Source organism: Chelonia mydas, chromosome 15 (genome assembly GCF_015237465.2).
Source record: "Chelonia mydas isolate rCheMyd1 chromosome 15, rCheMyd1.pri.v2, whole genome shotgun sequence".
NCBI classification, from domain to species: domain Eukaryota; kingdom Metazoa; phylum Chordata; order Testudines; family Cheloniidae; genus Chelonia; species Chelonia mydas.
In genome coordinates, this window is record NC_057856.1 from 24,981,415 (window position 1) to 25,468,144 (window position 486,730).

The 486,730-nt window shown below is 43.1% G+C and overlaps 12 protein-coding genes and 1 long non-coding RNA gene across 79 annotated transcripts; 7 read left to right on the forward strand and 6 right to left on the reverse strand.

Moving 5' to 3' along the window:
- Nucleotides 1–3,283: 3,283 nt before the first annotated feature.
- On the reverse strand, nt 3,284–7,923 carry SNRNP35 (small nuclear ribonucleoprotein U11/U12 subunit 35). 3 transcript variants are annotated; one of them, XM_007058269.4, is made up of 2 exons: nt 7,794–7,923; nt 3,284–5,489 (listed from the first exon to the last, which is right to left on the reverse strand). In XM_007058269.4, the coding sequence occupies exons 1-2, from the start codon at nt 7,839–7,841 to the stop codon at nt 4,677–4,679; spliced, it is 861 nt and encodes a 286-aa protein (XP_007058331.2). In that variant the 5' UTR covers nt 7,842–7,923; the 3' UTR covers nt 3,284–4,676. The 3 variants fall into 3 exon arrangements, with proteins under 3 accessions (XP_007058331.2, XP_037734753.1, XP_043385114.1); XM_037878825.2 differs by lacking the exon at nt 7,794–7,923 and adding an exon at nt 6,489–6,618; XM_043529179.1 differs by lacking the exon at nt 7,794–7,923 and adding an exon at nt 5,664–6,505.
- A 32-nt stretch (nt 7,924–7,955) lies between these two features.
- RILPL2 (Rab interacting lysosomal protein like 2) lies at nt 7,956–15,675 on the forward strand. Its single transcript, XM_007058270.4, has 4 exons — nt 7,956–8,536; nt 9,628–9,779; nt 13,233–13,343; nt 15,012–15,675. The coding sequence occupies exons 1-4, from the start codon at nt 8,198–8,200 to the stop codon at nt 15,040–15,042; spliced, it is 633 nt and encodes a 210-aa protein (XP_007058332.2). The 5' UTR covers nt 7,956–8,197; the 3' UTR covers nt 15,043–15,675.
- Nucleotides 15,676–19,368: 3,693 nt separating this feature from the next.
- On the reverse strand, nt 19,369–31,297 carry KMT5A (lysine methyltransferase 5A). Of its 7 annotated transcripts, none has more exons than XM_037878659.2 (8): nt 31,059–31,297; nt 30,322–30,419; nt 27,252–27,408; nt 24,908–25,127; nt 24,023–24,110; nt 23,519–23,578; nt 22,343–22,533; nt 19,369–21,117 (listed from the first exon to the last, which is right to left on the reverse strand). In XM_037878659.2, the coding sequence occupies exons 1-8, from the start codon at nt 31,066–31,068 to the stop codon at nt 20,907–20,909; spliced, it is 1,035 nt and encodes a 344-aa protein (XP_037734587.1). In that variant the 5' UTR covers nt 31,069–31,297; the 3' UTR covers nt 19,369–20,906. The 7 variants fall into 7 exon arrangements, with proteins under 7 accessions (XP_037734587.1, XP_037734588.1, XP_037734589.1 ...); XM_037878660.2 differs by having other exon boundaries at nt 31,028–31,284; XM_037878661.2 differs by lacking the exon at nt 23,519–23,578.
- A 4,114-nt stretch (nt 31,298–35,411) lies between these two features.
- Nucleotides 35,412–40,813, reverse strand: LOC114019172. The gene is made up of 2 exons (XR_003564281.3): nt 40,557–40,813; nt 35,412–39,988 (listed from the first exon to the last, which is right to left on the reverse strand). It is a non-coding gene; the product is annotated as an uncharacterized LOC114019172 (long non-coding RNA).
- Nucleotides 40,814–40,859: 46 nt separating this feature from the next.
- On the forward strand, nt 40,860–82,969 carry SBNO1 (strawberry notch homolog 1). Of its 15 annotated transcripts, none has more exons than XM_043529165.1 (33): nt 41,240–41,428; nt 43,094–43,128; nt 51,100–51,233; nt 51,891–51,995; nt 52,934–53,243; nt 55,097–55,197; nt 56,761–56,857; nt 59,229–59,389; nt 59,569–59,702; nt 59,857–59,947; nt 62,432–62,593; nt 63,318–63,453; nt 63,533–63,638; nt 65,043–65,196; nt 66,367–66,549; nt 66,819–66,916; nt 67,078–67,229; nt 67,637–67,834; nt 68,196–68,366; nt 68,478–68,647; nt 70,040–70,171; nt 73,036–73,171; nt 73,932–74,044; nt 74,147–74,218; nt 74,812–74,911; nt 75,682–75,756; nt 76,094–76,240; nt 76,328–76,422; nt 76,658–76,750; nt 77,526–77,663; nt 78,578–78,654; nt 79,560–79,753; nt 81,554–82,969. In XM_043529165.1, the coding sequence occupies exons 3-33, from the start codon at nt 51,102–51,104 to the stop codon at nt 81,694–81,696; spliced, it is 4,176 nt and encodes a 1,391-aa protein (XP_043385100.1). In that variant the 5' UTR covers nt 41,240–41,428; nt 43,094–43,128; nt 51,100–51,101; the 3' UTR covers nt 81,697–82,969. The 15 variants fall into 15 exon arrangements, with proteins under 15 accessions (XP_027676657.1, XP_027676653.1, XP_037734811.1 ...); XM_043529168.1 differs by having other exon boundaries at nt 52,937–53,243; XM_043529169.1 differs by lacking the exon at nt 43,094–43,128 and adding an exon at nt 44,062–44,124 and having other exon boundaries at nt 52,937–53,243.
- Nucleotides 82,970–110,049: 27,080 nt separating this feature from the next.
- Nucleotides 110,050–128,339, forward strand: CDK2AP1 (cyclin dependent kinase 2 associated protein 1). 3 transcript variants are annotated; one of them, XM_037878955.2, is made up of 5 exons: nt 110,211–110,339; nt 121,028–121,110; nt 123,463–123,569; nt 124,591–124,717; nt 127,538–128,339. In XM_037878955.2, exons 3-5 carry the CDS (start codon nt 123,492–123,494, stop codon nt 127,603–127,605), a joined length of 273 nt encoding a protein of 90 aa, XP_037734883.1. In that variant the 5' UTR covers nt 110,211–110,339; nt 121,028–121,110; nt 123,463–123,491; the 3' UTR covers nt 127,606–128,339. The 3 variants fall into 3 exon arrangements, with proteins under 3 accessions (XP_007071681.1, XP_037734883.1, XP_037734884.1); XM_007071619.4 differs by lacking the exon at nt 121,028–121,110 and having other exon boundaries at nt 110,050–110,339; XM_037878956.2 differs by lacking the exons at nt 110,211–110,339; nt 121,028–121,110 and adding an exon at nt 117,725–118,070.
- On the reverse strand, nt 128,037–138,318 carry MTRFR (mitochondrial translation release factor in rescue). Its single transcript, XM_037878961.2, has 3 exons — nt 138,130–138,318; nt 133,428–133,745; nt 128,037–132,174 (listed from the first exon to the last, which is right to left on the reverse strand). The coding sequence occupies exons 1-3, from the start codon at nt 138,223–138,225 to the stop codon at nt 131,962–131,964; spliced, it is 627 nt and encodes a 208-aa protein (XP_037734889.1). The 5' UTR covers nt 138,226–138,318; the 3' UTR covers nt 128,037–131,961.
- A 117-nt stretch (nt 138,319–138,435) lies between these two features.
- Nucleotides 138,436–180,575, forward strand: MPHOSPH9 (M-phase phosphoprotein 9). 4 transcript variants are annotated; one of them, XM_037878957.2, is made up of 24 exons: nt 138,436–138,670; nt 142,278–142,416; nt 145,171–145,324; nt 148,899–148,988; nt 152,419–152,942; nt 154,493–154,619; nt 158,020–158,110; nt 159,211–159,317; nt 160,891–161,013; nt 161,671–162,122; nt 163,319–163,477; nt 163,564–163,651; nt 164,663–164,878; nt 167,563–167,610; nt 168,180–168,244; nt 171,412–171,513; nt 173,151–173,288; nt 174,109–174,284; nt 175,254–175,418; nt 175,770–175,890; nt 176,774–176,877; nt 177,817–178,067; nt 178,695–178,763; nt 179,916–180,575. In XM_037878957.2, exons 2-24 carry the CDS (start codon nt 142,310–142,312, stop codon nt 180,015–180,017), a joined length of 3,579 nt encoding a protein of 1,192 aa, XP_037734885.1. In that variant the 5' UTR covers nt 138,436–138,670; nt 142,278–142,309; the 3' UTR covers nt 180,018–180,575. The 4 variants fall into 4 exon arrangements, with proteins under 4 accessions (XP_037734885.1, XP_037734887.1, XP_037734888.1 ...); XM_037878959.2 differs by lacking the exon at nt 163,319–163,477; XM_037878958.2 differs by lacking the exon at nt 148,899–148,988 and having other exon boundaries at nt 138,515–138,670.
- A 5,593-nt stretch (nt 180,576–186,168) lies between these two features.
- Nucleotides 186,169–400,314, forward strand: PITPNM2 (phosphatidylinositol transfer protein membrane associated 2). Of its 25 annotated transcripts, none has more exons than XM_037878644.2 (28): nt 186,201–186,535; nt 208,543–208,642; nt 222,032–222,132; nt 294,131–294,304; nt 325,520–325,734; nt 326,732–326,853; nt 328,605–328,838; nt 338,722–339,051; nt 344,780–344,875; nt 351,231–351,332; nt 352,468–352,538; nt 354,699–354,943; nt 355,461–355,650; nt 356,615–356,734; nt 357,540–357,751; nt 365,143–365,318; nt 365,776–365,946; nt 367,035–367,184; nt 375,570–375,734; nt 379,811–380,023; nt 382,873–383,021; nt 387,732–387,848; nt 388,997–389,113; nt 389,406–389,554; nt 390,936–391,085; nt 391,192–391,375; nt 394,851–394,979; nt 395,653–400,314. In XM_037878644.2, the coding sequence occupies exons 4-28, from the start codon at nt 294,227–294,229 to the stop codon at nt 395,995–395,997; spliced, it is 4,230 nt and encodes a 1,409-aa protein (XP_037734572.1). In that variant the 5' UTR covers nt 186,201–186,535; nt 208,543–208,642; nt 222,032–222,132; nt 294,131–294,226; the 3' UTR covers nt 395,998–400,314. The 25 variants fall into 25 exon arrangements, with proteins under 25 accessions (XP_037734571.1, XP_043385117.1, XP_037734577.1 ...); XM_043529180.1 differs by lacking the exon at nt 222,032–222,132 and adding an exon at nt 289,397–289,498; XM_037878643.2 differs by lacking the exon at nt 222,032–222,132 and having other exon boundaries at nt 186,169–186,535.
- A 1,362-nt stretch (nt 400,315–401,676) lies between these two features.
- Nucleotides 401,677–412,119, reverse strand: ARL6IP4 (ADP ribosylation factor like GTPase 6 interacting protein 4). 3 transcript variants are annotated; one of them, XM_037878654.2, is made up of 6 exons: nt 411,942–412,119; nt 408,734–408,939; nt 407,787–408,110; nt 405,907–406,024; nt 403,198–403,267; nt 401,677–402,862 (listed from the first exon to the last, which is right to left on the reverse strand). In XM_037878654.2, the coding sequence occupies exons 2-6, from the start codon at nt 408,924–408,926 to the stop codon at nt 402,806–402,808; spliced, it is 762 nt and encodes a 253-aa protein (XP_037734582.1). In that variant the 5' UTR covers nt 408,927–408,939; nt 411,942–412,119; the 3' UTR covers nt 401,677–402,805. The 3 variants fall into 3 exon arrangements, with proteins under 3 accessions (XP_037734582.1, XP_043385138.1, XP_043385139.1); XM_043529203.1 differs by lacking the exon at nt 411,942–412,119 and adding an exon at nt 411,486–411,618; XM_043529204.1 differs by lacking the exon at nt 403,198–403,267.
- On the forward strand, nt 411,795–440,865 carry LOC102930336 (gypsy retrotransposon integrase-like protein 1). Of its 3 annotated transcripts, XM_043529201.1 has the most exons (10): nt 411,820–411,928; nt 413,943–414,086; nt 426,990–427,193; nt 429,572–429,765; nt 434,792–434,903; nt 435,369–435,507; nt 436,317–436,371; nt 437,308–437,565; nt 437,650–437,760; nt 439,546–440,865. In XM_043529201.1, the coding sequence occupies exons 3-10, from the start codon at nt 426,992–426,994 to the stop codon at nt 439,765–439,767; spliced, it is 1,293 nt and encodes a 430-aa protein (XP_043385136.1). In that variant the 5' UTR covers nt 411,820–411,928; nt 413,943–414,086; nt 426,990–426,991; the 3' UTR covers nt 439,768–440,865. The 3 variants fall into 3 exon arrangements, with proteins under 3 accessions (XP_043385135.1, XP_043385136.1, XP_027676578.2); XM_043529200.1 differs by lacking the exon at nt 413,943–414,086 and having other exon boundaries at nt 411,795–411,928; XM_027820777.3 differs by lacking the exons at nt 411,820–411,928; nt 413,943–414,086; nt 426,990–427,193 and adding an exon at nt 428,078–428,394.
- OGFOD2 (2-oxoglutarate and iron dependent oxygenase domain containing 2) lies at nt 414,258–425,944 on the reverse strand. Of its 3 annotated transcripts, none has more exons than XM_037878652.2 (7): nt 425,694–425,944; nt 423,730–423,786; nt 421,934–422,044; nt 420,613–420,712; nt 419,415–419,539; nt 417,448–417,705; nt 414,258–416,497 (listed from the first exon to the last, which is right to left on the reverse strand). In XM_037878652.2, the coding sequence occupies exons 1-7, from the start codon at nt 425,829–425,831 to the stop codon at nt 416,222–416,224; spliced, it is 1,065 nt and encodes a 354-aa protein (XP_037734580.1). In that variant the 5' UTR covers nt 425,832–425,944; the 3' UTR covers nt 414,258–416,221. The 3 variants fall into 3 exon arrangements, with proteins under 3 accessions (XP_037734580.1, XP_043385137.1, XP_037734581.1); XM_043529202.1 differs by having other exon boundaries at nt 425,885–425,917; XM_037878653.2 differs by lacking the exon at nt 425,694–425,944 and adding an exon at nt 424,526–425,618.
- A 1,474-nt stretch (nt 440,866–442,339) lies between the features above and the next one.
- ABCB9 (ATP binding cassette subfamily B member 9) lies at nt 442,340–477,489 on the forward strand. 10 transcript variants are annotated; one of them, XR_006285957.1, is made up of 15 exons: nt 446,851–447,041; nt 447,252–447,410; nt 448,746–449,002; nt 450,872–451,555; nt 451,853–451,967; nt 453,130–453,260; nt 454,516–454,721; nt 457,141–457,338; nt 460,983–461,111; nt 463,355–463,543; nt 467,363–467,536; nt 469,373–469,532; nt 472,394–472,530; nt 474,333–475,029; nt 475,716–475,845. XR_006285957.1 is itself a non-coding variant. In XM_007058277.4 (14 exons), exons 4-14 carry the CDS (start codon nt 450,958–450,960, stop codon nt 476,013–476,015), a joined length of 2,337 nt encoding a protein of 778 aa, XP_007058339.2. In that variant the 5' UTR covers nt 442,390–442,453; nt 447,252–447,410; nt 448,746–449,002; nt 450,872–450,957; the 3' UTR covers nt 476,016–477,489. The 10 variants fall into 10 exon arrangements, 9 of the variants coding, with proteins under 9 accessions (XP_037734719.1, XP_043385141.1, XP_007058339.2 ...); XM_007058277.4 differs by lacking the exons at nt 446,851–447,041; nt 474,333–475,029 and adding an exon at nt 442,390–442,453 and having other exon boundaries at nt 475,716–477,489; XM_037878788.2 differs by lacking the exon at nt 474,333–475,029 and having other exon boundaries at nt 446,862–447,041; nt 475,716–477,489.
- Nucleotides 477,490–486,730: the final 9,241 nt, after the last annotated feature.

A 486,730-nucleotide genomic window follows, 5' to 3' on the forward strand; every position in this document is an offset into this window, starting at 1 on the left:
ATCTGCAAACTTTTCCACCTCACTGATTACCCCCTTTTCCAGGTCATTTATGAATATGATGAAAAGCACTGGTCCCAGTACAGATCCTTGAGGGACCACACTATTTACCTCTCTCCCTTCTGAAAACTGACCATTTATTCCTACCCTTTGTTTCCTATCTTTTAACCTTTTAGTGATCCATGAAAGGACCTTCACTCTTATCCCATGACTGCTTACTTTGCTTAAGACCCTTTGGTGTGGGACCTGGTTGGTCAAAGGCTTTCTGAAAGTCCAAGTACACTATATCAACTAGAGCACCCTGGTACACATGCTTGTAGACCACCTCAAAGAATTCTAATAGACTAGTGAGGCATGATTTCCTTTTACAAAGGCAGCATGGACTCTTCCCCAACATATTGTGTTACCTGTGTGTGGTAATTCTGTTCGTTACTATCGTTTCAGCCAGTGTGCCTAGTACTGAAGTTTGGCTTACTGGCTACAATTTCCAGGATTGTCTCTGGAGCCTTTTTTAAAAATTAGTATCATATTACCTATCTACCAGTCATCTGGCACAAAGGCTGATTTAAGCAATAGGTTACATACCACAGCTAGTAGTTCTGCCATTTCATATCTGAGTTCCTTCAGAACACTTGGGTGATTACCATCTAGTCCTGGCAATTTATTACTGTTTAATTTATCAACTTGTTCCAAAACCTCAACCTCTGACACCTAAATCTGAGATGGTTCCTCAGATTTGTCACCTAAAGATAAGGGCTCAGCTGTGGAATCTTCCTTACATCCTCTGTAAGGAAGACTGATGCACAGAATTCATTTAGCTTCTCCGCAACGGCCTTGTCTTGAGTGCTCCTTTATCACCTCAATCCTACAGTGGCCCCACTGCTTCTTTGGCAGGCTTCCTGCTTCTCATGCTTTCAGCTAACGCCCTCAGATGGAGCAGTCATCTGAAAGGATGTTGCTGGGGGAAGAGCTGCTCTCTTTGAATAGACAGAGAGTTGAATATCTACCATGTAGCTTCTTGACAGATTCAAGTAAATGCTCTTCTTTTAAAAGTCAGGTAAGAGGCACAGCAGTCCTGTATTCACTGTGCAGAATCTTTTGAGGTTTCTTTGCTCCAACAGTAAATCTTAATAATCTAATAAATATTTCTGACGGACTTGCTGTGTGCATGTCTTAGGTTATTGGGTGTTGAAAGACCGTGTGTAAAGTGATCCTGAGTGAGTTGCTGTCTTTTGGCACACAGCTGAGGGGTTTATCTTTTCTTTACACATTCACAAGGCTTGTACTGCTCCTCATGCAAACTAAGTCTCCTTGAACTAAAGTGAGAGGCTGGCAGATCAGTAGAGGGGAAAGCCTGGAGGGGGAAATAGTGCAGGTTTGAAGGGGAAGCTACTGTAGGAGATTTCTATTGTTCCTGCCTCTAAAACAAACTTTCACCACTGAAATAAGGACTTGGAGACAATGGATCAGTTGCTGGACTCCCCTCCCCCTCTCGCCACACACATTCACACACCCCAGCTTCTCACTGTGAAGGAAAATCCTTGGCTGATGCAGGAGCTGCTTAGAAGCTCCCATGTCACTCCTATTCTGGCCCTTGGCTGGTGTCCCTGCACCACCCCAATCCCCAGATGCCAGAGTGGCCCTTGGAGCCCTGGACAGCTGGGCATAAGTTAGGGCCTCTAGGCTGCCCTAATTTACAGTAAGGCAGAGATTCTTAAACTTCATTGCACCATGACCCCCTTCTGACAACAAAAATTACTACATGACTCCCCGCCCCCTCAAGCTTTGGCTTCAGCCTTCGGTGGTGGGGCTCGGGCTTTGGCTTCAGCTTGGGCCTCAGCAAGTCTAACACTGGCCCTGGGGACCCCATTAAAATGGGGTCACGACCCACTTTGGGGTCCCAACTCCCAACCCACAGTTTGAGAACCACTGCACTAGGGACTGAACTAGTCTCAAGATTGAGCAGTAAGCACAGGGAGATCTAGGCCAGAGTGTAAACAATTAGTGACTTTATTCAGAGGCCCTGGCAAGATAACATTTGGAACAGTTCTGGTCAGAATGTTGACGTAGTTGCTGCTACCCAGCTTTCAACAGGGCCTTTCCCTACTAAACACGAATATGCTGAGCTCGCTAGAAGCGAAACTTCACCGGTTCTAGCACAAAACGCCTTTATCTGCCCTACACTTGTAACAGAGGTGGGGGAGTCAGTTACAACTAACAGCCGTAGTGCACACAGCAACCAACCCATCCCCAGAAGCAGACTAAAATCCTGGATGGGTTGGGCTTTACTCTTGTTAGAGGGCCATGGTTCGGTTCCATCTCCATTACAACTTTTAACCATGTTATAGCCAGCTCAGCTGTCGAGGGAGACGGACTGACCCAGAAAAGCATTTTGTTGCTTTGCGAAATAGCTGGGGTGGGCGTAACCTCAGAGTTGTGTTCTCTAGGCAAGAAAGAGCAAGTGAGGTGCAAAAGGAGCAGGAGACAAGGAGGGACAATAACAAAATTACAAACTACATCATTCTTGCACCCACATGGGAGCAGCACCCAACAGCAGCTCTGGAGGTACAAAGGGTAGACAACAGGTTATGTGGCTGTTGCATTACATTGCATAACTGTCCCGCTGACGGGTCCAGGGACATCATTCTCAAAGCTAGAGCAGGAGTTTCAAAACAAAGGGATACACAGATGAAAGTCTGGTCACTTTGCTTTGATTGGGAGCTCTCCATAGACTTTACATTGAGATGTGCCATAGCCACAACAGCTGCTGGAAATTAACCTGAGAAGTCACGTGACCTGCAATCCACCCTCATGTATCTCTATGTCTAGAACATACAAGTTCTGCTAGTTAAAGGGGAGGACTGAATGAAGGAGGGAAGCAGCTCTCCATGAAAAGAAAGATTTCCTAAGGCATGTTTCCCCATTGCACCCAACACCAGTCAAAAACACTATTTCTAAACATCATGTTTATCCCCATCTCTCTCAAGCAGCTGAATCATTTCCTATCTGTTTTAAATTGTGTGAAACATTTGCAAAAGCCGAAGATGATGATTTTATAGATATTTCTTCAATAGGTGACTTCATTAGCATGTCACGTGAGCACATGGCCTATATAGGAAATATTTAGGGACTGGACTCTCTCATATACAAACAAGCCATTCTCTGAATAGCCAAGAAGTCTGGGCACACGTTTCATTTTACATCTCACTGAATTAGGTGGGAATGCAGGCACATCTGTAAGTCTGGTGTTCCTTACAGAATGCTAACAAGTATGGTGTGCTTAAAATTTTTTTAAACATTTCCTTTTTATTTCCACAGGTACACACAACTTTTACATTCCTTTGGGTCTCCCTGCAGCATAGTATAATAGAGAACCCACAGCAAACAGCGATTACTGGTTCCTTAACATTCTTAGAAATGGAACTACATAGAACCCGATACCATCAGATGCAGTAAATGAAATACTCTGTGCTTTCCAATGCTTTTACTTCCCAGATCCTGCTACCCCTCCACCCCGCTCTATAAAACACATTAGTGAGACTTTGCGTAAAGAAAACATCTGAAGAGCAACAAATAAAATAATTGGCTGTCTTAAGATCTGCCTTCTAACATTGACTAAACTTGTTTCTCTCTCTCTCTCTAAGCTGCATTTTCTTGTTTGAACTGCTTTGCTGTAAATAATTGTCCAGGAAGGGTCTTCCAGTTACCTGACTTCTCTGTCTAATCAGTTCATCTTTAGGTTAAAACATGACATTTCAACATTCACAATAAATAGTAATAATTAAAAAAAAACTTTTGCTGTGAATGCCCAGTTCTGGCTCTCCTCTTTTTCCTGTAGGACTCCTGTCAGTCTCTGGAGGGCTGGGACTATGATACCAATGCCAGCTGCAGCTCTCTCAGCTCCAAGCTGAGTGAGTGGGGGAGGGCTACGCTGAATGTAAGGCAGTATAAGGGCCCATCTATAAAGGTAAACTACTGGGTAAGGGAGATCATGTCATAACAGAACTGGGTCTCTGTCCTGTTTATAACCGATGTTGGCCTTGCCTATATAGAATGGTTTGAACCATGTTAAGGAATCCTGCTACAGTCCTGACCTCCAGAAAGAAAGGAGAAAGTCACTGCATGGTTAGAATACATCCACAGGAAGATTTGCTTCCACACAAAGAACATATTACATTTAATAAGGTGGGGGTGGGGAATCAAACCAAAGAAAGAGCAGATACCACATAATACATGAGACAGAGAACAAAAGCTCTGTAAATAAGAGATCCGCAACTCAACACAGGTACAGGTTACTGCAGGAGTCATTGTCCCCTCTTTCTGGCAAAACCACCATAGAAATTACCTAAAGGACAATAAACCAGAGACAATGGGCCAGCTGCTTGGCTGGGGCAGTTCTGCTGAAGACAGTGGCTCTATCCCACTTTATACCAGCTGAGGATCTAGTTCCAGGAAATTAGCAGGGCTCCTTGCAGGCTGGAAGCACACAGCAAAGCCACAGGTTGCGTCCCAATGACCGAATCTGTTCCCGTCGCTTTCTTGGGAGGCGGGCCCAGGCCTCGATTAGAACCTGACCACAGTTCAGGGTTGTTTGAATCAGTAGGTTTTGGAGGGGTCTGGTTGTAAACTTCCCCACAGTTCACAGGTGTTCAGCTTATCTGTAACAAAGACACTTTCTTCTACCGATGTTTGTCATCATCTCTCTGCTTCTTAGGGTCCCTCTCCCTGCTCCGGTCTCTTTCCCTGTCTTTTCTCTCTCTGTCCTTCCTCTCTCTTCCTCTGCTCCTTTCCTCTTTGGAATCCCGCTCTCTCTCCCGGTTGCTTTCACCCCAAGCCCACGATCGCTCCCTTTCCAGCCATCTCTTGTCTCGGTTCCTTTCAAGGTCTCGGTCCCTCGTTCTCCAGTCCCTCGCTCCCTCTCGAGACCAGCTCCTCTCCCTTTTCTCCACAGGCCCCTCTCCATAGAAGTCACTTTTCATAGTTGGCAAATTGATGGGCTTTCGGAAAGGCCTGTCCCGCCCTCCAAACCGCAGCTGCCCGGATTCCTTCTTGCCTCCAAAACCACCTCCAAGTCTCCGAGGGATCCATCCTTTGAGGGTCCTTTCCAGCTCAAAGTCCACAAATATCTCATGCTGGTCAATAACCAGCCTGTTGGCATCTCTATGGGCTTTCAAGAGCGCCCGTTCCTCTTTGTACTCTATAAACGCATAGCCCTTGGAAAAGCCTGTGACCAAGTCTCTAACCAGACGAATCTTCCTAATGTCGCCATACCTGGAAAAGGCTTCCTTCAGCTTCTCCTCTGTGGTTTGTAGATTCAGTCTCGCTACAAATAAAGTGAGGTGGGGATCTCCTGTAACCCCCTTATTGGGTACATACCGTGCCAACATGGCCCTCCAGATGGCACGGTCATGGGGCTCTTCATCTGTGCCATCAATGCTCCCTGCTTTGAGCGGGTCATACTCTTTCGCTATGGGCGCCCACTCGTTCATTTTCTAGAGGGAACACAAACATCAAACACACTAGCAGTGTCACTGCTAACATTCTGTATAAAGGTTCACCACTACAGGTGAATTGGAAGATACAGTTAATGAGGATACTTGGCATTTGCCTATAACACTTTCCATCCCAGGATCTCAAAAGCACTTTACAAACACAAACAAACTTACAACACTCCACCGCAGGTTGATTCCCATGTTACAGACAGAAAAACTTGGATGCAAAGAGGTTTTCAGCTTTTAGCACAGATCTGTCTGCTAGCACGCCTCCTGGACAGGCCGCGAAGGGCACAGAAAACCCTCGACACATCCTGCATCCTTGCTAGCAAACCCCCTTAGACTTCGCAGAAATGACAAAGAATCCCCTTATAAGATTAATTAAAACAAACTCCACTGGAATCCTCTTTTCAGCTAGACTCCCCCAAGCTCCGGCCCCCTGGGGAAGGGGATTTGCTCACTATGGAGGTGGGGAGCATTTGCTTCCTGATGTGGGAGGAAGCGTTGCATTATCTGGATGTATTTTAGGGGAATATCCTGCCTATGGCCTGGTACTGGGTGTTTTTAAGCGTGTGTGGGAAGAGGCCGGATGCCTCCCACAGGCCGCTCGGTGGGGGCCACAGGCCACGTGCTTCTCAGCCCATCTCAGCCCCCAGCCGGGCTTTGCAGCCTTCCCCCCTTGGCCCGCTGCAGCGTGCGCAACCCAGCAACCAGCTCGGCGCCTTCCTAGCTTTGCCCTCGGGGTCTCACGCGCTGCCGAGAACCCGGGGGACGCTCCCCCCCAGGGTCCCCGAAATTAGTCAACACCCCCCTCCCCCCACCTTCAGCACAACGCAGGCCTCGCACATAATCCCCAGCTCTTGGGCGGCTTCCCCGAGCAGCCCACACCCAGCCCCTCTGTCCAGCCGCCCGGGGCGGCCACATACAAATCTACCCGCCCCCCCTTTACTGCAGGCGTCCCTGGTGCAGGGGCCAGGCCCAGTCCCCGGGCCCACTCACCGCCTCTCCCAGGCCGCGGCCCGCTTCTCTCCGCTCCGCCCACCGGCGGCAGCCCGCGGCCCCGGCTTCCCGTCGGCGGGGGCCGCTTCGCGCGCGCGCAAACCCCAGAAGCCTCCGTTTAGCAAAATCCCGCGCAGGGAGGGGCGGGGCGCCGCGCGCAAAGCGCAGCTCCGCGGCCGGGGGCGGGCGTTGTGCGAGGGCAGCGCGTTCCGCGCACGCTCCGCACCCCGGCCGGGCCAAGCCCGCGGAACGCGGCGCTCCAGAAAGGCAGACGCGTTTGCCTTCCTAACCCCCGGCCGCTGGTGGAGGGAAGCGGGCTGCAGATGCATTTTCCTTGCTAAGCTGAGCGGGCTGGCTGCAGACGGGCTCGCCTTGCTGACCCCCTGCTGTGGGGAAGCTGGCTGCAGATGCATATCGCTTCTTGGTTCCTCAGAGCTAAGATCAAGCATAAGTAGTCTCTCTCGGCCTATCAAAGGCTGTGATCAAGTGTCTTGACGTTTCTGGTCTTTTGGCCCTGCAATAAAAACCTTGTCTGTGTCTCCTGGACCATGAAGTACAAACATTATCTTATAAGTTATATCCGTTCTTATCAGTTTAATATCTGACCCCCTGCTGGAGGGGGCTGGCTGCAGATGGGTTTGCCTGGCTGCCCTCCCTGCTGGAGGGGGCTGGCTGCAGATGGGTTTGCCTGGCTGCCCTCCCTGCTGGAGGGGGCTGGCTGCAGATGGGTTTGCCTGGCTGCCCTCCCTGCTGGAGGGGGCTGGCTGCAGATGGGTTTGCCTGGCTGCCCTCCCTGCTGGAGGGGGCTGGCTGCAGATGGGTTTGCCTGGCTGCCCTCCCTGCTGGAGGGGGCTGGCTGCAGATGCACTTGCCTGGCTGCCCTCCCTGCTGGAGGGGGCTGGCTGCAGATGCATTTGCCTGGCTGCCCTCCCCGCTGGAGGGAAGCTGGCTGCAGATGGGTTTGCCGGGGCTTGCGAGCAGCACAGCAAATCCCCGCCTGGCTTAGCTGTGGCACGGCCGGAGCTGGCGCCAAGCTAGGGATCCGGAAAGCGGAATTCACCTTCAAATCCGAATCGAGCTGTATTGACCCGAGAGGGTGCACAACGCAAAGCAGCTAAGCGCTGGGGCTTTTAAATCCCAAGGGCAGCTCTGGCCCCTGCTTTTGGAGGCTGAGCTGAGTATTTGGTTCTGTGACAAGGGGCCCCCGCCACCCTGAAGCACGTGGGTGGGGAACTGGCCCTACCCAGGAGTGTTTCAGATTCCCTCCCCCTCCGGAGGCGTCTCCATGGAAACTGCAAATGTTACCCGGGGGAGGAGCAGCCGCTGCACCCTGGCCAGGGCTTGCTTTGTCATCCTCGTTCTCCCTGCCCATCTCTGTCTCTCTGTCTCCTGGACGCTGCCTGAGAATGGGAGTGGGGCCCCTGCAGCTAGAAGGGAAGCTGTCCCGTCTCACCCGGCCGGCCTCCCTTCCCACATGGCCACACTGTAACCCTGGTAGCCCCACCCCGGCCTCCCAGCCTGGTTATCTGATTGGCCCCCAGGAGCTTCCCCTGGAGGCCGAGGAGAGGACTTGGTCACAAGTTTCACGGAGGAGGAGGGAGGAAGGAAGTTGTTGAGCGTGGTGGCCGAAGCAGGCGGCAACTGCAGCAGCTGGTCTGAAACCAGCCCTCTCCCCCGTGAAGGAGCTGGACTGGCCACTGGGGCTTGCCATGCAGGGTCATGAGCACCCAGAGGAGGGAGAGGAGAAGGAGGAGCCTGGCCCTGACAACGCCTTTGAGAAGAGCCCCTTCCAGCTGACAGCAGAGGATGTCTATGACATTTCCTACGTGGTGGGCAGGGAGATCCTGAAAATAAGCAGCGAGCCCCAGGGGGAGGTGCCCACCAGGGTCGCCCAGTTGCAGTTCAAGATAGTGAGGATTCTGGAAATGCTGGAGGCCTTGGTGAATGAGAGTAACCTGACAGTGGAGGAGCTGAAGATGGAGAGAGACAATCTCAAAAAGGAGGTGGAGGGACTCAGAAAGGAGGGTCCTCCAGGGAATGCAGAACAGGTAGGTATAAGGGTAGGTGCAACCTCAGGAACTGATCTGCTTATTGTGCAACATACAGTTTGGGAAACAATATGGAGGCATGGGGTTTTATTAACAACACTTTACACTAGTGATGTCCGGCGAAGCATCTCCATCCATTTGGCCCACCTTTCACACGTTGACAGAGTTACAGCTCTGTTGAGAAACTGCTGCTGGCAACCTCATGAGCGTAGGCACGGTTTGAGGCGAGCAGAATTCTCAGCGTCAAAAATCCTTGTCTGATGGGAGCCCATTCTAGCACCAAACACTGGAAAACGCATTTGCTCGCATGATTCAAGCCATTGTGTGGACAGGCCCTACTGGAGAAGTTGACTTTTCATCCCTGTTGAAGATCCTGACCCAGCTGTCCGAGCAGAGACTGGCTCTGTACTGTAACATTGTAGGTTGTTGAGCCAATGTCCTGTATGTGCCAGGGCATGGTTTTGGTTGAACAGAGTCAATATGCTGAAAGAGAGAAGTTCAGACATTCAGGCCCTGATTTTCATGTAGTGTAGATGTACAATTGCACATCTGTCTTTTACATACAACTGCTCTCACAAAAGCACCTAATTTGCCATTTGCACACACGTGAAATCCTTGTGTTTGTGCAAATTAAGTGTATCAGAGGAGGAATGACCTTGTGGTTTAGGCACTTGGCTGGGACTCAGGAAAGCTAGGTTTAGTTCTCAGCTCTACTCAAATTATCTCTGTAACCTCAGGCGAGTCCCTTAATCTCTCTGGGCCTCAGTTTCTGTCTGTGACAATGCAGATAATAGCACTTCCTTTGCAAGTTCAGAGGTAAACTCTTTGGGGTGGGGACTGTCTTACTATGTGCATACAGCGCCTTGGACAAGGGGGCCCACAGGCGCTACTGAAATACAAATAATAATTATTTTGCACCTAAATGGTATGAAAAATCAAGATTGTAAAGTCTGTAAAGCATGGAAATTACTATTGTTTGATAAACCTGATTCTTTGTCTAAGGTACAGCCTGACAGCTGCTCAGGGGCTATCTGGGCATGTTGCGTCCTTACAGTTGTTTGGTTTTTAAACTGTTTCCCTTTGTTCTACAGCTGAGCCTTGGACCAGACAAAATGATAATAGATCTCACAGATCCAAATCGTCCACGGTTCACATTGCAGGAGTTGAGAGATGTGCTGCAGGAACGTAACCAGCTGAAAGCACAACTTCTTATTACACAAGAGGAGCTACAGTGCTATAAGAGGTAGATCACTAGGTCATCCAGTCAGCAGAGAGCACCTGTTTATTATGTGGGGATCATGTCAGAGGAGATTATTATTATTATTTGTTTGCTGTAGCACCCACAGTGTGCTAGGCACTGTCCAGATATACAAGACTGTAACTCTTTGGCTCTCTGTGGTTATAGAATGCCTCACAAAATGGGCCTTATTCTTGGTTGGCCCCCTTTGGCACTACCACAATAAATATTATTATTAATAATATTAATAACAAAAGAAAAACAAAAGAAGGGACATCCCTACCCCTAAAAGCTTACGGTGTAAGGATAAACAGACAAGCAGAGAGGGGTCAGGGAGTGGGGTTTCAAAAGGAATTTTCGATATAAATCAACCTTAAAACTGAAGTCCTGCCTGCTCTGTGTGAGTTAAAAACATGTGTAATAGCACACATCAACATCTGCAGGCAGTTACTTCAACTGTGTGTGCAAAGTAGGAATTTGGGCACACAAATCCAGTGTGTAGGTATGCCTGGTTGGCTATGTGTGAGTGCAAGTACCTCATTCGCACATGCAATCATAGTAACTGCACACATGCATTTTTAATGAAAACCAGGCTCTAGGTATCCCATGCCACGTGTCATAAGAGCAGGGAGGTTTCTGTGCTTGCCTTAGTTAAAATTTCCCTTCTCCTGTTGTGCAGACTGATACATGCTAGTTTATTTACCACCCTTCATCTCAGAGATGTGTGCATTTCAGTGATGCTGTATGTATAGCTGTAAAGCACTTTAGCATCCTTCAGGATGAAAATGCATATTTTGTGAGACCCTCCAGCTGAAGACTGAGTAAGGCATATACTACAAAAATCTCACCCAGGGATAAGGATTCAGTTCAGGGCAGGTGACCCAGGTGACTTCCTGGAGTGCCAGGCATGGGGGGCACCGGGCTCGGGGTGCTGTTTTTGTTGTTAGTGACAAAAGGGGACATAGAATGTTTGAAGTAACATGGCTCAGATATTCCATATTTGCTTATATATGGCATGAATAAATACAGATTTACAGATCCTAGCATGCACATTTATTGTCTTATATGACAGGGATAAATCATGTATGCAAATCATGCAAAGTCCTGAAATGGGCTAAAATGCAATAAAAAATAAGATATTCAAAAGTTTAACAAAGGGGGGCCACCGAAGATGCTCCTCGCCTGGGGCACCATTTGGTCTAGGGTGGGTCCTGATTTAGATGACCTGGGTTCTGTTCCTGGCACTGCCACTGATCTATTGTGTGATTCTGGGAAAATCACATCACCTCTTTGGTTCTGTTTTCACCTCCCACCCTTTGTCTGGCTTGACTAATTAAACCATAAGCTGTTTGGGACAGGGACTGACTTTTACTCTCCTTGCAAAGTGCCTGGCACAATGGGGCCCTGATCTCAGTTGAGGTCCCCATGTGATACCATAATACAAATAATAATAAATCCACCCTGAGTACACTTCTATAACAGGCATGCATAATGCAAGCTATAGCTGAGAAGCTAGTTTCAAACCTGCCCACTCAAACAGAAGTTTTGCCAACAATGCAGTTAAGGATCCACTCCCCCAGCTCAGCGGACAGGCTGTACTAAGTTAGCTCAGTCACCCATTAATGGCTCAGTTGGCCCTTGACTCTCCAGTTGCCTAACACAGCTCATTGGAATCCAAGTTACAAATTAACGATGTGAATGTTTAATTCATAAGTGGATCATGAGCTGTGGGGCTCTAATTACCAACTAGTAGTGGATTTCAATCCAAGCAAATCAAAGGAAAAACAATAATTTGATTTACATGATAACCTCCTAACAAGGTGCCCAGGGTGCTGAAAAACTCAATTGACGGCATCAGATATAAAACAAAGTAGTATAAATATGGGACCTTTGAAATAAAAATTGTGTTTTAGAATTTCATGAATATATTTCTATGTATGTGGCTATATAGCATGTGGATAGCACAAAATATCACGTCCTAAATTTAAGATTCACAGAGAATGTTTCAGTGGCTGGATAATGTATTATTAAAGACGTGAGTTTGTCTCAGGTGTTTTTGAAGGAGTATGTCTCAATGCCCACATTGAACAGCACTGCTTATCTGCATATTGTGGGCTTTGATTCCCCTCAGCTCTCAAGATAAGCAGAGTCAGGCTAGGTCAGTGCAGTGGTGATGGCTGTGAAGGTGTAGTGCTAAGCACCCTCTGCCTGGCCATACAAAGCCCTAATACAGGCCAGCAAAGCTTGTAGTCATGGCTTGCACTGGTGAAGCTTAGCCCAGTCCCAAGGAGGGGAAATAGCCTTGGTTCAAATTCTAGCTTTGCCTGTTTATAGTAGGGGTTTGCACTGGTGCAGCTATATCCCCTAAGTCTGTAGCCAGTGGACATTTCCTGTGTAGGGAAGTGGCACAGGGAAAGTGACACTTATTTACCTCACAGAGGTCTTGTGGACCTTCACTGACTCAGGCCAGAATCTGCTGTTACACCTGTGTAAATCTGAGTGACTGTGCTGGAGATACCCTGGATCTGCACCAATGTAACCAAGCTTGGAATTTAGTGCTTTGAGATCTTTGAATGGAAGGTGCTTTACAAATGCAACACAGGATTAAAATCAGTTCTCACTGAGTATTAAATCATTACATAACACTCCATCTGTAGCTATTTAAGCTTCTAACAATTATCAATGGGGTTCTTATAAAAATATTCTAAGCTAAATTAGAGAGACGAGGTGTGTGAGGTAACATCTGTTATTGACCAACTTCTGTTGGTGCAAGAGATAAGTTTTCAAGCCACACTGAGCTCATCTTCAAGGCTGGAAAAGAGCTCCGTCTGGCTCGAAAACTTGTCTCTCTCACCATTAACCCATTAATGGGATAGGGAACCATGATGCAACCAACAGAAGTTGTTCCAATAGAAGATATTACCTCACCCACTTTATCTCTCTAATATCCTGGGACTGACACGGCTATACCTGCACTACATCTAAGCTAAATTACTGTGCACAATTAAAATAAGAGTGATTCACTATTAGCATTAGTCCAGGTTAGCTGTGTCCAGAGAAATTAGAGCTCCTATTCAGGAAACCATTTACACACAACTTGACTTCAGTGGGACTTGTGCACAAGTTAAGAGCTTTCTGAGTCGCTGTCTGCATTAATAGATATCATAGTGGCTGCATTGTGCATGCCCTCGCTTTACAGACCAGCACAGAACAGTTCCTGGTAGCATTTTTTCACAAACTACAACTAGTACAGCATTCCTACCCACAAAGGAAAGGTGCAAAGACACCACACCCAGCAAACGTGACAGTGCTGCAAACGTTAGCAGGTATATGGACATCATCTGCTCAGATGGCACATGCTGCCAGAATGAAGAAAGGGTTCAGTATGCACAATGGGGGTGTGGCGGGGGAGAGGTGTAGCACAGATTTAAAAAAATTCCCATCTCCCTCCTTTGCTAGTGGCATTTCACAGAGGGAGGACCAGGCTGGGCCAATGGAAAAGGAATCCGCTGTCTGCAGACCTTCTGGCTCAAGCAAGTCTAACGAAGAGAAAACAATCATAAAGCGTCTGTAAGTATTGTCACTTCTCTTGAAGCACTTTATAGTGGTGGGCTGACTTGACTGGATACTTGTTCTCCCCTCACAAACGCCCCCCTTCCTCGTTAGAAAAAGTTAGGGCTGTTGCTGGAATCCTGAAGCCGGCAAACCTCCTGAAGCCAACCAGAATTTGGTAGCATCAGGAGTCTACCACCAAGATGCAGCGTGGGCTGGTGAATAGTGACCTGCCTGGGGAGTTCAGCAACGTGGGTTATGTTCCCAGCTCTGCTACTGATGTGCTTTTGGCCCTCGGGTAAATCACTTCACCTTTCTGTGCTTCTACTTCCTTTCCCACCTCTTGTCTCGTTTTCAGTGCAGGAACTGTCTTTTACTGTGTATTTGTACATCACCTAGCACAGTAAGGGATCAAGGGGCTACAGTAAAACCCAGATTCTTACATTGTAGTGTTTCCAGACTACTGAAAGACAATACCTTCCATTGCTAACAAGGACAGTTAACTCTTTTTGTAACATGTATTGCAATGGATATTAGTGACAGGAAGCCTGGAAAGATGACACGAGCATTAGAAATAGTGACAATGATCTTGTAGCTCAACTGCGAATGCTTCTGCTTTGATGTCTGAGGCTGACTGGTTCAAATTGCAGCTGTGCATAGCTCCTCTCTGATAAACTGGTAAAAATAATAGCTGCTTTAGTTAACTTTTATGTGAGTTAATCTCATGACAGGGATAGTCTGAATTAGACCCAGACAGGATGATGCTTTGTGTAACCAATGTTAACTAAAAGGTATCGGGCACAATCTCTAACTAGTAGCAGTGCCTGTGTGAGGAAAGGGTTTCTTAAGAACGGTCCCAGGTCAAATGCTTGAGTACTTCTTGCAAAATTAGAGGGAAATTACCACTTAAATGACATGGCCCAGCTTTCAGTTCTCACTGTTTCATATTCCTAGAGGTACTTACGTTTTAGACCACTTTACAAACTATATCAGTGCAGCACCCCTGAAACACTGCATCAAAATAACAGTAAACTATGGTACCTTTGAGGTGTAGAACTCAAAGTGCTTTATAAAGGTGGGCATCAGAATTTGAGTGAGGGGAAACTGAGGCACAGATGAAGTGACTTGCCTGAGGTCACAGCATGTCAGCAGCAGAGACAGGGAGAGAACCCAGTTCTCCTGCATACCAGCCCCATAATCTATCCACTGGACAGCGCTGCTTGCTTCACATACTAGCACAACAGCAAAGGGAGGAGCGATTTTGCCCCGTGCCTATGAAAAGCACCCTATGAGGCCAGATCATCCTTGCTACACAAACAAGCTTTCAATTAAGGGCTCAGCCCCGGGGACACATAAAATTGCACGGCATTTATTTATTGTCTTGGAGTTAGCCTTCTTGGTCCAAGAATTTCCAGCCTTTCAGAGCTAATCATTAAGCTGTCCTATGCTGTAGAAGGCCATTGCCTCCCCTGTGAGTACACTAAATCTCCACATTGTGTTGTTTACTGACTATCCACCAAGGTTCGTTTGTGATGGGATTCAAGTAGCTGCATGCAGCGGGAGCCTGCTCAAGCCCTGCGCTTATAGCTCCTGAGAGCAGCCCAGTGTGCAAGCAGGACAGGCTCAGCTGGTGGTTGTAGCTTTTCCTTTTTGAAAGACACTTCCCCCCTCCCCTTTTTGCTCCAGGTTCTCTTTTAAATACGGGAAACGAATATGACTGAGAATTTAGCCACTTCTGCTCAGAAAGTTGCAGCATATAAAGCCCTTGAAAAGGAATTAAGAGAAGAAGCATTTGAAGGAAAAGCAGCAGTTTCACTGTAGAGAACAGGCCACATCTCAAGAACAACATGTATTTGTATACTACTTTCAGATTTTGCTTTTTAAAATAACATTTCTTACACTGTTTGTATTAAGGAGTAAGTGTTAATTTCTCCTCTTGTAAAGGATGGCAGATTTCCTCTAGACATATCCAGGTAGATGGAGTGTGGAATAAACCTTTTCTATATAGCTATTTTCAGTCTTTTGAAGAACCATACCAAAATGTAGCCTACAGAAGAAAGAATATTAATTTTTCCACTCACATCTCGCTGTCTGGGCTAGGGGATTTTCAAAGGCTAGAATGATCTTGCTGATATTTTGCTAGAGTTACACTGTCTGCAAAAGTATTCATAAAACTAATTACCAAGACTGCAAAATATGTTTACATTTAAATTCAGTGTGTGTTTTGTTGTCAGTGATCTGACACCAGAAATGTCCATATCTTAAAGCAACCCAGAAGCTGAAGCAAACTGGAAGTTGCCCAGATGGTGGCTGTCTTGTGGTTTGTATTAAATTAGTTTGATGTCCTCTGTTCAGCAGCCTAATGCCTACCACTGAGACTACTATAATTGGGAGTAACTGACACCTTTAGTAGTAGACACACAAGCCAAGCATTGGCTAGACTAGGGGTGGGCAAACTTTTTGGCCTGAGGGCCACCTATGAGTATGGAAACTTGTATGGCGGGCCATGAATGCTCACGAAATTGGGGGTTGGGGGGCAGGAGGGCTCCAGCTGGGGATGCAGGCTCTGGGGTGGGGCTGAGGGGTTGGGGGTTCCAGGCTGGGACTGAGGGGTTTGGAGGGGGATCAGGGCTGGGGAAGGGAGTTGGGGCACAGGAAGGGTTGGGGGGCAGGCTCCAGGCAGTGCTTACCTCAAGCAACTCCCAGAAACAGCAGCATGTCCTCCCTCCGGCTCCTACCCAGAAGTGCGGCCAGGTGGTTCTGCACACTGCCCTGTCTGTAGGCGCCAACCCTGTAACTCCCATTGGCTGTGGTTCCCGACCAGTGGTACTGTGGAGGCAGCACTTGGGGCAGGGGCAGCATGTGGAGCCCCCTGGCTGCCCCTATATGTAGGAGCTGTAGGGGGGACATGCTGCTGCTTCTGGGACCCCTGTGGAGTAGAGCAAGACCCCGACTGCGCTCCACCGCTGGAGCACCAGAGCAGGGCAAGCCCCAGACCCCACTTCCCGGCAGGAGCTCAAGGGCTGAATTAAAATGTCAGGAGGGCCGGATGTGGCCCCCGGGCTGTAGTTTGCCCACCCCTGGGCTCGACCATGGATATAGAACTCTCATGGCTATGGGCGATCCTTCAGGTCAAAAGTAAAGCAAGTTGTAGCAGAGTATTAACACTGTTACTACATGCGTTCATCCTGCTCAGTGGATATATAGGACTTCAGTTAGTAGTGAAACCTTTCAGAGACAAATATATTCTTGAGCTATAGCACATTCTACACTGACTCCTCATAGGTACTGAATGGGAAGGAAAACACTAAAAATTGAGAATTCTAGTTCTGGGAAAATAATCAGAGTAAAAAAGCATACATTAAATGAGCCGCATATACAGAACAGATAAGAGACAGGAATGTTAATTATCTAGCTGCAATCCACTACTAAATGAATTTAGGTCAAACAGATGGAAGGTAGGTGTAGGGGAGATAATTAGTATCTGAGGTTTGTATTAACGTCTACATCTAGAAAGACACGGTTATTTTAACAGCATTAGATACGAGCCCAATTAGACTTGTAAACAGTAGGAAAAATTAAAAGACTCAAGAATATAATCTTATTGCCTTTCAAAAGGGAAGTGAATTCTAAGATCTCCTTTGATTCCCTTTTATATGCTAGCAATAGACAGAATATAGGTCAGTTGATGATACTGCATATCTATACTTAGTAACAAAGCATGCCTGGTAATATGGCTGCTCAGAAGGTAGAAAAACCAGTAGTGTCGTTTTCAAATGTGTTCACGAGCAATGGAATGTTAGTAAAACAATATCAAAGATGCCTAACTTGGAAAGATTTGTCTATATCCATCCATTGCAGAGAACTGGAACACAGGGTTTGCCATCTTCAAAACACTATTACACCCCAACGTTGGGGATGCTTCTTGTATAATCCTCCTGGGTCTGAGGGCTAATTAAACTGAGAGTCATTCCATCAAGTATGAAAGAGTCTATTGGGCCAACATATACAAACAGAATTAGACTATTTTTGGAACACAGCCACCACATCAGCAGTTGGTGCTAACAAAATTAAAGCATAACTCTCCCGCAAAGGTCTGTGTACTCCACCACGCCTTCCTGTTACTGGGAGGGAGCGTTCATGAACATTTCTAATTCAGTACTGAGGCATGCTGCTGTTATGAAAGCAATTTGGGTGAGGGGGTGGGAGGGAGGAGAGGTGGTAAGATCTACTCAGGTTCTGAGTTTCTTATAGGCTAGCACTGTGCAGGAGGGATAGCTATGAGAAAACTGACAGCTCCAGCATTCCTGAGGAAAGTAGTTATCCCCACTGAGTTAAATGAAAGAGGGCAGCCCCTCAGAGAGAGGTCTGGACTACTAAAGATGGACTCCAGACCATCTGAAGTGGATCCTGTAAGGAACAGGGAGACAATGCAGCATTCAGAATAGAGTAAGTGGTTGCAATCAGCCCATGTAAGAAGTAGATGGAGTTCCTCAGTCTATGGACAGTCTCAAAGCCTCGAATAACCTGCATCTGGCGAACTGACCAGTTCACCACCACCACGTCCATCTAGTCCTTACAGTTAAAGGAGCTGATACAAGAATATCTGCCTTGAGCCTGAAACCGCAGCTCAAAGATGTTAGCTCTTCCATTCATTTCAATGGGATGTTGACACCAAAGCCTTGTCATTGCCACTTAAATATTAATATCTTTCACATTGAATTTTAGCAGTAGAATACATCTAGAACATTCCCCCCACCCCACCCCCCATGATCCCAATCCACCTTCCAACCCTTACCAGCTGCCAAATTCCCCAAACATTCCCTTTCCATCAGCCAAGACCTCCAGCATACCATGGCCAATATCTGCAATGCTATTGCATGTCAACACAAGACCATACAATATGGTGATATTTGTGGGGCGTAATGAATGGTGTATATAAATAAGGAATGCTGTACCGTTGTGTTACTTGATTCACTAATTAATGCATTCACTTCCATATGATTACCTGAAGCTGCCATGCTATTGCCACTCTTGCTGCAGAATTCCAGGCCAATTACAAGGTACACGGGACCAGGCTAGGTGTACAATTGAGGTCCATTAGCTTAAACTGCCTACAATTCCCCATTTAAAAACTGGTTCCTAATACAGTATGAGCAGGCTCCACGGCTGGGGGATTGACTGAAAAAGCCAAATCTTTGGCTTTTTTTTAAAAGAAGCGTTCAAGACTAGAGCCAGCCTTTTCAGCTTGTATTTATAAAGTTAGTACATGGGACAGTTTGGCCCCAACCCAAGGAATCCCTGACTCCGTTATGACGCCATTGGAATATCAACATGAGTCGGGGGACAGGGAGTTTGTGGGAGAGTAAGATAGGGATTCTTCTACATGATAACATGCTAAAGCCAAACTGCATGTTGGTATGAGGCGGTATTCTGCTTAGGATATTGGTCTAACTGCTGAAAGGCTGTACAACAGGAGAGCAGAAAACTCCATTCTCGGTGTCCCACTAGCTTTATTGATGTGTTTCAATGCAGCAGCATCCAACTGTCAATTACAAACAAGGCATGAGTATTTTCATATACAAGGCAGGTAGGTATCGTTAGACCTTGTTTTACAAAAAGGGGAAACTGAGGAACAGAGGTGAAGAGTCACTTGCCCAAGATTGCAGTGAGCCAGTGGTAGAGTAAAGCACAGGTTTGGCCCAGTTCCCAAGTCTGTGCTCTAGCCACTAGCTGACGCTGCAGGGGGAGAAGCTCTTTCAGAACACGGGAATCTGCACACATTTTTGGCTTCTCTATTGGGGGAGAGGGGGGAGGAACTCTACTGTGCCGACATCTAATTCAAATCCCCAAAGTAGCTTGCACACAAAATATATAGTTGATGGTGGTTAGCGAGTTATCAAGCTTCAGAGACTGTGGACATACACATATCCTCCCTCCTGAGCTTTCACTGGATAGAGAAGACAACAGGCATCTAAGGGTTAACCATTTTCACAGCTTGCTTAAAAATATCTGAGACAGAGGCAGGCACTACCACAGCCAATTCATTGTTAATAAATATATATTTTTTTATTTTACAGACACATTTTCTTCAAGTTTTTGTTTTTAAAATACATCACTAAACCAGCTCTCTTGCTGCTGAAACACGTAGGTTGGACTGTATTACCCTGGCTATCACACAAGTGAACACGACTGCCTTGGGTGGTATGCGCAGGAGGAGCAGCCTTGAGAACATGGAGGAGCAGAGGACATTAATAAAGCCACAGACCTCTTGCTGACACATTTTCCATCAACAAGCGTGGCTGGTGGCCTAAGGCCATCTTTCAGCTACACACATGCCAAGCATGCCTTGGCAAACATTTCAATTGATAAGAGTTCATATTCACTGTCTGGATCGCCATTGTATAGCCTTCCCATACCATGGATTTGGTTCCCCCAATAACGAGCCTGAACCTGTGATGTACTGAGCATCTTCTGCAAGGTGCTAAGCACCCTCAACTCCCATTGAAGTCAATGGGACCAGACAGTGCATGACAGCTTACAGGATCAGGCCCTAAGGAATCTACTCTCTTCAATGCATATGCATAACTCCAAAAGCAAAACTGAAGATGCACATGAAGACAAGACTCCTAATTTTGGAAACACTCTGATCCACTTCCAGCATTCACAGTAAATAAATAATTGCGTTTCTGATGTGGCCAATTAACATTGGGAGGTAATATATTTGTAGAGAGAGGCCTTTGTTTTGTTTTCTAAAAAGCCATCTAACAAAACTCCCTTAAATCAGCCACTAACTATAAAAAAGGTACCATCTCAAACTTTTTAGAAAACAGAGTAACGCCCAAAAAGCAATTCCTCATTTTGATGACTCGCACGTTTCATCTTCACATTTCTAATAAGCACCAACCCAGTTTATAAAAATCCAGCTCCATTTGGATTGGAGTTATGTCTCTCTGAAGACGACAGCCAGATTGATCATTCAGTCCCATTATTACAGTGTATTTTGGTGCTTTTGTTGCCAACAAGGGGCATTGCGCTGGAAAAACGACTCCTAGCACAGACTAGTTAATGATGCTAGCAATGCTTCATTCATGAAAAGGTCCTTGGTCAGTCAGTACTAGGTTTAAAAAGGCTGACAAGTAGTCGAATCAATGACTTGAGAGTTAGAACATATGACACATCTGTCACCTTCAAGCTAAAGAGTTGATATCTCCCCCTTTAAAACAGGATACGAAATTTCATTGCAAAAGCAGGAGCACAACCCAAGAGATTCAGATTTGATTTCTTCCCTCCCCCCTTATAAAATATGCATAAGTCTTTGACTGCATGCTCAGGAAGCACTGATCAATCTATTTGCAAAAATGTACAAAACTGAACAATAAAAGTTTCAGTAATCTGCGACCATCTGTTCAAGCCTGTCTGGACACCTGTAACAGATATTTAAATACTACAGCGCAAAAGGTGTTTTTTAAACAATTTTAAAACACCAGAAGCAATCCATTAAGATAGCCGTGTTTTTGTAAAAAAAAAAAAAAACCACACCAACTCTCTTCAACAGTGCTCAGTCCGAAGAAGGATGGATTAGTGTTTCAGCCATGGATGAGCTTCAATGGAAGCTTTGCTCCTGTCTCCATAATCATACAATAGTTCTTCACCCACTTTAATGTCTCGCGAGGCTATCAGTATGAGATGAGGTACGCCGTCAACATCATGAAGCTTTGTTTGACAATTGCCACATTTGCTGTGATTAATCAGCCTTCCCAGACGATTAGTCTCTTTTGTAGCATCGACACTGAAAGAACACACACAGATTGTAAGATTTCTGCACAGCACACACAAGTCACGCTTTCACTACTAGAAGAGGTTAAATCTGTACTGAAAATCAAGAGATGAAAGAAATTGTGTGCAGTCAGCACAAGGCTTGAAAACAGACAAAAAAAAATACTAAAGATCCTGATGCCACTACTGCCCTGATAGGCAGAACAAGCTTAACCAAACTGCTCTTGCAAATCTAATTACCACAAGTCAACCCCCCACAGCATACGTTCATCACAACTTTACGTCTTTCAACTCAACCATGGATTTCTTCTAGAACTGACATCTTAGAGTCATTTACTGAGCTTTTTGTGGAGCCCTTTCTTCTCTAGATGTTGCTTCCTCCCCATTAGCAGCCATCAAGCAACCACCCAGAAGGGCCTGCGGTCTTACACGCAGCTTCCTCAGAAGATAAGGTGGAAGGTATGTATTGTGCCAGCCAGGAAAAGGATGCACAGCTACCAATAAAGACCCCTGCTCCTTTAAGACTGGGTATACTTAAGTGTCCAACCCATGCTCAGTCTCCACTGACGGGAATATTCCCAAAGTTGGTCCACACGTTGCTGTGCCACAGCATCTACCTGAAGATGTATAGTGCCTATCACTATAGCATCTCAACTCAGGTGTCACTGGGGCAGCATAGTAGAAGTCAGACCATTACAATCTAGACTTGTCAAACATATTTAATATGTAGGACTGTTACAAGACGACTTAAATTCCAATATTTAATAGATCCTAGTTACTGATTTAATCAGCTGCAGCAATTTTAAGTAAATCATGGTATATTACTACTCTCTTCAATTCTTGACCTGTTTTTACAAGCAAAAATCCAGCCTGGTGAGGAAGGTTAACATATAGAGGTAAATAAAGCTAGTCAGAAAGCCAGATTCTTAGCTCTGCTGCTGGTCTATGAACCTCAAATCCCAGATCTATCCACTAAAACATATGGTCTCTTAATTCCAATTTCACTCATTATAACCAGAAGAGATGATGCCCAGCATGTAGTTTTGAATGTTTAAGCAATAGGAGTGAAAAAATGTATTCAAATAAAAAGCAAATCTCAAGGTAAATCTTGAGCTTGGAACTTTTACACTTTGCAGGAAAACTGAAAGATCTGGCACCTTCAAAGCTTCATCCACTTATTCCATTATTATATTCCTTATATAAAAAAACTTTAAAAAAAAACACAATCAAAAGCTTACCAGTACATTTTGCTTAAATACTGAAAGTAGTACATATAGCAGCCTGTGGATGGATCTTGGGCATACACAGCTTCTCGCTTTTTAGCATCCATGATCTCTATGAGATCCCCATGATATTCTACCACAAATTCTCCTCGACTGAAGTGTTTGGTAGCAATTACCCCTCTCCCTTTACCGTCAATGAAATCAATCTGTCAAGGAGAAAAGGAGCTCAGTTAGCAAAGCTGCAAAATATTTAAACTGTTCCAAGTAAATCTGTTTCCTACCTATTTGGGGGAAAGGGAACCTACAAGGATTTGTCGTTGAGACGTTAGCACCAATATTAGAGTGTGGCACATATGAACAAGTATTTTAGATAGCAAGATATGGCAGCATATTGCACACCTTTAGGGGAGATACATGGGATGAACTTAGGGATGCAGATCACCAGATATTTAGATAGACTATTTCCTAGATAAAAAAAGACCAATGTCAACCGGACAGTAAATGCAGAAAAGTGGGATTAGTCCTCTTTTTATAGCAATTATTTGTTTTCTTTGAGCAGTGGGGGGTGGAGTTAGTCTTTCCATTGCAGACTAGGAGATACCCTCAGTGTCCAATTTGGCTGCAACATAAAATAACAGTTAGAGATGCAGAAAGGCCTATCATGGAAGCTAGTCTAGTCCAGAGCCAATACAGTCTTGTTCCCTACAACATATTATCTAATCCATCACTTCATTGGATCACTATTCCACTGCTTAACATACACAAGGGAAGTTTTTCTGCTACTAGCACAGAAGTTTCCTTATTAATTCAAACACATCACTTTTCGGTATAGCCCTTTCAAATACCCTAAATGATTTCTTCAAACATTAAAGACTGAACAGCTTCAGGAGTTCTGATCAGATAATATGAAGTCTAGAAATTAAGTTTTAGTTTCCCCCACACATACCAGTTTAGCAGGACAAGAAGTACACTCTTACTTCTGAAAGGGAAAAACAGCAACAAGACCCCCAAGCAGTGAGCAGACTTAACTCCAGTAATTGTGATACTAGCTAATAAACTGATAGTGGCTCTCCTATCACCACACTCCCCTTCAATGCCACATGGAAAAGCCTACGTATGCTGTTCAGTGACATAATAAAATTTTACCATACAGATGCAGTGTCATGCTATTTAAGCTGGTGTTGCAGTTACCTTCATTCCTTCTTCTTTCCCACTTTCAATTAATTCATCTATTCTCCTCTTTTCCTCAGTCTGCAAAAAGAAAAACCCATAGTATTGCTACTAGGATTTCTGCAGGGTTTTTTAAGCTAAGTGTTTTAGGAAGGTGTTTATCTGGTAATCTCACTTTTCTAAGCACTCTGTGCTGCTCTATTTAGAGTTCAAGCATGTCAGTTTTGTCAGAAATATTACAACATTGAAAAGAAAATTTCAAATTGCGCTCCAGGAATGTGCAGTTTTTCCTTTATGAGCAGCTGGAAGGCATCATAAAGAAATCCAAATTTAGGTTTTGCTGTTTATGAGGAAGTGTTGTATTAACATAGTTATACTGTGCATTTGTTATTTGCTCTTTACCTAAGATCTATCCTAGATAGTACTTTGGAGATTACAAGTATCTGCATTCATCCTACGAAGTTTTCATTTAACTAGCAGCATGGAAAACTGCCAGGATTCGATGGGTTATACAAAAAGCACTACCTGCAATTCAGTTTTGCTCTTCCGGGAACTTCTTCTAACAGGGTAATAGTCTGTCACTTTTCGATTCTGTGATGTTTTTCCTTGCGCTCTGAGGGATAAGGAAAAGATACATAAATACTTCAGCTTTTCTGGCCTCACTGTCCTAACCCAAAAAGGACAAGAAGCTTTTCCTTCCAAGACAGTGATTTGAGAGATGGCTGGTCAGAACTAAAGATTTTTTTAATCCGCACCCTTCATTCTGATACAACGCTTTGTACACCTCCATGCTTCCCCACCTGGCCTCATTACCAATACTTCAGCTCAAACTCTTGAGATGAGAAAAAAAAAGCAGGTATTTCTTGAAGTGTAGAGAATTAGCTCAAATTACTATTATACAGCACCTGTGTGTGTGTCTCAACCTAAGATGCTCTAGAATTTCCATCATTAAAGCTGCTCCATGGTTGGCTGCAGCAGGAGATGGAAGCATCCATCACACGGTGAAACCTTGGCTTATGCTACTCATGCAAAAGTGAGCTTAGATACCAGCTCAGCCATCAGACCACTAGCTATAAAGGTAATATCCTGGGTCTGGCCAAAGAACTTCTTGTTTTGCCCCCCTCAAAAATGAGGTCTTAACCACTTTTGTTAGTTCCCATTAGTTAAGATTAGTGGAAATGCTCACCAATTTATACACAAGCTAGAAAGCAGTATGTTCAAGAAAAAAATCCTTTGCAAGGCACATATCAGTGCTTACATCACAGTACAGAATTTATATTAAGTTGTTCTTTAGGGTAGGTTTCAGAAGAAAATCCCTAAGCCTCTATAGCAGAAAATATTTCTGGCACATTTGCTTAAAAAAAATTCCAAAATATGGCATATGGCTGCCTTTGCTCCCACGTCACCTACTTTCTCCTTGGTCCAGGTTTTGCTTTTACCACCTTCTTCTGAGCTTGCTTTGCATTTGCTGCATCAGTAGAATCAGAAGGCAGAGGCATGCTTTTCTGTGTTTCTGCAGCTTCTTGTTTTTGATTAGGAAGAGACGCTGAAGAATTACACCCACTTTCTTTATCATTCTGATCTTCTGGTTTTATAGCACCTTCTATTGTATTAACAGTCCTTTTTTTCCCTGTGGATGGAAAATGTAGGACAGACTAACTTAAGGTGTCTTCTAGCTTTCCTTTCTTCTACATCACAAAGCGCCCTAAACTCTTAAAGATTTCTAACCTGTATTTTATCTGTAAAAAAGTTACGGGGAGGGAAGGGGAAACATATTGTATTTCTTCTGTTACACAGCAAAATAAGTAGTCATAAGGACCAAGTTATCTGTTATGCATCATGAGTCTAATTCCTACAGGTTCTAAAGGGTGGAGGAAAGGATCTGAACCCAAGCATTTTGTCTAGTTAAAGATATTAGCCAGACAAAGAATTTCCGAAGTCTCAACATCGCAGACACTACAAAGGGAGTTCTGTAACAACTGCATGATTGTCCAAGCCAGCAAGTTTGCCATATTGAACTCTAAAACTAGCATGACAACTAGATGAATATTCTGCAAGGAAAGAGTGACTACAGGAGTCTGCTGGGGTACTGTAGTTCCATACTTTGTGGCAGCAGCTATTGGTATCAAGAGGCCAATGCCATCAAAAAAAAAACCCACACCACGCAATAGAAACAGAAGAGGAATCAAAATTGCTGTTCCTATTATACACATTGTAACAAATGTACATGCTGCAGCTGGTACAATCAGTAAATGCAGACTCAGAATGTGGGTGGTAGTCTCTAGGATTCCTGGTAGATTCTCAAGGTAAATGGCTCAAAAAACCCAGATACAACATTCTAGACCTTCACCTGGCCTAAACTGACCTCATTATGGCCTAGATTCAGCAAAACATGTGCTTAATTTTAAATTAGTTTTAAGAGCCTTGCTGAATAGGGATGAGATTACTCACATGCTTAAAGTTGAGTACATGCTTCAGTATTTTGCTGAATTGGAGTCTTTATCAGAAACCTCTAGGGGGCCTCAGGCAGTCATCACTTACATCAATGCAAGTCTTTCCTCTGATTTCAATAAAGATTGGAACAGACCCCCCCAGTCACTGTCAAATTGAAATCCGAGTACTCTTACCATCTATCCTCAGTGCCCTCACTTTGGATGGGGGAAGGTTCTTTATTTCTGAAACATTTTCTATTGGCCCATCCAAGCCACTTTTACAAAAGGACACGCTTTTATTTTACTGGCTTTTTCTTTGTTGCTGGGTTTGCAGCTAGGTTGATGTGGCTTAAGGCTGAAGCCATTTTTTTTTTCTGTTTAATGGAAATGTGAACTGTTTTTTTTAAAATGGCACCCAGGTACCACCGCGACTGGTGCTTAAGAAATCCTTGTAATAAACAAGCAGCAGTAAAACTAGTTAGGGTCAGACTAATTCCATGAACACAGGAAGAGGAGATGTTAACTGCATGCAACTCAGTGTCTTGTACATACAAATTTTCAGATAAGATTTGTATCCTGGTTAACTAAGTAAAAATGTTTTTAATAAGAAGTGCTAAAATTGTTGAGAGCTGAAGGTTTAACAGATCAATGACTCTCAAACTATCTATGAAACATTCCCTTTTGGTGTGCAGAGCTACTTCTGTCACAATGAAAAAGCAGCTACCAGTTTTCAAGCACTGGTGGTCGAGCCCAAGAATCAGTTTTCAAAAGATTGTTTCCCCTATCGCACCCGTAGCGATCTATACAGACACTAAACTTAAATACTGGCACCTCTCTTCACACTACATGGCTGCTTCATACCTTTCTTGGCTTGGTGTTTCCTTGGCATTAATTCAACAGTAATTAAATTTGTGGAGAAAACCAACTCTGGGTAATAAACATGGAAAGGAGGACAAGCCAAACTGCAAAGTGACCCACAGAGATTAAATACAAATCGGGGATGCAGGCAATTTAGGGAATATTGAGAATTAACTATTTAAGTCCTACACCAGGAAAAGAAAACAAATAAACCAAGAGACAAAACGAGAGGGAAATTTTAACCAAGCAGCTACATCATTTAATTTAAGTGAAATTGGTAAAGAGATCAGTATTAGCAAGAGAGTTGAAATTCCATATATTCTAACTATTTGCTGGGAAGGCAGGGGGTCTATACAAAAGGGATCTTAAGTTGTACCCAATTTGAAAGGTTGAGGAAAAAGTCACAGGGCCAGACAAGGCATGTTTTCTAACCCATAGGCAAGCTGTTGTAAGGTCAATCTTACCGTCTCCTCTTTTGCATGTTTCATTTAGTGTTTTGCCTTGACATTTCACCTCATGATGCATGACTGAGTTTTCCTCTTGAAGGGGTGGACGAGCCCCAGGAGATTTGTTAGGGCTTAGGTAGGTGTAGATTTTGGACTGCCCAAGAAATACGTTCTCCTAAAACAGAGAGCCAATAAAGCTCATTACATCAAAGAAATCTCAAGTCTCCAGTTGGTATCTGGATCATGCTACATAGGCCAACACCTACATTACTGCAGCATATTTTGCATCTGAATAGCAGAGGATGCATCTATATCCATCTGTGTATAAAACCATCTATGTTCAAAACCATATCTCTCTGGCTGGTAATAGCTTGAACAAAACTTACCATGCAAATTCTCAGCACAGAGACACTTCCTCAAAAACAAATTAAATGCATCAAGTTAGTTGAATTAAGTGTTAGAGTACAGGCCTAAATGCTTTTCTTGAATGTGTACATAGCTTCTAATGACTTAAACACAAGGTGCAATGCTGGTCTCTGAGGGCAGCATTTGGTGCCAATATTTTTTCCATGGATCTACGTATACTTAAGGTGCTCTCTCAAATGCTTCTTATTTTTAATAGAATATTTAATTTTTGATAATTTTTCTCTACAGTACTGCAGACCAGAGACAAGTATATTCCATTATTTAGGGAGCGGATATTCCTCCTGAAATTGCATTAAGAAAAACAAGCAACAAAATTGATCTAAGGCTAGTTTTTTAAAAACTCAGTTTTGGTAATTCTTTGCAGTTTCTCTTCCCACCCCCATTCCAAAAATCAACTCTAGAACACACATCAATACCTACAGTATACAGAGGTACCAATGACATCAGAAAGAACTGTCTAACCAATTTTAAAATTAATCAGCATTGTTTCTGGTGCATTGTATGAACAGGTTAGAAAGCACTCCAGAATCTGCTACTTATGAGGTAGGTACCGAATGATGCTAACTGTACTCTGACAATGTAGAATCTGATGAATGAAGTTGGACTCTGAAGTTTGTTCTCCATGACACACTGCCTCATGTGAAATTACTGTCCCTCAAAGACAGTATCTGCAATATTCAGATTGGGCAGGTATATCGTAGTATGACATAACAGTACCTATCTCAAGGGTTGTGGCTCAGAATCTTAGCTTTTAATTTTAAAGTCTCTGCTTGTTAGGATTATAAAAAAAACAAATCTGAAAAATGTGAGCCAAGCATAACCAATGCAGGGAAGATTTGTCTGGGTCTGGAACAATAGCTCTGAGAGGTGTGAATTTACCCACACATCTCAGGAGGTGTGAACTCAGATGCTGAGTGATGACATTTAAGTGTCATCATTGTTTATATGAGCAATGAAGGGGGGGGGGAAATCACAGATCTGCGCACTCATTTTGGCATCATGAATAGATGGTGTTTGGGAGAGAACATCTATTAAATTTTCCTCCATCTGCTCAATCAAGAACGAGCTCAGGAACACAGCAGAGCCCAGAAGAGCACTTAGCCCCATTAAGGATCTCACAGGCATATTTAGAGTGAGCCAAACTCCAGGAGCCCATGGACATATTTAGAGAACATGCACAATCTACCATGAGTGGTGCCTCATTCCTGTGATGTAAGAGCACAAGAATGGCCATACTGTGTCAGACCAATGGTCTGACTAGCCCAGTATCCTGTCTTCCAACACTGGCCAGTGCCAGATGCTTCAGAGAAAGTGAACAGAACAGGGTTATTTATCGAGTGATTCACCCCCATCATCCAGTCCCAGCCTCTGTACTTGTGTGGGAAGGGCTTATGTTGGGGGCTTAGAAGAGTACAACCACCGTCTCCCAGTTTAACTCCTAGGTGTCTATCTAGTGAATTTGATTGTTCAACCCCATGGTGTTATGATGTGTTGAAGTAATTTAGCCAGAACCAAGATTGCCTTGGGTATATTTCTTACACAAAAAATTGATTTTAAGATGTAACAAATAAAAAATATATATATTTTCACTAAAAAAAGGAACCTTACACTAAAGCATGAAATGTACCACATATTCCAGCATATAGGTGCAAAAGCACTGAAAATTAAAGGGAGCCTATTGTGGAACATAGGTATGTTTTAAGTTTAAAAACTGATAAACTGCTTATTGTTATAACCATAGGGTTCTGTGTCTGAATTAGTCATAATTTGTAATCTTTATCTAATAGCAGAATTGTGTTAGTTCCTGGGCATTTAAAGGCTCACTCAGCTTGTTTAGCTGCATTTATAAGTGAATACACCCCCCCCCCAGAAGTCAACCCCCTTCACAAGTCTATAAATATTTTTCTTCTTTCTGTAGCATTTAGGTCCCAATTTTGTGGGCACTTACGGATTCGCTAACTTCAATGCGACTAATCACATGCTAAAAGTATTTGGAAGACCCGGGCTTTAAGACTGCAAATTCTTCCAGGCAGGGAAGGAGACAGTCATTGTATGTGTTCACACAGCTACCATAAGCCCTTCTGCTGCCACCTGACTCCCACAGACAGACCCTTAGGACCAGCCAAAGCCTCAATGAATGGGGATCAGCTTGCGAGACTGGGGCTCCAGTAAAGCTCTGATCCTGTCTAGGGCTTGCAAGGCTGCTGCAGTAACGTCGTCCTGCCAGCACTTACACGCGTAACTTTACTCACGTGAGCAGACCCATTGACTTCAGCGCGGCGAGTTCCTCCCGGGTGCAAGCAGCGGCGGGGCCAGGCCCGTGGAGCGGCCCCGCGGGACAGCTGCATGGCCACGTCTGCCTGGGCGGAGAGCAGCTCCGGGCGCCCCTTAGCCGGGGCTCGCCGCGCACGGGCCCAGGCTGGCTGCAAGGGGCGGCCCTTTCCCCACACCCCGACTCCTCCTCCCCGCGCTCCTGCAGCCTCGCCCTGCCCTGGGAGGAGCCGGGGCGTTCGCCTTACTCCCCCGTCCGCGCTTCCCCGGGCCCGCTCCAGCCGCCCCTCAGCAGCCCGGGCTCGGGAGTGGCAGGAAATAACCTTTCCGGCCAGGGCCCAGACCCCGGCGCCCCGGTGTGGGGCGGGCGCGGGGCGGGCACGGCGCTTACCCCGTTCATCCTGGGGCGGCCGGGCCCCCTCCTCTCGGTGCTCTCCGGAGCCGTCGCCGCCTCCGCTTTGCCTTCCCGGGGCTTGGACATGGTCTTGCCTAGGGGAGAGCAGGGGGTGGGGGCGTCAGAGCCATGCCCGGAGCCGCTTCAGTCCCCAGCAGCGGCCGGAGCCGCCGCCACCTGCGCCATGTTTCAAGGGCTCGGTGCAGGGACAGGCCGGCCCAGCTCGCACCCCGCACGGGGGAGGAGCGCCGCCGCGCCCCCCCTCCACCCCTGCGCTGCCAAGGACACGCTGCCCCCCAGGGGAGCCCAGAGCAGCAGGAGAGAGGGCAAACCAGCCTGGGCTGAGGGAGCAGGTGTCTGACACACACACCCCGCCCCGCAACACACGCCTCCTAGACCCCACAATATACCCCCAATCTACCCACTCACGCCGCCCTCCGTAAGATATACACCCCTCAATCACCCCGACCGGGACCCAGCCCCCATATAGCCCCATACCACCGCCCCCACGTCACACCTACCCTCTATGTAGCCCCCTCCCCTCAAGAACCCCAGCTCCATTCACACCCACCCAGGCCGCAGCGCCCCTCGCACCCCACGTGCCTCCGCCAACCCACTCACTCCCTGCCCCCTTCTCTCTGCCCCCATAGGCGCCCAGCCACCAGCCCCTACACATGCCCGCTCAGGCCCTTCCATAACTTACCCTCCCCCCCAGCACCTGTCAGGGCGGGTACCTTTAGCCATGGCTCCGAGAGCGGAGCCAAGCCCGGCTCAGAGCTGTCGCAGCAGGAGGCCCCCCCCTCCGAGAACCTTCAGGGTTCTCAGTGTAGCCGAACTGCTCCAAAGAGATACACTGAGCCGCTCTCTGCTGCCTGATTGGCGCTCCCACGTGCCTATCACACCACCCCCGATCTTTGATTGGTGCGCAGGCAAACGTCCCGCCGTCTCCTATTCCATGCGAGCCATCCGAGTCAGCGCGGCTGCCTCCCAGTAAGGGTGTTTAAATGTGCGTCCCCTGGTCGCTGATTGGCCAGTGCGAAGAACAAGGGGCCTGTGATTGGAGGCCAGACCAGAAGTTCTCCCTCCTTTGCTAGGCTGCGCCATGTGGGTGAGAGTTCTGGATCGCTTGACAATAGCCTCACGTACCCCTAGTGTGGGGTTCAAGTTGGTTGTACATACGAGTTCTATAGGGAACAGTGCAGAATACCCTACATACACAAATCTCTCCCCACTTGGCCAAATCTTTGGCTCTATACTATTCCCTTCCCAGCATCTCCCTCCCACCAAGTCTTATCATAGAATATCAGGGTTGGAAGGGACCTCAGGAGGTCATGTAGTCCGACCCGCTGCTCAAAAAGCAGGACCAATCCCCAATTTTTGCCCCAGATCCCTAAATGGCCCCCTTAAGGGTTGGACTCACAACCCTGGATTTAGCAGACCAATGCTCAAACCACTGAGCTATCCCTCCCGCCTCCAACATGCTCAAGAAAAGAAGTAGATCCAACCGGCAATTTTTCCTACTTGAGCTAAATTATATTTGGAGCCCTGCAAAGACAACGCTTACTCCCCTGAGACTGCAAAACTCTTCTGCTGAGCTCTGTGTATCCTGCTAACTAGAGCCAGTCCCAAGAGATTTGGCTATGTGCACATATGCACATCGGGATGGGATTACATGTGAGGGTGTGACATTTAAAAAGTGCCGTGAATTGACAAATATGATGAACACAGACCTTGCACATTTTATTTTAAACAAAGCATTCAGCTCCCAGGAACTGAAAGAGCATGGTTATAGTTTCTGCGTTGTACTTCCCAACACCAGGAAGTACAGAACACAGGCCTGAAGCCCTATCCACTAAACCTGGGGTGGCCAACCTGAGCCTGAGAAGGAGGCAGAATTTACCAATGTACATTGCCAAAGAGCCACAGTAATACGTGGCAGCACCCCATCAGCTCCCCCCACCCTGCTGCCAGCGCCCCCCCTCCCCACACCTCCCAATCAGCTGTTTCGTGGCATGCAGGAGGCTCTGGGGGGAGGGGGAAGGAGTGAGGGCACAGCAGGCTCAAGGGAGGGGGCAGGAAGGGGTGGAGTGGGGGCAGGGCCTGTGGCAGAGCCAGGAGTTGAGCAGTGAGCACCCCCCCAGCACATTGGAAAGTTGGCGCCTGTAGCTCCAGCCCCAGAGTTGGTGCCTGGACAAGGAGCTGCATATTAACTTCTGAAGAGCTGCATGTGGCTTCGGAGCCACAGGTTGGCCACCCCTGCCCTAAACCATATATCATGGTTGCAGGGTTACATTCAGGGCCGGATTCCTAATTTAAAACAAAATGATCACAATTATGGCATTGAGGCTATTAAAGCTATACTAAACTTGCCTTTTAATTAACATAAAGCTGTTCGGTGATTACATTTCAGTCTTAAAAGGTAGAATATAAATATAGTTAATTTAAAATAGCCTACTTCTTACTTTAGAACAGCTGTTATATTAGTTTCTTTCTGGGAGGGAGTTTGGTGCAGGAGGGCATTCTGACCTGGGGCAGGCGGTTGGGGAGTAGGAGGGGGTGTGGGGTCTGAGAGGGAGTTTGGGTGCAGGAGGGGATTCTGACCTGGGGAAGAGGGTTGGGGTTCAGGAGGGGGAGTCAGGTGCAGGCTCCAGCCAGGAGGCGCTTACCACAGGTGGCTCCTGGCTGTCGGCGCAGCAGGGCTCAGGCAGGCTGCCTGCCTGCCATAGCCCCATGCCACTCCTGGAAGTGGCTGACTGCTGGCACGTCTCTGCACGCCCCTGGGGGGAGGGGAACAGCATGTCTCTGTGCACTACAATCGACAGGTTGGTGACCACTGAATTGTATATAATTATAGATTTATTTTTGCAGGGCCCCCCTCAGCCCGAGGCTCTGGGCTGCAGCCCCTAAAGTCCCTGCATTAATCTGGCCCTGGTTACATTGTTGGCAGTCCTAGCAGAGAGGTCAAGATGTGATTGGGCAGTGGAGACTGAACTATCTTCTCCATTTTAGAGGTAGTTCCTCAAAGTCTATCTCTTCACTGACCCAAAATGGTGGGGTTTTACAGCAACCAGCATTATCTAGTTATCTTGTTGTAAAATTCTACTGTGAATGAGGCTGTGTATTTTTTACCCCAAGGTAGCTAAGTAAGGTCAGCCATAGGTAGTGGTAAGGTTTAGTGTTGACCAATGTATCTATTTAAGCATTTATACCAAGTGGATCAGCAGGATATCTGAGCTCTTTACAGATTCTGGGTCTGATTTTGCTATTCAAACTCACACTCTACTTCTGAAATCACTTACCGTGTAAGCTAATATTTCACCACATGAGTAATGGAATCAGCACGGATGCTTTACAACTAAACACAACAATAGCAAATTTCTTTCTCTCTGCTTCTCAGCGGTTATATTTTGTTTCTGTTGCCTTTCTATTATGGAGGAGTGGTAGTAAGACCATAGTTAAGGTTCCATCAAGGGTTTCAGTTTTACAGGGTAATGATTTGTTAATATAGTCTAAATCTTTTGAGAATAAAGCCCAAAATAGAAACATAGTTTTCAAGGTCTAATTTTCTGTGTATATCTTAGACAGAGCTGATTTTTATTTTGCGAAATATTAGTAGTAGGGTTGTGGGTAAGCTAAGTCAGAGAAACTTCAGAATAAACTCGCAATCAGGGCTGATGTGTGTTGGGACAGTGTGTTGGAAGTTTTACTGCTGTTCCCTGCAGTGTATCTGTTCTGTGAATAAAGAACTGCAATTTCCAGAGGTGTTAAACCTGCAGCTGTTACAAGCATAAATTTAACACACACACAGGAAAGATTCTTTAATAATCAATGTTTTAGATGTCAAACCACTAGAGAATGTGTAGAAGATGGGCCACTGGAGGTCCAAATACACACTTTTGACAAAATCAGAAGTTTCAGCACAGATGTGCTGATTTTCAGTAGCAGACAGGAGGCCCTGCTGGTTGCTGTAATAGAAATGGAGTAGAGAAAAAGAATATTATTTTGTCCTAAACCGGAAGCTGAGTAAATTCCCACCACCAAAATATAAGTCTGTCTATAATGGGGTTTTGTATTTTTTTCCCCCTAACATTTCCCACTGTTGCTATTACCAGTTCAATTCCACTGGCTATGATCATGATGATACGACTATTGCAAATAGGGCTCAAAGCACCCAGAGACATTTTAAACACCATGTCCTAGGTCCTGCAATGACCTCTACATGGGTGCAGAGTTCTGCCATGTGGACCTCAGTGAAGCATCAGGCCTATATCATCTACTCTCCGTGCCTCCCATTCTCCCCGGTTTAGGATTGTTTATGGAGGCTCTTCTGGCACAACACTGTATCGCAGATGCAGCGTACGTTGACAGAAAGCATTCTTCTGCCCATGTAGGAACACCACCTCCCTCAGTGATGATGATGACATCAACGGAAGTATTCTTCCATCAACATGGCTGTGTCTACACTGGTGGTTAGGTTGGCATAGCTATGTCACTCAAGGTGTGTGTTTTTTCAAGCTACAACTTTTAAGTGTAGACCAGGGGTGGCCAACCTGTGGCTCCAAAGTTAATATGCAGCTCCTCACCTAGGCACTGATTTCAGGGCTGGAACTATAGATGCTAACTTTCCAATGTTCTGGGGGGTGCTCGCTACTCAACCCCCTGCTCTGCCCCAACTCCACCCCTTCCCAAGAGCCTGCCATGCCCTCGCTCCTCCCCTCTCCCCCCATAGCCTCCTGTGAAACAGCTGATTGCAGTGGGTAGCAGGAGTAGGCACTCATTGGTGGGGGCTGCCGGTAGCTGGGAGGCGCTGGGGACTGGGAAGTGGACGAGAGCTGCTGACGTATTACTGTGGCTCTTTGGCAATGTAAATTGGTAAATTCTGCCTCCTTCTCAGGCTCAGGTTGGCCAACCCTGGTGCAGACCAAGCATCAGCAGAACTGAAAGTGATAAGGTGGTTATAAAACAGAAAAGCAATAGTTATAATAATAATTTATATTGTGATAGGCCCCCCAACCAATGTACTAAGCACTGTCCACACACACAAAGGAAGGAAGTCCTTGCCTTAAGGAGTTACAATTGAAGTAATATTATATTTATCTGATTTTATTAAAACATAGTTCTGACTGCTATGGTAGCAAAGCACACAGAATACAAAAGATATAAATAAACCACCTTCAAATTATGGCTCTCAAACTGCTACTACCTTGGCATTTTAGCTTGTGCACCTGCAGATACTATTTAATATATGTTAGATGCCATAATTAAGGCTGAGATGGCCATTCCTGACACTTGATGTAAATATTGTTTAAATTTTAGCACAGACTTTGTACAAAGCAAAATGATGGAACATCCATGGAAGATGCAACTGACAATGTATGTCATCTCATATGACTTAGAAATAGATTTTATATTGTGCTCATCAGAGAAATATCAAAACCCACATAAAAGTACAGCCTTTTACATAAAACCCTCAAAGGACAACTCTATAGTTAAAACTATTTTAACCTACCCCCCCCCCCATTTTTACTGCACCGTTTCACCCATTTTTTTACCTACATTTAACAAAATCAAAAACCTAATTATAACAAATCAATGGGACAAAGACACAAGAGTAAGTTGAGTGGAGAGAGAACACAGTGCTTTGAAGCACCTCCTGCAGTTCCACTATACTATCTGGGACACAGTTCTGACCTTCAAGTAGAATAGTAAATTATCAGTAGTATTTTACACCCTACAAAATATGTAACAAAAAACGTAATAGAATGTCAGACAGCCAAACGGAGCTGAGGGCATCATACATCAAACATCATAGAGGGCGGATTCTACACATTTGCATGAAAACACTGTAAACCACTTTTTACATTTGTAGGAAGTCCAAAGGCTTGTCTACTTCACGGATTTTTGCACAAATGTTGCAAGCTCTCTTTTTCCACTGGTGCAGTGAATCTATACAAAAGGGTTGCGCTGGTGTAGTACACCAATGCAAAAATCTATAAGGTAGACATTTCATAGGCTGGGACAGTGCCTGAGCCTGACCGCTCTTGATGCTGCTCTCAGTTCTGCTGCTGCTTATACCACGAGATTAACGCCCCCATGCCAAACCTCCAAACAGAAAGTGAAGGTTAGGGTTGGAAAATCACTATCCAACACTCTGATCCATGCAGAGGGGTATCCTTGCGCTCTTTTTTTTGGTTAAAGGTGACCTGCATTGGAAAAAGCAAATTGGGCCTGTGTACTTTGGTGCTTCTTTATGATGTACAGTATAAAGAAGGTCTGAACTTTTTTTTGTTTGTTGGTTGGTTGTTTAATTATAAAAGGGGTTTTTCCTGATAATTTTTTACCATTAGAATTTCAGTTCCTGTTTAGCCTGGCACGCTAGTTAAGCGATGTCATGATAAGAGCCAAGAGAATGAAAGCAATGGAGGAGGAAAGGGATTTTAGTCAGACTTCAAAACTCTTCCTTTTGTTAACAACTATTTAACTGCGATGCCTAATGAACATTTAGGAAAGTGAATGTATTTGTTAAAATTCATCTCCCTTCACCCACTTCCCCTTCAATGAGACCTCCAATAGATTCTCCAGGAAAAACAGGGAAGACAATAGTTCAGATTCCTATGTAAAGAACAAGAAAGAAAAAAAAAGTCTTAAAAATGCAGGCCCTCTTTCTACACTTCAGAGAAACAAAGTTTTACAGATCACCTTTAACTAATCTCTCCCTAAGCTAATTTGAGGTTACTATACCTAAAGTTTGAAGTCGCTTTGGTGATGAGATCAACACATTAGCTTGTCTGTATTTAACTTTTTTCTTGTAAAGTCAAATCTTGGACATTTTAAAAAGTTTTCTGTGAAAATAAAATTTGAATTTGAAATTGTGGATCCACGGGCAGCCACTAGGGGGCAAAAAACAAACTAAGTAACCATCATCTCCAGAACAACAAAGAAAACAGTGTAATCTAAAACAGTCTGCTGCTCTGGACAGTGTAGATACCATTTTTTTGGTATGTTTTATCACCACTATTAAATGACAAAAAACACTGTCTTTTCTCTTAGTTCTCATTAGGGAGCTAGAGATGAAAAGGCTAATATGGGGGTAATTGTATTTCATCATGCATGAGTCTGTAACCCCAAGGAGTCGGTTTGTCTGTTGCAGCCAGTCACCATGATTCAGCGCACTTAGCACACATGGGAGTTGTTCGTTTACTCAGTCTCCATAGACAGCACCATGGTTGTTACTAGTGCCAGCTTCAAAACCCAGTCACCTAAGCATAATCTCTTTTAGTATTTGTAATAGCAGCCACAAAAAAACACTGCAGATGACTATTAAAACATTTTATGTGGGCAAAGTTAAGGCAAAACATTAGATTTGCTTAAAAAGGGAAGAAAGCACTTAGTGTGAAAGTCTTCAGCACAAAATAAGCTTTTAATATAGATTTGTGTTTTAAAGTTCTGATCTTTTAGCAGTGCTGAATTAAAACACATTTTTCCCTTCTAATCAACTCACACATTTGCAACTGATTGTGTTAGTTCTTATTATGTATTCTTTGACTTATCTAGCAGGCATCACATTTATAGATAAGCACTTTTCATAAATTTTACACAAGTATTTCCTTACAAGATGAAGTGTTGACTCAACAATCCATCAGTCTCACCCCTAAAGATAACTCACTCACTTATAAAAGAAAAATGTAGTGATGGAAAAAATAATGCCTGACCAATAAAAGCCTGGCAGTGTGATGTTACATTACGTAGAATGATTTGATATAAGACCATATATTACTAGTTAACATTTTAATTATAATAGCAGGATATGACTAATTACATTTCCTATATTGGGGGACAGGGGTGGGAAATGGTTGACAGCATCCAGGACAGCAGCTGCTGAAAATGAAAAGTGTCAGGCCCAAATCCTTAAAGGTGTTTGGGTGCCTAACTCCCATTGATTTCAATGGGATTTAGGCATTTAAATACCAGTACCCAATGTGGCCCAATTCAGCAAGATACTTAAGCACAGGAGTATCTCAAAGTTAGGTACATGATGAAGGACCCAGTCCTGCCAAGACTTATGCATGTGCTTAATTTTACATACTGCAAGTTCCATTCCAGTCTACTCACAGTGCATAAAGTTAAGCACATGCATTACTCCTTGCAGACTGGCAGGAGCCTATGTATCTTTCTGAATCAGGGCTTGAATACAGGAATTATACAACAGCATTAAAACATTTTATATTTCATGGCAGAAATTTTTACATTTACACAGGTGCACTTAATGTTACATATGCTGCACATAGACTGTGCACAGCTAGTTAAGTATGCTTTTATTCAAAGTGGTTAAGAGGTAATAGTCAGGCATTAGGTAGCTGCATTTTACACATTCCTGTCACCTCTGGCCAGATTTCCTTCCCCCTAAATGTTTGAGGCCTAAGTGATAAGCCTGATCTGCTTTATTTCAAGCATGGTAACTAGATTGATCTAATTTACACCCCACTTATACGCTACAGAGATGCTTTGGCTCTGCAGAATTTAAGAGCTCTGCAGGACCTAAGCATCAGTCTGCAGAGATTCTTAGCTCTGCAGAAATAGAGTGTCAGGCCTGTGGAGCTCTGCTCCTGAGTTCCTGATCTCCAAAGATGCTGAGCATTAGAGATACTTTTATAAAACTCCCTAGGAAAACAAATGCTTGAAACTTTATTAATACACTATTAATATGGCATCTGCCAGGGACAAACATGCAATCTTAATGATATAAACTAATACTCAGTCGTTCATTACCTTATCACATACAATTTTCAACATGCAAAAGTTAAGGTTCCCATAGCAATGTTAACTCAGTCATATTGCACATACATAATATTTTCTGTTCAAATGTGAAGCTTAATAAATTTTATAACAAGCTGCAATACATAACACTAATATATGGATAACTTTAACTATAAAATTAAGTGCTGTTTATGCTGAAAGTTTAAAAGTATGTCTTGTGGTCAGAGTTAAGTTTATTTTTGGAATGGGTACAATGATTTTTTTCACATCAGTAATGTAGCTAATCAAATGTGTGAAATGTAAGATTAATATTTATACAATTTACCCTAACTAGTCATTTTCATCCTTTATATTCTCATTTCTATTGTGTAAAAATGGAATACCTACCTATAATGAAGGAGCGAGCATCACTGAATATTTTTAGTTATTTTATACCAATGCCTATATAAAGATTTTAACAATATATTTTATGGCTCCTCAGTTCACATTAAAGATAAATAACCTGCATCCTTCTTAAATGTTCAAAGTTTAAATTACAATATTTTTGTTTCATAATTTGGATAAACATCATTATTCATTGTAGCAATCTTACCTGTAAGTTAACAAAGCTTTGTGGTGTCTACTTTTTTTTAAATAAAAGGAGCCCTGAAAACTAAAATAAAGATGTCATAAAAAGACATGTCAGCACATAAAGTTTTCAAGCATACTGGGCTCTTTGTAGTTTATGTAGACTATTTTATGCATCAGGCTTGTCGCTGTCTGTAGAGAAAACTTAATGCACCAAGCCTACAGTTTTTATTTTTTTACAGTGCAGGCTCTTAAGGTCCGTGATGGAGTAGCAGAGACGGCTCTCATTGCAGAGCCCTTGAGCTGGGCAGGAGTCCTCCAATTCACGAGAAGACACTTCCTAAGAGAAAAAACAGCAGTGAGAACTGTGCACTTAAGCCAGGAAGTCTGTAGTTCAGGTGATCTCGGTGTTGGGAAGTCGTTCAGTAGGATCTTGTCACAGACCCTACTAGACTGCTGAAAGTTTTATGCCTCTAGAGGTAAAGAGCACCTAACACGACGTGTTATGCATCTAAAGAATACACGAGAGGCCCGGTTTAGTAACCACATAACCAATGGTTCCCCTTAGCCATGGGGTGGGTACCGTAGAGGGGCCTAACTCGCACCGATTTAGTGTTCACTGGACATGCAGGGTGCCAGGCATGTGCCAAGCAGGAGCAGAGGCTGCAAGAATAGCAACTGCCAGGGAGGGGCACGGGAAGGCAGCCGACTGCCCACTGCCCCACGCACCTCTCCCCTCCTCAGTTTAGCAGCACCTGCTATAAGCAGACTAAGCAGCTGGTGAGGGCCCTGAGCAGCTCCACGGGGGAGGGCTATTCGCTATTTGAGTGTGGGTGGGTGGGGGGCAAATATTCCTGTGTAGGGCCCCCAGTGGGCTAGCGCCGCCTCTGCAGCTTAGCATGCTGCACCTGCGGGCCCGCTCAGGGACTGTCACCCCGCCGCAGCTCTGCCAGGCCCGGCCGCAGCAGCACTCAAGGCCACCCAGGCAAGGAACCTGTGAGGCGCACGAGTCCAGGGCGCGGCGGAAGAAGACGCAGCAAGCGGGACAATCCCGCGCCTGCGCTCATCCTCTCTAAGGCCCTCACTGACGCTAAACTTTGCGCACGCGCCTAACCCTACAACCGTGACCTCATCACCATGGCTCTGGTTCAGACCCTTCTCCCATCGTGCCACGCGCAGCAGACGACGGCGCCTCCCGTCTTGCGTACGCACGCACGCACGCCAACGATCGCCAGCGTACGGGATCACGTGACTCCTAGCAGCCGACTTGTCGCTCTCCCCTCCCCCACCCACCGAAAACTGGGCCTGCACTGACATTCTCGTCTACGGCAACTACCATGGGCTAGTCCCGACAGAAGAAGTCGGGCCCCGGGGCGGTCGGGGACCTCCGTCGAGCGGTCCAGGAATTTCTTCCTTCACCCTCAACCCACGGGAGCTAAAGGCACCGCGTCACGTGATGGGAGAGAACGCGGGGAGAAGAAGAGATGGCCACTCCTCTGATGGGAGGGGCAGTGAGAACAAGTCAGGTGGTGCAGAGCGCGCGCCCAGCCGCGACGCGACATACTGGTGTCCCGTGGATGTGGCGCGCGGCGTCCGGCGGGAGGAGGGGCGCCAAGCGGTGAGGTCACGTGTTGCGGCGGCGCCGCCGCCGGCCCTAGGCCCCTCCTCCATGAGAGGGGAGGCAGGGCGGGCAAACATGGCGGCGGTGAGTTAGAAAGCGTCGGACGGCGGGGCTGGCGGCGGATACTTCCAGGAGCGGCCGTGGAGGGATCGAGAGCGAGTGAGTCCTGCCCTGCCTTCTTGCCCGACACCGCGGGGTGGGGGGGCTCCCCCGCCGCCTCAGGCGGTCCCTGCTCGACGGGGCCGCGGCAGTCGCGGGGTTCCCCCCCTCAGCTCCCGGTCTGGGCAGCCACGCACCAAGCGGGGCCAGGCATTGTCCCACGGCCTCCCCCACTCTGGCCCCAGACAGTGCGGGTAGGAGGCCCTTGGCGGGAGCCACGCGGGGTGAGGAGCGGCCGGTGCATGGGCATTGTCTGGAGGTGGGGACTCGGTGGGCAGGGGGATGTCGATCGCCCGTGCAGCCCCTTCCTCTAAGCGTGACCCCCAACCCGAGCAGCCGGCCCCGCAGTGACGGGCTCCCCCAGAGTGTCCCCTTGACGGCAGAGACCCTGCCCCCCCCCATACCCTTCTGAAGTCTTGTTGGGTGGAGGGCGCTAATCGCTCCAGCGTGGCGGGATGGGGGTTGGATAGGCGGTGTGGGGCCGGCTCGCCCTGTTACACCTGCGGGGGTCACTGCCCCAGAAGAGAGCGAACTTTCTTGCCGTTGGCTGGTAGCACGTATCTGTACGGCGAAGTTTCAGCTCCTGGGTTTATTGAAATAGTCTTGTAGGATCCGGTGGATAACGGCAGAGAGAACTTGTGGCCCTTATAACGTGGCGGGGCGAGTCCCCCCTCTTCCCCCCGTTTTCTGGTTGGTTAAGCAAAATCTCCTCATTATCTAATATTTCTAATCATTGTCGTTTGTGTCTACTTAATCGCTTCGTTAATTGTTGCAAATAGAGACTCCCTAGCGATGGGAGAAGACTAGCTGGAAAAGAGGTTTGGCCTTTGGTGCTTCACTGGCTTTAAATATTGTATTTGTAGAAGCTCCTACGATCTCTGTAAACTTAATGCTGCTGTTAAGGGAATTCTTAAGGTGTTGGAGGTCTGAAAACAAAAGTAGTTTATGGGACGCAATTACGCAGCCAATTCTAACCCAACCCGGAAGTTTATGTCCTGAACACGTGTTTGTGGGCAAGGTTAGGAGGCTGAGGGTCGCTGACCCTTTAGTGAGAGGAATCTGTTCGTTAACGTTTGTGTGAATAGCGAGCAAAGTGCTCAGGGGTCCCTGCGATCAACTGGGATCAATGTTGGGATTGAATGCCACAAACAGTAACGATTAACGAATGAGCCTCAAGGTCCGGTTAACTCTGACAGCACACCACAAAGGTTGCTGGGGAGAGTAATCACTTAACAAGGAAATGCTCCTAAACTTTATTGAGAAGAGAGGCCTCGTCTTTTTCAGTCACTATGAATTTTTTTTAAAAAAGATGATATCCCAATCTTTTTATTTGAGGGGGAGGTTATGTTTGTTTAAAAGTTCTCTCTGAAATAGATACATTCTTAGCAGGTCATGTATCCTGTTTAAAGAATGGGCTAATCAGTTGAAGTGTAAAGGGATACAGTTGAAAATTATGTGACAAATTTACAAATCTTATTTATTTTTCACTGTTTTTTTAGGCTACTCATTGCATTTTATGTTGCTTAATAAGTTTCGCTTAGTTTTCATTAACTAATACAGTGGGACAGTATTTAAAGTTTATAGATGTTTAGACTTCAACAATTTTCATTTACTTTTTTTAAAAATGAAACTGTTAAAGTTTCACAACTTTTTTATTACTCCTAGATTTTTGGGGCTTGATCTGCCTGATGGAAATTGATGTATGTATACAATGGTGTATATTGTGTTATGATACAGTATTCGTATTGACAGGTTTCAGAAGTACACTACATGCTTACAAGGGCCATAACTTTACCTGAATCTAAAAATGACACTTCTGAAAAATGAAAATAGGATATATCTCCCCCACCTTCTTCCTTCCCACAATCTATCCCTTGTTGTCTAGAATAAGTTCTTTTCTCATCTGGTGCTAAAATGGTGTGAGAGATTGACATTAACTGTAGGTGCTTGAGGAGGGTTCCAGGAGCAGACAGATAATTGAAAAGAACTGTCTTGCGTAACTCAGTGTATACTAGTACTGTCTTCTGGACTGAAGTAGAGAGAGGTTGGTGACCCCCAATACTTTATTGTAGACACTCTCATTCTCCAGAATCTTACTTTTCAGGGTTTTTTTTTTCTTTTTTTCAAGTATCTAGCTCTTAGGGAATAATTGTTGTTGAGAACTGTGAACTGACTCATTCATTTCAATGGAGGTGCTAACTTAAATTCCCAATTACAATTTAAACATAGTCATGATGATAACTGCATGTAAGGAAAGAAAGGAGAGGGATGAAAATCTGCACAGTCTGAGGCACTAATTTCTTTTTGACTCAACAATTAAATGTTGCTTGGGAGGGGGACACCAATTTTTTCCCCCATCCAGTGACACGTCTGAGCTTCCCCTCCTCCATGGTTGGGGATTGTTTTTTTTTTCTGGAAAGGTGGCTCCTCCCTGTGCTGGAGGCTGTCTGCAGGCTTGAGCAGACATTGCTGTATTAACTAAACTTGGGTTGCTTTCAGGATTTTCTTTGCAGCTATGATGACTAGTAATATATATATTTTTTTAAATTGAAAACTTAAATTCTGATGTCGTTGCACGACACTAAGAGCCAGAGTGCTAGGCATGTACCTATTTTTCCTTTGCCTTATTCCAGACTTGCCTGGGGGTATGTGAACCCATTGCAGAGGAGCCAAGCCTAAGGAATCCATCAGATCTTGTATGGTGATGTTTTGAATATCTGCACAGTCTAATATGTGTGGCATCTCATTTTGGTTTCTGAAGGAGGCAGAGCTTGTGAGACCAGTGCTTTTTCCAGTTTGAGTTCTGTATGTCTTGTCGTCCTAGCAGAATCCTTGCTAATAATCTCAAGTAAATTTTATTGTGATCTTATTTTTTGACAAGGCATTTCAGATCACTTGGGGTAATGTAAGAAATTATCTCAGGACAGATTACTGTGCTGTGTATGGTAGCAATTGGAGGTGGAGAGGGAGAATGTTCATTGTTACAAATAGAGCCTCTCTAGTGATGGGAGAAGACTAGCTGGAAAAGATGTTTGGTCCTTGGTGCTTCACTGGCTTTAAATGTTGTTTTTGTAGGACCTCCTTTCATCTCCGTAAGCTTAATGCTGTTGTTCAGGGAATTCTTAAGGTGTTGGAGGTCTGAAAACAAAAGTAGTTTATGGGACACAATTACGCAGCCAATTCTAACCCAACCCGGAAGTTTATGTCCTGAACACGTGTTTGTGGGCAAGGTTAGGAGGCTGAGGGTCGCTGATCCTTTAGGGAGAGGAACCTGTTCGTTAATGTTTGTGTGAATAGTGAGCAAAGTGCTCAAGGGTCCTTGTGACCAACTGGGATCAGTGTTGGGATTGAATGCCACAAACAGTAACGATTAACGAATGAGCCTCAAGGTCCGGTTAACTCTGACAGCACACCACAAACAAAGGTTGCTAAGGAGAGTAATCACTTAACAAGGAAATGCTCTTAAACTTTGTTGAGAAGAGAGGCAGCACCTTTTTAAGTCACTATGAATTAAAAAAAAAAAAAAGTATAAGATCCCAACCTTTTTAGTTGAGGGGGACGTTACATCTGTTAAAAAGTTCTTTCTGAAATAGATACATTCTTAGAAGGTCATGGATCCTGTTAAAGAATGGGCTAAGCTAGTGGTTTTCAAACTGCGGGTCGTGACCCAGTACTGGGTCGCGGAATGTAAGGCAATGGGTCGCGGCAGCTCTGGTGAGCACCACCGACCAGGCTGTTAAAAGTCCTGTCGGTGGTGCTGCCCGGCTAAGGCAGGCTAGTCCCCACCTGTTCTGACCCCGCGCTGCTAACTGGGAGCTGCCTGAGGTAAGCCTGCACCCCAGTCCCCAGCCCTGAGGCCCCCCCAAACCCAGAGCCCTCTCTTGCACCCTAAACCGCTCATTGCTGGCCCCACCTCAGAGCCAGCACCCCCGCACCCCAATCCTCTGCCCCAACCCTGAGCCCCTCCCACACCCTGAGCTCCTCATCCCCAGCTCTGTTGAGAAGCGGGCATCAACAATTTTCTTCAACTGGGTCGCCAGGAAAAAAAAAGTTTGACAACCACTGTGCTAATCACTTGAAATGTAAAGGGATACAGTTTAAAAGTATCTGACAAGTTTACAAACCTGATTTATCTTTCACTGTTTTATTTAGGAAAAAGAAAAGGAGTACTTGTGGCACCTTAGAGACTAACCAATTTATTTGAGCATAAGCTTTTGTGAGCTACAGCTCACTTCATCGGATGCATACTGTATGCATCCGATGGAGTGAGCTGTAGCTCACGAAAGCTTATGCTCAAATAAATTGGTTAGTCTCTAAGGTGCCACAAGTACTCCTTTTCTTTTTGCGAATACGGACTAACACGGCTGTTATTCTCAAACCTGTTTTATTTAGGCTGCTCGTTGCATTTTTATGTTGTGTATGGTTTATTGCATTTTTTTGCGGTGTATGGTAGCAACTGGAGGTGGAGAGGGAAAATGTTTGCATGGAAGCTACAGCAAGGATTTTAGTGTTAAAGGGTGAGCAAAGGCTGTTAGCACTCTTGACAATAAGATGTGTTACCTTGGGTTTTTAGCATTCCACATGGTGTGAGACATTAGGTTCACAGGGGCTATGCCATAGGCATCAATTCTTTAAATATTAGCCAGTGGCTTGGAGGGTTTGGTGGAAGTTATAGCAGATTGACTGACTGTGGCAATTGCAAACACACAGTTAAATGCAATTTATGAATAGAGAAGTTCTAAAAATGTCATGGTATATTTATTGTTATGTGACCTGTAGGGGGGCTTTTTTTAAAACGGAAAATCTTTCTGGGCTTGAAGTTAGTACCACCCTTCTTTCCTTTTGGGGAAAAAAGTAGGCTGGACATCTGTTTCTGAATATCTTAGATTTATGCTGCTGCTTTTGCACTTTCCACCAGGGCTAAAACAGGGAAGGTGCGAGACAAAGATTGGCAGGTTGGCACGGATACGTGCCGTAATAAAAACGGCATTGAGAATATTGGCAGTTGTGTTTTGTTCTTAAATCAGAAGCTTATTTTTGCGTGATTTGAGAAGAAATGGGTTTATGTAATACATAATGTTAATGAAACCCTCTTTTACCTTGAAAAAATAGCTTTGTAGTGGCATCATACAAAATGTGTTCTGAGCCATTTTTGTAGCATCTTTTTTGTTATGACAGTAACTTGGATTTTTCTTTGTGCTTTCTAGAAAAAGTGAGTTGTACCGTTGCTGTCAAGGCATCTATTAGTTGTATAACAATTTTTTGTTTTGTACTTCAGCTTTTTTTGTGACTCTTCTAACAGGTTGGGTCTTGTTGCTTAGTAGTATTGGGACAGTTTACAGACGACTTTAAAAAAAAATTCAACAATGAGAATTTTAGGGAACAGCTTGTAATATTGTCAACTCTTTTTAAAGCAACTTTTGTGGGGATCTTGGGATACAAGAAATAGAGGCTTTTGATAAAGTAACTTTTGCTTATGCTAACTAAAAAGACTTATACTTTGTAAAAATTATGGAGTTGTATTTTGACTTGATTAGCTTAGTTTTAGGTTTGACTACCTGAATGTAAGAATATAAACAATAAGGTATTAAGATGTAGCTTTTTTTCTGATGTACTTCTGTTGTGTTTTTGGATTCTAAATTAAAGCAAAACTGAGTAGTTGAAACTTATATGTTGGGCTTAGTTATATGGGTTAAGTTTCACAAAACATAAGATTAGCTATTATTTATTGAATGTTTTTAACTTCAGTGACAGTGTCAGGAGTTCAGTATTCCCCTAGTATTTGCAACCAGAACACTATAGCTTTGTTCAGATTATTCAGAAACCAGATTACTGAAACTAACTAGTCCAGAGTCATCCAAATTGAATGCTATGCAAGTAAACTGTTGCAGTTCTTTTACTTAATCTAAATTGTTAGCAATAGATATTTTTAAGGGAATTTAAAAGTGGAGGGACTTATATGAGGGAGAGTGGCAATTGGGATGTCTTCTGGAGATTATTGTGATCATACAGCTGGAGTGCTTAAATTATATAAGGGTGAGTATAAAACTAAACTTGATTATTCTAGGACAGGGGTTCTCAAACTGGGGGTTGCGAGCTGTCAACCTCCACCCCAAACCCCGCTTTGCCTCCGGCATTTATAATGGTGTTAAATGTATAAAAAAGTGCTTTTAATTTATAGGGGGGGTCTCACTCAGAGGCTTGCTATGAGAAAGGGGTCACCTGTAAAAAAGTTTGAGAGCCACTGTTGTAGGAACATATGAATTGCTATACTAGTTCCAACTAGTGGTCATCCTTTGTAGACCCTGCAGTGGGCAGGTATGAGATAACTTGCCCCCACGGAAAGCTTCTTCCTACCCCTTTTAGTTGTTGGCTTATACTCAAGCATGAGTATTTATCTCTTGTTTGTTAATATTTATAACCCAGGATATTCTTAATATATACGCTAAACTTTTAAGTGTCTTGCTTTGAGTTCCACAGACTAATTGTCCATTTTGTAGGAAAGTCTTTTTTCACCCCAGTTTTGAATTTGTCCCATCTCTGTTCTCTAAATCACCTCTTATTCCTATATTATGGGAGAAGATAGATTGAAAACTTCTGTTCACCCCATTCATTGTTTTTGCATACTTTTATAATGCCCCCTCTCACTCAGCTCCACTTTGATAGACAGTCCCAATCTTTTCAGTTGCCTTTCATGAGATTTTCCCTGTGCTTAATCATTCTAGTCACCTGTCTTTAAGCTTACTTTATTTCCACCATCTCCTGATAGAGATGGGGTGACCAAAACTAAACACAGTATTCCAGGTGGGGACATTCTGTTGATTTGTAGAATTCCATTATGATTTCCTCATTTAGTCTCTCCCCATTCACCTTTACACTGTTTGCTCTTTTGGCCACATTGAGCAAAAGTCTTCATTGAGCTAGTAACAGTGATATGCAGGTTTCTTTACTGGGTTCTAAGTAAACTGTCAATTCAGAAAAGTGTGTGCGTACTTCACATTGAAGGGAATAATCTGCATTACTTTGCATATGTCCACATAGAACTACTACTTCCACTATGAAGTTCTTTCTGAAGTTCCTGGAACTTCTCCAGTATTGACTAAACCATGTCTTCTGCAAATTTTGTTGCCTTGCTACTCCCACCCTTTTCCAGTTAATTTATAAATGTACCAATCACTGCCAGTTCCAGTCTGGAACTTTGTGGCATCCCACTGTTAACCTTTTCTCAGGATGAAAATTAATCATTTTTTCCTACTTTGATTTTTGCCTTAATCCAGTTTCTAAACTGACTACTTAGTTTTTTTTTAGTAGCCTCTTTTGGGGGATGGTCAAAGGCCTTATGAAAGTTTAAATTGTCACCTTTTTCTTTTATTTGTTTATTGACTTATTCAGATAATTCTAAAAGACTAGTGAGATGCTTTTTCTTTGAGGAAGCAGCAGTGCAACTAGATCTCCTCATCATGATGTCGTAGGTATCTTATATTTAATTGAACCAAGTACAGAAGTAAGGTCACTCTGAATGCCTTAAAAAAGAAAAAAGTACAATATTTGTTACCCTATAATACTTTGATATAGTATCTGGCTTTAATGGGATTATATGTTTTACTGACAGTTAAATCTGGATGCGTCCTCTTCGATTTGGGGCTCTCTCTGTCCTCACATCTTGGCCGTGTCTAAGTCTTGTCTGTTTTTTCTGCATAACAGCTCTAAGATGCAGCCTTTCTTATTCATCCCTACAATTAAAACTATCAAGTAAGCTCTCAGCTCGCATCTTGATTACTGACTGCAACATCCTTCTTTTTGGCCTTTACAATCCAGCGTCACCCCCTCTTCGAATTCCTCCACTGGCTCCCCTTTCTCTATCCTATCAAACATAAGCTACTTGTATTCACTTCCAAGGCCCGTCAGTCAGTCCCCATCCTACCTATTATCTCATTTGCTGTTGAGCTGTCAGTGCCAGCTTCTGCTTGTCTACTTGTTATATTGTCAAACAAGTACATTCCTGTCTTCCACCATGCTGCCCATTTGCTTGGGAAGTTTTCCCTGTAAAAATCTACAAAGCCATCTCATTATGCAACTCCAAAACCCCCCTAAAGCTCTCCTTTGCCGTGAGGCTACAAAAAAATTAACAGGCTGTTGGTGTGGTGAAATCACGGCCTGTCGTATTGACCAACATTTCCTCATTGTTTCCTTGTGCTCCCCCGTATGTGTCCATCTGTTGTCTCTTGTTTTATACTTAGATTGTAAGGTCCTTGAGGTAAGGGCCATCTTTTTGTTCTGTTTGTACAGCATCTAGCAGTGGGGTCCTTATCCTTGACTAGGGCTCCTAGACACTATGGTAATAGCTACTAACTTCATTCTTAAAATGATTTACTGAACTTACATTATCCGTTTGTTCTAGCATGTTTTTCTTTTGACACCTCAATCTTTGCCAGTACCTCTTGTATTACTAGAAGAGAGCAGGTATCTCCTCAACAATGGGCAGTCTAGAACTAGGGAGCACAAGAATTTTGGATCTTTGAGCTTTGTCTGTTACCTGTTCTGGCAATTGTCAGCAGTGTAGGTGCTGTTAACCAAGTGTTGAACATATCTTAGCTATGAGTGCAGACAAGGATAAACTGCTTAGCATTGTTTTGAAAACTTTGGATAAAACCATGTTTCTGAAACAATGCTGAATGTTTTGTCCTTTTCTATGCTTACAGCTAAACAGAGTTCATCTACACAGAGTGCAGACACCTGTAGTCAACAGTGAGTAAACTCTAGGAATTCAAGCAAGGCTATACAGAAAAGTGAGTAATTGTAATGTTTGAGCAAAAACTGAGTCCCTTTGTGGAATAAAAGGGGATATTTGTATTATGATTTGTAATAACTGGGCTTCCCCTCTCACCCAAAAACATGGAGTATTTGACTTCTTAATTTACTCCAGGACAGTATTAAAACTTAATTTTAACAGCTTGAAAAGCCCATGGCCTACCTTTTGCTCTGAGTGTCCCAATGCTGACTTAATACAGCAGTTGACCATCTATCCTGCTCACTATGCAAAAAATCCTCTTAAATTCATTTATGGTACAAAAACTAAAAGATTATTAGTTTAATATAAAACAAGTATTTCTAGAACTACTTAATTTAACTGACTTTTCCTAAATTCTTGTCTCATTAAGCAGGTACAGAATTGTTATAGGCTAAACAAACCAATTATTTTTAACTACTAGCTAAGTACTTCTCCCTGCTTAGGCAATGTGCTTTAGGGGCTGTTCTTAAAGGGACACAACATAAATGGCACTTCCATCTCACCACTTTTGCCTACTAGTATTACTTGAAACTCCTACAATTACCAAGACAAAGGCTAGAAGAAAGTTTTTTAAACTTTGTTTACTTTATGCATTTGATAGCATCTTGTGAATAGTTAGGTTTTCATTGGATCCCCTGTTTATGTGGAACTTGTACGTAAGTGAGAAATATTTTTTAATTTTGAAAAATTGAGCACAAAACCACAGGCATTGTCAAGAGACTCTGGGCACATTTAGACCCTGAAACTTGTTTTATGAAAGTGACTGACTAATTTGACTGTGCCCTTAGAAATCAGATAAAGAAATATAAAATGCTAAAGGTTTTGCAGAATAAACAATGATTACAATTGTAACTTGTGGTCTTATTTATTTTTGTTTTAGAGATGGTGGAGCCAGGACAAGATCTGTTGCTTGCTGCTTTGAGTGAGAGTGGAATCAGTCCAAATGATCTATTTGATATTGACCCTGCGGACATGGGCCTTGCAACCCCAGCACCAGCGCCAGCTGTTCAGCAGGTTAAAAATGAGAGCTTTTTAAAATTAGCCAATATTGCATAATATAGAATCATAGACTTTTTTTGTTAACGGTTGTGAAAGAATGGAATTGTTGTATGTTTTCATTGCTGTGCTGGGCTTGTGTATGGAAAAAATTGAGATGGTAATCACCTGTCTTAAATATGTATTTTAGAAATCAAAATTATGTACGTTATTGACTGAACTTGTATTAATATGAGTTATATATACTTTCTAGGGCCACAATGTCATGTATCCACACATAGAACTTCCATTGATATATCTTGGGTGGTGTTTTTCTCTCCTTTGAAGCAAGAGAGAGAATTGATTTAATCTCTAGGACAGCTTACACACCGCAAGAATGGAACACATTTTTGGACATAGACCGGAAAACAATAGTCTGTTAACAGAAATGAAATTGCAAAACTCGTTCAGTTTTCGCAGCTGTTAACTGGAAAGGCTTTATGCTTGAATCAATTTTGGGGGCAAAGTCAATGACTTGGTGTGCTACCATCTTGATTTCTAATGAAACCAGGATTATTAACAGGCAAAGTTGGTCATTCGTTTTAAAATGGGGGGGCGGGGATAGTAGTAAAGGTTTTCATTCTTTTTTTCCTACTAAAACTAGTACCTGATCGTGCTTGCTTTCTTTCTCTCTAGTCAGTGCCACTTAGTGCATTAGAACTAGGCTTGGAGACTGAGGCAACAGTTGCTGTTAAACAAGAACCAGAGACTGTATCTACTCCAGCACTATTAAATGTCAGGGTAAGAGCTGACATGTTTAGAGTTTTGTATGTGTAAAATAGTGAAGTGAAAAAGTGAGGAAGGCCTATAAATTGTTGGCTCTTAGCCATCCCTTCAGTATAGTTTGTAATACAGTTAAAAATTCTTTCCCTGCTTTTTCAATAACACTCACTTTTGAAGGGTTGGCGTGATGTGTAAGAGATGCCATGTCTTAGATCAAGCCAGATTTAAAGGGAAAAATTGTTTAAGGAAGAGCCCAGTTTCATTTCTTATTTAGAATAAGGATGCCATTAAACCTGATGCTTTTAGGTACCATATATTATCCTAAATTGGGAGACTGAGAATTCTGGATGTATTATGCGGAATATCAGTTAACATAGAAGTTATGAACAAGATAATCTTTATCTTTCTAAAGATAACATAAAGTAGAAGTAGATCAATATCTTGAGGGTAGGGTTAACAAAGAATCTCCACAGAAAAAGGAGTTCTAAAATAGATATTAGTTTATTTATAAACTAATGGTAAAACCATGTTGTGCAGCGTGTAAGATTTCTTTACAACCCAAGCTTCTCCACACAGCGGATGTACTTTGTGTCTGGATGGTGAAATCCTTTTTTCTTACCTGTTCTTTCCTCTTCTCTTTGGGAAAAAATCCTGTGAATCTGGATCCTCCCATGAAGCAACATTCATGCATTTTGGAAGAAGCTTCTTTCTCAGGCTTCCACATCCTGAGATAAAATGGCATTCTATCATCAGTTGGTTGTGCTATGGAAAGATAATATTGACAGTCCACCAACTTAAGAACAAAAAAACCCCTCACGCTGTTTAAATTGATACCTCCTGTCCTCTATCTGAAAGGCATATAACAGAAGTTTTCCTTTCCGAGTATTGTCACTTTTGAGAATCATCATGATATTTCCAAAACAGGAAAATCTCACATTTTTGTTTTTCTTTTCTAGCAGCCACCATCAACCACAACCTTTGTGCTGAATCAAATAAATCAGCTTCCAACTTTGGGGACTACAATAGTAATGACAAAAACCACACCTGTGACAACTACTAGGCAGACCATCACTGTAGCAAAAATCATTCAAACCAGCACAACTACTCGACCATCGGTTGCAGCACCAGCAGTACGCAATGCCTTGACCACTACACCTTCAAAGGACCAGGTCCAGCTGAAAGATCTACTCAAAAACAATAGTCTTAATGAACTAATGAAATTGAAGCCACCTCCGAACATTGCCCAGCCAGTTGCAACAGCAGCTAGTAAGTGGTTCTTTCCCCTTCATCATGTGCATTTTGTTTCAGAAATGTGATACTGAAATAATCTAATAAAGAGATCTTGGTGGTGATCTTTTTGGCTCTCCGTGGAGTAAGAGAATAGAATACACAGTAACATTAAAATTGAGCCTAGAAAACCTGACATATGTTTGACTCCATACTTTATTTTTGTAATGTTGAGAAGTTGGAAGTGGCACAAAATGACTGAATTTTTAAAAACTCAAGAACCCTTTGATATGTCCTTTTAAGAATTGAGACAAACTGAAGATAAATTTTTAAATAGGAAGCTGGTAAATGACTGACATCAGTAATGTTTTGTATATAGCAATTTGTTAATCTTGTTGAAGTTGCATTATTTGAACCTTACGCCATTGTCTAATCTCGTGTGTGTGTATGCGCGCGCACACGCGCGCCAGGGGAGTACTGTCCTTAAATGATAGTCACAACCCTTTCTCTCTCCTTCCGAAAAAGACTTTTAGAGCAAGCTAGTATTTTTGACTTCTAGCCATGTTTCTCTAAAGCATCCATTGGGGAGGGAATACACAGAAATCTGTGCACTTAAAAAAACAAAAAACAAAACAAAACAAAAAACCCTCTTTTGTGTTGTAATGTTAAAATCTATTGTGGGTGGTGGCTAATCTTTTTATAGACAATTTAGTGCTTCTCCAATACTCCATATTTAGGAGTATTGGAGAAGCACTAAATTGAACGGGCAGTGTGTACAAAGGGCAGGGACTTAATTAACGCGAGCTTATGACCCGCACTTACTGGGAATTCCTCGTTCATGGGGAATAATTGCAATCCCCGATCCCCATCACGAATGGGGTTCAACAGGTTACCCGCACCTGTCGGCGTAGGGTAGACACACGCTGAGCCAGCCAGTGTAGCGCGCGTGCAGCCCCGGACATCTAAGGGCATCACAGAACTAAAATGAACGTATAATTCAGCTGTCCTATGAAAGGGAAGGTTTTTTTTTAAAACAGCCCAGGGTCTACAGAAAGCAGACTCTTTTTTTCTCTTCCCTGATGACATCTTTGCAGAAACGCGTAATAGAACTTGGAAGAATGAAGCTTTACAACAGAGCATTTAAATGCTGTCTTACAAAAAGCTAAAAATTGTATATTATATAGTATTTTTATTTAACTCTTCTTACAAAAGTAACCTCTGCAAGTCTTACATTTAACTTATACTTTTGCTTTCACATACTGGAAGCTTGAAAGATAGCTCCTTCACTAAAACATTCACTGTATCCATCCTTGTATAAATATTTGTCTTAGATCTGTACTGTGACTCTCATCACCATTAAATTCTAAAGGGAGGAAAGTGAACAAATGTCTTGTTGTCCATTTGTAGCATTTAAAACAATTCAGTCCAACATGTTAACTTTCTTGCAGAAATAATTGTAGTGTCTCCAAAGGTGGTAAACACCACCAAACCAGGTAAGATCACTTCTCTCGATAAAACTGGGTTTGTGGTTTCCTATTAAACTGCCTTAGCTCTCACTATTAAATGGCCTATATAGGGATTTGGTGAAGGTGTCTTCTCTTTAAGTTACATTTAATAGACTCACGCATCTCTCTCAGATACGATGGTACTGGTTAAACTAAAGATTTAAGTACATGTGGCTCCCTCAGAAGGAGGCAACAGGACTAATTTCAGGCACATTCAGAGTTCTATAGATAAATATATTTGGCTATTGTTCTTGAGGAAGTCAGTGTACTATCAAAGATTTCAGATCTTCATTTCCAGCTACCTTGACTGTGTGACGTGTAAATCAATACAACAGAGAAAATGTAAGGAAAATTATTAATTTCTGTAAAATGTAATTTTTCTTGTAGCTGATTTAAGCAATGGTGCTGTAAAGAAGGAGGCGTCTACAAAAGAAGTAACAAGAATATGGGTAAATGATGTAAAAATGAGAAGTTATTCACCTACTATGGTGAGTAGTAAGAATGAATGGATATAGTTTCTTAAATGAGTTTTATATATAAATGGTCCCAACTGTCTTTATCTGGTTTCAGCAGTTGCTCCTGGAAGTTTCCTAGGTTTCCATAACCACTTAGCACATCTGATTCTGAAGGAGAATTTTCCCTGGCTGCAGTAGTTGTGGAGTGGTTGGTCCAAGCAGACCATATCTCCAGAGCAGTTTCCATGTGAGCTAGGGTGGGAGTCATATGAAGGTCAGGCATCTTTCACAAGAACCCACGGTGCATGCTGATGGGTAATCCTACCTGACCGAAGCTGATGTGCAGCTCCCTTACTCTGCTTTTGGAAACTTCCTCTGTATAAATTTCCCTTCCATGCAGCCAGATACACTGCTCTCCACAGTTTGGGGCTTTTAATGTTTCTGCAGCAAATTGGACCAGCCTTGGGTTGTATGACCATAAGACTGTTTCTTCTCCCGTTGATATGCTGGGTGTTTAGTGAATAACTAGCACTGATACCATTGAAACATGCGCTTAAATCGTACTTCAATGAGAACTAAATTCAAATGAGTCTAGTGTGTGATCTCCAGTATGGCACCTGGAAGCTGTCTAGATCTTTAATATTAAAAGAGCTATCTGATGCTGAAGGGTTTTGTCTTCAGGGATGGAGGATGTTTCTTTTCTGCTTTTTAAAAAAAAAAAATAAAATACTTCAGGCATCTGTTGTATAGTAGCCTGGGCCGCGGGATGATAATGGGCTATTGTCATCTCTTTGTGAGTAATATCGGGTACCACAGTGGTGGGTGCATTACATATGCATACTGTCCAATACTTCGAAGTCATTTGAATCTTTAACCAATGGAAATCTGCAACAGATTTCACAGAAATATTTACTTGAAGGTCTTTTCCTTTCTAAGTTACTTTACAGGTGTATATGTTGAGATACACTCTCAAATGCACATCTGTGAACCTACATTTAATCCGTGGCACGCTGACTGACTGCAGTAAAATAGAATCGTACTCCTTTTTAGCACCCCTTTATCTAAATATGAGTTATGTCCTCTGTGTGTCCCTGGTTATGTAGACTTATGCCCTGAAGTTTTGAATTCATGGCAAGGCAAACAAATAGCTTCCCATTGGTTCTCATTACATTTGGATAATTGAAGTTCAATTAAAATTTATACCAACTGGTGTATAAAGTCAGCTTTAAAAACTTTATAAAACAGTTGGTCCACTGGCTTAGTTGCAGTGCTCACGCTGCTTTGCAGATTTTAATTTTTTTGGCTCACATTTCCTATGCTAGTATCATTTAACTCACTTTCCAGTGATACTGGCATCCAGTGGAATGCCACTGTCTGTGAAGGGAGTCCCTACAAAAAGAATATGGCTGTTGAAGCCTTCTGGAATCTTGTAATTGATGTTCCTATTGCTCTCTGGTTCAGGTAATGCACTATTATGAAAACACTACTAATGTCAATGTCTGTATTCTAGCTTCCACTCTATGTTCCTGTACACTTCTAGGATGTTGAGCATCAGCAATGTATTATTTGACTAATGCAGATATATTTGTATTGTAGAAAGTGCCAGTAATAAAAGAGGAAGAGGAACCTGAGGAGGAGGATGAAGAAGAAATGGGTCATGCAGAGACATATGCAGAGTATATGCCAATAAAATGTATGACTCTCTGGCTGCATCCAAAAACTGAAGCTTTTTAAATGGTTTAGTGCCCAAATTCCTAACAGAATATGTAGAGAGAGAATAGTAATGCTTTATAATGCATCAAAATCAAATAACTAAAAGGGGACCAGATTTTGCTCTTTGTGGAGAAAATTGCCTTCTCTTGCAACGGTCAACTTTTGAAAGAGGCTAAGATATTTGAACTTGGCCTTGGACAGGTCTGATACTTTTTTGGTTTAACTTTCTGTCAATAGTTCATGAACAATGGTAAGTTTTCACAATAACATAGTTGGTAAGCCAAAACTTTGGTTTGCCCATGGTCTTTAGAATTGTGTCCATCTATGCACATAATTTTAAAATAAACAGTTGTTCCTCACTGCTCAGGACTGAACTGTTGTCTTATTGGCCAAGTACAGCATTTCAGTAACTTGATTACTGAGCAGTCACTATCCTCGATCTAAGCATGGCTGGGGAAGTGTTTACGTGTATGTAATTTAAGTGCATGGTCAAATTTGGCCCTAAATTTTATTTTTTTTAGCAGCTGTTATAGAACCAAAGATTAGTAAAAGTATTTCCACAGTTTTTCTTATTTCAGAAATAAATTGTCTTTAAAACAAATGAACATTACTCTGCAGACGTATACTTAAACTTTGCAGCACTAAGAATATGGAAGTAACTGACTTAATTGATTTGTTTCACTGTCCAATCTGACATGTAAATAGAACATAAATAATGACATTAAATTGCTAAAAATTTAACTTTTAATAGCCCATGGTGTTCCTAACAGGTTTAAAAAAAATTACAGCATGATTTTAAGCAGTGTTTGAATCCCTTGGTTCATACTGTATACGAATATAGATCTGTTGAGGGCAAACCCCCACTAAAATGTTCATACTTTTAAGGGCAAAAGTTACCAATAAGATTGTCTCTGTAGAACTCCAAGATACACAAGCAATAGAATTTCACCACATGTTGTAACTTTAAAACTGATAGTTCTTTTCCATATGCGTCCAAAAAATGTTTTGCTTTCCACTGTCACTTCATCCTGGTTGCCTTTATTTTTCCACAGCAGGATGTGGCACCAATTTCCTCCCCTGGTCTTACCAAAAAAGTAAACCTTATCCTTTTCAGCAGCACTGTAGTAACCCACTGCTCCTAAGACTTCTCCTTTTATTCTTGCTTTCACTGCTGCTTTCAGTTGAAGAGTTCGCTCATTGGAATAAAAAGATTTAAGAGCTACACCCATTATGGTCAGTGTGTTGGAAAGACATATGACACTTTTTCTGAGCAGTTAATGTAAAATTGCACTCCTAAGTGTATTACCTTACTGAAACGTATGTAACAGATTCTGTGGGAACCCAAGGAACGTAAGATTGTAAATCTTTATTCATCTTTTATTACAGCTCAACATGAGTGAAATACAGGAGTTTAGTTTAAGCAATTCAACATGTCACAGAACAGAAACTGGTTTTCAAATGCCCGTAAGCTCCCATATTGATGACATTGCTGTAGTCTCAACTGCTATTTGTAACCAAATGGTACAATACTTTTGAGAACATTAAGTCTATTTAAGTGACCTGCAAAGCTTTTTGGATTTTTTCTAAGAGCCCTCATATGACAGCATGTGTTTAAGTTCTCGTAACATTTTAAAAATTCTTTTTCGATCTTGTATTCCTTGGAGTGTGTGTCTTGGAAGTGCCTTTTCTCTCAGTTCATGTAACTTCATTTTTATGTGGATTAGTGACATCACAAACCCAGTGGAACTGTGTGCTAATCACTGACTAATCTGAGCTGCTCCTAGTCAGACTCTTCTCTTCCCACACTCTGTGCTATAAGATAGTTTGACCACGTACACAATCTAGCAATGTGTAAATAAAGACTCGTTGAGGAAAGCTATTTATATGTTCTTGATATGAAAACGGCAGTGATGTCGTCAGAGAGCAGAGCTTAAGTCCTTCAGGGGACTTTTCTGTGAGGGAAGGCAGAACTCAGAGCCAGTAGTTTTAACTTAAAAGGGAGATTTTGAGAAAGCAGAAGTGGATCTTCATGGACCATGAGTCTTACAAGCTGAAAGTGAACAAACTCAAAAGCTTCGCAGGTCACCTTTAAATTACTTTCATTATATGAAATTGTGGATTAATGCATTCCTTTTTCTTAAAGGGACACCATTTTATATATTAAGAGCAGAAGCTGGATTCAAAAGAGCATAGGAATTTAGAGTTGTCCTGCATTTAACCTTAATTGTGAATCAAAAACACCTAGTCTTGGAAATTGTTATGGGGTTTTATCCACTTCTGAAATAACTAATGTAACGAGTGAAACTGTTCTGAATTATGTTTAGAACTACTGGTTTTTTTCCCCAAACTAGTAAAAATTGGTCTACGTCATCCTGATCCAGTAGTAGAAACAAGTTCGTTATCCAGTGTAACCCCTCCTGAAGTATGGTATCAGACATCAATATCTGAAGAAAGTATTGATAATGGTTGGCTGTCGGCATTGCAACTTGAAGCAATTACTTATGCAGCTCAGGTATGTTGCACTATAGTATTTTTTAAATACTTTATTTTCAGAATAGAAAGGTCCACTGAAGGACTAAATATTGCCTTTCAGGATCAGCTTGTGAAAGGGGGGAGGGGATAGTGTGGACTTGTCTGTTCCTGCCGGAATCTATAAATGATGCACTTTTGAAAACTTGTTTTCTTTCACAGCAACATGAAACATTCCTGCCTAATGGAGACAGAGCTGGATTCTTGATAGGTGATGGTGCTGGTGTAGGAAAAGGAAGGACCATAGCTGGAATAATCTATGAAAATTATCTGTTGGGTAGAAAAAGAGCTGTATGGTAAGTTAACTATTTGTGATGATAAACTTTGTAGTTATTACAGTATTTAAAGTTAGTGTAAGCTTTTTTGGACAAAAGTCTTGGATTGTTGCTCTTTTGGTCTTTTGCTGCAATAATTTTACAGATTATATGCTTTTTTTTGTTTTGTATCCAGGTTTAGTGTGTCAAATGATCTGAAATATGATGCTGAAAGAGACTTGAGGGACATTGGAGCAAAAAATATTTTGGTTCATTCATTAAACAAGGTGTGGAAACTTTTTACTATGTACAATTGAGGCAAACCTTTAGGTACGCTTGTGTGATGACATACATGTTACTGTTTAAAATTAATACCATTCTTAAGTTTTATGTTGAAACAAACAGGATTAATGGTGACCAGATACTCAACACAATTAATATTAACAATAAGGGGAAAGGAATGCAAGCCAAATACCTATCTTTAAAAGGGGGAACAGAGGACCTAGGGAATTATAGACCGGTCAGTCTAACTTAAATATCTGGAAAGATACTGGAACAAATGATTAAACAATCAGTTTGTAAGGACTTGGAGGATAATGTGGTTATAAGAAGTAGCCAGCATGGATTTGTCCAGAACAGATCATGCAAAACCAACCTAATTTCCTTCTTTTTTTTGACAGGTTTACAAGCTTAGTGGATAGGAGGGAAACAATAGAAGTGATATAGCTTGATGTTAGTAAGGTTTTTGACACAGTCATAACATGTCTCTCTCATAAGGAAACTGGGGAAATGTGGTCTAGATAAAATTACTATAAGGTGGGTGCACAACAGATGGAAAGACCGTACTCATAGTAATTGTCAGTGTTTTGCTGTCAAACTGAGAGGATGTATCGAGTGGGGTGTCTCAGATCAGCCTCAGGTCTGGTACTGTAGTACTTTTATTAGTGACTTAGATAATGGAGTAGAGAGTATATGTATATAGTTTGCAGATGACTCCAAACTGGGAGGCGTTACAAGCATTTTGGAGGACGAGATTAGAATTCAAAAGAAGCTTGACAAATTTGAGAATTGGTCTGAATTCAACAAGATTAAAGTCAATAAATATCAGTGCAAAGTACTTCACTTAGGAAGCAAAAATCAAATGCACAACTACAAAATGGGGGAGTCGCTGGCTGTGGTAGAACTGCTGAAAAGGATTTGGGGGTTGAAGTGGATCACAAATTGAATGAATCAGCAATGTGACTTAACGGCAAAAAAGGCTAATATTCTGGGGAGTATTAACAGGAGTGTCGTAAGACACATGAGGTAATTGTCCCACTCTACTTGGCACTGGTGAGGCCACAGCTGGAGAGCAGTGTGCAATGCTGGGTGCCACATTTTAAGGAAGATGTGGACAAGCTGGAGAGAGTCCAGAGGAGAACAACAAAAATGTTTTAGAAAACCTGACCTATAGGAAAGGTTAAAAGAACTGGGCATGTTTTAATCTTGAGAGAAGATGACTGAGGGGGGACTTTGCTAAAAATCTCCAAATATGCTAAGGTCTGTTATAAAGATAGTGAACAATTGTTCACCATGTCCACAGAAGCTAGGATGAGAAGTAATGGGCTTAATCTGCAGCAAGGGAGATTTTGGTTAGATATTAGGAAAACCTTTCTAACTTTCTAAGAGTAGTTAAACTCTGGAATAGGCTTCCAAGAGAGGTTGTGGAATCCTCAACATTGGAGGCTTTTTAAAAACAGGGATGGTCTAGGTTTACTTGGTCCTGCCTCAGCACAGGGGGCTGGAGTTGATGACTTCTTGAGGTCCCTTCCAGCCCTACATTTTTTTTATAATTCCAAGTGACATGTAGATGTTTTTGTTCAGTTAGGCTCTAAACCTGCAAATAATTACCCATATACACCTAACTTCTAGTCAGAAGTTAAGGCCACTATTTATGCTTGAAATCCTTTTAGAGCTGGGCAGGGAATATTGCTTCCATTTTTTTTTTTTTTTTTTGAGTTTGGCATTTTTACTGCTTATTTTTCTTTTTAATGATAAATGGATAGCTAAAGCCGATGCCTTACTATGTAAGAGCTAAATGCTGTTACTGGTCATATTCACTATCTGACTAAAAATGATTTTGCTTCCTCTTTTTAAAGTCTGTCAGACCAATGACTAGGAAACAGATGAGTAAATCATTGCTTTTTAGAATGTTAAGACAATTCACTTAGTAGCCACTGTAAATAAATTTGATCTCTTGGCTAAATGCTGTATTCAACTTTAAAAAAAAAAAAAAAGAAAAGGTCTGAGCACCTGTTGACTCATGATGACACATCTTGGCTTTACACTCAGGGAAACCCCTAAATTGGGGGCCTAAACTGTAAAATCTGAAGCCATGGAAGATTATACCTTCCAGGATGCACTTACGAGAGCACCACCATACTATCCTCTTAACCATGTTCCCAGCTGCAAATTGGGACCTAATCCTATAAATTGAAATCACTGGTGACTTCACTGTTACGTAAGGAATGCCAAATCCGTGCTTCAATCAATGTCACTCTTTAAGCATTCACTAGATGCATCCGATGAAGTGAGCTGTAGCTCACGAAAGCTTATGCTCAAATAAATTGGTTAGTCTCTAAGGTGCCACAAGTACTCCTTTTCTTTTTGTGAATACAGACTAACATGGCTGCTACTCTGAAACTTGAGTTGTGAGGTATCTCTTCTTGACTAAGATGCAGACAGACCAATTTTTGTAACTTACTAAAATGTAACTTTCTCTTTTTTTGCAGTTCAAATATGGAAAAATTTCTTCCAAACATAATGGGAGTGTAAAGAAAGGTGTAATTTTTGCCACATACTCTTCTCTTATTGGTGAAAGTCAATCTGGTGGTAAATACAAAACCAGGTTAAAGCAGCTTCTCCACTGGTGTGGCGATGACTTTGATGGAGTTGTATCCTTTCATTTCTTAGTCTGCAACAGAAATAATTGAACCATAATATAAAACACACATCTTTTGTTGGAAGGCAACCTTGTACATTTTATTTACAGTTATTTTAGGAAGGATGTTTTTCATTAATTTGAAACTATACAATTTGTCAGCCACCACAGACGTTTTCTAAATGCTTTATTCAAAACATATAGCACACTGTACATGTGACCAACTAGCAGCCTGATTCTGGTCCTATGTTGGTGTAAATCGGGGATTGACTTCAATAGTTAATGAAGTTACATTGATGTAGACCAGAATGAGATCAGAATCAAGGCTTTGGTCTTTAAATAGGCAGGTTGAGCCTGGAATATGGTCATCAGAAACCTTACCTCTTGGTTAAATTGTACATAATTTCTTTCCAGTTCTTATGGTTTTTTCCTGTAAAATCTTTGGGGAAAATGCATAGTACTTCAAGAAAATTCATTCAAAAATACATGAAAACATTATACTAAGTGTATATTTGAATCATTTAAAATTGAATGTCTTGACATTGCTTTTAAAAAAAAAAAGTCAAATTGTTTCTGACTGAAGTCTGTGTAGAACATTTACTAATTAAAACTGATAGCTAATGAAAGTATAGAGTTCACTGCAAAAATCAATTAAAAAAAAAAAACCCTCTCCATTCTAAGTGCCCTGTACTATATTGACTGTAGGATGGCATAATTATTCCTTAATTAATGTTCAGATAGTATTTGATGAATGTCACAAAGCTAAGAATCTGTGTCCTGTTGGTTCTTCAAAACCAACAAAGACAGGCTTAGCTGTATTGGAGCTTCAGAATAAACTTCCGAAGGCTAGAGTTGTTTATGCTAGTGCCACAGGTAAGTATTACTTAATACAGATGTTTAGAGAAAACTGACTTTTTATTGGCATTGGTACAGTGTGTGCTATTCCTTTCAGGTGCATCTGAGCCGCGAAATATGGCATACATGAACCGTCTGGGAATATGGGGTGAAGGAACCCCATTTAGGGAATTCAGTGACTTTATTCAGGCTGTTGAAAGAAGGTAATGTAATGCGTTAAAGAATTATAGCAAGAACAGCTATAGCTGTGGCTGCATTATGGTTTCCAATTTTCCATTTCAGCCCTGTTTTCAGTCACTTATAGTTCTCCTGAAATTCTTTCAGGCTTGTTCTGTGTCTAAAAGTGAACCTTTCTTAACTTTTTTAGCAAAAAATGAAGTAAATGGAGCTTGGGTAGGGATATACTTAGTTTAAAAATAAAAGCTAATTAACTTTCTAAAACCTACAATTGAAAAAGGTTGAGGTACAGTGGTTTTAAATTAGAGAAGTGCAATTGGGTGTTGTGGTGAAATGTTATTGATTTAATTGATCCTCATGAAACGTACATAATGCACATACCCAGTACGCTTCATACAGGATAGATTTAGCTACAAAGTAAAAAGTGTAGTGAAGGGGCAAGCTGATTCTGGAGGTCTGGTGCACGGTGTGTAAGGTCAGCAGAAGTCCTGCTTCTCGGGGCTTTCTGGTGGTCCTTAGCCGGTTAATTCCAGATTATGGAATTTATACTGTTCCTCATTTAATGAAAACCAGAATACCTTTTAAAGAAAATGGGCACGTCATTCCCCAGAACTTTCAAATAATAAAAAAAAAATCTGGGAAGTGCCATACAAAACAGTGCAAATGTAACATTCTCTAACCATTTAATTCCCATTCACGTGGTTATAGTATTTGAAAAATACATTTCGTACATTTTTTCTAAATCTTAGATCCTCTTTGTGTATCATCTTGTATTGTGTATAACAGACTGTTCTCTATAGGGACTATACTAGTACAAATATACTATGTATTAAGTATGCAACAAAAGTGAAACTAAATATATATAGGCCTAAATTTTCAGCTAAATTAACTTCATAGTTGACTGCCTTAGCCCCCGCCTGCACCTAAAGCTGTGCTGATGGTTGAAAATAATTTAGAATACCTGGCTGCTTAAGAGCCAAATTTGGCTCTTATGCCAGTATAAATCAGAGTAACTGAATGAACAGAAAATGCACTCATTTAATACACTCTTGAGAAATGTGTATTAAAAAAATCTGTGAGATAACTGTAACTTTGGCATGGAATTAGTGTAAGCATAAAAATGGGGAAAAAATTACAGGATGGCTACCCATGTATGTGTTAGGTCATTCGAAAGGTAGGCTGTGTGAGAATTATCTACACGATCGTGTTACAGGGCATATTCAAAAGAAGGCAGAGTTATGGTTGTGCGTGCAACCTGATCTCTAATATTTTCCGATTTGTGTTTAATTATACAACTCTAATGCTCACGCACATTGGTTGTATGGAATGCATATTCGTTTATTATTTTTCATAGTGTACTTTTTAATATGCCATTTACTTCTAAACCACTTAATACTTTGTATTTTTGTTTTGTTTTTTGTTTTATTCAGAGGTGTGGGTGCCATGGAAATAGTTGCCATGGATATGAAACTGAGAGGAATGTATATAGCAAGACAGTTAAGCTTTTCAGGTGTGACCTTCAAAATTGAAGAAGTTCTGCTTTCACAGAACTACATTAAAATGTATAATAAATCTGTGAAACTGGTAAGAATTTATTCAGTTTTTAAATCTTCATGACGGTTTGAACTGGTAGAAGCTGAGAACTTAATGGGTGGAGATCATTTGCTGTCAGGCTAGGCATAGTGTCCTAATTATACAACATAGGCTGCTGTTATAGGAAAAGAGTTAAATCCATTAGCTTTGCTTTAGTACGAAGGTTCCATTACATATGGCTTTTCTTTGGAGAAGGGAGTTGCTCTTACTCTGGAATAGAAAAGTCTAAAAGAATTTACTTCAGAGACATTTTTAAATGAGTCATTACAAAATCACAACGGGGTTCAAGATTTATATTCCATTACTTATTCCCAGTCTTGTGCATAACAAGTCTGAATGATTTATCACTATAAAATTCAGACTACTTAATCTTCAGAAGGAATTCTCATATAAAATTGTGTAAACTTCTAATGAAAATTTAGTTCAAATGGAGTTGAATTGTAATAAAAATACACAAAATAACTCTTAATTTTAATGAGCCATCTTTACAAACAAGGGAAGTTGCAGTTAGTTTCTATAATTCACTTAACTCTTGGCTATTTTAAAGGTCTTTTCTGGTTACTTGGCTTATATACACTAATACAATTTTTCTACATAGAAAAACAGTAGAAATTAGTACCTTATATTGGATAACTGGATGGAACAAATAGTGTACATAATTGTATGTGTAAAAAACCAAGATCTATGTTGAGATATTGTTGTTTTATTTAAATTTGCAATGAAGGCATGTTTAATGCTTTCTGAGGTCTATCTTCAAGTTTGATTTCTGAAGTACTTATCTTGAGCCAACCTTCTTGGTAAGTTTTCAAAACTTCACAGCATTAATTCTGCTGCACAAAACTATCCTGATGATAACAGCCACTTTTCATAGTTTGTCCCTAGTTTCTGGCAGGCAGGCAGTTATTTATGTTTTGAGAACAAACAGTGTCTCTCTAGCTCACTCACATGAAATATTTTGCTATATACTTATTTGGTGTTGGATCTTCTGTCAGGGGACCATTTGTTGTTGTATACTCTTGTCCACCATTGCTTTTCAATTCTAATAAGTTTGTAAAAGACTGCACATGTTTCTTTCTTTGTCTGTTACCTTCCACTGTCATTAGTTACATATCTGTCTACTTTGCAAGGTGTGATTTGTAAAATTTTTGATTTCTTCTTCAGTGGGTGAATGCCAGAGAGAAATTTCAACAAGCAGCTGATCTTATTGATGCAGAGCAACGCATGAAAAAGTCTATGTGGGGTCAGTTTTGGTCAGCCCACCAGAGATTTTTCAAGTACCTCTGCATAGCATCCAAAGTCAAAAGGGTGGTACAGCTAGCTAGAGAAGAAATCAAGAATGGGAAAGTAAGTTGTTTAAGTCTGGTAGGAGTTCAGAATGTTTTGGAAACCTCTCTAAGTGTAGTACCATCCAAATTACTTGTTCAAATGGCTTTGTTTCTAGTACTAATGTGTTTTGAAGGTGTGTGATGACATGCTTTTCAGCTTTCTGAGGTTCTTCTTGATTGTGCATCCCTGTTTGTCTAACTTACGAGAAGTAAAAATGTTTTTTTTAATCAGAATCTCAGGGCTTTGTGTTAATTGTATTTGTGGTTCCCTCCCTCGCCCCCCCACAGTGTGTTGTTATTGGACTACAGTCTACAGGAGAAGCAAGAACATTAGAAGCCTTAGAGGAGGGTGGTGGAGAATTGAATGACTTTGTTTCCACAGCAAAGTAAGTCTTCCTTTTTTGCTACCGTATCAGTGTGTTTGAGTGAATTTTAGTGCCAAAGAATGGGGAAAAACTGAAGTCACTATATAACCATTTTTTTCCTTAACAGATGAAAATTTGGCAGAGGAACATTCATTCTTAATTTTGTTTTTTCTTAAACACAGAGGAGTATTGCAGTCTCTTATTGAGAAGCACTTCCCAGCTCCTGACAGGAAGAAGCTTTTTAGTTTGCTGGGAATAGATTTGACTGCTCAAAGTAATAACAATTCACCTAGGGACAGTCCTTGCAAGGAGAACAAAATAAAGAAACGGAAAGGTAAAGTGTAAGCTGCTATTTTTATGTATTTGCTATACTATTGAGGTAATGGCAGCACTTAAGAGAATTGCACAGAATAAGATCCTTTGTAGAATAATCTTTTTGTGGGTGGCAAATGGAAACGATTGGGACAGCTAATGGAATCTGGTTATTGGAGGACCAAATCTTGCACCTTCTATCTGTTTGATAGTATAGATATGCAGGAAAGTTGCAACCTTTGTGACTCACCAAAAAACTTAAAGATCGAAAATGTTAAATTCATGTGCTTTCAGTTACGATTCACTGAAAAGCCCCATTTCAGTACTAAGGCTCTGTTTTTTTCCTAGTCACTGCAGAGGTCTGAAAACAGATTGTGAAAAATAGACTACAGATCTCTAAATTAATGTTCTTATTTTGGGGGAAAATAGGTGAGGAAATAACTAGAGAAACCAAGAAAGCTCGTAAAATAAGTGGCCTAGCTGGGAGCAGTTCCGATGAGAGTGAAAGCGACTCTGATGCCTCAGACAATGAAGAAAGTGACAATGAGAGCTCTAAATTTTTGAGTTCTGGAGATGATGATGACTTCAACCCATTCAGAGATGAATCTAGTGAGGACGATGAAGATGGTAAGATAATGTGGATACTCTTCCTTAAGTATTTAGCTGTATTTCTGAATATTACATGTCAAATATAAATTTATTTAACACTTCAGTGTGAGACAAAATAGAGGGCATTTGTTATAAATGTATAATTTGAAGTAGGTCCTGAAATTAAATGGTTCTAAAATTGTCATTTTATGCTTAGTGGTTTACCTATGATAGCTGTACTTGACCATATCTTTTAAAAGCATTTTTTAAACTGCTTTTTTGACCTAGAATTTAACTAACTGGAAGATATGTAGAATTTGTGATTGTCCTTAGGAAAGTTAATTTTTTTGAAAATGGGGAAGTGTCTTGACTAGTTACTTAATATTTTCTTTAACTTCAGACCCCTGGCTAATTAGAAAAGACCATAAGAAAAATAAAGACAAGAAAAAGAAGAAAAGTATAGACCCAGATTCCATTCAGAGTGCCTTATTAGCTTCTGGTCTTGGATCAAAACGACCTAGCAGTTTTTCTTCTGTTGCTGTTACCACTGCTTCTAGTACCAATACATCAGGTATGAATGAGTTTTGGAATTCTTTGGAGTCTCTCTACTTTTTCCCAACAATTGCAAAGCATTTAAAAAAGCGTAATTTCTTAAGGAATTGTTTTTGTCTTTAAATTTCAGCTAACAGTAATACTAACAGCAGCTTTGTAACAAGTCAAGATGCTGTTGAAAGAGCCCAGCAGATGAAAAAAGAATTGCTTGATAAACTGGAAAAACTAGCTGAAGACCTTCCTCCTAATACTTTGGATGAACTTATAGATGAACTAGGTGGTCCTGAGAATGTGGCTGAGGTGGGTCCAGTGTGACTATTGCAAGTGAAGAATTTTTTGTTTCCCTCCATTTCGCTCAATATTTACATGTATTTTAGAAATCTGGTTGTGGTATTACTAGTTTTCAAGATATGTAGTGATGTGAGCTGCATATTAGAGGTTTAAGCTGATAAGTAAGTCCATTAGTCTTGCAGGTCCTTATAACTCCAAATGCTATAGAACGAAATGTAAAGACTGATGAAGAGAAGGGATCTGAATGGATAAGGACTGGGAAAAACTGTCTGATTTGATTTTTCTGTTTTTCTCATTGGGTGAGAAATGCTGGCTTCTGTCTGTCTTTGTACTGTTTCTTAATTTCCTGACTAGTTAGCTAAAGCTGATATACTGTGTCTAGCAATGTATGACTGTGCCATTCTCCTTTTAACTCCAGGTTTCTCTCCCGAAGTCCAGGCAGGGAAGACCCAGAGTGGAGCTGAGGACCAGGGAGGGCATGTGTGTAAAGCTTCACATAAGGGGCAACACTTTTACCCACCAGCACTAAGAACATTTCTCCTGTAGGCTATCTGTCTGTCCAGCAGAAACATTCTTTGTTCCCTTAGTTCAGAAGAGACCCTGTTACTTTCAGTGAACTTCTTTGGCGTTCTAGTTCCTTTCTTTCCCTTCACAGCTTTCCATACTTCCATTTACTAAATACTATGGCTTGTCTACGTGAACGATTAGATCACGGCAAGCTAGTGTGTGAATCTACCTTGCACTACTAGCTAGTCGCAGTCTAGCTGTCCACGGACAACGCACATCAGCAGGGTGTTTTGTTAACATGTTTTGAGCTAGTTCTGTTTCAAAGGGGACTAATCCAGATCAAAGTACTCTGTTAACATGCTTAGTTCTGCCATGAGTGCAATTGGACTGGACTAGATGACCTCTCGAGGTCCCTTCCAGTCTTATGATTCTGGGATCCTATGCGTGAGGAGGGTGCACCCAGTTAGATCATGGCAGGCTATTGCAGGGTAAATTCACACTGCACTTGTTGCTGCTGAATTGGTTTTGTCGGCAAGGTCTTAGACTTATGAGTTCCATGACTTGACTACAGTAACAGTGAAATTCTCTAGCTACTAATGATGCCTTCATTATCAGACAATAAAAAACACTAAGATTGGTGGTCCTCCATCCCTTCCACATAACCTCTGCTTTATTGGATTGCCTTTTTGATTCCCAAGGTTATTCCAAAATAGGAGTATTGTGCGCTGCTCAGTATTGCATCAATCAGGCAGCTTCCGGTATAAAATGTATCTTGGTCTTTGGATACTTGCAATGAATTGTTTGCTGTCTTCTAAGGATAGTGTGTGAATAAATTCACGTTCCATCATTTCAGCACCTCTGCGATAAGGTTAAAAATATTCCTTTGTTTTAAAGATGACAGGCCGCAAAGGGAGAGTTGTAAGCAATGATGATGGCAGTATATCTTATGAGTCAAGGTCTGAACTTGATGTGCCTGTTGAAATTCTAAATATCACAGAAAAGCAGAGATTCATGGATGGAGACAAGGTAAACTACTTCTATGTAACTTCAAGGAATTGTTTTATGTTGGAGAAATTATAGCAGGTCTATCCACAAGCAGTAGGCACTAGACTATTAAAATGTGCAGTTCCAACCACAGTCTTAGCAGCACAGTATAGTAAAAATTAACTGATCTACAAAATCATATACCCATTTTGCTCTTAAAGCTCTGTCAAATACATGACTTTTATGGAATGTCCTGAAGGTCAACAGGCTTTTTCAGCTGGGAAAGGGAATTTAACCATTAGTTTTAATAAGTCCTTTCTATTTAAAAGGAGAGACTCAAATTCAAGTGGACACTTCTAAAAACTCAGTCTTCTGATACAGCACTCATTTAAAGAAAATAAATAAATCCAAGGCTTTTGCTCCCCGGCTGTTTATAAATACCTCATCTGGAATACTAGGCAGTACTTGACACCTCCATTTCAAAAATGATTTTGCAGTGATAGAGGTATATAGGGAAAATTCATGAGTGACTTGTCATGGAAAAACTCACGAAGAAAGGCTAAAAAGATTTTGAAAAAATTGGGAATATATCCCTTAGAAAGGAGACTGATAAGAGACATAATAAAAGTGTAAAATAATGGTATAGAGGAAAGAGAAAGGGCTTCTGTCCTCCTTGTCTCACAATAAAACAACCAGCAGACATTCAATTAAATGTGTCTAATTCAAAACTGATAAGAAAATACTTCTTTACACACTATGTAATTTAGCTGGAATTCATTCCCACAGGATGTTGTTGAAACCAAACACTTAGCAACATTCAAATAGGGATTGGATATTTTTATGGATAACAAGGATATCTAGAATTGTTATAGTATATATAAATACTAAGATATTTTGGAAAGGATATAAAAACAATTATCCTATATCTACCAACAGTGATGTTTCTTGTACCTTCCTCTGAAGTATCTGGTACTGCCCACTGTCAGACTGGGTGGACCACGCATCTGACTCAGTATAGCAATTCCTTTGTTCCATACTTCTTGAAGAGTCTGAGAGCATCACCATGAGGCATGCTTCGGCCTGTCCCTCTTCCCTTTTCTCTCTGTTCACCCATCTGCCTGTTCTGTTGTCAGTTTTTCAGTTTTTCTGGTAGTACTGGTAAAACCCTCTTGTAGAGCCTGTGGAGGCTTGAGTGATATAGCTGACCCTCAGCTAAACAGGGAAACAGCTACAGGACTAGCTGCACCTCTGACCCCTTGCTGAGTTCATTGAGTGCACCCACTCATGTTTCAGGCCTTATGACGTCACCTCTCCTGCGATGGAATCATGCAAGTCTCTGGGTCTTAGACTGGGTTCTGCACTGCAATACACTATGGCTCAACCGTACTTGCTCCAGCAGATCCGGCTGGGTTCATGTACCTGCAGTTCTTGCCTCGGAGAGCTTCTGATCAGTGCATTACAGTGACTCAAAACAAATCAAAGTATTTAACAGTAGGAACAACACAAGAGAAAAGAGGCTTTAAAGCTAAAGTTCCAAATGTCTGTCTGTCTTACCTAAAGGCTTACCAGCTTCCTGGAAGCTTAGGAAGGCCTAGCTTCTTCAGACCCACAGGTTGGTGTCTGTCCTGTCATGAATAGCTGCCAACTACTGTTTCCACTCTAGATTGAGCAACTTTAACTGTTGTTAGGCCTTTTGCAGTGTTGTAGTCGTATTGGTCCCAGGATATGAGAAAGACAAGGTAGTTAAGGCAGTATATTTTATTGGACCAACTTCTGTTGATGGGAATGTACAAGCTTTCAAAGAACACCCCCCAGACCTGAAGTACTCTGTGTAGTTTGTACTTCCATCAACCGACGTAGGTCCAATAAAATATTTTCTTACCTGCCTTGTCTCTCTGATAGACCTTTTGGTTCCCGGCCTTTGCAAAACAAGCTGTTACTTGGCTGGAGCCAAGGAGGTAAGATCTTCCCATTTAATAGCTCAGGCATTGTCTTTTTATTCCCCTCAAAGTGTTTGACTGGAGGTGTCTAATATGGAGCCACTGTCTTGCCTTCCTGCTTGTTTTTCCAACAGCCTGCTGGTAAACTAAATCAATATATTCATACAGTAAATGTTCTAATTAATGGTCTCCTACAATATTCATAAGTTAGAGCTGCTCCATATTGCCTATACCCACAGTCCTGTGAGATGCACACAGACCAACTTGAGAATTCCATGTTGTCCATCTGAAAGTTTTACACTGACGACTGTTAAAAGTAACTCCTCAGACTACAGAGCTTATTTTTTTAGCTTGGTTATCTTATTCTCTCTCTAAATCGCTTGAGTGAGTTGTAACTTAACTTTGCTGTTGCAGTTCTGTTACAAGTTGCATGTAAATATTTAAATCTTTTATCCTATTTTATAAATACTTCAGTATTTTCACCTGAGGATCAAATGCCAAAATGGTTTTATACTTGGCTATCAAGGTACCCTTATCCAGTGCAGCAGCCTTATAATTTATATTGCTCGTGGTCAGCTGCCACCTTGTAGGAAAAGAGCTTTAGTTGCTATAGGAGTCTTTCTCCCTTTCTTTCTTGAGGGGCTGGCCTACATCACAGGAGCCTCTCCTCTGACATGGCAGGACTGGATGCCGATCTCTGCTGTTCTCCAATGGCAAGAGGGAGTTGCTGGGACAGTAAAGTGATAACCCCCTTTCCTCTCTCAAGGGCTCTGTGCCTCTGTAGCATTTGTTTAGCCTAAATGCAAGAAGATTAAAGCTCATCCCCACCCACACCCAAGTACCAAAGCTAGTGGTGTAGCTCCAGTCACATAGCAATTGATAATTCCAAAATCAGCTGTTTTTTCACAAATCTGGAAACTAAGGTTTGGTCTCAAATTCACTGCTAATTTTTCTTCTATGTAAAAGAACATTGCCATCATCTCAGAAGCTGCCAGCTCAGGTATTTCATTACAAGCCGACCGTAGAGCTAAAAATCAGAGGCGGAGAGTGCACATGACTTTGGAGTTACCATGGAGTGCAGATAGAGCAATACAGCAATTTGGTGAGTTAACGGCTGTATTTTAATTCATCAAGTTCAGAAATAATCTACTGCACTAGGCATGTCCATGGTTAGTTTAGGTATACTATGGAGTATTCTGTTCATTAGGTGCTGTGAGTTATGTCTCATTAATTCTGGTGAATAAAAATGGTGGTGTATCCAGAGATTTGTAAATGTTAGAATTAGTTGTTTTGCGTGTTCTGTGCATCTTCATGAAGTAATCAGAAACTTGGAGTGTTGCATTTGGTAATGTTCATCTGCACATAGTTTTACAGTAGAATTTACAGCAGAATCAACAACTTTCTGATTGTTGTCTTGCTAGTGGAGCAGCAGGATTGCTAGGTTTAGTTATATTTAAGCTCCACCCCTCTGCCCATCCCATAGTAAGGCCAACTGTCTGTGCCCCTCAGTAGAAATTTTGCCTGTAGGCTTAGTGTAAAAAGTCTAAGCAAAACTGGTATTATAACTTGTTTCATAGTATGTGCATCCACAAACATTCCCCCTTTGTGCATAGCAGTTTTCTCTTTACAAGATTTATCTACAACTGGTATATAAATAGGATGGGTGTTCTGAATTTTTTTAGTTCCTATCACATTGACTCTTTGCTTAAGAATGTATTAAGTCTGTGTGTGGCAAAAATATCAGTGTCTCCCAATTGCTTGTTTATGATTCTGGAGACTTCTTTCTACTTTCCCATCAAATGTTCTGTGGAGATCCTGGTTGGTTTTTTTAACTCTTTTTTTTTTCACTTTTAAATACACAGGAAGAACTCACAGATCAAACCAAGTTACTGCACCAGAGTATGTGTTCCTAATTTCCGAATTGGCAGGAGAGCAAAGATTTGCATCTATAGTTGCCAAAAGATTAGAGAGCTTGGTAAGACTGTTATGTATAACTCAGTTAAAGCACTGTACATAGTTTATTTTTCAGTACAGAGACCTCTAGTATGTTTTAATTACAAAGGTATTGTCTTGACAGGGAGCTCTCACTCACGGTGACAGAAGAGCAACAGAAACTCGAGACCTTAGCAGGTTCAACTTTGACAACAAGGTGACATCTCCTTCGTTTGTTTTTGTTTTGGTTTGTTTTTTTTTTAAATAAAAACAGATTGCAACAATACTTATACTAGGCAAAATGAAAAGGTGCCTGTGGAGGAATTCCCTCTCATTCTTCCTTTTTGAACTGTTGTATTTTGCTTCTTTCTCTGCCCACTGTTTGGGGAGGGAATGTTGTACTCTGCTTATAAAGTGCCATGTAAAATTACAGGATATATAGATGACTTAATCTACCAGGTAAAGTTCCATGTTTTAACCCTAAGCAGTTGGCTGTCGCTCAACAGATTGATTGAAAGTCCTGAACCTGGAGAAATGACCATGTTAAGGAGAAATTAACAGACTGGGCTATTACCATACAATGCATTTTGTTAAACTGAAAAATTCATTAGCATTTTCCCATTTTCTTCCATGCTCTAATTTAGTTGTTTGTAATTTGGATTGTGAATGGAAAAACTATATTCAGGCAAGGATTAAAAATTAGTTCTTTAACCCATGGTGTATACCAGCATGCATACTAGAATTCTGAGGTTTAACCCCATATGCAAAATTTTTACAGTACTGTAACTTACTTTTTTTTTCTTAACACAGTATGGCAGAAATGCTTTGGAGATAGTTATGAAATCCATTGTGAATTTAGATTCCCCAATGGTGTCCCCACCTGCTGACTATCCTGGAGAATTCTTTAAAGGTAATTGTAATTCACTGTTTTCTAACCCCTAGTTTTTGGTCATCCTTTCTCAAAAACACTTACTTCTATTTTTCTAAATGGTAGTGAGTTAGGTTTAAATGTAAAGAACTATTCTTGATATCAGGTGGCTTAATTCTGTTCATATTACCAGTACAATTCTTCTAATTGTTTAAATTAACTTGTGAATTTTATGTACTAGTTCTTAGCCCAAACGTGAGATCTATTCCCCCATGATAAATACAGCTGAATATAATTCCCATAAAAATGTTTAAGGGAACATATATGGTTGTTATATGCATAGGAAAATTTGGAGTTAAATTCTCTTTAAATTCTGTTTTCCTATGGGTACCAATTTCAGGGAATGCTACAGTCTTGTCTAGTTATGGCTGTTTAACCACAGTACTACCAGCAACTGTTTAAAAACCTTGCCTGGTTGTCACCCTTTTTTTTTTTTTAAGAAGCTTATTTTGCTCTTCTGCTGATCAAAAATGTAGTAATATTGGTATTCCTTCCTACCCATGTTTCGACTCAACCAGAAGCTAAGGCTTTGTATCGTGACTTCCTAGCATATGGATCAGTCACAAATTATATATATGGGGTGTGCAAAGATTTGGAATTGGATTTTTGGGGCAGGAGTGGGGATTATCTGCTGCTCCAGAGGTAACACAAATATTGTTTTCCTAGCTATTTTCGTTTTCTTGGCAATTATATGGTTATTCAGAGGGCAGGACAAAGGTGGCTTCAATCCTTGTAACTTTTTCTTTCCCTAGATGTTCGGCAAGGATTAATAGGTGTGGGCCTAATAAATGTAGAAGACCGATCAGGAATTCTGACTCTTGATAAAGGTATTGTTTTTGGTGTATCTGTCAGTGTTGATAGCTGATGTATAATTTTATTGTCAAATCAGAAATCACTTTTGTGATTATAAAACCACAGACCTGGCAGTGAGATTTGGAGGCAAATGTGGCACCTGAAACTTTTCTCTTATTTATGTCTAGATTTGAAGTTAATCTCTTTAAGAAATGTATGCTTTATTTCAAAAACACATTTTGCTTTGATCTTTTGAAAAGTTTGATTTTAGTTAATTTTTAAAACATTTGAATTCTAGTTTAGGACTTCACTTGTACCAGAATTCTCTCTCCTAAACTGTGCACTTTATACATTATTTGTGATTCTTTTTAGATTACAACAATATAGGAAAATTCCTGAATAGAATTCTGGGTATGGAGGTTCATCAGCAGAATGCTTTATTCCAGTATTTCTCTGATACGTTAAATGCAGTTATACAAAATGCTAAAAAGAATGGAAGATATGACATGGGTATTTTAGGTAAGTAAATCAAATTTCTTAATGTTTTTTCTGCTCCTTAATCTGCTTCTCATACATAAATTGTGTTTGTTCTTGGGTTTCTTTAAGATCTGGGGTCTGGGGATGAGAAGGTCAGAAAGGCAGATACTAAGAAGTTTTTAACTCCAGGATACTCTACCTCTGGACATGTAGAATTATACACAGTAAGTTAATTCCATGTTTCTTCAAACTGCCATAACTTTAGTTGCCCTTGAAAATCCTTCATTTGAAACTTCAGTTCTTAAATTGAGACTTGTAAACCTGTTACTGAAAGAATGAAGTTCCTTGTCATCCTGTAAAGAGCACTGTTAACTGTTTTGACTTAATTGTTTGTATGTAATCTCAGCAGTTGTTCCAAAATGTGGTGTTTAAACATCCTTGTTTTAATGTCTCTTCTAGATCAGTGTAGAAAGAGGAATGTCTTGGGAAGAAGCAACTAAGATTTGGGCTGAGCAAACTGGACCAGATGATGGATTTTATTTATCTTCGCAAGTGAGAATCTGTTAAAATGTGTTGTTTTTTTCCATATTTCTCAGATGCATTTTTTAATAGAACAGAACAGTTTTATGGCTGCGCCAATAAACTCCACTAACTTAATTTCTTTCACATTAAATGTGTAAAGTGAATATATTCAAAACTTTAAAAATTGAATTTATTTTCAATCCAGTACAATCTCTTATTTTTTATTTAGTTTAGCAAAATGCTTTCAAATTTTTATAGATAAGCAAATTCATTTTAAAAATGATTTTGTGGTTTATGTAACTTTGTTTAATCATAAAGCACTGACAAAACACTACTTTTTAAGACATTTAGGACAGGTATCAAATGTAACCATACACTTAGTTTTAAGTGGTATTCATCTTAAAATCTGTGTGCTCATGCTACGTGCAAGGAAAACCGTGTATAATCTCAGACACTAGGGTGTGGATTATGGTAATCATGACACACCTCTTGGAAGCCAGTGCCACTATCTTTCACCTCATGCCAAACTACCATTAAGACATGTCGTTACTGGACCATAATTATAGCACATCCTGTTATGTCATATTGGTTAATTCTGTACTCTTTCTAGTTGTGGACCAATATGTATATAGAAAAAATTGTAATACATGTGGCTAGTTAAAATATACTTGGAGAAATGATTCATTATAATTAGAATCTGGATAGCCATTCAACACATCATCTACTTCTGTCCACATTTATTGTATGCATAATTATTTAGGAAAGACTCTGTCCATGTTTCAACTTATAAAATCATTTTTTTCAGATAAGAAATAATAAGAAAACTGCCATCTTGGTAAAGGAAGTGAATCCCAAAAAGAAGCTTTTCTTAGTATACAGACCTAACACTGGGAAACAACTCAAATTGGAAACGTTTGCAGACCTGAAAAAGAAATATAAGAAGGTAACCTTTTAAATCAGCATTACTTAAAAAGCAGTTTCTTTGTGGTAAAAGACAATGCAGGATTTTTTCAAAACCCATGTCTGTCCATACACAGTGTGGTGGCAAGTTGTAGAAACACTTAACTAATGCTGTTTATGCAGTAAACTTCGTCCAGTACAAGCCTATAGTTATCTTTATCCAAAGAGATCTCTAGGGCTTTGCAAGCCTGCCTAAACAGTGTTTTGTATCTGCAAAAACTTACCAGAATATCAATCGTACCATTAGGACTTTCCATAATCTAGGAGCAGCTTTCCAAACGTCAACTAGGGAGAAGGTTCAGCTGCAGTTAAACTTACAGAAGATGCTTTATCCCAAACATGTTTGAACACTAGGTACAATATACTCTAACCATACATGATTCTGAACTTTCGGCTGTTTCCCTGCTACGGTTTCTAAAATACTGAAATTAATCTTTTCGTTTGTCCCTCAAGATCATATCACAGCAACACAATTGCTTTAGTAGCCAATGTTTTCATAGGCAAGTTGACTGTGAACTGTTAAGAATTTACATGATGCTTGTAAGAATAAGTGAACGAAGAGCACTCAAGTGTGACGATGTCTTTGAGTTTATCGCTTTATAAACGAGGTTCTTGGATCTACAGACATCTCAATCAGTGAGATTCTACTATACCTAAACCTTTATTTACATCCTTAGCAGGATTTCTGCTTGTAGCATGGATTTACCAAAATGCTTACAGAGCAATATAACTTGGATTGTTCATATTGGTACTTAAAAAACCAAACAAAAAACAAAACCAAAGTTGTATCAGTGTTATCTGTTGCCCCATTGCTACAAGCAAAATACTGTGTGCGCTGTTCTGTAGTTTTCAGAGGCCACGTTTATATTTTAATACAACTTTTAAATGGCTTTTCAGGTACCTTCTGAAGATGCTCTACCACATTGGCTAGAGCAGTACAATTCATCGGCAGATACCTGTACCCATGCTTATTGGTTAGTATTTATATGTATATAAACAGGTTTTCTACCAAGGTGTTTGACTAAATCTGTTACTTTATCACTTGGACCAGGAGTCTACAGTTTAATTTATCAACTTTTCATCCACATCTTCATAAAAATTCCAAGAGCCAATATTGGTCACTTCATGTAATTTCTGAAGGAGTCTCAAAGTCAACAGTCCAAGTGGTAATCTGCAACTTCTTACCTTACAAGAGAGAGATGAAAATATGAACTTGTTTTCAGACTTCATTTTTTAGTTCAGAGTGGGCATAATGAAGAACTTTTGTAATAACCCAGAGGGACTAAAAGTATCTCATACTTTGGTAAACATATTGATCTGTTGAGATGTATTGGATATAACTAACTTGAAAAAATGTAAACTCAGTAACTTTAGCTAGATTCAGAGTTTAGATGGTTGAACTAAAGAACATTAGTTTTAATGCTGATTCTCCTAGCAGTATGCTGTTAAACCCTCAACATCATGCCTTGACTTCTCAGTGCTAACCACTGATGAAGAATGTCTATGTATTAATACCCAAACATCTGAATTTGTTTTTAGAGCACTTACCCTCTTGCTGTTTCTAATGGACATTATTGGTCAGAGCCTCAGCTGGTGTAAGTTAGTGTAGCTGTGTTGACTTTAATGCAGCTATGTCAGTTTATGCCTGCTGAGGATCTAGCCCAAGATGTACTAATAGTCTTTCACAACTTTAAAAGCCATTTTGTGGAGTAGCTTTATCCATGTCCCCATCTCACTATCCATCTTGACCATCTTAACTTTCTCCTCCTTTAGTGTTTACTTACACAAGTAAAGATTTTTCATTTAAAAAAAAAGTTCATTTGAATTGTAAAATACCCTCCCTTGTTCTTTAATGTGTTAAACTCTTTTCCTCCTCCAGGAGAGGCAATTGTAAGAAAGCAAGCCTCGGATTAGTTTGTGAAGTGGGCCTCCGCTGTCGAACTTACTTCGTCTTGTGTGGTTCAGTACTAAGTGTCTGGACAAAAGTGGAAGGAGTTCTAGCCTCTGTGAGTGGTACAAATGTGAAAATGCAAATAGTTCGGCTAAGAGCAGAAGATGGACAGAGGATTGTAGGTAAGTAAGTTTGTCCATTATTTTAACTTGTTTCTGCTGGACCACATAGCAGTCAGTTAAACTTGGGGTGTATAGACTGAAGTAATATTCTGAGTTTGTGTAGGAGGTATACACGTACACACAGAGAATAGGCCTTTGTGCCTTACTATAAGTAAATATTTTGACTTCTGTATTATGAGTTGTTTGCATGAGGTTAAGGGGGAGGAACTATTCCAAACCAGCCTTCTGCTGAAAACTTCTGCTGGCTAGAGCTGAAGAGCCCCGAAAAAAAAAAAAAAAAAGGAATGGGGGTGAGTCACTTCAGGCTAAACAGCAGGCTCATTGCTGTAAAAGTAATGCACCCCTACACTACTGGACAAAGTGTTGCACTTTCCCCCTCCTGTTTATCACTTGATACATATTTCCCAACAAAGGCAAGATCCACTTATGCCACAATACACCTGTGGTTCTCTTGGCCACCCAGTAGGGTTAGACTCCATCTTTTCCAGCCAGCTATCTTTAAAACCAGAGCCACTCAACTTTTCAGCCTTGAAGAGGAGTTGCAAACCCTTAATTCAACCATTAAAATACTCACTCCTGCAGTGTTTGTGGGCTGTTGAAGCCATGGCTGAAAAGTATGAGTGGAGTGGCTCAAGAGTGGAGACCATAGGCTTTAGCACAGGGATGGGCAAACTTTTTGGACTGAGGGCCATATCTGGGTGTGGAAATAGTATGGCAGGCCATGAACACTCATGAAATTGGGAGTTGGATCGTGGGAGGAGGTGAGGGCTCCAGCTCGGGGATGCGGGCTCTGGGGTAGGTAGAAATGAGGAGTTCAGGGTGCTGGAAGGGGCTCTGGGCTGAGGCAGGGGGTTGGAGTGCAGGAGGGGGTGAGAGCTCCAGCTGGAGGTGTGGGCTCTGGGGTGGGGCCAGGGATGAGGGATTCAGAGGGCAGGAGGGGGATCAGGGCTGGGGCAGGGGGTTGGTGCGTGTGGCATGGGAGGAGGTGAGGGGTGCAGTCCCCAGGTGGTGCTTACCTCAAGCTGCTCTCAGTAGCAGCAGCATGTCCTCCTCTCTGGCTCCTATGCAGAGGTGCGGTCAGGTGGCTGTGTGTGCTGCCCCATCCGCAGGCACTGCCCCTGCAGCTCCCCTTGGCCGCAGTTCATGGCCAGTGGGAGCTGTGGGCACGGCGCTTGGGACAGGGGCCCCCTGTATGCCCCTACGTGTAGGAGCTGGAGGGGGGACATTCTGCTGCTTCCAGGAGCCGCATGGAGCCATGGCATGCGCGGGGCAAGGCCTGCTCCTCAGTGGGAGCTTCAGGGCCAGATTAAAAGGTCTGATGGGCCAGATGCGGGCCATAGTTTGCCCACCCCTGCCTTACAGCTTAACTCCACTGAGTTTAGTGACATTTAAAAGGGGTGTAAACTGGATTTTTTTCTCTTCATCCCTGAACGTCTGTGGTTTTGTGACCTCTTCTATCCAACCAGGAGAGTGAATAAACAGCCAATTGCTGCCTTGTGCATTTAGTTGAAAATACAGCAAGAGTAGTTGAAGCTATACTTCCCTAAAGACAATTTGCATTTTTTCCTGCTAGTCTGTGACTGAAGGATCAGATGACTTTTGAATGTACTACTTTTAGTTGGGAATAGAACCTGTTGTAGCGCTTGATAAGTTCTTAAAGCCTTGACATTGAAAATTAAATCTTTTTATGCAAAAGCTGCTGCTGACATTTAAGGAACTTGGAACCATTGGCCTAAGTTCTTAAGCATAGAAACATTTTATACATTTTAAGAAGTACAACTGACTTGTTGCTAATTACAGGTTTGCTCATTCCTGCAAATTGTGTATCACCCCTTGTAAACCTCCTGTCAACATCAGACCAGTCTCAACAGCTTGCAGTACAACAGCAGCAGATATGGCAGCAGCATCACCCACAGAGCATCACCAACTTCAACAATGCTTAAGAGGACAGACTACAGGTGTTGACTTTGGTGTTTGAGAAAAGGCTGTAAAAGCATATCACTTGCATAAAAATCAGGGACAGATTCCAAAGAAATATAATTTTTTCAGTTCAGTTGTGTGCTCTCAGAAGTACTTTGGGAATAAAGAGATACATAAAGGATGGTAGAACTGAAAGCCAGCAGTTGCTTATGGTGGTGCATCTGTCTATGCTCTTTGTAGAGCTTCCTGTTTGCTTTTACTTTTGGCCTTTTAAGCCACAAACCACAATTTTTGTTTGAAAATGCTTGAAAATTCCCAAACAGGCTTTATTTTTATCTTGTCATACAGTGCTCAGGGTTTAACGCAGTACATCAATGCCATTGCTGTGGGAGATAACCTCGAATGCATGTATTGAGTATATATAGAAAATATATATTGGGTTTTTTCTCTTCAACTTGTAAGTTTATATAAGCATGAAAACTAGAGATTGCACATCATGCATTCATTCAGGTTCCTTCCCAGTTTCTGTTTGACAGTGCATGTCTTTGGAAACAGGCATGAACAGGATAAACACCCCAGTCAAGAATTCCGAGAGAAACAATCTTAGTTGTACAGCATTGGTTATTGCATTTTTATAGTGTTTATACCCAAGTATTGCATTTTTTCTGGTTCTCTCCTGGAGGTTATATATTTGAGTCTGCAACATGTTTTTTGTGATAAGCATCTTAAATTAAAAAGTTACTTCATTTTAATGTATTAATGGTATTCCTAATGTGTAATGCAAAGATGGCTAAAAGCCTTTCCTTTAAAATTAAAATATTTCCTTAATCCGAGGTGACTATGGAAACTAAGTGCAAATTCACTTCCACCTCTCATACAATCTTATATTTTTTACTTCATTAATGTAATTTAATTTGTCATTTGTAAGATGAAACCTTACTTGAGCTGTAAATTAGACAATGGGGAAACTCTTGAGGGTTCCGCTGTATGTGCTGTTTCTGTTACCCAGTAACTTGAATACTGTTTAATATGTTGTAAGACATTGTAGAGTTTATCTGGAGCTGTTTAAAAGAAATTGTAATGTACAAATGTGAATAGTCACTTATCTATAATATGGGTAAGTTTTGTTTTGCCTATAATAGTAGATGTTTATAAGAAAGTGAAGGACAATGTTTGTCATTTCTTGCTTGCACAGGTTGCACTATTGAAAAATTGAGATTGTATAAACCTGTCCAAAAAACTGCAAGATACCAAAATCTTGTAGATGTCAAATAAAACGTTATTGTACTAACAAAACTGGAGTCTTGTTTAGGCAATCACTGTATTCCAAAAAACTAACAAGTCTAGTTTGGCATTCAACAAGACTTGAATGGTCCAGCCTACTTAAGCTAGTCTTCTGTCTTATGGTCCATATCAGTCTTTAAGTTGAACTAGTCAGTATCTGAGACCAGGGATAAACTCTATACTGAACTTCAGTATATATTTTACAAGTAAAGATTGTGCTGTAAGTACAGTAAAGATAAGGGTAAAGGGTTGATCTGAGGGAGACTTAGTGCTGTGATCCATTGTAGTGCCTGCCTCATTTCCTTAAACACTTACTCAGTGGACCAGATTCTGATGTCTCAGTGATGTAAATCTGGGATAACTATGGAACTGAGATCAGAAATAGATCTAATAACCTTATTTTTAACTCCATTAGGTAAATGATCAGTGTGAAGTCCCGTTATTGCACTAGTATTACACATGCAGCACTAATATAGGAAGAACTCATGAATTTGGGGGAATTGTGTGTGTGCAGGAAGTTCCATGTTTTATTCAGCCCGCAATTGAACAAACTGAAATGCATTTTGAAATAAAGACTTGTAACTACAATTGATGTGTCTGAGGCTAATGCTGGCAGCAGCTATACTGTGAGAAAGTATTTCTAACCCAGGTAATAGTGGGTGCAGTTCCATTTCTAACTGTGTGAAATTGCAAGACAGCATTGACCTGACCTCACCCACCCCCGTACTTTGTTCTAGTGGGGGCAAGGAGTTATTTGACTCCTGCAAGGTCATCAGCAGATGCTGGTGAGCCAGGCAGGCTGGACATTGTGGACCATAAAAGTAGCAGGCGTGGTGTGAGTTGCATGCTCATCGTTGCCTTGTTAGTAGGTGCATTCAACATCTTAATAAAGGTGAAATATACTTCATTTCATTATTCTGTGGAGAGGCAGCTTACTCTCAGCCCTAAAATTGTTGTGTTGAGCAAAACATCTTCAATGTGTTCCTGGGCTGGAAACCTGAATGCTCTGTCTGCAATGCAATTGCAGAGCCTGGTCGAGAAACTTCCCCAAAAATGCAATTTTCCATTTTCCAATTGGTTCTCTTTTGTTTCAGGATAGAAATATTTTTAATGGGTTGAAACAATCAAACCAGTAACTATACACACTTTCCTCTGCCGCAAAGCTATTTCCACCCCCATCGTTTGGTTGCAGATGTACAAGAGCTGTTTCCATACTGCTATATCATTGTTTTTGCGATCCAGATACGTTTCTAGCCTTATGCCAGTGATTTCCTGATGCAGCTTGCTAATGAATCTAGACCCCAGCTCCAGAGGGAGTATCCCAGTAGGCTGTTATAAACTTCTGCTTTAACAAAGGTCTTTTCTTCAATCTCTTGCTCCCTATGTAAACAACTCTGGTAGTCTTGATTTTTATGTGCATGCGCCCTGGGACATCATGGCATGTTTGTCCCCTGGGTAGCCTTAGTGCTATTCACTTTGCATATAAGAAGTATTAACACTTCTTTTTGCAGTGATTAATTTGTATTGTTTTTGCCATTCGATGCTGGAAGTGTTAACTCCGAATGCTAGACGCTCATGGGAGGAGTGGCCTATGAGTGTAGGTATAAGTAGAATGGCTTGGGAAATAGATCAGTCATCAAGACAGGAGGAGGGAAGACCTAATGCAACTGCAAAGGTAGGGTGGCTATCCCCTCACAGCACCTCTAGTAAATTCAGGCGTCAGGCAGTGGAGGGGGCAGTAAGAGACTCAGATCCCATAATGTAAGCTAAAAGGGAGGCAAGACCCTACTTATCACTTGATCCCTATTTTTGTCTCTTATGGATCATTGTTCCACTTAGACAAATAGTAACAAAATACGTGTGTAAAGCTGGATAGAGATGTCATTTATAAGATTAATTGTTCAGTCTAGTTTGTTTCACCCATCATTCCAATAATGCACAGGTCCCAGAGGCATGCTATATAAAATGACTCTGTAGGAGCACGCAATGTAGAAGTGTTTGAACTGCCTTGGCCTGGAGTTAGAGAAGGGATCAGATAGTTTTACATGTCTGAGTCAAAATCCACTGACCTTATTTGCTTATTTCAGTTATGTGTCTACTACTATGCTCAAATACACTACACATACATCTCTAACTCTTGCTGAAACTGTCTTGTCTGGTAAGTCTCTAAACTTTTGCAGTCAGCTTATGATTCTCTAGCACAGGGGTCTCAAAGTCCCGGCCCACGAGCCATCTGCGGCCCCTGAACCTCCCCGCTGCGGCCCACGGAAACTGTTTAAAAATTTTTTCATCCGGCCCTCGTGGCTGCTGGCTGGCTGCAGGAGAAGATGCAGCTATGCTGTTGGCTGGCTGCTGCAGGTACCGCCCCCTGCAGCTCCTATTGGCTAGGGAAGAGGGACAGAGATACCATCACTAGTTGCTGGGCAGAATCAGCTATGGAGGCAGCGTCACTAGTCATTGGGCAGAGTCAGCTGGGGCAGCATGAGGCCAAGGGAGCGAGGGAAAAGGGTGGGACATGGGCTGGGAGGTGGCGTGACTAGTGAGGCTCCAATGACAGCATGAGGGGGCATCCTGCCTCCATCCTCCCACCCCAACCACTGACTCCGTGGCCAATGGGAGCTCCAGGGGACGGCGCCTGCACAGAGGCGATGTGCCTGGTGCCTGCAGATAAGATGAGGTGAAGATAAGAAGAAAGGAGAGTAGTTCTTTCTAGCTGTTGGCACTGCAGGTTGGTGTAATGAAATGGGGCCCTTTATTTACTGTCCCATATAACGTTGGTTGGTTGTGTAGGAGAGGTAAGGTGACTAGATAGCAAGGGTGAGAAATCGGGATGGGAGTAGGGGTAATTGGCACCTATATAAGACAAAGCCCCAAATATCAGGACTGTCCCTATAAAATCAGGAAATCTGGTCACTCTAAGGAGAGGGCCATCTCGGCAGGAGCACCAGGAGGCACTGACCCTGATGGGAGGATAATCCCAGTCACACAGGGAGGGTTTGAACCACCCACTGCCCCATGACTTGAGGGTAGTAGCCATGCGCCTCACCCCCTGCATCTGACCAGTGGACAGACCACGACTGTGCCTCCTCCTCCAGCCGCCCTTGTGCCCAAGGAGGCCGAGGCCCAGCCCAGCAAGGTCCTGCTATCAGCGGAGCATGGAGTGTGGGAAAGTGGACTGAACACACCTCTCTGACACCCACCTTGCTGCACTCCTGGAGGTTCTGCTGCTCAGCCACTGAGGCCAAACATCAACAAACTGACAGAACTGCGGCGTTGCCAGGTGTCTGGCAAACACTAAAAACTCTCTGGCGGGTGAAGAATTGGATAATGTTATATGACAGTTTTATGATTTCTAAGAGATTCAAAATAAAAAATACAATAGAAACGTTTTCTTTTCTGAACACCATCTTCAGTGACATTATTGGCCCGCTGGGAGGATTTGAGGACTGGCCCTGGCCCTGAGGTAAATTGAGTTTGAGACCCCTGCTCTAGCAGCAACATACCCAACTCTACATAAGATGGAGTTGAAGTCCTCCAAAGATGCCAGTTGTTTAGTCAATGTCTTGAACTGTTTTATATAAATGAAGAAAATTCTGCAACCTGTAAACATTTTAGGAAATGAGTTGTTCTGGAATTTTGCTTTTACTATTGGGATAAATCTTGCTTAAATCCCATAGTATGTTATGTACATATATAGATAGAACGTGTATATAGAGATCTTAAAGACAACTGAGTTCATGAATGTAAATATCTCCTGTAAAGCTACTCGAGTGATCTTGTTCTTAGTCTTTTTCCCTTTCAGAGGTCCCAAGAGTTTTATTCCCATTTTCTTTACTTGCGACACACGGCATTTGTGTGTACACTAAAATATATACAAAATGTTCCATAGGTATCTGCATACACTAGATAATTCTATTTCGCAGTCGTGTTTTCACAACTATCAATTGTCTTGTCTTCTATAATTTTTTCAAAGTGTATTATGTATTTTGAATTCCATATTTTTAGTGTGCAATGCATTGTCTTGAAAGAAACGGACTCCTGATGTTGTCCTTTGATTAGTACCACTCGGTTTTTATTGCCTGTATCAGAGGGAAGCAATAGTTTGAATTTTGATTCAGCTTATGCTCATACCTTTTGATATCAGTCTCTTTAGCCTTTTCAGTGCATACTTGATGCTCTAGCATACATTGCTAAGTAAATTCATCTTAGAGTAGGGTGGGAAGAGAATATCTCCAACCAGTGCATTGTGAACTCCTACAAGTGGGACATGATTGCAAGCACAAGATCTACAGCTACAGTTGGTGACCTAAACAACAGCATTGTCCTCAGTCCTAAAGCACAAAGTTATGGTGATCAATACTTACCATGGATCTAGCTCTTCAAAGTGCTCTACAAAGGTGGGTAAGTTGAAGGGAGAAGATGCTGCTGCAATTGTGTCCTCCTAGAGAGGAGCTTAAGCTTTATTTTAATGCATTGATTCATGAAAAGGAAGTGCAGACTGCGAATGAATCAGAAATTAAGTGCCTGCAGAGCAAGTGGCAAATGCAAATGATCCACATTTAAATCTAGGTCAGAACTCATGGGGAAACCATTAAACTTTCGTCACAGGGAGACCACCTGTATACCTGTGGAAGTTACTTAAATTCTGGTGTAATTTTTAAAACCCCATTATTACGGGTGGTGGGGGAAGTTTTGTTTCATAGGTAATTCCAAGGCAGTGTGGGATTGGAAAAGAAATGAATAAAATTAAAGTAATTTTTTTAGTTTGTGCCTTACTCAGCTGTTAAACTAGAGGCCATCCAAACCTAAAGGCACTGCTCCCCATCAGCTCTTATCTTTGAGAAGGATTTATTTAGCACCCTTGTTACTGCACTGTATATTCCACAGACTGGAATATCATCAAAGGAAGAATCTCACTGCACATGAGACAAAATTAATCTCTGTGTTAATTCTATTACTGTTGGAGGCTTCACTAAGAAACTCTGAGCCTTAGGAAATATTTAAACCATTTCTCCAGTGAAGTGCCAGCTACAGTATGAGTCCTCAGAACAACCTCATGCCAGAGACTGAAAAAGCAACTACCCATATGAATGCATCTGGAGGTAAACCAGGTTCATCTCTGGTGCCAAAGAATAGAGTGTAAAAGTAAATCCAGAGTGCAACTGATAGCATAACTTGCTAATTATGAGACCCATTGAAATTGAACAGTACCTGCTTTTCTGTTTTAAAAAAGGAAAGAAATGCCTGAAATGCTCCTGGCTTGCAGCACATGGTTATGACCAGTAGTGACAGATGCTCTTAAAACACACTTTGGTCTTGTAGTAGTATTGTGGTCTTGTGGATTTTTAATGCCAGAGGGTCCATTGTTTTCTAGTTTGACCTGCATAACCCAAAAGTTTAATATTGACTCTGATCTTCAAATCATATGGCAGTCCACAAAATCCCTAAGATAGAGGATGTTTCAGGAGTATAGATAGGTCCTGGGCAAGCCCAAACTGTTACAACCTGTTCAGGAGCTACCATGTCGTCCAGGTCTACTACAGCATCGTTTCATAGTATTCTATAATATACTCTTAAAAATCAGTGGTCATTTTCAAAGAGAAAAAGACCCTTTCCTGGGGTGAAGATAAAAGAGAAATAGTGGTAGCTGCACTTACAGCCAGATTGTCATTCCTGACCAAATCTAGAACCATGGGGTTTTTTTAAGTTTAATTGATATGGGGGTTAAGACTCATTTAAATCCTCATATCAGTTTGCTTTAAATTGTATTTTCTAATAACTAAATCCCCTTCTGATCTGAGGTTCTGAATGTCAAGTTTCAGTTTTAACTTTAAGCAAACTTTAATGGGCTGAGTTACCTGTCTGGGACCAGTCTCTTGCTATATTTGACGTTTGCACTGGAAAGGATAAAGAGTTTTTACTACTAATGTTTTGTTTGTAAAAACAATCTCCACAAACCCAGTTGGAGAAGATAACTCTAATAAAATAGCAAGTTCATGATAGGCCCATCACAGTATTGCTGTATGTAAAGTCATCAGACCCATTAGCAATGTATATAGAATCCCACAAACTACTGCGTTTTATTTTAGGTGAGTGTTCCTCCGATCGAATCCTGTGGATTTTTGCCCTGAAATAACTTTTGCCATATGAATAGCTCTGAGCAAAAGATGTTGCTTGTATAGGTAGAACTTCACTATTGATGTTCTCTCCCTGTACATCTTAACAGTACATGATGGATTCCAAAGACGCTTAAAATGAAAGTGAATTGTATGTTTTTATTTTTATATATATAGCTAACCCTAATTTGGATTTTCTGACTCCATTAAAGACTTCAACTTATGCTGGTACGGTACTGCACTACATCTCCCTGCCTTTCCTGTGTTAGCAATAATACCAAGTATACATAAGCACCAACAGTTTTGAGTCAAGGTGGCAGAAGATTTTGGGGTGTCATGCAGTAAAATTTTAATGGCTGCATGAATTAGCAGGTTTTATACTCAAGTCAAAATGACAAACTGTGGAACGTTATGAATTTTGTAATTTTGTAAAAGTTTTCTTTTTTGTAAAAATTCTTAAATAAATTAAACTGGCTGTTACTCTGATTATTTTTCTTTGCTTATCTACTGTAACATTTAGATACACAACTGTTTCTTCTGAGAGTTACCTTCAAGCCATACTTGCATACACTGAAGATGCTCATTGTTGCCTCACTTCTAGGAACCTTTAGACTCTTAAAGATTATTTTGGTATAGCGCAAAAATATTTCCCTTTCATTTCATTTAGTAAACTAAAATATTTGACACTTTTAGCACCTATTAGAGGCTCCCAAGAATTTAAACAATTATTAAATAAGAATAGGGAGTTACCAGTCCTACTTAAAAATTAGTTGTAGGATTCCTTAACCAAAGTGAAAAAACAGGGCTGGCTGGCCTGTGTAACAGAGCTCAGAAACTTCGCTTTTGCTTCGCTTAACCCAAAGAGTTACCATCGGAGACAGACCACTCTTTTCTCTGTTCCCATGTGGATGAATTGCTTTAAATTTTCTGTCTGATTCTTTTTTCTTTGTTTTACTGTTTCCCCAAAACTGTGCACTCAGATTCTAATGCTTCTGTGGTGCCGGTAATTCTTTGTGACTAATGAAGATGCTCATGTATTAGAGCTGCATTCTTCATTTTTATTGACCTTTTTTTTTCTCTTTTGCCTGGGAGCAGGGGTGGAATTCTGAAAGGAATTGGGGCAGGAGAGAGGATATCAAACTGGCAACTAGCAAACTGAAGTCCTCTACCTGCAGCACCCCTTTGAAATCCAAATGTAGATAATTTTTTTCTTTCTTTGAGACCCTGCTGCAAGTAGACATATGCAGAATTTATTGTGACTCAGCTAAATTTATGATGGGTTCTAGAGGGCATGAAACTGAGAGATGTATGCCCGATCAGGCAGAGTTGCTGTCGTTTCTTTTAAATCATCCACCCTAGAACCGAGAGGGATTTAATTACTCCTAGATTTGATCTTCGCTGCAGTTATTTGGGAGTGAATAAAAATTGCGTGTATGTCTAAATGAGCAATGAAATGACATCTGTTTGAGCCTGCAACAGCAGGTGAATGAGTGCAGGGAAGAGCAGAGGGGAGACCCATACTGACACTTCCTCCAAATTCTGATCCTTCTCCCCTCTCTGCCCAGTTCTTTTGCCAGAGAACCTGATTTTGAGAGGACATGGAGCTGCCTCAGCCCACTAGGTCTCAGGAATAGAAGCTTTAATCCAACAAGCCTAGCTTGCTGCAGGCACAGTGGCTTCCAGCCTGGAACCCTCCCAGAGGCTGAATAGCCAGGTAGGAGACCAAAATTCCATTGAGGGCCGGAGTCTGTTTTCATTGGGTCAAACTCAATGAAATGCAAGAAAACAAAAGGCATAAAGAGGCAGGGAAATGTCTGTGTCAGTGGTAAGAAGAGAGAAGGATGTTAAAAGATGCTAATTTTAACCAGACTTTCTTTAATACCAAGACTACAAGTGGAACCTTCAAATCTTCCATCTCCTCCGAAGACAGGCAACCCAGCTGCACTGGCTAAGAAGGTTATTTTTACCCTGACCTCTTCCTGCAGCTCTGACCACCTCATGCAGCATTTCCCTTAACTGTCTTCACGCAAGCCTGCTGCTCCCTCTTCAAGCGTATTGCCAAGATGCTTATAGGGAACCCCCCCAGCTTTATTTCCCATGGGAGCCTTCCCTTTCTCCTACCAGTGAATGTGTTTGTGACGCCTGAACACCGTTTCCTACTAAAATTGGCCCTGCCCAACATTTCTGCCCAGCTCTACAACCTCCCCTGCGGCTATAAGACCTTGCAAAGAACCTCTGAGCAGCCACCACTAGTTTGCACAAATTCCCCTTCCCTGCTGCATTTAGGGCAGCGTCCCTTATCAAGGACATTGTTCCCTCTTTGAGTTTTACAGTCAATGCACCATTCTAGGCTCTTTGCCAGGATCCCCTGGATTCAGTGTTAATGAGACTCCTGACACTTAGAATGCTGTTCGCTGTTGCCATAGTTGCAGCGGGAAGGGTCAGGAAGATGGCAGACTCCTGCCCTCCTCCATCTCTCCTTGCCTTTCACACAGGTTAAGTGCCTTTAGGACTGCTCTGTCCTTTCCCATCCACAGTGGCCTCTAGGGGCATGTTGATGGGAAAGGACAGTACAGCTATGCAGCTGCAGCAGTGCCGTGGTAGTGTAGATGCTTCCTACTTGGACAGAATGGGTTTTTCCATCAGTGTAGTTAGCTACCCTCTCAGAGAGGTGGATTATGTTGATGGAAGAATCCTTCCTTTCACCTAACTGCATCAATGCTGTGGGTTAGTTTGACCTAACTACGGCACACAGGATGCCATATTTTTCACGGCCCGGAGCAACGTAGCTGGCTCGGTTTAATTCGTAAGTGTAAAGCAGGGCTGGATCCATGCAGTCTGTGGACAGAGCTGGGAACACCATAAGCTGGCTCACGACCCTCAGCCTGTAATATGGCTGCTCTCAGTCTCACAGAGCTGTGTATATTACCCTGGTCACGAGGGAGCTCTGCTAAATTGTGGCTTAGCTGTATGTGGCTGGCTGCAGCCCAGTTTGGGGCAATCGTACACCAGGCCCTTGTGTACCCAGCCAAGAACACAGCAAGCAGACTCGGCACTCAGGAGAAACTTAGATCCTCATCCGCTTCTCATAACTGACTTAAATTTAACGTTCATGCTTCCTCCTTTCATTGGCTAGGAAGGTGTGTACTCCGAGTAACTATTCCATTAACTCCAGCTCGTTCTGAGGGAGGGCTGAGGTAATCTGGCCTGCCCTTTCTGAGAGGCCTTTTGACCATCTACTTTTCTAGATTGCTGGAGGAGAGAAAGGGAAGAATCGGTGGCTGGGGCACTCAGCTACCACTCCAAAGAGCTGGGTCCAACTGCTGTCTTGGCCACAGACTCCCTGCGTGACCTTGGGGGCACGTCTCTGTGCCTCAGCTCACCATGTCTAAAAATGAGGATAATAATACTTCCTGGGTTTGTCTCAGCGCTGGCAGTAGGCATAAGCAGACTAAGCAATTGCTTAGGGCCTGAGCAGCTCAAGGGGTCTCCCCTATTCACTTCTTTTCATAAGAACTTGCCTGTTTTAGTATTTGGGGGAGCCTCCAAAAATATTCCTGCTTAAGGCCCCCAATGGGCTAGCACTGCCACTGGGTTGTCTCATGTATTTCAATAGTAGGAGGAGAACCCTGTGTGTACAGCATCTAGAACCAGGGGCCTCTGAGTCTGGCTGGGGCCTCTAGGTGCTACTGCCATAACAGTCCTAGAGGTCAGATTTGCTGCATTTCTAGAGTGGTGGAGGCTTTTTAGCTCAAGCCCTTGACCACCTCCCCAGAGACATTCAGAGAGCTCCTGGGGCTCCCCTGTTACTCTTTTTCAATTAATAAAGTGAGAGAAAAGGAATCATTAATACTGTGCAGCATTTAAAAGCTATTCAAGCCACGGCAGTGACTCTCCACGGGGAAATTGTCCAGCACTTATTTATTTCAGTGCCCCCAAGAGAACAGGCAGGACCAGCATATCTTGGACTTGAAAGAGCTGGATCAGTATCTCAGCTGCGCTAGGTTTCAGAGAGCGTTCTATGTTCACTCTTTCTAGCTTGGGCAGCCTCCTAGCCATGTGGACTTTCCCAGTGCTGATTTATATATGCAGCTCTCAGTTAACAGGGAACATCTGCTTGGGGGCTTTTGTCTCCAGCCCACTTTGCCTCACCGACACTGAGGGAGCAGGGATGTCAAACTCCTTTGGAGAAAGGGCTGAATTGTGTGTGGAACAGCAGGCGGTGGCCTGGGGTATAAATTCAGGACTATATAAGACATAAAAACGGCCAGACTGGGTCAGACCTAAAGGTCCGTCTAGCCCCGTATCCTGTCTTCTGACAGTGGCCCGTGCCAGGTGCCCCAGAGGGAACAAACAGAACAGGGGATCATCCAGTGATCCATCCCCTGTCGCCCATTCCCAGCTTCCGGCAAACAGAGGCTTGGGACACAATCCCTGCCCATCCTATGCCCCTCACAATGCACAGGGAGTGCCCACAGATGCCAGGAGGTTTGCACAGAGATCAAAAGGAGAGTGCAGCCTATGTATAGTGATTTAAGGTCTGGGTATTATTTTTCAGTACCTCATTATCCCATTCACTGGTCAGTGGGAGAGTCCTGTTCCTGTCCTTCATTTCTCTTTCACCCCATCCTCCTCCTTCTATTTCTCTCTGTCATGTGACCCCCATAAATACATCATGTAGGCCAGGTCTAGTGAGTGGACTGTATGTTTGACACCCCTGCTTTAGAGCAATGGCAGTAGTAGCAGCCTGAGCCAGGAAAGCAGGCATGGAGCTTTGCTTTAGGCTTGCGCCCTGCAATTAACCGTACAATAGATCCTGAAGCAGGACTGGCCGAAAGCAAGCCCCAAAGTCCCTTGTCTCCTACTCAGAACCCACCACTTCCCAGATTGCTGTCTGCAGCAGCTGAAAGGCAGCGCTTCTACCTCCAGGGAGCAGAGGTGGAGTAACACAGGATCTCTGGGATCTTGTACCACAGCCTACAGTCAGTAAGAGACAGAGCAATACACAGTGATACAGACTGACAGCTGAATGGTGCCAGATAGCTACTTGCTGGGTTGGGCTTTCTCATTTGGCAGAAAGATCAAGGACTCAGGAGTGGGCGGAAAACAAGAGTCCACTGCCTGAAGGGCTGGAAGACAGATTCCATCCAGAGAAGCTGAAGGGGTTGGGCTGGGAGGAATGAGAGTTTGTCTAGGATGGGGCCTTAGTCTGGGAAGAAATCTGCCCATGGAAGCAGAGAAACAGAGAGAGATTTTAATCCACCTGTGCAAACGATCGTACCAAAGAAAGAGACCTAGAAACACGGCACTGTCACAGAGGGATTCATCTCACTCACTGCCAGGTAGGGTTCCCAACAGTCCCTTATTACAAGGGACATCCCTTCTTTTCTCATCTCTTTTCAACAAGGTCGGGAATTGCTGAGCGCCGCAAAAAGCAGCACAAAATACCCCCTGGCAAATGAGAGTGCTGCTTATTTTTCTTCAAGTGATTGCTCATGTGTATTCCACAATAGGTGTGCATGCTCGCCACGTGCATCGGTGCTGGACGTTTTTCCCCTAGCTGTACCCATACGGGGGGAGCGCCCCCCGCGATCCCTGAAGTGCCGCCTGCCTGCCGCGGTATAAGGGGAGCTGCGCGCTCCCCCACCCTCAGTTCCTTCTTACTGCCAGTGAAGGTGCGTCAGAACTGCTCTGCTCAAGCTTTGCTGTAGCTTGTCCCCAGAACTGTTCGTTCGTTCAGTGTTAGTACCTGTAGTTAGTTAGCTCTTTAGTTTGTCAGCAAGCCCAGGCTGGGGCATGCCCCGGGCCCCAGGGTTTAAGTTATGCGACTCTTGTAGTGACCCGCATGCAGACTGTTTGTGCTGTTTGGGAGAAACCCTTATCAGCGAAAGGTGCAATTCGTTTAAGCCTTGGACCAAAAGAGAAAGGGACATTAGGCTCCAGGCCATCCTGATGGAGTCGGCGCTGACCCCGACTCCGGCACGCCGCTCTGAACCAGTACCCAGCACCATGGCATTGGTACGCGGTGACCCTCCGGTGCCATCGACCAGTCGGCACCACTCCGCGTTCACGGGGCATGCCAAGAGGGCCAGGAAGGTTCCCTCTTCGCAGCGGCACCGAGGGAAATCTGGGACAGAGGCTAGGCCCATGTCTGGCAGTCCTCGCTCCCCACCAGGCCCCAGGCCTCTGCGTCACGTTGAGTGGAGTTGCCTGGCCCCTTTGGAACAGGCCTCTCTGGATGTCTGGATGCCCTCCACGTCTGAAGCCCTCCAGGCGGCCCAGGATGTTATGTCCATGTCGGTGCCAGGAGCGCCGCCGATGTCGGCCCCACGCTCCAGAGGCAAGTCGCCGCCGGGATCTCCGCAGTTGCCTCTGGCTCGGTCTTGGTCTTGGGAATGTTCCCAACGCCATTCACCGCCCAGCGACCGCTCGGTGCAGAGTCCATGTGGATCGCCCTCAACACCGACCAGACTGTCTGGCCGGGTTCTGTCTGGCCGGGACTCTTGGCACCGCTCGTCCTCAAGGAGCAATTATTGATGGGACCGCAGAAGGCACTGCCAACGGTCCTCGTCTCAGAGGGGGGACCGCGGCCGCTCACAGCATGGTCGTCGGCACGCTGTTCCTGCTCGGACTCCCGCTCCAAGTCTCCGCCAAAACATTGCAGCCCTGGGTGTCAATCACCAGCATCTCGCTGTCATGGGGCCGCCCATCGAGGCTGTGCGTGGAGCAGCTGCTACCGTCGGTATTGGTCCTCCACTTCGAGATCGCGGTCCCATGGCCGATGTCGATCCCGGCACTGCTGCTTCTCCTGGTCCAGAGGCAGCAGCAGATTGTATGCCAGCCCGGCCTCCATTCGTAGCGGTCCTTCGATGGGCCAGGCCAGCCAAGTCGAACAGCTGGCCCTGCCAGTGCTGCAGCCAGGGCTGGCTCTAGGATTTTTGCCACCCCAAGCAAAAAAATTTTTGGCCACCTCCACTTTTTTTTTTGTGGCCCTCAGCCCCCATCTCCGCCCCATCTCCACCCCTTCCCCAAATACCTGGCCCCGCCTCCTCCCCCGGGCGTGCCGCATTTCCCCCCCCATTGCTTCCTGCGGCTCCCCCACCCCCGCAACCCCCCCCACCCTAGCTCACCTCCGTTCCGCCTGCTCCCCTGAACAGGCAAGGGAGAGGCAGCGCGTTCAGGGGAGCAGGCGGAGCGGAGGTGAGCGAGGGTGGGGGGGGAGTGCAGAAAGTAATGGGGGGGGGGTTGAGGAACCGCTCCCTGCCCCAGCTCACTTCCGCTCCACCACCGCCGCCTCCCCCGAGGGCGTCGCCACTCGGCTTCTCCTCCCTCCCTCCCAGGCTTGCCGCACGAAACAGCTGTTTGGCGTGCAGCAAGCCTGGGAGGGAGGGGGGAGAAGTGGAGCAGCAGCGGCGCGCTCGGGGAGCAGGCAGAGGCAGAGCGGAGGTGAGCTGGGGCGGCAGGGGCACATTTCTAGGGGCGGCATGGCCGGCGCCGGAATGATGCCCCTAGAAACGTGCTGCTCCAAGCACCTGCTTCTTTTGCTGGTGCCGAGAGCCGGCCCTGGCTGCAGCAGGTGCAGTGGCACCGAGCGTCGTGGCCGGCCCAGTGGTACCAGTGGGCACTGTGGTCTCTGGCACAGCCCCCGGTGGGGGCTCGCTCGGTGGCCAGAGCTTTGGAAGCACCATCAGCCTCCCTCTCCAGATCCCCAAGGAAGGAGTCGGTAGGACGTGCATCCTCGGCACTGTTCCTGGAGTCCAACCAGGTGGCGGACCCTCCGGTGCCGGCCAATACCCAGAGCACCACACCGGCTTCTTCTCCCCTCCCGGAGGAGGCGATTGCGGCCCTGCTCCCTTCCTCCCCGCAGGACGACTTCAGGGCCCATGAAGAACTCTTAAAGAGGGTGGCAGCAAGCCTCCACCTCCAGCCAGAGGAGATGGAGGAGCCCTCAGACTCCCTGTTTAACGTGCTGTCCTCGTCAGCACCGGGTAGGGTGGCCTTGCCTCTCCATGAAGGGGTGGCTAAAATTTCAAATGCCCTGTGGCAGACACCGGCCTCATTGGCCCCTATCTCTAAGAGGGCAGAACGCAAGTACTTTGTACCCACTAAAGGGCATGAGTACTTGTATACCCACCCAACGTCCAAGTTGGGAAACGGCAGGGTCGACCAGCCCCAACCCCAAGAACAAAGACTCTCGGACACTGGACTCTTTCAGAAGGAAAATTTATTCATGTTAGAGCTTCCAGTTGCAAGTGGCAAATCATCAGGCTCTCCTGGGCCAGTATGAATTCAATCAGTGGGGCTCCCTGCCCAAGTTTGAGGACTCCCTCCAGGAGTGCGATAGAAAGGAGTTCAAGGTGCTAGTGGAGGAGGGGGCAGCGGCTGCTCGGGCGTTCCTGCAGGCAGCCTCGGATGCTGTGGATACAGCTGCACAATCCATGGCCTCCGTGGTGTCGATGAGATGGGCATCATGGCTCCTGCTCTCTGGGCTTTCCAGCGAGGCGCAGTCCTCCACGCAGGATTTCCCGTTTGATGGGAAAGCCCTGTTTGCGGAGGAGACATATACAAGGCTGCACGGCATGAAAGACTCCCACACGACCCTCCAGACTCTGGGCCTATATGTACCGGCTCCAGCAAAATCTAAATTCAAGTCGCACCAGACTGCCCTCCCGAAGTATGAGGCTGCCCACAAGAAACAGTGGGACTATAAGAGACGTCCTCAGAGGCAGTCTCGGCCGGCCCCCCAGCCTGGCTCCTCTAAGGGCAAGCAGGCGGGGAAAAGGCGCTTTTGACGGGCCACTCGGGGGCACCCTGCCAGTCCTCATCAGGGATCCACCCTCAATAAAGCTCCCCTTCTCCAACCCGTTGTATGCTTTCCTCCCAGAATGGTCACAGCTAACCTTGGACCAATGGGTCCTCAACACCATCTCCTGGGGTTAAACCCTCCAGTTTACTTCCTCCCCACCCAAAACCCCCCCAACTCTGTCCCTCTTGGGGGAATCCCTCGCACGAAGCTCTGCTCAAGCAGGAGGTGGGGCAGCTCCTAGGACTAGGAGTGGTAGAGGCAGTGCCCAAGGAGTTCATGGGCAAGGGGTATTACTCCCGATACTTCCTTATCCCGAAGGCCAAAGGGGGGCTCAGACCCATCCTGGACCTGTGAGGTCTGGTGAAACTCAAGTTCCACATGGTTTCCCTGGCCTCCATCATCCCCTCCCTGGAGTCCGGGGACTGGTACACTGCCCTTGATCCATAGGACACATACTTCCACATCCACATATTCGAGGGTCTCAGGTGCTTCCTCCGTTTCATGGTGGGACAGAATCACTAGCAATTCATGGTCCTCCCATTTGGTCTGTCCACTTCCCCCAGGGTGTTTACGAAATGCATGATGGTGGTAGCAGCCTACCTCAGATGGCGGGGGGGGGGTCCAGATATTTCCATATCTGGATGATTGGCTGGTCAAGGGCACCTCCCGGTCACAGGTGAGGGATCACGTGGCGCTCCTACTGTCCACATGCACTGCCTTGGGCCTGTTGGTAAACAGCACCAAATCCATGTTAGTCCCGGTCCAACGCATAGAGTTTATCAGGGCGCTCCTGGACGCAGTGTCGGCCACAGCCTCTCTCCCGCCAGACAGATTCGAGACCCTGAAAGGTCTCATTGACTTGGTTTCAAAGTTCCCGGTGACAACAGCCAGGGTTTGCCTGCAGCTCTTGGGTCACAGGTCAGCGTGCACATACGTGGTCCGTCACACCAGACTCAGGATGAGGCCCCTCCAACTCTGGTTGGCCTCGAAGTTCTCCCAAGCCACGGACAGGATGGACAAGGTTCTCACCGTGCCGGACTCTGTGATCACCTCCCTACGGTGGTGGTCCACCCCAAACAACATGCTCCAAGGGGTTCCATTCAGGGACAGGGCCCCATCGTTGGAGCTTATTCAGCTTATCCAGCTTATTCTTGACTACCTCCTCCACCTGAGAACCCAGGGCCTGGCACCTTCACCAGTCAAGGTGCACCTGGCAGCCATATTGGCCTTCCATCTCCCAGTGCAGGGGCACACGGTATTTTCCCATGCTATGACTGGCCGGTTCCTCAAGGGGTTGGACTGTCTTTCCCCATATTCTAGACCCCCGGTCCTGCAGGGGGACCTGAACCTGGTGTTGGCTTGTCTCACAGGGCCCCCTTTTGAACCAGTGGCCATGTGCTCCTAGTCTCACCTCTCATGGAAGGTGGCCGTCCTGGTTGCAGTCATGTCGGCCAGGTGAGTCTCAGAGCTCAGGGCCCTGACCTCTGAGCCGCCGTACACGGTTTTTCATAAAGATAAGGTCCAGCTCTGCCCACACCCCGCATTCCTCCTGAAGGTGGTCTCCGCTTACCACATGGGTCAGGACATTTTTCTACCGGTCCTCTGCCCCAAGCCCCACATGTCCAACAAGGAGCACCGTCTCCACATGCTCGATGTGCAATGGGCTCTGGCTTTCTACCTCAAGCGGACCAAGCCGTTCAGAAAGTCCTCACAACTGTTCGTTGCCTCGGCCGATCGCACGAGGGGCCAGCCGATTTCCGCTCAGTGGCTTTCCAATGGGATCACTTTGTGCATCCCTTCCTGTTATGAGCTGGCGGGTGTCCCCCCACCGCCCATTGTGAGGGCACACTTGACTAGAGCGCAGGCCTCGTCGGCTGCCTTTGTGGCCCACGTCCCAATTCAGGACATCTGTAGGGGTGCCACATGGTTTTCAGTTCACATGTTCACCTCGCACTATGCGATTGTCTCCCAAACCAGGGATGATGCCGGGTTCGGCAGGGCTGTCCTCCATCCTGGGAACTTGTGAACTCCTACCCACCTCCAACAGATATATCTTGGAATCTCCTATTGTGGAATACACATGAGCAATCACTGGAAGAAGAAAAGACAGTTACCTTTTTCGTAACTGGTGTTCTTCGAGATGTGTTGCTCATGTCAACTCCACATCCCGCCCTCCTTCCCTTCTGTCGGAGTTGTCTGGCAAGAAGGAACGGAGGGTGGGGGTAGTGTGCAGCTCCCCTTGCACTGCACCAGGCAGGCGCCACTCCAGCAATTGCGGGGGCCGCTTCCCCCCGTATGGGTACTGCTGGGGGGGAAACTTCTGGCACTGGTGCACGTGGCGAGCACGCACACCTATTGTGGAATAGACATGAGCAACGCATCAGCAGAGACTCCGCCGATTAGAAGGCATGAGATGCACTGTCGTAGGGATGGGGGTTCCATGACCACCACTCCCAAGAGGAGGAGGCGGGTGGTGGTGGTCGGGGACTCTCTCCTCAGGGGGACTGAGTCATCTATCTGCTGCCCCGACCAGGAAAACCAAGAAGTTTGCTGTTTGCCAGGAGCTAGGATTCACGATGTGACAGAGAGACTGCCGAGGCTCATCAAGCCCTCGGATCGCTACCCCTTCCTGCTTTTCCAAGTCTGCACCAATGATACTGCCAAGAATAACCTTGAGCGGATTACTGCAGACTGTGTGGCTCTGGGAAGAAGGATAAAGGAGTTTGAGGTGCAAGTGGTGTTCTCGTCCATCCTCCCCATGGAAGGCAAAGGCCTGGGTAGAGACCGTCGAATCGTGGAAGTCAACAAATGGCTACGCAGGTGGTGTCGGAGAGAAGGCTTTGGATTCTTTGACCATGGGATGGTGTTCCAAGAAGGAGGAGTGCTAGCAGAGATGGGCTCCACCTAACGAAGAGAGGGAAGAGCATCTTCGCAAGCAGGCTGGCTAACCTAGTGAGGAGGGCTTTAACCTAGGTTCACCGGGGGAAGGAGACCAAAGTCCTGAGGTAAGTGGGGACGTGGGATACTGGGAGGAAGCATGAGCAAGAGAGCGCGAAAGGGGAGGGTTCCTGCCTCATGCTAAGAAAGGAGGACAAACAGCAAGTTATCTCAAGTGCCTATACACTAATGCAAGAAGCCTGGGAAACAAGCAGGGAGAACTGGAAGTCCTGGCACAGTCAAGGAATTATGATGTGATTGGAATAACAGAGACTTGGTGGGATAACTCACATGACTGGAGTACTGTCATGGATGGATATAAACTGTTCAGGAAGGACAGGCAGGGCAGAAAAGGTGGGGGAGTTGCACTGTATGTAAGGGAGCAGTATGACTGCTCAGAGCTCGGGTATGAAGCTGCAGAAAAACCTGAGTGTCTCTGGATTAAGTTTAGAAGCGTGAGCAACAAGGTGATGTTGTGGTGGGAGTCTGCTATAGACCACCGGACCAGGTGGATGAGGCTTTCTTCCGGCAACTAACGGAAGTTACTAGATTGCAGGCCCTGGTTCTTATGGGAGACTTCAATCACCCTATCTGCTGGGAGAGCAATACAGCGGTGCACAGACAATCCAGGAAGTTCTTGGAAAGGGTAGGGGACAATTTCCTGGTGCAAGTGCTGGAGGAACCAACTAGGGGCAGAGCTCTTCTTGACCTGCTGCTCACAAACCAGGAAGAATTAGTAGGGGAAGCAAAAGTGGATGGGAACCTGGGAAGCAGTGACCATGAGATGGTTGAGTTCAGGATCCTGACACAGGGAAGAAAGGAGAGCAGCAGAATATGGACCCTGGACTTCAGAAAAGCAGACTTTGACTCCCTCAGGGAACTGATGGGCAGGATCCCCTGGGAGAATAACAAGAGGGGGAAAGGAGTCCAGGAGAGCTGGCTGTATTTTAAAGAATCCTTATTGAGGTTACAGGGACAAACCATCCCGATGTGTAGAAAGAATAGTAAATATGGCAGGCGACCAGCTTGGCTCAACAGTAAAATCCTTGCTGATCTTAAACACAAAAAAGAAGCTTACAAGAAGTGGAAGATTGGACAAATGACCAGGGAAGAGTATAAAAAAATATTGCTCAGGCATGCAGGAGTGAAATCAGGAAGGCCAAATCACACCTGGAATTGCAGCTAGCAAGAGATGTTAAGAGTAACAAGAAGGGTTTCTTCAGGTACGTTAGCAACAAGAAGAAAGTCAAGGAAAGTGTGGGCCCCTTACTGAATGAGGGAGGCAACCTAGTGACAGAGGATGTGGAAAAAGCTAATGTACTCAATGCTTTTTTTGCCTCTGTCTTCACGAACAAGATCAGCTCCCAGACTGCTGCACTGGGCAGCACAGCATGGGGAGGTGACCAGCCCTCTGTGAAGAAAGAAGTGGTTCGGGACTATTTAGAAAAGCTGGACGAGCACAAGTCCATGGGGCTGGATGCGCTGCATCCGAGAGTGCTAAAGGAGTTGGCGGATGTGATTGCAGAGCCATTGGCCATTATCTTTGAAAACTCATGGTGATCGGGGGAGGTCCCGGACAACTGGAAAAAGGCTAATGTAGTGTCCATCTTTAAAAAAGGGAAGAAGGAGAATCCTGGGAACTACAGGCCAGTCAGCCTCACCTCAGTCCCTGGAAAAATCATAGAGCAGGTCCTCAAGGAATCAATTCTGAAGCACTTAGAGGAGAGGAAAGTGATCAGGAACAGTCAGCATGGATTCACCAAGGGCAAGTCATGCTTGACTAATCTAATTGCCTTCTATGACAAGATAACTGGCTCTGTGGATGAGGGGAAAGCAGTGGACGTGTTGTTCCTTGACTTTAGCAAAGCTTTTGACATGGTCTCCCACAGTATTCTTGCCAGCAAGTTAAAGAAATATGGGCTGGATGAATGGACTATAAGGTGGATAGAAAGCTGGCTAGATTGTCGGGCTCAGCAGGTAGTGCTCAATGGCTCCATGTCTAGCTGGTAGCCGATATCAAGTGGAGTGCTCCAAGGGTCAGTCCTCGGGCTGGTTTTGTTCAATATCTTCATTAATGATCTGGAGGATGGTGTGGATTGCACCCTCAGCACGTTTGCAGATGACACTACACTCAGAGGAGAGGTAGATATGCTGGAGGGTAGGGATAGGATACAGAGGGCCCTAGACAAATTCGAGGCTTGGGCCAAAAGAAATCTGATGAGGTTCAACAAGGAGAAGTGCGGAGTCCTGCACTTAGGACGGAAGAATCCCATGCACCGCTACAGACTAGGGACCGAATGGCTAGGCAACAGTTCTGCAGAAAAGGACCTAGGGGTTAGAGTGGACGAGAAGCTGGATATGAGTCAACAGTGTGCCAGTGTTGCCAAGAAGGCCAATGGCATTTTGGGATGTAGAAGTAGGGGCATTGCCAGCAGATCGAGGGACGTGATCATTCCCCTCTATTCGACATTGGTGAGCCTCATCTGGAGTACTGTGTCCAGTTTTGGGCCCCACACTACAAGAAGGATGTGGAAAAATTGGAAAACATCCAGCGGAGGGCAACAAAAATGATTAGGGCACTGGAACATATGACTTATGAGGAGAGGCTGAGGGAACTGGGATTGTTTAGTCTGCGGAAGAGAAGAGTGAGGGGGGATTTGATAGCTGCTTTCAACTACCTGAAAGGGGGTTCCAAAGAGGATGGATCTAGACTGTTCTCAGTGGTAGCAGATGACAGAACGAGGAGTAATGGTCTCAAGTTGCAGTGGGGGAGGTTTAGGTTGGATATTAGGAAAAACTTTTTCACTAGGAGGGTGGTGAAACACTGGAATGCATTACCTAGGGAGGTGGTGGAATCTCCTTCCTTAGAAGTTTTTAAGGTCAGGCTTGACAAAGCCCTAGCTGGGATGATTTAGTCGGGGATTGGTCCTGCTTTGAGGAGGGGGTTGGACTAGATGACCTCCTGAGGTCCCTTCCAACCCTGATATTCTATGATTCCATGATCTCGAAGAACACCAGTTAGGGAAAAGGTAACTATCTTTTATTAATGATAACACTGGGAACAGGAGTGTGGTGGGGGTGCTAAGAAAACAGTCCCTTATTTTTTAAATACAATGTTGGCAACTCTACTGCCAGGCCAGAACTCCCCAGCACTTCCTTACGGTCCCTGGCATCTGTGCCCCAGCAGTGCTGGTCCCATCCTTTCCCATCACTGTCTTCAGGAGGGGTAGATATAGGCAGATCCCCTGTTGTTACAAAGCAAACCAATCCAAAAGTTCATCCCTGTTCTTGTTTTCTGTTGTATTTTGCGCTGCACATCCAGGGTTTGTCTGCCCTCTATCCTGGAGAGCCGTTAGAGTGATGGCATCACACAGCGCCAGGAGCCTCAGAGCTGAGTGAACAAGAGCGGAAAGGATTCTTAGTCAGGCTCTTTAGCTGGTTTTGTTCACACCTGTCACTTAGATTCCAGGCAAAGAGCTGGGCGGGGTGGGGCAGGGAAGATGTGCTCCGTGTTCAAGATTCTAGACACACAATTGCGTGACTGAGGTTTAAGAAATCTCTCACTTCAGTTCTCTGGTGCTCCAAGGAGACCTCCAGCAAACCAGGGAAGACCAGACTTGATACTCCTAATATTTCCAAGTAGCAGCAGCAAGGCCCCTTTATTCTACCCCCCTCAGGCTTTTGTTACACATTCAGAGAGAGGCTTTTGGACAGTGTTCTATTTTACTGGTCACTTTTATGGCAGAATCCAGGGGACATGGGCCTGATAAACAGAGAGAACCTGGAGTCAGAAATGCAGACAGGGAGGGAGCACCCAACTGTCTGTCTGGCAGGACTGTTCCACTTGGCAGGAAGATGAAGGACTCAGGCATGGGAGAGAAACAAGATTATCCTAGGGCTGGAAGGGAGAGTCAGTCTCCCCAGAGCTAGTGAGGGGATAGGGCTGGGTTGGGAAGAAATCTGTTTTGGGGAAGTTTGGAGAGAGAGGCTGTCTGGGGGATCAGGAGAGAGGGGGATCAGGAGAGAAAGGGTGTCTGGGGAAGCAGGGAATCAGGACTCTTGGACTTCACTCCCCCATCAGCTGCTGCTAGTTTTGTGGCGTAACCGCTCTGTATCTGAATTCACCACTCTGTGAAGTGGGAGTTGTGAGATTTAATGCATTATTGTTTGTAAAAGGCTTTGAGATCTCTGGGTGCTTTATAAAAAGGGCCAAGTGTTGTTATCAGAAGGGTGAATCTACCAGATAGATGTAGAGTATTGAGCAACACCTTACACAACGCAACATCTAAGAAAAGACATTAAGCAAAGATGCTCAGGAAAAAGCCACTAGCCTAATGTCCAGAGAACTTGTAAGAGACAGATTCCCTCATGCATTCTCCTCTGCTTGCAACCCTCTTGTTTCCCACTGCCTAGCTTCTCAAATGGTTCCATTCTGTCTATAACCAGCACAGGCTCTGCAGACTTCTGGTGCTGCACACTTTAAGCAACAAGAAGCATGACAAAGAAACTACATCTAGTACTAAAGACACATGGCGTGGGATTTCAGCAAGGGGAGGGAAATCTTGTTGGATAGGAGCAATAAGTGGTGATGGTAGGAAATGAGAGGTAGCTGTATGTGGAACAGAAGCCTTGTGAGTGTAAGAAAGCTGGGAGGCTTTGGGAAAATGATGTTTGGGGGTGGAATATCAAGGCCCCACACACTGGAGGCACCAGAAAGGGAATACGATGATCTGTCTTCACCAGAGATGCCTTCACCAGTCGCCACCGAAGAGCCATTAGAAATTATCAGGCAAATAATCACCATTTGTGGAAGTTCCTAAATATGTTTTTACCCAGCAGACTTGGAAGCAGTTGTACGTTTGTAAAGATAGACGATAAAAGCTCTGGAGGAGCTGTCATCAACTTGTGGCTCAGTAATTTGTGCTTTGAAAAGTCTCTAAAGACATATTTACATGAGACCTCAAGAAGTCATTTTACCACCTCTCATATACAATTTATATAATTATTATATTGCATATAATTATTTATTTGCATATATTCTATATGATTATTTGATTATAAGTATTTCTAGGTCCTTAAAATCTTGGGGATATTTACAAAAATGATTGAATATAAATTCCTTCCAGAAAAGGGACAAAGCTCTAATTTCTTCCCCTCACTTCCAGCTGGTATGTATGTTTCCCCAGCAGGTAGAGAGTTAATGTTAAAACACACACAACTTAATTAGTTCAAATTAACCAAATTAGTTCAATTGATATTAACACCCACTAGCAGTTTTTTACTCAAATCACAGTGGCAAAGAAATGCCGAGATTTTGATGCTCCACCTTTAATTCCTCTAATTTAATGACAGGTTTCAGAGTAGCAGCCACATTAGTCTGTAGTCGCAAAAAGAAAAGGAGTACTTGTGGCACCTTAGAGACTAACCAATTTATTTGAGCATAAGCTTTCGTGAGCTACAGCTCACTTCATCCAGCTCACGAAAGCTTATGCTCAAATAAATTGGTTAGTCTCTAAGGTGCCACAAGTACTCCTTTTCTAATTTAATGGTTTAACCCAATAGGATAATAAACATGGCTACTTTGCACTCGGCTATTGCTTTCTATTTGTAGCTCTCCAAGTGCTTTATATAGCTAGATCTACATAATTATTATTATTTTACTTTATTTTCAGAGAGGATAGAGAGGTTACTAGTCTCATTTCACAACTGGTGAACATACACAACTCTCACTGAGGTCAGTGGGAACTAAGGATGTTCAGCGCCTGTGAAAATCAGGCCACTTGTGACTTTAGACTGTAGTCCGTCAAAGCAGGGCTGATCTTTTTTCTGTGTTTGTACAGCACCCTGAACAATAAGATACCGAACCCAACTGGGGGCTTTGGGCACTACCATCATATAAATATTTACTGCTGTTTGCTACTGTGACTACAGGTCACACAGGAAGTCCTTGGCAGAGGTGAGACATTAACTCAGGTGTCCTGGCACCTAACCCAATACACAATCTAACAGATCACAGCTAGAAAGGAGTTACCACCTATGGGTGCTGCACCAGACGTGTTTTATGTCAGGTGAACTTTGAATTCCTTTGGTTTGGGTTTTAGTCTTATAACATCATTTAAATGTAGTTTGTGTGTGTTTCTTTCCAAAAGCTAGAGGGATGTAGGACCAGTCCTGCAGTACTTTCTCAGGAGAAACTCAGCAGAAGCTTTGCCTAAAAAGAGCTGGGCCCTTAGTAATGCTGTATATTTCCGTAGGGTGCCCAATGGCCTTGGAGGAAGGGGGTTGAGAAACACTGATAATGGAAATAAAGAAAGTACACAGAAGGAGAAGAACCAGGTGAGGGGTCACACAGCTTATGTCTTTCAGATAGTGCAGTAGTATTTGGAAATGTAACTCGATGTAAGGGGGCCAGAAGCAAGGTGTAGAGAGAGGAGGAGATGATTTAGTGGAGACTAGCCCCACTTATGGCCTTTTCTCCTTTGATTAAAAAAAATTAAGAACATATTCTTATTTTAAGTTACTCCTGCCTTCAGAGTGTGAGTGTTGGGAGAGAACATCAAACTCATGTAACACACTGGTTCTGTAGGACATGTCCCCTTCTAGTGGCTGGCCTACATAGGGATTAAAAGCCCACTACTGCTACCAGTTAACGGTCAGCTCAGGTGATGGAGACGTGATTTTGGTGCAGAAGGTTCCCAGCTTCTATCTCTGCCGGGTGTCCCATGAATAGAGGTTATTGCACCTGAGAGGTGCTGGATGGAGAACAATGGAAGTGATGTCCTCTGTTTGCAGAATGTAGACCCCAGCAACATGACCTGACCCTCACCTGAAGGCAGTATCTCTGAGGGAATTCGGCTCTGGCATCCTTGCTACAATTGCCAACAAGGTAGATTGTTGGGATGGTGTTTTTTTGTTGCAGCCACAAATGATTAAATGGAGACCACTAATTTTACATGGACCACAGACCATTAGACAGATGGGAACAACTTTTGGTCACTTTGTACCCAAGCCAACTTCACTGGGGGCTGCCCAGAGTGAAAAGTCAGAACAAAAGGTAGCCAGTCAAGCCAAGTACAGTTGACATGTATTGCAGGTGCCAAAACTTAAGGGTCTGATTTTCTGTGGTCTTGCACCTTGTGTTGTCATTTACAGCTGAGCCAAGAGAGTTGCAGAGTTGATGTAAAATCCTATCGTTCTGACAGGGTATCAATAGACACCCATTTTGCACGGGTGTCAGTGATGGAGAATCCAGCTCTAAATTCTTGACAGCTTCCTATCAGTGGAGAAAGAATAAAAGGGAGTGCTCAAAAAAGTAGAAGGGTCCCTCTACACCTTGTACTACTGTATTCTAAATATAGATGTTTTCATAGGGTCTTTGCTATTTTGAAGTCATTTATTATAGGAGCATTGTATATTTTTAAGCTGTCAGTGTAAGGAACCAGGTAAACCACCCAGACTCTAATTCTCCAAGGCCCTGCAGTTGTTTACACTAATGCAGAGTGGCTGTAGAATACTACTAACTGGGAAAGGCACCATTCTACACCTACTTCATAGATGTGTAAAGGACTGCAGCAGGGTCAGGGCAATGGAGAATCAGGCCCACAAAGAGCAAGGCCAAGAATTGTGTGTTTCTGCAAAGTTTTACAAGCATTCGAGGGATCATTGCAAACACAATTATTTCCAAATCCTGCAGCAAAGTTTCAGGGACAGTCAGGCATCAATTTGCAAAGTGCTGGATGAGGGGGTTTAGCTGTGTGACTCCTGTTGACTTTGATGAGAATTGCGCAGCCAAGCTTTACGCGCCACTTTGAAAATATGGGGTAAAAAGCATATAATTCTGTGCCTTAGGCTTTCAGGCCCTGTGCTAACAGAGTACAGCACACATCAGTTGTTTAAGCAATAGTCCTCACCACTCTGGGCTCCACTGCCCTAACTTGAGATGCATTTGGAGTTGAAAGTGAAACTTCAGAACATCCAGATCATTTATTTTACAGTAGATCAGGCATCAGCCATGATTATTCCTATTAGACAGTGCCCTTATGTAGTGTTTAGTGGGTAGAACAGGGGAGTGGAGCTCAGAGACTTGAGTTGCAGTTCCTGTTGTGTGACCTTACACAAATCGTTTAACCTCTGTGACTCAGTTTCTCCACCAATAAAATGGAGATCACACCTACCTTCCTTTGTAAAGCACTAATGAAATGGAAGATGATATAGGCCCAATTCTGTGCCATGTAAGTCAAGGGGAGGCTGCCATTAAAAAGGAACGGGATTGGGCCCCATCTGGTTGTAAAATATTAGTAGAAATTATAACAGTGTTACAGCCTTCTCAGAGTGACACTCTTACAATGGAAATGCCATGTAATGTGAAAGTTCCAGCATGGTGCTTAATTACAGTTGCAGAACCCACTAGAAAGGGCAGTCGGCCAGATTCTGATCAATTACACTCAGGTAAATCTGGAATCATTTGAACTGAATATCCCACAGGTTTACTGTGGATAAATCTGAGGATAACTCTGTTGCAATTAAATCGATCCCATCGTCTGAATGAGTTTTGGGGTCACAGATTTGGTGTTTCTAAGACTTTTTAAAAATTTTTAAAATTTAGCATCCTGAATCTGCGTGGAAATTTATTTTTCATGACCACGTCTTTGCAAACAGAAAACCAGTTAATTATTATTATTATCATCTAGTTTTGTCTTTATTAAAACTCTCAGTTGCTGCAGTCTATATTAACCTTCAACCTCTGATCAGACCGAACTGATGGTCAGACAGAAACGGTATTTAGTACATAAAATAACTGAAAAGAACACCTGTTTCACTTTATTAGGAGAATTTGCAAAGAAAATTGAAAAGAATGTTTTCTAACTTATTAGCAGATATTGCCCACCACTCAAATTAATTGGAAAGATTATAATATTAAATTTTTAAAAATACAGATTATTGCCTAATCTCCCGCAAAAACCCATCCCAGCCACCCTAAAACAAATCCAGCTCTTTTTATCCTTTAAAGAATGCCCGTTCAACACTTCCCCACACCCCCAGCTCCCCCCTTTGAACAAGTTACAGGATAAGCTTTCAACCCAAAAGTTCTGCCAAAAGTTTCTGAAGTTAATTTAAAACCCCATGTTATTTAAAACAAAAACAACCCCCAGAGCTCTATTGTTTGCTCTTTAAAAATCAAAATGACCCCCCCTCAAACCCCCAGGAAATAAAAATCTAAAGTGCTCTGGGCGAGGAGGACCGTGGCTGGGAGAGACGTGTGAATGCCTTTTCTCCCCTAAAGTTTTTGGATGCATGTCTCCTAATGATGTATGGATGATATATTGCATTGTGGGTGTCAATATAAGTGACGGCCATATTTGCCGGTGCTGCTACCGCTGTAAACAACCCAAAGTGTCTGGGAGACACAGAGACGCTCCACGGAGTGTCAGGGCATTTTTCTTTCTTGCCTTTGCCATGTCTCTAGGAATGTCGTACAAGCCCAACCTGAACGCCCACCTCCCCGGGACTTCCATCAACCAGGGTAAGTCTCCGACGGCAACTGGAGGGCAAGTTTCCCAGCCCCTTTTCGGAGGCACCAGCAGAGCGCCGCGGTGCAGCGCGGATACCTGGGGAAAGCCCCGGACTGTAGTTTTTGTCCAGTTCTAGACGTAGGGTCAGATTCCCCGGAGCTGATTCATATCCGCCATTATTCCTAATCACCCGCGGCGCGGCGCTGCCCAAGGAGCAAACTTCGGCTCCCCCCCCCCCGACCCCCGCCGCCCCTCCCCGGGCCCCGCGGCGCCCCGCGCCCCGCCTGGCGCCCAGGTGCCGGCCGCCTCCGCGCGGCGCCGCTCGGTCGGTGGCTCTTTGGATCCGGCCGTTCGCTTTCCTCCATGATCGCCTCCCCAGGGCTGCTGATTGATCTGGATCAGGAATATTCTGTGCGCGGCTCAGCCGCGACCGCTGCTGGCGGGACGCTGCAAGTGCCTGGCCGCGCGTGGTGCGGGAGCCCCGCTTCCCCCTGCTCTCCGGGGCTTGGGGGGGGGCTCGCGCCCCGAGTGCCCCCCCCTTTTCTGCAGGGCTGCGCCCCGGAGCCGCTTTGAAACAGCCCCCTCCGCCCCGCCCCGAAACGGCCCCCTCTCCACCAGGGTTTGCCCTCAGGGGAGAGTCACTCAAAGTGCTGGAGTCTGGAGATTAGCCTGGGCTGGATAAGTCTTCCCCTACCAGCGTGAGACCCAGTTAGGAGCTTTGGAGAGCTTAATTTTTGTGAAAGAGGGCCTCCTTTTTATTTCATTTTATTTTTTCTGTCAGTGCTTGTTTTTATTCCCCATCTTTTCCACCACCCCCCTGCAAAGTTACTGGGGTGGAGTGAACTTTTTTATTTTCAAAGGTAGCCGTCATTTAAAAAAAATATATATAAAAAAAATTCTGCGGTGAACTTTGCTGCGTGTATGGGAGTGCGCGTGAAAGAGGGTGCGTGTGTAATTCGGAAAATTTGGAAGAAAGCAGCTGCACTTCACTGTAGGATATTTTCAGGCGATCCCGTATATCTGCACAAGACGGATATTAAAACAAAAAATGGAGAAGTTGTCTGTAACCGTTCTGGTTTTAACAGCTCGCTCACACATATAGTGTCTACAGGTCTGACATCAAAATATCAACAGGAAGAAATGTGACTTAAAAAAAAAAAAGGCAGAGAGAGAAGTTTTGATGTTTTAGAAGGGAATGGAAATATACTTCAGTGGTTTTGCAGCACTGTCTGTCATTCTGTTCCTGGGGTATTGATGAGCTAAAGGGATTAATTACATGTACCCCAAAGAAGCTACAAAGAGCGGCAATTTATAGCAGATCTCATTTTGCTGTAAGGAATTGTCACCAGCTGATAGAGAAGAAATGAACTGCAGCCTTGATCCTGCAAACACCTACACATGAGAATAGCTTGAAGCATGTGAGTAGCTGACTTAAATGGGTACTCAGGTGTGTACAATGAAGCATGTAAGTATTTGCAGGATCATGGCCTGAGATCAGTGTGCTACTTTTTAAAAAAAGCCAGGAAAAAGGCATGTTCTTGACTTCAAGATTCTTGTGACATACTAAAGCAATGTCACCAGAAAGAACCAAGCGATGGAACTGTTCCTTTTTGTGTCTCACTGCAGCCAATGTCTCATTCTCTAAAATACCTCCATAGAAGAGCAGGGACACTGAGCTTTTTGTTTTGATTTTTGGCTTACGTCATGGAGCGAGAGGAAAACACAAGGCTAACTGCACTTCAGATGAAAGCAACGGCTGAGACCATGGCAAACATGTTACTGAGACTATTGGTTTAAGTAACTTGGAAAGTTCTTTCTGTGATTTTTGTCGCTATCATTGTTCTGTCTATATGCCATGATTCAGGCTGTACGTTTCTTTCATTCAGTTTGTCCTCCTTTTTTAATGGCTTTTCAGCAGTCCCCTGTGAGGCTTCAGTGATCCCCGAACTTGTGCTTGTTTGATTCATGTTGTCCTTAACACCCACAGACTCTTTGCAATGAAAAATATTTTAATCAGTATCCAAAATGGACTCTCTCTTTCTCTCCATCTCCTGCCATTATCCCTCATGCACCAGCCCTTCCTCTAGCTAGTGGCGATGCCAGCATGATGGCCTGAGGCCAAGGGACTTAGACAAAGCAGTCCTTGCAGGGGCACACATTGCATTCACAGTGATGTGATTACAAATGGCTTCCCTCCTTGCTGGACCCTAATTCTGAGTTTCAGGAGGTTCCTTCTCTATTGTGTTTAAATTAAATGCCACCAGCTCAGCTAGAAGTGGAAATCCTGGGTTTGCTTCCAAACCTGGGGCTAGAGCATCCCTTTCCTTTGTATCCTGTGAAGGGGCTGAAAGCAGGACATCTGTCCCTTTGGCCTGAGATCAGCTCTGCAGAAGCTGCTCTGCGGGAACTTGGAGTGATTGGGGCTCAGGGCTTTGAGGGGATGCGGCCAGCTGGGGGTACCTATATAATAATGCCGAAGCTCTGTGCTGCAGGGTTTTTGGTGCAAGTGGGACTAGAGGGGCTGTGGTGCCATGTTTCTGAAGTCTGTGTCTTCACTGCACAGTTAACTTGTGTTATCTGCGCTCTGGTTAATTCCTCTCAACTAAGTTTAGCTCAAGTGAGAGTGGCCACTCTACAAAATAGCACGTGAGCTACCTGGGGTGGTTGTATTAGCAGCTGATGAGTTCTGCTAACCTGAGCTGCAGACTATACCACCAGGCAGGCCAGCCAACTCCAGTTAAAAGGTCCACCGCCCTGGGGTTTTTGTGTGTGGATGGGTCTCGAATTAGGGACAATGCTCAGGTTATAAGCCAAGTTTCTTGTGCAGTGAAGGCAAGCCTTGAGAGAGAGGAGAGCGGCCATAGGAGCAGGAAGGGCTGCAAAGGGTTAATGGGAGATCTTGGGATGACTGTGGGGATTCCCTGCAGATCTTGGGATGGCTGTGTAAGGAAAGTCTGTCTACTCCACAGGTAATGTAAACCCCCTCCCCAGCTATATGATCCTGGGGGCACTCCAGGGGCCTGATTCTCCACTGCCTTGCAGCTTTGTCATTTACACTCATTCAAAGAGAGAGTAATTTGCTTCCAAAGCGGAATTTTACACTGGCTCTGAACTTGCTTTGCCCAGACCTGAGTGATGATGCAAAGCTCAGGGCAGTGGGGGTTTAGGCCCCATGTGATTAAACTTGCAGTGTTTTTCCAGGTATCTGTAGTCTTCCCATGGGACTTTCCACTCTGGAGCTTGGGCTCTTGTGGTATAACGTTCAGTGCTGGTCCTGTGTTTATAAACCAGCCTCTCACAGACAAGTTCTTAATCTCAAACACAAAACCTTCTGTTTTTTAAGGTCCTCTTTATTATCTCACTCGCTTTTTTTGTTTTGTTTAGTTTAAACAGGGTTAGAGGTATTATGGCTGTATTTTGTTTGTGCACCAGCATCTTTAATAATTTTACCTGGAATCTGCACAGCTCTGGGAATGGTATTTGCAAGGCGCATACTGTATCCGTCTTTTTTTTTTTTTTTTTGCTCTGAACCCGCAGCAATTGCAGCTTAAACTGCCCCCCTCCCCAACAAAATGCGAAGATCAGAGTGAAGTTTTAAAACTTCCATGTGTAGGATCATGTTCCAGCAGATTATAATGATGTTAAGATAGCAGGCTGCATCCCGGATCCACATTGTTCAACAGCAACCCTTTAAACAGAAAAAATATTGTAACCTAGGACTTCCATAGTTCTCACTGTGCTTGCAGTGTCACCACTCAAAACTTTACAGTGACTGAGATTCTCCTGTTCCAGAAGCACAGGTACCTCCCGCCACTTGAGCCAAAAGAGAATCTCCATTATCTGGTATCAGTATAGTAGGGGTACAACACGACTGAGAGTTCTGATTCCAGCCAGTAGAGGGCAGTGGAACATATGCACCCGCTAGCTACTCTCTTATGTCCAATAATATGTTACATTATTAACATTAAGGTTCTGACTTAGCTCCATGAACAAAGTGCTTCCTTAATGTTCTTTGTGTAATTATATTCAACGTGCTCCTGTTGTCCTTATTCAGGTTTTATGGAGGGGGGAGTCGATTGTGCCACAGGAGTGCAGAAAATGAAGTAATCTGTTAAGATATCAGTTTGTGGAAGCTTTTACATATTAAACTATGCTAGACACAAGGAGTAATTTGTGGGCATTATATTTAACATTCGTTTTCCAGATTTATATATATATATTCCAGATTTATAAATATATATATATTTTTTAAACTCTCTCTTGTCTTGGATTCACTTTTTCAAAGATTCGCAGTGGCATTGTTTTTATGACTGTAATTCAATTTGCTAAAATGTAATACAGCGCTTGCTCACTATTCACTGGAAGTCCAAGTCGTTAAAAATAGTCTGAAAAGAGCTGAGCTAAACATGCTGAGTAGTTTACTTTTTCCAGATGTAACTCACCTGGTCTCTTATCAAGTGAGTGCCTCCCTCCCCCCAATTCTCCCCCCCCCCCCAAATAGAAATAGATAATGGCAGGGGGACACTGACGGGTGTTTTTTTGCTGGTTTGAGCCAAAAGGGGTGTGGAATTACCAAATATGAATTACGTTTTGTCTGTGTATAAATATGAATTACCTTTGTCTGTGTCTAAAATGTTAAAGCTTAAAAGAGGTTCTTTGGCTGTTGCAGAAAAACAACCTGAGCATTTTTTGTTTGTTTTTGTTTTTAAGGAAATGGCCTGATTCTCATTTACCTTCCATTGACACCAAAGCCCCTTTCCAGGCTCTGGCAGTGTAAAAGGGATTTAAAGTGGGTGTAAATACAAAGTAAATAAATAGATATAATGCACGTTGCATTTACACAGCTAGAGCACTGTGAAGGGGACTTTGTAAAGAGGATCAGTCCCAATATTTCCTACTAAAATGGCTTTTTTATTGTTTGTTTGTTTAAATATGCAGTGGGACTGGAGTGTTTAGGGGAATTGGTAATGGGACACAGAGTGTTTCACTGTGAGGTTGGCAGTGCCTGTCCTGCTTTGCCCTGGTGCTGAAATAGGGTCTGCCTGCATAGACACTGATGCCCATGTGGCATCTCCATTTCTGTTATTCTAATCATTTAGGACTGGAAGGGACCTTGAATCAATTTCTAGTCCAACTCCCTACACTGAGGCAGGACCACATAAACCTAGACCATCCCTGACAGGTGTTTGTCCAACCTGTTCTTAGAAACTTCCAATGATGGGGATACCACAACCTCCCTTGGAAGGTATTTCAAAGATTAACTATCTTTATAGTTAGAAAGTTTTTCCTAATAACTAACCTAAATCTCCCTTGATGCAGATTTAGCCCATTACTTCTTGTCCTACCTTCAGTGGACATGGAGAACAATAGATCACCATCCTCTTTTTATACTAGCCCTTAACATATTTGAAGACTATTAGCAGGTCCCCTCTCAGTCTTCTTTTCTGAAGACGAAACATACTTTGCGCTTGTCTTCATTAAATTTAATCTTGTTGATTTCAGACCAATTCTCCAGTTTGTCCAGATGGTTTTGAGTTTTAATCCTCTTTTCCTAAGTGCTCGTAACCCCTCCCAGCCTGGTGTTATTCACACATTTTATAGGCATACTCTCCATTTGATTAGCCAAGTCATTAATGAAAATATTGAATAATGCCAGATCCAGAACTGGACCCTACTAGATACGCCCTCCCAGTTTGACAGTGAACCATTGATGATTGCTAGACCATACTCAGAGTAATCAGTTTTGCACCCACCTTTTAATAATTTTATCTAGACCACATTTCCCTAGTTTGCTTCTGAGAACATTATGTGGGACTGTCCAAAGCCTTACAAAAACCAAGATACATCACATCTACACCTTCCCCCCCCATCCACTAAGCTAGTAACCCTGTCAGAGAAGGAAGTTAGGCTGGTGTGGCGTTATTCATTCTTGACAAATCCGTGTTGGCTGTTACTTATAAACCTATTATCCTCTAGGTGCTTACCATTTGATTGTTTAATAATGTTCCAGTATCTTTCCCGGTATCAAAGTTAGGTTGACTGGTCTGTAATTCCCTGGGTCTCTTGGTTCCCCTTTTTAAAGATAGGTACCATGTTTGCCCTTCTCCACCTGTCCTCCAACAGATTGCAGTGAAATTTTGTATAAATGAAGCCAAAATGTTTTGAGTGCTAAGAATTCATGTTCTTTCCTTCTAAGTTTGAACACTAAAACCACAATTCAGACTGATGCGATTGTAAAATGGCCAGATTCCACAAATTGGGCCCAGCATCCGGGGTGAAATCCTGGCCCCACTGATTTATCTCCTTGTGGGTAGTCACTTCCACCTGTGCCCAGGAGCTGTAGAATTCCACCCAATCAAAAAGGCAGCAGTTTGCCCAGAGTACAAGGCAGTGGAGGAATTTACCCAGTGAGCTTAATTCTGCTGTCACTTAAACCAGGTTTACATGGCTGCGACACCAATAAGTTCAATAGGATTATTTCTTATTTACATTGGTGGGTTTGAGAGTAGAATCAGGCCTATATGTTCATTACACAGTCTTAGTTGGGCATATGTGTTAAACTCACAATTAATCCACTTGTATTCAAAATGCAACTTAAGATGAACTGGCTTTTTCTTAGGGCTGAGAGTTGTGTGGGGGGTTTTGTTTTTAAGAAAAAGCTTTTATTTTCTGCTCTAAGAAATATCAGGTTTTGCCTTTATTTATTTATTGCCAGAGGATTCTATGGATGACTAGACAAGTGTGTGGGGGATTTACATCACAAGAAGATGACTGCTGAGCAATTGAGAGGGGAGCAGGTTTTTATCCAGACTCTTTAAGATGTGTTTTTTAACTCCCCGTTTTTGCTCAAGTGCTTGTCAAACACTTGGGATAAAAGCACTTTGTGAAAAATTCAGACCTCCTGCAGAGGCACTGTGGGATAATTGCATGGATTTTCTCCAGCAAGCACCAAAATATTCACAGATTTTGTACCAGTATAAATACTTTAGTTAAAATAATAAAATCAACCCCCTAACTAAATAGTTATACTTGTCGGACCCCTAGTGTGGACACAATTATACTGGAATAAATTCCTTATATTTGTATAGTTTTTTCCCCTTCCCATACAGGAATAACTATACTGCTAGAAGCATCTGTAACTGTATGCAAGTGGAGGTGGGAACGTGTACCACTTTAACTACATCTGTGTAATTAAAGCAGTACAAATACTTAGTGTAGACAAGGGCGCAGTTAAGCAGCACAGTAGGTTTGGATGCGATAAACATGCCACATGGTTGTGTGGTGACAAAAGCTGCCACCATGTGGCTGTAACTGTCTGTGTGTGTTGTAAGCAGATCAGATGAGAGTGCCTTGACCTGGCTACAGAAACACAGTTTACTTTGCAGGATGCACAGGGTTTTGTGAGCTCTCCAAGCACAACCTGACTTCCCATCCACTTCACTTGCTGGCAACCGCAGTAGATTTAAAAATGCAAATTCTCATCAACCACATAAGTGAAACCAGAGAGATTTGGAGGAGCAGCTCTGCAGGAAGGAAGAGGAGTTAAAGGCAGGGCAGCTGCGTGGAAGGCATATAGCTCCATCCAGCTTCTACTGAAGTCAGTGGAAAGGTTCCTGTTGCCTTCTGTGGGAGCTGGGTTGGGCATATAGGGCTTGATTCCAGGCCTGCTGAAGTCTATGGGACCTTTCCATTTACTTGAATTTTACTGCGTGTTGAATCAGGCTGAGAGAGAGCAGCTGGAGGTAAGTTGGGGGGCTGGAATGGGGAGGATTGGGAGTAAATGTGATAACAGTCGTTCCAAGAGTGCAACTGAATCTTGAGGGGAGGGGATGTTTGAGTCTGAGGAGTGCAACTAGCATCTGTCATTCCTCCAGAGGCTCTGGTGACAGTTGTACTCCAGCATTAGTCTCTATTCTCGGTATTGCTAACTGCCAGCATTCAAAAGTAATGAGTCAGGTCCCAAAATTATGAGATTGTCCCTTAAAATCATGAGATTGAGAAAATATACATTTGGCGTTCTTGTTTGACATGTGGTTTTTGAACCTTTGGGGGCACTCAGATGACTTTTTCAAGCTTTTTTTCCTGCAATCAAAAGAAACTGAAACTTAAAAACATCTCTTTTTAAACTTCTCTAAAAATTGCTAAAAACTTCTCTTTTTAAAAAAATATGCAAGCTGAGATTCTCATATGATCACTTTCCCCCAGCATCTGGAGCATTAAGAAGAACATCAAATAGTGCAAGGCTTGTGATAAATCCGTGAGCGTTGTCAGCACTGTTTACATCTAAAGATAGATAAATCAGCATGCCTATCATCTAGTCCCCCGGGCCCCTGGATAGAACAATACTTGCACCCCTCCTTTATCAATACCAATAGCATGGATTGGCTACCAGCCTAGAGTTAAGCAACATGGGTATCCCAAAATTGCCACCATCAGACCTTACACCCTGCGGTGAAGATCAGCAGCCTTGACCTCAGTTGCATCAACCTGGGGAATGAATTTGAGTTGTCCCTGCCCCTCCTACTCTCCCTTCCACGTCTACTGGGACCTGGAGCAGTATGTTCTCACTGATGTTCAGGTCTAGAGTCTGACTCCAGCTAGCCTCATCCCTGGTGCTGGCAGAGGGAGGAAGCTGCTCAGGTAGCCTGAACAGAAGCCATATAGCGCTCTGCAGATCTCATCAGCACTTTGGATCAGCCCAGGGCGCAGACAGGATGCCCGAGAAATATGACATCTGAATGCCATGATCGATCTTTCACCCTCTTCTATGGAGTACAGTCATTTTGACATCTTGACCTGGTCTCCTATGACTTAGGATGCCATATAGGGCTCGCTGGCCTGGTTTTGCTGCTCATTATAATGACAGGAGCCAGGAAATGTAATTTGAAATCTATTAAATGCTTCAAATGTATTTTGGATTAACTAAGTAAAAACATCTAAGACCCAGGACCCTTCTAGGGGATTAAGGGGAGAGTTGAGAGGGTGAGAAAAGGCCAAGGTCCATTACCCCTCACCAGACATTAATTCTCAGGACATACCTTGCACTCAAGCTCGTTAGGATCACAACCGCGTTTTAAATAAATACGAAAATTTGGTTTTCTTTTTATTCTGTCGAGTCCCACTCCCTCCCCCACTCCCTCGGGGAATGACGGGCAGGCGTCTGACATGGTCGCTTGCAGCACATGAAGAACTGGTATCACAGCCAAGCTAAATCCCTTTCTTTGTTCTCTGTGCCTGCTGCTACTGATAAAGTGGTTGGCGCATGGCATTATGTCTTATTACATTTTTGATGCAGACTGCAAAGAAACAGGTAAACTCACCATGGTTACCACTACTTGTCATTCGGCAGGACATTCTTTACTCTGTAATGGCCTCTAGTGTCTGCATCACAGCTTTGCATATGCTGTGGGTAAAGTAGACAATACAGTGTCCCTGGCTGCTCCAGTGCCAAAATTACATTGATCTGATTATTAATGAGAGGTGATGCACTTGGTGTCACTAAAATCCCAGTGCCAATCCCTTTCCCATAGCTCTCTGACAGGATCAGGTTTTTAGCAATTTCTCCTTATTGGTTGTACACTTTTTCCTTTAATGCTCCTTCAGCCACTGTCAAAATCTGCAGCTACTCTGTACTGCAATGCCATATTGTCAGTGTCCAGATCTGTGAAACTTTCTCATGCAGCACCTTGCTGTGGTGTCACTGCTTTGTCTCAATGCATCAGGCACCTGATGGTTTTTGTTCTTATCTGTACGCTCCTTGTGTTGTAATCTTGACTTCTATCCAGGCTGGGAACCTGACATAGTTCCAATTAACATGGTCTAAGCAGGAGATCAATGAGATGTCTGTTCTGTATTGTTGTTAAAAGCAGCCAGCGGAAACAAATAATGTTAGTTGTTTTCTACTTCTTCTTCTTTCTTTTTTTTTTTACTTCGTAGCCAATAGGAAAGGTGTGTTGGCTAGTTGCTAGGACAGGTGACTGGAGACTGGACTCCTGAATGTCTTGTCCTTGTAAACCAGGGATAGGCAACTTATGGCCCGCAGGCCGAAGGCGGCAGGGGAGCTGATTTTCAGTGTCACTCATGCTACCCCGGTCCTGGCCACCGGTTCGGGGGGGGGGCTCTGCATTTTAATTTAATTTTAAATGAAGCTTCTTAAACATTTTAAAAACCTTATTTACTTTACATACAATAGTTTAGTTATATATTACAGACTTATAGAAAGAGACCTTCTAAAAACGTGAGAATGTATCACTGGCATGCGAAACCTTAAATTAGAATGAATAAATGAAGACTCGGCACACCACTTCTGAAAGGTTGCCGATCCCTGTTGTAAACTGATTGACCCTGTAAATGCCTTTCCGCCCAGGTGGGGGGCTTATTACTGCAAACCGTTCCGCAGACTTCAATTAGACTTTTCAGAATCACTTAGTAGCAAGCATTCACAGGATTGGGCCCAGGCTTTGTGACTGGAGGGAAAGACACTTAACCCACCTATGCCCAGTTTTGTTTTCTGTAAAATGGGCATAACCAAAATCCCCTTCCTTACAGCGTGCTGGGCTAACTAATGGTGGTAAAGCGTTATGAGACCCTTGGAGAAAAGGTGCTACTTCCCACAAAGTAGCATCATGGAGGTCGGTTCGACATCATTCTTATAGATTTTGGAAAGGTCGGGTAAAATGCGGATATAAAAATATTGCAGGTGTAAGTGTGTCCTGAGACGACAACCCACGTTACAGAGTGTAAGAATGGAGAACGTTAAGGTGTACCATCGCTAGGAAAAAGGTATGTTCATACCTCATGTTAGCAACCCTTTCAAGACAAGGCAGTCTGTAATTTTTCAAACAAATTAGCAGATTGAGCTAAAGGTTAAAGGGGAGATGAGTCTTCAGCTCAAGCAACTGACTCATGAAAAAGCTACAGACCGCCTTGTCTTCACTAGGATTTTATCTCGCATTAGCTAACTCAAGTTAAGAACACCCTTTCTTTTTGTAGTGAAGACCAGGCCATCATGGTTCCCTGTGATTGCTACAGAAGCACAATGATACTTTCAAAATGAGGAAGATTAGACTCATGGTTCCATCATGCACTCAATAGCACTTCTTACAGAGTGATCTCTGCTTCCTCTGATGGTGTCCTTGCAAAAATAAATAAGAGTCAGGAGTAGAACACTAAACGGAACAAAATGACTCTCATGTCAAATCCTTTTCATTTGTATTTCACTTAAATTCCAAATAGGGCCACGGACATGGGAAGGGAGTGGGAAAAGCCTTGGAATTTTCAGGGAAGAGGTTTGTAGAGAAGGGAGTTGGTGTGTCTGGGTGGCTGCAGAGAAAGCCTGGACAGAGGGAAGCTACAGTAGGAGCAGGAACATTTGAAGGGGAAGAGGAGAGAAAGAACAGCTAGCCATGATGATATAAATCCCCCTTAGGGATTGCAGAATCTGACCTACTTGGGCAGAACTCCCAATAAGGTTATGAAAACAAGCAGCAGGATTGGGACCCTTATATGCCTTTTTATTTTTCATGGTGCATTTTCCTGAAAAGGATGATAGAAGATGACTGAGGAGGCTGTTTCAGTGGGCAGACGAGATGAGATCAATAGGTGCCATTAGCAGACTCACATGGACAGAGGTTGAGCCCTTAAATCAGCAGTACACAACACTGGATCTGTCTATCATGTGCATTTCCCCCCAAAATTTTGAATTTTAGAAACTGATTAAGGAATCTGTTCAGATTCTCTTCTACCGGGGCAGATCTTTGACTGATAACACTGGCAAACCCATTAAATTAGGTCCTGTAACTCTTTGTTAATTTAAAAAGCCACCTTAACTTATGGAATAATAAAGGACACAAAAGGTTTTGGGTTTATTTGGGGGGAGAGTAGGAGGAATGTTCCTGTGCAGTGTGAGTAACTCACCTTGAACTCCTTCAGGAAAAGATGCAATCGTTCAGAAAGTGCCAAGTATAGCAGCTATCTTTTGAGGAACCTATTATTTTTAAAATAATCAAGATGGAACATTAAGTAGATAATTACTTCTATTACTTTACGATCCATGCAAGATTTATTGACTCTAGAAGTAATATCTGTCAGTATTTACCTAAAGGGACCATAAAGTTTGATAATGACAAAAGTAAATATATGTTCATAATAAGAATGTTCTGTCAGTGCAGTTTAACTTCACACAGAAGTCTGACGATCTTGTGAAATATCAGACTTAATAACAAAAAAAGTGGTGTTATATTAGTGATATCTTTCCTTGGTTTATTTGCATAGCCCAATCCTACTGGTGAAAAATGTTTGACATCACACAAGAGATGAATGTGATGAACAATATTCACTGCTGATGTCACACAATAAATAGTTGTGGGGTTAGCTCAAAATAGCTTTTAGGGTGATTTGCATTGCAAATGTGATGACAATTTGAGTTGTAAAATTATAGCCATATTTACAGTAAGTCTATACAGAACATTTAATTTTATATAGTGTTGCATTTTTAACAGTACAAATGATATAACTAGGCATGGCAGAACTAAATTTTTACTTTTTCAGTGTTTATTTTTGAGCATTTTTTTCTATTAGTGATTTAAATATTCACAGTTGTGCAAAATGATGGGGTGTGGGTCAGACAGTAGATGCTAAGATTCAGAAAATTTAAACTTTATAACCATTAAAACACAAATTGCCAACATCACATGTCAAAATATACCAAGTAAATATCCTTAAATCAAACTCTTAAGTTCTCAAGCAGTGTTTTTCTTACTTTGCCTATCTATAAATTGTGATTATCATCAATGGAAGAATTTTTGTCATGGGTTTGTGTGTGTTTGGTGACATGATCATTTACCGACATTTACCGATTAAAAATCTAATCCTTCCAATGCTAGATATATCTGTAATGTTTTAGCCTGCACTACTTTCACATGTACAGTGTTCCCTATAGGATGATTACTTTAACTGTCTGTACTGTTTTGCAGTGAACAGTGTGACTCTTGAGTTAGTGATCTGGAAAAAAATGTTGACAGGTTACTGTTTGTTTAAAAACAACATCACCTCACTGAATTATGCCCCAATGGGTATTGACTAATTCATCCTTAGATAATAAATCTTGCTTTCCTATTTTTTCTTCCTCAAAAGCTGGAAGTGTTCACTCTCCCTCCACAAGTATGGCAACCTCTGCACAATACAGACAACTTATAAATGATTATGGACCTCCGTCTCTAGGCTATACACAAGGGATGCAGGTAAAATTCCAATTTTTTTTAAAAATTGTATTGGTGATGAGGTTTGAGCGATAGTATGAATCACATGTGGCATGTAGACTGATGTGACCCACCCTTGCTTTGAAATGAAATACAAATGGCAGACAGATTCATCACATGCATCCTGGTTTCATATTAGACTAACTGTAGTGCTCACTGGGGGTTATAGAATCATATGTAAGTCTGGAAGGGACTTCAAGAGGTCGTCTAATCCATCCTCCCATGCTGAGGCAGGGTATTTATTAACTAACCACAAGTCCCTGCCAACCGGTGAACCTTGATGTGAGTTGTGTTTGAAGACAAAGGCACAGGTATAAAATGATCAAAGATTATAATCTGATGGTAAAGGCTGCAACAAACAGGACTCTATTAGTATGACTTTTAAAATACAAAATCATATTTAATATTAAATATATTTCTAACTGTAAATTAAGATTTACACCAGCAAAACAATGTTATAAAATGCATGATCCAAACCTTCCTGTTGGCTGCTACAAGAATCTAACTGGTCAACTTTTGTGGAGTGGCTTCTACCATTTAACAGGGAGAAGGAGGCCTTCTCTTGGCATATGGACAGCTTTCTTCTCTCTCTCTCTTACTGACTCCCCACCTATTTTAACATACTCTGAAAACATGTCTGGTCAGTTTTTGCCTGTACTACTACTTAAAATTAGAACAAATGGAGGGAGAGAGAGATGAACTTGAGCGTTGGGTTAGTTAATGATTTGCAATACTGTTCGGATGAAATGTTAAAAGGTCCCAGCCCTGCAGTCAGATCTGCCCTGATAGATCCTTGCAACTGCATGGTACCTCATCGTATCTGATTGCAGGAGCAGGGGCTAAAGCAGCATCGTGTTTAAAATCCTGTAAAACTATAAACTTGATGCATTTAGTGCAAGTGACCATGATCAACTGGAGCACATTATGAAATAGATTCTTATGATTTCTTTAATCTGCTATTTTTTGCTATGTATAATTCAGATTAATTTCTTTCAAACTGTAGGGTACCAGCAGCAGTCAAGTACCACAAAGCAAATATGCAGAACTTCTAGCTATCATAGAAGAATTAGGAAAAGAAATTAGACCTACATATGCTGGAAGTAAAAGTGCCATGGAGAGGCTAAAACGAGGTAATTTTTTTTATTAGAATGGACAGTTTTTTGGATCCATTATTTCCAAACCGTTTCCCCACATCCCTTACTTCAGAGATGGGGAAACTTACAGCTGGCTTGACTTAGTGTGTTTAGTTACGAGTCGCTGGTTTAACATAGTTTAGCAATAGCCCATTCACTTTCCACGTGACCAACCAATGACTGAATGGATTTCATGTGCACAGAGGGGAGTATAGGTTAGTGTAACTTGCACCTTTTTCCAGCCCCCTCACTGTGTACATAACATCAGTGAAGGCTCCCAAAAGACTTACTTAGAATCGCCTAAACTCTCTTCCATAGACTCCAAACCATGTACCAAAGTATCACTTATACATCACTTTTCCAGCTGGCCCACTTAATCTTAACTGAATGTATCTTTGCTTGAAGAGATTCTGTGCTGTGGTAACTTGCATATTGAGGGGCCTGTAGAGAGGAGTGTAGGGGGGAAAAGCAAACAGGAGGCTAACATTGAACTAGCCAGCATCTTCCTCTGTCACATGTATTTCTACTCCTCCTGGCTCCTCTGTTTGTAAGTTCCACCTGCTTAGACTGCCTCATATGTCAGTAAGCAGATGTAAGTACATCTAAGGGAGCCTGAAGCTACTAGAGTCTAAGGGCCCAGTTCATCCATGGTCCACAGTTCCTTTTGGCCAGCAAAAGAGGGTAGTGAGTCTCCTTTCCTCTCCGTTGGGGAAATCACTGCATGCCCTACAGCTGGTGTAGCCAGCTCCACACCATCCCCTGCAGGAGGCATGTCAAGGACATTCCTGAAGTGCTGCTGGAGTGACCCATAAGGGCCATGGACAGCTCAATGCAAGGTAGTTCCCCAAGCTGCTCTGTCCTGTGCCAGAGGCTAAAATGGTCTCTGGTTAGCCCAGCAGCTGGGTGGTGCAAAAGTGGCATTAAGCCAGCTGTACGTAAGGCCCAACCATTAAGGGGAGAGTAATATATCTACCACAATGTGCAATAAAATGAATAGGAGCTGTTCTTGGAAGGGATGTAATAAAGTCTGCTGATAAGAGTGGTAAAGTGGAATCTGGGCTGACTAAAATCAATGTTGCAGGAGTCTCTTTATTGCACTGGCTGAGTCAGTGTCAAAATAGATCAAGAATGGCTATAGGCCAATGAGAAGGACGTAGAAGAAACTTGGAAAAGTTCAGACTGTCAGCATGAACAATTGCTTGCTGAACAGTTGAGTTGCTAGATTAAAGTTGTGCTTTCCTACATTACAGCATGTATTTATATAGGGATCATGGATATCAGCCAGTTTTTCTGACATCTTCTGACTCAAAAACTTGCCCACTCAATAGTGGAGGAGGTTCCTACGAGGAGGAATTAAGTGTGTGGGTGTGGGGAGCATACAGTAGTATGATGGGGTGGGGCTGGGGGAATCTTGCAGGTGTCCCGCACAGGAGCGGGAAGGTATATGGAGCATTCCTCCTGCAGGAGACTTCTGTCTTTGTGCTCCACCAACTTAAAAGCCACACAGGCTTTTAAATCAATTAACAGTCTGTTTTCTACCTAATTCAGGGTAGCTCTGCTGCATAAACTGGGTACCTTGCCACATAAAGTCTAATGTGCTGCTTTGAGTCTGTATCTGTGCATACCATAGGTACAGGCACCAATTTTCTAGTGTGCATATATATTTAACCCTTTGAAAATCCTTGTATCCCTAACTTTTCTAGTGTAATTATTTAATGAACAGTTATTTCTTTGGGTGCAATCACTGGCTGCTCTGTGACCATGAAGCTTCCGGGCTGGCAGTCCTTCAGAGGCAATGTACTTTGAGTGGGAGGAGGCTAAGCATCTCCTGCTGCTCAACAGCAACTCCTCCACCCAGCTAAGGAGCAATAGTGGTGGGCTCTGAGCAGAAACCAATCTATTCTCTCTTGCCCTGAAACCTTGGTGCCAGAGCGTAGCCCTGTCTGCACGGGGAAAGTCATGCCAAAATCTCCCTTGGACCGAACACAGGCTGCTGTGAACTTCGGTAGCACTCGTCTAGATCTGCCACTAGTGTTTTAAGTATTAAGGCTGGGACTTAAGGTGCTTTTGAAAATTCTAGTTCATGTCAACTAGACCTGAGCAAGGTTACACAACATAGTGCTTAAAATGGTGGACTATCTACGCTGGCACTCTCAATGTTATTAACACGGGTGGAGCTTAGACTTTGACTTTCAAGGCAGGGTGACAGTTATGGCTCTGAGTTGAGAGACACCCTCTCAAAGCGGGTTTCAGAGTAGCAGCCGTGTTAGTCTGTATCCGCAAAAAGAAAAGGAGTGAAGTGAGCTGTAGCTCACGAAAGCTTATGCTCAAATAAATTTGTTAGTCTCTAAGGTGCCACAAGTCCTCCTTTCCTCTCAAAGCAAAAGTTACTCGATGGACAGATCAGGTTTTTTTGATTAAATTATTTTTAGCAAATTTTCAAATTACAATTATGCAAGATCCACTTTTTTTTTTTAAATTAAGATCTGCAGTTTAAAATAGCCTGCGCTGCAAAGTTTAGATCTATCTCTGAATGTGGAACTTAATTTCACAGGTGTTTGATTTCAGGGTTTTGGTTAGGACACATTTTTAACTGAAGTTTAACACAATGGTCCCTTCCGGCGTTCATCTGTGAAAAGATGCCAGTTAGGAGAACCAAACTCACTTGCTTGAACTGCAGGTGGAATGCGGCTGCCACAGTTATGGTACGTTGCAGCACCCTTGCTAGCTAGTTTAGGACAGAAACATTAAACCGCTTTGTTGAATTTCTACTGTCACCTAACCTGATACTTTCAAAAATCTTCCGTTCTTTTACAGGCATCATTCACGCTAGAGGATTAGTTCGGGAATGCTTGGCTGAGACTGAACGGAATGCAAGATCCTAGCCTACTAATTAAGTTACAAGACTTTCCAGCTCTTTATGAAGAAAAATGTAATACTTATTCCTTTTGAAACATGCAGATGAATCTTTTTATTTTGAGCGTTTTACCCTTTTTTTTTGCCCTTATGAAAACGTACAGTTAAGAACGAGAAGATTTTTCAATTTACTGAGGGTTTGCATTTTTTTAGATGTTAAACTCCCCAAATTCTTTCTAAAAGGTTAAGACTAAAACTGCATGCAGAGGAATGCTTTCTCTCCCACAGACTATACTTAAGTTCCTTTCTTATCCAGCCACCGTCTCATTCTTTTTATTTCTTTGACTATATTCACTTAACCCCACATGGTCAATCTTTCAACCTTTGACATAAACTCTAAGGATTTTTTTTTTTTTAAATAACTGCACTGGTAGCATGTTTTACCTAGTAGTTTGCTATACTCACACAGTTTGCCATACAGCATAGACCCTGCTTAGAAATAATCCTTTTTTTTTTTTTTTGCATAAGCATTTGCATGATTGTTAGTGCTTTGGAGTCCATTTAAAGTGCATGAGTTATAAATACAGAAGATAGAGCAACCTAACAAACAATAACAAGGTCCCAGAAAACTAATTTTCACCCTAAGGCTGAAGCTTTCATTGTAAGTTTGCCAAAAAACAAAATTCTGGATAAGTTACTAAAACTGTTATTTGCATCTTTGTATGTATTTATTACTTGATGTAATAAAGCTTATTTTCATTAACCATTTGTATTAAAACTGTATGTACGGTCACTTTAATCAACATTATGTTAAAAGTGCAAAAACTCAGTAGATAGGCCAATGTTTAACCTTCATGCAAGAGCCTCAAGTCCAGGAACAGACTAAAGAACAGGGCTGCAGACTGCTGGAGACGTTCCATCCATAGCACTGGCCTGATGCAGTCAGTCTCTGGAGGAAGCAGGTAAGGCTGCTTGCCGGCTCCATTGCTACTTATAAAAAGCAAAGTGTGGGGTATGTGTAAGAATGAAAGATACCGTAAAGTTCTAGGGATGTGATTTGACACCTTGTAAAAAAACCCATCATCACTCCATTAAGATGGAAGATCACCTCTTCCCTTGTGATTTTAAATCAACATCTTTAATAAAATTGAGCAGATGCTCCCTATTCCCCAGCTTTATTTGAAATTTTAAAAACAGAATAAAGACCCTTTCTGAGGTGAAACTATTCAAGTGTATTGTGATATAGTAAAGACAATGGCATAACACTGGTATTCAGTCGCATCAAAATTCTGCAAGGTAAACTAAGTAAAACTGACTACTGAAACTGGACAATGAAACCCAAAGAAAGGGAGACTTATCAGTGCAAACTATGGATGTTGGAGGATAATACAGTTTTGGGAAAGGGACAATTTGCATAAAAATGGTTCAGATGAGTGAACTCACCGAAGTTCCTTTCAACCTACTGTATCCTCCACATCTTTGTCTGTTAGTTTTCACATCTTTCTTCAATTGACAAAGATGTAATGTCTAAAAACTAAGGCTGTCAAATGATTTAAAAAAAAATCAGTTTTAATTGCACTGTTAAATGATAGAGTATCAATTTAAATTTATTAAAAATATTTTTGGATGTTTTTCTACAATTTCAAATATACTGATTTCATTTACAACACAGAATACAAAGTGTACAGTGTTCACTTTATATTTTTTATTACAAATATTTGCACTGTAAAAAACAATAGTATTTTCAATTTACCTCATACAAGTACTGTAATACAATCTCTATCGTGAAAGTGCAACTTACAAATGTAGATTTTTTTTTTTACATACCTGCACTCAAAAACAAAACTATGTAAAACTTTAGAGCCTACAAGTCCACTCAGTCCTACTTCTTGTTCATCCAATTACTAAGAAAAAGGAGTTTGTTTACATTTGAGAGATAATGCTGCCCGCTTCTTTTCAGAAGGTCACCTGAAAGTGGTAACAGGCGTTCACAAGGCACTGTTGTAGCCAGCGTTGCAAGGTATTTACGTGCCAGATATGCTAAACATTTGTATGCCCCTTTATGCTTTGACCACCATTCCAGAGGACGTGCTTCCATGCTGATGACTGGTTCTGCTCGATAACAATCCAAAGCAGTGCAGACTGACAGACCTTCATTTTCATCATCTGAGTCAGATGGCACCAATAAAAGGTTGATTTTGTTTTTTGGTGGTTCGGGTTCTATAGTTTCTGCATTGGAGTATTGCTCTTTTAAGACTTCTGACAGCATGTTCCAAACCTCTTCCCTCTTGGGTTTTGGAAGGCACTTCAGATTCTTAAACCTAGGATTGAATGCTGTAGCTATCTTTAGAAATCTTATATTGGTACCTTCTTTGCATTTTGTCAAATCTGCAGTGAAAGTGTTCTTAAAATCGAACAACATATGCTGGGTTGTCAGAGACTGCCATAACATGAAATAAATGGCAGAATGCGGGTAAAACCACGGAGCACGAGACATACAATTTCCCCCTAAGGAGTTCAGTCACAACCCTGCAAGGCTCAAGTAGTGTTTCTAGCTTTTGCAGTTTTTCAAAATCACTATCTGGTGGCACTGATAGATTGTGCTTTTGAAGAGCTAATGTGGCTGTGATAGCAGCTTTACTTCTAAGCATGAACCGAACCATACCCAATGTGGAGTTCCATCTGGTTGAAATATCTTGTACAAGAGGTTCTTGTTTCTGTCCATTTGCAGCTTGTTGTATTTCTAGCTCTATACTGTTAGCTGGATTGTGTTTGAAATGGCCCACAAGTTTTCTACATTTTGCCAGCACGTTTTCTAAACCACCATCGAGTGCTACTGTAATGGATCGCTGCAGACTGTGAGTGATGCATGCCATGTGTTCAAAAGGCAAATGACTGGCTGCTGCAATCATACTGTGTGCACTGTCAGTACTAATTGTTGTTACCTTTTCTTGAATATTCCATTCTTTCGCAACATCCAAGAAACACTCTGCATATGTTTCAGCATAATGTCTCTCTTCAATGTGTGTTACCGTTAAAGCAAACGATTGCAGTGTCCATGCAGCATCAATTAGGTGTGCTGTGTCTCCAACACAGCTGTGATTGCTCAAGGACGTCCAGTGATCACCATCCAAAGCAACAGCTAGTGCATTTTTCAGAAGCTCCAACTTTGTAGTCTTCTCATGATATAGGCATCACAAATACTTGGCAATGGTCTCTTGGGAGGGCAAGGATTATGACTAATTAGAAGATGCAATTTGAATAACGTCTCTTAGCCCTCTGTTGTTTACAGTGTTGAGTGGTCTGCACTCGATAGCTATGCACTTTGCAATAGTACTGGTTAAACTGTTGTACATTGATCCATGGGCTTGTAGCAATCCTGAAACTCTGTAAGTGTACTCTGTCGCGGCTGGCAGGATTCATTTGCTGTCAGTGGGTTATCTGTAGCACAAGAACTGGAGGCAAAAGCATGTTTAGCGCGTATGTGGTACTGCAGACTTTAAGTACTTCGATGGTACTGGAATTCAGTCTTGCAGTAGCTACAGATAACTGTCTTTTTATCCAGAGGTTTCTTAAAAATAAACTTCCCATTCAAAAGACCTAAACTTTTGGTGCTTTGCTCCATTAACTTTTTCTGATATTTAATCACTCCAGATCATGAGAATACAGTAGAACTGTGCCAGTGTCCACCAAGTAATGTAGTACAGTAAGTAAGAGGGTCAAAACAAAGCTGTGTGAGTAACTCATTTAAAAAAACGTTAATTGTTTTGTATTAATTGCCTGTATTAACTGCAATTAATTGACAACCCTACTAGAAATGAGTTTTTTTTTTTTTTATAGCTCATCCAATCTGCCTACTGTAAGTTATAAAGGGGGTTCTGATTTAAATGGAAATGTTGCCTGAGTACGGACTATAGGATAAGGCCAACTATGTTTCAGGAGAAGACCTCCTTTATGGCATGAAAGCATTAGAGATTGTGTCTAAATCCTCTCACAGTGAGAGAAGAATATTCTCAGCTGATTGAGTTTTTCCCTCCATTAACAAAAGTGGATACAGTTTTCCTGTAACATCCATTTAATTAAGGTTTTATGGATCTTGTTTTCTTATCACACCTGTCCTAAACTTGGCACAAATGAACTGATGATTATATTGAATCTGAGTGTACCGGGATGTCCACCGTAGATGAAATATATGACTGCTATTAACATTGGGCTAAATACTTTAGCCTTGCACTAATAGCAGGTCAGTAAACTCAACAATTTAATAGTGTTTATTATGAAGTCTTAACAGTATTAAGCCAGAAAACTTCTAACACATGTTTCAAGGGTAGCAACAAACTCTCTCCTCTTTCCCTGACAAACCAAATCGGTATTTTCTCTCACACTTATTTGGCATCTGATTCTTGCATTTCTTTAATATGCCTTTTCTTTTCTAGATTCTCCTTTGCTCTTTTTTTCTTTTCTTGCTTTTTCTTCTCAGCTGCTCTTTTCTCTTTAAAAATGTCACTATTTTCACCTTTGTAAAAGAGGTCAACTTTTTGCTGCAGGATTTCTCTGGCTCTCTGTCGGTTCAGCTCCACTGATCTAGTTTGATGACACTGAAAAAAAAATTGTTATTGTAAATTAATTCTGTTCATTCTACACATACACATTTTTTCCTTTTACTAAACATGTTGTACTACTGTAGAGCCTCATCCTGTAAAATCCTTATTAATATAAATTAATCCTAAAATTTAAATCTGTTTATATGAGTAAGTAGTAGAATACTTGGCTTGTAATTTGATTTTATTTATGTACTAGCTGAAAGGAAAAAAGCAACCCTGATAAGAGATATTTAATTTCAGACTAGTAAGGGAAAGTGCACAAGGAAATAAGAAGCCAAATTTGTGTCATGACAGTTTCTAAAGGAAAAGTGTTCTCTTTATGTGGTAACATTCAAGAAATGATTAGAACAATTGTGAAGTCTATTAATTAAATTAATGGCTCAAAAAAATCCATTTTAAATGAGCTAGCCTCTCCCTTTCTGCTATAGCAGTAAACAGCAAACCATTTTTGGTAGCCATCAGATGACGTGAAGTTAGTGTTTTGAAGTAGCATTTATTGTTTAAGGGTTCTTCTAGTTTTGCCTACTGATTTTTGTCTTAATCCTTTCTCACTGGTAGACCTGAAAATTGCTCCTCCATTCCTTTGAAGTTACTTCTGAATTTAAATTATACAGAGTAAAAGGAAGACATTAAGTTACAGCTAGTGAGCAAAAATTTGTCTCATAAGGATCAATGGGCAGCCCCTAGTTGATAAATTATTCTTACTTATGAGTAATTTGAGGAGCAATAGGTAGGCTCAGTTTGTACCAAGCTTGTTGGATCTGTAGTCTCATCTTGCATTTGTAATAGGGAAGGGAGAGCCAGGAGTTCTGATTTTTAGTTCCCTGCTCTAGGACCCTGGGAAAGTCACTTAAACTCTGTCCCTCCATTTTACCATCTTAAAATGGAGAAATTTCCTTATGGCATAGCATGTTGGAAAGCTTAAAGTTTATAAAGTACTTTGGAGTTCTTTAGATGATAGGAGCTATTGAAGAGGAAAATTTCAGGATCCCTTTAACTGGATGCAAGATTTGAATGCAAATTTGGTGCTGCCTACTTTTCCTATGAATGAAAGGATTGCCTCAAAAAAAAAAATCCTATCATTTAGCTCTTTAAAGTCTAATTATTATACTCCTGGGGGAATTCTGCACCAAAAATTAAAAATTCTGCACACCATATTTTAAAATTCTGCATATTTTATTTGTCAAAATAACACAATATAATCAGGCTGGTTTCAATTATTTAATGGAACCAAATAAATGAATTACCTTGACTACAATCCCAGATGGAATATGCTTCAGGACCACACAGTTGCTTGTCTTATTCGTTGCTTGGCCTCCTGGGCCATCACCTCTTACAAACTGTTCTTCTAAGTCTGTTTCACTTAGTGCAAGAAGATCACAAGAATTCTTCTTTCCTGCAACCGGCAATAAAGGTACAGCCAGTCGGGGGGATAAAAACTTTTGCTGCCTCCAAAGCCATGGCCTCCAAGACAATGTATTTATTTTGGTTAGTAAGATTGAGGAATGAAACAAACTTGAAGCACTCATAAGGAAATGGAAACCAAAATTCCTCTTGACTGGAACCTGAAATAGAAAATACCTTGTTTTAACATGATCTAGTTTAGCCTAATATGACCTAATGTATTTTAAAAGATGTTATAAACTAGCTCTGTAACATTGTTACAGATATGTCAAATTTGGAACACTAAATATTTCAAATGAATGTTATGAAGTTGCAACAAAATAAGTAGCCAAAGTTGTTATTTCGTCTGTAAGGCATCTGTAAAATAGCCACTAAATTAAAACAGACTAAATTTCAAAATCAAGGTGTTAAGTGGCACCTGAAAACACTTATTAACAGAGAGAAGCCTCACACAATAAGTGTCCAAATTTGAGCTTTAGAATGCAATTAGTTCTGGTGAAATAAACTAATTGCTCACATCATTCTTTTAAGTTTACTTTGTCTTGGAAATTTGATATAAACAATGGTTCAAAACAGCATTCAAATAGGGAAGCAGTTTTGGTTTATACACTCGGGGTGAAATCCTGGCCCCAAGAAAGCAACGGTCCGAATATTATCCCATATACCAGAAAAGAAGGGGGTAAAGACCTAATGGAAAGAGAAGGCTATGCACCTGGCTACATAAAAATCTTATTTGGAAGTCCTTACTCAGGCAAAACTCCCACCAAGTCCTGATATCCTTAAGTCCAGATTCATTCTTGCATTAGCTTAATAGTTCCTATAGTTTTGAGACTATTCCTGGTTCCCATTCTAATTTTTAAAATAAATGGAAGTAACATGTTTTTACTTGCTGGTACTTCATGCTGCACTGACTTTACTGAATTTATCAGTATACCAGCTTGATCAACTTGATTTCAAATTAAGAATCTTTTGTGCTCTGCTGTTTGCCATAAGTTGCTCCTGTCATCAAACCTTTGTGATTTCATTCATGATTTTTGTGCCCACTCCTCCGGTTCTATTTTTCCCTTCATAACTGTTTGTTTCCACATCAGAATGGACACTGACAGTTTAAGATAGCAGGTGAAAGAGCAAATGGGCTATGAAGACAGAATGCTTGACCCCTAGAGGTGATCCCTCCTAGTCAGGGTTTTTGATCCTTATAGGCCTGAAAGTGCAGGGAAGCTTGCACTGCAACCACCTATTCTGTGGTTACACCAATGACTCCAGATTTCTAGTCCTATCAAACAGCACTGTTCCTTGGGCTCTAAGTTAAGATAATAAATGTCTTTGTTTTGCTTTAACTATTTACTTATTTGGCTCAAAAGAATGACTACTTGACTATGCGAACTGTATGTCCTGAATGCAGTTGATGAAAAATGTTAACATTCAACTAGCAATAAATCTACACTGGTACAAGAAAGGGGGAAAAACGGAAATAGTTTTGAGTAGTTTTAATGAGCAAGTAAAACTGGCCACTTGGTGGCACTAAAAACTAAAAGATGGGAATGCAGTGTTTTATTGCAGAAACCATAAAGCAACACTTAATTCTTCAAAGCATAGCAGCAATGAGTTATGGTAACTATTTTCCCCTTCCTCCAACTCAGTTACTATTGTCAGTAACTGGTTGCTTAGATAACCTTAGTTGAAACAAAGGATAACTGTCTGAGCTACTCATCACACATGAATAGAGAAGATTTGGGGAGTGCTTAATGCTTGCAGACTAATGTGAATTTGCTACTGTTCCTTGATGCTACAGCTATAAAAAATGACTAAAACAAATATGTACAGAGCAAGACTGACCTACCAGGATTTCACTTTACACAAAACAGGGTCTAAAAACCCCCCCCACAGTTGTTAGGTATTGTGCGTGTAGGAGAGAAAGGAAATAATGGTGAACCATAGTCCTATTCAGAATGGGTGGTACCTTGCTATCATTAATATAGCTTAATGAGGGGAAACATCTTTGTATATAAAAACAGTATCATCCCAGGGTTTTTTTATACAGTCCTAGAAATGTCAAGTCTGTCAGAATTCCTTAGATCAAGAGGTTTGTACAGTTTGAAAGCTCTGCAATTATTATATCCTATTTATAACATCCAACAGCACACTGGAGATTTTAATTATTGAAGTCTCCACACACACTTAAGACACAGAAGTATCACTCCATTTTGATGAAAGGCTTCTAAATAGTCAACTGTCTTGGTGTCTCTTGGTTAAATATATCCTGCAATGCAAACTGAGAAAACTATCAATTTTAGCAAAATGCCCTCAACAGTCAGGCTAGGAAGAAGAACAGTTAGTACTTTAATATGCTGAATATTCTCCTGCTAGCCTTCCTAATTGGAGCAGTCAACACATATTCCTAAATGCAAGGGTGTCACCTACAAAAAGAGTAGTGGACAACTTGGGTGTTAGGACACCTGTGTCCTATTCCTTCTACCCTGACCCACTGGATGACATTAAACAAGTCCCTTACCGATAGCTTATTTCACCCATCTCTAAGACATGCAATACCTGCCTTATTGAGGTGCTGCACAAGTGAGTAGCATTATTTAATGAATCAGCATTAGCATACTGATTTGCAGGTCACCTTATACATTAAAAATATAAATACTTCCTATGTGACTTAAGATGTGTTTTCACTAATGGCTTTCTCCTTCACAGCTCATCCTCTCCTTTTGCTTCATCCTGCAGTGAAGTCACAATCCAGTACTTACAAGATCAGTTGTCAAGGAAATAACTGTGGTAGTAAAAACAATGCATCATGCTTTTACTGTAGGATCAGCTAGGAAGAGGTCAGCAAGGGACCATGATCTGATTTAAAACACAGATTGGAAATTATTCATCATGGTAAGCAATTATGGCATATAGATAAGAGATGGGTTTTTTCCCCTTCTAATATAATATCTTTGGAACAGGCACCTTATCTTCATACCTGTCTGTAAAGCAACTAGCACCCTGTTGGCACTGTGTGTATGTATGTCTGTTGGGGCAACTAAGAACTAGTCCAAAACATCAGTGTTTATTTTGAAATGCAAATAACCACTTGCAATAACTTGTATCTATTTCTTAAGAAGAGTACCATCCACTTAAGGTCACTGACTAGGGTTAATAGTTAAGTAAGTAAGGCCTGCACAAACTGTTGCATGAACTACAGACTGAAAATCACTGAAAGTCTGCTTTCATTCCCTCACACACTGACAGCACCCTAACAAGCACCTGTCCCACTATTAGCAGCATAAACGATTCTAGGATAGAGTTGAGGTTGTGAGCACAAGCCTGGGGAAACAGAAGAAAAAAGTAGTAGAATGTGAAGTCAAGGGAATAAAAAGTCTGAACACCTGCTCTGTTTGGTTCGCAGCCTGGGTTTCCAGTGTATGGGGAGCGAGATGGGTCCTCTCCCTCAGTCAGTGGAGATACCAACAGGGCCTTGACAGCTGAGGGACAAAGCAGGAAACTCAATATTGCAGATGCATTGTCCTGCTGGCTGAACTCCCATATTGCTCCCCATCAGGCATATTTTTGGGGGCTCCATCAAGACCTTTTAAGTGAAGTTCTACAACCCAGTTCTAAGTCCATGAAAAACAGACAATTTTGGAAAGGAGTTTGTGCAGTGGTGGCTAGAACAGGGGAAGGGGGCGTGGGAGGTTTAAGAGCAGGTTGGATAAACACCTATCAGGGATGGTCTAGATCAGTGGTTCTTAAACTGGGGTGTGAGACATGCCAGATTTTTTTAGAAAGTAAATCATTGAAAACACAAATTAAGCACAGGCATGTAAGTACAACTACTTTGTTTCATCAAACCTATGTTTTTATTATACATTTTTTAACAATTACTGTAATATACAAACAAAATATATCTAGGTTTTTCATAAGGGGTGCGAGAACATATTTTGAGAACCAAAGGGGTGCGGGCTGCAGTAAAGGTTAAGAACCACTGGTCTAGATAATACTTAGTCCTGGCTTGAGTGCAGGGGACTGGACCGAGGTCCCTTCCAGTTCTATGATTCTCTCCCCAGCTCGGGGAGGAGGGCGGGGTGTCAAGATGGGTGTGCAAGGAACAAGAGCTGGGATTCCTAGATTTCCTCCCCAGCTGTAGGAGCAAAGAGAGAATGGAGAGTTGGGGGTGGGAGGCAGGGATAGGGGCCAGGACTACTGGGTTCTCTCCCCAGTTCTAGGAGCAAAGTGGGAAGGGGGACTGAGAGCCGGGACTCCTGGGTTCGCTCCCCAGCTCTGGGACCGGAGCGGGGGGGGGGGCGGTAGGGATAGGAGTCGGGACTCCTGGGTTCACTCCCCAGCTCTGGGAGCAGAGAGGGGACGGAGGGTTAGAGCGGGGAGGGAGGGGGGCAGGGGTAGGAGCCGGGTTCTCTCCCCAGCTGGGCCCCTGCCTGTAGCCTGATAAACCCGCAGCGAAGAGCTGGAGTCTGAAGTCCCGATCAAGGGGGGCTCGGGGTCAGGCGCGCGCCCAACCGCTCTAAGGCGCCAGGCGGGGCCCTTCTTACTTACAGGCAAGGGAGGGTCAGCACGGGCCCCACAACATCCGCATCGGCCGTTTTGCGCATGCGCCCCCCAAGACAGTACCACAGACATACATCTGCGCATACGTAATACACTTCCTACTGTATGAGCGCTCTGCCCTTCTCCAATCCGCAAGAATCCCTCACCGTCCCTCACTGAGCATGCGCAGGCAAGCCAGGCCTCCCGCACACTATGCAGGAGCGCAAAAACCAATCAGCCAATCATGTCCCGGGTACTCGTGCGGCGCGCAGCCGCACCTGCCAATCCGAACGCGGGGATATGGCTCGCCGGTACTTCCCGCACCTCAGCCAATAACGTCGCACGATTGGATCTGGCGCGCGGCCAGAAGAGCCAATCATCGCGAGGGGGCCCGTCTCTCGTGCCCTTTGCCCCCCCGCAACGTTCGAATCCCAGCCGCCAATCGTGAGGAAGGAGATTGCGGCTGGTGCTTGTTTACCGCCTAACGGTCGCTGGAGGGGAGCAGTGCTGAAACTAGGATACCCTTCCCTCCGGACAGGCAGAGATGCAGGTAAGGGAGGAGCGAGCCCAGACATGGGACCCTGGAGTAGAAGACACCCAGTGACGCGGGCCTTAGCATGCCGCGTCTTTCAGCCCCCTCCCCCCCGTCCCAGTTAGGCGAGACGTCCTCAATTATAGCTTCGACCCCGCCCCCAACAGCGAGTGGCAGTCTTGTTGACCAATCCTGGGGTAGCAGCTCTGTCAACAGTCTAAAACGGGGTGGTTAGCCGCCCAATGAGAGGAGAGGGGCGGAGCCTGGACTGGGAAATTGGAACGGGGTGCGGGGCGGAGAGCTGTAGGGGAGAGGAAACCCACGGAAAGGAGGCGGGGTTAGAGGAGAGCAAGTGACTGAGGAGATAGCTGGGAGGACTGAGGGAGAGATGGGAGAAGAGGCTGGAGGGAGTGGGAGGACCCAGTAGGGTGGGGTAGGAACTAGTGGGAGGTGAGGAGAGGGTGGGGGAGGACCCAATGCGAGGGAAGGGGCGTGAGGGAGGATGGGGGCCTGAAAGGGGAGAGAGAGTGGACAGAGAGAGGGCCTGAAGTGGGAGGGGAGGAAAGTACTTGAGGGCAAAGGGACCAGATGCTGCTCAGATGAGGGGGTTGTTAAATGAGGGGGGTAATCCCCACTGTAAATGTGCTGGTGTTGGTGTAGCAGCTCACCAGCATACATGTTTAGTTCATGTTTTTTTGAGTTGGTCCTAGAGTTTGTTCTGGGATGTACCTTGGCCTGTAAGAATAGAGTCCAGGAAATGTTTCCTGTCATTTTTCTGTTTAATTAAAAATGAGAATAGTCTAAAATTGTAAAAGAGTTTGGAGGTTACTTGTCACGCTCTTAAGCACTGGTGTAGTTGAAGTGGTTTAGTTCTCCCAAATTAAATTTAGTGATCAAATGTGTTTCTTTTATGGCCCAGTTATTTTAAGAGTGATAAAAAAAGCCAACATTTAACGTCTGAAATGTAGGTGCTGCACGCTGAAAGTTCAGAGCAATCTAGATGCAATTTTATGTGCACTTGACTTCTCCATATTTTTACTCTCACAGGTATTTAACTTCTATTAAAAAACTTGCATCAGTTCATCTGAGGGAAAACATATAAGGGTTGGTTTTGCAGACTGGTCTAATTTAGTGTCTTTCTACACTAAATGGAAGATCAGTGTTTGGGACTGTAAGGGCTGATCGGTACTGCAAGAACAACCAAAATAAGGGACCCCATGACAGCTAAGTTATTTCCTGATCCTGTAACAATAATGTTAAAATTTGTAATGTGGACAGGACTAGGCTTGGCAAGCTGGTCAATTGACTGGCCAGTTGATCACCTATTATTTGACCAATGTCAAATATCGTCAACAGATATTCCAGCAAGAATGCCCAGAGCTCGGCAGCAGCCTACTTTTGTTTGCATCCTCATGCTATCGATTAGCAACCCTACTTAAATGTCTTGTCGCTCACTTCACTACCTGTTTGGGGGGGGAAAGTTGAGCATCTTAACTGGGTGTAATCTTCAGAACAAACATTCTATATATGCATGTATATCATCATATACCAGACCATCAATATACGTGGCAGCTTACAAAGCACGTTAAACAACTTAAAAGACATGGTCCATGTCCCAAAGTGTTTACTATCTAAACTGACTAGACAAACGTACAAACTGAGAGGAGGGTTCAGTCATTAAACCTTCTCCCTAACACAAAGAAAATTAGATGCACAGCCATTAAGCTGCTTGAAGAGCTGGCCTCGCATAAGTGCATTTAAAAATGACTTTTTTTCTTTTATAGTTGCCATGTGTTTGTTTTTGTTTCTGTTTAATTTCATGTTTCTTTTCTTTTGTAACTATTAAGTCTTGAGTAACTTCATATTTAAATGCTAACCTAATATTGCTATAAAATATAATTATGCTATCATTTTTTTCAGAACTCCACTTAATTGTGTTTTGCATTTTTCTGAGTTAAAATAACTCAGTTAAGTAACTCGTTTTTGTACTTAGGTATAAGTATCCATCTAAGATTTTTGGACACCATAAAGTCATACTCTTTTTTTGTTACTGTTGTTAATGTTCCGATCAATTAATGCTTTACAATATTTGGCTATTTTTGACATTATTTGATTAGTCAATTGACCATTTATTTTTGGAATGATCAACCAACAGAAACCACATACTGCAGCTCACGTCTCCACTTCCAGCAAGTCCATGGCATAGGTTCTGAACACTTGTAACATAGTTTGTTCTTGTGTTGTTTGTAGATGCAAATCATGTGACAACTGTGTTTGAAAATTATTCCAGATGCTGTTATATAACCAAGAGTGGACCAGTCCTGAACTGATATTCTTGAGGCAGCGGTTGAGTCTGAGTGCAGTGAAGGCAGTTTATTCAGGCCTTGAGGGAGAAAAGGACCTCATATTGTTCTATAATGATTTCTTTTGCTGACCTGTAGAGCAGTACTAGTGGATTCCCGAGGGAGCAAATTCTGGCTTTCCTCGGCTGGATCAACAGTTGACACAATCCAGGGACTTTTAACATGGAGCTTAATGCAAATTTACCAGACACCCATTAGTTTAAAGACTAAACTTACCAGACAGAGCCAATATGAGAGATTGGTGTCAGGAGAGCCACCAGCAAATACCAGGAGCAGTTTGCTGCTAAGGAACATAATCCATGACTTCAGGCTGATGGAAAATGGGTGAATGCTGGGATTCTTGCTAAGAAGCTGTCCCTGAACTTTGGTTGGGACCTCTATTTTTTGTATCCACTTTTAGGTGTCTGATAAATTTGAGGCCTTTCCACATCTTTTCTGGCTGCTAGAAGGGAGAAAGAGCTTTCTTTTTCTAAGCACCTCTGACTGTTAGGGAGGTGTGCATCTTTAGTATTCTACCCTTTCCCCAGCTTCTGTTTTTTTAGATCCTCCTCTCATGGAGATAGCTGCAGTGCCTGCCTGTGAAGTAATTTTTTCAGACATGACTTTTCTCAGCTTCACTGCTGCCTACTGAATTATTAAATACCAGCAATGAAAAAAATAGAGTCTAGTTAATTTTCATCAGCTGCTGCTTGGAAAAGCAACTTTAAGATGATGGTTTGGGGGAGCAGGAGGGTGCTCCGGGCTGGGACTGAGGGTTTCGGAGGGCGGGAGAGGGATCAGGTTGGGGCAGGGGGTTGGGGCACAGGAGGGTGTCAGGGGTACAGGCTCTGCGTGTCGCTTACCTCAAGTAGCTCCCAGAAGCAGCGGCATGTCCCCCTTCCGGTTCCTATGCGGATGTGCGGCCGGGCAGCTTTGCACACTGCCCTGTCCGCAAGCGCCGCCCCTGCAGCTCCCATTGGCTGCGGTTCCCTGCCAATGGGAGCTGTGGGGGCAGTGTGCGGCACCCCCTGACTGCCCCTACGTTTAGGAGCTGGAGGGGGGACATGCCACTGCTTCCAGGAACCACGCGGAGTGGGACAAGCCCCCAACCCTGCTCCCTGGCGGGAGCTCGAGGACCAGATTAAAACTTCTGGAGGGTTGGATGCGGCCCTTGGGCCATAGTTTGCCCACCCCTGATCTAAAGATTAATCAAATTGCTTAATCAAACAATGAAGCCAAACTGCTTTTTGAATTGAAAGTATGATAATTCTGTATTTTCAAAGGATAACAACAGTATCCTTCTGGGGAATAAAATATGGAAAATTTGGACTTGGTGAAAACTGTGCAAGAACTCTCTCACTCTTCTGTAGAATCTGACATCAGAAGTTCCTACAACTCTGGCTGTAACTTGAAAACTAACAGGTAATGATAATGTATAGCACAAACTGATATGTAAATTTTTAAAAGAGGAAATATGTATTGGACTACAGCTTTTTTTTGTCTCTTTCTGTTTGGATGGTGCCTAAACTCATTTGAAGTGATGTCTTGTTTCACTAAAGTAGAAGCTTCAGAATTTATTATGTGGCCTTGTTAGCTTCTGCTGGGACAAAAAGAAAGGTGACAAAAAAGGGCCAAAGCATACATGTGAAATAATACCTCAACTGTTGGTGTACTTCTTTATTATTTTAAATCTGTAGAGAATGCAGCTGTATTATTAAATCTGTATGTAAATGTATATAGGCCACTTCTACCCAAATATAATATTGTGAATAGTTTGTTCTTTCATATGTTAAATGGAGCTAATATAAGACCACTGTTACGATAAAATTGCTTATTAAAATAGGTTTCAGAGTAGCAGCCGTGTTAGTCTGTATTTGCAAAAAGAAAAGGAGTACTTGTGGCACCTTAGGTGCCATCACAGTTCACATTTATTTATTGTTCTTAAAATGCATCTTCCTTGTTTTTCCAACTTGTCTCTTTCTTCTTTTCAAGGTTGAACTTTTTTTCTTCTTGTGCGCTTTGGACCTGATAAAAGCCCAATGAAGTCGATGTGATACTTTCCATTGACTTCAGTGGGATTTGGATTAGGTCCATCCAGTCCGGGATCAGTTATGTCAGTGTCATATGAGTGACAGTTGTGATCTTGCACAGCCTTTTGTAATACTGATGTGTTTTCTGGCATTGAGAAATGAATAAAGATAATTCCATTCCTTTAGTATACTGTTGCTGTAGGAGGGATAGGACTATCTATTGTGATTAATGAGTATTGCTGTTGAAAGCCACAAAATCTCATTTCTTTAGAAGATAGAGAGGTACTTAGAATGAAACTAGACAACCTTTTAGTCTGTCACTCAAACTGCTAACAGTCACCATTTCCAGGCAGGTGAAACAATAAATGTTGAGCCAAGAATGCCAGTCTGTATCCAGAGCACTTTATTAAATAAAGCTATAAAATAATAGAACATACCTGTTGACTCTTACCAATTCTTATTCTATCTATATGTACATCTTTATAAAGGCAAGAAGGAAAAATTAAAAATTCTGTAATTGTGATGGTCTCATAATATCTATCAATCCAGAAGGAGGCACTGCAGTTCTTTTCTTTTTCTTTACACTTCATAAAAACAAAGAAAATATATTGTAAACATCCTGATATGAAATAGGATTCTGCAAGACAACTGTAATGTGCAAAACACAAAAAGGAATACAAAAAGCTGTCCACTTAAGCAGATAACTCCATTGTGCCAGGAAGCTAAATCTGGGCTAGTGAACCTACCAGGTAGCTAATCAAGTATAGGACTGTGATTACTAGTTCAGCAAGAACCCCAAGTGGTTAGCCTTCAGATGCAAGTGAGCACATAAGCTTTCTGTGGCTTTACCCTATACTTTCACCTCCTGTGAGGGTTAGAATTTCCAAGTAGGAATTAAGGCTAGGACAGAGATTTTTTTGGGACTGTACCAGATTCCCAATAGAAAGAGGGAAGGATGCATTTCCCTGGAAAACAGGGATTTATAATTTGTGATTAAATTGTAGCTCTGGTTGATCTCACTCACTAAACTGCTGTGTTTGGATCCCGACGCTGGATGATTTTGTTTGACTCTGGCTTCTCTGCCACTCTGCCTGGGCATAGATTCTGTGTGGTACCCTTTCTGGAAGTGGGATCCCTGGGCCCAGTTGCCCTAGTTCCCAAGACCAGTGCTGAACTCCCTAAGAGTCCCCAGTAACTTAAACATGCCCTTTCCCAGAGCTCCACTTTTGTGGGCACTCTGGTTTATAATTTACCCCTTCAGGGGACATATTATAGTTGAAGCAAATAGACACAGATTTTGCAAAAAGATTTCTAGAACAATCACTTTTTGCTTTAAACAGCACCAGAGATACACAGATCAAGACAAAACAATACACATCTACACACCATTACCTGCCCTCACTTCATTACCACTTGTGAGCATTCTTCAGGATTTGAATCTGTTTCTTCTCAGGGATCCAAATCCCTTCTCTGAGACTTCACTCCTCCAGCTCAGGCTTCTCTTCTGAATCTCCTTTCTGCCCCTGGAGCTGCTTTCTTTAGCTTTGTCTGGTCAGAAACCTGCCTTTTTTGAATCACTCCAAAGTTCTCAGTGTTTGTGTTTTTTAACCCCCTGTTCTGACACTTCTGTCTCTTTGTTCTCTTCTGGAGATTTTCCACTCCTTAAACCCCTTTCACTCTCTGCAGACAAGCAGGAGAAAACTGCTTTCACCTAGGATGTAGTCATCCCATTTTTCTGTCTGGGGTTTGTTGATGGTCTTTAACAACTGTCCTACTCAGAGATGGACACTAAGGAACCTCTCTCTCTCTCCTTAGGACAAGGAATATGAGGCAAGAATGCAGTAAAGTTCATAGTGATAAGTACTCAAATATGCAAAAAGTTCATAATTTCAAACAGAATTAATAAATTATACATTGATTCCCCAAGTCATCACAACATGTTTTATGAATTCTCTAACTTCTTTGAGGGGAAAAATAACCTTGTTTGTGTGATCAGATCAATCTGATTTTTAGTGTATTGGGTTTCAGAATGAAAAATCAATACAAAAAAAGGGTTTTGTATTACTAGTATATTATTTTGAGTGCTGTTGTTGGACAACATTTGGCACAGTAAATAATTCAAATGTTTTTCTTCATGTTTCAACAGAAGTAGTCCCTCATCCAATCCGAATGGAGTTTCCAGTTTCTCAGGGAAGACCAGCCCCTCTGTAATTCCTGGTTCTGTTGAAGTGCTGGCCTCCTTTATGCAAGATATACAAAAGAGTGGAAGGACAGACTCAGAAATTTTGAAGAACTGTGAGGTATCTGATGTTCAGGTTTATTTTTTAAGTTTGTATTATGTAAAAAGGTTGCAGTATGGAGGACAGGTCTAATGGTGCTATAATTTAGAAATAAGATGTGACAATGTGTGTTTTGACATGTATTTAGGGAACTGTTGTGACATAACAGTTAGAATGTAGTATATTCCACAATGTAATCAGTTACATTTCTGTGCCTTATTGCAATCCTAGCTTGGTTTTGTATATCTTAATATTGCACATATAAAGTACAGATGTAAATGTGTTGGAAATGTAATAGACATTTTTTTAAAATGTTGCAATAACTTTGAGTCTAATTTTTAAACCTTTAAAAGCACTGAAATTCAATGTAAAATATTACACCAGGGTAACTACACGGTTGTTAGCAGAGTTAATTGTATTGTATGGTACTGTGAAATCAGAATCAGAACCAAAGTCTTAGAAAAGTACTAATGTGAGTCATTAGTTTTATTTTCAAGAAACGATTAGTGTTTTTGAATTGTGGCATCAGTGTGTGTTGCATTCTTCAACAGGTGTCAGGTCACTTTAGCTCATTCTAGATTAAAATATAAGTATAAAAATAAGATAATGTAAATAAAACCAAACTCACTGGTGCTATTTATAAATTTGATAGTCACTTAATGTTTTAGAAGTCTTTTACATCATTTTATTAACTTGCATTTGTTTTAGTCTTTTTAAAATCTGTAATAATGTTATTGATATTGTAGTAGCACTTTGTAGCGGTGGAAATGTCTTGAAATACTATTAATGTTTTACAAAAAAGTAGCTTCTTTGCAAATCCAGTACTTTTTCAGAGTTTCATGACTTGACATTTTAACATAAATTTCCCCAAACCACTAGGCAGAAGTCAACATCTTGATAGTGAATAAGAGATAGTAAGTAGGTAGAGTGGGATATGGTATGAACTTTAGACAAATATTACTCTGACTAGAACCGACCCTGTCATCAAATGATGGGACTCAGGATTTTTGGACTGCATACATAATGTATGTTTGCTTTTTGGAACATACTCACCCTGAAAACCATTGGTGCTCCTATTCTCTTGTCACGTGAATGACAATGAGAGTGGAACCAGTGCAGCATTTTTATGGCAGGACTCTGCGAGACATGTTGGAGTGTTGCTGCCAAGATGATTATTAATGGCTATAATTGTCTATGGTCAGCCCCCAGTGGTGAGGGTGACGTCTGTATCAGTCTTGACAGTGTTTCCTTGACCTTGTCAAGGAACGCTCATAAATCCCTCAGAAGCTGGTCTCCTATCTCTGTATGTTCCATGGTGGCAAGATTTTCTTATAGATATGGCAATGGCAACATCATCGCTGCTTATGCACCTGCTAACCTTGATGATGAGGAGGACAAGGAACTATATGCACCAGCCATGTATGATGTCATCAGCAGAGTATCTGTTCATGACATTTTCATTGTGTGATGTGATGTCAATGCTATGCTGGTAGCCAATGCTAGAGCAGCTTGGCCGGAAAGCATTGGGCATTTCTTTGTGGATGCGACCACAAATGATAACGGTGAGTGATTGCTCAGGTTTTGTGCTCCAACCAGACTCCATGTTTCTGACACCGATTTCCAACAGAAGAACATACATGCCTGGACTTGGTATTTGAATGCTGGAAGAAGAATCAACAAAGCACTAGATCACATTCTCATATCCAGGCAATGGAGAATCTGTATACACCTCTGTTGGGTGATAAGTAGCACTGAAGTTGGGAATATTGCCTGCAGGTTGCCTGTGGCCATGGTGAAACCAAAGTTGAAGGCAACTCAAACCAAGCCTTCCATTAGTCATTTAGACTGACTGACGTTGCTGTCAAAATGAAATACCAGACCGAAATCTTCAAATGATTTGACACTCTAATCCTTGCATATGAAAACCCTGAACATTAGGAAATCAACAATTTGTGTGACTGTTTCCAGCCTTCTGTTATGGATGCCCCAAACAAAGTGCTGGGGAAAAGTTGCACCAGCCCTAAACATTAATGAATCAGTCAACAGAGCCCGGACATCATAGGAAAACAGCATGTGGCTCACTTAAATGGGAACTATCAAGAATACTGATGACTCAGTGCCTTGCATAACAAAACTTTAGAGCAGGACCATGAAATGTTTTGGGCAAATAAGGCTCAATTGATGGAAGCTTCATTGGCCAGAAATGATTATGGCTTGTCTGTAAAGAACTGTGCACTTCAAAAGCTGATCCACAGAACAAATCCTCGCTCGTGAAAGATGGACACAATAACATACTGGACACCGAGGCAGAGTGTCTGAATGGATGGAAAGAACACTTTCAGGAGCTTCTGAACAACCCCATCAAAGCTGCTGATGTGCAGCTTTAGGAGGATGCAAAGAGTCCAGTAACCGCCCCACCATGTAGAGGATGTACTATTGAGGAGGTTCGAAGTGCAGCCTATATGCCCAAGAATTGCTGTGCTGCTGGTATTTGTGGTGTAGCTGATCAAGCATGGTTGGGATTCTGTCTTGGAGTGGCTGACACATATTATCAACCAAGTATGGATTCATGAGAAACTACCCAATGATTGGGATCATGGAATTGTTTTGAAAAGGGAAAGGTGATTGTCTGGTGTGTTCTACTCACCATGGCATCACTTTGTGCTCCATTCCAAGCAACTTGTTCATGCTGGTTCTTCTTGAGCATGTTAAGCCCACTGTAAGGAATCTGTGACATCTACAGCAAGCCAGGTTTATGACTGGCTGATTAACCACAGAACAGATTTTTACCATTAGACAAATGATTAAAAAAGCCCAAGAGTTTTGGTGTGGGAAGGATGAGATGTATATAGCTTTTATTAATATAAAAGCAGCTTTTGACTCTCTGGATCATTGCTCCCTATGGCTCCGCCTGCAAGATGCTGGTGTGCTTGGCAAATTCTGCCGTCTTCAGAGATATGCACTTCCAAAATGAAAGCTGTTTGCTTAGGTACTAGTGTGTCCAACTGGTTTGAGTACCACAGAGGCATCTCTTAAGGGTGCATGGCTGTTTCTGATCTGTTCAATACTGTTGTTCACTGACTGACTGGAAGCCATCACTAGCTGCATACAGGGGGTGGTACTGCGTGACTTTGACATAATAGACCTGGAATATGCAGATGACATGGCTGTACTTGCATTCTCATGAATTAATCTCATCAGTGCCCTGAATGTATTTACAAAAGATGCAAGTAAGCTTGGTCTTCTTCCAATTGACTAGAAGACAAAAATGATGTAAGTGGTCGAGGTATCTCCACCCCATCCCATCATGGTCTAATTTTGTAGAGAACACTTTTTCCTCCTTTATTTTTTAAATAAAACTTAGATATGAATACATTAATTAGAAGTGTCTTTTTTTATTTTTCTGTGTTTGCTTTATGACTGTCACTTCTTTTCCTTTGCTGTAGTTGTTTTTCTAGCTGCTATTATTATTAATTATTTATATTACAGTTATAGCTAGGGGCCTTAACTGAGATTGGGGTCCCATTGTGCTGCTAGAGTAAAAGCAATAAGGAAGCAATATGATTTTTAATTATTTCACTTTTTGGTTTAATAGACTAGGTGGATACAGTTATTCAAACTGGTGGAGAAACAGTGTCAAGAGCAGATAGTTGCCCAGCAAGAGCAGTTCCATCACCAAATCCAAGTAAGCCATTATTTGTTTATGCAGCAGTTTTAGGCTGACTGCTTTTTAACGTTTTGATAAATTTTTGTATATTTACAAAACAGTACAGCACTGTATCATCCACTGCTGCTGTTTTTGTTCTGTGAATACATGTAGGGCCTGATAGTCCTTACATATGTTCAAATTTAGTCAATGGGAGTTGCGTGTTTTCATATCGGGGGAAAATTGGACCTCTGATGTTTAATATGCACGTCTGCAGTACCTTATCATTTGGCTGTTTAATAGTGTACATTTTTAGAAAGGGAAAAACAAAGTGGGTTTTTTGACTCAAATTGTTCTTTTTCATAAACATGTATTTTGACCAAACACACAACAAATGAGATTTTTATAGATAACTACCATTATATGCAAAAAGAAAAGGAGTACTTGTGGCACCTTAGCGACTAACCAATTTATTTGAGCATGAGCTTTCGTGAGCTACAGCTCACTTCATCGGATGCATCATCCGATGAAGTGAGCTGTAGCTCACGAAAGCTCATGCTCAAATAAATTGGTTAGTCGCTAAGGTGCCACAAGTACTCCTTTTCTTTTTGCAAATACAGACTAACACGGCTGTTACTCTGAAACCTACCATTATATGTTAACAGTTGGAATACATATTTTTCTAATTTTAAAATAATATTTGCTCTAGTTCAGAAAACATAATCTGAAACATGATTGTCTTAGTTATATGGAGTTTTGCGCATAGTACAACATTCATTGTAATATTCGAACAGATATTTTACCCTTGACTTGGAGAACTTCCCTTTCTAACAATGAAAAATGATTCAAGATGTTAAGATCTTGTTGTCAGGATTCAAATTCTCCCTCATTCTTGTTTCACAATAAAATCAGATTAGAAGAAAATGTCTGTGTGAGCATGTAAAAGAGAGAATATTTTAATATACATAGACAATTCTTAATATCTTCATGTTGGTTGCTGTTTTTTCCTTTCCCTTTCCTGATGCCCTCTACGCTAGTAGTAAGCAACAGTTCCTGAATTGATAAAATTAACAAGAGGTACTGTCCTTTTCTTCTATCCTATCTCCTATTACCTCCTTATTTTTTAAAATATTTTTGTCCTACCCATGTCCTGTACTCTTGTATTTTCTTCCTCATGCTGTAGAGGTTAATTATAGTTGTTGTTGCTCTTGCTAGCCTTGACTAGTACACTATGTTGGCTTTACCAGCCTTGCTTTTACTGATAGGAGGGCCTACCTCTACAAGAGTTAACTCTGCACTTTGTGGTATTAGCAGAGACTAGCTGCATGAATGGTCACACTGTTGAATATAAAACTAATGGCCCTAATATAAAACTAATGACAGGTGGCACAGGTGATATCCTGCTTTAATGTGACAATGTGTGGTGGTTGCACGAGTCTCAAGGAGGTGCAGCATCCGGACTCAAATGGCCCTTTTCTCAATTACTCCAGTATAAATTAGGAGTAACTCAATTAAATCTATCATGAAGTAAATGGAGTTACTCAAGATTTATACAGGTTAACTGAGAACAGATTTTAGCCCAGTGAATCAGTGGAAAAATATGGGGAGAAAACACATTTTTAATAAGGAGACAAAACTTGTCGTGTAGCAAGAAGCTTCTTTGATATTTAGTACCACTCGGAGATATTTGGTTTGCTGTGCTGTCAGTGACATTTTAACTCAAGGGACAAAGATCCTGAGTTCGGTTTGGAATCACAACGGAGCAGATCCTCAGTTGATATATGAAATTCTTTGAAAAGCTACCTAAAATACATGTTTACTATAGGTCTGAACGTTTGCAATAGATAATTCAATATCTAGATATTATGTAATATTTTCCATTGCTTTTGACCTTGTGGAGTCGTTTACCACTGTGCAAAGTGGGTGTACAATGCTGCCCAGTCAGAATAGTAGTGTTTTACACACTTTCCATAGATGTAAATGCCTACACATATTGAAAGGCAATGGAGAATCTGACCCATTTATGTCTAGTTCCTCCCCACCCACACAAAGAAAATAAAAACAGAAAATGTTGTTGGTCTTGTGATCCAAATCACCAGTGGCCAAGGAAATTTTAATTTAGGACAGGAACTCCATCCTTGAATCTTTGTGGGCAGAGAGGGAGAGAAAAAAACTGAGTTGAAACCCTCAGTAGTTCATTTTTATCACAAGTTAATTAAAGCTAGTGGGCCTGATCCTGAGAGGTGCATTACACCTGCAACTCCCACTGAAATCAGTGGGTTTTGCTGGTGCTCACTATCTCTTGGAAGCAGGGCTTGTTTTTATTTTTCAGATTTTTGGACAGAAAGGTTTTTGTTTAATATTTTAATCTGTGCTCTCCAGAAACATTAAAGGAGATTTGACTCCTGTGCACAGAAAACTTATTAAAGTGTATGGGAGTTTAGTACGTTACATTTCTGGAAAACAACTATAGATTCTGATCTTGCAATGTATGCATAGAGGACCCCTGTGTATACATAGAGCTTCACTGACTTCAGTGGGGATATAGGTTACAATTCTAGTGCAGCTTATTGCAGGATCATGGCCACAGGTACCAACACAGAACGTGATAAAAACATTTGGTTACTCTTTGGAACTGTTCCAGTAAATCAGCAATTATAAAACAATTTTTAAATGGTGTATTGTTTACCAGTATACTGAAATGGCTCTTTTGGAGACAATCCAGACTGAAAATTAAATATTTGAATTCATACTCTGCTAATTCTAGCAAATCTATATAGATAATCCAGTTAGTGTGGATATTTGACAGAATGTTGTACAACCATAAGGCAAACACATAAAAAGTAAACCTCTGTGTCAAAATGAACTGCATAATATAAACTTATTACCTAAAAGGGATATTTTAAAACAAAGAGTTCATAGAAAATAATCTTACAGAGGTATGTTATTCCTATTACAGTTAATGCTGAATTGTAGTTTCCACTTCCATTAAAGCTCTCCTTCTATTGTCAAAAATGTATAACTTGGATATAAATTTCCTTTAGACCTAAATTTAGCAAACATGTTCTTTGCCCTGAGACAAATTGTTTGCCTATTTTAAAGGATATGATTAAACAATTTATACAATTTATAACTCTGTATTTAGCTGATAAATCACAATAAATCTGAAGGCATATTGGATACACACATGCATGTTTTTAAATTTATAAGTGATTGCTGAGGATCGTTATTCACTGCTTCAGACTAAGATTTTTTTTTAACACACATTTTACTGTTATGCATAGGACACGTTTTTATTTTATGCACAATATATCTATATATCGAAAAGCCTTAACCAGGAATTAGTTCAGATAAGTTCACTAATTCCTAACAATGAAAGTTAATGTAATATGCATCAAAATACTAATGGGCTTTGTGGCACAATTGTATGGTAAAAGCATTTTATCTATTCATCTTTTCTTTTTTTTAGTGTATACAGAATGAGATAAGACACTTAGTGAAGTTGCAGAACAGTAATGCTTCATGGGATTCCTTCAACAGCAAAAGTTCTCCCACTAAACATGCAAACAATTTCTCTTCACTAGAAAGTCAAATGGGGTTTTGTTCTGAAAACTTTGAAGAAACTCGGTGCATTGTCAATCAACTTAAATCTAATGAAGCTGAAAGTCAGCCAAAAGCATCTGCTGAGCATCAAGAGTGTTGTGTAAATAGTATTTCAATGAGCAGTGGTTATGGTACCCTTTCTGCCTCAGAACTGAATCCTAGGAATTCTAAAGACATTCAAAAGTGCATGGGCTATCCAGAGAAGATTTCAAAAGGACAGGGTGATGCACCCGTGACGAAGAAGGATTCAATTGCAGCCAATGTACAAACTAAAAGAGAATTTATACAAAAAACTGAGAAATATTGTCCATCACTAAAAGATGGTATTTTAGTTTTTCCTGCTGAACTTGAACATGAGATTACTGAAGGTCAATGTGGAAAAGCAAACTGGTAAGTGACAGACTTTCCAATTAGTAAATTTAGTACAGTGTGGCGCCAGTCCTGCAAACACACAGGAGTAATTTTATGCACACAAGTAATCCCATTGAATTTAATGAGACTACTGGCATGCATAAGTGTGCTGTGCTGCTTGGCATATGGTCAAGTTAATTTATCTCAGCTTTTTATGTATGATACATTTCTTGCCTTTTATGATATTTGAAATGCTTGACTGTTATTGATATGGGGGATAAATGCAGTGATATATTTCTGATTACAAAAATGAGCTAAAAACACATAGTTGTTATGCAGTGTTTTCATTTATAGGTGGCAAATTTCATGTATTTAAGTGTTGTTGAATGTCTGCCTGTATGTGATTAGTATGCTGCTATCTTGTGCAATGGCATCGTTTCCCGTGTGCATGCATTGTAGTATAGGTTGGACTGTCACGAATCACAAAAAACAAAAATTGTTCTTCTTTTGCTGTACTCAGCAGAATGAAAGTTCGAAGGGTAAGAAGAACTTTTCATCATCAATAAACTGAAATGAATGTCAAAATGTTTAAATTAATTTGGCTGGTTGACAGCATATAATACCATATATGGCTGACCCTGCCCTTTCAGTGAGGTGGAAATGGGAATGTGTGATTTCTGCTCCATATTTATATCCTCTAAGTGTGGGTGTGTTTCTCTCCCTCATCCTTCTTTTATTGGGGTAGATTCTGATAACCTTGTTCATGATGACTAGTATCTTAGCTCCATGAGTTGTTCTCTTGAAGTCAATGGGGCTCTCACAGAGTACTACTCATCATGAGTAAGGGTCTCGGTGTCTCTCTCTGTATAACGTTTCTTTGTGTATCTCTGTTTGCATCTCTCCTACTGTTACAGAATCACTTGGATTGGAAGGGACCCCTAATAGTAGGCTATGTTGCCATGCCCCTGCTTAATGTTGTGATTGAGTCTGTTGTTCCTAAATTAATATTGATTGCTGTTGACTCAGTCAAATTATTGCTTTACATTTGGCTATTTTTTTCTTCATAATCAGACTGATAACAGACACACTGCACTGAAACACTTTACTTATGGAACTAGCCAGGATTCCATGGTTCTGATCAATTTCAGCCTGTCACCAGTGTGCCACTGTTAACGTAATTCTGTGAATTAACATAGCGCTCACTTGGCTTATTGTAATCCACTGTGTGGTTACTTGAACTGACCAGGAAACATGATGTTTGTCTAAGTATGTGTAGTGCCGCTGTTATACATATAAGTTTTCTGTTGTGATTTGCTAAAATATAGAAAGTTTGATTCTAGGTTTACGGGGCCAATAATTTTCCTTATCAGTGCTTTTGCTGGAAGTCAAAACGCAGAAAATCAGTTTGGTATCAGTTATTTCTCACTCTTTCTCAAGAATGCATATGGGCAATGAAACTTTGATATCTGTGTTTCATATTGAATGGTTTAGCAAGAAATGAATTTCAGTAGAAATTATTTTTACGTTATTATAAAGGGAATAGCTGTTGTGTGTGGTTGTTGTTTTTTTCCCCTCTTCTTTCCATGTAGTAAATATCTAACATCATGGGCACAAAAGCTGAAACAAAACCAGCCGAAAAGAACAAATCTGGAAGAAGAAGGGTACATGAACGCTGTGCAAGGAAATGAGCAAGCTAAGAAATTAACATTTGAAAATGTAAGTGATCTACTACTCCTGCCTAGGATGTTTCGACACGGATGTTCAAATAAAACTTTATGAGTTACTTTTTACAGTATGTACTTTTTATAAATGATCGTGTACTTTGCAACTGTTTGTGTTGTATTACATCCAGAAATCTCTTCCTAAAAAATGTAGGGCCTAATGTGAGGTGAAGCCCTACAGAGCTGAGGGCACTTAGCATCTCCTCGGAGACCCTGCACACCCTTTCCAGGTCGGGAACCTTAAGCAGCTGGGAACCACTGACTAGTTTTATTGGCCTTTTATAATAAAACTCGTGGCAGGTTTTTCTTTTTTCAAGCATTGGTTGATGTAAGCACAAGGAACTTTGTCCCTCCCCATATATGCTTTCACTAAAAACCTGCCCCATGAATCCAATTACAGTATAGGGTGCTAAAAACACACAATCAGCCCTACCTATGAGAGACATTTGGGACACTGGATTAGATGTTCAAAACCACTTACGGTAATGTACATAGTTGTGGCCTTGGTATTCATGCTTTTTGTGCTGTAGCTCTAAAAGTATAATGTTGCCTTTTCTTTTAATGTTCATTATGCTGTCTGCCCAGAATGCATTCACTCTTGTGTTGCCTTCCATAGAATAAAAGTGCCAGCTGGCATGACGTTTTTAACCTTAAAGGAGCAATATGCAGTATAATAATTTACATGCTAATCTCAGAATCTGGTCAGACATCTAACTACGATGCTTTAGAACGATGGTAATTGTACTAATAATTGTCATACACCTCTCTCCTGACACCATCTTAAGGAAGAGATTCCTACACAGCTGTTTAATGACTCCACCTGCCAGGAAGTAGCAGCCTTGAGGATTGCTTATCATCTGGCTTTATAAGGTGCTGCCTATTCACTTTCCTTTTAGTCTCTTTGCTGCTCTGGAAGCACTCAGTTGAGACCTTTTCATTTTTCATTGTCATGCCTCTGAAGAGCAGAAGAAAGAAATTTAAAAAACTGAAGTTAAGAAATAAGAAAAAAAAATTTGGGGGAGAGAGAGAACATGTGATGCAATGATTTGGGAAGGCTTTTCTGCTTTGTTTTGATTTTTGTTCCCACTTTCCCATTTAGCAAATCCTCCCCTTTTTCAGTCCTGAGCTATACTGAGCTTTTCAGTTCTGCCAAGCAGCATAGTTACTGAGCAACAATAGCTTCCTGCATTTGGGGCTGAGCAGCATCAGTATGCCAAAAGGGGTGGGAGGTGGGGGCTATCCTAGTTGATTGGAATGTCTTCAGACCCTAGCATGTTCTTGAGTAAACTTGAATGTACTGCAGGATAGTATTTTTGTCTTGATTTTCCCCAGCTCTGCTTAGCAGACCTTCTTGAGGTGTACTTCCCACTCTATTCCTTTGTGGTGCTTTTTCCTGGAAACAAACAAACCCCATATATATATAGCTTCTGACTCTTTCCTTACTTTTCAGATGGTATTGGAGGGAGCTTAGCTAGTCTTTCAATCTTTGGGCGCCCTGAATGTAAAATCCAGTTTTGTATGTCCTGCAGGGGGAGGAGGAGTAATGGATTGTGTGATGTAATTCTTAGAAAGTACAAAACTTGAAGTTGCAGCCACTAGGGACTTTCTCCCAGTAAGAAATCTCTTGGAATCACTTGCAAATGATTGGATATCTGCAATGTAAAAACTTTGTTTTATGCCAATATGTGTACAGGTTATTAAGGAAAGCAATATACTGCATGTATACAGGACATGCTTTTCAGAAAACTACTTTATAGAGGTATCAAATGCATTGAAATTTAGGTAAGATTGTATTTTTCGTCGAAGACTACAGACATGCTGAGTTTGACTCCTTTACAAGAAAATATCTTTGAGTTATTAGAGTGCAAATTCAGCATTTCTGAAGAAGAACACAGGAATTGCCAATCTAGTCTAGTATCCTGTTTCTGACAGTGGCCAGTACCAGTTGCTTCAGCAGCAGGTTCGAGAAAACCCTGCAGGTGGGATGGTGCTCTCAAGTATGATGCTTTATATACCTTCCAGAACTCTTCATTTTTTAATATTAAAGGTGGGTTTGTAAATTAGAGACATTGTCTGTTGATTTCTGACTCCCATCTTGAATTTTACCCCCAAAAGTTTTAGTGTATCAACGTACTACATGAAAAGTCTTGCAGAGATGGTCTTCAGTGAGAGTTGCAGTACTTGGCACCTCGTTGAAGGAAGTTCCTAGTCGTATCCTAGTCGTATTCTGTTTTAGCAGTGTTTCTTCATTACAAAAGCTGTTTTCATTCACTGAATGTAAAACAATTTTTGAAGTTTCCCCGAGGTTGTACTAAGGAGTTTTGAGATTCCCAAGGCTTGCTCTGTTTGATTCCAGGCTCTTAAATAGGGTCAGAAAGCTTCAAGCACTTGGCTTTTAAGATGATGCAATTAAATTTGAAATCACGTAGAATACATTACCAATGCACAAAAAAGGTCATTTTACTAGAGTTTTGACAACTTCATGGGTTGAGATGATGAAGGCTTCAATAAAACACATATGTATAGAGCCATACCGGTTCATTTGCCATATTTTCCTGTACCTTCTTAAAAGATGGGAATACTTTTTTCTATGGATGCTTCATTTTTGTCAGTGTGCTGCAGGTAAGACCTCAACCTAGTTTAACTACCTGTACATCAGCTTAGTGAAAGGCATTTCTTCCTTTGATTAGGGAAGAGGAGAGAGTTATGACAAAATGAAAATTGAAATTATTTGCTGTAGTCTTCTCCATACTACTTCCCACCTCTGTTGAGGTTTTGTGTCACTTTGTATTTGTTGGGGTGGTTGATTAGATAGTCTTGAGTGATAACAAAGGGTGTTGGTGGTGTATTATAAAGTTAAGATTATAGAGAGTATTTACGTCCTGATTCCTGGTAGGTGGAGTCATAACAGCTGAATGTAAGAAATTCCAGTCTTAAGATGAGGAGAGAGAATAACACGTTTATTGGTAAGTAAGTCGTCTCTATAATTGCACCTTTTATGGAGCAAAAGTTCAGATGACTGTCAAGCTGACAATGGGAGAGTTCTTAGTTTTGTGAAATTTCACAAACCACATTCAACTAAACGTATCACACTTGAATTAAATAAAAAAGTGGGTTCCCAAATGTGTGTGTGGGTCTTTTTTTTTGTTTTTTAACAAATATAGTATGCTGTGTTTGTTGGCTGCAGCGTATTGGACACACAATGTCTGGGCCTCAATATCAATTCAGTTGAATGCAGATGAATCATGTTATTAAACTAAATTTGTAATTCATTGTTTGTGTAACAAAAAAATGTTCTAATGCAATATTTTGAACTGGTGCACCTTTATTCCTCCTTTTCTGCTTTTTTGTTTTGTAGTCCATAAACCATGTTCTTTTCCTTTTTGGTATTTTAGACTAGTGTTGCTGCTGCTGCTTCACCGTCATACACTTTTTACCTCAGCCAACCAAATGAAAGTCCAAATTCCTTAGCCTCTGAAGCTTCAGGTAGAGTTAATTACCGGTTTATTACTAGTAAAGCCTGACATTCCATTCTTTTTTCTTTTAGATTCTCAGTATTTAGAATTCAGTCCTTTTACAGTTACCTCTTCTGTTGTTTATTTTTCTCTAGGAAATTTGTTTCTAGCATTGGCAGGCTGTTGAACCTTTTAAAATCACATAATTCTGATTATCATCTTGCTATTTTCCCCCTTCAAACCATTGATGACTTTCACAGCCAGTATCTCACTACAGCTAGAATTAGGCTGTAAATCAAAGGATCTAAGGCAATGTTTCAAAACCTACTAGGACTAAAATCACTATGCTGGATTAATAAACATTTTCAGTTGTCAATCCTGGTTCAGTGATCAGAGGGGGTGTGGAAACTTGGAAGCATCACTGCTGTAAGCCTACAGCATGTTTCCATACTCCTTCCCCAAATATGTGAGCAGACTGCGTAGACCTGTTTTTGTCAGTCAGACCCAAACAATCAACTCACATATTTTGATCAGAACATAATGCAGATACGTTTTAGGAACAAGACCAAGTACAGAAGTACATTTATGCAAATTTACTACACCCACTCATAACCTACTGAGACAGAACTGTGAATTTAAGGCAGCAACTTGGACTCGGAGCTGTTTGTTCATCCCATTGATGCTGGGTCTTCCGGAGGATTTTGTTAGCTTACTCCAGAGTGCTGATCCAAACCAAGGAGTAGGCAATTCAGAGTTATGACTAGGGCTAGATTCTCAGCTCTAGCGTACATTTTCGTAGCTCCATTGACTTAAATAGGTCTATGACAATGTACAGTAGTGGAGGATCTGTCCACTAGAGTCCAAGGAGGAAGCCCAAATATTTTCACTAATTTATTGGCACTATGTTTCTGGAGTGGTATAGTGTAATACTAGTATACTTTTGTTAAAACCTCTTGATGCAAAACACCAGTTGCTGCTGCCAAAGATTTGAAGATGCTTAAGTAGACACTAGTATTAAATACAATGGCTATGTTGGCTATGAAAACAACAGCTACATAATAGACTTCACTATTTTTGTTATGAAGAAGTGAACTTTAAAATTGTGATACATCTTTTATTTTTGCTTCTTAGGACTTACCTACTGGAAATTAGATGAAAAGGAAATGTATCACTCTTTGCCTGAAAATTTTAGAAATGAATTTTCTAGTATTTTTGCCACAAAAGTTTCATCAGATCAGGTACTTTTTTGTTCTTGCTTTGAAAATCCTATAACTGTTCATTGTTTCCCATTTGCTCTTTATAGTCTGCAAAAGAGTCAGTCTCTGCAGTCTGCCTGCTATAGGGGCTATCTACTTTCTTTTGTGATCCTGTGGCTGTTGAGGTCATAGAGGTGCTCAAGCTACCAATAGCAGCCCCGTATTTTAAAGAGAGGGGGATAGAAGCTAGTGTGTTCAATGAAGGAGCCTGAACTCTGGATCTCCCCCTTTCCCACTCTTAATAAGACAGCAACAGAATCTGTAGACCTTTTAGAGTATGTCTACACTGCAGCTTGGTGCATGGCTCCCAGCCTGGGTAAACAGACATGGGCTACCTCTACTTGAGCTAGCAGTAAAAACCCGCCCAACCCCCTAGATCTGTACTTGGGTGGCTCACCCATGCCACTGCCTGTGTTACAATGTCCACATTACACTTTTTTTTAAATGCACTGGCTCAAGCAGCGCTTGCACATGTCTGTCTACCCAGACTGGGAAGCATGCTCCCAGTTTGTTCCCCACCCTAAGGCATGCTGCAAGACCTCCACTCAGCAGGCTTTTGGGACGGGGTGCATTGATGAGGATCTAAGTGAGTAAAAGAGATTAGTAATTGATAATCCTGACATGTTGGGTGTATGGGGAACATATCTAATTAATAAAAGGTTATTTTGCAAGGTTTGTATGTATCATATTGTACATTTGCCTAGAGTTTAAAAAATAAGTAACTGAGAGATACCTCCTAAAACAATTGCATACAAACTTCATTAGTAATTAAAATATCTTTTAAACCCTGCAGGCCTGAATGTCTTGTCACTCCAGTGATTTACAATGTTAGGTAGTCTTATGTAAGCTTTGGTGCCTAAAGGGAAGATGAGACGGTGGATAGACAATTATGAATTTACCATAACAATCATACTTCAGATGATCCATTTTCATTTGGATTGAGTGGTGGGCTTCTGTTATTTAGCCCTGTCAATTACACAGAGAAGTAAACTTCCCCATGGAAATGTCTTTTTTGCTATTAACTCCCACTTTCAAATTCTGCTTCTTCATTATTCACTTGCATCTGATGAACTGCTGTGTTGGGGTCCTGTGGGCTGTCAGGTGGAGAAATTGTAGTAAAATTGAGGAAAAGGCAGAAGTGCTGTTCTTCAGCCGTTCACTATAGGTTGCTTCTCCTAAATGTGTAGCCATTATTGTTTTGAACGAGCAGCAACCAGAATAATTGTTTTATTGAGCTCCTCATTATCTTCAGTCTTGTAATGTCTACTGGAAACTAATCTGCCTTTAACATGGGTTTAGCTGAGAACAGTAGAATTAAAATTACCACCTGCTTTTTATCTTGTTTAAATACTTCAGGCATTCAGAGAGAGAGAGAGAGGCTTATTGTTTACTAAGGATTTATATATATTATTGAAATCTCAGTGGTTTTCCATGGGTGCATGGAACAAGCCCTTCCTAAGTTCTTCATTTTAAATGAAATGTATTAGGTGAAGATTGCTTAAATATCATGTTTGTTTTAATCTGGAAAACAATTAGCAATTTTGTTGTTTTTAAGTCATCTTCTGGTGATGAGATGAAACCATCGTTGAAGGATATTTATCATAAAAAACAAAGGGAAAGCAAGCAGCCGCCAGAATGGAATCTCATTTCTCCAGCCCAGCCAAGTCACCCACCAGAGGTAACATTTATTTGCACATTAATGCCTCACGTTTGAACAGAAACATTTGGCATGTTATGAGGTTTCAGACTGGTGGTTCGCTCTCATTTTCCATTCACAAAACAAGTTCCCACTTTTGAAACAAAGACAAGATGTAGGTTGTGCAGATCTTCATGACCTTATCTAACTGTATCAAATGCCATGATATCTGATTTTCCCTCTTCTTCCTTGAATCATCAACAAAATAGTTAATCACTCTTCAAGAGTCAACCTTGTTAAGTTTCAGAACCAAAATCCCTTGAGATGATTAGGGACAGTACACCTTTCTTGCAGTTATATTGTCACGTTCTCTGCAGTCTTGGGCAGATATCACTGAATTCGATTACATTTGGCTGACACTTTAAAAGTTTTCTTCACAACTACAAGTTCTAGAGATCGCTCCTTTATTAAAATGAAAACCAGGAAGACAAGTAGCTGCCACCAAAAAAAAGTGCCAGCTCACTAAACTGTTGCAACTCCACCCGGTTCTACCCTCGTGTATTGCTACCAAATAACTGTTGTAATACTACTTCTAATAGTTTCTGCAGTAGATTTGTATCTCCTTCTAATGGGTTAAATGAGTCTTCATTCATAAAATCCAATCATAGTTTATTAGTATTGTAATTATTTATTTCATAGGTCTTAACACTAGATCCAACATTGCACATGAAACCCGGTGAGCAGAATCCAGGACATTGTTTTGTCAGTACTTTTGGTGAGAAGACTCCTTTTTCTCCAGACTCTATAGTGGGTCCCACTTTGTCAAGTCATTTCGACACTGATTCATTTTCACATACAAGCAATATAACTTCACCTCAACTAGGTGGTTCTCCAAAACATACTTCCAGCACTAAAGTTTTACATTTGGACCCCTGGGAAAATAATGCATTCCAAAGTGAAACCAAGATTGGCTGTTCTTTTCCGATGCCATATGCTGATACTAGTAATGATCTGTTAATCAACACTGATGAAGAAAGTTTAACTTTAACTCCATCTTCGATCATCCAGTCCCAGCTTTCATGTGCTGACAATAATTTACCAGAATATAGTATTTCCGTGACTTCCTTCGAAGAGCCGGTGATGTTGTCAAAGTAAGCATTTTTGGCTTTTGTCTTATGTAAATTTAAAAATACAGAGTTCAGCAAAATGGAGGGAGAGGTTGGATTAGCTCAAAAAAACACTGCTAGAATGTCACTTAAAGTTTTTTTGGGTAATACAGATTTGTGCATACCCTCTCTGAGGTAACTAAGAACGTAAGAATGGCCACATTGGGTCAGACCAAAGATCCATCTAGCCCAATATTCTGTCTTCTGACAGTGGCCAAGGCCAGGTGCCCCAGAGGGAATGAACAGAACAGGTAATCATCAAGTGATCCATTCCTTGTCGCCCATTCCCAGCTTCTGGCAAACAGAGGCTAGAGACACCATGCCTGCCCATCCTGGCTTATAGTCATTGATGGACCTGTCCTCCATGAATTTATCTAGTTCTTTTTTGAACTGTTATCCTCATTTTACAGACGAGGAAAAACTGAGGTTCAGAGAAGTGAAGTGACTTGTCCAACACCGCGTTATTGGTTGTGAGAGCCATTAGAACCCTGTCACCCCCTCCCATGCACAACATTAAACAGCTTGCACAGGAGGTAACATGACTGCTAACGTCTCTGTGCCTCTGTCACCATTTATAAAATGGAGATGATAATACCTATTTCACAGAGTGAACATGAGAAGTAATATGTATAAAACATTTCAAGGGATAAAATGTGTATGTATTATTATTTGTGGCACCCTGCTAAGAGGAGCAAAGAGCTACACTATCCAATGAAAAGCAAATATCCCTTCGCTCCCTCTTTTTAAGCTGTATTGCTTTCCTCAGAGACAAAGAGACCCAGTCTATATAAGGGATGTGCGTGTGTGTCTTTTCTAAGGGATCGTGGCTTGGAGGTAGTTTTGGAGTTTTCTTCTGTTTTTTCCCCCCTATTTTAATTTAGCATGCATATCTTCTATTGGTCTGTGCGGGCAGAGAGAAGAAAAGTCTTGAATTTGTTAATATACATATGTACGTATATACAAGCACTGAGAGCTTGATCCTAGACCAGTAAAGCCAACTTTCTCCATTGACCTCAATAGGAGCAGTAGCTAGTCCTGTGTGAGAGAAGTCCATGTAGTAATAAATATGGCAATGGTTTTAATGTTAGGTTGCCAGTGGATGGTAATGTGGACTAGAGTAAGATTTACATTCAGTAATGTGGAAAAAACAATATTTTTTTGTTCCTAATTTTTAAAATCAGGATTAGGCAGAACTTGAGGAAAAAACATGCCCGACACATAGCTGATCTACGAGCTTATTATGACTCAGAGATACATAGCTTAAAACAACAACTTGAGGCAAGCCATAAAACTGCTTCATCTGAAGAGCTGAAGAAAATCAATCAAAATCTTGTTGATAGGTAATATTTGTTTTTGTGACTATAAGGGAAAGAGTTTTTTATTGTATAAATTCTTTGGTAATTTAAAAAAAAATTTATGCCTCTAGGTGTGACCAGTTAGATGCTGCTCTCACTGAAGCTAGTACTCGCATGAGAACCCTTGAAAATAAGAATAATATGCTAGAAATGCAAGTGGTAAGTATATATTGTGGGTAACATGGATTAAAGTTGGTTGTTAAGTGAAAAGGTAAGAATGTGCAACTATTAAAAATATAGATTAAATTGATAGTTATGTTGGCCTCATCCAATATCACATAATATTAACAGCCTGATCATATTTGCATAGATACTACGTTCTGCACCTTTAGAACCTCTTGATCTACAAAATCCCCATCTTTTGAGTATCATTCCATTCCAACCACTGCCCATTCTCATGCAAAGAAATTTTGCCATCATGTGAGTTCTCTCTGCCATTTTATTCCCACGCTCCCTTCCCCCAGTGCATGATGGGCAAGCTGTGCTCTACAGAGGTGGTCCTCCTTATCCCTGATTGTTAACATTTCTGTTTGGGGTTTGGTTGAGAACCTTGACCTCTGTAAATGTTTAAACTTTATTATTTGTAAATAACCCTATCCCCCACCTTCCTTCCAATTTTAGCAAGAACTAAAGTTCACCAATAAAATATTAAAGGCATGTGTTTCTGATCCTTCTCTCTCTCTCTCTCCCTCAAAAAAAAAGGGGGGGAGGAGGCTAAATACAGTAATTACTTCCTTTTCTTATTTTACACCTGGGTGATGCAAATTCCTTGTGCACTGAGGCAAAAAGAACTATCCCTATAGCTTTATTTACCCTACTGTAGGTGGTAAAGGCCCAGTTGGGCCAAAATATACAAATCCTCCTTTTATGACCCTCAGCTTTCCTGATAGGCCTGGGCCTGTTCTTTCATGGCTATACAGCAAACTGGTTCCTTGCTAAAGAACAGGAAATATTTTTACGAGATGGAAATTGAGTGTCTTGTCTTGAATCTTAGTTTTATAGTCCAATGCATTGCACTAAAGAAAGTAGCTTAAACTTTTTTCAGTTTCTGTGCATTATTAAAAACTAACTTCTGCTTTCTATCCTTGTAAGATTTAAGATTATAACTTTAATATTTAGAAACAAAATATGTTATGTAAATGTTTTAATGAACCTTGGGTTTTTTTGTAGACCGATTGGAGAGAACGCTTTTATGCAGTCAGTAATACTTCCAAAGTTTTGCAAGAACGTATTGAAGAAATGCGTGCAAGTCATAAAGAGAAGGATAACAGTATCAGCCGACTAAAATCTAGGCTTAAGGATCTAGAAGAAGCATTTGAAAAGGCTTACAAGCTGTCAGATAATAAAGATGCCAGGTTAAAGGAAGAAAATAAAATGTTTCAAGATGTAAGTGAGAAAATAATTAATAATGGTTTACAACTGCACAATATTCCACAAACTGTAAAAGTCCTAGATGCTTTTGGAATAACACTTAAAATTTACTGCAGCAAAATCTGTCTTAAGTGATCAGCCAAGGGACCAGGAAAATTCAGTCCTGTGGAGGTGGCGGTTAAATAAAGGTTGAACAAGATTATACTAGAAATATAATAGATATTTTAAAATTGTTATTTAAGAGACCAAATTGTTTACTCAAATTGGTCATTTGTGCAGATTTGATTATTTTGTTGTTGTTGTACATACTAAAAGAAAAGAATATAGTATAACTCATCTTGTATTTTTATTTCTTTTTAAACTGTTAAGATTATTTTACTGAGATTATAGAGAAATTAAGTATTATTTATACCCTTCAAATCCAGATGGCTAGGTGTTGTTTTGCAACAGCAGGGAGACAGATCTCTAAAGGCTCTGCCTACTCAGTTTCTTTTCTGTCTCCAGCAGTCAAATAGTGGTGCTAGCTTAGCTTACCATCTGTGTGTCTGGTAAGGCAATATTTTCTGAACTAATTTTAGAATAAGTTTCTCATTGATTTTTTTTTTTTTTTTTTTTAATTCACTGGGGATGAGCTGACTTTCTGTATTGTAACTCTTTGTGGTTTGTTTGGATTTTGTGTCCGACTGCAGACCAAATTAATAGAACCTTGCTCTCTAGCTTCTCATTATTACTTTATATTAAAATTAATCTGTCTTTACAGAATGGGTGTTAGCAGTGTGAAAACGTATTGGGAGCTTTAGCTCCCTTTTTAGGATGGGATTCTGAAAAGTGCTCTGTGTTGGCCAAAATCTTTCCTTTTAAAGTGAGTGGGAAATTTGACCATTGACTTCACTGGGAGCAGAGCAAAGCCAGTATTGAGCACCTTTGAAAATCCCATCTTTGGGTAAGTAATTTTTGTTTCCTTTTTTCTGACTACTTTCTTGACATTTCTTTTATAAGAAGTTTTTTTTTATATTTTGTACTTTTAATAAAATTCATTTTAGAAAAATCTAACATACTCCAAGGAGGGTAATGCTAAAGCACACAAGGTTTATTAGATAAGTCAACAAACTGTTAACATTATTTGTGCAAACAAAAAGGACTGCAAATATTTTAGAAATAAAGCCTGCTAGGGAAAATCTGACTTTCTGGACTTATCCAGTTTGTGTACTGTTATACATATGCCCCGAATATTTAAAAGTATGTCTGCCACTGGGAATTGGAAGAAAAAAGTGAATTTAAAACCGAAACAGCTGTCAGCAATAAAAAGGGTAACTCCTGAATAGAGACAACTATATTGATCAATAAACATGAATTCATTAAGAACCACTCCCCAAAATCCATTTCTTTATATTGTTCAGTAATATTCTTCTAGGGTGAAAGACACCTCTCAAACCCTTTTTAAAGCTTCAGCTCAACAAAGCACTGGATCTTAGGGCTTAAATATGTCATAAATGGTGTAGATGTTCTTGCAAGCATCCTGCTCAGTGGTGATTTTTTCACCCGCTGTGAATGAGGAGATCCATATTAAATATTTTTCAGGTGTTGTTGGTCCCAATCTTGCAAATTGTTCTGCAACGCTGCATTTGTGCATAGCCCCATTGACTTTAATGAAGCTCCATAGGTAGGCAGAGGTGCCTGTGTGCAAAATAGTTTGCAGGATGGTGGCTGTAGTCAGAAAATTGCTCTATGTTAAATGACTTGGGTCCACATCCTGCAAACTCTGACTCCCACAGTTAAGCTCATGGGTCTGCAGGATCTGGCTCATAATTCTTTCCATATTAATTTTGTTCAGTTTACATTAAAAAGGTTTTTCATTTTTATTCAGCCTTTAGTCAGTTTTACGGCCCAGACTCAAATATTACATTATCTGGATTGCAAATACTCCAAGGGACTATGTGTCTTAAGAAAACCTGTTTCCATTGGATTTTTTGTGTGTGTGTGTAAATTTTCAATAGATCGTAAAGCTTCATAAAACAAAAGTTTAACAAACCCTAAAGTTCAGGCATAACTGATTTGGCAGTATGTTTTCAACTTTTTGCCTCAAGTAAACTATTCTTCAGTTCGAATAATTTCTACGTTTAATCTTAATAGTCAAGGTAGTGCAAGGGACAATGAGTTGAAACAGAGGGTGAGGGGATGTAAGGTGCCTCCTTATTTCTGTATGCTCTTCCTGGGGCCCAGTGCTGGAAGGAAAACAGCCTTCTTGCAACTTGTACTTCTCCTCCACTCATGTGCAGGTGGGTTGGTGCAGGCAACCAAGAAATGGTTGGCTTATCCCTCCGGTGTGCCACCCACTGGCACAGAGGTTGAAATAGTCTGCTACAGACATAGACCAATAGCAAACTGGTGTACTAATCCACCAGAGCAAATGGGCAGCCAAGGAGAGAAGTTTAACTCTCTTAAGTCACAATTCCCTCGTGTCTTCACCTTACATTTACAATCAGAAATATATAGTCTAGCCTTACCGTAGTGTAAGGGAGCAAATATGCTACAATTCTTATTTTGCTTGTAGCTAAATGGCTTAAACTTAGTTTTTGTAATTGGTCTTTTGCTTTAGGTCAATAACTTTAAAAGAAATTAAAATGCATATGAAATTATAAGAGTTTAGTTTTCCATTCTGTTTTAATTTTACTACTTGCAGTTTTTTTTTCTTTTAGCTTCTGGGAGAATATGAATCTCTTGGAAAAGAACATGAAAGAGTAAAGGTAAGTAGGCATGGATTAATTATATTTTAAAAACTTTTGAGTAAAAATCTTTGTATAGTTTTAATATATATATTTTTAAAGGAGTGACAGTACTGGAATGTCCAGATATCCAACTATAGGTGAGAGGATAATATTTGAATCAAGGGAACTAAAGGCAGGGAAAAATTTGAACAGCCACAGTATTAGGCCCAGATATATCACCATGGCACAGAAATACATATTAATTGAATATTTTAAGTATTTAAAAAAGGATTACAGGGATGAATCCATATATTTTAAAGAATGGCTTCATAGTATGTTTGCAGTGTCGAAGAAGGAGGAAGAGCATGGAGTTTAGAGTACATCAGATGAAGAAGGAAATCTTATTGTTTATATGATAGTCTAATCATAGGCAACAAGGGTATTGCAAAGTCAAATTGAAGTCTAAGGATTTTTTTTTTTTTTTTACATAACTCCCTTTCAAATAAAAAGGTGACACACATTGTAATTTTTCAATATAGATGAAGTTACCCATTTTTTCCCTTATAAAGTATCTGCACTTGTTACTTTTTTCTTTGTGTATTTTATAGGATACATTGAATGCAACTGAAAATAAATTGCTTGATGCAAATACCCAGATTTCTGATTTGAAAAGGTAAAATGTGAAAGCATCTTAGTACTATCTTAATAATGTGAATCTAGGTTATAACGCATTTAGCATTTAATCCTTGATAATGAAAATTATTGCAGATCTTTAGATGCAGTTGCAATTTGTAAAAAATTAATGAAGCACCTTTGTACAGATATTGAATAATTTTATGTTATGTTGCACAAATTATAAGAGCCTACTTATTTTACAACACTTTAAACATTTTTTGCCTCATCAGGACCTCCTCCCAATCTGGAATGAATGGGTTGTCTCTCTTCTTCCTGTTGTCACTCAGTTCAGCCAATCCACTTGTCAAGCTTTTCATGCCAGAGTTCTCTCCTCAAAAGCCCTCATCATCAGCCTACCAGTCTTTGTTCTGGTTTTCAGGAATGTGGATGCTGACAGGAATTTGCAGTTCAAGATTATGGCACCTAGGCACAAATGAAGGACAGGAAAGTGTTCCATGTATAGAGCAGGAATAATACCTCCTGTGGCTGTCCCTCCTGCTATCTAGACCTCTCTCCTGGCTGATAGAACTACAGTCCATTGAATTTACACTTTCTGGATATGTATCAGGCAGGACACATGACCATCAAGGGATGAATGTCGGGGCCAAAGTCCAGCCAGTATTGTGCATGGGTACAGACTGCTGAAAGTCTGTCTCATATTTCTCAACAGTTCCCTTGCAAGCCTGCTAAACAGAGCATTCAGGGAGGCTGGCAGGGGAAGAGGGACTTTACTCTGGGAAAGCTCTAGTATAGGCCCCACAGGATCTCTTTGAGCTGGCTTCTCTTGCTATATGACTCGCTGTGTTTCTCTTTTGTGGTATGTGCTGTCATCCCTTCCCTCCCCATGTCCATTTGAGCATCTGGAGTCTCACTGTTCATAAATCAGAAAGATCAGGAGAGATCGGGAAATTACAATTTTTCATGTACATTTTTGTTTGTTGTTTTTCACAGTGTTACTCTTAGGATGGTCACCAGTTTCATCTCCTAGTCAATTCTAGATTTCATTGCTGCTAAGCCATTAACCTTCCATTGCTTTGTCTAAAGCCAGACTAGCCAAAGAGAGAGAATTTGGGACCATTTTGGGTGTTGTCATGGCCCTTTTATATATTTGTATAATTCGCAGGTTTTTAGGAAGCCAAAATCCTTATTTACTTTGTTCTGGGTCCAAAAAATAAAAGGGGAAAGAAGGCCTCCTGCTTAAGCTTTGAATTTACTCCTCAATGAAGAAAGTATACATTATTAAGCATTTGAGAGTTTTAAGACCAGAAAGGATGTAGAGACATCCCAAGCTGACATGGTGTCCACCTGTCTAAAAGAAACTTACTGGTCATTCACCTGGCATCTATCTACACTTTTTTTAGGTATTGCTCTGAAGATTGAGGGGCCTTTGCCATACTTGTATTCTATGTTCTGAGAGCAGGAGTCGGGGCAGTTCAGTCTAGTATTTCTTTTGCGTTGTCTGTTTCTCTCATCTAGTTCCGTGAACTGCTGGGGCATAGACCATTCCAGATTGGGGGGACCTTAATGGAAAAGGATATTTTGTTTTCCTATCTGAAAACTGTATTTCTCTGATGGATCCCAGTATCACTTTTTGCGGTTACTTGAGTTGGATAACTACCACCTTCTTACAGCATGGGAGAGCCTTGTCTTTGCCCCCTAGATTTTAGGAAAGCCTCCTCAACTACTGGCTGTTGGCAACACAAGTCTTCTGCTCTGGGCTCTACAACCCCCTCTCCCAATGCAGGCTAGCAATTTCACACACCCCACTTTGATACACTTGAGTGCCCAACCCTTTATTGATTGGACACCCACAGTCTACACTGATCCGCTGCCTCCATGGAAGCAGTGCACCTCAGTTCACCATTCTCCTTAGCACAAAGGACTTAAATAAAATTCAGTTTGGTTTTACGTCTAACAGAGTTTGAGATAGGCATTCAAATAAAAGCAAGTATAAAGGTTTGGGAACATAAGGATACAAGTAAAAGAAAAACATATACAAAATCTATAGCTTATACTTATTAACAAGTTACTTTCCTGTCTAATACTGTATGTCTCACCCAATGGTCAGTCCTTGCCACGTTTGTCCAGTTCAGGAAGCTACAATTCACCTTTAATGAGACAGCTCCCACTTCCGCTGGCAGAGTATCTCCTCTGTAATAGAACAAATGTTGTGCCCTTTCCCGAGGGGATTCCTTTATTCAGAGACTCTTCCTGGAGTTCTTTTGTCTTTACAAAGCCTGCACCTGGTCCAGATAGTAACCATGGGGCTGGCTTCACAGATGTCTATTGTTCCCAGTGTTGATTGAGTTAGCTCTGAAACCTGCCTCGCCTCATGTGACAAATTCAACAGTTTTGAAACCTAATATTCTGCATTTTACGTATCTCTTAAATTATTTCCCTTACAAACATTTCACAGTAATCATGACAATCAGCTAGTTCCTAGCTTTTAGCAGAGACCACACACAAGCTCTTTGATGAAATATTGAGAAATGGTTGGACACAGAGGTAATATACATGCCTGGGCATGTCTGTGTCACAGTCCCCCAATTTAGAAGCCCACCAGGTTTTGGCTTTTTCAGTTTAACTCTGATTGCAGGTTTAATAGAATTCTTGCTAAGGTTTGGTTAATTGAAGGGGTGGGCTACTTTGTGGGGGAAGGCAGGTGAAAGGGGAGAGCTATAATGTGAAAAGTCTGAACAGCAGGCTGGGTGAGTTACCTGAGTGACATGTGAGATGAAGATCAGAATGGGGGAGCTCTTTATAGAAATCCACCTTTTCAAGGAGGAAAAGAGATTTTTTTTTTTTCTTCCTTTTGGTGAAGCTAATTTTAAAAAAATAGACTTCATTCAGCTAGAACCCACGTAACCTTATTAGTATTTTTAAATGGTTTTACACTTGGATGGAATTATTCCAGGGAAACATATTTTTTTCTTGCCCTCCATTCATGTTGTTTAACTTCTGATTAGGCAGAGCTTGGAATCATGTACAGTGAAGTATCTTTACATACTGGTTATGCTCCTTCCACCTAAACTCCACTAAGGACATTAAAACATTTAAAAAATATTTTAAAAATCCCTATATTTTAATACTGTGTAAGATCTAATAACACTATCTTAAACCTCTTTTTAACCTCCTTATAATATGTCTTCATTACTTCTGCATTAGAACAATTTCAAAACTCGAAGCTCAGATCAAGCAGGTAGAACATGAAAATATGTTGAAACTCCGTCACATTACTGAAAGTCATTTAAGAACATCTCATGCCAAGTAAGTGAATATTCTATCCTGTGAAAAAGTGGGTGATGTGTTTTATTGAGCAGTTTGTCTGTTTTGGCTAAAAATTGGTTATCTAATGGTAGACTGTAGCAGTTGAAGGACGTTACATAATCTAGCATATTATATGCCAGGAAATGATTAAAAGATCAAATAAAAAATATTGGCGTCCAGTTTTGCAAGCTTTACCCGTACAATCCTTACTCTCATAAGTGGTTTCAATTACTTCATTGGGATTACTTAAATGAGTAGAGATTACCCTTGTCAGTAAAGGTACACAGTAGGAAGCATAAGATCTGAACCTGCAATTGGACTGTAAAGGCTCCATGTTATTGTACCTTTAATACTTTGAATCAGAAAGGTGTACGTGACTCTTTAAATTTTTTAAAATAACATTTTACAAGTGTCACATTTATGTGGAAATCAGAGTGTAAATTTTGCTAGAAGAAGGGAAAAATTGGGGTGTGCCTGCTTTGCTCCTTTGATGTATAAAGCAGGCCTCAAAAGTTTTACCTTCATCCGTTTTTTTTAAATAATAGAAATATTAGATCATGACTTCCTGTTTGTTTCAATTTAATACTTTTAATTGGTGCTGTGGTGTGCACTGCATGTTAATCTAATGCATATGTTTTAGGACTGTCCATTGGTATGTACATTCTGATATAGAAGTATTTCAGAGAGCCAAAGTGATCAGTGATAGCAGTATTTTCTTGGATCTCAAAATTTTTCTATTCAGGAACTTCAGAAATGTACCAATTAGCAACTGGAGGGATAGTTTCTATTGAGGACTTGTTGAATAGCTAGAAAATGGGGATGCCTCCAAAATAGGAAAAATGGAGAAACTTAAACATTATGAGACAGATTTGCCCCCACTGGTGTGTAGGGAAGAGGTGCAATTTGCTGAAGCCAATGTAGAACTGGGGATGAAATCAGGCCTTATAAACTGATAGCACACCTAGAGAGAGCATCATTCCATTTAAACAAACAGCAGGATAGATTTAAAGAAATATCATTACTGTTCTTGGTATTGTGTGAATGATATGCTGTTGTTCTAATTTTTGGGTACTTTTTAGTGAATCTATATATAAAATCACTTTTTTTGGTATTTCTAATCTGTAATTTTTCAATTGAAAATAGTTGGTGGCCTCTATTCATCACTCCTTTGTATCATCAGTTGTGCTCTTTCTTTTTAAGAAATATATAGGATGAGACAAAAGAGAAGTAAAGAGTTGGAGGCTTTAAACCAACAGATTCACCTTAGGTACAATTATATCTTAGTTTTGTAAAATTCATTCATAATCTTTGAGAAGAAGCAAACTTGGTATCTGGCATTTGAAGTCAGAAAAGCAAGTGTTTCTGTAAGGAAGTATAGATCTGTGGAAAATACTGCCTTCTAAAACTACATTATAAATAATTGCTGAAATTTGAGTGTGTGTGTTTTTCTTTCAATTAAAACACTCACTTTTTAGAAAGGTACTTATTTCTCCAAATATTTACAAATTTGTAATTGTGTGTTGGAATGTAAGGTCTTTTCTCTCTTTGGCTAGTATGAGTGCTATTTGTTTGGTTTTTTTAATTTCAAAACCAAAACTTCAAGCATTTCATAATCCTGAAGCTTTTCACTCCAATAGCAAGCTGACAGCTTCTGATGTAAACAGACGGAAGTGGTTGATACCAGGGGCAGAGTATTCAATCTTCACAGGCCAACCGTTAGAAAATCAAGAGAGCATTATGGATAATAGACTTGAGGAAACCTACATTCCTTCTAGGTAAGATAGCTTCCTGTAACCACCACCCTCCACTCTGATGTAGTGGAGAATCAGAGCAGTTGTATCTAAGAAATATGTATGCAATTTCTGATTTTAAAAATAATTTTCTCTAAAATTGACTGTTCTTGAGTTTTGTGCTTGTATTTATTTACTAAAGTTCTAAAGTATTTATCCATTGCCTGAAGTGCTATGCATGTTTTGAAAGAACCTACTAATCTAGTGTGAAACACGCAGGGACTTTCTTAGCTCTTAAAGGTCTTTTGGCCCTTGAAGGGACCTAATCGGTATGTCTTGTTCACTGACCAACTGCCATTGTCTTTATGCCCTCTGGAGTGTTCCACTTCAGTTCCTTGGTCATCAAAGGAGTTCTCTGTCAGAATTGCGCTGGCATGGTTGGTTGCAGCTCTGCTGGTTCTGCAGACTTCAGTTTTGATGAGGATGTCACTGTCTTTTTAGTAGTTTGCCTTGTTCCTTGTTCGTTCCTCAGTCTCTGTCAGGGTATATTTGGTTTTAAGATTTTGCAGAGTTGATGTTTGAAAAGTTCTAGCTCACCAAACTTCACTCATTTCCACTATTGCTCAGATTTGGGGGCTCAAATCATCCTGTAACTAATATTTAGAAGTCAGAGGTTTCTGGATGAAATAAAGAACATGATAAGAATTTCCATTTGGACTGTTATAAGATGACACAATACTTTTCACCAGCAAACTGTGAAGTATTAAATTCATTTCTGTGCGAGTATAACTCTCGGTTAACATTTGTATCACCTACTTACAGTATAAAATCTTGGTTCCTCATATGCTGCTTTTATATATTTAAGGCACCATTCTCCTCCTGAAAAGGACCCTTCACAAGAAGACTCTTCAACAAATGTAATGGCAAAAAAAGAAAATGAGGCACCAGACACACCAATCATGAAAGCCTTTAAAGAACTTGAAGAGGGAAAAGCATTTAAAAGTTGGGGCACACAGACCGAAAAAGAAGACTCTTCAACTAGTAAATTTATTTATATTCTTGGATTTGTCTTGACTTGCATCCTCAAAATCACCTGTCCTCCCTCCCCCCCCCCCCGCCTCCCCTTTGTTTTCAAGGATTAAAGTTAGTCTGGCTCAGGTGAAAAGGGTAAAAATAGTTAATAGCTTTGCAAACTTTGTGAAGTGTCTTTGTGTATCTTAAAACAATGCTCAGTAGTTTGCCAAACAAAACCTGAAATAATAAAGCTAGCTGACTTGTTTAAAATAGTAGGAATGCAAAAAATTCTCTATAGCATCATACTGGTTCATCTAGTTCAGTGTCCTTTCTCTAAGGGAAATTTATATACACTGAGGATTAAGAAAGTTCCTGCTGTCTTTGCACCCATCTTTTGTTTTGTTGTAGTGTAACGTCTAAATGTTGGCATGAAAGATGGCATGTATTATATGACTGAGTAGACTTAATCTCTTCCTCTGTGGTGCTGGAGTTGCAGGTGCTCAGTACCTCGTCGCATCAGGTCTTTATTACTCAGGAGCCAAAAATATGGATTTAGGAGCCTAAATTCAAGCATCTAGGTTTGAAAACTTAGGTCCTGTTCTAACTCCTGTCTCTCAAGATACTTGTGCTACCCTCCTTTCTGTCTTCTGTTTCTATTAAGTCTGTACTATTTCTCACTAGCTCAGACTTGTCCTGTTTATCTTCACTTTAAACTCAGTTCTTCTCTTCTATATCTGTGCTGCAGAACAGCTCTCCTCATAGGTCAAGTTAACATCTTACTTCAATGAATATCAAATATTGATCAGTTTCTAGTGGGAACAGGACTTAAGCATATACAGCTGGTTAGTATAACACAAACCTACTGATATGGGAAACAGCTGAGATGGAACAAGTACCGGTTTGAGTACAGTAGGGTACGTGGGGACTGAGTGAAGGAGAATCTTCAATATCCTGTGTAATATAAATGTTAACTTTTATATGTTTGCTTTGTTACAGAAACATCAAATCGACGTCAAACTGTTGGATTTAATGAAAGCACTTTTAGTGCCAATCAGTCCCCAGAGAAATGCAGAGATCAACAAAGATCAAAAAGATATAGCTCACCTAGTGGGCAGAGGTCATCATCCCTCCCACCTTCAAACAGGAAGGCAAACACTCCAAGTAAGCATTTTTGTGTACAGGGTTATTGTGTGTCACTTCAAAATGCAATGTATTTAAATAACATAAGGTTGTGTAACAAACAGCTGAAGGTAGGAAATTTAAAAGTTACGATTCTCACACTGTTACGGATTTTCTGAAAAAAGGATTGCATACATGAGCTACAGACTATGTGAAAGCTGTAACCTTACTATCATTTGTCAGTATGTGACACATACTTTATATGATTTGAGCGGACAATACTTCATGGAGAACTTTGAAAATTAATTCTTTAAGACTTGGGATCAAATTGTATTAAGAAAAACTATTTAAATAGAAAAAGTGTTGGGCACTTAAATCTTTTCTCCTCTGCAGCAAGAAGAGAAATAATGCTGGCACCAATGTCAGTGACATACAGCCCAAAACGATCTCCAAGAGAAAACCTGTCTCCAGGATTTAGCCACTTGCTTGGCAAAAACGAAAACACAGTGACTAGGTACACATTTGTAAATATTAATTTTGGAGCAGGGTTTATTTTCTGATAGTAGTTACACAATTTATGGGCTTGATCCAGCATACCCATACTTTTGTGAATAGTTCTTACTCAGGGCGGTAGCCTTATCACATTTAATGTGAAATACTCATATGAGAGAGGCCTGGTCACTTAAGTAAGGGTTTGCATGACTGGGACATATATCTGAAGTCAAGTTTGCTTTTTGAAATAGAGGAAGAATAACCTTGGATTCCCCCCAGTTAGCATTCACCAAGGTGATATGTCAGGTATATCATATTTGATGGAATAATATTGACAGGGAAAAGACTGCAGAGGCATTGTCCTATGTCTACACAGAGTAAATCTGGGTCAGTTTGCAGGGATACAAGTGATGCCTTAAAGAATGGGTAAAAGAAAGTAAGCATTTAGAGCTCTTTTTCACTCCCCCAAAGAAACTTGTGTGGAGACTAAACTTACTACTGAAACAAAGGGTTCTCTTTTTATAGTAAGCTGGATATCCTGTTTGGCAGAGCTGCAGAGGCAGCATTCTGATTCTGGAGGTGGGGTACGGGGCAGGCATACGTAAGGAGGAGGAAAAGGAAAGTTCAGCATCACTCTTAAGTGTAACATTAAAGTGCTCTTGAGAATGGGAGTCAGGCCTCTTCCTTTAGAAAGAAACACGTTGCATGATTCAAGGCCTTTGATATATGGAAACCAAAGAACCTGAGGGTGGGGTTGTAATTAGGAGAATCCAGAGGGATCACATTTTCCATTGAAGAGGAAATTGTTTTTAATATGTAAAAGTATAAAAAGAAATACCAATTATAAAAAATTGTCTCTAACAAGTAGTTGTCTCTTCTACACCCCTCCCCTCATCATTCTGTAGATTCAATATACTTCTGGATGATTTGGAAACTGCTCCTACCTCTACATTACAACATAGCAATCCAAGAAAACAACTCCAGTTTCTTTCAATAGATGATATAGAAGGTAATTTGTCAGAATGGGCAGAATTATGTTTGGTTTTTTTTTTTTCATCCTCCTAAAGGGAACTCTTTTTCTCCACATAGCTTCCACTGACTAGATAGGAGGAATCATGACATTTTTCTAATAAAGCTCTATCTTTTATTTTGCAATAAATAAATGCAACAGTAATATTGCTTGTAGCTGTAGAAAATTACTATTATTACAGTAAATATTTAATTTTTATGCACAAACAATAGAATAACATAATTTAACTGAAAAATAAGAAAGGAAATACATTTTCTAATTTAGTTAAGCAATGTATGTATTACGAGGAACCATGTCATTGTATGTATTCAATATCCTTAATGAAGGATCTGTTACTAAGTGTTGCATACAAATAGTTAAGGGTAATTATAATAATAAAGCTAGTTAATTTAAATTTTTTAAATAGTTGGATGAAAACATTATTTTTAATTACATTTTCATTAAAATACTGAATGTATGATATTTTATATTACATTTTAAATTTTTAATATTTTTAATATTCAATCATGTTTGTAATTCTTTAACTACAATATAAAGAGAAGTCTGAAGCTACGGTGAAATATTTTTCATTACCTGTATTAAATATTCTGGTTTAATATTGTAGTAAATTATTTTGTTGTAAATCTGAGATTACTAAGGTCTTAACTCATCAATAGCAACTAATCAATATTGCATAACTTCTAGCCAAGTTTAGCTTCATCTTGAAAGAATTCTGATAATATCATGAGGCATAATTAAATGAATTAGTAAGTTTTAGTAGTGAAAGCCTCATGTGAATTTCTGTGCCTTTGTCTGTGTCCTACAGAATCACAGTGATTCATTGATTTTCCTATGGTTCACTTTATGTTCTGTTATGTATAATACATTATATATAATGGAGAATTTAAAAAAATAAACAGCACTTTCATCTTTTCATAGGAAGGCAGCATTCAGCTAAAGGCATTGACAGCTGTGTTAAACATAGTTCTTGCACTGAATCTTTGCACACTGGAATGAAGAAAGGAACTGCGGCATCTGGTTGGGAAGAGAGGAATATACAACACAAAAATGAACAAAGTATTCCTCCACCAGTAGTACCTTATGATGCTGATTTCAAGTATACATCAAGAATTAAGACATTGGCTGAAACTGAGAGACTTTTTGATGAGCTCACACAAGAAAAGCAACAGGTAAAAACCGTTTTTTCCCTAAATTTATGAATAAATGCTGAATGCATCCGATGAAGTGAGCTGTAGCTCACGGAAGTTTATGCTCAAATAAATTTGTTAGTCTCTAAGGTGCCACAAGTACTCCTTTTCTTTTTGTATAAGAGAGAGGCTAGTGAGACAGCCATATAGCTGCACTATGCCTGGCTCAAACCAATTCAAAGTTCCCAGAGTTGTTCTGACAATGCATCGTCTTCCTTACACAGTAAACTTCTGATACTCCAGTCCTTTGACTCTTCTAAGCAAAGTCATATTCTGCAATTGAGCAGACAAATGGGGATAGAGGGTCTGAGGTGAATTTATTTTGCAACAAGCCAAGATTTAAACTAGCCTTTCAGAGATGAAAGGTTTGTGCATTAAACCATTCCAGCATCAAATCAGAGTGCTCTCTTCTTCAAAGGGATGTTTGGGAGGGTGGGCAGGAGTACACATAATTACATAGTATGGGACATATTATATAGTTACACAATATCTAAACAACTACACTGCACATATATCTCTAACCTATCCCTGACTTTCTTGGAGATTAAAGATTAGGCAGTTTTATACTGGCTCTTTAATTTACAGCTGCGATATTTTGTGTGTTACTAGATTGAGGCTGCACTGAGTCGAATACCTGGTAGTGGGGGAAGAACAACCTTACAAGCAAGATTAAACCAGGTGAAAACACTTATTTCTGTGTATCTGACTATTTTTTTCAGTTAATCTCCCAATACTGGAAGTTCAATCTGTATTCTCTGTTTTGCTACAGAATAAGGTATGGTTTAGTGGATTGTAACAGGAGCTTTTCCATACCACTCTACAGTGCCCATGAATTGGTTTGAATCTTTAGCTTTTATGGAAATTGTTTGCCAGTTATCGTGATGTCTTAGGACTAAATTAAGAAATGATGGGGTGTAAAATAGATTAAGTTAAAATCACTTAGAACTACTGATATGTGAAGTTGTTGTAAGTTAGTGCAGTGGTTTTCAACCTTTTTTTCAATTGCGGATCCCTACAATATTTCAAAAGGAGGTGTGGACCCCTTTGGAAATCTTAGAAATAGTCTGCGGACCCCCACAGCTCTGTGGACCACAAGTTGAAAACCACTGTTCTATGGCAACGACAACCTTTCGCAGAATCCTTAGACATAGTCCACGGACCCCAGATTGTAAACCACTGAGTTAGAATACAGTAGAATCTCAGTTATGAACACCTCGGGAATGGAGGTTGTTCGTAACTCTGAACAAAACATTATCGTTGTTTTTCCAAAAGTTTACAACTGAACATTGACTTAACACAGCTTTGAAGCTCTATTATGCAGAAGAAAAAGGCTGCTTTCCTCCCCTTTTTTTTAGTAGTTTACGTTTAATACAGTACTGTACTGTATTTGCTTTTGTGTGTGTGTGTGTGTGTGTGTCTCTCTCTCTCTGCTGCTGCTGCCTGATTGCATACTTCTGGTTCCAAATGAGGTGTGTGGTTGACTGGTCAGTTTGTAACTCTGATGTTCATAACTCTGAGGTTCTACTGTATATCTGCACAACAAATGAAAGTATAGTGGTAGCTCAGGTAGGCACACGCATGCTAGCTTTAATGTAACTCGCACAAGGAACAATAGTAGTGAAGATGTGGCAGCACAGACTTCAGTGCAGGCTAGCTGCCTGAGTACATACTCAGGTAGACAAGCGTCCTGGTGCTAATGGAAAGCTGTTAATGTATCAGAAAAGACACTGATGGAAAATGGGGACAGTACCAACATATTAGTTTTAGAAGGACCATTGCTTGTAACTGTATGATATTGAATGTATTATCTTTTTCAAATGTTTTCTTTAGGAAGCCTTGGAAGATCGCTTGGAAAGGATTAATAGAGATTTGGGCTCAATCCGTATGACACTGAAAAGATTTAATGTTTTACGTACCTCTGCAAATCTTTGAGACTTGTACCTATTAAATTCAGATATGCTTTTGTTTGCACTAATGTATAATTATGCACTCAGCAAATGCAATTTGTTTTGTATTTTTGTAAACCCTCAATAGTAGTTTTACAACCATGTTATCCTTTACACACAGCAATATTTTGTACTTCAAATAGCCACATATATTTAAACATATTTTCTTACACTTGAGAAATCAATCTGTTAATCGTGTATTTTACTATTTAAAAAAAAATGTGAATTATTTTTAAATAGTGTATAAGAATTCAGTTTATAATAAGGAAGTAAAGTGAGGCAGCTTGTTTTCTGAACAAAATCATGTTGTAATCTTTTTGCAGTTCATTTTGCTCACCATTTTTATAGAGATTAATATCTACATTGTAAATAATAGGTACTATGACATTTTGAACTTTTATATTATGCAGAAAGCAACACAAAGCTTCTGTGGTGAATATAACTACAAGCATATAGTAAACACCTTTTATTTAAAATATTGTAGCTTTGTTTTTAATTTGTTGTTGTGACACATCTTAAATAAATGCATATCTGCAAACTGGAATTCTATTAAATGTCCATTTGTATAAATGCATAGAAAGTAGTTATACAAACTGAATATTTTTTTTTCAGAATTGTATTTCTTGTGTGAATGGGTGAGGATATTACAGAGCCACATGAATTAAAAATTATTTCTTTAGTGTTGAGACTTACTAATTAATTTAGAATCCTGTTGGAAATATCCAGGGCCAAATTCTGTTCCATGCCATCTGGTCTTGTCCTCATATATCTCAGTGTTGGTAAATAAGAACTCCCCTCCCAAGAGGCTTGGAGAGGGAAAAGTATACGGAGCACTTCAAGTGTTTAGGGCTTACACAAACTGTGTGGCCTTTATCTCAGACTGTGAGGGGCAGCTTCTCACTGTGAGCCTAAATTAATGCTGAAAAGGGGTTTTCAAGTTACAAGAGGGTTGAGTAGTGAAGATGCAGAGCGCTGCAGAACTACATGCATGGCAGCATCGGTAGAGGGCCTTCTACGTATGGAAATCTTGTTCATGCCCCTCACAGTCTGAGATAAAGGCCACACTCTCTGTGCAAGCCCTAGACGAGTTCCATATGTTTTCCCTCTCTTAGCCTTTTGGGAGAGTAGTTCTTGTTCTCTATTCTCTCTGTTTGTAATCATTAGGAGTAATTAAATGTAATGATCAATGTAATCACTCAAAAAATCTCCACAGGTATCTTCCCTTGAGGAAATAGTTTGCTATAGTAACTGTGTACTTAATGTTTCTACTTTGTCTTGATAAAATTCACTTCTGATTATCTCCTTCACACACACACAAAAGAGAATTGCACACAATGAAGGGATGTATAATGACTCTTAGAAAATAATACTTGACACAGAAATGCATTCTGTACTATGCTTCAGCAAGTACATTGTATATGAGTGAAAGAGGGTTGAGTTCTGTTTCATTGTGGCTTTTAGGGGTTTGTATATAATTTATCATTCCAGTTTGAGATTTTGCTTCAGTAGTTTTGTAACGAGTGCTTTCTTTATACAGTTTTAGCAACTAGAAGCAATACTTGCATTATGTCTGGATGACTGTAGATCGTGATGTTTTTTGCAAGCTTGATTGCCATTGGCCTATGTTAGCAGATCATTTCTAGTACTGTGTTGCTATTTCTCAACAGCTCTAGTTTGTAAAGTTTGGACACAATGGATCACAGTGAGTGCTAGCACACTTCTCCTCTCCCCATGACACTCCCAAGACCTGGGAAATCTAACCACAGGTTTTTTTAATATGCCAGGCACTAACCATCATGCTGTCCCTATTCCAATCACAGTTATGTTCACCTTTGTTGCCTTTGTCCAGCTTGTCTTCGTCCATCCCTCCGTGAATGAAAGTCGGCGTCACACCATTCCTTTTTGTTGCAAGCACATTCTTTCCATTTCTGGCCAAAGAGTTTTATCATGGGATCGGCCCAGCGCATTTTCAGTCTCCCCAGTGGTCTCTTGTGGTCTCTGGGGATCCAGTCACTGGTGCGGGTTGTTCACCTATTGTCTTGCCTGTGGACTACATGATCTGCCCATCACACATTAAAAAATAAAATCTGCCTTTTACACTTACAAATTTTGTTGTGGTGAATAATATGTATTTGTTAGGTTGGACATTACTGAATTACAAAGGTGCATACCTAATTTTTCAGTTTAGTATTTTAGTATTAAACATTTAATTAGATTATTTCCTGCTGCCCAAGAATAATACTAGGTTCAGGGATATTACCCAGTGATGATCTAGGTTTTAACCATATCATCTGTTTCAAATTCTGTCATGGTTCAAGCTATCAACAATATGATTACTTTGCAACAGAAAGGGCAGGATCATTGGCATAAGGGAAGCTTGTGCAAGTTTGATTCTAACATTATAGAACTAGGTTTTAAAGCATTCAGTGAAGAACCTTCCCTATTTGCCCCTGAATACAGGCACTCCAAATATATATATATATATACATATACATATATACACACACACACACACACACACACTCTGCAGCATTCACTTTGCCAATGGAAGATTAGAAGGGGGACTGAAAATGTCAGTGAGGAGGAGCTCAGGAAGTGGAACATTCTCCCTCTGATCTAACATAGACTAGGACTAGTCTTCTGGGTATTTTATATTCTGATTTGTATATTGGATTCAAAATACCTAAATAGAATAAGAATCTCAGCCTCCAAACAGCTGCAATGCCACTCACAAGGAATGGTGTTGCCACAATTTTGAATTATCATAGTGTGCTTGCTAATGCCTTCAAATGTATAATTCAGCCTGGAGGAGTCCATTACTGGATACATTTACACTTGGGAATTAAGACAGGGCTTCAGTCTTCACATTGTCTTAAGTGCTTTTTTTCTTGTTTACAAATCTGTTCTCTTCCCTCAGTTATCAGAAGAACCAATTTTCCTTGGATAATTGATATACCTACTGGTTTCGAATTTCAGCTATTCCATTATCGCTCCAGTATCCTTCATTTTAGACCTAAATTTACCTCCATCCTACCCTCTTTGGTACTGTTGTCTTTTTATTACTGTCATTTGTTGACATCAGGAAAGAAGAATCATTAAAGTGAGTTTATATTATTTCTGTCTGAAAGTTATCTCCCATTAGCTCAGGCTTTCTGAGCTATTTCTGTTTGTGTTCTCATACTGCTGAGAAAAACTAGGTGTTGGTCCAACATTTTCAAAAAGTATCACTGATTTTGGGTGCCCTACTTAAGACACCTCATGCCTGATTTTCAGAAGTGCTGAGAACCTGCATCACCAAATTATGTCTGGGAAATCTAGATGTTCAGCACTTCTGAAAATCAGGCCAAGGGCTGGGAACCAAGAAATAGGCGCACCCAAAATCAGTAGCTGCTTTTGAAACTATATTTGTTATTGCAGCTGACATTTCTGAATGGTGTCCTTTTAAATGAGATTTTTAAATGTACAATTTTAAAATGGCTTTCCTTTAACACCGATTCTGTGCTGAAGGCCAAATTATATTTTCAACAGGCTTGAACATATTTATGCTTTTTCTAAGTATGCTCTTTTCCCTTTGCAATTCCTCCCATTCCTATGGCACTTCTAAGCATCGGAGGGATGGGAAATTAACTAGGAATCACCACATTTGTGTGTTAGTCTTTTCTGTTAGTTTTCTTGTAAACAACTCTCCGGTGTAAATCTCTTCCATTGCTGGATCCTGCTTTAATTTGTTGCCCAAATCTATAGCATTATGGTAAAGTGAAGAGAGAGGCAGATCAGTTATCTCCAGACCAACTGACTGACCAACATCCCTGCTCTGATAAGTATAGTTACAAGGAAGATTATTCTCTGAACTAAATCACTGAGATGTGCTGAAAAATAAACAGGTGAAAAAAAATTAAAACAAAAGCAAGAGGTCCAGAGTTGTATAAAACTGTTGTCTATCTCATTTCCTGACCCTCAGATGAGGAGTTTTGTTACTTCAGTAGTACTTCAAGTATGTTGCACTTAGCTGGTTTCAGTTATTTATATAGCAGTGTATAGTGTAATTGTGGACAGGCACTTTGCAAAGCAAATAAAGAGGCAGGGCCCCTGCTTTAAAGTGTTTATAATCTAACCGAGAAACAAAACACAACAGTTCAAGCATATAAGCAGCAGATGAGCTCTTTGGAGGAATGGGTTTTAAGGAGGAGATGAAGGGCAGTGGACAAGAATTGGTAGATACTACATTTGCGTAGGAGACAAGTTTTGGGAATTTAGTGGAAAAGATTAAAGGAGCAGTAAGGAGAGAGGATAGGAATGTTAGTAGGGAATGAAAGTTGGAGGATAAGAGAGCAGTGGTGAGATATATAAAAGGCTTTGAAGGTGGGGACAAAGATCGTGAACATGCTGCAATAAAGAAGAAAGTTCAGTGTGTTGATAGTGCAATTATGTGGAAAAGGCTAATGACTTTATTTGTAATTCATTGTATGTCTCATAGCTCTGCAAATTGGTTGTTGACAGTGTATAGTTGTGTGATATGAGAAGTAATTACAGGACATTTTAAATAACCAATTACAATAACGAATGATGTCATTATTTTTAAAATGTGTAAGGAATCTGGTTACTTCTCAGGCTTCACACCAGCATAGATAACTGTATTTTTCTTGCTTTTATCAAATCTTGTTAGTGAGCAAAGATGTAAGAGTAGTCAGTGCTGCTCTAGTCTTGCTATATATCTCAGAATCAATCACTGTGTTGAAATTGTAACAGGGCTGGGGTGCTGAGAATTTAAAGGAGGGCGGGTCTGGTGGGAGGTCAAATGAAATGAAAATGTTAGGCTTCCTAATTCTGGCCATTAAGTTCCAACCCTGGCGTATGATGAAAAGGTAATGTGAAAGAAAAATCAGTAAAGGAAAGCTTATAGGATGGAGCTTATCAATTACTTGTAATTATTTCAAGTTAATTTTAAGTCCCATTATCATGGGATGGAAATTAATGTGCAGATGATGTAGGCAAGCATCATCAAACCAGTCTGAAAACATTGATTTGGAAATTCTAGAAAAGCCACGCACAAGTCTAGATGCAGACCCAAGTAATTAACATGTTGCATTATATTTATCAAGGGGTAATGCAACAAATTAAAAAGGGTCAATGGGGGATCCTTCCTGGCCTAGGAAGTGAGTGAACATTTTGAGGCAGAGATAACATGGCTTAGCGAAGCCCTATCTTCATACTTTGAGCTTGTGATGTTGACTGGTGCTTTGCACCCACAGTCAGCAGTCATCTGAAGAGTTTTACAAATATTTGTTGTGCTAGGTGGGGGTTGCAATGCATGAGCAGAGATCTTTCACTTGAGTCCAGTTGACCTGATTTCTTTTCATTGTGGATGGGAAGTCCCAAGCCCTGCAGCTGCTTCCCCTACATCCAGCCCTCAATGCACTCTGCCTTGCATTTGGCCATGGCCCTAAAGCCATTAATCCCAGCAATGACCATAGCAATAGCACTATGGGAAAGTCCCCGAATACACTAGTGTGCATTACTAGTGTGAGGTGCTCCCTGTACAGATGTGCCATGAGAAACAGGGCTATTGTGTGTACACTGTGCAAGACAAACTTCCATTTATGGATCTGAGAGTTAGGAGAGGCGAGATCCATTCCAGAAGTACTCCTCGTTCTTTTTGCTGATACACACTAACAGGGCTATCACTCTGAAACCTAATAACTCACTGTGTCCCCTTGGGGAAGTCAGTTGACTTCTTGTTACCTCCGTTTTGCACCTGAGAAATGGGATAAAGATGCTGACTGTCCTCCTTTTGTAAAGCAGGTGGAGATCTAGCCCTGAAGAGTGCAATGGTAGTGTAGTATTATTTCTTAGGCTAACCCTAGACCATTGCACCTGCCTACATCCCCTGGCGGAGCCTGGAAAGTTCTTGAGTTTAGTCCCAGGGCCCAGCTAGTTAGGAAGGGAGAGATTTCACTACCTCTCGCCCCACCTCTGTAAAGCACCCGTGAGCCGGTGCTGGGGTTTTCTCGCCAGCCTCACCCAAGCCCCTTCCAGCCTCGGCCGCCCAGAGCCCGGCGGTGCAGCTCCCAGGTGGCCCCTGCCCAGCCGGAGCAGCCGCGCTGTTGTACCCCGCCGCGGCCGGAGGGGGGCGCACCCCGCCTGGCTTTCCTCTCGTGCTCCCGGCGCCCAGAGTGAGGGAATGCCTGCGAGCCGGGGAAGGAAGTGGCCGCGCTCTGCAGCAGTGGGCAAGGCTCGCGCCGGGAGAGGCGGCTGCCAGCCGGGTCCGTGTCGCTGCCGAGGGGGAGCCGGGGCGCCCCTCCCCGCGGCAAGAGCCCTGCCAGGCAGCCGCCCAGGGATTGCCGCGCCAGCGGCTCCGGGGAGCCCCGCTGCCCTGCCCGCCCTCGCCGGGGATTATGCCAGAGGGGAGCGGGCAGGTCGGCAGCCCGCTCCTGGTAGCCGCGGAGAACAGCCGCCGCCGCCGAGCGAGCGCTGGGGCAGCGACCGGCGGAGGAGCCGCAGCCGGTGCGTGGGGCGGGGGGGAGAAGCCGCCTCCCGCAGCGCGGGGACTGGCGGGGGAGAGGCGCCGGGGCCGGCCTAGGCCGCTGGAGCCGGAGGGGGCGGCCGGCCTGTGGCGACGCGGCTGTTCTGAGGGGCGCCCCGGCCTGGCCGCGGGGGGCTGGGCCGGCTGGCCGGCTGGAGGGGCGTGCGGCGCAGGCTCTGGGCTGGGAGCCGGGCGGGTCTCCAGGGGCTGTGGGCTCAGCCCCCCGCCTGGCCAGCGGCGGGATAGCGCAGGCGGGCAGCAGGTGGCTGGACGGGGCCCCGGCTGCTGGGCATCGCTCCCCGGGGAATTAACGTCTGTCTCCTCTGGGCGCCAAACCCCACCGCCCCGGGCGCGGGGAGGGATGAGGGTCCCCCCCTTCCGCTCAGTTACAGGGGCGTGAGGGTGGCTCCCTGAGGGAGCGACTTTCACCTTCCTCCAGCTGTTTCTTGGGGGGGGGAGGATTCATTTTAACTCCCCCCCCCCCAGCCGCCGCCGCCGGCGCCGCCCCCTTTCTCAAGCTGGTCAGTTCTGTTGGATTCGCTTGGCCGAATCGCGGATGGGAAAGCTACCTACCCCCTGTGTTGCTAAGAAACAACCTCATCAAGCTGCTGCACAGACTCGGGCATTAATGGTCACTTCTGTGCCCACAGGACCGGTCTCGTGCTCGTGATTACTACAAAGAAACCTTTCAGAGAGATGGGTGTGTGTGTGTGTGTGTTTCTTTTAAATGTTCTTGACGCATGGACACTTCTATCCTAGAGACAGCATTGTTTTGTTATTTGCACTGACAGCTTTTTTCTAATATGGATTTCTTCTGGTGCTATAGTTAGCAACACAGGGCTGGTAATGCACCGTAAGAGCAGGCTGTAAGGTAATACCAGTCACTTGCTCTTTCCAGCTAACTATTGCTAGGACTCTTCTGTGTTTTAACCCCCACCGTGGCAAACAGGGTGTTTTGCTAGCAAAAAGTTTCCTATGTAAATGAGGTGGCAGAGTAGGAAAGACCGATTTTTTTGTAATATAATAAAAATAAGAGCTGCCGCAATAACAATACTGTTTTACAGAAAAGATGAACGGTTCATGATCTAGTTAAAATAACCCATAAATATCCTAAAATGTTTAGTTTTCTTGTTTGCTAGCTACTTGTGCAGAGTGGCTTTCCTCTTAATTTTAGGCTGTAATTTGAATATAATGTCTGAGGAGATGTTTGTGTTTGAAAATATGAGGTAGCAGATGTACCTGTCTCTTGTTTCAAACCAGCAAATGGAACTTTTTAGGTAGTTCATGTACTTGATGTGTATGAAATATTGCTGGGCTTCAGGGATACCACCCTGCTAGACTTTAAGGGTCATATAATTTTAATGCTAAAATTGATTATAAGCATGTGATTTATTTACCTTTGACCATAATCTTAAACTCGTAACTTGAAGGTTAGGTTTTTGGTTTGGTTTTTTTTGTAAATGAATTTAGCCTTACCAAAGGTGTCAGATTTGACATCCCTGGAGATTTCACTCTGCTCATCCCCAGAGCAGGTACAGCACAGGCTTCCCTCAAGCTGCCCTGTGGCACTTGTCAACTCTGACCTGGCTGGATCGCTTCGAGGGATAGAAGGGCAGATCTGTCTAAATGCCATTTCAATTCTAACCTCTCTGTTGAAGGTCCCCAGCTAGTGGGCAGACTCTCAGGACAAGGGCACTTTTCAAATTGAAATGGAGCTGTGACCACCGGCTGGGTTCACATAATCCAGGGGTTCTCAAACTTCTTTGCACCGTCACCGCCTCCTGACAACAAAAACCCATGACCCCAGGAGGGGGAACCAAAGCCTGAGCCTTCCTGAGCCCCGCTGCCCCTGGTGGGGAGGCCAAAGTCCAAGGGCTTCAGCACCAGTTATGGGGCCTGTAACCAGAGCCCCACCACCCTTGGCTGAAGCCCTTTTGCTTTGGCCCTGGGTGGTGGAGCTCGGGCTTTGTCTTTGTCCCCAGGTGATGGGGCTCGGACTTCAACCCCGTCTCCGGGCCCCAGTAAATCTAATGCCAGCCCCAGCGACCTCATTAAAATGGGGTTGCAACCCTCTCGTCCTGACCCACAGTTTGAGAACTGCTGACGTAATCTAGAAAAGAGTCACCAGATAAGAATAATAGAATTGTAGGACTGGAAGGGACCTCAGTCGGTCTTGTCCAGTCCCCTGCACTGAGGAAAGATTAATTATTATCTAGACATTCCTGACAAGTGTTTGTCTAACCTTAAAAATCTCCAATGACAAAAGAATTCATAATTCATAATTCAAAATCCATAGGTAATTTTTCCAGTGCTTAATTACCCTGACAGGAAGTTTTTCCTAATGTCTAACCTAAACCTCCTCTTGCTGCAATTTAAGCAGCTTTGTCCCAAGCCATTCCCTCTGCAATCTGACTTGGCTTCCCCCTCTGGGAAGAGAGGTGGAAGGGGCTTTTTCCCCTTTCAGGGATCTGATTCTCTGGTTATTTGGGTGTTGGAGCACCTGCGTGGAGGGAGGGGGAAAGCACCTCCATGCTACTCTTTGTAAAGGGGCTCTAAAGAAACCTGCTGGTGCTCCTCCATCCACCTGCAAGGATTATGAGGACTGAATTTGCAGTATTCCCTCACAGCCTGGAGAGCTTATGGATTGTATTCTGGAGCTGTGTGTGTATATCCTCCCCATGGCACTGCACTGGTACGATCTGGCAGCATCAATAATGATGCTTTATAGAGTGCTGTTTATCCATAGCTCACAAAGGAGGCTAAGGCATTACTATCCATAGTTAGGGAAATAGAGGACAGTTGACTTGCTCAAGATTGTGCCACACATCCATGGCAGGACTGGGAATAGAACCCAAGTCTCTGTTCTCCCAGTTCAGTGCCCTCTCCAGAGGCCCATGCTGCTTCCTGAAGATGGGCTGATTTTATTTCATTCTACTTTGGCTTATTCATGACTTTTTAATGTAAACTTTATAAATAGGTAATAGTTGCATTTAAAAAAAATCCTGTTCACTGATTCCGACTCTGTAGAGTCCGTTCCAAGTGTCTTGGTTTTGCAGTACAGTGCAATAAAATGTAAATTGATGCATGTGCTCAAGTCCAAGTATGTGAGTAGTCCCATTAAAGTCAGTGGGACTGTGCAGTCTTTGTAAGCACAGGGGTTTAGTAATTAGTATGCACTGTCTTGATTTCATATTTGAATAATGTAGACTCATAAAATTCCCTCTCCCTTTATTGCTTGATAACCCCCCTTTCTGCTCCCAATCCTTGATCCTCTGGAATATTTCTGCCATGTCTGTTTTGTGCGCCCGAGTAATAGAAGAAGATTGATTGTGTTACAAAACACAACACTAGCTTCTAAGTGATTTTTCCACTCTCGAATAGTAGGCTGCCGCTTTTGGGCATGCACCATTCTGTCCTTTCACAGACCTCATGCCTGATATGTTCAATTGACCTTTGTACGGCTGGTTATTTTAATGTTTGACCAGTTCATGGGTTGCTGGATGGCTGAAAAGCCTCAGCATGAAATACAAAGTGAAGAATAGCTAAGCATGACAGAAGAATGGCCACAGACCAGTTCTCTCTTGTGGTTCTGTGTTGCAATGCTTCTTTACAATACTGTTGATGTATTCTGATCATGATAGCATCTCAAAGAGAGAGGGAGAGACATGTGAGGCTTAGGGGTTAAAAATGTGGCTTGTTACGTCTTACCTTTGATAGAGCAGACTCCTGATAGGATGTTAATTTGCATTAATCATATTTAAGTTTCCATAACTAACTTTTAATTAAAGCATGGTTGATATCAGCTTAATGAATGTACGTATGCTAGGCCATCTGCATGAATAAAAATTCTTTTTAATTCCCTTATTATTCCCTTTATGGCCCCTTAGATGGTTTTGGTGGCCATTTAAACAGCGTATGGTAGCAGCTGTTCATCTTTTTAATATAACTTTTTTGCATCTGTGTTCAAGAAACAAGAATTGTATAAATAAACAACTATCTCGTATCTTTAAAAATATTTTTTAAGTAACTTGGAACATGAAAAGGGGGTAAATTATGTCTAGGTGCGTGTATGAGAAAATGTTGCCTACTTTAGGACCTCATCCAAAGCCAGCTGAGGTTAATGGAGAGCCTTTTTGTTGACTTCAGTAGGCTTTGGATCAGCTGTTGGGCTCCAATTCAGCAAAACATTTATTTATGTGCTTAAGTCTCACTGAAACCACTGGAACTTAAGCACGTGCTTTAACTGTTTTGCTGAGTAGAGGTGGATTGTTCATTCTTAATGTACTCTGATCCTAAATCTCCTCTTAGTTACAGTAACTTTTCACTAGAGTAACTCTAATGACTTCAGTAGAGTTAATCCTGATTTACACCTTGGTTAGTGGGAGCAGAATGAAGACCTCAGAGAGTGATTTTTGGATTGTAGTTTATTTAATTGGCATCTTTCACCAAAACAATAGTTTCTGATACAATATCTCTGTTATTTTGGATTTGCCTCGGACAGCATATTTGAATGTCTTCAGTGTTGTGCATCGAACAGCCCAGACGTTTATTGTGGGTTGCCATCTGGTATGTGGGAGTTTTATGCGACTGCTAATTTAGTTAACAACCAATTTAGAAAGACTGTGTTTTAGCCTGTTGAGAAATGCTAAAAAGTTGCAAGTGAAAGTGGGATGTTTTGGGGTTTAATTATTTTATTGATTTGCCTTTTTAATTTGAAATCTGTATTGCCTCTGAGAGTTTTTCTCTAATGTAGCATCACATCTTCCAGGTAAGCTCATTTTTTAAAAGGCTCATTCAACTGGCCCCAAACAGTTTTTTTTGTTGGAATTTACAGACTTCAGTAAAAAAAAAAAATCTGTCCTATTTATTGTGATATCCACATAATATTATAGCTAATTAGCCACACTATATTTTTTAACAAACTGTTATGTGAGGGCCTGATTCAAGAGCTGCAGAGTGAAATGGTGCTCTTTCTAGTGTAGAGCGGTAGCTGCTATTTATTTTTTTTGAATCTAGCATGACTCATTACTGTGAATTTGTGAGAATGCAATAATGTGTTCTAGGACCAGTACAATCCACTGGGAAATATTTCTTAACCTGTCATTTTTCCTTTTAACCTTTCCCTTTTAAGTTTTCTATCAAAAATGCATTTTTCTTATTTGAATAGTCCTAAATTAACCATTTTCTCTAATTTCTGAATTTTTCCTCTTCTAATTAATTTTGAAGTTGATTTGTATAGAGAAGGAGAGCAATCAGTGTCTCTATTTAAAAAAAACAAAAAATTAGTGAGAGTGTTTTTCAGGCCCAGATTTCGGGTTTTGTAAACAAACAAGTGTTTTGCAAATCCCAATATGAATAGAAATGTAGTTGTGAAACTGAGGAGGGTTGGGGTGGAGAGAATAAAATTAAACATGCATTTGGTTATAACTTTTCCCAGGCAATGTTGAGAATCCAAATACAACAACATTACACTAGGGCAGGAGAATCTGAAATTGAAACTTTCTATAAATCTAAAGTGTATCTAGCTAGTCCAGTTTCAGTGTCTAAGTTAAGCGTGGTGCCAATTGTAAACAAACAACATAAATAGTGAACAATAAATTTTTGGAAAATTATTAAAATTTTAATAACGTAAGGTGGGATTTTCAAAAATACTTCGCATCAGCCTTGCTCGGCTCCCTTTAAAGTTAATGGGAGTTTTACCCAATAGGGGTGTTAAGTCAGTGCAAAGAGCTCCTGAAAATTCTACTTATAAAGTATCAGTAACATGGGCAATGAGGTTAATACGTGTAACTATCTGAATAGTGCCTCTTCAGTGAGTTGCACTGCGGGAACTGGGAAACAGTGTGAAAATACACCAGGTCTTATCATAAATGATCCTGGCTTCTGGTGCGTCACCTAAGATCTACAGGTGTCAGAAGTGAAATCTCCTTTCCATTCTGTGGGGTACAAAGGTCTACAGGGTTAAATGGTTTGGAGCCCTTGTGATCACCCTCTGCACAATGACAGATTTTGCCCAGAGAGGAGTATGGAAGGATTTTCCTTGTCAGAGGATAAATAGTGGAGGATGTGCCACAGAGAAAAAGGTAACTGAGCTTGAAAATGTGTGTGCAAGCTCCATCAATGAAAAGTAGGAAGAATCCAATAAGCTTAGAACTAAAACAACCCCTGGAGAATACTTGGGAATACCTGAGGAAATCCATGCGCTCTGACCCACTCCCCGGCAGGAGTGCTGGGCGGAGCAGGTCAAGCCCCCTGACCCAGCTTACCGGCTGGAGCGCCTGGTGGGCGGAGTGGGTCGGGGCACAGGGACACCCATTTTTCTGGGGTCCCCCAGTTGGCCGAGTCGCCTGGGCACGGGCCCTGTTGGCCCAGTGGCTAATGCGCTACTGAATCCTGGTATCTGTAGATCTTCATAAAGGAGAGCAGGGAGGGATGCTGTGTTACAGTAAGAGCTGGCATTGCTGGTATACAGTGCCTTTTCATCTAAGGATCCTGAGGGATTTGTTGAATGTTGACTAACCACTGCACAATACTCTTATCTTCAGAACAGGATGCATGAGTATTACTTCCCCTGCCATTAAGTTGCAATTGCCACCTGAGAGTGTACAGCAACAAAACAGTTGAGGACGGGAATTGACAAAGAATATTTTAGCCAATAAGACTATGGGTAGAATGTAATTGTCTGAGCTGGAATATGAGCAGCAGGCCAGGGTTACCCGGACTCTTATAAAAGAGCAGTAGGATCTTTTAATGACCATGTGTCATTAGGACTTCAGTTTTTGCATCTCTTCCCAACTCAGTTGCAGCTCAGGGGTTCCAAATGAACTGCTTCTAGACTTTATTCCAGCTTTGATGCAGCAGCCAAAATGTTTTGCTCAGATGTGTCTGACAAGACTATAAGATCAGGAATCCTCAACCTGGTGAACAGTGAAATGCCCACCAATGAGAAAAATGTAAGGAGTTGGGTATCCTGGATAGTTTTGGAAGAGTTACACAGATTCCATTTGGTCTTGCATGGTGTTTAGACAGCTGTGCTCAGCAAGGGCCATGAAACTAACAGAAGACTTTATAACCCTTATGTGCACAGGGAAGGAACAGCACTTAGGCAGCTTGGAGAGAGACCTTGAATAAGATAAGCAATGGTGATTCACCACTAATTCTTCCCCCACCAGAGTGACTTAGCAGCTTAGCTCCCTAGCTGAGACCATGTACATCAGATTCCTGCTTGGAGTGAATTTTTATAGCCAGTTTATAAGCCTAGGTGACCAGGGGAAAAGGGCAGAGAATTGGCTAATGTCCTAAATGGTGTGTTGTAGCAATCAGAGTGGTAGCCGTGTTAGTCTGTATCAGCAGAAAGAACAAGGAGTACTTTTGGCACTTTAGAGACTAACAGATTTATTTGAGCATAAGCTTTCCTGGGCTAAAGCCCACTTCAGCATTCTTGTACCGTCTGGAGAGGTTATAAAAGACAATAGTGAGTTAATGGTTTAAAGTTTTTAATTTGTCATGGTGAGTGCAACTAATTTGATGGATAGAAAAGCTGACTATAATTTGTTTGGATTGCTGGTGCTTACATAACTAATCCTTAGCTACTAGTTCAAGCAAATTATCTGATTTAACCCATACAACCGTGTCCTCAAAAGGCATTCTCTTCTAATTGTGTAATGCCCTGCTTAGAAAGTGGGCATGTGTAACAGCACAAGCATATGGAGGACCTTGACATACCCGAGCACTTCACTGTCGAGAGCCACTAGATAGGCTTTGTTATCCCAGGATGTATAGGAAGAGTCAGGTCCTTGCAAGATGTTGGAAGTATCATAAGGATTTAATTCTATTTAAGTGCTTTAAAAGTATATGGGAGGATTGCAGGTTTTATAGTACAGCTGTGGGTCACTACTCTTCAGCTTACACAGTGTGTCCTGAATTGGTTAGTCATCAGGAATCTGGTTTAGGTTAGTCTCTAAGGTGCCACAAGTACTCCTTTTCTTTTTGCGAATACAGACTAACACGGCTGCTACTCTGAAACCTGTTTAGGGCTCAGTGAGTCACTCTTCTGTCTGCTCATTTTGAATTGAAGTCTATGAATTATGACTTCTTGGGAAAGCTGGCAGGGCTGTTACCATCTCTGAAGAGGTAAAGAATACAATTGTGCCCTTGTATGTGAGTTTATGCTCAGGGTCCACTCCTGGTTCCAACAAAGTCATGAGGAGTTTCGTATTAATAGATTACAATTTTTCTTTTTTGCCTTCTGTCACAGAAAGGCACAAAATGGGGTGTGAATTTGTTGTGATTTTTTTTTTAAGCTCAATAGTTTTAGGTAATCTAAGAGGTCTCCTTTTAGGGAAAAGGAACAATATAGAATGATTTTTCTCTATGTGGGTGGTTTACTTACTTCAGTGTTGTTGTTCTTCACCCTGCCACTTTTCTTTAAAGGAAATAGAACATGGTTTTTTGTTTATCATGTCAGATGAAATTTAAATCCAAATATTTACATCTTCTTGCAGTATCTCAGGTTGAAAACCAATTGTAGGCGTTTCCAAGCTGTTAAATTTTCCCTTTCACTGAGTCAGTTTTTCCCCCTGCATGATGGAAACATGGATCCTAATTTCTTTTCAATATTTCCTGGCCAGACTCTGTAGCTGGAAACACTTCCCTCTGTAGGCCTCTCAACCTGGCATCAGGCTCGTAGTTTTCTAGCCTGAACATACCCAAACTTTGTTGCTGGCCCCCTCTCTAGTAGCAAATAAAGTGAATTAAAGTGTGAGAAACAAGGGCAGAGATAGTTTAATGTCTAAATAACTGTGTATACCTCTGAAAACATGAATTTAAAATGCTGTGGGAAAAACAGAGGGCTTATCTCTCTCTAGATAACCCTTACCTCTTCTATAACGCCCTTTGTCTGACTATCTCAAAGCTCTTTGCAGAGGAGGTTGAAGTATCATCATCTCCATTTTACAGATCTTTACACTGAAGCACTGAAGTGTAAAGTCATTTGTCCAAGTCACACAGTGAGGCAGCCAAAGAGCCAGGGAAAGAACCCAGGTCTCCTATCTCCTAAGCCAGTGCCCTACCTTTTGGTCCACACTAACTCTCATGAATATTCCCATGTAACCAAGCTGAGACTATTTTTCTGTTGAGCAGTTCTGACAGATCACTCATTTGGGCCCCTATCCTGTGCATTGTGTAGTCCCACCTAAATAAATGATATGAACAGAAGCACAGTAGGCACCATGGTATGTGGGTTTTTTGAGGGGTTGTGTGTGTGTTAGATACCACATTTACAAAGGTTTGAAGACAGTATTTGAATTTACTGCTGTTTTTCCCCTACTTAGACTATGAAATACTGCAGCTAATTTAACTATCGAAGAAGTTAAACACTTGTTTTGTTTTTAATTGTGTCCACTATAAAGTAACACTTTGAAGAATGGTTCCCAAATATACGTTTAGCATGGCTACAATGTGTCCTATCTGTTTTGTGAACCCAGAATGACTCTTAAAGCTCACCATCTCTTGTGTAAACTCCCCTAAATAGGCTTTTCAATGACAGAATTTATTTAACACACAATAACTGCCGGGTAGAAATGCATATTAGGGCAAGCCTAATTGAAGCATTAACCTTTTGGCAGCAGCTCCTATGTAGCAAGCCTCTGTTCTAGCCTCATGTGTATTTTATCAGTTTGTTTGTTTGTTTGTTTAGCGTAACAGATGAGTTTTTGACTCTCTGCATACTTTGCTAGCTCTATTTGACAGGGTACTTGGCCAGAGATTCATATAATGATATTATTTGAACCAGAGCACTGGAAATACATCATCACTGCTCGGAGGGGAAAAAGCCACATTGAATTAGGGGCTGATCTTTAACAGTGCTGATTATTTTTGCAAATCTGTGAGGAAAACTGCTTAAAATGTTTTACTCTCGTACATTGCTTCCCATTCTGAGTTAATTGCCATACACAGTGGACTTCACCACAGAGATGCACCAGTTCTGTTACATGCTTCTCCTTTCTCTTGACCCTATGGAAGGCTCTTCTGTAGGCCTGTCAAAGGGCTCGGGCTCTATGGATTGTGAGGGCATTTGTCTCTTCCCCCACCCCCATGGAGATTCTCTTGCATAAGATAACGTTGACATCATCAGCATCCTCTTATGCTGCATGATGTGATATGCCCTGGAGGGGAATTTACAGCAGCTGCCAGTGGGGAGTCCATGGGAAGTACTGTGGAACTAGGGTGACCAGATGTCCCGATTTTATAGGGACAGTCCTGATATTTGGGGCTTTGTCTTATATAGGCGCCTGTTACCCTCCACCCCCATCCTGATTTTTCACACTTGCTGTCTGGTCACCCTATGTGGAACTGAGTAGAAGCACTGGATAGAAGCACTGCAACTAGCCTGTGTCCAGCATGGATGTCAGGATGCCTGTAAGTTTATGGAGGGGGAACCCTGTCTCTCCCCAGTGAACAGTAAGAATTTCCTGTGGAATCAGCTTCCTTCTTCTGGTTTCTCTGCATTAGGGGATGATACTGCCAATTGTTAAAAGAAAAGGAGTACTTGTGGCACCTTAGAGACCAACAAATTTATTTGAGCATACTTACCTCACTGGCAGTAATGGAATTCCCCCCCTTCCCCCCAAGCCTTGGTGAGGCCAAGTCCCTCCTTCCGTTATAACCATACACCCCTGTTGATTTTGGTAGGGCTGCAGAAATGTAACTGAGAGCAGAATGTGCCCCATATAAGCACTGGACTTGTTCTGTGTTGCAGGCTCTTCTTCAGAGAAAAGCTGTGGAGAGTTTCAAATTTGGTTTTTGATTTTCAAAATGGGGCCACCTTTCGTAACACACACCCTGCGGGAATAGTATGAAAATGACCTGTGTCAGTGTTTTTTATAGTACGAAACATGGCTGTAATAAAATGAGCACAGTTCTACTAGTACCTACTCACAATGTCTGCAATCTGCGTGTCTTTGAGCCATACCTGATAGCTTTAGTGACAAAACCCTGTTTTGACTCCCTGCTAGCAGTGCGGAGCTTAAAGAGCAGGCAGGAATATCTTTTATCTTGCGCATCATCAATAACGTTTTCATCTAAGTTGCGTTAGCAGTTTTTTACTGCTGATGATCTGAGGCAGACCTTGACTTTTAGACCTCAAGTTGAGTTTGCAGCACCAGCAGTTAGAATATGCATCTTCTGTTTTAAACTGAAGTCACCAAGAGGATAAACTTGGAATCCCTGATGTCTGTTTTACAGCTGCTTCTCAGAGGAGAACTGCATTTTAATATTCCCACTAAGTACTTAAAAGAGATCTTGCAGTAAACTTGTAATTGTTAAACTTTTGTGCATAATTTGGCTATATTATTATGAAACGCTCCATGAAACCTAATATAAATGAGTTAAACTCTTAAAAATTTTATTTGTAGACGGGCATGAACTAGGTCCGTTCATTTTTTTTCCCCCTCAGTGTACTCTAGTCAGGTTCTTATTTAACACCCTTTACTGTAGTATCTGTAAGGCAGATGTTAACATTGCACTTACTTATTTTTCATAGACTACTGAAGATCAGAGTTGTACAGTAGATTACGTAACTGAATATCAGCGTGAAGTTAAACCACTAACTTGGGGTGGGGGGAGGAATGGGTGAGATGCCTTTTTTCCAGAATCAGTTGCTGAATTGGCAATACATTCCTTCTGCCAACATATGTTAATCTGACTAGCTATAGCTGGAGTAAATATTTAAAGCTCTTCTAGCAAAGATTTCAGCAGCAAAACATTTAGCTTTTTTATATGATTAAAACTCTGATGTAAATCCTACCAAAGCTGTTTGCTTTCAGGGATAAATCCAATTTAAAGCCAGCTTCCTAAGTCTGTTCGTACTTTAGTCACTTGGGGTCTCTACCACTGAAGGCCAGCGGGACTGGCTCCTAAATTGTGGCCATATGCTACTACTATATCTAGGAGAGGGGAGAAGTGTAGCTGAGCTCACTACTAATCCTGCATGAAAAGCATAAGCTCAACATCTCTGAGTTTATGGGGGTCTAAGGAAAGATAGGAGCAACGAGGGAAGGGAAATCCAAAGCACTGTAAAGTACACTGGAAAGCCGACTTAACTTAATCATAGCAAAGTTACTGTAGCTCAGGGCAGTAGCGTTTGCTTTATTTTTAGGTTTTAATTTTTGATTTCTCTGTACTCCCGTCCCCCAGCTGTAAAATGGGGGTAATGCTTCCTTTGTCTGTCTTGTTTGTTTAGATTGTGAGCTCTTTTGGGTATGGACTGTCTCTCGTTATGTATTTGTACAGTGCCTAGCACAAAGGGACTTACCTTTCAGTTGGGGCCTCTAGATGCTATTGTAATACAAATGACAGCATTGGGGCCCAATGTTCTTAAGCTACTACATGCTATTGCATCTTGAAGAAAACCTTTCTATAAAATATTTCTTAATCTGTAAAATAATGAAAGCTAGCAAATTATGCCAAACCTAAAAGACGTGTTTTCATTTGACTCATTGGTTGTCCAAAAGATGACACCATTTGCCTCGTTAAAAATGAGACATCGTTGCTGAACTGGCATATTTGTTCATTCTGGTAGGTGTTGAGCACTCATTTTCAGTTAAGAAAATAAGTAAATTATTATTTCAGCTAAAATCGGGATGAAATTTGTAAATTTTCAATCTTTAATATTTAGGATTAAGAATTGCAGCAGGTATGGATTCATGTGTGATGCTCTACCTTGACCTAAACAGTGTGCAAGAATCCACTTAAAAAATAATATATACTGTATTTTTAAAACCCTTTTAAAATGCAGACTAGCCAGATGGTCAAAAGAACCAATCAATGAGGTAATATGTAAATATTTTCAATCATTACCAGAGCACTTCTGTGTTGACACTGAAATGTTAAGGCTATTCCATGGAGCTCATGGGTGATCAGCAGATGAGCTCTGATAAAACAGAGAATAAAGGTGAAAGCCTGAATATTATTATGGATTGTGGGTTTCATCTATACAGAGAGTTCATTTGTAGAACATGATGGAAAAGCCCTCTGTATTCTCTCTTTAAGCATATTATTTAAACCCAGACAGTCTTTATTTCCTCTCTGTCAGGTCCTGATCAGATGTTGTTGTGGGTTTTTCTTTTTTTGAGACTTCTCATTTCAACTGAAATGTTGTGCAGTAGTTACCACTTCTGCTTTAATTGCCACGTGTATTTGGAAAGGGGCAGAGACTGGAGCTGTTGAGGAGTTCTTTGCTTTAAACATACCCAGCTAGAGAGAGTGATCAGAAAGTAGTTAAAAATCAGCAGATTAAAATAAATTTTAAAAGTAAAAAAGCCTTCCTAAAAGGAAGCTGCATGTACCAGCCAGAGCAAATCTTTTAGAAATGTGTGCTAAGGGCAGTAACATTTTCATATATAAAACATGAGGTTCCCTCAGTGAGAACAAATGCGGAGCCCTCATCTAGCAGAAAGCAGCTTCTTCAATTGCTTGGCCCTTCAGAATCTCAGTGTCTGTGACCCCCATTGAGGATGCTTCCACTTGGGAGGATTTTTTCCACCCTTTTGTGGTAACTGTCTGTCTAATGTTAATTTAGGAGCTATGGCAGATCCTCCCCAGAGTCTGAGACTGTAACTGGCTGCCTCACTAGGCCTGTGTGGAGCAGTTACTATTGTTCTAGTAGGGGCATGGCAACAGAGGGGCCCAAAGGCCATCGTCCATTTTGGAAGGTGGGGTTCTGAACAGACTGGCTGCAGCTTACAGCAGGCTCTCATAATATTAAATACAAGTTCTCCCTGCTGTAATGAGAACACAAGGACCAGGGGAGTTAAGTCAGGATGTATGTGGGGCCTCCTCCTTTGAGGTGCTGAGTATTGCTGAAGTCAATGGGATATAGATATGGCATCTTTAGTCTGTCTCCGTGCAGCCTAGCACAAGTTTGGCTCTCTGCCATTAATTTTATGACAGGCCTGGAACAGTGCTTTGAGTACAGGGCCGGAAGACAGGAACTGCTGGGTTCTGATCCTTGCTCTGATGCAGACTCCATCACTGACCTTGGGCCCATCGCTAACCTTTTGGCCTCCATTTTCCCATAAGTAAAATGGGATAACCATTTGCCTACCTTGCTAGGGTACTGGGCTGGTTACTGTTTGCAAGGAGCTTTGAGAATGAAAATGCCATGTGAATGCTGAATGTCATTGTAGGCACTGCACAGTCCAAAGAGCTGTTCCTGGATGACATCTCTGCCTTGGTGCTCAGCCAAGGAGAGAGCTCTCCTCACCCTCACACAGCTGCTTGCTTTCCCAAACAAAGTGATGGGGAAACTCCCTGTGAGGATGGTAGGCTGAGGATCCCTGCCTGGGTGGGAGTGGGGTGAGTCTGAATAATCTTACTCCACCAAGGAGAGAGAGCGCTTCATCCTCCTAATTGTGTAAACAAATTTACCACATGAGCCTTGGGGGGCCCACTTGTATTCCCTCTCTGAGGGCCACATACAGGGTGTTACTCCATCCCCAGGTGTGGAGTAACTCTCTTGGTCTCCATAGCTGTAGTTGGGTGCAGAGGTCCAGCATATGGGGTTGCTTTGCAGTGAAGTGAGGTGTGCGGCTCAGTGAACTCCTCTTCCCTTCCCCGAGCTGCTTTGTCATTCTCCACCCCATCCCCCTTTCCCTTTATGCCTTGTGCAGCATCACATCCTTTCCATTGGATGGATCAGCCTGCAGCCCAACCAGTACCTTCAGCCTCTCAGACCTAGCATTTTCCTGAAGCCTGTGTATATTTTCTCTTGACTCAGGCCCTTTTTGGGTGAAACCAGAAGCATCTCTCTGTTACTTAAAGTGTGTAACTGCAGCAGCACAGTAAAGGATCCAGATGCAAGTGAGGGGAGGGAAGAGCTGGGAACATCCCTTTCTGTGCACCTTCTATTATTTCTGCATTTATTGCAAGATTTAGCTTTCTTGTTATTAACTGCACATGTTCCCCGGCGTGTTCTGCTGTCTCTTTTATCTGAATACAAGGTGCTTTTTGGTTTTGGATTTATTTATTCCTTTTTTAAACAAAAAGCCAAAGTGCTGGCAGCAGCTTAACTAGTTATAGCCAGATATGGCCTGTTAAGACCGATTAAAGGTCTGATAAGACAGGGAAAAACCCTTTCATTTCAGGGTAGGCAACTACTGTGAATGCCCAGCCAGAGAATGTTGCTTGCAAATTGTGCATGTACAGTATTGGGCAGCAGCTGACCTCTATGAGGATGTAACATATTATTATAGATTGTACAAAATCATTAGACTGGGCTATAACAACTGCGCTGTTTGGAACTATTTCATTTACCCTTGGAAAATTGCACTGTGCCCACTCTTATGGGGATGCAGAAACGGAACAAGGATCTTTTTTCCTCTCTTCCCCACTCCTTTCTCGGTAGCAGTGTTCTTCTGTTGACCCTCCCTGTTATCACATGCTAGAGTCCTGCATAAAGCTACTGACTGATTGTGGCAGGTGTGGTTTGTTAACTCTGGTTAAAAGAAGGTGAAAGTACCCTTCTAGGCACAGGGAACTAGGGCACAGAGGCTTCTGCAGGGAAACCGTAGGAATGGCCAAGCATAGGGACAAGGCTGAGGCTTATGGTGTATTGTTATATTTGTTTAAACTAATGATAAAGCCAAATGTCAGGTGGGGACCAAACTTGGTATGCAGTGTTGTGTTGTACATAGGGCACTAGAATGGAAATTGGGAGTCTTTGGTTATGTTCCAAGCTCTGCCAGTCATCTGTTGCCTGACCATGGTGAGTCACTTCCCCTCTTTGTGCTTCTGTTTCCCCTCCCACCCTTTGTCTTCTCTATTTAAATTGTAAGCTCCTTGGGGCAGGGACTGTGTCTCTTGTTGTATGTCTGTACTACATTTGGCCCTGATTTTGGCTTGGGACTGTAGGCGCTACCATAATCCAAATAAATATTTCGTCCATGGTATACCCCAGTGGCTGTCAACCAGGGGTATGTAGAGGTCTTCCGGAGGTACATCAGCTCATCTAGATATTTGCCTAGTTTTTCAACAGGCTACATAAAATGCACTAGTAAAGTCAGTACAAATTAAAATTTCATACAGACTGACTTGTTTATACTGCTCTATATACTATACACTGAAATTAAGTGCAATATTTATATTCCAATCGATTTATTGTATAATTATATGGTAAAAATGAGAAAGTCAGCAATTTTCCAGTAGCAGTGTGCTGTGACGCTTTTTTGTATTTTTATGTCTGATTTTGTAAGGAAGGAGTATTAAAGTGAGGTGAAACTTGGGGGTACGCAAGACAAATCAGGCTCCTGAAAGGGGTACAGTAGTCTGGAAAGGTTCAGAGCCACTGGTATACCCTGTTGTATTTGTTCTGTTCACGGTGGGAACTCCACCCATTCCCCAATAAAAAGGTACTTGTGTGTGACACTTACGATATCTCTTAGGGGGAACAACTGAGAACTGCAGCACAACACATCAGTTAAGTAGACAGGCCTTCAGAAGCCAGCCAAAAGAATGTTATAATTAGTTTCTTTCCATGGAAAGATAAATGCCAGTTCTATTAGTGTAGTGCAGCGTTTTCAACATTTGTGCTAAAAATGAGCAACTCACCACCTGCTGGGTGGCACCTCATCCTAACTGCAAAATGTATTTACATCTGAATCTATCTACTAATAGCTACAGCTGCTTTGATCATCTTCTGCATGGTATCATGATGCTTTTGAACCTAATTGTGTGTGTGTGTGTGTGTGTGTGCGCGAGAGAGAGAGAGAGAATCTTAAGAGGTGCTGAGCAATCCCAACTCCCATGGAAGTCTGAGAGAGTTGGGATTGCTCAGTACCTCTCTGGATCAGACTCCTAATTGGTGGTCAGTAAATATGCTATCATGTATTAGCATTTCTGTGTTTTTTCTGGTGTGAGCTACCTTGACCCAAATGTCTCCCTGGTGCAACTCCACTAAAGCCTTCATGGTTGCAGCAAGAATGAATTTAGATCCATGTGTTTAAGAAGACACTATCATGGTATGTCTTTATAATGAAGATGCAGTGGATAAAAGTTGATGCTTTTTTTTTTCATTTAAAATAACAGTCATTTTCTTATTGAACTTGGGTTTTTTAAATTAAATACATTTATCTTTTAAAAAATAAACATGTTTAAAATTAAATTTGAAATTATCACAAGCTATGTAAAGGCCTAAACTTAATATAATCTACTAATTGTTTAAATTTTTCAAAAAATTGCAGCACCCTTCTGCAAATTGTAATGAATTAAAGGGTGCTCCTTTTTTAAATTATATATAGATTAAAGAGGTGTGGGGATCTTTAACTTTTGAGGACAATTCAAACTATGTCACAATGTCCTGTACTGTATTAAGTAAAAAGAAAAGGAGTACTTGTGGCACTTTAGAGACTAACCAATTTATTTGAGCATAAGCTTTCATGAGCTACAGCTCACTTCATCGGATTCATTCATGAAAAGCTTACGAAAGTTTATGCTCAAATAAATTTGTTAGTCTCTAAGGTGCCACAAGTACTCCTTTTCTTTTTGCGAATACAGACTAACACGGCTGCTACTCTGAAACCTGTATGAAGTAAGTATCTCTGTTATTTTCAGTCTTTACAATGGAGGGAATGCTGGTATTTAAATTTTTCCAATGTAAGTACTTTGTTTCTTTTGTGCAGAAAAGCTTTTGCCTTAATTTCTTTTGGTTTAATTTTAGTTAGCAGGTGCAGAGAGAATATTTTCTTTATGTAGACTAGTTAATTCAAACTTGAGAAGCTGATAGGGAGTTGAAAAAGCAGGAATGCTCATTTTCCTCATCCAATCTATGAATAAAAAAACAGGTGGGAGAGAATGAGGTCTACTAATTCTAAAAATGTGAAGGACATGGCAACAGGTTTTCAATGGTATTTAGGCAGAGAGGCACCTAATAGGATTTTCAAAAAGTGATTCCCATGGGAGTTAGGCACCTTATCTGTTTAGACACTTTTTGAAAATTCCACTAGGAGCACCTAGTGCACCTTCAGGCACTTAAACACTTTTGAAAATCTGGCTCATGGTGACCAGAAACAAGTTAGTCAATTCACTAACTGCAGATGATATTTCCTTTATTTAATAAATCGGTTAGTTTAAAATGCAAGGCATAATTTGATAAAAGTTTTTTATGTAACTAGCACATTTAAGGTAGTTTTAGTTAACTCATAAAAACTAGTTTAAAATGCTGCTTTTGTGCATTTTTAATTGAATTCAAATTTTCATCCTAATGCAAGTGAGAAAGAAATCATGAGTAAAAAAAGTTACCATCTAGTCATGTAAATAGAAAATGGTGAATGACACATTTTTTAACAAAAAGAAAAGGAGTACTTGTGGCACCTTAGAGACTAACCAATTTATTTGAGCATAAGCTTTCGTGAGCTACAGCTCATTTCATCGGATGCATACTGTGGAAAGTGTAGAAGATCTTATTATATACACACAAAGCATGAAAAAATACCTCCTCCCACCCCACTCTCCTGCTGGTAATAGCTTATCTAAAGTGATCACTCTCTTTACAATGTGTATGATAATCAAGTTGGGCCATTTCCAGCACAAATCCAGGTTTTCTCACCCCCCCCCCCCCCACAAACTCACTCTCCTGCTGGTAATAGCTTATCCAAAGTGACCACTCTCCTTACATTGTGTATGATAATCAAGTTGGGCCATTTCCAGCACAAATCCAGGTTTTCTCAGGTAGCCTATTTCCCCTTGTTTTTTCCTACCCCCCCCCCCCCCGATGTTCTTGTTAAACCCTGGATTTGTGCTGGAAATGGCCCACCTTGATTATCATACACAATGTAAGGAGAGTGGTCACTTTGGATAAGCTATTACCAGCAGGAGAGTGAGTTTGTGTGTGGGGGGGGGGGGGGCGCGGGGTGAGAAAACCTGGATTTGTGCTGGAAATGGCCCAACTTGATTATCATACACATTGTAAAGAGAGTGATCACTTTAGATAAGCTATTACCAGCAGGAGAGTGGGGTGGGAGGAGGTATTTTTTCATGCTTTGTGTGTATATAATAAGATCTTCTACACTTTCCACAGTATGCATCCGATGAAGTGAGCTGTAGCTCACGAAAGCTTATGCTCAAATAAATTGGTTAATCTCTAAGGTGCCACAAGTACTCCTTTTCTTTTTGCGAATACAGACTAATACGGCTGTTACTCTGAAACCTGACATTTTTTAACATGATAAAAAATGTAAAAATTAAGAATCTGAACAAATGTATGTTAAGCTACATAATTCCTTAAATAAAATGTGTGTAGATACAGTGTAAACTTGATTAGCAAAAAGAAGTACCAACATTTAGTGTAAAGGCTATATTTGCATTGCAAATCAACATATTTGAATGGTCATGATAGCCTAGCAGGACAAACTTTTCTTTTGGACCATATACAAACGCAAAACAAAATTAAAATGATTTAAATCAAGGTTTCCTGCTTGCTTATTTAAATCACTTTAATTTAAATCAAGCCTCCTGAATGAGGGTAGGAGGTAATTCCTGTCGACTTTTGTCTGGTATCAGATTCTTGCAGGCCTGAAGCTGAAATCTATCAATAGATGTTTCTTTGTTGGCACCAGGGTTAGCATTTGGGACTGCCTGACTGTTGTTCCTGTTGTCTGATCACTATGCCATGTCGCCAGAGTTGCAGCTCAATTTCTAAGTCAAATTGCATCCATTAATAATAATCACAATACCAAAGGTTTGTATATAGGTTAAATAACTTTCTGTCGAACTGTTGTAGCGTTTTTATCTGTGCTGGGAAAGCAGAAGTGGTGTTTGGGCTCCATGTGATTGGCTGAGCTGTGAATCGGCAGATGAAGTTAATAAGCATTTGAGGACTAAATATATTTTAAGCTGTGTGGCTGTTTGCTGTCTGTGACGACTCTGAGACTAATGGACCTGAAACATTGCTCATGCTTGCTCTTTCTCCAGCGTGACTGTGACCCGCGCAAGCACGTTAAATAGCTTTGTATGAAGGTACAAGAGTAAACTGCAATTAAAATCTATTTTGGTAAGGTATAAATCAATCCTATTAACCATGGCAGGGTCAGCTAAATAGTGCACAGTGTAGTGATTCCACGCCTGGCTCGGTATGTCCTGCCTTCTGGCTCATAATCCATGTTCCAGTCCCAGAGTTGCCGTGCATGTGTGTAGTCTGTTCTGGTAGGCGTGTGTTCCAAGGTAGCACCTGCCAGGATAGGTTGTACTTTATGTTTGATCTACAGGAGGTTTTTTTGGGGGGGTGTGTGTGTGTGTGTGTGGGGGGGGGGGGTTGAGGGCACCCATGTATCTCTGCTGTGAGTGTGTGTGTTGGGGAAACGCTTGTGCTGCCATGAAGTGTTTTTCTCCTGCTATGTAACGCAGGGGCGTAGAGTCCAGGATAGGGGCCAGGATCACCTGCGCTGGCACAAGTTACAGCTCCCAGTGTCAGAAAGGGCAGTTGGACACCTCCCAAGCTCAAAGGGATGATGTTTCCACTGCCCCCTGGAGGTTCTGCTGAGGTAAGGCAGCTTTAACAGGAGGCCAGTTAATGGGGGCTGCCGTGTGGATGCATTGAATTGGTGCATCACCACTCCCTGGGCATGCCTGGCTATGCCACCTCACTGCCACACCCACCTCTGAGATGGTGTTGGCTGGCTGTTGGCCTTGTGGCAAAGGCAGATGCATGCAGGTGGCAAAGGCAGATGCATGCAGGTGGCAAAGGCAGATGCATGCAGATGCCTGGTGTCATTGCTGTCTTCCCTCCCCTCTCTGGACTGCCCACTGCTGGGAGCCTTTGTCAGGGTCTGTGCTGGCTGCCTCTGGGAGAAAGGGATTAAGGAAGGAGTCAGGAGCAGAGGTGTGGATGAGGCCAAAGTTTTGTAGGGCTTTGAAGAGACATAGAGGAGCTTTACTCTAATGTGGGAAAGGGGCAAGAGGCAAGTGGAGTGAGGATTGGCGGGACTGGGGAGGGTTGTGTGTGTGTGTGTGACCTGATGTACTGATCAGGCACTTTAAAAGAATGCATTAAAAATGATCTACAGTAGTTAAAAGCAATGCTGAGAGTCCACCCAAAGGAATCTCTTTAAAAAGGTAATAGGCCACTTGCCATTATTAAACTCCATGAGCTACTTAGGATATAATTGTTCTTTTACGTTCCTAGTAGATCTCTCTCAGCTCTCCTGGCAAAGGCAGCCTGCGGGGCCAGGATACCAGTAACCACAGGCTGGCGCAGGGAGGTGGAAGGGGTGGTCTCTCAGATATAAATTCCCCATCTCTGCCCCAGTACAGGAGGGGAGCCGACATCTACCTGACTTGAGGCACTGAAAACTCTCACTTCCCCTGGTAGCTCAGCCCTCTCCCCTTTCACTGTGCTGCTCCTCTTGCAATACTAGGGGGAAAGAACCATCTCTCTGTAGTAGTACTGGGAGGTGCTATTTTTCCTTACTCCTCCCCTGCCTGTGGAAGCGAATAGCTTCTATAAAGACAATTCCAGCTCTCTTCCCACTCCTAAAGCAACGGGTCCTGCCTCATCTCAGGGGAGCTGTTTAGTAGACTGCTGCTATATGAATTTTTTCTTCAGCAACATCCACGCTATATATCTTACATCATTCAGCACCCTGCGTGAAGTAGTAACCTTGCATGGGGGATTATGATTATCTTATGCAAAGAGAGCACATGGTAGTGGTCAGTGCAATAATTTTTTTTTCTTATTTTAAATTTCCATGAGTTAGAGATTACGATGACTCATGGCTTCGAATGAGCTGAAATCCCTAAGGTGCTTGTTACCGCCTACTATCATGTATTGAATTTCTAACATACTGGAGGGATGTCTGCAGAGAACTATGATGTACAATTATAAAAGGTTATAGCTTCATGTTGTTAGTACAGGAGCTATTAGCATGGCATAACTTCACTCTTGCTGTTAATTTCCCAGCGGCATGGTCGTTAAGTACATGTTTTTTATTTTCTCTAGGATGTTGACATATGTGGACCAACAGTGACATCCTACGTCAGCAATGCTGCGTTAACTCCCTGCTGCATTCAGAAGTATCCAGAGAGATTTCATACGTAAGGTATGTTCTGACAGTTCCATTGAATTTCAGTTCTCTTTCTATTAAAAAAAAAATTATTCATACACTACTGTGGGGAATAGCAACCATCTCTGGGGAACAAGTGGTTAGCCTCAGCTCAGGTTCCTCAGCGGAAGGGCTATGCAATGGAATTTCAAAGAGTGGCTGCTTGGGTAGCCTTTGGGAAGGTCAGACTCCGTGCTTAGCGTCACAGGAGTAGGTTGTCCTGTGCTGAGTTAACTTGTGTGTATTTTCTGGTTATAATTGTTCTCCTTTTGAAGAAAACTTTTGCTGAGTGTACCTGTGCTTTTGTTTCTGTTCAGTCAACACCCAGAGCTCTCTTAGGTTTGTAAAGTGGGTTCACTAAAGGGATGCTACCAAATAGGTTTCAGAGTAACAGCCGTGTTAGTCTGTATTCACAAAAAGAAAAGGAGTACTTGTGGCACCTTAGGGACTACCAAATAGGTTACTCCCCAAATTTAGACCTAATATATTTAAAAAACAAACAAACAAAAAAAACCCCAAAACCCCTCATACAAATATATTCATTTTTCTTCTTCTTTTAAAAAATCAGTGAATATAAGTATTTTGTTTTTAATTTAAACCAGGCAGTGTTTGGAACCTGAATACTGTAATATTGTGTTAGTGCAAGTAATCCAGAAAGCAAGTAGAAATTGACAAGCTTATGTTCATTTTCCAAGCAGACAGAAATTGCAATTCCCCCCCACCCCCACCCCAAAACAAACAGCACAAATGTGAGAAGTTGGAATTCTTTTTCTGTTAGGATAATTAAAGGTATCAAGCGATGTTTTTTTTCTTTTGTAATGACATAGTACTTTGCAATTACATTGTGATTTAACCTTGTGGTGTGTTCCTTTAATGTTTGTTTCAAATATTTGGTGATTTTCATTAAATGTCCTTCATGTTAGTTTTACTGTCCTGACTCATATTTCTAAAACTGCCTATGGAACTAGCAAATGTACAGGCGTTCTGCAGCTAATTTACTTGAAAGTAGGTGTGGCCTCAGCATACCCTTTTGACTATTCATGACTGTTCTGCTTGAATCTGTTGTATTTTCCCACTTCCCTTACCGCATTCCCCCAATCCCCATTAAAATTTGTACCAACAATGGTTTAACCTTTATCTCTAGTCAAATGTTTCCCTTTGGAATGATGTCTAGGGTGCTGCAATCTTGCATTCTGCTGTTGTATACTAAAATTCGGGGCTGCTGACCTTCAATTCAAGAGCAACTGGAAGCAGGCACAGGGTGGACAAGTATAGTTGTGAGAGCACCAAGTTGCTTTCAGTGATTCTGGATTCACACCCTCAAGGCATTGTAGTTATTCTGAATGTTCACAGTTGTGAGTGAAAGCATAATCTGGCCTTGAACTAGCACTTGGGTGCCTCAAGCAGAAGTCACTGAAGACAAAGGGCCACATGGTACCCTTAGTATTCTACTGGCATAAAACCCATGGGAGAGGGACAGAGAGCCCAGGAATATGAGCAGCATTCACCTTGGAGCATCTCCTCCTGATACTCCCCAGAAAGTCTGTGGGGCCCAGATACTGGTATGGTAACTGTTCCTAACCTTGCAGAAGGCTTGAGCCTCTTTGGGACCCAGCTTCTCTCCTGGGGGAGCCATGCTGCCATTGGAGTATCCCTCCCTACTGCAGCCGTGCAGTAGGAACCATGGATGGGTCTCTCTGGGAGTAAATACTACGGTTAGCAGCTTAACAGCAGGGTTAATGCTCTTAGCAGCACAAATTTTCACTCCTATCCACAGGGCCCTGGGAAGAGCCTCCTCTGAGCCTCCTCTGTGTGGTGGAGGCATTGAAGGGCTTCCACTTGCTTGGAGGAAGGGCAGGAACAGGCTCTGCTCTCACTTCCCATGGGTTTAAGGGGCTTTATGTCCTAGTTCTTGCTCCTTTGCTCACCTCTGAGCTGTGTAATGGAGGAGAATGTGGCTCTGTAAACTAGTGACAAGCAAAGGAAGGCAAATGCAGTGTCATCCCATTTTCAGGGTTAGCTTTGCCCTGTGGGCTTAGCCCCATGCCTTTCACTCACCTGAAGAGATTAATGTATCAAGAGGCCTGAGTGTTTCTCTGTAAAACAGACACAAAATTGGTCATCAGTTACTTAGAGAGCAAGGAAATGCTACCTTTACACGCAGCAAAATGAAGCTGCACAGTGCGGGTCGCTAGGAAGCTGCAAGGAGTGAGGAATATCTATGGCTCGGCAGGGTAAGTACGTAAGGGAATAAAATTGGCTTTAAAATGATGGTGAATGCGGCACTCATGAAAACAAAGGTCTAAATGGCATTGGCCAGAAGTAGGAGCAGTTGGATGCAGGCGCTGGGTAATTTTCCTACTGTGCTCTACCACTGTCCCTGTGCCAGATTCTGTTGTTCAGTCCCTGAGGGACTTGTGACCAGACTGCCAAACAGAGCAAATAATGTGAGGGGGTGGGGGGAAGAGGGAGCTCCCTTAAGGCTGCTCCTCTGAGGTGCTGAGGATCTTCCATCCCCCACTGCCCTCAGCACCTTACAGGGTCAGCACCTGAGAGAAACCATATCCCATATCCATGGGGGCATTATAATTAAAATACAAGAACTGGGCTTGATTCACAAGAACAGAGCTGGCCCTGTGGGTGTGCAGGCTGAGTGTCCATGTGTGGTGCCTCCACCCTATGGGTGTGCAGGCTGGGAGGCAGCACCCGTGCTAGGGGACAGAGGTTGCTGGTACGGAGTGCCTGCTGCACTAGCAGCCTAACCGGTCCCCCTGCTCCCTTGCTCCTACCTGTTCTGAGGGACAGAATTTCCTCATTGCCCTTCCACCCTTCCCTGAGCCTCAGAGGGGAGGAAACGAGAATGTTCCCCTCCCTCATACTCATGTCGGTTAGTCTCTGCCTATACCTCTGTTGGGCGGGAGGGCAGCTGGGAGCTGGTGTACAGGAAGGGAGTGTGGAGGGGTGACAGACCAGGAGTCGGGGGTTATGTGGGGAGGGGCAGCAGGAGTGAGGTATGAGGGAGGGCAGGAACGGCTAATTGGAGGCAGGGCTCTCGTACTCTGGGGAAGCTGTGACCCCTCTGGGCAATTCACATGTCTTAAAACAACAATGCATAGAACCACCCTGGAAAGGGAAGTATAAATTACACCTGAATTGGCTCTTCCCCATATATCCTGGTTGTGCCCCCTTTTCCAGCCTGCACCACCACTTCTTTGGGCTGCACTGTTGCCCTAAGCCCCCAGTAAGGCAGGTGGGCACAGCTGAGTTGGGTTGCCTGAACCAACCCTGCAGCAAGCTTTCCCCTGTAGAGCCTTGGGCCTCTATGTGGGAGTAAACCAGGGCTGAATCTAACCCTTGGCATATGCTGTACTAAGCAAGAGTCTTACAGTTATGTGGTCTGAGGAAAGTGGTCTGAGCATCACCCATAGCGTGAGATGTAGGCCGCTTTAGAAGATGACTCTAAAGGCAGATGAATGGATCAATACAACACAATCTGTTTTTATGTAGAATCTTTGATATGAAGTATCGCAAGCCATTTTACGAGGAGACTTAGATCAAGGTGATAAACTTCAGAGACCTGGGTGACAGCCACTCTCCAAAAGACAGAGAACTGGACTCTGTGTGGAGATGCAGCTGAGCAAGATAGGAGAGAACTGCAATTTTAAAAGCGTTTAAGGTGGTGCGTGTTAGCACAGCAGCTGTTGAGTTACAGTGACTGGAGAGGAGAAAGGAGTCAGTAATAGGAGAGACATGAGTGTGGATAACTTGTGGTAAGGGAAGTGGATTATGAGCAAATTGAATTGGGTATGGTATTAGTTCTCAGCAGAGGTGAGCAATCGGGTACAGGGTGCCTCTCTTTTAAAGACTATGACTTCAGCCTGCACTGATGTTTTTAAATCTCTAGTGGAAATAAGAGTGTGTTTAACTTTTTCCCCCCTTCTCATTGTCGCAGTAAAAGCACTAGGCGTGATGAGCTGTTTGGACACCCAGTGTAACGGGGAGGAAAGAGCTGACGACACTGGTGTGGTTCTAACCGCAACATCAACTGACAGTAGTTTCCTGTTACTGGTGTAACTCCCTATAGATGTGAACTTTCTTCATCTGTGTGCTTGTCTCTCTCTCATTTGTTAATTTTTGGCTAAGGTTCTGTTAATTTTGTTTAGGGATGGTTGTATTTTTCATTTTTTAAATTTTTTTTATTTTATTTTATTTTATTTTTTTGCACCTTTGTCATACTTGTGTTTGGAGGGTGAGGTAATTATAGAACTCATTACTATCAAACATTTAAGAACATGAAAACAGACATCTGCACCTCTCTTTTACAGATAACAATAACAAAGCCAACAAACAACCCCTCCCAAAAAGCATGCCAGGCCCCAGTTTTGCAATCAGATCTGCACATACAAAGCCCTACTAGTTTCAGTGGGACTCAGTGGTCATAAAGATATACCTGTGGGGATCTGATTACAGGATTGGGGCCTCTGATTTCACCCTTTCCACAGATTCATTTCATCCCCTCCTTAATGTGTAAAATATCGCAGTTGCAAAAACTAGAGCATGCTCTCTTCTGCCATTCCCATTCCAGCTGGAAAACTTGGCCAGATCCTTCCCTTGTGGTTTGTGATATTGTAAATAAAGGCTTGGGGAGGTCGCACGTTTTCCAGCTACAGTTATTTTGATTCCAAGGCTGCGGGGCGGAAATTAAATTGAACTGTTCTGGGTTGTTGTGGGAAAAGTATAATTATTATGGGAAAACAATGGAAAAAAGACCGTCCCAAATAAGACCATTCCTTTCTGACCAGAGCTTCGTCTAGGGACATGAGGCCAGAAATATTCTAAGGTAGGCACCTTAAGAAAAGTGACCTGATTTTCCAAAGGTTATGAACATGTGCAGCTCCTGCTGACCTCACTGGCATTTATGGATGCTTCTGAAAAGTAAGCTATTTATCCTTGAGAGCATAAGGACATAATTCTGCAAATATTTGTGTATGTGAGTAACTCTAACCATGCCCATAGTGGCACTAACACATGAGTAAATTTACTCAAAAGCATTAATGTGTGTCAGTCAGACCTTTGAATATGGAGTTTTGGAAAATTTTGGTTATAGGTCTTATCAGGTATGACACATCCTGTGGTCCATTTAGTCCAGTACCCTGCTTTAGGTAGTGAGCAATATCTAATGCTGAGGGGATTAGGGTAGAGGGTGCAGGGGGAATGCATTATATAAGAGCTGTACGATTTTGTGTTTTGAAAACTTGTGCTGGTTTTTATTAGTAGATATAAGCTCTCTTGTGCTGAGCCATGATTTATTTGTTTTTGTTATCGAAGTAAATGCCTGTTTCATCTATCTGCCTGTTTTTTGTCTTCCCCTTCTGTGTCGGTGTTTGAAACTTTCTGGTAATAAGTATTCACAGGAGAATATTGTTGGTCTTTAAACTACTATTTCATGTTGTTAGTTTAGATATTTATATTTAATCCTGTTAGGATTTACTAAGAGACAAGGGATCACAACAAGGCTATTGGGGCTTTATTACTGGCTGATATGCTGTGTGATGTTAATGTTGGCTACAGCACTGCAAGTTTCTCTGTGTTGGTCCCAGGGATATGGAAGAGGCAAGGTAGGTCAGGTAATATCTTTTATGGGACCAGCTTCTGGTGGTAGAAGGTACACGCTTTTGAGCTACACCGAGCTCTTCTTTTCTACCAGCAGAAGTTGATCCCATAAAAGATATTACTTCACTTACCTCATCTCTTTAGAGTAACTAACAATTACTAGCAATTTCGTGTCACTGTTTGTTGTTATTGTTGCTTTTATTAGATATTTACCAGGAAAAGGTCTTTAAATAAAACTGCAAAGATTTTTCTTGGTGCTTTTCTCTATCAAAACAGGATATAAAGTGTGAATGCCATTTGTCACTTGAATCTTGCATTGTAGCTCAGTGCTAGAGAAGTCAAATTTGACATAAAATTTATATAGCTCTAAAAGTGCAGCAGGAAATAGATTTGGTGAAAATACATTCTACATATAGATGTTAATTTTGTGTCTGGAGGACAGGTTTTAGATACTTACTTACTTACTTAACCTGATTTTGTTCTTAGTGGGCACATAATTCATGGACATAAAAATAATGGCCCAGTTTTATCCCTGCTGTAACTCCATTGACGTCACTAAAGTTACAGCAGGGATGATTTGGCCCAGTTTCTTTAAAAGTAAGACCTGATGAGCAAACCCTTAAGGAAAAGACCTATAGAGAATGATTTCCCTGGGACAGGATAAAAGGGATCTAATTTTCTATTAAATTCTATAGGACCAGTTTTGGTTCCATACCTATGAAATTAGATAGGACCCTTTCATAAGGGAAGGGTGTAACATGCACTTGCAGTCTGGAGGTGTCACAAGTGACACCAGGGAAAGGTTAATCAGTTCAGAGCATATCCACTTTAAAGGGACAAATTTAGAACTAGTCATGTACATGGAAGTCAACTGGGTTGTATCCCCTACAACAGGTTTACATTTTGCATGTTGAAAGACCCAGTAGAGCAATTTACTCTGTTATCCCTCTTTCTTAAGAAACAACATTCTGAGACATGTAATCTTGAACCAGGTTTTAGAGAAGAGACTGTGTCTATTATTGAGATGCCAAGTTTTCCTTTTCCCTACTGCCTTTTAGAACTGTTGTGGCTGAAGTATACCAGGTTAGAAACCAAAGACACAATAGCTGCCCTGTTTCCAGAATTTTGTCCTGCTGTGGAAATGAGAAGGCATAGGTAATACTGAAGGCAAAAAACAATACTGACCACTACAGAAATGTAAATAACAGTTGTCTTAAATCTCCCCGTCTCCCCAACCAAAAATAAAAACCCAGCAAAACAACCTCATGTATTTGCAGGCTTAGCATAAATTGAAAACTGGGACAAGTACTATGGACATTTAAGAGTTGCTGGTCATTAGCGTCTCCCAGCTCCTTTTGAGGGAGTTGTAGGTAACCAGCACTTCTGAAAATTGTGCCACTAATTCATAAAGTGATTATTTTGGTTCAGAGCCTATTGGCAATATTTAGGAGAAGAAATCTTTAGAAAAAGTGAGGCCTGTCGTAACTGATTAAATTTCAGAGTACGGGTTCAATTCGGCTCTTGAAATGCTGATTTTTGTTGTATAGGGTAGCTGTGCAATTGGGAACTCATTAAGCTATGGGTTCTTGGCACTTTAGATGGCAACAGCTATATCTGGTCAAGATCTAGTTAGCAACTTCTTTTTTTTTTAAAGCGTTCTTGACCTCTTGCACTACACCAGATTATTCATTTCAAGGTGAGTACTCCTGGACATACAAGTAATTCTCCATGATGAAGAAAATGGTTTTCACATTTTTGGTGAAATAATTCTCCGAGCATGCAAAGCAACTGGATTGCAAAAGAAATACCTTGCTGATTTAGGGGCCAGTGTTTCCTTCTGTGTATGTGAGTGCATGCACTGTAAGGGAATTCAAGCGGGCAGGCTTTTCAGCATTTTGCTAGAGCACTACAGAAAGTGCCATTGACTAGTATAAAGAGTGAAAAAACTGCCAGAAGCTGGAACTGGATGACAAGGGATGCATCTAGCACTGGCCATTGTTGGAAGAGAGGATATACACGGCTAAATGGACCACTGTTCTGACCCAGTATGGCTGTTCTAATGTTCTTATGGTCTGTTTTCTCTCCTCACCCCACTTTAATTTTCATACTTATTTTGTTAGCTTCCTTAACTCCAGATGGAAAATGTGTACTCCTTTATGGTGGGAGGGAGCTCTTAGTGGGGATGATAGGTTCTAGAACCTAATCTTGAGTGTTTCTACTGTTCTAATCTCTTCTCCTGTGCATGGGCTCATTTTCTCCAGTGGGACCAAGGATAGACAAGGCATTTAGTTTGCAGACTTTTTTCATATCCATTTTGTATATGAAAATACCACCCCTTTTTTCTAGCTTGAGGAAGGGTGGGGGGTTGGGACTCCATCTGGTACAGCAAAGAGTTGACCCCCTCCTTTTCTAGCCCCTTATACCTCCTATAAGGGGGGGACGATGGGGTTCCAGCAACCAGATGGCTGGGGCCAGGCTGGGGTTTTGTGGAAATCATTAGGGGAAGGGAGATGACCTGTACTGTACAATTTGTTGCTAGGTACTCCCAGATATGTCAAGAGAATAAAGTTGCGGCAAGTCATTGCCTCCTGTCATTGCCACATCCATTGCCTCCTGTCTTTCTCCTGGGGTGGCTGGATAATGTTATATGGCATTGAATTAGACAAAGGGCAAAATTTTCAAAAGTGTCTTACGAGCCTTGAGTCACTTTTGAAAAATTTGCCCTTGCCTATTTCCAAAAAAAGAGGATGCTTAAAGTACCCATAAATTCTTTAGCTGTAGCATTCACTGTGATGGTGTTTGCAATGAATTTATAGGACTTGTGGACAGAGAGCCCCCGATGTAACACTTTTGACCACAGAGAAGTTAAAACAGATCTGAATTTTGCTCAGTAGGTTTGTCACATCATGTCCATGTGAAATGGTGCATTAATTAAAATCATAGCAGATTCAAACGTAGATAAACTAAGAGTTATAAGCATTGGATTACTGCTGAAGAAAATAGAATGGCACTGGTAGAATGCGGCTCTGATACATTTATTGAAACATTAATAAGCCTTTGGGTGGGTTTTTTTGGTTTAAAAATAGTGGCCAAAGTACTGTCCTTCAACGGATACCTGCCCTCTCTCAGAATATTCCCAACCCCAAGCATTGAAAAATCATGAGTCTGGCCCCAAAAGATGATGAGAATTTTAAAAAGAGTAAATTATTTTTTTATTTGCCTTTTTGCTATATGAGTTTTAGGTATCTCATTTTTTTTTCAAGGTTTTCTCAGCAACCATGAGGACAAGAAACAACATTTTAACATGAAAGCTGAGATGGTTGTGCAGTGTAATAACATGATTCCAGGAGCTAAGCCTCTTAAGAAAAATGCCAGATGTTACAAGACTTGTGATAAAATTGTGAGAGTTGCCAACAGAGTTCAAGCATTGATTGTAAGATCTCTCTCTCAGCCCTTTAACGACTTTTTGCCCTGAGATCTTCCCTCAGATGTATTTTCAACCACTTCCCCTTTACTCATGGCTGTTTCCCCCCACCTGTGGAGGCAGACTTATGTGGCATTTCTCTTGAATCCCTAGCCCATTCTTACATTCCTACACTTGACTTATCTGCCATCTTGAATCAATGATTACACCCCCTTCTTTCCTTGGATTCAAGTGGGAGTTAAAATTTGGCAGAAGGGTGTGGAGGCATAAGATAGATGTATTGTTTTATTCAATGGGGGCAGGGCTGGGGAGACATCTAAACTTCCTGGGAATCAGGGTGGTGCATCCTCACTGTGTGGGCAGTTGAGGTAACTTTAAAATTGACTGTACACCAGCCGTTTTACTGTGGATACAGAGCCCGGTGCTGTGAGTTGCTGAGGGCCGCTGGCTCCCACTCAAGTCCATAGGAGTAAAGGGCACTACTACGTCACGTGACTAAACTCCTGAAAGCATGAGTTGTGTTGGAACAAAATGAACAGACTGTTAATCCAGCGTTCTGATTGTACTGGAGGGGCCACCTGTAGTACAATGAACACTGAAGTGCTTGTGCTCTTCGTGCTGTCTTTAGCAGTTTTTATTCAAGGACAAAGACCTGTTCTCCAAACAGGATGCCAAGAAGTTCAGAAGGTGGGAAAGCAGGAAGCAGTAGTATGATGCAGGGTTACTACAGGCTGCATACAATCCTGGTTTAGATTTATGCTCGCTTTGTTTTGGTGGGATCTGTACTTCATTTCCTGGCGTACTCAGTGCATTACCCTTTGTCTCGCTAGACGGCTACACTTAACCCTAGGTCATCACCATGGCTGTGAGTAGAGATAAAGGCCAAGATGAAAAGCTTTTTGTCTGGATCGAGACTTGTCCCAAGTTCTGAGGTGTCTAGACCCAGGGTTTTGGTTTGGCCCCATCCCTAACTCTTATTGTACAAAGGATTATAAAAACAGGACCTTTACAGTTGGCATTAGACATAAATCTGTTTCCCTAAACATCTAGAAACACACTTTTAGCAAATATGTGATCATTGCGAAATGAGGATGGTGTTTGGGCATGTGACTGTGTCAGCAAATTTTATATAATGTAGGGAACTTATTCCACTTGATTGTGTTCTCAGAATCATTCCCTTTTTATAAATGGGGGAAAAAAATCCAAAACCCTCCATACCTATTTCCATAAGAGGTTCCCTCTGTCTCAATATTAACTAAATTATACCAATGAAAAAACATACCAGGTAGTATAAGCTGCAGTGCTTGGGACCCTTGCTGTAGAATGTAGCAGTACATCTTTTTTCATATATTTTTTTAAAAGTAGTCATATTCTAAGAGAAACAAGTCTCAGACATTTTTGCTAAACCTGCAGCCAACAGTGGCCTCAAGTCATGCGGTGCCCCACCTCACCAGGGACATGTTGAAATGCCAGCATGACATTTTCTGCTTTCTTGCCACTTGACTTGGGGGGTGAGTGGGTTCATGCCAGGCGAGAGCTGTGTAGGGGTTTGGGGTATTTGCCCCATAGGCCAGCCTGTCATAATTGCCCCCTCCTTCTGTTCAATGGAAAGCATCCAGCCAATAACCCTATATGTCCCTCCACAAATACCCACATCAGTTCTGGACATGCTACCTATTGACTTCCCTCGTCTGTGAAACACCCCCCCACATCCTCATCTGTTATAGAAGAGGGGATTGAGGCAGGTGAGTGGAAACATATAGCACACTGACTATTTGATTCTGCATCTTTGGATTGAAATGAACAGCTCTGCAGAACCTGCCAAATTTTCTTGAATCAGCCCTGATCCTAACATCTGTTGCATACAAATACAAAATCCTACTGAGGAGGGCTTGTTGAGAGCTAAGCTAAATCAAGTGGTAGTTTTGCCAATTAAGTTGACTTATACCTTCTATAAATAAGTCTTTACAAAAAAAAATATGTACTTTATTGTAGTGCATGGAAACTTTCAGATGGATTAATTTCTTTTTCGAGTGATGGCCCCTATCTGTATTCCACACGTGGGGGATGCATGTTCTCTGAACATTCGGAAGGCTTTGGCCTTCTATTTGCAAAGAGCAAAGGACAGTAGAAACATACCTAAATATTTGTTTCATAGCAGAGTGATCAAGAGGTCAACCTATATGGTGCAGAGACTTTCAAAATGGATCTTGGGTTGTATTACCTTTTGTTACCACCTAGTTCTCCACCCCACATCCCCCAAGAAAGAGCAAAGGCTCATTTCACCAGGAGGCAAGCTACTTCAGCTGCATCGCTGAGAGACATGCCTATAGTAGAGATAAGTAGGGCAGCTACTTGGAGCTCTTTGTGTACTTTCACGGGACAGTACGCCCTGGTACAATCGTCAGCTGTGGATACAGCTGTGGGGACAGCAATACTATGATCAGCCATCACTTCTGCATCCTTGCACCACCTGTTTGACTACTGCTCGTTAATCTCACGTGTGGAAGACACGTAAGGACCATCGCTCGAAGAAGAAATTAAGGTTACTTACCTGTATCTGGAGGTCCTTTAAGATGTATGGTTCCTATCTGTATTCCACTACGCACTCTCCATCCCTTCTGCTGGAGGTTCATTACACTGCAGTAAGAATGGGAAACTGGAGAGGCGTCAGCCTGCACCACCCTTTATGCCCTCGGTTGGGAGCATGGAAGAGCGATGGCGCATGTGTGGGCCAATACACATTGTTTGCAAGAATTCTGGACTGAAGAGCATAGTGCGCATGCGTATCCCACATGTGGAATACAGATTGAGACCATGCTGCTTGAAGAACCTGCAGTTACAGATGAGTAACCTCCATGTCCTGAGTGACCCATTAGTGTAGCTTCTAGTGACTTTAAAGATGTTGTTAATTTAATTCTTTCACTTCCATTAAAATTGTCTGCTGTTTTCACTCCAGCTTACAGTAGACATGCACTTAAAGTGGGGTGAGGAGGGGGAAGAGATACTAAAATGTTTGTATCCACTTACGTACAAAAGATTCTGAGAAAGAAACACACTACCCAGCTCTACCATAGCAACTGAAAGCTTGGTATCAAAGTACAAGCAGATTCATCAGGTGAGGTAAGATGGCGTCTTGTTCAGACAACATTTTGATGTTAATTTCATAATGTGGGAGAAGGGGAGGAAACATCTACGGAATGTTTAGTCAAAACATATGCTTTCAGCTAATACTTCTTCTAAGTAGCCCCTTACAGTTCAGTGAAATTGCCAGTGTTGGGTGTATGATCACATCTCCTCTACTCGTGTAGTAATGGCATGTCCTCCAGCCTTGGTGACTCTCTGTTGATAAGTGCTAAAATGTTACCCTTTTGAGTGTTATAGTGGTGTCCTGGTAGTGCCTATTTAAAGATAAGGTTAAAGAAAAGTTTTTATTATAACACTGTAAACATGGCTGAAGTTTGAAACTTGTCAGGGGCAGTGTCTTCATTATGATCTAGTACAGATATTCCAGCATCACGGTCCACAGAGCAGTTGCCAGTGGTTTGCAGAAGGCTGGCTGGTCACATGCTGCTGTCTCCAACTTGTTTTTACTTGCAGAACTGCATTAAAAGAAAAATACGTAGGCTATATGTTGTGTTGTATGCTAAGAGCTGCATTGCTCTCTCTCTCTCTCTCTCTCTCTCTCTCTCTCTACTTGGGTTATGAGAGAGATTCATCTGATCTAAGGCAACTGTTAGTACTGTAATACTAAGGTTTCCCCCCCCATCCCATCCTCTTCCCCTTTTTCTAAAAACATTTCTGTTTAATAGGTTGGGAGAAAATAACTAGTTCTATGAAATTTTGCTTTGTTACTTGAAAATAATCTTACTGATTTTAAACATATAAAATATTACAACTGGGTTTTTTATTAATGTTATGTTTTGTTGGTATAATTTAATTAATATGGAAATAGTAAAAGTCCTATGGAAATAAAATTACACTGATGTTAATGCCAGATAAATAAATCATGTTCAGTGCTATTACAATGAATACAAAATTATTTTTTAAATTCTTAATGGGACTATTAGAACAATAAATGTAGATCTAAAGAGACATGCTTATATGCTCTAAGCTTATGTTTATGGGTGTATAATTAAATGTTAGGTAATAACATGTTAGTCCTTGATCTTGGCTAATAACTAGATTTCGGCTGTAGCTGAGAGTGCCAAAATGTCTTTACTATAATAACTTCTCTCCACAGCCAGGTCTAGAGTTTTTAAAGCACCTGCATGTACCTTGTGCTGGCTCTGTGTAGTTTAATTAAATCCTAAAATAGCCCTGTAAATAGTATCGTCCCTGTCTTACAGATGGGGCATTGAGCAAGTGGGGTATTCTTTCAGTCTCCAGCCTCAGACCCTGGCCGAGTTGGTAAGAGAATCTTGGCTAAAGATGGATGAGGAAGGGTAAGGTGTGTATAGCTTCCTAATTCACTGTTTGCATTGTATATCCTATTTTGTGAGTAATCTGTTTCCACTGGTGGGAATCATATAATATCAGATAACTCATTAACTGTGAAAGTTTTATTTAACGTAAAAAGGTGTCAGTGGTTTTTACAGCTCTGTTACAGTATTTTATATGATTAAATTGTAATTTTGAACTAAGGATTTTTGGCATATAATTTTCAATAGTACTTGTAGTTTCAGGGATCAGAAATCCAGTTTCTAGCAGTAATGAAATGCTTGTTAAAATGCTCCTCTTGTGTGTGCCTTTGTTTAAATTATTAAATCATTGTGGTTGTGATTATAATAATACTGTTGTTTCATATCTTGGAAAAGGAAAAAATAATTTTATTTGGGCAGAATAATGCAGTTGGAACACACGTGCCTCTGAGTTCTTTGAGTTAAAGGCTAAAATGGTGCTGATAGTTGACAGAGATGCACAGTCCTGTTCTTTGATGATCTGCATAAATTCCACCACCATATAGTGGCAGCCTATTGGTTTTCCTCTAATTACTCATGAGTAAACACTAATGTTTTTATGATGTGGATACACTGGAACAATGCAGGATAAAAAAGCTTCCTTGTCAGGGGAGACAGTATTTCTAGTGTTTATATCTGGGGTTTTAGAGTGAGTAGAGACCTGGGCTCTGTTATGGGAACTAGCACTGACTTGCTATGTGACTGTGGGCAAGTTGCTTAACCTCCTTGTGCCTCAGTAGATCACTTGTAGAATGAGTGTCAATATCTATTTATGACATACTTTTTGTGAAGCTCTTTGAGATCCTCAGATGTAAATCTCTGTAGAAATGGAAAATGTTGTTTTATTTCTCTTTTGAAGGAGAGGGGAAATGTATGCAGAAACTCGGCCATTCCCTAGAGAATCTTAAAATCAAGGCTCCTGCACGTACTGTATCCAATGCTGAGTCAAATATAATTTTATACATTAAATATAAAGATCCAGTGTATGACCTTCTGCAAAATGCAAAGGTGTGTGTACCATTTGTGCTTTAAACACTGTGCACATCTTTGTCTTTCCTGTTTGCTGCTCATTGAACAAGTCCCTTGTGCCTTGTTGTTTTTGGCTCAGTAACGGATGGCTTAGTGGAACGTGCTGAAAGTGAAATTTCAATATAAAAAAGTGGTGTGCTTGTTTTTCACATAAAGGTCTTTCTATAATTCATTTAAAAAAACCCCAAACCTTCTTTCCACTATTTATTATCTCTGTTCTCGTGGCTCCCACAATCTGCTAGGCACTGTCTACATAATCACATAGTGCAGCCTTGAAATAGATGACTTCCCTCTCTGAAATATGTGCCTGAGGTGAGGAGGCAGAGAGATCAATTTCTTTCTCATCTAGGCTGAAGCATCTTGTGGGCTATAAACATCTCTTGCCAGCTCAGTGATATGGCTAGTTTGTAGACACAGGTATCTGGACAATGATGTGTTTTTCCCCTCTGTTTCAAAGCACGGTACATCTTGACTATTTATTTGGCAGTTGTCATTGCTGTCATTTGTTGGGCGAAATTTTTAAATTGCATCACATCCAGTTTCTCATTTCACTTCAATTGACTGTGAAGCCTTGGTAGGAGGCTGTTCAAAGACATGTGAAGCAATAAAAGTTCAGTGGAGCTAGCATGTGAGCAATGTTACTTGTGTGAGAAATAAGCCCACATATTTTGAAGGGCTCTAGAACTCTGCTCTGTCAATGGGATCCTATGCCTGTGAGGCCTTGTGAGCTGGTGTCATGATTTGTGCTACTGGACACACAGAGTTGAGGTTTGTAATAGATATGTTGTGTCCCTCTCTCTCAGTGCCATGGATTGGAATGCTAGGGGCTCAGTGTGATAAGTCCCTGGCAGAGTTCAAGGGACTAATGAGACTCTCAAGATGAGAGGCAGACTGGGCTGGAAGGACTCTTGGATTTCCTTGTCCTTCTTTCCCCCTCATTGTCTTCCTTGCCCTCTCTGAACCTGCACCTTTCCTTTGTATTCCCGTCCACTCCCTCCAGCCTGCTGGCAGGGTGAAACCTACACTGCTTGCACACTCTCTTGCCTCAGTCCGATCATCATCAACACTCCTTGCTCTGCCTGAAACAAATAGCCAGATTGCCGGTAAGGGAAGCAAGTAGTGTTGCTCTAAGTGGTGCTTGGCTCCCTGCAAGTGAGTGAGAGAAATGGACCTGGCAGGGAACAGCCTGAGCAATAGGGTTGCCAACAGTGCCATATTACAAGAGATGTCCCTTATTTAAATAAAAAATAGCCCATCCTGTGTTAAATCAGTACGGGACGCCTTTTATCCAGTATTTCAATGAGGGAAGTACTTCTGGTTGGCAACTTGACCTGGGGTACAGGGTTGCAATGCCAAACGCCACTCAGATTTTACCTGGCCATCCTTCCATCATCCCTATGTGGCCCATGGGTTTGTCCTGTATTTTTGAAATGCAGTGTTGGCAACCCTACTGAGCAGGTAGGAACTGTCAGAGATTGAGGGAATTAGAGACCACTCTCACTCTGAGGAACTCCCGGAGCAGGCGATTCTGAGGGAAAATACCTTGCATTGTTCAACAGCTGCCCCTCCAGTCAACTTAAAGGGACATCTTCTTAAACTTGTTTTGCCAGGAGTCTTTGGACCTACTATCGTTAAAAGTAACCTCTAAATCTCTCCATTTACTCTGTTTTTGGTAGAGCTTTGTGTTCAGTCATCGTCACTGTTTCCCTGCATGGTCAGTTAGCACAAGAGAAGATAACTGAAAAGACCCTTATGAACATTAACAGCGGAGAGAGAGCAGAAACACTTTCTTTTTGAATATGAGTCCCTGAATTTGTTTGTGTGCACTCTTTTGGAGAGCGTTGCTTTCAGGAGTGGTGTTGATGGGCTCAATTTGAGAATCCTGACTTAATTCCATCAGGGAAGGTCAGGAGCAATGAAATTTGGTATTGAGGTTGGGGAAGAATTTATAGTCATAACAACACTGGTAGATTCAAGTTATGCTGCCTCTTAGCTATAGCCCAGCCTAGAACTCTTTTCACTGTCAGGGCTCCTAGAGGTTTTATTGAGAAATTAAAATAAATTTTTTTTCCAAATGCTCCTTTTTGTCCTGCATGGCTGCTTCATATCCCTTTTGGGGTAAGTTCAACTGTGATCACATTTTGCAGAGCAGTAGGCTACAAAGGGAGGTTCAGAACCAATAAAACTCTACCCGTGCACTCCTAGGAAATAAAGTATGGATAAAGGGGAGAAATAATTAGGGAGCAGAAGGCACCTTCTGCTCTGCACAGTAAAGTGAGTTCATTTTACTCTTGTCATCTTTAATACTGCCTAGTATTATTTCTTTATATAACCAAGCACAGAAGCTGCTTCAGGGCAAGGGTTGAGAGTCTGGGAGTTGAGATGGTACCTTTGAAAATCTTCCTCTCTTTAGAAGTGGTTGGTCTACAGTCTGAAAAAGTTTGAGAACCACTGACTGTACCAAATTGTAAACCCTCTCCATGACTTAAAATTATTCTGCCTTGTGTTGGACACATTGGCAACCTGCTGTCCTATGTCCAGCACTAAAAGCCTATGAGTTGTTGATTCAGCAGGATGAATAATGGAGTTTTAGCACCGGCACCTCTTCTGATGGAAATAGGGGAGGAAGGCCATCTGTATTTTGCTCCCTCCTCCTGTAATTACAGCATGTTTGGGCTAGAGATGTATTGAACTACCCAGGCTGCAGAGGATGTTATGGATTCTCCATATTGCTAGTCCTAATCTTAGTTACATACGGCACAGTTCATGCCAATATTCACCCACTTGGATTTGCACTTCCAGTAGCAATCATCACACTGTGAATTTCACCTACGCACAGCTTGTCGTGCAGTTGAACCTGTGGTGTCGATTCATTTTTGCCACAGCATGGTGAGGGAAAGGAGGGAGAAGAAACGCACACAAATGAGATACTGGGACAAGCCTCTGAAAAGCGCTGCTTTGTGGTGCTTGTTGCAGCCCATCAGAGGTGGGTTGAGGAAAGAAAGGGGAAGAAATTCATTAACTCTATTTTTTTTCCTTCTACTTTGAGAAGCCCTGTGCATTTGGGAAAACCCTGCTGTATGTTCCACATTGGTGTGTGGGGGCTGTTTTGAGAATTCCCACTCTGGTTTGTCAAGTCAAGAGCTTGAGTAGATTCCAAAATGCACTTGACAATGGGGAAGCTCTACTGTCAAAACCTCTCCTCCATTTGCAATGAAACAAAGAAGCTCATGAATATCTTTTCCCCCCAGGTGGTTAAAAAACCCACCCTTCCAATTTCCCAGAGTTGTTCTTAGTATGTCATCTTCATTGTATTCAAAATGTGTTTGTACATCTTTCACATTGCCTATTGGAGCACTAAAAAACTTGTAGTTGTGGTTATAGCACATGATTTGGTTTTTATGATCTTATGGTCACAGGGTATTTTTATGGTCACAGGGTATTTTATGGTATTTTTATGGTCACAGGGTATTTTTATGGTCACAGGGTAGCTGGCTCCTGTAACTGAAGTAGGTCCAGCTCTCCTGTGCCAAAGCAGGTGCTCCTAGTTGGGCGAATTGAGGGGGTGGGGTTGCAGTTGCAGCTATAAAGGGTTTGAGGGAGTTCCCAATATTCCAGTGTAGGGTTGGCTTTGAGAAGGAACTGGCTGAGGGAGAGTGAAGCAGAAACAGGAAGCTGTTGGAAGCAGGACTTCGAGTCCCCTGGGAGGGGAGGCAGTGAAAGCTTGAGATGCAAAGTGTAAACTGAGAAACTGTTTGTTTTGGTTGGTGGTTTAAGTTTGGACCATAGAAACCTGCCTAAAAGAGACTCTGGTTGTGTCATTGAGGCCTCCGTAAGCTGATGAGAAGCCCTGTCATGTGACCCATAATGGATAATGCAGGCGCCTCAATCAGCTTCTGATTCCAGGGGAAAATGAGGATTGTTGGTGAAAGCCAAGAAAGGGACTTCAAGTTTCCCTTTGAGATTGACTGACCTCCACTTCATTTGAATGTTTAAGGATCATGGAGAAGGCCATCCGTATACTGGTGACAGTGCAGCAGAAGACAGCCACATTACAGTGGCAGCAGGAACAGCAGCAACAAAAACAGACTGTGCTCCGGTAGCTGTTGGACAGCCTGCAGAAGCAACAATAGGCAGAATTCGGCACTCAACAGTGGAGGCAAGAGGCCCACTTCCAACAATAGAAGTGGCTGCAGAAGCTTCTGGGCCAAGCGTTTCAGTGGAATGTGGTTGATGTTGGAGAGGGAAGCTCGGGCTGGCTGGTCCCCAGCCAGGCAAAGCTAGGGCCAGAAGATGACCCGGAGGCCTTCCTCCAAACCTTTGAGAGAGTGGCAAGTACTGGTAGGAATCAATTTGAGCAGCCCATGTAGCTCCGTTCCTGACTGGTGAGGCACAGGCAGCCTACTGAGCTGTAAGTGATGAACAGGAAGATTCCTATCCTGTGATGAAGGCTGCCATCTTAGATAGATTGGGAATGACTCTGAAGGTGCATATGCACCAGTGTTGGGTTGAACCCTTCCCGCATGGGACATGACCCTGGGTAGTAGCTCAAAAATTACAGGACCTCACAGCTTGGTGGCTATGCTCCCAAATCAGCTCAGAAGAGAAAATCATAGACCAAGTCATCCTGGAAAAGTTTTGAAGTACTACAGATGGGAGCCCAAAGATGGGTAAGATGATTTCAGCTTCCCAGGAGAAGATTATCAATCATTCAGTAGAACTGGAACAGCAATTAGCCTGGGTTAGGGTGGAGGCAGAGAGTGAGAATCAGCAGTGCTTACGCTAGAGCAGGAGTTGGCGAGGCTCCAGGGAGAGAAGGGGGGGCAGAGTATAGTGGAGACTTAGAGGCTGAAGCTAAGTGAGCGGGGTACAGTAGGGACCCAGACAGAGCTTCATCAGCGTGCTGGGAGCCAGGCCAGAGGCCAAGGGCAAAAACAATGGTCTTTTGCGGAAGGGGAAACAGGGATACCTGATTTATGGCTGCCGTCCTGAGGACTGGAGAGCTCCTGGAATGACTGGAGGCCACAGAATGTTAGCTACAAATCGTTGGACCAGAAAGAGAGAGAGCAGCTGGCTTCAGGATATCCAGCTGCTCAGGAAGAGAGAGGTTGCCTGATCCTGATGGTCAGTGAGCATGAGGGGGAAGTAGTGAGACTGCATGCAGAGACCTCAAAACCTCAGAGAGGATAAAATTCTATAGACAATCCCTGGTGAAGATATGAATTGTCCGATTGGTGTTAAGGCCTGTGGGGAACTTGGGGAATATGGAGACACGTATAAATAAATGTATATGTATGAGTTCACGTAGACACTTTGTGTTTTGGATTAGGGGTCAGAGCGGTCCAGATAGGGCTCCACAGGCCAGTGTAAATACCTGTATGTGAAAGAGACAGGCTTTTCTGAAGGGAGGTTCATGGCGGGGTATGTCACACAGTCGTTGGCCCCTATAACTGAACTAGGTCCAGCTCCCCTGTGGCAGAGCAGGTGGTCCCAGTTGGGCCAATTAAGGTGGGGCTGCACTTGTTGCTATAAGGGGTTCGAGGGAGTTCCAGTGAGAAGAAATTGGATGAGGGAGAGTGAACCAGAGAGAGACAGGAAGCTGCTGGAAGCAGGACTGCCAAGGTCCCTTGAGAGGGGCGGCAGCGAAAGCCTGAGATGCAAAGGGTGAGCTGAGGAACTGTTTTATGGTTATGTTTGGTTAATAAAAACATGCCTAAAAGAGACTGTGGCTTGAGGCTTTGGCAAGCTATTGAGAAGCCCTGCCATGTGACATGGACTATGTGAGATTATATGTATTGACAGAAGTGTCTAGGGGGAGCTGTCAAAATACTAAGGAAGGAATGAATGCATATAATGTTGTAATCTGCTCTTGATCAATATGTTATAGCATATTTATCAAGTCAGGGCGAAGCCTTAATTACTGATATGAAGCCGTTAGGGTCTGCAGCAGTGGTTTGAGCTCTTATTGAAGTTGTGCTTATATTTCTGAAGATTTAAGCACATAGAAGACTTTCTAGGTTGGTTTTATAGGCTAATCCCTTGCTTTTGTTCTCTCTCCTTTTAAACTGTAAAAAGGTGACAATAGGTACTCGGATATTACAATGATGAGCACCATGGAAATGCCTACAAATACATAAAAATAACCGGTTCACAAAGTGTAGACGACTTCCATGGCTAGGCTTTTTCCAGAAGGGGAAACAATACTTTTGTTCCACAAATGATTCTTATCCTGTCTATCTTCTGATGTGAGATTCCTGGATGCACGTTTCTATGGAAGTGTAATGCATTATTAAGCATCATCTGCTGTCAATATCACAATACTCTGTAGGATATTGGCATCTTACTTAATAAAACAAAAGTGAACAAACCCTGGAAAACGTACGTATGAGGTGGTAAATCAGAGGATTGTACGAGAAAGCTTGTGTGATGGTATCATTGCTTAAACCTAAAATAAATGCTGTGCTGCTCTGTTTAACGCAGTATTTCTCCCCGCAACAAGAAGGCTAAATGTGACCTTCACTGCTGTCGGGCAGGATAAAATGTACATCATTTGTTCATGTTTTCAAGCAGGCAGCTTCTGTAAACAATTCCAAACATGACATGAGAGGAGTGGTCAGTGGAAGCCTTAGTCTGGACCAGTGCCCTGCAATTCCATCTGCAGTGTTTTTGATTCAAATTGGCTACAGCTTGTCTTCAATTTAATCTTTGGACTCTTGGTCACCTCCGTCAAAATCAGTGCTCTGCTCTGTTGCCATTTATGCTCCCCAGCACAAACAAACAAACAAACACACACACACACACACACACACACACACACACACACACACACACACATTTGCAATAAGCTTTGAGTTGCCTAAATGCAGTGAGTATGTGCCTCATGCTGAGAGATGCTAAGCACCCACAATTCCCAGCTCTGAAGTAAATGAGTTGCAGGCTTCTTGCTGTAAGCTCTCCGGGGCTGAGACTGTGCAGTGTGGTGGGTCCAACCTTTTCAGCCTGTGGGTCTCACACATTATTTCAAGCTGCATTCAGTATGTTGGAGGAAGACTCTCCTTTGCCATGATGCTAACAAAAAGAACTTGACCATGGTTAGGTTCCTGGTGTGCAGAGGTCACTGCCTGTCGTGCTGACATGCTCTCATAATTTCCTTACACTGCCCCATCTGCCTGTGTCAATCCGTTGTCTCTTATCTTATACTTGATTGCAAACTCTTTGGGGGAGGGATCATCTTTTTGTTCTGTGTTTGTACAGCACCTAGCACAACTGGGGCTCTTGGGCACGATGATAATACAAATAATTATAATAGTTGGTCTGCCCTTCTGTGTCAGTCAGTGGGAAACTTAAATCTCTATGGCAGGTTCTAAGATTTATTATTGTATAAAAGGTCTGTTTTCTCAGATTATCGTCCAGTTGTCCATTTCAGTCATTTTACGTCTGTTTTAAGGCTGTTTTTTCTGACTTCTGGCATGATAAGTTGGTTTTGGTGGTGGAAAATATTATTGCCTAAGCTCCATAGGGTAATAATTCACAGTATGGAGGTCGAAGGATTACTTGATGTCTTTGGGTGGCTGTAGTAATGATACATCTGGTATATTTTCTCAAGTTTTCTCTCCCTGAACTACCCTTTCCAGAGCAGAAAAGAGCTAATTAGTTGTGAGGTTCACGTGACAGCAAATGTGTAAGGCTCCTGAATGATGCAGCAGCTAGTGAGCATTCAGAACAATTTCCCTTAGATGTTAACAAGAAGCTGTCCATGAAATCTTCCAGACACAGTGCTGCTGCATTTTTCATTATTTATCAAAAGGTAAAACTTCTCTGTTTGATGTTCACCCTAATAAACTGCTGTGTGTTAGATGGCTTTTTAAAAAACATGTATACATTATTACACATAGAGCACTGTTTCTTTCCTGGATGACAACACTGCCTGCTTAAACCCTGTCACTGCTGTTCATAAAAAGAATTGTTAAGTATACTGTCCAGAGTAGAATATCTGACCCTGAATAGTTTTAGAATTACTGTTGATGTTTAATAGCTTAAATTAATACAAATTATCTATTTTTATGAGTGGGTAATTTGTGAGTGGGTAATTTGGCCCAGTAAATTGTTTACAGGTGTAAATCTGTAAATATCTAAGAGACATAAAAGAAAGCGCCAAGGAGCTGTTTGAAGAATCCATAGAAATTTTAAAGATGGGAAAGGCATTTTATATTTACTCTTCATTCATCCTCCTGCCAAGACAGAATTGGTTTCTTCAATAGATTCTCCAGTACTTGTTCCAGTCCAGCTTTAAATGACCTAAGGAATGGATGGGGCTTCTGTCACTTCACTTAGGGACTGTTTCACTACGTGAAATCTTATTGCCAATATGTTTTCCCTGATGTTACTCATAAATTTACTTTTGCTTTAATTTATTCCAGGCACTTCCAGCTGTATATTGACATTGAGCTATCCTGAATCATCTTCCTTGGTGTTTTCACCCTGCAATAGGGTGACCAGACAGCAAGTGTGAAAAATTGGGATGGGGGGGTAATAGGAGCCTATATAAGAAAAAGACCCAAAAAATCAGGACATCTGGTCACCCTATCCTGCAAATGCTTGCAGATTGATACCTCCATCTTAGTTACTGCGTAGTTAAGCTATACTCTTTCCATACACAGTGATTTTCCCTTTCCCCCTTAATTGTTTTTTTTCTATGATGCTGAGGCTGGGATTTTCAGGGTGAGTGACTGAGGGAAATTGGGCACCCAACTCTCATTGACTTTGCAGGATCGGGGCCTTATTTTGGGCAAGCACCTCCTTGAGGCAACTATATTATTACTGTCTGTGGGTTGGTTCCTGTCTCCCTTAGGCCCCCTTGACAATTCTCTACAATGCATTGTGTCCTCTTGGGTTCTTACCAGTGCTGGAGAGAGAGACCCTCACCTCTTAGATCTATAGTTTGCCTCTGTATGCCTCTGAGTATTCTACTCAGAATCACTGGGGATTTTTTGTTGTCATATCACAATGCAAATTGATATCTAATTTACTGTCGACTGCTATCCCCAGGTCTCCTGGATTATCTTTTCCCCAATGTATTTGCTTGCATTTTTCCAAGCTGAAAGTCACATTTTGTTATTTTAGCCCTGTATTTCTAAACTCTCTACAGAAGTACTTTATCTTCTTTTGTGTGTGTGTGTGTGTGTGTGTGTGTTTTCTTGATCCTCTGTGGTCTTCAAAACATCATCTGATTTCATATCATCATCTGTGAATGGTATTAACGTGCTGATTACAGTTTCTCTTCCAGATCATTAATAACCATGTTAAATGAAGCTGTGCTTAATACCAAGCCCTGTGCTTTATCAGCCCTGTATTGTTTAAAAGAAATTCCACATAACATATGTCACCAAGAATGTCTGATGGTGCCTTGTGAATGATTATGCTGCATAATACGGTATCCTGTAGGGTAAGGTATGATAAAACTAGGTTAAAATGTGTTAGCATAGAAATCTGAAAACAGTGAGAAAGCCCTAGAATGAGTTGAGGGCCCACATAAATCAGGATCCCTTTCTGGTTCCGTTGCTGCAGGACAGGGTGAGTGGGTAGGGGCCTCCATGTCTCAGAGCCTTCCTTGTGGGCCAGACAGAGAGCAGGTTTACTTTGCTAGACCTGAAGATCTAGGAAGAGTTCATCTGTATGCCCTGTTGAGAGGTGGGTGGGAATGATCTGTGAGTATAGTAATAGGAGAGAACCTAACATGCATTACTCTTTACCTGAGCAGATGTTTTGGGGAGTGGGAATTATAGCTTTGGAGGAAGTTGCCCGCTCTAATGTGTGATGTGGATTGGGTTCCAGTTTGATGTCTGGCTGGGATCCTCCTTGGCACTGGCCCACCTGAACAACTGAATGAAAATCCATTTCAGGTAAACGTCAAGACTGGAGGAATTTATGCTTAATGGACTAAAATCTGCTCTGAGTGACATTGGTGTTGGTCTGGAGTAACTGCAGTGGCTTCACTGTGGTTACTCTGGTTTTACTCTAGCAAATGTGAGAGCAGAATTAGATCTAGTGGGTGTTGCACAGTACATCCCTTTCACATCCTGGAAAATTTTAACTCTTGAGGATGGTTGGGCCTTTCTACATTTGTGTTGATATGTTTTCATTTAAAAGGGCTCTGGTGGCTAGGTTTTAATACTAGAATTTGGGAGATGGAGGGCTGGGGAGAGTATATTACAAACATGTATTATTAGAAATATGTTAAGTAAACTATTAAAACAGTTTTCATTAACTGCTTCTAGTATTCAAACCTCCAGTTGCAGTTCATTGATCTAGGTACTCAGTCATTTACTAGTGCATGAGAATCAGACTGTGAAATTGATCTGTTTTTTCATTGTCAGAACGGAGTGAAAAGCCAAAAGTAAGTGGCACAAATGGTGAAAAGTGAGCTAGACTTTTAAAAGCCTTTCAGCTTTGTTACAGATACTACAGTACTAGAAACATGGGGAAGGATGTTTGCTTTAAAAATAAACCTGATTTATTTTATCATGACAGTGCTCTTTTAAATTCTCTTTGCTTTTGTAACACTTATAACTTTTTCCTTTTTCCTGTGCTTTCCTCTTTGGCATAGATTTGCACAGTGTGTGTTGTTCCATCTTGTTACGTTGTGCTGCTTCTTGCAGCCTAATGTCTTCACAGACTTATGTTGACAGTGATTTTTTGACATCACTCTGTTGCTGTCTTATATTTTGCAGTCTCTCCTGCTTGCTTTTCCCTTTCTTCACAGCATAACACTGTTTCCATTAGCTTTGCATTGACATTATCATGAAGCGGCTATCATTCAAACAAATGGAGAATTCCTATTAACATGAGAAAGTTAAGAGAATTGCTGCATGAGGATCACCACAGCATTGGTTTTATTAAGATGAATGGAAAAGCTTTGCAAGGAGAGAGGAAGTACTGGTGTCTTGAGGGCATGATGTTTGGAAATGACAACTCTCCCACCTGAGGAGACTTGGTTTGAGGGTGCTACGTCTTCCCCTTTCTGATTATATAGGCCAGATATTTTCCACTGCTGCATGATGTGAAGGGGAGAGGAAAGGTACGTTAGCGAGGTAGAAGTGTTCTGATAGGAGTGTGCGGCGGGGGAGTTTGCAGCATTTACTCTTTTCCTAGCCCCCACCTCAGAGCCCTGAAGAATCTTTCTTGGCTAGCACTGTGTAAGATTGGGTTGGAGATGGAGAGTCCATGCAGTGCGTGAGCTGCTCCAATGGTGTAGCTAATAGGGAGACAGGGGTAAGTGGGAGGGGCAGTCTTCCCCCTGATGTCCTTTAGTGGTGCCATATCAAGCCCATAGGTATAATTGAAGGTGGCATCACCATGAAACCCATCAACGCCCTGGCTCTGTATCTGCTCAAAACCTGGGCTCCACTACTGAAGCTCCCTCAAGCGCTAATAGAAAGTGGGATTCACCCCTTCTGTAATTTCTTCACCATGCGGGGGGGGGGGGGAGGGGAGAGGGTTGGGGCATAGCCATGGGTGAGACCTATTAGCAGCGTAACTCTTCAGGGATACGCTGCCTAGCAGGATGGGGGGGATGGACACCCCAGGGAACAATGGAGGATGCCTCTTGTGAGACTGGAGCTAGATTTCCCCACGGGTCCTTGACGTCCCCGCAGTGTGCAGCGACAGTCCAAAAAAAAAAGCAAACAGGATGTTAGGGATCATTAAAAAAGGGATAGAGAGTAAGATGGAGAATATCTTATTGCCCTTATATAAATCCATGGTACGCCCACATCTTGAATACTGCGTATAGATGTGGTCTCCTCATCTCAAAAAAAGATATACTGGCATTAGAAAAGGTTCAGAGGAGGGCAACTAAAATGATTAGGGGTTTGGGAACGGGTCCTATATGAGGAGAGATTAAAGAGGCTAGGACTTTTCAGCTTGGAAAAGAGGAGACTAAGGGGGGATATGATTAGTGTGGAGAAAGTGAATAAGGAAAGGTTATTTACTTGTTCCCATAATATAAGAACTAGGGGCCACCAAATGAAATTAATGGGCAGCAGATTTAAAACAAATAAAAGGAAGTTCTTCTTCACCCAGCGCACAGTCAGCCTGTGGAACTCCTTGCCTGAGGAGGTTGTGAAGGCTAGGACTATAACAGGGTTTAAAAGAGAACTAGATAAATTCATGGAGGTTAAGTCCATTAATGGCTATTAGCCAGGATGAGTAAGGAATCGTGTCCCTAGCCTCTGTTTGTCAGAGGGTGGAGATGGATGGCAGGAGAGAGATCACTTGATCATTACCTGTTAGGTTCACTCCCTCGGGGGCACCTGGCATTGGCCACTGTCAGCAGACAGGATACTGGGCTGGATGGACCGTTGGTTTGACCCAGTATGGCCATTCTTATTCTTATGTTCTCTGAAGTTCCTGGCCCAGGCTCCTTTCACAATCAGTAAATCTATCCCCCAGTGAGAGATGGGGAAATGCTGCAGAGTTTTCTGGCTGCTTTTGCCCTCTTCTTTGTGTCTTTCTGATGCACGCAGCATTTGGGCCTCTGACTGTGAGATGATCCCACTGTTATTCTGCAGATGTCTTTGCACTAAGTAACCCAACAGCATAAGGAACCTGAGAGAGACACCAGGGAAAACTTTTTGCCTCCCAAGACCTGAGTTTGGGGCTCTGTGACTTTACCTACAACAGTAGATCGTATCACACAAAACTGAGAGCAGAAGCTGCACTCTCTGGAACTTCTTTGCCTACTTTCCAAACGCACTCTCCTCCTTGTTTGCAAGCAACCTCTGTTGGTTTTGATGGAAGTTATGAGTGCTCAGCACTTCTAAGAATTGGGGACCAAAGTGTCTCAATTTGGGCACCCAAAATAAATGGGCACTTCTAAAAATGTTGGCGATAGTTATTCCTCAGTCGGCTCTTGAGATATAAACACGCTGTTCAGCCCTGCACAAGGGAAAACAAAATGTATATTTGGACTCCCAGTTGCTTTATATGTGTGAGTGCATGTTCATTTTATTTAAGGAGTTGGTACATAATCCGTTTTAAAATTAACTAACTGTCTGTTGACTTGTCACCCTGTGAATGAAAGCACATTGCTTGTAATTTGTTTGACATTATTCTGTCCTGTTGTCAGACTTCTAATTACATTTAGAACATAACCCAGATGTTTGTCTTTCTCTCTCTCTTTTTTTCCCCTTTTAATTTTAAAACATGGAGGGAAACAATTATCCAATGAACCTGTGGAAGTCTGTTTGATCTTGTAAAACTTGTTTACTTAATTGCTGTGTGGTCATCTGCAAGTGGATTTGAGATGCAAAGTTCATGTCAGGATCTGGACCCGTCTTTTGAAAAGGGACTAGTGGATGCTTTGCTTGGGTGCCCAACCTGAGATGCCTTAGAGGCAAAATGTGAACACTTGCCCTTCTGAACATGAGGCCCTTTTAAAATGTCTCCATTTGGGTCCCCTAAATCACTAGTATTGTTTCAAAGCTTAGACCCTAAAGTGGAACTTCCCTGCCGTTTGGGGTATTTGAACCAACCTCTAAATGTATCATGCAGACCTATATTAAGCATCTGTCTTTAGCCATTGCTCTAAAAAGATGAGGTGGGGAGTGAGAGGAGAAAGAAAAGGAAGTTGCTTGTGCTTTACAATGTTTGTATCTAAATAGTGATAAAGAGATTTAGAAAGGTTGCCCCCTCAGGAGGAAAGCCATGTTTGCAAGTGGGTGATCTTTTATAAATCAGGAGTAGGATTGGCTTTCCTCTGAATAACAGCATGATATACCCTGCCGGCTTGGCTTTGTGAGGGTTTGGCTGGGAGAACTCAAGCCATTTCCCATGTGCTGGAGTGGGAAGTTTACCTCTCAGAATCTCTTTGCAACTTGTGTTTCTTAGTGACTCCCTACACACTCTTAGACAAAATTTTCAGTAGCACGTAAAGGACATCAGCTTAAGTCTCTCTTTTTTCAAAAACACCTAAGCCACTTCGGCACTCTTGAATATTTTACCCTAGCTCTAGCTAGTCCAGTAGTGGAGTAAGAAAGTCCTGTGTAGGCTGATAGGTGAATACCTGTCCCAGCTATAGTAACCCAATTCAGCTGATCCAATTTTGTAAGGAGATTAGGTGCTCGGTAGCTGTTTTTAGTGCTTGGTGACTTCACTCCTTTTGAAGAGCTTTAGTTCCCTCAAGGTCTCCTGAGATCCAACTTTTTGTGTGTGTGCGCTGATCTCCATCTTTCTAAGCACCCAAATCTGCAACACTAGCATCAAATTTAACACTGTCTTCTCGAGAGAAAATATTCTGATCTGGCTGGCTCCAGCAGGGGGACTGATTTCTCAGTTCTACAAGGCTTCGATCAAAACTGAGATTGTGGTGGAGGAGATGGCAAAAGTTTGAGGAGGTCTCAGTGGGTTGTTGTAGAGAAGGACACCTGGGGAAGAAGAAGAAAGGGAACAAAACATACTTTTAATACAACTGATGTTTGAGAGACTTAACACAAAATAATTCCTAGGCTTTTTATTTCCCTGCCACAAAGAAATATTTCCTGATGATTAGCCTGAAAGTTTTAAAGGTATGACAGGCCACTCAAACTGGACCTCACGAGTGATTCTGTCCCTTTGGTGGAGGTGATTTTGTTTGTCATTCTGTTTTAGCGTTGTGGTGCCTTTTGATCCTCTGCCTTTGTTACTTAAGGACTTGACATCCTGGCTGTAGAATGACCAGAGAGAAGTGATGAGGGGTTATTTGAGGTTCCTTCCCTGCTCTCCTGTCTGCTCTTCTGAGCATTTGTTTTATTATCAAAGGGAAAAGCTTTGTCTCTTAATTCTTGTGTGTTAGTTTCTGTAACTGATAATTCACCAACAAAATAAATACCATAAATGTTAACTTCATCTGGCCTGTTCATACATATTCTTGAATCTATAACAGTATTTTATGCATACATAAAGAAATGTTTTTTTCACCCGGAAGAGACGTTACTGAGTCCATATGAGGACCAATATGAAAATTCAGAGCATATCTTTTTAACAAAAGATGTAATTTAAAAAAAAATTACCTGAACTAGGATGTGAAATTTCATGTGGGTTGGTTTGATTTTGTATAAGTTAGGCTCTGGAGGGATGTCAGATTTGCTCTTGTCATGAGAAGCTAGCTTCAATAATTGTTGGAAGGATGACGTTCCTCTCCATAATATAGCTTTCTTCATTTTTCTTGAAGGAAGTGCTGGTACAAAATACAACCCTAATGCTGCAGATGTTAAACTTTGTGTGCATGAATTGTCTCAGTAGCTGAAGTGGAACTATTCATGTATGTAAAATTAAGAATGTATGTTTGTATGCATTTGCAGGATTGAGGACTTAGAAAGTAAGGAAAATAAAATAATAAATGAAACATTAATAGGACAAATATGCAGTGTGCCTTTTACAGAAAAAAAATATTGAACAGAAAAAGTAACCAGTATTATAATTGCACTAATAAGGGGAAGAATTAAGAAGATTTAACAGCTTAGATACATTTTTGTGTTTCCTTGTATTAGGTATTATATTCACGATAGGTGTCACTTCTAATAGTGATAGTTTTTTCCCCATGATGAGGTGCCCCCATGATTTATTAAAGCATTTATTAACAGGGATTATGCATTTTTTCCAACTTTCAGCCAAAGCCTAAAAAGAGAGAGAACTGTAAATAGGATTACATAGTATGGAAGCAATGAATTATACACCCTTCGTATTTCGTTTTGATCATGCAGTAGCATAGTATGAAAGGGAATCTCTCTTCTGAGCTCATCGGATTTCATGGGTCCTTTCTTGTCCATGATGCAAAATATCCAGGACCAGTAAACTAGATCCTGGACTTCTCTTCATTGCTGAATTTTAATTTAATTTGTTTTCGGTTGTCCATATTTTCCCTCTGTGATAGAACACTAATCTTGTTCTTTCTTATGGCACTTAATTACCCCCTCTACTCCCACCGAGACAGGAAGAGCTATTTGCTCACTTTTGGTAGGAATCTTTCCTTTGCAGCTATATCATCTTCCTAAAGAAGAACTGATGAGACATCCGAGAAATATTGACTACATTTGAATATATAAATCTCTCTCTTTCTCCATCTGCTATGGTTTCTCTCTGGATAACACTGAATAATGCTGGTTTCTCTCTCTCTGTGCTGTGCCATTTATGGATACAAAAGGTCCAGTCTAAAGGCTTGACCCTTCACATGCTTATACGTATCCATAATCCTGTTGAGTTCTACAGAATTACTCACATAAGTAAAGTTATTAATGAATCTTTGCAGGCTGGGGGCCTAACAAAAAATTCATCTAGGACTTGGGAAATGCAGAGCCCATTTGAGAGTTTGACGAGGCAGACCACTTTCAAAGTTTTAAGTTCTGTTGGTTTTTTGATTAAGGGCCACTGCTAAAGTCTACAAATCCTTTCAAATTAATAGAACTTAAAACAATTCTGATTGGCCAGTTCAGACAGGCATTCAGGGGCAGTCTGCATTTCTGAGTCCTCCCTTAGCTTATCAGGCTAAGTAGGTGGCTTCCAATGTGACAATCTTTTAAAATTATACTGAAGACACTTAGTAATAAAATGGTGATTTATTTCCTCTTTGCAGTTAGCCTCGGTGGTTGGGTTATCATCTATATTACACTGCCTGTTTGCTGTAATGAAATGGCTAGTTAGAGTAATCCTTGACACATTCACCTCCGAAAACTTTGTGGAACTATCTTAGTTTTCCTTTTAGGAATCATTCCTTCTCATACTTTTTCCTCTTCATACTCTAGTTCTGACATACCCAAAATAAACCAAACATGCAAACCACTCCTCCTCATGTTCCTCCATGTCTGTAGGTGTTGACATTTCAAAGGGATGCTGTCAGCTGAAGTTGCATTTCTCTCTGGAAAGTTTTGGTTTTACTTATTATTCTTTCCTAGTAAAAATCATACCATTTGCCTCTTTGTGCCTCAGTTACCTCACAATAAAAAGGGGATAACTGCACTTCGCCACTTCACAGGGTTGTTGTGTGGCTTACTGAGTCTTCATAAGGCATTTGGAGATACTCTGTGGAAAGGTGTTCCAGAAGCACAAAGTTATTATTTAATTATTTTTACTATTCAGGATATGTGAGGCCAGAGTTCTTAGAATCACTCATATGTGGAATTTGGGAAACTTGTTGCTTGTAATGGTTCTGTCTGGCCTTGCCTGCATGTGGAGAATGGGCTGCTTTTGACACCAGTTATTAAAATGGCTTCCTCCAGGCCTTTCTCTAAATGTTTTAAACAACTGTCCTTCTGGGGTCAGGATGCTCAGACCAGTTCAACACATTTTGTAGGAACACATTTGAAAGGTTCAGAAAAGAGCCATGAGAATGATTAAAGGATTGTTATAGTGATAGACTCAGAGCTTAACCTATTTAACATGACAACAAAAAGGTTAAGGGGTGACTTAACTACAGGGAACAGATATTTCACAATGGGCTCTTCAATCTAGCAGAGAAAGGTCTAACATGATTCAGTGGCTGGAAGTTGAAGCTAGACAAATTCAGACTGGAAATAAAGCATACATTTTTGACAGGGAGGGTAATTGATGGCAAATTTGAAGCAACCATAGAACCATAGAATATCAGGGTTGGAAGGTACCTTAGGAGGTCATCTAGTCCAACCCCCTGCTCAAAGCAGGACCAATCCCCAATCTTTTTCCCCAGATCCCTAAATAGCCCCCTCAAGGATTGAACTCTCAACCCTGGGTTTAGCAGGCCAAGGCTCAAACCACTAAGCTATCCCTCCCCCCAAATGGTAATGAACCATTGGAAAAAATTACCAACGGTCGTTGTGGATTCTCCATCTCTGATAATTTTTAAATCAAGGTTGGAAGTTTTTCTAAAAGATTTTCTCTAGGAATTATTGTGGGGAAGCTCTATCCAGGAGGTCTAGATGATCACAATGGTTCCTTCTGCTATGTATCTAGAACTGTTTGCTATAACTTGTATTGAATCTCTCAGGAGCTGTCTTTGCTGCAGAAAAGGTGGGTTCTTTACAGCGGGATAACTAATGCACAATAGCTGTCCTGCTGTAAAATCATAGTGGAGGCAAGGCACCTGTAGTTTTTACTGCGGAGTAGCTAGTAACACTTTAGACAGTAAAGTAACAGTAAAGACAAAGCCTTAGACTGCAAGCTCCTTGGGATAGTGCATATGTCTCCCTCTAAGTTTGTATAGAGTCTAATGGTGATACTGTAATATAAATATTACATATTAAATATTAATGTTGACCCTCTGTGTCCCAGTGGGGCAATCATTTGCAACAATCATTTGAGAGGTACAAGGGAGATGTTGTCAAGAATGGCTAATTTTCCTAATGTATACTCTGCCTCCCATGACATTCTTCAAATCAGCAGCCCGAAGTATGCTGAGATGTGCACGCTTTCTGTGAATATAGTTGCTGCTGTTGACCCATCTGCCAAAAATTCTGGTCCTCAGATACAACTTGCTGCTGTTTAGCTCTCTGTTTTGTTGGAAATGAGAACAGCATTTTAGCACAGTTTTCCTCAATGCAAAAGAACGACTAACTCCCCTTTTAAGGATTTGTTCCAGAGTGTGAATAAGCATGGGCTAAAGTTTTAAAACGGGCCAACAATTTCTGAATTTGAGCCATCACATAAAAGTATTTGTCACTGTGAAAAATCTCCCTTCAAGAGCATGAAAATTCCTTCAGCAAACATGGCTGTGTGATGCCAAACCTAGTTCATTTAAGACCATGCTTCTTAGATTTCTTGCCCTCCCCATTCAAATGAAACCTGAATCCTCTGGTGCATCTTTAATTTTAATGAGTAAGCTATGGGTACAAGGATTTTCCCTGTGCCCAAAAATTGTAGTTGGTTTCCATGACTATTTCTGGATGCCACTTTATAAATTAAAAAATAGATTTCAGATAAGTGTTTCCCCCGCTCCCTTCGATTCTGTTAAACTTGACATTTTAATGACTCTCTTAAACCTTTTTTTTTTTAAGTTAGGGATGTTAAACCAACTGGAAAATGTTCAGTTGGCTGAAGGCCTGTGAACATCCATTCTGCATTTAAAATACCTTGTGAGATGCACAAACAAGAAACTCTCTAGACTGACGTGAAGTGGTGGGTATGGGAGACATGCTTGCGTATGTATTACTGCTCTCTACTGGAATGAATGGCTAACTTATCTGTGTGAGAGAGTGTGGTCAATCTCTAGTGGCTGCAGTCTACAGCTGAGAAAAGCCCTAATACTACAACAGTTCATGGAGGTTAGAGGATAATGTCTGTCTTTTTTTTTTTTAATTATTTTTTGCAGCCATAAACTCCAGGTCTTATTGCCTGGTTTGAATGCCTGAGGCTTAGCTGATGACCATGGTGAGAGGGAATTTGCAGCGTAAGGGGATCCATAACTACAACCCAAGGGGAAAAAGAACAAACAAGATTTTACTACTCATTTAAAAAAAAAAACAAAAAAAATGAAACCTTTCTCTTTTGGACAAATTGTTTTAAAATACGTGGCTCCTTGTGACGGGGTGCAACTCGCCATTGCAGCACTTCCTACTGGCTGTTTTGGGAATTAGCTGTGTGCTCTCTTCTGGTGATGTCTCGCCCACTGTCACCTCTGCTCCTGGACACACGTCACTGCCAGGACCATGGCGTCCTTTTCATGACGCTGCCCTCTGGCTGTGCACACTCTGTGTTCTCCCCTTCCGGGGGACCTGTAATCTCCTGTCCAGCCGCTCCCTGCAGTGGCAAACTGCAGTCCACAGTCTAGCCACTTCCCACATGGCTCCATTACCTCATTGCCCTTGTGTCAGGGCCTCAGTCTGCAACCCCCAACAGCCAGACAGGAGCTCTCTCTTGCTCCCTTGGGCCCTGTTGGCTGCACTTTTCTGTCCAGGGTGCTGGCAGTTCTCCATCAGGGACCCAATCTTTCCTCCCAGGGCTCTCAATAGAGAACTGCCCTCCTCTGCCTTGCAGCTCCCTTTTTCTATGGTGTGATGTTGCACTCTATATGATTTTATGAAAGTATGCTGATGAGTGTGAATATAATGTAACTAAAATATGCTTCATGCAAAAGGTCTCTTGTAAGGTATCATTACAAAGCTAATAATCTACTGAGTGTGGTCATCCTGTTTGTATAAATGTATCACTCTTGTATCCAAAACTAGAAATATGAAATATAACTGTGAAGGTCTATTGTAATTATGCAAAGTGTGGACCATTAATGATGGTTTGAAATCTTGATGGCGCCCATCAACCAGGACAATTGACTGTGGATGGCTCTGTTTGCCGGCAGGCCTTCCTGTGTGTCAGGCTGGGAGGAATGAAGGCTTGGGGTCTTACAGTGACATGCGATCATGTCGCCTGAACTGGAATCCATCTTTAACCTAGTGTTTTTCCATTGAGAAGAGGGGGTGGGAACCCAGAGGGACAAAGGATTCCCACCTTATGCAAAAGATATATAAGTGGGTGGAACAGAACAAGGGGGCAGCCATCATGAGAAATCCCCTAGCTACCATCTGAGCTGGAACAAGGGCTGTACCGGGGAAAGGATTGTGCCCAGACTAGCAAGGTGTCCGGTCTGTGAAAGAAACTTATTGAAACATCTCTAAGGGTAAGATTTTATCTGCATTCAGTTTTTATTACTGTACTAGACTTAGACTTGTGTATTTTATTTTATTTTGCTTGGTAATTTACTTTGTTCTGTCTGTTACTATTTGGAACCACTTAAATCCTACTTTCTGTATTTAATAAAATCATTTTTTACTTATTAATTAACCCAGAGTATGTATTAATACTTGGGGGGGGCAAACAGCTGTGCATATCTCTCTATCAGTGTTATAGAGGGCGAACAATTTATGAGTTTACCCTGTATAAGCTTTATACAGGGTAAAAAAGAGTTATTTAGGGTTTGGACCCCATTGGGGGTTGGGCATCTGAGTGTCAAGGACAGGAACACTTCTGTAAGCTGCTTTCAGTTAAGTCTACAGCTGTTAGGGGATGTAGCCCAGACCTTGGTCTGGGTTTGCAGCAGGCTAACAGTTCTGGCTCAAACCAGGCAGGGTGCTGGAGTCCTAAGCTGCCAGGGAAGGAAAGCAGGAGAAGTAGTAGTCTTGGCACATCAGGTGGTAGCCCCAAGGGGGTTTCTGTGATCCAGCCCATCACATATGGGTCTGTTTTGCCCTGATTGGCTGCTCCCCTCAGTCCTTCTTTGATTGGCTTCTCCTGTGCAGCCTCCCTAGGGCTGCTGTTAACCCCTTTTCTGCCAATGTGAGGCAGACACCCCATCACACTCCCAAAGGGAGCTCCCAACTGAATTATAGGGACCCTAATTCCAGTGCTAGCTGGTGACAGAATCGCTCTTCTTCACGACCTGCTTGCTGCCATGAGCAGTGTTTGTGAGACCCCCCCATATGAACACCCTATACTTTTCAGTTAGAAGTTACTCTTTCAGTAACCATATCACGATATTGTTCAGATTTTGGAAGCTGAATGGACATAATGGAACACAATTGTTAATTCGTTACAGTGGTATTTTAGCTTTACAAATTAAATTGAGTGTCCCAATGAGGCTGCTTCTCTGTGGTTCAGGCTGGTTATTGTTGCTTCTGTGGAAACTGACACAGGCTCTTGGTACTCATAAGTATCTTGGATGCTTATTTGCTGTTCTGCTTAGCTGTGTGTCCACCTCTGCGGCAAATATTTGGTGCATTAAATACATGTTCCAGCTGTCTAACTAGTTGCAGTCCTCTTGAGGGACTCTGGGTTGACTGGCTCTGATTAGACCCCTCTACCTGCTCCCTGACAGCATAAAAGGGTCTAAAGAAGATATGGAGGCCCCTCTTCATCAAGCTGCACCCTGTCTCCTCTTTTCTGCATTTGCCATACCATGCCAGTGAGTGACTCAGTGGCATCCTCCTCGCCAGGCCTGCAGCACCCCCCCAGCATAAGAGGGCCCTGCAGACTTTTCACTTAGCAGCTGAAATGTATGTATATGAACTTGAGCAAGGACACTAATGCTGCGTGTCCACCACAGTACCAGTGTTTTATGCAATCAATGAACATCAGCTGCAGGCAACTCAGGATACTAACAAAAAGATGAGTATCTGATCCTGCTGGGGCCTTTTGCCTCTTGGGACACACATTCATGTGAAGGTAATCTGAGGGTATGTCTACACTATGAAATTAGGTCGAATTTATAGAATTTGGTTTTTTAGAAATCGTTTTTATATATTCGAGTGTGTCCCGCCCCCCACAGAAAATGCTCTAAGTGCATTAAGTGCATTAACTCGGCGGAGTGCTTCCACAGTACCGAGGCAAGCGTCGACTTCTGGAGTGTTGCACTGTGGGTAGCTATCCCACAGTTCCCGCAGTCTTCGCTGCCCATTGGAATTCTGGGTTGGGATCCCAATGCCTGATGGGGTTAAAACATTGTCGCGGGTGGTTCTGGGTACATATCGTCAGGCCCCTGTTCCCTCCCTCCCTCCGTGAAAGCAGCAGCAGACAATCGTTTCGCGCCTTTTTTCTTGAGTTACCTATGCAGACGCCATACCACGGCAAGCATGGAGCCCGCTGAGGTAACTGTCACCGTATGTCTCCTGGGTGCTGGCAGACGTGGTACTGCATTGCTACACAGCAGTATCAACCCATTGCCTTGTGGTAGCAGACGGTACAGTAGGACTGGTAGCCGTCATCGTCATGTCCGAGGTGCTCCTGGTCGCCTCTGTGAGGTCAATCAGGAGCGCCTGGGCAGACATGGGCGCAGGGACTAAATTTGGAGTGACTTGACCAGGTCATTCTCTTTAGTCCTGCAGTCAGTCCTATTGAACCATCTTATGGTGAGCAGGCAGGCGATACGGATTGCTAGCAGTCCTACTGTACCATCTCTTGCCAGGCAGGCAAGAGATGAGGATGGCTAGCAATCCTACTGCACCATCTTCTGCCGAGCAGCCATGAGATGTGGATGGCTTGCAGTCCTTCTGCACCATCTGCTGCCAGCCAAAGATGTAAAAGATAGATGGAGTGGATCAAAACAAGAAATAGACCAGATTTGTTTTGTACTCATTTGCTTCACCCCCTCCCCCGTCTAGGGGACTCATTCCTCTAGGTCACACTGCAGTCACTCACAGAGAAGGTGCAGCGAGGTAAATCTAGCCATGTATCAATCAGAGGCCAGACCAACCTGCTTGTTCCAATAAGAACAATTACTTAGGTGCACCATTTCGTATCGGAACCCTCCGTGAAGTCCTGCCTGAAATACTCATTGATGTAAAGCCACCCGCTTTGTTGATTTTAATTCCCTGTAGGCCAACCCTGTAAGCCATGTCGTCAGTTGCCCCTCCCTCCGTCAGAGCAACGGCAGACAATCGTTCCGCGCTTTTTTTCTGTGCGGACGCCATACCAAGGCAAGCATGGAGGCCGTTCAGCTCACTTTGGCAATTAGGAGCACATTAAACACCACACGCATTATCCAGCAGTATATGCAGCACCAGATACTGGGTGAGGAGGCGACATCAGCGCGGTTACGTGAGTGATCAGGACATGGACACAGATTTCTCTCAAAGCATGGGCCCTGCCAATGCATGCATCGTGGTGCTAATGGGGCAGGTTCATGCTGTGGAACGCCGATTCTGGGCTCGGGAAACAAGCACAGACTAGTGGGACCGCATAGTGTTGCATGTCTGGGACAATTCCCAGTGGCTGCGAAACTTTCGCATGCGTAAGAGCACTTTCATGGAACTTTGTGACTTGCTTTCCCCTGCCCTGAAGCGCATGAATACCAAGATGAGAGCAGCCCTCACAGTTGAGAAGCGAGTGGCGATAGCCCTGTGGAAGCTTGCAACGCCAGACAGCTACCGGCCAGTTGGGAATCAATTTGGAGTGGTCAAATCTACTGTGGGGGCTGCTGTGGTGCAAGTAGCCCACGCAATCAAAGATCTGCTGATATCAAGGGTAGTGACCCTGGGAAATGTGCAGGTCATAGTGGATGGCTTTGCTGCAATGGGATTCCCTAACTGTGGTGGGGCCATAGACGGAACCCGTATCCCTATCTTGGCACCGGAGCACCAAGCCGGCGAGTACATAAACCTCAAGGGGTACTTTTCAATAGTGCTGCAAGCTCTGGTGGATCACAAGGGACGTTTCACCAACATCAACGTGGGATGGCCGGGAAAGGTACATGACGTTCGCATCTTCAGGAACTCTGGTCTGTTTCAAAAGCTGCAGGAAGGGACTTTATTCCCAGATCAGAAAATAACTGTTGGGGATGTTGAAATGCCTATAGTTATCCTTGGGGACCCAGCCTACAGCTTAATGCCATGGCTCATGAAGCCGTACACAGGCAGCCTGGACAGTAGTCAGGAGCTGTTCAACTACAGGCTGAGCAAGTGCAGAATGGTGGTAGAATGTGCATTTGGACGTTTTAAAGGCGCGTTGGCGCAGTTTACTGACTCGCTTAGACCTCAGCGAAACCAATATTCCCACTGTTATTACTGCTTGCTGTGTGCTCCACAATATCTGTGAGAGTAAGGGGGAGACGTTTATGGCGGGGTGGGAGGTTGAGGCAAATCGCCTGGCTGCTGGTTATGCGCAGCCAGACACCAGGGCAGTTAGAAGAGCACAGGAGGGCGCGGTACGCATCAGAGAAGCTTTGAAAACCAGTTTCATGACTGGCCAGGCTACAGTGTGAAAGTTCTGTTTGTTTCTCCTTGATGAAACCCGCCGCCCCTTGGTTCACTCTACTTCCCTGTAAGCTAACCACCCTCCCCTCCTCCCTTTGATCACCGCTTGCAGAGGCAATAAAGTCATTGTTGCTTCACATTCATGCATTCTTTATTCATTCATCACACAAATAGGGGGATGACTACCAAGGTAGCCCAGGAGGGGTGGTGGAGGAGGGAAGGAAAATGCCACACAGCACTTTAAAAGTTTACAACTTTAAAATTTATTGAATGCCAGTCTTCTGTTTTTTGGGCAATCCTCTGTGGTGGAGTGGCTGGTTGGCCGGAGGCCCCCCCACCACGTTCTTGGGCGTGGAGGCTATGGAACTTGGGGAGGAGGGCAGTTGGTTACACAGGGGCTGTAGTGGCAGTCTGTGCTCCAGCTGCCTTTGCTGCAGCTCAACCATATGCTGGAGCATACTGGTTTGATCCTCCAGCAGCCTCAGCATTGAATCCTGCCTCCTCTCATCACGCTGCCGCCACATTTGAGCTTCAGCCCTGTCTTCAGCCTGCCACTTACTCTCTTCAGCCCGCCACCTCTCCTCCCGGTCATTTTCCTGCACTCTGACATTATTTGCCTCCACGCATTCGTCTGTGCTCTGTCAGTGTGGGAGGACAGCATGAGCTCAGAGAACATTTCATCACGAGTGCATTTTTTTTTCTTTCTAATCTTCACTAGCCTCTGGGAAGGAGAAGATCTTGTGATCATTGAAACACATGCAGCTGGTGGAGAAAAAAAAAGGGACAGCGGTATTTAAAAAGACACATTTTATAAAACAGTGGCTACACTCTTTCAGGGTAAACCTTGCTGTTAACATTACATACATAGCACATGTGCTTTCATTACAAGGTCGCATTTTGCCTCCCCCCACCGCGTGGCTACCCCCTCAACCCTCCCCCCTCCCCGTGGCTAACAGTGGGGAACATTTCTGTTCAGCCACAGGCAAACAGCCCAGCAGGAACAGGCACCTCTGAGTGTCCCCTGAAGAAAAGCACCCTATTTCAACCAGGTGACCATGAATGATATCTCACTCTCCTGAGGATAACACAGAGAGATAAAGAACGGATGTTGTTTGAACGCCAGCAAACATACACTGCAATGCTTTGTTGCACAATGATTCCCGAGTACGTGTTACTGGCCTGGAGTGGTAAAGTGTCCTACCATGGAGGACGCAATAAGGCTGCCCTCCCCAGAAACCTTTTGCAAAGGCTTTGGGAGTACATCCAGGAGAGCCGCGAATGCCAGGGCAAATTAATCCTTTCACATGCTTGCTTTTAAACCATGTATAGTATTTTAAAAGATACACTCACCGGCGGTCCCTTCTCCGCCTGCCGGGTCCAGGAGGCAACCTTGGGTGGATTCGGGGGGTACTGGCTCCAGGTCCAGGGTGAGAAACAGTTCCTGGCTGTCGGGAAAACCGGTTTCTCCGCTTGCTTGCTGTGAGCTATCTACAACCTCCTCCTCCTCATCATCTTCTTCGTCCCCAAAACCTGCTTCCATGTTGCCTTCATCTCCGTTGAAGGAGTCAAACAACACGGCTGGGGTAGTGGTGGCTAAAACCCCTAAAATGGCATGCAGCGGCTGTTCGCCTCTCTGGTTTTCTAGTAGGCTTGCCTCAGCTCCTTAAGTTTCACACGGCACTGCTTCGGGTCCCTGTTATGGCCTCTGTCCTTCATGCCCTGGGAGATTTTGACAAAGGTTTTGGCATTTCGAAAACTGGAACAGAGTTCTGATAGCACGGATTCCTCTCCCCATACAGCGATCAGATCCTGTACCTCCCGTTCAGTCCATGCTGGAGCTCTTTTGCGATTCTGGGACTCCATCACGGTCACCTCTGCTGATGAGCTCTGCATGGTCACCTGCAGCTTGCCACGCTGGCCAAACAGGAAATGAGATTCAAAAGTTCGTGGTTCTTTTCCTGTCTACCTGGCCAGTGCATCTGAGTTGAGAGTGCTGTCCAGAGCGGTCACAATGGAGTACTCTGGGATAGCTCCCGGAGGCCAATACCGTCGAATTGTGTCCACAGTACCCCAAATTCGACCCGGCAAGGCCGATTTAAGCGCTAATCCACTTGTCAGGGGTGGAGTAAGGAAATCGATTTTAAGAGCCCTTTAAGTCGAAAAAAAGGGCTTCATCGTGTGGAAGGGTGGAGTTTTACATCAATTTAACGCTGCTAAATTTGACCTAAAGTCCTAGTGTAGACCAGGGCTGAGGGGAGAAGCAATCTGCTCCATCATAGGCAAATTAGCTGCACCCTTTGGGTTCCAAGCAAGCTGTAAATACAGCTTTCAGTTGTGTGAGGTGTGGGCACCTCCCTTGCAAACTAATATTCCGAGAGCTGTGGTTTTTATCTCCAGTTTATTTAGTTAGCTGTATTATAGTATATTTTCTAAATAGCATATTTTGGAAATGTGACCTAACTGCTTTTTAATTCCTTACGTGCAGTCTCTGCCTTGTAGAAAAGGAGGTATGGTAGCAGTGCTCCGACGGGAATAGCCATAGTTTACCTGAAAGAGACATTTCAAAGCTGGTAATTTCACAGAAAGGGGGATGGCAACGGGTTTAATGCTGCCGTGTACAGAAAATATTAGGGACGTTTTACTGTAATTGTGATTGTACATTGTCTGATTTCAGTGGTTACAAATGTTCAACAAAACGCAATTATCTTAATAGGCTAATTTGGCAACGGTGCATGGTTTTTTGTTTTGCTATTGTGGGGATAGCACTGGCTCATGCTCATGAGTGTTGCGTGGAAGTTACATTAATAGTAATTGCTAGTCATTTCTTCTCAGCCTCAGATTAGTGGGTGCACTTAGAAATGTACCACTGATGGCCCATTTGTTTTTACTTTCCCTCTGGCTACACTGTACTGTCTCCTTTCACCACATACTTCAAGTTGCTTCACAGCTCCCCTTTTCTCCATGGCAGCTTAGCTTAGTAGTTCCAGCAGAAGAGAGAATCTGTTTTGTTTTCTTTTTGCCTGAACATGACTTTTGTGTCCAACTGACATGAATGCATCACTCTGCTCTTCTGGTTTTATGGCATGTCATAAAAGAAGTGGTGGCAGCCAACTCATTAAAGATGCCAGAACAGGGGAATGCCTCAGGATTCTGCAAAAGTGTATCAGACCAACAAATGCTTACTGTGATCCCCCCGCCCAAGGTAGTTTTGCAGTTTCTTTGGAAGTGTGGTGATACAGTGGTTCTGTCAGCTTGTAAGGCGAAGGATTAGTCACACAAGCTTGTTTTTCTCCTAGACTAGCTGGAATTTTAAAAAGAGAGACTGAAAGTGGATGGGTTTCAGAGTAGCAGCCGTGTTAGTCTGTATTCACAAAAAGAAAAGGAGTACTTGTGGCACCTTAGAGACTAACAGATTTATTTGAGCATAAGCTTTCGTGAGCTACAGCTCACTTCATCGGATGCATTCAGTGGAAAATACTGAATGCATCCGATGAAGTGAGCTGTAGCTCACGAAAGCTTATGCTCAAATAAATTTGTTAGTTTCTAAAGTGCCACAAGTACTCCTTTTCTTTTTGTGAAAGTGGATGGTACAGAATAGTTTATTCTTCCTAGGAGAATCCTGGTGGGTGCTGCTTGTTCCATTCTGCTATGCAGGAAGTAATCAGGCAGCTTTATCTATTTAATTCATACTTAAAAATACAAGGTGTACTTATCAAGATCAGGAATAATACATAGAAGTGCATGGTACTGCTGCAAATATAGTATTTTAAAAAATAGATAAGGAAATAGAAATATGGAGAAATACTCTTTATTCACTGTGTATTGATTTGAGAATAAATCCTTTTCCATATTAGAAATTGGGTTAGGTTATATTAAAGACTGGCTTAAGGGCAGAAGTATTTTGTTAGCAACTTTGATGAGAGCAGGCAGATGTCTGAAAACATAATCTTGCTTGCAAACATTTTCTGTTTTAAGAATAGGAGTACTTGTGGTACCTTAGAGACTCTGGCACCTGTCTGATTCTTCAGTCACCTTATACCTTTTCCCCTTCTCTCCTCTCATCACTGTTGCTGATATTTCCATTGAAAATAGAGTCCTAATTCAGGAAAAGGTTAATAAAAGGAGATCTTCTTGCCATACTAGTGATGGGTACCTCACCTGCCAGGAAGACGGTATGTCTGCCCCATTTTCACCTTAGAGACCTCGGCTATGATATTTATTTACTGTGGGTTAGAATCTTCCTCCTGTCTTCAAATGCCGTGTGCTCAAGGTAGTGACAGAGAGGACATTGCGGGAATGCAGTTCAGCAGTCAGCTCTTAGAAACAGCTGTTTTGAATTTTGTTTGAGAATAAAATGTCTGATCTTTTAAATAGCAAATGGGCACAGAAATATGCTTCATGAGGCACTTCCAACAGATTTATCAGGACTTTGTGATATAAACAGCCAGAAAAAGCAGTGGTTTGTTTCACCTCATCTGCGACTGATAGTACACCTCTACCCCGATATAACGTGACCCAATATAACTCGAATTCGGATATAACGCGGTAAAGCAGCACTCTGGGGGGACGGGGCTGTGTGCTCCTGTGGATCAAAGCAAGTTCGATATAATGTGGTTTCACCTATAATGCAGTAAGATTTTTTGGCTCCCGAGGACAGCGTTATATCGGGGTAGAGGTGTAATTGTAATGAGTTCATATGAAATTCAGGCTTTTTTTCTTTGCTCTTTTTTTCTCTCTTTCAATTGCATTGTTGGAATATATGGCTTCTGCTAAATGCCGGCTTTTAGTTAGTTTTGGAGAGTCCACATAGGGTGCATGTTTATAGCAATAAACACATGGCATTTTCAGTCCAGAATACAAAATGGATTCTTTGCGGGGTAAAAATATTGATCTTCCTCTTCAGCATCTTTACTAAGCAACAAGTCACTAAAAGTAAATAGAGCTAAAAGGGCAAATGGCTGGCTCCCTAAGCAGAGGTTCACAGTCCAGGTTAGTTGTCTGTTTGTAGGTTGTTTTACATTTTGGTTTTAATGGATAAAGAAATGCTTACCTTCTTGCAGTGCCAATTAACTGTGTTGATCTGTACTTCAACATATCTACATTTGTTGGGCTGGATTTGGAATGTGTGTTTTGTGCTGTGAAAGACTTTATCTTTTCTCTGAGGCTGAAAGGCTGAGTATGAATGTAAGAGACAGATATGTAGGATCTTTAAGTGCTCATTTATATTGACAGAGCGTTACTAAACTTTTTTGATGTTTAGTTGGTTGCAGTGTGCGTGCGTGTGTGTCTGTCTGTCTTACTGGTTGCTTCATGTAAACTGACGGTTTAAAAAAAATTACTTTTCTGAGCAGTATTTAACACTGAGTGGAGAATTTAAAGGTCAGATTCTAGACAACAGCTCTGCTTTTGTTATCCTTCATGTTCTCTGCAGGACAAATTTGTTTTCTGTATCTTGTCCAGATTTGCTGTTGTGTAGATTTATTTTTCTTTGTTTTTTTTTAACAGGAATTTTGAAATGGTTGTGGCAGTAAAACTGTTCTCAGAATGTATGTATTATACTGTATATATCATAGCCATTGCTCCTCTCCTACTAGTTACTCAGAGATAGTAGTATTGATTGGAGCATGGAATTTTCATACTGTTGGAAGCAAAAATTATGCTATTACGCTGGAGGCTTTTAAAGGATTCTTTTACAGCAATAAATGTATGTGGGCACTAGTTATCAAAACTCTTTATTAAATATCTGTAAACTATCTGCCAAGCTGTACGTTAAAAATTCTGCTGTCAGTGTGTTAATATTTCTAACTCTCCTTTCAGCGTAATGGTGTATGGACTGTATGTTCACAGGCTAATTCCAGAAAGACATTTCTGTCTGATAGGGTAGTTTTCAGGACCAACGAAGTGATTATCTTTTTCCTTTATGGAAGATCATGTGCTATTTATGAAGGTGGTTGTTATTATTAGGGCTTAATTTACTGAGAGAGGGGGGGAAAAATCAGTTCATAACATCATGAACTTCAGTAAGTAATGTGTTTGTTTTGTATTCCTGTTTGTTCAGTTCAGATGGCTAGATGAACCACCTGTTCTTAGAACTGTATGGGCTGCACTCTTAGAACAGTAAAGATGCAATGACATAAATTGCTCTGCGTGACTTTGATTTAATTTTAGTGCGAGTGCAGCTGAAGTGAGTGTTTTTAATTTGCAAGGTGAGCAGCTCTAATGAACCGTCTTGTCTTCGGGCTTTAAAGATGTCCTTATGTTTTGTTATGGCAGATAGGTCTGTGATTTTAAGTGGAGACTTTGTTTTGTAGGGCCCCTGGTGACAGTGTTGATTAGGAATTTGTTCTTCATGGTACATTTCTGAATAGTTTTGCAAGTTTCTTTTGTTCCAGTTCCAGCCCTGGAGTTGATGGGACTGAACCAAACATCTTTGAATTTGGGGAAATTTCAGATACAGATTTGCATATAAATTTTGTGGGATTTGGCTCAGTCTCTGGTCTGGGTTAGTGCAGGGACGCTGCTATAGCGTGTAGCCTGTTTTTTATAGCTGAACCAATTTCCTGGGAAAGATTTTTAAGATACATTAAACTACACACCAAATGATTAATTTTGTAACAAACAACCTTCTTTTGTGTGTGTTTCTCTCTGCTGGAAGAGCTTGCATTGTCAGTATAAGGTAGGCTTACCAAACATGAGTACAGGCTAGTTATCTGAAACAAAAGTAGAGCATCTTTAATTACTTTGGAACCATTGCTTAGCATTTTTAACAGGTCTCTTGACATTGTGCAAAAACATTACTTGCGATGTATGAATCTTTAATGGGACACAGGTTTGAACTGAATTCTGCCTTGAGTGGCTCACTTCTTTGTAACTGAACTGTTTGCTTTTTGAAGTTCTGGTCAGATTTTGGCCAAATGAATCCAATGAGTTGCCTTTCCAGAGGCGTTCCAATAATTCTTTACTCTCTTGATCATACCAGTGATGAAGATGCCTGCTCCAAAAGGCCTTACCCAACCTATGGAAAACTCCAGATTTATCAGAAAACACCTTACAGTTGTTAACATATTAACATCAATCATAGTAGTCTTTAGGTGTCTGAGACCATTGGATGAAAAGCAGCTTATAAATGTTAATGAATTAATCTTCACAAACTTTCCTATCAGGTAAATGGTATTATCCCCATTACACAGATGAAGAATCAGAGGCACAGAGAAGTTTGGTGACTTTCTGAAGGTTAAATGGAGTCACTGTTGCTGAGGCATGACTTTGAACCCAGATCTCCTGAGTCCTCTGGTGCTTTTAATGTCAAAGTTTGTGGGAAGTAGGTGTGTATATTCTGTGTTTATGTATCCGTGTGGTCTTTGTGTGTACATGGCTTATGTGATGGAGCTGAGGGCATCTACAAAGTTTTTATGGACAGGAGTTTGGCATGACTACATTACTGATCAGTGTCTTAGCTGCTTGGGGGTGGGGGGATTGGAGAGGGCCTTCTGAAACAAGTGGCAATACAAAAAGATCATCCCTCTGGAATTATATATTTTACCATGTTTGTCTTTGTGAATTTTTAGTTTTTTGTGCCTTTATTTAGTGTGTCTCTACTTTCCTTTCCCTCTTTAGTTACAACAGAAACCACGTCATTGGCACAAGCGGAGCTTCATGACTCTCACAACTGCCGAATAAAATTGCCCCCATAGTCTTTAGTTTGTGAACTATGTGTAGTGTATTTGATACCCTAGGGCAGCGTGAGACTGACCTTCCTTGTGTGTGGACATGCTAATTTTTATAACATCTACTGCCTTAGCAACTAGGAGCTTCAATTATAGAAATTAAAACCATACAAGGAACCTGCACCACCCCCAGCAAGCATGGGTATTAAACTGAAAAACACCCTGACCGCAACTGTGCCTACGAAGCCTTGGAAGATGCAACACAACCATCAACCTGAAATATGGGTTGCAGCTGGACCCTTCACCCTTTGCACACATGAGCTTGGGTCCCACTGAAATGTGTAAAGAAGCTGAGAGAGAGCAGCACTTTTCAGGGTCTGACCCTAATAGAAAGACTCCTATTGACTTAATGATGTTTAGGTTGGAACCTCTATGCATGGAGTCAAACAGCAAATGCATTTTTAAATCAAAGCAGCTGACAACTCATTCCTGCCTCCCTCCTCCAGAGCTCTCCTTGCGGCAGTTGACATTACAAACACTTTGCAGGTCAGTGCAGACGTGCTGTCTCCCTGCTCGGTTTATGGGGTTAGTAATGTCACACAACTCCTATAGGAACCCTGAACTTGGAACTTGGCAAATCAAATACCTTTTCAGTTTACCTTTAAAAATGAGATACTCTGTATCCTCTGCCTGGCTATTTTAGAGATTTATCTAGAAATGCAGTGTAGCACAGTAATGGTCTCTGTACTATATGTGAACCTTACCTGTCTTTACTACTGCCTGATTTATCTGGTTCTGTGCACTCTGTTCTGGCCTGATAGCTTATGAGCTTCTTCCTGAGAACTAGACAGAATGGATATTTTAATAACACTCATATTGATTTCCCTATTAGAAAGCAGACCTGCACTTGTTTAAAAATTTAAGCAGGTATTTTATAAGAGCAGCTTGCTATGGTGTGATCTAACAGAAGCATCTGCCACCCTAGCCTTGCCTGACCACCTGAGCGATTAATTGTGGAGACCCCTTAACTGCTCCATAGTTCAAGTTGCCTTCAGAGTTTCACTTAAAGCAGGGTTAAAATTCTGCTACCTTGCACTTTATGGTTTTCAGTTTAGTCTCTGAATTTAACCCCTTTTCCTAAGGTCAAAGATTTACTAGCTTTGGCAGAGGAATCATTTATACATGAAACCTTTTTGAACTTTTCACTGAGATTATAAATTCTTCTATGGGCTCTTCTGTCTGAACCACAAGCCCTGTGTGTGTGTCTGTCAGGACAAACTGGTGGCAGTGTCAAGTTCTGCTGCTGTTTTGCTTCTCGGATGCTTCTATCCTAATCATCAGGTCTCCCCAGCGTGGAGTCTGAGGGGACAGGGAGGTCTGAGTGGGGCTGTATGTGCTGGGGGCTTTGGGAAAGGCAGGATCTGTAAGGAGATGGTTGGGGTGGGAGGAGCAAAATCTGAGGTGTGCAGAGACTTGGCTTCCCAGCCTGCTGGGTGTTGTGCCATGGGTACACAAGGTAGATGGGTGTAATCAGGGCTATAGCATGGTCTGGAGGTGCAGTGGAAACGTGTGGTGGAGTAGAGGGATGCGTGGGGGCATGCATCTGGGCTTCCTGGGGATTCCCACCATTCCCCACTGGTAGTTCTAGTCAGATGGACTTCCCTTTGGCAGAGCAGAGAGTGAAGCTCCCATCTCTCCCCATCTCCCATTGTTACTCAGGAAAGCGGGAGAAGCCAGTGCAGGGAGATGGGGTCAGGGCTGGGACCAAGAAGCTGATCTTGGTGGCTGTGTTTTGAATACAGAAACACCTGGGCAGGTAGAAACACATGTGAGTCCTTATTTATTGTTTTTTTTTAAACCAGGCCAGGTGCACATAGTGCATGTGCAAATAGTTGATTGCACACACAGACTGATACTACCACAGCAATTACATGCCTAACTTGTTTAAAAATAATCCTGACATCATCCTGGCTTCTGGGCAGCACCAAACCTGCTCTGAATGTTAATTGAAAAGGCCTGAATTTTTAATTTAATTTTTGTTATTATGGGGCTTCCGGTGCTTAATTTACCCCCACAAGGTTGGTATAATTTTTTCAAAAGTAATAATCTTGAATTTTTTTATATTCACCAAGCATCAGATTTGAGACACCCTACAAGTGTAAATTGAAATCCCATCTGGGTAATCTCAGCCATTCATCATTTATACATGTGGTATATTGTATAGTTCACTGTGTTTAATCCTTTTGGATGAGTCCTTAAAAAACAAGCTGTAATCTGCACTTCATGGATGCTAGTAATATGCTTGCTTGCTACCTACCATCCCAAATCGGCTGCATTTCAGTAGTGAAGAGCTTTGGTTACTCTGGGAGGAAAGATGCTAGAGAAAAGTAAAATATTATCCTTATTGCTACCTTTTTAGCCTGACCTTTGTCCCACTAGACAGAGCAGTTGGGCCTACAGCAGGCTGAGAATAACAGCCCAAGACTATTTTATGGCCATTCACAATGAAAATTCTGAAAATGTGTCACAAAGGACGACTGTAGAGCTTTAAGGTATTAATTACCACTCTTAACACACCAGTCTTTGAAAAACCTGCTCCTTCAACAAATGCGATCCTATAAATTGGGACTTCAAAGCCTAAGAGAATTCGACTCCCAAATCCTATTGAAATTCAGGGTGAGTTGTGTGCCTAACACCATTGGGCTCCTTTAAAAACTTCAGCCATAATCCTTAGGAGGAAGAAAGAAGGTGCCACTAGTACTCCTTTTCTTTTTGCAAATACAGACTAACACGGCTGCTACTCTGAATCCTTAGGAGGGGAACTTCAGAAAGCTAGGCTGCTGCTCATTGCCAGGTGATCATTGTGGGGCATCTAATGGTGAATGTGACTTATCTGAGTTTGTCTGTTATTACCAGGCTAAAAAAAATGTGTTCTGTCGTGTTAATGAATCGTGAGAGTGTACCTTGAAAGTACAGTGCTGGAGTGGATAATATGAAAAAGAGCATTATAACTTTTTGTTTAGCTTTTCCTCTTTGTCCCTTTACAGGAGCACCTAAAAATAAGTAATAATTCTGTGATACTGGTTGTAATCCCATTTGTCACTACAAATCTGGCAAATACTTCAAAATAAACTCCATGCGCTATCAGCTGAGACCATCAAGCAGAGTAGTTTCCACATATATTTTCTCTTCAAAGGAAAGATATTGGCCTTTCTCTTAACGAAGGACTCAAGCAGGCTTTAGTGGTGCTTCTGAGAAACAGTAATGGTTGTCCTAAGATTGGCCGTTACCTTGTCCATGAGTCACTTTACCTTGCATATTTCTTTAGACTATGTGCTAACTGCTTATACTAAACTTATCTGTTCAATCTGATTTTTAGCTGTGACTTTACCTTTCACAGACCCGAAGAAGAGCTCTGTGTAGCTCAAAAGCTTGACTCTCTCTCCTACAGAAGTTGGTCCAGTAAAAGATATTACCTTACCCACCTTGTCTAATTCCCTTATAAAAGGCTGTTTTCCTCAACTCCCCTTTTGATACAAATAATTAAGCATTAACGATCTGTGTAAAATACTAATGTACCGGAGGAAACTGCCAGTAATTGGTCTGTTGGGTGATGTTGTGTAAAATGGCAGACTCTTTGGTTCAGCTTATCTCTAAGCACTGCCCATCAGTGTATTAATGACACAGCTTCTCCATGGTAACAGGCCTCATCTTAAATGATTGGAAAATAGTGATGCTTCCTTCCCAGATGGTAAGCGTTCCCCTGTATTAATCTCTGCCCTGGCATTGTAGCTGCCAGAGTCATTGGCATGTTGTGATGACCTTGTGAAATGAGACCAAAGCAGCATAGTTGTGTGTGTTCTCTACTGGGCTGTAGACTAGCAGATCTCCCCTTCGTATGGAGGCCCAGTTTAACGAGTCCATGCTCAGTAGTGGGGGTTGTTTAATGTGAGACTAGTTTGTAGTCTAATGCAGGAAAGTTCGTTCTGAACTTCCTGTGGTACTAGATGGGATTATTAATGAAGGGTCTTTGTGTTTCGTACCACTCACTCTCAAGAATAGTCACCTTGAAGTTGAGGGGGGATTGTTCTATAAGGGTTCTTGGTCTGAGCAAGGGTTTCAGAATTGGGCCCCATGTTGTTATGAGTAAATGCAATTTGTGGTTTGCTACCATAGCTCATGAGAGAGGGTTTCTCACTGTGAGAGCTGAGAGCATTTATAGTTCAGGCTCCTATAGTACGAACTTCTCAGGGTGAGGGGTGCTCTCTGGAGCAGGCTCTTGGCTGTGGAATTCCTGTGTCTTCTAGGGCACAGTGCAAGGGTCCTTTTGTCATAGCCCATTTAATGAGAGAGGCTTGTGCTGTGTGGCCTGAAGATTTGATCCCCCTTAGGAATCAAATGGATAAAAATGAGGGCGGGGTGGAGATGGCTGTCTTGTATGCATGAGAGGAGCATATAATGCTATATGCACCCGTATGCTGTGGAGATTGGAAGAGAGAAATGGATAGATGGAAACCTTATAAAGTCCAAGATAAAATGCAAAACGTAGAAGAACTGAGCAGCAATCCAGGCTTTTAATTGCCTTTACTCTAAACTCTTCTCTGAAGTTTTGCTCTGTATTGACGTGCTAACGCATAGGAAGCTAATGCTGCTTGTTTTCTCCTAATCTTTTCCCAATAAAAAAAGCACTGGCTAAGTTTAGAAAGAAACCGTCCTCCATGTTGAGCATTGCAAACCACTCCCTTTTCAGAAATTAGTTCTCTCTGTTGACCGACGTTACTGGTGGCTTGAGTTGAGTTCAGCAACAGTCCGCCTAGAATTTGTCTTTGTCCATTACTGTAAAGATCACTGTCTCACAACTCTGGGTCATTGCTGGCAAGGTGATGCATTTAATATACTTCCTCTACTACACATGTTTAATGATGCTCCTAGGTTTTATGCCAGTGTAATGAAATCTTGACTAATTACTCTAGTCTGTGAAAGATGCTTGCAAACCTAGTTAGAAAGCCCAATGGCCTTGGTTAAAGTGCATATCAGAAGTGAAGAGTGTATGTGTAAGTATACAAGCATGGTGGGATGAAAAATGCTTGAGCATAAACAGTTTAATGTGTCTATTTTGGACGGGCACCTGCCTGCTCTGTACAGTCAGGCAAAATTGGGACATTTGGATCTGGATTTTGACTCTCCGCAGCACATAGGTGTTCAGGTCTGCTGCACTGTTTCAGTTTGTTTATTTGTAGATTCCTCAGTGTGATGGGCATTGTACAAATATATAGAAGGTATGGGACCTGCCCCAAGAAGCTTGGTCTTTAAAAAGAGAGAGAAGGACCATGAAATTCAGACTTTGATTCAGATTCAGAGAGGTTTGAGTCTAGGGATTTTAATTAAATCATCTCTATTATCTCCTTTTCCTTCCTAAAATCAGTGAGATATATTTCGCATAAGAAAGCCATTACTGTATTTCACGTCTCTAAAAGTGCGTTTGACTAATGAATTCATCCTGATCAGTGTTAATCCACAAAGCTCAAACACACCAGAGAGATAAGGCATCAAATTGCTAGTACAAGAAATAGAGCAGTAAGGAAACCTGTTGGTAATCTCAGTTCTTTTCAACCTTATCTGGCCTCTGCTGTCTGAGGGTCTCAAATCACTTTAAGCCTCTTAATCTTTTGTCTTCCCACCTCCTCCCCCTTGACCTTTTTTAATCGAAAGTGACCTGTACAGTATGACTTTCAAATATGGCTCTTCTCTCCATGTCTGTTCAGAGGAATGATGTAAACTTGACTTGTTGATAATATGCAATTTATTTTGCCCAGGTTACTAACATCCTAGGTTATCAAAAGTGAAAGAAAGTTTTTTTTAAAAAATCCAATTTATTTGTCAGTGTTTATGCTCTTACTTTTTGCCTTTCTTTCTGCTTGGACAATAAAAATCAATGAAGTCCGTTTCACTTCAGATTCTTAGTGTCATGGTGATTTCCAGTCACTACAGGGGAATGTACTTGTAATTTAAAAACTGTTTTCATGAGTGTTTAAAAAAAAAAAAAGTGGAAAATTGTACAAAATGTAAATGATGAGCCACCTGTAAGTTAACAATGGTCTCTTAATAAAGGCTCAAAGGGTGAGCCTGTGAGCCTGGACAGAACCAAGCTGAGATCCCACTGAGGGGCTGGGGACCAGACTTGAGGAAAGAGTCTCTCCAGGCCTCTAAGGAACCTGACCATCATGTCATGGGAGAACACCATCTGCCCTTGGATTGGCAGATGAAAGGCTGAAATTGCTGCCAGATGCACCCTGATAGAGGAGTGCGCCAGGCCCTGGTTCCTTAAATGAAGCAGGTAGTCTAAGATCGACTGCACCGAAGAATACAAAGGGGATATGCTCCATTTGGCCGCACAGCGGGAGAACCTCATCCACTTTGCCAGGTAGGTCTGCCTAGTCTAGGGCTTTCTACTCTTGAGGAGGACCTTCTGGACCCTTTCTGAATGGGCCCGTTCATCTGGGTTCAGCCACGCAACATCCACACCATGAGGTGGAGGGACACGAGGTTGGGGTGAAAGAGTTGGCCGTGATCCTGTGACAGCATGTCCGGTTGGTTCAGAAGGGGCCAGGGAGGGATCGCTGACAAGTTTGATAGTGCCCCGCTGGCAAGGCCACGCTGGGGCGATCATGATAAGGGTGCTGGAGTCGGTCCCCTACGGATACTGCTGAGGGGAAAACTTCCAGCACCGGTGCAGGTGGTGAGCACACACACCTAAGTTGAATGGACATGAGCAACACATCTCAAAGAACATCAGTTATGGAAAAGGTAACTGTCTTTTCTGTTATTGAGACTGCATCGCTCTTTCTCCTTCTTTCCAAGCCGTATTAACTCCAAATAAACTTCCTCTTTCTTACTTTCTTTACAGGTGTTGTCCTTGGGACACAAGCCAGCCACTGACTGCCCGGGGTTAGAAAGAAACTTCCCCTTTGGGCAGGTACTGCATAATTGCCCATTATGGGAATTTCACACCTTCCTCTGAAGCATCTGCTACTAGCTATTGTCAGATGGAACAGAAGCCTAGATGGGCCACTGGGATGATCCAATATGGCAATTGCTGAAATGCCTTCCAGTAACTCCCCATGGTGCCAAACTGGCTCCTTGCCTCACTTGCAGTCAAGAGTGTTCCAAATCTGTCTCCTAAAAATCATTTGTGTTGTGAATGGTTGACTTCCAGAGTTCAGAAACTTCATAGTGTCATAGTGAAAAGCAAAGAGCAGTAGGAGGACAAATGTATCAGTAAATCACATTGAAGAAGCAGTATGTAATCAGTCTGGGATGAACTCTGCTCATAATTTAATTGCACAATGTAAAATTAAAAACTTCTGTTGTACAGCCCAGAAGCTGTATAAAAAAAAGGTTCTTACCAGTATATTTTGGAAATCTTGTACATTGAAGGGGTCTTGCTAAAAAAACCAAACCATTGATATGTATTAGTAGCTCTGTGGCTTGCTGCTGCTTTGCTTCTCTTGTAATTAGCAAGGCTGGTTTAGGATAGTTTTTCCACATATCAGTATTTCCTGCCAAATTGGCTAAAGAAATGCAAGCATTTGTCTCCTCTGACATGAGAAATGTTCTCTCAAGAAACAGACACCGCACACATCCTGAACTTTCCTTCATGGTGAGGTCTGGTTTTATTCCTTTAACATTATGGTAACAATACTCGATATAATCATGTCATCTTTTTTAAAGCATGCTTGTTTTTATTTTTATATGTACACATATAGACCTCATGAATTAGGCTCATGGATCGGAATGTTGTCTTTGGCTATTTTGTATTACCAGCCCCAATCATAGCCTCTTTCTTTTTCTGATATTCTTTAAATGCACATCCCAGGACCTTGATCCTGCAACGAAATCAATGCAGAAAGACCCCTTCACCGAGGCAGAGCCCTGTCTGCACTGATTTCATTGTAGCAATGGAGACTTTGGTCACAATAAATACGAGCAGGTTTTTTTAGTTCCTGTGTGATCCCCTCTTCTCCCTGTTGAGCTGGTCTCTGCTTTAACGTCTATGATTTTTTGTTACATCAGGTATCAGTAGTGAGTACCATAGAGTGAGTTATATTGATCATGCTTCCCCTATTTGAGTATATTTTTAGCATTAATTAAACTCCCACAGTGACCTATTCTTGCATGCACTGGATCAGTATTTTCAGTAAGTGCAACCCAGGTTATTTTTCTCGTCTTGTTTGTACCCAAACCCTGGTCAAAATATTGCATGGCGCCATAAGAGTGGACATTCTGTTTCCCTCCCCATAGCTGCAAATCCTCTGCCCCAGTCTCTGAACCTTACCTTAGCCTTGAATCTCCTGAAATAAATCTAGTCTCAGGCACAAACCTGTCAACTACCTCCTTTATTAGACCCAACTGCCCTGAACCAACCGGATGCTGTTGCTCCACTTCTTTTGAAGTGACTTAATTTGTGTCCTAAATGCCTGACTCCTGGAACTGAGACTCTTGACAACAGTCTTGTATATGGCAAGAGCTGATTACCACCTCACTGACATCATGCCTTTTGTAATGCTGCTCTTCTTGTCTCCCTTCACTTGGTGCCTTGTCCCACATTTGGATCTTAGTTAGTGTTTGAGATCTATTGAGCTGTGAATTCACCTGAGTTTACTGAGTAGAGAGATACCCACTGGCTTTAGTTAATATTGGACTTTGTCTGATAATGGCTGGAGCACTGTGTACCTTTTTAAGGTATTGCAAGGAACACAAGAAAAGGTCAAAAAGAAAAGGAGTACTTGTGGCACCTTAAAGACTAACAAATTTATTTCGAAACATGTAGCCATTGATGCGGCTAGTATGTGATGATGTAAAACTCCTCTTTAGGAGAAACTGAAAATGAATATTCACAGGTATTTTACCCTCCTTGGAACCACAGATTCATATTCCAGAAAGGTCATCTCAACCCTTCCTCTTTCTAAAGAGAAATTCAGCACCAGGCAGTGCATGAGACTTTGCATGAGAACACGAAGTGGAGATCCTGCTTACTCTGTACTGACATTAAGGGGCCTGTGGTGTCTTCCATAAGAGAAGGTGTTTGCCCCAGTGTTGCTTAGTAAAATCTCCCTTCCTCCCACTGTTATGTGCCAGTTGCTTGTGGGTGGCTGCACACAATTGGCATTTTACGTATAGTGTGTAATGCGCTTGGGGATGAGATGCACTATAGAAATGTAAAAGGTGGCATTGGATACTTCTTCACCCGACTTGTAATTTTGGAGCTTCCATGGCTGAAGCATTTCTCTGTAAATATAGGTCTCCTGTCTGATTTAATGATGCCTCTAAGGAGATTTCTACCCAGAGGTATTGTTGTCTGTGGGTCTGACAAGGGCTCATTGTGCACAGGGCCTTTACCCAGTGACTCGTCTCAATTCCTTCCTTCCTTCCTGCTTTAGCTCCCAAACTCAGGAGCGTGCAGTTATTTCACAAATGATGGGCCTTGTTCTGAAACTGAGACGGCTTATGCTTTTACTGTCTCTGTAAATGCTGACTGGCTTATCATTTCAACTGTCTTGTTTCTCTCCCACTGTCACCACCATCAGTAAGCAGCTGTGGTTGCAAACAATGCCTGTTGGGCAGCTGAATGACCCAGATGCCAAGTGGAGGAAAATATGGATTCTGTTTCCAGCAGTTGTCACACTAGTTGGTGCATGTTTCCCTCTTTGATAAGATAGAATCACTTCTGGGAATGGGTTGGATCAGATGACTGGAGCAGCTGAGCTTTATTTTCCTTGGGTTCAGTTTTGATTAAATAAACATACAGTAGTTTCACGTCTTTGAAAAGAAACCCTTGTCTTTGGAGGGTTTATATCTACCCACAATGGCATTTGTAATGCTGTAAGAGCAAAACAGGACTGTTATTCTTCAGGACCATTTGTGCAACGAATTGCGAGGTCTTTGCATCACCTCTTCAGTGATGGATGTGATCAATATACCCAAACCAGTAATGCACATAATGGGGAAAGGTTCATTTGAAAACTAGGCTGTATACAAGAGCTCAGATGAGTTTTTAGGATTGTGATCTGGCTTAAGGAGTTCTACTTTTCTTGAGGATTCTCCCAGAGAGACTTAGTTTTTTCTGATGCCTTTTTTTCAGTAGTTCACAAAGATACAGGGTGAATAGTAATGTCTCAACACTTCTGCACAGTTTGCGCTCAGGTAAGCCTCCTAAATGAACGTGCTCTCATTTCACATCCAGCAAACTGTAGCAACCAATTTTTTTAAAATAAAAGGATAGTTTCCCAGGCAACATGGAGCATTAAATATATTTTAAGCACCCTGCATATATAGCAAGCTATTATTGCCCGTGGAGACTAGAGCCAAGTAATGCCAATGACCAGAAAAAAGCCTCATTCAGGTTTAATTAGAGCACATGGAAAAATAGATTGGCAAGATGCCGTGTATTCTCAGAGGCAGAAGAAATACGTTAGTGAGTCGGGACAGAGCCTGGACTAGAACTCAGTAGGGCCTGGGCCTCCTCAGGTCACTGCCTACAGTGAGTTCTGCAGATCGAGTTTATCTTTGCAAAAATAGTATTTCTAAACGTGTCACCTGTATGGAGATCATTTATACCTCAGTAGGTCATGATTATAAATCCGATCTAAGACCTTAGGCTAAACTTGGAGATTTCCCATCAAAGGACATGTGATAGGACCTTCTGATTCCAAACAGTCTAGACTGTGAGGAGTTCCATGGTGCTCATCAGAATAGTACATATATATATAAAGGGTGACAGGAGCAGTCAGTGTGGCTCAGTGAGATCTACAAGACAATGTTTAGCTTACTAAGGATAAAAGTTGTGGGGGTGGATGGGTGTGTTACGGTCAGGCAGGACCTATGTCCCAGACAGTGAGTTTTGAAACTGTAGGAAAGGATCTGTAAGCAGCTGTATGCTGTTGAATGGCTTCTCAGGTCACAAACCATAGAGCATAGTATTTTCTACAATGACTATCAAGTCTGCTATCCTGCCATGGCCAATATCTGATGCAAACCGTGCATCCGGCAGTTTTGTGCAATGCTGTATGTTGGGAGACAGGGAATTTCCTGCATGACCTCTGCTGCAATCAGCTTGTCACTAAAGCATGCAATTATATTTCTGTTATTGCAGCTTGCATAGCTATGGATGTCATTGGTCATAAAATGTAAACAGCCCTTTTTCAAAAAGCCAATCACAATATTTGTGATATCTATTTCTGTTGCTGTTAGGATCTGAAGAAAACTGGAAGAGCAATCATAGAGTTCCTGGAATAGCAGAACACAAATCAATATATTAGTGTAACAAAGCTGTACCGTGCCTGGCAAATGAATCTCAAATCTCCCACTGAAAAAAAATAGAGTTTGAACTTTTAATAAAAACAGACATGAGAAACTGAATTATCAAATGGTTGTATTATGAGTATAATAGACACTCTTCTCAATTTGGTGAGCTTTAAATATTCATTTAAATCTAGAACCTGCTTTAAAATCTCAGGCTTCTAATCCATTTTCAAATGGTAATTAATTTTGAAAAGCAAACATTTATTTGTGTCTATGGTGACGTGATCCTGGATAGTCTGGGGTTACCTCTGGAGAGGTTTTATTAGGTTTTTTAGCCTCAGCATGTGGGTTCAGTAGTTTTTGGTGATCAAGTCAAATTAAGCAGACAAGATTGAGACCAGTAAGAAAATCAGTCCATGGTATCGTTTGCTCATACATTTAGTTGCCTGTTTGTTGTAAGTGTTTGGAACAAATGGAATAGTCAAAATGAAATGAGGAAGTTTAGTGCTCAGCTGGAAGGTGCTTTTAAGACTTCATGGATGCACTCAGAACTTCAGGGCAATAAAAGGTGTAGCATCTAGATCCTCCTCCTCCAAAAGCACAGAGTACTAGTAGAGTTAATGGGGAATCTCTGTTATTTGTTAACATTACAGGGACTATGACAGGTAGTTGACCAGTTCTGATTCAGTCCATTAGAGGACAGGAGTACTCACACACCCTCAAACAAGCCAACACAATAATCTTAATGTTAAGATTATGTTTTAAAAGTCTAGAACCCAGGTTAGGTCACTGTTTACATCAAACATATGTCTGCTGTGTATACAGCTGTAATGCCCCAGTGTATGAAGGGTGTGTATGATTTTTCACAAAGATCATGCAGTGTACCTCCTATCTGATATACTGACAGCTGAAGCCAAAATATCAAGAATAAAGAAATTCTCGAGACACAAGTACTAGGTAAATCAGATAAGGATGGACTGGAGACCGCAAGTGACGGAAACAGAAGATGTATTTCACAGAAAGAGAGCTCAGCCTGGTGGTGCAGAAGGGTGAGGTGGTGGTGGTTCTTATTGTGTAGGGCGAGAATACTTACAAACAACACTGTCCTATGGGAGGCCAAATCCTACAAAACTTACGCAGATACCAAATATGGTAGAATTGGGTTCTCTAATTCTACCTGTGCTTCTGTCGGAAGCATCATGCCTGTCTAGAATACATCTGCTATTTTCAAACTGAAACAATAATTCATTCTTTCCTGTAACTGTTCTAATCAAAAAATAAATTTGTGCCATGACCTTTGCAAACTGAGGTCAATTAATTTGGTTTGTACAGGATTTTCTAAAAAGGACGCTCTCGGGAGGGAGGGGGGAGACGGTTTGCTCATTGTTTATACTAGCCATGGAAGACTGAAACTGAAATCTGTTTCCTATCTTTATTAATTGCTTTCTGTTGCACAGGCACACAATGTTTTTTTGTTAAAGAGCTGCCCTTGAGTGTTGGGTTTTTCTTTTGTTTTGGTTTAACAGAGGAAAAAATGTGTATGGAAGTCCAGCTTGTTTTGAGAAATAAAAATACATGGAATTACCTGAGCATTTGTCAACTGTTATAAGAAATCTACTCTTGGGAAAATCTCTAATATATTATAGCACTGAAATCATTATAGTTAATGGTCAACCTTGCCCGTCTAAAAGTTTTTTTTTCTGGGATGAAACCTAGCACAATCTTAACAAAATCTGATCTCAGATTTTTAGAGCAGCCAACAGGAGGAAAAAATGTTTCTGGGGACCTCAGTCTTAGCAAAACAACTCAAAATAAAGTACTAAAAATGAAGCTGACATATGGTCCTGAATCTGCGCTTGTGTATTTGACCATTTGAAAATGAATTAATTCCTGTATGCCCAAAATATTAATGCTAAAGTGACTGCTCTGGATTCAAGTTAACCACTTCTGATAATGTGTTATCAGTGGCAGGGATTATTTTCACCAGTCTTTCTTTGAGGAGCCCATTTTAATCAGGGTTAGATAATCTCCTGAAGCCATTGGTATTTAGGAAAAAATGTCCATGACACATTGGAGGAAGGGGCTGCTCCACAGATTTTTCGGTACTTGTATCATGGGGAGAGGAGTAGAACGTCCATCCATGGATGCCATGTTATATTGTGGTGGTCTGCCAAATATCCTGTTTCCATTCATGCTATTGAAGTCACATTTCCAAGGAGTAAGGGAAATTTTCAAAAGTTATCTTGCCTACACTATAAATAGTGGCCTCAATATCCTTGCCATTTAGAAGGGGCCTGTTCCATATTAAAAGGGGACCCAAGCTCAAGGGTGATGCCTTTTGATGATGGCAGTTTTAAAGGAAGAAAAGTCCTTGTGGTGTTGAGGAATCTTTTGGTAGCTGAGCTAACCAATGAGTATGGAAGATTATACAGGGACATAAGGAGAAACTCTTACTTCTGAAAGGAGAATCCATTTAACTGGGGCACTTTCCAGGAATGATCCATTTTTCTGGAAGTTAATAGTTCCAAGTTTTAAGGCAGCATGTGTTAAGGAGTCACTTTAAACACATCTTTAGTCCATGTTGTTTCTGATTTTATTGGTAAACCACATGTAGGGATCTACTTTGGCCATACAGAATGATGCTGATCAACTTAGCCTCATTCGTTTAGAGAGGGGAAAGGTGGTTTTGTGGCTGAAGCCTAGAAGTGGGAGCCAGGAAGTCCTCAGTTCTGTTCGCAGATCTATCACCCATTCATTGTGTGACCCTGGGCAAGGCACTTTGTCTCTCTCTCTCTCTCATTTCCCCACCTGCAAACTAGAGATAATGACACTACCCTAACTCAAAAGGGTACTGCAAGGCTTAAATCACTAATGTTTTTAAAGTGCTTTGAGATTCTTGCAAGGAATTCACTAGGTCTGGGCAGCTAAGTATTTTTTATTACCCTTACAGCACTTGTTGATCACCATCACTCTTTTATCCTTCCCTGCTTTGCAAAATTTTTGTTCTTCGATACTAGAGTGTTGGGAGTGCTAAGCATGCTTCAGATTTTAACCCTTTTCCCCCCGAGTTCACATTTGGTCCCTGTCTTCTATTTTCAGACAGTGTTCAATGCTGTTGTGGTTTTTCTTTTTCTCATTCTTAGTCTGTTTTCTGAACCAACAATTTTAAAATAACACAGAAAAGCCAATAGATCTCCTCTTTACAGTTCAGGTAGTGGAACACCTTGCAGAGTAGTCACTTAGGATGATGGGCAGGAAAGCAGTTCAGAGTAATTTGTGATGTTGCTCAGGGTTTTTAGAACCGACCACATGGAGGGGCTAAGATTCCATTAAGAGGTGCTGTTTATTTTCTCTTCTCCAGCTCATCCTATTACAGCTGCCGCTGCAGTATACAGTTTGAATGTTCTTTATTTTATAGCAAGGAAACTAAACAAATGCGGGATTGAGTTTAATCTTGTAAAAGGTTTATTAGTACTGTGCTGAAACATGCTATACTTCTGATTCAAAATGGCTCCTACAAGTTTAAATATACAAAGGTGTGGCTGGCTTCCCTCCTGGGACTGGCAGGGTCATTTTCTACAGTATAATCAGCCTTCTCTAACCATAGCCTGTCTCTGCACCTGGGTTTTATTATGATCAACTTCACTGCAGGTGTTCTTTGAGTTGAGCTTTGCAAAAGCTCGGGTTTGCTATTGGGAATCATCAGACAGATGACTGGGCTAATGAAGAAATATGGGAGTTCAGTCGGAAGTTGATTGGAGCATTGTGAGAAGAAACTGGGGGAGAGATGACTTTTAAAAACCAATCTAACAATTAAGGAAAACTGTATTTCATTAACCACTTCAGTGCTTTGCAGATATCCAGCATGAATACATATTTGCTGTGATTCCTGAGTTTGCTTGCATCCAAAAAATATATATTTGGCTTTCCTTCCCCTCCAGTACAATATGGCTAAGTAACCTACATCCACTGTCTTTGTATCTCCAGTTTATATCGGCACGTGTAAAATGCATGTCCAGTTCACTTTATGCATTGTATATTTAAAATGCCTTTTCTCTAATTCCATTTTCTCCTCATGCAAACTTAGCTATTTTGAATGTCAAAAATGACTGCAGAAAACAGGTGTTCAACCAAAAGCTTGCAAAATGAACAAAGGTTTTGTGAAAATACTGGCAATTTCAGGACAGTTTTGGGGATTGTGAGATGTCACACAGGCCCAAATTTAACCACAACATCAAGAGTTTGTAAAAAGAATTTCCCAAGAGAGAGGATTGGCATTGTTTCACATAGCTCCGCTATCCTTTGGCGAGTGAATGTGGTTTACTGGGTAGAATAGCAGGGTACTGAGAAACAGGAGCCTTGGGTTCTATTCCTAGCTTTGCCCATATCCTGCTGGGTGGGGGTGACCTTGGGTGAATCCCTTATCCACTCTCTGCCTCAGTTTACCAATGTTTAAAATTAGGATAATCTTTCCTTACTTAAAGGTATCATGAGGAATACTTAATGTCTGTAAAGTACTTCAATCCTCAGAATTATGGCACTGGATATAGTAAATGTGGCAAATTAGCCTTAATATTGATCTTCATTGATGCAGGTTGGGCTGAAGCCTCCAGCAAGTGTTAGAGGATCCCAGGAAGCTGTTCCATTTTCCCTGATCAGTATTTGAGGTTGGGTTACATTCTTGGAGGGTACGCAAGTAGGAGTGCGACTAGCACACAGAGATGAACAAATTTATACCGCTCAGTGCAAAACAAAGTCATCTTTCAGCTAGATATGAAACATAAATCCAGGGCTTGCAACAACTGGGGTTCAAACACCGGGTCAGGCTTCCTACAGCAGAGAGCCAATGGGTCAAGCTTCCTACTGTGAGTAGTTGCTTGTGGGCATGAGTTGAAGGCTCATACATGTTTGGACTTCTTCAGGCTTCCATGACAGTCTCTTCTGCCTGAGTTTATATCCCCACCCGCCAAGGGAAATGGGGTCTGCTGTCAAGTCACCTCGATAACCAGCAGGAGTTTCCTGGGAGTGTGCGTGGGGAGAATGCTGACGAACCTAACTGTTGGCAGCAGCTACAGGGCCTGCGGCTGCCTGAAACTGGGACTTAGCACCTGTCAAGCCAGGGGTTGTGTGGGATCCATTGTGCTGCCACAGGGGCTCTAGGAGTTCTTTATTCTTTACATTTAATTTGGATCCCAGTGCTGCAAATGGGAATACTGAAAATAACCCCCCTCCCAACCCTTTGTACTGCTTCATGGCCCCTTTGCTCCCTCTACAGCAGGCAAGTCTGCTTCTCCTGTGACTCATGCACTGAAATTACAGTTTTTCTGGCATTCCCTGGGCTTGTCCAATGCTTGACTGGCTTTGCAAGCTGCGCTGTTTCTCATTTATTGATAGTCTGTAATGTTTGATAGGAAAATACTTCTGCTCAGAACACTGTAGAGGAGTGGTTATGCTGTTATAGGGAAAATTAGCATCCTGGATGGTGCTCAGTCGCTACGCAAGCTCTGTGGGAGTTTTGCCAGGTAGACATATTGCTCCAGGATGTATAATGGAAAATAACTTGTCGCCAGACCTTTCTTGCTAAGTCCCTGTGCTTAGACCTTAATGAGAAAGAAATAGCATTGGGCCTCTTTCCTTTTCACAGGGGCTTGGATATCAATTTTGTGTAGCTATTTCCTATACAGACATTTATCTAGAGACTGGATTAAGTCAGTATGACAGATTAAAGTACTATAAAAATCTGCAGGTAAAGTTACTGCAGGCAGCAGGCAGGGAAAATGCAGGGTGCTAGTTGTCAGTGCTGCCATGATCCACCATCCTTCAAAAAACATAAAATAATATGAACTTCATTACAGCCAGCTGGGATAAGAGTGCTATTTCAATTACAGTGGCCAGACAGAGGGCCCAATGCAACTCCTACAGATGTCAAGGGAGAAACTCCTATTGGCTTCAGTGGGTCCCAGAAGACAGCCTGGTGCCTGACTCTTCTGAAACTACATACAGTGGAGCAAATGTTTCCAGGCAGTTTTCAGAACTCTGGATGGTGCAACTGCTGTTACTGGTTTAAGCCTGTATTGATCTGTGACCTCCTTAAAGATCAGGTCCTCTCGGAAACACTGGTTTACTCTGAACTTCATTACCTTCAACCGTTGCCTTTGCTGCTATTCTAATTGTGTTTATTCTTGAACCATCATCATTGTCCTCAAAGTATCAAGGAAGGAAGCATAGATAGGTCTGTACTTCTGGAATTTTACAATGAAGGGGCCAAATTCTGCTCTTGTTTTAGAGGCACAAATCTGGAGTGAGTCTTTGTTTGGGTAGAGTTGAACCAGATTTATGTCTGTGGATCAGAGAATGGAATTTGGCTTTAACTGAATTTTCACACTTACTGGGGAGTTTTCCATGGCTGATGGAATGGGAAACACTTTTTAAAATCCGGCTTTATACCGGTCTTCTTAAAACTATTACCCTTTTTGTCAAATTCCAAGCACCAAGATTGTGGCTACTATGACTTTTTAACATGTAAACTTTGATTTATCATCCAGCCACCTTGTAGGTAAGTAGCCATATGAGAGTTGGGGGCTGTTAATATAGCATTGTTGGAGGATCAGACCTTTGGAGGGGCATTGTTTGTGTCTGAAATGTTTCTCTTGTAATGAAGAGAGCCAGATCATGTAAGTAAGCAATGCTTTCCTGCCCGTATATAGGATTGCTGCTAATCCACTATGGTTGATGAAAGGGATTGCTCAGCAATTTTATTGGATCTAGTGTTGTTTTTGGTTCAACCAGGATGATTAGTAATGAACTTTGGAAACTGAGTTGTCCCCCACTGAAACTCACTTGTTGTGCAGTTCTGGAACATGATTACGTGTGCTGGGGTTTGTGGCATTAGTCCTGTGGTGCACTTGCTTCCTGCATATGGGATAGTTCTCTGGATGAGAAATACAATACTGTTTTTGGCTCTTTAGAAATGTCTTTGGGTAACAATGGTTCAAGCTCTGGTGGAAACGTCAGTGGTTGCTCTGCTGTGAATTAGGATTTAAAAAGGTTCTTTGTAAAGATGGCTTTGAACTAGAATTTGAATATCCTTGGGCTTGTGAACATTCATATCCTGACTTCCCAGCTCCTGGCTGATCTCTAGTTACCAGTCTACATCTGAGTTTTGTGTACTTCATTTGGATTGAAGATCACATAAGACCCCAGCTACCTGCAAAACCTTAGTTCCAGTGAGAGAAAACAGAGAAAAATCAATATGGCATTTTCCTTGAGCCATCCCAAAGAGAACATGGTCTTTGAGGTTTGAAATGGCTTCATTTCAAAATCCTAATATTCCTGAACCCAGGGCATTGTTTGCAGATGCTATTGGCTGAAAAAGTAACCAGCAGTTAAAAACCACATATCAAGAATAAGAAATGGTAAGGTATCAAACTGATGTTCAATAACTTTAAAAAAAATACTTAAAAAAATCAAATTTAAAAAAAATGTAAAATAAAAAATATTTTTGGTTTGAATTGGTACAAGCAAAAAAAAGGAATGATTACAGAGAATGTGCCATACATTAGTAGGGCTGGAGAAGAATACTGCTGCCAACCATTCCATTTTGTGAAATGCCAGCAGTTTTCACAGAGTTTTATAAGAAGATAAAAGTTTTAAGGATTTAAAACTTGAATCAGCAGCAGCTGTTGTATGTGCATGAACATTCTCAGAGATGTGACCAGGGACTGGCAGTTGTCTGTGTTGGGACCGAAGTGTCTTTCTTCCACTTCCAAAAACTGCCGAACCTCACCCTGCCGCTATGGTAGCGGCATTCCAGTGCAGCATTAAAATACTAATTTTGACTCCAGTCAGAACTGTTGGCTGTCGCATGTTCATGAAGCAACCAACTCAACTCAGCTCCCTTTAATAAAAACAGAAGAGCAACAAGATGGGCTTATTTATTCTTTCTGAAAGATATTGGGCCAGATCCTGGGCCCTGCTTGGTAATGTTGTCATGGATGAGAATTATTGGGTGTCATAGAGCGTTTATAGCAGTACCTGTTCCTTCTATTCACTTCCTGTTCTGGAACTGTGTGAGGGAAAGGGTCATGGCCAAGGCACCCCTATAACCCACTCAGCGTGACTGTTGAACAGCCTGTGGGGTCATGGGCAGCCAGGGATAAACTGGAATAGCTGCTCTTGCTTATGCCGGGGACTAGAGTGGTCCCCTGGCCAGCACTTGAATTAGGGGTGTAAAAGTGGCTTAGTGATAGCTGAGCCAGAAGACGATCTGTCTCTTTGTTGTTCTGAACCTAAATAATCGAGGGGCAATAGCTGGGAGTTAACAGAAATTATATACCTTGTGTAAATCATTGAAGGACCCAGTATTGCCTAGAGTAGCAGCAGGTGCACATGTTCAGGAAGGGTTATTAGAGAGGAGCAGTACGTTTTGTTACACAGCCAGAAGAAGAAATCCCACCAATCTACCAGTGCAGCTCAATTTGGACTCCTTTGCGTCAGCTCGCAATCTGCTTAGCTGAAAATATCCTGGAAACCCATAAATTATTTAGGCGTTATTAGAAGCTGGGTTCCATGTTGCAGTCAGTATTAGGAATGATTTGCAGCAGCAATAAGATCTGACGTGTAAAAATGCTGCGTCACTTCATGTGGTGGTGGTGGGGGGGGAATCGGCCCCCTAAATGTACTGATTGATTGATTAATATGTAAAAGTTCTTGATTATCCATGTACCTTCATTATCCTGGTGCATGTTGAAGGGAGGAAACATAAGTCTTTTTTTGGAAAATCAACGTAAAAAGCACTTAGATATTCAGAGTAATTATTTTCAAGATTGAAACTCTGAAGGCATTATTCAGTGTGTGAAACCTTGTTGTTAATCTGTTGGCGTTATGGATGAAAGAAGCAACAGACACAGATATTAAACATTCAGGACATAAGTATCACAAACTTTGAATCTCAGTTCCAATATTGGTCATCAGCCCCCACTAATTTGTCTTTCTCCTCCCATCCTTTGCTTCCTGTGCAGTTCAAGGTACCTGGGCAGTTTTCCTGTGGGATAGATAGTGTGCACTTTCTCAGTCCCTAATTGGTCTTTAGGCAAGGTAGACCTCCCACTGACAGAGTCTAATGTGGAGTATTGTGAAGCCATGGTGATGACTCCATAGTTGAGAGTGTAATATATTTTTTCCTTTTATAAGACCATCTTTAAACCAGTTCTGAATGTTGGTTTTAACAACTGCAGTGTTCAGATTTGCTATCTTAATCCTGGCGTTTATGCAGCAGAGAAAAGGGTGAAACACTCCTGTTTACTCGGCAGTGCTTTCACAATTGCAGACAGGGTTTTTGTTGCAGTTTTAAGTTCAGAAACCCACAGTTTTAAGTGTGATTTTGAGCCTGGGAGCTCTGCAGGGTTAGTGTCATCCTCTTAGCTGGGTGGCTGAAGACTCCGATTGACGAATGGACCACCATCTAGCAGGTGTATGCGATGGGCTATTGCTCCCTTAGCCCTTCCTTTTACCACTCTTAGTTCTCTCACTTGGTGCAGTTAACATAGGTCTTATTTGCACTACTCAAAAAGACTGTTCTTAACTCGAGTTAGCTAACGCACAGTGAAATGCTAGTGAAGATAAGGTGGATTCAAGTTGTTCTTCGAGTGATTGCTCATGTGTATTCCACAATAGGTGTGCATGCTCGCCCCGGTGCTGGAAGTTTCTCCCCTAGCAGTACCCATGGTGGGGAGCGCCCCCCGTGACCCCTGGAGTGGCGCCTGCCTGGCACGGTATAAGGGGAGCTGCGCATTCCCCTCACCCTCAGTTCCTTCTCGCCGCCAGTGAAGGAACTACTCTGATCCAGCTTTGCTGTAGCTCGTCCTCAGAACTGTTCGTTCGTTCAGCGTTAGTATCTGTAGTTAGTTAACTCTTTAGTTAGTTTGGTTAGTCAGCAAGCCCGGGCCGGGGCCTGCCCCAGGGTTTAAGTCGGGAGGCTCTTGTAGGCATTCTATGCCAAGAAGTGACCCGCACACAGACTGTTTGCGCTGTTTGGGAGAAACCCGTATCAGCGAAAGGTGCAAAATTTGCAAATCATTTAAGCCTCGGACCAAAAGAGAAAGGGACATTAGGCTCCGGGCCATCCCAATGGAGTTGGCGCTGATCCCGACTCCAGCGTGGCGACCGTTCGGTGCCATTGACCAGTCTGCACTGCTTCCCGTTCACGGGGCACATCAAAAGGGCTAGGAAGGCTCCCTCTTCGCAGCGGCACTGAGGGAAATCTGGGACAGAGGCTAGACCCCTGTTGGGCAGTCCTCGCTCCTCACCTGGCCCCAGGCCTCCGACTCACGTTGAGTGGAGTAGCCTGGCCCCTTCGAAACAGGCCTCTCTGGATGTCCGGATGCCTTCCATGCCTGAAGCCCTCCAGGTGGCCCGGGACATTATGTCCATGCTGGTGCCAGGAGTGCCGCCAATGTAGGCCCCACACTCCAGAGGTAAGCCTCTGGCTCAGTCTCGGTCTTGGGAATGTTCCTGACGCCGTTCACCGCTCAGCGACCGCTCGGGGCAGAGTCCAGGTGGGTCGCCCTCGGGGCAGAGTCCAGGTGGGTCGCCCTCGGGGCAGAGTCCAGGTGGGTCGCCCTCGGGGCAGACCAGACTGTCTGACTGCGTTCCGTCTGACCAGGACTCTCGGCACCGCTTGTCCTCAAGGAGTGATTCATGGGACCACGGCAGGCGCCACCAACGGTCCTCGTCTCAGAGAGGGTACTGCGGCCGGTCACGGCACAGTCGTCAACAGTGTTCCCGCTTGGACTTCCGCTCCAAGTCTCCGCCAAGACATCACAGCCCTGGGCATCGATTGCTGGCATCTCGCCGTTGCGGGTCCGCCCGTCGAGGCCATTCGTGGAGCACTTGCTACCGTCGGTACCAGTCCTCCACGTCGAGATGGCGATCCCGTGGCCAACGTCGATACTGGCACTGCTGATCCTCCTGGTCCAGAGGCAGCAGGAGATCGTACATCAACCCGGCCTCCGTTTGTAGCCGTCCTTCGATGGGCCGGGCCAGGCCAGCAAAGTCGAACAGCCAGCCCGCTGGTGCCGCAGCAGGTGCAGTGGCACCGAGCGTTGTGGCCAGCCCAATGGTACTAGTGGGCACTATGGCCTCCGGCGCAGCCCCCAATGGGGGCTTGCTCGGTGGCCAGAGCTTCAGAAGCACCATCGGCCTCCCTCCCCAGACCCCCAAGGAAGGAGTCGGTGGGACATACATCCTCGGCACCGTTCCCGGAGTCCGACCAGGTAGTGGACCCTCTGGTGCCAGCCAATACCCAGAGTACTGCACCAGCCTCCTCGCCCCGCCTGGAGGAGACAATTGCAGCCTCGCCTCCCTCCGCCCCGCAGGAGGACTTCAGGGCCCATCAAGAACTCTTAAAGAGGGTGGCAGTTAAACCCCTCCCTGTTTAACATGTTGTCCTCATCGGCACCGGGTAGAGTGGCCTTGCCTCTCCATGAAGGGGTAGCTAAAATTTCAAATGCCCTGTGGCAGACACCGGCCTCATTGGCCCCATCGCTAAGAGGGCAGAACGCAAGTACTTTGTACCCACCAAGAGGCATGAGTACTTGTATATCCACCCGGTACCCAACTCCCTGGTGGTCGAGTCGGTCAACCACAGGAAATGGCAGGGTCAGCCCGCCCCAACCCCAAAGAACAAAGACTCTTGGAGACGGGACTCTTTCGGAAGGAAAATGTACTTGTCTTCGAGCTTCCAGTTGTGAGTGGCAAATCATTAGGCTCTCCTGGGCCGGTACAAATTCAATCGATGGGGCTCCCTGCCCAAGTTTGAGGACTCCCTCCAGGAGTGTGATAGAAAGGAGTTCAAGGTGCTAGTGGAGGGGGGGGGCAGCGGCTGCTCGGGCGTTCCTGCAGGCAGCCTCGGATGCTGTGGATACAGCTGCACAATCCATGGCCTCCGTGGTGTCGATGAGATGGGCATCATGGCTCCTGCTCTCTGGGCTTTCCAGAGAGGCGCAGTCCTCCACGCAGGATTTCCCATTTGATGGGAAAGCCCTGTTTGCGGAGGAGACATATACAAGTCTTCGTGGCATGAAAGACTCCCGCACGACCCTCCAGACTCTGGGCCTACATGTACCGGCTCCAGCAAGATCTAAGTTCAAGCCGCAGCAGACTCCCACCCAGGCTGCCCTCTTGAAGTATGAGGCCGCCCACAAGAAACAGCGGGACTATAAGAGAAGCCCTCAGAGGCAGTCTTGGCCGGCCCCCCAGCCTGGCTCCTCTAAGGGCAAGCAGGTGGGGAAAAGGCGCTTTTGATGGATGCTTGGGGGCACCCCGCTGTCCTCATGAGGGATCCACCCTCCAATAAAGCTCCCCTTCTCCAACCAGTTGTGTGCTTTCCTCCCGGAATGGTCGCGACTAACCTCAGACCAATGGGTCCTCAACACCATCTCCCAGGGTTACACCCTTCAGTTTACTTCCTCCCCACCCAACCACCTGCCTCCCTCGTCCCTGCTGGGGACCTCGCACGAGGCTCTGCTCGAGCAGGAGGTGGGGCGGCTCCTAGGCCTAGGAGAGGTAGAGGCGGTGCCCAAGGAGTTCATGGGCAAGGGGTATTACTCCTGATACTTCCTTATCCCGAAGGCCAAAGGGGGGCTCAGACCCTCCTGGACCTGCAAGGTCTGAACCAGTACATGGTGAAAGTCAAGTTCCGCATGGTTTCCCTGGCCTCCATCATCCCCTCCCTGGATCCCGGGGACTGGTACACTGCCCTCGATCTGCAGGACGCATACTTCCACATCCCCATTGTGACACACTCTGTATGATTTTATAAAAATATTTTATAAAAGTATGAGTGTGAATATAATGTAACTAAAATATGCTTCATGCATAAGGTCACTTGTAAGGTATCATTACAAAGCTTATAATCTACTGAGTGTGGTCATCCTATTTGTATAAATGTATCACTCTTTTATCTGAAACTAGAAATATGAAATATAACTCTTGAGGGCCTACTGTAGTTATGCAAAGTGTGGGCCATTAATGGTGGTTTGGAATCTTGATGGCTCCCATCAACCAGGACAATTGACTGTGGATGTCTCTGTTTGCAGGCAGGCCTTCCTGTGAGTCAGGCTGGGAGGAATGGAGGCTTCGGGGTCTCACAGGACATGTGATCATGTCACCTGAACTGGAATCCATCTTTAACCTGGTGCTTTTCCACTGAGAAGGAGGGGTGGGAATCCAGAGGGACAAAGGATTGCCACCTTATGCAAAAGATATATAAGTAGGTGGAACAGAACAAGGAGGGCAGCCATCATGAGGAATCCCCTAGCTACCACCTGAGCTGGAACAAGGGCTGTACCAGAGGAAAGGATTGTGCCCAGACTAGGAAGGTAGTCCAGCTCCAGTCTAAAAGAGACGTACTGAAACATCTCTAAGGGTGAGATTTTATCTGTATTCAGTTTTTATTACTGTACTAGACTTAGACTGGTGTGTTTTATTTTATTTTGCTTGGTAATTCACTTCTGTCTGTTACTATTTGGAACCACTTAAATCCTACTTTCTGTATTTAATAAAATCACTTTTTACTTATTAATTAGCCCAAAGTAATGGAGGGGCAAACAGCTGTGCATATCTCTCTATCAGTGTTATAGAGGGCGAACAATTTGTGAGTTTACCCAGTATAAACTTTATACAGGGTAAAACGGATTTATTTGGGGTTTGGACCCCATTGGGAGTTGGGCATCTGAGTGTTAAAGACGGGAATACTTCTGTAAGCTGCTTTCAGTTAAGCCTACAGCTGTTAGTGGACGTGGTTCAGACCTTGGTCTGGGTTTGCAGCAGGCTAACGGTTCTGGCTCAAACCAGGCAGGGTGCTGGAGTCCTAAGCTGCCAGGGCAGGAAAGCAGGAGCAGAAGTAGTCTTGGCACATCAGGTGGCAGCTCCCATGGGGTTTCTGTGATCCAACCCGTCACATGCACATTCGAGGGGCACAGGCGCTTTCTCCGTTTCGTGGTGGGACAGAAACACTACCAATTCACAGTCCTCCTGTTTGGTCTGTCCACTGTCCCCAGGGTGTTTACGAAATGCATGACGGTGGTAGCGGCCTACCTCAGCCGGCGGGGAGTCCAGATTTTTCCCTATTTTGATGATTGGCTGGTCAAGGACACCTCCCAGTCACAGGTGAGGGATCACGTGGCGCTCCTCCTGTCCACGTGCACCGCCTTGGGCCTGTTGGTAAACAGCACCAAATCCACGTTAGTCCCGGTCCAATGCATAGAGTTTATCGGGGCGGTCCTGGACGCAGCGTCGGCCACAGCCTCTCTCCCGCCAGACAGATTCGAGACCCTGACAGGTCTCATCGACTCGGTCTCAAGGTTCTCGGTGAGAACAGCCAGGGTTTGCCTGCAGCTCCTGGGTCACATGTTGGTGTGCACATACGTGGTCCATCACGCCAGACTCAGGATGAGGCCCCTTCAGCTCTGGTTGGCCTCGAAGTTCTCCCAAGCCACTGACAGGATGGACAAGGTCCTCACCATGCCGGACTCTGTCATCACCTCCCTACAGTAGTGGTCCACCCCAAACAACATGTTCCAAGGAGTCCTGTTCAGGGACATGGCCCCGTCGTTGGAGCTGGTGTCCGACACATCGGACCTGGGTTGGCGGACCCATGTGGGGAACTTTCAGACCCAAGGCCTGTGGTTGGCCCAAGACCTGACCCTACATATAAACGTCAAGGAACTCAGGGCGGTGTGGCTGGCATGTATGGCCTTCCAATCGCACCTGGAGGGCAAGGTAGTCAGGCTCCTCATGGACAATACAGCCTCGATGTTCTATATCAACAGGCAAGGCGGGACCCGATCCTCTGCCACGAAGCCCTCAGGCTGTGGGACTTCTGTATAGCCCATGACATCCACCTGAAGGCCTTCTAGCTACCGGGCACCTGGAACGAGAGAGCGGATCGCTTGAGCAGGGACTTTTCCTCATAACACGAGTGGTCCCTCCCCCCTGAAAGTGGCCCACCGGCTCTTCCAAACTCCCTAAGTGGACCTATTTGTGACTCGGCAGAACCATCAATGTCCCCAGTTCTGCTCCAGGGGGGCCTGGGGAGGGGCGCTATCTGTGATGCCTTTATCCTGTCCTGGTCAGGCTGGCTTCTCTACGCCTTTCCCCCGTTCCCTCTAATCAGCAGGGTCCTGGAGAAGATAAAGACAGACAAGGCCTGGGTCATCCTGATTGCCCCTGTGTGACCCAGGCAACATTGATACGGGACCCTCACGGGCCTGGCGGTTGCTCTGCCATGGCGGTTGCCGCTCCGCCCGGACCTGCTCTCTGAGGACCAGTGTCGCCTCCTCCATCCCAACCTATCGGCTCTTCATCTCACGATGTGGCTGCTCAGTGATTAGTCAGAAAGGAGAGGATGTGCTCAGAATAGATTCAGCGCGTCGTCCTTGAAAGTAGACAGCCCTCCACTGGCCATGTTTATTTGGCGAAGTGGTCCCGTTTTTCTAGATGGGCAGCGGACCTCGGTGTCTCTCCAGTGACCGCCCTGATCCAGCTTATTCTTGACTACCTCCTCCACCTGAGAACCCTGGGCCTGGCGCCTTCATCAGTCAAGGTACACCTGGCAGCCATATTGGCCTTCCATCCGCCAGTGCAGGGGCACACGGTATTTTCCCATGCTATGACTGGCCGGTTCCGCAAGGGGTTGGGACCATCTTTTTCTGTATTCTAGACCCCTGGTCCTGCAGTGGGGCCTAAACCTGGTGTTGGCTTGTCTCACGGGGCCCCCGTTTGAACCACTGGCCACGTGCTCCTGGTCTCACCTCTCATGGAAGATGGCCTTCCTGGTTGCAGTCATGTTGGCCAGGCGACTCGTGGAGCTCAGGGCCCTGACCTCTGAGCCGCCGTATACAGTTTTTCATAAAGATAAGGTCCAGCTCCGCCCACACCCCGCATTCCTCCTGAAGGTGGTCTCCGCTTACCACATGGGTCAGGATATTTTTCTACCAGTCTTCTGCCCAAGCCCCACGCGTCCAGTGAGGAGCACCGTCTCCACACGCTCGATGTGCGATGGGCTCTGGCTTTCTACCTCGAGCAGACCAAGCCGTTCAGAAAGTCCTCGCAACTGTTCGTCGCCTCGGCCGAGCACGTGAGGGGCCAGCCAATTTCCACTCAGCAGCTTTCCAACTGGATCACTTCGTGCATCCGTACCTGTTATGAGCTGGTGGGTGTCCCCCCGCCACCCATTGTGAGGGCACACTCGACTCGAGCGCAGGCCTCGTTGGCTTCCTTTGTTGCCCATATCCCCATTCAGGACATCTGTAGGGCCGTCACGTGGTCTTCGGTTCACACGTTCACCTCGCACTATGCGATCGTCTCCCAAACTAAGGATGACGCCGAGTTCGGCAGGGCTGTCCTCCATCCCGGGAACTTGAGAACTCCTACCCATCTCTATCAGATATAGCTTGGAATCACCTATTGTGGAATACACATGAGCAATCACTCGAAGAAGAAAAGACAGTTACCTTTTTCGTAACTGGTGTTCTTTGAGATGTGTTGCTCATGTCAATTCCACATCCCGCCCTCCTTCCCCTCTGTTGGAGTTGTCTGGCAAGAAGGAACTGAGGGTGAGGGGAGTGCGCAACTCCCTTTACACCGCACCAGGCAGGCACCACTACAGGAGTCGCGGGGGGCGCTCCCCCCGTACTGGTACTGCTAGGGGAAAAACTACCAGCACCGGTGCACGTGGCGAGCACACACACCTATTGTGGAATAGAGCAAAGCATCTCAAAGAACACCAGTTACGGAAAAGGTAACTCTCTTTTTTCATATGAACTAACGAGTAGAGTGAGACGAGGCTCCCCCACAGTATTTGGCTGTTTCACAGCCAAAAAAAAGGGCTCTTCTTTCTTATGATGGTGGGATCACTAACGTGTTAGTGTGTTAATGGAGACAAGGCACCAGTAATTCTGATGGTGCAGTAGCTAGGTGATGTCAACCACATAGGGCGGTATGGGTATGGCGTTGACGTCACCTAGTTATGTCATGGTAAAAACTACAGGTGCCTTGTCTCCGCTAGGGTTTTACAGCGGGATGGCTACTGCATGTGAGTTATCTCACAGTAAATCACATCTTTGTCTGGTAGTGAAGACAAAGCCTTCACTGGCCCAAAGGGCACTGGCTAAACACAATCATACTCAGTCTCTTCCTGAACTCCTCCAAGAGGCTCCCACAAAAGCTGTTGGACTTGAAGCGTGTAGGAGCTATAGATTTTTCCATAGCCATCTTAGGGGATGTCTTCACAGCAGCTTGGAGGTGCAATTCCCAGTGCAGGCAGACAGCTCAAACTAATGCCTAAAAATAGCAGTGTGACTGTGGAGGTATGGACAGCAGCTCGGGCTAGCTACCTGAGTACGTACCCAGGGGGTCGGTGGGATTGTAGTAGGGCAGCTGGCTCGAGGTCACACTGCTATTGTGAGGTGTTAGCTCAAGCAGAGCTATACATGTTTGCCTGCCTGCATAGGGAAATACACTAGCAGCTGTTGTGCTGCCATACCCAAAGTCAGAAAAGCCATTGCTAAGCATTCTTGGCCAGGCGTCACACCTCCCTAGGTGCTGCTCACAAATTGCACAGGCTTCCAGATGGCAGTTTCTTAACAATCCACAGCCATTGCATTTACCATGGAACAGATGCAAAAATGCCCCCCTCTACTGCGTCCCTTCGGGTTTGCGATGTCTATTTACAGCAACCCCCTGCAGTTACCGTTCTCTTAATGCTGTTCATGTTTATTTTTGTATTCACTTATTTTTAGTAATGGGAAGTGGGCTAGGAACAATACCGATAGAGTGGGGTCTGCGTAGTTCTCTTCAGCAGAGCTGAGCCTGGAAGAGACTGACTAGAGTCGCTCTGCTGCAAGCCTTCCATCAGGGTGCTCGTGACATTTTTGTGACTGTTGCTTGAAATGTGCATCAAATAAAGATTTTTGGAAGCATTTATCATTTCATCTCAGATGTGTTCCTTTTTATATCCATTTTTTCTAAACAGCAGCAGAGGGGGAATTATAGCTTATTTTATTTTTTTCCCCTAAACTGATCCATGACTTCACTATTCATAGCAGGTTTTCAATGTCTCTCTTTATTTCATTTTTTCATAACCTCCAGGCACGGAGTAACCTTAAACATTAATTTTCCAACTACCGTTCGGCTAATGGACTTCACTGCTATTAAATCCCCTTGGAGTTAGAATGCCAAAAGCTGAACTGAGCACTTTGGGGAGCTCACACAGTAGCATCATTAATACAATAGAAAGAAAGAAATGCAATATTCCTGTACCCAGATGTCTCAGGAATAGCATCAATGGAAATGGTTATAAGATACTGTATTGTAGCTTCATATTAAAAAATGTTTCATGAATCATTTTTTGCTGCAAGCCAGTATTTGGCTGCCCAGTGAACTATAACAAGATTTAATAGCCACAGTGCAGTTGTATTGCATTTGGACTGATTCCATCCTTCTGTTGTAATAAACGTTGGCTTTACAGTGGACTCTTAAATTCTACAAGTGACGTCAAATTGCATCTAATAATGGAAAAAAAGATTAAGTACTGTAAACTCAGCTTTTTCTCTTAATGTTTTCTTCAAGTCTTGTGTTGTCGTCTTGATCTGTGTCCTCATCCCAGTGCACCATTATCTACACCAGTGGTCTCCAAACTGGGGTGCGCGAGATGATCACAGGGGGTGCGCGGCAGCAGGAGTGCCACCGGACAGCACTCTGCCATTTTTTTTCTTCGGCGGCAGCTCTGCACGTCCAGGGCTGGTGTTCCCCTCCGGCGGCCCACCTGCAATAAGTCTTCCGGTCTTCTTCTGTCGGTGGCGCACCTGCAGCTGGTCTTCTGGTCTTTTTCCGTCGGCGGCGCTTCTGCGGCAGGTCTTCCAGTCTTTACCCTGGGGGTGCGCGAGCCAAAAAGTTTGGAGACCATTGATCTACACGTTCGGTATCTGAGTGAATTTGTTCTGAGCTTTGCATCTTAATAGCATCACCTTCCCCACATGCCCACACCTCCTTTTGTTTTTCTCTTTTATATTCCTGAAAGTGTGGGACTCATTGTACTGTAGGCTAGAGACAGATATGCTGTAGGCAGGCACTCCGCAGCCTTTCCCCCTTGCAGCTCTTCCAGTGCACCTTAACCCATTCTTGCATTCAATACCCCACTCCGGGGAGGTACTGGATTGTGTCTGCTTGTGTGGTGAATCTGTGATGTGGGCAAATGTTCTGTAGGGACCCAACTCATTTTTTACATGTGATCTAAAGCAAGTTTTGAAACTGAGGGTTTTTTTGTTTTGTTTTTTTTGTTTTTTTTTGAAGGGACATTATCAACCTGAATTGTTTGCAAACTAATTTCAAAAAATATCATTTTCTGAGACAGAGCCCTTCAAACCAGCATGGTGTGAATTATACATATTTAAAGGATTTTTCTGCTCCCTGATGTTTATATGAATATTTCCAGTTAATTAGTTTTTTTGCTATATAACTATATAGAAAAATGAGACTATCTGTACAAAAAGTGCTGTCAAATGCACAAGGTGGACGAACTGAAGAAATAGAGAAAAATATTTTTCTCTCACTACTTTCAGGTAGTAGGTGTTGTTTATAACAGTCCTAGTCGTCACAAAGTTATTGTGCAGAAATGTGGTGGTTTTTTCCAACTTCTAATGTGAAAGTTACATGAACAAATCTACTTGCTCCTGCATATCGTGTCACACGTTTTTAAAAATTGCACAATGTTCACTTGTTCTTCAGCAAACCCTTGTAAACAGTATTTTTCCCTGAACAAAGTAGCACTTAGCAAAACTAACTTTGGCCTTAGGACCCTGACAGCATCTTTCTCAGCAGTGTTGGTATGTCTGTGTACCACTTGTAGTGTTTGCAGTCTTGATAGAGTTGGGATGGGGTGTGGTACAGTCTGCCTTCCTGCTCACTCTCCCCTCAGGGACCTCTTACTGGATTGATAGGGTTTTAAAAGAAAAACAATTTAGGGGACATCTTTGAAATGTGGTTCTTAGAATGAACATTCTAATGCAGTTGGGACAGACTTTTTTTGTGGTGGTGGTGGTGGGAGGGGACACAGGACTGATCCAAATGCTAAATATCACTCTCTTCAAGAAGAGGTCATTTCAGGGGATAAAGAAACCATACAGAAGCTAAAGAGGGGCTCAGAGCACAAAGGACATAGAATTTTTAAATGGTCTCTAGGTAACACCTTTACAAACCCCTTCAATATTATTTTGTTGATTTGTTTGTATTGCATATTACAATTGTTTCCTTGTTAACTAACATTAATTTCATAATTGTGTGAAGATATTTTGAGGAAGACTAATTGGTACTTGAGTTATGAACACTGATATTCTTAAATAGTTGGATCTTGTGGGAGGGGGCTGTTTCGCAGGGAAGGGAGGGAAATTCAGTCACTCCCATTTCTTAACCTAGTAAGTGAGTAGTATAGCCTAGTGGATAAGGCACTGTACTAGTACTCCGGAGACTTTGGTTGAGTTCCCAGCTCTGCTCCTGAGTGACTTGAATCAGTCACTTGCCCTCTGTGTGCCTCAGTTTCCCCATCTGTAAAATAGGGGTAATGATACTAACCATGTTTGTGAAGTGCTTTGAGTTCTACAGATGAAAAGTGCTATGTAAGAGCTAGGTGTTAATAGTAAATAATAAAATAAACATCTTGGGTGTACCTGTGTGTGTACATGTATACCTTTTAATTCTAACTGTGTGGGATAAAGCTCCTACCTGCAGCTAGAAAAAGCTATTTTCTATTGCTTTATGCTTTTAGGATTTTATTTCTCCCCTAACGAATATGTTTAATATTAGTTTCAGCATGGGGTATCTCTATCGCTTCTGCTAGTTAGCTCATTTCAGTCCTAGCTCAGCTCTGTGTACTGCAGAGGCACCTCTCAGAAAATATTAGCTGATCAAAAATTAGTTGTTGAGGTGACAGCTGGGAGTACAGCCATAATGGGTATTTATAGTTTGAATTTACCGGACGGTGATTGGTTTTCCCACATTGGACCCAACTGACAAGCTGAGCAGCCAGAAGATAGTAAAAATATATATATATATATTTTTTACTGGTGTGTTTTTTGTTTTTTTTTTGGTTATAATCTCAACCCAGACCTTTTAGGGTCATCCCTTCAGCTTGATCGGGGTTTGGCCTTCAGGACTTTTGATGTTTAAGTATCTGCCATTAATGGTCTCAGCACTCATTAGCTCTTATTCCCTAATTACAAGGTTTCAGTTGTCATCAGTCCTTCAGTAAAGCCCTTTTTCAGTCCCCGAAGCTTCATTTAATGCCAAGGGGGCTGTGGCAGTCACATCTCAAACCTCTGGTGTCAAACAACTGATACGTGGGCTGGATTGAGGTGTTTAGATGCATCTGCTGATGGATTTGGATTCTGCTGAATCTAATCTTTTTTTCTTTGTAAATGGAAGTTTCTAAGCCTTTTGTTGTGAAGGAAACCTTTACAATCAGAACTCAATGAAGTGAGAGGGGGTGTCTTCAGAAAGCCTGAAATTATAGTTCATAGGTGGCACTGACTTGACTCGTCTCAGTAGGGCATTAACTCCAAAGCCCAAGTACGATGCTTTAAGAGCCTGACTTCAAAAATAATTGAAGTATAAAATTATGCTCCTGGCATATATGCAAATAGTTATCGCAGTTCTGTGTACAAAGGAGTAACGGCATATACGAATAGCCAAATAGCAGTGGGCCTAAAAATGCCCTGTATCACTATTTCCTTCCGCTGCACAGCTTTTTAATGTTACTAACTAGCTTTGAGTTCCTCAGATTTTGGTGTCCTCCAGGAGCTTCAGGTACTCAGCGCCTTGGAAAATCAGGCCCAACATGCCTGAAGGTGGACAGCCAAAAGCCATAGCCACTCTTGAAATGATGCCCTCAGTTGCAACCTAATGGCCATATTCCACATCTTTGCACAAACCCCCACTTTTAGCAGTGGGGATTCAGCAGTGGATTGGGCTAGTCTATATATCTGTAGACCTGGCCCACAGACTATAAATAAACTTTCATTGGTCCCAATTCACAGACTGTTGACAGCCCTGCTCTAGAGCCCTATTCTGATCTCTCACTGGTGGTCACCCTTAAAAGCTTTGTTTTTGCTTTAGATAGTATTACCTCTGTGCAGTATTTGCAGTATTGACTATACTTGGTACTGGGAATCCTGCATATACCAAGGTCATGCTATCTGCTTATCTGTGACCATCAAAAAGTCTTTAGAACAACAGCTGCTGTCCATCAGTGTGAATCAGGAATAACACTCCTGATTCAGTGCATTAACTCCCAATTTGCATGGATGTATCTCAGATCTGAATCTGGACAATATCCGTATTTTATCCTTCCCAATACAATGCATTTTCCTGGGTTGCCACTAAGTCAGACTGCAATGTTTGACACAGGTTGCTATTTTTCAGGTTAAGGGCAGCGCAGACTCCAAATTTTTCCAGAATTATTAACTCACTGACTTAAAAATTTGCTTTATGTGTGCTGAGTGCTCGATGTCCTCCCTCAGGACCAAGTTGCTGATCCTAATCCTGGGTACATTGGCTGACTGGCACGCACAGCTTGAGGTTGAAAATGAAATCTGGCATTTCAGCTCAGTTTCTTTCAGAAGGTTAGTTGCTTCTTTAGACTATGTTTTGTGGAAGATGTATACGTAACTGCCATGGCAGGCTTCCTTATGTTCAGGATGGGACCCAAGCAGTGGAACAGAGCCACAGGAAGAATTCAGAAAAGTACAGTCCAGATGGGTGGATCCTCTGGTACTGCTCTTTTGTGGAGTGCTTGGTGGTTCTAAGCAACAGGAGACTTATCAGTCTCATATTGGGCCAAACCAAAACCTTGGCTCCGAACGCACTGAACTTTTGGAAAGGCCAGACCTGGAGGGGAGCTTTGCAGCGAGGGCTCGCTCATCTCTCTCAAAAAGGGAGATGTGAGCTAGATCGCTGCCCATTTCTGTAACCAAGACAGGCTATTCAAGGGGGGCCTGACACTCAAAGACCACATGCAAGTTGAGGCTGCTGGTGGCTGCTACTCTATGTGCTTGCGGCCCTCAGCCCCCCCCCCTTTTTTTATTTAAAGGATGCAGTAAAATAAACCATCTTGTGTCCTGCCTGAGTCTGTCTGAATTATTATTTATTACCCATCTGGCACTGAATTATAAACACTTTTTCTTCATCCCGGTAGCTGTTTCCTGCCATTTTATTGCTCCTAAGCTGTTTTTGTTTTATTCATCTCTTATAATCAACTGAAAAACCCTGTTTTTAACAAGTGAGCGAAGACAGGCAGGTGACGGATGCACCCAACATGTGTGTGACACCGTTTCAAAGCATCTGAAAAAGATTTTAACTTAATATTAAAAGATCCGTACGTAGACTGAACTGTTCCACCCCACACAAGCAGCCAAACGTTATGTTAAATCTCAGGTGAACTCCTGTTTTAAGAGTTCGGATGCCAGCTTCTCCTTGGAAGGTCAGATCTGTTCTGATCTTGGGGGGAGGGTGTTGTTCAGGGCCTCTCTCTATTAAATATTATTGCTTTGTTCCATAACATTAATTAAAAGCCTCTTAAGATTATTCACACCCCATTCTGGAATGTTCTCCTAATGGATTAGCCTGCCAGAGAAATTCTTTTGGTAGAGTGTACACACGTGTGTGTGTCGGGGGTTGTATTGACAGAACTGTTCCCCGCAGGGTCTGTCATGTCAGGGAAATTTTCCCTGGGGTTGCGCTGACAGGAATAATAATAATAATTTAAAAGTAATAAAATGGCATGAAACAGAATTAAAAATGGGGAAAAAAATCATTTAAAATTCAATGCCAGACAGATAATTATTCTGGGCAAGTCAGTGAGCAGCAAGATAGCTTTGTTTTATTACCTCCCCTTAATAATAATAAAAATAATAATAAAAAAGACTTAGAGTCCCCATGTAAATACCCCAGCAACCTACCACCCCCATCCTGCTAACACTTACACAAGTGTGTTAAGTGTTAATATTCCCATTGCATAAACTCAGGCGTGTGTAGGTGTTTGCCGGATTGGGCCTAAACTTGCTAATATGAGAGTGCTTCTTGGCATGGCACAATGAGGTTTAGGCACAAGACAGGAATGAGGAGGAGCCTGGGTTCTGATGCTTATGTACTCTGTGATTTGGGCATATCATTTAGTATTGCCAAGACTTATTTAATGTCAATAGTGTGCGGTGCGGTGCCAAATATTATTAGGGGCCCTCAGTGAGAGAGCTGGGAGAGTAACTCAGTGCTCCCAGGCTTCCTGCCCTCTGTTCTAGATCATGTGGCTTTTGTGGGATCACTATCACTAAAACAAATTTTAGGATTTAATGTATTATCTGTATTAAGCTAGGCAGGCATCTTTCTGTATAATGATAGCTCAGTGGTTTGAGCATTGGCCTGTTAAACCCAGGGTTGTAAACTCAATCCTTGAGGGGGCCATTTAGGGATCTGGGGCAAAAACTGGGGATTGGCCCTGCTTTGAGCAGGGGGTTGGACTAGATGACCTCCTGAGGTCCCTTCCAACACTGATATTCTATGATAATGAGCTAGTGGATTGTGCTTTCACTCTGCTGAACAGCTGTGGCCCTCTGTTAGCAAAAACATGAATTTGGAAACTAACGTTTAGTGTGGATGGAATCCTTTGACAAGGTTGGAGAATTCAGCCACGCTTTTCTTGTAGTTATTACAGTAAGTTTACCAAATGTTTTGCCCTGGTGTACATTGTTTTTCTGTGGTATCAGTCTTCAAATTGGGATTCCTTTATTTACCATGTACTGCACCTTTGCATTTCTAAAGACTGCCTCTCTGCAGGGACAGCAGCCAGATTGTCATTAGTCACAGCAGCTGTTACAGGAGTCATACAGTGTGCATTCTCATGGAGACTTTACATGGAGTTCTTGTTGTTTTCATTAATCTAAAATCATTCAGATTGAAAGTACGTGTTTTGTTCTTTGAGTATGGAAACATTAACGGTTTTTACTTCCTCTGTTTTGTTTAAGAGGGGGTTAAAATCTTGTCTAGTGGTAGGACATCTTATTCTAACTTTCTAAATATACACAATAAATAATACAAACCAGTGTTCACCTGATTTTGAAATGAGAAATGGAAGTACATGTTATAGAAGCATGTTGTTTCTTTTGTATAATTACAGTATCTTACTTCTGTAAAAACAACGAGTCCTTGTGGCATCTTAGAGACTAACAAATTTATTGGGGCATAAGCTTTCGTGGGCTAAAACCCGCTTCATCAGATGCATGGAGTGAAAAATACAGTAAGCAGTGTATAGAGAGAGAGAGCACATGAAAAGATGGGAGTTGCCTTACCAAGTAGGGGGTCAGTGCTAACGAGGCCAATTCAGTTAAGGTGGAAGTGGCGTATTCTCAACAGTTGACAAGAAGGGGTGACTATCAAGAGAGAGAAAACTACTTTTGTAGTGCTAACTAGGCCAGTGTAATCAAGATGGATGTTGGCTGTTTCTAACAGTTGACAAGAAGGTGTGAGCATCAGCAGAGGGAAAATTACTTTTTGTAGTGACCCATTACTACAAAAAGTAACTTTCCCTCTACTGATACTCAGACCTTCTTTTCAACTGTTGGAAATGGCCGACGTCTACCTTGATTGCATTGGCCCCATTAGCACTACAAAAGTAATTTTCCCTCTGTTGGTAGTCACCCCTTCTTGTCAACTGTTGAGAATAGGCCACATCCACCTTAATTGAATTGGCCTCGTTAGCACTGACCCCCCTACTTGGTAAGGCAACTGCCATCTTTTCCTGTGCTGTATATATATATATACTGCTGTATTTTTTTCACTCCATGCATCTGATGAAGTGGATTTTAGCCCATGAAAGCTTATGCCCAAATAAATGTGTTAGTCTCTAAGGTGCCACAAGGACTCCTCGTTGTTTTTGCTGTTACAAACTAACACGGCTACCACTCTGAAACCTGTTACTTCTGTAAGCAGGTGTAAGATCCTGAAATTGCCCACCCTGTGAATGAGTCATTAAACAATTTTTTCTCTGCTTTTCCATTAGATGTTCTTTTATGAAAATATATATATAATGTAACCAGATACAAAAATCTAGGTTAAAAGAACATTATTCAGGTTAGAAAGTCAATCACTCAAAAGATTTAAGGTCCCCTGTGCAGCATTTTTTCTGCCTCCTTGTAAACACAATAAAGGGATTTTCTCTCTGTTTTTTGCAAGAATTATATTGGAACAGTTTCACTAAGCAGATGTGACGAGAAGCATGTATGCTTGCTGTAGAAGAAAACGCATTTGGGGTTTATGTGCTGGATAAACTGTTTTTAAAAATAATTTATTCTAGTGACAATGTTATCCCGTAATGCTGCTGAGGTTGGTGTTATCTTGGATAATCTGCCCATGGGACTACTAGACAGATTTACACGTCTGACTGCCAAAGGGAGTTTTGCAGTCACGATTCAGTGTTCTATGCTCCCTCCATACTATTTGTACTGCTACACAGCCACCACCCCTCATCTGCCCTGTCTTGACAGTACTCCAAAAGTTGCTCTTGTAGCCCTCTGTATTGATCAGTCCTATTTTCTTTTAAATTGCACAGAAGCTGTGTGTTGTAGGACTTCTTTTCTGACTTGAAGTTTGATCTAATGCTGTTAACTTATGCTATAGGTGTGTAAGACAAGTTCTGCCATTGACTTCAATGAAGAGAGGATTTCATCCCTGGACTTCATTGGAGGGAAAAGAGAATGGATGCTGTTAATAATAATAGTGGGAAGAAAAATACGTTTTTACAGACCTCTTTGTTAGAGTCCAATTTAAGTTCTCCAATGTGGTGTTACCGAGGGTGAGGAAGTCTCCTAATTAGTCTCTTTTGTTAGCTGGAGAGCAACCATGTGAGAGGATAAGAAGATCTGACACCTCAGAGTGGCTGCATCTCTGATGTGTCACTGACATTGGAGAGAGACATTATTGTCCTACAACAAAAGCTGTGTCATATCTCAGCCATGGAGATGTATTACAAATACAAATCTGATTGATATGGTGGCAAAGATCCCTAGGGCAATAGCTTTGAGGGTGTCCTCTGTAGCAAATTAAAATTCTTCTAAAAGAGTCTGTTCAACTTTATACCGGTTCCAGAGTAACAATCAAGGGATTTTTCTTTCTTGTTTTAAGAAAAATTAATGTCTCTAAATGTAATAATTTAATCTGTAACGAGTGCAGAAAATAATTGCATCGCTCTGCTTTTATTTCAGGGGTCCTCAATGCACTCACTTACCATTATTTAAGGCGCCTCTTCTAGAAATATCTGGATTGCATTTCTGAACTGAAAAAAAGGCTTGGACTTCAAGATGCTTATAAAGGAATATCGTATTCCAATTCCAATGAGTGTGGAAGAGTATCGGATTGCCCAGCTGTACATGATACAGGTTAGTAATGGTTCAAAGAGACATACTGATAGGCCCAGACTGATTTACAAAAATGGTATTTTGGTCTTCACTTCCTGTGCAAAAAGTGATGTCTTGATGAAGAACATAATAACCTGGAGTTTCCGACAGACTTTTCAGCTAACTTTTTTAAATGCAGTTTTGCTTTTAAAATGTATTTGACCATCTTCTTTCAGTTAAAGTTAAAGGCTGGATCCTGCTGTCCTTATACTGGCAAAACTTCCTCTCTTGAAAAAATAATTGGAAGTAAACAGATATAGTACAAATTTGGGAATTATCACACCTTGGGTAGGTTATTCCTATGTAGGAAGGCACTGGACCTTAATTTTTATGTGGAAAAATTAATTCATTATAATTTTCAAAAGGCAAACTAAAAATAGCTTAGCACATGACTTACATACTATTTCTTTAATAATTGTATGTAAGCACACAGATCCTGTCATCTTAGCTTAGGCACAAAATTTAGTTTTTATTAAATCTAATGTAAACGTTTTCATAACTTTTAAAAAAAATAGAAAACAAAATGTTTGTTTTTGTAATCTCAATCTTCCATGCTCCCCCTCCTAAAAATGGAAATCCAAACACAATGGCCTTAGGATGGTACATGAGAAACCCAGCAGTGAAACTTACTAAAAAGGAAGTGAAATTGCCCGTCTAGTTTCATTGCCCACAGAGCTGAAGAAAATGCAAAAATGCCCTCAATCCAGCAAAACACATGCCGAACTCTGAGCACACAGAGCAATTCCATTTTATTTCAGTGGGACTACTCCAGAGGCTTGTAGTTAAGCATGTGCTTAACTGCTTTGCTGTATTGGGACCTAAAATGAACAGCATAAATAGTGAAAAATTATTCCAGATATGAGAAATTATTTTTATTATACTGTGATTTCAATTTTTACAGTGCCCCCTTAAAAAAAAAAAAAAAAAGAAAGAAAAGAAAAGAAAAAGAATAATACATTGCTAGACTCGACTACCAAGCCCAAGTTACTAACCATTACTAACCTGTATGCACAGCATAATATATGTTCTTAAGTATTACCAAAGGATTTCCTTTTTCTGGCAAAAATATTTGAGTACATATATACATTGATAAATGGATTTGTAACTTAATATTAACATAAGTGAGTAAACATTTTCTCAGGGGGCTTAATTTCTCTATGGCTTCTCCTGAAGCTAAAATTGTTTTGAAAAATGTCATATAATTATTTTCTCATGACTTTTTCTTTCACATTTGGATTAGATGCTTAAATAAAAATCATACTAAGAGGGGAAACATATTAGCTATGCAAATGTAACAGCAGGCTAAGGAACCCGTTGAAGAATGGTCTCATTAGTGGGAGAGATTCAGCATGCTCTTCGTTGGGGAGAATACTTGAATACCACATGCAATTCTGGTTTCCCCATTTCAAAAAAGATACACAACAACTGGAAAAAGTCCAGTAAAGGGCAACAGAAACGATCTGGTGTATGGAACAGCTTCCGTCTGAGGAGAGATTAAAAAGAGTGAAACTGTTCAGCTTAGAAGAGAGATGACTTGTAGGGCAATGATAGAGGTCTATAAAATCATGAATGGTGTGGAGACAGTGAATAAGGAAGTGTTATGTATCCCTTCACATAACACACAAACCAGCAGTCACCCACTGAAATTAATAGGCAGCAGGTTAAAAACAAAAGGTAGCTCTTCTTTCACACAATGCATAGTCAACCTGTAGAACTCATTGCCAGGGGATGTTGTGAAGGCCAGAAGTATAACTGGGTTCAAAAAGATAAGTTCACGGAGGATAGGTCCATCAATGGCTATTAGCCAGGATAGTCAGGGACACAACCCCATGCTCTGGGTATCTCTAAACCTCTGACTGACCGAAGCTGGAACTGGACAACGGGGAATGGATCACTTGGTAATTTTCCTGTTCTGTTTGATCCCCCTGCAGCATCTGGCCACTGTGGGAAGAGAGGATACTGGGCTAGATGGACCATTGATCTGACCCATTATGGCCATTCTTATGGGATACGTCCTCAGGTTAACAATATTGTTGAATCAGAATTGCTGCCAGGTTTAATGCCTTTTGACTGTGGAATGTTTAGTTAGTGGAATTCTGCTGGTGTTCTCTCAGAAGCCACAAGCAAGATTTTATCAGATTACTACTGAGCATGTGATTCCATTTAGTTGCCTGAAACCACTATCGGGTGATGTGTATAAGGTCTAGATTCTACCTTCTGGCACTGCCTTGAGCAAGGGGTGGTGTATAAATGCACCACCCCAGCAACATCCCTCCCCTGCTGCCCTCTTGCCATACATAATTTGCTGCTGGACTGTGCCCCATCAGCAAATTACAATTTCCCCTGCACCAGCCCAGCTGTACTGGCTGGTGGGTTGGAAGGTGGTTGGAGCCAAGTCTTCAGTCATTCACTGCCTATGCATTCCAGCAGGGCAGTAAATGAGCTTGTTTAACTCTGTGTCCCAGCTCCGAGGTCCAACCTGCAGAAGGGTATAAAGGTGGGGGAAGGTTTCTTACTCCCACATACCTGAAGGTACAATTAGTCCAAGGTACAATCTACCTCTAAGAATGAAAGTAAGCACTTCTGAGAGAAAATACCTATCTTAGCTCAAAATATTTTGAAAGGCCCTTGGAATAAAATGTTAGGGTTAAATTCCCCTTTCTTTAATCTTGTTCTGTAAGAGCTTGTTCCATCTGCCCTTGAAAGTCAATGGAAAGACTCCCACACACTTCAGTGGGAATTGGCGTGGTCCCCATGACATTAACTGCCTCTGTAAAAGAACACGGCTTTATCCTTTGAGAGATAAATCAGGGAATGTTAACTCAGAAGGAGCAGGAAAGAGCAGGAAAGACTTTTCTAGAAGTTTTCAGAGTGTGATTTTTAATAAGACCCTTTTGTCTGGCTATAGTGGAATCACTATTTTTCATTTCTTTCATTCCTTTGGAATCTGTAGCCCACAGGAGAAGTTTTTTGTGTGTGAGTTATAACATCTAGTTGGTGAGCATATTCCAGGGGGAGCAGAAAACTGGGATGTCTATATGTAATATATAGCAATGTAAAACCCATTTTTTAGGACAGAATGATGTAGAGGGAGACTTTTCCGTGTTCCGAAAGTAAATTGAGCATTTCTCCTTGAGAAGGGATTATTCTTTTCTTTCCTTTTATTAAAGTGTGTCCTAAGGAGAACAGAGCCTAGTTTTAAATTTCATATGTCATGCAGAGCACTGTACAAATGCTGCACTAGTGTGATAATCATAACAGTTGTTAAGAGAGGAGCTAGATCTCCAGCACTGCAGAAGTGAAATATGTGGTAATTCATTGGAAACTTTGTTCATGAAGAGTATATGTGGTTTCAGTGAGACTTAAATACATGGTTGACTTTAAGCATGTTATTTGGGGCTTTCCTGAATAGGGGTGGGATTATTTATTAGCGTGAAGTGAAACAAATGCAAGTCAGGTCTTTTAAGAGCAAAGTAAAGCTTTGTGCAAAAGTGAAGCCTGTTGAAGTCCATGGGCAAAGTTTTCAAAAGTGCCTAAATCGTGTGGTATCTAGGCTCCTAAGTCACTTAAGTGCTTTTGAAACTTTCACCCCATGACATTACTTGTGTGAGGGTTTGCAAAGTCAGGCCCAAAATAGTTGTAATTTTTTTAAAGAAAGGAATGTCCATTGTTTCTTTCCCCCCCTCCTTATTCACACAGTTTGTGGAGAGGCCACACTTTACATTCTGAAGGAGCTGCTCCTGTTGGAACTTTTGGAAAGATTCCCCTTCAGTTTGCTACAAGCAGGATCGGTTCCTACAAAGAACAAAAAATTCTCACAACTGCTGCTTGGAATGACGCGTGGCAAATGTACACTGGATAGGAGCAATAAAAGTGTACAGGATGAGATTTTGGCATCCTAGTTCTTGGCTCTTTCTGTGATATTGGCTGCCCAAGGCAGCAATAAATTGTCTCTTCCGTACTCCTTAGTATCTTGCATCTCCCACATTTTCTGCAGATGTTTAAAGTTCCTAAGGCTGAAGTGAATTAATGGCCAGTTTCTTAGAGGTTTGTCATTTTCCCCTTAGCATCACTTTTGCTGCTTCTGAATCCTTTTCTGCAGAGATAGTGGTTTCAGTACACAGAGTAGCACTTAGATTCTTCAATAAATAAGTTAATTTTATATTACAGCAATGAGCTTAATGGATCCTTGACCTGCTTGCAGACTAGAAGATCTGAACCAAATTGTTTTTTCTCAATTAGATTTGAGACTCTCTATAAATATAAGTATTTCCACGGGGAATCTCTAGCATGATGCTTGTCATTGTGTTCAGTTCAGGAAGTCTTGTTGCATCTGTAATAGGGCAGGTAGGTTAATCCTCTGCTGTATGTACAGCTCTCTTCTCATCTTCACTTGTCGTTATTGTCTTGATGATGGTCTTATTTCTTTCTCATTTGTTTTCCATATTAAAAAATTCCAGCTGTTTAGTCTAGACTTCTAACCAATAATCTCCTTTATTCTGGTGCATAAATCAGGGAATTGAGAAAATAGTGCAAAATACTGAAAATATTCTCAGAACCTCTTTTCTAGACATTATTTTATTCGTGTCATTTTCATATTGATTTCACATTGTTCTTTGATTTAACCAGATCATCTCTCTGCAACACGCTCCATATGTTTTTAAATGAGATCACAATAGTGATTCCCCCCCCGCCCCCCATGATAAATGGTTGGTTGCAGCACCAACCAGCCACAAGATGGTTGCGGGGAGTAGATATCAAGCATAAGCAGCACATATAAGAGGCTTGGGGAGGTTAAGCCTCGCCAAAAAATGCTGGCCATGCAGAAGGGCAAATGCCACAGGTGCAGCATGAGTCCACCACCCTTTGGAGGAGCGCTGGAAGCGAAGCTCGCTACAAGTGGGGGGAGGCACCGGTCCCTGGCCCCACTCCCGCTCAGCCTCTTCCCCCAAGGCCTCGCCCTCGCTCTGCCTCTTCCCTCGGTGGCCCCTGCACACTTTTCACCACCACAGAGAGGAGTGAGTGGGCAGGACTTGGGGGAAGAGGTGGAGAGGAGCAAGAAGCGGGCGAGACTTGAGGGAGGAGGCGGAGTGGGGGCGGCGCCTCAGTCCAAGTGCCGGTGCCCACCCCTTCTAGGGAACTTACAGCACTCGCGTGTAAGCCTCCTCAAACTGAAGACTCGCGTGTCTCCTATAATATCAAGCACTTCTTTTGTATGCTACCAGCATATGTCTCTAAGAAACCAGAAATGTGGTACATGCTTATTCAAAACTACCTCCTACTACCAAACGTGAAGGTTGTCTCGGTAGAATTTGCTCTCAGTAACCAAGGACTAATAGGTTTGCACAAATGGCCATGATGAGCTTGGGGAACTGCAGTCTGGTGTGGGGAAGTGCACATTCCTATCCTGGCAAAAGAGGGATACAGCGCAAGAGAACTCTTCAAAAGCCAAAGGCTGGAAAGTAGAACTACCATCTCTGTGAGGGTCTCTGTGAAATGTCTCTCCACCAAGTGGTTATGGAGACTCCTGCTCTGAATCCCAAAGTGGACGTTTCTCCATGGAGAGAGGAAATCAAGTGTGAGAAAATGTCTAAAGCAGCCTCCTTTGATCTTCAACACAAAATGCTCACAATACTTGTGCTTAAAATACAATAAATCTGAACTGAGGCTTACAAACATTCTGTTTTCATTTGTTGCCACTTCAAACTATGCTGTTAGTTTAAAACATCTTTCTAATTCTCTTTTTCAATCTTCTCAGGAGTTCGCCATCCCTAATCCTTATCAGGGAATTGACAGTGTTATTGTTACCCACCTTCAACAAACAACCATTTTAATCTTGAGTCTTTTTTGCTGTTTCGTAAAAGCTTGTATTCAGCTGTATCTTGACCCCATTCACCGTAAAGATCACTGTATCATTGGGTAAAGGTCAGTCCATTTATCATCTCCATGCCAGTTGTTACTGGAGTTCCCGTATGCCCCGGGATTCCATGAGGTCCTCCCTCTTGGGACCCTTAGATGAAGGGAGATATTTTCATTTGATATTAAATTTTATTTTAAAATCAGTGTTCATAACTTACTTTCTTTGTAAATAACCATGGCCCTGTCTAGCTCTAAGCAGTTTCCTGTGGATGGTTGCGATCTTCCTTGGAAGACCATATATTTGAAGAATAGTCCCTCTTCATTTTCTGGACCTTGACAGTTGCCTTTTGAGGATGAAAGTTATTTGAAGCTGATGCATGAATCCCTTAAACTAAGAATCATAATACTTGGTACTCTCTTTGGCATTTTACGGGCCTTATCTTGCACCATTAAGGAGACAATGATTATTTGTAGCACCTAGAGGCCAGAGTCTCTGTTCCTGCAAGGCACATTGTGTAGAACACAAGGAACTCTGCAGCCTCTTGTCTTCTCTTAGAATCAGCCCTTTCATGCAAGAGTCTCAAAGTAGTTTGGAAATATTATCTAATTAAGCCTCATAACTCTCCAAGGTGCACTTCTATAGAGTCTAAAAGCAGCTGTAGCCTGAAGCCCCACCATTGCTCATGGCCAAGTGGCCTAATAGTGGCCCTAGTAGCGTCTTGGCCAGGAAGTTCAGCTGAGATTGTGGTGGTATAAAACTGTTTAAAAAACAAAAAACCACTAAGTGAAAACAGAAGATTATGGCTGAACTAAATAAGCTAGTCAGGAAGCAGGTTTAGCTCAGCTCAACCAAAGCAGAAGTGGGACATCAGCCTTTAATATTCAGGCCACTGCTTTCTAGTGTGATGCAGTATATTTTGCTGTTGAGTTGAGACAACAGCCACTATTATTTGTTATCCGTTCCTGATACCTAGCAATAATGAAAGGCCTTCCCATGTGAAAACCTAACTTACCCAGAATTCCCAAATAGAATTAAAGAATAAGTGCCAGAACTTGTCCCTGGCATGGAGTGCAGTGTTGTTCTTCTCACCAGTTAATAATAATGAAAAGTTTCACAGCATTGTGTGGACAAAACTCCTCAGAGCATACCCTGATAATACCAATAAATAAGGATTATTATCCCTATTTTGCAAATCGGGAAACTGAATGAGGAAATGACTTGTCCAAAGCCCCCAGAGAGTTGAGATGGTTATAGAATTTAAGAGTTCCTAGCCTCATACTCAATCTGCTATTTCATTTGAGGTCATTCTTTGGCAATCACAGTTTTTCCTATGTTGATGCAAGTCTTTGCAGTGTCACCTTTTGAATGATCTGGACAAGACTTGCAGTCAGTCCTGGAAATTTAAGTTATGAAAACCTCAGACCTTGTTCTATATTTTAGTTCTGTTGGAATCATTTGGCTTTACCTGATCTCATGGGCTTTCTGCTGGATTCGTGGAAGGAAATCCCTAGTCAGATGTGTCTTGGCGTTCTTTCCATCTCACTGCAGGCTCCTTTTTGCTAGCTCATTCGTAATTTGGCTTCTGCTCAGACCCTTTTGCACATTGACTTGCAATGATCCTCCGAAGTCTATAATTTGCTGTGTTCTCAGAAAAGCAGGCAGTGCTTTCAAGGGTGAGAATCTTATCTCACTTGTGCTGCTCCTGTCTGCTTGATTGGTATTGACTCTGTTGTTTTTCTTTCTCCACATATACTGTGGATTCTGTCAATCTTCAGTTGTCATTTTTTTTTTGGCAGTCTTCATCATCTGGGCTGGGCTCTTCTCTCAGATGCTTGCAGCTGCCAAGTAGAGTCTTGTTGGTTCTTGAAAATGGATTTGAAGAAGTTAAGTGTGTGTTTGTGCAATGGATTCCTGGCATTCTGTCTGATTTCTAGTGGACAGGAGTCCAGCTCCACAAAACCTCCACTGCATTTGGCACTGGCCAGCTCTCTTTGCTGGCGGCCTCAGGAGGTAGGTAAAGGACGGAATGGGTTTGGAGAATGAGCTACTCTTAAATCTCTGGACACTGCAGAACAGGAAGAAACACTGGCAGGAACAGTGTGGCTGAAACCTGTGCATACGTTGCGTCTCATGTACAGGAGAACACGCTTTCCCTGTTATCAGTGTGGCTTGTTTCACTAATGCTACATCTTTGAGTTGTCAGGGCTACCCCATGTACCCTGTGCCTCAAACCAGCACTTGATATTCATACTGTCAATCAGATCCCTTTCTGTTTGTGTTATCTGTCTGACTTCCAATGCCATGCCAGTGTTGGGTTGTCTTTCAAAGTCTGTCTCTAGCATGGCACAGATTAAAGCACCCAAGATTTGACAGTGACTGAAAGTCATCTGTTTTCTCTGAATCTGTTTTTCTTTTTACACCACTGATTAAGATGCAGTTGATCTGTTTTGCATACATGGCCATTTGGAGGATGGACATTTGCATGTTCCTGTTTTGAAGGCAGTTGCCACTTATCAGTACTGTTATACAACAGCAGCAGAAGAAATGGAGGTCCCTTTCTCAGAGCAAAAAAAATGGTCCCATAACCAAATCCACATTTTCAGCCTGCTATCTGCATAGTATTGCCAACCGGAAGTGCTCAGAGATCCTGAGTCGGGCCTCCCAAAATCATGCAATTTTTAAAAGTCTTCTATTTTGTTTTGTTTTGGGTTTATTTCGGGCCATTAGGGTGTACTCAGGTCATGTTTTCAAGATTTTCTGTGCAGCTATAAGGGTGAGAAAGATACTATTTTAAAATGAAAGCTGAGAGTCTCACATAATCACTTAACGCCAGAAAATGGGGAAAAACACCAAATATCGAAAGACTCACAGTAGAGTTGCAAGAGTTGGCAATATTGTCTACGTGTAGAGTTTGAAAAGTGCTACATAAACATGAAGTAGTATTATTTGCAGTCATTGTATCAGTACCAGTTTGTGTCCCTTGCTCCAAAAAGGTGAACATTAGGGTTGATTTTATAGTAATTACCTGATTTGGTTTTAGCACTAAGAGCAGGACACAATATGTGATGATAGACTGGGGTTAGGATGTAACTCTTCCAATTTTATTGGGAGTCTCACAGTATTTGATGTCTTTCTTAAAGCCCCAGCTTCTGGAGTCATGTTTTGTAAGAATGTCAGTAATTTTTTTTAATGAAACTTTCTAGCTATTGACAGGTTTCAGAGTAGCAGCCGTGTTAGTCTGTATCCGCAAAAAGAAAAGGAGGACTTGTGGCACATTAGAGACCAACGAATTTATTTGAGCATAAGCTTTCGTGAGCTACAGCTCACTTCATCGGATGCATTCAGTGGAAAATACAGTGGGGAGATTTATATACACAGAGAACATGAAACAATGGGTGTTACCATACACACTGTAACAAGAGAGTGATCAGGTAAAGGGAGCTATTACCGGCGGGGGGCGGGGACCTTTTGTAGGGATAATCAAGGTGGGCCATTTCCAGCAGTTGACAAGAATATCTGAGGAACAGTGGGGGGCGGGGGGGGGGGATAAACATGGGGGAATAGTTTTACTTTGTGTAATGACCCATCCACTCCCAGTCTTTATTCAAGCCTAAGTTAATTGTATCCAGTTTGCAAATTAATTCTGATTCAGCAATCTCTCGTTGGAGTCTGTTTCTGAAGTTTTTTTGCTGAAGAATTGCAACTTTTAGGTCTGTAATCGAGTGACCAAACAGATTGAAGTGTTCTCCGACTGTTTTTTGAATGTTATAATTCTTGACGTCTGAATTGTGTCCATTTATTCTTTTACATAGAGACTGTCCAGTTTGGCCAATGTACATGGCAGAGGGGCATTGCTGGCACGTGATGGCATATATCACATTGGAAGATGTGCAGGTGAATGAGTCTCTGATAGTGTGGCTGATGTGATTAGGCCCTATGATGGTGTCTCCTGAATAGATATGTGGACACGGGCTTTGTTGCAAGGATAGGTTCCTGGGTTAGTGGTTCTGTTGTGTGGTGTGTGGTTGCTGAGTCTTTTGAGTCTTTGTTGGGCCTGCCCTGTAGTAGGTAACTTCTGGGTACTCTTCTGGCTCTGTCAATCTGTTTCTTCACTTCAGCAGGTGGGTATTGTAGTTGTAAGAACGCTTGATAGAGATCTTGTAGGGTTTGTCTCTGTCTGAGGGGTTGGAGCAAATGCGGATGTATCGTAGAGCTTGGCTGTAGACAATGGATCGTGTGGTGTGGTCTGCATGAAAGGTGGAGGCATGTAGGTAGGCACAGCGGTCAGTAGATTTCTGGTATAGGGTTGTGTTTATGTGACCATAGTTTATTAGCAACAAAAAAACTTCAAAAACAGACTCCAATGAGAGACTGCTGAATTGGAATTAATTTGCAAACTGGATACAATTAACTTAGGCTTGAATAAAGACTGGGAGTGGATGGGTCATTACACAAAGTAAAACTAAAGTAAAACTATTTCCCCATGTTTATTCCCCCTCACACACACACCCCCCCCCCCCCCCGCTGTTCCTCAGACGTTCTTGTCAACTGCTGGAAATGGCCCACCTTGATTATCACTACAAAAGGTCCTCCCCCTCTCCCCCCCCCACTCTCCTGCTGGTAATAGCTCCCCTTACCTGATCACTCTCTTGTTACAGTGTGTATGGTAACACCCATTGTTTCATGTTCTCTGTGTATATAAATCTCCCCACTGTATTTTCCACTGAATGCATCCAATGAAGTGAGCTGTAGCTCACGAAAGCTTATGCTCAAATAAATGTGTTAGTCTCTAAGGTGCCACAAGTCCTCCTTTTCTTTTTTCTAGCTATTGTGGTTGTGGAGAAAAGCTTGAAACTGTGACCCGAATGAACCCTCAAAGCTCAGAAACTAAAGGCAAATAAAAAGAACCCAGAATTTCTGACTTTCTTAAAATCTCAAGTTTCAGAGTAGCAGCCGTGTTAGTCTGTATTCGCAAAAAGAAAAGGAGGACTTGTGGTACCTTAGAGTCTCTAAGGTGCCACAAGTACTGCTTAAAATCTCAAGATTTTTAAGAGAATCCCATGACATTTTGGGCCTTGGCTCATGGTTACTAAATGGTTGGGATTGGCAGTACTGTGTGTACTTTTTAAATGAGTAAAGCTTTTTCTTTTCAGCTGGGCCACATTTTTTTATTTTATTTTAATGCAAAATTTAGTTATGTTTGGTTTGCAAAGTAGAAGGGAGTAGTTTGAATGTCAGACTGAGATTCAGAAGTTCTTGATTTCACATCCCATCCCTGATGCACTGTGTGCACTTGGCAATGTGCTTCATCTACCTACCTCAGTTACTCCATCTGTAAAATAGAGATAGTATTTCTCACAGATGATGCTTTGTGGAGCAGTTAATGTTGTGCAAATCTTTGAAGAAGAAAAAGCAGGACATAAATGCCAAGTAGAATAAAAAAAACTAAGCAGGAAATGGAAGCTGAAATGTTAACAGCCAGATTAAAAGATGTAACATGTAGGGCAAGCAGGTTTGAGGTGTCTTCATAATAGTTATTTCCATTTTGCATTCCTGTGCGGCAGGCAGCCCAGCTCCAACAAACATGTGGTTGTATGACTTTGCAGTGCAGAGTGATTTATGATCAGGTATAAGAATGGTTCTTTTTTTAATACTGTTAATTATTTATAGACTTGCACAGCTGATTGCCCACAAAATAACATAGTGCGTTGTACTCAGAGCTCTATTAATAGCCAGTCCTGGTTCTAAATAATGCAGTGCAAATAGTATTTGTACAAATTGGGCTTGCATGCACGTCTGTACTCTTTTGTGAAGGCCTGCTGCTTTCAACCTGGCCATTTTACATTTGCAGTGAAAGCAGCAAAGAGTAATGGAGCCTCAGGTGACAGAGGTATTCATCTGTGCATCATGCTGTAGGAGCTTCTGCAGCAACAGTCTCTTCTTCAGGGGACAGGGAGGTTGTGTGCTGTACTGCTGCTGCTCCTATCTGGGTATCTCATTACAGCCTTCATCAGATGAGTGCTGAAAACCAAGTGAGAGAAGGTTCTTGTGGTCTAGTGATGCACGGCAGGATATTTTTACAAGCCCAAGCAAGAATGACACTTCAGACTGAAGTGAGTGCTGTCTTGGTTGTTCTGGTTTAAGGTCTTGTTTGGTTCAGACTTTTGAATTTGCTTCTGAAGGGGCCAGCGTCAGGAACTCAAATTTAACTTTGTTTTCTTAAACTAGAAACACGTAGCTTGCATTTTAGCTCAGATGTTGTCCATTTTGTCGCCCCTCTGCACTAATGTACATGAGCACCATTCCTCAGCATAGAGCTGTAAATCAGGGGTTCTCAAACTGGGGGTCGGGACCCCTCAGGGGGTCGTGAGGTTATTACATGGGGGGTCGTGAGCTGTCAGTCTCCACCCCAAATCCCGCTTTTCCTCCAGCATTTATAATGGTGTTAAATATATAAAAAAGTGTTTTTAATGTATAAGGGGGGGGTCACACTCAGAGGCTTGCTATATGAAAGCGGTCACCAGTACAAAAGTTTGAGAACTACTGCTGTAAGTGGTCACTAGACAACCTCTTCAATGTCATAACAAGAGGGCAGTACATTAAATACAGTCTTGGCATAAGAAATCAATTTACTGAAGCTCCAGTCCAGGACATATCTGGGATTGTGGGAGCAATTTAAGGTTTTAATAGGTTTGGCTGTTTAAATCCTTCATATATTTTACAGTAGATGCACGATGTGATCTGTAGTTTATTCCAGCATACCCACACTCCCATTTTACTGCTGAGGGAAACTCTGGGATAGGGCAGCTAAGTGATTTGTCCAAGGATACTTTGGGAGGTCTATGGCCAACCTGGGAATAGATCCCGAGAGCACTGACCCCTAGTCCTGAGCCCTAATCATAAGACCATGTGTAATGAAGGTCTGCATTTTGTTGACTTCCCAAGGTCACTTTCAAACTCTTGTGTTCTGAGCAACTGGGCTGATGTTTTGATTTACATACAAATAGATACAGTGAACTCAGTGCTAATGGCCTCTAACTTAATGGCCACTAAAATCTCAGTCCTTATGAGAGTCTTCATATTAATAGCACTGTACTATGTGACCATCTGTTGTAGCAGCCTGAAAAATAGCAATTCCCTTGGTGGTGGTGATACCAGGTTTCATCCTATCTGTATATTTTTAATTCTCTCACTTTGCGGACATCCTTCCCTGAACATTCTTAGATTTCTTCATCATTTTGCCTGAAGAGTAGCAGTGTTTGCACAGACTTTAGAGTTGAGACATTTGGCCGAGTGCCAGTGGGTGAGGGGTAATGTCCAGATGAAACAAGGCACCGTGTGCTGCTCAGAGAGTGATCAAACCTAGAAAAGGGGGATCTTTAAAACAGCAACCCCTTTTGCCTTTACTAATAAGCCACTTGTTGAGTATGTAACTTCCTCCTCCCCCAGTGATTGAACATTTTCAGATCCTCAGTAACTTACAATATGCTGAGACTAGAACTCAAAATACCCTTGTCAAGCACCATGTTCTGATCTTCCTTAGAGTGACTCAGAGTAACCTCCCTTTGCTGAATATGTGTTAATGCTGCCTCTAAATATATTATTTTTCACAGCAGTAATTGGATTAAAATCATTTTGTGTCATGCATGAAGGATGCATGTTACAGCACAAATGGCACACTGAGGCCTTCTCTGTGGGTACCATGGTTACTGGTGACATCGTTCAGTTTGATATTAATAATGATTTGTGTGTAGCTCAGAAGCCTGACTGAAGGTGGCCTAAACTAAACCCATTGGATTGCTGATGCAGTCCCATTGCCATGGAAACAGATGCTGCAGCTTAAGGTTGCCTGTATCTGTAACATGATGCATGCACACAAAAGCATGGTCTGGTGGTGTCCATAACCCTTAAAAGAATATGAGTGTGATTACTGGAGAAAATGGGAAATTGTAATGGGATTTGATTTATAATGTAGGGATCTCTAGTTATAAGTGCACAGTAATTCATGGCGGTCTCTGTATTTGGAGAAATAACAAAACACAGGTTTTTAATTGTGACTTGACCTCCAACTACGTTACTTTTAATGAGCATAAGCCGCACAGTGCATGAATTGTTTTTGTGTGTGTGTCTTGTACAGTGCAGAGCACAATATCAATGTACGACTAATAGAGCAGGCTCACAAATACTGATAAACCTCCCTGAGTTGGGTTTTTTTTGTCTAAGGGGGGAGGGTGTAATGGGGAGACACTCTCCTCCTGTGCTCTATCCCAGCTTTAGTAATGACTTGTCAAGTGACCTTAGGTAAATCCATTAAGCCTCTGCTTACCCACCTACAAAATAGGAATAATTAGATTTGCTTACTTCACCAGAATGCTTGCAGCTTAATGTTTGTAAAATATCTTGCAGTCATTTGATGAAGGTCCTGTATAAGCTCCTGGCAGTACTGAGGAGGAAGGGTGGCCTTGTGGTAGAAACACTGGACTGGGACTTGGAAAGTCTGGGTTCTAATCCCAGTTTAGCCACAGACTCCCTGTATTCAAATCTCTTGAATTTTCTGTGCCACACATTCTCCATTGTAATTCCCGTTCTGTGTTGAGGCTACATCTGCTAATGTTTGAGAGGTAATTGAATGCCAGGATGATGAGTGCCATAGAGAAGCCCATCAATAAACAAACATTTAGTCATTATTATGTACCACAGCATTCAATCAATTTTAATGCATTTACAGCAGTATATGTAACTTTCTTATTCATATGGATTGCAATTTGGTCTTCATGTTGTGTTTTTAAACTAGCCAAAAGAGCACATTATGTGCTGATAAAATTGCAGTTTTGGTTTTGATTTCAGTTACTTCCAGAAAGGTTCCTCTTCACTGAGAGGTGGGTTTCTCGCTAACACAGAAGAAGTTTATCTCCTTGGCTGAGATAAGAGTGGAATTATTAGCATCTCCCCCACTCCTTCCCCTTTTGACTCTGGAGGTGATTTTTTCCCTCCAATATTAGTCTAATTAGTTTGCTTACATTTTAATTGGGTACTCCAGATCCTTGATGGAATAGTGGTTCTCAAACTTTTGTACTGGTGACCCCTTTCACATAGCAAGCCTCTGCGTGGGACCCCCCTTATAAATTAAAAACACTTTTTAAAAATTTATTTAACACCATTATAAATGCTGGAGGCAAAGCAGAGCTTGGGGTGGAAGTTTATAGCTCATGACCCCCCATGTAATAACCTCTTGACCCCTTGTGGGGTCCCAACCCCCATTTTGTGAACCCTTGGAATACTGGATGCCTTGTTTTAAAAACCCAGTTTAATATTGTTTTATATAAATAATTCCCATACCCTCTGCCCAAGTATATTTTTAGGGCAAAATTATATTTTGTTCTCCTATTTAATTACATGATTTTGGGGGAACCAGCAGACATTAGGTAACTGCCAGCTGTGAATGATACCTGGACTAATAGGTATCTGTATCCAGTAAACAGAAGGTGCTGGTGGTGAAAGCAGATTGCTCATAATGAATTAGATGTCAGATCGAATGATCAAAAAGGAATAGTTAACAAAACACAGGGCTGACTCATACCACAGCAGGAGACAGCTGAGGATAAAAATGATACACCCATGGGTGCGCATATTATCGCAGTATGTGTTGTCAGGAAACGACAAATCTTACCCTGGAAAAGTGTATTAAAAATAAACACTGCATTAGTTGCAAGACCTTCAGGTATTTTTCCAATTACTGTATCAGTGGGCTTCTGTTTCCATTTAATTATGGCTCCCAGCAACTATGCCCAGACCCTTGTGTCTGTCATCATTCCATTTATTTGTGGCGCCTGGATGCTAGTCTTTGTAAATGGCATGGTCACGATAGGCCCAGATGCATGAGTTAGGCTGAGTGGCTGTGCTACCTATTACTTGACCCAGCTTTTCAGGCAGCAGCTGTAAAAGGATATTGAACACTCATCAAGGAAGAGAGAAGAGGCAATTTTTAAGCTATAAAGAGAGGAGAGAGAGAGGAGACTTCATTTCAAACCACAATGCTTCCTTTAGCTAGATCAGCATGCAGGATCAGTAGTTATGTGTGTTGCCCATCTGTAATAGAGAACAACGCTACAAAACAATAAAAATGATGGGACAGAAGGCGAGGACTGTGATTATGTGTCTGTAAGCTAGGAGCACAACACAGTGCAGCCAAAGAGCCTTAACGGCTGCTCACCCACACACTCTGTCTCTCACTGCAGTGTCGGGACCAACCTGATCAGGTTGGGTTCATCCTTAGTGAACTTGGACAGTTTTTATTCCACAATCACAGATGATGCAAGGACCAGCTAACGTGAGGCTGGCTTGTATTTGATTTCAAACATCAATCCTTTTTGGGACGCAACATAAGAGTGGCCATTGCTCCCCTTGGCAATTTTCCAGTGCATCCCTTGGTATTGCAGAGTTTGGGCAACCCCAGTTGTGTAAAACCATAGATAGGGTTGTTCATCCCTTCTTTGTTTCATCAGTGGCCACACACAGTGTTGTGGTAAGTAGCAGGGTGCAAACAGTTATAATAAACTGTATTTAACTGTCTCCTTTGATTACTGCACTCGCCTGTTGGAGGAGTTGTGGAAAAGACCCTGGCATCAGATGGTTCAGAGTTCTACAGGCACTGGAGGGAAGAAGCCATAAATGCTTGAAATTGAACTCAAAGGACCTCAGTAATCAAGAAAGAATCTTGGCCCTGCTTGGCTATTGTTTTGCTTGGACGGAGGCATTTATTTTTTGTTTGTTTAAAAAAAAAATTATTGTGAAAAGGACATTGTCAGTTCTGGTAAGACTAAAATTTGGTCTCTTGTGGACTGCAATTTCTTGTATTCCCTCTGGTTTTTCACTTGGACTATTATCACTCTCTGACCAAGCAAAATTATGGTACAAAATAGATACTATTTAAGAAACGTAGGCGGAAAAGGGACTAAGATTATAAGTGAGTGATATTCTGAGATTTAGGGACTCAGTGCTTGGCAACACAAGAGGGGAAGAAAAGACTGATGCATTCTAGGGCACAATCTATCAGGGAATTAATTATAAGTCAAGGAAGATAATGGTCATTCTTTACAAGGTTCTTTCAAAGCCCATTTGGAGCACTGTGTGCTGGTCTGAGCACTGATTGTTCTTTGGAATGCAGTAGCATCGGGTGGCCCCTACTGAAATTGGGGCCCCACTGTGCTAGGCACTATACAAACAGGGTGGGGGACACAGTCCTTGCACCAATGAGCTTACAGTCTAAGTAAACAAAGGGTGGGAGGAGAAACGGTCACCCAGGGAAGTGAAATGACTTCCCCAAAGTCAAACGGGAAACGGACGATGGAGCCAGGGATAGAACCTATTATTTCAGTCCAGTGGTCTGTCCACTAGACCATGCCTCGTACCCTGACATTCATTCTGCCTTTGGAGAAGGTGCAGATGAGGGAAACAAGGATTATTTAAGGTCTGGAAAGGAGGGTCTCTTACTCAGTGTTGTGAAAAGTTGACCTCATCACAAAGTTTAATTAGTTTAAGGAAATTGTTGTGACTTTATCATGAGTCTTGCAATATTTGGTGTTTTTCTTATAGCCCCAGCTCCTGGAATCATGAAAATATGTGAGAATTTCAGATTTCATTTATAAATAAATAGTTGGTTTCTAGCCTTTATGGTTGTGGAGAAAAGTTTGAAAATGTGGGCTGAGTGCACCCTAAAACCTCAGTAACCAAAAGGCAAACAAAAATAACCCTACATTTTTTATTGCTATTATTTTAAATAATGCTTTGTTGGGGGCCTGACTCATGCTCGGGATTGGCAATACTGCCAAGGCTCAGGAAAAGACCATTCGGGATTCCAGGGAGATTGTACTACATGTGATCGTGACATTGGGAGAGATTGTGAGACACTGTGAAATCCAGCAGCAACCTTTGGAAAAATGTCCCCTTCTTTGCACAAGCAACCTCCACCATAAGCACAGTGCTCCATGTCTGGAAGAGACAGCGAATGGATGGAGGGCAGTTGGCTTACGCTTATCATGGCAGATAGTGATGGGAAGAGGAGGAATACTGTGCAAAGTGTTTGGAACACTGAATTCACCATTGACTAAGGACATTCATTCAACTGGTAATAATCAAATTGGTGTGAAGTTACTGTGGGGGTTGTGCTTGATTCTGTGGGGGGTCCCAGGGCACACATGTTACAGTGGCATCGAGGAATGTTTTCTGTCCTTTTGGCTGGCCACCGGGATATTTTCCCTGTAGCTTCTGGATGAATTGGCCAAAAATCATTCATCCTTCTCCTTCCCCCCACCCCCACCCTCACCCACCCCCGGAGACAGCACTTGTAAACAGGAAGGAATCAGTGTCTGATTGGTGATAGGATATTTCAGAGCTGTCTAAGCCACTAGTAACTGGTGGTTGCTACCATCTTGTTGTTCAGTGGACTCTGAAGGATGCGTTTGATCTCAGTGCAGTTCCCAATGGACAGGTGCTCACATCACACACACTACTCCACATTGGAGTCTAATTAGCATCCTTCCTGCTAGCCTAATCAAAACAACAAAAAATCAGGAATAGAATTCGTTATGCAGTATAAGTTCCTAACTTTGCCTTACTAGGGTTAGGATTGAGTGTGTTGGCAAGTCAGTCTGGGGAAGTTTGCCCCAGTGCTCCCTATGCTGTTCTTGTTCTGTGGGTAAATAGATGTCTTCATTCTCCAGGGCTGTCGCTCTGGCACCTTCTACCAGCATTACATTCAAACAGAATTTTTAAAAATCCCAGCAGTTGCTGTGGTGCACTCTTCAGTAAAAGTGAAGCCAAGGATCAAAACTTCCGGTCACCGAACTGGAGACAAACCTTATGGAGTTACAGAAACCGCTTGGTTATTGTTCTCAGAGAATAGACTGTGTCTTCATTATTTATGGACACTCGGTTTTATCAAGTATAATACTGTCAATCTTTGCATTGTACGTTACACAAGTTCAAACCAAAACCCCTCATCTCCCATGAAAAGCAAGCCTGTATAAATGTCACAGTCATGCATGAAGAAACTTCATTGTAAAACAAAACCATGTCAGCCTGTTATAAATGTCTAATTTATTTAGATGTGATTGAGGGTTACATCTGTAAACCATAATCAACGGTAAACAAGTTAAGACTTTATAATCTATTTTAAAAAGCTAGAACAATGTCTTGGACTCCTATTATTAATATGCAGCTTACGCCTTTCTTACTGTTCTCTGCAGCACAATAGCTTTGCTAGAAGTAGCAAATTATAGTTAAAAAAACAAACAAAAACAAACAAAAAAACCAACAACCCTCAAATGAAGCCAAACATTAAGAAATCTGTTCCTTCATTGGCAGTTTCACTGTAAACTTTTCTATGGATCTACAGCTTTTAGAGTCAAAATGTGGTACATTTTTACCCTGAAAGCAAAGCATGATGAATAGGATTGATTTGTTTAGGATCATCCTATCATCAATCTCTCTCATGAGTCACGTTGAAATATAAATGGCAAACACAATAATATCATGTATACATCTACGGAGTGTAGATTGCCAAGTCATCTGCATGCACAACATACTGCTGGAAGCTTCCATTAAGCAAATTAGTTATGTAAATTGAATGACCTAAAATAGATCTTCGTGGAAGTCTTTTTGATAGATAACAAGCCATGTTAAAGTCGATGCTGCAGACCGAGATCTTCATGATCCTAGAAGACTGGAATTGGTATAACAAGTGAGTTCTGCACACTGTCCGTTTAAATTCACTTTGAAGGAATGAAGAACAAGCAAGTTCTGCTGGTAAAGTTCTTCTGGGCATTGAGAGATATGGGTTCTATTTCAGGCCTGCCACAGACTTCCTGTGTGATCATGAGCAAGTCACTTCACCCTGCTCTGCCTCAGTTCCCCATCTGTAAAATGGGGCTAATTAATGTGTCTCTACCTGATACAAATGTTGTGATGCTTAATACCTTATCTGAGGTGCTTTGAGATCCTGGGTTTGGATGTGCTCTGAAAGCACAACACATTTTACACTGATAACCATCTAAAGCATTTTGGTCTGAATAAGAAGGAGGTTATAGACCAGCCTCTAAAGAAGGGGCCACTAGTTCAAAAAATTTTACTGAGGAGGTTAGGATTTTTCCAAATCTCCCCATGCAATGCTACCACGTGTTGTATTGTCGAGATGCAAATGAGAGGATGTTACACAGCCTCATTTTACAGGGTTCCTATTCCTTTATGCCACTGGCATCCCAAGTTACACACCAAAGCTATGTCATGTAATGACAATGGAGTTGCATGGTTATTTCTACCTCCAGATCTAGGCTGCTATGCAGCGATCACAAGAACTGAAAATGGCTGAGATCTGACTGTCTCATATCTAACCCCATCTCTGAGAGTCAAGCATTTTGAGTGTTAAGGAAAGAAGAGGGATAAGGAAAGAAGAAAAGAAAGAAAGAGATTCAGTGTGATTAGGATTGTGATTAAGTTGAATACTTGTTATATTCGATGGTGCAGAACTAGATAATGAGGCCGGAAAGTACCTATGCTGAACGGCACTTGATGGGGTAAAGTGAAATTACCAGTTAGTAGGCAGGATTTGTTCTCCTCTATTGGTGCCCTTTTGGAGTAAGTATGCTGTAGTAGGCCTGCGTTTCCTTGCCTTACAGACGCTGGACACTCAGTATTGTTTGCCTGCAAAACTTCCCCACTGCTTGGGATTTGGGCTGCATTTATTAGGCCTTAAAAAGGAGCAGAAAAACCCCAGGAGGATTCCTGTGTCTAGTATCCTTAGGCTGGGGGGGGTCTTTCACAGTCATTAAGGGCAGCAAGCAAAATAATGGTAATTTGGACACGAGCTACTTCTGCAGGCTCTGTGGCCTTCCAGCCTCCTTCCTAGGGAAGATCAGCAGCTGATATGCATTGCTGGCTAACAATCCAAGCTACCTAATCTCTGCTGGTCCTCAATACATCCTTGCTACCTGCTCTGGGTAGGGTGTATTCTGTGGAGAGGGGTTCTTCGTGGATTGTGAGGGGAGGGTGTTCATTCTGTTCCACTGATCCAGGAGAGCAATCCCTGTGACTATCCAGGTAGGATTTTAAACAAACTCTCTGAACTTCTGGGAGCAGAGGCTAGAGGCCCATCCTGAAATTCATCAGCAGAATAAATCACTTTCGAAGACATGAGAGCCTTTGGCCTTATTTGCCTTCAAAGAGTGAGGAGAAGTGCCTGTTTTTTGAGCAACTGCAGTGAAGACGCATCACTGTCTCCTTCTCCTGCTTGTACGTCATTACCCACCTCCCCAGCTCTGGACTGCAGAATCAGGTTGTGAACAAGACTGGCCTGCTGGTTAGTACAGCAGTGACAGACATAGAATCTGTACCATTAAGTATAATCAGGTCTCCCCCCATGATTCATAATGCTCTGATTATTTGATTTCACAGAGTCAACCAAAAAGGCAGCCCTCACCTTCAGAACATGTCTACAACTAGAAAATAATTTGGGCAGGTGCATTGTGCTTTAATTGTCCATATTTGTAGCTTTCCCATATGTTCTTGGTCTTGGACTCTTATAATCATAGGGTTGTTATATCTGTCTGCTGCCTATATACATTGCTGCAATGAGAATCTATCCATTTAGTAGCTAACTTTCAAGATTTTTGGATTACTCTGATATTCAGTAAAAGCGGCAAAGAGTCCTGTGGTACCTTATAGACTAACAGATGTATTGGAGCATACGCTTTCGTAGGTGAATACTCACTTGGTGCATTCGACGAAGTGGGTATTCGCCCACGAAAGCTTATGCTCCAATACGTCTGTTAGTCTATAAGGTGCCACAGGAGTCTTTGCTGCTTTTACAGATCCAGACTAACACGGCTACCCCTCTGATACTCTGATATTCAGGAAGTTCTGAGCTCTAATCCTGGTTCTGACATTGACTCTCTCTTTGGTCTTGGACAAATCACTTAACTTCTCTGTGTCTCAGTTTCCCCCAGTTTCCCTCATAGTTGGGTTGTGGATTAGTTAATGTTTAAACAGTTTTGAAAATGAAAAACTGTACGTAAAAGCTATATTATCATTCCATTTTATAGGACATGATACAGCCTTTAATTTAAATACACTAACTCTTAATCCTGTTAAAATGAGACAAGCATGGAAAATTCACTTGTCAATGTTTCTATGGCCACCATTTTAAAAAATGTCAGTTTGCATCTTCATGCAGTTGGACAAAGACAATATCTATGTACTTCATAACACTTTAGTTAAACTCACTAAAACTGTGCCCTCGAGCTGTGAACAGATGTACAGAATATTAAAAGAAAATCATATAAACTGGACCAAAAACCTACAAATGGCACCCCAACAGTTTCCACACCCTTTTACAATCACTCACCCCACTGCAGCCGGGGAAGAATCGTGGGAAACTGATAATTCTGGGAATTTTTAGGTAACACTGCAAACTCTGGGCTCTAGTAAATCGAGGAGGGGGAAATTAAAGGGTAATGTGTCATCTTTAACTTTGAATTTTGTGATTTAACAGCCTGCGTTCATCTGTACTGACAAACTGTGACACGGCTGCTCTTTGACACATGGTGGGAGGCAGCTGTTCCCATAGAACCAGTGGTTGTAGTAACTTGTCCAAAGAGAGCTTCTGCAGGACTGCAAAGTTCTGGCCTGCAGAACTTATAGGATCATAAATTACTTTGTAAGCCGAGAGCCTCTCAACTCGGCCAGAGATGCCAGGTTCTGGGTTAAGAGGAATTAGCATCTTCTTTCACCGAGGAGATTGCTCATATCCGAGAGAGCCTCATAGGCCACCACTGAGATCGGGACTGGAAAACTGTGCACCATCCTCCCAAGAACTCTGCCTCTTCATAAATTCAAGTAGAAATCATGACTGAGTGCCACCAATGCTTCCATCACTTTTGACTCTGACCTCTTCCCTTACTGGATGGTAGAAGAAAGTAGAGAGAGCCTGGAGCCTTTCCTAATGGAGACCTTCAACATCTTCTGTAATGTGGGGAATCTGCCACCCAACCTCACACCTGCAATAATCCATCCTGTACTAGAGAAATGGTCACTCAGTACTAAAGATGGCATTTTGGGATGTATAAGTAGGGGCATAGCGAGCAGATCGAGGGACGTGATCGTTCCCCTCTATTCGACACTGGTGAGGCCTCATCTGGAGTACTGTGTCCAGTTTTGGGCCCCACACTACAAGAAGGATGTGGATAAATTGGAAAGAGTCCAGCGAAGGGCAACAAAAATGATTAGGGGTCTAGAGCACATGACTTATGAGGAGAGGCTGAGGGAGCTGGGATTGTTTAGTCTGCAGAAGAGAAGAATGAGGGGGGATTTGATAGCTGCTTTCAACTACCTGAAAGGGGGTTCCAAAGAGGATGGCTCTAGACTGTTCTCAATGGTAGCAGATGACAGAACGAGGAGTAATGGTCTCAAGTTGCAATGGGGGAGGTTTAGATTGGATATTAGGAAAAACTTTTTCACTAAGAGGGTGGTGAAACACTGGAATGCGTTACCTAGGGAGGTGGTAGAATCTCCTTCCTTAGAGGTTTTTAAGGTCAGGCTTGACAAAGCCCTGGCTGGGATGATTTAACTGGGACTTGGTCCTGCTTTGAGCAGGGGGTTGGACTAGATGACCTTCTGGGGTCCCTTCCAACCCTGATATTCTATGATTCTATGATTCTATGATTCTATGTCAAGAACCGTTAACGGTTGTCTCACCCTCCCTTTTGTGAGCAAGCTGGAAGGGGAGAATGTTACCTATCAGATGGCAATAACCTGGATCCCTCTTACCCCGGCTTCAGGTCAGGGTGTGGTATGCTTCCAATTTGGAGAAATGGATGTATTATGAGGTTCAGTGACTTGCTCAAGATTCCACAGAAAGTCAGTGGCAGAGCTGGGAATAGAACCCTGATTTCAGTGCTTCCTTTTCCAGTCTGCATGAGTCAGAGTGACCATCCCAACTAAAGTGGAAAGGCAGTGCAAAGGAAAAAGGCACAGAAAAGAAAAAGCGTACCTGCCAAAAGGTTTGCTACTGATTGATTCCCCCACTGATACAAAAAGATGTAATGCACCTGTCCTGCTTATCCTCCATTATTATTATTATTCAAGAAGCCACAGTAAACATTCAGTTGCAGGTAGTCTAAGGCTCTTCACGCTATTGGTTTCTAATGCCAATAATTACCATAATTCTGCTGAATTGCAGCATGCGAGAAAAACATAAGAGCTTGATCGAACTAGCCCTGACTTGGTTAACTCCAGTGAGACCACTTGCCTAAATAAGTGTTTGCAAGAATGGACCCCAGGCAGTTAATTAGTAGGGAGGCATACTTTTTCGTTTGGGGAGGGGACAGAAAATCTGAAAGCCCGTCTTTGAGTGGAACTCTTTGTTTACAGACCTTTATTTTGTGTTGTGAAGGGCTCATGATAAACGGGATTAGGTTAGCCCAATATTTAAATGACATTCATTGAAATTACTCATTCCATAATTGTTATTGTGAGGTCATGTGCTGTGTCCCATGTTTGCGCTGCCGTGCCAAGCGATTTATTTTAATAGAAGCCTGTAAGTAACTGGCATTCTTGCTAATCATGGTGCATCTGCTTCTCTGGGTTCCCTGTTTCGAGTAATTTAATGCTATTACTTTAGCTGGAAGGGCTCTGTGTCACCATCTGTCCTGGAAAGCTATTGATGGGGCTGTATGGAACATGGAGTGTCATCAGCAGAAGAGAGAGAGTTCTAAAGGGATGACTGGATTTCCTGTTGTAATACAATATAAGAGGGTTTACTGTGATTATGGCTTAGATGAACTCGTATCTGAAGGTTGTTAGCTGCTATTTGAATTTGCTGGGGACATTTCCCCAGATGTGTATGGAGAGATGTAATGTTGTTAGCAGTTAGTTCCAGGTAGTAATCACAAAGGTAAACCATTAAAAGGTTGAAGTTGGTAAGGATACAAGTCCTGTGAAATTAGTATTTAAAGAGCCCCCAACCTCAAATGCCTGCACATCTGCAGACCCCAGCAACCTAACGTTCAGCAGCAAAGGCTTGCCAGATGCTGCTCAAGCCAAACATTTTCCTAATCAGTGATTATTTTTTAATTGTTGTTTACAGACTTTCTCCACGTAATAAACATCTCTTCAGAATACGGAAAGGAGTCACAACAGATATGAAAAGGCTACACAGTTGAAAAGCAAGTTGCTCTTTCATTATCAAAGCCAGGGATGCAGTATAACTTGTAAACCTGTAAATTGAGCACAGGTATATGGTATCTTCTTAGCTGTGTCAGAGCAGAGCTGATGCCTTTACTTTAGTCATGAGATGAATTCACTTATTGTTCAAGTGACTGGTTTATAATCAAGTTAGGGAATTGCACTGTTCTCAGTCTAACCGGATCTGTCCTTGCCAAACCATTGTGGTTACATAGGTTTTTCCTATAGTCTAATGGAAAGCATAGGAGCTTTTGACAGCATATTGCTAAAGGACTTCAGTTACGGTTTTGTTTTGTTTTGTTTTTGTGATGGTTCTGTCCTTATAATGTGCCTGGCTGGATGGTGCACAGTAACTTATGTTTTGAATTTTTAGTACCCATTGGACCAACCCAGAATCCTGGCTCCAAACTCTTCTGAAAGTTCAGTTCCAGATCTCAGTTCTGTGGTTCAGGCCCAGCTTTAATTTGATTGAGCAAAATGAAGCTTCTCTACATTTTTAATATAAATTTAATAGAAAAATGTATGTACTGCATATCAACGCAGCTTGTGCAAATAACCTACATGCAGGAAGGAACAGATATGCACTACCTAAGGCAGGGCCAAACTCTCATCCAGCTGCAAAGCCCACACAGAGAAGCTAGGTGGAAGAGCTGGTGTGTCCGAAAGCTCCTCCACCCAGTATGCTGGGTGTGAATTAGGCACAGCCACTTTAGAGGTGTTAGTCCAGACTCTGGGCTATAGTAGCTGGCTGTGGTGCTCTACAAGCCCCGCTACCCAGGTGTTTTGGCTGTTGGCTCTATGCAGCTCATGGATTCACCGGCCAAAGCTCTTGTTTACCACCAACCCTTCTCCATGGTGCCATAAAGGGGATCACAACAAGGAATACTCTGTGGCATGCATGTGTCACGGGGCATAGCATGTCTGTGTCCCTCCATGGCCCGCCATCTTCCAAACAATATTTCCATTGCACACCTATGCCAGAGGTAGCAAGGTTGACCTGTAAAATAGTAAATCCTGATCTGTGCACAGTTACACAGTTTCCAGCTAGATTTACAGTGGTCACCCATAAGCTGTTTTAATGACTCCACATAAAACACACAGTCACAGCTGGCAGGAGTCTTTTCCTCTGGGGTAATGTTTGTAAGGAAAAAACATAACAAGTTCATGGAAACAGAAAAAGAATTGGAAATTATATAGTATTATAACAATGCTTAGCTTTTCAGAACAAGTTGATCTCAAAATGTTTTACAAAGGAGGTCAGTATCATTAACCCCATTTTAAAGACAGGTAAACTGAGGCACAGAGAGGGGCAGTGACTTAGCTGGGGTCACCCAGTAGACCAGTGAAAAGTGCTCCTGCTTGAGCTCAAGCCAGCCTGATGACCCCTGGATGTGGAGCCCAGCCTTCCTAAAGGCATTCTCCCCCATTTTCCAGGCAACAACTTGTCCTGAGTACCTATGCAGCAAAAGAGAGAAACCCCTTTCACCCATGACCAGGCTGTGCCATGGCCTTATGCCACCTGTCCCATCACCCTTAAAAACCAGTCAGTCACCTTGAAGAACTAAATGATTTTACCTCATTGTTGGCAGTCTTATAGGCATAGGCTCCAACTCCAAGGGTGCTCTGGGGCTGGAGCACCCATGGGGAAAAAATGGTGTGTGCTCTCCCTCTCACCCCCTCAGCACCTCCCGCCTGCCAGCGGGCCCCACCAATCAGTGCCTCCCCAGGCCTCCAGCCCACCATGATCAGCTGTTTCATGGCATGCAGGAAGCTCGGGGAGGGGAGAGGAGTGAGGATGCAACGCGCTGGGGGAGGGGGTGGAACTGGGCGGGAAGAGGTGGGATGGGGATGGTGCGGGGGCAGGAAGAGGCAGGGTGGGGTGGAGTGGGGGAGGAAAGGGCTGGGGTGGGGCTTTGGGGGAAGGAGTGGAGTTGAGGAGGGGTCTGGGGCAGAGCCAGGGGTCGAGCACCCTCCGGCACTTTGGAAAGTCAGCACGTGTGCTTACAGGTATTACCTATTGCAAGTACAGGGGAGCATAAGCAATAACAGTACAGATGCTCGTGCAACTATTTATTTGTCAATGACAAAACCAGATAGTATTACAGGGTCACCATTGTATCAACCATACAGCACAAACCAGACAATTTTTTCTAACGCCAAGTCAATAGTGACAAAGTAACTTAATTGCAAAGAAAAAGTAGAGGATTTTGGTCTTGGCTGTGTATTGTGATGATCGCGGTACCATTGGAGTCCAAAGCAGACAGGGATTGTTGTTCATCTTGGGTTTATTCTTGACAAACAGTCTGTCACTAATTAGCTGTTTCTGAATGTCAGAAAATGATTCTGATTTTCAGTGATGTGTATATCCTGGAGCTAACCTCACACCTGGTGTCACTGTAGAGTGAGTGACCCCAGGCATGGATCTGGCCCCACTATTTGTAAGCAACTTGTTGCTTGGTGGAGTAAGACTAGTGAAACTGGTCGCTGGGCAATCTCAAATGTAAGAGATTTCTTCCTGGCAGAGAATCAACAGTTTCTGAATCACAACATTTATAGATACTCAGCAGAAACATTCTCAGCTAAAGGCATGCAAATTACTTCTCCGGAATTGTTAATTTTGTCTGATAAGGGGGGAGAGGCCTGTTTTACAAGATGCTGGTGAAGCATAGCAGATAGCAGGTTTTTAAGTGAAAGCTAAGGCTCTGTACACACTATAGCTTACATGGGTATAACTTATGTCACTCAGGGGTGTGAATAAGCCACCCCCGTGAGTGACATAAGTTACAGCAACGTAAGCGTTGGAGTGGACAGTGCTGTGCCAGCGGAAGAGCTTCTCCTGCTGACATGGAAACCGCTGCTTGCGGGGGCTGGAATAATTACATCGATGGGAGAGCTCTCTCCCATTGGCTTAGAGCAGGGGCGGGCAAACTTTTTGGCCTGAGGGCCACATCAGGTTTCTGAAATTGTATGGAGGGCTGGTTAGGGGAGGCTGTGCCTTCCCAAACAGCCAGGCATGGCCCAGTCCCCGCCCCCTATCCGACCCCCCTGTTTCTCGCCCCCTGACAGCCCCCCCCCAGGGACTCCTGCCCCATCCAACTCCCCCTGCTCCCTGTTGGCCCCCTGGGACCTTTGCCTCATCAACCCCTCCCTGTCCCCTGACTGTCCCTGGACCCCCTGCCCCTGACTGCCCCCCGCCGCCCCATCCAACCCCCCCGCCGACTTCTTCCCCTCCCCCCCCCCCCCGGACCCCTGCCCCCATTCAATCCCCCTGTTCCCCGCCCTCTGACTGCCCTGACCCCTATCCACCCCCCCGAACTCCCCTGCCCGCTATCCAACCCCCCCTGCTCCCTGACCCCTTACCATGCTGCATGGAGCACCGGTGGCTGGCGGTGGTACAGCCGCGCTGCCCAGAGCACTAGGACAGCCAGCCGCGCTGCCCGGCCAGAGCCAGCCGCGCCGCCCAGAGCATTGCGCAGTGAGCTGAGGCTGCAGGGGAGGGGGCGAGCCTTCCGGGCCAGGAGCCGGGCAGGAGGGTCCCGTGGGCTTTATGTGGCCCGCGGGCCGTAGTTTGCCCACCTCTGGCTTAGAGCATCTGCACTAGTAATGCTACAGCTGTAAGCTCTGTAGTGTAGCCATGGCCTGCGTCTCCAGCCCTAATAGTTTTGGAGACAGCCTTGAAAACTTGAGAGAGACAAGGTGGGTGAGGTAATATCTTTTATGGGTAGGGTGATCCTATGTCCCGTTTTGCCTGTGACAGACCCCTTTTTCAGCTCTGTCCTGGTCCCTACACTTTTGCCAAAACTGGGCATTTGTCACAGCTGCAAGGCAGAGTGGAGAGCAGCGGCTGCTGCCCAGGGGTCAGCTGAAGGCAGCGCTGCTCCCCATCAGGCGAGCAGAGAAATTTGCTGCTGGCGGGCAGCACTGCCTTCAGAGCTGACCCCCCCCCGGGCTGGTGCAGAGCTCGGGTGGTCAGCCCCAGCCCCAGCTGCAGGCAGTACGGGGCTCAGCAGGTCAGCCCCACATAAGTCACGGGCCACATAAGTCATCAGCATCCAAATCCAGTGCAAGTGTTGGTCTGCAAATCTACACACACAGTTATTGTTCTGTGTGTGTTATAATAAGCTTGATCCTGGGTGCTGATTTCAGTGAGAACTGAGGGTGCTTACTCAGGCCATTTCATGTTTCAGCCCAGAGCAGGGAGCTGTTATCTGATTCTGAGTTCTTGGAGACTTTATCATCTCTAGTGCTAGATCTTAAGGCAGCCAATGCAGGATTTTACATGGTGTGATTTGGCACTAAATATGTCATCCATGTTTCTCCTGCTGCTTCAGATTTCATGTACTATCGCCATGTAATGAAACTCTAGAGCACCATAACTTCAGACCAGATGCTCTACTATTATTCTGTCTGACACATTCGCCATGCCTGCTGGGTTGCTGCCTTTTCTTAGACCTGAGACGTTATGAAATTACAAAATGTTCAGGTCATCAAGATTATTTAATGTTATTGTCATAAATATTTGGGCAAGACTTGGCCACTGCTTACATAAGTACTGAAAGACAGTAACTTGTTTTAAGAGGATGTGTGTTTAATGAACAGCAAGGTCAATGCTCTTTCTATAAATTATTTTTACAAATGTGCTTCTCTAAACTGCATATCACAATTTACAAAAAAAAAAACCCAAAACATTTTTATATTTTGATTTTTTTTTGTCTGTTATCTGGGGAGATTTAAAATGCTTCAAGAATTGGTTTGAAAGTAAATAGCTCTTCTTTGCTTGTTGTTTTGTCCTCAGACACAGATTCTGATCTTCTGCATCTTATTAATCACTTTTTGTTAAACCATGTTTCCTTTCATGTTGTTTTTCTGCCAGAAAGAAAGGGTCAGTATTGCAGTATATTTTACAGTCAGTTTGTTCTACTAACTCCAACTGGTTAATTTCCAAAGTGCTGTCCTTTCCAATGCACTTTAAAAAACAAACAAAGAAAATGAGACAGGTGTTTTGAAATACCAAACTCCCTGCATTATCCTACCTGCTGCAGCATGTGTGTTCAAAGTTCACGAACATTTTGGGCATCTCTGTCTTTCTTTGCAGGCATTGAACTTAGGTTTTCTTATGGAAGGAATGCTGCCAGGATTTGGGACAGTTCTCAACATAAGCCAGGATTTGGAAGCTGCCAGAGGGCACTGTGTGCATTCTGGCAAATTTAATATATTTCTTCTCTAAATATCTTTAATTATCAGGGTGTAGTCTTCAGGCTGTTCTTAAAGAGTTCTCTTCCCGGATCATTAGAGGAAAATACCACTAAATGCTACATTTTCTGCCTATATGTTGCATTGTGATGTTGCAGCTAATATTTGTTGATTAGTCACTCTGATGTAACATTGCAAAAATACATGTCAAAGCAGGCAAAACCCTATTGCTGCTACTTCTGGTAATGTAAAAGGTTATGTGGTGTGGTCTGATCAATTCAGATCTGAATCCAGACTTCAGCGTGTTTGAAGGCAGAGCTTTGATTCAGCCTATTATAGATCGGGGAGTTGCCTGTGACATTTGGGTTTGGATCTTGATTTAACTTCTTCACAGTTCCCAGGCTGTCCTGCACTAGGGTTTTGGCCTGAGCCAGTGTCGAATAGACCATACCTGCCTTCCTGCTTTGGTCAGTGGATAAATAAGATGACCCAGTAGGTCTCTTCCATTTATAATCTTTCTGATTCTGGGGGTAACATGTGATAATCTTAGACCATTGGGTGGCTCTGCAGTGAGGAAGTTCTGTGCAGGGATGGTGTCCCTAGCCTCTGTTTGCCAGAAGCTGGGAATGAGCGACAGGGGATGGATCACTTGATGATTACCTGTTTTGTTCATTTCCTCTGAGGCACCTGGCACTGGCCACTGTTGGAAGACAGGCTATTGGGCTAGATGGATTTTTGGTCTGACCCAATAGGGCCATTCTTATGTTCTTATGTGTTGGTGGTTAGTGGCGGCTGTTGAATATCAGTCAGTTCATGTAGGGGAAATGCCATCTCTCGTGTTAACATGCTTTGAGCATGTGGTATGTAAAATGTGTACAAGTAAAAACAGTGGTGTCTTTTCCTTTCAGAAAAAGAGCAGAGAAGAGACATGTGGAGAAGGCAGTGGAGTGGAGATCCTGGAGAATAGGCCATACACGGATGGTCCTGGTGGCATTGGGCAGTATACCCATAAAGTATACCATATTGGTATGCATATACCCAGTTGGTTTCGGTCTATCCTGCCAAAGGCAGCTTTAAGAGTTGAAGAGGAGTCATGGAATGCATATCCTTACACAAGGACAAGGTATTATTCCATGTAGCCCTCCCTAGATTTTGAAAGGAACTGAATGTCACTTTACTTGCCATGACTGAGTCACAATGACATCTCTTGTGTTTCCATGAACCTTTAGAGAAACATTGGCACCAACTCCTGAAATCCTTACTGAGTCCTCAGAGATTTGTGTGAGCAGGCTGTGTGAGGACTTCAGGATTTGGCCCATTGTCTAAAAGTGTAAGCCCAGTTGTGCACCAAAGTATGGAAAATCATTAATGCTTTACACAGAGTCTTGTGTGTCACACTGCATGTTTCACTAATTGTTGCAAATATCTGATAGTTAACTTAGATTATATTTAAATGTATGTGAAGATGGCAAGGTCAGCATGTCAAACACTGCCTAGTAAAAGTGAAATTGGATTTGCATCCCGACCCTGTTCTAGGTTGGAGAGTCGGAGAAGGGGGAGAGAGAGAGAGATTTAAGGATAGAATAAAAATAATAGATACTTTGGAGGTTCTCAGATATTAACATAATGGGGGCTTTATTGTTATTATTATTTATTATTAATTTATTTATTATGTATTTATTATTTTTTAAAAAAAGAAATAACCCTACACCTAGTAGATTTTTTATCCCAAAAAGGGAAGCGAGCCAAAGACTCCATGGGGCCCCTAGGGACATTGCCATTCACTGTATTTGAAAGGCATTCAGATATTAGCGTGTTGGGCAGCAGTCACTTTTAGCCTAATATCAGAGATAATCTGTGGTCTTGGAGTCTTAGTGTAGCAGAGCATTCCCACGTAAGCCATATCCTCAGGCCATGCTCTAGCCTTAAGAACAAAATGTTAACAAAGCAGAATCATTGGCTCCTTTTCTGTACATTCAGATTGCATCTTAAAGCAAAACATGAGCGAGAAATGGCCTGGATTCGCAGCCGGTGTTTAGGTGTCTGTTATGAAAGCACTTCTCTCTACTCCATCAAATCTAATAGGCTTTAATCTAAGCTTCATTACTCTTCTCTTCCAGGTATACGTGTCCTTTTGTGGAGAAATTCTCTATTGATATTGAAACATTTTATAAAGCCGATCCAGGGGATCATGTCAATGTATTCAACCTTTCTCCTGCAGAAAAAAGACAGACAATTCTTGGTGAATATCACTTTTCCCCTCACTTTTTCTTCTATCCTGCCTATTGATTGCTACACAGAAGTTTTTATAGAATTTTTCTTAGGGGAAGAAGCATTGTCTAATGGTTACAAAAAAGAACTGGTAACTAGGAGATCTGTTCATGGCCCTGCTGCAGACCATGAGTGAAGCTAGGCAAATAACTTAATTTTTTCCATCTGTCTCAATTTTTCCAACTGTAAATGGGGCTAATACTTCCCTGCCTCATTTGGATGCTGTGAGGACTAAGGCTTCTTAAAGGGCTTTGAGATACCAGATAGAAAGAGCTATCAAAGGGGAAAGTATTGCTATTTTAAATTAATTATATAATAATATATTTTCTTTGTATGGGAAAACATTGTTCCTATGTAAACTTTCAAAACATATGAAGGCTCTTCCCCCTTTCTCCCCGGTATCATCGCAGCACTGGCTAACATTTCAGCATTAAATTCCCATTTGCACCTTTTTTGGCAGATCAGTTTAATGAGCCTTACAAACGCAGGACTTTAATGTGAAGAAGGCAAAAGGGGGCATTTTGTGAAAAGGCCAAAAATGGCAAGTGTCATCCTGATTCCTGTCGCTTGTATTTCCTACTGGTCAGTTCCTCTGGCATAATCAGTAGATCCATTGTGTCGGAGTTAGTGGTAGTTACATACCATTAAAGCATCACTTGCTTATGAAACTACTGAGACTCTCATGGATTGATTTGAGTTCTGCCTGGCCTTCTTTTAGGAACTGTGAGATTAGCAAACACAGTATCCTAGTTCTGGAAAGAAGGACACCTAGTGGTTGCTGTACCTTTTTTCTTAGCCACTCCTGAAATGCTGCCTATCAGTGGGCACCTTAGTATCTAAGGTGCAATTTTACTGTGTTTAATTTCTGTAGGCTTGACATTTTTTTTTTATTTTCAGCCTGGATTAGTGTGTTGTCACTAAATGTCAAACCTGCCTGATCAGCCTTTGTGTACTAAATTGACTCTATTTAAGAATGATTTGAGTCATGTTCTTTCATACAGAACTTACTGAAAGGCCTGTCAATTCTGAGGGAATAACTGAGATATAACTGCTTCAGATGGAAGTTTAGATGCCTCTAACAATGTTTTCCGATCTCAGGATTATTTACAGACTTTTTAAGATATATTCATTAGTTCAGCTACGCTTGCTTGGTCCCCCTTATCACAAAAGTGTTCATTAAATAATCTTTAGACTTCAAAGGCAGAAAATTCAGATTACATATTATCCATAGCACAACATCAGCAAATGAGAAGTAAACCAGTAACATCACTGTGCTGTTCTGCAATGGTACCATATTCAGTGGCTAGTCTCTATTCTGTGATGATATTAGAAAAGGACTGTTGTATTATAAGCTTCTAAATTTAGGCAGAGCTACAGCATTGTGGTGGCATGAGAGGAACTGAAGGGTGAAATATAAAAAACCTCTTTTTACAGCTGAAAAGATGTAACAAACTGATCTGCCAAAATACACTGGATTTACAAAATCTTTGGGCAAAAATATCCATTTGCTAAGACTGTGCATGTGAGTTCTGGCATTGTCAACATCACTGTCTAGCAGAATTGTATAAACAGTTTAAATATAAGTCGTTTAAGGGAAAATACAAAGGAGCTAAATTGCTTTAATGTTTCTGATAGACACCAAAGCGATTTTTAAGTGTTGTTTTATAGTTATGCAGAAAGGGAAAACTTTTAAAAAAAACTATTTGTGTTTTCTGCCTTTAGATCCTATTGATATTGTTAAAGATCCTATCCCACCACATGAATACAAATCAGAAGAGGATCCAAAGGTTTATAAATCTGTGAAGACTAAAAGAGGGCCATTATCAGAGGACTGGATTGAGGGGTACAAGAACAACCCTGGGAAATATCCAATCATGTGTGCATATAAACTGTGCAAAGTGGAGTTCAGATACTGGGGGATGCAGTCCAAAATCGAGAGGTTTATCCATGACGTTGGTGAGTAATTGTAGTTTTGTACTTGCTGTCAAAATTTTAACATTGTTTTTAGCATTTGAGTCAGAGTGCAGCAGCATGTTACGTAAACAGTATGTGCCCAGTTTTCATGTGCGGATGCCTTAAGGGGTCACTGGGCTACTCAGATTAATACTTGGTACAGAATCCTGTGCATATAACACAAGAGATGCCCAAAAAGAGATTATCATGTTTGATTTTGACAGCGCCATGCAGGATGGCTGTGGGACTGACCAGAGTAGTCAGCATCATTCCCGTTGTTTGCAGTCAGACTGTGTGTGGACCCTAACCATGTTTGGTCATAGCTGTATCCTGGAAAATGTTGGACAGGGCCTTAATCCTCTGAAAAAGGATTCTTCTGTCACAAATCTAACTAACACTTTCAAAGGTCTGTTGGCTTTCCTTATAAAGGGCCAAATCCTCAGCTGCCTCCCAAACCCAAGTAAATGAGCCTTGCAGAGGGCCCTGCCACAGGGCTCAGTGGAGGGAGGTGGGGAGTCTCCACCCTGCCCCACATTTTCGGAGCCGCTCTCTCTCTGGCCTCCCTGCTTCCTTTCTGAGTGGGAGGAGGGTTGGCCAGTGGCTCTGCATAGTCACAAATCTCTCAGCCCTCCATGATGCACTACTGAAGGCTCTCCATCCTCTTGTGATTATAATTAAATATGGATCAGTGGCAATTGTCAGGTACAGTAAAGGTACCACACTGATTAGCATGTGCATTCTTAGATCAGTGCTTCTAAAGGAGGCCAACTAGTGTTTATGTCAGAGGACTAGCTAACTGGATGCTGTACACAGCAGGACAATGGCAGCAGTGTTGGTAATAATTTGTGCTTTGGCTTTGCAAAAAATCTGTAACATAATTGAGACAGTTTTTGCGCCACGTCACAATAGGCAGGATGTACAACTGGTCTGAAAAGAGATGAAATGGTTCCTTAAAACAGTGAAATCTGCCAAGTGTCCTTCCCAAGAATCCAGGCTATCGGGGGGCCCTGCTACATAGGGGGCCTAGAAGGTTGCTTGCTCAGAACATGCACATTCAATGATCTAGAAACGTTGTACTGATTAGATGCATTATCATTAAGTACAGAGCGATGGCACTGATGCGTGTTAAATAAGGCTATTGGTCATCGATTGCAGTGCTAACTGAATGGCCAGTGCAGCCCCATAATTTCTTCTTTCTAGTAGGGATCCTGTGGTTTTACTGATATTTCTAGTCACTGTAGGGTCTCAAATGCCAAGTTTTAGCACTCTGACAATGAATTGTGAACGCATTGGTACTGGTTAATACTGCTTTCTAACCTCTCATCTGCATTAGAAAATTGCAAAGCTAATGCAAAAATATCAAACAAGCCCCCCTCTACCTGCTACTGAGTCATTCCAGTTGTATCTCATTTGTAGGTACACTTTCTGATGGGTCATTTTCCCTCCTTGCTTTCAACTGCTCTAGTTTTGGAGACAATTATTGGGACATGCACTATAGGGAGTAGGTGGAATAAGGTAATCCATTTGGAAAATACATCTCTCGCTTTTTCTTCCAACAGCCGATCTCAAATTTTAGACCCCTTCATTAGTTTGTCTCTATAGAGGAGGAGGAGGCACTTCTGTTTGTGCTAGATGAAGTGAAGAGATGACCTTTAAAGGTTTGGAGATTTGGTTCAGTTTGGGTGAACACCCTGCAGTTTGTTTGCTTATCCAAAACTTTGAGTCTGCAAAATCATGCTTTGTGAAAACAGGCTTTCTTGCAATAGTTTGGAACTTCCCAACTCTGCCCAAACCCATATGCATTAACATTCCCAACAATGGGGAGGGGGGGAGAATCCCCACAGAAACAGGGTTTTGGAAAACAGTTCAGCATTTAAAAGTTTTTATTTATTTATTTTACTTATTTATTGAAGCTCAGAAGTTTAATTTGCGTTGGGTCTCAGTTTGGGGCAACAGTTGGGGAAGAGAATTACATTAGCGCAAGCAAATTCAGTTGGGGAGTCCACCACAGGTTTTATAATGAGCCCAGTCTAGGCTGGGAGAGAGCTGTGGGAGTTTGCTGAGTGCCAAGTGGCTACCCATGCAATGCAGAGGTGGTAAATGACACGTACAGTTAAGTACCTTGTGTTATCAAGTTAAGTTTCATTGTTCTTTTAAGAGTTCCCAGCTACCTGAAACAAAACTGTACTAAACCTCAGCTCTTGCTTACTTTAAAACTCCATGTAAAAGACACTAAATTCTTGGCTCACAGAAGGTAGGGAAGTAGAGGGCAGTGAATGTGTGCATGCTAACCAACAGATGTCTCAGAAATTGTGTGTGTGAGTGCTGGGAAAAAGGACAGATAATCCAAGATTTTAGTAATTACACTAAAACACAATCATTAAAATGGAAATGAAGATGCCAGATGTAATGTCCTAATTCAAATGTATATACTGAAAGCCCTTGGATTCCATTAAGTAATGACATCCAGGTTCTGTTCACACTACATTTTCCTACGTTATCTGCACAGTCGTTCCTTCCTATTGGCAAAGCTTCTTTGAATTGATTCTGCACGCTCATGCAGAACGACTGTGGTACTGCTTACAATAGTTAGTATTGGTCCCATTGTTTGAAATCATTCTGTGTTCATTATCTCAGGAGCACTGTTACAGTCCATTCACTAGCCTTGGTAGCAGGCATCGAGAGCTCTGCCAGTGCCATTTTGGTTTTACTTTTTCCATAACTTGAGGTTGTTGGCCAGTCTTTCAGTCTGGTGTGGACAAATTGTTCCTCTCTGACAGACCATACTATAGATGGCTCTTACACTATAACAAATCCCCTCAGTATGTTGGGGAAATGAGTTAATTTCATCTGTCACAGAATATGGCAACAAAATAAAATGAGCCCTTTTTATCTGGAAAATGAAGAGGAAGTATATGGCCCTTTCAATTATTCATAAATAGGATTGGCAGAATTGTTTTTTTTTTCATGATTTCAACAGATAGTATCAATGTTTATTTTTAAGCATTTTTTAAATTTTTTTTATCAGTTTACATTTTCATTGTGTGAAATTATGGGAGGTGTCAGACAGTAGGGTGGGGCCAGACAGCAATTGTTTAATGACTGTGGATGTTGAGATTCAAAACATTAAAGCTTTATAACTGTTAAAACACAAATTGTCAACATCACAAGTCAAAATATACAAGATAAATATCCTTAAATCAAACGCTAATAACTTCTCAAGCAGCATTTTTCTTTCTTCGCCTATCTGTAAATTACGATTATTATCGATGGAAATATTGTTCATTGGTTTGCTTGTGTTGGGTGAAATTGACGTTTACTGACATTTAGCAATAAAAATGTAATCTTTCAAGTCCTATTCATAAAGGAGCTTTGTATAAGTTAAATTGTGATCTTTCGGAAAGATGGCTCTTCTATATTTCCTAAAAGACTTCATTCAGTCTCTTGTTGATCCAGCTGTTGCAGTGAGCCATGTCATCTGATTGTCTGCCACTCGGGCTCCTTACCACTGTGTTTTATTGATATAAATAATGCATCTTTGATCTGAAGTGACTTTAAGTTGCATAAATAGGAGAAGTCTTTGGAGCAGAGACAGAAAATTGAATAAAGAGTGGAAATTAAAAGTTGGGTATTTGTGGGAGATGGATAGCCTTGCTTAGCAGCCCTGGATGCAATACTTGCCATGTGAGAGAGAGTCTCCCTTTTGTTAATACATTTCCGTGGTACTGGTAACAGTTTGGAGGATGTGCTTGTTATCTCAGGCCACATTGGTAATAGCGAAATCACAATGCAGAAGTAAACTCTAATTTGGGGTTTTTTTTAAACTTTACTCAGACCTCGCACTTCTCTTGTCTTTTTCATCTGAGGACTTTTTTCATCCCAAACTCCCTATTATCCTCATTTTACAGATGGGGGAAGCTTATACATGGAACAGCAAAGTGACTTGTCCATGGTCAACAAGTCAGCAGCAGAACTGGGAGTGGAATGAAGGAGTTCAGACTCCTAATTCTCTGCACTATGTAGTTATTTAGACTGTGTTCCCTTAATGAAGTACAATAGAAAGTTTGGGGAAAGAGTTGAAAGAGAAGAAAACATTAGTTTAGTTAAAAATAGGAAAATTATAATATGTGGTTGACTTACTGAGAGGCAAGATAAGGAAGGGAATGGCTTTGAGAGAGGCTGTTGAAATGTTCTCAGTCTCTCATTGAACATAGAAGTCATTTGTGAACTAATTGGACAGTCGCGCTGTTGTCTGACATCTTGAGACACTCACTTAAAATGTGGGCTGTTAATCTAGTCTGCTGTGCTAATTGAATGTGCTTTGGAGTGAACCCCAAAGAGTTTAATTACATTAATGGTGCACAGTGTTACACAAGTTTCGGATTTTTGCCATTCCCACTCAGTTGGTACCCTTTGTACATGCGTTATGTTTCTTTTGCTTTTCTTAAACAAATCAGCGATGATATATCTTAAGAGTGTATATTTTAGTTGTTGTGTATGCCAGTGCTGATAACTTGAGAATTTTCTGGATAAGCCCATATTTTTCTGAGAAGTTTTGCTTCACTTAAACTTTCTCCATAAAGTACTCGTCTAGTAAGGTCTTATCCAATGCCCAATTCAGTCTATGGAAGGACTCCCATATATTGGCCAGCCCTTACAGCGTGCTATATACAAGTGTTGGCATCTCCTCTAAGCTTGTGTTTTAACAGATTGCAGCTGGAGGATCAGACATAACCATATCATTTTGCTTTGTGAGTAGCCTAAATAAGAGAAACGGGGGGGAAATAAACATACAACTTCAGGGTTACATTTTATCAGAAATGTTCAAGCAACTAGAACTGTTCGGACAAGGTTATGGTATCTGTTGTGGTTATCAAGGAAATAAAGTGCCACACAAGGGAAATCAGACGTCCTTTATCTGCAGCCAGGAAATTGCGAGTGTGTTATAAAATGCCTGGGACACGTCACTCTTGTGTGTAAAAACAACTGCCCAGATATACTTAGATTCTGCAGTGTTTTTATGTTATACTTGGATTGTATTTGTGGTTTTACTTTAAATAGAAAAAGCAAACCCTGAACTACAAAGAGAGATCTTTAGCTACAGACAGAGCCCTCCAATGGCTTCACACTGGTTGAATTCTAGAAGTATTATTATAATTTGACTGTAACAGGGTTGGCTGGGATGACAAGTTTGAAAGACAAGTGATTAAATGTCCACCGCCTGCTGATAATCACAAGGGATGATCTTTCCTAAAACAGTGGAAAATATTACAGTTAAATCAACACAGAGATACTAGTTTTTTCTTAAGTCAAAAAATATGGCAATATTTTTTGTTTTAGTCAAAATGTTACACTCCCTGGAGAGTTAATAAAACCACGTTCTTCACTAACTATTATTATTATGTAGGCTGAAGAGGTATTTGGTGCTTATCCATAAAGAGACTGTTCCTGCATTTCTTTCATAGGCCGAATTCACATTGACTTTAGTGGGTGTCTTGTCTGCATAAGGACAAACAGGGTTGTGCTCATTCCATAAATGAAGGTGAGAATGGGAATGAGACAAGCCAGGGCTTTGTGACAGTTTGTTCTCTATAAATTTCTCAAGATGAAAATCAATTCTGATTCTCCCTTACTGTTCGTCTCTTTTATGAGCAAAAGAGAGCTCTTTAGGAGACTACAAGGTAACACTAGCTTTTCTTCATGTTATTGGACCAGTCTGTTGCATTCCAATCTATAGATATGTCTATACTGAGGCTGGGAGAGTGCTTCCCAGCTTGACTAGACAGGATCAAGCTACCATGCTCTAAAAACAGCAGTATAGCTGGGGTTAGCATGGTGGTAGCTCGGGTTAGCTGCCCAGGGATGGTGTCCTTAGCCTCTGTTTGCCAGAAGCTGGGAATGGGCAACAGGGGTTGCATCACTTGATGATTACCTGTTCTGTTCATTCCTTCTGGGGCACCAGCATTGGCCACTGTTGGAAGACAGGATACTGGGCTAGATGGACCTTTAGTCTGAGCCAGTAGGACCGTTCTTAAGTACATACCCCCTAGGAGTCCATACTCACAGGACTAGCCCAAGTTGGCCCATCCATGGTACCCCTGGCTACACTGTTATTTCTAGTGCATTAGCTCAAGCCAGGCTAGTGCATGTAAGTCTACTTGAGTTGGGAAACATGCTGCCAACTGCAATGTACATGTACCTTAAAAGTGTCAAAAGTGAAAGAACACAATTCAGTAAAGGTTAGTTCCACCAAGTTCAGCAAACCTGACCCATATTACTATGCGATAGTGGTTTGCTCAGCAGGGTCTGTTGCAACTTTCCAGGTTGTTGCAGCTCTATTCTGTAAAAATAGCATCCTGAAGTTCCATGGTTATTTGCTCTTATTGACACTAGATCACATTTGCCCAGCTTACAAGTAAAATGCTTTTTGTTCTGACAGCCCCAGAAAGTTCTCCTGGGATCTGGCAGTGGAACTGGGAATCCCTTTGTGTACAGGGAGGATGGTCTTGTGATTAAGGCACTGGACAGACACTCAAAGTCAGGGTTCAATTCCCAGTTGAGCCACAGACTTCCTTTGTGACTTTGGAAAGGTTACATGGTCCGTCCCTCTGTGCTACAGTTCTCCATCTGTCAAGCTGCCACAATATTATTTTTCTACTTCAGAGGGGTGTTGAGGATAAATTCAGTGATGTTTGTGATATGCTCAGATATTGCGGCAGTGGGGGCAAGGTAAGAACTTAGATCATAGACAGCAAGAAAGATTCTTTCTAGAGGCCAAATTGTACACTGCAATCTCATTTTTATCCCTCTCCAGATCTTGTCCTGTGCCTGAAAGAGCCATGCCCAGCTTAATTGTCATATCCCAGGTTGAGTCTGCGGGGCTGGCAGTTAGAAAAAAACATGTCTTTACTGGTTAAATGAAAACTTCTGGTCTGGAATGACAGGCACACAATAAACAGGGAGCCCCATGATGTCATTTTCAAAAGAATAGTGCTGTAGGAAGAGGTGATTTAGATTTCCAGCCAAACCGTTCATCCAGTTCTAGTACAGAAGAGATGGACTGCTCTCTCGTTGTTGGGATGGGGGTTATACATGTAATTCCTATAATCTAAGGGAAGGGGAGTGAGACAGGAAGGTGAAGAGGAATTAAAGGAGGCTGACTGCTTATCCCATGTGATTTTCTTGGTCCTAATGATTAAAACAAACGTCTGTGATGAGAGCTCTCTAAGCCTTTACACAGAGAGTTTCTGAGAGAAGCAGAGCAGTTGAGGCATTACTGAAGGAGGACTTGTGGCACCTTAGAGACTAACAAATTTATCTGAGCGTAAGTGGAGCTACAGCTCACTTCATCGGATGCTGCATTCAGTAGCATGAGCAGAGATTGTCATGCTAACGAGCCTCCCGAGTTCTGGAATAGGGGCAGGCAGAGGAAGCAGGCTTCCAGCATTGAGATGGAGCTGGAAGGGTCACTGTGATCAGACCAAGCACACACCCTTTCTCAAGGCGCTTAAGCAATACTTTTCAGAGTGTTGCCACCGTCCTAAAAAGTGCCAATTCCAACCCACAGTAGATTTCAACCACAGCTGTGGCAGAGCAGAGCACAGTACAGTTGAAACTAGTGAAAGAATTTCTTGGCTTTAGACTCTCAGCCACAGAAAAAAGGGGGATATGTGACTGGGAGTTTAAGCCTTGTTGGTAGCTGCTGAATGTCCAGCTGTTCTTGGGAAAGGCATTGGCGATGACACCCGTAGCTAAAGAGTTCCCCAGCAAGTCTATGATAAATAATCTGATTGGTGAAACAAAATCAAATTGGACTGGGGGAATTTAAACAGAATTGAGATGCTGCCCTGCCCCAAAAGGTCACAATGCGGTGGCTAGGACATGTATGTGTTGCATGAAATTACCTCTTGAAAAAGGGCAGTGGATGCCTGGCAAGGATGCACAAAATATTGATACACGACATTGTATTTTGCAAACATAGCCTGAGCATACGGTGAGCTCAGACTGATCTAACACAAGAACCAATGACCCAATATACCTCCTTCTTGTCTTGAGTCATTCTATCAGAGGCAATAAATGACTTCGTGTTGCTTGGCAGACTGACTAGAGAACTCACCAGAATGAATAGCAACAACACTGTCTATGGGCTGGAGGAAATGACTTACATGGAAAGAAAGAATCAAATATATGTATAAAAACAACCACGGGGGGGGGAGGAGGAAGATGTATTGGGTAATATGTTACTAATAATTAAAGGGTGCAAGTGACAGGGAAGGGAGAGAAATGATTTTTAGGCTGCTACAAAACAATAGATAACTAAGCAAAAGTAACATTAGACTGAAGATCTGGAAAATCTTTGTGGTAGTTAGATTTCTAAGAATGGCTTTTCTAAGGAAGCTGTGAATATCATGTGATACAAACAACTGAAAACTATATTCTGTGGGGAGCAATTCTGCCTTGGCCAAGGGCAGAGGGCGTGGAGGATGGCTTTACTAGGTCTGTCCCATCTCTATTCTCTGTGGGGCTGAGAGAGCGAGTCTTTACCCACTGCCTTGACTGCTTTTTTCCCCTTAATTAATTGTTAATTGGCTTCAATAATCCTGGGGCAGTTCAGTGACCTCTTTGTGGCTCATTATATCAGAAGCACAGTTGTGGCCAGTGATCTTAGGTCAGAGGCCTCATTGGAATGGTGACTGTCTGCAGAGCTTTCCTGTGTAGTATCATTCCCACTCAGAATGTGGGGACTCGATACAATAATTGAAGTGCCAGTACCTCTGGACTTCCAATCTCACCTCTGTTGTTTTGGGCAAGTCCGTTAACTCATCTCTGCCTCCGTATCCCAATATGTAAAGTGGGGATAATGTTGTTTATTTGAAGGGTTTGTGAGAATGAATTTGTTAATGTTTGTAAAAGACTTGAAAGTTGGAATGTGCTGTTTGTATGCCCTTTGCATCCATCAGAGATAATCACCAGTTTAAGGGCATGATCGACCAGGAGATTTTAAGTAGTCCTCATTGAAAATCCCAAGCAATGACATCTGCTTTAAAGTTGAATGTCCTGGTAATGGTGGCCATCATGTTTAACTTTGGAAGAAAGTGTCTGGAGCACAGTCATAAATATTGTTCATGTTTGTGGATGTTCGGAAGGATCTCCCTTTCAGAAATGTGGTGCATTGGAATAAAATGCTAAATGATGTCATTATCCACTAGATGTTTCTAATATGTCAGTAAAAAGAGCCTGTATGTTGTGAAATAAAATATTATTTCCTCTTCTCTCTCTCCTCCTGTGCCACTAGTTTGGAAGCTCATATTCATTATTCCATTTTGCCCACAAGTAGAGCTGCGTGCAATATTCATGGGAAAACCTGATAGCACCATTTGAAACACTCCTGGATAGGAAACCAGACAAATCTTTGACCAGGGATAAATACCTGACCTACACAATTTGGATCCAGACTTCAAACCTCCCAAAGTTCGGAGTGTGAGTTATAGCTGGGTCTGGCTTTTTAGTTAGGTTCATTATAGAGAGAGAGGAGCCGGTCATGAAATCCAGCTCTGGGTTTGGATTATATGAAACCATCCCCAACTTAAATCAGTGGCAAAACTTGCATTGTCTTTAGTGGTGCAGACTCTGGCCCATTGAACATCAGTGCAGTGTCAGCTTTGAGTCACTGTGGTCAGGGATTAGTGAACTGACCAGTCTCTATAGATTTCAAATGGCTGGTAACATCCCTCCTAACAGAGACCTCTTTATGGCAGATTGGTTAGCTCTGTGTAATTAATGCCACTAAAATCAACTCAGTGGTGATTTAGAGTCTTCTACTAAATGAATAACGTTCCTGTAGTGTGTTAGCTTTGCTGGTCACTGGCATGTTGTTGCTTTGCAGGCCTTCGGAAGGTAATGGTGAGAGCCCACCGGCAGGCGTGGTGCTGGCAGGATGAATGGTATGGGCTCACCATCGAGGACATCCGGCAGCTCGAGAAGGAGGCACAGCTGATGCTGGCTCAGAAGATGGCCCAGTTCAGCTACAGTGAAAATGAGGCAGAGCAACACGGAGCCAAAGATTCCCCGGGCGAGAATGATGCTGAAAGCAAGGCCATGTCCTCTGACGACGTGGCAGATGCTGCTAGTAATATTGGTGAAGCCATGTCTGGGAGAGGGATAACCAAGCAGTGGTCCACATCTTCCAAATCCTCGCGATCTTCAAAAAGAGGAGGTGAGATGTTCATAATGGGATTAATTGCATTAGGAAAAAACATACAACTCTTGCCTTGGTTCAAGCATAAAGTGTGCTGATGTAACATGCTGGGTAAGTGTGATCATGTCTCATTTTAGTGGCTAGCCCATATGATGGGTCAGAGCTTATTTATTGCTACAAGCTGACTGAGTCGCTTCTTTAGCCTGTGCGTGTGGTGTGAAAGTCCCCTCTGATGGAGCTGTGTTGAGGGTTATGCCCATGTTGCAACAGCGGCTCCTGAAATGACATTGCCATGAATTCCATCACAGTTAAATAAATTACGAAAAGGGGAAATGAGGGAAGGCAGTGGGAGCTGGTGGCAGTGATTGTTGTCAAAGAAAACAAGCAGGGCACCATAGAGGGGGGATTAGTCCCTGTTGTTAGTGACATGGAAGTTTTTATAAGGTTTAATTCCTCAGGCGATGATCTCTCTCTGGACATGTGCCTGTCTGATGTGAAATGCTAGATGCAGAGAGAGAATCACTGAATACGCCTTGATCTGATTAATTGTTAGATTCCATGTCTCCTGCTTTGGATTTCTCTGAAATATAGTTAGTGACAGGCATAATCCTCCCTGGTCAGCGATAAATGTTACTGCTTGTCGTTCATTTCCAAGGAGGGGGTTGGCTCCCAGGCTGCTGCAATGTAGTTTGCACAGCTAAGCACCGTAATTGGCCTTTTGGGAAGATAACGCAGGTCACCACTGTCAGTAAAGAGAGAGGTGAATGACAGCTGTTGCATTTTGCTACTGTTGATGTCCTCTAACCATCATCCATGGCTAAGGAGATCAGATGCCACCATGGATCATATTTGTGTTACCTTTTAAATGCCGTGCAGGAAAAAATGTCCAAGAGGCTCCAATGAACCTAACTGAAGGACTCACTTCAGACCCATGAATCTCCCCTGTGCAGTAGGAAGTCATATTCTCTCAAGTGTCCTTTACTATACACTCCTCATTTTCTTGACCCACTCTTTGAAAAAGATGACTCCTGACATCTTAACTCAGTGTTTCCGTCAGGCACAAGTCACATCGAAGACAGTGGCAGGGTTTACAGTAGCAAAAAAGTTGTGTGTGTTTTGCAGTAGGTTAGCTATGTCACTGCAAAATCCTAGAGTGAAAATGTGGCCCATTGAAGTCCTTGGGGCCAGAATTCATCCCTTTGATGTAGTTGGGCGAAGTGAACCACACAGGACGACATACAGTTCTTCTTAGAGGTGTGTCCCTCCACTTTAGGTGTCTTGGCGCCCTGCGCTTCTAATTGGAGATTTATAGTAGCAGTGCCCCAGTTGGCTACACACGTGCGGCAGCCGTCTCGCACCACTCTGAGCAGTTACCCTGCCTGCGCAGCCAACCGTCCCCCAGTTCCTTCTCTACCTCCTTTGGCTTCGGTCAGAATGACAGCAGCGTCTCTCAGCTTTTGATATTTCTTATTTCAGTTCTTTCCCAGTTAGTACCATTTCTTTATTAATTTCTCCTTAAATTTTTCTTTACCATTAAAAAACCAAAAAAAATATTTCGTCTCCTAGTCCTCCCCTTTCCCCCGCCTCATGCGGGTAATTACCCAGAAACAAAAGAGGCATAAGAATGGAACTATTCCCATTCTTGCTTACAGCATAGCCTCTCAGACATGCCAGGCTCTCCAGGTTTCAAATGCTGTCTGACTTGCAGTCTGAAATGCCTGCCATCACTGTCTCCCCCTAATCTGCAACAGGACTGTCCAGATTCTCACAGACAACTTGGCGACTGTTTTATATAAATTGCCAAGGAGGGGCCTGATCTTATCCACTCTGTGCAGAAGCAGTTGCCTCTGGCAATGGTGCATCTACAACAACATAGGCATCATGGCATTCTACCTGCCAGAATGCCACAGCAGACCAGCTAAACAGGAACTTTTCACAAACGCAGGACTGGGAGATGGATCCCGCAATCCTAAAAACTATATTCAAACAATGGGGATTCCCCTCAATAGATCTTTTCGCAACGGCCCACAATGCCAAGTGGCTGCAGTACTGTTCCCGGGCCAGGCTGGGACACGACTCTCTGGGTGACGCCTTTCTTGTGAAATGGGAAGCCCCACTGATGTATGTCTTCCCCCCAATTCCCCTTTTGAGCCGTGTCCTTCACAAGATCAAGCAAGACAAATCCAGAGTCATCCTCATTGCACCAACTTGGCCCAGACAAACATCGTTCCCGTACCTGAAACAGATGGTTGTGACACCACCATGAACCCTTTTCCTCATGCCTCGTTTGCTGACACAGGACACCTCCATCACCCCCAACATTTCAATACTCCATCTCAAGGCGTGACTGATCTGTGGAGGACAGAACTTGAGACAGACTGTTCCAAGGAAGTACAAGACATACTACAGAACAGCCGGCGGCTGACCACACGAAAGACATACACACAGAAGTGGAAACGGTTCTATACCTGGTGCCAGGAAAAGCAGATTATTCCACAATCGGCCCCACTACCCATAATCCTTGATTACATACTGACACTAAAAATAATCATGACTATCTACTAGCTCATTCATAGTGCATCTAGCAGCCATCACCTCCTTCCACACTAAGGTGGACGGAGTCACCATCTTCACTCACCCACTAAGCACTTCCACCAGGGCTTAGAGAATAGGTATGCCACATTATGGGACCCGACTCCCATGTGGGATCTCAATCTCGTTCTCCGTGCCCTCATGGGCAAACCCTTTGAACCACTAGTGACCTACTCATTGTTGCACCTATCCATGAAGGTCGCCTTCCTAGTAGCTATCACATCAACAAGAAGGGTGGAAGAGCTGGGTGCCCTAATGGCTCACCCACCTTATACCACATTCCTCAAAGACAAAGTAATCCTACGACCACATCCTAAGTTCCTACCCAAGGTTGCCTCCCCCTTGCATCTCAACCAGCCCATTTACTTACCTGTATTTTCCTTAAACCGCATGCTGACAAGAAGTGGCGTCCCTTCACACGCTGGATATCTGCAGAGCGCTAGCGTTCTATATAGACAGAACAAAAACATTTAGAAAATCATCTAGACTGTATCCACAACAGGACATTCCCAAGGTCAAACCAGCTCCAAGCAGAGATTTTCTAAGTGGATATCTACCTGTCTCCAATTATGTTACCAAAACTATGATCTGCAAGCTCCCTCTGGACTTCGCGGACACTCCACTAGAGCGCTGTCCGCGTCGATAGCCTTTCTCAATAACATATCCATCACGGACACTTGTAAAGCAGCTACCTGGGCATCAGCCCATACCTTTACCAAACACTGTTGCTGTGATGCACAATCAGCCGCAGACGCTCACTTTGGACTTTCAGTGCTCTCCACCGTACATACATCAACTCTGAAGCCCCTCCTCTCCACCGAGGGGCACTGCTCAACAGTCACCTAAAGTGGCGCACTCACAGGGACACTCCTTGAAGAAGAAAAGGTTACTCACCTTGTGCAGTAACTGAGGTTCTTCGAGATGGTAGTTCCTGTGAGTACTCCACTACCCCCTCTCCCCCCACTTCGGAGTTTCATGTTGATCCTTTGGGGTAGAGAAGGAACTGGGGGATGGTTGGCTGCACACATGGGGTAACCACTCGGAGTGGCGCGAGATGGCTGCCGCGTGCACGGCCAACCAGGGCACTGCTACTACAAATTTCCGATTAGAAGTGCAGGGCGCCAAGACACCTAAAGTGGAGCACTCACAGGAACAACCATCTCGATGAACCTCAGTTACTCCACAAGGTGAGTAGCAATCTCTTCACTTGCTACACACTTACCTGGAGATAAAACTACCACTTGCCTTGGCTGTGCTGGGATTTTACAGTGACAGAGCCATCTCTTGTTAGCTGTCTCCTTGTAAAAAACACACCATTTTTGTCCCCTGGTGTAGACATGGCCAATGGAAATTGCAGTTCTTCAGCATCCCTCAGGATTTCACTTTAACGGCTTTCAGTGGTAGCAAAACATGATTTTTAAACTTCAGATTGGCATGGATTTTACTGGAAAAACTGTTGAAAGGAGTGAATTGCAATGAGCTGGGAAATACGTCACGGAGATATTTTAATCCTCTTTCATGCTAGGTTTAAGAAACGGCAGCATATTCACATACATAAATGCGAAGAGCTGTCTGGATTTACAGCTGCCTTTGACAAGAAAGAGTCCGGTGGCACCTTAAAGACTAACAGATTTATTTGAGCATAAGCTCTTGTGGAGGCCATGCATCTGAAGAAGTGAGGTTTTTACCCACGAAAGCTTATGCTCAAATAAATCTGTTAGTCTTTCAGGTGCCACCGGACTCCTTGTTGTTTTTGTGGATGCAGACTAACACGGTTACCCCCTGATATTTGACAAGAAAGTATTTCTCTCTCTTTGTATGCAGATTTGATCCGTTTTACACTGCCTAAGCAAGACCCCTGGTGTGAGTGGGGCTCTTGTCACCATCCCATATATTATTATGTGCTCTATTTTTAGAAACTAGCATGCGAGTGCATTTGACGTCATTCCAGTGTGATTTAGCTCGGCTATGCCAATCACACTGCTCGCTATTCCCAGAGGGGTGGATGGTGGGATAGTCGGGGGCTACAGAACCAACTAAGCTGTAATTAACTGCCTCTGCTCAGGGTCGCAGTGGTCTTATCACATGACAATTAGGAGGTAAAATTAGAATTGGAAGTATCTGACTCACATATTTAACCCTGTTACAGCAATAGCATAAATAGTTTTCATACAGCCATTACAATAACATGAGCCATTCAATGTCCTTTGTGTGCTAAATGAACATTTTAACCCTGCTGTGTTACATTAGAATGCTGCTGCTACAGGTACTTTGTGTGTGCTCCCTGTTCTATAACATTGACTGGTGCACCACAATCATGAGTGAAACTGAGAGAGTGAGAGCGAGAGCTGGTCTCTCTTGCTTCTTTGTGTATGATTTTCACTTTAGCTGACTTAGTATCTTGTGAAGAGCTCAGCTGAAAAGAGTTCACAGTAGCTAGTTTCTAAATTGCATTTTGAAAGCTAACGCCACAAAAGGTTTACTTAGCACAATGATCTTTGAAATAGAAAATGAAAGGGATCAAGTAGATGTAAGAAAAGGGAGGCAAACAGACGCGGAAGGAATTGTCATGTTCTCTTATTCTCACTGTATGAGTGTAAATCTGGCCATAGTGCACACTGAGAGCTTCCATAAAAATAGTTTGATCACATTTTATTTAAATCACCCCAGTTAAAGTTCAAATAGATCTCTGTTCCAATTGGTATGGAAGCAATTTCCTTCTAGAAAACAGATTATTTCTCTCCACGCTGTTCCATATAGTTTCCCATCTGAAAGTTAGTGGCAGCTGTAGCAGAAGGCTTACAAATCAGACTGTTTCCTTTTTAATTGCAAACTTTAAAAACAAAATGATTTTACACATCCTACTAATGGTTATAAATAGCTGCCGTTCAAAATAGCATAAGTGTGATACAAACAGCTTGCTTTAATGTGGCAGCTTGCGGGCAGGTTATAACCACAGTAAGCAAACAGGACTTGTAAAGTGGTACATTGACATCACACCAGCATCACTGGAATATTGTGCCTTAATCTATCACTGCAGTGATAGATTTTCACAAGGTGCACATGACTATGTTCCTGTAGCGAAGACCATGTCAGGAACACTCTGCCTTGTTTATGTAGCTTTCCGCATACGCCTTTTTTTTGTTTTTTCCAGCAAGCCCCTCCCGCCATAGTATATCCGAGTGGAGGATGCAGAGCATTGCCAGAGATTCAGACGACAGCTCAGATGATGAATTCTTTGATGCACATGGTATGTGGAACCAAAATGGTGATCAGTTGTTTTATCTTCTTAAAGGGTGGAATTGGGAGGGGAGTAGGCAGTGAGACCACCTGCCTTGCTTGAAACTGTATTTTCTATTCAAGGGTTTTATGCAGCATTGATGTAATTCAGAGCAGCACCCAGCAGACTATTTCATTTAACTGGGCAATATTTAAAGTTTAATGTAATCTGTCTGATTATTTTTTAACATGAAATGATCTTGAGTTCTTTTAACATATGGAACTTTGGGGGTTTTTTGATGCGAATGCACCTGGGTAAAGTTCTGCAATTCTCTACACAAGCTGTGGATGTAACTCTTAATATTTCTGATTCAGCATGACTGAGTTTGTTTGTTTTCAAATAGCCAAGTGGTAAAGCTCATAACAAGTAGAGTCCTGTCTGAGTAAGAAGAGACCCTAGTCTGTCTTTAGTAATAGTCCTTTTTAACACCTTGTATGCCTGCACGAAGAAATGCAAAAGGGAGTGAAGGGAGATGTCAGAGTTCACCAGCATTGAAAGTTTTTTTCTCCTGTAAGAATTCCTGAAGTGTTTTACTTGTGGCACCTTAGAGACTAACCAATTTATTTGAGCACAAAAGCTTATGCTCAAATAAATTGGTTAGTCTCTAAGGTGCCACAAGTACTCCTTTTCTTTTTGCGAATACAGACTAACACGGCTGTTATTCTGAACCCTGAAGTGTTTTAGTGTGCTGTAGCTCTCTCCACATATTTTTATGTTCGCTGCTTGTATCTAAAAGGAGGATGCTCTGCTCTACAGGACTCATATTGTATATTTTACTTATTTATTCAGTATGTATTTGTTAAGCACTGACGGTGAGCTCAGCACTGGTACAAAGCACTAACTACCAAGACACCCTTCTCCAAACAACCTTCCAATGATCATCTAACAAGCTGGCTAACCTGCACTGCCGGAGCTGGCAAATGGAGTTGCTGGTACCATTTTGTAAATAGTATTTCGTTCGTTATTGACCATAGCAAGTAGTACAGCTGAAGTGATGTACTCCAGAAAGTTTTGATATCAAATATTACAAACATGCCCCAGATTCTCAGGCTTTCCTTCAAATGTTTTCTTGTGGGAAGTAGCACGCTGCTATAGAGTAAGACTGCAGGTTTGTGCAGGTTAAGAGGCTGCTTTGAGTACAGGTTGGCTCAGGGTTGAAGCCCTAAGTGTCGCTGGCCCAGAAGCCAGGGCTAACTTATTTTATGTGTCTTTATTTATTAACTTCTATAGTTCCTGTAACAACTGTACCTCAGGGCTTTATGATAGCAATATAAACATATGAATATAAGTGAGTCATCTAAACAAACTCATAGCTATCCACCATGCATTTTACCTTTTAATCGCTGACTGATAGAATCTAGAGATGGACAGCATTTGCTTAAATCATCTAGCTCATCTGCTGCAAATGAAAAATTCCTCCGTATTCTGCTTTGACTGCATCCTATTCAGTCTAGGTTGAAATTTGCTTAATTTGATTGTTTTTTTTTGTTCACAAATCGATGTTCTCGACAATGCATATTAAAGCTACTCTGGTTTTTTGGGTAGTGACAATCTGCTACACCCTTTATTGCAGACTAGACGGCTCTCTCATTAGACACCAACTGCACTGGATTTGTGAATATGGAATGAGTGTTTCTTACAGTAAATACTGTAAGAGAGGCTTGCTGGGCCAGTACCATGGAAACTAAGTGTCGATTGGGGTATGAGTCAATGATGAATTCAGCTCCTCATGAGTGCTTCCCGTATACATTCAGATTTCCTTGCTGAATAGTGAGTGTAATCTGAGCCTATAAAGATTTTTATCTTGTTAGACTTTCCACATGTTCTCAGTCACTGGCATGTTCTGGTAAGGAGAGTAAAAATACAGTAATATCTATACTGTAATAAATTATAATAGGAGTAATGTCATATTTGGTGATCATTTAAGCAGCAGTAAGACCTATAATTAAACCTCTCAAGGAAATGAGTTCAATATTTAGATTAAGTTGCTGGAGAAGCTTTGAATTTAATCTCCCCCTTTTTGTTCTCTGTCTGTTTGACACACACGATTTCTCTGGTGTATTCCCGTTGGCAGAGGTATCATGTGGTGTTACCTGTTCGTTCATTCTCTCTGTGCAGTGAAATCAGATCAACTCAAGTTTTATTCGGGTTGGAAGAATTAAATGGCATGCTGACATTACCATTTCCAGGTCGCTATCTTTTATGGTTGAAGTGTTATTAAAAGCACTAAAAATAAACAGTCTTTGCGCAGCAGTGCATTCAACCCCCTTTATATAACTCTTAGCTGTTTATCAGATTTTCTGAAAAGAATAGGGTTTCAAAATCTTTTTGTTCCTGATCCAAAGAACCTTGTAACTAATGGTCTTATTAGTAGCTGTAAAGCAACAAAAAAAGAGAACCCTAGCCTGTGAATCTGAAGATTATAGCTTTTACATCTTGGAGATAGCTGAAATTGCAGTCATTTTTATGTTTATAACTCTTAGTTAAATTTACCTCTTCAGGAAAAAAATCGCTAAGCATGGAACGATAAATACAATTAAAACACAATTACCCTTCAGTGATAAATATGATTTCAAATCAGGATTACATAAAAACTGAACAAAAGCAGTGTTTTATGTGCAGATTTGAGGGGTCATTAATTGGTTTCTCTGCAGTGTCAGAGGGAAGAGTGCCCAAAAGTCAGAGATGGTCTGCTAAAGAATTGGCCTCTGACTGTGGACAGTCTACAGGGAGGGGGCTTTGTTAGATGAAAGAAGAGTTTTAGAATAATGATATTGATACAGTGCCTGTCATCTGACAAGCTCGCTATGCTTAACAAATAGTAATTTAATGAAGGTGAAAGTTGTATGAGGCATAATGTTACACACTCTCTAGTAACACAGATTCTAATGCTCTTCAAAGACACATTTGCTTTGCTGCTATGTCTCCTGAGTCTGGACAAGAAATACTAATGAAGTCACTTAATAACTGTGTTTAATTAAACCTGTCCCTGCAGATAGCTGTGCTTGACTGAATAATGGTGATAGCTCGTAGGAAGATAACTGGTGCACCACAAATCCAATAGTCTTTCTACATTTCCATTTGAGAATTCTAATACTTTTAATAGAGCAGATTTTGCTGGTGGGTTTTTACTATGTTCCACTCTGCAGTGTCGGAGAAACAAATATTTAATATGCTCCAGCTTCCAAGTCTCAAAACTGAAAAAAGCAAAAATCACTTAACAACTTCCTGGCTAGCAATCAGGCAGGTGTGTCAATAGGGGTGTTATACAGTTAAGTCTGTTTGCTTGCCAGACTTGGCATTTTTCAAAGGTGATTGGAAAGAATTTTTCACTTGCTAAGACATGAGCTCAGAGTTCTGAGCAAACTATGATGTCATTATTACATACATCAAACATTTATAGGAGCCTATCACCATACTATCAGAGAGCACTTTACCCAGCTTAAAATTGCATCCAAGACCTTGTCCAGGAATGAGGAGCCATTGCACTATTCCCTCTTTTAGCTCACGTGCTTACAATCTAGAGAACAGAGTGACACCATTGGGCGGGTCTACACATTTAACTTTTGCCAGTACAGGAATGTTGGCAAGGGGTGCAATTTTTTAACAACATGTTTGTATCGGTAAAGCCCTAGTATAGATGTAGTTATACCAGCAAAAAAAATTGCTTTACCTGTATAGCTTATTTCATTCAGGGATATAAGCTATACTGGCAAAAGCACTCTTTTGCCAGTATAAGCTGCGTATACTCTAGGTGAGTTTGTCAATATAGCTATCCTGGCAAATCTTTTCTAGTATAGACTAGGCCTGGTGCCCGGGATTTCTAGCTCATGGTCAGTATAAAGTGGAAGGCCTGTGCAAAGTGGGTGTCTTGTTGCTTTTCCTAAATGTGACCAGGTTCAGGCTTAGATTTATTCAAATTTATTAATGCCCAAAATAGCCTAGGGAATTAAGTTTGCTTTATTCCTTTTAGGTACTTTCGTGTTAAAAATGATGATACTTAGCACCCTTTAATCCAAAGGTCTCAGAGGTAGACAAACAAGGCAGCTAAGCTTCCTAACTCCTCTGGGAGGTATGTATGACAAATGTAGGGATTGCTGCACCCACTCCTGAAATGCAGCAACTCCTGAAGTGGATCATGGTGCCTATTTATTATTTGTATGTCTGTAGCACGTAGGAGCCCTACTCATGGGCCCGGACTCCCACTGTATTACATTCCGTACAAACACAGAACAAAAAAGATGGTCCTTGCTCCAAAGTGCTAACCATATTAGTATAAGACAAGAGGCAACAGATGGATACATGCAGACAGGGAGCACAAAGAAACAATGGGTATGACTACCCTACGGCAGAAAAAAAACTTACTTCAGCGAGTCTCCGTGGCTGGGTTACCTGACTTGGGCTTGCAGGGCTAAAAATAACAGTGTAGACTTTCCAACTCGGGCTGGTGGCCAGGCTCTGAAACCCAGTGAGGGGGAGCGTCTCAGAGCCTGGGCTCCCACCTGAGCATCTACACTGCTATCTTTAGCCCCACAGTATGAGCCCCTTGAGACTAATTCAGCTGACCTGGGCTCTGAGACTTGCTGACATGAGCTTTATTTGGTATGTGTAGACGTACCCAATGAGTCTGTGTCAGTCAGCACGATGGGCAGTGGTCTCAGCCCTCATCAGGTTGTTTTTGGAGGCATCATGGCAAAGGAGAGTTTAGATGGATGATAGTGAATTAGTTTTGTGGGTGTTTATGGGGAGCTCCTCCCAAGCTTGAGTACAGGTGTGGGAGAAAGCACGAAGGCGCTTGTTAGAAAATGTAACAAATGGGCAATGGAGGCTGGTATAATGAGCTGATCAGAGATGAGAGTCAACATTGTGATAGTGAAAGAGAGGTGGTAGGCCGAGAGGGGATAGGCCATCAAGGGTCTTGAAAGTGAAGACCAGAGCTTATGTTTGATGCAGCAGACAAGGGGGGGGGGGGTCAGTGGAGGGATGCAAAGAGAGGGTTGACATGGTCAAAACAATGGGCTAAGAAAACTATGTTTGCAACAGCATTCTCAGTGGATAAGAGGGGGGCAAGATTGCGTTTGTCAAGGCCAAAGAGAAGGATGTTGCAGTATTCAAGACGCAAGATGGTGAAGGCTTGTATGAGAGAGTTAACTGTGTGGATGGATAAGAAAGTCTGTGTCTTAGAGATGTTATGCAGGAAAAATTGGCAAGATTTAGACACGCCCTGCATATGAGGACCTAGAGAGAGATCCAAGTTGAAGATGGTGCCCGCTGTACAAGCGTGAGTGACAGTCAGTATGATGATGGTGTCCACAGTGATCGAGAAGGGAGATAGCAAGGATGGCTGGAGAGGGGGGGGATCAGGAGCTCTGTTTTAGGCACATTGAGCTTGAGCTGGTGGCTACACGACCACAAGGAGATGTCAGCGAGACAAGCCAAGGTTTTAGTTTGGACAGAAGGAGACAGATCTGAAGTAGTAGGGGTAAATCAGTGAGGCTTTTTAAAATCATACAGCAGTGTTTACAATATAGTTTAGGACAGAAAACGTGTCAAGGAAAACACCAAAACTTGGATTCTAACAACTAGCAAGAATTTAAATCTACTTATATATATTTCAGAGCTATACACAGACTACTTGTATACTCTGGTGATTAACGTAAACATCTTTTCTTTTGTATTTAAAATGCATTTTGCTCTCACTGTCCTGAGAGCTGGTGTCTGTATAAGATTCCAGGATAGTCACTCTCTGTGTGTCGCTCTGAAGCCTAGAAGGTCTATTGAGTCAATGTGAAGCAATGGAGACAGCTACAAGAGGATTGAGAACTCCTTTTTGTTTAGAATATCACCAGGTTCAATCATCACTGAGATTTGTGATATGTTACCATCCAATGTTTAAGTCTTCAGCCATTTTGACTTTACAAATTGTACCTGTGCTTCGTACAGCTACAGTACATGTATCTATGCCATGCCAAGAATCCTAGACCATTGTCATACCAGAGGTAACTCAGCCAGTCACCATCCTTACTCTGCAGCTAATTTGCGTGTTCCAATTTTATGGTTACATGAGGGAGACTGCACAGGTGGTGGGTTTCGTGGCCCAACTGCCACATCCACGTGACAGCACGAGCATTCAGCTACTAGTAGATTATACAAACACATTTAAACATTATCTTGCCTCAAATTGCAATGAGGTTACACAGAAGTAATAAAGGTATTCTTTTATTTATAGACATGCTGTATTTTTGTAATGTGTGTATGTGCGTGCATACACACATCTGCACATTCATATACAAGTGTATCAAAAATATTTTTTCTGTCTTTAAAGAGGACTTGTCTGACAACGAAGAGGGGTTCCCGAAAGAAATCACCAAATGGAGTTCCAACGATCTCATGGATAAAATTGGAAGTTCTGAATGCGATGTCCAGGGTAATTTATTTCTTTTTACTTCACACTGTACATAGCATTTTTTACAGTCACTTAATTTAATCTTCATGACCAGCCTCTAAAGAAGATAAAATTTGTTACCCCCATTTTACAGCTGGAGAAACTGAGGCAGAGAGAAGTGACTTGCCCAAGGCCCTGGAGAGATTCAGTGTCCAAGCAGGAGTTAGGAATAGGGAGATCTTGTCTTTCAGACTCTCTCTCTCTCTCTTACGTTCCATTTCAGTTTGATTTCTTACTATAACAAAAGCAATTATCTGATAAAATGATTAAATGCTATGGTGTGGTCTTAAATCACCCATACATTCCTCAGACTTCTTAACCCCTTCTTCTTCCTTGCTCCCTCCCCACACAACAGGGGTTTCTGTTAGGAGAAGGTTTAGCCTTCTCACCTGTATCCTCCTCATCTGATAACATCTTCCTCTCTAAGCCTTTTTGAAGTGCTGAAAGGAAGTTGACTCATCAAGTTAGACGGATTCATCCAGTGATACGGGTGTGGTGAAGATTACACTTGGGCTTTCTTGAGTCAAGTAAATCCACGCATGCAGGAGCAGGTCAAACCCCATTCCCTTGTTAGAGTTCAAATAGCCTCTTCCGTGCTCCTGTGCAGCTGATGGTTTCTAACAGCTGTGCCAGGGTATCTCCCACTGCCGCTCTTTAGTTGCTTGAGAAGAACAGTTATCTCCTTGATGAAGAGACATATGACCAAATTTAGACTGTTGTTAGCAATTTGCAATTCCATTTCCTTCAGTGGGCTGCTGCCTGCTCACACCAAATCTGAATTGTGCCCCTTTTTTCAAAATATGGGCTGTGTCCTCAGTTCTACAGCTGGATGTCCTTTAGAAAAACCTTCATGTTAAAAAAGAGAGAACTACTAGGACATTTAATGATGGTGTAGCTCATGGGTTCTCAGCTTGGGAGGTGACCAAAAAGTGTTGGGATCACACATACCCCATCTTTCCCAAATTGCTAAATGGGAGAGGGAATCTGAGTAGGTGGGAGGTGGATCCTGATGTTGAAAAAATTGAGAACCACTGCCACAGCCAGTGCCATCATTTATATAGCTGCTGTGTAGAATGGAGTCTGGCTGTACTTATATTAGAAACCTCTTTAATTCCAGATGACTTGTATCATGAAACATCAACAGAGTACCATGTTGGTTCCAGTGTGGAAAGGCTAAGCATCATAGAGGTAAGCACTTAGATTGCATCGAATTAAAATCCCCTATTTGTTTAGAGAATGTAACTGGTGAAGTGATGGAGTAAATAGTGTACTTCATTGCTGCAGATGTTTTTTATGTGACCCTTGTGGCATCTCTGTGTCATGGAGCTAATTCATGACCATGCTTACACAGTTACTTCATTAAGGTACCTACCTATGGAATATTGTTAACCACGCATAAAAAACTACAAAGCTTGTGAATGGCAATCATAAAGTTCCTCAGCTGAAAGAACAAATGATGTACCCTTGAACTAGCCTAGCAGCAAACATATTCAGAAGTAGCTGTCAATGCACTGTTCAAAACCCTGTTTGAAAATCATTTTCAAACTTGGTTACAGAGATGGATCCAAATCTGAGCCCCAGATACAAACAGCCCTGATGTACTGAGAAGTTGTGAGCTCTTTGTGGTTCAGGCTCATCTTTCGTTGTAGCACAAAGTGGGGCAGGGATTTTTATTCCTCCCTCTAGAGAGACATGCAAGCTCAAATCACATTATGGACAAATCCTCCCCACCCCCCACCAGAAACCCTCTAGATTTGTTCCAAAATTAACATGCGCAGAAATGAGGTGGAAAACAAGTCGAGTGAGGGTGTAATAGAGTAATTCTAAAATCTGTGAATTGTTCCTTATGGGAAGGAGCCATGTTTTTATTTTACAAGTTTAACAAGTCTTAATTATCCAAGTGTAGTTGTATTTCCAGAAACATGTGTCTTGAAGTCATTTTCTAGGGCTTGATCGGATTAAAGAATCCAAAGAGCCCTCTCCACCCCTAAGCTAGTCAGAAATTCCTTGGGTGTCCTTACCTTTACCACCAGAAGTCATTGAACTTGACAGGAAACGAGCTTACAGGTGACTGCTGATAAGCCTCTGGGTGATTCATCTCAGAACTACACACACAAAACATTTATTACTGAAAGTAAAAGCAATACTGACCTGGTAAAACACTCCTCCCATGCTTTTAGTCATGCACTTCCAGACAAGAATCCACTTTATAGACACCGTAGTGACACCAAAGTGAATGAAGGTGTAAGTTACAGAGACTAATAATAATAGTTAATAATACTTAGCTCTTATACAGCGTTCCATCCATAGACAAATTCTAACTAGAAATTCCATTGCTTGAAGTCTTCAAATATAGTCTGGATGTCTTTCTGAAAGATTCCATAACTCAACCAGAAGTTATGGGCTTGGCGCAGGATCTGTTATATGAAATTCTCTGGCCTGTGTTGTACAGGAGGTCAGGCTAGATGATCAGAATGGTTCCTTCTGGAACTAAAATCTATGAATCTCAAACTCACTCTTTTGAGTTGGGTGAATATCACTACCCTCATGTTACAGATAGACACATCATCCATAGACCTTGGTTTCTCTGATATGGGTGGATGTGGGGAAGAGTTTATACTGTTATTACTTGTGCTAGGAAAAAGTATGACTTGAGTTACTCTACAGAACTGTCAGTCTGGCACCTTTTCATGAGCACAAAATTCACGATAAAAATGACATTGCATTCTCAGAAAAAAATGTTCAAAGAGCTGATGTTTGGGTTAACCTAATAAGGTTTGGAATGTAGCCTTTGTTAGCATACAGGGATAAGGTGATAGGAGAAAGGATTAGAGCAGGACTCCACAGTGTTTATGCTAAAATTATATGATGACACCTTAAATATATGTTGAATGTTTTGACCTGGTCAAATGCAGTGAACGTTAGTGAAGGAGTCAGTGACACTAGTTATTAGCCAGATTTTTAATAATATGATACAGGTTAAAATGGATATTTTTGCACATGCTTTTGGGGTATCAGCATTACCTCATAGGCATTTCAGGAAGAAAGAATCAATTTTCTTTAAAGATACCCTCACTACGGGATTCCTTCTTGGGCTTGAAATCCCCACAGTTGTGTATCTTGAAGTGCACCAATTACAGTTGTATGGACAATGTATGTGTTTTGTTGCTATTGGGTAGGAATTGGCCTGTCCCCTGGAGGTGCTTGTATTTCAGGGGCAGTGTTGTAAGTACGTTGTGAAGGGCTGTAGAAGAGAAGGTGCTAAATAAACATAGTGTTGTTGGGGCAAATACCAAAGGCTTGGGGGAAACAAGTACTTTCACTATATTTTGTTTCATTTCCTTTTAGGATGAATCAGTGCAGCCATTAATGCAGCCAAGCAAAATCCACGTCCTAATCTTGGTACTACATGGAGGAAACATCCTGGATACAGGAAGTGGTGATCAGAATTCTAAACAAGGAGATGTCAATACTATCACAACAGTGTTTGATACAGTAATAAGGGTACATTACCCAGCTGCTCTTGGACACATTGCAGTCAAGCTAGTCTCTTGCCCAGCCATCTGCTCAGAAGCCTTTTCACTGGTATCCAAGTAAGTTAGTGCTCCTTTATCTTGGAGAGGGGTACATTTGTAAAATTTTACTCTGTTGTAGTGCATCTATAATCAACACTATGGGGTATGCTCTGTCCTTGTTGAGGATGCTCAATATTGATGAGAGCTGTCCACACACTTTGAGAGCGCACTTTATTAATTAACTAGCAAGACTTCAAGCCTCAATTTTATACATGGCTGTAATGAATACAATAGCAGTGCAGCTCGAGTTCTGTGATTTATTTACTCAAACTAGTCAGATAAGTACTTAAACTTGAATTTACAGAGTTATTGTCCAAGGGTCATTCTGACTGTGTGTGTTCTCTGAAGGTTTAGGTTTAAGGGGGAAAGAAGTGTGTTTTCCCCAGCCCTAGAGCATTTCTACCAGCAAGAGAACACACAGCTTTTGTACTTTGAGATTTTTTTTTTTATGATCTGAAACATTGATTGTGCTGGCTGCAAATGATGAACTCATAATGCAAGCCTCTGTCTCTTTCATCTCCTCTCCTATATTCAGCCTCAGCCCTTACAGTTATGATGAAGGATGCCTCTCCAATAGTCAGGATCACATTCCACTCGCTGCACTTCCTCTGCTAGCAACATCATCCCCACAATATCAGGAGGCGGTAGCCACGGTGATTTTGAGAGCCAATCAAGCCTACAGCGAGTTCATTAAATCAGAAGAAGGCACATCATTTACTGGCCAGGTGGGTAAGCAGTTTTAGAACAATAAAATGAAGAGCAAACAAGGCCATTTCCCTCTGAATCTCTTGGAAGAGTTGGAAAAGTTTGACAATGCTGGGCTAATTTATGAAAATGTTTTCTTGGGCTTCTTGTTGTGTTTTTAAGATAAAGATTTTCCCTTATTTTACATTGTTCTTATTGGAGATTCATTTTTATAAGAAGAAAATGCAAATTAGAGCTAAGAAATTTAACTGTAAACATGTGAAGCTTAAACGAAAGACACCATAGGTGTGATGTATCTCTCCAAATGAGGTGTAAGAAATGCTCTTTATCTGTTTTAGGTACTCCTCTGGCCCCCATTACTGTAACATCTGAGCTCCTCACAATCTTTAACGTATTTATCCTCACAACGCCCCAGGAGGTAGGGCAGTGCTATTGTCCCCACTGGAGTTCTACAGCCTCCAGACGAGGAACTGAGGCACCGAGAGGCTAAGTGACTTTGCCCAAGTTTGCACACAAAGTTTGTGAGAATTGAATCTGGGCCTCCTGAAACCCAGGGTGGTGCCTTAACCACTGGACTGTCTTTCCTGCCATGTATCACAAGTGCTTCTGCCTCTCCCCACCTTTTATAATCAGGGTTTTCACGACCTCCCATATGGGAAGAAATTATCTCAGATCCTGCCTCAAGCCAGATCTGCTCCATAGCTGGAAACCTTCCAGAGTACCTCACAGCCTGGTATAGAGTAACTGCTGACCCAGAACTCACCCATCTGAGACATGATGGTCAATAATTCCATAATTGCTTGGGCTAGCAAGGACTCCTAGGTAGATATTATGTGATTAAGCAGTGATGCTGATAAATACATGAAGGATCTCATGTTCCCCATTTCCTGGGCTTAAATCCTTTATTCCTTTAGCTAGTATTTCTGTGAATTCAAAGTGAGCGGGATCATTTTGGGGTTTTTTCCCACCTCTGGTTTCTTTCAGGTCTGTTTGGTAGGGGACTGCGTAGGAGGAATCCTGGGATTTGATGCCTTATGTTACAGCAATCAGAGTGTGTCTGAGAGCCAAAACAGCAGCCGACGAGGGAGTATTGTGAGTGTGCAGGTAATGCAGCCTACTAGAAACCAGTCAGGATAACCGTGTTGGCCACAGAACTTCCCTGTCCGCCCCTAGCTCCAGACGGAAGGGAGGGCTCCATGTTTAATCCTTCCCTCTTCTACCTCCAGTCATCCCCCTGTGCCCAGGAGATAGGCACTATGGAGGACTGGTTAGGACTCTGTCAGTGATGCCCTAATATCAGCAATAGTCACCACTGCTAATGGGGTTGTCAAAGCATAAGAATGTATTTTAGAAAACATGGACTGTTTCTAATGTATTTAGGGCTTTCGTCAGAAAGAACAAAGCTCCATTTTCCAGTTTCATGGAGGGTGTGTGCACGCTGGGGTGTGTGCTTGTGTCACTACTTTTGGGGTAGGCTTTGCCCAACCCTGCTGTTTTGTATTATACACCCGCCTAGTGGCTATAGAAATGTTGTTTCGTTTTAGGTTTCAATACCAGAAATCTCATATGAAGCTAGTTTTTTTTAGTATACTTGTCAAGTGAAAATTCATCACAGACTAGGATGTTCTGAGTAATCTTGCTCAGGACCATCAAACCTCCTATTCTCCCAGATGGTGTGAGCGGAGCTTCAAGTTGTTAGTGTCCTTTTTAAGCTTTTCAGTTGCACTCCGAGGTAGGTAAAGTAGAAAAATTCCTGGAGTCCACTTAGATAGGTGTGTTAGGAAATGGAGAGATTAGGTAGATTTGAACTGGAACAAATGAGGAGGCAGTGCGGTTGTTTGAAGAGGGAGGGTCTAATGTGGTTGCACTTCTGACTTGTTGCCTGATGCCTGTGTACTTCAAATCCTAGGACACTGACCTCCTGTCTCCTGGAATAATTGTGAACAACAGTTATTGTTCCAGTGGCTCCAACCTGGAGGCTAGCAGACACCTCAGCAGAAGCAACATTGATATTCCTCGTAGCAACGGAGAGGATCCAAAGAAGCAGCTACCCCGAAAAAGGAGTGATTCATCAACGTACGAAATGGACACAATAAAGCAACATCAGGCATTCCTTTCAAGGTAAGGTTTCAAAGGAACGGTGAGTCAGGAATCCCCGGGGGCAAGAGAGATGCCCGTGTGCAGTTTTAATGTTGTTTTGTAACCCCGGGGATGGCAAGGATGAGGAATGTTGCTGAAGAATATTAGAGGTGTTCAGATTCCATTGGCAAGTGTGGGCTTTGCAGAGGAATTACCAGCAGTGTTCTATGGTACCGTGTGATTGTGGGGACAAAATTACCCATGAGTTGCTGCTGTGCTGCACCCATGTTACAGTGAGCGTAAAATGGCCACATAAGAGTAGCAAGAGGTTGGTGGTTATTTTTTTGCCATGTTACTGCAGCAGGATGGAGCAAATGGAGCAGGGGTGGCCAACCTGAGCCTGAGAAGGAGCCAGAATTTAACAATGTACATTGCCAAAGAGCCACAGTAATATGTCAGCAGCCCCCCATCAGCTTCCCCCGCCGTTCTCAGCACTTTGTACCCACTGGCAGTCCTGCCGATCAATGCCTCCCCCTCCTTCCCCGCACCTCCCGATCAGGTGCGGGGAAGGAGGGGGCGGCGCTGATGGTGGGCAGGAGGCTCTGGGGTGGGGGAGGGAAGTGAGGGCACAGCAGGCTCAGGGGAGGGGGCAGGAAGGGATGGAGCGGGGGCAGGGCCTGTGGCAGAGCCAGGGGATGAGCAGTGAGCACCCCCCAGCACATTGGAAAGTTGGCACCTGTAGCTCCAGCCCCAGAGTCGGTGCCTGTACAAGGAGCCGCATATTAACTTCTGAAGAGCCGCATGTGGCTCCGGAGCCACAGGTTGGCCATTCCTGAAATAGTGTGTCTGTAACCAGTGCAGCTACGGACAAGGCAAGAGAACTTAGAGTCAAATGTCATTTTAAATTTAGTCATCTCTCAAAATTGATCCTGACCTGGCTGGCCTGTTGGTCAGAGAGATGGGCCTGAGCCATCTGTTATGAGCATCCCTAAACACTGGGATATTTTGAGGATGGATATGAACGCTGACGCTGGGCCCTTCCCAGGTTCATAGGGCCCTTCGCTGCTATTCTGGAGACACGAACTCAGGGCAGTAGTCCCTTGCTCCCAGGCCATGGGGTTTGGGATGCTCTAGGTGCAGCACTACAGTCCCCAGAATTGCTCAGCTTTGTCCAATACTGACCCTGACCCTGTTTAAGGAGCAGCATTGACTGGTCTGAAGGGTGGTTCCAGCCAAGCCTTCTTGCCTGGAGGTGAGTGGGAGGAGCCCAGGGCCTCGCATGTCAAGCAGGGAGATGAGGGATCCTCATGGCTCTGCCAGAGATGCAGTGGATACCTGGGAGAAGAAATGAGATGATCATGGGTCCTAAAAGAACAGAATCCTAGGCATTAGAGATGGAAGAGACCAATTAGTTCCCATCCAGGATGTCCCCAGTTAGTGCGGGAGTGTCCTCGACAGGTTACTCAGGGTATGTCTGCGCTACAAAATTAGGTCAATTTTTATAGAAGTTGATTTTTCGGAAGTGGTTTTATACAGTCGATTGCGTGCGTCCCCACAAAGCACAGTAAGTCGGCGGAGTGCATCCACAGTACCGTGGCTAGCGTCGACTTTCGGAGCTGTGCACTGTGGGTAGCTATCCCACAGTTCCCACAGTCTCCACAGCCCATTGGAATTCTGGGTTGATCTCCCAATGCCTGATGGGGCAAAAACATTGTCGCGGGTGGTTTTGGGTACATGTCGTCAGTCGTCCCTCCCTCCGTGAAAGCAACGGCAGACAATTGTTTCATGGCTTTTTTTCTGGGTTAACCACGCAGACGCCATAGCACTGCAAGCGGGAGCCTGCTCATCTCACTGTTACCACTGCTGTTGCGGGCAAGTCTACTGTGGGGGCTGCTGTGATTCAAGTAGCCAATGCAATCATTGACGTTGTGCTATCAAGGGTAATGACTCTGGGAAATGTGCGGGCCTTTTTAGATTTTAGGTGCATCGTATTCCTGGCCTTTGTCGCTGGTGAAGAAATCTTGCAGCCATACATTCCACATGTAACAGCTCCAGAGCTCTTGCTCTTTTGCCTTGGCCACACAGCAGCCGCTCCTGGGTGCCTTCGCATCAATGGTGAACAGCTCCACCGCTTCCGCTGCAACTCTGCTATCCTGATCTCCTGCGAGCTGGAGGCTTCTGCCTCAGGCTGCTTTCCAACCAGCAGCACCGCGCGGTTGCATCTACCCCAGCCTACCCCTTGCTCCCATGGCTCATGAAGCCTGGACAGAAGTAAGGAGCAGTTCAACTATAGGCTGAGCAAGTGCAGAATGGTGGTAGAATGTGCCTTTGGATGTTTAAAAGCTCGCTGGCGCTGTTGGTCAGACCTCAGCGCAACCAACATTCCCATTGTTATTGCTGCTTGCTGTGTGCTCCATAATATCTGTGAGAGTAAGGGGAGACGTTATGGTGGGGTGGGAGGTTGAGGCAAATCGCCTGGTGTCCGATTTTTAGCAGCCAGACACCGATTAGAAGAGCACAGCAAGGCGCGCTGCGCATCACAGAGACTTTGAAAACCAGTTTCATGACTGGCCAGGCTACGGTGTGACAGTTGTGTGTATTTCTCCTTCACGCAAACCCGCCCCCTTTGTTGATTTTAATTCCCTGTAAGCCAGCCACCCTCCCCACTTCGAAATAAAGTAACTGTTGTTTTGAAACCATGCATGCTTTCTTTATTAATTAAAAAAAATTGAGATAACGGACAAGGTAGTTTTGGGTGGTTTTGGGTACATGTCGTCAGTGACCATTCCCTCCCTCCGTGAAAGCAATGGCAGACAATCATTTCTCACCCTTTTTCCTGGATTGCCTGTGCATACGCCATAGCACTGCAAGTGAGAGCCCACTCCAATCACTGCTGCAGTTGTGAGCATTGTAAACACCTCGAATTTGCCCTTGGAGATTTTGACATATATATTGGCATTATGTCTTTTGGAACAGAGTTCTGTTAGCATGGATTCATCTCTCCATGCAGCGATCAGATCCAGTTCCTCCCTTTCGGTCCATGCTGGAGCTCTTTTGCGATTCTGGGACTGCATGATCACTTGTAATGATGAGCTCGCCAAGCTGGCCAAACAGGAAATGAAATTCAAAAGCTCCCCAGGGCTTTTCCTATGTACCTGACTAGTGCACCTGAGTTGAAAGTGCTGTCCAGAGTGGTCACAATGGAGCACTCTGAGATAGCTCCCAGAGGCCAGTAACGTCGAATTGCATCCATGCTACCCCAAATTCGACCCAGCAATGTCAATTTTAAGAGCCCTTTAAGTCGACAAAAATGTCTTCATCATATGGACGGGTACAGGGTTAAATCGACCTAACGCTGCTAAATTCGACCTAAACTCGTAGTGTAGACCAGGGCTCAGACTGAGCACAGCATTAGATTTAAGTGTTGTAAGCTTTGGGTCCCCCCATCACTTCCCTTGCTCCCCACTCTAACAGAGTTTGCTATGAGGAAGGTTTTTGTTCTTGCTCTTCAGCCTGAATTTTCCCTTTTGGGAAATCTTTTTCATAACACCCTCCTGAATCTCCCAGTGCATAGGCTCAGCCAGAGGCATGTGTTGTATATTTACAGTATTGCCAGCACAGGCAGCCAAAGCTGCCTCTGCCCTGTTAAGCCCCTCCTCCAAATTAATGTGTACCCTTTACTAAGCATGGAGCCTGTTCAGTTACATCAAAAGTCTGTTTCAGTTTCTTATATGTATTGAGAACCTTAAGTAGCATAATAATGAATTTTTTAAATGGTTCACTAGAAAATCACTTAATTTATTATTTATTAATTGAATTACTTTCCTAGAGGAAGGTCCTGTTACCACTTAAATACTGTTCAAGGAGCACCTCTTTGAAGCAGGACACTTATGTCATCACTGCTGCATTTCTATCGGCTTGTGGAATTAGGAGAGTTCTAGACATTTTCTACTGATCCTTCCCTTTCACTGCCTGACAAGCGATGAATCCTATATGCAACTCCAAGCCTCATTCTCCTACACCAGCTAAGATTGTCTTTCCATTCCAACTTGGGGGCTTGGACTCTACTCACCTGTCAGGGGCCCTTTACTAAAAGATCTATACAAGAGGGAAGGTATGAAAGTGAATGGCATTGGGGCATGGAACTGCTATATTAAAAAAAGATGGCTGCATTTAGGAAAACCAGTAAGCTCTTTCCACCAGGGTAATAAAAAACAATCAGTCTCTTGTCGTAGCTTAGCAAGGCAACCTCCCATATTAGACAGGCAAATGCTGGTCAAATCAAAACGTACTGTTTTCTCCTCCTTGCTTGCTCTAGAAGGCAGAGAGGAATGTACCTGGATTGAACCAAGGAACATGGCCTTATTTGGTATCTGGCAAGCAGCTTCCTGTTTACTTTGTAAAATGGGTGGTGGGCTCGGAGTGGGCTAGGGATATTGGCAGCTCCATTGTGTTTACCTCTGTATCACTGCATATAACCAGAGTGTTACATTACACTCTGCTTATGATGATTGATTAATGAATAGCAGGGTTACCAGTACACTTTCCTATCACTACATAACTTTATCACTAGTATCAATTTTCGCTATGAAAACCAAGACATGATGTAACATGGTTACATGGCTTAGTGCAGAGATCTTGGCAGGAGAGAGACCCAAGTTTTCCTAATGAGCACAGCAAATGTGTGTCATTCAGGCAGCCTGGCATACGGTGATCTTTCCTTTGGTGCCCAATGCAGACTTTAGCACATGCCAAAGACAGATTAATTTTCATTCATGTGTTAGACTTATCCACTACTTTGGGACAATGCCCAGCAAAGTCGGAGCATCATCTGGTGAGAGGACCACTCTTTTATTTTTAAATTCAATCCTTCTGCACAGCTACAATATTTCTGGTTGTGTTGGTTTTATATTACTATCAATTAGTTGACTTGCTACTAAACCCAGTTTGATCCTGTCTAATCAATGCAGCTGTAGCATTATAAAGGAAAAGCAGGACCATCTGGATTGCTTGGGACATGATGGATTGTGATTCCCCCTCAGATCTCATTTCCTTTGATTCCCAAAAGGGCTGTTGAATGTCCACTAAAATGAGAAAAACTGTACCAAATGGCTTAATAGAGTATGTTTTTTTTCCCACATACCCGACCTGAGGGAGGCTGCAGGAGGAAGGTGCTTGGAATGTAACAGAAATTAGAACCCATCTAGAAAATCCATTCCTGCCATAATACATCTGATATATGTGCTGTTTGTCATTTTGTGTATTCATTTAAATCAAGCTAATGGACTGGGTCTTCTCTATAAGGGTGAACTCGTTGCTTATCAAGTTGTCTTAGTTACACATAAGACCAACGTGTTGCAGCCCTGACAGCTAAAATGGTTCTAATTTTACCAGAGGATTGTTCTTTTGCACACACACGCTAACATCATGCGTTCTAGCAGCATGACCTCCTGGAGCATTGTTCATATCACAGGAAGGGAAACAGGCTCATTTTAGCTGTCATTGCTGTTCACTGTCTTGATGCCACTGTTTTGACTTTCTCAATGATTTGTGTGCATAGTATAAGCAAGCATCATAACTTGCTCTCGTTGGTAACCAAAACTCTAGACATAGAGCTGTGTGTGTATTGCAGAAAATACATGACAGTGTGGTGTGGTGCAAAGGTTTTATTAGTGTCTGCCTAGATTGGCAGCCAGTGGAGGCACAATGAGGAAAATAAAATCAGAGGGAAACCAATTTGCCGCCTTCCCAACTGTGTGTGTCATTCGCAGCTGTTAATTTGTCAGACTGGCGTTCTCAGATGAAGGATGCATGCAAGGGCAGCTGCTCCAGTATCCCAGTTGGCATAGTGCACACAGCCATGTTCCACTGGGGGCTCCAAGGCAGCAGCAAGTAGCAGGACTTCACTGCACAGCCTGGCAGCCACTTTCAGAAGTGCCCCTAAGGAGTGAGCACTTTGTGCATGCAGAGCTAGGGCAAATTGCAGTGACCCCCTCTAGAACTCTGCCCCAGAGCCGGGAAGGGCAGTGTTGTTTGGGTCATCCCTGACTCCAGGCCAGTAGAACTTTTCTCTCAAACCAAGCTGTCATGTAATTCATTTATCCCCCTTATTTTACAGGAAAATTCTTTTAACTATGTTACAGAGAGCTTTAAATACAGCCAGATTGTCTTGGTCCAACTCTGCGGGCCTTGGAAAATTACAATTCAGACTCAAAGAGTCTGAAAAAAACCCAACCTTCTTTATTCCCTAAAATAACCTCTTTCTAATTCATACATTGTGATATTTTGCATCTGATAGCTCACAATCCACCAGCTCTGGAATAAAAACAAGCACTTTATCCTGTTGGAAGCTGGAGTCATCCCCAGCTCACCCATGTAAGACAGCTTGTGTTTCTAACACTATTGGAGTTCCAGGAATATTGGACTTTATACTTGTCCTTTAAATCTGCATATTGCCACCCTGCACTTCAGACCCATTGAATTTTGTAGGGAAATTAGACACTTTAGAAGGGGGAAAAGAAACAAATTAGGGGCAGGCTTGAAGCTTTCTGAAGCTGCTCAGGATGGCGCAAGAGGGGAGTTTAAAATGTGAGTAGTCATGACACACATGGATTACTGTGCAGAATCTAGGGAAGGATATTGCTGGTGAATGATAAATGCAGTTCATCACATGGAAATCACCACCATAGTATATGGGGTATAAATGTGTATATGTTTTTATATAAGTTTATGCTGTTAGAAAACTCTGTGGCGTGAAGTCAGTGCACAAGAATGTAGGAAACCCTCTTGCAGATTTAGATCTTTCTTCTTCTCTTTCCCCTCCCATTTTCTTTTTTCTTTCCTTTGTAATCCCCTAACATTTTTCCCACTTCCTTGAAGAAGAAATGGGTAAGCAAAGCTCACTGCTTTCTGTAGCACTGAGAAATAGAGTGATGAAAAGAAAAAATGATGAAAAGAATTATGTTGACAAGAAAAGAGACAGTAATAACAATACATGTACTTGGAGTTAAGTTAAAATTGATTGTAAATGCTGCCTTTTGCATGGTACTATAGTAATTTTTGTTTGCTCTTGCTAGCATGCAAATTACTACTTCAGGAGCAGCAGCCAGCATTTTACTCAAACCCACAAAGAGCGTATTAGAGATTGGAGGAGTGGGGACAGGAATCCTAGAGATTGTAGCTCACTTGGAGCTTGAATTTATGGACTGGATCATATCAGTGAAACAAGGGGACTCTGCTCTGATAGGGTAGCTCACTAGCATGTAGAGGCACAGGTGATTAATGGATACATTTCCTTTTCTTAAAATAAGAATTGTCTACACGATTAGCCACATTACAATCTGTGTTCATTTTTTCTAAAAAACCCCACACCCTTGTGAACAAAATTTTGGCTTTTGACCCTGTTCTTATTTATGAATTTATTGTTGTTTTAGTTTACATTCTAGTGTTCTGAGAAATGACCCAGGATCCAGACGATCGAGTAGCTCCACAATGTTGGATGGAGGAAATGTTGGAAAATTTGAATTTGAGATCACTGATTTCTTCCTGTTTGGGTCTCCCTTGGGCCTGGTCCTTGCATTGAGAAAAACCGTCATCCCAGCTCTTGACAGTAGGTTTTGGCATGTACCAGTAGTTCCATTTAGTGGGCATTTTAAATACCTTCTACAAAAAAAGGCTTTCAGACTTGCAAAGAAGAAATCCAATAACTTGGATGAGATGAACTGTAGAACATATTGTAAAACTAAATTATATATGTGTTGTTCCACCATACAAGTTAGTACTAGCTACTCCTATAAATATTGATTACACATTTTTTGTCATTGAACCCTAGACAACAAAAATCTAAAAATATGCTGCAAAAAATTTAGTAAAGTATGTTCCAAAGAAACATCAGTTGTCCTGCTTGATTTACAACTGGAGTGTGATGAAAGTAAGCACTCTTAAAGGGCTTTTTTCCCCCAATGCTTTACAGATAGTATATCACCTTTTAAATAGATTTATACGAGCCTCACAAATAACTTTGTAATACTTGGGAGTTTCTTTTTCCCCCCTCCTTTTCTCCTTAGTCTTTCAGCTGAGGCCAGCCTGCCAACAAGTCTATAACCTGTTCCATCCTGCAGACCCATCTGCCTCACGCCTGGAGCCCCTTTTGGAAAAGAGATTCCACGTGTTGCCTCCCTTCAATATTCCACGCTACCAGAGGTTCCCATTAGGTGACGGCAGTTCTGCTCTTCTGGGTACGTCAGTTTTTATCTATCATCTGTCTATGCCCAAAGGCTGTGCTCTCAGCATAGCCGCTGAAGTGAGGGGGTGTTTTAACCATGTGAGGTGCACAGGATTAACCTCCTAGTGTTTAGCTAAGTTCCCAGGCAAGTGGATTTCTCTTTACAAATTCAACTCCTCACATCCAAAATGCCATTGTTGTCATTTATTAAATAAAACCCACAAGCTGCTGTGAGTCTATATGCAATGTACTCTGTATGTTGTTCTCCATTTTACATCCCAGGCAGTGCTTGAGATTGGAACCATTTCATAGGAATAAAATTGATGATCAGCTAGGCTGAGATTTAGGGACTTGATCTTTCAGGGGGTCGATGGGGGCTGGGAGGGAGCAGAGCAAAGCCACGTAAGGGATGCAGTTTGCTTTGTTGCACGTGATCAATATGGTTGAAGCAAGCTGAGGCAACTGGATGCCCGAATATTATTAGCTATGCACGGCACATTCTGTTGAACTGCTGCTGCATATTTTGCCCATGCAAATGGCTCAAATAAGGGGGCAGTGCTCAGAAAGCCCATTTTCAATTCTTGTAATCTACCCATATGTAAGCCAGCAGTTGGAGACCTCTTTCAGCCTAACAAACTTGTCTTTAGTGAACTCCATTCATAGTGAAATCAAATGCAAGTCCCTGATTATCTCAGTGTATCTCAGTGTGCAAATTTAAAATCTTATTGAAGTAAATCTCCACTTGTTTGGGGGAATAATTTTCTCACTTTAAGAAGATTCCATTATATATACCGTAAAGTTATGATCAGTGATCATTTTGAAAAGCTACATTGGAGGATTTCCTTTTCTTTTGTTGTAAAATTGCCATTCCTGTGCTTTCTTCTGACTTCATAACTGTTTTAACTAGTAAGGCACTGAATTTAGGCTTATTTGGAAGACCATCTGTATTAGCTTCTATTCCTCTAATTGAAGGTTGGTCCTTTATAGAAGACCCTGAACTGTAGTTGCGAGTGTTTGATTGTAGTTGTTTGTATGTTTTACAGTTTGTGGCCACATGTTGGTTGTTCTTGTCCTTTTGTTTTCTTCCCCATCTGCTTCTAGTTGAGACAGTCCAGAACAACCCCATCCTCCTTGTGGAAAGCAGCCCATTGGTTGCTCTCCAGCACCAGGACAGCTTCATGGAAACCAGTATACCTGTTCCTGTTCTGAATTGGCAAGATGTTTCCAATAAAAATGCCGTTTTTGCTGAGTGTGTGTAACCTACCCTTTTCTAGTGTCTTGTGTTGTGTACTTGGGGTGCTCCTTGGAGAATGGTCTTCCACCTCGTGGGGCTGAAAGCTTTGCACTGTGTACCTGAATATGACATGTGAAGTACCTGCATAACCATGTATTTTTGGGCCCCAAGCAAGAATGGGACCATAAGCCACTGACAGGGGGTGGTAGAAACTGAGCTGTGAGTTGTCTCCCCTTCTGCTGCTAATGCTGGAAGGGGAGATTGCGGCCAGACAATGAGTTTGCTTTTCCTCTTGTCGAGCTACTGGAGAGGCATCGAATGACCGAAAGGCTCTGGGCCCCCATGCTTGCTTTGCTTTTGCTTGAGGCTTGCCGTGCTGTTACAGTTTATGCAGTGTACAGAATCTGCCACTGAACCTGACACATGGTTTTTGCTTGCAGTACACAAAGTTTGACAGTGCAAGTCAGCACCTAACTACAGAATAACATACTCTACATTGTATGTCTGTACCTGAAAGTGACCAGATCAAAGGTGCACATCTTGTATTTAGTCACTAATTTTGCATCATCTAAACACAGTGGACAAAGCTTTCACGACCCAAAGGTGTTTTTTTATTTGATTTCTCAAATAATTGCTGCTTAAAAAACAAGTTTGGTTTTTGTTGCTATCAAAAATGCTGCATGGCTATATTTTTCTCGATTACAGCTGATACCACATCTGCAAGTTAATGACATTTTCAGCTTTATTTATTTTCTCCTATATATTTTTTTTTTAATCTTCCCACCCCTTTTAAATATGCCCCCTGGAGAGCCTGATCCTGCAGCCCTTACTCATGTCAGTCAGCTCTTATTGGTCTGAATAACCCCATTATGCTGATTGGTAATTTCGGAACAGCAGCACCTCCCATTGATTACACTGAATAGACGATGACACAGGGAGAGATTCTCAAAGCTACAGATGGATGTTAGGTGCCCAATTGCCACTTGTGCCTTCTGAGATTCTCTCCCCGAGTGTTCTCTAGGAAGGGCGGGCAAAAGGACACGACAGTATTTCCTACCATTGCTTCCCACTCCACTGGTGAAGGGTCACCTAGCCTTCATCCCGTGTTAGCTGACTGACAGTGACTAGGCATACAAAAAACTCTTCTTCCATCATCTCCAGAGTGTCCTGTGGCCTAGTTGTGCCCATATCTGACTCTGCCAGTGGGGCTGCAGACGAATTTTCAGGACTAATAAAAAGGCATTTCAGCCTCTTTTTCTGTTGCTGTTGAAGTTAAGGGTGGGATTTTCTGAAGCTCTCGGCATTGGCCACTGACGTCAGTGGTAGCAGAGTTAGGTCAATGCCGAGCATTTAAAATGCCAACCCAATTTTTTGTTTTAACTGCTGAAGAGCTCCTTGCTTCAATGCCCCAATGCAGCCTATGTATTCAATGCAGCATGGTACCCTGCAAAGGAAACAGCCTGTTCCCTGATGGCATGCAACCCTAACACCCCAGGAGCTTAACTCAATGCCACTGATGTATTAGATAGCCCGATGCTGGTCATTTGGTGGGAAGCAATAACTGAACGCACTGAAAAATAAGTCTTAAAATGAAGAGGTGCGGCATTTGAATATGTATTAAAGCTCCAGAGTTGGGAGAGGAGAGGATTTTCTTCTCTCCCCACCCTTTGATCACTTTGGACCTACATGAGAACTTTGCTTATTCACGCTGCATTGATCTACACACTGTGTAATTCACACACACAAAGGTAACTTCCCACAACTTCTTAGCAAAGATCTACTAGCAGAGATGGTGCTACAGTTTGAGATCTCCAGTTTCCAAGTCTTCGTTACTCAAACAAAACACACTATCAAATCTTTCCCACACAAAGTGCATTTAGGCCAGCATAGTCAAACGGACCTAAATCTGTATCTAGAGACCTAAATAAGTGACCTGATTTTCCAAGGAGCTTGTCACCTACTACTCCCATTATAGTTACTTATGCATCTAATTTTAGGCTCCCCAGTTTGAAAACATTGGCCTTAGCACACAGTTAAAGTTATTTTATTTAGAAATAAATTGCACCCATCAAGTTAAATTAAAGTATGACCTTTTGTTGCTGCATTATCCTTACTTTTTTAAAACTGTATGCAAAATTTTAATAATTTATACTGAGTGATTTGTAATGCAGTGAATCTCCCAGTCATTTGTGTGAGTAAATGAGGTCCTATATTGAACAGCCTAGGGTTTAATTTGCAAATCACTTTCAATATAGATTTGGGATTTTGGAATACTTGACAGAAGGGGTAAATTGAGAAGGCTATGTTTTCTAGGTTTGAGTGGTAGCCGTGTTAGTCTGTATCAGCAAAAAAAAACAAGGAGTACTTGTGGCACCATAGAGACTAACAAATTTATTTGGGAATAAGCTTTCGTGGGCTAAAACCCACTTCATCGGATGCATGCAGTGGAAAATACAATAGGAAGATATAATATATACAGAGAACATGAAAAAATGGGTGTTGCCATACCAACTGATTAATTAACCAATTAATCAAGACCAATTAATCAAGGTGGGCTATTATCAGCAGGAGGCACATTTTCGTCTCTTGTGTTTCCTGTCCCGTATTTTCCCTGGAAACAGCTCTCTGTTATAGAATTGAGGGCTCATGGTTTGAAAAGGGGGGGCTCTGTGCACTAAAAAAGGGAGAGATTCTAGAGGTTTAAGAAAATATGAAAGCAGATATAATTAAGGCTGTGCGAGGGAACATTGCTGTCAGAGCCAATAGACTCCCTTTATCTGCATGTAGAGTGTTAAGCTCAATAGTGTAGTGTAACATTAAAAAAAACTTAGATATTTATATGAATGAGAATAGTCTGTGGTGACATCAGCTAGGACAATATCAAAAGGACTGTCGATCTTCCTGCTTCAGACCCAGTATTGCCAACCTCCAAGCATTCAAAAATCATGAGTCAGATCCCCAAAATAATGAGATTGATTTACATATCATGAAATTTTTCTTTTCATAATTTATTTTAAAATTTGTATCCTGATTTGTAAGCCTTTAGTGTGGCCTCACTTCATGTTTCCAAGCTTTCCTGCCCTCCTGGTTGTGGAGAACACTTCCTTTTTTATCGGCAAGACACTCTACCACTTTTACAGATCCAGACTAACACAGCTACCCCTCTGATACCTGCTTTTTTATGTTACATGAAAGATGAGATTCTCCTGCAATCTCTGATTCCAGCAGCTGGGGCTCTAAGAAAAAAACTAGATATTGTAAAAGTCAGCAATATCAAATGCCAAGTGGCTGCCATTTTGGAGCACTCTTACTAGGTAGCTTTTGAGCTACACAAGCGCTGCAGCACTGTCACCACTAGGTGGAGCTCTTGTGCTGGCATGGTTGAAGTTAGTCCTTGCTCCCTATTGCTGCCGGCTGCAGTTGGGATGGGAAGAAAAGTGTCGTCCCCCCCCCCAGCCCCTTGTGTGTGCCTTGGGAGTTAAGTCATTTCCTTTGAGGCATCTGTCATTGGTGTAGGAGTCAGGATATCAGACACGCTGGATCATGAGTCTGATCAGTAGTCTGTTTTGCTGCAGCAATTCTGTAAATTTTTACAGCCTGGCAAAACCTCCTGAAAATAGGGTTCCGTCCATGCTGTCTCTGCACACCTTTGATTGTGGGCCTCATCCTGTGAGGCATGGAGGTTCACCATGCAGGTAGCTCAATAGGGAGCTGTACAAATGCCACTGAGGATAGAGTGTGGAGACTTTAATAGGATCCATCTCTCTGGCCTGGTGTTCACTAGGAAAAATGGTTGAATTTAGGCTGGGTGTAGCTAAAACGTGCTAGCTAGGCCCAAACTGAACTCGACCTTTTCCCCCCTAGTGTAGGCGCAAGGTAAGATCTTGAAATTAAATTATTTAGCTAGGCTGCAGCTCAAGCAATTGAGCTCAGAATGTTACGCTATATCTACACTAGGAGAAAAGGTCAGGCTTAGCTAGCACGTTCGCTGAGCCCAACCTAAACTCTGCGCTTTTCCGAGTCAGGATAAAGTCTCTGAGTCCGAGGGGTCGTACAGCTGAGCCCTGCTGTGTGTCTGCTGACTTAATGGAGAGCTGTTCCCATCACACAGGTTCCAGGCCCTGTTACTGTATCACTCTGTTATAGGAGGGCTGTTGGCCTCATAAGGCACTGTAGAAACACATGGTAAGAGGCAGCCCCTGACCCAGAGCACTTACAATCTAATAGATAAGGCCAGACAAAGGCTAGGAGGAGAAACCGGTGCAGAAAGGGGAAGTGACGTGCTCAGGTTCACACAGCAGATTAGTGTCAGAGCTGGAAATATTAGATTGTAATCTGTTAGATTGTAAGTGTGTCCCATGACACGTGTGTCCCACTTCAGCATCCCTGTCCACTGGATCACGCCAGATCTCCATTGAGTTCGGAACTGTAATCAGCTCCCACACTTGACTTATACCCCTTTTTGGAATGTGGCTTCAGTGTGTTTCCTTTCTGTAAAACTTTTATTGAAGGAAGTGCCATTAGGAGCATGAGACTGCTGCAAAGCGTGGCACGGTGAGACATGCTGCAGTACAGAGGCTGTGCAGCAACCTTGATAGCAGGCAGCTCAAGGGAAAATGGAAAGAGGAGGGAAGTGAGGGGAGCGTACATCAGAGGAGAGGGTGACACTAACAGAGGCCTTTCAGGCTTAACTCATACAGTGTATGAAACACAAAGTGTCAGGGTCAGACTCCAGCTGGGCCCTAGGCACTGGCAGTCCATATGGCTTTACGTTGATCAGCTAGTAGCCTTTTTTTCCTGAAGAGCACTGAACTGATTTTACCAACATTTAACTCCACGGTTCTACTGGTGTCAGCCATTCTCTTTCCTGTCAGAACAGCAAGTTTACATCATTTGTACGCCAGAGCCTACAGGTATCTAAGAAAGCACAAATGTTTGAAGTTCCAGTTAGCAAGTCAGCAGCACTAGGCATATGGGCTTCTTGGATCAATATTTAGATGACTCATTTGTGCACTTGCTAATACAACGCCAGACTGATCTCATCCAAGGATATTTAATTTCCAGTTAGATCATTTCCCACACAGCTGAAATAAATAATTTACAGTAGGGCTGTTGATTGATAGCAGTTAACTCATGCGATTAACTCAAAAAAATTAATCGCGATTTAAAAAATTAATCGCAATTAATCAAATTTTTAATTGCACTGTTAAACAAAAGAATACTAATTGAAATTTATTAAATATTTTTGAATGTTTTTCTACATTTTTAAGTATATTGATTTCAGTTACAACACAGAATACAAAGTGTACACTGCTCACTTTGTATTATTTTTATTACACATATTTGAATTGTAAAAATGATAAAAGAAACAGTATTTTTCAATTCACCTCATACAAGTACTGCAGTGCAACCTCTTTATCGTGAAAGTGCAACTTACAAATGTAGATTTTTTTTGTTACATAACTACACTCAAAAACAAAACAATGCAAAACTTTAGAGCCTACAAGTCCACTCAGTCCTACTTCTTGTTCAGCCAATCACTAAGACAAACAAATTTGTCTACATTTACAGGAGATAATGCTGCCCCCTTCTTATTTACAATGTCACCAGAAAGTGAGAACAAGCATTCTCATGGGACTTTCATAGCCGGCATTGCAAGGTATTACGTCCCAGATATGCTAAACATTCGTATGCCCCTTCATGCTTCAGCCACCATTCCAGAGGACATACTTCCATGCTGATGACGCTAGTTAAAAAAAGAATACATTAATTAAATTTGTGACTCAACTCCTTGGGAGAGAATTGTTTGTCTCCGGCTCTATATTACCCACATTCTGCCATATATTTCATATTACAGTAGTCTCAGATGATGACTCAGCACATGTTGTTCATTTTAAGAACGCTTTCGCTGCAGATTTGACAAAACGCAAAGAAGGTACCAATGTGAGATTTCTAAAGATAGCTACAGCATGCAACCCAAGGTTTAAGAATCGGAAGTGCCTTCCAAAATCTGAGAGGGACAAGATGTGGAGCTTGCTTTCAGAAGTCTTAAAAGAGCAACATTCTGATGTAGGAACTACAGAACCCGAACCACCAAAAAAGAAAATCAGCGTTCTGCTGGTGGCATCTGACTCAGATGATGAAAATGAACATGCATCAGTCTTCATTGCTTTGGATTGTTATCGAGCAGAAGCCATCATCAGCATGGACGCATGTCCTCTGGAATGGTGGTTGAAATATAAAGGGACATATGAATCTTTAGCACATGAAACAGGCAGCATTATCTCCCACAAATGAAAACAAACTTGTTTGTCTGAGCAATTGGCTGAACAAGAAATAGGACTGAGTGGACTAGTAGTTTCTAAAGTTTTATATTGTTTTATTTTTGAATGCAGGGGTTTTTTTGTACATAATTCTACATTTGTAAGTTCAACTTTAAAGATAAAGAGATTGCACTACAGTACTTGTATTAGGTGAATTAAAAATGCTATTTCTTTTGTTTTTTACAGTGCAAATATTTATAACCAAAAATAAATATAAAGTGAGCACTGTACACTTTGTATTCTGTGTTGTAATTAAAATCAATATATTTGAAAATGTAGAAAAAATCCAAAATATTTAAATAAATGGTATTCTATTATTGTTTAATGGTGTGATTAATCATGATTAACAGCCCTAATCACTTGACAGCCCTAATTTACAGCTGATTTTTGTTGCCAAAGGGAGGCATTTTCCTCCTTGTTTTGGTGTTTTGTACCTGCTTGCAGAAAATCGGTTGATAGTTGTGAATCAAGTTCAGATGCCTATATTCTGATTCTCCAGTGATGAGCAGCAGTGTAGAACTTGAGATAAAAGTGCAAACTCACCTGCTTGATTGCCATGTCAGCTTTGCATTCCATTAGGTATCTTGCACTTACAGGACATAGTTTCTTTAAATTGAGGATCTCCATGTGCATCACAGACATTAATTAATTCTGCCTTGCAATACCTCTGTAGGGTGGGTAGGTATTGTTATAAGCAAATTACCAGGTAGGAGAATCAGACACAAAAGTTGAGTGTGGCTTTGAGTGAGTCACAGCAAATCAGTGGTACAGCTGGGAAAAGAACCCAGGAGTCACCTTCATTCCCAATCTGTTGTGCTAGCTACTAGATAACACTGCCTTTCCCATGCTTTAAAATGTGGTTTTAATGTATAGTTTTTCCCCACAGAAAAACAGGATTGCCCAATAGATCCACATAAACCTCACAGTTTCTCAGTTACATGCATTATAGAACTAATTTCCCACTAATAATACATACGTACACACACACACTCCATCTGAGTGTGATTTTTACTCCTCGTTCCCCTCGTGTTTACTTCCTGAAGGATAAGGCCAAACTTTTCAAGCCTGGGGGCCTAAAGTTGGGCTCCTAAATCCAGATTTTAGGCACCTAAATAAAAGTGGCCTGATTTTCAAACAGGCTGAACGCCCCCAAATCTCATTTAAATTAAAGGGAAATTTGAGTGCTCAACACCCAGGCTTCTTTTACTGAGAAGCCTAAATATGGAGTTAGGAGCCTAACTGGAGGCCTTCAGTTTCACAAACGGTGGCTGTATTTTTTTTAGCAACTAAGGGTATGCCTACAATGCAGCCAGCTATGTGATTGCAGTGTGAGTAGGCAGCCCCACGCTAGCTTTAATCTAGCTAGCGCAGCTAAAAATATCAGAAACAGTGCCACAAATCCTGGCACAGGCTAGCAACGCTAGTATGTACCCAAGGTTTCAGGTGGGCTTGTACAGCCCACGTTCAAACCCATGCCACTGTGTCTTTGTTGCTGTTAGCCGGGCTATGTAGGTTGAAACTAGCCTGGGTATGTCTGCCTGAGCTGCAATCACACCTTGGATTGCAATGTAAACGCACCTTAAATACAAGTCCAACATGAGGACCACCCTGGCATGACAATATTTCTCCTTGAAACTTTCCCCTTTAGTTTAAAAGATGCTATAAAACCAGTATCTCCCAAATTAAGTTTTTTACTTTCCGCCCCTTCCCCCCATTATTCTGGCTAAATGTGAATATATATATAGCTGTATATATTCACATGGGTCTGCATGACATGTTTCTATTCTTGCTGCTCAAGCAAACCTATCCTGATTTGGTTTGGTTTAAACTGATTCTTTTGCTTTTCTCAGTCGGACAATGAGATGCTAGATGCCAACTCTCCTTTTGCCTGCTCTGGTGTTTTCTTTCTTTTCAAAATAGAGCTGAGATGAAATGTGTTTTCCTTCCAATTGGTTTGAAAGGTTTTGCATCTGAAAGCCAATCCTTGCCTTGTTTGCCTCCTTTTCTCCTCTTGATTTCGTCTTGCCTGGTCTCTGTCTGTTGGTCTAATATTTTGATTTCCCTGTTTCGACTTCATAGCAGATGTTGTTCAGTCTCATGGTGCAGTCGTCATGGAAAATGCGTCCCTTTCCACCCCCATTACAACCCCTCAGTTCAGGGGATTCCGGAGGGCCAGTGAGATCAGCATTGCCAGCCAGGTCTCAGGAATGGCAGACAGTTACACTGCTTCCAACATAGCTAACAGTAAGTGTTTCGCACCCTCCGAGATTTCTTCTCACTGTAGAACTAAAGTAGCAGCACCACACACCAGGCTGACCTCAATGTATAGGACAGATCCATAGAACTCTTCTCTCTGTCTTTATTTTGTGTGTGTGTGTGTTTTTAATATATAGCCTGGTTTGGAGTTAGCCACTGAATTGCTCTATGATCCTTCAAACTCTACGCTGCGCAGTGTTGTCAGATACAAAGGGTTGGGGAGAACAGGACACTGAGGGTATTTCCTGCTGTTGAGAGTGTTTCCTGGTCAGGGTCAACCATAAAACCTGCCAGTCCTCCCCTATTGCTTGCTTAATTAAGTCTAATAATAGCAGCACAGAACATCAGACTGCATGGCCAAGGGTCTTCTTTGAAAAGCATTTTGTTCCTTGTTAAAGGAAAACAGCTTCCTTGTCTATTGCAAAGGATGTAGCTCTCCGATCCATTGTAAAGCTGATCCCTGCCTGAATATCAAGAAGAATATACATACTTACATCTCAGAGTCTGGTGTTCCTATTTATTTTTATCTATATCAATGCAATAACTTGTTGTATTTGTGTTAGACTCACCTGTCCTTTGGAATTGGGGTGTGAATGCAATAGTTTGACAGACTCCCCCCCCCCCATGGGAAAACTCATATAATTTGCACCTTTGAAACTGATGTCTGCAGAAATGGAGGTCCCTTATTCCAGATATTCATGGGTGAACCATCGGGCTGTTTGTCCTCTTAATTTCTTGTTACAATAGTTGCATGTTCTGTTTAAATGTATTCTCTTGAAATACAGTGCACCCGCATTAACGGGGGCTTCCACAGGTCGGATTGGAATAGGTAGGATTTGAGCCCTACAAGGTTTACATGAATTCCTGCAATGAGGAGTCAAACATTGCTGAAGACTTAGACAGGCTAACTTTATCACTGGAGGTGGGGCTGAACCAGAATGTCTGGGGCTGTTCAAGTCCCATATCTGAATTTGATGGCAAGAGTCAGTCTCTGCTTGTAGCTGGGAGCCTGGCAGTGAGGGAGGATAACGAATGTAATTGCTTGTCTGAGGTTGTTTTCAATGACTAATAAGAAGTTGAAACTATTCCACCTAAACCCAATTTTACCATTGTCAATGATACATTGTTAATGCACCCTTAGGAAGAACAGATGCCTACAATTATAATACAATGGGCTGCCACTATATTATGCATGTTGGAGTGATTATGGGCATAAGTTGTTCATGTATAAAAGATAATTGATAACCTTGAACAACCATTGGCCCCTGTGCATCATTAAGGAATCAAATGGTACGTCTAGTCTTCAGTTGATAATTGTGGTCTATGCAACTGGTATATAATCAGCACTTTTAGATAAATAATGTAAGATCAGACAGGTGGCCCATCACATATTATTTAAAGGTAATGTGCAAAGGAGAAAAAAATGGGTGTGTGTCCCCCTCCCCTTTTTTTTGGCTGCTTTCTGTTTTTTAAAAAAAAGTCTGGGGGACAACAACTGAAGTTTTTCTTGTTGTTTGGTTTACACATTAGAAATTCAGCTCATATCTTGCCCGGAGGACTCTGGTGACTAGAGAATTAGCAAAATGATAACATTACAAGAACCAAAGCTGAGCAACTGATTGTGGAAGTGGTTTTTAGTCAGATTGAGTTAAAAAACATTTTTGTCAAGGGCCATTTAACTTCAATGACTAAGAAATCTTTTGGAAAAAGGCAGCCTTTGCTAAAAATTCACTCTCTTCCTCCTCTCTATTAAGGTGTAAGTGTTAACAATCGACATTTTCTGGGACCCCAAACAAATCAGCCAGAACAGCTAGACCACCCCAACACTGATGTCCCTGATACTTCTAAGGCAACAACCCACACAGAATTTTTAAAAAACAAAAAAACTTTGAGAACCTGGAAGGAAGCCAAAAACCCCAAAGGCACAATCCCAGTTTTAAAAAATACCTTGTGCATGTTACCTTTAGTGGATCACTAGGCTTTGAATTATTACGTTTATAAGTAAACAGTAAGGTTTTTAGTTCTTCTTGAGGTAAATATAGATGAGATAATCATAATGTGAAATAAAATCTGTAGGGTGGGACGTTCAACAGAGCCCAAGGCTGGTAGGTTCCTGACTCCCGTTGAAATCTGCCGAACTCCCTTCTGCATCTTTGACAATCCCAGCTTTAGACAACAAACAAAGGGGGGCACCTGCTCGTCTGGATATGTGCACGTACCGCCTCAGAGCCCTCGGCCATGTACAGTGCGTGGTCTGTGCGCAGGATTGGGAACCAGGAGTTCCCAAATCCTCCTCCTGTCTCTGATACTGACTCCCTCTGTAGCTTTGGGCAAGTCATGGAACCACTCTGCCTCAGTTTCCCCATCTGTAAAACAGGGATAATAATATTACCCTCCTCATGGGCATGTTTTGACAATGAATCAGTTAATGCATCTAAAGTACTTTGACCATGAAAAGCAGTATATATACGTTCCTAGTATTATTAGGACTAGCATTTCTGCCTGCACCCTGTGTTTATGCCCTGTAATATTTTTGTGCATATGTCACAATGGGATTGAGTAGCTTCTTGTTTTCTTTGGCCAGATGTCAGTGTGTGGCAAGAATAAACTACCTGCACTTTAACAAATGGGGTTTTCTTTTCTTAAGGAGAGGATATTTTGTTTATCGTATCAGAGCAAATACACAAAATACACAGTGGGATTGCACAATAAAATGTGTTCTGCCTTGCTACATGTTAATCTGTCTGTGTAGAAGGTTCCTTATACGGCGTTTGTTTTGTGCACATTTCACACCCCGGGGTAATTGCTGAGCTCAGCCAGTCAGGAAGGTAAAGTGTTGATTATTAAATATGTATCTTATGGTTGTGCCCCAAGGCCCCCGTCAGGATCAGGGCCCCAGTGCACTAGGGGCTACAAAAACACAGAAGGAGGTGATTGCCGCCCTCAGGCGTTGACAAGCTGAATAAAGCCTTAGTGTAAATATCCAACATTTCCCTTCCCTGAGGAAGTGAAGCTGTGCAGGTAGTGTGGGTCAAATTCATTAAGCCACCAGCTCTGATGGAGTTACACCATCAGATTTGGCAAGCTCTCTTCAGACTGCCAGCTGCCTTCATTATATGAAGGTGGGAACAATTTGTGCCCTTGCTCCTGCCTACATAACCCCACTGACCTCAGTGGGATTGATGGAGTTTAATGGAGAGAGAAAGCAGAATCTAGCTCATCAGATGAAAGCTGGTCCTTTTGTATTGGACTGAAAAACCAGCTCTTAAAACTAACTTCCCTCCTTCATTTCAGGGGCACTTCTGCATGTGTTGCTGAATAGAAGAGTTGACCTCCCCACCCCTGTTTATTTGATTATTAAGACTTCTGTTTGCAACATGATTTTTGTCTTCCTGCACAGATGGCCTCTAGAGCCAGAAATGTAGCACTGAAGGTTCTGACTTTGTCTCATTGTGAAAGGGCCCGTCCTCAGCAAGCACTTGAGTTAGGCCTTCCAAATGCATTTCCATCTCTATATCCCTTTCAGAGCCAGCTTCAGATGCTGGGAACAAGCCACTGTGATTCCGTTGCATGAAGTCCAGTGAGAATCCGCAACATGGGATTCCACAGCCCTGCTTCCTGGGGAGTTCCCTCTGCATGGCACTGTAGAGTGGTGGAGGATAGCTAAGTCTGTGGATGCACAGACTTAACCTCTCCTCCCCACAGAGAAGCAACATCCTATCAACTGTGGCAGCAGCTTTGCAGCCATTGAGTTGAGGAAAGAAGATTCCGAGCTGTATACCTCCTTAGATCTCCACCATAAAGACAGGCTACTCAAGGTGGCAGGTGGTCAGCCTTCATCTCTTTATAAGGAAACAGATGTAAATGCTTAATTTCAACTCCAAAATAATAGTTCTTACACATGGGATTGCAATCTCATTTCTTTAATCCATGTGTCTTTTCCATCACAATGTTAATTGCTGGAGGACAAAACTGATGTGTTCTGCATGTGCGTGCTGTGATAATAAGTGTGGGTTTTTGTTTGTGTGTGTGTGTGTTGTTGTTTTTTAATTTTGTTCCTTTAGAAAACAAAAATCATCTTAACCATGCCAGAGGAGGATTTAGCTTTCTGTCCCAACTTGCCCTCCCTCACAAATCCCCCACCCAAGCCTCGCCCAAGAGACATAGGCAACGTAAACATGAAATACCCCAGAATCATTTAGGAAGAAGGCTTGAAGGGCCATCAAGTTGGGATCCGGACTATATTCTACAAATACCAGATCTGGACATCAAGAAAGGTATTCTGGAGAGGGGACTTATCCATCCAACTAATCTCCTACATCATCTAACCAGGGCAGTGCTCTTCTCCAGAGGAAATCTGTTTGCTTTCTCCTTTCACCAGGGGCCCTCACAAACTTAGCACTATTTAACAAATACTTGTTTTCATATTGCTTGAAAGAGTAACTGCAGCACTGCTAACTGCTGGTGATGGCACTAATTCTTTTAGACGAGAGATGTGGGAGCAACCGCACTGGCCCATAGCCCCTGTTGCAATCTCTTCCTAACACAAAGGCATTAATCCTGGCTGTTCTGTACAAAGAATCTGAAATTAACCAAGAATAGGACTTTCATGAGAAATGGGAAGTTGGATCTTTACTGCTGATTCCATAGCTGGAAAAGCAAGCAAAATATCATGTATTTTGATAGGTCAAAATCTCTGTATAAATGGCCATTGCGTGTCAAATCCTGTGCCGAGCAGGGAAAGCAGAGTAACCGAACTGGCACACATATACTTGGAAAAGGCAGCACCGGTACTCTGTCTGCCAGCAGCCCCTCCTGCCCATTATTCTTGCTAGAATCAGGTTAGTTGGCATGGGGAAGCATGGTTCATAGCTGCCATTGCTGGACCAAGGGGCATATGCACATACCAACGCCATAGCTCAGATCACCCTGCTCTGGCTCCTGCTGGGACATCCCGCAGAGAAGTTGTCTGCTCATTTGTGGAAAAAGTGGGCAACTCTTCCCTTGGGCCCAGATTTTCAAATGAGGTGTCTGCTTGGTGGCAGCTATCACATCCCCTCCCATGTCAGGCTGTCTTGTTTTTGTGTCTAGTGCCTTATTGGAGAATGTTCTAAAGAGAACCAGCAAAGCTATTTTAGAGAATCCCAAGCTCCTTGTCCAAGCCCCAGTCCTCCTAATACCACTGCTCTGGGGTCTCTATCTCCTTCTGTGGCTGCTTTTTCATCACAAAGCAGGTGGGAGTTCAAGGCTGCCTGCATCTAGAACAGGGGTGGGCAAACTTTTTGGCCTGAGGGCCACATCGGGTTTCCAAAATTGTATGGAGGGACGGTTAGGGGAGGCTGTGTCTCCCCAAACAGCCAGGTGTGGTCCGGCCCCCGCCTCCTATCTGACCCGCTTCTTGCCCCCTGATGACTCCCCCGGGACTCCCGCCCCATCCACCACTCCTTGTCCCCTGACCACCCCCCATATCCCCCAGGTGTCACTTGTGGGCTGCTGATGGGTCTCAAACTGTGGTCTTGCAGAAGGAAATATTCTGAAGAGCAAAACGAGGGAGTGGGATCTGGGCAGTGGGGGTGGGGCATGGGAGGGAATGTGGGTCCATTTTACAGGGAAGACGTTGGGAACTCTCTGGTCTAGCTGAAGGATCTGACTGGCTGTTTCTTGTGTTTTGGTGGTGGTCTGTGTGTAAACTGCCCCCACTGAGCACATCCACTTCACCACCTCACTCCCATTGGTATCCCTGCAGTGTGGCTCTGCTACTAGAAGAGAGAATGACTTGCTATTAAAATAAGGTCCTTGACTTTTCTGCTGGCTTTTAAATTACCCTGTAGCTCCCGGCTTCCTCTGTAGCTCCCATCCCAGTAGATGCTGATGAAGCCTGGAGATTCGTCCACCGTTTAATGCCCCCATCCTCAAAGCTCACCAGAGCCTCTGTTCTGAGAGCTGCAGGGTTTGCGGACTCCTCGCTGGTTCTCCTGTTGGGCTGGGGGGTTAGTTGTGAAGACACTCACTCCTGCAGAGGCTGAGCAAGTTGCTTCAATAGCACTCCACAGGCTGGCAGCCTGCAGAATGGTGGTGGTGATTATGAATGCATCACCATGAGCCTTTCTCATAATCCAGTCTCTTTCCCCTTCCCAGTGTTTTGCTTGCGTCTTTCCATAGCAACTAACCTGTGGCTCCATTGCCTTTATATTGTTCACTTCGGCTTCTGATATTAATAACAAAATATGGGATTTTACCTCTCTGGGTTTGAGAGGGTTTGTGCCTCTGTGAAAGTTAAAGGGAAACATCCTGTTTGTTTAGTTTTTTGCCTTTAGCAGCATCTGCTAGCCTCTGCTCAAAGCAGGCCCATGGAGCTGAAAGTGACTCAGGTATATGCATGCAGTGTTGTTGTGGCTGTGTCGGTCCCAGGATATTAGACACACAAGGTGGGTGAAACACCAGCTTTTATTGGACCAACTTCTGTTGGTGAGGGAGACAAGCTTTTGAGCTTACACAGAGCTCTTCAGGTCTGGGAAAGGCTGCAGTATGTAGACACATCTATGGCTCTCCCCTGTCCCACCTCCAGAGCAGAGACTCTTTCTATTTCATTTTTACTGTATGGATGGAGAGATTTGTTTGTTCCCCATCACCACGGCATCAGCACATTGTCACAAACTCACTGTGAGTGGCAGTGACCCTGCACTGAGGACACCCACTGGCCCTCCCCAGGAGGTTTGATGACATGTACATGCCCCGTCTAATCTGAAAGTTATTTTGATTATCGCTATTCTAGTATCCACAAGAGACTCTAGGGTATTTATTAATGGCCTCTAATACCCTGGCTGGGCATGGAGTCACCAGCCTTTGATCTGTGTCTCACGTTCCCCTGGGGTGTGGATTAATGGCTAGTTACTGCCTCCCCTCCAGGGACATCCTGTTTGATTTAATAAAGGAGATGTCATGCTCTGTGCCTCGTACCATCCTTGGGTGGCTCATTAATATTTTTGAGCCCTGTTCAAATTTTGCTTCATCTTAACAATAAAATCAACGGGGAAGGAATTGCCCAGTGCAAGGACCCATGGCCTAAGGTTAACATTTAAAACAGCTCTCTCCTCTCTCTTTAACAAGCCTTTTCTTTCATTAGTTGCTGCCAGATGGTGGGGAACAAAAAGAATAGACTATGCCCTTTACTGTCCCGATGCCCTGACTGCCTTTCCGACGGTAGCCTTACCACACCTCTTCCATGCAAGCTACTGGGAATCGACAGATGTAGTCTCCTTTCTGCTGAGACAGGTACCATAAATATTTCATGCTTCTCTCTCTCCTCCCTTATGCCTAACTTTTGTTGGAAAATATTTTGGAGACTATTTTCACCTTGCTGCACCCTCCATAATAACTTTTGTTGACACTAATGGGGGCTCACCATACAAATGGAGGAAAAAATGTACACTTCACAACTGCCACTCCATCCTCTTTCCCTTCCCATGCTGTGTCAAATACAGCTGCGTTGCAAATAATACTTACTGCTATGCACATGGAACACTATGTTTCATGGAAACTACCAAATCACACATGACTTGCTTGGTGCCGGCTTTTGTTCCTGGAGCAGGTTCTTGGAGAGAGGTTCATTAAAGATCTGAATCATTTGGAGTCAATCTGGGCCCATTTCATATCATAGTCTTGCAGCATTGCATGATTTTGAGGCAAAAACCATGTGATGTTTGGATTGAACTTTACTTTGAATTTTTACATCCTTTCAAACCTGAAGCTCAAAGGGAAGCTCTCTGTGCAAAGCCTACATGGAATGAAACAGAAGGAAAAGTTTGTACAAGTTTCAAACTTGGGTTGCTAAAATTAGTGTTCAGTCCTCCATTTGGGCTCTCAAATTAACACTTAAACACCCCGAGGACTATGGATTTTTGCTTCAAGATCCAGAACTTGGTACCACAGTTCAAATTACTTCTCACAGGGTTAGGTAAATAACAAATGATGGTTTCTGGACCATCACATTTTGGATTCTGTCTGTTTAACTTTGGTCACACGTTTAAATTTTGCAAAATCACATTTTTTTTTCTAAAATTCAGTGGGTATATTTCCCTTTAAAACAAAAAGACATTGAAAATAGTTGTTTTCCCAGAAGTGCATGAAACCCCAAAATAGCAGCACTAAGACCCTGGAGGTGAAAACAAAGATGAACTAAAGGGGGACATGTTCTTCTTGATTGCCGTTGTCCACCTGGAGAGAAATGCAAAGAGTAAACAAGAAGCATAAATAGCTAAAGAAGAAACATGCTAGCTTGTGACATATGGGCCAGTGTATTCAAATCAGGGGCCTAAAGTTGGGCTCCTAAATTTATGCTTAGGCAGCTAAATTAATGTAGCCTGATTTTTTTTAGAGACCCTGAATACCACAAGTCCCCCTGAAGTCAGTGGGAGCTGCAAATGCTTAAACCCTGTGAATTTTGGTTGTCTCAATATAGATTTAGAAGCCCAACTTTAGCCCCCCGGGTTTGAAAACTCTTGCCAGGATTATTAAGTTGACAATGTAACTTTAAAGCACAGTGCATTGTCAGAGCATAACGATCCCTTGCTGCAACACAAACATTGCAGTCTGCAGAGAAAAAACACACCAACCCAAAGGGCTGCTCTCGTGACTATATTGCCGTGGCCCAACATCATTCATTTCTCAAACTCAAGCAGAGATGCGCTCTGTCGTTTTCATCACAGCGGAGAGGGGGCTGCTTCTGTGGATTGCAACCCGCTGGCCCTGTCCTTCCAGATGCACAGTGGGCTGGAGTCTCTTCTCTCCATCCTTTCCCTGCCCCAGGTTCTTTCCCTGATAAGGATTTGGAAACATCTTTTCATTTGGTGCATCTTCTGTCGGGCGCTAGCGAGAGAACAGGTCACCCAGTACAAAGGGATAGTCTAGGATCATCACTCCACAGACTAGCTGAACTCGAGCTAGTTGTATCCATTTTGGCTCTGCCCCTGTTTATTCTGAATTGCCAGTGGCATGGTGCTGGAGCATTCAGAGGGGATCTGGCCACTTTGGTGTTGGCTGCATTAGTCCCTTCTGCCAGAAAAACTTCCAGGGGGCCTTCTGCTGAAGGATGGAGAATAATTATTTAATCCCAGTACCCTGATTTTATGCTCAGACTCCTTTTAGTCTAAACCTTTGAACCTGCGTAAGTGAAGTACTAGCACCCTCCCCTCTGCAGCTCCTCAGCACTGGGAAGGATCCAGCTCCTCCTATTGGCCTGGGTTTGCTGTGTATTAGCTCAGCTGTTTAAATTACCCCATCTCTGTTACAGCATATCTGACTGCAGCTCTCCATTATTTATAGCCTTCTATTGGCAAACTCTTTTTTGTTGCTGTCATCCAAGTTTGTCTGTAGGTTCCATAACCATGGGGATGTTAGCACTGATGGCTGTAATACCCTAGTATTAATCGATCTCGACCCTTTATTCCCTGACCTGTCTCTAGTTTCCAACCCAGTGGGCCAATGTTGTACTCACATGCTGTGTCTCCTCATTTTGAACAGTAGGCTCCAATGTGGAACTTTTGCCTAAATGGCTGCAGGAGGGAAACCAGGTGTGTATGTCAGAGCCTTAAAAAGTCTAACACACAAAATATCTTGTTTTAGAAATAGCCCAGCCAGTTACTCAGAATGCAACGAAAACATGTTTGTGTAAGGCAGTGTGTGATTTTACATCTTGTGGCATGAAAAATATCCTTGCCGTCCATTCAAAGCCCCTGGAGCTCAGCAGTGACTGTCTCTGTAGGGCTGTTTGTTTAGCCTTGTCTCTCTCTGTTGCCCCACTCTGCTTCTAGAGCACTATCTTCCTCAGTCCACCCTCCCTATTCTTTCAAGGCCCTGTGCTGCCTTCTTTCTTATTCAACAGCCTAGAATGCCAGCATTGGAAAGCTAATAATAGGGACATGATTTTACTCCTCATTGAAAGGCATTCCGGACAAAGTTAAAAGGAAGCTATCAAGTAGATTTAGGCCCAAACCCTGATGCTTTATTAAAACAAATAAACCCAAATATGATCAGAAACATTTTCATGATTTAAATTTCTCATCAGTGAAGGGCATTATTTTATTCATCCCCTTAGCTTTTCATTCCCAACAGCATTGGGGGTGAGATGGAGGTGGGCAGGTGGATTAGGAGGTGAAACTGAGCAGTCTAGTTTTGCTGTGAGTGAAATGGGAAAATGAAACAGTCTAAATTCTGCAAAGTAAACTGGTCTATCAGATTGCTTCAGTTTTAATCTACATGGCACTACTGGTAACACGTAAGGGAATGTGTGAGGTTTTTAAAATATGTTTATTCACTTGACAGAGCCCCTTTCAACCTTTGCAGGGTCTGGGGAAAAACTGGGGAAAAAAACATCTGATCATAGTACAATTCAAATTGCTCCGTGCAATATCTCTGCCCAGTCCTTTTTATTTTCTGTGTAAGATTCCCCTCTTCTGCAACTGACCTAAGAACGGTCTAGCTGCAATGTGAACCCAGGACATAACCCCATTTCCCTCTGCCGTTTGGTCCAGCCAGCAGATGTCCCCGAATGTTGACTAGTGAGCTTACCATAGGAAATGTTCATACACTTTGCAAATCTCATTGTATCAGTCCATTCATCCCCATTCCAGTGCAGAAACATCACACTTTTATGATGTGCTTGAACTTCTCCATGGACCCAGAGAGCCAGAGCCCCATTCCTCTCCTGAACTCTGGTCTCCTACATCACAGAACACTGCTGGCCCAGTGCTGAACCTGGCTCAATACCTAATGTCTTCATCAAAATGAGAGGAGCACAAGAAGCAAGACAGGAGAATGCCATGGAGAATGCCATGTGTAATGTATTTAAGGAGAAACTCTAAATGACAGGCAACTGGGATTGACTCCAGCCCAATCAGGAAGCCTGCTGGGATCTTAGCCCTCATAGGGTCTGGCTTGCACAGTGTAGTTAAGGGCAGACTTAGTAGGAGTGGAGGGGATGATGAGAATGCTTCGGAAGAACAAGCCTGAGGAAATGACACATGCCGACAAGCGAGCACAGTTGGAACAGGTAGCGATGGATCTGAATTACTGAAATGGCAAGCAAATAATGACTGGAAATGCGCATGTGACTTGAAGGCCTGGCAAGAAGGCAGGCAAGGCTGGAGCACAGTGAGGCAAGACGGTGGCTGCAAATCGTAGGATTCCCTGCAGAAGAGGCAGTTTTCTATAAGTACCTGAGTGCCAAAGTTCTTCCCCTGCAGTGTTTGGTGAATGAGCATTTTCCAAGGGCATCTTTCTGGACATGGTCTCTAAGGAAGTAGCAGGGTCTGCGGTGCCACAACCTCTCAGTTTGTGTTCACTGAACATCTGGGACAAAATCCAAATATAAGCCCAGTGAAGCCAAGAGAGTTACACTAGCAGCCTAGCAGTTATGTATCTGTGATCAACATCTGTGCTTCGTTGCCTTTGCTCCATTTTGTACTCACAGCTTGTTAAACTCCCCTATAGTTCTTTCTGTTCCTTAACTCTTCCCAGACTCATTCCACCTGTCTCGTCAGCTTTTTCTAGCTTCCTCCGGCTTCCTTTTCATCTCTCTCTCATTCTATTCTAACCATGCTTCACCAATAAACGCTTTCACAATTGCCCTCCTATGTGCCTACTTATGATCTCCGTTTAAGGTTCCCTTTTTTTATCTTCATCCCACTTGATATTAACTCAGCTCTGGCAACAACTTTTCCTGGCTCTAAAGATCACGAACGTTGTACCGTTACGAGAAGGCCAGAAAAATATTGTCGGCTAACAATGTAAATTTCCTGCAGGCAAAATTCTATAAAGCCACCTGCCCAGCAAACGCTGCGATTCCATCACATGCTTTGCAAACACAGCAGAGAGGAATAAATACTAAAGCTGGGGGGGGGGGGCGTTCACTATGAAATTCCTGTAGCTCTTGGGTGTTAGCTCAGGTGCATCATGAGTTGCTGATGGGGGCTGCTCTTTCCTTAGGTGATGAGACACGAAAACTCCAGCATTCTGGAACTGGATGGAAAGGAGGTCTCTGTATTCACTCCTTCAAAGCCCAGGGAGAAGTGGCTGCGCAAGAGGACGCATGTGAAGCTAAGGGTAATGCTGTTTCTATTACATGTCTCTCCAAGGGAAACTACTGTTAAATATGATTTGGCTGGATTTGGACCTGTAATAAGAACAATATTAAAGTTAACCAGTATGGGTACAACTCTGTTACTGCCCATGGCCTCCACAATTACATGGGGGTGGAGAGATTGCATTGCAGTAATCGTATGTGTCAGTGAGATATCCCAGTTATAGATTTCTGGAAGAGACAGACACTCTCTCTGCAACAAGGTCTCCTCCATATAAAATACTAAGTGTTGGCTGTAGGTCAAGAAAGGAGACGGAATTGTTTCAAAGCCTGATGTCCTAAATTGTCTGTACAGTAACTGTCATTCCCTGGAGTTCTTGAATCCAGAGGATAAGAAACTTTTCTGATTTCCATGAGCGGGAAGTTTGTTTAGCCAGCAATAATCTGCTGACAGTCATTTTTCCTCCTAATTTGAAGGTGCAACATACAGAATTTTGCACCACAAGGGATCAGATTTTCAAGATCTTCTGTGTCACTGACTATACAGTATTTGTGCCCAAAGGGTCTGGAGTAGTATTACTAGAGAGTGACAGTATCCTTGTGTGATATCATGGCATATGCATGCATAAAGGCCCAGAATTTCAAAGGACAATCGTCGTTTTTGCAGACCCAAATTTTTCCTGTAAGGAGTGGCAGCAGGGAAACCAAGTAGAGGTCCCTTCTCAAAAAATGCTCAGGATCAATTAACTGTAGGTGCAAATTCTACCATTTAGATGACTAGGTAATTAACTGCACCCAGACATCAGCTGCTTGGCCAAGTGCATTAGGATCCACACCCACAATTGATTGTGGGTGCAAATCATGTGGCCATAAATTACTGTAGCTGAAACGGAGACCAAGTGCAGAAGGCCTTTTAAAAGTCTTGTCCTAAATGTACAATACTTTTTTTCCTTTAAAAATGTGTGTTGTTTAATACAGATATAGATATATAATAGTGTGGGGGGAGAAAGGATGTCATAAGAAGAAAATTACTCCTCCAAAAACTCCTGGTTGTCCATGCATTCGGCATTACTATCACTATAGCAACTTTTTCCTGTAAACTCTGCATTAACCATGAGGTTCTGCTGGGAATCTAACTACGTTTGTTCTGTTTTTCCCCTGACATCTGCAGAATGTCACAGCCAACCACAGAATAAATGATGCCATCGCTAATGAAGACGGACCCCAGACCTTGACAGGAAGGTTTATGTATGGGCCGTTAGACATGGTCACGCTCACTGGGGAAAAGGTACATTTGTCTTAGGTGTGAATTGCCCATAAACAGCAGAAGATGTAGGCAGTGGTAGTTGCTGGTCAATGCTCCTTTTGTATCTGTAAACATTAAGAGAGAGAACTGTCCAATTACCCGCACAATCAAACACCTTTGCCTGTGTCCATTAAGAACCCCCTCTGCCCAGCCTATCTATTGCATTACACTAGAGAAAGATTTGAGGACGCCATGTTCAGAGCCAGGTTAGGATCCTGTCTAGTATCAAAGTTACTTAATACTTCCTTAGTCCTGAACCTCCTTTGCCTCCCAGGTGGACATTCACATCATGACCCAGCCGCCATCTGGAGTGTGGATTTACTTTGACACCGAAATCAGCAACAGCAGTGGCCGGATTTCCTACGTTATCCCTGAGAACAAGCGTCTGGGGATTGGCGTATATCCCGTCAAGATGGTGGTCAGGTGCTATGCTTCAGGCTCATTTGGCTTAGCCCCCAGTTTGACAGGAACCTCTGAAATACGACTGTAGACACTTCTCAGTTACTCTGATTGCATGATAGACAATCCACATAAATGTTAACTGGTCAAGTGCAATTCTACCTGAAAAACGATTGTGTTTAAAAAGTGGCATGTTCTCATCAACCGCTCTTCTCCCTATTGTGTTGTCAGAGTCTGATCTGCTGACTTGACGGACAAAACAATTTTACTCTTGTTACCCTGCAGCACCAGTGATGGGACAAAGAGCTGTATTCTGTTTTGCCTCCTGCATCATCATCAGCATTATTAACTAAGTTCCAATTGCTGGACCAGACTTTTCCTCCTTTTCCAGATGTGCAACTTCATTGTCTTCAGTGGAACTGCACAGCTGCGCACACCTTGAGACTGTAAACTTGCACTTGCCCAGGTTCCCCTAAGGGCAGAGCCGTTGTTATTAGTGATGGTGCACAATGCAGAAAGTCTCCCACTTGACTTTTGGATCACCAGGTTTCAGAGAGAGCAGTGCCAAAAAGCATCTTGACGTTGGTGAACTGAGCAAATCTGCTCTAGAGGCATTGAAACACACCAAAGCTGGAACCCCCCACAACGCTAGTCCAAGTCACTGTAATTATATTCATCTAACGTATAGGCATTTTCTGTGGGGCTCTCGCTGTAGTATCATTAATGACTGGGGCAGATTTTTAAAGATATTTTATAGGCATCTGGTGGGATTTTCATAAGTGCCCAACTACCATTGAGGAAAGGCCCTGCACTGCCTCTCAATGGGAGTTAGGTGCTTTTGAAACTCCCGCTTGGCAGCTATCTGCAAATTTAGGTGCCTAAATACCTTTAAAAATATGTCCCTTTATCCTTGCAATAACGCTCCCAGGTAGGAAATCATTAGCATCGTCCATTTGACACATGGGTAACGGAGGCACAGAAAGATGACTTGCCAAATCAGGAATAGAAGCCATATCTCCTGAGTCTTATTCCAGTGCCTTACACACAAGACCTTCCTTCCTCTCCGAGTACATACCTATCAGATCAATGGATAGTCTTCTCCACTTGTGCTGAGATACAGACACAACAGGCCAGATCTGCAGCTGTTATAAATCAGAGTAACTCTGAAATCAGTGAATCTGTGATGATTTACCTCAGCTGAGACAATCTGACCCTTAAGACACAGCAAGTGTAGGGCCTTAGCAGAATTGTGTGTGTGAAGTGATGGCAAGATCTGGCCCTTAATTCTGCATTCCCTGGTCATTTACAATGCTTGCTGAATTGGTATTGCAAATGGGTCTTGTAGCTTTAATCTCTCAGCCAGGTTTGTCCTCTGTTCTTAACCCCCCTATTCCTTTCCATTTAGGGGTGACCACACATATGCAGATAGCTATATCACCGTTCTACCTAAGGGGACAGAATTTGTGGTCTTCAGCATTGATGGTTCCTTTGCAGCCAGTGTGTCTATAATGGGGAGTGACCCCAAAGTCAGAGCTGGCGCAGTTGATGTTGTAAGGTCAGTGGCATGGGAGAGGGCTGGGGGAAATGCTTTCATATTAAATGAATATTTTAACCCTATTGCAAATATAGGTCCATAATACTGTTGTTTTTTTCCCCACTAGGCACTGGCAAGACCTTGGCTACCTCATTATCTATGTCACAGGCCGACCTGATATGCAGAAGCAAAGGGTGGTGGCATGGTTAGCACAGCACAATTTCCCCCATGGGATAGTCTCATTCTGTGATGGGCTTGTCCATGACCCACTGCGGCACAAGGCCAACTTCCTGAAAACCCTCATTACAGACGTAAGCAAGGCCAACTTCCTGAAAACCCTCATTACAGACATAAGCATGAGCTGTCCTGAGATGTGAGCGAAGCGTGGGTTCATCCACGGCTTAGTCAAGGCCTGACCTGCAGTGGGAGATTAACCTGCATTCATTTGATTTTTAGTCACCCTCCCCCCTTTCTTTATTTTCTTACTCCACAAAGGTGCCTGTGCAGTTAAAATGTGTTCACTCCATTCTGCACGGTCTTGCTGCAATCCTTGCTGCTTCCGTTACGAGATGCCTATTGCCGTAGAAGAAATCATGATTCTTGTGCTTTTTCCCCACCTGCTTAGTGTATTTCTGGGTGCCTGTCATATCTGCACGTAAAGGGATGCTTTACAGATAGAGGGCCGTCAAAGAGATTGTGACCTGCAGCCAACCAAAACCCAGAATTCAAGCCTGTCTCCATATTGGGCCGAATCCAAATACCCCAATATCTGGGAAAATTTGGACTGGAATCTCCATGTTTGTGAACGTTAAGATCTGGGGCTTGGGTGAGGTCCATTATATAGATGCAAAGTTCAGATTCAAAGTTCCAGTTCAGGGGCTTGGGGTGGACTTATCTCTACTTGGAGAGTTGGGCCATGTTAGCACTTGGATGAGAGACCTTTAAGGAACATCCAGGCAGGATTGGTGGTGGGGATCTTCTCTCAGACAGGAATGAATGAATGCCCTCTCGTGGTGCTGAGGGTGCATATCATTCTTTAGTTGAAACAAAACCAATATGGTCATTAGAAATCCCTTAGCACTTTTTGCAAGAGAAGGCTTGTTCACCTTGTTGTCATGGCCAGATGCCAGTTGAGGTAGTTACATTCAATCTCCCTAAATTCCTCCTGTAGTTGAACATTAGTGAAGTCCTTTGAGATCCTTGGATGCAGGATTCTATAGAAGTGCCATATAATTTCCTTTATCTTTTGAAGACTGGCCTGCCCTGGCAGTGCTTTGCAGGGCTTAAGAAGACCTCCAGGTCTCCATCTCCCATTGCTTTGGGTTGGTGAGAATTGTAGTAGTATGGGGTGATGCATGTAGTGCTGAGAAGAAAGTGCTGGTTCAGGTGATAGCAGAGCAGCTAGGGAGGGACTTTGACAGATCAGTGAATGTCACAAGAGGTGGCAGGACTTCAGTCCATGCCTTGCTAAGATATTAATGTTGTCAGGCATATCAAAACATGTTAGTTTGCCCGGCAGCAGCCAACTGATGATGATATGGCACTGCTACAGCGCCTTCCCTTGGAGGATCTCAAAGCACTTTATTGCTATTGATCAACCATCCTTCACAACACCTCTGATGTAGGTAAATAATATCCCCCTTTTACAGCTAGAGAATCTGAGACACAGAGCTGAGTTGCCCATCACAGAGAGGATCATCTGAAGAGCCAGTCTTAGAACCCAGGAGTCCTAGCTTTCTGCTCTAACCATGAGATCACTTTGCCTCTCTCCAGCAAAGACTGAGCATACTCTTTGTAGCAGTGCACAACCAAGGAAGTAAATAGGAGTTAACTTCTTGGTTTGTACTCCCTTATCGACGTGAAGAGTGAGGGAGCAAAATCAATGGCATGGTTCTGCAAGGCCCAGAGTATCCACAACCCCTTTCAAATGTTCCCCTCACAAGATCTGGCTCTCACTCAGCATGGAAATTAACCACCCAGTTTTAAAGAGGCTGTTGGTGCCAAAGAGACCAGACAGAGTGTAATAAATGTAAAAGGAATAGAAAGGCACCAACTTTCCTGCATGCAGTTAAACCTGGTCAATCCAAAAGGTTGTTATAGAGAGTGGAAAATGAGGTACAAAATAAAACCTACTGCACAGACTCTGTTTTTAAAGACTAGCACGGTGCGCTCTTCGCCTGTGGGGACGCCCCAAGGTCATACTGCATACATTACCTGACTCTAAGTGGAGAGAGTGCAGAAAAGAGCAACAAGAATTATCAGCGAGCTGGAGGAAAGATCACATGCGCCATATATCTGCAGTTTGGGTATAGGATGACTCAGAATAGGACGTGCTAAATGTCTACTGCATGAGGAGGGTGTAAATTGCCAGGAGGGAAAGGAGTTATTTAGGAATGTAACTAGGAGGAATGGCTTCAAAGAGTTAAGAGTGCAAACATTTATGTCTGAATATCAGAAAAACTTCCTAACCATGAGATCTACTTGTTGTAGGAACGGAAGTGGTGGAAGATTTTTAGCTTGTGACATTTAAAACTGGACTGAGCTGAATACTAGAAAATATGTTGAGGGGATTGATTCTACACTGGCCTCTGGGATGGGAGTAGATGTCACTGCTAGGGCTTTTCGAGCTCTAATATCAATGCGTCTGCAAAGTGCAGTCTTTGGACAGACTTCCATAATGTCATATTGCAGCCTGGTAACTGATGGGCTTTTATCATGTCTTAGACCTAGGTTGTTCGAATTTCCCCTTTATTTCAGTGATTAATCAGGCCTAATTAATGGGGCCATCTTGGTTATCTAGCCCACTGGATCAGACATACCATTGTCTAGCATAGTGAAACAATTTCCATTATTCTAGGGCCAGTGTGCCTTATTCTCCCTAGACCTTGACAAAATGAAAGCCCATCATTAAATACTGAACGCAATGACTGTTGGAATCAGCCTTTAACTTGACATCTAAGTCCGAATGTCAAGAGCGAGCTGTCTTTGGAAACCCCTTGTTACAGAAGATGCCATATTATTATCCCTTGTTGGAAATCTACCTTTCCAGAGGGCACAAAGGTTCACAGATTTGCTACAATGGGTCTTTGGCCAGCTTGCAGCTCTGCAGGCAGAACCAGATGGGTCCATGCTTGATACCAGGATAAGCACCTCCTCCCGCAGAGCCCCACCAGTTTTATTCCACCGCCACAGCTGCAAAATGATCTTCTCAAATGTCTGGGTAAAGAGTAAATGAAATCTTCTGATCTGTGGGAACAGAGCAGTAACTACTAATGGGTAGAAAAATCCAGTGCATCATGCAAGGTGATATGCATAGTTGTCTGTCTAAACCGCCACAAAATCCAACAAAATTAGATATGCAGTCTGGCTAACCCAGCCTCCAGACTAGTGCTGTGTGCTGTGGTCTCTCGGTGGAAGGGAATTCTTCATATAAACAGTTACTGAATATAATTGAAAAATGCTCCCTCCCTGGCTAGTGTTTACAAAACTCCTTGGAACAGAGCTGTGGAGCGTGCCACACAAAGAAAGGACATGAGGTAAACATAGCTACATTCCTATTGTACTTCCTACTGCATTCTGCCCTTGTATTCTGTAGTACAGCTAGAACAGTAATCGGCCTATAGTACAAACCCTCAGCACTGCTGTTGGTTAATTAGTACATATCTCTGCAGAGCATTGTCCAGGTGGGACTTGCAGTGCACTCTTGACTGGATATTCCCACAATCACTGTGAAAAAGCCAAGCGTACTGAGCAGTGTCATAAAATAAACGTTCCCTCTTCCCACAGCTGCACATGAGGATCCACGCCGCATATGGATCCACTAAGGATATTTCGGTCTACAGCTCCATTAGTTTGCCACCCACGCACATCTATATCGTTGGCCGACCAACCAAGAAATTACAGCACCAGTGTCAGGTAGGAATCCAGGTTATTTTGTCTGTAGAACACTCCAGTGGCTGATGCTGTCCCTACTGGAGTTAGTGGGAGTTTAGACACTAACTTCACCAGGAGCAAGATCAGACTATTTTGTAAAGAGGAAGTTCCCACACACCAGGATCCCTCCGCATCTCTCTGAGAGGTGTGAGGGTTCCTTGCTCTATGCATCACCACTATGGAAATAACAGAGTGAAAACACCAGTTGCTGTTCCACTGCATTGTGCTTTGTAGTGTTATATAATTAGATTTTCTTTTAAATGAAGCCCTGTCCACTTAAAAATCCCCCTTTTGTCTGAACTTGTCCCTGCTGTTACTCAGGCTGAGTAAAGCTGAAGATCAGAAGGGGCGGGGGGGGGGGAGAGTTCTCTGTAGAGCTGGTTTCTGTTGTGCATGTACCAGCACCATGTGTCACTGTCGATTGCCTCCCCAGTACAGGGTCAGTCAGTTCCCTCTGTTGTTTTTGTGGGATTTCCATAAAGCAGCAGAGGAAAGAAACATTTAAGAAAGTGATTGTCCAACCACAACTGAAAGAGGGACCTGAAGACAGATGTGGGATCTGAACTGACTGTGACTCCATTTTTTTTTTTTTTGAAAGTTGCTTGATTTCAAGTTGACTCTGTCCTATAAAACCCCCTGACCTATTGTTTCACAGTTCATTACTGAGGGGTACGCAGCCCACCTTGCCCAGCTGGAGTATAATCATCGCTCCCGGCCTGCCAAAAACACGACCCGGATGGCACTGAGAAAAGGCAGCTTTGGTCTCCCCAGCCAACCAGATTTCCTGCGCAAGAGGAATCATTTGCTACGTACCATCTCCTCACAGCCCACGGGGGCGAGCGGGAATGCCAGCCACAGACCTGAACGAACGCAGAGCCAGTCAGAAAGCGATAGGGAGAGAGAGCGGGAGCGCAGCCAAAGAAGCATGAGCATTGCCACTGGGTGCTGGGGCCGGAGCGCAGCCTCAAAACTGGAATCTGGCACTTTAGGTCAGAAGTAGAGCCAGCCAGGAGCCAGTGACAGTCGGCCACAGCCGCCGGAGGAGGAAACAGAAGGAATAAAGGACAAGGCCAGCAGTGTGAGATGGAAGGGTAAATATGGTGCTACTCTCTAACAACAACATGGTATGCTAGGAGGAAAGGCTGGTGTATTTTCCGCATGGAATGTGCAGGCCTTAAAATGGCGTGTTGGGTTTGCAGAGCACTAGCCCGAAAAAACATTTGAAATTAGGGAACCAAGGGGGAAAACAAACAGTTTCCAGATCAAGACCATGCTCTCTTCTGCCTCCTTTTCTTATCCAGGTTTAGTGACTGTAAATATGTGCCTCCCTCACCTTCTTAGCCATCAATCAGATACACGTGACTGAGTGTGATCCTCAGTGCCATGGGGTGGAAGGGGAAGAAGTCTGGTTAGACCTTTCACTTGGGTTGTTCCATTAGCCAGACTGAGAGAGACTGCTGGATACCAGCACTTTTTTGTGTGTTTTTAAACTAAGCATGTCATTTCCAAGGTGCACAGACGCTGAAATGAGAGGCTTCTGCTGCACTGGGTGAAGCAATCAAGTGTTTTACATGTGCAGAGAGCTTAGAATTTATCCACTTTGTACCCAGGAAGATGTATATCAGCAAGGCATTAATGAAGTATCAACTGCTGTTGATAGGAGCCGTATGTCAGCAGATTGATGCTCTAGAAAGTGGGGTCGTTAGTTTTTTGTTTTTGCTTTAAACATTTTGAAAGGTGATGGAATTTAATGTATTAAGCTATTTAAAAAAACAAGGAGTTTTGTTTTAGCTGTTAACAACATCAGCCACTTACTTTACTGTATAGTTCTCCAAGTATTACTGCTGTATATTATTTCAGAAACTAACCACCATATATTTGCAAGTGTCTGAAAGTACTCAACAGCTAGATTGCACTGCATTTCCTGTCATCAAAATGCAGGGTCCAAATATTTCACCACTATCCCCAACTCAGAGACATTTCTTCTTCCCAGGTTCTCTCCAATATCAGTAACAGCTTTCACGGGAATTAGACTTGCTTTTTTTAACTGTAGTTATTCAACTGTAAAACCTCATTGTTTTTGCACTGATAATTTTTAGAATGGAGACCTGTTACCATCTCATGTAGCTACACCTAACTGTTTGTAGTGCATGACAATTAAATATTACTAAGCCAGGGTGTGTGTGTGTATATATATATATATATATACATATATATAGATTTGTGCAAAAGTTTTTCAACAGTAAGGAGACTGTGAGGAAGTGTGCCAACTAAGTTGTGCAAGCTTAAGAAAAGGCCATATCTTAATTTTCCTAGCCTCTCTTTCAGTCGATGTGTCTGAGCTGATGGTTTAATGCGCTGCCATGACCTGAATCTCTCTCTTGCACTGGGCATGCAAGGGTCTGGGAGCATTGCAGAGGTGACATTTCCAGTCTGCAGGACAATGTGCTGTGCTGCTTGCTAGCACCCCCTAGCGACGAGGAGATTGTAAGCCACAAGGTATTCAAAGGTGAAGGACATAATTTAATGAGGAGCAGAGGAGAACAGTGCCTAGAACAGAGGGGTTGCCTGAAAGCCCCCTAGCCCTGCCCCCCTCCCAGGTCAAACTAGCCAGGATTCTGAATTTTCAGCCTCAGTGAAGGGCGCAGTTTTCTGCTTGCACACACCAACTTGGGTATGGGAAATATCCAAACTGGATGGATATTTGGGGCTCCCACCTGCCTATTTCACATGAAGATTTTATATTCATAGCGCATTCATTGGCTAAGTATTGTCCTGCTTTCCTCCACCACAATATACTATGTTTATATCACTTTCTACTTACAAGGATCTTATTTGTAATCGATTTTTTAGACTGCTTCATTTTATTAACGGTTTCAGCACGAAGTGCAGCACCTCTGCACCGAGACACAAAGCACTGTGAGCGCTGCTCTGCTGCGTGGCTCAGAGCTGCAGCAGGCAAACACCTCACTCATCCAGACATCAGAAATCTATTTCATGACTATGGCTTAGACCTCAAGTTTCAAAACGAACTTAGAATGCGTGCTCTATCCCGACAGTGATCTAAAGAGGACAGTGTTTAACTACTGAGAATGTCCATCTTGATGGAGCTTTAATAGATCCACCCGCAAACACAGTGCATCTCATTTACTCTTAGCCTCATTGCAAACTACTACGCCATTCATCTTTGATAATTATCATATTACAGAACATCCCTACAGATTTTTACTACTGAAAAAGTTACTTCCCTTTCTGCTGACTCAGCCTAGTTACCTTGAATGTATATCCAAAGCTACTGGGTAAAAATGTGAATTGTGTCATAGCTTTTTGCTAGTTGAATATTGTACCAAACTGTTGCCATCTGACTTAGAAGCAAGCCGCAGTCCATTCTGTAAAGTAACCAAACCATGATCACAACGCGTATTTGCAAATTTGGATATGGCCTTTACAAAGTTCAATCTTACTCTGAAAGAAGAGTCCACAAACCAAGGCATGACATGTACATTTTTTTTCAAAATGCAGATGAGATGTTAACATTTTCTTGTGTGTAGATAGTGTAAAACTGAGGATAATGTAAATGTTAAAAAAACAAAAGTGGGTATATACAAAGTGAAAGTTATTTATTTTGTGTAGAGAAAAAGTGTCCGGAGGCAACAGAACCTTCAGAGATTATTAATATTAAAATGTAGCTTTTTTTGTTTCAGGCATTATGTACAAAGCAATTATTTTATGGACCAAGTTTAATGTAACTGTCAATGACCGCAGAAGTGCAATATTATAATCACCTCTCCATCACTCCATATTTTAAACCAATAATAATCAGTGAGACTGACAATCGTAGCACCTGTGTTCTGACCCTTTGTTAAGCTTCTTGAATTTTTCAGCCTCTCCCCCATCTGTTTCCATTGTAAGAATCCATACAGAGAAACAATCGTAGTGCAGAATCTTTGTTCATCACTGCAATAATATCAGACGATGTGGCCATGTATTAACATGACATATGCGGATAGGTTTTTTTCACCCATACAAGTACACTGTAGTTCCCCATGAATCTATCTTCTCATACATCCTTGTCTTATTATTGTCTATCTGAAGCAAAGATCAGTATATTACTCTGTCATTCTAAAAACAATAGCAATAGTTTAACTTTGTGTTTATAAACTGCTCTGAAATGTTCTAGGGAGTGATGCATGTGAAACAAAATGTCTTTCTAAATGCACAAAAGAGGCTCCACTGGGATACAGTTAGGGAAAGCTGAATGTATTTTCCATTCTTATTAAAGGGGCACTGTCAGGTTAAAGACCTTATTTACCTTTGTTACAAATAACAGTTCTGTGTTGTTTAAAACAGAAGGAATATTAAAAGTTTATTATACTTTTCACTGTTATGCTGGTTAGTTCCTTTTTGCATTCATCAGTTTGGCCAAGGAAAACAGACTAGTTGGTTCTGGTAACTATCACTTCCTGGTTCTCATGCACTCAGCACAAAGCTGCAATGTTTATATTGTAAGCACTGAACAGAGATATTTATTTATTGGGTTTTAAAAAACAACATCTGTTTCCACTGGAATTAAACATTCGTGGAAACATTTCTGTGGATCTTTTTTTCCTAAAAAGCAGCTTTTCTATAATCTGAACGTTGGGACAGAAACCTGACCCTGTCCCTTTCCGCTTTTTTTTTTTTTAAATCCAAACTATCACTTTAATTCCTTATTTTCTTCTTTTGATAAATCATTAAAAAGGAAAAATTTTACTACCAAAAAGAACGTGTATAGTGTTAGAAGATACGTTAAATGAAAACCAATAGCTAACCAAAGGGTTACGAACAACCTGCTCTTCCCACAAGCAACCTGCACTTCTTGTAGTACCCCTGCTCTTCAGGTATCTTCACCTTTGCTGCATTTTCCTATTAGTTCTAGAAGCCTTACATTTTTCTCCCTCCCCTTGTATGAAAACCCTGGATATCGATATCCTTGACTGTCAATTTTATATTCAATAATGTTCTATTTTATTTATAAAAAAATCTTTTAGGGATACAGATGGGGGGGAAACTACGTCATGGCTTAATTTGACAGACACACCTGCACCCCACCAGGGAATGAGGTTTAGATCCGAGTCTGCCTCTTCCTGGTTTTCATTTTGTGTATTATGTTGTGTGTGTAAAATACTGTTAAGATCTACTTGCTTGTATGTAACAAACCATAACTACTGTACAACTTCCTTCTCCTCCTTGCTGTTAGTGCATTGCTCTAATGCCTGGGTGTGCTTTGTGTACAGTAACTTTGTACATTACACAGATTAAAGAAATGGGAAGGCTATTTTCTGTGTCTGCTTCTTTTGGTGACTTACAAACTGACAGTTAATACATCACAAAAGCTAGGAACTGGGAACTGAAAATGATCCAGTTTAATGAAAGTGTCCAATGGGATTAGATGGCAAAGACGTAAACTGCTGAGCAGAAAAACAGAGGGGCTGAAAACATTGACATGAGGCAAATGGAACCCAAATGGAAAAGAGAGAGACAATTACAAGCACTCTGTGCTCTGAACTGAAGATGTTCTACAGCCAGTGAGAGAGTGAAATGATGGGGGACAGTAAGTGAATCAACGACAGCAGAGCGTGAGAGTGGAGAACAGGGAGCCACCCAACAGCATGTGGGAGCTTCCCTTTGAACTGGCTGCCAGTAAATGCACAATCCGTAAAGCCTAAGTCTGGCTAGCTCAGGGGCTGTCAGCGCTGCTGCCTTACACGGACCCTTCCAAAGGGGGAGGCTCAAGTGAGCTGCACCCTCTCAAGCAGGCCCTTTCCTCTGCTGTTCAGTAAGGGCAGAGATTTGCCTGGCTCAGCCCTACTCAGACACCTACCTGTTTGTCCAGGGCTTGTCCCCCTCTCATCCTGGCTGCTGTCAGTGTCCTCCTTGTTAAACGTATGGTCCCAGGGAGGTTTGTGCCATAACTAGCTCCTTTATAAAAGGGAAATGTGTTGTCTCCATCTGACCCATGTGCCTAAAACCCAGCTACTAGAGGAGGAGGCCTGCATTAAAGGGAAAAGGAAGATACGTTGATAGGAGACCTGCCAGCAGACAAGATGAATCCATACATACGTGACCAGCCTCCCACAGTCAAACACCTCAGGGCCTTCTAAGAGGCTAGAAAAGTGGCACATGAAAACTAGTTCAAATCATACAGAAGGACAAATTTTGTTTAACAGGCAGTGATTTTACAGTTCAGAACAGGACTTTCCACCAACAGCCATCAGACCCAAGTGACCAAAGAAGTCTGCGGTGGGATCTGTTAAATAGAGTGGAGTAAAGGGACCAAGGAAACTACTAAGTCACCAAGGTAAGCAGGCGTCTCTAGGGGGAGTCAGTGTCATACTGATCGCACTTTGGGCTTTCTAGGTCTTGCACTTTGCTAGCTGTAGCTGCTCAGCTGTGGTAGCATAAGGTCAAAAATCTGACCTACTGTGATTTCCTTAGCAAGCCACTGGGTGCAGAGGACGGGGCAAGCACTCATTTTAAAGCTTTGGGTATTAGCCAAAACAATTGAGCACGCCCACGCAAACACACACACACACACACACAAAAATCTTGCCTGTCCCCTTGCAACAGATTGGTTTGTATAATTGCCACCTGTCGTGCATTCACACTGGCACATAAAAGAATAACTTGGGCTGCTGGATTGATTTAACCAGTTTATTTTTTACAAGTTTTCAGATTCACCAAGTTAAGTGGGGCTTGAGGGGGGAGAATCAGAAGACTGAGTTTTCCTGGGCTCCTCTGCTTCTGGAAAGGCCAATTTCACTAACAAACCAAAACTGCCCTTGCATCGTCATAGGGTGGCAAGAGATAAAGAGCAAGGAAGGGGCATCACTTTGGAGCAGGGATATGAGCAGGGCTGAGCAAACCCCCAACAAAATGTGCCCCTGCCCATTACACTTAACCCACTGTCCCAGTGCAGCCTGCCGTCAAGGGAGCCAGTGCTAATTAAAAGCTTGAACCTGTACTATGCCAAGTGCCTTCACCTCTCATTGGCTCAGTGAGAAAAGGCACCTTGCAAGATGTGGACCTAATGTTGCAGCTTGCACAAAGCTAGGGCAAAGTATAAATGGGTCTCTGTACAGCTGAGGGCTAGTAAAGGGACCCCTCTGTAACTGAGCAATCCAACCAAACACTGGAGTAAACACAGGGCAAATATTAATTCAAAGAGCGGGCACGTAGCAACCACATGTGAAAAATGATTTACGGCAGCCTCATTTCAGGGGATCACTGTGGCAGTCACCCCAGTATCAGCGGGGTTGTGGCCACCTGGTACCTGGGCATTTGCCTTAGAGTTTGGAATCTGAATCACCATCAAGGAAGTGTATTAAAGATAACATGGTGTTAGTCACTGGGTGAGTTTATCTCCTCTGGGACTCAGCATTGTTGTGCTGGTGGCACCCATGAGCGCCCTGGTGGACTGACAGCTACTTGCTGCCTGAGAATCATTTGCTCAATCATTGAGCTGCAGTGGGAGGAGCCTCAGAAAGCGACCAAGTTGAGAGCAATGTTGGTCAGGTCTTCAGGACTTTGCATGGACTGGCAGGAGAGAAGCCATGGCTAAAGGGGAGGTGCCATCAAAGTCACTCCCTCCTCCAAGCAATAGATGGACCCAGCAGAACAGGACATGTCCACAGGGTAAAGATCCTGCTGTGTCACACACAGATCTCACCAGTGCAGGGAGAATGGGGAGCTGCCTGCTTTGGCAGAGTAGTGTCTCAGTGAGCAGAACAAGAAAACCACCTTTCCAGATGTACTTGACATCTGGACTGTTACTGAAGCATCCCTGTCCTCATCTGGAAGGCCAGGCCGTCTCCTCGGGTGGCTTGCTGTGAAGGAACAAACAGGCACTTATAGGCTAGCCTTCCCAAACCATCATGCTTGGTGCTTCCATACCACCTACCTGTGAGAGGCTGAAAGGCCTCTACCAATGTGTGAGATCAAACCCACTTCCACCCTGGCTAAGTAGGATTTATTATCCCAGTTTTGCAGATGGGAAAAGCCAAGAGAGAGGCTGCAGTTTCCACAAGGCCATGCAGTGAGTAAGCAGAACTCAGCTCTCCTGCCCCCCAGGCCTGTGTTCAAGCCACTAGCCCATGCTTTACAAACCCAGCTTAGGGCCTTGCTGGTTCCAGAATGTCTCTTCACTATAAAAACCATCTACCTTGTTAATCTCTTTGTGTCTTTCTTTGGTGACAATTTCTTCTAGTACTTCTCCATCTCCCTTAATAAGCCTGTAACAGAAGCACATCAACACACCCAGTAAAGTCTACCAGCCATCCAGTTACCAACTGTAAGCAACACATTGCTTTGTTTCCCCAGCAGCAGAAGGCATCATTCAATGAGGGTTGGAGGAGTGACTAGATCACCTCCCTTACGCAGCCACACGGCTAATGTTTCATGCTGAGGGAGACAGTATTTTGCATGGGAAGATGTCCAACAAGCTGGACTTGTTGAGGGGTAACACCAGCAGCACCTTCTGTGTGAGCATGTGCTCTAGAACAGAGTCAGGGGCCTCTGCCAACACAGGCTGGCTGCAGCACGGTGTCCCCCACACTCTCTAGGAGGGTGGCAGCTTTGCAGTGCCAAAGAGAGTGGCAAAAAGTTGTCATCATATGCTGGGGCTTGGGCCAGATGCTGCTCTGACAATCTGGTGTAAACCTGGAGCAACTCCACTGACTGGTGTAACTCTGTAGTCTCTGTTTAAAGATGAGGGCAGCTCCATTATAGAACACCGTGAGTCGGGCTTTAGCCAACCCTCGGGTAAATAGCCTTTGCAGCCTTTTCCATTATGCTGCCTGCAGGATTAAAACCAACAAGGTGCCGCTTCAGTACACTTCTTCGAACGATGCTGTGTACTGAATGTATTGGGAACAACCTTCCTCTCCCAGCATTCCCAGGATGTAGGATCTGCCGTGATTTAGGCAATCCCCAGCCCCATACTGAGCATTCCCTAGAGATCAGGCATGTTGCAAATCAAGCTTCCCAGGCTAGTGTGCTGCAGGGAAGACCCATGCTAAGGAAAAAGGATCTCCCATTACCCTATAACTCTGCGAGTGGATTTTCTCGGCAATGGGAAACTGGGTTGGTTGGTTCCCACTCTCAAATTTAAAATGTGCAGACAGCTTCCTTTATGATTGAGATGGGGCAATGCAGAGGTTTAAGTCCAGCCCCTTGGGGCACATAAAAGTTGCTGGATCATCTAATAATCAGACAAGCATTTGACCTTTGGTAATAGAACTGGAAAGGACCCAGTGGGGCTAGGGAAGGGGAATGGTATCAAACCAGCAAATCCAGCAGCAGAACCATAGGCAGTGCCCAGCCTCTGAATGCAGAAGAGGAATTTAACCGTCTTCAGCATGTGCCTTACGGGTAACTGACATCCATGCAAACATCTTTCCTGAGCATTGCTGGCTGCCTTCTATTTTAAGAGCTGGCTTGCCACAACACAATTTTCTATTCACTCTAAAGATGCAGTTTAGTAAAAACAGGGTCATTCCTACTCCTCCGGTTTTGAACAGTAGTTTGGTTACAGGCCCGTGGGCCTCCTAGAACAGAGAGGCAATTGCCCCCGGTTGTGCAAATAAACCCCTCTGGCCAGAGGATCTGTCTATAATAGGGACTGGATGCTTCAGACGTGACAGGCAAGCATCCAAAACAGCAGCTGCCACTGAAGGAGCAACGTCTAACAGGTCAGGAAACAGCAAGCTCAGAACTGCCAGCCAGATCTGCCGGTTCAGATTTTATCCCCACACCATAGCTTAGAATTGCATTTACTCTGGGGACACTGATCTCCCCCTCAGTGGAAGGAGGAAAAAACCCTCCACCCTGAGTAACAAGGCTTCAGCCAGATCTTGCAATAGCTGCTGCTCTTGGCTGCCTTCTGCACCTCATACAGAGCACAGGCCATCAATGACTCAGCTCTGGGAAGCTGTCCATGCTCTGTAATCCCATTGATTTCAGTAGCAACAGAGAGCATTCAGCACTACGGAGGAGGTGCTTAGCACCTGGCAGGATCAGTCCCTTACTTGGCATCTTCTAACAATAATAGTCTCAACCTGTCTGTCTAAACACAGCAAGCCTTTTTCTCCATCCCTCTGTCAATCCTAGTACTCTGACGAAGCATCTCTGCTAGTCAAGCAGAGACCAGCGTGATTTATACCTTTATTGTCTGGGCCAGAAAACTTTAATCTCAAAATGGCCTGATGGGTCACAGTGTTCACCTTTCGTACTAAGAGCCTGGCTAGTAACAGCAAGGTAACAATGAAGGCTCAAGAGCTTGCTGCTGAGAGTGACCGCCCCTGGAGGGGAGGTTAAAAGGGATTTAGAGAGAACCCTGCTTTTACAAACAGCAAGGATCTGTTGCTAAACTGGCATATGCTTCTGCCTCTCTTTGGAAAAGCCTAAAAAGATTCTGCTGCCCCATCTCTCTCCACCCTTCAGCCAGCCTCATACGCTGCTCGCCAACTTGTTTCACTGGTTTAAAAATAAGAAGTGGATTCTTGTCCACTGTTCAGAAGCTTTGCGGATTGTAAGCTCTTTGGGGACCGTGTCTTCCTACGTGAGTGTACAGCACCTACCACATTTTGGGCACTATTGCAGTACAAGTGATACATCCTAAAATATGCTCCTTTGTGGATATGCTGAACTAACTATGATTATTTATCTCAACATTATCTACGACACTTACACCTCCGCTGGTATAAGTCAACTAGCTCTCTAGACTTTAACAGCGCTATGCTTATGGGCATCAGCTGAGGATCTGGTCCCTAGAATTCTTGTAACCATGGAAACCCTGCCTCTCCAAATGCTCCCAAACAGCACTGTTTCTAAGCTATTGTTTTAGGACCCTCTTTAACCCATGGGACCGTACCTTGTTCTTCCCGTTTCGGGGTCCACGACTTTTCTGATGACACTTTGCCTTGCGTCCCATTCTTCTTTCGTCATTGGTTTCATAGCCTGGATGCGGGACTTTTGCTCATCTGTCAAAACTAGAATGCAAACCTTAATGAGCTCGTTGAATAAGAATGTGCATACACAGGTTTGTCTTCTGTCAGAGGATCATGAAGCAGAGGGCTTTACAATTATTATGGAGCACGACTCTGTGCAGTGCACTGCTGAAAACACTTGTTCTAAAGAGCCACCTACCCCAAAAAGCTTGAACTATTTAAGCCTCACGCTGCTCCTCTGAGGAGGATATTGCTAGCTCTGTTTCTAACAGATAAACTGAGGCCCACAGAACAGCTAAGTGATTTTCCCAAAGCCACATTGGGTGAGATTTTTAGAAGCACTCAGCATTAACCTGACACACCTCCTGTTTCTGTCAGTGATAAAATTCCCATTGATTTAAATGGGAGCAGAGTTAGGCCAATGCTGAGTACTTCTGAAAATCTCACCACTGGTCCAAATGCAGAGATGGGACTAGAACCCAGGCATCCTGAGTCCCACTCCTTTGTTACACTACAGACATTTAACCCTACACTTGTCTGCTTGGAACATTTTCCTTTCAAATTCTATTTACCTCCTTATTTACCCCCCTCATCCTCTCTCTTTCCCTTTAACAGTAAGAAGAATTTAGATACTTTGTAAATATCTTTAAGACAGAAGAGGGGAAATCGCTGGGGAAGGCTGGACAAAATGCATTTATCCAAAGCAGGTGATTTTGGATTCCTCCCTTATCAGCAAACCTTCATAAGTTGGCACCTTCCCCCCCAATGGCTCCATTACAATTCGTCTGTGTAGATCCATTTGCCATCTGGCCTGCTGCTGGGACTGAGACTACCTGGCCTGCCTTATGTATATAATTACACACGTATTAAAACTGAATTACTACCTATTGCTAAAACCAATCCTCTTTCATCACTAGCATACACCACATACTATAACCCCTACTGCTTAGACAACACACAAAGAATGGATAAATAATAGTTTGACATGAACAAGATCTTTCCAAAAAAATCATAGATACTGAGAAGAACTGAAACAGGGATTTGTGTATGTCTGCAACTGAGGGATCAAAGCCTCATCTGCTTTTCTTACTGTCACAAACTCAAGGAGCATATAGACCTTAAATTTCAAATTTGAGGCCTGAGGTAAAATTTCCCAACACACCCAAGTGACTGAGGTATCTAAAGTCCCACTAACTTTCAGTGAGACTTGGGCACTTTTTGAAAATTTGTCCCCTGGTTGTGTATTTCCTGCACTCTCTGCTCACCCATGAGATACACTGGAAGATCTGGGGGCACCTTAAATCAGTGGTGGATACCATATAGAGGACCTAGTCTCAACAGATAACACTACATTTGTGTTCATTCTTTATCTTCCTCATGGCTTTACATATCACCTTTGTGAGCAAAGGAACATGCAGAGAACTATCAACTTCACATCCTGAATGCCAATACCAAGTGCTTCATGAATTCATTGCCTGTGGGTACATCCTTTCATTTTCAATTTTTGTTCCCAGATCACAGGCAATTTTAACAAGCTTACAAACAAAACCATTAATTTGGGTCCTTGTATATATTCATGGTTGCTCAAGCTAGGCCACTGAAATTAGGAGGGAAAAGGCACCCAGGGTTCAGCAATCAGTGTTTCTTATCATGCAATTTCTAATGATCCTTGGATGAGACATTAAAAGAATCTGTTTCGTTAATGAGTAGGAGAGTCACATGGATTTTCTCAAATGGCGCATCACTTCTTTACTCTTTAAGTGGGCAAGTGTGAGTTTTTTAAACCTGGAAACAAGAACATTACCTGGGCCAGGTTCCACCAAAGATTCTTTCTGCCACTGCTCCAGTGAAGGGCCTGGCACGCCTTCCACCATGGCTCTCTCCTCTTTAGGCCGGTCCTTTGATTTCTTTTTCAGTTTCTTTTTTATTTTTTTCTTCTTTCTCTTTTTGTCTTTCTGTTTTGTTCGTTTCTTCTTGCTGTGTCTCCTCTTTTTCAGTTTGGATTCATTGTCACTCGAATCATCTGAAGAGGAGCTAGAGGAGGAGGAAGTCCCAGAAGACGAACTTGTCGTCTCAGAGGAGGAGGTACTTGCCTTTTTCCTCTTCTTGTCTTTGGCCTTCTTTTTCTCTGCAATACATTAAGAATGGGGTGGTTTGGAGAGAACATTTGCTCCATGGCACCCAAAGAGTCTGTCATGTTCTGCATTTCAAGCTACAACAGTCTGCTGTTCTGGTTTTGTTCTTTGTTAGGTTGCTCAGAAGACTGAACAAATCAAAACACTAACGCCAAAGCAAAATCCCACTGGGCTAATACTTCTGTATTATCATGGTGGGAGGGGGCTATCTGAGCACTGTCCCTGATCCAGTCAGCACCCCCCCTGTATGCCTAGTTATCCCAAGACTGGGGCAGGGGCTGGACTCCATTCAGGCCCTCGAGGCTCATCCTACCCAGGGACTACGCAACCCAGAGGCGGCTTGGATTTTCCTCACGGGGATGGTCAGCGAGGGGTGCCTGAATGGATCTGTGACAGGCACAATGCTAAAAGATCTGCATGCTGGAAATGTTTAAGGCTCTAGAGATGTCAGAACACAAGAGTAATGAGTATGAAGTGTGTGTTGAGATGACTGTATAAAGTTAATTGCTAAAAGCAAGCACTGTGTATTCCCACAATGGTACTCACTGTGCATATGCCCCCTGACCATGTGAGAAGTCAGCCTTCAGCAGTAGCTATCACCCCCACCTGCCCTTACCTTCTTTAGTAGAAGCTGAGCTCGACCTGCATCTGTGAGACCTGGCTGCCTTCTTCCTTGGAGGAGACTGGCTGCTCTTCTTTGAGTCTTTACTGCTTTTTCTTCTTTTCTTTTCATCTTTTTTGTCCTGCCTGCTTTGAGAATCGCTTTCACTCCTGCTTCGGGAGCGTTTCCTGGATTGGCTGTGAACCATTGTGCTCTGATTCCTATTTTAAACAATTCATTTTTCTTTCATTAATGGTATTAATAAAGGACAGTGAAACTTAATTCCATGTAAGGAGACTGTCCCAAAGTATCCCTAAACACAGCAATTCCAATTCTGCTCCATATAATTAGGAGGCCGGCCTTTGCCCATTAAGTAGTTGCTGAAGACAGGTTTAGCTTATTACATTAGACTTGATTTACAGCCAACTTTTCTCCCGAAACTATATGTGAAACTTTGACAACTGCATAGAGGGTTACTGTTACATAGCAGTGGCCAGGATGGGTTCACTGAGACCTTCCCAGTAGTCCACAAAATAAAGCACAAAGCTGTGAGGGACAGAGAGCTGAAGGGAATGGTTCCATGAGAGGATCTTTCAAATGCTGTTTTTCTTTGCACTACAAAACATGTAGGCAACTCTTCTGTGCCTCCCAACTAGCCCTCTTTGATTAGATTTGGCATGAGACTTCCACCACTCTCTCTTCCCCCTTTCTTTTAAATGTCAGCAGTAGCTACTTTGACACACAATTTCACAGCTGTGACGATTCAGCAGAGAGTGGTGATAAACACACTTTATTACTGTATATTCTCTGATCATTTTTCATCCTTCTCAGGATTTAAGAGCTAGGGGTTCTACTTTCTAATCAAGGCCTCTGTATTGCCCCATTACTGTTAGCAGGAGTGTCACATGCTCTTTATGGCCCCATGGACCCAGACATCATATGATGAACACTGCCACAGCTGTCAGCAGCATTAAAAATTCCATTCAGAACTGAACAAAGAAGAATCAATTACCGGTTTATTTAAAATACTGACAGCAGCCGCTAGCTAAGGGAAAATAATGAATTTTTAATATTTCAATTTACTTTTATAAAAGAGATTACATGCTAAACTGGCACCTTTTTCAATCAGTCCAAAACACTGGCAGTGGAATATAGGGGCAAACCCATCTATGATAAGAAACAAGCTCTCATTCGTTTAAAAAGAAAAACAAAAACCTAGCATCAACAGCATAATTGTAGCTGGGAAAAGCTCTCGCATATCAGATATTTCGTGGCTAATATATTAATCCTGTCTCTACCACACAAGTTCAAAACAAGATAATCCAAGATACATACAAGTGAATCTCAAGTTCAAATTGATTTACAAATGAAAGCCTCAATAAAAAGCAACAAAAGATTTCCTTTAAGGACACATAGTAGTAAAGCTGCAAGGAATCTGATCCATCACTACACACACCAAATATATGCATCCATATGTATACAAAAATACAAAAATCTCTTTCACTAGGTCCTTGAAGACACAGATAGCCATAGAAGCACTATTCTGATCTCAGATACACAACTGCATACACAATCCTGTACAATTAGCTAGTGTGGACAAAAGTGCAGTAGCTGATTCTACAAGAATTCCAGTGATAAAGTCGACAGATTCATGGCTCAGGCCAGACTGTATATGGTTATTTCCCTGAGCTGCATTTTCTCTGTATTGCCTGTGTGAATGTAAATGAATGCTGACATTAAACAATGCCTTTTCTTTCCAAACAGGCATTTGATTTTGCCCTTAGATAAATGGGGGGAAATAAAGAGCCAAATTTTTCAGGGCTTGCTAGAGAAGCTGGATGTGTGTTTGTTTTGGAGTCTGAATCAGGCTAATGACGTTTACAATAAGGACTGACAATGTTTTCCCACCTGCAGAGAGGTCTCAGCAGTCTCAAAAGCCAGAGTGGAATCTTTTAGACACCTCATGCTAGAGAGCAAGTCACTAGATCTTAGACCAGTGATACTTAGACCGCAGCGGTTCAGGAGCCAAATTACTGATCAACATTACCCAAGAGCACCACAGTAGTATGAATTCCTTGTTTCATTTACACACTCTCTCTCTCACACTCACACACACACACAAAATTCTCACAGCAAAATGACTGACCAAGTATTATTAACCAGTTATTATTATTATTAACCAGCTGATAAAATAACACAGTAAAAGCATCCTGATTGGTTAATAACTTAGACTGGTTAATAATTAAATCACAGTGTTTTAATATCATGTGCTACAAAGAGCTGCAGGAGACACACTGAAAAGCAGCTTGTGGCTCCCAAGCCACTGTCTGAGTATCACTGTCCTAAACGCTAGCCCAAAATAGCAAGTTGTAATGGTGCATGGGCAGACAACTTTACAACGGAGAAAATGTTTCCTGCCCTCTTTTAGTGTTTGTTCAACACACTAACCACACCCATAGATCTCAGCCTAAAATAATGGAATCAGATTTATTTCAAAGTGATTTAGGTTGAAGAAGTAGATTAGTCCAAACTATTCAGTATCTTAAAACAGCTGCATATACACATCACTTTTTTCTCTCTCCCTTCCTATATCTCCACCCACTCGCCCACTCCTTTCACATATCAGTTGAGATCATCTCTCTTCCCCCCCCCCCGTATACATTTCCTAATTTCTCTCTCCTTCAGCTCTTTTACATTTAATGTGGCAAAGCTGGCAATACAGCTTGTGTGCAAGACAGAGTGAAAAACAGAAGCCCGCTCCTGCAACCTTTAGTGGGGAGAAATCTTCACTCCCAGAGTAGTTCCACCGATGTCAAGGGGACTATCTCTGCAAGGTCTGCAGGATCATACAGCTCAGCAGTGCTACATCCACGCACACACCCCTGTACTTTTCATCAGTAGCTCTCAGTGCTTTACAAGGCAGATCAAGTGCTGTTATGCCCATTTCACAGACGGGGTGCCTAAACCCTGCCCCACCCACCCACCCAAACTCTGACATAGTGGGTAATGGCCCTTTAAGACACACAGCAGGTGGCTGGCCCTTTAAGACTCTCCCCCGTCTCCTCCACTCCTGCTAGATACAGTCCGTCCCCGGACAGCACCGCGCATGCGCCCCGATATCGGCCGCTGAAGGCTTTGCGGACCCAATCTCGCCCCTTATTCCTCCTGCGAGTGTCCGTCCCCCTCCCGCCCAGAGACAGGCCGCCGCAGGTAAGGGACTCACCCTCGGGGGTGGGAGGCGCGAACAAGCGGCCTGCCCCGCGCGCGCTGGAGGGGGAGGCCCAGCCCCGGCGTCTGTCGCTGAACGACCCCGGGAACGGGTCACTTCGGTTGGTTTCCGTTCGTTGCCTCGCCCACTTCCGGTATTTTGTGCCTTGTTCTGTGGGTCCGGTGGGAAAGCACAGACCCCGCGCATATGGTTCCTACCCCAGCTGTATCTGGGCTGGGGGAGCAGGGCTCAGCCCGAAGGAGGCGTTTGCCAGCTGCTGTGCCCCACTGAGCCCGGCTGGGGTCAGCCCGCAGTGGGTAGGGCCTCTTCCCATGACAGGGTGTAGAGTCTCCCTCTCGGGGTGATAGGGGAGCCCACATGTTGGTGAGAGAGGGGCTGGCTGTGCCCTGCGGACCAGGGGGCTGCAGCAGGGAGGAGACGGGGCTGGGGGCTCTTGCTGTCTGTGCTTTGTGGTGATGAGACCAGGTGGGTGAGAGAATATCTTTTATTGGACCTACTTTTGTTGGTGAGAGAGAAGCTTTCCAGCTACACAGAGCTTTTCTTCGCATCATGCTGCTCAGATCACGGGCTTCTCTTCCCCAGCTTTGGCTACACATTTCAGGGAAAGACAAAATAACAAATCTGAAAGTAGGGAAGCTGACACAGTAGGACCCACTAGAAACTATCATAAAAATAAAGGCGGCTCAGGTGGTTGTGACACGTAGACCATATGAAAGATTGGAAAGGTGCTAATCCAGCATTGAATTGGGTACCTGAGGCAGGAAAGAGAAAGCAAGGAAGACCAAGGAAGAACTGGCAGAAGATAATGACAGAGGATATTGAATACTCTGGCATAATGGGGTCGGAGGGAAGTACACAAGAACCTCAGAGTTAGGAACACCTCGGGAATGTAACCGATCGAAATGTTATGGTTGTTCTTTCAAAAGTTTACAACTGAACATTGACTTAATACAGCTTTGAAACTTCTCTATGAATATAAATCTCCCCACTGTATTTTCCACTGAATGCATCCGATGAAGTGAGCTGTAGCTCACGAAAGCTTATGCTCAAATAAATTTGTTAGTCTTTAAGGTGCCACGAGTACTCCTTTTCTTTTTGCGAGTACTTTGTTGGTCTCTGCTGCTGCTTGATTGCATACTTCCAGTCCAAATGAGGTGTGTGGCTGACTGGTCAGTTCATAACTCTGGTGTTCGTAACGCTATGGTTCCACGGTACCACAACCAGCGAGTGACCATAATCAATGGAGGAACCAGACTGCCTGATGGGTCAAAGGCACAAGAGAAACTAAGATAAGGTAGTGCCTAAGGAGTGGGAGTGGAGCCCTGTTGTGCTAGGCACTGTTCAGAGTAGTAGACAGACCCTGACCCTTTGAAGAGTTTACACTCTGAATAATGAGACATTTACAGTCTCCCTCATGGTTCTTGGCGAGTTATTTTTTCCCTCCTTATGTCCCCCACATTCTGTGTTCCATCCAGAGACAGAGTGAACTTGTAAGAAACGGATGCAGCAAAAATACAAAAAATTCTCAACAAGCAGCCGTGTGCTGATCTTATATTTTTCCTAGTACTCCAAACTATTTCCAATGTCATCTTCTTCCTGGTGAACAATTCCAGCCTCAGCCTCGTGCAGCTTCTTTGGCAGCTTGACTGTTTTTGTTTTGGGCACAAAACCCTTCTGGGCTTTTCCAGACACTGGAAGTTACACTGGTTATGGATGGCTGCAATTTGTGTTAGAACACTCTGCTGAAGCAGAAATTAATGACGCTGCCACTTTCCCTCTTCCACTTTCTGTAGGTGAATAGCAGTTTATGATCCCCATTTGCTTAATGGCTCTGATTTGTTAGAATTAGGGTGTATTTGTCATATGGACAATGCATATATTTGCCCTGGTCTGCATTCCTTTCCTCCTTAACTTTGAGGAGCAGAGTTTAATACGTCAGGCATCTGATAACCAAGGCATTCCTATCTGCTGGGTTAGGCAAGTTCGTCTTGTTAGTCTGTTGCAGGCAAAAGTCTCACTGAAGAAGAGGCGTTGGAGCAAAGGCCGAAGAAAATCTTCCTTCTCCTCTATCGCTGTCTTGAAGGGGTTGGTTTTCCCTGTGCAATTCAGAATGATCTCTGGAACTGAAGTGACGTTCAGGTGGGTTGCTGGTCAAGGTCAGTAAGAGAAGTATCCATTGATGACGCCCAGGTAGAGATCTCTTGCTCTGTTGTTACGGCTGTCCTTGACATACACAGCCTACTGCTTTCTCTCTTAGAGGGTCCTCCTGTATTCTGCTTTCTGCTGTTCTACCTCAAAGACGTGACCAGCTAAAAGCTCATCAGAGATCTGATTTATTTTCCTCCTCCAGAGAACATGCAAGTGCCTCACACGAATTAATGAATTTAGCTTTGAATACATGTTAGATAAGAACATTATCATCCTAATTTTACACATGGGGAAACTGAGGCACAGAGTTGCCATACCCACAATGACTCAGTGAGTGAGTGCCAGAGACTCCCACGCTCCCGCTTTAATGCCTAGATGACAGAGGAGAGAGATTATTCTTGTATATCCCAGAGCCTTTTCTTTACAGTCAGTCATTTACAATCTGAATTCACTATAATAGTACTCAGACAGCAGCAGCCATATTGACAGGCACATTTTTCTTTCATTAATTTAATTTTCTTGGTATAATTTAAATGCAAATATGAAACAAACATTTCCTGATGAAGAAATTAAGATTCCATGATTGATTTTGTTGTTATGGAAAACAGCAGAAGCAAAATCCTTTGGTGCTGATTCTGGGGTTTTGTGCACAAGTGTAATGGCCATTTCACTTTCAAAATGCAATTTGAAGGCGTTTTTCAAATGCAAACTAATCAGCAGCATACACTAATGAGATGTCAAGCCTAAAGCACTCCGGGATCTATTGGGAATGCTTAAAATTAACACTCTTCATAAATTACAGTGGTTATATTCAGAGTCTGCCTTTCATCATATTGTTAATTATGCAAATGAGAAAGTTCATACCAAGTAATTACCAGAGTTAAAATGAATGATCTGAAGAAGCCTCCAGTAAAGTCAGTGGTATGGGTAGCTAATAGACATCTAGTTTTCTGGGGAGTCATATGAGGCAACAAAATCAAAAGGATATTTTGGCTTCTTGAATATCAGTTTTCTAGATTTTTAGAGTCTGTGACTTGAAGTTTTGAATTAATGTCATGGACTAACAGGCACTGAGACACACAATGTGTGCAACTATCTAATCTCACTCTCTCATCATAGTGGGATCTTCGTGCCAAATTAAAGAATTCAAAAGATTGCATTGGTCATGTAAGAATAGAATGTCCACTCTTCCCTTGAAGATAGTTTATTCTGTCTGCCCATCTTGGAAGGATATTCTCATACCTAATGGAAGGTGATTACAAATGTTTAGACTACTTCTGCATGCTCTTTCCTTACACTCGAGAGACCTGTTGTCATAATTGCAAACAGCCCCCCAAATCTTTGGCTCTACAGCGGATTTCTGCTTGTGTATGTGGAATCCACAATATCTTTAAAAAGTGATTGGTAGCGCTCTCAGTCTGGGGTTATAATGTAAGGCAATAAGTGACTCACTACACTCACTTGTAGAGTAACAGGGTTTATGCTTGTCTTGTAAGATGCAGCCATTGGAAGCAACTTGATCACAAAGTTGCTTGTTTTAGCCCCTAGGGGACAACTCTGTCACATTCTGAGTGGGTCTTGCCTTCCATCCACTGGGAAGCAGCAGGCTCTTACCCTGGTGAAGTTTGATATTGCATCCAGAAGAGGGCAGTGGTAATTGTGAATGGATGCTGACTGACATAAAAGAATTATACAATAATATGCTATCTTTATACATCAACCAGTAACAGTGGCTGTCAGAACAGCTCTCTTTGTATAAGACGTAAGCAGTCCTTCTGTCTGTTTTCTATACGTGTGATTGTACTCAGATGACCTCTGCAGTTCATGATATAGATCAATACCTTAAGCCTTTTTACATTTTCAAAATATGCTTATAAAAAATTCTCAGAGTGCAGGCATTGTCTACCCCAGACACCAACTTCTCCAGTAGACCCCAGAAGGCAGCTGCTGCTCAAAAAGCTGTTTTCCCTCGCCCCAAGAGAACAGTTTTTGAGTTGCCTTCTAAGAAGCTATTTGTTGACCTGACATGTTTCTGTCAAAGGGATACTGTGCTTGTTTCTGCTGGCTTGGGGCTTGGAGCTCAGTTTTAGTCAGCTCAGAATGGAGAATTCACTCCTTACCATCTCCTATATTAACGAGCATAAATCCACAGTCTTCGGCATGTCACCTTCAGGACTTCTTGTGAACCCATCTCCAAACCCCTCAGCATCCACTAATTCAGGTTTCTTGTTGCACATGGGGCAAAGCTGGTTGCGGACAGCAGATGATCTCATCCATATAATGAGGTTCCAGCGCTCCCCGGAGGTGACAGGCAGTGCCCCATGAATCTGCCCTCCTCGGTGTAGCAAGCCTTGGGATATCACATGTTCAATCTCCACATACGTTGGCACTGGGGTTGGGGCCTTGAAAGTAGATAATAAAGCAGACACTAGGTTACATGAACTGTCTCTTGCTGCTGACTTTCTAAAGAGTTGTTATATCTTGCTTTTAGTGCCTTTCACCCCAGGCAGTTTTACTAACCAATGATATCTAGGGATCACTTCACATACAACTGAAATGCAGCCATCTCTGGGATGAGATGTTACAGCTGTTAAACTGTTCGGACAGTTAAGGACAGATCGTAAAACAGCTCAAACTACATAGAGGCACATAGAGAGGCGGACTGTAACAGTCCAGTAGCAATTTGGCCAGGACATGGGAGTTATTAACCCTCTCTTGCTAAAAGAGAAATTCTAATAACTGCAAATGATCAGGGCTTTAGTTTTCTCAAGTGAAAGACTGAAACAGCTTGAGTCTTTAAAGCATTTTGTCCACTCCTCCAAAGTGAGCCCTTCTGATCATTATTTTAATTGTAGAAGGAGGTAGAGCATTTTACTCCCTCCTCTGATGTACAAATTATCTGTGTGGTCTATTTGAATAGACTCCTGTTAACTTCAATATTTATGATTAATTTACAGCAGTAAAAATTTTACTATAACCTCCTCTTACATAGAAAACTGGTGAACAAGATAGTCCTGATTCGGTCAGAAGCAGACAATTAATTTTAGTCAATCAACTTTTTATATGATCTTCTTTTTTAAAGTACAGCTCCCTCAAGCACCAATCCTCCTCCACGGCTTATTCTAGTTAGGTTCATAACATCAAATAAACCAATCAATGAAAATGGCCAGGTTTGATCTGTGAGAGTTAACCCTATATTTTAAGCATAAGGCTACTTGATGGTGTCTCCTTTAACTCAGTTATTCAAAAAGTTCCTGAAACAAAGTTAATGGCCTGATCCTGCACCTCCGAAGTCAACGGGAATTTTGTGGGGAGCAGGATCAGGCCTAAGTTAGAGAGAGATTCTCAGTACCTGTCTGAGGTCTCCAAAATACAAGTTGCCCTCGGTAAATTCTTTTCCTAGGGATACATTTAACGTGACTTCTGCATTGTCGTAGTGAGAGCTCAAATCCAGATCTTCATGTAGCGAGTACTTGACAACGAATGCTTTGTGGCTGTCCAGGGAGCCTCCCCCACAGTCAGGGTAAAGCAGAGATGTTATGGGCTGCAGGTATTTTTCACGCAGAGGTGTAATGAAAGCTTCATACAATCCAAGCTCATTTAACAGAACCTGCACCAAAGAGAGAGTACATGGAACACACCGATCAGCAAATAGCAACATGGTCGCTTCTGCTATTTTGTCAGATATGGTACTGAGCCTCCTGGTAGTGGTCTTCCCTTCCAACCTTGCTGCTTACGTGGATAAAGAACTAACGAGCAAAGACACAGGCTATAACAGGGGCAATGAGTTCAGAATGAAAAGTGATGTCCTGCAGAATGCCAGTAGGATCAAAACCAGCATGAGTAGTGCCATATACAAAGCCAATTTTTACTGGTATGTTGTGCTATCCCTGCTGTTTACATAGAGGAGTCCTGTCTTGTGTGGCTAAAGAGAACTCCAGTCTCAGGCTGTCAATCCAACCCCTTTCACCAGCACTAAGTTAATATATAAAATGCTACATTCCTGAAGTATCAGGTCCCAGTTGTATGTATATATACAGTCAAAGCAAGGACACGGAGACCATACTTGGAATGGTGTGGTCAGTGTACAGTCACTCTGTTTTGAGGCGACTTTCTAAAGGAGGGAGTCAGTGGATCCCAGAGCAACGGCAGTAGACGCCAGAAACTTGCTGCAGCAGTGCAGAAAGGCAAGAGAAACTGGGACTTGTAGTCCTTGGAGAGGAAGAGGCTAAGAGCAGAAGGCCTCACGGATGGCTGAGGGAAATGAACTTCATTGTGGAAGAGCTAGAGATCAGGACTATTGAAGTTTGTGTGCAGAGCCACAAACTCTGCCTGACCTGTGTATTTCCACAGTTTCTTTTACAACCTTTCCTTGTCCATTTGGACACTGCAGTTTATAGTTCATATTGAACAGATTTCTTCTCTTTTCAGAGAGTACAGTTACAATGCACAAGTGACTACAATAAAGACACTCGCTTATGTTCTCTGTAATAAAGCAGGACCTCCGGTCTGAACAATAAACCTACTAACCCACTCTTTGCATGGCATGTCCCAATTTATACAGCAGAAGTCTCTTAAGTGGGAGACTCGGGTGGATGGCTAATCTCCCACATCAGATGAAAACACTTATTAAAAATAGACTTGAACTGAATACAGTATTGCATTAAATATTATGCATGGTATTTCATCTTTCTTTTTTAAAACTTTATTTGGCAGCTTCTGTACTCAGAGCAGAATTACATCTACCATATCAACACCCAGTTAAACACCAGTTAACCCCTTGGCACTATCCAAGTGTGTCCCCACTTATATTAATGCTGCCCCAACTGAGTAGCAATCATTGCCATTCACTATCACTAGAATAAATAGATCCGTGGAATATGGCCCAGTAAAGCAGCCATCTCAGTTAACTAGTGTACATTGTGCTACTTTTCTGAGTGTTTGTTTAAAAGCGGGGTGCTAACATTTTACCATCAAACTTTTTCAGTAATTGTTTTATTTTTATGTATAATATAAAATTTTAAATACAAAATTCCACTAAAGCAGATTTCACCTCACATCTCCTTCCTGGCAGCCCCCTCCCCCTCCCACATGTACTGAGTTAGAAGTATAAGTAAAATTAACTTCCTCACCCCTCTGCCTTTTAATTTATGAGTGTCTCTGCATTTGGGGTTGCACATCAGTGTGTGTAATGGACTCCCCCAGATCTTGGAGGGGAATGGACCTTGAAGCATGCAGATAGGTTGGTCTGATATGTGTCACTCAGCCGAAAGGCTGTAATAGCAAATGAGAGGTTAACTCTACAAAGTTGAGTCCTACCCCATAGTTATTCATAGTGTTTGGCCGGCCTTTGGGCATCTCAGATTGCTCGAAGTTCTCCAGCTCTTCAATGAAGAGTCGGCAGAATTCCTCACTGAACACTGGAAGTCGATATATCCTCTTATCTGACCAAGAAAAAGGAGGTGTCTCTTATTAGGTAAAATAGCAGTAGGGACTATCCTTAACAAGAACGTTATTTGCCAGAAAACAGTACTCGACAGCAATACAGTAGAGAACACAGCCTCCATATGCCTCACTGCATATTTTGTTTGTTAAACAGTTACTGCTACAAGGCAGATGGACTCTAGGGCACGGTACTTATTGGTCAGACTGGAAACTGAAAGCCTCCCGGGCCAATAGCTAAAAGCATTTGAATGATGAGGTGAACAGGTGGTGATGGAGAATTACTTGAGGCATGGCATTTTGTGGGAGGTGGGACATCATCTCTCTAAGACTCTCCATGCCAATCAATTAGCCCTTTCTGTTAGGAATATAATACAACAACATTATACTTCCAGCACGGGGCCTTAAAGTTTTGCATAAAAAGTGGATGAGTATTACAAATGAGGGAGCTGGGACACCGACAGCTTGAAAAAGTCACTTGTGCCTGAAAATTATTCCTCTTATAGGCAACACCCACAATGGGTGTGAAAGCAAAAACCCCTCTATTTTCCATTTTACTTTTTATACTTTCATTGCTTCCCCTATATATTCGGTCTGTCAGCTTCTCCCATACTGAACAGGCCCCATGAACATCAACAAGCAAGCAGAAAAACCCTGAACTTTTAAAAAAATATTCAAGACCTAATTTAAAGGGGGATCTACGAAATGGTAACTTTGGGATATAGCCCATTTAAAATAATCCACATGTACAGCGTCCCTTGAACAGACTTGCCCAAGGTCAAACATTGAGTCAGTGGCACACCCAACATAGATCCCAGTGGTGAAATCCTGGCCAATGGGAGTTGTGCCATTGACTTTAAAGGGGCCAAGATTTCCCCCATCTCTAACAACTAGACTACGCTGCTTCTCTCAAGAACTTTGATCCTACAGAAGAAAACATCCTAACGGTGGTCAGTCATTTTTCAAAATTACAATATTAGAGAACTGGTTTAGAACAAATAATTCACCACTGAAACCGCCTGTGTGTATCAGAGTGTGGCTCTACCCACATTGCTGATAGGTCCTTTCACTTTACCTGATATAGAATCAACGTGGCGCACGAGGCCTTGGAGATCAGCGTCTTGTGACGTACAGTACTTAACTGTCTCTAAAAACTCCGGAGCCAGGAATGAATCCTTGGTGTTAGATGGGGAGAAAGACAAAGAAAAAAATAAAATGAACACACAATGACTTCATCTCTGACCTTCAAACAGCCACGCCAAACGGCAGCAGCTGAAATGGAAGTGGAGTCTAGGGGCCACAGCTAGCTTGGATATAAACATACATAAACTATTTAAATCGGGAAGAAATGCACAAAGCTGTAATCTGCACTTGTTTTTTTCTTGGTAGATTTATGTAAATTACTTCTTGTTGGGGTTCAATTGTAATTATAAGCCATAGCTGGTCAGATTTATCTTTGCACGGGTCACACTATGGGCACACATAACCTAGCTGACAGCAGTTCTCAAACTGTGGGTTGGGACCCCAAAGTGGGTCGCAACCCTGTTTTAATGGGGTCGCGAGGGCTGGCTTAGACTTCCTGAGGCCCGGAGCCAAAGCAGGAGCTCCATTGTCCAGGGCCGAAGCCCAAGTTGCTTCAGCCTGAGTGGTGGGGCTCAGGTTACAGGCCCCCTGCCGGGGGGCTGAAGCCCTTGGGCTTTGCCACCCCCCATAGGGCAGTGCGGCTCGGGCTTTGGCCCCCCCCAACCCGGGGTGGTGGGGCTTAGCGGGGCTCAGGCTTCGGTCCCCCTCCTGGGGTCATGTAATAATTTTGGTTGTCAGAAGGAGGTTGTAGTGGAATTAAGTTTGAGAACCCCTGGCAGATCAGTGTGCAAACAGTCATGCCCCGTAGATTTTTTTTTTTTTTTTACCACCTTGCTTTGGGCCAGGATCTCAACACCAGACAGTAATCGGGCTGTGCTATGAATATTACACAATGAAGAGCGTGATGCGGAGTGTAACACTTGTTATTAGATTAATCTTTCTATTGGCTGCTGCTCAAACTCTGTACTGCCCAACAGTCTTCGTGATAACACTTTACACCTAATATTACCAACAGCAGTCTGAGCTGGTTCTGAGTCTATTCTCATCTATGGGAATGTAACTATTGACTTTAGTTAAGTTACCCCAGAATAAATCGAGGGTAAGAAGAGAATCACATCCAGAGGGTGTTCTGTCTACTTCAATAGAGATTTATGAGGATGTCCAAGTTGTGGAAGTCAGTCCACTTTTAAATGAATACAGTCCTGATACTATACAGGATTCTGAAGGGCACAAAAGAGGCTTTCCTATTTCAAACTAGATTTCCATGTGGTTACTACGACACCATTACAGACTCAAAACAGCATGTATTTTACCTGTAGAACATATACTTCTGGATGCTTTGGTTTGTAACATTGTGAAATTATGGCTTTTCTTGCCATGGACTGATGATCTAATTGCTGTCTTCTTTGCACTTCTTTCTGAATCTAGGAATAAGAGGCACGATCTCGTTAAGAGATCAAATGCTGGCAGTAATAATAATAAAAAAGTTTCATTCATTGATTCAAAACGGTAATTTTTGCTAAATGCATTATCTGCTCATGTGCACCTTCCGGAGTTCTGAATGTATTTCTGTGCCTTCAATGGGTCATTAAAAGGGCAAGGAGAGGTCTGAGTCAGACTCCCATTAAGACAGAAGGGTGGGTTTAAAAAACAAAACAACACCTAAAGAAATTCCACTGAAGTTAACTGAGACTGCAAACTTTCAGCACCTTGGAAAAGCAGGCTCCTTATTAGGTACCTACATGTGGTTTCAGTTGCCTAACTTTAGATAGGCCAGAATGTTCACTCTTGAGTAAGTCTGGGCAAAATGAGGGACTTCAGTTGCAGAGAGATGGGGCTCATTAGTGAAGGCTCATTACCAAGCGCTGTTGTCATTTAAGGAGGAAGCAACCCGTAGTAGCATTAAACTCAGGCAGCTCTTCCAATTTCATAAATCTCCTGGGAGGCTAATTTTGAGCTACCCTTGTGAAAGTAGGAGGCAGAAAAATTATCTGGAGGGTTCAGACACCATGTCTGGGCTCCTCCATTCTCTTGGGCCTATAAAGCCAGGCACTTACCATAGAGAGGGGTAACTTACTTTCAAAAATCTCCCTTTATTTGGGCCTATTTGGCAACCAGAGATGGAATGCTCCCTTGAAAGTGCCCTGTAGAGAGATCCTGCTCTTAACAATATCTTCAAGTGGCAGAAACTGGGTACTGCAGACCCCATGTATTTCAGGTTAATATTAATATAGACATTGATTTTCTTTTCAGTCTTGACTTGAACTGGACATTGATGCTGGAGGACTCTTGGTTTCCATATGGCCAAAGAAGGCTGTGGGGGTTTTACTGATTTTAAGTTGTTTAGGAATCCTTTCCGATGAAATGGTGCAATTAATATTAATCTATTTTGCTGAATACCCCACCCTAGAAGTGGCTGCATTTCAGTGGTATGTGAGTGATCCCTATACACAGTGTGTACAGTGCTGCAGGATCCTTTGGGATGAAATGGTATGATCTAAATGCACTACACTAACTTCTGAAACGTATTTTACAAAAAAGGAGAATGGGGGAAAATTAGAAAAGAGATGGGGCAGACTGGTTAAACCAACAGGAAGGAGAGCAAGGGGCCCATTGTCATGGAATAAATGTCAGTGTTAACTTCAGGACTTTGTCAACAAATGAGCTCATCAGGATAGCCAACCTGGTACTCAGGCGCCAGTAGGGAGTTTTTAACTTCTATATCAATCCAGCACATCATTTATATCCAAGTGTATGAGAGTGTTGGGGGACAGGAGGGAAACCAGGAACGAGTGTTTCAATCCTATATGTAACATTGCCTCCCTCTGGCTTTCAGCAAATCGCTTGACCTCTCTGCTTCACTGTTCATACAAACTATATCCCCAAATGCTGTAGCGTTAATCCTATATATAAAAGTTCCTGTAAATAAAAATTTGTTCTGAAGAAAGCCTTCTAGATTAGATCTCTACTCCCACTTAACCAGGCAGATTCCACAACTTGTGGTTGGAAAATTGTAATTAATCGAGATAAGCCATACATATGAAAACAGGTGGTCCATGTGGAGTTGTCTGGACCCTTACAAATGACTTATTGGTGAAATTGTGTATACCTCTTCCAGAACTGCATTAAAGTCTTCATCACTCCTGCAGCCATGATCACCTAACACCTGTAATATAGAGAGATTAACTGTTGATAAGTATCACTGATTTTTATGCTGCTCATCAACCTGGCATGGGCAGTGTTGTCAACTCTTGCAATTTTCAAATGAGTCTCCTGATATTTGGTGTCTTTCATCAAGTCCGAGCTCCTGGAATCTAAGAGACTCTTAGCTCTAATTTAAAAAAAATATGTTTCTAGCTCTAATCTAATGATGTCATATAAATCTATTTAGATTTAACAGTAGGCAGAGCAATTGACACAGCAGTCTAGCTCCTTGAAAGGGTCTGGGGCTCTCACACTGAAACCCAAAGTTTGCTTTAGGAGCAGAATTAAAACACAAAACAGACTATGAGCCAGGCGTTTGGGTTTTCTCCCCGGGTTCTTTATTCTGGGCTGCTTTTTCCTTGATCCCTATATACCCATTCCACAACCAGCCCTTTGGGGTGTAGGCCATACCCACTAATTCCTTTATCCCCAATTCTTTTGCATAGTAGCACTACCTGTTGCCAGAGGAATCAGGAGGTCTCCTAGATTCTCAGGCCAGAAGATAAACTAGCTGTCTACTCACCTAATCCATGCCTCCCTATCTACACAGCTAATTTTAGCAGTATAGTGTCCTGCTGCTGGAGCCCTTCTCCCACAGCAGGGAAAGGCTCCGGCACATCCTCCGCAATGTTGTGCTAGAAGGTTGTCAATTACCTGCCAGCTTTTTGACATAGCCAGATGAACTACAATTTGAGTCCTACCTCATCTGTACTGAGACTTGACAATTTGGGAGGAAATCCCAAACACTGGCAAGACTGGTCTTTTAACATGTTCCTAAAAGAAAACTCATTAAAGGACATCTACTATGTTTGTGTTACAGTTTGAATTATGCAATTCTGCTTTTAATGGTACTATAGAGATGGGTAGACCTGAAAATTGACCCACATTACCCCAGTGGTCAGTATCCCCGCTGAAGTTCTTGCTTTAGTGACTCTTTGGTCATTTTTTTCCCTTCTAATATGATCCTAGCTTTATAGGAAACTTGTATATCGAATATGGAGTTCATAGATCACCTATAATATGTTAAGGCAATACTTTGCGTAGGGCATAAAAGATGGCTGCCTCCCTAGGGAAAAGTACAATATTTCTATAGTAAAGGCGCTGAACGCTACAGCTTGCTTTAGCACATACCCCAAGTGCAGCTTTGTGTTTTCCAGTAACAGCATTTAAAACACAACTTTAATGGAAAGACTCCAGAAGGTGACTAGACTTGTGCGTGTATTTTCTTTTAGCATGCAACTGTTCTGAATATACATTTTAAAGAGAAGCAGTGTTGTCTAGGGAACCATGAGTTAGGAGATCTGGTTTCTACTTCCAGCTCTGTCACAAATTTGTGACCTTCGTTAAACTCCTTAATATGGACCTCAGTTTCCCTCTCTATAAAATAGGGATAAGATTTTCCCAATTTTGCAGACTGGCTTAAAATCCTCTATGGCAGTGCAATATTAATGGATGTTGCATTTCCACTTATCCACTTCTTGATGGCGACTGTTGTGTTAAATAGCTACTACCTCCTTCTCCAGAGGTGGATGCATGTCAGAGGCAGGCCAGAGGCCCATGTACAGTTTGTGAATCATTTTGGAATCCTGTGGGATGAAATGGTGCAATAAGTGTTTATTCAAACCCTATTTTGCCTGCAGCTGTAGGGAAGATCCGGCCCCAAATGTAGCTGAATTGGGGGGGATGAGGGCGGGTGACCACCCAATACAGCACCTGGGATCCACCAGTACAATGTAAACACCAGGTATTGTTGCTTGCAGGGGGTCCCCATCGGCTTTCCCCAACCAGGGGCCCCTCCCCTCGGGGGAATCTCCCCCCACCCCTGGCCCCCAACTCCCCCCTCCCCTGTGGGTGCCGGGGAGCGGTTACCAGCCCATAGTCCCTGCGGAGCTGCGGCTCGTCCCGGTAGCTGACGTGCAGGCCGTAGCGCCGCAGGAACAGGTTGTCCGTGTGGAAGCAGGCGCAGGCCAAGAAGCCCCGAGCCGGGGCCCCGGGTCCCGTGGACATGTTTCCACCCGGACTGTAGAGGGCGGAGCGGCGCCTCGGGCTGAGATAGTCACCAGGGAATGGCTGTAAGGGCAGCGGGTCCGGCAAACAAATGGCTCCGCCGGGCACCAACAGGTCCTGCTTCCGGTGGCCGGTGCGCACACAAGGGAGCGTCAACAAATTACTCGGGGAAAGGGAACGAAGAGAACACGGGGCTTTTTGCCTGTTTCTCAGTCTTCGGTCTCCAGACCCCTATTTACTGACTCTTCCCCTCCTGTTTCTTCTCTCCTGTCCTATTTTCCTTCTCTTCCTCCTCTCCTCCTCCACCCGCATTGGGCTCTCCTGAATCAGCCCCATGGTACATTAAGAGCCCTAGTGGAACAATGGGATGGAAAGGGGCATTTTAGTTCTAGGTGGGCGACCCCTGTGCATGGATTAGAAAGCGTTTGGGATCTTTCTTTGGGGATGACATGGCTTGATCACCCTGTGCTGATGCTCTATTGATGATGATTGTAATGACCAATTTTTGAACTATTTTGCAAGAAACTGAATAAATGTCAATGTTTCACTTGTTACCAGCACAGACATTCACCTTTGTGTAGGTTTTATAATGTATTTTAAAATGTGCCCATCCACATCATCACAGAATAATGGAGGGATGGGTGCCCCGTGCCTCAGTTTCCCATCTATAAAATGGAGATAATGGTCCTGATCGCCTTTGTAAAGCACTTTGCGACCTGCTGATGAAAAGTCAATTCTGTTTACACTGATTGAGTTCATTCTCTTTGGTTGAATTTTAACTGAAGCAGTATAAAGAGCATTGCTATTAATCTATAATTTCTGTAATCATGCGAGATATCATGATATTGGAAGGGGGTGAGTGGAGAACTGTCCACCCAGCGCTCTAGGCACATGCATGCAATATACCTAACAAAACAAATGGAATTAGTATTTAGAGCCCAGCCAACCTCCTCAGTAGGCTGTGGATGCCAGAAGAGACAACATGGTCACACTTGCTTATGCACTTGAGTAGTGCTGATGCTCTATCCAGTCGAGGGCAATGGTGACAGATACACAGTGTAGGAGGGCATTAGTGTGTTATATATGCTGAAAGCTCCAAACCGAGACACTACCGGAGAGCCTGGAAGCTGTAATTAATCCATTTGGTGTTTTCTTCAGGAATGGCAGGTCTGACTGAGGTGGAATGCGGCACCCAGACAGAAGTCCGAGCTGTGGAAGGGATCCAGGCTGAGACCAGGGCTGAATCCTTAGAGAGGTACAAGCAGGTGTACAAATACCTGGCCAAAGGCCGATATCCCAGGCACCTCACTGCACTACAGAAGAGGAGTCTCCGCAGATACGCCACCAAGTTTGAAGTGGAAGGTAAGTTTGAGGCAGTGACCTAACTGTAGGGCCTGATCGAAGGCCAATTTAAGTCAGTGGGATTCTTTCCACTGATTTAAAGGGGAACTGGCTCAGGCCCGTGGAGCTGGGTCACTTTTATCTCAACACCTGGTTTCATTTTGTTCGGGAAAATCCCTCCTCGCTCTCTTACACTCACGCATCGAGTGTGGCTGCTATAAAATCAGTGGATGTCACTGGAGGAATTGCTACCCACGCCGAGTTCTGTTCTCAGGCAGACTTTCTGAAGGCATCCGATGAAGTGAGCTGTAGCTCACGAAAGCTCATGCTCAAATAAACTGGTTAGTCTCTAAGGTGCCACAAGTACTCCTTTTCTTTTTTCTGAAGGCAGTTACAGCTGAGAACACCTTGCCCTTCAAACAAACCACGTTAGTTTTTAAAGCCTCCCGTGAACTCTGCAGTGCTGTAATTCTCAGCGAAGTCTCCAAGCGCCTCAGTCCCAAGGGAGAGGGTTTTCTGTGCTGCCTACTGTCATTCCCCACGGCCAGGCTCTGCAGCCGGGGCCAGGCAGGGGGCTGGCCTAGACTCCCACTCCAGCCCTATGATAAGAGACTCCCATCCTCTGCAGCGGGGCTGGAACAATTGGCATAGTGGGGGTGCTGAGAGCCATTGAACCACACAGTAAACCATGGATATGATGGAAACCACTTCAAGCCGGGGGGGGCCAGCACAGCAGCACCCCCAGGCCCAGCACCTGGGATCCTCTGTGGGTCTGGGCCGGCGGGGGGGAGGACACGGAACGCAGGCAGAGCTGTGGAGAGAGGCGCTCTGCGGCGCTCGGTGCCAAGCGACACTGATCCACGGACCCTTAGCGAGCCCCCGCCTCGGCGCTGCTGGTGTGCCTGTGAAAAGGGCCCGGCCTGGCCTGAGCCGCGGGAGGGGGGACGCGCGCGCGGTGCCTGGGCGGCGGCGGAGCCTCCCGCGCTGCTGGCCTCCAGCCCCCCCGAGCCGCCAGCCCCGGCGGGGGGCCCCGCAGCCTCCCCCATGCTGACCATGGACTCCGCCCTGCAAGTGGCCGAGGAGGAGGTGGTGGAGTCCTGCAGCCCCAGCAGCAAGTTCGAGGACATCTACCGCCTGCTGTCCGAGGGCTGCTTCCCGCCCAGCTTCTGCTCCATCAAGAGGAAAAACCTCAAGCGCTACGCTCAGAAATTCATCATCGAAGGTAACGCGAGGGAGGGGGGAGCCTAGCGCAGGAGGGGGGCACGGCAGCCGCCCCTACTGCCACCCCCAGGGCTCCAAAATCACGAGATTGGCTTTGAAATCATGTCAAATGAATAGGCTTGGGGTTCTTTTTATTTGTCTTCTGATTTTCGAGCCTGGGTGGCAAACCGGGGTCACATCTGGAAGCTTTCTCTGCAGCCACGAGGACTAGAAACTTACTTTTTCCTCTAAGAATGGAGGCTGAAATCATCACATATCCACCTGACTCCAGGAGCTGGGGCTTTAAGGAAAACAATTCATTATCATGAGAGTTGGCAACCCTGAACTGCCCCTGCAGATCGCTGCCTCCCTGCCCCAAACACTCCTGGCACATGCATGCTACGCACCCCCCTTGCACCACGCCCACAGCTCTGCACCTACACTCGCCCAGGCGGAGCATGCTCCTACGTACACAGCCAGGGCTGACTCATGCACGCTTTCAGTGGAAGGGCGGAGAGGTGTATGGGTCTGCTCTGTTCTTTGGAGGTTTTTATACCACACTTATCACCAAAGCATCTGAGCACCTTTGCGTAATGTGTTTACCGCTCACTGTAGGTAAACTACTATAGTAGTAGTAGGTATAAGAACCTATATCGCATAGAGTAGAGAGAGGAATGTGGTCACTTATGTTCTAAGGAGAAGGTGAGTTTCAATAGAGCAGCCCAGTTCATATAACCCTCAATGAGATTCCTTTTCTGTTGCTCTCTGGTGGAATTGGCTTCTAGTGACTCTGGAGGGAGGAAAGCTCTGAGAGCAGTAAAATAAAATAAAGTAATTTTGATGCATTCCAAGGGGTAAATTATAATTCTGGTTATAGGAAAGCTCTGCTTAGAATGAAGTTATCCTGGGACAAAATGACTTCCCTAGCCTGGAGAGTTCTACTGCATTCTACATTCAGAAAATAGGTTATTGGGTTTATTTTGTTTAATTCTGTCTCAGTGGGTCCATGGTCAATTCTCTATTATGTTTCTTACGGTTTTCTCAGCATGGAAGAATGGCCTCTCATTTGGGATCCACTAGCTGGAAGTTTTGGGAGTGTGCCTTTTTAAAAAAAAAAAAAAAGTCTGAGCTAGCCAGCGTGCTGTGAAGTGCTGGTTTTGAGCTGTCTGTTGCTAATCCTCTTTCGTGTTCCACTGCAGGTGGCTGCCTCTATTACGTGGGACCAAAGAAGGAGGAAAAGCGTGAAGTCGTCGTGGATCCTGAAAGGAGGCGGCAGGTCTTCCTGGAAAGCCACTTCACAGAAATCGGGAACCATCTGGGACAGAAGAAGACAGTGCACAGGATTCAGAGCCGGTACTATTGGCTGGGGATTGTGAAGGATGTAGTAGACTGGGTAAGTACTAGAGCTGCTGCCAGGGTTTTAACCATGTCAGAGTCATGCACGCCCACAGAGACAGTTCAGGCAATGCTTCCAAAGGCGCCTCCTTCCCCCTGCACCTCCATCAGGGTGATGTGATCTCTTGTGCACAGATGCCATGTGGCACTTGTGCAGACTCTCTGCAGATGAAGCTCTGTGGGGATAGCCCGAGTCACGAGGGGAATCGTAGAACTGGAAGGGACCTCGAGGGGCCATCTAGTCCAGTCCCCTGGACTTGTGGCAGGACTAATTATCTAGACCATTCGTGACAGATGTTTGTCTAACCTGCTCTTAAAAATCTCCAGTGATGGAGATTCCACAGCCTCCCTAGGCAATTTATTCCAGTGCTTAACCACCCTGACAGTTAGGAAGTTTTTCCTAATGTCCAACCTAAACCTCCCTTGTTGCAATATAAGTCCATTGCTTCTTGTCCTAGCCTCAGAGGTTAAGAAAAAATAAATTTCTTCCTCCTCCTTGTAACAACCTTTTATATACTTGAAAATTATGATCATGTTCCCTCTCAGTCTTCTATTCTCCAGACTGAAAAAATTGGGTTTGTTTAATCTTCCCTCATAGGTTATGTTTTCTAAACCTTTAATCATTTTTGTTGCTGTACTCTGGACTCTCTCCAATTTGTCCACATCCTTCCTGAAACATGGTGCCCAGAACTGGACACAGTACTCCAGTTGAGGTCTAATCTTGATGTCACCCTTGACTGGTGTGTCACTGGTTTTCCCTCCTGTTTAACAGGAAACCTGTTTAACAGGAAACTTTCACTTGCAGCTCCCCTGAGTTCCTCCAGAAATGCACTATTTGTGGCTATGTTCCCATCTGCGCCCTCCCCACCCTGAAGCTAACACACCCAGCTGTTGCAGCAGAGCAGTTTGGGGCAAGTGGCTGGGAGAAGGTCACACACTGAATTGTGGCTTTCACGGGGGAAGAGGGCAGCCAAACAGAAATCTCTTTTGGGGGCAATTGTTTCTCCAGGGGGCAGAGACAGGTGATTCTCTGGGCTCCTTCTTTCCTTTTGAACCCTTTGGTGGTGGGTTTTTCATTTGATGTTGGGTTCATTGGAGGTATCCTTGGTTGTGCCTGGCCTTGACCATCCTGGATTCCTGCCAGAGCTTCCTGCCTTCTCCAGGGGGGACCGGAGCTTCCACCCACCTCTACATTTTGGATGGCTGGTTTTCTACCTCCACTATCTCACCACCACTACTCACATGCACCTTAATCCCTTCAAAAAGAAAAGGAGTACTTGTGGCACCTTAGAGACTAACCAATTTATTTGAGCATAAGCTTTCGTGAGCTACAGCAAGTGAGCAAGTATAGCTCACGAAAGCTTATGCTCAAATAAATTGGTTAGTCTCTAAGGTGCCACAAGTACTCCTTTTCTTTTTGCGAATACAGACTAACAGGGCTGCTACTCTGAAACCTGTCCTTAATCCCTGCAGTGTCTGTAACCAGCCACTAGGGGAAGCTGAAGCATGATTTGAAAAAAGATTTATGCCTTCTCACAATCCAAACAACTCCAGCTCCTCCAAAGCAGAAGATTATCAACAAAGATGGGGAACACTTGCAAACTCTTGGAAAATTCTGATCTGGACCAGACCTTGCACCTTGGGCTTGGCCATCTTCATTTGGGGGTGTTCTCCTCACCCCAGGACTCCCCGACAGTAACTCCCAGCTGAGTCAGAGGTGGTCATATGTGGGCTTGCCAGGTCGCTGTGAGGGGGGCTTCAGAGTGCGGCTGCTCCAGGGAAAAAGGGTTCTTGATCTCAGTTGTGGTATGCAAACCCCAAAACATATCCCAAGAGGTTTAAATTCATAGGTTCCAAGGCCAGCAGGGACCATTGTGATCATCCAGTCTGATCTCCTGTATACCGCTGGCTATTGAACTTCCCAAAAATAACTCCTAGAGCAGACCTGTTAGAAAAACATCCAGGCTTGATTTAAAAATTGTCAGTGATGGAGAATCTGCCACAACCCTTGGTAAGTTTTTCCAGTGGTTAATCACCTTCACTGTTAAAAATTGACACGTTATTTCCAGTCTGAATTTATCTAACTTTAACTTGCAGCCATTGGATCATGTTAGACCTTTCTCGGTTAGGCTGAAGAGCTCATTCTTAAATATTTGTTCCCCATGTAGGTACTTATACAATGTAATCAAGTGACCTCTTAGCCTTCTCTTTGTTAAGCCAGATAGATTGAGTTCTTTGAGTCTAAAGGATTAGAAAACTGTGACAATCATTCTCATGGCTCTTCTCTGAACCCTTTCTAACTTTATCAACTTAACTTCTTAAATTGTGGGTGTAACAGGGTTCGCTACTATGGCGCCTCCTTGTGGCCGTGCCTGGGGAAGAACTCTTGATCAGTCTGATGCCCATCCTTCAGTCTCTCTGGACTCAGGTGCTCTCTCTTCGTGTCTCAGGGTGCTCCCTCTTTGTGGCTTGGCCCTCCGTCCAGGTCACTGTAGGTTTCCTCTTCTGAGGTATCAAAGTCTCAGGCAGTCTTCCATTCCTCTGCCAAGAGTATGCCACTTCCCCAGTAGGGGGACCTGTGCCCACCCATTACTCCAGGTTCTAGCCCAGCCACTCTATATCCAGCAACTATAGTCTAAGTAATCCTAGCCCCTTTACTGTTTCCCTAGGCTCTTTCCTACCTTCCTGTCTCTGTCTTCTAGCCCATCCCATGTTACCACTGGAGCCTCCTCTGCTCCCTATGGCTACTTCACCCTTTCTTGGATTCTTGCCAGAGTCTGTATCTCCAGACAGGATCCCAGGGTTCACCCCTCCCCCAAGACTCCTCCAAGTCTCTTATCGTCTCCCCTCCTCTTTAGGGAGTGGTGCACTGTTCCTTCTGCATCCCCTTTTCCTGCTTCCATTTTGCAGCCTAGCAGACTCGCTTCCTGAGTCTATGATCTCCGTACACTGTACTTTGTATCTTTTACAGCCCATTCTTGCTTTCCACTCCTAGTTTTATACTAGCTCAGCCTGCCCCTGCTGAGCTGGGCTTCATCGCCCATCTTACCTCTTCAGCCCTGACTCTCCCCTAGGTGCAGCCTGTCACAGGGCTAATTGGCCCTTTTTACCCAGTCGGGCCTTTGTGAGGTAACCACCCCATCACAGTAGACACCAGAACTGGAAAGAGGATTCCAGCAGCGGTCGCACCAGTGCCAAACACAGAGGTAAAATAACCTGTCTGCTCCTACTTGAGAGTCCCCTGTTCATGCATCCCGGGATCCCATTAGCTCTTTTGGCCATAGTGTCACACTGGGAGTTCATCTTCTTCAGCTGATTAACCACCACGATGCCCAAATTGTTTTCAGAATCACTGTTCCCAGAATAGGGTCCCCCTCCGTGTAAGTGTGACCTACATTCTTTGTTCCTAGATGTATACGTTTACATTTAGCCATATTAAAATGCATATTGTTTGTTTGCGATCCAGAGCACTCTGAATCAGTGACCTGTCCTCTTCATTATTTACCACTCCAACAATTTTTGTCTCATCTGAAAACTTTATCAATGATGATTTTATGGTCTCTTCCAGGTCACTGATAATAGCAGTAGATAGCTATTAGAGCCAAGAAGCAATCACTGCAGGACCCCACTGGAAACACCTGCTAGATGATGATTCCCTGTTAGCCAGTTTTTAATCCATGTAATGTGTGCCATGGGAATTGTATATCATTCTAGCTTTTTAATCAAAATGTGTGGTACCAAGTCAAACGCTTTACAGAAGTCTAAGTGTATTACAGCAGCATTATTACCTTTATCAACCAAACTTGGGATCTTATCAAAAAAGATATGAAGTTAGTTTGACGGGATCTATTTTCCATATAACCCATGTTGATTTGGATTAATGACATCATCCTTTAATTCTTCATTAATGGCGTCCTGTATCAGCCGCTTCTTTATCTTGCTCGGGGATCAATGTCATGCTGACAGGCCTGTAATAACCGAGGTCAACCTGTTTACCCTTCTTAAAAATTGGCACATCGTCAGCTTTCCTCCAGTCTTCTGGAGCTTCCCCAATGCTCCAAGGCTTATGAAAACACTACATTAACGGTCAAACCAGCTCCCCAGCCAGCTCTTCTAAAGCTCTTCCCTGGCCCTGCTCATTTAAAGTGTCTAATTTTAGTAGCTGCTGGTTAACTCCCTCCAGGGGTACTAGTGGAATGGGAAGAATTTTCTCATCACCATATGATGAGACTATATCATCTGTTTGTTTTTTCCCCAAATACAGGAAAGAAATATTTAATGAACGCTTCTTCCTTCTCTGCATTATTAGTGATAATTTTACCACTTCTATCTAGTAATGGCCCAATACCATTGTCAGATTCTCTCTGTTCCTGATCCATAGATGCTGGATGTTTCCAAGCAGCATGCTTCAGCTTTGACTAGTTGGGTGCAAATCCAGGATCCTGTGCAGAGCCTGAGGATGCAGCTTGAGCACAGGCAGGTGCTCTGATGGGGTCATGCGATCTCGGGGTGGGGGCATCCCCCAGGTCTTCGAGCAGTGACAGCCGTAGCATCATGGCTGTTGTAGCCTCTCAGGGAGATATGCCCACTCTCCATGGGGGGCACATTTGGCAGGTGGCTGCCAAAGGCATGACCTTCCCATAAATTCTGGCCTGCACACCAACCCAGCTTGAGTCCCTTGTGCTCCCTTCATCCTGGTCCCCACTATGCAGTGGAATCCCAGTTTGTTCTGGTATTTCTTAAGCCTCCTGTGGAATGGGGAAAAATTTGCAGTAAAGCCAGACGAGGGAGATTATTGAAGAGGGGGGCGGGTGTCATTACATACCACACCAGTTCAAGCTGTGCTAATTTATTTATTTACTGTAGTTTCTCGACTCTAGGGAACATCTTGTATTGAGAGAGGGGCTCAGAATCCTGGGGCCATTCCATCCATGACTAATGGCTTCACAGTAGGTCAGGTCTGGGCCTAGCAGAGTTTGACAGCCTCTCTGGAAAGTCATTGGGCCGCGCTGTTTGCTTTTCAGATCAAAATGTGTGAAACCTGCCAGAATGCAGAACACAATAAGAACATGTCGCGGAAAGTGAGGCCTGTCAAAGTGGAGTCGCCCTGGGAAGTGCTAGGACTAGACATTCATGGTAAGTCATTGGGATGAGGTCCTCCCCCTGCCTTTCACCAATAAACAGGCTTTTCCTCTGTTGTTTGTAGGAAACCTGTGCAGACTGTCAGTGGATAAAGAAAATCTATCACTGTGTGTGGAGCAAAATCTGCCAGACTCTGCACTGAGGGAGAACCAAGGGTGAATTTATCTGCCTGCTAAAAGACAACCTGGTCCATGCAGTTTGCTGAGCATCTTTTGATAGGGCTTAACACTTAATAGGAGCTCTGGGCTCTCACTGCCACCCAGGATTGGGACCGCAATGAAGATTTTTGTGCTGACAAAAGTTACTGAAATTTGACAGCTCAATGCCATTGCACTGCAGACGTCGTCATTTCGCTGTGACGTTCTTTGCACTGATCATTTCGCTGTGTTGTTCCTTATCTTCCTCGTTCGTGTAATATTATGGCCTGGTGTTGATTTCGATTGACGCTTGTTTTCGCAGGACCTTTTCCAGAGACAAGCCGGGACAATACGCACATACTGACTGTAACAGACTATTTCACCAAATGGGTCGAAGCTGTCCCACTGCAGAAGAAAGATGCCTTATCGGTGGCCAAGGCACTGGCTGCAATTTTTTATAGGTGGGCTCTTCTGGCTCTGGCTCCTGACACTTCTGATGTGTTTTGTGGACACAGTACATTTTTACAATACATGTACACTTCTCTCTGCCAGTAATATTTCCCACTCTGAGATTCTGGTATGGATGCTAGGGAGTGCTTTTCAAATGGTAATGAATTCTTCCTCACAAGGCACCTGTGACATATACCCATTAGTATCTGTTTTCCAGATGGGGAAACTGAGGCATAGAGCAGTTACTTGAGTTGCCAGAAGTCTATGACAGCTGGTGTCCCCTGATTCCCATCCCTGTGCATTAGCCACAAGACCATTCTTCCTTCTTTAGAATAGATATAGGGCCTGATCTTGCTCCCACTGAAGTCATTTGAGGAGTGTTGCCACGGATCTCAATTCAATATGAATTGGGCCCTAAAGGGTAGAGGAGGCATGTGAAACCCAGAGACTCTGGTGTAACTAGAGAAGATGGAGAGATTTGTGCCTCTAATTCCAAATCTCTTCCCCCTCAGCCAAACCATCTGCTTTCAGATGATTCTTTCGTTACTGAAAAGATGGACACAGCAAACGTTCCCTGCCCCAAGGGAAGGTTAGTTTGTGACTGTCCATTTAATAACGAAAAAACCAAATACCTGCTGACCTTGGCTGAGAGGCCTTTTGTGGGTGATCACTGCAGAGCTTTCCCTGTGTCTAAATCAGTGCCTTTGTCAGTCTTCCTTGTCCCATAAGGCAATGTGAGAGCAGCTTGCGGGGAACTGAAGGCTTGAGTTTGATGAAATAAAGTTGGGTTCTATAATTTTCTTTCCTCCTTTTTGTCCAGGTTTGGAGCGTCCAAGAACATCTATTCCAGTCAGAGCTGGGACTTCTGCGACGAGGTGGGTCAGACACTGGGGTGAGGCGTGTAACAGTGAAGGTGCCTTCAGGGGGGAAAGCTGCGTTCTTCTGTGCAGCATTCTATCCCAGATCCATGTGCAAAGTGCAGTACATGGGTTTTGTACAGGGGATTTCAGTGGTGCTTGGGGGGCAACAGAATCCTCTCCCTGCTCCAACCCAGGGGCAGAGGGCAGGATACCCATGTGCACTATAGTAGCAGCTGGTGCTCTGCACATCCTCTTGTGGGAGATCTTGACCAATGGCTCTGCGAAGTTGACCATGCATGCAGTCTTCCTCCTCTCCACAGTGGGCAGAGGGTGAGGAGTCCCAGCTGGTGACCTATCCATGAACTCTCCTACCACACAATGGAGTCCCACCGGCTACACATGGTTCTAGATGGCCCCAAACATAGTTACTGTTTTTTTATTTCAAAAGCCGTATGCAGCATCATTCATTCATTCATGTGGTGCTTTGCACACCCTGCTAAAGTCTCCCTCCCTGCCCTCAAGTCCTTTCAGTCTACAGGGAGGATTTCTCCCTAAAATTGACACTTCTCACTGTTGTCAAGCAATGTGGGTCTCAGGTTCATCTAATTTCATCCTGCAAATTTACCATTTTCCTTCAGACTCCCTCACTTCAATTCTGATCTGATTTTGGCAGCCACTGTCTCATGAACTGCTGGAATTCAATGCCTTAAGCCATTTGAAAGCACGCCTGAGATATGGGCGTTAAATTTGTCCCTCCACACCACTTTTGGGGCAACGGCACTTTTTACAGTGCTGGTTCACTGCTGAATATAGCCAATCTTAGAGCTCAGACCAGTGTGATCTTTACCCTCTGAAGGCTGTGAAATGACTTTTGTTGTATTAAACCTTGTTGTTCAACTGATTTTTTTAAAATATTGTTGTTCGACTGATGCAAGCCTCTGCTCTTTGCAGGTGAGCCGGTGTTTATGTGAGCGCTGGAATATCTCCCAGACGCTGACCCCTGCCGATCCTGCCCATTGCCCCGGCCTGGACAACTGCACCAATGAGTTGCTCAAATCCTCCATCCGAAATGTGGTGAATGAGAAGCCAAGCGAGTGGGATGACTATCTTGACCCGATTCTCTTTGACTTCCGCACATCCGTCAGCTCCGTCACTAAATACACCCCGTTCTTCCTGATGTTTAACAGATATGTCTGTCTTTCGTCGGAGGTAACTTTTCGAGAAAGAAAAGCCAATGCAGATGTTCTCTCTTAATGCAAATAAAAACCGTTGGGTCTCGTCCATGCCTTTCAGGTTGAGTTTGTCAAGGACTCTAAAGAGCAGGGTGCTGCTCCCGGTAAAGTGGAGGGCCTCCCACCATTCACCGCGGCTGTCCAGGAGCAGCAGAATGCAGTGAAAGAGATTGTAAGTCACATTGCGCTTTGGAATCCTCTGAGCGGGGTGGAGAATTTGCCACACATGGGGGGGGAAGAAGGGACTGTCCATGCACCAGGGTTGGCACCATTCGCTATGTCTGCTCGTTGGCAAGCATGAGCACAGGAGGGATGTTGCAGCATGGCACCAAGGTGGGAGCTGAATAAGGAGACTCCTCCGGGGCCCAATCTTGTGAAGTGCTGAGCGCCCTCAAGCCCCACTGAAATCAGTGGGGCTTGTGGATACTTAGGAGCTATGGCTGGGCCTGGCCAGTGCGCTGGCTCACATCTGTGATATCAGGATAATGCGTATTGCCTGGAGTAGCACAGGGAATCCTTTGGTGGTGTGTCAAAGGGTCGCATGGGAAGCCTGATGTCAGGGGAAGGTTTTGGAGGGGTGCAGAACCCACCCCGCATTCACCCCACAGGGGCAGCTCCTGCAGTTCTAGTCCTAGTTGCAACCTGACGCATGGGGGTCACAGTCCTGCTCAGGTTTGGCTCAGCTGCTGTCCTGCTGACCTAATGATGGGGACCAGCCAGATCTGAGTGGGTGGCGTTGAGCCCCCGTGCACCAATTTGCAAAGCCCCCAGTCAGAGCAACTGGCCCAAAGCTGAGCAGTGCTGCGACCCCGGAGGTCACACTGCCTGGAGTGGGGAGCTAAGCCCAGCCAGCGCCATGGGACAGGAGTCCCAGGAGCCACTGCTATGGTATGCATGGTGTACTTATCTAGTGCTTATTATGTTAATGTGAACCTTGCATAGCATGGGTAAGAAATAGTTAGGAAGCCAGATATTTTTTGCACTGAAGCTATTTACTGAGTATTGACAGACCATTAAGCTTTACAGATGGGTCCTAAGTCCCAAAAGGCTGAGAACCACTGGCCTAGTGGTTCGAGCACTAGACTGGGACTCGGGAGAGCTAGGTTTGGTTCCTAGCTCTGCTACTGACCTGCTGGGTGACCTTGAGCTAGTCACGTCACCTCTCTGTGCCTCAGTTTTTCTCTCTCTGTAAAAGGGGCATAATGCCATTGACCTCTTCTGTAAAGCACTGTGAGATCTATGGATGCAAAGTGCAATGTAAGAGCTAGGTGGTATTGTTATTTGAATTGGTCGACTTGGTAAGACTGTCTTTTTTTCTTATTCCAATAGGATTTTGATTCTCTTTATTCTCTAGTAATTGTAGTAAAATCTAGTGTGACAAGATGAGGGCTGAGAGCCTGGATCTCTGGGCTCTACACCTGACTTTGCCAGGTAGTGTGACCTTGGGGGAGTTGAACGGCTCTGTGACCCAGCTTCCCCCTTCTGTAAAATAATGATAACAATTTGGTTATGTGTTGTGAAGCAGGGCAGGTTCTAACAGCCAGACTTAGGGGATGAGTAAGCTTCACGCTGGTAAGTGACTCCATCTGAGTCTAAACTCACCCTCCGATGGGCTGGAAGAGAGGGATATAGCAAGGAAAGCAACCAACAGGAAAGTGTAAGGAAGAGTCCATTATAATACCCACCCCTCCCCCAGCATGCAAACTATACCAACTTAGACCCCCTTATACCTAGTTACAGACCTGTAATTCACACCCCAGCAGCATCCCCACGGACTACAGCCCTGCAACTCACTGGCTTTTTGCTGGAATGCCTTGTTCTAGGTCAGCGTAGGTGAGAGAATTGGCATATGCTGACATATGAACTTAAAGCAAACTGCTTGCACGTGAGAGAGGAGAGGTTTTAATTAACCGGCGCCACAGAAACCCCCCATTAACTGACGTGATCCCCTTTGCAGGTGATAGCCAACATGGCCGCAGCTTACAAGCGGGAACAAAAGAGCGTGAAAAGGAAAACGAGGAGCCTGCCCTCCCTCGCCTTTAAAGTGGAAGAGGGCGTGTTCGGCGGCAACACAAATGCATCCCTGAAGAAGCTGAAGAAGAGCCAGTTTATGGCATTTCAAATTGAGACCGTGCTGACGCCCGAGCAGAGTATATCGGGGGTGAAGAAAACCAGCTAAACTCAGGGTCTAACTCCTTGACATCCTGCTGTTGTCTTGGTAACCTTAGCATGAAGTGTTCTCGTAAGATACCTGTGTGGAAGATGAATGCTCAGACCTAGGTAGCGGTGTGGGAAGGGATGGTTAACGTTAAAATCTGGTGTGTCTGAGCATCTATATGGCCCCCTCCCCGGCTGTCGTGCCAGAGCCCCTCCCGGACTTTTCCATACCACATCCCAGAGAGGTGTCGTTATTCCCACTTGACAGACAGGGCACAGAAGCAAAAAGCGTTGAAGTAACTGGCCAAAAGCCCCACAGTGAGCGTGATTAGGATTGCTCTCACGTTGATGTAAATCAGGAATAACGCCATTACATTTTATGGGGGTAAATGAGAGGAGACTCAGAGCCACTAGGCTGTGGCACAGCTGGAAATTTAACCCAGATCTCCTGAATCCCAGGCCATTGCCTTCGCCTGAAAATCGTCCCTCCTACCATCAGCCTAGATCGTTGATGCACCCGGTCCGTGTGTGTCCCTTTTGGATGTGTAAATAGCCTGAAATCTACACATTCATCTTGGAGGGGTAAAACCCAGAAAATGAGAAGGGTTTTTCTCTGATTGTCCAGGCAGAGGGAGACTTGGCCTTGTGGTCTTAGCTTTCACATCCTACTCTTCCCTAAAACGGAATGAATTCTAAGAGTCCTATGCAGTCAGTTCCCATATTGTCTGGGGTTATACAGTATAGCATGCAAGTCCAGGAAGTGCTGGGGAATGTTGACCACTGCACTTGTGACAATAAACAGCCTAGGTGTTAATATTGTTTTGTATATAAAGTAACTGCGTCCGAGCCCTGTGATAAGGCATATACAGGGGAAGAGATTACAACAGTCTCATAGTTCTGAGATATGTGGGCTATTCCGATTTTGAAAGGAAATATTTATATGTCAGTTCTTGGACTTCTTGAAACTAGGTCCCTCACAACTCTCACCTAGGGTTAGGGGTTTAATTGAAAATCCTCGTGAGCTGATTCACTGTTTAAATCTAACTCCTATTTTGTATTTTCCTGTTGCTGGAGGCTAATGAAGCACTGTAAAGAATAAAGCATTTGGACATTTTTTGTAGATGATAACTTCTTTAATTTGTGTACCTTCTGGGCTGCCTGTGTGGTGGTCTGGGGTAAATTAGATCAGACTTTTTTTGCTGGACAGGAAGAAGGGCGTGTGCAGCTGGCTAGTGAACTTCTCTCTTCTCTGTAACACTGCCCAAGTCGCCCAGGAGAAGGCGAGATGTGCATGGGAGAACAGGGCTCATTCCAGTCTTGACCTGCTGTGTAACTCTGCCAGGGCAACGTGCATGTTTGTTACACCTGTTTTCTCTACACTCCTAGTTTAACTCATTTTGCCTCTTTACAACAAGATCATCCCTGGATCCTACCGGGGCAGGGAAAGCAGATTGATTTTACGATGGACAAAGCAATCTGAACTTTCCCTTTGGGCCAGCTGCAGAAACATTTTCACGCCATGAAAAGGACATATAAAAATGGGGAGTGAAGGAAGCTCACTGGAGGATAAACACCAAGGTGAGGCCTTTTTGGCCGGGGAGCCGCAGGCCCCAAGAGCCTGAAACAAGAGGAGTGCAGCCATGAGTTCTTCCTTCTCTCCTGCTCTCTGCCACGGGGGAGTGGGTGCTGTTTCCGCACCCTCTGCCCTTGCTCCTGAAAGGAAGATTGGAGAAGGCTGTGAGTTGCCAGGTCGGCACAGAGGCACAGAAGGGTGGTCGGGGGTAGGGAGGTTGGTACAAAGGCCCTGAACACGGCATAGGTGCTTGCGTTGATTATGCCCACGGCCTGCTGCTCTGCTTCGCTTTTCACTTTAAATCAGCATCACCATTTCGTTCGTTCAGCCTAAAAGGAACAGAGTCTGGGCAACACTAGGGCCCTGGCAGCTGAACCCAGGCACCTCCTTACGCAGGAAGCTGGGAGGCCCTGGCTAGTGCAGGGTTAAAATTCAAGGGACGTAGCAGGAGGTCCCCAGCATCGATCCCCAGCCCTGCACCCTGTGTTTACAGCTCCAGGCAAGCTTGGCAGCTGTGGATCCCCAGGGGCACGTTACCCTCACCCTGCCCATCCTGAGTAAATCCACCCCTGTGCAGGGCTGGAGGCTGCAGCCAAGGGCTATGGCAGCAGGGTCCCCTGTTTAGCAACCCCTAGTGCAAACTGCAGGGTTGCCAAGCCTCCAGGATTGTCCTGGAGTCTCCAGGAATTAAAGAGTGTCATGTGATGAAACCTCCAGGAACACGTCCAACCTAAACTGGCAACCCTAGTGCAAAGCCCTGTGTGGGGCAGAGGGGGGGGCAGCCAGAAGGGGTAGGGCCAGGAGCCCACCAGGACTAGGCGGATGCGTTTGCACAAGCCCCAGCTTGCAGCCCCAGCTCCTCCTGCGCTCAAGCAGCCGGTGCAAGCCAGGGGCCAGGGCAGGGTCCCTCCCCAAGGGCCCCAGATGCTCTAAGGTCAGGCCAGGCACGTGGCCGCAACCTGGGTGCGGTGCCTCCCTTCCAGACCCCACCCTAGGACAACCACCAGCCCTCCCTCCCCCCAACCGGCTGCAGAGGTGGGAGGGTCCTGATGATGTCACGCGGACAGGCTCCTCCCACTTCCGACCTTGTCCTGCAGGACCGGGGGCCGGGCGGCGCCGCAACGATCCGAGCCAGGTAAGAGCCGCCGGAGCCCCGGGGGCAGCACGCGGCGCTGCAGCCCCCCTGGTCTGGGACTCTGTCTGCAGGGGCAGCTCGCTGTACCTGCTCCAAGGCGGGGGGGGGGCTGAGTTTGGGGCTCCCCCTCCCCCGGCTGCAAGAGGCTCGGAGTCTCGCTGCCGGTTGATGCAGGACCCGCAGGATGACGGTGTGTTTGGAAAGATCAAACCAGGCGGGCATCCGCGGGGCAGCTGGAGCATGCACTTAATTCCCTTCCCTCCAGGGCGGCTGGGGACTTGACGCTGCCTGCGGCTGCTGGCGCAGATCGGAGCTCGGACGCCCTGGCCGCTGTCAGAATGAGAGGGTGGGAGGGTGTCCCTGGGTCTCATCCCGCCCTCCTTTTATACGGTGCAAATCAGGTGTAACGCGAGTCCGGGTCAGGAGCCAGATCAGAATCGGGCCCCTTGTGCTTTCGCGTTTGCGATAAGTGCTGTGCATTGTGTAGCTTGTCAGTTGTGTTTATTTGGTCTGGTCCCCCTTCAGACACTCCCCTCTTCTCCCCCCCCCCCCCCCCGTTAACATTGCAACGAAACAATACATGTAGACACCCGGCTCTGAGTTCACGGCATGGTGCTATAGTCATTAGGGGCCACAGTGTGGTATTTCAAAGGTTCATTTTTTCTTCCTACAAATCTTCCAGTGAGTCTGTCGTTAGGGAGAATAAAGGGAGTAACAGCAAAGATAATGACAGGTTTCAGAGTAGCAGCCGTGTTAGTCTGTATTTGCAAAAAGAAAAGGAGGACTTGTGGCACCTTGGAGACTAACAAATTTATTTGAGCATAAGCTTTCGTGAGCTACAGCTCACTTTAATGACACCAGTACATTTAATTTCACATTTAGATAGTCTTCTACAACATTTTCTATAACTGTGGAATAACTTTATTAATGGAACATGAACTAGAATTATGATACTAAGCACCATTCTGGCTCTAGCCAAAACAAAATTCTGCAGAGGGCTCATTATAAAAATCTATATGATCAACAAACTTTCTTTTTAAAATAAAGAGTAACATACCTTAAATTCCTTTCATTACAGTAACATCATAACAGTAGAGTTCAAAAACGGATGTGCAAGTCAAGACTGTTTTATTGAGACCTGTTTAATGTGGCATATCAAGCAATTCGTTTGTTACAGTTGTTTTCCTCTTTTGATTTGGCTAAGCAAGGTCAAATAGACTGTAATTGTTTCTAATTTCTATCACTTTAGCCAAAAGGCAAATGCCTTTTCCCTAATCTGCTATATGTTCTCTTTTCTTTGAGTCTGATGAGACAGGGCACTTGTTAGAAATCATATTTATAAAACTCTGCATCACATGGAGTTTGTATGTGGCCAAAGGAATGGATGAGGGGATATGAAGGTTTTCAGCCTTAGGATTTGTCGCTGATTTGAAACAAGCACCGACTGTCTCCAAAAGTCCTTGTATCTGGATGGTTGTTCTAGTGCAGGGATAAGCAGCCTTTGGCACGCGGCCCGTCAGGGAAATCCGCGGGCAGGCCGGGATGGTTTGTTTACCAGCAGCGTCCACAGGTTTGGCCGATTGCAGCTCCCACTGGCCGCGGTTCGCCGTCCCAGACCAATGGGGGCCGCGGGAAGGGCGGCCAGCACATCCCTCAGCCCACGCCGCTTCCCGGGGCTCCAATTGGCCTGGGACGGTGAACCGCGGCCAGTGGGAGCTGCAATCGGCCAAACCTGCGGACGCTGCTGGTAAACAAACCATCCCGGCCCGCCCGCGGATTTCCCTGGCGGGCCGCATGCCAAAGGCTGCCGATCCCTGCTAGTGTCCTGTAGGAAATGAGATTGTGGGTCTCAGTCCAATTCCTCTAATTGTGAGGTGTCCTCATTACAGCTGGCACTAACTGGCACCCCTGAGGACACTCTCAACAGAAAGGCCGAGTGGTGCATGGAACCTGAATCCCCCCCATCCCCACCCTGCAGGGCTGGAGCACATTGGTGGGGCAGTGGGGAGGAGTTTGCATAGCTGCTGGATGAAGGCACTGTCAATCCAACATCCTTCACAAGCACTACAATTTGCTTGTTTTTGTTTAAACTGTCTCAGCGTAATAGGTGGTTTTAATGCACAGAAGCTGGGAAATCCACAGTAGTAGAGCCTCCAATGCAACTAACATCTAGGAGGGGGTGGGCAAACTTTTTTTGGCCCAAGGGCCACATCGGGGGTGCGAAACTGTATGGAGGGCCGGGTAGGGAACGCTGTGCCTCCCCAAAGAGCCTGGCCCCCGTCCCGATCCGCCCCCAATCCGCCCCCTCCCACTTCCCGCCCCCCTCAGAACCTCTGACCCATCCAATGCTCCTTGTCCCCTGACTGCCCCGACCCCTGTCCCTGCCCCCAGACAGGCCCCCCCATGACTCCCACACCTATCCAACCTGCCCTGCTCCCTGTCCCCTCACTGCCCCTATCCCCACCCCCAGACAGGCACCCCTGGGACTCCCACGCCTATCCAACCCCGCCCCCCCCCGCTCCCTGTCCCCTGACTGCCCCGACCCTATCCACACCCCAGCCCCCAGAGAGGCCCCCCCGCGACTCCCATGCCTATCCAAACCCCCCTGTCCCCTGACTGCCCCCCCCAGAACCTCTGCCCCATCCAACCACTCCCTGTCCCCTGACTGCCCCCCGGGACCCCTTGCCCCTTATCCAAACCCCCCCTCCCCCCAAGCTGCTCAGAGCAGCAGAGCCCCACCGCCCAGCCAAAGCCCGCCACGCTGCCCGGCAGGATGGTCCCGCAGGCCATAGTTTGCCCACCTCTGCTCTAGGAGGATCTGGACATTCAGTCACTTTTGTTTATTTGAAATAGTATTTAAACTATCAAGGTTCCAACTACTGGAGCTGCACCCAGTGCCTGTTACACAGGGAGTCCAGATGCTATTGGATGCCACAGATAACATGTCAGTCCAGTTCTATTCTGGAAGGTTATTTGGGACACAGGGGAGTCTGTGGCTGAGTTCCTAGTTAGAAATCTTTAGTTTTGATTGGAGTGTCTGATGCCCTATCTCCACTGGGTCCCAATCCTGCCGTGAAACAGCCACTCCAGCCCTGCTGCTGGACACTTATGTCCTCAAGTTTTCACACACAGACCTTCATCTGCTTGCTTTCTTCTCCTTTGCTTGCCCTTGGTGCTGTCTCCTGTAGGAAGCCCTGCTGCAATTTGGGGTATAATGCAGATTTTAATGGTGGTGGAAAGACAAACTGCATTTACTGCTTAGATCATAATCAGCCTTTTTTGCCCAGGAAAATAGAAGGAACATTTGTAAAGGAACTAGAAACCCTCCATTCTCCAGGGTTCACGCGTGTTGCAAGGTTGGCCTAACCTAAGTGTCTCTATTGGGCTCCCTTTGAATTCCAGATCCTCCTCACTGGGGGTGGGGTGTGCTGGGGTGAGGTTTTGGATGGGTTCCAGCCTGAGAGGCTGATGATGCCAAGCTTGTGACAAAGGCCTTTGCCCTGGGGAGCTGAGCCAGGGAGATGGCCAGGATTGGAGAGAGCTGTAGGGGTCCTGAGACCAGCTAGCACCAAAAAGGGGCGAAGCCCAAACAGAGCAAGAGACCAATTAAGTGGAGCTGGTGCGGGGGTTACTCAGCTGTCAATGTCTGGGGGGGTTCAGAGCACTTCCCTGCAGATGGGGATCTGGCACCGGGGTATTTGGAAGTTATTCTGCTCGTCCCAGCTCTTGCTGGCTGGATCGTTAGCGGTTCCTACAGGAACAGACCCTGGCAGCGGGCATGGGTCACTGCATGTGTAGTGGACAGCAATCTACAGATCGAATAAGTTAGGGGGAGATTTTCAAAGGCACAAAGGGCAATTAGGTGCCCAACTTCCACTCACTGCCCCAGGAAGTTGGGTGCTTAATTCTCCCTTGTGCCTTTGAGAAAAATGCCCCCCTCAGTGCTTGTCTACCCAAGAAAATTGACCAACACAGCTAAAGCGGAGTAACTGTTATTCCGGTCATTCATAACTATTCTGCTATAGCTCTGCCGATCAATTTCCACGGCTAGACAAGCTGTTGGAGAATTATTTTCTGAATAATAGATGACAATGATAAACCATGACGTTGGCTGAGGCCTCCAGTACAAAGGCCCTGTCTGTTCCACATGGGCATCAAAGGTCACAGGCACCTTTCATTAGAGGAAAGGTTTCCCCCAGCCTCTTTGGAACGCAGAAGGGACCGCATTTCTGTGACCCCTGCAAGAGCTGCATAGGAGAAGGTTCTCACACAAATAATGCTTTCGGTGGTCTCAGTCGAGTCACTGATTACTCTAACCCAGGGCATGGCCATGCTACCTCTTGTGAGGCTCTTTATTCTACCCATCTGGTAAACAGCATTTACTCTTCATTATTTATTTGTGTTCTAGCCTCCACAGACCCGCATGGTGACCAGGGCCCCGTTGTGCTAGGCACGATACAAACACGTGGGAGGACATGTGCAATTTGAAATTCCTCATCTGCCTGTTGGTGATTGATCATTCCTGTTCTGTCCCTCGCACAGTGTTAGCTCTGGGCACAGGCTGGTGCAGAGCCTGCATTAGGATCAGGTAGGCACAAATTGGAGCTAGTTCTCTTGAGCCGAGGACTCCAATGGTGGTTAAGCTAGAAAGCCATTACGGTGCTTTTCCTGCAGATCCAGTAGGGGGAGCCAGATGGTTAATGAGAGATGGTTAGCATGGGCCAGAATTTCAAAAGAGCGGCGCTCCGATTTAGGCCCCTAATGAATGTTCTCTTTGAAATTCTGGCTATTGATTTAGGTGCCTACATGGGAGCTGTTGGATGCTGAGCTCTCCTGAAAATCGGACCCTGAATGTTTATTTTTGTGCAACAGCATGAGCCAATCCGTGTCTTTGGATCAATCGACTGCACCGGCACGAACAGGACCCGGGGAAAGTGCAGTGGTGCACATTTGTGCGGTGAGATTTTAAAAACGGACCCCGCATTCTTCGGAGTCCAATCAACTGAGTAATACACCCCTGAAGTGGCTGGTGCGGGTGCTGCCCAGAGCTAGCCCTGGGTTGTCGGTTACATGCAGTGACTTTTGTGTTGAATTAAACATGGCACCCTGTGCTTGGATAAATACACATTTTAAGACAGAGTATCCCCAACACCTACTTCTTGTTAATATCGCTCTGGCTTTGGGTTTCTCATTACCCAGTCTTGGGGGAGAAGCCTCATTCTTCGATCTTACGCCCCATTTTGTATTACACAGCAGGGGAAAGTAATCTAATTTTCTTTCTAGTGTTTTTGAGACTGTGGAGTGTGTCCTTTATGGACAGTGGTGATTGAAACTGCCTGCTCTCTTGACTGTTTGAAATCCAGTATTTCAGGCATTTGATTGCCTATTTTATTCCTTTGGAAAAAGGGTGAGAGAGGACTGGTTTGCCACCGTAGGATCGGTATTTTCAATAGAAAAGCTCCAACAGAAACTTCAAGGGTTTTGAAATTTGTTGCCTAAAAATGAATTTCATCTTAGCCTGGAAGGAATTGGGATTTAGCAACATTTTAGGCCACTTTTTAGATTTTAGACTGAAAAGTAAACATAGGGTTTGTGGCTCTTGAGACGTTAGGTATTTTTATTCTGTTGCTCCAGACTCCAAAGATTTTATGAACAGGCAACCTTAACAGTAGATGGTGCTTAATAGCCACAACTTTCCTTCATCTCCAAGCTTTCCTTAGAAAGGTACTGAGCTAATTCAGACCTAAACCAAGCCTGACCTCCAATGGCCAGCTCCAGGGCATGTCGGCACACGGGCTGGAGCACTGAGAATGAAGCTGTCCTATTGGTCCTGGTCTCCAACTGCTAGAGAAGGACCGGTTCTGTCCCAGTGCTCCATCTCCATAGTAACAGACAGAGGCGTTGAAGTGAGAAGGTTGTTACTTTATTTGCCCTTTGAATTTTGTAAAGCATTGGTATGGTTTATAATGAAAATAGTAAGGACCTCTGGGGTCAGGAACATGCTGGCATTGAATGAGGGGCTGTGTTTACAGCCGGTGTATTAATTTAGATAGAGAATGAATGGGCCGAAGATGTTAATATAACACAGTCGCTGTTCAGTGTTTAAACAGCGTTAAACAAAGTTCGGGGTTCGGTATAGAGAGACCTCAGCCTGATTAGCACCATGGCAAACACGCCATTACGTTTTTTAACCTTTCATTAAAGATCTGGAAAAGCCGTTAAAGCATTTGAAATGTGAAGCATTCAGTAAGGCTTTCATTTTAACAACGTTGTTTGTTCCCTTTCCCTTTAGCTGGAAAGAGTTTTTAGAAGGAAAAGCCCCTCGCTTGATGGTATCGAAGATGGTAAAAACTTTTGGGAGAAAGAGAAGCAGTGAGTTGAGATAGTCTGATTGCTCTTAAAGTCCGATCCCATTTCATCCCAGGTGGTATCTGGGATTCAGCTGGAGCTGGCAGAAAGGAAGTCTTATTTGGGCCCCTCTTCTTTGCCCATTCCAGTCAGGACATCTCTCGGGATCAAGGCCAACAAGGACTGGGGTTCCAGGACATGGTGAGAGTGGCAGCCATGACGGTAAAGCTCACTCCAGTAGACACCGTCTGTTCTTCTCTATTCCCCCTTCCCTCTAAGTCTCTTTCTTTAAGGACCCCCAGAAGGAGTGGTGGGTGGAGTAGCCCAGCCCTTCATTATTTTGTCTACGAATTAGGTCTAATATTGGATATCCCAGTCTTGGCTCGTTAATTTTTGGTTCCACATCTTCCGTCTTTACCAAGCATGATTTCAGTGGCATCACTGGATTCTATCAACGTGGCCTTTTTGTTTAGACTAATTCAATCTTTTTGTCTCCCTTTCATACCTCTTTCCATTAACATTTGTTATTATAAGTTACTGTGACATTTGATGACCTTTCACGTACTTTTCGTAGCTGAGCTCACAAGTAGGATAAATTTGCAGGCCCGATGATCAGAACAGAGCACATGGCTTTCAGCATCACCAGCTATTCCTTGAAGGCGCTAATGTAGGTCCAGGCTTTAGGTTTTCTTTCTCTTGAAAGATTGCATTTGAACTATCTTTTGATTAGTTCATTTGCTGTCTATGAAAACTTAGTTTTGTCAGGATCTGACGGTTTTTGCGACCCGAACAGACAGCAGGTTGGGGTCGTGCAGGACACTTGGAATGAAACTGATGTGGGGAGTAGACGGACACCAGAACTAACCGGTTTATTTTCGTTGAGAAGTGCCAGGAGTAAACACAGCATCAGTAGTGTAGAGTAAAATAGACTTTTCGGGTGCTGCCTGGTTTGAATCTAATGTACCATTAGCAACCAAGGGAAGGAAATATTTTTGGCCTGAGTGTCCACCTGTAAATGTGGATAATGTTCCAGACCCTCCTTTGGAAAGCAGGTGTGAGATGAAAAGCATCAGAGAAGAGCTCGGTATTATTTATTCTTCTACCCACCAGGAAATGCCCTGCTCATGGCTTAAATAGTCCACTGGGCTGCTGGCGCCCTCGGGCAGGTTTTCTACCTTTGCTTTTGTTGGCTGCTGCGTTCCCGCTTGGACACACCTTACGCTTTCACACTGCCCTGGTGGCGCAAGCTGTCCTTTCAGTGTCTAGAAACTGGGGTCCATCCATCTGTCTGATTTCTAGCCTCTGCCACCCACTTCTGTCTCTTGCGGCAAATCCCCTCTTGAATCATATTAAAGAGCTCTTTTCGTGTGGGCACAAAGAACCGGCGCGCTCTCTCTTGCTGGCTCGCAGTGGGGAGCTCGCAGCAGAGGCGTGGGGGAACGCTTCCTGTCGCACACCCACCATGTCTTTAGAGAGCTGAGTGTCACCTGGGTCTTAACTGCAGCCACCCTGGCTTCAGGGACCTGATCCATCCAAGAAACATGAATAAATATAGGTTCTGGGGGTAGGGATGGTGCATGTCAACTTGGAGCCTGTCCATCTTGATGGTTTCCCTTTACCACACAGTGCTCCTGTGGAGGAAATGGAGAGGCATTGCAGAGACATTTCAAAACAATTTGCTTGACGACATGTTCTGGGGACCTCCTGGAACCTATTGTTAACACCGTGGTGCTGAGAATTGGGCTGGGCTGGCACTGAAGAGAGTAGCTGAAAACACACCGTGACGCGACCTGTAGCCTAGAAATAATTCTCGGCCCTAAAGATTGGAACAGCCTGAAAAGCAGGATCAAACTCAGGCCTGCATGAAGGCATGTTGTACAGCTGTGGACTCCCCTTCTGCCAGCACCTTGGGGTATCCTGATCTGGGAGGGGATGGCAGGGAATTGGCCTCTGGGAAAACCAGAGCTCTCACATGAAACTAAACCACAGTGCTCGATATCTCTTGGTCCCCCTCTCTGCCATTTCATAAAGGTCACTAATATTCTTGTGTTGTTCCTTTCCACATCCCAGGAAGGACTAACATGGAAGCTTTTACCTTGAACTAGGAGTTGCTCTACCTCAAACTGCAATCTACCTCGCCCCAGGGTCAGCCGAAGATGAGAGTCTGGAAGGCTGTGGCTACCACTCTAGCGTTCGCCGGCGTGGACGTGCTGGTGACCACGCTGCTGTACGCGCACAGCCATAGCGGCAAGGACGTTGTCCAGGATCTGAAGCACTTCAACGTCTTTAATTCCATGTTGGACGTGTGGGGGGCATGTCTGTACAGGAGCTGCTTGCTGCTTGGCGCTGCCATTGGGGTTGCCAAGAACTCGACCTCTGGCCCCAAGCGCCTGAAAGCATCCCAGACCTTCATCACCTTGGTCTGCCTGCTGGTGGGCATTTATGCCCTGGTCAAACTGCTGCTCTACTCGGAGGTCAGGAAGATCATTAGGGACCCCTGGTTTTGGAGTTTGTTTGCATGGACGTATGTGTCGCTGGCTGCAACTTTCTGCCTGTGGCAGCTGCTGTCTTCCGTGACGTCCTCCAGAGAGGCCTTGGGGGTCAGTTCGGAGTCCCAGGCAGAAGCAGAGGAGATATGTGACCCCAGCTCTGTTCCTGCGTCAGGAGCCACTATCCATAAGCTGCTGTCTTACACCAAACCAGATGCTCTCTTCCTCGGAATAGCAGCTTTCTTCCTCCTGGTTGCTGCTTTGGGTGGGTGAACGGAGTTTAAAGGGACATTGCCAAGATCAAAATTCCATATTTTCTATTAATATCAGTTCTATAAAAATCAGACCTATTCACCCTGATGAAATCTAAATATTTGGCTTAAACAACCTTTTCATCTTTGTCTCATGCCTAGATTATCAAGGCCAGAAACACCTTCAAAGATATTACTGTTCCCAGAAACCAGTTAAACTCCACTGCTAACTTTTGCTTTACCCGATAGCTCTGTGTTTGAAACCCTGTCTCTTGTTCTAATCCACCTTCTCTTATGCTTCTCCCATACAGGGGAAACATTCCTTCCTTATTACACTGGCTTGGCGATTGATGGCATAGTCATCCAAAAAAGCATGGATCAGTTTTCCACTGCAGTGGTGATTATGTCGCTTCTTGCTATAGGAAGGTAACTGCAATAGATAGATTATTTGTGCCTCAGTTATAAGAAGCTTATTATGTTGAGGTTTAAACCTTCTTCCATAGTATTGTCCTGAACTGGCTAGTGTTTATATGAACCACTGCTTGATGGATTAGGAACTGCTCAGCTGTGTGTTGCAGGTGGGAAGCTGCTAACAGCAGTTCTCCTTTATCTCAGGTGGCGGGGATGTGTCCTTGTGGACCCATAAGATGTAGGTAATCCCTGCTCTTGCTGCGCAGTTGTGAGTGCCCACAGTGTGGCAGCAGAATGACAACTGTGAAGCCTTAGATGGCCATGACTTTGTTACAATATTTACAGACTCAAGAGGGAGTGGGGAAAGAAACATCTTAAACACTTGGTTTAGTTTTATCTTTCAAACATCCTTGCAGAGAACGAGGAGATTCAGAGGCAAGGCTTTGGCATCCCTGACTCTTTCCTGGTGACAGCTGCACAAAATAGGCAGTTGCAGTTTGCAGAGGGACCAGATGTCATGCCAATGTGTAGGTTAGTTTTGGTTAACGCAGCTTTGCGGCCCTAAGTCACTTGGAGTTCAGGGGTGAATGAGCCCCGGATTGAATGGCCATGTGCATCCTGCTTGCCAGTAGAAATGACATGGAGTTTTTCATGGTTTCCATCTGAAACTGTGAAAGGGGCCAGGGCTCAACTGAAAGGTTTTTCGTTTTGTTTTTTGCTTTGTTTAAGATTAGTTTCTACCAGAACCAGGTTAAATCAGCCTGATTCTGGATTTTGTAACAAAAATTTCTCTTGTTTCTACTCCTGACACTTGGGTGTTGCCTAAAACAGGATGCACGGTGTTCATATACAGTGGAAGCGTTGGCTAGTACTGATAGCCCACACCTGAGACTCTGCCATTGACTTGGCCATGCCACTTTCACACTTGTGTGTCAGTTTTCCCGATCTGTAAAGTGGGGATAATGAGATCCATCTCTGGGGTTGAGGGGTGTTGTAAGGCTAAATTAGTTGTCTGAGCAGCTCTTTGAGATCCTGGGATGAAAGGCACTGTCAGTACAAAGTAATATCATTGGCCCCTGTTTCGATATGTTTGTCTGGGGTGTGATGGGGCTTGTATGTTGTGCTAAGGAGTGGATTTTGTGCACACTGTTATATAACGTCTCTTATCTGCAATTAGCTCATTTGCCGCAGGTATCCGGGGTGGCGTTTTTACGCTCATATTTGCCAGGCTGAATATTCGACTCCGCAACTGCCTCTTCAAGTCGCTGGTCGCTCAGGAGACAAGTTTCTTTGATGAGAATCGCACAGGTTGGTATCTCTCCATCCATGAGATCAGTTTCTCTTTCAGTGGTCCAGCCTCATCCTCGCGTGGTGATGGTCTCTGGGAGGCAAGTGTGCTTGGGACGCCACATTCCCTCTGTGTCTCAAGATATGAGAATATCATTTGAGTAAGTGATTGACCTGAAACACTAACGCACTGATTTCCAAGTACCTACTAACAGTGTCTGTCAGATTCACAGCCTAAGGGAAATCTGTATAAATCCTGCAATCTAAAGTGAACGGAGGTGCTTGGTTGCTACTGCTGGAAATCAGAGTCCCCAGTTTATCCATACAATGGGTACAACATGGGCAGTGCAAGGGTCAAATGGGTCATCAGTAGGGACAGAACCCAGGATCAGCAGCACCAATTCACAGGCCTCCACCATTTGAGATGAAGGAGCAACCCCATTAGCTGGTATCAGTCTCTTACCCTCTGGACTAGCCAGCCGAAGGAGATACAACCCACTTAACCAGTATGTTACCCAAACTTCCCTCTGACCACTCTACCCTACGTGTGCCTCAACCCTGGCCTGGCAGAACCATGTCTAGGCGGGGAGAGGGGACTTCACAAGCTTTTCAGGCTTGATCTCTCAGCTGGGAATGCCAGCAGGGCTCTCCAGCTGTGACTATGGTTCTATGTCAACTGTTGACTGGACTGAGCCCACTAGCTCGCTTTATGAAAGCCTCCAAATAGCTGTCAAAGGGTTAAAACTTTAGGTTGCTACTGACCTGAGCTGGATTAGAACTGTAGGTATGTTCAGCAGCTGGCACACATCCTACGTACACCTGTACCCAGCAATGTGCCTCGGCCCTGGCTTGCGGGATGTGAGGGTGGTTCTGTCGACATGGCCCATTCAGTGCTTGGGCTCTGCTGAGATTGCCAGCAAGGATCCTGAATGTGGTAGTAGATTTTTGTGGTGTTCTCACCTTGACTGAGACCTGCCAAACTCATTTCACGCCACCCACTGAACTGCCAGCGGGTGGTAACAGCTTCCAGTCACTCCTGACCTGGGCTGGATTTGAACTGGGAGCCTAGATCTGAAAGGTTCTATGACCCATCATGAATGGCTGCATCCCCTCAGCCCCTGATCTGGGCACATTTCATTCTTGCTTCCCCATGACCCTCCAGTTTGGCTCATGGCACGTGCAATCACTACCTGCCTGTGCTGATATGGCGGTGGGGGCTGTGATTCCTGAAGCACTGATGGATCGGAGCTCTTCCCCACTCCCCTTTGCCTTGCAGGGGACATCATCTCCCGGCTGACCTCGGACACAACGATTGTGAGCGACCTAGTTTCCCAGAACATTAACATCTTCCTGCGCAACGTGGTGAAGGCGACGGGCGTGATTGTCTTCATGTTCAGCCTGTCCTGGCAGCTCTCTCTGGTGACCTTCATGGGCTTCCCCATCATCATGCTGGTGTCTGACCTCTACGGGAAATATTACAAGGTAAGGCAGATTGCTTGCATCTTTAATTTAGGCCGAGTCCCTCTGTCTCCCCCACAAAGCAGGGCTCTTCCGTCGGCCAAGTGACCTCTCAGAGCAAGGCTGGGATCTAGCCGTGAGCTGCTTCTCACGGAGATTGGGGGTGAGTGGCGAGTGAACTGTCTCCCCTCGGGTCCTGCTGCCACGGGAAGAGATCAGGCCAGCCTGTGAGTCGTGGTGGCAGCACAGGACCCAAACGCTCCCTTGGTTTGCTTGTGCCTAAGACCTGCTTTGGCTCCGAGGAGTCAGGATGGCTCAGTGGCATTCAGGGAAGGATGCCGGGTACATCAGGGATGCTGTATATGAGCAGGGGAGGGTGCAATCTGTGCTGTGGTACTGCCCCCTGCTGGCTGTCCAGAGAGCAACGTTGGCTGTAGTTCTTGAGCACCCAGCGCGATCGTCTGGAATACTGTGGGTTCCAAAGTAAGTGGTGAGGACGACCACAGGCTTTCCCCCGGCCAGTTCCCAATCTCTGTTCCCTGTTTCTCCCTCCTTTCTGCCTGAAGTGGCCAGTAATCAGTTCTGCAGGTCCACCAGGACAGGGAGTGTAACCAGGCCAGCGGTCTTTCCCTTCATTTGCTGCTGACGTGGAAAGAGTGGGCTAGAACTAGCAGTTAATACAAATCCCCCACAATGAGCGTTAGCTGTTAACAGCCCCCTGATCCACCAGTCTAACTGTGGCTGGCCCTCACCCTCCACTTTGTGGAATGAGTCACTTTTGTAAGATTAAACAATCAGATGTTTGCTCAGTATTCAAAAGACCTTCTGTCTTGATGCTGGATTTCTCTGTTAGCCAATCTAATGGAGTTACAGGCTCTCTAGTAGCATGAGCATGGGGATATCAAAGGAACGTGTTCTTTACGGGGAAAGGTGTCTGTCTGTCTAATTCGTTCTCCCCCCCCGCCCCGCCCGCAGTATGTGTGTGTGCAATACACAGTACTATGTGACCTTTGCTTTCTCTATTCCTGTCCCTCTTTAGTCCCAGTGTGAGCTCTGTTAGTCTGTGGAATCCCCATTGCTTGGGACTTTTAGAAAAAGGACAAAACAACAGAAAACGTACAGCAGGGAGGAATCCTGCCCTGGTCCCCAACGGGGGGGGGGCTGGGGTGATCTAATACATCTTCTCCTCTGAATCTACAGCTCTGCCAGCTCCATTGTCATAACCTGTAATACCAGTCGGGGCCTGTGCGCACCTGGCTGAGTCTCATTGCTCACGAGGAGCCTCCCTCATATTGCACTGCTCTCTCTGAAGTGACATGCCCGCTCCCCCGTTGGGTGGAGCACGTGAATCCGTACAGCCCGTGGGCTGTGTGCTGTGCTTTTAGAGCTTCCTCGCTCTCAACCTCAGTGCCATGGGGCAAATCCTGCCTATGTGCGTAGTGCCGCCCACGTGACACGCACATGCTGGCATGCTGTAAAAGCAGAGGCGCCGTGCCTGGATTCTGGCCAGCTGTGGTTCCCCTGTACAGATTCTCCGCCCTCTCCCCAGGCTTGTTCTTGCTAGGAGTGTGTAATTGGCAAGTGGGGGAAGTTTGCATGTTGCCATTGCTTGTTCAGAGTGTGCACATGCACAGACACCAGATTGTGCCCCCCCAGCTCCTAGGTTCTGACCTGGTGAACCCCTTTGTGGCTTCTGTCACAGGCACCTGCTGGCTGTCCCAATGTGCTTAGAGATCCCAGCAGTACAGGGACTTGTGTTCATTTCCTGGCTCTGCCGCAGACTTCCTGTGCGACTTTGGAAAAGTCACTTTGTCTCTCAGTGCTTCAGTTCCTCATCTGTAACATGGGGATAATAGCACATCCTGTCTCCTCCTTTTGTCTGTCTTCTCTATTTACACTGTAAGCTCTTTGGGATAGGAACTCTCTTTTAGTGTGTGTGTGTGTGTGTACACATACATACAGTGCCTAGCACAATGGGCCCGGGTCTTGACTTTGAGCTCTAACCGCTGTCATCATACACAAAGAATAATAATGATTGGCCCAGAGCCTCTGAAGGAGTCTGTCAGACCAAGTGTCAGGACTCTGGTTCTCAGTCCTGTCCTCCCACAACCCCTCTACGGGATTCAGTACTCTAGGCCAGTGCTACTCAAAGTGGTGGTCCGCGGACCGGTGCCAGTCCGTGAGCCATTGGCTGCCGGTCTGCACACACATTAGAAAAAAAAAAATGCCGGTCCCCCACATCAGATAGCTTGAGAAGCACTGCTCTAGGCTGGCATACCAGTCCAGGGACAAAGGGACAGTGAAATGAGCAATGGTCTCTAAATCCCTTTCCATCGGGTGTGCAGTGTGTCCTCTGTCGGGGAGCACGATGAAATGGAACAATAGCGCCCTCTGGTAAATACAGTCCTGCTTTCCCTTCCCGCCTTTCCTTTGTTCACTGCAGAAGCTCTCCAAGGAGGTTCAGGATGCTTTGGCGAAGGCCAACAACACAGCAGAAGAAACCATTTCGGCCATGAAGACTGTGCGCAGCTTTGCAAGCGAGGACATGGAAGCAAATGTCTATTGGGAAAAACTGCAGCAAGTGTACAAACTGAACAAAAAGGAAGCCCTGGCCTATACGTACTATGTGTGGTCCAGTGGGGTATGTGCCTTGTTTCTATTAGCCACCTGTTCTCACGGTGATGATTCTGAGGGCAGGGAGGGGTTATGTTCTGATACTGCTCATTCTCTGCTGTATGAACTTTGTAATATATTGTACATAAAGGTTTTGGGGTCAGAGGTGTTAACAAAAGACACAAACGTTAAGGTCTGCTCGCAATCCCCTATTCTTTATGTTTAACTCTCCAAACAAAGATACATTTCTGTTAAGGATTTTGCATAGTGTCATCCAACAAGCAGTTTCCTGCAGTAAGTAGCACTCTAGTTAAGATCAGTCAAGGGCATTGGAAGCACTCTGTGCACACGTTACTGCATTACGTTCTTAGGCCAGCTAGTTTTTGGTATCCCAAACTATAAAACAATGTTTATGAGATTCGATCTGCTGCTCAGAAACTGACAAAACCGTTTTCAGTATAGTTGCTTTTTTGAAAGGCACTTCGTTGCCAGTCAAGCCTAGATTTCAGGGCTTCTACTGGTAACCAAAGTACTGCAAAATCTTCACACACAAATGACCTGGTTCCACTAAATTCCTTTGTTGAAAGGTTTGTGAACCTGGTGAGTCGACTCTGGGGTGACTCATGGCATTCTACCAAAGTCCTGCAAGATTTGTGGTTTCTCATAGTTTGGATGCAAAACTAGACCATTTTGAATTTGAGTTTTTGGGATCGTCCAAAGCAAAGCTCCCAGCCTGAACCTGCGGTGGCTCAGGAAATTGAGAAGACCTGTCCAAAATGAAACTGACAAATTTAGCACAGCTCTAACAACCTCTTTCTCCGGGAAAGAGCCCTGAACTCCGATCTTGGCAGATGAGTAAAGGAGGAATTTGTTTTCATTATGTTTGGCTTGTAGAATGGATTTATTCGTGGCTTTGTAGTCGACCGCTTTCACTGGCTAACTTTTACCTCTTAGCCACTGGAAGAGTAGATGAGTCAGGTTTCCTATGTTCCATATTCCACACTCTGCTACTAACTCATGTGACTTCGGGCAAATCATTGAGCCTTGCCCCCCTGAGAACCTGGACTGACGAGTGCTATAGAAATGCAAAGCACTTCTATTTTTCAGTTCTCTTTCAAGGGCCTGCTCCAACTCCCACTGAAGTCAGTGGAAAAACTCCTTTGACATCAAGTAATAGTTGGATCAGGCTTTAAGGCAGCACTTCTTAGCATATGCGCAACATGCCTCAGGTGGCACATGACCAGGATTCATCACTGAAATACACTTAAGTAATTCCATTGTGATTTATAACTCAGTCTAGCATATTAGGCCCCAGGCCAGAGCTCCATGTACATTTCAGTGCCAATGTTTGCTCTGAACTTCACATGTACTTTCTGGATTTCAGGGTTGACCTTAAGTACCCTTGAAACAAACAGCTGCAGGGTGGAACCAGGGGCACATGGGGTACTAGTGTGTTACTCGTTAATTTCCACATACTCCATCCTCTCATCTGTCCCCTTAATGTAAACTACTGCTGACCCTGCCTATGCTCCTAAGTGGTTTTTATGTATTTATTTATTCTTTAACCACATGCAGGCAGATTTCTGGTCGTAGGGCTTCCTCTGCTTGGATGCCAGTAATGTTAATAACAGCTTTGCCTACCAGGGGCATAGCGAACATGGGCTTCTCCTGGCATCTTCAGTTTGAAGTGGAAAGCTAGCATTTTTGAGTAGGTGAAAACTCTGATAAAATGTTCCCTTTTGGTCCCAAATGCTCAGGGAAACCCATTCTAAGGCGAGTCATGTTTAGGTTAGTTCTTTGTTTTAATTGTTTCGGTCTTAAAAAGAAAAGGAGTACTAGTGGCACCTTAGAGACAAACCAATTTGTTTTGGTCTTGTTATTACATAGTCCTGCCTTGAGTGCAGGGGACTGGACTAGACTTCTTGAGGTCCCTTCTAGCCCTACACTTCTGTGATTTATACACTTCTGCACTAACTTGGGGACAGAGAGGTGCTGAACCACTGCAGCTCCCAGGGAGGTTAATGGGATCTGTAAACTGTTATTTCTTGTTGTTGAATTAGTATCACAGCAGCGCCTAGAGATCCCAGCTGGGATCTCGGTTGAATTGTAGTTGGCACTGGCCACTCACTCAGTGAGAGTTTGCAATCTCAATAGACAAGACAAAGGGTGGTATAAAGAGATAAGCAAAAGACTGGAGACTGAGTCACAGGGAGATTGAAGGGAGTTGCCCATGGTCACACAGGGAGTCTGTGGCAGAGACAGGAACTGAACTTGGATCTCCTGAGTCCTCGGACAGTGTTTTCACTACAAGATCATGCTTCCTTCCAATGCTTGGGGCTTTTCAGAATCAGAGCTTTTAATTACAGCCCGTTGCTTGAGGAAACATGCTACCGAATTAAAGAAGAATACCCCTTCAAATGCCCATGATACTTGAGGAAGTTTGGACTGGGATCTGAAAGTTATGCTTCAGGCCTATCTCTTTAGCCCACGCTCTCTTGCATATATTCATCCCTAAACTCAGTTCATCCCGTTTTAATTTTCCATACAAATCAATTGTTTAGATGTTACATGTTTTTCGCAATATCTGACATAACACCACAGTCCTGCAGCATGGCTCGTCTCTCCTTGCCCCTTGCAGTACATTGCAGATCGAACTAGAGGCAGCCCAGAATCCCAAATCCCAAACCCTTCATGTTTCAAGAGATGAGCAGAGCATTTGGCTTTGAATTCCCAGATATGAATCCCGCTTCTGGGTTGGATCCTATATCAGAAAGGCCCTGTTTTCTGCTTTGAATGCTGACAGTATCCATTATGGTATCTTGAGATTTTGGGGCTGTCCAGTCCAAACCCTGGCACTGATTCAACCCCCACCCTGAACTCTAGCATAATCCAAAGACAAACTGCATAAGAACATAAGAACGGCCATACTGGGTCAGACCAAAGGTCCATCTAGCCCCACATCCTCTCTTCTGACAGTGGCCAAATTCCAGGTGCCCCAGAGGGAATGAACAGAACAGGTAATCATCAAGTGATCCATCCCCTGTCGCCCATTCCCAATTTCTGGCAAAACAAGGCTAAGGACACCATCCCTGCCCATCCTGGCTAGTAGCCATTGATGGACCTATCCTCCATGAATTTATCTAGTTCTTTTTTGAACCTGGTTATAGTCTTGGCCTTCACAACATCCTCTGGCAAAGAGTTCCACAGACTGACTGTGCGTTGTGTGAATAAATACTTCCTTTTGTTTGTTTTAAACCTGCTGCCTATTAATTTCATTTGGTGACCCCCTAGTTCTCAACCCTCCTCTAGTTCAGATCTCTTTTTAAATCGGACTTAATTTCCACTGCTCTGACCATCTCCTGAGCATCAGATGCTTTATGGTTGAACCTTTCAGAGTAGCACAGGGGGATTAAACACATCTTCCATGAATCTTAATGAAAGAGATGAGTCAGAAATCCCATAGATCAACCTGGGCTTCTCAACTATTTTGTTCCTCCAACATCAATGTCCCTGCTTTGAGTTTACAATCTATTGCACAACCTCAAGCACCCCGTTGGGACACTCCAGTAATAAAGCTTACACTGGTGAATTCTGGATAGCTGTGTGAATGAATAAACATGAGCCCGAGAAACAACCAGCATTGTCTGTTTATGTTTCTGTGCTTGATTTCAGCTGACTCTTCTTGTGGTGCAAGTCAGTATCCTTTACTATGGTGGCCATCTGGTGATCTCTGGGCAAATGACCAGCGGAAACCTGATATCTTTTATTATCTATGAATTTGTCTTGGGAGATTGCATGGAGGTGAGTGTGGTTTATACATGCACCAGGTTTTTTTCACATCCCAGGCTAGAAAGCTGTGGGAGGGGAAGTAGAAGTGTTTTGTTTTTCTCTAGGTCACCATCGTCATAGTATTTTATCACCTCCCAGGTATTTAAAAATGGAAACAGTGACAATCACTCTTTATTTCTCCTCCCCCACTCCTGATAGGAGTAATAGCTGGTTCAGGGTATAGGGTTTTGCTGTGTGTGGAGGGGTGTTATAGGAAAGTTATGTAGGCTATGTCTACACTACAGTTGGGATCAATGCTCTGAGATCGATCCACCAGCGGTCGATTTAGCTGGTCTACTGAAGACCCACCAAATCGACAGCAGATCGCTCTCCAGTCGACCCCTGTACTCTAGCCCCGACGAGAAGAGTAAGGTAAGTTGACGGAAGAGTTTCTTCCGTTGACCTCCTGTGGTGTAGACCCCATGGGAACTCGACCTAAGATACATCAACTCCAGCTACATTATTCATGTAGCTGGAGTTGCATAGCGTAAGTCGACTTACTGTCGTAGTGTAGACATAGCTGTAAATAGAAATTAGTTTTGCATTTAGTTCTGAAAGCGGGTAGGTTCATGGTCACTCTTGTCTCCTTAAAAACCTCTTTTGATTCGGAAGGGCCAGATTTGGGTATGACTCACATCGAGTAATAACACGAGAGAATCAGGCCCTAGATGACACTGAATGCCGGGTCCTTAGCTGGTGTGAATCATCTCCAAAGACTCCAATGAGGCTGTGCCATTTTACACCAGCTGAGGATTTGCCTCTGGTTGCTTTTGTTATTCCTTTGAGTTTCCTGGCCTCTTCTGCCACCGTACCAGCTGGCACTAGCTCCTGCAGGACGTCCTTCAGATTAGACCTGGGACTTTGCCTCCAGGTCCGATTGCCCCCAGTGTGACAATGTGCTGAGGAGGCAGCCTCGCTCAGCAAACAGCGCGGGGTGGGGAGAACCACATTGTTCTCTCAAAATAATAGAAGTAGCTCATCTGCTGATGAGACAGCCGGCTGCAGGAAGTGGAGCGGAAAGCTGTCCATTGCTTGAAGGACAGAGTCTTGGATGTCTTCCGGGCAAGCTTTCCTGCGGGAAGGATGAAAGGGTTTGGAGGCTGCTTGTTACGTTTCAGGGCCCATTAAAAGCTTAGTGGGATTCTTTTATTTAATTGGTTATAAACGGCTAAATTGGCAGTGAATTAGTGAGATGGGATTCTGTCCGGGAGAGCCCTGGGATTGCCGAGCCTGCACAAGTCTGCTGTTGTCTCATTAGCTCAGCTAATCCGGGCAGAAATGATCAGCTCCAAACTTCCTCCTTGCCTGGTGCGATCACCTAGGTGCTCCAGCCTCCTCTGGAATGAAGAACAGCACAGGTGGCAGTAGCCATCTGTTCATAGGACTGCAGGATCCAGTGCTGCTTCCAGCCTGCTTTCCTCTTTATGGGATGCCTGTTCCTTGCACTGTCTGTTCTGAAACTATGGGCTTGGTGCTGGAGGCTGAAGAGTATCCGAGTTTCAAGGGATGTTTTACTCTAATCGGCCCCACCGTCTGCTGCATAGTAGACCTGGGTTTGGGAGTGGGCTTTGGGTTCCCATTGGGACGCTGATGAAATGCATTTCAGAGGAGGGAGGGGTTGCCCCATATTCATAGGATTGCTGCAGAATCCGGGTGTTATGGGAAGTGCTTGTCTTGGTTGCATGGAAAACGACAGGAGGGTTTCAATCCATGTTTGGGTGATCTGTTTTCGGGGAGACCCCTCCCTGCATTCCATTTTTCTTCCACTGTCACACACGCACCTTCTACAACCTCCATAACCATCATTCCACCATTGCACGCTTCTGTGTAATAAATGTTGGACCAAATCCTGAAATCGCAGGTGTATACAGTGTATCTTAGACCAGCAGTCAGTGCTGCTGCAAGCATCTGCCAGAGAGGGGTCACTCAAAAGCTACGTCAGGTATTGGTGGGAGGGGAGATAGACCCTTTCACACCCGACCCACCCTTTTGTGGCTCTGCGTACGGTACTACGTTCATGTCGTTCCCTGGGAGTTTGGGCTTAGCTGCCGCCCTGTCATCTGGGAAGTTACTTTCTATTGCAATGTATGACCATGTAGTGCATGTTTATTTCATTTACAAGAGAGTGATATATTTTAATGATCATTATTTCTCTCTCTACTAAGCTCTGACACATGGAGATGTGTAACCTAGGCCTGTTTTGTGTTTCTATTTAGTCTGTTGGTTCCGTCTACAGCGGATTAATGCAGGGAGTAGGAGCTGCTGAGAAAGTGTTTGAGTTTATAGATCGCAAGCCGACGATGGTGAACGATGGAACCCTGGCACCAGACCATGTGGAGGGTAAAGTGGAGTTCAGAAATGTTACTTTTTCCTATGCTACCCGGTCTGCAACACAGGTCCTACAGGTGAGGGTCTTAGCACGTGTTCAGCATTCCCTTCCTGAATACACAGCACCATAGGAATAGGTTAAGTGCAATATTTCTCCAGCAGGTCAATTACTAACTAGTCTCAGACTGTGGCATAATCATTGAATCATAGAAATGGAGGACTGGAGGGGACCTCAAGGGGTCATCTAGTCCAGCCCCCCAAACTGAGGCCGTACCTACACCATCACTGACTAACTCATTTGTCTAACTCCTCCTTAAAAACCTCCAAGGGAAATGTTGGAAGCCCCATCCTTGGAGACCTTTCAAACCAGACTGGACAAAATACTGGGACATAGATTGTGGGAAACCATTCCACATGGCGGTGTGGTGAAAAGAGGGCATTTAGGGCCTAACAAGGGATACTTATGTTAATAAAACCCTTGTTCACTCTTACAACATTAAAGAGCTAATTGTGGTCCAGGGTCTTGAGTCACGTTATTGCTGGCAACTCCCATTGTAATGACCACCATTAAATTATTGTTGTTCTTTTATTAAAGACACAGAAAAAGAAAGAAAACAAAACAGTTAAAGCCTTTGAAATACAAAGTGTTAAGTAAGGCTTTCGTTGTAGTAATTCCCCTTATTTTTTTTTTTCATAGATTCATAGATATTTAGGTCAGAAGGGACCATTATGATCATCTAGTCTGACCTCCTGCACAACGCAGGCCACAGAATTTCACCCACCACTCCCACAAAAAACCTCACACCTATATCTGTGCTATTGAAGTCCTCAAATTGTAGTTTAAAGACCTCAAGGAGCAGAGAATCCTCCAGCAAGTGATCCGTGCCCCATGCTACAGAGGAAGGCGAAAAACCTCCAGGGCCTTCCAATCTGCCCTGGAGGAAAATTCCTTCCCGACCCCAAATATGGCGATCAGCTAAACCCTGAGCATATGGGCAAGATTCATCAGCCAGATACTACAGAAAATTCTTTCCCGGGTAACTTGGATCTTGCCCCATCTAAAACCCATCACAGGCCATTGGGCCTATTTACCATGAATATTTAATTACCAAAGCCATGTTATCCCATCATACCATCTCCTCCATAAACTTATCGAGTTTAATCTTAAAGCAAGATAGATCTTTTGCCCCCACTACTTCCCTCGGAAGGCTATTCCAAAACTTCACTCCTCTGATGGTTAGAAACCTTCGTCTAATTTCTAATCTAAATTTCCTAGTGGCCAGTTTATATCCATTTGTTCTTGTGTCCACATTGGTACTGAGTTTAAATAATTCCTCTCCCTCTCTGGTATTTATCCCTCTGATATATTTATAGAGAGCAATCATATCTCCCCTCAACCTTCTTTTAGTTAGGCTAAACAAGCCAAGCTCCCTGAGTCTCCTTTCATAAGACAAGTTTTCCATTCCTCGGATCATCCTAGTAGCCCTTCTCTGTACCTGTTCCAGTTTGAATTCATCCTTCTTAAACATGGGAGACCAGAACTGCACACAGTACTCCAGGTGAGGTCTCACCAGTGCCTTATATAACGGTACTAAGACCTCCTTATCCCTACTGGAAATACCTCTCCTGATGCATCCCAAGACGACATTAGCTTTTTTCACAGCCATATCACATTGGCAGCTCATAGTCATCCTATGATCAACCAATACTCCAAGGTCCTTTTCCTCCTCCGTTACTTCTAGTTGATGCGTCCCTAGCTTATAACTAAAATTTTCTTTCCCTTACTTGCCCTGTATTAAGATTTTTGTATAGGAGAAGCCCCTGTTTGACAGAGGATATTGCCGATGTTATTACCTGTCCTTGATGGGGAAGAGGTTAGTTTTAGGTGGCTTGGAGCTATTGCTGCTGTTATTGGAGTCCAGTCCTGTTTCCACGAAGACTAAATAAGACACCCACAGACAGACAAAGGGACAGAAAAGAACAGCAAAGACAGGAAATGCAGCTTCTGCCTCGGGTGCTGACTTTCACTGGCTGCTGGAGGGACACAGGCCCAGCACACCTGCTTCTCAGCCACTCACGGTCTGGCAAACTTTTATCAGGCTGTTTGAGGCATTGCTACTAGCTGCCTTTCTGGTCACAGGCTCGGTGCAAAAGGTGGAGTTGTTCTGGCCGGTTCAGCCAGACTCTGATTAGACAAAAGGCAAAGGAGAGGGTAGGCAAGAGGAAAGATAACGTGGGAAGGGAGGAAGGACACATGAGGAGTGGGTAAGATCAGGAACCCACGTCTCCCGCCCCATGTATTGTTCAGCTGAAGCTGGTGGCAGTGACTGTGTCCTTGGCTCCCTCTCTGGCCTGGCTTGAGGATCAGGACAGTGCAGGCCTGGTGATCACAGGGGCCCAGGAGACAGGTGGCAGCCATGACGATGAAACTCGCTCCTTCTAGCCCACCCTTTCCCCCGTTCCCATTGAGTGACCCCCCAGATAAACAACGTCCAGTTGAAACATATTTTGGGGATTTCAACTGTCAACGTTCCCTCCCATTTCTAGACTCTTTCAGCTTGTTCTCATGCCAACCTGTGACTTTACCAGGAACTTTGACCCCCTTCTCCCAGTTCTCTGAACCTAAACCATCCAGTTTGTACCAGTCTCTGCATATTCAACTTTGGCTGACTTTCATAAACAATTTTATGTAACAGGCTGAGTTGGACTTTTGTTACTTCGCACATCTTAACATACAGACCTCTTTGTAACTGGCTGCCAGAGGACTTACTAGATGACTCCTCGCTGTCGTCCCTCTTCTCTCCCCCACCTCCTCCCCCTCCCCCCGTTTTTTCATATCTTTCACACCTATGATTTTGCATAGCTGGAAAAGTCCATTTGTGAGCTCACTTACTAGAAAGCCTTTTGTAGCTATTTAACACTGAGACAGAAGGGATGTTTCTAGGTAACTCTGGAGGCTTGGCAGACAGCGAACCAGGTGCTGATCTCAGATGCGTGGGATATATGGGTAATGGTGTGGTCTCGGAGAATCAGCTAGATTCCAAGTGTTTATAGATATAACACGGGAGGGAAACCGCGAGCAGGCTATGTAGAGCTGCCCATTTGCAGTGGTGATGTTTTGTGAAACTGCGGGCATGTTCTGTTTTGTGTCGTGCTAGTGAAAGCTGTTGGCCTGTTCGACCTCCAGTAGGTGGAGGGAGGGCCCTGTAAAAAGATCCGCCCATTAAATCAAAAAGAGCAGGGGTGAGATCAGAGGGTGGGTACCAGGACATTGCTGGACTGACAGCCTTTGAGACTGAGCCACAGAACAGGTATAGCACAGGGACAGCAGAGAAAGCATCCCCATGCTGCTTGGTGCCAGTGTGCCTCAATCCTGACCCTCCGAATCTAGCCCATTCAGCCCTTAGCTTCTCTATTGAGATGACCAACAAAGTTGCCAGTTGTGGTTGTGCCTTTTATGATGTGGCCACCAAAGCATTGGGGCCTGGAGGGGGGCCACTGACCATTCCCAAGTTAAATTGTGTCAGAGTAGCAGAGGAAAGGGATGCGGTCTGCAGTCTCTCTCCTGGTTTTTGGACCTGCCTGTTCTATGGACAGGTGAGTCTGAAGAAAAGATGTTGGGCCCGTCTGCTTGTTGTGGGGGGAGGGGAGAAGTGAGGCAGAAGATGATGATACAGCACTGGGAGATTATCTAGTGGGCGCTCATACATGCTCATCTGCTGGCATTGAAGCTGGAGGCAGCCAATCTAGCCGGGACAGGAGCACTAAAGAAAACCCTGATCACTGTTTTCACTCTTTCAGCTGCCTTTTCTAGTGTACTCTCTGCAGATCAGACACATGGATGCTTTAAAAGGCCGGGTACACAGGCTATCACTCACTCACCTCTTACGTTACAGAATGTGTCCTTCACCCTCTATCCTGGCAAAGTGACTGCGCTCGTGGGTCCTTCGGGCAGTGGGAAGAGCTCCTGTGTCAATATTCTGGAGAATTTCTACCCTCTTCAAGATGGGCAGGTCCTGCTGGATGGGCAGCCTATTAACATGTATGATCACAAGTACCTGCACTCAGTGGTACGAGTTACTGATAAACCTACTATAGCTCTACTGAGCCATGGATCAAAGGGTTTTAGATCATTCAGGGGATACTGTCTGGTCAAATTTGGGCCCAACATTTAATTTAGGTCTTTCTAAAATGTTTCCTCAATGCCTGAGACTAGAGCTAGTTAAAATTTTTTGATGGGGGGGTGGGGAGGAAGAAATGCACTTTTTTCCCCCCCAAAAATTTCACCCCCAAATTGTCCTTGTTTTGACTAGATCTATCTAAGACCAGTAGAACCATGTCCATGATTGTTTGGGTGTTTTTAAAAATTCTAGTATAAACCAGGGTTTTTTAAATACTTTGCACTTCTACAGCACCTTCTATCCATGCACTTTACAAATATTAATTAGTTAAATCTTCCAACACCCTGTGACGTATACGATCCCCATCGGTGAAGCCAGGAGACAGAAAGGTTAAGTGACTTGCCTAAGAAGACGCTGGAAGTCTGCAGGCTTCCTTTCTTACACAAATAAACATTCCTCCGCAGTGGTTACAACCCAGAATATACAACATTAAGCTTCTGCATGAGAACCTGAAAACATAAGGGGTTAGAAACTGACTCTAAACCAAAAATGAAATTGACTAGTGGCATAAATGGTGAAAAGTATATTAGTAAATTTTTTAAATCCTTTCCCTTTAAATAGCCTGATGTCGTGGTGTCAGTAACACAGATAAGGCTGTTATTTTTTTATTATATATGCTTTTAATATCTGCTGTTGCTCTACATGTTAATTTCTGAGAGAGAATTTGGAAAATTTGATTTTTAAAATGTAAGAGAGTTTACAAAAGGGGGTTACGTTCTGCAGCTTGTAATGGTTGCTTTCAGGATGGGAAGGAAAAGGCATTGTTTAGGAAATCAAAAATGGCGGCTCTGTAACTTTCTAATTTGGGGATTGAAAAATGATGCAGAGCCAATACTGCTGTGTGGCTGAATGGTCTAATTCTCAGACGCCCCACCAGTGCACTGTGCTCTGTAGGCCTGGAGCACTTTATACTGACTTCATGCATCTATTGACTTAAATGGTTTTGGACATGAGTTTATGTGTTGGTTGCTAGGCTGTTGCTGCAGCCAGCATCGATGGCGATCTCCATGCTGTGTTCAAGATGCCTAACCGTGGTGACTGGCTAGATGAAGCAGGAGGCTCTCTCTAGTCTGACTGACACATGTTGCCAGCACAGGGATTGGTTTCGTGTTACTGCCCGGTGGACTACAAGAAATGGCAGCTCTGAGCTTGCAGTGTTACAACCAAAACGCAACAATATCACTAGTGAAAGCTGCAGGGTTCTGTCCCATTGCTGCAGTTCTTAATAGGGTAATACCCTGAGATAAACAGGCCAGATTCACTTTTGTTCTCCAAGAACTGCGCTTTCAAACAGCGGAAACCGGAAACCACAAAGCACTAGCAGGTGTTATTACCCTTGGCTCCTATGGTTCATCAGTTTCGTTTCTTGGTTCAATATGAAGGTGGCGCATAATCACTTCCCCACACTTAAATACCAGGTGCACCTGGCAAAATGTGCTTCCAGTGCTGACTAATGCCCTGCAGCTTCCATGAGTCAGCTAAGAGCTACTTCTGAGGGCGCAGCTGCATTGTTCACACGGGCAGCCTACAACAGAGTGTAATTAGTGCCCTTGTTGAAATCCTCTCTGGCTTAGGCACTTTGGGTCTAGGTTTAACGGTGGAACTCTGCCATCTACACTCACAAACCAACTGGAACCAATTATTATAATCTGCGAGAGGACTGTAGTCATTAAACGGTGACTGTTCTGTTTTGGTTCTGACTGCCTCTTCCCTTCCTTTCTGCAGATCTCTTTAGTGAGCCAAGAGCCAGTGTTGTTTGCTCGATCTATTGCGGAAAATATTTCATACGGTTTAACTTCAGTCTCGTTCGAGTCTGTTGTCCAAGCTGCTCAGAAGGCCAATGCCCATGCATTTATCACGGAGTTGCAAGATGGCTACAAGACAGGTAGTACGGACCATTTCGTTTTCTCCAGTTGCAGCAGAAGCATGACACTTAAATATCCAAAACAGTTCTTGGAGATTGGTGGTAAAATACAGAGCCTCTCCTCTCAAGTTAAGGGATTAAATTCAGCCCATGTTAGCAATGACCAAAACTCACTGGCAATTGATGGCTGTTGGCCAAGATGGCCTCTGACTGCCAGATATTGGGACTGGCCGACAGGATGGATGACTCAATAATTGCCCTGTTCTGTTCATTCCCACTGAAGCATCTGGCGTCGCCCACTGTTGGCAGGCTAGGAGCTAGGTGGACCATTGGTCTGACCCAGTGTGGCCATTCTTATGTTCCATGGCTTACTGTGTGTGAACTTAGTTTGGTCTCAGGCCCATTTTCTTATTGGGTAAGTGTCCACATCACAGAAACCCTCACCAGAGTTAGCACTAATTGCCCACTCCCCCCCACGCCCCCACTTATTGATAGGCTCCTCAGAGAGGACAAGGACTGAATGAGCTACGGAGACTGAACTATCTTCTCCCCACAGAGGTGGTCTCTCCAAGTCAGGCCTGTGGCACCTGGTTGGGCTTTATGTGAAACTCTGTGCTATTGTTGCCCCTGGTGTATCTGTTATGTGGCTACGGGGGGCCTTAAGTCAGCTTTCCGCAGGAACAGGATTGGGCTCTGGATCCCTAACTCGTAGTTCATCCAGTGCCAGGTCCTGGATGGAACACACCCTCTATCTCGTTTAGTTTTTCAGTGTGCTTATTCTCTTAGCAACCCAATAGCAATAAAACTGAGCAGTGAGGCATAAACCAACCTGCTCCTACTTACGAAGAAAATAAAATGACAATAAATCTGCAGGAACAAGAGCTGACGTGTTGGTGACAGAAGCACTTTGCATTGGGACCAATGAGGGTAATGGCTTATACAATGCAACCGCAATGTTTCAGTTTCCCTTCCCTTCTCTCTTCACTGGAAGATCTGCAGAATGGGTCTCCAGGGAGAGAGTGCACGTAACTGACAGTATATGTAAATGTGCAGAAGTAGCAATAACTGGCACTATCTTTCAGTGCTGAGGTTTCCTTTGAAGAACTGGTCAATGAAGGTTTTGGATAGTTGATCTTCCAGGCTCGTGTAGCATTTCTCATCCTAAGAACAAGTGGTTTGAGCACTGGCCTGCTAAACCCAGAGTTGTAAGCTCAATCCTTGAGGGGGCCATTTAGGGATCTGGGGCAAAAATTGGGGATTAGTCCTGCTTTGAGCAGGGGGTTGGACTTGATGACCTCCTGAGGTCCCTTCCAACCCTGATATTCTGTGATAATTCTAACAAGGACTCTTGGAATCACTGTAGCATTTGTCAATCCCCTAAAATGCCAGGTTGACAGTGGTGATCCACTGCTGCAGAGAGAGGCTATAGCATTCCTTTAAGGGTATGACTACTGTAGGGGAACAGGGTTATTTTGGTAACTTAGGGCCTGAAAGACTCCCACTGAGTTTAGTGGGATCAGGTCCTTATTGAGGAGTATTGACCTTAAAAATCCCAGACCAGTATTTCAGAGGAGGGCACAGTTAGAATGGCTGCTGGGAGATGAGAACACTCCTCTCTTCTTGTACCAAGATATTTTTGGTTCCTGTTTTCAGAGTAGGAGAAAGACAGACAAAATATTGAACAAGGAAAGTTGATCTGTATCCAAAGCGTTTTAATATATATTCTGGAAGTGAGGGAGGGAAAACAGCCAAAGAACCTTGGGCCCTTCATTCTCCATCTGTCAGTTTGGTGGTTTACATGAGTGGTGGGTCTCAGTTCAGTTTCCAGGGCTCTAGTGTCTATTTAACCCCTCTCCCCCCATAACGATTGACACTAAGGGTACCGCTACACAGTCCATGGTAGTGAGCCTCCAAGCCAGGGCCGACAGACTGGAGCTCACGGGACTTGTGCTACTGCACCAAAAATAGCTGCAACATGGTTGTACCACAGGCTGGAGCCTGGGCTCTGAAGCCGAGGGAGGGGGATGTGTTTCAGAGCCTGACTCCAGCCGGAGACGCAATATCAACACAATTATTTTTAGTATGGTAGCACAAGCGCTATGAGTCTGAGTCTGTCATCCTGGGCTTGGAGGACTCCCTGCCGGTCACTGTGTAAACATATCCTTAGTGTCTCTGTTTGTGGTCTGGGAAGAGGCCCCAAGGACTGAACAGGATCAGGCCATAGAGATTGAATGAGCCCCCCCCATTCCCTTAATGCAGTCCTTTCAGCTTAGAGATGAGGTGCATTAGGGCACTAGCCTAGGACTTGAGAGACTGCAGTTCAATTCCCTGCTCTGCCACCAACTTCCTATGTCACCTTGGGCAAGTCACTTAACCTTAGAGTATCCTAGAATCATAGAATATCAGGGTTAGAAGGGACCTCAGGAGATCATCTCGTCCAACTCCCTACTCAAAGCAGGACCAATCCCCAATTTTTGCCCCAGATCCCTAAATGGCCCCCTCAAGGATTGAACTCACAACCCTGGCTTTAGCAGGCCAATGCTCAAACCACTGAGCTATCCCTTCCCCCATAGGAACAGTTTATCAAGGGTCATGGTGGATTCTGCTTCAATGATGATTTTTAAGCAAGATTGGATGGCTCTACTAAAAGATCTGCTCTAGGAGTTACTTTGGGGAAGTTCTCTGAACTGGGTTATACAGGAGTTTAGACTAGATGATCACAGTAGTTCCTTCTGGTCTTGGAATCTATGAATCTCTCTGCAGCTTAGTTCCCCATAGGGAAAATTGCACTGCCTTACCTCACGGGGGTGTACTGAAAGAAATCTGAATCCAGTGATACATCTTGATTTTTGTCTCACTTTTCCCCCCCTTTCATCAAACAGAAGCTGGTGAAAAAGGAGCGCAGCTGTCTGGTGGCCAGAAGCAGAGAGTGGCTATTGCAAGGGCTTTGATCCGAGCCCCCCCAATCCTAATCCTAGATGAAGCCACAAGTGCCCTGGATGCAGAGAGTGAACACACGGTTAGTAGGGCTAATTCAGTTTATTCCAGGAAATAAATAGGAGTAAAGTCTGGACTTGGGGTACAGATGGGCAGAGACCTGAGCTGAAATTTCTAGATGGTGGGCCTGCATAGTCTGGACATACTGTGTTGCCTTCTTAACATCTGGCAATTGTTGTATGAGCCGGTGAGAATTAGAAACTAATTTCCGCTTTATCTTCTTTCAAACATAACATTGTAACCATTACAGAGGGAATGATCTGGCATCTGTAACATACCAAGCCTAATTCAGGTTAGATACAAATTGCTTTGCCCAGGGAAGAAGTTAAACAATGCACAGAAACGTTACACAACAGCTTAGGACAGGGAGTGGGGGAAACTGTATCCTGGTGAAACTGCAGTAAGACAGAATGTAATTGCCTGAGCTGGAATGTAGCCAGGACACCAGAATGAGCCTCTCCACTCTTGCCAAAAGTACCCAGGGAGCCTTCAGGGACAGTGAGCAGTCAAAGCCTTTGTCTATGGCACCTTCGTACCACAGCGCCCCCTAACACCGTGTTGGGATATGGCTTTGGTGCCATCTTGAAGGAAAATTGGTGAATTGCCAGCACCACTTTCTGCAGCAGCTACATTCTCCATAGAGATCTCCCATCTGAGTACAGTAACGCCTCGTTTAACGTTGTAGTTATGTTCCTGAAAAATGCTACTTTAAGCAAAATGATGTTAAGCAAATCCAATTTCCCCATAATAATTAATGTAAATAGGGGGGCTAGGTTCCAGGGAAATTTTTTTCACCAGACAAAAGACTATATATATACACACACAGAGTATAAGTTTTAAACAAACAATTTAATACTATACACAGCAATGATGATTGGGAAGCTTGGTTGAGGTGATGGAGTCAGAGGGTGGGATATTTCCCAGGGAATGCCGTGCTGCTAAATGATTAACTAGCAATTGGCTGAGCCCCCCAAGGGTTAACACATTGTTGTTAATGTAGCCTCACACTCTACAAGACCACACAAATGGAGGGAGGAGACACAATAGATGCATGGCGGTGGCTGCAAACATTCCCTGCGGAAACTGAACATGATGATGAACCCATGCTATCCCACTGGCGCCCACCACTCCCTCCACTTTCCAAAGTGCCAGCGGGTGCATGTGTGTTTGTATGAGAGACACATACCGTGTGTGTGTGTGTGTGAGAGAGAGAGAGGCACACACCATGTGTATCAGAGACACACACCGTGTGTGTGTGTGTGCATGTGAGAGAGAGGTGCATTGCCCCTTTAAGTATGCTACCCCCACTCTAAGTACACTGCCTTTTTAAGTAGATCAGCAAGTTGAGACAGCAGCTGCTACCAGCAAGCTCCCTCCATCCTGAGTCCTGTGTGTGTCCCGCTGCGCTGTGGAGATGGGGTGCAGGAGCGGGGGGAGGGGGACAACCTGACATCAGCACCACTCTTCCCCCCCTTCCCCCGCACAGCAAGCAGGAGGCTCCCGGGAGCAGCACATGGCAATGCGGGGAGGGACACCTGAACTGTCTGGCAATTGATAGCCTGCTGGGGGGGCAGCCACACAGGGAACTTAGGGGGCCTGCCGGCCCACCCTGGTTCCAAGCCCCCACCAGCTCGCTCCAACGGGCTGCTCTTCCTGCAAGCAGTGGACAAAGCAGGTGGCTGCCAAACAACGTTATAAGGGAGCATTGCGCAACTTTAAACGAGCCTGTTCCCTAATTGATCAGCGACGAAACAACGTTAACTGGGACGACGTTAAGTGAGGAGTTACTGTAGTGATTTTCCCCCAGACTTGCTTTGCTTTCAGGGATCTGATGACATCACAGCTTGAGGAGGTAATATGACTGCAGATCTACTGAACAATTCAGCAAAAACGTGGGGACTTGAGATCCATGGTTGACTGCAGCTGGTTTGAATACCTCATGTCGGAATGACTCAGTTGGTCAGACTGTGGAGCTGAAGTCCCACAGCAGGACCTAAGGGCACATCTCATGATGATGCTACTGTGCAGTACACGGAGCCTGGGACATTGTTAGGAACAGGCAGACGTGTTGTATTTTGAACTTGTACACTATCATCTCAGTACACGATGCAACTTAATATGAGGCACTATAGCAAGATGTGTAGTCTACAGTGCCTGTCCCAAAACAGCATGATCCCTACGGTTAAGAGAAACTGACTCACAAATGTTGAAGCTGGCAGTGGAAGGGTGTTTAATATAATATACTTTACATTTATCCCGCGGCATTATACAAACTTCTGACCATTGAAATGCCGCCACCTCTAGGACGGAGTGCAGCACCTGCCACACTCCACAGCCGCAGGATGGAGGGGAAGTTTTGACTCTGGTTACTGAGGAAAAACTTAATTCTTAAAAAATGTGTATGAGTTCATTAATGTCCACACACAAACAGGTGGGGCTTGGGCGTTTGGAAGGGCCTGCCTGAAAGTCCCACTGAAATATACAAAAGGCCGACACTGGCTCTAGTCAAACTGAAATACAGGTTTGTATTTGTGTAACGTGAATGCATTTCAGGATTAGTACTGCTGACAGCCAGATGCTTTATTAATGATGACAGCTGTGGGACTATAGCCATCTTTGTTTCCGAGCAGGTAGAAGGTGTGTCCACTTGACACATACCTAGTCACCAACTGCCTCACTATGTTAAGAGAAATGTCTTGTTTTTTGTGATGCTGCCTTTATTGTTGCTCAGCCGGCCTATATCCCCTTTTTTCCAAACCAGTGCATTCACTAGGTGCAAGATTCTTTCAGCCCCTGCCACTATAGAGCGGCTTCTAAATTCAGGGCCCAGTCCTAATGAGAGTTCACCTTGCAGGATCAGGGCTGTAATCTCTAGACCCATCAGACCAGTTAGTGGCTGCAGCAGCAGCTGCTGCATTGCACGGATGGGATTTGTGAGTTGAATTTTGAGCGGTTTGAGGGAGTGCTTCGGGATAAGTTGTCCATCCAGAGCAGTGATATTCATGCTTATTTCCCATTAATACTAATGGGAAATCCTGTTCATAGATCCATGTGTATCCTGAGGAGAATAAACCTGTTATTGCAGATTTCTTAGTAAGGAGTCATAAAATACCCTCTCCCCCCCCCCACCCCCCCCCCCCCCGCATGGATAACAATGACGTTTGTATGTTAATCTCTTCCCTTCCCCACCCCCTCCCCCTCAAACAGATTCAGCAAGCAATTTATGGTGACTTGCAGAACCACACTGTGCTTGTCATAGCCCACAGGCTGAGCACTGTCGAGAAGGCACACAACATCATTGTTTTAGACAAAGGCCGAGTGGTGCAGCAGGGAATGCACAAGGAGCTCATGGAAGAAGGCGGCCTTTATTCTAAGCTGGTGCAGAGACAGATCCTCGGGCTCGAAACTGGCACAGGGGACGGCTGTCATCTGGAGACTAGCTTAGCTGCTGCCAGTGGAGATTCGATGAAGCCGCCGGGAGGACTGGATGAAGAGTTCAGGGTGTGACGTGCTCTCTCTGGATTGAGACAGGATGGTTACAATCCTGTAGCTCGCAAGTGAGAGAACACCAAGGATTCCATGAAAGATCCTTGTTGGGATGCTGAAACAGGAGTCCACTGTAGTCCAGACTTGGACACATTACTGTAGAACAAGGCCTGTTTACTAGTCACGCATACTAAGCTTCCAGTAGGCAGACTAGTAAAACAGGGAAATGATGGGCCCAGTTTATTAAGGGGAGTTGGATCTTTAGCAGTTCCCAGTATTTCTACTGGGTTTCTTTTCTTAGAGTCAGCAATTCCCAAGGCAGTTGAGGGGGTCTGTTCTCCCACTGATATGTCTGTTTAACTGCTGTTAATTGTAATGGGTGTTATACACATGCATGGAGGGGAAGAATGAAACCCCTTAAAGAACTTCAGGAGGTAGTTTTGTGAATTGGTAGGAAGACATTGAACATAAAGTAAGATCTTGATCCTGCAGTCACTCTATGGTGCCAATCCCGTACTCAGTGAAGTCAATGGAAAGGCTCCCATTGGCTTCAATGGAAGCTGGATCAGCCCCAAAGTGCAGAACTCTTATTCAAATCTATGAGAATTCTGCACAGAGTGTCTGCAGGTGCAGGCTCCTGTCTAAAACATTACCATGCAGAGCTTTTATTAGCTTCATTGCAGTGAGCCAGGGGCCCACCGGCAGATCCTGCCTTCTGAATCGCTGATGGAGTCTGGTGATTTTTTTGTTTTTAAAGGATGTAAAGTTTTACCATAGCTTGGTTAATTTTTTTAAATGGCTCTATTTCTATGGGCACCAGCCTGGTTTCTGTCTGGCTCCATCGTCCATTGAAAGCCAGTCAGTCTTATTTCAAAATGTGCTTGTTTTTAAATTCACAATTTCAGTGCCCGGGTTGAGAAATATTACCTAAAACCAGGCGTAAAATATAAATAATGGCACTTTATAAACCCTACCCAGGCCCCATTCAGCTGTGGGCTATGCTAGCAATGTCAGTGCATGAGAAATCCATACAGCCCCATTCCTTGAAATCTAACTCCGACGGCCTGAATTCCACATTTAGTTCTTTGATTGTTTTTTTTTTAATTTATTTATTTATTAGTAGGAGGGCAGAAAGAAAAATACCATTTCTAACTGCATACAACACTGGTGGAGCTGGCCCAATCTTACTACCACTCCATAAAGACTGGCAGGAACGTTTATGCAGCCCGCAAGGTGCGATTTTAAAAATAGCATTAATTGTATCTCATACAGGGAAGATTGATTCAGGTTGCGCAGTTGTTTAATGACCTCAAGCACTTTAGCTCTCGAGTTAATTACTTTCCAGGGTTTGGCTGCTGCTCTGTAATACTTTGCGGCAGCTTTCTTGTTTGCAATGTTGTTGTTTTTTATTTTTAAAGTGACGTTTTACAAACTGTTTAGTGTCCTCAAAGGGGATACTTTAAAAATAAAGTACTACCTCTGCCGTTCAACTTCATACCCAGTGTCTCAAGGCTTGATTAATTCACAGATAAGTTGCAGGTTATTTTTAACAGGCCAACTTGTGAATACAACCACATACCTTTCTAGTTCTGTCACTGGGAATTAGGCAATACCTACAAGGATCAGGTTAGGCTGAACGTCAGCTAATCGTACTGAAGCCTAACAGTAGGTGTAACCAGCTTCACGACTTGTTTTTGTTCTGTGTCTCATTTGGTTAGTATGTCTGCCCTTCTGTGTTATCTCATCATTTCACAAAGCAATGTGCCCCATGACCAGCTTGATCTTTAGTATCCAGCCTTTGTAATGTGATAAAAGTCTGGGCCCTGGAATTCAAAGGTAACCCAAGGGTGATGCCATTCCTAGTACAATCTTTTGTTTTATCTTCCTGTGCTTGTGAAATTCTGCCTCATTCTAGAGTCATCTGTACCGTTCTACAGACATTTCCATAGTTAAAGGTAAATAGCTAGGCACATACCTGATTGCAGAAGATTATTCTATAGGTGTGACAGGTGTATGGACCCCATGTAGAAGCTGAAAGGGGTAGAGTTAACTCTGCATTTACATCAATTTAACTAGGACCAAAATGTGGCCAATAATCCTTAAAAGTGGAGTAAATTTCTACTCCTTTGCAAAGTCTGAGAAATGTGGTTAATGGACATAATACTTAAGAAATACTTAAGAAATACTTTTCATAATATTTAAGAAAATAAAGTGCCAGCTAACAAATGGGATGCTGGAAACCAGAGCTAGAGGTACATGGGTGAGCTGGAGAGTCCTATAAAAATTAAATGGGGTATGTAAACGGTCATACATTTCATTGCAATGCCAGCACTCTCAAAGACTGTACTGAACCTGAGCCTGCATAGTGCTTTGTTAAAATGCACTCAGATAGGATTCTTGTTCCCAGGCTTATTATAATAATCTCATTTTTATTAATACTCCAGATGCTTAGATCCTAAGAATGCATTGGAAACTGCAAACTGGGCATCTCAATGGCAACAGTCTGACCTAACATCAGACGTTGACTTTTCTAGGTGTTCATTGCCACAGATGCTGAATTCCCTTCTATACAGTAGAAAAACTCAAAGCAAATTTTCTGGATAGGGTTAAATGTTAGGGTTTGTGAATATCCTTAGTTATCCTGTCAAACCACAAGTAGGGCTGGATCTTTCTTTATGCTAAGATCCCTGAGATTTCCTTATAACTTTGGTGCCTTGGAGCGAGCCCAGACTAAAAGTCAGGATATTAATTGCAGCTCTACGACTGACTCTGTTTTTTTGACTTGGGCAAGTACTTAAATAATGAATATTTACAGCTCACTGCAAGTGTATAATACATTCTGCCTTCCACGAACATATGAACTCACAGCTTCCAGTGTTTCCCCATCTATAAAATGGGGTACTACTGCCTCACAGGGATGTTTGTATCAGTTAACATTTCAAAACACTTTGAAGATGTCTGCAAAGTATTTTATTCTTATTGTGCCTGTACCATTGCTCTAGTGAGGTTTGAAATAGCTGTTCTATTCTAAACCCCCTCATTCATTCCTCACGCTGTCTGTTCAGACCGTGTTGAGTTATGCAATCGTGGAGAAAAAGTTTTCTCCTTTTAAGATAAAGGGTATTTATTTTCCACACACATAACTCAGCTGACTTTGTTTTAAAACTTAACCTGTTGACCTTGATACTGAAGGCACATGCTGGAGAGCTGGAAGAAATTAAGTTTGGAAAGAAGTTCAGAATGATTGCAATTGCTATGCTGAGCATGTGTAGCACTTTCCTTCCTACAGCTACTTCATGTCATTCCAAGAGCTGTGTGCATACTGGCATAAACACAACTGTGTTTGGTGTAAATGCTGAAGGACCCCACCAGAAATCTATTCAAGGTGAGATACTGTGGTCATAGCCACGCATCAGTGACACATGGTTACATCTGTACCTTCACGCTGACAATGAATGCGGATGTCCTGTTGACATCACCATGGAAACATAGTGTGGTGAATCAACCCAGCTGTGTTTATTTCAGTATGTGTATATTCTAATACATCTGACTATGCCGAAATAAGAACACGTATTTATTTCAGTGGTTAGGCATTGGAGTGTTTGGTTACACAGGTATGGGAAGACATTACAGATCCACAAAGCACCTTTATTTCAATATTTGAGTTGCTAGAGATCTTTGTTTTTCAGAGCTGAGCGCCTTAGCTTCTAAGTTTTGTGCACTGACCTCATTGGGAATTTATGATGACCAGGGTGTCCAGGACTACGCTCTTACTGTATTGCCTCTGTAGCATACCCTGCCCTTTCTAGTCTGAGAAGCAAGGTACTGACAATCAGCTTTTGCTCTCTTAACTAGCATTGGGACCACTGTCTCTTCCCCAATGTGCTGGATGGTCACATCATTTTGATATATGAGAGAATCAGCCTTTGACTAAAATGGAGTGTCTAAAGAGAAGCTCCAGGGGGCTCCTCTTCCTAAATATACAAAAGGAAATTAACAAGCCACAGGGTAGCTTGAATGATGTACATTTGTTTAAAAAAAAAAAACAAAAAAACAAAAAAAAACCAAGGAGTACTTGTGGCACCTCAGAAACTAACAAATTTATTTAGGCATAAGCTTTCGTGGGCTAAAACCCGCTTCATCAGAGCAGGGGTTAATAGGCTTCAAGGATTAGATTTGCAAATTCAGTTTCTACTAACTAACCAGTTTTTCCAGGCAAAACAAGCTGTCAAAAAGGTGACTTGCAAAACATGGATACACCTAATAAATATGCACCGGTACCAGAAATAACCTTGAAATGATACAAGGGGAGAAAGGGAGATCCAGGATCACGTTTAAAAATACATCAATATAAATATTAATAAAATAGGTTGGATGCTGATTCTTTCTAATACTAATGTTGGATTCTTTATTAAATGCTATGCAATATGATTTTCATTTTGATCCTGAGCCTTTTCATTCCTTTCTACTGAAAAGAAATTCCTCTTGCCAGAAGAAAGCACTTTGATAGATATACAGGCCATTTTTTCAAGGGCTATGGGAGAAATCCACTTCACTACACCTGTGGGTTTTGGTTGTATAACTGAGTGCTGTAAGGAAAGGAGCCTATGTTCCATAATTTGCATGTTGACAAATCTAATGTTCATAAAATGCTGTCAGCATAAAAATAATGCCAGTAAAGATAAACAGGAACCCCTCCTAAGTGTCTGATGTCATGACATGCACAGTTCGTGATAAGTGTGGCGTACCTCCGAGTGTCCCAACAGAGGCAAGATTCTGGAGTTCTTGACGCCCAGCCCTCTGCTCAGTCCAAGAGACCATTCTGCCTCAATACCTTTATCTCTCATTAATGTGACTGAATGGAATTGCACATAACTGTCAAGATTAGAATACATGTTTATACAAAAAGCAGCTGAACTCCGCTGTCTCATTTCACCTCTCTTTTAACCTCAGTTGCCTCTCCCAGCTGGCTAGGAGCTAAAATACACACAAACTGTGTCCAAGAAGGTAGGGCTGTAGGTGACTAAAAGGCCACCCAGCAAGCTACAATAAGCAGAAATTCCACCCCAAGAGCTATAGCTCTTAAACAAGTCTGATGAAGAAGGTAGAAAGGTTATTGGCAAAAGGGGTTGTACTCAGGGGTTGAAAGTAAGCTGGTACGGCATACCGGTAAAAAGTACTCAGGCCTGTACCCAGCTGACATGAAAGTGCTGCCGGCAGGGACCCATCAGAGCCGCCGATGGGGGCCACAAAAGGGGCAGTGATGTTAAAGTGCTGCCGTGGCAGCACTTTAACATTGTTGCCTCTTTTGCACCCCCCAGGGCTGCCGACGGGGGGGCAGGAGGGCCAAAAGGAGCAGCTGCCCGGTGTTGTGATTTAAAAGGGCTGGGGGCTCCAGCCAGAGCCCCGGGCCTTTTAAATCACCGCCGGAGCCCCAGGCAGCATGGGCCAGGCAGCGTGGATGAGCTGGCTGGGGGATGCTGACCCCCCAGCCCTGCCCCTTACGGAGCCAGCCCCCATACCGATAAGTATTGAATGTTACTTTCACCCCTGGTTGTACTTAAGCACTAATGAGTGCGTTCAAGTCCCTCTGTAAATTTTGCCATGACTTCACTATTATGTATCAGCAGGTTATAAACTTTAATTTAATAAAAGCTACTAATGTGAAGTGAGACTAATTAGAAGAACTGATTTACTGATGGCTGGATTACCAGACTCACAGCTACCCCCATTTTCATATAGCTCCCACTTGGTGTAGCAGTCTGGGGGAGGGGAAGTAGGCTGATCCTGACTGGGGCCTTGCTGTGCCACTGTAAACCAAATAACTAAACTAGTGAGTCTTCCTAAACAGGTAGTTGTAATATGAATAATAAATGATTGATAGTGCTTCACCCAATGAATTCAAAGCATTTTACAAGTATTTGTTATTCCTTACAATCCCCCTATGAAGTAGGAAGAAATTCCCAATTTTATAAATGAGGAAATAGGCAAAGGCTGAGAAACTTCCTGAAGATCATACAATGAGTCAGTGGCAAAATTGGGTTTACACATCAGAGTTCCACGCACTTAAACCACACCATTGCCCAATACTGCTTATAAAGTGACCCTGATAAAGTTATACCCACTTTATACCTTTATAAAGGAGGGTCTCTTTTAAGCCCTCATCTATTTAATTTCTCCTCAAATGTCTTTTAAAAAATGTTATTTTTCCCATGATGATGGGTGTGTGTGTGAATGTTATGTGATATTGTGTTGTCATAGCAACTATCTGCTAGTTTTGAATAACAAGGTCATACTGCAACAGCCCATGTCAGTCAGCTGTAAACACACAGGTGAAAATTGCTCATGAGTAACATTTATTTACCCTTTTTGTAGCATCCCCCACTGTTGAGGATATAGACACAACAGAGATATTCTTCAAAAAGCACAACATACATGTTGTATGCTGGTTTCAGAGTAGCAGCCGTGTTAGTCTGTATTCGCAAAAAGAAAAGGAGTACTAGTGGCACCTTAGAGACTAACCAATTTATTTGAGCATAAGCTTTCATGAGCTACAGCTATGCTGGTTGTGTGGCTTGCCTATAAATAATAATGACAATGATTGTTCAAAGAAAAGGAGTACTTTTGGCACCTTAGAGACTAACCAATTTATTTGAGCATAAGCTTTCGTGTAGCTCACGAAAGCTTATGCTCAAATAAATTGGTTAGTCTCTAAGGTGCCACAAGTCCTCCTTTTCTTTTTGCGAATACAGACTAACACAGCTGCTACTCTGAAACCAATGATTGTTCAGTATATTTGAGCCTGGGAGCTTAAATTCATAACTTTGCTAGACACTAAAAATCATGGAGTGAATTGAGACACTAGATTTGTAGCTTACTACAACAATCTATAACCTGCTACCAACTCTGCCCAGCTGCTTTCTTCCCCCCTCCCTTCTTTTTTTCCCAGTGACTGGAGGGAAGTTAATGGGCCACTTCACCTTGAATGGTCCTTTGTGTTAACTACTTATGTCAAACACTCTGTTCCACCTTGTATTTAGCTGTGACATGATGAGTATGTTTCTCAGACCTGAAGAAGAGCTCTGTGTAAGCTTGAAAGCTTGTCTCTCACCAACAGAAGTCGGTCCAATAAAAGATATTACCTCACCCACCTTGTCTCTCTAATGATTGTTCAAATCAAGGAGCTGAGTATGTTGTATTAGACTGATGATAGACCATAATTTTTTTATCTATACATTCAGGTGTCTGCTAGGATATCTTGGGCCAACTTCATCCTTGGTATAACTCCAATAAATTCAAATGCAACTTTATTACACTTCAATGGAGATACACCAGAGATAAGCTTGACCTAATATGGTAACTGTATTTCTTCCATTGCATCAAAAGTGGCAAAAACCAGGATCATGACCTTATGACCACTACTTGTCCCCTCCTCTTGGCTGCAAATATTCTAACTATCTAAGCATTCCAAGAAGTCAGTACTTACATAATATGCAGACTGGAAAATATATTGATCCAGTAAATGATTTTTAGGCATAATTTTATCAGCTACTATCGTAATTGGAAATTTCCTGGGTCAAATTATTACTAGACCAAATTAATTCCTGGTGTAACTCCATTGATGTTAATGGAGTTACACCAGGAATACATTTGCCCACAGTGTATAAAACATTTCAGAATGTTGCTGCTATACAAATATTTAACATATGTACTTAATAGATATTAATCAGAAGAAATAAGCAAATTTTAAAATTAAAGCAGACACTCCAACATGAGCCACAACTTTTTGGTGTTGTGGTTCTGAATCTTTAAATCTTCAGGTTTTTGCTGAATTAATAGTCTCTAAACAATTTTGGATTTAATATGAAAGAAAGAGCTTTGCATATGTTCTGTGATTCCACTCTTTAATAGGAAAATACGTAGACACCGACAAGAGTTTGGCAAGATATCATATTAGCTATTTTTATATGAGTGAGTACTGAATCTAGATTTGAGAACAATAATCTGATCATTCTTCTGAGACTTTATGCAGTCAAGAGCTAAATTAGTAAGGAAGTGTGGCTAAAGTAAAGTTTTCCTTCCTAATTTACAGCTGTACAGCCATAAACAAAAGGGGAACAAAAATACATGTAATTATGACAGGTTTCAGAGTAACAGCCGTGTTAGTCTGTATTCGCAAAAAGAAAAGGAGTACTTGTGGCACCTTAGAGACTAACCAATTTATTTGAGCATAAGCTGTAGCTCACAAAAGCTTATGCGCAAATAAATTGGTTAGTCTCTAAGGTGCCACAAGTACTCCTTTTCTTTTTACATGTAATTATGTTAGTCTGGATTATTGAAACTCAGTGGTTTTCAACCTTTTTTCATTTACAGAACCCTAACAAATTTCAAATGGAGGTGCAGACCCCTTTGGAACACTTAGGGGTCTGCAGACCACAGGTTGAAAACCACTGCTGTAACTCATTGTATCTGAAACTAAACATGAAAATGATGCACAGGCTCCAGCTAGTTCAGAATGCAGTGCCCACATTCTCCATGGACCTGAACTCAAGTCCCTCAACTGGCTCCCAGTCAGCTTCCAATGCCAGTTTTGGTCCTAATTTTCAAAGCACCAAATGGACCAAGAACCAACTACATAAAAGACCAAATTCAGTCTATGAATCATCATGACAGCTGAGCTCCTCTGGGACAATGTAGATCTCAAAGCTCAGGACAAAGTATGTGAGAGCCGGAGACAAAACATTCTCTGTTGAAGGGATCTGACTAAGGAACAATCCTCCAATAAAGAGCAAGTGAATCCAGAGTCTGATCATTTTTATGAAGGGTGGCAAAGCCTTTCTCACTGAGAAGGTCTTTCCACCATAAGTAATGGTCACAGTTCAAACATCCCTTTTATTCCCACACCTCTACCAACTCTCCCCCCCCCGCCAAAAAACCCCAACAACTACTCCATGCAGACTTATGACCTCAAAAAGGAGAAGTACAAAAGCCACCAGGAAGTCTACTAGGGAATTAATTATTGCTATTGATTTTACACAAGTGCTCAGCTGCTATAGTGATAAGCAGCAGTATAAATCCCATAGATAGATTTCAATTTTACTCTGTGATTTTGTACTAAACAAAAATTATAAAGCAAAAATTGATTCCATCCCTGTATTGTTATTTACAAAATGTAAATACTAAGGGTCACATTATATCATTTAGTATTAAATATAAATCCTAAGGTCCCAATCCTCTAAATATTTACACACGTTTAGCTTTGAGCATGTGCATAAGTCTTTGCAGCCGGAATTTCTGCTTGAAAATCTGTGTTACAATATCATAGAATCATAGAACTGGAAGGGACCTCGAGAGGTCATCTAGTCCAGTCCCCTGCACTCAAGGCAGGACTAAATATTATCTAGACCATCCCTGACAGGTGTTTGTCCAACCTGCTCTTAAAAATCCCAAGTGATGGAGATTCCACAACCTCCCTAGACAATTTATTCCAGTGCTTAACCACTCTGACATTTTTCTTAATGTCCAACCTAAACTGCCCTTGCTGCAATTTAAGCCCCTTGGTTCTTGACCTATCCTAAGAAGTTAAGAAGAACAATTTTTCTCCCCCCTCCTTGTAACAACCTTTTATGTACTTGAAGACTATTATCATGTCCCCTCTCAGTCTTCTTTTCTCCAGACTAAAGAAAACCAATTTTTTCAATTTCCCTCATAGGTCATGCTTTCTAGGCCTTTAATCATTTTTGTTGCTCTTCTCTGGACTTTCTCCAATTTGTCCACATCTTTCCTGAAATGTGGCACCCAGAATTGGACACAATACTCAAGTTGAGGCCTAATCAGCGCAGAGTAGAACGGAATGGTTATAGACCTAAATGGTTAGTAATGTTGAAAATATGAAAGGCTTAGTACCTTTTATTTGTGCAGGGGTGGGGGCAGGGGCATAGTTTAGTGCTGGTGAAAGTGCCAGATTGTTATCCACAGAACAGGTACAGCTTGAGAAGGGGAAATACAAGCTTCTTCCTCCCTGTCAGCATACCTCAACCCTGACCTAAAGGAACCATATGTAGGGTGAAGAGGGGAGTTCAGTCTCTATTGCCTAGTCCTTCCCCTAGAGTACCCCAAACCCCATGATCCACTCTGTCCAACTCCACTGCTCACCTTTTTGTGTCCTCAATACTCCAGTGACTCTGCTTTCTCCAGACCCAACCACACTCTCCCAAAAAAACCCCAACGCTGCCCTGAATCCACCCCTTCAACTCTCTCCCATAGTCTCTTCACCCTCCTCCCAGTTCCAATCAGTGTCCTCACAACTCCCCTCTCAGTGACCCCTGCTCCCCTCAGTGACCCCTAGCTCCCCTCCTTGTGTCTCCCCTAGTGACTCCTGCTGCCCACCCAGTGATCCTCCCAGTTTCCCCCTAGTGTCTCCACTCAGTGACCTCTGCTCCCCTCCCCATGTCTCCCCTCCCAGTGACCATTGTTGCCTCTAAGCTGTGCGTGTGTGTGCGCACACACAGATCCTAAACCCCGTGCACACGGCAAAACACTGTGCACACAAAAATTTCCACAGAAGCACAAAAATTTGCATTGAAGAAATTTTTTGCACACACGGCCTGTCAAAAATTAGAGGGAACATTGCCAGTGACCCACCCAGCTTGCCTCCTAGTGTCTCCCCTCAGCGACTCCAGCTCCCCTCCTCGTGTCTCCCCCTCAGTGACCCCTCCAGCTCTGCTCCTCATGTC

Bases quoted from the DNA above. Each gene is read 5' to 3' on its own strand.
- SNRNP35 (XM_007058269.4), bottom strand. From the start codon at position 7,841: ATGACAAAGCAAGCCCTGGCCAGGGTGCAGCGGCTGCTCCTCCCCCGG. The intron at 5,490-7,793 runs GTAACATTTGCA...TGTTCCCTCTAG, and splicing joins AGCGGCTGCTCCTCCCCCGG to AAAATGAACGAGTGGGCGCC.
- RILPL2 (XM_007058270.4), top strand. From the start codon at position 8,198: ATGCAGGGTCATGAGCACCCAGAGGAGGGAGAGGAGAAGGAGGAGCCT. The intron at 8,537-9,627 runs GTAGGTATAAGG...TTTGTTCTACAG, and splicing joins CTCCAGGGAATGCAGAACAG to CTGAGCCTTGGACCAGACAA. The intron at 9,780-13,232 runs GTAGATCACTAG...CTCCTTTGCTAG, and splicing joins GAGCTACAGTGCTATAAGAG to TGGCATTTCACAGAGGGAGG.
- KMT5A (XM_037878659.2), bottom strand. The intron at 27,409-30,321 runs GTAAGCGCCGTG...TCTCTGTTTTAG, and splicing joins GCCGCCCCAGGATGAACGGG to GAGAACGTATTTCTTGGGCA. The intron at 21,118-22,342 runs GTAAGCTTTTGA...GTGTTCTTTCAG, and splicing joins TATTTAAGCAAAATGTACTG to TGTCGATGCTACAAAAGAGA.
- SBNO1 (XM_027820852.3), top strand. From the start codon at position 51,102: ATGGTGGAGCCAGGACAAGATCTGTTGCTTGCTGCTTTGAGTGAGAGT. The intron at 51,996-52,933 runs GTAAGAGCTGAC...TTTCTTTTCTAG, and splicing joins CAGCACTATTAAATGTCAGG to CAGCCACCATCAACCACAAC. The intron at 73,172-73,931 runs GTGAGTTAACGG...TTAAATACACAG, and splicing joins TAGAGCAATACAGCAATTTG to GAAGAACTCACAGATCAAAC.
- CDK2AP1 (XM_007071619.4), top strand. From the start codon at position 110,111: ATGTCTCCTAATGATGTATGGATGATATATTGCATTGTGGGTGTCAAT. The intron at 110,340-123,462 runs GTAAGTCTCCGA...CTTCCTCAAAAG, and splicing joins CGGGACTTCCATCAACCAGG to CTGGAAGTGTTCACTCTCCC. The intron at 124,718-127,537 runs GTAATTTTTTTT...GTTCTTTTACAG, and splicing joins CATGGAGAGGCTAAAACGAG to GCATCATTCACGCTAGAGGA.
- MTRFR (XM_037878961.2), bottom strand. From the start codon at position 138,225: ATGCGCAGATGTATGTCTGTGGTACTGTCTTGGGGGGCGCATGCGCAA. The intron at 133,746-138,129 runs GTAAGTAAGAAG...TTTCTATTTCAG, and splicing joins GTGCTGACCCTCCCTTGCCT to GTTCCAGTCAAGAGGAATTT. The intron at 132,175-133,427 runs GTAATTCATTTA...TTTTTTTTTCAG, and splicing joins CATCTGGGATTGTAGTCAAG to TGTCATCAAACTAGATCAGT.
- MPHOSPH9 (XM_037878957.2), top strand. From the start codon at position 142,310: ATGGAAAATTTGGACTTGGTGAAAACTGTGCAAGAACTCTCTCACTCT. The intron at 142,417-145,170 runs GTAATGATAATG...ATGTTTCAACAG, and splicing joins TGTAACTTGAAAACTAACAG to AAGTAGTCCCTCATCCAATC. The intron at 175,419-175,769 runs GTAAGCATTTTT...TCTCCTCTGCAG, and splicing joins CAGGAAGGCAAACACTCCAA to CAAGAAGAGAAATAATGCTG.
- PITPNM2 (XM_037878643.2), top strand. From the start codon at position 294,227: ATGCTTATAAAGGAATATCGTATTCCAATTCCAATGAGTGTGGAAGAG. The intron at 354,944-355,460 runs GTAAGTTAGTGC...TCCTATATTCAG, and splicing joins GCCTTTTCACTGGTATCCAA to CCTCAGCCCTTACAGTTATG. The intron at 357,752-365,142 runs GTAAGGTTTCAA...TTGTTGTTTTAG, and splicing joins CATCAGGCATTCCTTTCAAG to TTTACATTCTAGTGTTCTGA.
- ARL6IP4 (XM_037878654.2), bottom strand. From the start codon at position 408,926: ATGGTTCACAGCCAATCCAGGAAACGCTCCCGAAGCAGGAGTGAAAGC. The intron at 403,268-405,906 runs GTACGGTCCCAT...CTTCTGTTACAG, and splicing joins CCCGAAACGGGAAGAACAAG to GCTTATTAAGGGAGATGGAG. The intron at 402,863-403,197 runs GTAGATGGTTTT...GTTCCTTCACAG, and splicing joins GACACAAAGAGATTAACAAG to CAAGCCACCCGAGGAGACGG.
- OGFOD2 (XM_037878652.2), bottom strand. From the start codon at position 425,831: ATGTCCACGGGACCCGGGGCCCCGGCTCGGGGCTTCTTGGCCTGCGCC. The intron at 419,540-420,612 runs GTAAAGTGAAAG...TTTCTTGGTCAG, and splicing joins CCACGTTGATTCTATATCAG to ATAAGAGGATATATCGACTT. The intron at 416,498-417,447 runs GTACTGAGAATC...TCTACTTTCAAG, and splicing joins ATTTTGGAGACCTCAGACAG to GCCCCAACCCCAGTGCCAAC.
- LOC102930336 (XM_043529200.1), top strand. From the start codon at position 426,992: ATGGCAGGTCTGACTGAGGTGGAATGCGGCACCCAGACAGAAGTCCGA. The intron at 435,508-436,316 runs GTGGGCTCTTCT...CTTTTTGTCCAG, and splicing joins CTGGCTGCAATTTTTTATAG to GTTTGGAGCGTCCAAGAACA. The intron at 436,372-437,307 runs GTGGGTCAGACA...TGCTCTTTGCAG, and splicing joins GCTGGGACTTCTGCGACGAG to GTGAGCCGGTGTTTATGTGA.
- ABCB9 (XM_037878791.2), top strand. From the start codon at position 450,958: ATGAGAGTCTGGAAGGCTGTGGCTACCACTCTAGCGTTCGCCGGCGTG. The intron at 461,112-463,354 runs GTGAGTGTGGTT...GTTTCTATTTAG, and splicing joins TCTTGGGAGATTGCATGGAG to TCTGTTGGTTCCGTCTACAG. The intron at 467,537-469,372 runs GTACGAGTTACT...TCCTTTCTGCAG, and splicing joins ACAAGTACCTGCACTCAGTG to ATCTCTTTAGTGAGCCAAGA.